The sequence below is a fragment of the Myotis myotis genome, unplaced genomic scaffold (assembly GCF_014108235.1).
Source record: "Myotis myotis isolate mMyoMyo1 unplaced genomic scaffold, mMyoMyo1.p scaffold_m19_p_2, whole genome shotgun sequence".
NCBI lineage: Eukaryota > Metazoa > Chordata > Mammalia > Chiroptera > Vespertilionidae > Myotis > Myotis myotis.
The window spans coordinates 80,579,053-81,155,768 of record NW_023416324.1 but is presented as its reverse complement, the minus strand read 5'-3'; the positions used below and the strand labels follow the sequence as shown (position 1 = coordinate 81,155,768).

General features: G+C 42.5%; 3 protein-coding genes, 2 non-coding genes and 2 pseudogenes across 17 annotated transcripts; 2 read left to right on the top strand and 5 right to left on the bottom strand.

The window, feature by feature from the left end:
* Window positions 1-75,483: 75,483 nt before the first annotated feature.
* LOC118675572 (F-box only protein 31-like) lies at window positions 75,484-77,018 on the bottom strand. The gene is given in 3 exon segments (XM_036348474.1): window positions 75,484-75,828; window positions 75,913-75,962; window positions 75,965-77,018. Coding segments are annotated over 3 exon segments (1,449 nt in total).
* A 43,362-nt stretch (window positions 77,019-120,380) lies between these two features.
* On the top strand, window positions 120,381-410,752 carry JARID2 (jumonji and AT-rich interaction domain containing 2). Of its 10 annotated transcripts, none has more exons than XM_036348405.1 (19): window positions 121,107-121,184; window positions 212,098-212,153; window positions 255,270-255,405; window positions 291,045-291,186; window positions 338,489-338,658; window positions 352,945-353,121; window positions 374,505-374,740; window positions 384,093-385,161; window positions 388,398-388,900; window positions 391,814-391,906; window positions 395,010-395,128; window positions 395,213-395,283; window positions 395,972-396,086; window positions 398,886-398,991; window positions 399,983-400,165; window positions 400,610-400,740; window positions 402,035-402,218; window positions 405,008-405,115; window positions 409,223-410,752. In XM_036348405.1, exons 6-19 carry the CDS (start codon window positions 352,968-352,970, stop codon window positions 409,403-409,405), a joined length of 3,255 nt encoding a protein of 1,084 aa, XP_036204298.1. In that variant the 5' UTR covers window positions 121,107-121,184; window positions 212,098-212,153; window positions 255,270-255,405; window positions 291,045-291,186; window positions 338,489-338,658; window positions 352,945-352,967; the 3' UTR covers window positions 409,406-410,752. The 10 variants fall into 10 exon arrangements, with proteins under 10 accessions (XP_036204290.1, XP_036204298.1, XP_036204294.1 ...); XM_036348401.1 differs by lacking the exons at window positions 121,107-121,184; window positions 212,098-212,153 and adding exons at window positions 246,674-246,786; window positions 260,904-260,987 and having other exon boundaries at window positions 290,632-291,186; XM_036348397.1 differs by lacking the exon at window positions 212,098-212,153 and having other exon boundaries at window positions 120,381-121,184.
* LOC118677510 lies at window positions 140,334-141,200 on the bottom strand (annotated as a pseudogene).
* On the top strand, window positions 148,376-148,502 carry LOC118678002. The gene has a single exon (XR_004974695.1). It is a non-coding gene; the product is annotated as a small nucleolar RNA SNORA54 (small nucleolar RNA).
* On the bottom strand, window positions 341,615-341,747 carry LOC118677762. Its single transcript, XR_004974495.1, has one exon. It is a non-coding gene; the product is annotated as a U12 minor spliceosomal RNA (small nuclear RNA).
* DTNBP1 (dystrobrevin binding protein 1) lies at window positions 409,701-569,557 on the bottom strand. Of its 4 annotated transcripts, none has more exons than XM_036348409.1 (10): window positions 569,383-569,555; window positions 555,566-555,619; window positions 554,592-554,642; window positions 543,764-543,824; window positions 532,940-533,072; window positions 509,914-510,046; window positions 487,482-487,504; window positions 425,745-425,897; window positions 413,587-413,730; window positions 409,701-412,195 (listed from the first exon to the last, which is right to left on the bottom strand). In XM_036348409.1, the coding sequence occupies exons 1-10, from the start codon at window positions 569,436-569,438 to the stop codon at window positions 411,978-411,980; spliced, it is 1,026 nt and encodes a 341-aa protein (XP_036204302.1). In that variant the 5' UTR covers window positions 569,439-569,555; the 3' UTR covers window positions 409,701-411,977. The 4 variants fall into 4 exon arrangements, with proteins under 4 accessions (XP_036204302.1, XP_036204303.1, XP_036204304.1 ...); XM_036348410.1 differs by having other exon boundaries at window positions 413,590-413,730; window positions 569,383-569,554; XM_036348412.1 differs by having other exon boundaries at window positions 412,079-412,214; window positions 413,590-413,730.
* LOC118675504 lies at window positions 428,324-433,150 on the bottom strand (annotated as a pseudogene).
* Window positions 569,558-576,716: the final 7,159 nt, after the last annotated feature.

The window sequence follows — 576,716 nt, the reverse complement described above, 5'->3', positions numbered from 1 at the left end:
GTTGAGAAATCATTTGACAATCTAATGGGAGATCCCTTGTATGTAACTTTCCGTCTCTCTCTTGCAGCCTGTAAGATTCTCTCTTTGTCCTGAACATTTGCCATGGTAATTATGATGTGTCTTGGTGTGGGTCTTTTTGGGTTCACCTTGTTTGGGACTCTCTGGGCTTGTGTGACTTTTTTCTTCCCCACCTCAGGGAAGTTTTCTGATATTATTTCTTCTAATAGGTTTTCTAATCCTTGTTCATCCTTCTGTTGTTCTGGTACCCCTATTATTCGTATGTTGTTTCGTTTCATGTTGTCCCAAAGCTCCCTTAGGCTCTCCTCCTGTCTTTTCATTTTTTTCTCCAATTGCAGTACATTTTGGGTGTGTTTTGCTTCCTTGTCTTCTAAATCACTAATTCGGTCCTCCGCTTCTCCTAGTCTACTGTTGATACTTTCAATGGAGTTTTTCATTGCAGCTATATCACTCTTCATATCTTCTTGGGTCTTACTTAAGTTGTTGATTTTTTCATCTGTTTCTTCTAGCTTCTTCCATATGTTATCGATTTTTTCATCTGTTTCTTCTAGCTTCTTCCATATGTTATCGATTTTTTCATCTGTTTCTTCTTGCTTCTTGCTGAGGTTGTCGATTTTTTCCTCCATCCGGTTTATGCACTCTAGGACCCTTATTCTGAATTCTTTTTCTATCATGTTGCATGCCTCTGTATTACTTAGCTGCTTTTCTGGAGAGTCCTCCTTCTCTTTCCTTTGGGGGTTTCTTTGTCTACCCATGTTTGATCTCACTGACATATCTAGACGTTGAGTCGTTCAGTGGCTGCTCCCTTGGTGGCAGTGACTCCTTGGTCTGCGGTTCCTCTTCGGGCGGTTGCGGTAGCAGCTGCTCTTCAGTTGGCAGCAACTCCTCTGGTGGGTGCTGTTCACAGCTGTGGTGGCTCTTCTGGCTGGTTGGGCGAGGTTTCACGTACAGCTGCTGTTCCTCAGCAGAGGGTGTGGTGCTCAGGAGGTTGCTGTTGCTTGGATCTGCTGTGTTGATTTAAAGGCACAAAATACAACACAACAAGGCACCACGTACCAGGCACTATACACAAATATATTCACGATATTAATAACCCCAAATAAAGGTGACCACCTGAATTAAGAGAATTAGGGGATAAGGAAGAACGAAGAGAAAAAGAGAAAAGAGAAAAAGAAAAGAAAATTAGGGACCAAAAAAAGGAGTGCAAAAATGAAAGTGGGAAAAAGGAGGGGGGAAAGTAAAAGCGAGAAAAGAAAGGAAAAGAAAAAAAAAGAGCGAAAAGAGAGAATGAAGTGGAAGAGGGGAAGAGACTTTTTATATGAGGAGAATGCTCCTATAGAACAGCCATTAATCCCAACAAATTCCAGCAACAGCTCCCTGGAGATAAATGCAAACTAGAAACAACCAATAATATAACGATGAAAATAGAATGGAGAACACTAATCCCAAAATAAAATAAAGAGAAAATAAAATGGCACTTTAAAAAAAATGGCAAAATGGTAGCAGTAATAATACTGGTTAAAAATAAGAAGGTAGTAATTAAAAGGGTAAAATCAGGTGATGGAAAAAAGAAGAAAAAAAAAAAAAAAAAAAGAAGAGGAAAAGAAAAAAAAAAGAAAAAAAAAAGAAAAAAAATTGGTTTCTTAGTTAAAAGGTGAAAAAAGAAAAGAAAAAAATATTGCAGTAGTGAAGGTCCTTCGGTTCTTCTATTCTTCAGTGTGGCTCGCCTTAGACCTGCCAGGTATTCAGGAGAGTGTTGAGTTTCCCTGCGATACACTGTTCCTCTGTGTTGTAAACCACAGTCCTTATTTTAAAGCAAGCCGCATTTGTTTCCCAGACTGCCTTATTTTGTGTTTAGCAAAGAGTCAGTTTGTGGGTCAGCCTCTGGGTGGCAGTGTTCTGGGGTTGGCCTCTGAGGCTACAGGGCCTCTCTGTCCAGTGGAAGTTCACTGCCCAGAGCTGGCTGCGTAAGAGTTACCAGTGCTGTGTTGTTGCTGGGATTGAAAATCCCTCTATAGGCCAGACCCTGTTAACTCCCAGGGACTGATCAGGTTATTTTAATCCTTGATCTCCTACAGGGTGGAATCTGGGTGTGGCTGTGCTCCTTGCCTGGGGGCTGGGGGGAGGAGTCTCACTCTCCGGAGAGAATGGCTGCCTCAGACGTGCGCTCAGGGGTGTCTCAGCACTCAATTCGCTGCCACCTCTCCCTGTCCCCCTTCTCTCCTCAGTCTCTCCCCAGATTCCACTCCTCCGCACACTCTCCCTCTCTTCAGCACAGGTGAGTGTCTGTATCCGAAATGTCCCATGAACAGGGTTCAGTGAAAACAAACAAACAAACTCCGGCCGCGGAAACGGGAAAGGCTTGGTTTCTGTAAGCTTCTTCTCTTACCGGGACTGCATGGTCTGGTCAGCTCTTCAGGCTGCCCCCTTTAGGCTCAGTCCTCCGTGATCACAGACCCAGCTCTCAATTCCCCCGGCAGCGCCAGGAATCCCGCGGTTCTCCTTTCCCCTGTTAGGGGCTGTGCCTGTCCCAAGGGACGCGGCTGTCTGCCACGCGGTCTCCCTCCGACTCTCTGGGCTCAGAGGTCTGGCAAACTTTCCTGCCCAAATCCCTGGTTTTTTTACCTTTCCAGGGGAGTTCTGCTCTTCCCGGCTGTAAACCGTCTCGCCAGCTGAGCAATTTCGCCAATTCGGGGTGGATGTTACTAGTTTCAGCTGCTCACTCCATTTGCTCAGGGACACGACCTGGGACGCGTCTGCCTATACCGCCGCCATCTTCCATAGCCTCAAGATACCCACACTGTCGTGGAATTTCTTAAAAGTGGGCAGAGAGTTGTTCAGGACGGTCAGGAGCAAGAAGCCCCACGCAGGAGGGCGTACAGTGCACAGCTGCCGAGCAGGAGGCTTGTGTGGATGGAGCTGCATGAGCATTTTGCTGGTGTGCAAAATATGGGGCTGGGGAGGAGGAGGGAGAGGGGGAGGAAAAGAGCTGAAAAAGGTTACAAATTGTGAAGAGAAATAACAGCATTTATTTCTAAATGACAACTCTTTATCTTCCTACCCCAGGCCTATTTGTTGACAAGCCATTCTGTCAGAATTTGTTGGTCAAGGAGGGGGAGGCCCATGTTCACACGGTGCATTAGGCCTTGATCTTGTCTCTGTTGGAATTCAGGAGGCTCCCCGGTAAGCAATCAGCCTCCTAATGGGCAAGAGGCACCTCTGGGAACGGGAATTTGACAGGCTTGTCAAAACTGTCAGGCAGTGGCAGAGGCTTTTTCATTCTCCTCCTCCTACCACAGGAGGGAAACGACTCCGTGGGCTATGCCAGCACTTCGAGGATGAGAGCTAAAACCGTGGTGCAAGCTGCTCAGACATTAGCGGGGCCGGTGCATAAATCCCTCATATAGAAAATATCTGGATGAATAAAACAGGTACAGGCCAAGCACACAGTGTATCTTGGGGCTGTGGTAACTCAGATTGAAGGACTCTCTGTCTCTCAGATTTCCTAACGCAGGGCAGCAATGAATGAAAATTGCCTGAGAAATCAAGCAGGTGGTAATGGCCTCTCTGGCAGATAAAAGTTATCGGAGGATAGACTTTTCCCTGAGGCTGCTACATTGTCTGCTTCAGCTCCATGGTGGATTAAAATCAGCCGCACGATGGACACAGTCAGACCCTAACAAAAAAGACGTCCATTGAATAAAGACACGTGGAGGAGCCCTGGGCTGGAGGAGGCCAGGGCGGGGTCCCGCTCTCCTGGACCCAGAGCCTTGGTGATGAAGGCCTCTCCTTGTGCCTTTTACTTCCCTGGGGAGGGAGTAGGAAGTCAGAGCATGATTTTTATAGGCCTCTCCTCTCTAACTCCTGTTTAGCACAAAACCAAGAAGAAGTGGGGCAGAGCCGACACGGTGGGGGTTGGGGAGGAGGTTAGAGGAAAAGTTCAACTGTCACATGATCAGCAGGATGGTTCCTTGAGGATTTGATGGACGTGGGAAGATTAGAAAAGATCTCAAGCTAAAAACAAATGTCACCGTATTTTCTCCATTACACGACTGCCAGCCCCCCTTATACACACATGCATACCCCAGTCCCAGCTCGTCTGTCCCGAATATAAACATGCTTTCTTTAAACCCTAAAACCTGCCTTCCATTAATTCTGGTTTTCACAGGGAAGCTTTCCCTGGTGACTGATTACAGAAAATTGCTTATTTAAAGAAACATGGGATTCCTTTTACAGACAAAGGCAGACATCATCTCAGAGACTTCTCCGCAGACAGGAGAGACTGGCAAGGACTCTGCTGCAATCAGGGATAAGGGGAAAGAGGGGAGAACCAGTTCGCACTAGCACACTCTCCATCGCACAAACCCACAGCCCACCCCTGTAACCGCACCACATGACACACATGCATTTGGGCTTCTAATTACTTCTCTGTCTAATTCATGCTAACGCAGCAATTAGTGATAAAGCTCAAAACACTCATACACGTTAGCCTGATGACACTTAATTATGACATTAGATATACTGCACCTCATGACATATGTAGCTTAGCAAGTAATAAGAAATCCACATATATGGCCCATCTAAATGACAATGTAATAGAGGTAAAGGAAAGCCATGAAACCCTCATGTTGTCATTAAAAGAAAATGTAATGGTTGTATATTTATGTGAAATAAGCTATTTCCAGATGCTAACCAGGAATTCGGTCTCCTCAGCTCAGAAAATGTAGTTTGGTCTTTATTTCTAAAGAAAACGAATAGGAAAGGGAAGGGAAGAAATGAGAAAAGAAAAATAAAGAGAAGAGAGGAGAGAAGAGAAGTAACCAGTAGGACGTACCTGATGATAGCTTGGTGCCTCTGTGTGTCCATTCTCATTTTGAGTACCGTAGACATCAGCAGGAGATGTAGGGACAAATGTGACTTTTTTGCTGGGATGGTCCAGGAGATGTGCCATTTGCTGTTGGTTTACATGGGCCTGTTCATGAGACATGATTAATAGCTTAACAGCTCTGCCAAAAAGCACATAAATCTGGCCATCCACAGGGTAATTGACACACTGCTTATCTCGCAGATCCCTCCAGCACTCGCTTATCTCGGTCTAATCCCCAAGTGGGCATTCGAAGAAGCTGATTATGCAATGCACAGTTGCTGACACTACAGTTTGGGGGTCTGTTCCTTATAGCACCCAATTAGCTGCCACACAAAGCCCTACTCCCTTTGATCAACCTTGACCAAGTATAAAGTAGCAGCTGAATGAACACAGGCTATAGGGAATTCCTCGGGAGCATCCAGGCCTTCTCAGAGGAGGGTGTGAAGTGGGAACCTCAACCTCCCAATTCTGAGTCAAGTTTCCCTTTGCTTTAGCTTAACCAGACCACAGCGATCCACCACCTAGCCCCATATGGTAACCACTGTTCCCTCAATCTTTCTTCTCCCTCTCCCTCCTGGTCCTCTTTTCCAGTTCATTACACATCTTGACTTTTCCTCATTGAAAGCCAGCATCTCCATGTTCCTGTGCAGTGTGGACTTGAAAACTTCAGCCTCCATCTCTGTTCCTGATTTCCTCATTTCTATGAAAATTTTTGAACAAATGATACTGATTTAGCATAGCAACAACTGTGAAGATTAAAGATTACACACTGAACAAATTGTAAAGTCCTTTGAAAGCATAAACTGCTGTAGGAGTAATTATTATCATTGTTATTCATCACCTCAGCTCATCACATAGAGTAAACAGGAGATAATAAAGAGGCGACTCTTAAATGCAGTATCAGCAGCAAGACCCATTTATTACACTGCTATTTGCTTGGATCCCATTACAGTTATAAATTTTTACGCTCATCTAGCACTTTTCATCTGAGAATGTCAAAGTGCTGCACAAGCACAGGCTCTAATTACACTAATCCCCCAACCCGCACGGAGAGCAGCAGGCAAGGGCCACCTCCAGTCCTGCAAGTCGCCATCTAAGCAGATCCTGCCGGGGCCTGGGGAGGTCTCCCTGCTGAGGGCGCATCTAGAAACTTCTGAAATCAGGAAAAGTGCCCGGGTGAGTCATGTCTTTTTTTTTTTTAAGCACAAAAAATGAATGTCAGATAGACAGACATGCAGAGGTTTGAATCTTTTTCTTCTGTGTGGGGCTTATGTGTCCAATGTCTTGCAAGCAACCCACATGCCTGGATCCCACCATGAGGCCCACAGTTTGTACATTCGCCATCAAACACAACCTGAAGGAAAATCTTCGGGGTCGTATTGTTTGTAACGTTACCAGCCTGGAAGTTTTCATACCGTGATGATTATTAATGATAGTAAATGAGTGTATACATTGAGAAATATAATGAAAACAATGTTTGTTGTCAACATCTTGTCACTTTGTCAGTGTAATACTCATCTGGAAAAAAACCCCAGCTCTGGATAATTCTTATACAGTATTTGCAGTACTTCTGATACTGTCATAGGTTTTGGTTTAAGTAAACTGATAGTTTCAGCTGGTAATAATTCTGCCCCACCACTAATCAGAGCAGAACAAATTGCTTACACTCTTGGGATTTTGCCTTCTCCCACTTTAAAAAGCAGGTTGCCGCCTCCAGAGTGAGGTACCTGCAGCCCAGAATGTGTGCGAGATGAGGTTATCCACAGAGGCCCAGGAAAGCAATAGTAAGACTTCCATTGTATTTATTCTACTTTACTTTGTAAAAATAATGAAATTAATCTGACCGGTAGGTTATTCAATTTGAGAGTAGAACACATAGCTAAACAGATATTGAGAGTGCATGCCCAAATTGTTTACTGATATTGGGCAAACAAAAATATTTGAAGCATTAAAAAAAGAGAGAGAAATACTTACATAATAAAAGAGAGGTATATTTAGGTCAGACTTCATTCATATGAGAAATGTTTTCAGGGAGAGAAGGACAATGTACGCTTACTTGCTAAAAGTCCCTGAAATAAAAAAGGTCTTGTCTGCCGAAACCGGTTTGGCTCAGTGGATAGAGCGTCGGCCTGCGGACTGAGGGGTCCCAGGTTCGATTCCGGTCAAGGGCATGTACCTGGGTTGCGGGCACATCCCCAGTGGGAGATGTGCAGGAGGCAGCTGATCGATGTTTCTCTCTCATCGATGTTTCTAACTTTCTATCTCTCTCCCTTCCTCTCTCTGAAAAAATCAATAAAATATATTAAAAAAAAAAAAAGGTCTTGTCAACTGACCCACTATGTCAGTCCTCATCCTTACAACAATTAGAAATGATGTTGAGCCCCCACATAGCTCTGACCACATTTCATTGTGACCAAAGTGGGCTATGAAGCATTTTCAAAAACCAAAAAACATTAGCCCCCAAGTAACACTGATTTATGTAAGAAAATTTTTTAAAAAAAATGGTAAGTTCCTGTGGTTGAATTGCTATCTAACAGGTATCTTACTCTAGTTCTGGACTCCAAATGCCCAGCTTTGTGTCCCAGCGGCATACCCATGAGAGAGTCCTCAGCCTCCACTGTGAATCCTTATCCACGAATGGAGTATGCCTCTGCCCTCCCTACCTCACAGCCATACACAGCCCTGCCCAGCCATGTCAGAGCCAAGGTCAGGGTTTTAAGATAGAACCCTTCTCACCTGCTTTCCACCCCAATCCATGGACTTGCAGTTACTTATCTTGAGATCCAAGTTTCTAAAGAATTTCCACAGAAACCAAAGTTGGGGGCAGGCAAAGGCAAACGTAAGGAAGGGGCCTAAGAGAAGCAGCACTGCAGGGAGAACGGCAGGAGCCAGGGAGCAAGGAAGACAAGTGGCTGACAACTGGATCAGCAGCGGCCTGAGGAGCCAACTAAGGCAGTGTTTCCAAGCCCTTATTGGAAGCCACCCAGTGCCAACCTTTGGCAATTTATACACATGCTTGCATAGCACTGCCCAATAGGAATACAAAACATGCCATATAGGAAATTTAAATTTGTCTACATTACTCACAATAGCCAAAAGGTGGAAACAACCCAATGGCCATGGAAAAACAAAATGTGATGTACACACACACACACACACACACACACACACAAATATCATTCAGCCTTAAAACGGAAGGAAATTCTGACACATGCTACAACATAGAGGAACCTTGAAGACATTATGCTAAGCAATAACTCAGACCCAAAAAGACAAATGTATTGTATGATTCCACTTATATGAGATGCCTAGAATAGTCAAATTCATGAAGATGGAAAGTAGAATAGTGGTTACCAGGGACTAGGAGGGGGAAATGGGGTGTTCGTGTTTAATTGGTACAAAGTTTCAGTTTGGAAAGATGAAAAAGTTGTGGAGATAAAGATGATGGGTGCACAACAATGTGAATGGACTTAATGCTATTGAACTGTACACCCAAAACTGTTTAAAATTGTAAATTTTATCTTATGTATATTTCACCACCACAATATTTTTTTCTAGTAGCCACATTAAAAAATATTTTTAAGAAATAGGGGAAATTAATTTTTAAAATATATTTTCTTTGCCCCAACATATTTAAAACAAACCTATCATTTCAACATGAAGTCAACATGACTATTGATAAGGTATTTTACATTATTTCTCTCACTCTTTGTCTTGACATTCCAACATTCATTTTATACTTACAGCGCATCTCGTATCAGCTAGCGTCAATTTAAGTGCTCAGTAGCCTCCTGTGGCTGGTGGCTGCCATGCTGGACAATGCTGACCTAGAGGGGCAAAAGCTAAGACCGCTCACCATCTGAACCCTGGCCACTCTGCTGTGGGGCTCTTTAAAGAAAACAAAGGGAAAGGCAAGGTCATTTCTCGACTGATGAGACAGAAAGGATCGCTGGGAACCTGGAACTGTAGGAGACAGTGTTCAACAACAGGTAAGGAAAGAAGCACAGAGAGAGAGAGTGGACTGCTCAAGTTCACAGAGCTAGTAAGTAACAGAGCTGGGACTAAAACAGGGCTGTGCCTTTAACCACTAAGCCATCACGCCTTCCCACGAGTGCACCGTATTCTCTGGACAAATCCAGAGACTGAGGAGTGTGGGGAATCGCAATGGCCCAAGGGATCTTCAAGTTGCTACCTCCTGGTATCCTGCAGGTGAAGTGGTAACCTTGGCTGTGAGGCAGTAAGCTGAGCTGGCAGGATTTCCTCTATATCCACCAGCCCCTGCGACCTACAGACACACTCAGGTTAGTTATGTCAGTGAATAGCAGTTATGACTCAAGTTAGATACTAGTGTCAGGCATTTGGAAGCCTTCTCTTGAGATTAGAAGTATTTTTCCTAAAGAAACTGGACAGCTGGACAATCAAATCCATGACCTGTCTGGAAAACACAGAAGTTGGCCTATAGAGTAAACTCACTGGCATTTCTGTCTCCCTCCCTCAGTGCTCTGCTCTGAAGTGCTATAAATCAAACACAATGAGACTCGTGTGAAACAATGTTTATTTCAGGACATGGTGACTCCTCAGCCAGAGAACTTAAGACAACAAGTTTCCATGTTCTGGGTGATGGAAATCAGGTCAGGCAGAGCTAATAAACAGCAGAAGAATAAACAGCTTAATTTATCCTTCAAAGAGAGAGAAACCAGTCTAGCTCCGGTAGAGTATCTGTATCACATGGGCGAAATTTCGCTTCTGATTAACATGTTAGTGCCCCACAAACCCTCAACCTCCCACAGAGCCAGGATAGCAGAGGTGGCGTATCCCCTATTCTATCCCAATTGCCAACTACTCTTATCATGGCAGAGCTCATGCTGAGCCACCACTGAGCTTGACAATAGAAATAACAACAAAAAGCCCTGCCTGGAAAATTATGGTTCTTATACACAGTCCAGATCAGTTTGGTAGACAGTTTCCAAAACATCCACCAACCCACAAACATGTGCTTCAGTCTTATCCCATTAGATGCAAGCGTTCCCTAAGGGCACACAGTCCTCCAGGCCACTGTGGTCTTACACAAGCAACATAATTAGTAGCATGCTTGCTTCTATTAGTCAGCAAGGAGTAGAATAGCAGGAAGAAAGAAAAGTAAATGGATTTTCAAGTAAAGAAACTAAAGTTGGTATACTTTAAAATTCATTTTAATTTTTTAAATTTTATTTGTTCATTGATTTGAGAGAGAGAGAGAGAGAGAGAGAGAGAGAGAGAGAGAGAGAGAGATTTGTTCCACTTATTTATGCATTCATTGTTTGATTCTTTTATGTGCCCTGACTGGGAATCGAACCTGCAAGCTTGGCATATTGGGACAATGTTCTAACCAATTGAGCTACCAGGCCAGGGCAAAATTGATTTTTATTATGCAAATATACTACACATGGTTTGGGGAATTTAGAAAACAAGGTAAGGGGGGGGGGGGGGGAGAATTTGTCACCAGGTCTGGAAACTAATTTATATTTCTGCATAATTTATATCAAAAGATAACTTGGCAAGATTCCTAACCATTACCTCAATGTTCACTAATACAAAGGAGTCAAGTTCATCATTAACAGTGTCTCCCTCACACCTGTCAGAATGGCTATTATCAATAAATCAAGAAACAACAAATGCTGGCGAGGATGTGGAGAAAACATAACCCTTGTGCAGTGTTGGTGGGAATACAGATTAGTGCAATCACTGGAAAACAGTATGGAGTTACCTCAAAGTACTACATAATATTTGGTCAGCAATTTCCTGAACTACCCAGTGATTCCACTTCTGGGAATTTTTCTGAAGAAACCCAAAACACTGATTCAAAGGAACATATGCACCCCAATGTTCATTGCAGCATTATTTAAATAGCCAAGATTTGGAAGCAGCCGAAGTGTCCATCAGCAGATGAGTGGATAAAACAGCTGTGGTAATTTAAACAATGGAATACTACTTGGCCATAAAAAGGCAGAAAATTGTATCCTTTGTGACAGCATGGATGGACCTAGAGAACATTATGCTAAATGAAATAAGTCAGTCAGAGAAAGACAAGTACCATATGATTTCATTCATATATGGAATTTAATGAACTAATAAGCAAAATAGAGACAGACTCATAGATAGCAGGCAGACAGTTCTGGCAGGGGCGGGGGAGGCAGGGTAGAGAATTAGGGCAGGGGGAGATTGAGCAAAAAAGTGTCTCACCAGGAACTAAACCAAGAACAAGAATATTTAGTGTGATGGACCCACTGGAGTTTGCTTGGAGGTTAGCTTCAGACGCACAAAATAGGAGATTTGCTTAGAAAACTCACTCTCATAGTCCTAATCCCAGACTCTCAGAGCAAAGAGGATAGGAAAAGCAAAGAGAGGCCATTGAAAGCAAGAATTTTGAAGTGTTAATGTCCAGGTAAGGCCCCCAAACTTCAGGGTTCCTTGCTCCTCTTCAGCGGCTCCTTCCTACCCTGTGGGCCACTGTTCCCAGGACGTAATCACAAGGTTGCAAATTCATGCTCATACCCAGTAGTTTCCAGCAACAAGATAATTAAAAGTATAACAATTATCACACAAGGCTCATTAAATTCTTTCATATTAACAAGGGGTCCTCACCCTCATAAAATTTGAGGGCCATTACTCTAGTCTGTCTTTGACTCCCAAGACTTAAGTGCTTAAGTTATCGCCCACCTAGGGCCTACCCACCCTCATGCAGAGAGAGGATGTGCCAAGAGCCTTCTCTACCTTTGTGGCCCCGGATACCTCATCTGAGTGCGGGGCCTCAGTTTCTCCTTAACACCGTCATTAGTCATAATGACGGCAACAAGTGATACAAATGGAATGCCTAACCCTCAAAGGTAATTTTGAGAGTAGTAAGATAATATGTGCCCATTCCCTAAAGGCATCCATTTCATAAAAGGATGTTAACGTTAGTGATGTCAAATTTTCTCAAGAACTCCAAGTGTAACCCCTAACTTGCCCCTTGCTAAATCTGCATCCAAACTGATTCGCTCATCACAGAAAATCTATTGTAAGTCTGCCAAAGAGATAATTGTTCACACAGAAGTAGGTACTCAAGGTCATGTTTTCTATTGCCATTGTCTGCCATTAGAATCTTAACTATTTATCCAATTTCAGATTCTCAAGTTGCAAAAGGAATTAAAAGTTCACTCCAGTGAGAATGTTTGCAATTATTTGTAGGGATGCTATAAATTAAAAACTTTGTTCATGTTGTAAAGTAATATCACATAATATTTATCTTTAGAGCTAGTGTAAAATAAATATTTGAGGGGGGTGGAGGGACTGAGCAAACAAGAAAAAAGAGAAATAAATATTTGAAAAGCACCTAAAATATTTTAAAATATGTAATGTAAAATAAATCTCTATTAGATTATTGTTTAACCTATAAAACGAATACATCAACTTAATCCAGGAAATTGATGACCAAGTATTATGTAGCACTTTGTCCCTCACGAGACTCCAACCAGCAGAAAGTTGTGGGAAAGAATAGGATTTGGTGTCAGAGACTTGGGTTCAAATCTCAGCTATGTCACTTATAGGTTTCCATATAGGGCTAAGTCATCTTTTTCAGTTCTAAATAGTAATATTCATAAGGTTTGAAAAAAAGATTGCGTGTAATAATCTACGTGAAAGCAAAAGTGCTGCGAAAATATTAGCTGTTCATCAGTGCACAACCCATTATTCTTCTAGTCCAGCTAGCTAATCAATAACCACAACTAATCTCAGCCAGAGTGAGGTGTGGGCATGGGGTATAATCACCCCCAGCAGCTCCCACTGAGAGAAACAAAAGAGGTCAGAGGTTCCATTAATGCTAGCTTAGCAGTTGACACTTGCTAAAATATTTTTTCATGGAAACCTAACATCAGAATCACATAGTAGACTTGGGAAAAGCTCTCTGTTTAGAAATGCTTGGGAAGATTGCTATTTCATGCCTTGAAGATAAAGGAATTAAATAGCACATTTGTTACAACAAAGTTTCTTCTGCGCCTCCCCGTTAGCATTTGTCATATTACATACAGCACATTTGCATTTGATAAAATCATGAGAGTTGCTGTGCATGCTCATTTGCCCGCCTGATTGGAGCTGAGTTCATTCCTGGGTGCTTTCCAGAAATGTAAGCAGGAAAAATTGTTTCTAGGTAACATTTTTTGTTTTAAATCAAGACTAAACTCTGGATTTTAGAAAAGATAGAGTCCCCAAGGTCAAACAGCTTCCCTCTACATGTTACACCACTTAAGTTACAATCAAATTTAGCTGCAGGTGGATACTATAAAGTTGTTTGAGCTTTCATTTAAAAGGAGACTCTCATTAAATGTTTTTTCGTGCTGTTTTCTTTTTTTTAATTTTATTGATTTTTAGAAGGAGGAAGGGAGAGTGAGAGGGACATGGATGTAAGAGAGAAACATCAATTGGTTGCCTCCTGCATGTACCCAGCCCAGGGATCAAACCCTGCAACCTGGGTGTGTGCCCTGACTGGGAATCGAACCAGCAATCTTTTGGTGCTAGGGACGACACTCAACCTGAGCTGCACTGGCCAGGGCACAATTTATTCTTAAGATAAATTCTAGAGGCAAAATTACTGGGTTGATGGGTATACCAAAGTTACAAGCTTTGACATGTACCTGCACATTTGTGTTTCCCAGAGTGAGATTCAGCCATCTTTAAATAAGCCCAGAGATAAGTATATGATTGTCTAACCACTATGTTGTATACCTGACTCTAATACAAAATAATATTGAATGTAAAATGTAATTTAAAAAAAAATTCTTTCTGCACTTCAAAGAAAGAACATAAAAAAGAAAAAAAAGGGGAGGGGGTGGGGGATAGGGCCCAAGCTTTTAAAAGTACAGTGAGACTTTCATTCACAGAAACTAATCTCTACCTAGACCTGCTCTCATCAATGGACAGAGGGAGGGGGAAAATGTGTCATTCAACCAAACAATTATTTAATAATTTCTCAAGAACCTACCATGTCTGGCACTCTCATTAGGTCACTGCCCTGTTGTTGCTGAGGAGTCTCTGCAGGAAGAAATATAGGTCAGTTTCCTTTGGCCAAGTGTCCCGCCGAACTATCCCCATAGACACAAAATCGAAATAAACATCTAAATCTAGTCCAAATAAATTTCCCACCAATATCTTAGAACCAGTTTTTATTTTATTTTTTTAATATATCTTTATTGTTGAAAGTATTACAGTTGTCCCCTTTGTTTTTTTATTCCCATTGTAGAACCAGTTTTGTTTTGTTTTGTTTTAAATATGTTTTCATTTATTTTTAGAGAGAGGAAGGGAGAGGGACAGAGGGAAACACTGATGAGAGAGAAACACCATGGATCGCTGCCTCCTGCAGCCCCCACACTGGGGATCGAGCCCTCAATTCAGGCCGGTGCCCTGACTGGGTATCAACCCGGGCCTGTGCCCTGACTGGGTATCTTGGTTCCTGAGTCAATGCTCAACCACTGAGCCACACTGGCCAGGCAGAACCACCCATAGTTTTTAATACCACCCATAGTAAACCATTCTCTACAAGTTTATATATAGGGATAATGAAACACTATCTATCATATGTTCTTTAACCAAAAGTTAAATCATCTTCACCTTTCTTTCTTTTTTAAATATATTTTATTGATTTTTTACAGAGAGGAAGGGAGAGGAATAGAGAGTTAGAAACATTGATGAGAGAGAAACATTGATCAGCTGCCTCCTGCATACCCCCTACTGGGTATGTGCCCGCAACCAAGGTACATGCCCTTGACCAGAATCGAACCCGGGACCTTTGAGTCCGCAGGCCGACCCTCTATCCACTGAGCCAAACCGGTTAGGGCAATCTTCACCTTTCTTGATAAAATTCAACTTTGAAAAATAAAGCATACTACTACAAATAACAGGAAATATTTTGGCTAATGTTTCGGAATCATTTCTATTTAAGAGTCCATATGTTCACTGGCTTTACATGTAGCCACATCTCTATCACCCTAAAATTGCTATCCTAACATCCTTTTCCTCCTTTTGCTATTTCCAAGGAGTCAGATGGAAAAGATCAGTAACAAAAAAAAAATCAGGAAAACAGTTCAAGACTTAGAAAACTTTGACATCTTTTCCGCGACCATCAAAACGTGATTTTTAAAAGTAAGTACCACCCTGGCAATGCCTTGATAGTTTGGCAGACATTGTTCTTTCTGCAAGAGCATAAATTTAACACAGAAAACATTGTCATGGGCTGTCAGAACAAGTTACTATTAAATGACCACTGAATGGGACACATATTCAGAAAGTTAATCATTGCTCTGCAATAACCCCACCGGTGCCTCTGAGGAGTTTGCACTGGGCAGACCACTTGAAATCACTCACTTAGTTCACAGGGGTCATTGCAGAACTCTGTGCTTAGGAAGAGAACTGGACTATGGTTCTCATGTAACTTAAGATTCACTTAGGACCAGGGGACCACACATCCATGACTGGGCACCTTGTTCTCAATTCAGCCAGGTGCTGAGAAACCTTGAGGAACTAAACTGTGAACCGCTGGATGATAAGGAGTGCACCTTACTCATCTTTGCAATTACCGTCCCTAACACAGGGTCTAACACGTGGGTAAATGAACTAAAACACTATCAAAAGTTGCACCCGGAGGGTAAGTTTTCCAACGTTGAAAGATGCAAAAGGCAGCAACAGTAATAACAATTGCTTGCCAAAACCTGAGTTGACTCTAGTAATCACTAGGCATCGGAGGGAAAGAGAGTGGAGCACTAACTCCCCTTCATTGCAGGCAGCCTTCTCCTCCTTCTTGCTGCATTGTTCCTAAGAGCACAGAGCCCTAATTTGCCTGCCAATTTTGCCTCTTTCAGCTCAGGCACATTTCACTCTGCCTTTGGCTCTACAAAATATGCTTTAAATCCCATTTTCTGAGGACTCAGTTTTCAGGAGAGGAACAAATCTAGCAAACCTGTTTTAATTCCAATTAACTTCTCTGAACCTTAATTTCCTCATCTGTAAAATGGAGATATTTCCCATTTCAAATTATGTAAACTACTTGACATGAGGCCTGGTGCAGTGCTTAATAAATAGTAGGTAGTGCTATTATTCTTAAGGACCCAGTCATGTAGATTCCTGGAGGGGGGAAAAAAAAAGGAAGCTTTTTATTTTTTTAATATTTTTACTGATATTTGGAGAGAGAGGAAGGGAGGTTGGGAGAGAGAGTGAGAAAAAAACACATCTATATAACAGAGAAACATTGACCAGTTGCCTCCCACATGTGCCCTGACCAGGAATCCAGCCCACAACCTGGGCCTAAGCCCTCACTGGGAATTGAACCAGCAACCTTTTGGTGCATAGACGACGCTTAACCAACTGAGCCATACTGGCCAGAGTGAGGAAGCCTTTTAAAAATAGCTACATCATAAAGACAATTAAAAAAAATAAAAATAAGTACATTAGCCCTAGCTCAGTGGATAGAGCATCAGCCTGCCTGCGGACCGAAGGGTCCTGGGTGTGAATCCGGTCAAGGGCACCAAAGGGGGAAAGAAATAGCTACATCAGTTCCTAATTTTTTCTCTAGACAAATTAAACTAATCATGATTAGATAGTGACGGGTGTAGTGATCTGTGAGAAGGAAATCAATTTGGCTAGAAGGTCTAATTATTTAAAAAATAAAAAAATTGTCCTGAAAAAGTATAAGAAAATAAGTAAGAAAATAAGAATACCTCTCTCTTTTCCTCTCTCTCTCTCTCTCTCTCACTCACTCACTGCTTTCAAGCATCCTTAAAGTTGGTAGAATTGTGACCCTAATACATTAAGAAAAATGCCCTGAACCAGCCCAGAGTGAAAATAAACATGACTGAGCAATAAATTAGGATCTCCTTCATCCTCCTTCTACCTCCCATAGTCCACATGGAAGCTTTGTTGTAATCAAGACCCATTCCAGCCCCCTCTGCACATGGCCTCCCCCAGGTGACTCCAGGCTCAGGCATCCAGGGGCAATGGATAAACATTACCTGATACAGATGGAATGAGCAGATGTCTGGAGTCCTGAGCCCAGACTGTGAAGGACAGACAGTGAGTAGGAGGCTTAGAACAGAACAGGCACCCCGTTTTCCTGCCCAGTCCCCTGATCCCTGAGTGCCAATAGGGGGAAGAAATGCTCATTCCAACAATTGGTGACTCCTCATGACTCCTACCTTTATACCGTGACTCCCAGACATGCTCCTAGGAAGGCATTAGAGTCGAAGCAGTTCCAAGTTCACCAAATGTCATCTGTCCATGTGACAGATAAGAAAACTGATGCCTAGAGGCTTTAAAGGACTTGACCAACTTCATATACCAGCTTACTGTAAAACCAAAAACAGATTCCAAGTCTCCTGCCTTCTAGAGCAGTCCTCCATTTTTATATTCTACTGCTCCCATAGTAGGACCAAAGATCATTCATCCAACTTTCTCACTGCATACTCACTAAGTGCCAGGCACTATGGTGAGCATTTGAAACTGTAAGATTCTTCCATGGCAATAATAAAAGATCCCTTTGCAGATGACAAAAGAAAGAAAGAAAGAAAGAAAGAAAGAAAGAAAGAAAGAAAGAAAGAAAGAAAGAAGAAAGAAAGAGAGAGAGAGAGAGAGAGAGAGAGAGAGAGAAGAAAGAAAGAAAGAAAGAAAGAAAGAAAGAAAGAAAGAAGAAAGAAAGAAAGAAAGAAGAAAGAAAGGAAAGGAAAGGAAAGGAAAGAAGAAAGAAAGAAAGAAAGAAAGAAAGAAAGAAAGAAAGAAAGAAAGAAAGAAAGAAAGAAAGAAAGAGAAAAGGAAAGAAAAGAAAAGAAAAGAAAAGAACAATTGCCCTGAAAGCTTCTTGCTCTTTAATATCAAACAATTGATAAACACCTACTATGTGCCCAAGTTCAGCACTAGGTGCCAGGAAAGGAAGAAATAGATAAGACACTCTCCCTCCCCTCCTTGCAATACTCCTAGCTGAAGTTAGATTCCACCAATGCGGATAAACAGAGAGAGATTCAGACCATGAATTAACATGGAATAAACACAGATAACAAATAGACAAGATTAAATATTTAGATTATACATTGGCCAGGGGTTAAGTGGATTAATGGAGTGATGAGTCGGGCAGAGTTATGGGATTTCCATGTTTAGACAGGGTGGATTAGGTTGTCTAGCACACGGAAATGCAAATCGAAACTGCTATCTTCAGCACTAACACCCTCTATTCATCTCTAGAAGAGCCTTTCTGTCAAAGGGCGGAAAGTGCAGGACAGACCATGTCTCCCCATCTTTACAACATCCTGGTGAGTCAGAGCCAGAACTCTAATTCCCAGGCTCATGCTGAGGAAACAGACCCAGGGGAGGAAGTGGGAAAGTCGAGTCACTAAAACCTAGTCCTGGCCCCTCTTCACCTCCAGTCTAACTGCCTCCGGAGCACTTGGGCAATCCATACAGGCTCCAACGTGATGGCCGACTGTAACACAGCCCCTTTGATCTTTTACTTCAAAGGAGGAGAAATTGTGAGCTACCTTGTAATTATCTCCCAAGTACTTCAAATGCATGGTTTGGATTCTCTATAGAGCATAAGTTTCTTAAGGGCAGGGATGTACCTTGAATGCCCCATCACTTGCAGTAGAGCTGGGAAGCGCTCCGGAGATTGTGGATCTTACACATTCTTGCTGAATGAGTGAATGGTCTAGAGAAGACATCACAGAAAAAAGAATGGCCGTGCTGCACGACCAGGTGCATTTCTCACTGCCCATTCATTTCTGGCCCTGCACTCCTCCTGCCCCTATGAAGCTTGCTCCTGAAACAAATCTCTACCAGGACAGTGATTCATTTGGATGCCCTTGAAATCACGTGCATGAATCCACTACCAACAGAAACAAAAAAAAAAGTTGTGTGTAAAGAACTGTGAGAAGTGCCCGAAGACCTTGGTACATTATTTGTCTGGACAGAGGAATTCCATACTAATATCCTCATCCGCAGAAACTGCTTGTCAAAGAATAATTAAGGGCACAGGTGCCTGGTTCCAGCACCAAACTTTGGTTTGCTCCTTCTTGTAATTTTTCTCCCACACCTGACACCCACTCACTACCCAGATAAATTGGAAAGTAGAGGTTAGAGTCTCTTTCTAAAATCATTATAATGTTGCTTCTTTATAGACCACATCTTGTCTGACTTCCAGGCTCCTATTACTGTGAGTACTAATTTGCAAAAATAGTCTTAAAATGTGGACATAGTGGAGTGGAGTGGCCTGGGTTTGACTCTGGGTCCTACGGCTACATTAGCAATATGATTCCCTTCTAATGAAAACTTTTTATTTACAGATAACGAGCTGAGGCCCTGGGACATTTAACAACCTACTTTTTAAACTGTTCTAGTCAATCTCAAAAGTCTATTCCAGCCCCATGCTTTTTACTGCAGTTACCTGCCTGTTATCTCCCTCCACTCCCAAACTCTTACCTTATGAGACAACATGGGGAACCTTACCTTTCCTTACTGGGAACTGGCCCAATCTTACCATACATGACATTCAGACAAATGGCTGCCAATGGTTGTTGGTATGAGCAAATAGGCTATGACCTTTATATGCCCTCCTGTTGGGTATGCTCTGCCCACCGCTTTGTTGCCTTGTCTGAGTGCCCTCATCACCACCCTACACAGAATCGAACTTGATTCCTGACCCTGGACCATCTGTCCCATCCATTACCCATTCAGTTCCTGCCAAGGCAACTACCATTCCCCCAGAGAAGTGGTGCATCCTCTGCATTCATCTCTCCTCTAACCCTCACAGCCCCTACAACTGTTCTTTCCTGAGCACTAGCGTGCCTCTGGTTCATCGCCATCTAGGTCTTCAGAGAAAGTGTGTCCATTACTGCTTCCCTCATGTGTTGTTGGTTCAATAAATGAGAACGTGACACAGCCCTGAAATTTCAAGAGAGTTTCAAGCCTTGAAAAGCTGACATCTATTGCTGTCTTGGTGTGTCTACAAAAGAGACTGTTAGTTCAAGATGGCTTTGGCCTTCTTTGGTGGTTTGGCGGCAATTTTTAAAGGGTAGGAGCTGGAAAGTCCCTCAACAGTTAAAATATTCCTTGAAAATACAAACTGGCAGACTGCATTCATTATTGTGGATTCTTTTTTTTTTTTTTTTAAGCAGAACAAACATTTTTCAATACTTGGGTTATGTACTTTAAACATTGTCCTGACATCTGTTCTTTAAAAACACAATAGAAGGCATGCTTTCAACTACAAACACAGATAAAATATGGAAACACAGCTCTGTATTTCTGGGCTAGGGACATGCTCAGTAATAGGGATTTGCATGACTAAGCTTCTACTATGCTGACGTATGCAAAACTCAGAAGCAATCGAATCATCCTTCTTACTTTGACAATGTTTAAATGAGAAACAGCCTTCACCCTGCATCTGAAGACTTATGAGCTCACATGAGAACCTGGCTGCACCCAATTTAATAGTAATTTTTAAACAGTTCTATCTAAATATTAGGTCTCTTAGCTAACAGTGATGTAGGCAATGATTCTAATTATAGGAACAAAAGGTCAGGAGAGATTAGACCAGGGCAAATCTGGGCACAATTCACCTGAGATCTGGATCAAGCTGGTTTTTAAGATCTCACTTTTATTTGCAAAAATATAATAAAACCTGGAACTTAATGAATATTTATCTTGAAACGTATTTCATGCTAAACTTTTGTAGTAATGTTTTTTTTCTTTCCTTTAAGATGTGCTACCTCGTAACAATAAATGAATTCCCAAAAGCTTAGTCAGTTAAATACTATGGTGACAGCATCTGTTTTGTTATTTTCAATTACAATAAAAGTGGCTTAGGGGTTCTGATCAAATTATTTTTCCCAAAACATCAATTACCTACCCCCCGAAAAAGTCTCGCATTTTGAATTTCCTGAATCACCGTAATTCCAAACTTTCTGTTGCCATGTCACAATAATTAAAATGTCCTGGAAATTCTTAAATTTTTGTTGTGGGAGGGGAAGAGCATCCAAATGAACTGAAACCCTGTGTTAGAGAGCCTGTCTTGATGTTGATTCAGGAAGCACTCATTGCCTCGAGAAAGATTTTTAGTGGCCCACCCACATCTGGATTATTTCATAGAACAAAACACAGCCAAACCCCCTCGCTGGTCCAGCTTGAACCTGAGTCAGGACTGACTTCCTCTAGTGTTTCCCCATGTTGTGGAGGAGCCTCTGGCTCTGGTTCATGTGTCTTTCCTCCTAAGGGAAGTCACCAGCCAACTACACCAGAGACCCATTTCACAGCAGAAAAAAGTGTCTGGCAGGTTGCTGAGAAGCCAGCCTGGGTAGGGCCCCACCTGGGCACTCCCTCCTGCCTTCCCTCCTGAGGAACAGGAATCGTGATGTGGGAGGAGATAGTGGGCCCTGAATGTCTAGGGCAGTGGTTCTCAACCTTCCTAATGCCACGACCCTTTAATACAGTTCCTCATGTGGTGGTGACCCCCAATTTCATTGTTACAAATTGAACATAATTAAAGCATAGTGATTAATCACAAAAACAATATGTAATTATATATGTGTTTTCCGATGGTCTTAGGCGACCCCTGTGAAAGGGTCATTCGATCCCCAAAGGGGTCGCAACCCACAGGTTGAGAACCGCTGGAATAGGGTGTGATGCTTCCCAGAGGGTGGGAAATGGATGCTGGTGCTTTGAGAGTAGCATGGACCTGCCCACGCAGGTTCCACTGATGAAGCAATACAAGCCCAGAGGAAGTGGAAACGCCTACCTCCTAATCAACTTCAAAAGACTGAACAATAATTATTTCAGCCATCATCATGAACATCTAAAGATCAATGGCCCTCCTTACGTTTTCAGGACTGTATAGGCCTCCAAGTCTCTTACACCAGTACCTCCCAAACTACAATGTGCATATGAATTGCCTGAGTCTCTTATTAAAATGCAAATTCTAGCCCTAGCCGGTTTTGCTCAATGGATAGAGCGTCGACCCACAGACTGAAGGGTCCTGGGTTCGATTCTAGTCAAGGGCACGTATCTAGGCTGTAGGCTCAATCCCCGGCCCTAAACAGGCATGTGTGGGAGGCAACTAATCCGTGTGTCTCTCTAGCATCAATGTTTCTCTCTCTGTCTCTCGCCCTCCCTCACACTCTCTCTCTCTAAAAATCAATGGAAAAAATATCCTCGGGTGAGGATTAATAAAGAAAAAAAATAACAAATTCTAATTCATTAGGTCTGTGGTGAGATCCAAGATTCTAGTATTACTAACAAGCTTCTGAGGACCACACTTTGAGTAGTGTCTTAGTCTGTGTAGGCTGCTATAACAGAATACCATAGACTGGGTATAAAAAACAGAAATGTATTTCTCATAGCTCTGGTGGCTGGGAAATCCAAGATCAAGATGCTGGCAGATTCAGTGTCTGGTGGGGTCCCCTACCTGGTTCTTCTTGCTGTGTCTTCACATGACAGAAGGGGTGAGAGAGCATTCTGGGGTCTGTTCTACAAGGATAGTAATCATATTCATAAAAGCCCCATCTTCCTAATACCAACACCTTGAGGATTAGGATAGCAACATATAAATTTTGGGTAAACAGACATTCAGTCCATAACAGGTAGAGAGGCCTTCTACAAATCTAGGGATGTGGAGAAGCTCACCCTGGACAACTGATATTGGTCAAATTACCAGCCCTGGGAGGTAAGTGCCAACAAGCCAAATGTAATTTGATTTAGAAAAATTAAATAAGTGAGATTTCCTGCATCCATATGTTGTGGAGCAAATGCAAATTCATTTCTTATTCATGCTTGCCCATTAGTACTTAAAAGCTTTAAAACAGCTGTTATACACCCAGCCAGAATGGCTGTTGGTTGAGTGTGATCCTATGCACCAAAAGGTTGCAAGCTCAATTCCTGGTCAGGGTATATACCTGGATTTCGGGTTCAGTCCCTAGTTGGAATGCATACAAAAGGCAACTGATGGATGTTTCTCTCTCACATCAATGTTTCTCTCTCTCTCTCTCTCTCTCTCTCTCTCTCTCTCTCTCTCTCTCTCTCTCTCTCTCTTCCTCTCTTTAAGCATGTCCTCGAAAGAGGATGCAAAATAATAATAATATAAAACAGGTGTTACCCATCAAAATAGATTAGTCAGCAAGGACCTGCTCTCATGTAAGTAGCCAGAGTCTCCATGACATCAGTGTATCATCTGCTGTGTGCATTTCATAGATCAATTTTCCATCACTTCACCATTGCCTTAACCAAATGTTTATAACAAATGGTTCTTCATTCAGTTATTATAGAGCTTTTATTTTTTAATAGATGATCATTTTTAAAATCCTTTTAGAACCACTTCATAATTTCATTGTTTCCTGCTTCAAAGTTTGAACTCCTAGATAAATAATCTTTCACTGTAGTACCATGTTGTAGGCATCTGGGAGGAACTAGGCATTAGCCTAGGCTCTTTACATAGACATCATCTCATGTATCCCCCATGAACTGTAGATATTATTAGTCTCATTTTGTAGCTGGGGAAATTGATTCTCAGAGAGTTTAAATAACTTGTTCATGCTCACTTGGTACTAAGTGATAGAAGTGAAAATTAAAAACTCAAGTCTATTTGCTCTGTAGCTATTTCTGTTGGTTTATTTGTTTTTCTTTACCAGGCTACACTATATCTTCGCCTTCTCCCAGCTCCAGAGATAACCTTTAGGATTATAATCCTATGGACCACACCCCTATGGACCACTTCCCAATGGACCATCAAACCTTTTCCAAATAAAATAGAATATTCTGTGACAGGGGCTTAATTTACTCTTCTCTAAACATCTATTTAGAACCATCCCAGTAAAGGGAAGACTTTAGTCTAAGGCTCAAGATTTTTGATTCAGCTGAAATTTTCCAGATTTTTAATGAGAGTTTAATGAGCCATTTCCAATCCTTTTGTGTAACCTTCTCTAACAAAGAATTCTCCATTCCTAGAGGGCTGAACACATCTTCCTTAGGATTTAAGACACTTCAGACACTACCAAGTCTAACCTTTTCCTACAGGTATAAAAACCTGGATGGGGATTCAAGATGGTACTTATTCTTCTCATTAAAATTTCTTTCCAAGTTACTTTACTTTTCTGAGTCTCAACTTATTTAATCGTAAAATATTAGTAATGGCAGGTGATCATTAGGCTGTTCGAGAATTGCTAAATATCGTATGAAAAGTACCTGATCCAATAAGTAAATGGGAGGCCTCTCATAAGGTAAAAGATTTTAGCCTTTATTCCTGTTCTCTTTTGTGTGAGTGAAGTGATGGGTAAAATAATAATAATAATAATAATAATAATAATAATAATAATAATAAAACTCTTATCTATCTAGGTATTATTACCATTGTAAATTGTGCCATGTATGGGTCAAGCTAACATTTTGTTATTCTTCTGAAATGGCCTGTTGGGCCATGTCTTGTTCACATTAGGTCTTATCTGGATGACCTCTGGTAATGCTTTGAAGACTGCTCAGAAAGTACACATTTAGACTGTGGTTTGCCCATAACTATGTACCTCATCTATCCACATTTCAGTGACACTTCATCAATCCCCTATATTGAACTCCTGTCCTACAATTATTCAAATCCTACATATAACCCAGATCCTGCTTTTTCTTTTGCTCTGTCTCAGAGTTACCAAGTTAAAGGAAGCTGCTTTCCAAGTCTGGTTCAACTGCAGGTCAAAATGGTCCCTTTCCCCTCCTTGCCATCTCACCACCAACCGCCTTCCAAGGCCTCAGTACTTACATATAGAGCTAGGCACAGGGTTGAATAATTGAGTGAACAATTGTTCCAGCAGGTTTGGGCACTGTATCAAGTGTACAAGGACACAGGCCATCTGCTTTGAATATTGACACTTCATGGGTTTCTCTTAAGCACAGCATATTCATACCCATTCAATAATATCTCTTAGCTAGGGAATTCAAAATAGTTCTGTGTGAGTGACAATAATTAACAGTCCTATGAAATGATGTCTCTGGATAAAGGGAGAGAATTACAAAGGTAAAAGTAGAGCTCAGGTGTCCTCACCCCAAAGGCATTGCCTGTAGGATCAGCTCCACATTCCTCAGCATGGACAATGGTCGCAGTCTGGGTCTGTCATTCCACAACACCTGCTCAGATGCTCTAATTCCTTGTTATTTAGAATGTGTGTGTGAACCAGCGGCATCAGCATCACCTGGGAACTTGTAAGAACTGCAGAAAAAAAATGCAGAATCGTAGGCCCCTCCCCAGATGTACTAAATAAGGACCTGCGTTTTAACAAAATCCCCAGGTGATGACAATGCTCTTTTCTGGGGACTATACTTGGAGTAGCAAGGCTCTAGATTACCTATCATCCCCTAAAGAAGTTATACATGGTTTTGCCTCCAACCCTTTGCTCATATTATCCCTTCTGTTTACAATATTCTTGCCCACCTCTCTGTGAATTCTACACAATTTCAGTTCCTATTATAAATCATCAGAGCACCCATCTTTTCACTAAGCAAAAAGAATGATTAATAATAATTGTTTCTCAGACTCCACATATGCATTTCTAACCACCTGTACTTATAATTAGTTGCCTAATGTATTGGTCTCTCCAGCAGGATTAAGTTGTTGAACAGAGGGGGGCCATGTTTATTTATTAATCCAGCATAAGATATGTGCTCAATAAATGTTCATTGAATAAATATTGACTAGTGTCATTTTTACATGTTCAATAGGTTCCAGAAGAAGCCATGTCATTTGTAAGACATCCCACCAAATTTTAACGTGGTGCCACCTTTAGCACACAGCAAAATGCTACGCCTTTGACAGGCCATCTTGACTCAGAAACTTAAGATATTAAGTTTTTGCATATGTACTCATCAATGTGCTGAAACAAACAAACAAAAATTTGTTTGCTCCTGATCATCTTGGGCAGGTGATTGTAAATTGCAGTGTGTAAATGTAACCCATCATTAGGAGCTTTAATGGTCCAAAATAGGCTCTGGAAAAGTTTTTCTTTCTCAGTCCAGGAGCATACAACAACAATCTTTGTGGATAGGTAAGTTGATATCCAGCAAAAACAAAAATATTTTAAAACACTCTTTGGGAATTGAAGGCATTGAAATCAATCATAAATTCATCATGCTATTTCCTGCTTCTCACCCCAACGTCATTCATGACTATACTCTAACAGCTCCGTTTTAAATAACTATGACTATGAAATTTTCCTTCTTCCCCAAGGCCCCAGCCAAACCCCACTGGGAATGAAAGGACTATGCAGAAACATGGTTGAAATTTCCCATAAGTTAAATTTTTTTATTACAGTGACTGCTGCTTTAAAAGCCATTTGCAATGCATATGGCTTACAAATTATTGCCTTGTGTAGGGAAAGCAAAATTCTATTTCTCCAAGTAGATGTGTACTTGGCCAAATCCTGTGGTGTAGTTTACATGTTTAGAGCTGAGATTCTATAACAATTGAGGTAACTGTTAAAGGTACCATGGACAGTCCTGGGATAACTCACATCTGTTCATCCTACATCACTATGTGTTGTGACTGTGCTGGGTTGCAGCATATAAGTTATGGGGCTTAGTCACTGCCAATAGATAACTAGCAAGAGTTTTAGAATTTCAGGTTGAGAGAAACCAAGATGGCAGCATAGGTAAACACCAGAAATTGCTGCCTCCCACAACAAATTCAAAAATACAACTAAAAGACAAAACAGACATCATCCAGAACCACAGGAAGGCTGGCTGAGTGGAAATTCTACAACTAGAAGGAAAGGGAAAAGCACACTGAGACTCAGAGGAAGTGCGGAATTGAAGTGCGGAATTAAAGTGCAGACGTACGGAAGCGCATGCGGAAAGAGCTGGCAACTGAGGATGCAGCTGTCTTTTTGAATCAGGAGGGAATCACAAGCCCCCGACTGCTCTGAGCTCCAGTTCCGGGTGAGTCTCTGGGGACCCAGACTCATAAGGGGAAAAACTGGACTGTCTGGCAGCAGGCAGAACTCAGAACTCGAGGGTGGCTTTCTCTCAAAGGTGCTTGCAGCGATTACCAGGACACTGAGACTCGAGGCCACTTAGGGCAGGGTTGAGGATCAGCCATAGCTGCTTGCTCCGCCCTGTTAATTCCCTGAGACCCCACCCCACCCAAGCTGTGCACAGAGGCTTTTGCATATGAATGCCCTGGCCCTTTGCAATCTGAAAATTACCTAACAAACTACAGCTGGGCCAGGCAGACCCAGAACTTCCAAGAGAAGGCCCAAGGCCCCACAGCAGCTTGCATTGCTTCACAGCTGGGCCTCATTTGGGCACCTCCAAACCCCAAACAAGGAAGGGGAATCTGAAGATCTCCTCGTAGCTCCTGCTGGATAGCCTTAGGCAGAGGCTAAATTAGCACCTCCTTAGATCCAAGAGCCAGTGTACCCAGTGTTCAGAGTGGGACCATCCAATTACAACTCCTCAGATCCATAAGGGACACACTCAGGGGGCAGACTCAGTGAGCACCAAAGCCCCACTGAAGCAAGTCTTGCCTCATAAGGGTGTCTTCAGCACAGAAGTTCTCCCGCCATAGACACAGCTGACTCTCACAGCCAATTGTCCTGGAGGTCAATTCCTCCCAGTGATACCTACAACAATCAAGGCTTAACTACAACAAGACTGTGCACAAAGCCCACAAAGGGGTACACCAAGAGTGTCCACCTCAGGTAATTGGGAAGGCTGAGCCACTGGGCCCTACAGGACACCTAGCACACAAAGCCACTCTACCAACACAGGGAAGCATAAAAAATGAGGAGACAAAGAAATAGGTCATAAATGACAGAAATGGAGGAAAGCAAACGATTAGATATAGAGTTCAAAACCACACTTTTAAGGTTTTTCAAGAACTTTCTAGAAACCACCAATAAATTTAGTAAGACCTCAATAAGTCTAGTGAAACCGCCGATAAATGTAGTGAGATCCTCAAGAAATCTAGTGAGACCCTTGAGGTTATGAAAAAGGACCAACTAGAAATTAAGCATACACTGACTGAAATAAAGGATAATATGCAGAGTTCCAACAGCAGACTAGAGGATCGCAAGAATCAAGTCAAAGATTTGAAATACGAAGAAGCAAAAATCACCCAACCAGAAAAGCAAAAACAAAAAAGAATCCAAAAATCTGAAGATAGTGTAAGGAGCCTCTGGGACAGCTTCAAGCGTACCAACATCCAAATTATGGGGCTGCCAGAAGAAGAGAGAGAGCAAGATATTGAAAACCTATTTGAAGAAATAATGACAGAAAACTTCCCCTACCTGGTGAAAGAAATAGACTTACAAGTCCAGGAAGCACAGAGAACCCAAACAAAAGGAATCCAAAGAGGACCACACCAAGACACATCATAATTAAAATGCCAAGAGCAAAAGACAAAGAAAGAATCCTAAAAGCAGCAAGAGAAAGACAGTCAGTTACCTACAAGGGAGTACCCATACGACTGTCAGCTGATTTCTCAACAGAAACTTTGCAGGCCAGAAAGGAGTGGCAAGAAATATTCAAAGTGATGAATGCCAAGAACCTACAACCAAGATTACTTTATTCAGAAAAGAATTGAAAGTCAGGAGAGAACCAAGATGGCGGCATAGGTTAACGCCGGAGTTTGCTGCTTTGAACAACTACTTCAAAAGTGAAACCAAAAAATGGAAGGGACATCACCCAGAACCACAGGAACGCTGGCTGAGTGGAAGTCCTACAACTAGGAGGAAAGAGAAACGCATACGGACACTCAGAGGAGGCGCAGTGCTGAAGTCAAATTCTGAGGTGCGGAGTGCGCGAGCGAGCAGGCTGGCGGCTGCGTTTTCAATCCGGAGGGAGTCGCAGAATCTGAGCTCCAGATCCAGGCGAGTCTTTAGGGACCCAGACTCAAACGGGAGAAGCGGGACTGTCTGGCTTCGGTCAGAGCGAGTGCAGCTTTCTCTCTGAGCTTTGCAGCGGGTGCTGGGACTCAGAGAGGCAGAGCCCCTGGGGACAGGACTGAGAGCCGCCATAACTGCTCTCTCCGGCCCACCCTGGTGATCCTGTTCGACCCGCCCCGCCCAAGCCCTGCACAGAGGCATTTGCCGGATAGCCTCAGGCAAAGGCCAGATTAGCACCTCCCTAGAGGACAGAAGTTCTCTCACTGCTGACACAGCTGATTCTCATAGCCACTTGGCCTGGAGGTCAAACCCTCCCTGGAATTAGCTACAACAATCAAGATTTAACTATAAGACTGCGAACAAAGACCACTAGGGGGTGCACCAAGGAAGCATAACAAAATGCGGAGACAACGAAACAGGACAAAATTGTCAATGGAAGATAAGAGTTCAGAACCACACTTTTAAGGTCTCTCAAGAACTGTTTAGAAGCCACCGATAAACTTAATGAGATCTACAAGAAAACTAATGAGACCCTCGATCTTATATTGGGGAACCAACTAGAAATTAAGCATACACGGACTGAAATAACGAATATTATACAGACTCCCGACAGCAGACCAGAGGAGCGCAAGAATCAAGTCAATGATTTGAAATGCGAGGAAGCAAAAAACACCCAACCGGAAAAGCAAAATGAAAAAAGAATCCAAAAATGCGAGGATAGTGTAAGGAGCCTCTGGGACAGCTTCAAGCGTACCAACATCAGAATTATAGGGGTTCCAGAAGATGAGAGAGAGCAAGATATTGAAAACCTATTTCAAGAAATAATGACAGAAAACTTCCCCCACCTGGTGAAAGAAATGGACTTACAGGTCCAAGAAGCGCGGAGAACCCCAAACAAAAGGAATCCAAAGAGGACCACACCAAGACACATCATAATTAAAATGCCAAGAGCAAAAGATAAAGAGAGAATCTTAAAAACAGCAAGAGAAAGAAACTCAGTTACCTACAAGGGAATACCCATACGACTGTCAGCTGATTTCTCAACAGAAACTTTGCAGGCCAGAAGGGAGTGGCAAGAAATATTCAAAGTGATGAATACCAAGAACCTACAACCAAGATTACTTTATCCAGCAAAGCTATCATTCAGAATTGAAGGTCAGCTAAAGAGCTTCACAGATAAGGAAAAGCTAAAGGAGTTCATCACCACCAAACCAGGATTATATGAAATGCTGAAAGGTATCCTTTAAGAAGAGGAAGAGGAAGAAAAAGATAAAGATACAAATTATGAACAACAAATAATGCATCTATCAACAAGTGAATCTAAGAATCAAGTGAATAAATAATCTGATGAACAGAATGAACTGTTGATTATAATAGAATCAGGGACATAGAAAGGGAATGGACTGACTATTCCTGGGGGGGAAAGGGGTGTGGGAGATGCGGGAAGAGACTGGACAAAAATCGTGCACCTATGGATGAGGACAGTGGGTGGGGAGTGAGGGCGGAGGGTGGGGCGGGAACTGGGAGGAGGGGAGTTTTGGGGGGAAAAAAAAGAGGAACAAATGTAATAATCTGAACAGAAGGTCAGATAAAGAGCTTCACAGATAAGGAAAAGCTAAAGGAGTTCATCACCACCAAACCAGTATTATATGAAATGCTGAAAGGTATCCTTTAAGAAGAGGAAGAAGAAGAAACAGGTAAAGATACAAATTAGGAACAACAAATACACATCTATCAACAAGTGAATCTAAAAATCAAGTGAATAAATAATCTGATGAACAGAATAAACTGGTGAATATAATAGAATCAGGGACATAGAAAGGGAGTGTACTGACTATTCTTGGGGGGCAAGGGGTGTGGGGGATGCGGGAAGAGACTAGACAAAAATCGTGCACCTATCAATGAGGACAGTGCGGGGGGGTGGGGGGGGATGTGAGGGCGGAGTGTGGGATGGGAACCGGGTGGAGGGGAGCTGTGGGGCGGGGGAAAGGAGGAACAACTGTAATAACCTGAACAATAAAGATTTAATTTTTTTTTTTTTTTTTTTTTACCTTTTAATCATTCTCCTTCTTGGCTTATTAATAAATATAAAATAACTGCAAATATTAGATAGTTCCATAAATGCTTCACTTTAAATTAACACATGCAGTAAAACACACAAAAGGTTTATGGCAGCATTTAGTCAAATTTAGTCTTGACAGTAAAGGGTTTATTTATTTACTTATTTATTTGCTACATTTTACTCAGCTGAAACAGAGGAAATAAAGTGTCAGGCAAAATAGACAATGCTTGATATGACAGATTTAATTAGTTAACACAAATATTATATCAGCACTTTTTAGATATTTTTATTGATTTTAAAGAGTGAGGAAGGGAGGGAGGGAGAGGGAGAGAGAGAGAGAGGAAGAGAGAGAGAGAGAGACAACAATGCAACCTGGGCATGTGTCCTGACAGGGAATTGAACCAGCAACCTTTTGATGCATGTGGCTCAACCAACTGAACCACTCCAGCCAGGGCATATTTTATCAGCACTTTTAATAACATGACCGTCAACTTCTCCTCAGGGGACACAGAACAAAGAGAAACATCTTACTTCTAAAATGACAGCTTTTGGTAATTCTCTATATGCATGCATTTTGTCACTTGTAAAAAGTACTAAATGTCCTTAATTTTGTTTTTCTAAGTTGAACAAATCTTAACTCATATTCCTCATAATTCAGCTTTTGCACCAATAAGCCAAGTGCATTGCAAAGTCAAGGGAGTAAGGATTATTCCAAAGCTAGGACTACGAAAGGCCACAGAAGAGGAATAGAGTGAAGAGTATTGAGTTAAAAGATTAGTATTGATTCTAGGACCTAGATTATCACAAATCCGTCTCAGTATTCTCCTGGTGTCTGTACTACCTGCAGATGCGCAGGTGCTAAAACTATCTTAACCTGCCTATAGATTTATTCGTTCTTAAACACATTTTTTTATTGTACTGAAGCCACAAGTAAAATGTTCAACAGCTCCTTATAACTGAAGTATAAATGCTATCCCCTTAACACTCTGGCCAGTGCTTATCTTGTTACACTTCTTGAAACCTCCCCAATTATGTAAAGTTTCCACTTCAGCCAGACTGCTCTGTTTTAGTTTGACTTATAGCATTACTACCTTCTATTCTTGCTCATAAAACTACTATCAAACACGTCTGAGATGCCTAGCTGTGTCTTTGTACACTCCTAATCATTGATATCTTCCCCAATGAGAATTACTTTGAACTCCCAAATTCTATAACACTCTGCTCAGAGTTAATAATGTTTTGAATACTCCTGACCCATTTCCTTGAGGTTGCAGTGAAGTCCTGCAGCTGACATCTGCTCCTACTGCTTGGTCTTACAAGTACTTCCTTGTTACTCAATAAATGTTCAGTGGTTAAATAATTAGTGATATATTTAGCGAATCTGAATAGTTGTGTGAATTTTGAAATATGGATAGTGTAAGTACCATCGCACCAAAAAAATTAAGCTACCTAGGAATAAACTTAACTAAAGAGGTAAAAGACCTCTACTCAGAAAACTACAGGACGTTGAAAAAAGATATAGAGGAAGACATAAACAGATGGAAGAACATACCGTGTTCATGGATTGGTAGAATCAACATCATTAAAATGTCCATACTACCCAAAGCAATCTATAAATTCAACGCACTTCCCATTAAAATACCAACGGCATACTTCAGAGATCTAGAACGAACTCTCCAAAAATTCATCTGGAATAAAAAAAGACCTCGAATAGCTGCAGCAATCCTGAAAAAGACCAAAGTAGGTGGGATCTCAATACCAGATATCAAGATGTATTACAAAGCCACTGTTCTCAAAACTGCCTGGTACTGGCACAAGAATAGGCATATAGATCAATGGAATAGAATAGAGAGCCCAGAAATCGGCCCGAACCAATATGCTCAATTAATATTTGACAAAGGAGGCAAGAACTTACAATGGAGCCAAGATAGTCTCTTCAATAAATGGTGCTGGGAAAATTGGACAGATATATGCAAGAAAATGAAACTAGACCACCAACTTACACCATACACAAAAATAAACTCAAAATGGATAAAGGACTTAAATGTACGACAGGAAACTATAAAAATTCTAGAAGAATCCAAAGGCAACAAAATCTCAGACATATGCCGAAGCAATTTCTTCACTGATACAGCTCCTAGGGCACTTGAAACTAAAGAGAAAATGAACAAATGGGACTACATCAAAATAAAAAGCTTCTGCACAGCAAAAGAAACCATCAACAAAACAACGAGAAAACCCACTGTGTGGGAAAACATATTTGCCAATGTCATATCCGATAAGGGCCTAATCTCCAAAATTTATAGGGAACTCATACAACTTAACAAAAGGAAGATAAACAATCCAATCAAAAGATGGGCAAAGGACCTAAATAGACACCTTTCAAAAGAGGACATTCAGAAAGCCAAGAGACATATGAAAACATGCTCAAAGTCACTAATCATCCGAGAGATGCAAATCAAAACAACAATGAGGTACCATCTCACACCTGTCAGACTGGCTATCATCAACAAATCAACAAACGACAAGTGCTGGAGAGGATGTGGAGAAAAAGGAACACTTGTGCACTGCTGGTGGGAATGCAGACTGGTGCAGCCACTATGGAAGACAGTATGGAGTTTCCTTAAAAAACTGAAAATGGAACTCCCATTTGACCCTGTGATCCCACTTCTAGGAATATATCCCAAGAAACCAGAAACACCAATCAGAAAGATTTAATTTTTAAAAAAATAAAAAAAAAAAACAATTTCAGGTTGAAGATGAACTTCAAGGTCATTTTATCTAATGCTTGAATCTCCTAGGTAACATCCTACCAAGTGGTCTTCTAGCTAATATCAGAATACCTCCAATAACAAGGAACCCATTTCCTCCCTAAGCATTTATGTTCAAGTCTTGTCTCACCATGTGTATGCAGCCTTATCTCCATCTTTTCCTGTACCAGAACATTGCACCCCAGCCAAACACAGACTGTGTATGTACTCCGAATAAAACATCTGCTTTCTCATTCTATGCACCCACTAGATAGGATGCCTCAGCTTCAAGCAACAGATCGTAACTCTCATTACCTTGATAAGCAAGAAATCTGCTAGAAGAACAGAAGAAAAGAGTAAAGAATCAGGCCCTATGAAGGGTGGACACCTGGATCCTGGCCGCAGGAGCACCAGTGCAGCATTTTTACAATCCCGCCATCGATTAATCAGGTCCAGTGGTTTCCTAGCTCAGAAAATCTGGGTTCAAGATCCAAATTTTAGGGAACAGAGGCTGCTTAGTCTAAATGGATGCCACTCCTTGTCCAGAGAAAGGCTAACACCACTTAGGCCACATGCAGAAGAGATGGGGAGTCCTCCAAAGTAAAAGGAGGTGCTGTTACCAGAAAAAGGAGAAACATCACTGGAGTGACAGAAAATGAAAAAATGTTTATAAACTCACATCCCTGCTTTGGCTCAAAGCTGGAAGGACCTCTTCCATCCCCAGGCAATTCTAACTGGCATCCTGGATACCAGCCCCCCTCCCCTTCCTGGCACTCAGTGCCTCTGCCTTGTTTTGTAGACAACCCTGTGGGTGTGCACATCGTATTTCCCATACCCGATTGTAATTTCTTGGAGGGCAGGAACCAAATCTTCTTGTTCTTTTATCTGCGTCAGTACCTACATACAAAGTACCTGCTTATATACTGTTGTTGTTTTCCAAAGCAGCAAAGATGTATATCCAGAAAGTAGGGTGAAGGGTAGGAAGCAGTGAATTACCCTGAGCACTAAAATGTGAATAATTGAGACTCCTTTATTTTAGGGTTTTATGATGTAGGGGATTTCTATTGGCTAAATAAAGATTTTTTTTTCATGATTGTGGTGTTAAGTAGAAATACCTCAACATATTAATATTCATCCTCTGACATTTCAACTACTATTCCTGTTCTTTCCGTCTACAACCAGTAATTATGCCAAGATCCAAGAGTATAAATGGGCATCATATTTGTCTCTGTCTTCAAGGAGCTCATCATTTTTGATGAGTGTGGCAGGGGGTGGGTAGAGGGGAAATAAAGCAGGACTTGTGGTATGAGAATCTGTATACCAGAGGTACAGGCTCAGTGCTTCTCTAATCCTCTAGTCAGTGTTTCTCAAAGCACATCCTCAGACTTCCTGCAACAAGCTTCTCAGGCCTCAGACCCCTAGCCTCATGCCTGGCCTATAGAATCAAGCATTTAGCCTAGTGCTTGGGCCAAGGAGGTGTTTGTTTTTTTTTCTTTTTCTTTAATTGAGGTAAAATTGATATAAACATTATCTAAATTGCAGATGTACAGCATTGTAATTCAGTATCTGTAGGCACTACATCATGATCACCAACAAAAATCTAGTCACCATCTTTCATCATACAATTGACTCCATTACCTCAACCCTCTTTCCCTCTGGTAACCACCAATCTGTTGTCTGTATCTATGAGTTTGTTTTTATTTTGTTTGTTTGGTTTGGTTTTAGATTTTACATATGAGTAAAATCATATGGTATTTGTCTCTCTCCATCTGACTTCTCTCACTTAGCATAATACACTCAAGGTCTTTCCATGTTGTTACAAATAGTAAGATTTCATTCTTTTTTATGGCTGAATAATATTCCGTTGTAAATATGTACCACAACTTCTTTATCCATCCATCAGTGGACACTTAAGTTGTTTCCATATCTTGGCTATTGTAAATAATGCTGCAATGAACATAGGGGTACATATATTTTTTTGAATTTGTGTTTTGGGTTTCTTCAGATAAATTCCCAGAGTGGAATAACTGAATCATCTGGGAGTTCTATTCTTAATTTTTTGAGGAAACTCCCTACTGTTTTCCATAGTGGCTGCACCAATTTACATTTCCACCAATGGTATATGAGGGTTCTCTTTTCTCCAGATTCTCACCAACACTTGCTTCTTGACCTGGGAGTTTTTTAAAAGCATCCTGAGTGATTTTTATGCACATGATATATTGAGAGGTACTATTATAGTCACAAATTTTTGAGGTTTGTGTATGCAGTATGTTATTATAGGGATATTGCAAAGCCCTAAAAAACCTATTAAAATTCCAGTAAAACAATATCTAAATCCCCAGTAGCTCATCATCTAATGAAATAAAACTTCCATGCAGTATCATACTCATTTTCCATGACTCACCAGTCACTGACATACATGGTTCCATTATTAAACCCCGAAGGCGACAAATGGCCTATTTGACAAGAAGAGTTTTCAGACTGGCAAGTGGCTGCAATGTTGCCTGGCCCAGGCATTGGTTAGAAGATTCAGCACAGACAGTATATCCGGATTGCATTATTGGGTTTCTATTAACTCTGCTCTCTTAATATTTGTTATCCAATTAGAAATGGGCCCCATGATAAATAGGATTCCTGACACAGGGAAGATGCAGCAATTGTAATATGTATAGCTGCTATTAATATTATTTTTCATCATGGGTAGTTTCTCACTGGATCTTAAAGTCACTGGTTAGTCTCCCTATCTTCTATTTTGAGTATAGCAGAAGAGAGAACTGGAAAATGTGCTATTGACTCAATCAAAGAATGAAGAAGTACAGTCTAATTTCCCCCCTTCTAAAAGCCCTGATAACTACCAAAAAGTGAAACTAAATAAAAATAGAAATTCTGTCCTCGTAACAGCAGGTTCCAAATTTTCTGTGGGAAATGGAACAAGTCTGGCCTTGCAGGTAGGAAAGCTAAGTTTAGCCCCACACTGCCTCTTAGCAGATATGGGGACAAATCACCCACCTCTATACCTAGGTCTCCTCGTCTGTCCAACAAGGGTAGCATCTCCCCCAGCGTTTTGGTTGGATAAAATAGTTCACAGATGCAAAAGTATTTTATATACTCACAGTCAGGGCTTCTTACCAGGGGTCCATGGAGCCCACGGGCCTTGGCCTCAGGATTCTAGTGAGCACCCTGACATTATAAATAAAACGGAGTGTGTACATGCACATGTGCTTTTTTCTGGGAAAGAAGGTCCGTAGCTTTCATCAGATTTTCAAAGAAGTCTATGACCTAAATTAGTGTCCTGTTCCTCTTTTCTCTGTAATTAATTGCCAAGTGTTTATTGAGCCTTTACCATGGAATCTGTCATTAGTGGTGCTGCGAACCTCCGCTTCTCTTCTAACCCGTGAACAGTCAGGGCAGTTTACAGGGTTTATGTTGGTTTGGGTTTCGCTTTACAGGAGGGCAGGGGTAAGGGTCAGGCACCAAAAGATGCCTGAGAAGCATTACTTCATCCCTGGGGGAATCTAAACCCACGGGGCTCTCTCCCAAGCCTCTGACAGGGAGGAGTGCAACGCTGTCAGGCCTGTTCTAAGTCAGCATAAATTGTTTTCCACTCTAGCAACACCTAACATATGGTGTGTGCACTGATGCTTATGAAAACAGTGATTCATCCGTAATCCTTTAAAAAAAAAAAAAAAGAAAAGAAAGAAAAAACGTCGACCCTATGTGGCCTTGGCTCTGCTCCCTGAATGCCCTTCTGTTCTCCAAAATGTCTGTGCTGTCACCTGCCTCCACCTGGTCCTGTTTGCTCCTCTGTCTTACCTTTCCTGCAGGCTCCTCCTGCCAGCCTTCTGATCTCCGGCTCCTTCCCTTTGTGCTGCTCTTTCTCTGCATCTGCATGGTCACTGCTGGAGCTTTAGCTGCACACCCAAACCCCCTCTGCAATGTAAAGACCTTTCCTCTCACTTCCATTCAGTGCCTTGCCTGAATGTCCCCTCCCCTTGCACCCCTTCTAAACCTGATCTTCTCTATGCCTTTATCATCCTTCCCTATCCCTCACCTCTTCAAAGAAATACCTCCTTATTTGAGGGAAACAGGGAAGTAACAAGGAGAAGGAAGGTGTAGGAAGAGATGGGTTGCAGGATAAAAACACTGAGAATCACTGATTTTTCCCTCCCCTCTTGATTTAATTCACAAGGTCTTTTGTTTGATGTCCAACAGGGCAGACGGCAAAGGTGCTTTATTCTGAGGGAATAAAAACCTCACCAGTCTTGTGAAAAATCAAAGTAAGAGAAGAACAGAGGCACAGACCAAAGAGAGGGAAAGAGTAAAGAGATATCTCACTGTAGGTGATCTCATAGTTTAACTCTGTTTAAACCAAAATAGATCTTAATCAAATAGGCAAATAGCACAAAAGAGTCATATCTGGAGATAGGCAGCCAATCATTATCAATGAGACTTGGGCTGAGGACAGTCTCAAATTATGCAACAAGGTGTGTTTCAAGCATTAGTTGTTGCTTGGGGCTGAAAATGCCTTTTCAAATAAAGGCATTATGATTCAGAGAAGGCAGACAAAACTGAGTGAATCATAGTTCCACATAACCTTGAGCAAGTAACAACCTCTCCCAGCCTCAAATGCACATGAGGACTTCTTAGACGTATATCTCTATTGCAGGATTGTTGTGATAAATAATGTCTCTCAAGTACCTGGCATGCAATAGATGTTCAATAAATGATGGTTATTATTACTGTTGTTTAAAACCTGCTGGATATGGCAGTTGGAATCACAGGGGGAAGCCACAATAGCTAATAACCTACAATCTACCAGAAAAAAAAAATGCTTAAAAATCCATATAAACCTAACCATCATATACTTAACACTTCTCCAGGAAAATCCAGAGTTTAATCGCCAGCAAAAGAGTAGATACTTCTCCAAGTACAGGCTCTGCTGGCATCTGTGCCCTGGGGTGAACCAGGGGATGGTCCCAGCAGGTGGGAGGTAAAGAGAGAGAGGCAACCTCACAAGAAGTGGTCAAGTTTCTGAGCTTGGTTCCTCGTCCATATAAAAAAGACAGTTGTGTACACTGTACACAGATTGGAAGAATTAAAAATTGACCAGTTACAAAACCTGTTTTTTCTGGAATACCAGTTTCATAGGATATTAATAGGTATTACCAAAATGAGAAATGCTGGGTCACAATGCTGAGTCATTGATGAACATATAAATACATGCTACTTTACAATGTCCACCAGTATTTTAAATGCCTCTATCCTTTGATATAGCAATCCTGCTAATGAGATAGAGAGGACAGATTAAATTGACTTATTTTACAGGACTTCTTCAAGACAGGAATGTGATATGTAACTTTTCCCAAACATATTTCAACTCCGGCGCCTTTTCTTATAGAACATCTCCTGGGACTACTGTTTCAAGAAAGACATTTGTAAACACGAAATTACATCATGTGTATGTGAGCTATACAGATGGTACTCCACAAGCCTTTTATTTTCTTCTGATGGTCCTAGGATTAGCCCTAGACCTCCTATCCTATCACCACCATCTGTTCCTTATGACCAAAGACTCTCTCCTCCCTGGCCTGCTGGAGGATACAATATAGTCCAATAACATCTCCCTACCTTCCTGTCTCTGAAATACAGAGTTGCTTAAAAGTTTTCTAGGGAGAAACCAAGATGGCGACATAGATAAACACTGGAAATTGCTGCCTCACACAACAACTTCAAAAATACAACTAAAAGACAAACTAGACATCATCCAGAACCACAGGAAGGCTGGCTGAGTGGAAATTCTACTACTAGAAGGAAAGAGAAAAGCACACTGAGACTCAGAGGAAGTACGGAAGTAAAGTTCAGAGGTACGGAGGCACACGTGGAAAGGGCTGGCAACTGAGGACGCAGCTGTCTTTTTCGAGCGGGAGGGAGACACAAGCTCCCAACGACCCTGGACTCCAGTTCCAGGCGAGTCTCTGGGGACCCAGACTCATATGGGGGAAACTGGACTGTCTGGCAGCAGTCGGAGCTTGAGGGCGGCTTTCCTTCAGAGGTGCTTGCAGTGATTACCGGGACACGGAGATGCTGGGCCTCTTAGGGTAGGACTGAGGAGCAGCCATAGCTGCTTGCTCCAACCTGTTGATCCCCTGAGACCCCACCCCACCCAAGCTGTGCACAGAGGCTTTTGCATATGAAAGGCCTGACCTTTTGCAACCTGAAAATTACCTAACAAACTGCAGCTGGGCCAGGCAGACCCAGAACTTCCAAAAGAAGGCCCAAGGCCCCACAGCAGCTTGCATTGCTTCACAGCTGGGCCTCATCTGGGCACCTCCAAATCCCAAACAAAGAAGAGGAATCTACAGATCTCTCCATACCTCCTGCTGGGTAGCCTCAGGGAGAGGCTAAATTAGCACCTCCTTAGATCCAAGAGCCAGTGTACCCAGTGGGACTATCCAATTACAACTCCTCAGATCCATAAGGAACACACTCAGGGGGCAGACTCAGTGAGCCCCAAAGCCACACTGAAGCAAGTCTTGCCCCAGAAGGGTGTCTCCAGCACAGAAGTTCTCCCGCCATAGACACAGCTGATTCTCACAGCCAATTGGCCTGGAGGCCAATTCCTCCCAGTGATAACTACAACAACCAAGACTTAACTACAAGACTGTGCACAAAGCCCACAAAGGGGTGCACCAAGAGTGTCCACCTCAGGTAATTGGGGAGGCTGAGCCACTGGGCCCTATAGACACCTAACACACAAAGCCACTCTACCAACACAGGGAAGCATAAAAAATGCGGAGACAAAGAAACAAATCACAAATGACAGAAATGGAGGAAAGCAAACTACTGGATATAGAGTTCAAAACCAAACTTATAAGGTTTTTCAAGAATTTTCTAGAAACTGCCAATAAATTTAGTAAGACCCTCAATAAGTCTAGTGAAACCGCCAATAAATGTAGTGAGATCCTCAAGAAATCTAGTGAGACCCTCAAGGTTATGAAAAAGGACCAACTAGAAATTATGCATACACTGACTAAAATAAAGGATAATATGCAGAGTTCCAACAGCAGACTAGAGGATCGCAAGAATCAAGTCAAAGGTTTGAAATACGAAGAAGCAAAAATCACCCAACCAGAAAAACAAAAAGAAAAAAGAATCCAAAAATATGAAGATAGTGTAAGGAGCCTCTGGGACAGCTTCAAACGTACCAACATCCAAATTATGGGGCTGCCAGAAGAAGAGAGAGAGCAAGATATTGAAAACCTATTTGAAGAAATAATGACAGAAAACTTCCCCTACCTGGTGAAAGAAATAGACTTACAAGTCCAGGAAGGGCAGAGAACCCCAAACAAAAGGAATCCAAAGAGGACCACACCAAGACACATCATAATTAAAATGCCAAGAGCAAAAGACAAAGAGAGAATCTTAAAAGCATCAAGGGAAAAACAGCCAGTTACCTACAAGTGAGTACCCATACGAATGTCAGCTGATTTCTCAACAGAAACTTTGCAGGCCAGAAGGGAGTGGCAAGAAATATTCAAAGTGATGAATGCCAAGAACCTACAACCAAGATTACTTTATCCAGCAAAGCTATCATTCAGAATTGAAGGTCAGATAAAGAGCTTCAGAGATAAGAAAAAGCTAGAGGAGTTCATCACCACCAAACCAGTATTATATGAAATGCTGAAAGGTATCCTTTAAGAAGAGGAAGAAGAAGAAATAGGTAAAGATACAAATTAGGAACAACAAATACACATCTATCAACAAGTGAATCTAAAAATCAAGTGAATAAATAATCTGATGAACAGAATAAACTGGTGAATATAATAGAATCAGGGGCATAGAAAGGGAGTGGACTGACTATTCTTGGGGGGCAAGGGGTGTGGGGGTGCGGGAAGAGACTGGACAAAAATAGTACACCTATGGATGAGGACAGTGGTGGTGGGGGAAGGGCAGAGGGTTGGGTGGGAACTGGGTGGAGGGGAGCTATGGGGGAAAAAAGAGGAACAACTGTAATAATCTGAACAATAAAGATTTAATTTAAAAAATAAAAAGAAGTTGGAGGAGGAGGAAAAAGCTGGAAAGATACTGGGATGGGGGAGTTCGAGGAGGCAGAGGTGGGAAGAAGAGGGAAAGAGAAGGAAATGAAGAACATGTCCTGTAGCTCCTGGTCCTAGAATGAAGAGACAGGAACCCAACCTGCAGCCTTGAGTAAAACCCAGTTAGCCAGGCCCAGGCGAGCCCACCTGGACCAGCTGCCCTGTCCCCCGTAGACCCACGAAGGAGAAAATAAATGTTGATATAATCTGCTGAAAGAAAAAAAAAGTTTTCTAAAGCTCTTTACTGCTTATAGCAAGAAGAAATGAAGAACTGCCCTGGCTGGGTAGCTCAGTTGGTTAGAGTGTCATCCCAATACAGAGGTTGCAGGTTCAATTCCTGGTCAGGGCACATACAAGAATCAACCAGTGAATGCATAAATAAATATAAATAAGTGGAACAACAAATCATTGTTTCTCTCTCTCCCTCTCCATTCCTCTCTCTATCTCTCTCTCAAAAAATAAAAGAAAAAAGAAATAAAGAACAAAATCATTTTCTCCTCTAATTATCTTAATTTATTCACTTCTCTTTATTTGTTTGTATATGGTATGACAAAGCCAAGTACAGATATTAAAGGTGAGTGTGGATACATTAAAGACTTTAAGTAAAACTCATCTACATTTCAAATAAAAATTAGATAATAGATTTTGGGTTTTTCAACAGAAAAGCTTGGGAAGTTTTTCTGTTTTCAGACTGTGTCCTGAACAACCGATTGAAACAGAGGCTGGAGAACCAAGAGCAATCAGAGTGAAGTCGTTTCTGGAGTGACCTTCCCTTTCCTTTCTTGACTCATCATTAGTCATTTGCCCAAGGATTTGATGTGGTGCTTGTGAGTGGATGTTAGACTGGTGAAGGAAAGAGGGAGCAGAGGGAGGGTCTTAAAAGGGAAGATGCAAAGGGGCATTGGTAATTGGGTAGCACCTACCAAGAGAAATATGTCAATGAATGCATGAATGAGTGAATGAGAAAACTGGACATAAACTGACTATAAGTTAGAAAGCCATAGTATTTTAAACTTCAAAAATAAAGATCTTAAGAAGAGTTGGATCCAGTTGAGCAAGACTGCCTCGGCTGACCAGATAACCAGTTCCCCTGTCACAGTAGCAGTGAGACTCTTCTTCAGGGAAAGGACTAACTTAATCACCCTTGTTCTAATTCCTTCTCAAGGCACTGACACCCAGCAGGCACCTGGGGGAAGGTCATTCTAGCAGGCTCATCAATAGACTGAATTCTACTCTAATCTGTCCAGAGAGGCTTCTCTTTGTGTGTAGTTTTATTTTTCTTTGCATATTCATCTTGATGGTAGAGATCTTCACCAACTAGCCATCGGGGGTTTGGCACTGACTGATGAGTCTCTTAAATTCCTTGAATATGAAACAAATACAATGAACACTAAGGAGGAGAAGAAATTTAACTGCATGCATAGCCGAAAACATCAATATTTACAAAGGACTCCAATTACCATAATTAATTGTTGTGGGGTGTCTTATGAAGACCATGGAATGTCACATAACTGATGAAAGACTTATACAGTCTAAAAAGCACATGAAAATGCTGACACACACAATGAAAAGGAAGTTGTTTAGCCAATAAAGATAGATTTAAAACTAAATATATTTGTTTAAGTAAAATATAATCAGGAAGATAAACCATTAACAAGCAAAATCTGACCTGCATTTAAAGCCAACAATACATTTTTTCAAATTACTCATAGATTTGAATTATGGATTAAAAAAATACTCCTACATTTTACTGTAAAATAATTTAGAGTTAACTGGAGACTTAAAGTTTTTTCAGGATAAAGAAATGAATTATTAAATTCTTAAAAATTTAACATGATAAATTTCCTTTTGGTTAAGTGTAATTAAAATGGTTGAATTAAAGCTAACAAAAGGAAACAAAAACTAATACAGCAAGAATTAGAATTTGAATGTGTTTATGGGTAAGTGAAAGTCATGTTTTTCTAACTAAGGATAAATTAAAGAACGCGATTCTTATTGAAAAAGCAACATGCTTTTCCAGAATCTACCCAATCTTATTTTTTTCTCTAATAACCTTTTAATCTTTAAAAATCTTTTAATTTTTCTCTTCTTTGCTGAAAGATAACATCTACTTTTTCAAATCATCCAGGGAAGGTGATCCTGGATGACTCTGCCTCCAGCTGTGGCAGATTAATTTGTAACAGACCCGTGCTCCCCTTAGGAGCACCTGGGAGAAAATGGAGATGGGGGAGAAGAGTCAGCTTGAAGGCACCAGAGAGGAACCTAGGCACCTAGCACCTGAGGGGACAAAATTCCAGAGAGAAGAGAATCTGATACGTGTCAGCTGAAGCAGTTTTTCTCTTCAAGGCATTTGATCAGTGGTTCTCAACTTTGTCTGCATATTAGAATCACCTGGGAATCCTTTTAAAATCCTGATTTCTGGGCCCCATCCTCCGGAAATTCTGTTTCTTTGTTACTAATGTTGTGGCCTCACCCCAAAACAAAGAAACAGAATTTCCGGAGGATGAGGCCCAGAAATCGGGATTTTAAAAAGATTCCCAGGTGATTCTAATGTGCAGCCAAGGTTGAGAACCACTGCATTTGATGATCTGAAACAGCAGAATAGTAGTCAAGAAAAAAGAAATCTGCCCTGACCGGTTTGGCTCAGTGGATGGAGCATCAGCCTGCGAACTGAAGGGTCCCAGGTTCGATTCCGGTCAAGGGCATGTACCTCGGTTGCGGGCACATACCCAGTAGGGAGTGTGCAGGAGGCAGCTGAATCAATGTTTCTAACTCTCTATCCTTCTCCCTTCCTCTCTGTAAAAAAATCAATAAAATATATTAAAGAAAAAAGAAAATCAGCAACCTGTGCATTATCCATTGAGGCAGTGATTTCATGAAAATAAGTTATATATATTACTTAGCATCTATGAGAAAGGCACTACCTTCTAAGCGAGCACTCCAATGATATTGCGCCTGGCCTTCATTTGGAGTTGTCAATCTTCTCATAATCAGAAATGAGTATTTAAAAACCTTAGCAAAATAAACACTGTAAGTTACCTTGGTGAACAGTCTAGTAAGCAAAGGTAAAGAGCCTTACAGGTGGGGTTCCCCAGAAGTAGATGCTGAGATGGAGTTGGTGTCTAAAATGTTTATTAAGGACCAACACCTGTGAAAGGAAGACTGGAAGAGGGAATGGACAGAGAGGGAAGTTGAAGTGTGATGCAGGCTCAATAAAGTTTTAGCTAATCAGGCAGGGAGCTTTAGAGTAAATATTACCCATCTGAGTTGGCCCCCATTGGGCCAAAAGGGCCAGACCTTTATATACTCCCTGCATCAGTCACAGGATTGAGAATGATCTGATAAGGCATGGCCGTGGGCAAGGTGGCTCTCTGCAGAAACAGCAGACTCTGAAGGAATGGACAGCTGCAGGCTTCCTTCTGACCGCACTCCCTGCAGCTGGTCAGCAAGTCTTGCCTTGAAGGAGGAGCGAGCGAGCTAGTGCATTTCTGTGTTTCCCAAGCAGCAGTGGCCACCAAAATGGAGCACACTGTACTGAAGGGGAATGGAGTCAGGGAGGGGGTGGTGCCCCCCAAACACCTCTTCATTCATCATTCCCAAACATTCACGGAGCACTTATCCTGGACCTAGAACTCTAGCAGGCCCTGTGTGGAAACAGAACCAAGACTCACACTGTCCCTGTCCTCAAACACCATCCATTCAATGAGGGTAGGCAGACATGCACACAGAGGGGCTGTGGGACAAAGGAGGAGCACCTCATCTGGCCAGGATTCTTCTTCTTTTTTTTTTTTTTTTTATTGCTTAAAGCATTACAAAGAGTGTTACATATGTCTCCTTCCCTCCCCCCCTCCCCCCGCCTTGACAATCCCTTGGCCTCCCCAGGATTCTTCTTATCTTCCCACCTAAGTGCTTTCTGGACAGGTACGCCTGCCATGCAACTAACTGGGCATACACTGCCATCTACAATGGAGCACACCCCTGGTGACATATGGAAAAAGTAAAACAGGGACAAAAATGACTTAGGTGCCATTTCCAGTAGTCACATGAAGGTGAATCACCATCAACTTCCCTAGGCTTTGTTTATGTGTCTGTAACAAAGGGGAACTCTATTTCAAAGAACAAATTAATTCCCATGAAATATGTTCACTATAATTACAAAATTTGGTCAGGATTGCGTAAAATCTGAGCTTGGTTCTCCCAGCTGTAGAAGGCTAGTGAGTAAAATTTAAAGAGTCTACAGAAAGAGCTAAGAACAGGACTATTTGTGTCTGTTTTGTTCACAGCCATATCCCAGCTTCCAGAGCAGTGCCTAGTACACATGGGAACTGCAATAGTCTTCCTAGAGTCGGTTACTGAGCAGTCACTTCTATCCTCTTCTTTATGTGGCCTTTGCCCCCTTATTTCCACCCTTCCCCAGCCTGGGAACACCTGTTAGCTAAGACGGTGGATTGGTGCACCTGCATGTGCTTCTCCAAGTGGCCAGGACTTCCTCACTGCATGATTCTGGGTTCCAAAGGTGAGCATCCTGAAAGAGCAGAAGCCATACAGAAGACATAGTGCCTTTTACGAGCTAGGCCCAGAGATCAAATTGTATCACATACACTGCATTATTCTATCGGTTGAGATAGTTACAAAGATTTCCCCAAGTTCCAAGGAAGGGAACATACCTTCTCAATAGAGGAATGTCAACATCATATTGCAAAAAGAACAATATTATATATTCCAGAGGATGCATAGATACATACATACTGGAAAATACAATCTGCCATAACACTCAAACTTTCCCCTTGTTAATGTAAAAACATTAAAACCTGTAAAGAATGTTTGTGAGTTTATTTGAGCCAAGCTGTTGACAATTGCCAGGAAGCAGTATCTCAACGGATTGGGATAATGCTTCAGAGAGTGGTGGGTTTTCATCTATTTTTATAAATTGCAATCAAAGGAGGGGACGTAGGTGGGTCACATGAAATCCACTAGCAATAGATTAGAGAAGCGGGAGAAAGCAAACCAGGGAAACCCCTGGGATTGGATAAAACGTAAAATCATAGACACATACTTAGGTGGGTGCAGGATAATCAACAATTAACATGAGAACATAACAATGAAAGAATCTGTGGTATCTGTCCTGGCACCCAGGCACATTATGTTGTGCCCCAAGACGTCCAGAAAAAGGGAAGTTACTAGATACCCAGACATTTAAAGGATATGTTATCATAGATGCAAAATGACAGATAGGCTCAGTTAAGGTAAAGGTTGACTTTGTCTGCAAAGATACTGGCCTAGGATGTAACTACCCACCATAACTGCTTTTTTAGTTAAAGCTTAATTTCAGACCATCCTTTGTGGTTACTTTAGGTCTCTGAGTTTGCAAAACCACCATGCAGGCCTCCCCTGAGCTTGTCAGGTTAGCATGTGGCCCCTTTCGTCCACACCCTGCATTCACATGATCAGCCTAACCTTCACTTTTTTTAAAAAGATTTTTGTATTGATTTTTAGAGAGAAAGGAAGGGAGAGAGAGAGAGAGAGAGAGAGAGAGAGAGAGAGAGAGAGAGAGAGAGAGAGAGAGAGAGAAACATTGATCGGCTGCCTCCTGCATACCTCCTACTGGGGATTGAGCCTGCATGTGGCATAACTGGGAATCAAACTGTCAACCTTAGGTGTATGGAATGACAGTCAACCAACTGAGCTATACTGACCAGGGCACCTACACATTTTTTCTGTGCAATGTTCAGGAGCTCTGCAATAAAAATATGAACAGAATAGCACTCCTTCCCATTCTCAGAACTGGAAGGGCCAGAGGGGTTGGGGAATGCAAAAGTGGGACATTGGGACTGTTCATCTCATCAAGTAGAGAACTCACTTGTGCTCAGGGTGACTTGGGAGCAAAGCCACACACAACTGTCATCGCTGTCATGTCACCTGTGTCAGAATACAATTTCTGTTCCGTTTTACTCCTCATTTTCATTGTTTATTTATCATACTTGTTTGGTTTATGTTACAGGGAATAAATCCTCTTGGGAAAGAAGAAGACATTACCATACAATGTTAAAACTCCAGTTTCATTTATTTATGAACAATGCTGGTGGCATCATTAGGAATTTTAAGCTAATTTCATTTATGCAGGGTGGCCCATTTGATAGAAAGTGAATTTCAAACTAGGTCAGTACTAAGGCAGTAATACAATTCTGGGCCCTCAATGTCAGGGTGCAATTCAATTATTTTTACTATCAATGGATATATTCATTAGCCAGAGTTAAAATAACCTAAAACCTTCTTGCAACAATATGATTGGACTAAAATAACATCCAGACTGCTTAGACTGAAAACAAAATGGCATTATTCAATTTCCAAATACAGTACCTTGAATAACAAATTTAAAGAATGCATTCTTGTTTCATTACTGGTATCGCTTCATAATTGTTCTTTATGTTCTCTCTTTATTTCTTTTTGGGAAGATGGGGAAAGAGTGACTAATGCAAAGCAAAGTCTGTAACTTATCTAAAACCCTAACTGCTTTTCCTTTATCCTAAACCCTCAAGAGGGGTTTCTGCAGGAAAAAAAAGGGGGGGGGGGAGGGGAATTACACCTTATCCAGCGGAATTTAGAGAGGTAGAAATAAAACAGCCTTAAAAGTTGTAACACATATCTTTCTGGTTTATGACCACATTCTCTAACATCTGTTGAGGGACATTTTCTGACCAAAGGTCCTGTCAGTATCAATAAGGAAAGACGCTTTCCTCATTGTTCTAGAATCTATGGGGTCCAGGGTTATTGAAATGTATATATAGTGTAGGTCATACCAGAGCATAGAGGGCGAGTAAAGAGGGAAGGAAAAGGGGAGTGTGGATTAAAGTGTGGAGTTGCCCCTGGCCCTGCTTTGAACTCTCCCTAGCTTTTTGGAACTTAACCAAGATCAAACAAGCAGTTGCAGCCAGCTCCAGGCCTCTGGTTCTCTGTATAAATTTAGGACTAGATTTTGAGGTTAAGATTATGAAGTTTTGTGGTAACTTTAAACTAGAAAGTATTGCATTCACATTTTATATTACCCAAAGAAAGAAGAAATGCCCAGCCATGTAATGAAACTCCTTTCGATCTGACCATTGTGTTAGGAACAGATTTCACACTGAGCAAAACTCTGCAACCAGACTCAAATGTTTCCCATTAAGGCCGTGCACGGATATAAATGTGCAAATGCCTGCTGCAAAGTGTGCAGTTCTCCAAGCAAAATGCACACACTTGCTGGTTTGGAGTACCCGAAAACGGATCCAAGGTTAACACTTGTTTGCACTTATTATTGCCATAGCTCAGAGCCTCAACAATGAGAACGCAAACTCCCCAAATAGTCCTATGGGGGAGACCCCCATCTGATTAGATGCAGCACACGTAGTTCAGGTTGTTGCAGCCTTAATACCTTGAATAAGAATTGGCCATTTTCAACATATCTTACAGTTTAGCAACTTTTGTTTCCTTGTAAAACAAGTTCTGGAGAGTGGAGGTAAAAAATGAGACAGTCCTGGTCAGTGTGACTCAATTGGTTGGAGTGTCCTCCTGCACGCTCCTGGTTCCATTTCCAGTAGGGGGACATACATACTCAAGTTGTTGGTTCAGATACTAGGTCAGGGTGCATGTAGGCAAGCAACTGATCGATGTCTCTCTCTCACATGTCTCTCTCTCATATGTCTCTGTCTGTCTCTCTCTGGCTCTCTCGCTCCCTGTCTATAAAATCAAATATATATATATATATATATATATATATATATATATATATATATATAATTTCCTATTTTTAAAAAATGTTTAAATATCAAAAGAGGAGATTCTACTCAAATGATTTTCACTAAACTCAAAGATAATGACATTAATAGAAAATTTCAATTTTGACTTTTTGGGGGGGGGGGGTGGTACTTTCCTTTCCCTTCCCCTTGTCACACAGTAAATGTTAAAACCCACCTCTTCTTATAACATTGCTGCATACTAGAGGGCCTTAAACCATATTAAAGTCCCCATGAATAACTTACGAATTCTTTTTGCATAATGGGCATTGTTATCTCCACTTTATCAGTGGGGAAATCAAGGCATCCAAAGTTAACTTGCTGATGTCCTAAGATTCCAGAGCCACCAGCAGCAGCCTCAGGCCCCTAGGACAAGCTCATCCTAGAGGCGATTTTGTTCTCAGCTCAGAGATGAGGTATGCACACAGGCCAGAGCTAACTTTTGTACAGAATCTGTTGACTGAAGTAAGTGAAGAAATAAGTGGGAAAGAGAATAAAGACGAAAATGAAGGCTGATCGTGACTCCTCAAAGAAGTTATTTCTATGATTATTCAAAAGCAGACCATTTTTCAGAGTCTTAGAAAGTTTTAGCATCATTTAATACAACTGATGACATAAATACATACTTCTATCCTGAAAGTTTCCCTTTATCCCTTCAGAATTTTAAATTATATTGAATACTTTCACCTAATATTTCAAACCTAATTCAGTAGCCTTCAATAATTTAAAGAGACATTTTAAATTTATTTCAATCTGTACTATGTCACATGAAAATATGTCTACTGTTACTTTATTTGTACATTGATGTCAAGAAACATACAAAGCCCTAACCGGTTTGGCTCAGTGGATGGAGCGTCGGCCTGCGGACTGAAAGGTCCCAGGTTCGATTCCAGTCAAGGGCATGTACCTTGGTTGCGGTCACATCCCCAGTTGGGGGTGTGCAGGAGGCAGCTGATCGATGTTTCTCTCTCATCGATGTTTCTAACTCTCTATCCCTTTCCCTTCCTCTCTGTGAAAAATCAATAAAATATATTTTATAAAAAAGAAACATACAATGCCGGAACCGGTTTGGCTCAGTGGATAGAGCGTCGGCCTGCGGACTGAAGGGTCCCAGGTTCGATTCCGGTCAAGGGCATGTACCTGGGTTGCGGGCACATCCCCAATAGGAGATGTGCAGGAGGCAGCTGATCGATGTTTCTCTCTCATCGATGTTTCTAACTCTCTATCCCTCTCCCTTCCTCTCTGTAAAAAATCAATAAAATATATAAAAAAAAGAAACATACAAAATAAAAATACATTTCCACTCTTCAATATAGTCAGGTTTTGGAAGGTTGATAAGCAATGTTGTAGGGATTATTTCTGTTTGTCTTGAATTTATCCAAACAGCCACTCTCACTTGTTGGGTATTTTTTCCCCTCTTCAATTTAATTTTTATTTGCTTACAGTACAAGTGATTAGAATAAGTAAGGTGAAAAGGGTGACTTTCTTCTCACCTGGGAGCATAGCCAGCTCCAGCAAAACTCTCCTTTCTCCTAACCCTCTCCCCATTTTTAGGGACCCCTAGTTTCAATCATCTGAGACTATCACCAAAATGCTCACTGACTCCATTTAAGGTGATATTGGCCCAGAAATATGTGCATGGTAATAGCTAGCCTTGAGGCCTAACAGTTTGCCAGGGTCAAAAGGCTGCTGTCATTTGTAATGGCAGAATTTCAGGTACGTTGACAGGTAGTGGGGGAGTCATTTTTGAAACTGGAGTTGATTCCCTCAATTCATGTTACAGAAGTAATTTCTTATATGTGAGGCAAGTGCTGAGTACAAGTGTTTTGTTTTTTTTTATTACTTTTCAGTTTGCCTTAAATTTTAAAAACCTAACAAACCTGGAAAGTAGTCTACCAAAGAATGAGGGTCATGGTCTCTCCAAGTCCTTGAATTCCAAACCAGAGATGGATGACCTCTTTAGACCTGCAGGGGTTCCACCACACTCCCCTGCTACAGGGGAGGGGAAGTAGCAGGAAAAGCAAGAACTGCAGGCCTGACAACAGGATCTTTCAGGAAGCTGTGCTCCTCATAGAAATTCTAGACACAAGGACGGCTGATGCCTATAGTTCCACAATTAAAGACTAATTCCTCTTTCAATAAAATGGAACCTCCCCGATGAAAAGTCACATCTTATTGGATAACCTAACATCAGCCTCACCTACAACAGAAATAAGTGTGGTGTTTGGTAAAACTCAGATTCAGTGATTCATACAGAATTCTAGGTTTCCCCAGAGCCCAGGAATCTGAATTTTAGCTAAAACTCTCATTTGATCTTTCTGCATAGTGAAGTGTGAGAATTTCTGGTTTACAGCTAGAGAGTAATAAAGGGAAAGCAAAAATAGACAGTGTGGCATCCCAACCGGTTTGGCTCAGTGGATAGAGCGTTGGCCTGCAGACTGAAGGGTCCCAGGTTCGATTCCAGTCAAGGGCATGTACCTTGGTTGCGGGCACATTCCCAGTAGGAGATGTGCAGAAGGCAGCTGATCGATGTTTCTCTCTCATCGATGTTTCTAACTCTCTATCCTTCTCCCTCTCTGTAAAAAATCAATAAAATATACTTTAAAAAAAAAATAGACAGTGTGGGACTGGGGCTGTGTGTGGAATCAAAGGTAAACACTCATAAAGTATGGCTTATTTGACAAGTTAAGCCAGTCTTGGAAGGCCCAGAGAAGGCCAAAAGGGAAAATCAATGAGAAGAAAGGAAAGAAAAACTGCACAAGTTTTATGGACCTGCCATGCGCCTCTAAAATGTTGTCCTGCATTAAATAGGCCTCTGCTACCTCATCAAGGAAGGCGTTTTATTGTTTCTTCTTCCTTCCTTCCTTTCTTCCTTTTTCACCTTTCTTTTTCTTTCCTTTTTACATAAAAAGATTCCTTTCCCTATTCAATGCACAGAATTTTGCTAAGAAAATGTGTGCTTTTTTAGAAAGAGTAAGGTTTTTTACAAATAAATGCTATGTACTTATGAATCCCATGTATTTTCCCACATTAGTTTTTACCAAGGGTTTCTGCAAAGTTGGTAATTTTTCAGGTTCATTTTTGGTTTTTATAACACCACTCTTAAAATAAGCAAAACCCTTATTCACAAAAATATCTTTTAATAACTCTACCCAATATTAGAAGGTTTATAGCAAAAAACTATCATGATCCACCTTCCTGGAGTAAAACTTTAGGGATGTGCTTTGAACCCACAGAAGAAATTAAATGCCCAGTTAAGACTGATTTTCATCATCAAATTGCAACAGGGAATTCTCTTTAAAGATGTCTCCTGCTGTCTTCATTCAAGTCTTTTTTTTTTTTTTTTTTTTTTTTTTTTTTTTAATTAAATCTTTATTGTTCAGATTATTACATTTGTTCCTCTTTTTTCCCCCCCATAACTCCCCTCCTCCCAGTTCCCACCCCACCCTCCGCCCTCACTCCCCACCCACTGTCCTCATCCATAGGTGCACGATTTTTGTCCAGTCTCTTCCCGCATCTCCCACACCCCTTTCCCCCCAAGAATGGTCAGTCCATTCCCTTTCTATATCCCTGATTCTATTATAATCAACAGTTCATTCTGTTCATCAGATTATTTATTCACTTGATTCTTAGATTCACTTGTTGATAGATGCATATTTGTTGTTCATAATTTGTATCTTTACCTTTTTCTTCCTCTTCCTCTTCCTCTTCTTAAAGGATACCTTTCAGCATTTCATATAATCCTGGTTTCGTGGTGATGAACTCCTTTAGCTTTTCCTTATCTGTGAAGCTCTTTATCTGACCTTCAATTCTGAATGATAGCTTTGCTGGATAAAGTAATCTTGGTTGTAGGTTCTTGGTATTCATCACTTTGAATATTTCTTGCCACTCCCTTCTGGCCTGCAAAGTTTCTGTTGAGAAATCAGCTGACAGTCGTATGGGTATTCCCTTGTAGGTAACTGAGTTTCTTTCTCTTGCTGTTTTTAAGATTCTCTCTTTATCTTTTGCTCTTGGCATTTTAATTATGATGTGTCTTGGTGTGGTCCTCTTTGGATTCCTTTTGTTTGGGGTTCTCCGCGCTTCTTGGACCTGTAAGTCCATTTCTTTCACCAGGTGGGGGAAGTTTTCTGTCATTATTTCTTCAAATAGGTTTTCAATATCTTGCTCTCTCTCATCTTCTGGCACCCCTATAATTCTGATGTTGGTACGCTTGAAGCTGTCCCAGAGGCTCCTTACACCATCCTCGCATTTTTGGATTCTTTTTTCATTTTGCTTTTCCAGTTGGGTGTTTTTTACTTCCTCGCATTTCAAATCATTGACTTGATTCTTGCGCTCCTCTGGTCTGCTGTCGGGAGCCTGTATAATATTCGTTATTTCAGTCTGTGTGTGCTTAATTTCTAGTTGGTTCCCCAATATAACATCGAGGGTCTCATTAGTTTTCTTGTAGATCTCATTAAGTTTATCGGCGGCTTCTAAACAGTTCTTGAGAGACCTTAAAAGTGTGGTTCTGAACTCTATATCTTCCATTGACAGTTTTGTCCTGTTTCTTTGTCTCCGCATTTTGTTATGCTTCCTTGGTGCACCCCCTAGTGGTCTTTGTTCGCAGTCTTATAGTTAAATCTTGATTGTTGTAGCTAATTCCAGGGAGGGTTTGACCTCCAGGCCAAGTGGCTATGAGAATCAGCTGTGTCTGCAGTGAGAGAACTTCTGTCCTCTAGGGAGGTGCTAACCTAGCCTTTGCCTGAGGCTATCCGACAAATGCCTCTGTGCAGGGCTTGGGCAGGGTGGGTCGCACAGGATCAACAGGGTGGGCCAGAGAGAGCAGTTATGGCGGCTCTCAGTCCCGTCCCCAGGGGCTCTGCCTCTCTGAGTCCCAGCACCCGCTGCAAAGCTCGGAGAGAAAGTTGCACTTGCTCTGACCAAAGCCAGACAGTCCCCCTTCTCCTGTTTGAGTCTGGGTCCCTAAAGACTCGCCTGTATCTGGAGCTCAGAGTTTGCGACTCCTTCCCGATTGAAAACGCCAACTGCGCCCTCCGCCGCCAGCCCGCTCCGCGCACTCCGCACCTCAGAATTTGACTTCAGCACTGTGCCTCCTCTGAGTGTCCGTATGTGTTTCTCTTTCCTCCTAGTTGTAGGACTTCCACTCAGCCAGCGTTCCAGTGGTTCTGGGTGATGTCCCTTCCGTTTTTTAGTTTCACTTTTGAAGTAGTTGTTCAAGGCAGCAAACTCCGGCGTGAACCTATGCCGCCATCTTGGTTCTCTTCATTCAAGTCTTGATCTCTTGCTGCAAATGTATATTCCTTTGTGGGTTTACGGCAGATATTGGATATCCTTTTAATCTATATTTATTAAGCAAGCTATTGACAAGTCTCATTCTGCCACAAATCCATGAGCAATGTTCCCGTGGCCACTATAGTGGGAGTCTTTTTATATATATATATATTTTTTTTAAGTATATTTTATTGATTTTTTACAGAGAGGAAGGGAGAGGGATAGAGAGTTAGAAACATCCATGAGAGAGAAACATCGATCAGCTGCCTCCTGCACAGCCCCTACTGGGGATGTGCCCACAACCAAGGTACATGCCCTTGACCAGAATCAAACCTGGGACCCTTCAGTCCACAGGCTGATGCTCCACTGAGCCAAACAGGTTAGGGCTCTAGTGGGAGTCTTAAGTGAATACATCTTCAGGATAAGTGGCCATTTTTCACAGGGCATTTTTTTTAATGTGAAAGTTAAAAGCACATATTAAAATATATTTTGAGTCCGGCCAGTGTGGCTCAATGGTTGAGCCTCAACTCATGAACCAGGAGGTCATGTTTCGATTTCCAGTCAAGGTGCATGCCTAGGTTGCGGACTCGATCCCCAGTGTAGGGTGTTCAGGAGGCAGCAAATCAATGATTTTCATCATTGATGTTTTTATATCTCTCTCCCACTCTCTTCCTCTCTCTGAAGTCAATAAAAACATTTTTTTTTAAAAAAAAAGATATATTTTCACTTGCTCCACAAGCCCCAATCAACCAGCAAAGGTTAAGTATGCCAATAACAGAACACAAAAAGACAGGTTTTCTGCTCCTCACCCCACCCTCACCATCTGCTTTCCCAGATAGCCGCTCCCAGTTTAGGACCTTTTGTACCTGAGCAAAGTTTTTGATTGGAAGAAACTTTGACCTAGAAACAAGGTGGGAGAGTTTGCCTGATTGCCCTCAGATCCATTCATTGCCGCTCGTTCTGTATCACCAAAATCGGCCTGTTGCAAAGTCCATTTCTCATGTCCCTTGCCAACTGACATCCAGCTAGGTTTAGTCAAAGGAGGGCACTGGGAAGAGATTGGGGAGCAGGAGGAAAGGAGAAGTCAGAGTGTTTCTCCCCTTCGTCTCTGTTTGAGGCAGCATGCTTGGCCATGATTGCACCAATTCCATGGTTGCAACTCCTGCAGAGAAGCCTCCTGCTGGCTGAACCTAGCTGGAAGCCAGTTGGCAAGGGAGTCTGGGAAAGGCCATTTGCAGATCAGCCCCTTGTGCATGATCCAGAGCAGAATAGGGAAGTATGAGGACTGAATCTGAGAACAGCCAGCCAAATAATGAGCACAGAGTGCTGACTGAAACCTCACTGGGCCCTCTCTATCTTGGTAGGGAGGGTGAAGAATGATAGCTGGCTCCAATGCGATATTAATGGAACATTTAGCAGGTGTTAGGAACTGTTCTAGGTTCTAAGAATGCTATGATCTATAAAATATTGTCTCAGCTCTCACAGACAGACCTGAGTTTGAATCCTAGCTCTTCATCCTTACTTGCACTTTACATATATTTTTATTGATTTCAGAGAGAAAAGGAGCAGGAGAGAGAGATAGAAACATCAATGAAGAGAAACATTGATCTGCTGCCCCCTGAAGAGTCTGCAACCTGGGCATGAGCCCTTGACCGGAATCGAACCTGGGACCCTTTAGTCTGCAGGTTGACACTCTATCCACTGAGCCAAACCAGCTAAGGCTTCATCCTTACTTCTAGTTGGCTTCATCCTTACAACTTACTTGACCACTGCAAACCTCCTCCTCCATTGTGTAACAGGAGCTACTTCTTGGAATGGTAAGGGTTGCATGAGATAATTGCTTATAGTAGACATTCAGTGAACATTTGTTGGATAAATTGTACCTACTGAGACAGATACTGTGCAAGTAAAATGAAGTTACATTTCCGTGATTGCCTCCTCTGTGGCAGGCACATACATTAATGCCTACAACAGCTGTCCAAGCAGGGTAATAAGCAGCTTTAATAGAATAAGGGCTTTAACAATGGCACCTACAAACTATGACAGGAACTAGAGAGAGGGAATCTGTAGAGGCTACCCAGAGAAATATGGAGGATTTCATTGGTGGAAAAGGAGGTAGGGCCCAGAGAGGGAGGGACTTTGTAATAACAGCAGCAAAGACGACAATAGCTGCCAGGCCCTAAGCTACAGCGTCACTGAGTCTTCTTCCATGGTGAGCTCCAGCTCCCAGAGGTGTGTATCCTATCCACTCCACGTTATAGAGAAACCACAGTTTAGAGTTGCAAAGCAATGTCACCCAGCTAGTAAGACCAGGATTCCAACCAGAATGTGCCCGACTCCAAAGCCAAAGCTCCAAGGAACCCCACGGTGCCCTCCGGGTTTATGGACGTATGGAGGTTTTTTTTGTTTGTTTGTTTTGCTTTGCTTTTTTTCAATCCTTACCTATTGATTTTAGAAAAAGAGGAATACTTACTGAAATCGAACCCTCAACCTTTCAATTTATGGGATACGCTCCAACCAACTGACCCCCCCACCCCCTCCGCTGCAAGGGCTATGGATGTATGATTTTATTAAGAATTAACCAGCATACGGCAGCTGTGCAAATCACAATCTGTGCACTTATGTCCAACAAACTCTCGCCTCCTTGGGGGAACTGGATTCTAAAGGCACTTAATTCTTTGGGAAGTCCCACCTGTTTGATTCCAGCTGCACAGCCTCCCCTCAGAGGAAGACTGGGGACACAGGGCTGCATCCTCGCTGGGGTGACCGGGGTTGGGGAGGTGGCTGAGACAAGTAACTCACTCTCTAGAAATAAACTGGTTAACCTGAAGAGAGGAGTTAACTCTTTCAGGGGGTTACCATTTTATTTAATTAATTCTCCAGGTTACTAAATGTCACTACATGGTCTCACAGAATAAATGTATCTCTCAAGTGGGAGCCATTGACTAACCTACTTCAGGCATCAATTCTCCCGCCTAGGTAGCTTTTCTTTAAAAGGCCAGTTGCAGCCCAGCCGGTGTGGCTCAGTGATTGAGTGGCAACCCATGAACCAAGAGGTTGCTGGTTCAATTTCCAGTCAGGGCACATGCCCAAGTTTCAGGCTCCATCCCCAGTAGGGAGTGTGCAGGAAGCAGCCCATTGATGATGCTTCTCTCTCATCACTTTCCCTTCCTCTCTTTCTAAAAATCAATAAAAACATATATTTAAAAAAAAGAATATACTGTTTAAAATAAATAAATAAATGGCCACTTGGAGACAAAATCATTGCTTTTCTGCTTAATAGAAAGTGGGAGGCGTCCTTAAAACTTTCCAAGATTACTTTTAATGAAAAAATACTATTTCTCATTTTTCCTATGTCTCCCACCTTCTGTGTTGCTGGGGGAGAAGAGATGTCTATAATAACAAAAGCATAATATGCTAATTAGACTGGACATCCTTCCAGTCAAAGCCGGGGCTGCAAGGGAAGCCTGGATCCGGGGTGCCAGAGGGAAGGAAGGCCTACTCTTGCATGAATTACGTGCATCGGGCCTCTAGTTTGCAAATAAAAGGAGACCTTCTCTTCAAATTTCAGAGCTGTTCAATTATAAACACAGCCACCTGCAAAGTTGAAAATCAACTACAATCTTCTTTAAAGCCTTTTCAATGCATCTGCTAACCTGTCTAGATGTTTAACTTTCAGGTTTCAAAACCTGTCAGTTAAAACTTGCTTACTGTTACTCCTTTTCTCTGAAGCTACAAGCCTGAAGAGAAATTATATAGCAAATTGGAAACAAGGAACTAAGACTTGATAGCAACACAAAAGACCTGCTGACGGGCTGGGGTATGAGAAACTACAATCCTTGTTCTGAAAATGAATAAGGATTAGAGAGTTCATCTCCTGGCGGCCTCTAATGAGGTTGTGCCTTCTCAGTTCGGAAACAAGCAGTCAATTGATCCCTTCACAAGAACACCTGGTGTATTTTGAGGAAAAAATTAGTCAGACCTGTTGTTGCCAGTCAATTCCGTTAAATTGTGTCATTGGTAGTAATGGATAGACACAGCTCATTAAAAATACCACTTGGGGGAATCCTAAGGCAACGGGGCAGTCATTACTAAACTAATTCTATTGGCCTGAAAGAGTTAATTCTACTCCTAAAGGGAAGCAATTTACTTTCTATTCCCCAGGAGGATGAGCCAGCCTCTTTCAGAGCTTAATACAATGAAGCTGTTTTATACCAGCCCTCCCTTCCACTCCCCAAACTGAAAGCCCCCTGACAGTTGACAGGCCCAAGATGGGGTGCATTGGGAGGGTCACCTCACATTCTTCCATGTGGGGCCCCTGTAAGTTGAGGCGACAGGGTAATGCTGAGTAAATCCACGCAGGCAAGGAACAAACGTAAGGACAAATCCCTTGACTTGTGTGTCTGGATTCTAAACACCTCCCTGGATTCTAACAGCAAAGCCAGATCAATCCATCAACAGGCGTGGCTAAGGGATACCTGATTTATATGCAACCTCAGCAGTGTATCACTGGGCACAGAGTGCCAGTATCAACAGTTCTGCACAGGCTCCAGTCCTGGCTGACAGAGAACAGAGGCCGTCGTCCTCATTGCTAAGGAGGAGAGAGCAGGAGAGGACAGAATAACCCACACATTCTCTCACGGATACTTTTTCATTTTTTAACAATTCGTTATGAAAAATGTCAAACGTAGACCACAATCGACATAATATTTTAATGACCCCCTAAGTAACTATTACCCAGATGCAATAATTAATAACTTACCGACAATCTTATTTCATCTGTACCCCCATTATTCCCTGCCATTATGCTATCTTGAAGCAAATCCCAGACTTTCTATCATTTCATCCATAAATATTTCAGTGTGTATCGCTAAAAGATAAGGGTTCTTTATATTATTATCAAATACAAAACAATTACTCCTTTAAAAAAATACTCTTTTGACACATGTGACAACATGGATGAACCGTGAAAACAATGTGCTAAATGAAATAAGCCATTTACAAAAGGACAAATGCATAATTCCACTTTTACGAGGTTCCTAGAGTATTAAATTCATAGAGACAAAAAGTGGATGGTGATTGCTGGGGGTTGGGGGAGGAGATAATGGGATTATTGTTAATGGGTACAGTTTCAATTTGCAAGATGAATAGAGTTCTGTGTTTGGACAGTGGTGATGGTAGCACAACAATGTAAACTTATTACCAATGAACTGTACATTTAAAAATGATTAAGATGGTAAATTTTATGTTAGATATATGTATTTTACCACAGTTTTTAATTTATTAAAAATAAAACCCTTCACATCATAAACTGTTTACTAAGTGTTTAATTCTATATAATAAAGAGCTAATATGCTAATTAGACTTGAACAGCAGAACGACTATCCAGATGACCTCGAGACAACTGTCCGGACGACCTTCCGGATGAAGCCGGGGGCTGCCAATGCCAAGCCCCTTGCACAAATTTCATGCATCAGACCTCTAGTTATTATACAAATGTCATAAATTTTGTTCAGTTTGTTTTTTTGGATCCGAATCCGCTTAAGGTTCACACATTGTGGTTGGTTGTCAGGACTTTTTATTTTTTATTTTTTTTATATATATATTTTTTTTATTGATTTCAGAGAGGAAGGGAGAGGAAGAGAGAGATAGAAACATCAATGGTGAGAGAGAATCATTGATCGGCTGCCTCTGATCCCCTACTGGGGATCGAGCCTGCAACCCCGGCCATGTGCCCTTGACTAGAATCGAACCTGGGACCCTTCAGTGACATTCTATCCACTGAGCCAAAATGGTAGGGCTTGTCAGGTCTTCTTAAATGTATATGTTCCCGCTTCATGTTTTTCCCTCCTTGCAATTTATTTATTGAAGAAACTTTTTTTAAAATATATTTTATTGATTTTTCACAGAGAGAAAGGGAGAGTGATAGAGTTAGAAACATTGATGAGAGAGAAACATCGATCAGCTGCCTCCTGCACGCCCCCCACTGGGGATGTGCCCGCAACCAAGGTACATGCCCTTGTCCGGAATCGAACCCAGGACCCTCCAGTCCGCACGCTGACGCTCTATCCACTGAGCCAAACAGGTCAGGGCTATTGAAGAAACTTTTCCTGTAGTTTCCCACAGTCTAGATATTGCTGTTTGCATCTCTGTGGAGTCCTCTATTCTCTGTTTTCTGAAAAAACGGAAGTTGAATCAGGAAAACATCAGATTTAAATTTGATATTTTTGGCAAGACCACTGCCTAGGTTCAACTATATTACTGTAAGTGTGTATGATTGGCCCAAAATGTGAGTGCACAAAGATTAATCAACAAACTGATGAGCAATTTAGTATGGACTCCCCATTGACAGTAACCTTGGGAAGGGGGCAGGAAAAATGAGAGGAGATTAAAAAAAATTTTTCTGACAGAATTCTAGCCATCAAGGCACCTGCAATTTTGTTAAAGCGAAACTGTTGCATGTGAAACAATTACATAAGAATAAGTGTAAAGCTGTGCCCCGAAACTCCATCACATTCCCCGGGTAAGATAATCTAAAGTGGTTTTAGGCAGGACAAAATTCCTGAATGGGTCGTGAAGGACTGATAAGATTTTGGAAGAAAGAAGTCATTCAATGAAGTGAAACAAAGAAAAGCACAAAATTGGAACTGGGTACAAAAGTTAGAAATGACAATACAGAAGCATGAAAACCCAGCAGAGATATAAAAATTGGAAGAAATCTACTGATCTCTAGAGATTAAGGCAAATCAGATGTTACTTATGTTTTGGCACTTCAGCAACATTCTGAAGGCCTGCTTTGAGGATCTGATATCCACGCTTTCTCGAGATTAAATACATGAAAAACAGTTTCATGAAAAATAGTTTCATGAAAAATACAGTCAGAATTTGATAAGGTGTTTAGGATTAGCCTCAAAATACTCTGGGGGAGAGGGATATACATAAAAAAAGATTGGGGGAAAAAAAGAAAGAAAAAAAGATTGATAACTAGTTGGTAATTTTTGGTGCTGAGTGATGGGCTTATAATGCCATCATCTGTATTTTTGTGTACGTTTGAATAATTTAAAAAGTTATTTGTAAACCTATTACTGTTGGGGTCAAGGGTCCTTCCCACATCTCACGTTTCAAATGTTATAGAAAAAAAGGATTCACTGGACCAGAAGATGCAGAGCTTGTCTCTTCTGTGACTAAGCTGTTTAATTCTGAGCCAATTACTTCACCCCTGTGGACTCAACTCCCTTCTCTATAAAATTTACTGAATGCCTACTACATGCAGGAATTGCAAAATCCACTTTATATACATGATCTCAGTGGTAGACACAATGTTATTCTTAGAGTCTAAAGTCTTTTTCCCACTCTGGTGTTCCAGGAATTATCCCTTTAACTTTCATTTCATTTTTCAATAAACCCATGTCCCAGATACTTTGCTAAGCTCTGAAGACATAGGGAGAGAGGAGACAGCTCCTGTCTTCAAGGAGTTTATGATCAAAAGGAGAAACCAAGGGACACCACCTCAGGATGATCTTAAATTAAACCTGGACACCTTTGGGCTTTGGGCCTTTTTAAAGTCTCTTGAGCATTTTTAATGGAAATAAATTTGGGCTTCACAAAATTATATTTTTTTTAAAAAAAAAGGAGCTTATGATCTAGAAAGACTAGTGTTCTCTGGATGGAGATTGTCTGCTTCATAAAGTGTTAAAGTTGTTATCACCTTAAAAAAAAAAAAAAAGACCAGTAAGAAAGATTGCAATACAACTGATAAATGTTTTAATAACTGCTGTGTATTGAACAATAACTAAATAAATAAGATGCTAAATGTTTTACATTATTGATAGTGTATATCTCTACAATATGAGAAAACTATGAGATGGCATAATGACAGAAATAGCATAGAGTGCTATGGGATCAAGCAGGAGGGACACTCATCCCAGATTAAGGGGGTCAGAGAAGGTTTTATAAAGGAGACAATGTCTTTGCTGTCTTTTTTTATTACTTTATTTTAATTGTGGTAAAATATACATAACATAAAATCTACCACTGTAACCATTTTAAGTACAGTTTAGTGGCATTAAGTATATACACATTGTTGTACAACCATCACCACCATCCTTCGCCAGTACTTTTCATCTTCTTAAACTGAAACTCAGTACCAATTTAACAATAGTTCCCCATCCTCCCACCCCTCTCAGCCCATGAAAACCAACATTCTACTTTGTGTCTCTATGGATTTGACTGCCCTAAATACCTCATAAGAATAGAATTGTACAATATTTGTCCTTTTGTGACCAACTTATTTAACTTAGTATAATGTCTTCAAGGTTTATCCATGTTGTAGTATTTGTCAGAATTTCCCTCCTTTATATTTACCAATTTTATTTTAGCTTTTTATTTTTTTAAATGCAATTGACAAACAATATTATATTATTAATTTTAGGTATACAACTTAATGATTAGACATTTATATAACTTACAAAATGATTACCCTTATGAGTCTAATACTTATCTGGCACCATAAATAGTTATTACAATATGATTGGCTATCTTCCCCATGTTGTACATATTCAGATCCTCTGCCCATTTTTTCATGATTGGTTGGCTTTGAGTTGTTAAATTGTATGAGTTCCTTAGATATTTTGGATATTAAACCCTTATCAGATATATCATTAACATATATCTTCTCCCATTCAGTAGGCTGTCTGTTTGTTGGTGGAGAATTTTTTTCCTTTTTAAGGCTAAGTAATATTATATTATATGAATATATCACATATTATCCATGCATTTGTTGATGGGCAGTTGGTTTGCTTCCATCTTTTGGCTATAGTTAACAAGCTGCTATAAACATAGGTGTACAAACATCTCTTCAAGACCCTACTTTCAATTCTTTTGGCTATATATTATGTTAAGTTCTTGAAGAGTGAGAAGGGATTAGACAAAAAGGAGAAGACAAGCATTCCAAGAAGAGTGAACAACATGTGCAAAGGCACAGAGAGCTACAGTTCCCTGCAGCTGAAGAATAGGCAGAGGCAGTGAGTGGTGAGAAGGCAGGCTACAAAAAGAGGCAGGGGCAAGACCTTTAAGGGCCTCACATACCATGGGGAATGGACAGTGGAAGCTAAAAGCAGAGCTCAGACCGAGTCCCTGATTTTACTAATATTCTTAAAGGGTCCTCTTCAATGTAATTTTAAACAATTCTTCAAAAACAATGTTTTGACAGCAAAGACTTTGGCCCTAATGGAAATGACACTAGATGACAGACACATTGTGGTGACTCCAGTCTTATGTTTCCCCCACAAAGTCCCCCTCACTTTACAGGTGTTTAATAAAAAGCAATGGAATGTTCAATTGACTATTTATGGTCAATGATTATATGCTATTTTATAAAATCTCTTGCTCAAAATAATGTTCTATAATGTATTGCTTTTATTTGACTGAACTCTTTTCAGAATCAACTAAGCCAGAGCACAGATCCTATCATAAGTATCTGCATTCAACTCTCTTGCTTGCTTTCTCTGCAATACAGGATGAATCCCTTCAGTGGTGAAAATGGTGCCAGGTAAACTTGGAGCCCACACAGGTGTGAATGATTTTATGACAATGCAACCCAAAATCTATTCATTCCTATAAAGAGTCTTTATCCCATGTGAACCCAGTTACATTCTCGAGAACTAGATGGCATGTTATGTGAGTGTGTGTGTGTGTGTGTGTGTGTGTGTGTGTGTGTATTAGTTGGATACTCTGGTGACAAGTTCTCACATGAGGACCCATAAATAATGTTCATTTGTTCTTTAGGTTAACTATTTTGGTATTCATGTTTATCCTTTTGTTTATAATGTAAAATAATAGTAACAATCAAGAACCACTGTATTAACTTTTCTACCGAAGTCATTTATCCAATGGAAGTTTGTTTTGTGTATGTGGTGGGGGTTGTGTGGGGGGTGGTGTACAGTAAGGTGGGGATATGCGACCTTGGTCACTTCAGTTGTTGCTGGTAAGATGGTTCACAAATCCGAAAATTCTATGAACCCAAAGCTCTGGACTTGAAATCCTGCAACATGGCTTAATCAATGGAGGTGGAGTTTGCAGTGACCTTAACGTTCATAGAGCAATGCAAAAGTCAGCAATATAGCCGAAACCGGTTCGGCTCAGTGGATAGAGCGTCGGCCTGCGGACTGAAAGGTCCCAGGTTCGATTCCGGTCAAGGGCATGTACCTGGGTTGCGGGCACATCCTCAGTAGGAGATGTGCAGGAGGCGGCTGATCGATGTTTCTCTCCCATCGATGTTTCTATCTCTCTCTCCCTTCCTCTCTGTAAAAAATCAATAAAATATATTTTTTAAAAAAAAGTCAGCAATATAAACTGGCAGCCTACCAAGTGAGCAATGTCCCCAAATACACTAACAAAGATGCTATGACCAAAGCAAAGGACAGTCTGGTCTGGTCCTAATCTGTTAGGGAGTGATCAAGTTACACTTGAAGTTTGGTGTTCAGCTCTGGTTATCATGAAGTCTTAAAAGCAACTCTGAAGCCTGTGCATGATAAGAATTTTCATTAAATTCCCTTTTACTCAATTTGACTATTTTTAATAGGCACACTATATTGCTTAGGATTTAAGTGCAACTATATATAACAGAGATTCATCTTACCTCACCCTGCCAGTCCAAAATGGCTTAAACAAGACAGTAGTTTATTTGTCTTTCAGACATAAGCACAACTATAGGCAATAAGAGATGGAGAAGAGCCTCAGTTACCATCCCACTTCACACCCCAGATGTTGCCCTGCCCACGTGGCCAAAGATGGCCCACTGCCAAGTTCTTATTACAAGCCACAGAGTAGAGGAAGGTGAAAGGATGCTGTAAAGATGAATCCCAGAAATGGTACTTCTAATGGCCAGAATTCATCACAGGCCACAAGAACTGTTAAGGGATTAAATGAGGTGATGTCTACAAGCACTGTGCTAATATTCCCAGAGAGGTTGCCTATCTTGTTCCACTCCTGGCACCCTTTGGTAAAGTTAAAGGAAGGTATCATTATGCTAGAGACTGGTTAATATTTGAATTAAGCAGCAAAAAATAAATTTAATCAACAAAACAGAAACTTTTAAAATAGTTACTTAAAAGTGTAGCTGTAACATAACAGGAATAAGAATTCAGATTTAGAGTTAGATAAACTCTCTGCTCAAGGGATTTTAAGCAAGACATTTAATCTCCCTAAATTTCAGTCTCCTTATCTGTAAAATATGGCTAAAATGTAGTTCACAGATGTGTTGAAGGATTAAAATGAGATGTCTACAAGTGTACTAATCATAATTCTCTTGGTTTAAATATTAAAACCCTGGTTAAAATTAATTTTTAAAATATTTTTATTATTAAAATATATGATTTTATTGATTTTAGAGAAAGGGAAAGAAGGAGAGGGGAAGAGAGAGAGAGAGAGAGAGAGAGAGAGAGAGAAAGAAACATCATTCCTTTGCCTCCTGTGAGTACCCTGACTAGCATTCGAACCTGTAACCTGGGCATGTGCCCTGACCAGGAATTCAATCAGCGACGTTTTCATGCAAGGGATGATGCTCAACCAAGTCACTCAGGCCAGAGCTAAAATTTAAATATTTTTTAATTTTTATTTATTGATTTTTTAAAATATATATTTTATTGATTTTTCACAGAGAGGAAGGGAGAGGGATAGAGAGTTAGAAACATCGATGAGAGAGAAACATCAATCAGCTGTGTCCTGCACACCCCCAACTGGGGATGTGCCTGCAACCAAGGTACATGCCCTTGGCCAGAATCAAACCTGGGATCTTTCAGTCTGTGGGCTGATGCTCTATCCACTGAGTCAAACCGGTTAGGGCTTTATTGATTGATTTTAGAGAGAGAGGAAGGGAGAAAGAAACATCAATTGGTTGTTCTATTTATTCATGCATTCATTAGTTGATTCTTATATGTGCCCTGATCCAGGATGACCCACAACCTTGGTGTATCCAGACAACATTCCAACCAACTGAGCTACCTGGCTGGGGTTAACTTAATTTTTTAAAAAGGAGTTTATTGGAGCCTGCCTCAAGCCTACGAGCAGCAGCCTCATGTGGCCTGCCCCTGTCCAAGGAGCAGCAGCTGTGTGAGCAGCCCGCTTTCCCGTCCGAAGAGCAGCAACCACATGAGCAGTCCGACCTGTCCGAGGAACAGCAGCCACACGAGCAGTCTTCCTACGTCTGAGGAGAGGCAGCCCTGCACAGCCCGCCCCCATCCGAGGAGCAGCAGCCGCACGAGCAGGCTGCCTAATCTGAGGAACAGCAGCTGTGTGAGCAGCCCGCCCCCATCCGAGGAGCAGCAGTTCTGCGAGCAGCCCGGCCCCATTCGAGGAACAGCGGCAGCCCACCCAGGTCCAAGGAACAGCAACCACACAAGCAGACTGCCTACATCCAAGGAGTGGCAGCTCTACACAGCACGCACCGGTTCGAGGAGCAGAGTCACAACAGCCGGCACCTGTCCAATGAGCAGCAGCCAGTCCTCAGAGCAGTAGCCCCACAAGCAGCCCACCACATCAGAAGAACAACAGCAGCGTGCAACCAGCCTCCATTCAAGGATCAGCAGCCACGTGAGTAGTCCACCCCAGTTCAAGGAGTAGCAGCTGTGTGTGTAGACCGCCCCATCCAAGGAACAGCAGCCTCATGATCAGCACATCCTCTGTCTGAGGAACAGCAATGGTGTGTGAATCCTCCCCCCACCAGCCAGAGGAGCCACCAAAGTGGTGAACAGCACCCACCACAGGAGCTCCTGCCAACTGAGGAGCAGCTGCTACAACAACCGCCAGATGAGCAACCACAGCCCAAGGAGCCACTGCCACCCAAGGAGCATCCCCTGAACAACTCAACATCTAGATATGTTGGTGAGATCAAACATGGGTAGACAAAGAAACCGCAAAGAGGAAAGAAAAGGAGGACTCGCCAGAAAAGCAGCTAAGTGAAACTGAGGCGTGCAGCATGACAGAAAAAGAATTCAGATTAAGGGTCCTAGAATGCATAAACCGGATGGAGGAAAAAAATCAACAACTTATGCAAGAAGCAAGAAGAAACAGATGAAAAAAATCAATAAATTACGTAAGAACCAAGAAGAAATGAAGAGTGATATAGCTGCAATAAAAAACACCATTGAAAGTTTCAACAGTAGACTAGGAGAAGCGGAAGACCGAATTAGCGAATTAGAAGACAGGGAAACAAAACACACCCAAACTGAACTGCAATTGGAGAAAAAAATTAAAAGACGGGAGGAGAGCCTAAGAGAACTATGGGACAACATGAAACGAAACTACATACGAATAATAGGGGTGCCAGAACAACAGAAAAAGGAATAAGACTTAGAAAACCTATTTGAAGAAATAATATCAGAAAACTTCCCTGAGGTGGGGAAGAAAAAAGTCACACAAGCACAGAGAGTCCCAAACAAGGTGAACACAAAAAGACCCACACCAAGACACATCATAATTACTATGGCAAATGTTCAGGACAAAGAGAGAATCTTACAGGTTGCAAGAGAGATGGAAAGTTTCCTACAAGGGATCTCCCATTAGATTATCAAATGATTTCTCAACAGAAACGCATCAGGCCAGAAAAGAATGGAAGGAAATTTACAAAGTGATGCGAAGCAAAGGACTGAATCCAAGAATACTCTATCCAACAAGGCTATCATTCAAAATTGAAGGGGAAATAAGAAGCTTCACAGACAAAAGAAGGCTAAGGGAGTTTATCACCACCAAGCCAGCAATGCAAGAAATGCTAAAGGGGAGGGAGAAACCAAGATGGTGGCATAGGTAAACACCGGAGATTGCTGCCTCGCACAGCCACTTCAAAAATACAACTAAAAGACGGAACGGATATCACCCAGAACCACAGGAAGGCTGGCTGAGGGGAAATTCTACAACTAGAAGGAAAGAGAAAAGCATACCGAGACTCAGAGGAGGTGTGGTGTGAAAGTAAAATACTAAGGAGCGGGGGTGCATGCGGAGCGGGCTGGTGGTTGAGGGTGCGGTTGTCTTTTGCAATCGGGAGGGAGTCTCAGGCTCTGAGCTCCAGTTCTGGGCAAATCTCTGGGGACCCAGACTCAAACAGGAGAAGCAGGACTGTCTGGCATGGGTCGGAACTCGAGGGCAGCTTTCTCTCCGAGGTACTTGGAGCCATTGCTGGGACACTGAGAAGCAGAGCCTCTGAAGGCAGGACTGAGAGCAGCCATAATTGCTCACTCTGCCCACCTTTGGTTGATCCCCTGGGACCCGCCCCGCCCAATCCTTGCATGCAGGTATTTGCTGGATAGCCTCAGGCAGAGGCTAGATTAGCACCTCCCTAGAGATCAGGACAGAAGTTCTCCCACTGCAGACACAGCTGATTCTTATAGCCAATTGGCCTGGAGGTCAAATCCCCACCAGTGTTACCTACAACAATCAAGGCTTAACTACAACAAGACTGTGCACAAAGACCACAAGGGGGTGCACCAAGAAAGCATAAAAAATGTAGAGATAAAAAAAACAGGACACAAATGACAGAAATGGAGGAAAGCAAACTACTGGATATAGAGTTCAAAACCACACTTTTAAGGTGTTTCAAGAACTGTCTACAAACCGCCAATAAATTTAGTAAGGCCCTCAAAAAGACTGGTGAGTCCACCGATAACAGTAGTGAGATCCTCAAGAAATCTAGTGAGACCCTCGATGTTGTTATAAAGGACCAACTAGAAATTAAGCATCCACTGACTGAAATAAAGAATATTATACAGACTCCCAACAGCAGACCAGAGGAGCACAAGAATCAAGTCAAAGATTTGAAATACAAAGAAACAAAAAACACCCAACCGGAAAGCAAAATGAAAACAGAATCCAAAAATACGAAGATAATGTAAGGAGCCCCTGGGACAGCTTCAAGCGTACCAACATCCAAATTATAGGGCTGCCAGAAGAAGAGAGAGAGAACAAGATATTGAAAACCTATTTGAAGAAATAATGACAGAAAACTTCCCCTACCTGGTCAAAGAAATAGACTTACAAGTCCAGGAAGCGCAGAGAACCCCAAACAAAAGGAATCCAAAGAGGACCACACCAAGACACATCATCATTAAAATGCCAAGAGCAAAAGACAAAGAGAGAATCTTAAAAGCAGCAAGGGAAAGAAACTCAGTTACCTACAAGGGAGTACCCATACGTCTCTCAGCTTGTTTCTCAACAGAAATAATGCAGGCCAGAAGGGAGTGGCAAGAAATATTCAAAGTGATGAATGCCAAGAACCTATAACCAAGATTACTTTATCCAGCAAAGCTATCATTCAGAATTGAAGGTCAGATAAAGAGCTTCACAGATAAGGAAAAGCTAAAGGAGTTCATCACCACCAAACCAGGATTATATGAAATGCTGAAAGGTATCCTTTAAGAAGAGGAAGAAGAAGAAATAGGTAAAGATACAAATTATGAACAACAAATACACATCTATCAACAAGTGAATCTAAAAATCAAGGGAATACATAATCTGATGAACAAAATGAACTGGTGATTATAATAGAATCAGGGGCATAGAAAGGGAGTTGACTGACTATTCTTGGGGGGGGAAAGGGATCTGGAGGATGCGGGAAGAGACTGGACAAAAATTTCGTACCTATGAATGAGGACAGTGGGTGGGGAGTAAGGGCGGAGGGTGGGGTGGGAACTTGGTGGAGGGGAGTTGTGGGGGGGAAAAAAGAGGAACAAATGTAATAATCTGAACAATAAAGATTTAATTTTAAAAAAAAAGTATTTTTAAAAATGGGGGGGGAAAAAGAAATGCTAAAGGGACTGGTGTAAAAAAGAAGAACTAAAAAGCTCAGAAATAAAACAGCCACACAAAAAATAGAAATGGCTACAAACAAGTACCTTTCAATAATAACTTTAAAGGTAAAAGGACTAAATGCTCCAATCAAAAGACATCGAGTGGCTGAATGGATAAAAAAAACATGACCCATACTTTTGTTGTCTACAAGAGACCCACCTCAGAAGAAGGGACTCACACAGACTGAAAGTGAAGGGATGGAAAAATATCTTTCAGGCAAATGGAAATGAAAAAAAGAGCTGGGGTAGCAATACTTATATCGGACAAAATAGACCTCAAAGTGAAGGCCATAACAAGAGATAAGGGAGGCCACTTCATAATACTAAAGGGATCAATACAACAAGAGGATATAACCCTGATAAACATATATGCATCCAATGCAGGAGCACCCAAATACATAAAAATACTCCTGGAAGATATCAAGGGAGAAATCAACAACAATACAATCATAGTAGGGGACTTTAATACACCACTGACATCACTGGATAAATCCGCTAGACAAAAACTCAGCAAAGAAACAGCAATCCTAAATGACTCACTAGATCATATGGACCTAATTGACATCTTCAGAACATTTCACCCCAAAGCCACAAATATATGTTCTTCTCAAGTGCTCATGGGACATATTCAAAAATAGACCACATATTGGGTCACAAACAAAGTCTCCCCAAATTCAAGAAGATTGAAATCATACCAAGCATCTTCTCAGACCACAAGGGCATAATATTAGAAATAAACTACAATAAAAACAACCGAAAATACTCAAACATTTGGAAGCTGAATAGCATGTTATTAAATATTGATTAGGTTACCAATGAGATCAAAGAAGAAATTAAAAACATCCTGGAAACTAATGACAATGAAAACACAACAATCCAAAACCTATGGGACACAATGAAAGCAGTCTTGAGAGGGAAGTTTATAGCTCTACAGGCCTATCTCAACAAACAAGAAAAAATGGTAGTAAATCATCTAACTCTACAACTCAATGAATTAGAAAGAGAGCAACAAGAAAAGCCCAGAGTGAGCAGAAGGAAGGAGATAATAAAGATTAGAGCAGAAATAAATGACATAGAGACCAAAAAAAACCAATTTATAAAATCAATGAAACCAAGAGCTGGTTCTTTGAAAGAATAAACAAGATTGATGAACCTCTAGCCAGGCCCACCAAGAAGCAAAGAAAGAGGACCCAAATAAATAAAATCAAAAATGATAGGGGCGAAACAACAACAGGCCCCACAGAAATACAAATGATTGCTAAAAAATACTAGGGCCAACTCTACTCCAACAAACTAGACAACCTGGAGGAAATGGACAAATTCCTAGAAAAATGCAACATTCCAAAACTCAATCAGGAAGAATCTAAAAATCTCAATAGGCCAATAACTATGGAAGAAAATGAAGCAGTCATCAAACAGCCTCCAGCAAACAAAAGCCCACGACCAGACGGCTTCACAGGGGAGTTTTACTAAACATTCAAGGAAGAACTAAAACCTATCCTCCTCAGACTACTACAAAAAAATCCAAGAGGAAGGAACACTTCCAAACTCATTCTATGAAGCCAGCATCACCCTAATCCCAAAACCAGGTAAAGACAACACAATGAAAGAGAATTACAGGCCAATATCCCTCATGACATAGATGCCAAAATCCTCAACAAAATCTTAGCAAATCGGATCCAGCAGTATATCAGAATGATCATACATCAACACCCATTTTTTGATAAAAACTCTCAGCAAGGTGGGAATAGAAGGATCATACCTCAACATAATAAAAGCCATATATGACAAACCCACAGCCAACATCATAATCAATAGGCAAAAACTAAAACCATTTCCCCTAAGACAGGAACAAGACAGAAATGCCCACTCTCACCATTCCTGTTTGACATAGTACTGGAAGTACTAGCCATTGCAATCAGACAAGAAGAAGAAATAAAAGGCATCCAAATTGGAAAAGAAGAAGTAAAACTGTCCTTATTTGCAGATGACATGATACTGTACATAGAAAACCCTAAAGACTCCATCAAAAAACTATTAGAGTTAATAAATGAATTCGGTAATGTAGGAGGATACAAAATTAATACCAAGAAATCTAAGGCATTTCTTTACACCAATAGTGAACTTACAGAAAGGGAGACTAAAAAAGCAATCCCATTTACCATCGCACCAAAAAAATTAAGATACCTAGGAATAAACTTCACTAAGGAGGTAAAATACTTATATGGGAAAAACTACAGGACACTGAAGAAAGAGATAGAGGAAGACATAAACAGATGGAAGAACATACCGTGTTCATGGATTGGTAGAATCAACATCATCAAAATGTCCATACTACCCAAAGCAATCTCTAGATTCAATGTAATCCCCATTAAATTACCAACGGCATATTTCACAGATCTAGAACGAACGTTCCAAAAATTCATCTGGAATAAAAAAAGACCTCGAATAGCTGCAGCAATCCTGAGAAAGAAGAACAAAGTAGGTGGGATCTCAATACCAGATATCAAACTGTATTACAAAGCCACTGTTCTTAAAACAGCTTGGTACTGGCACAAGAACAGACATATAGATCAATGGAATAGAATAGAGACCCCAGAAACTGAACAAAGCACTATGCCCAAATAATATTTGACAAAGGAGGCAAGAGCATACAATGGAGTCAAGACAGTCTCTTCAATAAATGGTGTTGGGAAAATTGGACAGATACATGCAAAAAGATGAAACTAGATCACCAACTCACACCATACACAAAATAAACTCAAAATGGATAAAAGACTTAAATATACGACAGGAAACCATAAAAATATTAGAGGAATCCATAGGCAGCGAAATAGCAAACATATGTCGAAGGAATTTCTTCTCTGATAATGCTCCTAGGGCAATGGAAACTAAAGAGAAAATAAACAAATGGGACTACATCAAAATATAAAGCTTTTGCACAGCAAAGGAAACCATCAACAAAATAACAAGAAGACCCACTGCATGGGAGAACATATTTGCCAATGATATCACCGATAAGGGTTTAATCTCCAACATTTACAAGGAACTCATGAAACTTAATAATAGGAAGATAAACAATCCAATCAAAAAATGGGCAATGGACCTAGATAGACACTTTTCGAAAGAGGACATACAGAGGGCCAAAAGACATATAAAAACATGCTCAAAGTCACTAATTATACGAAAGATGCAAATCAAAACGACAATGCGGTATCACCTCACACCCGCCAGAATGGCTATCATCAACAAATCAACAAACAACAAGTGTTGGAGAGGATGTGGAGAAAAAGGAACACTCGTGCACTGCTGGTGGGAATGCAGACTGGTGCAGCCACTGTGGAGAACAGTATGGAGCTTCCTCAAAAAACTAAAAATGGAACTCCCATTTGACCCTGTGATCCCACTTCTAGGAATATATCCCAAGAAGCCAGAAACACCCATCAGAAAGGATATATGCACCCCTATGTTCATAGCAGCACAATTCACCATAGCTAAGATCTGGAAACAGCCTAAGTGTCCATCAGCAGATGAGTGGATTAAAAAACTGTGGTACATCTACACGATGGAATACTATGCTGCGGTAAAAAAGAAGGAACTCTTGCCTTTTGCAACAGCATGGATGGAACTGGAGAGCATTATGCTAAGTGAAATAAGCCAGTCAATGAAGGAAAAATACCACATGATCTCACTCATTTATGGATAATAAAGACCATTATAAACTTATGAACAAAAATAGATACAGAGGCAGAGCTGCCTCAAACAAACTGTCAAACTACAGTGTGAAGGCCTGGGAGGGTTGGGGGCAGGAGTAGGGGGGGGGAGGGGTAAGAGATCAACCGAAGGACTTGTATGTGTGCATATAAGCATAACCAAAGGACATAAGACACTGGGCGTAGGGGAGGCCAGGGGATTGTCAAGGGTAGGGGGAAAAAATGAGACATATGTAATACTCTTTGTAATACTTTAAGCAATAAAACAATTTTTTAAAAAAGGAGTTCATTGGCTCCTATAAGTGGGGAAGTCCATGGACATGACTATGTGTGTAATGTCTGCCTCCTGAATGATACACTGAGCTCTGTGAAGACAGGAATTGAATCTGTGTTATTCACATGGGTCGCTGGTAAGCACTCAAGACAAATTTCTCAAAGCAATTCATAAATGAATGGGAAGTCAAAGGATGTGCTCAAGGTAATACAATTAGTGCAGAACCAAGACCAAAACTGGGTCTCCAAACCCTTATGTTGTTATCATACCATACACCTTTTACAGGTGAAAAAACAAGGCCCAGAGGACAAAGTCACTTACCTGACCTTGTGCAGACAATTAGTGGCAGGACAAGGCCTGGAATCCAGAATGTTTAATGCTTAGCCCAGTTCTCTTTTCACTATAATATAAATAGTGCTTTATTTCCAAACCCAAGGAGGTCCTACCTCAGAAAAAGTCAAGATGTTCACAAGATTCTCGATTATGGGTGCAAACAATTTGCTTAAATTCATTTTGATTTTTAAAATAAGTAATAATAATAATATGTAATATGGAAACTTTAAATTCTAAATCAGGAATAAAAAGCTATAAAAGATATTTTGGGTTACATTGGGATCATTTAGATATAGACTATATATTAAATGACTAGTAAATAAATGTTAATGACCTTGAATATGAGAATAGTATTGTGATTAAGAAGAAAAATATACCTTTTCTTTTCTTTTTTTTTAAATATATTTTATTAATTTTTTACAGAGAGGAAGGGAGAGAGGTAGAGAGTTAGAAACATCGATCAGCTGCCTCCTGCACACCCCCCGCTGGGGATGTGCCGGCAACCAAGGTACATGCCCCTGACCTGAATGGAACCTGGAACCCTTCAGGCCGCAGGCCAACGCTCTATCCACTGAGCCAAACCGGTTAGGGCATGGACTGAATGTTCTTGAGCATCTCCAGGAAAGCCTGCGGGGATGGTGCCTCCACATTCTGGAAGGTGTTCTGGACTCTGCCCCACAGGAAGAAGTATTTCGCCTCCAGCCGGATGAACCCGAAGTTGTTCTCATCAAACAGGATGAAGACTCCAGGGAAGCACTCGCGGTAGGCTAAGCCAGGTAAGGTAACAGTGTCCACGCCATAGAAACACATCCTGCAGGTTCCGGGGTAGTTCTGGTCTCTTGAGAGCACGCCCACAGGCAGAACAAACGGGACAGGCTGCTCCTCCGAAGCTGCAGCCCTGGACTCCCCGACGCTGGGCTGGGCAGGGCTCTGCCAGCCATGGCCCTCGCTTTCCTCAGTCCCGTTTTCCTGCTGCTGCTGCTGCTGCTGCTGCTGCTGCTGCTCCCGGATCACCTGCTCGTCAACTTCCTGGACCACGCGGGAGAGCTCGTGGTAGTTGTGGAAGATTTGCCATCTTGCAGCTGGATGCGGCGCATGAGGTGGATCTCTAACGTCCGGATGGGGTCTCCCGTGATCTTGGTGACCCTGGCATACTTCCCATGGAAGCTGAGAATGGCAATCTTTAGGCCGAAGTCATCGTAGTAGTCTTGGAAGAGTCCTGGCCTGATGAGGTCGTCCGGGTGGCTCGGCGGGAGGTAGAGGCGGCGGTAGGTCAGCCAGTCATACCGCTGTCTGTCCTCCAGCACCAGCCCCCCTTCTTCCCTAAGCCGCGTTGGTGAATCCGTTCCGTGGTCTGTCTTCTTGCACTGGATGGTGAACCTGTCCTTCCGAATCTGCATGTGGCGGTTGTGCGGCCTGCTGTGGCGGCCTTCCATGCACTCCACCGTGGCTGATTTCCTCTTCGTCAGGCGAATTCTGAACGAGGGCCTGAAATGTATTGGGCCACCCACATGGGTGTGAAGGGAAGCCCTGTATGTCCAACCAGTAATGCATAAGCCGTCCACCACTACATTCACTAGTATTCTGTAGTGCTCAGTATCATCTAGCTGCCACAATCCCAAAATGTTTCTGTATGGGAACAGCTTCGCATAGACTTCTCGATAAGACATACCCATCATCTCCAGGTTCTGCAAGTTTTCACGAACGCCAAACTCCTCCCGGCAGCGCCTTCTCCAGATGCTGTCGATGTGCAGGATGTGGTGGAATTTGGTGCAGGCCTGGGCCAGGCTGGGCAGATCGGTGGCGGGAACCCAGGCGAAGATCTCCACCAGCATCTCCACCGGCAGGTCCTGCAGCGAGCAGTGCGGGGTCTGCGGGGGTGGCATGGGGCTCGCGATTCCTCCACTCTTCGCACAGCACCGTGCTGCCGCGTCCCTCTGGACGTGCTTTTCTGCCGGGGCCGGCTTGCCAGCGGCCATTGCCTTCTCAGCTGGGCGCTGGCGCTTCTGACGACACCACTTGCCCTCGGCCGCTGTCATCTCAGCTGGGCGCTGGCGCTTCTGAGGACACCTACATCCCCGCGAAGAGCCCACACCGCAGAGGCAAGCGCTCTCCTCCATGCCTCCACAGGTAACAGCCACCACAGCATGGGCCCCTGCGCCTCAGCCCGGCTTTAAGGTGGCTCGTCCCGGCCACGCCCCCAGGGCCTAGCCACGCCCCCTCAGAGAGGAGCCAATTGTAGGACTTTAAACCCATATCCATTAACAGTCGCCTCCCTTTCCCAGTGCCCCCTCCCTGTCTTCCCGCCCTAGCTCCAGGCAGTCACTAATCTGATTTCTGTATGGATATGCCACCAGGGATATGCCTATGAGTGCGGGGGGCAGGGCGGGGAGGGGGGGGGGACGACCACATTTCACATAAATGCAGTCATAATATCTGGTCTTTTGTGACTGGCTTCTTTCATTTACCATAACATTGTAAAGTTTTCTGTATGCTATATTCTAGTGTATGGGTATACCACATCTTATTTACACATTCATCAGTTGATGAGTATTTGGGTTGTTTCCGGTTTGAGGCTCTTATGAATAACGCTGCTATGAACATTGTGTACAAGTTTTTTGCGTGAACATGTTTCCATTTCTTGTGGGTATGTACCTAGAAGTGGAACTTCTGGGCCATCCAGTGACTCTCGTTTTCCAACGTGGCTCCGCTATTTTACATTTCCACCAGCAATGTACGCGGGGTCCAATTTTTACACATTCTCGTGAATGTTTTTTATTTTATTTTTATATAATTGATTTTTTAAAAAATATACTTTATTAATTTTTTACAGAGAGGAAGGGAGAGAGATAGAGAGTTAGAAACATGGATGAGAGAGAAACATCGACCAGCTGCCTCCTGCACACCCCCCACTGGGGATGTGCCCGCAACCAAGGTACATGCCCCTGACCGAAATCGAACCTGGGACCTTTCAGTCTGCATTCTGACACTCTAGTCACTGAGCCAAACCAGTTAGGGCAAGAATATCCCTTTTCTTAGAAGATGCCAGGTAAAATATAGGATCGGGCTGGGGAGAGGTGCTATGATATCTATGTACAGAGATAGGATCTCACCTTTGAGCTCATCTTGGAAGATGGTGTTGGGGTTGCTTATCTGCTCCTCGAGTAGAAGTGGCATCTTGAGCACCACAAGTTACTACTGATAAATGTTATCATTTTGATCAGCAGGAACTAAGATATTTTCCCTACAATACTGATTGGATAAAAGGCTTTATGTAGTCCATTTGCTGACAAATTATAGTAATACAGCTGCTTTTTAAAAATTCTTTTGTACATCCTGGATTGGTTCTGTTGGGGAGCACATTAGAAGAACAAATGTTACAAAATATTTTGTTCTTTTTAAAACATAATTGACCTCATCAGAGAAGGCCATGTACTCTTTTAATTTTTTTTAAATATATATTTTATTGATTTTTTTATAGAGAGGAAGGGAGAGGGATAGAGAGTCAGAAACATCGATGAGAGAGAGACATCGATCAGCTGCCTCCTGCACACCTCCCACTGGGGATGTGCCCGCAACCAAGGTACATGCCCTTGACTGGAATCGAACCTAGGACCCTTGAGTATGCAGGCCGACGCTCTATCCACTGAGCCAAACCGGTCAGGGCATGGCCATGTACTCTTGACATCCAGTCCTCATACAATGTTTTCTTTGTCTCTAAGAATCATTTATGTTTAACACATGCCATTTCAAAGAATGGCAAAAATTCTTAAGCAAGTGACACTCTAATCTATGATTGCTCTATAGAAACAGAAATGCAAATCACAATAGTTTAAAGCAAAAAATAATGTAACTAATATGTCTCCCAAGTGTTTTTATTTTTCAGGCCTTCTCCCAAGACTTCAATCACCAACTCTACTCTTCCAAAGTTATAAAACTATACTTTTTTAATAAAGCAAAGATAAAAACAAAGAAAAAAAAAACACCTCTACGTTCCACAAAGATGGTAAGAAGACACAGATTAGACCTACTAACAGTAATGGTCATTTCGCACTAGGATAGGCTACTAAGGAAAGGTTCATCATCTTCATCCCTAGAGAGCACTAACAATAGATAGGATGGCCCACCACATGCCTCCCATGATTTATGTTCTCAGAGGTTCTGGGTAGAGGTCTTGACCACATCTTTAAAATATTGTCTAGCATTAATATTCTATTAAAAAATGAAAGCAGACCATAAAGGTGAGGTCTAATTGTGTTTTTGTGGTACTTCTGTATATACAAATATCAGAGAAGTAGCCAGATTCAAATATTAAAGTGAGTGATCATAAGTGGTCTCCAAACCTGAGATGGCATAAGAGAAGGACTGAATTTTTACTGTTGATTAACTAGGGAACAAGATTGAGGAGAAATAGTAACCCTTTGTCTACTTCTCTAACATGTTTTCATCAAAGTCTTAAAGATAGGCCCAATATGTTCCTTTTTACTTAATAAGACTCCATATACAAGATATGAACAAGAGTAGGCAAAATAAGCCAGTCAGAGAAAGATGAGTATCACATGATCTCACTCATATGTATAATCGAGTGAACAAAATAAACTGATGAACAAAACAGATCCAGAGACATAGGTGCATGGAACAGACTGATGAATCTCAGAGGGAACCTGAAGGGGAGAGATTAACCAAACAATTTATATGCATAACCCATGGGTATAGACCAGTGGTTCTCAACCTTCCTAATGCCACGACCCTTTAATACAGTTCCTCATGTTGTGGTGACCCCCAATTTTATTGTTACAAATTGAACATAATTAAAGCATAGTGATTAATCACAAAAACAATATGTAATTATATATGTGTTTTCCGATGGTCTTAGGCGACCCCTGTGAAAGGGTCGTTCGACCCCCAAAGGGGTCGCAACCCACAGGTTGACAACTGCTGATATAGACAATAGTGTGGTGAAGGCCTGAGGGGAGGCGGCGGAGGAGGAGGACAAGTGCAGGGTGGAGGGGATCAATTTCGGGGGGGGGGGGGGGGAGGAACATCATTAATAATTTCAACAATAAAGATAAATTCTAAAAAAAAAAAAAAAGATGGAGCAAGAGGAACTTCAAATGTGCTCAGGGAAAGCAAGAGGATGTTGATATAATTTATCAGAATAGAAATGTCTGTCACCGCTACCTTGAGAAAAGCTTCAAGAACATAACCAATACCCATAGAACCCATCAATTATGGTCACTCATGAAATACAAAACTGTAAGACTAGCAGTATTTGGGGAGCCTTCATAATTAATATAAGGGGACAACCAGAGGAAAAAAGTCATAAATCATTTTAGAATATTAAGTCTAATATAGGAAGTTAATTAGTTTTTGTCTTCATTTTAGGGACAGTCACTTTAAGAAAGGAGCAGACATGAAACACCTCTTAAACCATAGTCTAGGAGCAAAGGAAGACCTGGAAAATATCAACTGCTATAGATTGAGTGTTCATATCCCTCCCCAAATTCATTTGTTGAAGCCTGTTCCCCAGGATGATGACATTAGAAACTCTACATGTCAGAAGGGAATGGCATGAAGTACTTAAGGTAATGGAAAGCAAGGATCTAAGACCAAGATTACTATATCCAGCAAGGCTATCATTGAAAATAGATGGTCAAATAAAGAGCTTCCCAAACAAACAAACAAAAAAAAGCTAAAGGAGTTCATCACCACCAAGCCAGCATTACGATAAATGCAAAAGGGATTGCTGTAAGGGATTGCTGAGAAGAAACAGAGAGAGAAACCTAGCCATACAGAATTAAAATGGCTATAAATAAGTACCTCTCAATAATAACCCTAAATGTAAATGGATTACATGCTCCTATCAAAAGGTGTAGGGTAGCTGAATGGATATAAAAACATGACCTTACTATATGCTGACTACAAGAGACCCACCTCAAAACAAAAGACACACACAGGATGAAAGTGAAGGGATGGAAAAAAATTTTCCATGAAAATGGAAAAGAAAAAAAAAGCTGGAGTAGTAATACTCATATCCGACAAAATAGGCTTTAAAATGAAGGCTATCACAAGAGACAACAAAGGTCACTACATAATACTAAAGAGATCAATTCAACAAAAGGATATAACCCTGGGGAACATTTATGCATCCAATATAGGTGCACCTAAATATATTAAACTTCTAGAGGACTTTCATGGAGAGATTGACAATAATACAGTCATAGTAGGGGACTTTAACACCCCTCTGACTTCCCTGGACAGATCTTCCAGACAAAAACTTAACAAGGAAACAGAGACTCTAAAGCCGTGGTCAGCAAACCACGGCTCGCGAGCCACATGTGGCTCTTTGGCCCCTTCAGTGTGGCTCTTCCACAAAATACCACATGCGGGCGCGCACGTACAGTGCGATTGAAACTTCGTGGCCCATGCGCAGAAGTCAGCATTTTGTGGAAGAGCCACACTGAAGGGGCCAAAGAGCCACATGTGGTTCGCGAGCCACGGTTTGCCGAGCCGCAGTTTGCCAACCACTGCTCTAAAGGACACACTGGACCAGATGGATTTAATAGACATTTATAGAACATTTCACCCCAACACAGTAGAATATACATTCTTCTTAATTGCACATGGATCATTCACAAAAGTATGGCGTTTCCTCAAAAAATTAAAAATGGAACTCCCATTTGACCCTGTGATCCCACTTCTAGAAATATATCCCAAGAAATCAGAAACACCAATCAGAAAGGATATATGCACCTCTATGTTCATAGAAGCACAATTTACAATAGCTAAGATTTGGAAACAGCCTAAGTGCCCATCAGCAGATGAGTGGATTAGAAAACTGTGGTACATCTACACAATGGAATATTACATTGCAGTAAAAAAGAAGGAACTCTTACCATTTGCAACAGCATGGATGGACCTGGAGAGCATCATGCTAAGTGAAATAAGCCAGTCGGAGAAAGATAAATATCATATGATCTCACTCATTTGTGGAATATAATGAACAACATAAACTGATTAACAAAAATAGAGCCAGAGGGGGGAAAATATACTGGAATATAATAGAAGTAATCCTGTTATTTCTAGATTTTTAATATTTCCTACACTTTTGTGATATCATACTATGTTAGTACAGTTGTGATAACATTATTATACTTAAAATCCTTTTATTCTTGAAATATTCATGTTTATTGCATATAATATTATTATATGTAAGATAATTTCTCTTGAATAATTGGTGTTTATTGCATGTAACATTATCATATTTAAAATCGTTTTTCTTAGGGGGGAAAAAAAATGCCCTAACTGGTTTAGTTCAGTGGATAGTGCATCGGCCTATGGACTGAAGGGTCCTGGTTCGATTCCAGTCAAGGGCGCATGCCTGAGTTGTGGACTCAATCCCCAGTACGGGGCATGCAGGAGGCAGCTGAATAATGATTCTCTCTCATCATTGATGTTTCTATCTCTCTCTCCCTCTCCTTCCTCTCTGAAATCAATAAAAATATATTTATATTAAAAAAAAAAAACTATTGGGAACTTGAGAAGGGCAAGGAGTCTGTTTGTGTGTCCTAGGGTGGGCTGTGAAAGGAAGGGAGCTATGGTCTCAGCCCCCTACTAGGAAATCAACTGATGATTCTTAAAACTTAAAACTCAAGAAATAAGCATGCAACTTATTATTTAAAATTATGAAGATGAATACTGAAATAATCAACTAAAGTCTTGGAAGTGTTTGTGTAGCAGAAAATGGGTAGGGACAATCAGGGTTAGCTGTTTTTAATAACAAGCCTTATAAAACTATTTCTCTCTTAAAATTATGTGCATGTATAATTTTAATAAAAATGAGAACAGAGAGAAATTAAAATAATACAGTAAACATTCATGTGTATATCTTTGCACTTGTGATAATATATAAAAAGTGGAATTTGGCCCTGGCCAGGTGGGGACTCACTTGTTTGGACCATCATCCCATATAATACCCGGTCAGAACACATACCTAGGTTGCAAGTTCAATCCCCAGTCAGGGCATGTATAGGAGGCAACCAATCTATGTTTCTCTCTCTCAAATCAATAAAAACATATCCTAGGCCCTGTTGGCATGGCTCAGCAGTTGAGTGTCAACCTATGAACCAGGATTCAATTCCCAGTCAGGGTGTATGCCTGGGTTGCAGGCTCTGTCCCCAGTGTGGGGCATGCAGGAGGCAGCCAATCAATGATTTTCTCTCATCATGATGTTTCTATCTCTCTCCCTTCCCTTTCTCTCTGAAATCAATGAAAATATACTTAAATATATATTTTTAAAAATATTCTTGGGAAAAAAAATATTCTTGGGTGAAGATTAAAAAATAATAATTTTAAAATTAAAATAAAAGCGGGATTTAGAGACCAGTGAAAATAAATGTTTTAAATCTTGGCACATATTGTACCACTGGGATCCAGAAAGGTGAGATAAATTTCAACTACAAGCAATAAATATATGATATTCACTTTTCTACTTTTCTGACACATTTTTTAAAGTTTTATCCCTGACAATATGATAGAAATCATACATTTCATTTGCATTCTTTGGTTATTAAAGTCATTTCTCTCACTAATGAGTATATAAGTGTGATTATTATTGGTTATCTTTTTATTCTTTTGTGAACTGCCTACTTATATCCTTTGCCATTTTTTTCTCTTCTGCTTTTTCTTATTGATTTGTAAAGAGTTCTCTATGTATTATCAATATTAACCTTATGTTTGTCACATACTTTGCAAAAAATTTCTCCCTATTTGCTCTAACATTTTGTGGCATATTTAGAAAATGTTCTCTGTTCCAAAATTGTTTTTCGATTATCCTTATTTATAGTACTTTCTTATTTCATTTTTTAAATTTTATTTTTAAAATTGAGAGTGATAAATCATTCATTTTGAAGTAATTTCTGAGTACCTTAATTTAGGAGGAAGGCTCTTGCTACTCTTTATATGTAGCAAAGCAAACATTGTAATTTCTAGACTCCAATTTGGTTTTCTATATTTTAGTTGAAATTAAAAATATCTTACTATTATTTAAATTTTTATTGCATTTCAATAGCTGTTATCTTAAATGGCAATAAAAATTAATTACTTTAAATTAAACTAAGATCTCAATAATTTTTTAGCATGCAAACTGTATACTTATTTAATGTATTCTCACTACCATAGCTTATGAAATCTCAGAATGGTAAGTACTTTCTAGAATTGATAGCATAGTGAGATTTAGATGAAAAGGGATTTTAGGTGCTTTTTTGTCAGTAGTTAGGGTGAGTTCATCTTGTATGTTTTAGCTGTTAGTTATTGATAAAGTACATAGAAAAGAGGGGGAATTTTGTAATAAGATCTCTCTGTTTCTAAATCATGGCTTTACAAGAAATATTAGACCAAACAGTTTTCTCATAAAATGATCAAAAATAGTGAAACCTTCTTACTAATTTCTGATGTTCCCCACCTGAATGTGTGTTCTTTAGGACTGAATTGTGTTGTAAACCAATTAGAAATGGCCAGAAACATAACCATGATTCAAGGGAAACCTAATGAGGTGGTCTGTAGGCTTAAGGAAGAAACTGCATGTTCTTAAATAAGAGGCAAAACAGGGGGAAATGTCTACCCACATATTTTAGTAATATTAAGTAAATTTTGGAACAAAAATTATTTTTAACACTACAGTATGATGGAGTAGATAACGCACAATAACTATCTTGATTTTTTCATTAACCTGTGAGTAAAAGCAATTTAGTTTAATTTAATGAACATTAGGTGAATGTAGTGTTTCATTCACCCACGTGCACGGTGGTAGGGGTGTCCCTCAACCCAGCCTGCACCCTCTCCAATCTGGGACCCCTCGAGGGATGTACGACTGCCGGTTTAGGCCAGATCCCACAGGCAGTCAGACATACCTCTCTCAATCCAGGACCACTGGCTCCTAACCACTCACCTGCTTGCCTGCCTAAGGCCCCCAACTGCCCTTCCTTGCCGGCCTGGTTGCCCCCCACTGCCCTCCCCTGCTTGCCTGATCTTGCCCCCCACTGTCCTCCCCTGCTGGCCTGGTTGCCTCCAACTGCCCTCCCCTGCTGGCCTTATCGCCCCTAACCCCCTGCCAGCCTAATCGCCCCTAACTGCCTCTGCCTCAGTTCCCACCACCATGGCTTTGCCTGGAAGGAAGTTGGATGTCTGAAAGATGGCTAGTAGACCGGGTCTAATTAGCATGTTACCATTTTATTAGTATAGACTAGGGGCCCGGTGCACGAAATTCATGCACGGGGCAGGGGGGGGGTGTCCTTCAGCCCAGCCTGCCCCCTCTCACATACTGGGAGCCCTCAGGGGATGTCTTAGTGACAGCTTAAGCCCATTCCCTGCTCCCCTTGGGGATAGGGCCTAAGCCACAGTCTGGCCTTCCTTTGTGGGAGGTGACTGGGCTGATCAGGGGAAGGCACCAGCCCCATCACCCTGCTGCTGCAGCCACTGCCAGTCACCACAGCCAGCAAGATTTTTTCATCAACACGGACTGCAGTCCCTTCACCATGAAAAAATGACAACTTTCTTAGGGCATTTTCAAGATGTGTCTTTCATATAATAATAATTTCTTTAAAAAATTAAAAAATAAAAATAAATAATTTATTTTTTTATTTTTTTATCCTCACCTGAGGATATGTTTCCATGGATTTTTAGAGAATGTGGAAGAGAAAGGGAAAGACAGAGAGAAACATCAAAGTGAGAGGAACACTTTGATTGGTTGCCTCCTGCATGAGCCCTGACCTGGGCCCCAGCGAGGGAGGAGCCTGCAACCTAGGTACATGCCCTTGGTCAGAATTGAACTCAGACCCTGCCATTGGCAGGCCGAGGCATTATCCACTGAGTCAAACCAACTAGGGCAGGATATGACATTTCTTATCCCTCCAGCAGCAGACCTTCGTTTTTTTCGCCAGGAGTGTGGTGAAAAACCCTAGATCACCTTTTTGGATTCTTATTACCCAAGTTACTAAGAATATTACCAGTGGCATACAGGGAGCTTAACCAATGAGCGGTCAAAAAGGGTGTTTCCTCTGTAGTTCACACCAATCGCCAGCTTGCCCCCAACCCCCGCCCAGGCCTGACACCTTGGCCAGAGGTGTCAGGCCTGGGCAGGGGACCCCCATCTCCCCTCAATCACCAGCTCCACCCTCACCCAGGCCTGATGCCTCTGCCAGAAGCGTCGACCCCATCACCCTCCGATCGCTAGATCGGCCCCTTGCCCAGGCCTGATGCCTCCGCCAGAGGTGTCAGGCCTGGGCACGGGACCCCATCTCCCCCCAGTCACTGGCTTCCGGGGGCTTCTGGGGCCGGCCTGCGGCCTGGGATGGCAGCTCGAACTGGCGGCTGCGCTGTCCTGCCCTGTCTGCAGTATGCAAATTAGCTGCCATCTTTGTTGGTGGTTAATTTGCATATCATGCTGATTAGCAAATGGGAGGTATAGCAAAGGTATGGTCAATTACCATGTTTGTCTATTATTAGATAGGATAATTAATAAAAAGTAACTTGACTTAGGGTGGTGAACACAATACAGATGAAGTATTTTTTTTTAAATAATACAAGAATGAACTCTTCGTTTCACATATAACTATAAACCTACTTTTGCCCCACCCTGTATGTAATGATGAGGAGCCAAGAAGGATATGAGGCAAGAGACAAATAGTAGCAAGTTTCTTGATGTCCCTGGGCCCCAGTTGCCTCACCTCTAAAATTAGTATGTAGGAATTTCAAGTCCTTTCATACATAGAAGTCCATGATTCTATTAAAGAAACATACTCATAATTTATGTGCTTTATCAATTAACTTGTTATGCAGGGGATCAGAATATGCTACCCCCAAATAAGCACTTTGGCCAAAGAGTTGTTTGGAGCTGAAAGCAATTAAGCAGTAGCAAAAGCAGAGGCAGCTGTTTTTATTCTTATTTTTGTTTCCTCTTCATCTATCTACTTAAAAGCAGGTCATAAATTTCCCTTTGTAAAGGTGTCCTCCTCCCCTTTCCCATATGTGAGGAGGAAAACCACCATCATCACTAGAGACAGAAAGTCAGCACCAAATAGGTCTGCGTAAACAAATCTTACTAAAATAACTCTTATCTTCTATTAGTTTCCCTAGCATATTCACCTTCCTACAATTTACCACCCTTAGGAATCCAAACCCTTTCCTTTGTCTTGTCACTTCTCCACAAATTTATCACCCTTTGTTAAGATGGTATATAAGCCCCATATTCTAACCACCCCTTGATTTATTCATCACTAAGTTCTTCTATATGTATGTGCGTAGCATGTACAAACAAACTGTCTTTTATTCTCCTATTACTGGTTTTTATCAGTTTAATTTGCAGGCCCCAAACTACTGGACCTAACAAGGTAGAGGAAAGTTTTATTTCTTATCTTACAGTTCCTACATTTAAGCCAGGCCTCATAAGGGGTGTGGGAGGGTATAGAGGGAGGGGATGGTACTTCTTTTTTTTTTTTTTAATATATTTTTATTGATTTCAGAGAGGAATGGAGAAGGAGAGGAAGATAGAAACATCAATGATAAGAGAGAATCATTGATTGGCTGCCTCCTGCACGCCCCCTATTGGGGATCAAGCCCGCAACCTGGGCATGTGCTCTTGACTGGAATCGAACCCGGGACCCTTCAGTCCACAGGCTGATGCTCTATCCACTGAGCCAAACCAGCTAGGGCAGGGGATGGTACTTCTTAATAATATCCATAGAAGGTCATGGGAGAACATAGGCAAAGATTGGAGTTACACATTACCACAAACCAAGGAAAATTTGAGGCCACTGGAAGGTGAAAGAAAGAAAGAAAGAAAGAAAGAAAGAAAGAAAGAAAGAAAGAAAGAAAGAAAGAAAGAAAGAAAGAAAGAAAGAAAGAAAGAAGGAAGGAAGGAAGGAAGGAAGGAAGGAAGGAAGGAAGGAAGGAAAGAAAGACAGAAAGAAAGAAAGAAAGAAAGAAAGAAAGAAAGAAAGAAAGAAAGAAAGAAAGAAAGAAAGAAAGAAAGAAAGAACTGATTCCTCCTGAGAGTCCTCAAGGAAGCATAACCCTGCTGTCACTGTGATTTTTGGATGTCTAACCTCCAGAACTGTGAGAGAATAAATTCCTATTGTTTTAAGCTGCTTAGTCTGTGGTTCTTTGTTACAGCTTCACTAGGAAACTAGTACAACTACCATGCTATCACTGTCTTTCTGAGAGGAGAGTATGCAGACAGTAATGTCAGAATTTCCCAGGAGGAGAGGTGGATTCTCAGGGTTGGAAGAGAGTGGAGCCTGCCACTTTAGAGATGTGTTTCTGGATCATACTTGAAGCCCATCCCCTGATTAGAATAAGCCTCATCCCCACCCCTCTCCACATCCTGGCTGTACCAACTCACTGATTATGAGCAGAATGTGCCATGTTCATGTGCTCATTCATGATGGAGAGACACAGGCCAGGCTGTGTGTATGTGTGTGGGGGTTATGGTTGGGCTGGAGGGAGGAATGGAGAGTACTTAGAGCAGGCTCCTCCCATAAAAGGGAAACACCTCTGAGCCCTCTCTAAGCTCTGTGGCCTGTCTTGTTCCACCCCTGACACCCTTTTTTTTTTTTTTAAATCCTCACCTGAGACATGCTTAGAGAGAAAGGAAGAGAGAGAAATATCGATCAGTTGCCTTCCCTACATGCTCTGACCAGAGATTGAGTCCAAAACCCAAGTATGTGCCCTGACTGGGGAGCAAACCAGCAACCCTTCAATGCACTTGGCCAGGCCCCCCTGGCACTCTTTGATAAAGTAAAAAGGAGGTAACATTATGCGAGAGTTAACATTTAAATTAAGCAGTTGCAAAAAATTCAATCAACAAAACAGAAACTTTTAAAACAATTACTTAAAAATAAAATAAAAGTGTAACTGTAACATAAGAATAAAAATTCAGGTTTAGAGTTAGATAAATTCTCTGTCCAAGGGATTTTAAGCAAGATATTTAATCTACCTAAATTTCAGTCTCCTTATCTGTAAAACATGGTTAAAAATGCAGTTCACAGAAGTGTCGAAGGATTAAATGAGATGTCTACAAGCACTGTACTTAATCATGACTTTCTTGGTTCAACTATTAAAACCCCAGTTAAAGGAGCATTCAAAATCATGCTTCCCAACATGTCAACAATTTGGCTCAAATAAACTCAAAAAAAAAATTTTAAGTTAAAATTAATTTTTAAAAAATGAATTTAGCCTGAGCCGGTTTGGCTCAGTGGATAGAACGTTGGCCTGCAGACTAAAAGGGTCGCAGGTTCAGTTCTGGCCAAGGGCATATGTCTGGGTTGCTGGCTCGATCCCCAGTAGGGGGCGTGCAGGAGGCAGGCAATCAATGATTCTCTCCCATCATTGATGTTTCTATCTCTCTCTCCCTCGCCCTTCCTCTCTAAAATCAATAAAATATATTTTTTAAAAAAGAAAGAAAAATGAATTTATTGGCTCCTATAAACAGGGAAGTCCATGGATATGACTGGCTTGAAAAGATGCAGGTGCTCACATGTGATCAATAGTTCTTGCTCTTTTTCTCCTTTTCTCTCTTCATTTCTTGGCTATTCCTAATCCTGTGTATTTGTTTCATTCTCTCTCTACAATAGGCTTCTTCTATCATAAGGAAAATGTCCACCAATACTGCCAGTCATTTCACACCCCAACCTAGAAGTTCTAGTAGAAAAAGGAAGCTTCCTTTTCCCAGAGTCCATATGTCATTCCCAGAGAAGGACTCTGATTGGACTCCCGCTGCCAGAGTGATTGGCAGGCCTAGGAGGGGCCAGGATGAGAGCAGTCATCCCCGCAAATCACTCCAGGAGAGTTTTAAAGCATGTTGGTGGTTATATGTCTGTGGCCATATACCAAACTATTTTGTTCCTAGTGGGATTGTGGTTTGTCTGTTTGCTTCTTTCTGTACTTTCCAAACATTCTGCAAGGAACTGCATTCATTTGATAATGAGGGATTAAAATTACAAAAACTAATTAGAAATACATTGTTGATGAAACCAGGAAATCTACAAAGTTTTCATCAGGGAGACTAGGATATGTTTCAACCCATATGAAACATATGAGAATATACCTGCTGTGCCAAATTCTAATGTGATTAATTGTAATATAGCTGAGATAAGGTTGTTCAGACAGACTGGAAGCAGGGAGGAGGAACCCCTTGCTAGCGAGGGAAGGGAGTTCTGCACAACTCCCACAGCAAGGAATGCCAGTACACGCCTTTGTTGATCAGGTTAGCCTGCTCAAGGGAGAGTCCCATTGTGCTGGGCTGCATGTTACACAGAGAGATCCTGGAGGGAAGAGGGGATAAGCCTCAGTCCCCCTCTAGGGGTCTGGCGCTCCTTCTCCCCTTTGCTCTTATTATCCTCTCTTGAAGCGCTCCCCAGGACTGAGCCTTCATCTCTTGGATGCACCTACTTATTCTGAAAATGGACAATCCTGGTTCTCTGGCCAGAATAAATTCCAGCTGAAATTCACAAACTCGTGTAGGGGAGGAAAAATAATTTTATCTGCCCATCTAAATTGTATGGCTGAGAAGCAATAAAAGACAGATTAACAAGAGAAAAACAGAAGTTTAATAACATATATACATGGGAGATACCCAGAAAAGCTAAGCAACTCCCAGAAATGACTCAAGCCAGCACTTTAAATACTAGAGATAAAAGAAATCTGTTGAGGGGTGTGGAGTCCAGTTATGGGAGTTTATCAGGAAAAGTCCAATAAGATTGCATGCAGATTTATATCTGGTGCCTTCTCTATTAACAATAGTTCCTCATGATTTAGAGTTAATCCTTGGTACAGACGGAGACACCCTACAAATGGAGATTGCCCTTACAAAAGGGCAATTTCTATTGTCTGCTTTTTTTCAAAAATAATCAGCTCAAAATAATCCTTATGCCAAAGAGACATATTTTGGGGTGGCATATTCTGCCACCCTTCACTGACATTTTTGTTTTTGGACATATGCAAGAAACTAGGAGGGGGCCAATGCCATACAAGAGGGGAGAGTAGAATGAAATGAGATAGAAGAGATGAGCAGTGATTTGTTGGCAGATTATTCCAAGTGAAAGGGAAAGCCAGTACAGGGTTCCTTAGCTTTGGTAAAGGGAGAAAACAAAGCCTAAAATGAAAACCTACCTGCAGGTAGTTTACTTGGAATGACCCCAGGAAAGAGATCAGGAGATTAAGGGAGGGGAGGATGAAAATGCAGTATGTAAATTACCACTTATAGCAGAAGCAGTGGGGCTTCATCCAACCTCCGGAAAAGCATCAAGCAAGCTTTCCAGAATTGGTGTCCGGATGCACTAGAGGTGGGACTGTTTATCCTTTGCTTCAAGCTTCCTATTGACCTGCAAATTTAAAGGAATCCCCAAACAGGAAGCAAAGTCCCGCTCTTATCCAGTGCACAGCAAGTATCCACTATCTTATGAATTGACTTGAAGCTGCCCACCCCAGTCACAGCTGAAAACTAATGTAAGGCTGAGAGGTGAGGATGGGAGGCATTTGCTACAGAATGTTTTTGGCAGAGGAATAATGAGGTCCAATTATTATTTAAAGGTAAGGGAATGCACAAAGTCACCTAGTGAGAGCTTCATTCTCCCAGTACCTATATATTATTAAAAAGATAAAAGATAAGAGAGTCCAATGACTAAATCCTTCATGATTCTAACATTCAGAGACCATGTAGTATATCAATTCAGAATGAATATGATGGCAAACAACAGTATACACTGATAGTGTCTTAAACAGACAGGGCATAGTCTCACCTAATGTGAAGTCTGGAGCTGGTGCATCTGGCCAGTGATATTTTCAGGGACCCAAGTTCTTTTATCTCCCCTCCTGCCATCTTTATATGTAGGCCTCTGTCCTTGAGCTGTGGCTTCAAGGAAATTGCACTTTTAGGTGCACAACCACAATTCAGGTAGGAAGGGGAGGCACACAGGGTAAGTCAGCCCCCTGTTCTCAAGAAACATAAGAGGACCTAGAAAAGCTTTTACTCAACCAACCAACTTCTTTTTTTTTAATCCACGCCCTAGGACAGTGATGGCGAACCTATGACACGCGTGTCAGAGGTGACATGCGAACTCATTTTTTTTGGTTGATTTTTCTTTGTTAAATGGCATTTAAATATATAAAATAAATATCAAAAATATATAAGTCTTTTTTTTACTATGGTTGCAAAGATCAAAAAATTTCTATATGTGACACGGCACCAGAGTTAAGTTAGGGTTTTTCAAAATGCTGACACACCAAGCTCAAAAGGTTCGCCATCACTGCCCTAGGATATGTTTCATCATTGATTTTAAAGAGAGAGGAAGGGAGAAGGAGAGGGAGAGGGAGAGAGGGAGAAAGGGAGAGATGGAGAGATCAATTGGTTGCCTCCCACCGTGGAACAAACCCACAACCAAGGTATGTGCCCTGACCGGGAATTGAACCTGCAACCTTTTGGTACACGGACAACACCAACCAACTGAGCCACACTGGTTAGGGCTCAACTGACTTCTTCATTGCCCAGAACTGTTGAGACAAGCTAGTAAGCCAGGAGAAGTGGAAGAGGGAAACTGAGATAGATAGTTAAACAGCAATTTGCAGCCATCTTGTAAATTCTATTTTCTCTAAACCAAGGACACTGCTACCCAACCAGAGGGTAAATAGCTTAAATCACCCTACTCAGTGAGACACAGAAATCCAATTTGTGCCATTTGCCACCACAATCAAAGACAGATGAAGTTAAGGGAATAAATCTCATTTTGGTATATCAGCATAAACCTGATGAATATTCTATTGAGATCCTCCCATAAATGCCCAACCTTTAAAATCTCTCAAAACGAAGGCCCTGCATTCACTCTCCCTCCTTTCCCCTTAGCCTTTCCCCTCTCCCTCCCCCTCTTCCCCCTAAACTCTAAGGGACCCCATGAGGTTTGCAACCAGGGCGGTCAAGGGTAGTGGCAATTCATCAAAGGCAAACCCCCTGAACTTCTCCCCAAGGCCCTCTTTTCTCTGATTTCTAGTGAGCTAAGCAGACCAGCCCAGGCTCATTTCCCAGCCTTTTCTTGTTTCATTGCCCCCAGCTTTAATAAACATCCTCTAGCCTTGGCCTGTGTGACTCAGTTGATTGGGAGCCATCCCAGGCACTAAAAGGTTGCTGGTTCAACTCCCTGCCAGGGCACAAGCCCAGGTCATAGGAGGTAGCCCTCTATCCCACTTCCTCTCTCTCTAAAAATCAATTTTAAAATCTTTTAAAAAACAAGTAAACATCCTCTAAAATTCACCTGAATTCATGTTGTGAAGTTTTTACTGCACAAAAATCAAGAACCCTAGGCAGACCCGCGAAAGGCCAGGTCCCCTTTCTGTAACACTCTGATACATCAACCCCTAACTCCAAGTGAGTCCAGAAAGGAAGCATTTTTAGCTGGGCACTTTGCTGCCCCGAATAACACTGGAGTATTCATAGGGAAGCAGGAAGAAATGGCTGCTGCATAAACAGCTGGTCTGTATATGCCCCCCAGATAAAAAGAACCCTTGAAGGAGACTGAGGGGTGGCAAGAAAAGTAGAACAAGGACAGTGTGTGGTGTCCCTAAAACCAAGGGAGGACATTCTTTCAAGGAAGGAGGAATCTCCTGGGTCAAATATTCCTTAAAGTCTGGAAAAGATAGGGGTAGGGGGAGAAGTCCAGTGGGATTGGCAACAGGGAGGCCATCAGGGACAATAACAAGAGCTGTTTCTGTGACAAGGAGAGCATGAAAGCCCAATGGAAGCATGCTGAGGTGAGAATGGGGTGTGAGGACTAATTTTATTTTAGAAATTGGGCCTTGAAAGAGGTAGTTAGGGGAGGAGAAAGAGGAGTAAAAAGGGATGGATGTCTTAGGATGAAAAATATTGTCTATCTCACTAAATTGTTTTGAGAATACAACAGATATCAAATTGCTTTATTATCTATTTTTGATTTGATTTGATTTGAGAGAGAAACATTGATTTGTTGTTCCACTTATTTATCCATTTATTGGTTGATTCTGGTATGTGTTTGACCAGGTACCTGCAACCTTGGCATATCGGAACAACACCCTAATCAACTGAGCAACCCAGCCAGGGCACTTTAATATCTATTTTAAAACATTAAGTTTCAGGGCATCACAAGCCTATTTCTTCCAAAGCTACATAGCATGATTCATAGGACAACCTTTGGAGTCAGAAGGAGTTAGACTTGAATCTAAATCTGCCTCTGACTAGCTATGTGATCTTAAGCCAGTTGCTTAACCTCTCTAAATCTGTGTGCTCATACTTAAAACGGGACAGTCATGCCTACTGCAAAAGCTATGAAAGAACAAATGCATGTAAGGTGCCTATCACGGTGCTTGACATGTAGTAAATCACCAGTAAGTGGTACTAACATTCTTCTTGCAGATCAGATCTAACATTTATGTATCAAGAAGCTAAATGACATTCCCACGAGACACAGTATAACAAATGCTTAATAATGTTTGTAATTTCCTTTGAGCCAAAGCACCGGAAGACAGTAAGTCCCATATAGCCATCGTACATAATACATGCAACCCAAGTTACTCCTTCATGTTTCCTTATTTGTAACGTGGCAGAAAATCATGTACCTGCTTGTCTCTCTAAAGCTCAAAGTATAGCCAGAGGGCTGAGCAGCAGCTGAGCTTCTGCCTCCTCCTTGAAATTCAGGGTCAGCAGGAGGACAGACCCCCGCAAGAACACTCACGAGGGGAGATAGTTCTTTGCAAGGCAGATGGAAGAACAAATATTAAGCAAGAAAATGTGTGGATGTGTGTGAGTGGAAAGGTATGTATCATGAGAGCTCTCATATTAAGTGAGAGTTAACTTTATATTATCATTACTTTATAATAATTACTATGATTTTTACTTTTGTTAGGCTTAGCTCTTTGTCTGAAACTGGATGTAGGGAAAGGGGTAGATCAGAGTGGGAGATTCAGAAGATGTTTGCAGAGTGAAGGAAGGATTCTAATTTCTCTCTCCTGCACAGCACCTCGAATGATTCTCCTGGCTCTCATAGACTGACTTAAAGGAGCAGGGCTCATTGTGCTGGCTTTACTTTCTGCTACACACCCTGCACAGCAGCAGAAAGAGCTCAAACACTGGAGTCAAACTGTCTAGAGTCCAATCCTGGCTCAAACTTTAGTAACTGGGTGACCTCAGGCAAGTGTATTAACCTTTCTGAGACTTACTGTCCTTACCAGTAAATTGAGACAATAAAACCTATATCACAGTTTCATTATGAAGACTAAATTAAATCATGTATACAAAGGGCCTGGTTCAGTACCCAGCATGCAGTTGGGGCTCTTCTGGTCTGAGCCCTTTCTGCACGTATGTCATCTGTCATCTGCTCCCTTTCCCAACATGCATGTGCCCCACACATATGGCTCTAGGGGTGTGATTAGCATATTTTCTTGGGTTCTCTGGGAAGCAGGCTGGAATGGGGTTTCACGGGAAATACCTGTGAAAGAAAACAGGTAGAAATAGGATGGGACTGAGGGAGCCTTCAGAATAGGATGAAGATGTGATTAAGTCTTCAAACCAAGGGAGCCCTGGAGCAAATCATGCCCATCAGAGGAATTTCTCCTGGGGCAGAAATAGCCCAGCCCTCCCAGCACCTGTGCTCAGTCAGGATCAGGGTCAGGGCCGGGGCTGGGGGTGGGAGGTAGGGGGAGCAGCCCTGGGAAGCCAACCTCAAGCTGAGATGGATCCTAGAGAGAAGGGGCGGGGCTCTCAGCCCGGCAGTCTGGCCTTCTTCAAGGTGCCTCTCAGGTCTGTCATGTCTCTGAAAACAAATTTACTTTTAACACACAATAGAAGTATTCCCGGTGCTGAGTTAGTGGTAGCACCTGATGTGATGACAGAGGAGGAAAAGAAAAAAAAAAGGAGAGAGGAGGAGCAGAAGGGATGAGAAGAAAGGTGAAATAGGAAGGGTGAGGGAGAGGCTAGTAGCCATAACCAGCCTTCTCTGATTCTCAGCCTTTTGAAGGTGGCCCTGAGCAGGGCCAAGGGCAGAAATGAACCTTAAGATGAACCCTTTCTCTCCCAAAGTGGGTGAACTGCCACCTTGTACATGCTCATCATTGCCAGGCAGGGGACAGAAAGGGCAGAAGGTCTCCTTAGCGAAGAAAGCTGGCCCACTGAGAAGGAAGGGAAGAGTGTCTTGCCAAGACATGGTTGAGAGAAAATCTGCATGCAGATTCCTTCAGTAAGGAAACCTCTTTATTCCTAATGTAAGTGGACAATCAATGGGTCTGGGCTGCCTGTCACTACTTGAGCCAATTAAACACAGGATTGAATCATATATGAGCGTTCATTCCAATACTGCCGGCCGTATGGGAGAGCAGCAGGTCACTTACAAAAATCTGCTCTGCAGCCCCCCATAAGCCAGCTACTTATACTGGGTAGGACAAAGATTACATGGGGAAGTGGGAATTATAGGCATGGGGAAGTAGGCAAAGTGGGCTGCAGGGATGAGGGGAGGGGACTGGGGTAGGACGCCATTGTTTGGGCAACAAGGTTGTTAATCTTTCCATGATAGTAGGCACTTCTTGAGTGGGGATGGACCACATTCCAAGGTTGACTCCCAGGTCCTAGGGATATACAACTCCCAGCCAGGTTAGAATGTACTTTCTTTTTTTAAAAATATATTTCTTTATTGATTTCAGAGAGGAAGGGAGAAGGAGAGAGAGATAGAAACATCAATGATGAGAGAGAATCGTTGATCAACTGCCTCCTGCACACCTCCCACTGTGGATCAAGCCCGCAACCCAAGCATGCACCCCCGGCTGGAATCGAACCTGGGACCCTTCAGTCCGCAGGCCAATGCTCTATCCACTGAGCCAAGCCGGCCAGGGCTAGAATGTACTTTCTTTAATCAGAGTTAACAGAGCATGATTAATATTATTCTATTTCTTAGTTAGTTCCCAATATTCTATTTCTTCCCCTAACACTAGCAATACAAGCCACTTTTTACCAAGTGCTAACTATATGCCATGCAAGATGCTGAGCACTTCACAGGCATTATGTTAATTTTTACAACCATCACTGCTTGTTGAAGATGTTATTGGGCCCATTTTATAGATGAAGAAACTGAGGTTTTGTAGTTTTTTTAGCTTTGCTAAAGGTAAATAGTTTGCCCAAGACTATGCAAACAATGTGATAGTCTTCCTTTGAAACTGGGTCCTCTGATTCACAAAAGCCTGCCCTCGATCCCATAACATCTTACCCCTGTGTCCTCTATAATTAGGCACACCTCTTACTGAGCTCCGTGTGCCACGTGAACTGTCCAAAGCCTACCCCTCAGCTGAAGTTCTGTTGCAGGGGAAGGAGCATAGGCCTTAAGGGCCAGAAGCACTGGGAGGTAGCCTGGATTCTGAGGTCAAGCAGTAGTGTCCTTGAGCAGGTCCCTGTAAATGTTATCAACCTGGGTTTCCCACTTATCTTTGAACAGGGAGATAAACAGTAAGATGACCTCTAAGAATCATTCCAGTTCTGTAGTCCTGGGAGTTATTCATTAGCAAGGATGAATAATCCCAAATAATTCCAGGCTAAATCAGAACTAGGTAGATAGCTCAAGGCGTTTGGACATGTCTTGTTTTCTAAGTAGAAAAAAAAATGGCAAATAGCATAACTGCAGAATATTAAATCAATACAGATTGTTAATGAAGAGTCAGAAAGGCTGAGTTTATTTTCTCCTGATTATGAATAAAACCTTTCCCATGAAAGAGGCAGATCTGGCTCTCTGTTGGCTAGAGCCAGACCACTTTCTCCCAGGAGGACACACACTCATTTCCCCCTTTATGAAGGAGAAGGCCTCACATGCCTAAACCTGAAATCCTTCCAGTTCAGATGTGCTTTGGGCCTAGGAGGCTTTTATTCTCTCTCTCATGAAATGAATCATGATTAATAATAGCCAGAGGGTGAGGAATTACAGTCATGCCTTATTACTGAAGATTCGTCTTTGAGATGATGACAGCAATGACGAAGCATTTCACCCTCGCATCCCACAGAAAGGCTGTCACAAGGTGGTTGGAAGAGCAGGGGAAGCACAGGCTAGTTAGTCAACTGTGTTGGTGGGTCCACCTCCTACTAAATTTGTGATTCAGCTCTTGGCCCCCAAGAAACGTTTATTTTATTTTTTTAAAGAGAGAATTCAAAAATTACTACTGGTCTGAAAAAGTGAATCAAATATCCTTTGAACAGATAAAAATCAGCAGAATGGATTAAATAACATTAATTTTCAACTAAGTTATTTCCCTTCTTTCTGGGTGTTTACCTAATCAAATAATCAATAAAAGCCACCTGGCCGGCATGGCTCGGTGGCTGAGCACTGACCTATGAACCAGGAGGTCATGGTTCCATTCCTGAGCAGGGCACATACCCAGGTTGTGGGCTCTGTCCCCAGTGTGGGGTGTGCAGGAGGCAGCCAGTCAATCAATGATTCTCTCTCATCACTGATGTTTCTCTCTCTCCTTCTCCCTTCCTCTCTGAAATATATATATACACACACACACACATATACATACATACACACACATACATACCACTTATAGAGAGGTAGATACAGAAGGGAGTCTGAGTGGCTACTAGTATTTTCAACTTGTCTTGAGTTCTAGAACTGTCTTGATTACTTCTCAGATAATAAACCAGTCTCAAATTTATACACATTTGAGAAGAATATCTCCACTCACAGGGGCACAGGAAAATAAAATATATGAAAGGAAAAAAAGGATTGATTTAGCATTCCCACATATTATCCCCTAGCCCCAGCTCATCCTTTTGGTGTGAGAACTGTTTTTGTCACCACAAGTGCAAATGAGGATTATTCATTCAAGGGAGTCAGGTTAGTCCAACCCCTTTACTGATTATGTGCAGTAGATTGTTAAATCTAATAAGAATATGCACATTTGTAGCTTTGGGGTATGATGAAAAATGACCTGCAATAAAAATAAAATATTAAGTACTTAATATTTTACTATAAAAACTTGTCTAATGTTAAATCCTGTGGCGTTTAAAGTTTTATAATTTGATGCAGCTTCAATTTTTTCTGTTGTTGAATTTAGCATCCACACCATCACCTTCACCACCACCCTCCATTGCCCACCCCCCTTCTCAGTGGGTCCTCTCTTTACCTTTCAATTACTCTGAACCTTGTCCTAGCTGGTTTTGCTCAGTAGATAGAGTGTTAGCCTGTGGACTGAAGGGTCCCCGGTTCGATTCCGGTTAAGGGCACATGCTCGGTTTGTGGGCTCTTATCCCTAGTGGGGGGTGTGCAGGAGACAGCCAATCAGTGATTCTCTCTCATCATTGATGTTTCTATCTCCCTCTCCTTTCCTCTCTGAAATCGATAAAAATATATTTAAAAAAATAAATTACTCTGAACCCCCACATAGAAAAAAAGGAAATCTGTTTTAGGTTTAAGAAACTGCCTCTTCCTCTCTTTAATTACAGTATATCCAAATAGTAAATGATTTTATCTGTATTTAATAGGAAAAAAAAATCAAAGAATTGGGTTTGGGAAGTGGAAATTCTTAAGATTGTTCCCTAAACATCCTGACAATAGAAACTCAACAAAGGGGAAGTCTCTAAAATTAGCAAAGTTAATGATAAACAAAATCATTAAAAAAAAACCTAAAATATCTTGTTCCATGGTCAGCAGCACCTTATCCAAAAGGTTGAATATCCCAGATCTCTTTTTCTCCTTCTTCCCCCTTTGCCTCTTTTGTTGGGCACACTAGTGCATGTTTCCTCAGAGATACCACAGATCTTGGCCCCCTTAACTTTCCCCAGAACAGGTAGAACTAAGAAACATGTCTAGTGAGGTTTCCTAGTCACTTGACCCACAGGCAGAGCCTAGGGGCTTCTTTCAGAAAACAATGGTTATTATCTAAATTCTAAACTATTCCTTTCATCTTAAACCCTCTCAGAGATAAACAATATGCCTCCCTCCCTACCTCACTCTAAGCACTTTATTTTAGTCAGGCTGTATTTTAACTGTCCTTAAAACTCTTCCCAAAGCTGAACTTTTGGGTGTGTCACATCTGTACGCCTTCCCTTTACTCCAACCTTCAGGTGAAAGGGAGGGGCACTCTATTTTAGAAAGCTTAATACTTCGGGCATTCAAAGGTCAGGATAAAGGTAGTTCCCCTAACCTCCCTGTCAACTGCCTCCAAAGAGAGGCCAGAGAGTTCCTTGGTTTGAACCAAGGCTTTCCATTTAACCAAGATGCTCAGCTCTGGAGCTTGGATTGGAATCTTGGATTGGATCCTTTATTTTCCTCATTAGTTATTTTTTTTAATCAGCTCACAGGCATTTATTCTAGGCCTAGGGTTTACAGCAGTCCACAGACAAGGATTCTACACTTGTGTAAATTACTGTCAATGTAAGAAACATTCAAACTTGTAGAGAATTTTTCTGAGGTTATTTTAGTCCAACTGTCAATAATTGCCAGGAAGCAAAATCTCAGTTGGTTGAGAAAATGCTCCAGTTAATGTCTCACTATAAGCAGAAAGGAGACTCTGGCCCACTACAAGCAGAAAGGGGCTCTATCAAAAGAGAAGACATACCATAAGTGGGTTATATGAAATCCACTGGTGATAAATTATGGAGGTGGAAGAAAGCAAAGAGAGAAAAACCTCTGTGATTGGATAATAAGTAAAATGATAGCCTGGCCAGCATGGCTCAATGATTGAGCATCGACCTATGAATTAGGAGGTCACGGTTCAATTCCTGGTCAGGGCACATGCCCAGGTTGATTCTCAGTGTGGGGCATGCAGGAGACAGCCGATTAATGATTCTCTCTCATCATTGATGTTTCTATCTCATTCCCTCTCCCTTCCTCTCTGAAATCAATAAAAATATATTTTAAAAATAAAAAATATTTTCTAAAAAATGTAAAATGATAAACACATTTGTCTTCTACATAGGTGGTACAGGATAGTTAAGTCAACAATTAACACAATAACAATAACAATTGGAGGATTTGTGGTCTCCACCCTAGTGCAGTGCATTGGTTGTGCCTTAAAGGGTCTGGGAAAAGGGAAGTTACTTTCAAAAGGTATGTTTATGGTAGATGCATAAAGACAATAGACAGGCTTAATTAAGGTAAAGATTGACTTTTGTCAAGGAAGATTCTAGTCTAGGATGTGACTATCTTCCATAAACTGCTTTTAGTTAAAAAGTTTTAATTTCACACCATCCTATGTGGTTACTTTAGGTCTCTGAGTTTGTAAGGCCACCATGCAGGCCTCCCCTGACTTTGTCAGGTTTAGTATGTGGCCCCTTTTCATCCACATTACATTCTGGCAAAGGAAAGCAACAATAATCAAAGAAGTAAGATATGACTGCAATGAAGAAAATCAACAGAGTCATATGTGAGAAGTGGGATAGAAGTCAGAGAAGTTCTTGCTGAGAAAGTAGCATTTTAGCTAACATCTGTGGGAACATCAGAAGAGCCATTCCCAGGAATGACCAGTGCAAATACAGGAACTTGTCCCACTACAAGCAGAAAGGAGATTCTGGTGACTGGAGCTTATTAGCAAGGGAGACGTATGTGGACAGAAAAAAGAAGGGCTCTATGGAAAGTAACTACAGGGCAATCTGATCATAAATTCCTAACTGGGCAGGTCACAGTAAGTAGTCAAGCCCCAGGAATATAGCTTCTTTAGTAAAAGTTTTATCTTTTGCCTTAAGCAAGCCCTGCCCATTGTTTTTGTGCATCTAGGTTAACACACCTTTGAAATGCCTTTTCAGACCTCTCCTTCTGATATTGATTTCAGAGAGGAAGGGAGAGGGAGAGAGATAGAAACATCAATGATGAGAATCATTGATCGGCTGCCTTCTGCATGCCCCACACTGGGGATCAAACTTGAAACCTAGGCATGGGCCCTGGCTGGGAATCAAACCGTGACCTTCTGGTTCATAGGTCAATGCTCAACCACTGAGCAACACCAGCCAGGCAGACCCCTCCTTCTAATGTGTGCACCACCCTTTTAGACCCCTCTAAGAGTGGTAACCTCCCTCAAGATAGCAAATAATCTTAACTATCCTGTAACCCAATTCCCACCTTGCTTTCTTCCACCTTCATGTAAACTTACTAATTTCAAGTGCAATAAAGAAGCTGCAAAACTGATATTCTCCAAAGCATTTAAATTCTTCTTCCCTGGCATATGTTGTCATTTTGGCTCAAATAAACTCATAAAAATTCTCTACAGCCATAACCGGTTTGGCTCAGTGGATAGAGCGTTGGCCTGTGGACTGAAACGTCCCAGGTTCGATTCCAGTCAAGGGCATGTACCTTGGTTGCGGGCACATCCCCAGTAGGGAGTGTGCAGGAGGCAGCTGATCGATGTTTCTCTCTCATCGATGTTTCTAACTCTCTATCTCTCTCCCTTCCTCTCTGTAAAAAATCAATAAAATATATTAAAAAAAAAAATTCTCTACAGGCTTGGAGGTTTCTTACATCAACAGGTAGTAGGCGATAAAGTTTTAGTTTAAATTTGTTAAAGGACTGAAATTCAACTAAGTAAATTTTAAAGATCCTATTGGCTTTACTCAGCAATTCATGAATTAGGTAGCATTCAAGCTAGCAGATAGAAAGGAACTCCAAGGAGTTGTAAAATTTGAGAGGATTTTATAGACCAAAGTGAGCAGGAATAGGGAAGTTATACTGGGCATTTGCTGATTGGTTAACGCAGGTTTACTCTCCTTATATGGAGCAAAGGGCAGTCTTGGAGCCTGGTCAGGTAACTTGTGCTGAGCAAACAAGTGCTGATTTGTTGACTTAGGCCTTCCTTTCCTAGGAGAGCCAAGCATAGAAACTTACTTAAGTTACTGATGTGAGGCCTAGCATGACTAACTCCATCTTGGGCCCAATGTGATTACTTTAGCAAAGGCTATGAGAAGTCATGGTAACTTTTACTCAGAGGAGTAACATTATCTGACTTACTTTTTTTAAGATACTTTTTTAAAATTGATTTCAGAGACAGGAAGGGAGAGGGTGAGATAGAAACATAAATGAGAGAAAATCATGGATCAGCTGCCTCCTGCACACCCTCTATTGGGGATTGAGCTTGCAACTTGGCATATGCCCTGATCAGGAATAGAACCATGACTTCCTGGTTCATAGGTCGATGCTCAACCATTGAGCCACACCAGCCAGGCTGACTTACATTTTTAAAAGATAATTTTGACCATCAGTGGAAGAATAAATTAAAGGGGAGAGTAACAGCAAGGAAAGCAGTAATCCAGTTAAGTGGTGATGATAGCTTAAACTAGGATAATAGCAACAGGCATTGAAAGAAGTAGACAGATTCTGACTCAAGGTGCATTTTGGTGAGACTACAGGACCTGACAATGGATTGGCTATTGGGAGACAGAGACAAAAGGAATCAAAGATGACTCATAGCTTAAAGTCTTAAGCAATTGGATGGAAAGTGATAACATTTAATGAGATGAAGGTTAGGGGATGAAAAGTTTTTGCAGGGGAAACAGTTCTGTTTTTTCATTTTCTCATTTGTAAAACTGGGATAATAATAGTATTTACCTCATAAGCCTATCATGAGGATTAATTAAAATAAAATAAAAAGACAGTACATAGTATATGCTCAATTAATGTTAGTTATTGTTGTTATATGCCCAGCATTGTGCTAGAAACTGGTTTACAAAGGTGAATACTTGCTCTAGAGAAGTTCAGAGTTGCCTGGTAGGTGTTAAGTGGCATTATAGTTTAGACAGAGAAAAAAGATATTATATATATATATATATATATATATATATATATATATATATATATATAATGAGCAATTAATGGGTAAAATGGAATGACATCTGGCACTTATTTTTACATACGCCAGAAAAAAGAGAGAGAGAGAGAGAGAGAATCTGAAACAGAGTTTTTAGAAGATAATATCTGCTGGGGATGATCAGGGATGGTATAAGGGAAGGATAACATGATCAAGTCTATAAAGAATATTTCATAGTTATAATCCCTTAGTCAGTTGGCTATTCATTCATTCATTTATTCATTCATCAAACATTGAATAGCACATCCTGTGCCAGATAAGGGATATATTTACTAAAAAAGCAGATAGTCCCCACCTTCATGAAGCTAAAGGCATAATGGTGGATACTAATGAATATCCAGACCATTGCAACATGACTTGTTAAGGGCTACAGTAAAATAAGTACAGGTTCGACAGAAAGCCTGAAAAGGCCCCCAAACCATTTATGAAATCAAAGATTTCCTGGAAGAAGTGATATTTCCCCGATGGATGGATGAGTAGGTGGGACAAAGGAGGAGATGAAAGATATGGTATAAGTGTTCAAAGGCCTAGAGAGGAAGACAAGGAAGCAGAGAGGTCAGCTGGCTCTATTCCAACCTATTGCTCATGAGAAATGAGGCTAAAGATGTAAGGGCTGGGTCAGCACCATTGTAAGGAAAATTGACTTTAAGAGTAGCACATGTTTCAGCTCTCTATGTAACAAACCATGCCTAAATGTAGTGGCTGACAACAAAAGCAACCATTATCTGTTCATGATTCTGCAATTTGGCTAGGGCTTGACAGGAGTGGCCCTTCTATGCTCTATGTGTTGCTGGCTTGGGTCACTTGACTGAGACTGGAGAATTCAAGATCTCTAGGGCTAGAATGTTCATATGGCCTCACTCATTTAATGCTGCAAAATGTGGGGTGGTGTCTCTTTATCTGGCTCTTATCCAGTAATCTGGCCTGAACTACTTTCCATGGCAGCTGACTCCCAAGAGAGGGAAAATAGTTTAGAAGATAGTTTCTAAACCCTGGGGTTTAAAAGTTCCAAAATATCACTCCCACCACTTACACTTCTGTTGGTAAAATCAAGTCGTAAGGCCCAGATTTAAGAGGGGAAATAGATTCCACCTCTTCATGCGAAGGGTGTAATACATATGGGAATGGGAGTAAATGTTGGCACCACCTTCACAGACAATCACACAGGACAGAACCAGATTGCATTGTGGGAAGACGAATCTCTCTTCTGTGCAGAGAATGGGCTGTAGTTGGGCAGGCAGCATGCAGGCAGAAAAGCCAGTTTGGAGAGTATTACAATAGCACAGGCAAGAGGTAAAGTTCTAGGCTGGTGGTGAAGATGGAGAGACGTAGAGGGGAAGAGTCAGGTAACTGGCAGGTGGGCCAGAAGAATGGAGAGAGAAGAGTCAAGAAGGACACCAGAGTTCCTCCTTGATTTCAGAGCATCTGCTCCTAGTTCTGTCAAAGCACAACTTAAGAAAGTCATTTTTATTCCTCACTGAATTTTATCTTTCAGCAATGTTTTAATTGTGCTAAGGAAGTCACTCAAGTAAGGTTAATTTGACTCAAAGAAATCTAAATTAGCCCTGGCTGGTTTGGCTCAGTGGATAGAACGTCGGCCTCTGGACCAAAGTGTCCTGTGTTTGATTCCGGTCAAGGGCATGTACCTTGGTTGCAGGCTCCTCCCTGACCTGGGCCCTGGTCAGGGCTCGTGCAGAAGGCAACCAATTGATGTGTTTCTCTGTCTTTCCCTCTCTCTTCCACTCTCCTAAAAAATCAATGGAAAAATATCCTGGAGTGAGGATTAACAAAATAACAACAAAGAAATCCAAGTTAAATGTACTGTACTTAACAGGTCAGTCAATGACCCAGCACCTGCGTGTGAGTCAAGGAGACAATGTGGCTGGTAGCTTGAAAGGGACACAGAGAGGTCAGCTGGCCCCATTCCAACCTGCTTCTCCTGTAGCCCCCATGGAGATAGGCCAAGGTTAGGCTGTTTTGTCCTGCCCTGACCCCATATCATGGGAGTTGCTCCACTTCAATGGTCAGGAGAGTCAGCCTGACCTATTTTCTCTCTGATAGGTAGCCCCGTCACCAGCTGGAGCAGGACTCTAAAATACCTGAGGTAAGTGAATGTCTTGGAGGCTGCAGAAACCTTCGTTCCTGTCCCCAGAGAGCTAGAATCTGTTTAGAAAGCTTTATCTTTGGAGAGCTGAACCAGGATGGTCTGTGATGAGAGACTTGTGATTCTAGTCAGACAGGTCCATCGGGAAGCCCTGATTCTTGGAGTAAGGACTCCTCAGAAAAACAAAAGTCTAGCCAATGAAGTGAGCTTCCCACACCTCCCTTCACCTGCAGCCAGGGGTGACAAGAATGAAACACTGGGTGGAACAGCTTCTCTCAGTGTACCTCCTCACCTGGGTACTTGGCACTGAAATTCTGGAACAACTCAGTTGTCTATTGATCCCTTAGGCTCTTGGGTAATTTTAGGTTGCATAAATAGATGCACCTTGATCTTGTGCAAGACACAAAACTGGGCTCTGTTTTGCCCTCTATGCACTGAAACTAACTTTTAAGGGAAGACAGGAACAATTATAGAAACAAAACAAAGCAGCGCAAGCGTGAAAACAATGTGTCTGTCCAAACTGAAATAATCATCTTTCCCCCACCCCCAGTTTCCCCTCCAAAAACCGGTTTCCCCTCCAAACTTCCCTATTTCTTTCAACAGTAACAGCATTCTCTGAGCTGCCCAAGCTTAAAAAAAAAAAAAAAAGAATTTTTAAAATGCTTTTCCCTGTTCCTCATCCCACATCACCATTGTCACCAAGTCTTGCTGGTTCTTGTTAGGGTTACCAAAGGTGGAAGGCATGAGGCCGAAAGGGGTAAAGAATTATAAATTTATTAGGTTATATGGAAAACCAGATGGGCTGAGCCCCAAAATGGCACCAGCACCCAGGGACTGGGAGTTGGAAATTGTAAAGGACTCTAGGCAGGCTTTTTCTGGGTGGAGAACTCTCTGGGTGGGTTGGGATCTTGGGAAGGTACAGAAGGGAAGGATTATTGTCTTAGCAAATGGAATGTGGTCTAAGAAAAAGGGAATGCCGGTTGTGAAGTGGTCTAAAGGTCAGTTTCCAGGGGAGGAGGTATTGATTCAATTATTTGATCAGACCTAACAGTTCTTTCACTCCAAAGCTTCGTGACTTTCCCACAGTCCTCCTCTTCTCCCAGGGTCTGGCCTTTCACCCTTCAACTCTCCATATGCCCTGCCAAAGCCCTTCATGGTCTCAATCCCACCCATTTCTCCAAGACTTGCCTCTGGTCACTTGTTCATTTCCACCTTTGCCCAAAGCCAACCAATCTGCTTACAGTTCCTACAATGCCCATTCTCTCTTACTTTCCTCTGTCTGAATCACCCTTCCCCCATTTCTGCACCTGACCAACTCCAGTTAGTCTTTCTGGTGTTCCTTCCTCTGGGAAGCCTTCCCTGTTAGCCCAGGCTGGGAATTCCCAACTCTTTTATTGTAGTGTTCATGGTACCGCATTAGAATATTCTGTCTCCCATCGCTGGACTACGAGCTCCTTCAGGGAAAAGCTGCTCTCTTCTATCTCAGGACATCAGAGTGAGCACCCCTTGGATGAGTTTGAATAATTGAGCATATTACAAGGTCCTTTCTGGACATCCTTCTCTTCCTCCCCACCTCCAATTCCATCGACACCAGGCTCTCAATCTACCTTTCTTTCATTATCTGCCTTGCCCTCAACACAAAACAAAACAAAGCACACAGTTAAGGGAAAAGTTCTACTAGGAAGAGAATCTGGCATTCATGGCTCTCCAGAGGCTACACACTCTCCACTTCATCCCACTCACTGAGGCACAGGCACCTCTGTAGCAGCGCTGTCACCCTGAGGCTACTTGAATGTGAAAGGGCAAGGAGTACGCCCTCCACCTTACCCCAGGGTAAGAGCTACGCCCTCCACCTTGCCCCAAGGTAAGGGCTATGCCCTTCATCTTAACTTGGCCATGTGCTCAGCAAGGCTTCTTCCCGGAAGCCAAGCCGCTGCTGGCCACGCCCAGGATTTCTCTGGACTGGCCAATGATAGTCAAGGGAAGTGCACGCCATCACTATGACCACATCCTGTGTACTCACGCCTGGCCAATCAGCAGGGCCCACAGTCCTTTCTCCTCCCCTTACCCCAAACCCCTATAAAACCTCTCTCCACACAGAGTTCTCTCTCTCGGCCACTGGAGCTTACCGTTGCATCGGTGAGTGTGGCAGGGGAGCCAAACCTAGGTTTGAAATGAATGACTCTTTGCTTTTGCATCGGACTCGCTGGCTCCCTGTGGGTTCTTGGGAATCATGAAATCTGGGCACAACAAATGCTACCGATCTTGCTCAGCTGCCCAGTCCCCTGTGTTCCTGCCCTCCTCTCCCTTTCCACCATTGTTCTGGGTCAGCCTAAGCTTCACAGTCTTTTTGTGAAATTTTTGCTCAAGCCCAACCCCTTCCAGAAATCTTTCTCAACTGGCTGAATCATTCTCCCCTTCATTTCTGAATCCGATGGCCTTTATTAATCTAATCTAAATCATTTATTTGCATTTAACCTTGTGCTGTTATTTAATTATTCTTGAGGATGTATTTTTTGTTCCAAGAACATTCTACGGGCAAGGGTCATTTTTTTACATGAGTTTTTACTTCCCTCAATGTCAATATGAGGCAGAAATAACAGGCCCTTGATTTTTATTTAAGAAATCATGGAAAAATCTAAAATCATGAAAATATAAAGCCCAGCAAGAAACATTAAACTTTTATCTTCAACATACTGTGAGGAGTTGGGAAGGGAGGAGAAATGAGAGTCCTTCATGGGGTTGGCATCTTAATGAAGGGAGAAAGCTAAGACAATCACAAGTAAATGCCTAAATGATTTTAAAAGAACTATAGTTGTAAAGAGAGTAATTCATACAGAGACTTACTAGGTAATTTGGGAAACAGAAGTTAAGAGAGGGGTTGTCAGGATGAACTCATGTTCCTTTCCAGTTTGCACGTCATTCTCCCAACCTTCTCTTAACTAAACCTCTACCCCAGAGGTTCTCAAACCTGGGTGAGCACCAGGATCCCCTAGAGAGCTTATTAAAACGCAAAATTCTGAGGCCTGCCCCCAAATTTCTCACTCAGTGAATCTGGCAGAGCCCAGGAATCTGCATTGACTCACAGGTCCCAGGTGACTAATGCTGCTGGTCTTGGGCAGCACCCATGAAGAACCCCTGGACTAAACTATTTTGGAATCTCATGGCAAACATTATTGAGTAATCTGCTGCTACCCCCCTAACCCACAGCCCGTGAGTCTATCTTTTCTTTCAATAGACTGCGATTTCCCACAGGAAAGGAACTATTTTATAATTGTTTTCCCAACCTCCCCAAATCCTCAAATCCTAGCACAGTATTATACACAAAGTGCAATTTAATACAACTGTGAAAGTTGGAGAAAGAAAATAGGATCCTTAATGGCAAAAAATAAAGGCAAAAGAAAATGTTTGCATTCTTTCAAGTTTTGTCCAAATTAAAGGAGATAAATGTACTGGTATTCATACTTGTGCCTTCCAAGTAAGCCAGTTCCCCCCTATAAGACTGAATTATTCTCAGATGAAAAGAAGCATCCATAAGATCTCCACCTCATGATTCGGTGCAGTCATTCATTCATTTCAACCCTGCAACAATCAGAAACATTTTAAACATGATTGAGCAAAAACTATGCAGGATTTATCATATTTTCGACAGGAAAAATGATCAGTTTGGCAGGGAACAAATGATATTACAGGGCCCAAAGATGAGTAATTGGCTCTAAATGACTTGGAAAATAAATTGGAATTTGCATTGGATAGGCTATATAAATATCTACTGTATAACTGAATGCCTGAAGCTTTTGGGGAGCAAGTGAGGTGGGAGAGGTGGGGATAAGGGGAGGAAAGAGTATTGTTGTCTGCTGCCCCCTCGCAGCTGGTGCTAGTCCCACTTTCTTCTCCTCCCAAAGCTGAATGACAGTAGGTTAAAGGAACTGCTGAAGCACAGACAATGAGTGAAGAAAGTGGCAATTCACAGCCTATTAACCTTGGATTTTGGAAGTTGGGCCACTCCCATGATTCTCCACTGCAGCTGGCTTTTAAATCACAGCTTTGAAAGATTTGCCTCCGGGTCTGTACTGAGACTTAAACTTTTGGATAAGACTGGCAAAACTTGGAAGAATTTCCTGGGAGCCCTATAAAGGTAATTCAGTTGGACCATTACTCCTTTGTGTTCCAGAGAATGCTATTGGCTACTGGCATCTGGGATTTCTGTCATGCTTTCTCTCCCAAGTGTTCAGATGAATGGGTACAATGAGAGCAGTTTTTGGTCAGTGGTCGTTCATTGATTCTATCATTCCAAAATCAGTTATTGAGGGCCTGTTCTGCCTTTGATGTGCAGTCAAGATAGAATAAAGACTCTGCCCTCATGGAGCTTGCAGTCTCAAATATCTTTCTAAGATGGGGTGATCAACCTTGACAGTTTGTCCAGCACTGAGGGGCTGAGGGGTTTTATGGGATGTGGGACTCTCACTGCTGTTACTGGGAAAATCTCAGGCACACCAAAAAAGTAGACTCTTACCTGGACCCCACATTTCTTGTTCCTGAACTTGGGCTCAAGAGTGCATAAATAACAAATTACTCTGCTTGAATCTATAGAGCTGTGCTGTTGAAAATGGTAGCCACTGCTGGTAGCATATATGGCTTTGAGCTCTGGATATACAGGGTGTTGAGAGAAAAGCTAGATAGAAATCAAGAAAAAATGAATGTAAGAAAGAGAGGGAAGTATAAACAAAAATATATTGCAAATGTTAAACTGAAATCATTTTCCAGAAGAACACATTTTGAGTATTCTAATGAAAAGTAAGAAAATTAAGTTCTTATGCAGAATCTGCTTCATAATAAAAATTTCAGGAGGATATCTGTCACACACTAAAGAATATTTACAACGATACCTGTGTTCCTTGCTGCTTTTCTTTTTCTTTTAAAAAAATTTATCTTTATTGTTGAAAGTATTACAGATGTCCCCTTCCCCCTCTCCCATTGATTCCCTCCACCCCACTCCCACACCGCCCCCCACCCCTAGGCCTTCACAGAACTATTGTCTGTGTTCATGGTTTATGCATATATGCATATAAGTTCTTTGAGTAATCTCTTGCTGCCACCCCCCCTTCCCTCTGATATTCATCAGACTGTTCCATGCTTCCATGCTTTTCCTTTCAGTTGATTTTTATATTTCCAGTATTTTTCCCTCATCAAAATCCTTACTAGAACATGTGATAACTTCTCCATTTTTATTGACAAGAAAGCTGATATAAACCATACTTTTAATATATTGTACTTTCCAGAAAAAAATAAATAAAAAGAACCTTGATAGTCTATAAAGCAAGATTCAGGTAAAAGAAATTATCTCTGGCATTCATTTGCCTTCCCTTTCTAGTCTCATCAAATCCTACTCTTCCAAATGCTTGTGTGAATAGCTAACCTTGGGGTAACCTTCCCCAGACAGAATCTGACCCAGACTCTGCTAGTCAGAGTGCAGAGGTCCTGTAGTTGAGATGCCAGTTTATACAGAACTGGATGGAGTGGGATGTTAGCAAGCAACACAGTTCTGATCACTTTAGCATGTTTGGTCCAAACAAAGCACTAAGCCATATTTACTCATATTTTGGAGGCTAGAAGTCAAAAACCAAGGTATCTGCTGAGTCGGTTTCTTCTAAAGCCTCTCTCTTTGGCTTGTAGATGGCCATCTTCTCTCTCTGTCCTCTTTTTGTGTCTGTGACCAAATTTCCTCTTTTTATTAGGATACCAATCATAATGGATTAGGGTCCACCATTTTAACTTTTAAAGACCCTATCTCCAAATACAAATACATTATGAGGTATTGAAGGTCAAGAATTCAACATTTTAATTTGGGGGTGGTGGGGACAATTCAGTTTATAACAGCAGCAGACAAATACCGTTTGTCAGATGAATATATCTATGCTGGTCTTGAATTTTAGACTGACCATATGAAAATGTCTGCGCCTTTTACATTACTGACGTAACAGGAAATTTTTCATTTTGTCCTTTCTCTTTGGACATTTCACAAGAGAAGTGCTGGCTGGAAAGCAAAATGAAGATCTTTTAAGTACCACTTGTCAAACGGTTTCACTTCCTCAGTAATTGCAACTCCTTGGTGGGAGCTGACCTATTTGAAAGAGCACTCCAGATGCAGAGAATTATTTGTGAACAAAATGATAATTGGCACAGTGCCACATTCCATTCATTTATTTATGAAACATTTCTCTACTGTGCAATAGATACTGTGCTAGGTAAATACTAGGTGCTTTGTAAGTGGGTAGATGGAGAGTATAAGGAATGTGATTCCTACCATCTATATCAGAGCCCTGGGAAAGTTTGGGAAAGCTGTGGGCATATTGACCAGGCTGAGAAATCTCCAAGGATCTGCTCTATTGTAACACTGGAAAAACCTAGCCTCCTTCCTCCTGGTTTCTCAAGGCCTCCAGATTGAGAGAATCTCTTGGGATTCATTTTGGGTCATTGGTTGCTGGGAAGATATGGATTCTCCTACTAACTGGGACCCTATTCTCATCTTCAAACATATTAATTTAAACAGAGTGCCTAAAGCATAAGCTGTGCCCTGGCCGCGGGTAGCCCAATTGGTTAGAGTGTTGTCCTGATACATCAAAGTTGTGGTTTGATCCCTGGTCAGGGCACATACTTCAAGCAACTAATGAATGCATAAATAAGTAGGAAAACAAATTCATATCGCTCTCGCTCTCTCTCTTTCTCAAGGCAAAATGAAATAAATGCATAAACTGTGACCAATGTTTGTCATCTATCTACCTATCATCTTTTTTCTAGGTCTCTAAAAGAATGTCTGTTTATATAGCATGAATTTATGAATACAGCATAAACTGTGTCCATAGTTTATGCACTGTTTGTATTATCTAACAATTTACTGTTGTACTAAAGATTTACAACATTAACCATGTTGCATAAAATTGGTATGATTGCAAATTACCAAGACTAGTTTTGATTTGTATATAATCATAGGTCACTAGATTTGGAAGGGTCTCCAGGACACATCTAGGTCAGTCCCCCTTTTCACAATTGAAGTAACTTGTTTAAAGTCACAAAAAGCTAAAACGAAACCTCAAGTCTTCAGATTTCCAGTCTAGTCTTGCCATTAAACCATATGGTATTAATCTCACTGATTTTATAGTTCTTCTTTTTGTATCTATTTATCTAGAATCATAAATGCCCCAATTCTCTAGATACCATTCACTGTTTGAAAGCCCTCACCTTCCCTTATCTTCGGTACATGTACATATGAACACCTATAAATACTGTCATTTTTGAGGACAAAGGCAAGATTCTGACAATCCAGGTTTCCTTGCCTTGTACCAGTTCTCTGGACTTCCTAGAGTCAGTCCCTCCTTGTCTTTTCCCCCAGTTGCTTTTCCCACCTGAGGACTGTTGGGCTTAACACAGTAGAAGCTCCAAGAATGCTCACTCAGAAGGGCTGCAAGGATCCAGAGAAAAGAGCATGTAGAGACAGGGGAGAATTGTAAGCAGTCACTGGGAACTCTTTGGATGAATAAATGAATGAAAGAATGAGTGAACAAATGAAAGCTAGAGGAGAGAAAATAAAAATGGTGAAGAGGCTGACATTTTGGATCCTTGGCATCTTGAGTCTTGGGGCTGAAGGATGGGTAGACAGGTTTGGAGTTAAGGAATGGGGACCTATTCTGCAAACTGCTGTGGGGCTCAAGACCAGAGCAGCTCCTGGCCAGCCCAGAGTTGAGTAGAACAGTGATGGCGAACCTTTTGAGCTTGGCGTGTCAGCATTTTGAAAAACCCTAACTTAACTCTGGTGCCGTGTCACATATAGAAATTTTTTGATCTTTGCAACCATAGTAAAACAAAGATTTATATTTTTGATATTTATTTTATATATTTAAATGCCATTGAACAAAGAAAAATCAACCAAAAAAATGAGTTCGCGTGTCACCTCTGACACGCGTGTCATAGGTTAGCCATTACTGGCCTAGAAGTTCCCTTCTACCTGCAAATATCTTCTCACTTTTCTCTTCCTTGACATTCTTTTTACAGGGGCAAAATTCTTAGTGCTTTGTGTGTGCATATTTTTGAGGACAGGGTCTATATTTTACTTAATTTACATCCTTACGTTTTCAACAAATGTTTGTTTTCAGTGAATGTTTGACAATTGAGAAAAACATCTGAAAAGTAATATCCATTAAGTTTTAGTCATAGTGTAACTACTGATTTCCTAATCTTTTGTTTAACTATATAGAATCAGAAAGAAGGATGGTGCAGGGTTTCTGTAAAGTGTAGGTGAATCTGGAGGTTTCAGAAACATTAAGGTTTCAGAAAAAAACAATATAAACTTTGCAGATGTCAGTTTTACAGGACATAAGTTGTGTTTTCATTGAACAGTATACATAGGAGCTGTGGGCAGAAGTGTCTGATAAAGAGATCAACCAGCATCTTGGCATGTGACGTGGCTATGAAAACCCAAACTGTGAAAGTTGGGTTGAATGAGAGTGTAGCCCCGGACTGAGCTGGACTGGTCCTTTCTGAAGGAATCCTTAGGCTTCTGACTGGTGAAAGGGTACTTTTCTCATTTCTATGGTCCTGACAGATTGAAGCACTAATGACTTTTGTAGTGGACTGTGATTGCTATTGCTTTTTTTGCTGCTCAGAATGCTTTTCTCCCACTTCTTCTGATAATAAATTCTGCTCCACCCCCATATTCATGGCGGGAAGGAGTTTTCTTTGGAGCTATCTTCGCTGGCTGCATGGAGAGACTAACAGAAGAAAGAAATCTAAAGTGAATGGCAAGAGAACAGAAAGGAGAGAGGGAAAAATGATGGCATCATTTGTAGCAAGAAATTAGGACTCTGGGTTTCCCAGTTAGTGAACTACCCTCCCTCCTTATTTTTCCACTGGCCATTTGGACTTCTTTCAATTGTAACAGGTGTCCGTCCTGTCCCTGCCTACTCAGGGTAGCCTTGTCATCTCTGGGCCTCAGTTTCCTCATAATGATCCCCTGTGGATTAGTTGATCACTAATAAGATTTTACCGCCAAACACAGAGTACAGTATTATTGTAAACAGTAACTTCTATTCTTAGGAACTGCAGGTTTCCCGTCTTGGCTGCCTTACCAGAGTTTCTGAATCAGGGCCAGCTCTCTTTCAATAACACAAGACACAATCTAAGCAGAATAGTAATGCTAGCCCTCAAATTTTAGATAATCCAAAGAACCAGGGACTTCAGTGACTTGTATAAACGAGGTCCGCAATCTAGATTTAAAACAACATTTTATTGTATGTATCTGGTTTGTGCGGAGGCATTTTAGTGAGGTTTGACAAATAAGACTATAAATTCAGAGACAGGAAGCAGTGAATAACAAAAAGAACTAATGTCTCAGCAGTGAATAACAAAAAGAACTAATGTCTCCTTGACATCACCCACTCTTAAGAAGGATGTTTACTTCTGAGTGTACCTCCTAGTGTGTTTTAAAATACTCTTGCAAATCTCAGTCAGCTTGAAATAGTTGTTCTACTTTCTTGCAATAGAATCCCCCCACCTTCTGAGTACACAGACTCATAGTTATTGATAAATTTGATGTAAAAAGATTATTTTTTACACCCCTCCTCCATCCCCCATACATATGGAGGTAGACCTATATACAGTCACAGACTTCACATAAAGTGTTTAGTCACTTAGATAAGAACTATTGTCAGCAATCATTCACGAAGCATAAATTCATCCTACCGGGTGGAGTATATCTTTAAGTCTTTTCCGTGGATATCAGTTCCTTTTTTTTTTTTTAAAAAAAGGCTTCTCTGGCCAAATAAGTTTAGAAAATAATATGCCTCTTTGAGATTTAAAAAATCCTACGGTAAAGTAATCAGGTTATCTTTGTGTAAGTTAGCAATTTCCAAATCTCTTTCATCAAAGCATTCTTTCCTTTCCAACCATATCCAGTAACGTTTCTTGAAATAATGTCTTGGGTCACATTTTGAAAACCAGGGAGGTGGTCGGCACAGGGATGTGGAGGCAGGAGCTCGGGGTTGACGCCTGGCTCTGCCACTCTAACTGCATGACCTTGAGCAAATGCCCGCCTCTCAGTATTTAATTTTCACGTCGGAAGAGTGAGGACAAGCCCGATCTTAATCTGGTTTGCTTTATGGATTAAGTGATATTACGGCTGTCCCTTAAACACTATACAAAGTTATACAACTGAAAGGTATTGTTAGAGATCACAGAGAAATTACTCAGTAGACCGGTTACCGGGAGGGGGTCAGGGGCAAGCGCCCGCGGAGCCGAAAGCCCGAGTGGGCGTTGCGGCCCCCCGCCCCCAGTTCCCAACGCCCGTCAACCCCCCGCCACGCGCTCGGCGCGGGCAACCGAAACAGTCCCGGCGCGGGCGGACCTGGCCGTTCTTCACGCCTCCTTCAAGCATCAACTGTGTAAGGCTGCGTTAGGAAATTAATAGTGTAAGAATAAAGAAACTTATCCGAGCGATCCTTAATAAAAAAACCGTGTATTTGTCTGGTTAGGGGCCAGTCCTGAGAGGGGTACAAGGAAGCACAAAAGGTCAAGGTAGGATTAGAGCTCGTCGAGCCCAGAAATGCCTGGGGCGATAATGGAAGTTAACCTTCTCACTTTATAGATGATCCACGTGAGACCCAGAGCGGTCAAATGAATGGCTTAAGGCCCCTCGGAGAATTAATATTGGAAACATCTGATTCCCATGCCAAAGGCTGCCTCAATATGAGACAAAGCATAGCCCCACGACATGTTTGATATAATTAGGACAGACAAGATATACAAATGGCATAATCAGAAAATAAGACAACATGGGACAAAATTTTAAAGTTCAAAAAAAAAAAATGGTACAGATGGTAACTAGATGAGGTGATGAATATGTGAATTAGCCTGACTGTGGTGGTCATGACAAAATGAATATACATATCAAAACATCATGAATTGAATGGAAATATTTAACAATAAGCATTTATTGGACACTTCCAAATTCTACGAAGTTGTAGCAGCTTTGGGGAGGTTATGAGAGATAGACAAGTCCTATAAACTTTTGACGTTCTAAATATTTCTCAACCTGTTCTCTGCTGTGTATATTTCCTCTGCCATTGCATTCAGATCATAGTTCTCACCTCACTTACGCAATAATATTGCAACTGGTTTCTAAGCCTCCCTGCCTCGTCTCTCCCTCCTCCAATCTTCAATCTCGCCTCTCACACAATTAGAATTACTTTTCAAAAACACAAATCTGCCTTATGCCTCTAGTGGAAAAACTTCACAGGTTCTTTTTAGCCTACAAAGTCCAAACTCCTTTGTCTGGCCTACAAAACCCTCCTGGTCTTGGCTCCTGCTTACCTCTGTCTCACCTTTAGTTACTCCCAAACACAAATCGAATCCCATCCACGCGTGTATTTTCTAGGCCTCGTTTTCTTTCATGCTGCAAAGTTGCTCAGCTTACTTCAACCTGCAGAACCTCTTCCTCATCCTTCAAAACTCTTTACTTTCTGGAGACCTCAGCGATGTTCCCTTTAGAATCCTTCCACATACACTTAATCTAGCACTTTTTCGAGGTGTCACAATGGCTCCTGAGATCTGCTTTTCCTGCTGAGCTTTGTGATGCTAGCGGCCGCGTACCAGTGAGGTCTTCCCTCCAGTCTCCCATCCCTCACTCTCAGACTTGGAAGTCAAGGGAAGTGCTGTGAGGAGTTAAAATCACCAGGAGAAAGAGTGAAGTAGGCGTCTGGAAAATAAAAAAAAAAAAAAAAGGAGGAGGAAAAAGGAAGGAAAGGTAATATGTGGCCTTGCCAAGATGGCAGGAAAAGGAAGTTCATCGGGAGACAGTTACTTATGCAACAGGAAAGGCTTTCGACACGAAAAAAGGCCCATCTATTTTCACTTTTGGGGGAAAACAACACTAAAGCTATCCAGATCTTCTGGACTTGAGCTGATTCCTTTTCTCCCCCTGCCCTCAAGTCTCCACGGGGACGACCGTGCTCACTGGGTGGTGACTTGGCACTGGGCCGAGAGGCCCAGCCTCCTGCGCTGGCTGAGGGAACTGAGAAACCCACCTTGGTTGCTGAATGTTTTGCCTGGAGAATGACATATTTGATATTACATGTCCAGAAAGTGAGCGAGAACCACAGCATTATGGACAAGTGGACACCTCTGGTATACAGGTCACTAGGACCAGAAGGTCTTTGGGGAACACCCGGCTGTACCCCCGCGGTACAGTTACTTGGGTGGCCAGTACTAACACGTGCCCTGCTCCACTGGGTCTTTCCTGGCGAACGGCGCCAGTCAGTACGTTTTGCAATATTAAGGGGCACAGAAGGTCATTCATTTTCTGATTGTGAAATGAATGTTAAGACCAAGTTATTTCAGCTTAGGAAGAATTTAGAGTTTTTAAACAGCAAAGCAATAACTGAAAAGTAAGGAAAAAACATTGTATTTCGTGTACTGAAAGTTTCCAAGACCAGGTCTGGTTCTCAGCGAGATCCATGTTGTTACCTAATCCTCCCAAGGTGTGCTCATCCCTAACTCACAGGTGAAGCAAGCAACTGGCAAGCGCCGGGGGCCACGGGTTACCTTTCGGGAAGTGGCCGACCTGTGATCCGAAGCCAGGCCTCTCTCCTTCAGTGTCCGAGACTTTCCCAGACACTATGGTTTAATCCAGTGGTCAGCAAACAGCGGCTCTTGAGCCACATGCGGCTCTTTGGCCCCTTGAGTGTGGCTCTTCCTAAGCCTTTAGGAGTACCCTAATTAAGTTAATAACCATGTACCTACCTATATAGTTTAAGCTTAAAAAATTTGGCTCTCGAAAGAAATTTCAATCGTGGTACTGCTGATATTTGGCTCTGTTGACTAATGAGTTTGCCAACCACTGGTTAATCTCTTCGAACACCGATGCAAACAAAAATCCAATGGCGTTACCCGAGTGTGTGTGTATATATATATATATATATAGAGAGAGAGAGAGAGAGAGAGAGAGAGAGAATCTACGGAGTGGGAAGCAGAATAAAGTGTATCGGAATGAGCTTGACCCCATTTTTCATTTATTCAGACGGCAGTCTGGGAGATCATTGAAAACAGGACCTCGGTAAACCCTCAGCTACGATAAGGGTATTAACAATGCAAAATGGCTCTGCGAGACTTGACAAAGTTGTTCCTAAGGCGAATGCCCGGAGAGAGACATCAGGGCCCGATGCTTCCTTTATGCCCGGGGCGGGGGTTTCGTGGCCACGACAGCGGCCAGGCAGGGAAAGGGCCCCTCGCGCGGCCGCCGTTCCAGAGGCTTCCCCGGTCTGCACGGCTGGGGCTCGCCCTCCATATTCCACTCATTTTTGCCTCAACGTTTGCCTGGCTCAGGGGCCCCCCAGACGCCACACACGCCCGTAAAGGCCAAGAGAGAGTTCGATCCCTTTAAAGCTGGTTGTCCTTTGTGGGAGGCAGCCGCCCGGGGTCCCCTTTTTGCCCCCCTCTCCCTCCCCCCCGCCGCCCCCCAGGCTGTCCTCGCCGGTGGGCCGCGTGCCGCGCCGAGGCGGCCTTCCCCCAGCGCCGTCCGCGCAGCCCCGCACGTGAGGGCGCGTGCGGCAGCCGGTAGCGGGCAGAGGTGACCTTAGACTACCCGGGCCCGGCCGCGGCGCGCTCCGGGCGGCTCCGCGAGGCGGTGTCCTGAGGTGACACCGGCTGCGCGGCAGCGGCAGCAGGCGCCGCCGATCAACTAGTTCGCACGGAGGATTCCTCTTGGTGCGTGGCCCAGTTTTCCTTAGGACCGGCTCCAACCCCTCGCTGACACCGCCCCCCGCGCCGCCACGCTCGGAGGCCTTCCCCGGGGAAGCCTCGCGTCCCTCCCCCGCCGCTCGGCTCCGCTCGGCCCGGCGCGCGCGCGATTCCTCGATTCCACAGGCGGTTCGCGCCGCGGGTGGGGGCGGGGCGCGCGGGGAGGGGGCCGAGCGCCGCGGCGGGGAAGAGGGGCCGGACCCGGGGAGCCGGAGGCGGGCCGGCGCGGGGAGTCCCTCGCTCGTGGACCACACGCTCTGCGGGCCATTCCGGAGCCAGCCCCTAGCGGTGTCTGTCGCACGCGGGACACGTCCTAGCGTTTGTTGGCAGGGCCGGTGAGGAGGGGGAGGGGGGAAGAAGTGGAGGGAGGGGAGTTGAGTGACAGGCTTACGGGGCAGGCTGGGAATTGTAGTTCCTCGATCCCGTGGCCATAGCCATTTTGTAGTCGGGGGACTACAACTTCCAGAAGATCAAGGGGACGATTCTAAGGTGCCCCGGGAATAGGCGGCTTTCCCCGGGGCCGGGCGTCCTGGGGCACTCGTCCCCAGCAGCCGGCTGCAGGTAGACGTGAGGGCAGTGGCGGGGGCCAGCCTCCGGCGGCCGCAGGGTGAGCGGCAAGCTGGGGAAAGGGGGTGAGGTGGAGCGACCGAGCGTGCCATGCATTGAGCTAGGGAGCCTCTCTCAATTCCACTCCTCGGCTCGGCGTGGGAGAGGTGCCTGAGGGGTTGCCCGGGAAGGGTTCACCGGGGCCTTTCGGGGGTCTCTCGGCGACGGGGCTGCGAGGTCCTCCTGACGGGGCCGGCGGCGGTCGGCGCCGGGGTAGGCGGGAGCCCGGTGGCTTAGCTGTGGGAGTTTTCGGCTGCCGCCCGGCGGGGAATTGCCCGAGGAGCCCTAAGTTGTATAAAAGCAGAGTCCATTTAAAGTTGGGCTGGATCGCCTCTCTCTCATTGGTTAGGGGGCTTGGAAAAAAGAGACTCGGCGAGCTCTCGCTGTGGTGCTGCCGCCGCCGCTGGAGTTGACTCTTCTGCTCGCACTGCTGCTGCAGCACAAACGTGACTTCCAACATTTATTTATCTTTGCCTTTTCTTCTCCAAGATGTAACTACAGATCAGACACTAAGGACCTTCACGTTTCGCTGATGTAGTTTTTGGAGGAAAAAGGGGGGGCAGTGAAGGGCGTCGGTTTCTTTTTTTTTTTTGTGTGTGTGTGTGTGTTTCGGGGGAAATTTTCCATTATGGGTGTTTTACTAAAGTGAATTTTTTTTTGTTTTGTTTTGTTTGTTTGCTTCGTTCGTCTTTGGCTCTTTTTTTTTCCTTCCCAATTTCGGATTTATTTCAAGACGAATCGGGCTTTGGGGGAAGAGGAAGAAAAGTCGGATTACAAGAACAACCACCACCAACAACAATAAAAACCACCAGGATATTTTTTTGCAAATTTCTGACGGCTTTAAATTCATGAAGCAATTGTCCCCCTTTGCAATCAGCATTTGGATCTCAGAATGAGCAAGGAAAGACCCAAGAGGAATATCATTCAGAAGAAATACGTAAGTGCTCCTAACAACATATCCTTTGACTTGCAGTTTTAAGCAATGGCTGTGAATGTCAAGTTTACAGATAATTCTGCAGCCGAAGGGTTTTAAACACAGCGTCCGATAAGGCTGTTTCTTTTCTTTTCTGACAGAGGGCTTTTCAAGCAAAGTCGTGCCTGCCTAGTTTTGATGAAAAAACGTATTGGTGTAGAGATACTTCAAGTGAATACATTGACCTCGAATGACACAACCATAATCTAGTTTTAGATGAAAGGCAAGGGATTTTGGTGGAGCTTGGGAGTGGGGTGGGGGCTGTGGTACTGTAACTAAACTGCATTCTCGGGCAGGTTTGCCCCCATATTGCACTTTGCATGCAAAGAAGTGTGTGTTATTATTAATGTTTTTCGAAAATCGTGTAACGTGTGTGTGTTGGAAGCCCTTTAAGTTGCAGTCGAGTGTCCGATTATGGCGATCTCCTTCCTTGCACTGGCACATCAAATTTAATGTATGTGGTCGTTTTGGCTTATCTGGCTCACAACATAAACCAGTTGGGAATCATGTTACAGCGAATGCATTTGTTGGGATTGACTTTAATAATGGGACTGGTTTTGTTTAAAAATTCATGATTTCCAGTTTTAGGGGAAAAAGACATACAATATAGCTAATGTTTTTAAGTAGGCATGTGAATGCATATGTGACTACAAATAATTCTCCCTGTAACTGGTTTCTGAAATTGGGTGATTATTCAGAGATTTAAATGTTTTGGAATAGTTAAATTTGTATTATACATAGTACAGCTATGTTTTGATTGGCATGGGGAATGTTTGTTTTGTGTGTGGTTGCTTTTTTTTTTTTTTTTTTTAAGTTTGGGGGGAAGGAGGGTGGAAGGGGGACCTAGAGGGATTAGCCAAATATGCACTGGAGTGATTGGTGATTAGCTGCGTGCTTTAAATCAAAGAACCCATTTTAAAAAGAAGGCCAAGTGAACATACATTAGAAATAATGCAACGTTATAAGAAAGTTTTATTTGACCCGAGACGACAAATTGGTGTTAATATTTTCCCTTTTTGAGCAGTGTGATGTGTGCAATGGGAGATGACCTTCGGGCACGGGTTTTGTAAATATATTTAATGTAAAAGCCTTATTGAGAGTGCTGATCCTAATGTAGACACGTAAACTTCAACTAAGAAAGAAATGCAAGGATAAATAATCAAGTCCTACTTAAAAAACTGTTCCCTTAAAAATTTAAGAATTAAAATACATCCGCATTGCAGAGGGCCGGGTAGAATGCAAAGGACTAGTTTAAATTCAGGCTGTAGAAACTGCATGGAGACACCCTTGCTTTGGAGCATGGACGCCTTCCCAGGGCACGTCCGATTCGGGTGCAGCGACAAAGCAAATGGGGTAGAACTTGGACTAGGACCGTCCTCCGCCCCCATCCCAGACCTCGCTAAGTTGGAGAGCAGTGTGGGGTGGGATTTTTTGTTGCTGGTGGTCAGCGGATCGTGTCGAGTCCGGGCGTCCGGCCGCAAGCTCGTGGCTGGCTGTGGCCGCAGGAGGCGAGCACGAGTTAAGGTTCGGGGAGCTGAGCTCGTGCGCCGGACGAGCTCCAGACGGCTGTGAAGGGGAGGGCGTGTTGGGGTCGCGGCGGGCAGGGCCGGGGCTGGGCGCCGCGCGCGGCCTGTAGGGGGCGGGCTCGGGGGCTCGGGGCTCGGGGCTCGGGGCTCGGGGCTCGGGGCTCTTGGCTCCTGGCGGCCCTGGGCCGGCGGGCGGGGCGTGGGGACGGCGCGGCCTGCCGTGGGGGAGGGGTGGGAGCGTGCGGCCGCAGGGTGGGGGCGTGCCAGGAGGGGGCGGGGGCGCACAGCTGCAACGAGCGCCCCCCTACGGCGCGCGCAGCGGAGCCTGGCGGCGGCGGCCCGGCGGCTCCCTGCGGCCCTGTTCCAGCGCAGTCTTGAGAGCAACAGGTTAAGCCGGTGAGACGTCAGCGCGCCCCCTCCCTGTCCTCGGTTTTTCCCCCCTGCATCGCACCGGCCTCCCCTGCCTTCCTTCGCCCCCTCCTGCTGCCGATTCCCGGACGCTTCTAGCCGCGGTCTGTTGTCATTGTGACGTCACAAAGGGACGGGCCCGGGTGGAACCTCTTCCTCCTCCGTGACGTCAAAAGTCGGGTGGGAGGTTCCAGCGAGATGCGGCTGCGGGTGACGGGGGCCTCCCGCCGAGGTGGAGCGGGCCTGCCACTCCGGAGGAGGACGACGAGGAGGCGGGTGTGCTCAAGGAGGAGGTTGTGCTCAGCCTCTGCCTTCCGCCTCGAATGCAGCACTGCCCTCCAGGTGAGCGCTAGGAGCCTGTCGCCCTCAAACTAGTGCCCCCGCCTACCTGTGATTCTGACCCATTGAAGAGGTGGAGAGCAGGGAGATGGCTCCTTTCTGTCTGTCAGCAGATCTGCTGATGGTGTGGCATTACATACAACTGTGGTAGTTGGGTCTGCTCATTAATGCTTTAAATAAGCAAGGAAACCTAATTCAGAGAGAGCTTTGCTACATTTGTAGGAGGACCATGTTGTGGATTCAGCCGCCTTGTCATATTTGGCGTGTCTTCTCTGAAGGTGGTGGGATGCCTTTCTGGATGAGCACAGCAGCAACTGTTGCTCTTTCTGGTAGTCTTGCAATACCGTTGGGGGAGCCTCTGCTGTGCCAGCTCTATGCCTATTGAGTATTTTTTAGGGGGCCAGATGAGGGAAGACTTGTCATTGATACTGTGTGCTTGGAAGAGCAACTGGACTCTTAAGTCTTAAGATGTTCTGGGTTTAGTTCTTCAGAGCCAGATGAGAAGAGGCTCCCAATCTGAGTATTTACTTTTCTGTAAAATGGAAAAAGTAATACCTGCCTTTTTCACTTTACTTTCTCGGAGATTATGTGAGATGATGTGCATGAAAGATATAAAACAGTATGCTCTTTCTTTGTAAGGTGGCATTATTACTCAAGCTGGTGGAAGGCAGCACATTTCCTACAATTGGTCTCAAAAACCTTAGATGCCTGCTGTGTTGCCATTTAGTTTATTGCCTTAGCAGAGCAGAGTTTGGGGATGGGATTGTAGGTGGCAGGCAGGCTTTGGGAGAAATGATTGTTATAATTCATATTAAGTGACATCCCTGAGAAACTCATAAATTGCAGGGTAACCCTCTCTTAATTGTGCTGGGGACAACTTCCACTACAATACCTTAAATAACTAAAAACATTTGCCTTTCAAAGCCCCAGTCCTCTTGGACAATAAAAACAGTTGCAAGTTTTGCTCTATAGGTATTTTCTGCCCATCTATAATAATAAAAGCGTAATTAGACCTTCCGGACAAAGCCGGGGCTGCGAAGGTCCCGGGTGGCAGAGGGAAGCCCGGGTCCTGGGTGCTAGAGGGAAGCTGGTGCTGGCAGCTGGGAGAAGGAAGGCCTACTCTTGCATGAATTTCGTGCATCGGGCCTCTAGTCTCTCTATATAAAACCCTAATATTCAAATAGACCGAATGGCAGAACAATCTAACAACTGGACAACTGGTCGCTATGACGTGTGCTGACCACCTGGGGTCGCGTGGAACATCGCGGGCGTCGACAGCAGGCGGCGGAACACAGAACAGGATGGGTGTCAGCTGCGGCAGGATGGTGGAGCAGGGAGTGGGGACACCAGACCAAGGCGGGGCGCCGGTCGCTGTCATCAGGGTGAGCCTCTGCTGGTTACTGAAAATTCTTTGCTCCTGTGCACCGTAGTCCCACTTGGTGCTTGCACCTGCTGCCGGATGCCAGCCCCGCTTGCACCTGCTGCTGGTGCCCAGTGCTGGCCTGAATCACTCGGTGCTGTCAGTGGGTGCGAGTGGCAGCTGCTGGCCCCGATTCTCCCTGAGGGCTTCTCCACCTCCCCCTGCTCCTGAGGGGTAATTGGGGCAGCAGCCGCTGCTCACACCCGCTGACAGCATCGGCCTCCCTCACACCCACTGCTGTCACCGGCCCCAATTGCTCTATGCCATCAGTGGGTGCGAGCAGGGCTGGTGCTGTCAGTGTGTGGGAGCAGTGGCGGTGGGAGCGGGGCCGCCGGCAGACAGGGAGCCGGGGTGGGAGGGGCTGGGCGAGGGTGTGGAGGATGGGCTGAGACCCGCTCCTGTGCACACCGCAGCCTGGTGGCCCACAGTTCCTTTCAAGGTGCACGAATTTGTGCACTGGGCCCCTAGTAATACATATAATAATCAGACTTCAAAACCATGTAATTGGTGATTCTTTGTAGCAGGTATAAGTTTGAAATGAAAGTCTCTGCCACATGAGATATGATTCATGCAGTTAGCACAAAAACAAAGTACCAGTTTGATTTCCAGGACTGCTCAAGCAGAATTTGTACCACTACGCCATAAGTTCTAAGTATCTAATTTTCTGATTTAAAAGTGCAGTATGACTTAAAAAATGGGGGAATGTTTGTTATAAGACTCAATAGCAAGCCCTGACCGGTTTGACTCAGTGGCTAGAGCGTCAGCCTGAGGACTAAAGGGTCCCAGGTTCAATTCTGGTTCATACCTTGGTTGTGAGCACATCCCCAGTAGGGAGTGTGCAGGAAGCAGCTGACTCGATGTTTCTCTCTCATCGATGTTTCTAACTCTCTCCCTCTCCTTCTCCCTTCCTCTCTGTAAAAAATCAATAAAACATATTAAAAAAAAAGACAATAGCAGGATTTACTATAATTACAATTACGTAAAATTATAAAGAAAAAGGAAAGAAATACACCAAAATATAATGGTAGGATTTATGAGCCTTTCCTCCCCCCACCTTGTTTTACACCCAGTCAGTTTTTTACAGCTCTGGGGACCAAAAACTTGTACACATTATTTAATTGCTATGTTTTTCTTTTCATGGGCTGATCACATGATTTTCTCTTTGTCACATAAGTCTAGGGCAGAGGAACTTAGCAGCTATGATTAAGGAAGGAATACTGTAAAGATAAGAGTCCAAAGTGTGTCTCTGCAATTTGAAAGAAAAATAAGTTACGTCCAAATATAACCCAATTTCAGTTATTGTTATCTGGGTTATTATTTTACTGGAGAAGTATCTGATTTGTGTATCCCCATAGCCATTGGCTCAAATAGCCAACTAGAAGTATTTGGTACTTTGATGGTATAATGGCTGTTTCTTCTCTCATAGTTAGGTTAAACCAGTTCATGTTGCTGGGCTGAGGGCTACTGACTCACTTCCAAGTGCCTTGGAAATAACTCCAGTGTAATCTTATAGATTCCCTGCTCCAGAGGTTATTTTATTTTTTAAAATATATTTTTATTGATTTTAGAGAAAGAAAGGGAGAGAGAGAAATATCAATGAGAGAGATACATAGATTGGCTGTCTCCTGCACAACTCCCACTAGGGATTAAGCCTGAAACCTGGGCATGTGACCTGACCAGGAATTGAACCGGCAACCTCTTGGTGCATGGGGTGATGCTCAACCAACTGAGCCACACCGGCCAGGGCCTAAATGTTATTTTAAATTTACCTTCTTCAGAAAGAGAAAATCTTTTGGAGTATATTATAGGTGCCTGTTACATTCAAAATAGAACTGTTTCCTTTTCTTCCTTTCAAAGATGACATGGGAAAGTCATATTAAGCTTATAGTACATTAAAACACTTGGTAAAGGCTAAGCTGGAATATTTAAAAAAGTATTAAAATATGTTCTTACTGATTTCCGAGAGAGCAAAGGAGAGGGAGAGATGTAGAAACATAAGGATGAGAGAATCATCCATCAGGTGCCTCCTGCACGCCCCCTGCTGGGAATCAAGTCTGCAGTCTGTGCCCTGACTGGGAATGGAACTGTTACTGTCTGGTTTATAGGTTGATGCTCAACCACAGAGCGACACTGGCCTGGCTGCAGTATTTTTAATAAAGTGGTTTGTCCTTCAGTATGGTGGTCTCAAGACCCAGACTTGACATTTTTATATGAATGGTTAAAAAGTTTTGTAGTCTTAAGAAATTTAGACTTTGGAAATGTAATTGTACTGTTACTGGTCCACATGTAAGTTTCCCCCAGGATTACAGTAACAGCTTCTGCTAACCACTACCTCTCCAACCCACTTGCCCTGTTTGGCTGCAGAACATCCTGGCTGTGAAACTCTTAGCTAATGGGCAGCCTTGGGGTGTGTGTGTGTCTGTATCCCCTTTGGCTCCCACCCATAGAAAGCTTGCCAAGCGTCAGTTTGTTTCCAAATCTAGTTATTCCAGTTAGTCTTATTATTGCAATTACAGTTAAATATTATGTAATCCTTTGAATGTGTGTGAAAAGACAGTTGGTTTCTATGAAAACTTTAAGATGAATGATTTGGGAACACTTGACAAAAGTGACTTCTTAAAAAATAAGGCTGTTATATTAGACTAGAGGTCTGGTGCATGAAATTCATGCACGGGAGTGGGGGGGGGGGGTCCTTAAGTCCAGCCTGTGCCCTCTCGTATTCCGAAAGCCCTTGGGGATGTCCGACTGCCAGCTTAGGCCCGCTTGGGGAGCCTGGCTTCTGGCCGAGTGGTGCTCCCCCTGTGGGAGTACACTGACCACCAGGGGGCAGCTCCTGCGTTAAGTGTCTGCCCCCTCGTGGTCAGTGCACATCATAGTGACCAGTCATTCCACCATTTGGGCGATTTGCATATTAGCCTTTTATTATATAGGATGGGGGCCCAGCATTGAAAAGACTTGGGGAAAAATGTATTAAGAATTCTGCATGCACATTGCCATTGATTCCCTTTGAAGAACCAAACTTCATTTATCCCCACATTCCCTTCCCAAGAGAATAAAAGTACACTCGTGTGTTTAAGTTGAAATGTTTATATATGTATGGTACACTATTTTTTTTAAGGTTTTCTGCCAGACAGACTTTACATTAGCTAACCAACTTTGGTTCCTGTCACCTCTGATAAGAGTGCTTCCATTGTATTTAGTCTTAATCCCAAAACATTAAACTAGACACCCTATGTAGTTCATGCTTTGTAATATAGCTCCGAGTGGTCCTCTTGAGTTAATGTGTAATACTTTTACACTTGTGCTATTCACTGGCTAGTAGAGGGCCAAAAGATTAGTGACTTTACACCTAATTTATATGGAATTCAAAAGCTTGTATCTTGTAATCCAGCAACTTTCTTTTCTTAGTTAGGAGATACTGTTGAAGGTATGTTCTATTTCAAATCCTTAAGCCTACCTGTTAATGGAAATGAGACAAAGTGAATCTGTTTATTTATTTACTTAATTTATTTTTTAAATTTATTTTTTTAAATATGTTTTTATTGATTTCAGAGAGGAAGGGAGAGGGAGTGAGAGATAGAAACATCAGTGATGAGAGAGTATCATTAATCGGCTGCCTCCTGCATGCCCCCCACTGTGGAATCAAATTGTGAACTCCTGTGACCTCCCGGGTTCATAGGTCGATGCTCAACCACTGAGTCACACCGGCTCAGTGGTTGGAATCAATTACTTTTTTCTTTCCATCTTTCAGGTAGTTCTTCTCTTTATTCCTCTGACCACCCCTGCAAGCCTCAGTTGCTTTCCAGGCCCAGTCTTTGTGTCTCTGGTTCCTTTTTTCCCATAAACCTTTTCTTTCTTTCTTTTTCATTTTTTTATTGATTTCAGAGAGAGGAAGGGCGAGGAGAGGGAGAGAGGTATAGAAACATCAATGATAAGAGAGAATCGCTGGTTGACTGCATAAACTTTTTCCATACTTGTCTCATCATTGCACTCTTCCTTCATCCTAGGAGGTGGGAACTCTGATGGCTTTGGTTTTGATGTAGTATTGCTACTTGTCTACTTTTTTGTAGACAGTTTGAGTGAGATTTTTCTTATCCTTTTTACTAGTTTTTTATCTTTATTGGGGCTTTAGTCAACCTTATTAGCCTTCTGAGAGCGTCACGCTTTTTAAAAAGGGATTTTCCTTCATTTCTCATTCAGAGTAAAATCATTAAAAGTAGAGCAGAACCTTGTAGGAAGTGGGGCACTGGCTGGACACCCTGCTTCTCCTAGTCCAGTAATCCTGCCTCCTTCCAGGAGTTCCTGTTCCTATCTCTCCTTGCAGGTGGCTTTTATCTTTCTTGTTCTTGTAGGACGTCTGGGATGGGGACGGGCCTATGTTTTGTATATGGAGATCCTGTCCCAGAGGGTGAAGTGTAGGTGACCTGAGTGAGCAACTGGACTACAACCCTGGGCCTTGGGTGTCTGAGTTTCTTCCTATCACTGTGTGTCTTGTCACAGATGGTATTGTTCTGGTGAGAATGCTGCTCTCTCTCCTAGGGTTCTCTCTGCCATTTGAAGAAATGCCAGAAGAGCTTGGATTGTAGAAAACACTCTAGATGGCCACATAACACCCACCCCTCCTGAAAGAATCCTAAGTGAAGACCCCATCAGTTCTGAAAAACTATCCACATTTATTATTTCCTTATTAGTAAGTTCACATGAAAAAAAGAGGCTAAGACCATTTTACAGAAGAGAAAACTGATAGAAGCAAATAGATATTGGCCAGATAGTTAATGGCTGTAGCCCCTCAGAAGGTGAGAAAAGGCCATAATTTGGGCTCTGGCAGCTCCTGCAGAGTTTTTTTGCTTGAGAAAGTTGGGGAAGTTAAGGCAGTTTCTTGGCTTCCAGGAACAGAAGGAGTGTATCCATCTTGAGAGCATGTTTGTATTTGTTGTAATTTTTAAACACCAGTTGGTGGAGCTACCCTCTCGTCCCCAGCTGGCTGTCTCTTTGAGTCCTCATTGGAAAAAGAACTGAGATCCCATTACCCCTTGGGATACTTGTGTGCTCAGTATTTTTATAGGTGGCCACCACCCCACCCTCTCCCTTGTACCTGAGGGCCAGTGTAGGCTGCACCAGCTCTGCAGGCCTCTGAGAACCCATTTGATTTCGTAGGGCTGTAACAAATAGGCTTCAATACTTTTTCTGGCATTTGCATTGTTGCCTGTGACTTTGCTGCTTAGGGGACCATGGGGCACTGTGGGAAATCGTTTGCCCTCAGATCCTCGCCAGGGTCTGGGCCTTCCGGTAAACAAAGGCTGTCCAGATATGTTAATGAGGCAGCATGAGTAATGGGAACATTATACATAATTACTCACATATTCATAGGATGTGTGAGGGTGTTAGAAAAGGGAACCCTACTGGTAGAAATTCTTGAGAGCTGTTCTTGAGAGCTGGTGCAGCCTAAAAAGCCTAAATTGGATTTTAAGTTCTAATTTTGTAAGTCGGTCAGGCTCCACCACCCATGAAGAGGAAGACCAGTGAGCTTTGAAGTATTATCAACAGCAGTGTTTAGTTACCATGAATCCTAGAAGGTTAATAAACGAAATACAGTAGTCACATTTTTGCCCTTTCCTGCACATATTTCCTCCAATGCAACCAGGAATTCTTTTCCACCAATATTTTTTGGGGATGGGGGGAGGAGTGAGAGGAGTAGGTTTTGTGTGTCTGTTTCCCATCAGGAGACCCTCTGGTTTACTGGGACAGGAGCCCAGGTATGTAATGGTGGAGTCATCCAGAATGTGGGGGACCTTTTGGCACCCTGTGTTATTGCTCTCTTTTTACATCTGGGTGGTTCTTTCTCCATTATTTCCTAACCGCATTTTGGTTAGGGCTGCATCTACAATGGTTGAGTGTGTTATCTCTTGGTTCTCATTTCTGCCAGCTGTTAAAGTGTTTGGTGCCTGTGGGGGCAGAAACAGGTGCCAGGAGGAAATGAGAAGGGATTAGGACTGAGCATGTGTTTCTTGCATTTATTATTTCCATAGGTTTATAGAAAGGGGACTGAATGAATGTTTGTTCTGTTAAGCAGCAGTTGGATATAGACATTATTAAAACTTGGAGAGTTTTGTGCTTTATGTAGATGCCTTATTACTAGTGCATGGGCTTCAGAAATGTAATGCCTCAGATGTGAACAGACTTGTTTTGAATACAGGGTGGGGCAAAAGTAGGCTTATATTAGTAGTTGTTCCTATGGAAAATAATACAATAGTTAATAAGTAATAAACTCTCTGTTACATACCTACAACTGTAAACCTACTTTTATCCCACCCTTTTTATAGAGTACCTATGGGGTAATGGACAAGATTGGGAATATGAGCTGAGTTCAAGGTTTGGCCTCACAGTGCGTGTACTGGCTCTGTGACCCATAGCAAGGCACATAACCTTGCCGAGCTGCTTCCTCATTGGAAAACTTGTCACAGGCTTGTTGCTGGGAGAGCCAGCGAGATTTTTTTGATGTGAAAGCACTCCATAAACTGCATATTCCTACACAAATGCTTAATGTATTATTACACAGTTGGAAGTCACCAATCTGGAGACATCGGGCCTGCTGACAGCCTTCCTAGCTGACTCAGAAATAAATGAATCAATTGAATTCTGTACTTTGCCTCTATTTTGTGTGTGTGTGTGTGTGTGTGTGTGTGTGTGTAAATTTTTAAAAATTGATTTTCAGAGAGAGAGGAAGGGGGAGGGGGAGAGAGAAACATTGATTGATTGTTTCCCACACTAGCCCCAATGGGATGGAACCCACAACTGGGTATGTGCTTGACTGCGAATGAACCAGTGGCCCTTCGGTGCATGGGACAGTGCTCATCCAACGGAGCCACACTGACCAGGGCTGTACTTTGCCTCTTAATTAACCAAATGAATGGGCAAGATACTCTAAAATGCTTTTTGGGATATAGAACAAGGCTTTAAAGATTAGCAGGTGATGTAATCGCTTTCCACCCTTAAACTCTGTTTTTTTACTTTTTATTTTTCTTTATTGATTTGAGAGAGAGAGAGAGAGAAAAAGAGAGAGAGAGGAGAGAGGAGAGAGAAAGGGAGAGAAACATCGATTTGTTGTTCCACTTGTTTATGCACTCATTGGTTGATTCTTGTATGTGCCCTGACCGGGGATTGAACCCACAAGTTGGCATATCCGGACGACCTCTAACCAACTGAGCTACCGGGCCAGCGCCCCTTTGTTCATTATTGAATCTCTTCTGTATTATTCAACAGTTGACTTGCATACTTGTCTAGGGGAGAATTAGAAAGTGAGAATTAAGATTAGAGTGGCACTGAGTCTGCACAGAGATGTTTAAACTGGATCCTGGAGCAATAGTCCTTGGTATTGAAAATCTGATCATGATCCCTTCAGTGGCTCTCAGGGTCAAGTCTAAATCAGCTTTTATTGTCAGCACAGCGTAAAAAGTCCTTCTAGATCTATCTTGGGCCTATCCTGTCACCCATTTCAGTTCAGCTGAGCCCAGGCTCTTAGTCTTTTCATGTCCTGGTTCCTCAACTTGCTCACTGAACAGATTACCTGAAGAGCCCACCTCGCCTGTCTGAGGCCTAACTGGACAGCCTCTACCCCTTTCCCAAGTTAGGCAGAGCCAAGCTCCCTTTTTTTGTTGACCTGACTCCTCACATCTACCTCTAGGTACTGGAATTATTGTTTACATGTCTCTTACCTTATTAACCCCTCAAGAATAGGGGCTCAGTTTTATAAGTCGCCACACAGTTAAGGAATATTTGTTCAATTACGGGGTATTTAAAAAAATAGTGGCGCAAGGGGATTACTATGGATCTAGAAGAAAAAGATGAGCTTAACTAATGAGTTTTTTTTTTTTTTTTTTTTTTTTTAAATTGATGTGGGAGGGAGGAAGGGAGGGAAAGAGAAAAATGTGTCAGTACCTGAATCAAGTCCGCCACCTTTTGGTGTTCAGGATGACCTCCAACCAACTGAGCCACACAGCCTAGGGTTTAATCAGTTTTATAGCTGAGAAAGCCTGAGGTGTCTAGTACTGTTAGGTGACCTGCCTGAGATTGCATGTTTTATCAGTGACATACCAGGACATGAAATCCAGCCAAATACAGAAGGGCTGTGGACATCTCTTTCGGAGATGTTTCTTTCTGACAGGTGTATTCTCCGTAATTGCAGTAATTGATTGATTTTCACAGAAAAGTAAAAAGCTACGTGTAATCCTCATACCTAATTAGGCCAATTCATTTTTTTCCATTTTGCAAAAATTTATTTACTAGGGGCCTGGTGTATGGATTCATGCACCGGTGGGGTCTCTCGGCCTGGCCTGCACCCTCTTGCAATCCGGGGACCCCTCAGGGGATTTTGGACTGCTGGTTTCGGCCCAGTCCCCACAGGCCAGGCCGAAGGGACCCCCCACCAGTGCACAAATCCGTGCACCAGGCCTCTAGTATGCATATAAGATCTTTGGTTAATCTCTTCCTGCCCTCCCCTCTGCCACCTTCCCTCTTAGATTAATCAGTCTGTTCTATGTTTCCATGCCTGTATGTTGAGCGTCTGCCCCCTGGTGGTCAGTGGGTGTCCTAGGTTCTGGTCGAATCATCGAATGGTTGAACAGTAACTTAGGCTTTTATATATATAGATAGATAAGAAATCATTCAAATCAGGCAGCTTACACGAAGATAGAAAACCATGGTGACTGCACACCAGCATTCTTGTACTTGGAGAAAAATAGTTTATATATATGGGTTTATACTTAAGTGCTGTTCTGTTGTGTGCTTTTTGCATTTATGTCTTAGTTATTAAAATATGATTCTGCATCTGACTCTGTACCTGACAGTTTTCCTTGCCTTGTCTGATTTTGATGGCTTTTTCACAGTTTCGGGGCTGTTGTATAAAATCACCTGTGCAGTATGCTTTACCTGTGTCTTTTGGCACTTAATTCCAATTTACTGAGTGGAATTACTGACTCAGAAGTGCCTGTGTTTATGTTCAGAACCCTCTTACCACACTGCTTTCTTGGAGAAAGGCTGTACTAATTTATGGTCTCACAGGTAGTATGTGTGAAGCCAGAGGATTTGTTTGTTTGTTGGCTTTTAAAAACCAATACAAAAGCACTTGTAACGAGTTGTAAAGATGTCAGTAGAGTTTTACTTTAGTTTCTGTTTTCTTTCCTTGTCCTCTCAGAGCATTAAAACTAAATGAGATAAGATATGTGAAAGCGTTTTGTAAAGAAAATTGCCTTAAACACACAATGTGTTATTAGTCAGAATGCTTGTAGTAGCACAGGGAAGAAGAGAGTGTATAATTGTATAATTACATATTTTATATGTATGGAATACTTTTTTTGTGTGGGCATAATATACTTTAAGGTGACCCAGAATCTCATATGTGATTTTGGCCTCATTTGTGAGGGGTGGGGTTTGTATGGTTACAAAAGTTTCATTTGGCTCTGGCTTGGAAGACCATTAAATTAAATACCTCGGGTATATTCTGGTTGTTTGTTTCATGTACGTACTTATATATACCGCACCCCATTCCAAAAAGGAATTAAGGCCATAATGAGCAGTCATCCTTGGAGCAAATAATTTTTGCTTTGACCTGACTTAAGTTCACTTTCTAAATCCAAAAGGTGGCAACCAGATTAAAATATGGGCAGTGAGCAGTTGTGCTTCTCAACCCCGCAGTGTTTGGTCTGAGTAGCTTTTTGTTTTTAGCTTTGAAAAGTTGACCTAAAACTTAAATTAAAGGTGAGTTTTGTTAGGTAGTATTGGTATTGACATCCCGACAGAATTTTAATCTGAAAGAATTTTAAAGATGCATGAAAGTAATCCCCAGTGGTGATGACATACTCAAGTGGCAGAGATCAGATTTCTGTTTAAATGCCAATACAGTTTATCACTTTTTTCCATAGTGTAAGGGGCCATGGAGGATCTGGATTTAATAATGAAGTTCTTTTTTTAGTGGAGGCGATTGGTAGATGTTACAGCATGAGTCAGCGTTCTGTGTCTTTAAAAATGTTTTCAAATACTCATTCTATATCATAATCCTCAAAACTACTGTTAGAATTCCAGACCATTGTGGTTTAAACTTACCTGGAATCTGAAAGGTGGCTGGCTGACAGGGTGAATGGAAAACTCCTTTAAAATAAAGAACGCATTTGGCTTGCCTGATTGTCCCAGACTCTGGGCATATCTGAGCCATGGACCAAGGCTCCTGGTCAAGGGGTTGGGGAATACTTCTTTCAGTTCAATTGGACTCTACCCGCCTCCACAGGCCAGCTCAATATAAACAACATCAATTAGTCCTACAGAAATTCCTGCTACTGCTACAGACTTCAAAGCTTCATGTTATACCAAATTCTTGTCTAGATGAGAAGCACACTCTGTTGTACTTGTGATAAATCAGAACTCTAATGATGCTATTAAAGTGGGTTTTCTTATGACCCTGGTAAGCTGCAAAGCATGGGAGTTGGGGAGGATGAGTCTGATTTGGAAATATCTGAAGCTAAAAAGTGGTGTTTTTCTCTTCCTTCTAATTCTACTCCCTGCTCCAAATGAGTGATGTGATTGCTACTCCAACACTGACACGGCCTAAAATGAAACACATTTTCTACTCAACTGGCCTTTTTTCCTTTCCTCCTTCTATGAGACTTGCTGCAGTTGTCATGTTATTTCTTTCCAGAATTTATTGGAGCAGTAGGCAAAGCCTCGTGGGGGAGTATAAATGATGATTATAAAGAACAGTTTACCTAGTAAGGCCATTATTTTTGACTTGCAAAAGCTTTTACAGTCAAACATTGTTTGCTTACAGTTGTTTAATACAAACAAAGACCTTACTGGTACATATTGTAAGAGGAATTCTTTTTTGTATATAGAAGTCATCTCAGTAAAGAACAGAACACCTTGCCCAGGCATAACTGCTTGTTTCTCTGGACAGGCATTAGGTATAGGCCTGGGATGGTGCATCCCGGTCACTTTTGTTTTCTCCCATTAACAGCAAATAATCCTCTCTGCTGGGTGTTAACTTTTTTTTTTTTAATCCTTACCCAAGGATATTTTTTCCATTTATTTTATTATTATATGTATTTTTTGAGAGTGGAAGGGAGGTTGAAGGGGGGAAGGGGGAGAGAAAGAGAGAGAGAGAGAGAAAGAGAAAGAAACATCCACATGAGAGATACATCCCACATGTGCCCCAACCAGGGCTGGGAATCTAACTGCAACTGAGGTACATACCCTTCACCAGGAATCGAACCCACAGCCCTTTGGTCTGTGGACTGATGCTCTAACCCAGGGGTGGGCAAACTTTTTGACTCGAGGGCCACAATGGGTTCTTAAACTGGACCGGAGGGCCGGAACAAAAGCATGGATGGAGTGTTTGTGTGAACTAATATAAATTAAAAGTAAACATCATTACATAAAAGAGCACGGTCTTTTTTTTTTTTTAATTTTATTCATTTCAAACGTGCCGGATCCGGCCCGCGGGCCGTAGTTTGCCCACGGCTGCTCTAACCACTGAGCACCTGGCCAGAGCAAATGCTTTTTAAAGGTGTTAAGTAATACCTTAAAAAAGGTGATAAGCTTGCCTTTGGAGTTTTCTCCTTCTAACTGCTTTCTGCCCAATTTATGAATTCAAAGATAGATTTAAAACTAAGGGACTTGTATGAGTTGGTGGTGACACTGAATAAATATGTTTAAATGGTTGATTCTCGTGCATTTAAAGCTCACACTATAGCTTTAGGGAAATAGGAAGGCTAAAGTTGCAGTTTTTATTTTTTGGGAAATTAAAGTTCACCCTCATGGCATGGAACTTTACAGCCTAACTAATAGTATATATATTCTTGGTATGTATCCTTTCTGCCGTATCTTTAGCAAAGTGTCAGTTCTTTTAGCCTTTTTTTAAAAAAAACTTCTTATATCCCCAATTTATTCCAGTCCTTTCGGAAGTTCAACTATTTTTCTTTCCATGTTTCAGTGGTAGTTCAAGACAAAAGGCAATTTAGGCATCTCAGTCTTTCCCTGAGTGACTTTGGATGCAAATACAATTTTTTTCCTCTTAACAATTCAATGGTTTTTAGTATATTTAGAGTTGTGTAATCATCGTCACCATTCATTTTAGAACATTTTTATCACCTAAAAAAGAAACTCCACACCCGTTGGCAGTCACTTCTCATTTCATCCTAGTTCCCCCAGTCTCTGACAACCACTAATTTACTTTCTGCTCTATGAATTTGCCTGTATTAGACACTTCATATAAATTGAATTATACAATAGGTAGCTTTTTGTGACTAGCTTCTTTCACTTAGCATGTTTTCAGGGTTTGTTTATGTTGTATCACATATCAGTACTTCATTCCTTTTTATGGCCGAATAATATTTCATTGTATGGACATACCATGTTTTGCTTATCCATTCATTAACTGATGGACATGTGGGTTTGTTTCCACCTAATGCTCCTATGAGTATTTATGTATACGTTTTTGTGAGGTTGCGCTACTCTAGAAATACCTTGAATTATAAAATTGTGCACATGCATTATTACTGAATTTATTTACCGCTGTTTTACTAACCTGCTAAGCTGTTACTCTCAGCTTTTGTTTTTGAGCCTCCTCTGTTCGGTTCAGCAGTGCCATATTGAATCCTCTGCTTCTGGGGCAGTTGCCTTGCCTCAGATTCTCATTTTCCTCCCTGCCTGACTCGCCCTCTTCACTATGTGTGTGGGTGCCCAAGAGTGGTCTTATTTCTTCTGTCCTTCTGTACACTGTAAACACTGTTTCTGCACAGTTATGCTGGAACCAGATGCTCCATTTGTTTAAGTGTGAAAAAAAGGTGGGACTTTGAATTTCATCATGGGGTGAGTTACTTTTTGTTGGTACTCAGGTGTTTTTGGCTGTAGTTGTGGGTCTTCAGAAGCATCTTCGCACAGCATTTACCACATAGTTTTGGGAGAGGTAGAGTTTAAAATGCTGGCTCCTCTGGTAGTGCAGAGAAGGACGAGGAACTATTTTCCTGCTTCAGTTTTTTTTTTTTTAACTTTCTTATGGTTAGCTATGTTGTCATTCTTTGGCAAAGCACTATGAGGAATAGAACTATCTACCTAGAAATTCTCCCTGATTTTCATGCTCCCTCCAAACCTGCTTTACCTAAATGAAAAAATACTTAAAAAAAAAAGGCCATTCATAGTGAATTCTTTTAAGAAATGGAATTCTTTTAAGGAGGAGGGATGGTGCCATCTTTTCTTTTCTTTTCCTTTTTTTTTTTTTTTAGACTATTAATGTTTGGTATTTTGGTTGGTATTATTTGCTTTTTTAAAAAAATATATTTTATTGGCTTTTACAGAGAGGAAGGGAGAGGGATAGAGAGTTAGAAACATCAATGAGAGAGAAACATCGATCAGCTGCCTCCTGCACACCCCCAACTGGGGATCAAGCCCGCAACCAAGGTACATGCCCTTTATTGGAATCGACCCTTCAGTCCACAGGCTGGTGCTCTGTCCATTGAGCCAAACCAGTTAGGGCCCATGTTTTCTTTTGATTTTTCTGATTTTTACCAGATTTATTTCCCCAAGTTGGTGTGAAATTGTTGAGATGAGATTGGCTTCTTGTTTGAGTCAGGCACTGTTTGCTAATTTTTAAGTGTTCAGGGAAAGTGTGCAGCAGTAGAAGCTGGGTGTTGAAAAACTCAGGTGGCCTGAGGGTGCCCCAAAGCCTTTAGAGAAGTGGGGGTGCATCTCTGCATCTCTGGGAGGAGTGAACATCTTGGTGTGGATGTCTGGGCCTTTTCTCGAGGTTCCTGGTGTGTCTGTCAGCATTTGGAATCTTATTTATTACAGAGTGCTCTCAAGTTCAGTGTAAAAAAATGTCCTTCCCAATGATATTAATCATGCTTTGTCAAACTCCAGTTTTTCAAGTACAGCATTCTGTTCCAAATTGACTCTTGTGCTTAGGTCATGGATTTGGCTTACCTAATGGGGAGTTATATTCCATATTTTTTCTGTAGTGGTCAAATAACCAGGAAGTTTCAAGGTTACATACCTTCTTCAATTTTGGAAGGTAGATGTGAGTGAGTGAGTGCGTATGCGTGCATGTGTGTATGAATAAGGAGGAGTTACTGTTTTAAACTTTGCATTGTTTCACTGGAAATCTGTGTTCTGCCGAGCTTTGTGTGTTGTACCTATAACCTGTACACATACTTGTGCTTTTTCAAAAGCAGATGCCGTATACCTCCTACTAAAATTGCTTATTAGAGCTAATTTTAAAAATTGAGTTAGAACTGCCCAATAATGTAATGCAGGATATTTCCCAATAATGCCTAGGTTAACAATGATAGTCTTGCTGTATTGTGCAAAAAAGGCTTCTGTTCAGACCCAGCTGGGTTTCAGGCTTAATTCATTGCTCTATGGTGGGATCACCACAGCTGCTGTGGGGCCTTTACAAATGCAAAAAAGCTGTCAGTGTTTGTTTCATCAGCTGCATAAGTGATGAGGCCAAGTTGAGGAATCCATTCCAGTGCGTATTGTGCAGGCTGTAGCCATTATTGTTTACAGAATTAGTGTGTTGGAGCTTTAAAATAGTTGGCACATCGACCGTCCTTTAAAAACACAAGACTAAGGAGCAGGACCATTTGGTTGTTCTTATAATGTTGGCTGAATGCAGCCAGTCCTTGTCTTTAACAGTCACTGATCCAGTCTGTGTTGAGGGACTGACCCTCTTTTGGACAAGGTGGGGGCTCTGAAATCTTGTCTCTTTAGTTCTGCATCTCAAAATGTAGGTTTGCATTCATTCTTTTAGTAAGTTTTTCAGAGTTCCATAATTGTAATTGAATTTTAAAGCCTTAATCATCCTCCCTGCTCCAAATAAATATGGGATTGTCAGCTGGGACTCCAAATAGCTGTACAGTAACATTCTGGATTCAGTGCTATGGGACTTATTTTGTGAAGTGATATTGCTTTGGGAATTGCCTTCATTTCTACCCATGGAGACAGACAGAGGTTAAGGCTACTTCTTGGCTGCAGAAAGACCCTCTGGACAGGTCACTTTCCAATCAATTAGTGGGTGTCCCTGCAGGGCCCATCAGTGGCTGTTGACCTGGGATAGCCATGGCAGCATGTCCAGTCTCTTTTGGGCTGGACACTCATGTGTTTGGGACCTGTATCCATGGTCTTTTGCTGGATAGTGTGGAATTGTCCCAGCCCTCCTTTTATTTTAATGTGATTTATTTCCAGCCCCCTTCTCAGCTTCAGGGGTCTTTCTGAAAGTCATGCTTCATGGAAGCTGGAGGGCACTGGTGGAGGCCGGTCTGTACAGGGTTGTTTTTTTTTTTGGGGGGGGGGGGAGGGTCAAACAGTGTTTATTGAATGTAAAGTAACCCCAGCCCCGTGGGGAAGAAAGTTCCAAGGAGAACAGAATGATACAGATTAAATACCCACCTGTGCATTCACACACACACACATAGATCCAAACTCTAACAGTGACAAATCAAACACTTGCTTCCTCCAGCCTAAGTGATGGCTGTTAGGAGGTGGTTCAGAGGTGGTGCTCCAGAATGGGTTTTAATAGCAGCATCCTGTCCCACCCTGCCCTGCCCCAGAGAGCTGGGGTTCCTGGGAGGTAGGTGGCAACTCTTCCCTACTCTGCCGCAGACGCTCCTTGGCTCGGATCTTATTCATAGCCTCTTCAATGGAGCATGTGTCCTGTCCCTCTTTTTGGCCACGGGCACACAGCCATAGGTCTTGTTGGCCTGTAGCATATGGGCTGTATCCTTGGTTGCCCCCTTGCCTATAAGGTGGCTGTTCTTGTCCTTGTAGTCACCTGTGGGGCTCACCATCACAGGTTCCTGCTGAACTGCCTCCACCTCCTGCCTCTGGGCCAACTCCTTCACCTTCCGTTTCTCCTCAGCCTTCTGGGGGTCCCACTCCTCTCCATGATGGTAGGAGTCCAGCTTTTCATCTGAGGGTGCACACTCCTTTTTGAAGATCATGACATAGCAACATTCATCACCTTCTCTGAAGGATGTCAGGCCAGCCACTTCCACCACATTGTATAGTGTGCTTCTCTCTGTCTTGTTCATCAGCTGAAACTTTTTCTTGATCTGCCCACTGTCTTGGATGAAATCGGACACCTCTTTCTCCATCCTTTTACGGAACTCCACTTTTTGTTGTTTCTCTTGCTCCTGTAGTTTCTTCAGGTGGGCAGCCTGCTCTCGGCCCTGCGCCGAGTTTCCTGGTCGCTGAGGCTGGTGGCTTTTCCATGGAGCTCAGGATGGAGCCCAGTAGGTCCGCCATCTTGGGAGTGACAGAGACGGGCTGTACAGGTTTTAAAAGTGGAGCTTGTCAAGTCTCTCAGCCAACGGGGGTGAATAATGGTGTTTCCTTCCTCCCAGCTGGAAAAGTCCCAAAGCGCTCTACCATGTTCATGAAAAAGATGGCACAAGGTGCAGGTTCTCCAAATTATAGGTCAGTACTGATTAGATTTATCTGAAATATCTGCCACATATACTCTTATTAATTCCTTTATGTCTCCTTGTTTTACCCTACAAAGCATCTGGAGCCCAAGAGGACAAATGAGTCCAGTGGATCCCATGTGGTGTTTGTGCTGATTAAGCAGAATTTGGAGATTCTTCTGCATCTCTTCTTTTTTTTTTTTTTTTTTAAATATATTTTATTGATTTTTTACAGAGAGGAAGGGAGAGAGATAGAGAGTTAGAAACATCGATGAGAGAGGAACATCGATCAGCTGCCTCCTGCACATCTCCTAGTGGGGATGTGCCCGCAACCCAGGTACATGCCCTTGACCGGAATCGAACCCGGGACCCTTCAGTCCGCAGGCCAACGCTCTATCCACTGAGCCAAACCGGTTTCGGCCTTCTGCGTCTCTTTTAAAGAGCTCTTTTGAGGGGAGAGAATGGTCTCTTGACAAGTATATTTTACTTCTTTCTTATAGTGAACTTTCAACAGAGAACAAATACAAATATCAGTTTAGACTTTTTACTTCCTTCTTGACACCATCCCATTATCATCACACACTCACCCTGGAATAGAAGCCATGAACAGGGAAATAGCAGAGAGCGAGCTTCACATCCCCCCCCCCCCCCCCCCCCCCGAGAAAGACTAATTTGCAGGGGCTCAGACGGAAACAGCAGTTTCATGGTCATTGTTCCCCACCTAGTAGTGCTTGGTTGTGCTTCAGGAAACCCCATTGCCCAACCTACTTCTCCTGGCTAGGGTGTTGTATATTTTGAGCTTTAGGAATCTTTTATCAAAGCTGCTTCTGCTTTTATTGAGTTATCTTAAAGCAAAAACGTGTTCTTAATTTTAGTTTGTTTGAAAGCACTGTATTCTCAGTGTTTTAAAAACAGTTATGTGAATACATATGCAAGGAAGTATGTGTGGGCATGCACGTGGTGTGTGTGTGTGTGTGTGTGTGTGTGTGTGTGTTTGTGTTTGTTCATTCACGTGAACGTCACTTCATGACCCCCAGAGACTTACTGTTGTAAATAAGGACTTACTGCTCTAAATAAGGATGGCAGCTGGCCACTGAGTGTCCACCCTGCAACTTCCCAGCTGAGTGCCTGGAAGATCACTGAGCCTCATCTAAGGGCAGCCTCAGTGTTCTCCACTGTAAAATAGGATGTAGGTGTCCCACTGAGCAAAGAGGAGGGGTTTAATAAGTGTGCCCCCTACATGATAGGCATTCCCTTCCACCTGCATATATCAGTGTCTCTTTCTTAAGCTGCTTTGAGGGAGAGTTTGGATTATACAGACACATTACAACTTGCTGGATAGCAAACTATTAATCCAGTTGCTCTCCTTTGACTGTAAGGAGAGATGATGAGCTGAACACTCTGAACATAAAAATGTGTCCACAGAGAGCCTGAGCTTCCTAGAGTGTCATTCTCCTGACCTCAGTGTCCTGTACCCATTAACAAAACAAGACAAAACAAAACAAAACGAAACGAAACACAAACATGGGGGAGCAGCTCACTAGCATTCGATGTAGAACCAAGTGCCTTCTCCCACATAGACACAGAAGTGGTTGGCTTAGAAATCTGCTTGAAGGGAAGCAAAAGGCCGGGGGATGCCAGCAACTAGGAAATCCTAATCAACTGTAAGTGTGTCAGTTGTGAAATAGTCCAGGTAGAAAATTGTTCTTAGGGTCAGGTTTCAAATGATAGTAAAATGGAAACAGACTTGGAATACTCTGAGTGCGGAACACACTGGTTCTGGTGAGCTTTCTGGTTATTGTTTCAGCCCATGCTGTTGAAATTCTTTTTTTGTTGTTGTTGAAATTCTTTGTGGGAGGACATTTCATTGGCTCTCCTGTCTTCAAAAGTCTATTGTGACGTAGGAAGGGGATTTTATTCTAATCTCATTACTGAGGACCTTCGAGGGTCTCCCAGCTGTTAGTCTAACATTTCTTTGTTATTGTACAATCATCTAGATATGAGATAGGACTGTTATTGGGCTGTGTGCATACTCATCCCTGGAGGGCTATGTATTTCACCTACATTCCTGAGGATGATGTTGTGTTGTTACTTGGGGCCCTGGGAATAAGCTCTATTCATTGGAGGATTCAGCAGGAGGAAAGTTGGTTCCATGGAGCGCACATTGACATAGCCTTCCAGAATGCTAGTGAGTCAGAACTTAACGCCAGAGTTCTAGTATAAATGAATCAGTCATTTATACTCTGGCCGTAGTGAGGATATGGCCTGCTCCTCTCCCCCCATCTCTTGGTGGCCAGGGGGGGATGGATGGTGGGTGATAATGAAACCTTTGCTCCTAACTGCCTACCTGCTTACTGGAAATTGTGAGAAGGGGTGGTGACCACTACTTTTTTTTCCCTTCTCTGCAAAGCCCATTACCATAACCAATACAGAAATTTAAAATAGTATCTCCAAACCCTCTCAGATGGTGCATTTGACCTGAATTAGTTTTTCATAATGGCATAGCTAGATTTTCCCACATAAGCGCTTTAACAACACAACCAAAAAGCTCATTTTTGAGCTTTTGCTATTGTTGACAATGGTTATCTTGCTGCTGCTAATAGAAACTAAAAAGTTCATTTGCCAAAATGATTGTCATTTCCTTCTTAGAAGTGCAGCTTAACTCCAGGACTTCATTTAGTCAAGGGAAAATGGTTGCTACCTCCTTGTTAAGCTTCCTTCCATTATCCATTTGTGACAGAATAACTGTTGGGGAGGCCTGGGGAGATGGGAGTAAAATAAAGGAACCTCGAAGCAGTAGTTCTGCAGAATATGTACCTCTGTCTGCAAGCCTGTATGGAAAGGACGGTGGCTTTAGAAAGGGGGTAAAGTGGGAGGGGGTAGCAATCGATGAAGCATGACAGCCTCCAAAGGCTCCTGGGACTTAAAAACAAAAAAGGAAGCCTTTTGCAGATCTTTCCCTTGCATATGTCTTCCTCTCCACCCTCCATTCTCCCTTGCTGTTTTGTAAATCTCCCAGTTGGAAATTTTTTAGCATGGGAGAGCTTCTTCCTGTGCTTCAGTTGGCAGGATGCTCAAACACAGCTGCAAAGAATTTGCTTCCCCTTTTCACAGCATCTCTCATTTAAAAGCATTAGTGGGACTACAAAACAAAATTAAAACTTGAGGATTTTTCAGAAGTGGACGCCAACTTTAATTAAAGTCGAGGAAGTTCAGAGCTATAACTCTTTTGTCAAATCTTTTAAAGTCAAGGCATGTGCCAGTGGCAGGCAAGGTGGAAAGTGCCAGCAGCTGTTCCCGGTGAGGAGATTTAAGGCTCCTTGTCTGGTTTGTTCTTGGGAATATCCTAGAGTTTATCAAAACACGTGCTGAGCCAACATCTCTTGGTGGCCTCAAAATGGTTGCCGCTTTGTTAGCTGGTTGCTTCCTTGTTGAAGGAGAAAAGTCCTTATAATAAGCTTTCTGTCTCCTCCCAACCCGCACTCCGTGCTCCACCCCCAACCCCTGACCAAGCCACTGGGCTGTAAAACTTCTTATCTAAAACGTGCAGGTTCTGACTTGATAACTGACTTCTTATATTGGCATTTTAATCTTCTAGTGCACTTTGGAGATACCCCCTGAACATTTGGGTGATTAACTGGCTTCTTGTTATTGGATGTTCACAAAAATCTGCTCTGGATCTGTAGGAAAATGCTCTCTGTTGTTCGGGCAGCATTTATGTACAGCATTTATGTTTTCACTGATGAATAGACCAGTGTCCGGTCTGGGTCCAGAAATGAACTATTGTCACTTCAGACCTGGATTGTCAGCAGAAAGGGTGCTTATATGATTTACCTCACATATTGGAGATAGGTAAATTTAATATTCTGTGACATGACCTTAAATTGAGTTTTGCAAGGAGATTGATTAAGCTTCATCTCAACCTTTTCACTTTTTCCCCCGAGAAGTTATATAGAAGTGTGTGTGTGTGTGTGGTTTTATTGTTTTTTTTTAACACTAGGAATATTTAAAAGGGAATTATACTCATTCCTTAGTACTTCTGTAGATATAGCATTTCTTTCTTCAGACAGAGGAAATAGTTTCCTCAGGATGTTGGGGATTTGTGTATTTGGTCCTAATCATTTGTTAGGTAGTCTGAATATCTCTTCATTTCACAGGAATTGATATTTTAAGAAGCTGAATGGTTTTGAGTCCTGTCAAGCTAATAGGTTGTACAGCTAGAAATTGAAAGGTAACTTTGGACTTGATAGTGACTGTGTTATAGAGGCATTGGGTTCTGGTTTGGGTTTTTGTTCTGCATGTAACTTACTTTGCCTTTCCACAGTCGAGTTTTCCTTAGTTGTGAAGTTGTGTATGATTGGAACATGATTTTTGTCTTCCTAGACTTCCCTTTTTTGGCAGCCTGACTTCTCTTTTACTTTATTCAGTTTTAATTATACACATATATATTATCTACTTTATATATTCCAATTATCTATACTAGGTGTACCGGTTAATAATGCAGATTTTTTTCAATAGATGGAGTTACACATATGTTGATATATATGTGATTTGATATGTATGCTATTTTGTTGTGTTGACAACAAGCTTCAAAACTTCATATGTCAAATTTTCTGAAGGTGTTAACATCATACACTTAAAAATGTCGAATTTCGTGCCGGAAAAAAAGAGCATTTGCGGGAAGTTTTAATTTATTAGTTTATTTTGAAGAAAAGTGCTGCTGAATACTTCAGGAAGCTTATGGTGAACATGCTCCAGCTCAAGATACTTGTGACCGCTGGTTTAAATGCTTTAAAAGTGATGATTTCGATGTGAAAGACAAAGAACGTCCAGGTCAACTGAAAAAATTTGAAGACTAACAATTACAAGCATTATAGGATGAAGATGCATGTCAAACTCAAAAACAACTTGCAGAAAGATTAAACGTTGCTCAGCAGACAATTTCCGATCGTTTACAAGCAATGGGAAAGATTTTAAAGGAAGGAAGTGGGTGCCACATCAGCTGAACGAAAGACAAGTGGAAAACCGAAAGTCAATAAAATGTTGCTTCAACAGGACGAAAGAAAGTCTTTTTTGCATCTAATTGTGACTGGCGATGAAAAGTGGATTTATTTGGAGAATCCCAAATGCACTAAATCATGGGTTGATCCAGGTCAGCATCGACTTCAAGGCCAAATCACTTCAGAAAGAGGACAATGCTCTGCGTTTGGTGGGATCAGGAAGGTGTGGCGTATTATGAGCTTCTAAAACCAGGTGAAACTGTTAATACTAATTGCTACCAACAACAAATAATCAATTTGAACCACGCTTTGATCGTGAAATGACCAGAATGTGCCAGAAGACACGGCAAAGTAATTTTGCTTCATGATGACGCACCATCACACACTTTAAAACCAGTTAAAGACATCTTAAAAGATCTTGCCTGGGAAGTATTAACCCACCCACTGTATTCACCAGATCTTGCTCCTTCAGATTACCACTTGTTCCAATCGATGGAACATGCACTTTCTGAGCAGCAGTTCAAAACATACAAAGAAGTGGAAAATTGGGTCTCTGAATGGTTTGCCTCCACAAATTACTTGAAAGATGGGGGAAATGTGAATGCTGATGATGTTAGTGATGGACATTACTTTTAATAAAGCACTTTTGATGTTTCTCTTGAAATTATTGTGTTTTCTTTGATTATAAAATCTGCATTATTAACCGATACACCTAGTGTAATCCTCACCCAAGGATATTTTTTCATTGACTTTTAGGAAGAGTGGAAGAGAGAGGGAAAGACAGAGAGAAACATCAATTGGTTGCCTCCTGCATGAGCCCCGACCAGAGACCAGGCCGGGGAGGAGCCAGCAACCAAGGTACGTGACCTTGACTGGAATCGAAACCGGGACCCTTTGGTCCAGCGATCGCCACCCAGTGACCCGAACGGCAGAATGACCGGAATGACCGGTCACTATGACGGGCACTGTGGCAGCCAGCCATCCTGATCCTGGCCCCGATTGGCCCCCTCCAATCACCTGCAGGCCCTTCCCCCTGCCAGCCCTCCCCTGGCTGCCCCCTCCCCCCCGGATATGCTGGCCCCCCATAGGTCCTGATGGGGGGAGGCCCAGCTGGCCAACCTCCCAGGGTCCTTCCGGTCGGCCAGCTGGCTGGCCCCCCGATAGGCCTTGATCGCTGGCCAGGCTGAGGGACCCCACCTGTGCACGAATTCATACACCAGGCCTCTAGTATGCATATATTTTACTCTAGTGGTGTGGAAGGACATGAAGAGGGAAATCCAGGATTGAGACCAAATATGAGGGTTTTAGACCAGTGATAGGAATTGCACAGGGATTGTGTTAAAGGGGATCTTCTCATTCAGCAGTCAGAGGTGGGGCCTGAGATTCTGTATTTCTCCCAGTCTCTCTGGGGATCTTCCTGTATCAAGCAAGGGTTTAGGACTAATTTTATTCTTGTGGGTAGTTCGTGCAGTGGTTCTCTTCCTCTTCTCATGTCTTTGTTCTAACATGAGTAGCTTCATTACCAAAGATCTCCTCTACCAAAAAATTTCTGAACTACCAGAGACTGAAGATCATGGTAGTCATTCTCCCACAATTGAATGATGTTTAAAAACAGTGATGGGCCCTAGCCGGTTTGGCTCAGTGGATAGAGCGTTGGCCTTTGGACCAAAGCAGCGGTCGCCAACCTTTCAGATCTCAGGGACCACCGGTTGGCGACCGCTGCTCCAAAGGTTTCCTTAAACCAGCGGTTGCCAAACTTTTGGACCTCACAGACCACTGGTTGGCGATCGCTGGACCAAAGGGTCCCGGTTTCAATTCCAGTCAAGGGCACGTACCTTGGTTGCTGGCTCCTCCCTGGCCTGGTCTCTGGTCGGGGCTCATGCTGGAGGCAAACAATTGATGTTTCTCTCTGTCTTTCCCTCTCTCTTCCACTCTTCCTAAAAGTCAATGAAAAAATATCCTTGGGTGAGGATTAACAACAAAAAAGTTAAAAAAATAAAATAAAAACAGTGATGGGAAGCACTGTTCGTGACCTGTTAATCTTGCTGTGGCTGACGGGTTCCATTCCAGTGCTACAGCAGTCCCAGTGAACCGTGATTGACTGACTGACTGGTGGCTCTCAGTTTCAGGTCTTGGAGACAAGCATAGGGCGGGGGGAGGGCGGATAACACAACAGCCATGATGGGGTTGTAAAACCTAAGCAGTGCTTGAAGAAACCTCTTTTGGCCCAGTGTCTTGAATGCTCCTCTCTGAGGACCATTCACTTCTTATTCTGGAAGGAAGCCTGGTGTTGTTTCCTTACAGACAACTAGTTATAATGCACTGTCTGTATAGTGTTATACAATTCCTCAAACTCTGTCATGTCTCATTTGGTAAACACAGGGCAGTCACAGGAATTTCTGTGTAGAGTCCTTGCTGTCTTGCTGGTTTCTATCCAGAACTCATGTTGAAATGATGAGTTTATGCTTGTATGTTTTTTAAAAAAAGGAAAGCTCTCTATTGGAGTACTTTGATCAAAAACATACCTAAAAATAAATGTTTTATGTACAGTATTTTACCTATTCAGGTCTAACCACAACTCTGTGATGTGGGCATTTTTTCCCAATTGCAGTTGAGGAAACAAGGCTATTCAAATCTCCCCCCTCAGCTGAGATTTGACTCCTAATCCTGTTTCACTTTGAAGGTTTGTGCTGTCTTCCCCATCTTGGCAGGAGTACTGCCTCCAGGTTCTGCAGCCAGATCCCTGGGCTTCAATTATGATTCTTGTCATTTACTTGATCTCCTAATTTACTTAATCTCTCTGTGTCTCAGTTTCCTTATCTGTTAAATGGGGGGCCTAAGTTTAGTATCTGTGCCAAATAATTTGGAATGTCTGGCACTTCCTGTGCATTTGATTTCTATTGCGATTTTATTGCTACATGTCACTGAATTTATAAACCCAGCTCCCCCTTGGTCCCACCTCCTACTAATGTTTTGAAAAATTATTCTCCCAAGTGTTAAACAGTATCTTAATGATTTTTCTCTCGGGTTAAAAGGTGTGATAGGTTAAGAGATTGCATTTATGTGTTATCAGCATACAAAATAAAACCTATTAAGTGGCTATTTATGGAGAAGGAAGTTGGACTATTCAGATTCGGTGCTTACTGGATTTTGTGGGTTTTTATTTTTTACTCGCTCAGTTTCCGGGGGTGGAGGTGGGGAGGATCCTGCCTAGAAACATTGAAACTTCCTCATATTAAGAGTAACTGCATGTCCTAGTCTTCCCCACAGTGCTGTGCACTGATGTCTTGAGACTATTTTAAAAAATATTTTTTATTTGCTAACAATAATGAATACACATTGTGGGTTCTCTCTAAACATATATTGAGTTGAATAGCCAAATGATTAAAGATTTATAAGTGGGATGGATGAGTGTTTATAATCTCCTTCTGCACAGGTTCCCACTGTGCCTCCTCTGGGACAATACAAGCCCTTACTTATAAAAGTAAAGAAATGATCTTCAAATAATGATTGTGTTCTTTGCAAAGTTGTTTCTAAGGGCATTATTTTTTGAAGCATGATATTTAGAAATTAATAATATCCTGCATTCCTAAAGATCAATCTCATTTTGTGGGGAGACTCACTGAAGAACCTATTGGTTTCATTTTTTCCCCCCTTCTGTATTTCTCCCAAGTTTTTCTGTTCTTTTTCCTTTCCTAGTTTTTAAAAATAAGGTTTTTGGGCATTATGAAATATTATTCTTTGCATTTTATGAGACTTTTGGGGACAGCCATAATGTTTTTGTGTGCTTCTGTGGAGGTGTAAGAAGAACCCAGTGGATTTTTGTCTATTAACTAGAAAATTAAGTGATTCTTATTTTCACAGAAAAGCTAAAGGTTTCTGTGTATTATCTAGTATTTTGTTCTGAAGAAACATGTTCTATTTGTAAGACAGGACGTGTGTGGGGAAAGGGCAGTTCAGCAAGCATTGTCGGGTTCTCAGATCCAAATTAATTCAGATAATTTAACACAGCCTTGGTAACTGATGTCTCCAGAGTGCTTTATTATATATCAGCCCAGGAGATGAGAGGGAGGTTTTAGAACTTGAATTTTTATGTATAAAAGGGTGATTTAGAAGACCAGAGCCAGCAATCTGGTTGGCTGACTTTTGCATCTGGGTTTTTCTCTTAGTGCTGCTGCTTAGCTTCTTTAGTCTTTCCTGCATCTAAGAAGGAGATTTTAGAGGTTTCCACTTCTCCTTTCCTGTTATTTTCCACTCTCCCACCTATCACATCAGTGGGACCCTTAAAAAGCTATTGGGGGAAAAAATGCTATTGAGAATCTGATGGTCTAAAGCTCCACCTGCAGTTAGAAGCTGGATGGCCTTCTGGAATGTTCTTTCCACAGAGGCTGGTAGGAGTGTCCTGGCTGAAGGAGGTTAGGCCTTTATAGTTTTGCTATTTCTAGAGAGGCCACTGCACTTCAAGAGATTTTTCAGGCTTCCCATTTTGTGTGTTAGGATTAAAAATGGGTTTTGCTGGGTTACCTGGATTTCTGACTTGAGGTCACATCCGTGGGTGCCAGAAGAGAGAGAGGCAAGAGGTGTGCAGGAAGCAGGAAGAGCTGTCATATCTGCCTGTGAAGTGTCTGTGTTCCCAGGATCCGGGATTGGAAAGCCCAATACAGGGGGCAACAGAAAGACTGGCCTTTGGGGTCAGAGGCAAAGACAAGAGCAAGCTGAAAAACTATCCTGACCTAGAATATGGTTATATAGATAGGCCTTTGGGTCTTTGGGTTTTTGTTTTTTTTTAAGGCTGTGTGCTGTGCACAGCTGATTTGGAAAATTTCCTACATACACAGCTTCTTCATTAAATACTGATACCGGTTAATTCAGAATCACTTGTAATTGGAAGCAGCTGCTGTTTCCCAGTTGACTAGGTGTTGGAGTCAGATGCTTTGAATTAGCTGGACTTAGATTATTCATATTTTAATTAAAGTCCGTTTTATCCCCCCAGTCTCTTGCCTCTCCAGTGACCAGGATTTTACAGTAATACATTTGAAATTACATGAGTATCCCAGTAGAAAGGCATAATGTAAGTTGAAGGACTTGCAGTTGATTATGGTCTTGTATTATTAAAGAGTGAATTTAACTGCTTTGCAATTTCCTTTTCTCACCCTCTGAACCTTGCTTCTGTAGTGAAGGAAAATTTCATTCCATTTAGAAAAGTTGAGACTTTTGTCCCCTTTCCTCCTCTTGGGACACAGGCATATTAGCTTAATTGCTTGTGTCACTACTACAGGGAAGGTGCTGCATGAAGTGGGACACAATTTTCTGCTACTTTTCGTCTAATGGGGTTTACAAATTAAGCTGTGAATAGTGGGGCTTTGGGGCAATGGGATATTTTCTTAGAAGAAAAAAAGGTTAACAAGTGCTATGGTGAGGCTGTTTATTGCTACTGTGTGGAAACAGAATGTTTAAGCAGCTTGTAGGAAAAAAAAATGCCTTAATTTTCTGAAGAAAAGTTAGAGGGAAATTTGCCTTGCATTTCTTTCTCTATGATGCTAATGAGGAGGAGAGGCTATGCTGGAAGGAGTTGAACGGATGTTTCCTTCTTTTCTTTCCAATTTAAGGTACCTAACTTGACAAAAGTTTGACTTGATAAATGTCCTACTTAATTTAATTTTGTGTTAGTCCCTCTTCTCCCCCTGAGTGTCCAGTTTTGGCTGACTTGCAGAAAAACCAGGACAGTGCAGAGCCATCAGATTTTGTACACCTGTTAAAATGCTTAAGCATTCTACGTGGCCTGGTAAATTTAACAGGGTAGCAGGAGACATGATCTTTGTCAAAAAAGGAGTGTAAGGTGTCCCTGGAGAGACAGAGCATATATCTGTCAGTGCAGTTAGGGAATTATGTAAATCACTGTCAGTGTGTCCCAAATGATTTGGCATTGTTATGTACTCAGCACTGGGACAGCCGAGGGAGAAGGAAGGAGTTCCAGGGTTGGTCGGCTGTGTGGAGGTAGAATTTTACCATTAGCAACTATCAGTTTGTTCTCTGTATCTGCGTCTGTTTTTGTTTTGCTTGTTTGTTTGTTTTGTTTATTTTAGATCCCACATACAAGTGAAATCATATGAATTATCACTTGGTCCATTACCCTCTATGTTGTCAGAAATCAAGTGTATTACCGTTATCTCCTTTCTTGCTAATGTATAAAAGCCTTTACAAACACCACTTTATTAAAATTCTGCTGTCATTCCTTTGGCTCTCCCAGTACAGTGGTACTTAAATTATATCGTTATTAATTTGCTCTTGTGTTGATTGGTCATTATTGGTGCTGCACCACCCTCTAACCTAACCACCCAGCTGTTGTCATAGTTACCTTTTTTTTTTTTTAAAGTTACTTTTCTGCTCAACTCTTTCATAACCCTCTATTGCTTATGGTATAAAAGCTAAACTTTAAGCATTACTAAAACCCTTTTTTAGATCATAGCCCTCTATTGCTTATGGTATAAAAACTAAACTTTAAGCATTACTAAAACACTTTTTTAGATCAATCTTATCCCACTCTCCCCTTCTGCATCAAACATTCCTGTTAATTTCTCTGTCTCTTTTCTTTCAAGGTCATGGTCCTTTAAGGCTGTGGTTATATTGCCCATTTCCTTCTTCCATTTCACCACTAGTTGAACTGCTGGGCACCCTACCACAAAGGTTCCACTTCAGTGAACACTCTGTTCTCCCACCATGCATGGCTAGTGAGCATCTATTGTGTGCTGGGCACTGGGCCTTGTCCTGGGAGACCAGCATGGGTGTCAAGGCACTGTGTTGTGTTGATAGGCAAATACCTGCATGGCTTATCCTTGGGTCTCTGGTACTTGACAGTCAGGCAGAAAATGTTATCCTGATTTCCATAGAAACCCATATTAACCCTAGGTTCATCCAGATGAATTTGATTAAATCCCTTTCCCCAATTTCTTATATTGTGCAAAAGTTCACTAGAGATGGTGAAGGGACAGTATGATGAACACCTGGGCACACATCACCTAGAGTCTAGGTCAGGGGTGGGCAAACTTTTTGACTCAAGGGCCACAATGGGTTCTTAAACTGGACCGGAGGGCCAGAACAAAAGCATGGATGGAGTGTTTGTATGAACTAATATAAATTCAAAGTAAACATCATTACATAAAAGGGTACGGTCTTTTTTTTTTTTTTTTTTTTTTTTAGTTTTATTCATTTCAAACGGGCCGGATTCGGCCCGCGGGCCGTAGTTTGCCCACGGCTGGTCTAGGTTAACATCATGTTGTGTGTGTGCATTATCCAGTGTCTACTTTCTTCCTCCCAGATCGATGGATTTGGAAAGTTTGTCTTGGTTATCCATTGTAAAAGGATAAAAATAAACATGCTCCTTCTCCTATTGTAGTATTTCAGTAGTAATAAAAAAATAACTTTAGTGGTTTTGGTTATTTTCTGCCAAAGTAAATGTTGGCTCTCTTTCAGCTGTAGTAATATAGCTTCTCTCAATTTGTTCAAGTTAAACTAAAGCAGGGCCAAGTTGAGAAATTAGTTTCTTGTTTTTTTTCCCCTTTCAAGTTAGGAAAAAAATTAGATTTTGGATACTCTTGTTCCTATAATCCTCCTGGTTTTCTCCTCCTGAATTAATAAAAGATCCTGAATTAGCTGTCAGTGGAAGAGACAAAGATTCGATTGTGCAGTATTTATAGAAGGTTGTTGTGATAATCTTCAAGTAGGGTGTTTGAACCTCTATTGAGGGTAGTTAATTCAGCAGTTTCTTCTGAGCAATTAATGCTAAGTACAGGGCTAAGTACCCTTTGGTTTTAACATGTGAGTTTTGCTTTTCTGCATTACCTGTGTATTACCTGGAAATCCAAGCGATATCAAATCATGCCACCATATATAAGTGATAACTCAGTATTATTATTATGTACTACCTGGCATTTGGAAGACTGATTTGGGGGTATATTAGAGAGTTTTAAGGATGTCAGCGTTTGATTTTTGTCACTGTGGGAGAGCTGAATGTGCTATGCATTTGGGAGGTGGCTTCCAGTCAATCTGTACAAAGACTTGGAGGGCACACATGGGCTTACAAAATGCCAGGTGGCCTGCAGAGCCATTTGGGTTTGCCCCAGATTGTGTGTCACTTCATTTTGATTTACATGGTACCAGTAAGAAATAATTTTGTGTCCGAAAGAAAAAATAATGTGAATATATACTGGTATATAAAATTCAAATTCAAGATCAAATTCTGATGTTTTCAGAGCAAAATATGCAGTCCCACTCACTTTGTCCCATTCAATCTACTTTCTGTGTATTTACATTCATATTTATGGAGATAAATATATAGGGTTTTCTTTTTTGTCTTGTTTATATAAATGGAACGATGGGGTCACGTGTGATTTGGCCTTTTCTCACATAACTATGTCCTGAAGCTCTTCCCATGCTGTTCTTTTTCATGCTGCGTGGCATCCGGCAGCTGCAGTGTGCTGTAGTGTATTTAACTACTTCCTTAGGATTCGCTTCCTAGAAGAGTGCCTGGCATTGTGGAGGCAGTCAGTAGACATTTAGGTTGTTTCCACTGTTTAGTTTACTTAAAAATTTGTTTTCGTACAACTTTCACACATGTGGGCATATTGGCATAGGATTGAATTGGAAGTAATGAGTTCAAGGGTACATGCTCAGCTTTTATAGTAGGAAGGGATTTTTTTTTCTTCCTAAAAGGTTTAATCAATTTACCACCCCCAACAGTGTATGAAAGTGTTTATTTCCCTTCCTTCTTGCCAACACTTGGTATTATAAAGCGTCTTTTTTTTTTTTTTTTAATATATTTTATTGATTTTTTACAGAGAGGAAGGGAGAGAGATAGAGAGTTAGAAACATCGATGAGAGAGAATCATCGATCAGCTGCCTCCTGCACATCTCCCACTGGGGATATGCCCGCAACCCAGGCACATGCCCCTGACCGGAATCGAACCCGGGACCTCTCAGTCCGCAGGCCGACGCTCTATCCACTGAGCCAAACCGGTTTCGGCTAAAGCGTCTTTAGTTATTTTATTTTTTTGTTAATCTTCACCTGAGGATATTTTTCCATTGGTTTTTAGAGAGTGGAAAGGGGCAGGGAGAGAGAGGGGGAACATCCATGGAATTGAACCTGATTTGCATTTCTTTGTATTGAACATTTTTCATTAGTCTATTGGCCATCCATGTTATTTTTGTTCATAACCTTTGCCTATTTTTATATTGATTTGTTTGTCTTTTTCCTACTGCTCTTTGTCAGAGATCTATGTTCTGGACATTAATTCAACAAATTGCAAATATTTTCTCTTAGTCTGTCCTTTATCCTTTAATTGTGTTTATAGTGTCTTTTCTTATAGAAGTTCCTTATAGAAGTTTTAAATTTTTTTTTTTTTTGTATTTCAATTTTGTTTTCCTTTGTGGGTTTTGGGTCTTGCTGAAGTATGCTTTCCTGATCTCAAGAATATGAAAATATTCTCCAAGAAATTCTCTTTATTATTTCCCATCTAGTTAAATTCCACCCTCCAATTTCTTAATCCTCTCTACATTCTTCACATTAGCCACTAAAATGGTATGAAACCTCAGCTCTCTGGTATCTTCTAGTAATGACTTCTGACGAACACATTTTATGGATACCTTAGGGTTTATCTCGATCTACCTACCAAAATAGGAGTTAAAGGGGTCAACAGCTATTGCACTGTTGTTACATACATCAAAGGTAGAAAATGGATGAAACTAAAAGATAAAACTAGGATAAAATAGCTTTCATTGTGGTCAGATTTGCATTGGTAAGAGTCACTTTGAGGACTGGCTCTGAGCTTTTTGCCTAGATTGAATTCAATGTAGCTTGCCTTTTATCTGTTCATATTTACCATCCATCAGATTTCTTTTAAGGGATAGAACTGCTTTAAAAGCATTTTATTTTAGACTCCCCTCTTCCTGAGTCTTGTTGACACTTTCTACTTACTGTTACTCTGAATGTGTTCTTAGTATATTTTCATCATGCAATTAATTATGAGAAACCAGTTAACTAGGCTATTACTGTATAAAGTAAAGCTAAAAAGTCCCTGATTATGGGACTGGGCCTCTGTGATAAATAAAGTGTCATTACTTTTGTGTATGAACTTTGAAATTACTTTTGATTCCTCAGAGACCTTTTGTTTATTTTCTACTTTTCTAACATATTCCCTAATAAGTGAGGCTATAAGATAAAACTGAATTCTAGAAAAACAGGCAGTGTCCTGTGTTTATAAACTTTTGCCTCCATAAAATTCATATTGCAGTAAGACAATTTGGAAAGTCTTTGGATTCTCTTATAAAGGAATTTTTGCTGTAAAACATGCATTATGTATCACACTTGTTTATTAACACCCACTGTAATGAAAGAACAGCAGATTTACTCGGCAACCTGCAACTTCAGAAGTATAACTAGGATTATTGGTTATACTAAGTTTGGAGCTTCTCTTTTTAGTATAGTGTTTATATTCAAATTACTGTTTTCTAAAAGTGCTGGTCTCTAGCATAATGGCCCACCAGAACCACAACTGACACTGGGACTCATTAGCCTGCCAGTTCATTTCCCTGTACCTGTCTCATCTTTGATGCTTGCCCCTTTGTCCTTCACCCATTTCCCAGATGGCAGTGAAAGGAATCTCTTACCACCTTAAAACCCTCCAGGGGCCTCCCATTGTCCTTAGCATTCGTTTGGCATTCTGGCCTGATTTTTGCAGCCTGGCCAAGGTGGCTCAGTGGTTGAGCGTTGACCTATGAATCAGGAGGTCATGGTTTGATTCCTGGTTGGGGCATATGTCCAGGTTGCAGGCTCCATCCTGGATTGTGCAGGAGGCAGCTGATCAATGATTCTCTTTTATCATTGATGTTTCTATCTCTCTCTACCTCTTCTTTCCTCTCTGAAATCAATAAAGATATTTAAAAAAAAAGAACATTGCAGACCAGGCCAGGCCTGGTGGCTTAGCTGGTTTGGGCATTGTCCCATACACCAGAGGTTGTGGGTTCGATTGCCAGTCAGGGTACATGCCTAGGTTTTGTGTTCCATCCCCAGTCCAAGTGCATATGGAAGGCAACCGTTAGATGTTTCTCCCTCTCTCCCTTTCCCCCTCCCTCTCCCTTTCCCTTTATCTTTCTCTAAAATCAATAAGCATGTCCTCCAGTGAGGATTAAAAAAAATAAAAGAACATTGCAGGCCCAGGGGAGAAGAGTAGTAAAAGCACAAGGCTTAGAGCAGCACGTGTGTGTGTGTGTGTGTGTGTGTGTGTGTGTGTGTGTGTGTTTGTGTACAGTTGCTGGAGTAGAGATCAATGCAGGGCATGGAAGGAGGTGAGGTCAGAAAGATAGAACTTACTCTTGTCAGTAATCAGGAGTCAGTGAATCATAAACTTAAAGATGTTTAAGCTGGGGTAGTGGTGAACTGGGGGGTGGTGGTGGTGGCTTCATTGTCACTGTTAGGGCCTCAATCTGATTTTTCCTAACTGGAGAATTGACTCAGGGGGAGGGAGTGTCATCTGGGATACGTCTGGGAGCTTGGGACGAAGGGAGGATCCTGGAGCAGAAGTTTTTAAGGGAGAATGTAATGAACTTAGAGAACCCTTTCTTTATGATGGATCAACACAATTTCTTGGAAGAAGAAACCTAAAATTGCTTCAACTATTTAGGTAACTGGAAAACACCATAACATAACTAGAACTTGCCTAGCATGGTCTTTTGTGAATTCTCCGGATATAGAACCATCCCTTTGTCTTATGCAGACTTTTGGTATGACCAGATGTGCTATTTCTAATTGTAATAAAGTTTATTTTATACAAAAAGTAAGATCTTCAGAAATGTGAAGAATTAGCACTTTTAATTGAAAGTGCGTGCGCACGTGCTTGCGCGCACACACGCGCACACACACAACTGTTTATTTAATTATTTTACTCTGGCCCTTAAATGAAGATTGTGTGATCTAACTAAGTAAACTGACTGGCTGCCCAGCCAGTGTGGCTCGGTGGTTGAGTATTGTCATATGAACCAGGAGGTAATGAAGGCAGCGAGTGGATCAGTGATTCTTTCTCATCATTAATGTTTCTATCTTTCTCTTCCTCTCTGAAATCAATAAAAAAATGTTTTTAAACTGACTGACTGTAGGATTCCAGAGATAGGCATGCAGTTTGACATTTTCAGCTTGTGTAGTTGAAGGCTAACTATTTGGTGTACTTGCTTTGTGGTGTAATGAAAATAAAGTTGGTATTGCTGCAAGTCTTGGTTGTGAGGAGTTTGCCCTATGATGACAAATAGTTTAATAGTTTCATCACTGAATAACTCTTTGGCTGTTTAGGGTTTTATATTTAAAATATATTTTATGTCTTATAAACACACAAAAGAGGGACCACTTCTGCCAGACCTCTGTTGGAGGGAATGTAAATTGGTGCAACCACTATGGAAAAACAGTACTGGGGGGTTTTTCAAAAAATTAAAAACTCTCATATGATCCAGTTATTCCAGTTTGGGGTATTTATTCAAAGTAAATGAACGAACTAATTTTAAAAGATATCTGCAACTTCATGTTTATTGAAGCATCATTTAATATATATATATATACACACACACACAGACACACACACACACACTAGTATACATATATATTTATTAATTTTACAGAGAGGAAGGGAGAGGGACAGAGAAACATGGATGAGAGAGAAATACTAGGGATCAAGCCCGTAACCCTGGCATGTACCCTGGACAGGAATCGAACTGTGACCTCCTGGTTCATGGGTTGATGCTTAACCATTTAGACACATCAGCCGGCCTATTGAAGCACTATTTACCATAGCCAAGAAATGAAAACTTAAAGGTCCATTGATGGATGAATAGATAAAGAAGATATGGTGTACATACAATGGAATATTATTCAGCTATATATAGAATGAACTCTTCCCATTTGTGACAACATGGATGGCACTTGAGGACATTATGCTGAGGGAAATAAGTCAGACAGACAAATACTGTATGATCTCTCATAAATGTGGAATCTTTTGTATAACAAAAAACACAAACCCAGCTTATAGATACAGAGAACAAACTAAGAATTGAGTGGTAAGAGGTACTATAAGTGGATGAACTTTGTGTGTGTGTGTGTGTGTGTGTGTGTGTGTGTGTGTGTGTTTTATTTTGTTAAAAAATTAAAAATAAGAGACCTGACGTGGATAAAACTTCCTAACAATTTGGACAAATAATTAGGAGATACAAGGATGAGTGCACAAATTTCTTCACCCTGGGCTCCAAACAAACAACCCACAAGCAAAAGATGAATCACTTCTGCGAAATCTGTGGTTTTTGCGTCTTTTGAGAGACTCGAACTTCATGCAGAAAGGTGTTTTTCATTCAGTCTCCTTCATTTTCTGATCTTGCTTCTTTTCAGTCAAAAAGTTTTCTTTTGTCCCTTTTAAGTAATTTAAGAATAACAATATCTTTGTCAGTAGCAATTTTGTAAGTGGCTTTGTCAGTAACATTTATTAGTTTGAAGTAAATGGTATTTTTTAATTATTCTTGGCATAAATTACTGCCGTTTGGGTATTTGTGTAGTGTACATTCTAATGGTATCATTTTTGGAATATTGTATTTGAGCTTGCAGATTTTTCCAGAGAAGACAGCAGCAAATCTTTTTTTTTTTTTAATTTTTATTATTTTTTAATCAGAGAGAAAGGGAGAGGGAGAGGGAGAGATAGAAACATCAGTGATGAGAGAATCATTGATCGGCTGCCTCCTGCATGTCCCCCACTGGGGATTGAGCCTGCAACCGGGGCCTGTACCCTTGACCGGAATCGAACCTGGGACCTTTCAGTCCACAGGCCAATGCTCTATCCACTGAGCCAAACTGGCTAGGGCAGCAGCAAATCTTTATAAAGCAGCGATACTTCAATATCCTCTCATATTTCTCAGCATTCCTGGTGACTTTCCCCCCACTTCTCTTTTTTATACATTTTTTCTTAGTTTTTGTGGTATGCTTTAAAGCTTATCTTTAAATGAAATGTTACAAAAATAGCACAAACATTTTTTTTGATTTTACCATTTTATCATATCCCTCTCCCTCCACATACTTATGAAATTCTGAACCATTAAAGGTAAGTTCCAGACATAGTTGTCCCTTATTCCCAAATACTTCAGTATATATTTTCTAAAAGTAAGTATGTTTTCTTTAAAAACAAACAAACCACAGTACAGCTCTGCCCGGTGTTTCTCAGTGGTTAGAGCGTCGGCCTGCCCACCAAAGGGTGGAGGGTTCCATTCCTGGCCCTGGTTCGGAAGGCAGAAGACAACCAGTTGATGTGTCTCTCTCACATTGATCTCCCTTCCTCCCTCCCTCCCTCCCTCCCTCCCTTCCTCCCTCCCTAAAAATCAATGGGAAAAATATCCTCGGGTGAGGATTAACAAAAAAGAAAAACAAGAAAACCACAGTACAATTAACAGTGAGAATATTAATACCAGGAGCCCTTTAAGCTGTCTCTGGTGTCTCTGTAACTGTCCTCATCATTCCTTGACTGCTTCCTGTGTTTCTGACACCTCAATGTGTGCCAGGCTCACCTTGTACTTTCCTAGCCCCTTAGGTATCTTGACCATTTTACGGTTTTTCAAGTATTGTAAAAGGTTTTCTTTTTTTTTTAGTTAAAGTTCATTTTCCTTTTGGTTTACACAGCAGTATTCATAGCACCTCAGGCATGGTTTTTGTTTAAGTCGTGGCTACCTGCTTACATCCTATGACCATGAATTCCTCAACTAAATTAAACTAAGGCATCTTCATAGGTGGTGTTTTTATGTATTTATTTTTTTTCAGCTGTCATCCACCTACTATTTATCTGCTTAGGCTTTAAGTCACACCCTTTCCCAGAAACTCCTCTCCATGAGCACACAAGTCTGGTTAGGTTAGGGATATTTGGCCCCCAGTAACCTGGGTTGGTAGTTCGGTTCATTCTTTCTTTCCTCTTGACCATGGCTGTGGCAGAATCCTTTCTACACAGCACTCTACTGATCTTTAAGATTCGGCAGTGCAGGTGGAAAAACTCAAGTATTAGGCCCTGACTGGTTTGGCTCAGTGGATAGAGCATCGACCTGCGGACTGAAAGGTCCCAGGTTCGATTCTGGTCAAGGGCATGTACCTTGGTTGCAGGCACATCCCCAGTAGGGGGTGTGCAGGAGGCAGCTGGTCGATGTTTCTCTCTCATCCATGTTTCTGACTCTCTATTTCTCTCCCTTTCTCTCTCATATTTTTTAAAATATGTTTTTATTGATTTTTAGAGAGAGAAAAAAGGAGAGGGAGAGAGAAACATTGATTGCCTGCATCCTACATGCCCCCTACCGGGGATCAAGCCCATACCAGGCATGTGCTCTGACCTCTTGGTACACGCGATGATGTTCAGCCCACAGAGCCACACTGTCTAGGACTGGGGAAATAGATTCTTTTTTTTTTTTTTTTCCCCTCTTGCAGCTGTCTCTATATATTTATTTATTTTGTTTTTGTTTTTTGTTTTATTGCTTAAAGTATTACAAAGAGTATTACATATATCTCCTTCCCCCCTGACCCCCTTGACATTCTCCCGGTCTCCCCTACCCCTCAGTGTCTAATGTCCATTGGTTATGCTTATATGCATGCATACAAGTCTTTCAGTTGATCTCTTAGCCCCTCCTCCCGCCCCCCAACCCTCCCCAGCCTTCCCGCTGTAGTTTGACAGTCTGTTCGATGCTGCTCTGCCTCTGTATCTATTTTTGTTCATCAGTTTATAATGATCTTTATTATCCATAAATGAGTGAGATCATGTGGTATTTTTCTTTCATTGACTGGCTTATTTCACTTAGCATAATGCTCTCCAGGTCCATCCATGCTGTTGCAAATGGTAAGAATTCCTTTTTTACAGCAGCATAGTATTCCATTGTGTAGATGTACCACAGTTTTCTAATCCATTCATCTGCTGATGGGCACTTAGACTGTTTCCAGATCTTCGCTATGGTAAATTGTGCTGCTATGAACATAGGGATGCATATATCCTTTCTGATTGGTGTTTCTGGTTTCTTGGGATATATTCCTAGAAGTGGGATCACTGGGTCAAATGGGAGTTCCATTTTTAACTTTTTGAGGAAACTCCATACTGTCTTCCATAGTGGCTGCACCAGTCTGCATTCCCACCAGCAGTGCACGAGTGTTCCCTTTTCTCCACATCCTCTCCAGCACTTGTCGTTTGTTGATTTGTTGATGATAGCCATTCTGATAGGTGTGAGATGGTACCTCATTGTTGTTTTGATTTGCATCTCTCAGATGATTAGTGACTTGGAGCATGTTTTCATATGTCTCTTGGCTTTCTGAATGTCCTCTTTTGAAAAGTGTCTATTTAGGTCCTATGCCCATTTTTTTTATTGGATTGTTTATCTTCCTTTTGTTAAGTTGTATGAGTTCCCTATAAATGTTGGAGATTAAACCCTTATCGGTGATAACGTTGGCAAATATGTTCTCCCATGCAGTGGACTTTATTGTTGTTTTGTTGATGGTTTCTTTTGCTGTGCAGAAGCTTTTTATTTTGATGTAGTCCCATTTGTTTATTTTCTCTTTAGTTTCCAATGCCCTAGGAGCTGTATCAGTGAGGAAATTGCTTCGGCATATGTCTGAGATTTTGTTGCCTTTGGATTCCTTTAGTATTTTTATGGTTTCCCGTCTTACATTTAAGTCCTTTATCCATTTTGAGTTTATTTTTGTGTATGGTGTAAGTTGGTGGTCTAGTTTCATTTTCTTGCATGTATCTGTCCAATTTTCCCAGCACCATTTATTGAAGAGGCTATCTTGACTCCATTGTATGTTCTTGCCTCCTTTGTCAAATATTAATTGAGTATATTGGTTCAGGTCGATTTCTGGATTCTCTATTCTATTCCATTGATCTATATGTCTGTTTTTGTGCTAGTACCAGGCAGTTTTGAGAACCGTGGCTTTGTAATACAGCTTGATATCAGGTATTGAGATCCCACCTACTTTGTTCTTCTTTCTCAGGATCGCTGCAGCTATTCGGGGTCTTTTTTTTTTTTTATTCCAGATGAATTTTTGGAGCATTCGTTCTAGGTCTGTGAAATATGCTGTTGGTATTTTAATGGGAAGTGCGTTGAATTTATAGATTGCTTTGGGTAGTATGGACATTTTAATGATGTTGATTCTACCAATCCATGAACATGGTATGTTCTTCCATCTGTTTATGTCTCCCTCTATCTCTTTTTTCAACGTCCTGTAGTTTTCTGAGTAAAGGTCTTTTACCTCTTTAGTTAGATTTATTCCTAGGTATCTTAATTTTTTTGGTGTGATAGTAAATGGGATTGCTTTTTTAGTCTCTGTTTCTGTAAGTTCACTATTGGTGTATAGAAATGCCATAGATTTCTTGGCGTTGATTTTGTATCCTGCTACATTGCCGAATTCATTTATTAAGTCTAATAGTTTTTGATGGAGTCTTTAGGGTTTTTTATGTACAATATCATGTTATCTGCGAATAAGGACAGTTTTACTTCTTTTGGGAAATAGAGTCTTAATGTTCTCTTACAGTAATCCAAATCTGTGCACAAATAGATCCAAGACAGACCATATTTACAGTGTAATAACTCTTTAGCAGGAACTTATTAACCAAGAGATTTTGGGGGAGATATTTAATTCCATTTTTTCTTCATATATAGCAACAGATAATGATGTAACCAGAGTGTAATCAAGTCTAATCATAACTATATTTGAATTGTAGCTCAGGTGACTTTTTTTCATTTTGTTTATTTGCTTTATTAGATAACTTCCTAGGACTCTCTTGTCTTTTCCGAGTATCTTTATTGATAGTACAAATAAAACGAAGTATTTTCTTAAAAAGTTACTACTGCTCTTTGTTAGACAATTTGTAATGAAGTGATAGTTCTTTCTGCTAAGGGTCCTAAGAGTTCACTGCTAAAACAAGAACTTTGATATTCTACAAGTTTCTCTAGTTATGTTTTGTGAATAATGTTCTGTTTGTAAAATTGAAACAGTCACCATTTATTCATATATTACTTAGTAAAACATCCTCCTTACAAATAAAGACCTGAATCAAACCACCAACACAATTGAATGAGACAAGATAGTGTGTATGTTCTGAGAAAAGATATTCTGCTTTTGGAGGTCAAGAGGAGGCAGTTTCAGCAGTCAAATGATTTTGGGGTACTAGGATTCTTTTTTAGAAAATTACAATGAACATGAACAAATCTAAAGGAAAGAAACCTGTTTAAATCCAACATTTCTCAAACTTAATTGATCAGTCAACCACAATTTTGAGTAATATCATGGACCTAGGGTTCTCTGGAACCCACTTTGGGAAAGACCAAAGTATTGTAAAGCACACCAACTATTGTAATTATGCCTCTGCTGACAACAATTAATTTGTAAAAATGAAGGTGTCAGTAGGGTAACTAAAATTTCAGGTTTCTCTACAACAGAGGTGCAGGTGAGGTGGACAACAGGGAAGAAATGGCATTGATTTCGGCGTGGGTCATGAGGAAGAGGGTCTGCACACTGATGAAATACTTTCTTTGGGAAAGATAGTAGGGCTGGCAGTTTTAGAGGCAACGAAAACATTTGTCCTACCTTTTTGTCATGTTCTCTTGTGCTTTACCTCATTAAGTTTTTAAGCTCTCAGAAGTTGGTATTATCACCTGTTCTAGAGTAAGGAATTTAAAGTTTGGGTAGGGGGGTGGAGCTGGAATTCAAAACCAGGTTGCCCTGCATTCACTTAGGCCTTTAAGTGGAAACAGAGCAAGTCCTCCCAGCTCTGCCAAAACCTGTGGTCTCTGTCTTCAGGTGCCCCCCCCCCCCCCTTTTTTTTTTTTTTGGTTAAACCTTATCCGAGGATATTTTCCCATTGATTTTTTTAGGGAGAGTGGAAGAGAGAGGGAAAGACAGAGAAAGACACTGTTGTGAGAGAAACACATCCATTGGTTGCCTCCTGCACAGGCCCTGACCAGGGCTCAGGCCTGGAAGGAGCCTGCAACGAAGGCACGTGCCCTTGACTGGAATTGGGTCTGCAAGCCGAAGCTCTATCCCAGGGGTGGGCAAACTTTTTGACTCGAGGGCCACAATGGGTTCTTAAACTGGACTGGAGGGCCGGAACAAAAGCATGGATGGAGTGTTTGTGTGAACTAATATAAATTAAAAGTAAACATCATTACATAAAAGGGTACGGTCTTTTTTTTCAATAGTTTTATTCATTTCAAACGGGCTGGATCCGGCCCGCGGGACGTAGTTTGCCCACGGCTGCTCTATCCACTGAGCCAAACCGGCTGGGGCTGGGTTCCCTTTTGTTCCAATGCACTGTAGCTTGGAGGCCACACAGATCGCCCCACTGCAGTTTCTAGAGCAATACTCATTTTTTCGGAAGTTATTGAGGCAATCTTGCGTCAAAGGAGGGGGGCGTGGGTGTAGGCAAATGAGATAAGATATTCAGTATTGAATCATTTTTTTCTGTTCTGACTTGCTTGCCTTGAGGATGAGTGCTAAGTGTCCTCTTGATGTTCACTTTTGCATTCTGCCCTTTAAGAGAACTGGAGTTCTGTCTGGCCACCGCCAGGATCTCAGGCTCTGTGTGTGTGGGCTGCGGAATAACTATTGAATTGTCTAACATACCCACCTCTTTATACCACCTAATGTTTCTGATGTCTCCATTCCCAGAATTGAAGATATACATGAAATGCGATTTCAAGTTAGTCCAGTGTTTGTGAGAATAAATCATTGATTCCAGAGTACGTTTATTTATCCCTCAACTTGGGCTTGGAATGGTGTGGAGCTGTTATATGCAGACCGAAATCTGTTGGGAAACTATTCAGCTATGAAGGGTTCCTACTTTTTTGACTGCTGTTTCTTTCCTCTCATAAGTATTTAAAATCCCTTGCTTAAAGGATCTTGATCTGAAATACAGGGTGTCTCAAAAAATCTATACACATAGGTCCAATTTTGAAAAGGAAATGTATTTTAAACATTGCCTTTATAATTATTCAGAGTGTGTGTGTACATTTTTTGGGGGACACTCTATCAGCGGTTCTCAACCTGTAGGTCGTGACTATCGGAAAACACATATAGCATATCAGATATTTACATTACGATTCATAATAGTAGCAAAATTACAGTTATGAAGTAGCAACGAAAATAATTTTATGGTTGGGGGTCATCACAACATGAGGAACTGTATTAAAGGGCCGCGGCATTAGGAAGGTTGAGAACCACTGCTCTATATACTTTAAAGGAAAGATGCATAATGTATAAAGTTTCTCCACCTTACAGTGTTTAAGATTGGATTGGTTCATGTATGCAGTTAGGGAAGGGGGCGGGCCTAGAAGCAGAAAGGATCCTTCCACTATTGATTGGATAAGTGACATTTAAGGTTAATTCCATGGAAGCATCTGGGTTTGCAAATGACCTCCTTCCCCTCTCATCTCCAGCTTCCTGAGATACTGTGCTTGTTCTGAGCTCATTCAGAGTAATAAACTGCACCCGTAATTCATGAGCTTGCAAGGCCTTCTGTAATCGCTTGCAGCCAGGAGAATAATGACAACATTTAAAATTACAGATCGCTCATTTTGGACCCTTTCTCTTTCAAATTATGAATGAAATTTATGAGCCAATTACCAGATGGTAGAGCCTCTTTGCAAAGACCAAGCGCCCCCATTTTTTTACTACTGCTGTTGCTTGTGTTTGTGTTCGTCTGTGTTTGTGTTCGTGAGAGAGAGAGAGAGAGAGAGAGAGAGAGAGAGAGAGAGAGAGAGAGAAGAAGAAGAAGAAGAAGAAGAAGAAGAAGAAGAAGAAGAAGAAGAAGAAGAAGAAGAAGAAGAAGAAGGAAGGAAGGAAGGCAGGCCAAGAAGGGAGCAGGCAATCCTCCCCTGGTGTTCCCAAAGCTCTCATTCTTAATTTGAAATAGATTTTACAGAAGGACTCTGTCAGGGTTAGAATTGTCATTTGTTATTAGCTAGCTCATGAGTGAATTTTGGTAGCCAGGAAGCCGAATATATTGGGTGAGAAGATTCTGGATACAAAAGAACAAGATTCCCTACAGTCTCTCTCTTCAAACTGAAGACTGAAAAGCAAACATGTAAAGCAGTGTATAGGTAATCAGGTTTTCAGTAACTGTTTCTGAAATGACTGTAATTACTCAAATTCCAGGCCTTTAAAAATTCCAAAGGAACAGCAGGGTTAAGAAAGGAGGCTACACATTTATAGGATGTGATTTGAGTTAGCCAATTGGAACTTGAGTTCTTTTTTAACTTTAAAATTGTTTCTCTTTTCAGAAACTGGTAAGAGTGTTAGCATAACTTTAATGCATTTAGAAGTTAGACCATATTAATCATGGACTTCTCACTTTCTGTCATGAGTTCTGGCATTTTGGCTTGGAATCAGTCATCAGTGTGTTCCTTAGATGTTTACAGAATCTTGTTTATATCTCTTTCTAGCCCTTTCACCCAGGTTTTATCTGAGTGATTGGAAGTGACATTTATTTATTGACTATGGAGACTAGATTACACTAATGGATAATTGCAATCCATCTCCCATTGTGAGAGCATAACATTAAGTGAGGGGATGTTGGTCAAATTTTATATCTATTATAGAATTAACTCTACAGCCTGAAAGTCTTTAAGATTGGTTTGTATGGGATGATTCTATTCTCTTTCCTATTGTGGTTTGGTAGAATAATAAATGCAGAACTATAGTTGTCCTGTAAGTATATGAAACATAAGGGAAATTGCATGTATCCTTGAGTATTAAATTCATATCAGGAAATGAGGCTTCCTTTTGATGTGTTGGACACATTTTATTATTAGCCTGTGAAGGCAATGTCTGGTTTAGTGACTAGGGTTGTAATAAGGAGAGTTTCTCATTTTTTTCTGGAGTAGTTAAATTTTGATTAATGTATATTGTCAGTGTTGGTGAATTGTATGTTTGTGTTCTTTTTGGTCCTGGTAATTTAAGAATATGTACTATCTTTGAAGGGAAAAACGTTTTATAACTCTTCTTACATAGAAGAAAAAGGTGATGCCTTTTGATCTTTTGTATGAAAGATGATTCATGACATCCAAATCATTCATTTTATAGTTATTAAAAATGTGTTACTTTACTGGTAAGAAGGATGAAGAAAGCTGTTCACTGCAGCTTTAGTAGCTAAAAACCTAATGATGTACCAGTAAGTTCTTTTTTGGCCTTGACAGGATGGTTTATATATATGCTTTATAATGATTTAGCATAGTTACTGTACATGTTTCTTTACTCTCTTTTCCATATTTTCTTATTTTGCCTGTTTCATTGATTTTATAGTGATCCATTTTTAGTAACTGGGAATTTTTTATATGTCTGAAACAGGGTTTCTTGCCAACTGTCCGAGGTTGGACAATCTAAAGGGATAACAGATAACCTCAGTCAATAATAAATTTATTGTGATTACAGGATTTCTGTTAGTTTTCAAAATAGGTGACAGTTGTGAACCACAAGGAATTTTCAAGAAATTTCCTCTTTCACGCTTGATGGCAGGAATTAGAGTACAAAGATAATTATAATTTGTAATCATCAAAGTTATGGAAATTTGAGGCTTATTTTGACAGCCTTATAGCAATTGGTTCCTTTACCTCCCTAGCTCCACTTGCTCTCTGGTAAGGGTAGGATCGTGTCTTAAGGCATACATGTGATAGGGCAGCCCTTCTCCAACTTACATAGGAATGCCTGCCCTGGTTCAGTATGTCTGGGTAGAGCTTGAGAGTATTAGGGCCCAGAGGATGCATTTCAAGCAAGCTCCCATGTGGTCCTGAGCAGTGGGTGTGGGTAAGGGGAGTGTATCAGTGGCCATAGCTTCACATACTAATTGCAGCAGTGGCTGCTGGCCTTAACTTTTTAGGATGCTTTTTATCCTTAGGGCTTGATTTCCTAAAATTCAGTTTTGTTTGTTTTTTACTAATTTATTGGAAGCATATTCAAAATGCTTATTGCCCTGTTTGCCTAGTCAAATAAGATCTACTGTGAGAAGAGTTGCTCCTCTTTTGTTATTATTTAAATCAGTGGTTCTCAACCTTGGCTGCATATTAGAATCACCTGGGAATCTTTTTAAAATCCTGATTTCTGGGCCTCATCCTCCGGAAATTCTGTTTCTTTGTTATGGGGTGGGGCCACAACATTAGTGACAAAGAAACAGAATTTCTGGAGGATGAGGCCCAGAAATCAGGATTTTAAAAAGATTCCCAGGTGATTCTAATGTGCAGCCAAGGTTGAGAACCACTGATTTAAATGGTTGGGATTAAAATTATTTGGTAATGTTTTTAATACTGTCTTCAACATCCTCCCCCTAAGGAAAACTCCAAACCCAATCGCAATTAAACAAGGTAAGTTGCCCTGGCTCGGTGACTTATTTGGTTGGAGTGTCATCTCAGGTACCAAAAGGTTTCGAGTTTGATTCCTGGTCAGGGCACATACCTAGGTTTCTGGTCCCATTCCCAGTCCTGGCACATATGGGAGGCAACTGTTTGTTATTTCTCTCTCTCTTCCTCTCTCTAAAATCGATAAACATATCCTCAGATGAGGATTAAAAAACAACAACAAGGTAAGCTAGTTGAACAGGGCAGTAGTTGAAGGGAATAGAAGCTTTCAATAGGTTTTGAATAATGGTATTTCAGGTGCAGGGGTTAATTTGTATTATTGGTATTAGGTGTCTTTTTAGTTCACCTGGGGTGCACCCTAGCTGTAGGTTTAGTAATAGGTAACCTTGATCCCAGTATAAACCCAGTGCATAATTTATGGTTTAGAGCAGGGGTCCTCAAACTATGGCCCACGGGCCACATGCAAATACAAATATTGTATTTGTTCCCGTTTTGTTTTTTTACTTCAAAATAAGATATGTGCAGTGTGCATAGGAATTTGTTCATAGTTTTTTTTTAAACTATAGTTCGGCCCTCCAACGGTCTGAGGGACAGTGAACTGGCCCCCTGTTTAAAAAGTTTGAGGACCCCTGGTTTAGAGCACTGGATTCAGATCTCAATTCTGCCATTTGTTTAAGCTGTGTGACTTTGAATGAGTTGCTTATGTTCTCTATTTCTTAAGCTGAGAAGATCATAGTATCTTCCTGATTGGGTTGCTATGGAGTAATTAAAAGAGGTAATAAATGCCAATTGTTTGTAAGCTGTCCTAGAATAAGCTCAGGACAGATAATCAGCTCCAGTAACCCAGAGAGATCCTCTGGCCTGCATCTCTGCTTTCCTGCTCCCAGTCTGAGCTGTCTGGTCTCTTTCTACCCACTTCCTCTTTCCTTTTCCTGGAGTTGGTAGTAGAGAGTGGACGAGGTTTCTGATTCCTCACTATAACTTGTGTCCATTAACCTGCACTTTTTGGTGACCTCCCAGAGAGGTGATATGCAGGAGAATTCCCAGTCTCCTGTCAGTCTTTCCCAGTCCATCCAGTTGCAGACACAGCAAAGAAGCCAGTTGGTGTACAGCCCTCTCTGTAGTGGCCAGACCATTATCAAATGGCCCTTCACAGACTCCCATTTCTAGATGACTGATGCTTTACTTTTGAACTTTGTACCGTGGCCTTTCACCCTAAAACCCTTTAATCATCTTTTAAAAAATCAATCAACAAATATTTATTGAATGTTTCCTTGTAGGCCCACAGGCTGCTCTGTGATTTCTGTCCTGAGTCCTGCTCTCATCCAGGGAGCTCAAATTAGCCCTGGCCAGTTTATTTGGTGTCTGTTCTTTTAGATTATGGCCAGTAGCTGAGCAGTCTCAGTTTTGTTCTTGGAGTGAGTGTATTCGCAGAGCACCAGACGGCAGGGGAGCCGCCCAGTACTAGCTTTGTGGAGCAGCATCTCCATTCTTGATGTAGTGGAGAGAGTGGCTAAGCAGCATGTCACCAGGTGTTTCTTCCTTTTTTATTAGCTCTATTCTCTCAGCTGAAGGCTTTTCATGACTGGTTGTGCTGGAACATCTGAAATGCGTTTTGGTTGGGGCCACCACAAGTAGTTTCCCCTTGGCATTTGGTGGGCGGGGCACCCACTGGGAGCGAGCACAAGCCTGGGGTTTGGTTGGAACAGCGTCTTGCCAGTAATTCCCAGCTGGAAACTGAATCGGTGCTGAGGAGGTTGCAGCAGGCCTTTGTAAGGCCTTCTATCTTGGAATGTTAACCAGTTGACAGCACTTGTGAGGAAGGATTTAAAGACAATGCCCACTGAAAACTTCTGTTGGCTGGTCTTCTTGAACCCCGTCCCCCTTATAAGGTGAGGCAAAGGTAGGCTTACAGTTATGAGTATGTGAAACACAGAGTTTATTTTTGTATTATTATTTGTTAATTATTGTATTTTCCATGCAAACAACTGTAAAAGCCCACCCTGTATAATGTAATGTGAGGGGATTTCCTGTTCTGAGAGACGTTCGCATCTGGGCTCACCATTCAGGCCCAAGTCCCAGGGCCTGAGCTAAAAGGGATGCAGGAGAGTGCTGACATCGGCTCATTCTCTCATCACTCCACTTTGGAGAGGGGGAAGGCCCCACTATTTGCTCCCAAACAGCTGGATGCCTTTGGTTGTTGATTTACAGTTTTCATCACCCTAAATTCCATTCTTTTTCACCATCATCTTTTCCTACAACTTTGTTCAGTTTAGAGTTAAAATTGTTTTTATTCTCTGGTGGTGTTTCTCGTTTCCATCTGCAGATGAGTTGAAGTTCAGGCTTAGAATGGGGTTCTGATGTGTGAGTAAAGCTGCACTGTGACTTTGTGTTTGGGTAATAGGCAGAAGCAGATGTCCTTGTTGATTGAGAATAAATGGAGTTCAAGGTGCCTTAAGGGTTCTTGCTCTTGTTCTTTTTTTTTTTTACACCGGTCTCTGGTCTCTTTGGAGTACTTCTTCAATATCTAGTATTCTGTAGGTGAGAGGTGTTTACCAGTTCAGATGAAGTCTTAGGAATTACATGGACATAGTATGAATGTTTAAAGGGATTTCACCATTTTGTTATATACGTATATATACATTATTCCGAACTTTTCAGAGGAAGCATTCACTATTGTGATTATGACTAAAACTTTTAAAATGTAAAGAAAAACTCAGTTTACATTTCTAAAGGCCCATGTGTGGGACCAAATCTGTCCGTTTTTTAAATGTCCGGTTTTTCAGAGCTGGACCAACAGTTCTGGGTTTCTGCTGGAAAGTAACTTCAGTTTTCACACTTTGAGATCACAGATGGCAGATCCTTTCAGTGTTTTGGAGTCAGGTGGGAGAGTGATGCTGTGTCTCCTGAGTTTCCTCTGGAGTTGAGTGCATCACTGCCCGCAGCAGCAACAAAATCTTGGTCATAATTTCTCACCTACCCACCCACCCTCTGCCTCCTTTCTCATTGATAATGAAGCAGTGGTTGTTAGGTTGGCAATATTTTACCTTAGGGGTTGTGTCATTATGCCCCAATTCTGAGGAAATGAAAAGAATGCTATCTTCTTTAAACTTATTTTCAGGTGTTTTTTTTTTGTTGTTGTTGTTGTTAGTCCTCACCCGAGGATATTTTTCCATTGATTTTTAGGGAGAGTGGAAGAGAGAGGGAAAGACGGAGAGGAACATCAATGTGAGAGAAACACATTGATTGGTTGCCTCCTGCATGCACCCCACCAGGGCTGGGGCTGGGGAGGAACCTGCAACCAAGGTACATGCTCTTGACTGGAATCGAACCCGGGACCCTTTGGTCTGCAGGCTAGGGCTGGTAAAATCTTTAAACTCACTACTGAGGTCACCCAGCTGGCAGGGTACAGGGGTTGAGCATCGACCTATGAACCAGGAAGTCATGGTTCCATGTCTGGGTTATGGGCTTGATCCCCAGTGTGGGACATTCAGGAGGCAGCCAATCAATGATGCTCTCTCATCATTGATGTTTCTATCTCTCCCTCTCCCTTCCTCTATGAAATCAATAAAAATATTTTTTTAAAAAACCCTCTCTACTGAGGTAACAGGTAGGAATGTGTACAAATCATAATGTATAGTTGGCATTTTCACAAACTGGAGACATCTGTTTAACTAGCACCTAGATCCAGAAACTGAATCTTGCCAGCTCCTCTTTAGACGCTATCTTCACCGCCATACTTTTGTTTTGAATTGTTTCACAAGAGGAGGGCAGAACCAGGTTCAAGGAATGTAGGGATAACTATGTGGGGCAAGTGGAATGGGGAACAAATGGAAGGTGGGGGAAGATTGACAGCTATCTTTTTTCCTGACCTCATCCTTATACCTTGAAGTTCAAATATCTGTTTTCTTCTGTTTTTAGTAGATTGCAGCTTACATTTACATCCAAACTTTTAAATTTCTTAGAGCTCTGCTTGGGGAAGGGATTGTGGCTTCTAAGAAACACATATCTCACCCAGCAAGAAATTTGAACAGTCCATTTTGGAATTTCATAACATAATTTTCAAGGCTTTGTAAGTTGCTCTGGATATTTTTCCTTTACTGATGAAGCACTTCCATAAAACAAGAACACTTTTGTTTATGGGGGAAATTTTAGTATATTTCTGTACTTCAGCTGGTTTCTCCCTTTAATATGTGATTAGTTTAATTTCAGGCCTATTACTAGTAGCCAGTGAGAAATGCATTCATTGCTCAACTTTGCTAGTTTAGCAGAGCCTGGTTTCAGTTAATTTGCAGAGTTCATTATAGTGCATAATTCATGGGATCCAAGAAATCCAGACTCCCAGCCACGGTAGCCTAAAACTTAATTATTTTCTCTGGAGCCATTCAAGTGACAGCTAAAACAAGCACTTACTAAACTATAAACCGTGACTCGGGCTTGCTCATTCAAACCTGAGTTTCCATTCTAATGTTCATGCCACAGCATAGTGGTAACAGCGCTTTCTCCTTGAACTTTTCCAGTTTTCTGGACTGGCACAGAGAATTCTGTTTTTCACCCCCCATAGCACATTCTAGTAATCTTCCTTAATCTGTTCCCTTTAAAAGAATTATCCTAGTGAGGTGTTTTTATTTATTTTATTTTATTTTTTTAACTCATTTGTGTTGTTGGTTTAGGGACTCAATCACCATTTGAAACATTTTTTTCCCAATGATGAAAAGCATTTTTAGTTTTCAATGGCTGGTTAATAAGTGAACTTTTAAAAGGTAGACTATTTGAGGTTGATTCTGCTTGTATTTTTTTTATAGATATATTTTTATTGATTTTAGAGAGGAAGGGAGAGGGATAGAAACATCAGTGATGAGAGAGAATCATTGATAGGCTGCCTCCTGCACGCCCCCTACTGGGGATCGAGCCTGCAACCCAGGCATGTACCCTGGGCCGGAATCGAACCTGGAACCCTTCAGTCCACAGGCTGACAGTCTATCCACTGAGCCAAACCAGCTAGGGCTGCTTGTATTTTTAAAATAACCTCTTCACCAGCACTTCTTGCTTGCTTATGGTCCTGTATTATGGTTTTTATCCACATTGCTGGTGAAAATAAGAGTCTAGCAGTTATATAGCACTTCCTGTGTGCCAGGCACAACACATTTTACATGTATTAACTCATTTAACACCTACCATGGCAGCATGGGTTTACTGTGTGTCAGAGATGTAGAAATAGGGGCCAAACTCACTGGCAGTCCAACTCCGAGCCTCATTTGTGGAGTATTTTCCTCCTTCCTTTACTGTTCTTTAAAAAAACAAATTATCTTTTAGAAAATGACTTCATTTACATATGAAAAATTTGTAAAAATTGAGGAAGAAATAGTGACAGTTGATCTGTTTAATATCTTCTTTAAAAAACAGGGAGATTAGGCAATTACAAGAAATGTTATCATTAAAGTAATTTATTCATACTACATATATTACAGTGAAGACCATAAGCTGTGAGATTAAGTCAGACACTTTCCATTTTGGAAAGACATGAGGCGCACACAGTAAAATGTTACTGTGCTTTGGCCAGTGATTGAATGTGCCGTTGGTCCACTGTGATTCTTTGCTTATTGGTGAAATTGGTTCTCATGAGCAGTTTGTGCAGTAAGTATGCCATGTGCTTCTATAGTACTTAGGCTAACACAGGAAAGTTTAATCATGGCTTTCTCCAGTTTCATTTAAAGAGTGCAGTGGGGAGCCCTCTGGAAGTTTGAAATAGTGTAGTTGAACACAGTTGACCTTTTTGTTTGACTGATTTACTGACCTTTCTGTGTCTCTGACCCCATAATCCCCTCACCCCTTCCACCCAATCAGGATTCCTGCCTGCCTCAGCCTGAATACGTAAAAATAACTGCAAGGTCCATGTGGATAGCTCTTTGGGAAAATGCCATTCTCTTGAATTTAACAGAGTAGTACCTTTTTCCATCTCTTCCAGCTAATTCCAGTTTTACCCTCAGGAGTAACTAAATATTGTTTCCCATCCAGCAGGTTCATTGTTCATCTTCTCTGGGCTGAACAACACTCTGCTCCCCTTGCCATTTTTTAAATGAAGATTTTAGGTGCCTCATTATTCTGGTTGTGGAGATCCTGCCAGTATCCTTAACAAATGATAACCCATATTTTAAGCTTTCTGTGTATACTATAACTGGTATAATATTTTATATACCATTTGACTCAGCCAGTCTGCTTCTAGGAATTTGTTTAGACTTGGCACAGGGATGTTTATCAAGTGTATTTTCACTGGGTACCACAGTGAAAAATTGTAACCAGTAACGAATTAGTTAAATTAGGGAACATCTGTTTCATGTAGTCATTAAAATGGTACCGTAGCAGATTATCTGATGATAATGTAGTAAGTGGAAAAAGCAAGTGAGAAAATAGTATGTGCAGTATATACAGGGTCTCCAAAAAAATGTATACACACTTTACCAGCAGATAGGTGTTAAATGAAAATGAAATGTATTTTAATAAACACTGTCTTTATAATTATTCAAAGTGTGTATACATTTTTTCGGGACACCTTATATAATCTTTTTGGGATAGGGGATAAAATAATTTAAATAAGTAGTATATTTGTTCAGGAAAAGTACTATAAAAGGATAGATACCATAATCAACAGTGTTTTATCTCTGAGTGGTCAGAATAAGTTGAGTTTTCTTTTTGTTTATCTGAGAAATATTTGTCGATCTTTTGCCAGATGCCTGGCATGTGCCAAACACCAGACATTCAATCAATGGTGAAAAGTGGCTATTATGTTATAACTAGAGGCCCGATGCACGAAATTTGTGCAAGGGGCTCGGCCCTCGCAGCCCCGGCTGCCCCGGCCCTCACAGCCCCAGCTTCGTCTGGAAGGTCGTCCAGATGGTCATTCTGCTGTTTGGTCTAATTAGCATATTAGCTCTTTATTAGATAGGCTAGAGGGAGGGCCAAGTACTTTGATAGACAAAGTGTCCAGGATTCTGTGGGTGCACTTTGGGACAACTGACGTGTGAGGGAATGAAAGAAGACTTTCTGGACTTAATAGTGTAGAGACTTGGAGGGTAGGTGAGGATGGGGAGCAGTGTGTTTCAGAGTCAAATGTAGTCCCAGTTGAGAAATAGCATGCAGAAGTTTGGGAAGAGGGAGGGATGTTCAAGAGATAAGACTTTTTTTTTTTTAAATATATATATTTTATTGATTTTTTACAGGGAAGAAGGGAGAGGGATAGAGAGTTAGAAACATTGATGAGAGAGAAACATCGATCAGCTGCCTCCTGCACGCCCCCCAGTGAGGATGTGCCTGCAACCAAGGTACATGCCCTTGACCGGAATCGAACCTGGGACCCTTGAGTCCGCAGGCCAACGCTCTATCCACTGAGCCAAACCGGTTCGGCAAGACTTCTTATTTGTATTTTCTTCAAGAAGTAATGTTAATACGATGTAATTTTCAAAAGTGGTATCTAGAGCCCTGGCCAGTGTTGCTCCGTGGTTAGAGCATTGGCCCACGCACTGAAGGGTTACTGATTCGATTCCAGATCAAGGGCATATACCTGGGTTGCAGATTCATTCCCCAGCAGGAGGGTGTTTCTTTCTCTCTCTCTCTATTCTCTCCCCCCCCCCCCCCCTTTCTTTCCACTCCTTTTAAAATCAATGGAGAAAATACCCTCCTGTGAGGATTCACAACAAAAACAACAATAATGGCCCTAGTTGGTTTGGCTCAGTGGATAGAGTGTTCGATTCCAGTCAAGGGCACATGCCCAGGTTGTGGACTCAATCCCCAGTACAGAGTGTGCAGGGGGTAGCCGATCAATGATTCTCTCTTATTATTGATGTTCTCTCTCTTTCCCTCTCCCTTATGAAATAAAAAAAACAAAACAACAACAACAAACCAACAGTAGTGGTATCTAGAATCTTCCTCTTGGAAAGAAGAGGGAGTGACAGAAGCATTGGGGAAACTGTCATGTCTTAAGGAGAAGCAGCTCCCCTAGCTGTGAATGGAGGCAAAGAATGTTTTCCCAGACTGCTGGGCTGGGCGTGTCTGGTGAAATAGATGAACCAGATAGATAATATAATTTCTAGAAGTGCTGCTTAAATGCCTTTGCCCTCCTCCTACTTGTTAGAGTCAAACAAGCATGTGATTTATGTAAAAATACATGAATATTAGTTTTTATCAGAACCCTGCAGAACAGTATAAAAGTGATGCTTCCTGCCATAACCACTTTACAGAATAAAATTAAGAAAATCAATATTCTTTACAAATGACTAGTCACAGTGGAAAATACCATCTGTTGAACTACCATGTGCAGATAGCATTAGTAAGTCATCCCCTCCCATGCTACCCCAAGCAAAACGGAGACAGTGATTTACATAGCAAAAAACTAGCTAAGTGGAACAAAGATGGCCCAGAATTATAGTGTAGGGATCTTTAAGATGGTGCAAGCAATGCTATGACTGCCCTGCCAGTGTCTGGCCCCTGTGTTCTCTGCATTTCGTTCTAGAGAGATTGGGGTGCCCTCACTGATGTGCAGAAACTTCTGCAGGTGCTAAAAGGGAAAGGACCTAAGTTCTGACTAATGCTTTCTAGGAGATGGGATTTCAACCTAGAAAATAGCCAGCACACTTTTGCCTCTGGGGGGTAATATAGAACCGAGATGATTGTCTTTAAATATATCTTGGCTGTGCCCCCTACCAGGATAACTTGTACATTGTTTTGTACCAGGAACTGAGCTGACTGTTTTGTGATCTCCCAATTCCGGTTCTGGGAATGTGTTCTGATATACTGTGCCTGCCTACAGTACCCTGTGGGAAACCTGTGGTGCTCTTGACATTGTAAAGGCAATCACTGGACCCCTTAGGGATGCTGAGATTTGAGTTCTAGTGCTACACAGTTCTTGGTTACAGCACTTTTTTTGTGCTGCGATGGGATAGTTCCCGTCATATTTCTTTAACAATAAGGCGTTGGGCTCAGAGACTTTTATGTGTGGAGTACAGACTGGGCAGGGGATTCACAACCCTACCCAAAATCTGGTGGTCCCCCCACAGGAGTGCGCATCGTTTGTGTCCTGCCACTTAGTGTGAATTCTGAGTGTGGCCAGCCTCTGTCATACATGGGAATGTAAGTTTTCTGGGTTTGTAAAAGTATGAAAACTAGTGAGCAAGTCTTTTCTCTCCACAGATTAATGCTGGATTTGCTTTTCTGCACAACACAGAGGCAAATTCCTTAACACAAACCACAAATGGTATGCTGAATCAGCTTGTAAAAAAGTGACTTCTTACTTTTCATCTTTTACTTTTTTTAAAGGTAAAATGTGCTTTGCCTTTAACTGTCCCAAGCCTTGAAAGGGAGTTTGTATTGTACATATGTTTTTAATAAGTCACATTTGGACCAGTTCCCTGAACTATATCACCCAGAGGTATGGCTTTTGGCATTGACGTGTATTTAATTTGGGTGGCTACTTTCCAGAAAAAAAAAAAAAGTCACTTTAACCTAATAAGCTGTCACAATTCATTCTCCCTTTGCACTCCTACCCCTCTTTAAAAAACAAACAACAATTGTAAGTTCAGATTTTTTAAACATTCAAATTTATTGAAATAAAAATTACAAATGCAGCCATTTCAAGTGTGCAGTTTGATACGTTTTGAGAGTTGCGTATACCTGGGCGTTACCATTCTGTTAAGATATGCCCCTTTGCAGTCATTCTCCCGCCTCCCCTCCCACAGTCCCGGTCCAAAACTGACCAGCTTTCTAGCACTGTTGTAAGAAATGGAAGCACTTTAGTGTCTAGGTTCCTTCATTATAACGTGTTTTTTTTTATTTACTTAAGGTCGTGGTTCCTTATTGTTTGGAGTGTGCTTCTTCAAAAATACCACCCAAGGATATTTTTTCCCATTGATTTTTAGAGAGAGTAGAAGGGAGGAAGGGAGGGAGGGAGAGAGAGAGAGAAAGAGAAACATCAATCTGACATATCAATTGGTTGCCTCCTGCACTCACCCCACCCTGGCTGGGGAATGAACCTGCAACCCAGTTAGTTATGTGCCCTTGATTGCCCCTGATCAGAAATTGAACCCTTGACCCTTAGGTGCTCTGGTGAGTGGGCTGCTGCTCTACTACTGAGCCAAACAGGCCAGGGCCATTATAACGTGTTTTTTTTTTTTTTTGAGATTTATCCATACTGTATGTACCAATAGTTCCTTCTTTTATGGCTAAATAGTCTTTTAATCTTTTTCTTTCTGCCTTTCTTAAGTTTTGTTTGTTTTGTCTTTTCTCCTCTCTAATGGTCTGGCCCTTCCATTAGTCCCTGTAGAGTCCATTTCTCAACTGGTCATTAAAGTAACTTTTACCTTTCACAGACACTCAAAAAGCCAAGTAGCTGGAGAGGTGATCCAGCTAGGTTCTAACCTCCTCCCTCCAGATAAGGGAAAAAAACAAGCAAACATATCCACAGACCCAAGTTTGTTCTGTAGTATCAGAGCTGGGACTAAATGGTGGAGTTCAGGCGCAGTTCAGTGTCTTTCCCATAAACCAGGCTGCAACATCCATTTCCACAAAGTATGTGAGCTGTTTGTTTTGGAACTTTATTATTTTGGAAAATAATTCAATGCAGAATATCACTGAGTTCAGCACCGGACATCTGTCACCTGCCTCTTTATATACCTTCTTTTGTTAGAAAAGAAGTGTGCTCATGCCAAATAGTGAGGAACCATGACCTTAAGTAAACAGAAAAATTTCTAATCTCTGCCAATGTAGTTTTAATTAATGAGAAAGCCTCATTCTGTTGGATCTGTATGGCTGGTTGGTGCACACTGTAACTTCTCATTATTTTCTTGTCTGAAGAAAGTGCTGTGTTGAGAAAGGTGTCTCGTCTGGGGCAGTGGAGGTGGCCTGGGTATGGAATCACCAGTGTTCCAGCTCCTCCTGTCCTAGAGGCTCTGTACAAACAGTAGGAACTGGGTCACAGTTCCCATAAATGGTGCATTTGTACCTCTTCATTGGTGGGTTCACATTTTGAAGAGAGCCAGTTTTTTTTAAATCTGTCAAAACTGAAATGACACATTTTGCTGGTCAAATCAAAGTGTGCAGGATTTTTGGTGCTAGAGCAGAATGTGTGTGCCAGTGCAGTGTTCGGAACCATGTTCGTTTAAGTTGTGGGGTGGTATATGAACCCTCAAAAAGCGTGTTTGTTTTTTTTTTCTTTCTCTGCAGCACTAGTTCTCTGACTTGCAAATCTGGGGAACAAGAAGTCTGAAACTAGACTTGGTGGACACATTCCCTGGCTGATGTATAGAAATTACCTTAACAGCATTTTAAGAATCTGAATAATTAGAAAGTTAGTTTTTTCCCACTTGGGATTTTATAGACAAAGAAGTACCTCAAATACATTGGTCATCTAAGTTTTTTCTCCTAGCGCCCTGGGCCTTATAGGGTAAGAGTTTGCAATTACTTTAGTTTGACTCTCCCCAAATAGCCTTCACCAGTCTGCTGCTGGTCCCTGGCTGTCTCTGAAGCTCTTAGGGAGGCATCCCTTTTTGTTTTTCTCTTTGTTATCTTGTTTGGGGGAGAAAAGATTGCTTTTGGGCCTAAGGTCTAGCCAAGACAAGTAATTTTACTTCAGGGTACCAGTTATTCAGGTGCTATTATTCGCAGGTGAGGATACCCGGAGGCTTCTGGAGGTCAAGGCGTGCTCTTAGGTGTAACTCAGGTAGTGAATGGCTGCACTGAAATTTTCCATTTAAAAAAAGTATTTTTATTGATTTCAGAGAGGAATGGATCAGCTGCCTCCTGCATGCCTCATGCTGGGGATGGAGCCCGCAACCCAGGCATGTGCCCTTGACTGGAATCGAACCTGGGACCCTTCAGTCCACAGGCCGACACTCTATCCACTGAGCCAGACTGGCTAGGGCTAGAGTTTTCCTTCTTGATCCCCACTTACTATGGCTGTGGCTCTCTGCATGGCTCATGTCATGTTGTCCCCATTTCAGTTGCTGCTCCTGCCGGTTATTCTGTCACATTACCCTTTTATTTCCAGCATTCACCACTACATCAAATATCTTATTTGTTAGTATCTTGTTTTTGTTTTTCTCCACTGGAATATAAACTCCATGAAAGCAGGATTTTTTTTGTTCTTGTTCACACATTGTCCTCAAGCACCTAAAACAGTGCCTGGCAATTGGTAGTTCATATTTTTTGAAGGGATGAATGAGTAAATAGTATTTGACATTTGCTGTAGTTTAGATTCTGACTTTTGGTGTTAGATTTCTCACAGTCAGGGCTTTAATTTAATACATGATATTGAGTGCTAAATAAAAACCACACTTTAGATTTAACTCATAGTTTGCTGCTTGTGTGTTGAGCTGACAGCCCCCTGATGATATACTTGAGGCCTTGCAGTAGCAGGAAAGAGGAGAGTTGAGTTTGCAAACTGGCAAACACATGATGGAATGCAGCTGTTAGAAGTAGATCTTGGAGTAGAACTTTGGGGACTGTGAGGTGAATTGACAGTGATAATTTGTGAATTATTATTAATTACTTTTTTCCTTCTTAGTTTCTAGGCCTCTTTGGTAAAACAGGAAACGTACCTTCCTGACCTGGTTTGTTTGGTCCTGGCTGCACTGTAAAGTCCTTTCACAAGAAGCAAAGGAAAGTGTGGCATGTTTGTCAAAAACTTATCAAGTGTACTGATTCTGTCAGAAAGAAGAGTTTAGGTGGATTTTTATTACAAACATCACATCTTTTAAGACACCAGCTAGTGGACAATCTATAGGTTTACAGAAGATCAGAACCAGAGAGTTGGTCCCTTGGAGAGTGGTGTTTGATTGACTCCATTATGGGTGATTTAGCAAAGTTGATGCTTCACTTTTCCCCCAGTGATATTAGCTGTCTTATGACAAGGTCATAAGAATGACTGTGTGACTTGTTGCCTGTCTTGAAGAACTCCAGTTTCAAACTTAGCTTTGATCATCAGTCTGGGAAGCAGCCTAGAGTTAGTGAGCCCTGGAGCCTGGTGTTCTGACCTGCACCACTCGTGTATTTAGGAGCTGCAGTGTGTCTCAAGTGAAACTGGAAAACCTTAGTAATTAGGTTGGGATGTGTCCAGAGAAGTGAAGTGTCTTTAACTGCTTCAGGTCACTTGTAGGTCCCGTTAATCATGGTGGCCCGAGTTACTGGAAGAAATGAGTGCAGTTTGTGCCCAGTTCTTCATGTCTAATTCAGTTTGAGTTTTCAGTCTAATACTGTAACCAGAATTGGGAACATGCTTTAATGAAGCAAGTCCTGTGTTGTGTGCCATCTGGGCCCGGTGTGCTATCAAGATATATTCAGTACCTGCTATGTCTGACTTTTGAAATACGATTTTTTAAAATGTTTCCCAAATCTATGAATCTTGTTTTTGTCTTCAGAACGTAAGTCATTTACAGGGGCCCTTCTTTTTGTTCCATTACACAAACGTTATTTTTTTAGGTCTTTTCTTAACTGACACTGCAAATACAACTGATACAGCAAGTACAACCAAAGAGGGGGCCTATACATGTTTTCTGTTTATAAATTCTGTTGTACTGCAGAAGTAACAGGACTATTTTATTATAAAGATTGTTTTTCAAATAATTTTTAGGTTTGTTGCTGAGGATGGTTGTTCTGCTTTGCACTCCTCAAAAGTGAAGACATTTGGATTGTTCTTGCCAGTGACAGTAGTGGTATCAGAAAAAAGGAGAGCACCTCTGTTTCCCCTTTTCAAGTAATAGGAGAGAGCTAGTAGTGCTAACAGAGAAACACCACGCATTTTAGAGTTTGGTGTGTGCATGGGCAAGTTGACAGAGAAAGAGGGAGAGAATACTGATGAGAGTGATGGTGTATGGCGCTTTTCTCTCAGAGGAGCACGCAAGTGAATTTGGGGCCAAAATAGTGCCATTGCTGCTCCTTGAAATCAGGGAATCTCCTATTTAGAGACTGCAGAGAATGAAGAATTCCCTCACTGTAAATATATCTTTCCCTCCCTCCTTCCCTCCCATTTACCCATTCATCCATCATCACTTTTGGAACATCATTAGTCCTTTAAAGAGCTCACCTCCTGTTCCATGAGACCTTTGAAGAGGGATAATTTAGTTAAGGGGATGGCTTAAGCTAGATAGACACTGGGTTTGAATCTCAGCTTTGCCTCCATTGTAATGGACTTGGTCAAGTCCTTTAGCCAGTCTGCTAAACAGCCTATCATTGACTCAGTTTCCTCATTTGTAAAAAGGGGATAATATTATTAGTACCTTTGACTTAAGTTTGCTGTGGAGTTTAAATGAGAATGTCAGATCTAGAAAGATTTTCTGTATATACTCTTTAAGTATTAGTGGTTGTGATTTTATACTTCCTTTTCCTACCAGTTATTTATAATCAGAAATAGTTCCTTGTTATAATATTTAACTTGATTCTCTCAATTTAGCAATATAATTTTTTAGTCAGAAATAATTTACTCCCACCCTTCTGTGAAACCCCCATGAGAAAGGGGAAGAAACAGCTCTTGGAACCAGATCAGAGACAATGTTAGCTTGTCAGTTTTTTCTCTTCCACTTGAAAATGTAAGTCTCACTTAGGATAATAGTTTGGCTTCTGGGGTGGTTGTGGTTTGGTGTCACTTGTAGTCATTTAATTGGTGGTGCATGGATTTGCAAGTGAAGATAGACTTTTGTTTGAAATCTGAGATATTCAGCAAACATTGCACTAAGTAATTTCCCCCAAAACCCCCTAGGAAATTTTATCTTTTACTTCAGTGAACCTGGAGTCTTGCCTGTTGAACTTAAAATTTGCACTGCTTGTAGGTCAGTAAAGGTGTTTTTCCAAAGGTATCTCCCTACCTGATTGCTTATTGTGTAACCAGTGGGCCAAGAATCATAACCAGAACATGTCTTCTGAGTCTCTGAGTTGTTGGCTTGGAATGCATTTTTAGGGTTTTAGTTTGAATTAGTTTATCTTGTTGAGAGTTTCAAATCTGAGGAAATGCCACGGTTGCCTGGGTGTGTGCTCTAGACAAATACCAGTCCCATACCCCCAGCGTGGGTGTACCCTTGGAGGCATTTATTCCTTTAAGGGACCACACAAAGCTGGGGTGTGCAGAGGTGGCTGAGGCCAGTAGGGAGGTGAGGTGTTCCCTGTCGGGTTTGTTTTCTTTCTTTTTTTTTTTTTAATATATTTTATTGATTTTTTACAGAGAGGAAGGGAGAGAGATAGAGAGTTAGAAACATCGATGAGAGAGAAACATCGATCAGCTGCCTCCTGCACATCTCCTACTGGGGATATGCCCGCAACCCAGGTACATGCCCTTGACCGGAATCAAACCTGGGCCCTTTCAGTCCGCAGGCCGACGCTCTATCCACTGAGCCAAACCGGTTTCGGCCGGGTTTGTTTTCAGTACCAGTCCTGCTCCCACAAAACGTGTGTATTTAGGCCTCCTTCCTCCTGCCATGGCTGGGCAGGTGAGGTGAGAATGCACAGGGAGGCAGAGGCAAGTCTGTTTTCTCTGGCATTGAGATTTTCTGATGTTCCTGGGTGCTGAACATGCCCCCAGAAGTGAACATGATAGTTGTGAGAATAAGGCTTACACAGACAGATTTTGCTTTGCCTTTGGGTTTGCAACAAAAAAGCTGAAGTGCAGGGTCCTGTCAGACAACAAAAGGATATAGCTGGCATATGGGTTTAAAAGGTGAGTGGAGAAGGCAAGGGGAGAAAGGAACAAGGTACCTGGAGCTGTGCCCTGGCACTGCTGCTCAGGTTGTGGTGTGCTCCCTGCAGTCACGCCTCCCTCTGGAAGAGGCACGTTGATGTCTGCAGGAAAACACACAGGATTTTGTGGTAGGATACTTGGGATGTTTTACATATCCAGCAAGAGCTTTTGTGGGTGTCTTGATTTTGGTTGTTTTTGCCACTTGCCTACAAGGAGAGAAGCTTGCTTTGTAGCTCTTTAGCTGCACAGTTGCTGGGAAATAGAGGTGGGGATCTGCATGCTCTTGAAGAGCTTGTTCTGACCTTCATGAGGGGCACCCCCTCCCCCACCCTTCTGCCTCCAAGGCATCTCAGAGCAGTATCATTTGGGGCAGGCCTGATTCACTGGCATGACCATGCCAGGGCTGGCCTGCCTCATTAGAAAATAATTTTTGGAACAGAGACAGCAAGGGATGGGAAAGGTAACAAAAACCTCTTCTGATTCCCGGATTGCCCAGGATGTTATAAACAGTAAGTGCTGCCTTTGATCTTGGAGGGTGGTGTGGGGTAGGCCAGAGAGCGAGGGTGGGTGGTTATTGAGAAGAGAGCTGGAGCCAGACAGCCCTAATGGCTTGTCCAAAGACTACTGTGAATCCTGGTGGCAAAAAGCTCTGTACTTGCCACTAATTTCTGTTTTCTTTACTGTGGTTGGCTTTATTGAAAGGGCATAAGGAAGCAGCCTAGACATTCACTTCCAATCGGTTTTCTGAGCTTAAGGGTGGTGGTGGTGGTGGGGGGGGGGCGGGGGGGAGGAAGGGTCAGGTCTTTGGTGATTTCAGAGACAGATGACTGGCTTTATGGCTTATTCACTTTCTTGGGGAGGGATGGAGATATATATATATATATATATATATATATATATATATGTATATATATATATATATATATATACACACACACACACACACACACACACACACACACACTTTTATAAAAGAGATTCATGAGATGCAAACACAGATGTTTCATTCTGTTTGGAAATCTGGGATGAATGAGGGGCTGCTGCCTTAAACGTAATTTTGAAAGGATGTCTCTGACAGGTACTGTATCACCTGTAACCTTTTCCTCTACATGGCTCTGCATTGGCCATTATGTGTGTGAATGAGATGAACTTACCTGCCTTTGGTTTCCGGAACAAAATTGGGAAATGGGATTTGTACTTGAGAGAGTAGCAGGAAAAGTTTAACTTGAGTATGGCCCTTTAACTTTCTATGAGCAAAAACTACATAATCAATGGTGGCAAATTATGTAAATTTGATGCAGTAATCAAGCTTCTTCCTCCAGTGCATTATTTACCTTTGATTTCAGAGAAGTTCAGCCCCGTGATTCTTTCCTTATTTGAACTGGAACTAAGCTCTGAGATATTTCAGTCACACCCTAGTCAGGGAGTATATGTATGTAAATATAAGTTGGTACTCTAATTTCAAATAGACACAGACTTGGTTAATTTGATTTCACCAACTTCTTTCATTGTCACATTTTTTCAAAAATTAAAACCTTTCTTGTCACCCCCTTTAGTATGGTTCATTGATAGCTTCTGCTTTTGTGTGGATAAGTAGACGGCATCAGCTAACTGGAAGAAACTTGCCTGTGGTGGGGGTGGTGTGTGTGTGTGTGTGTGTGTGTGTGTGTGTGTGTGTGTGTGTGTGTGTGAAGAGAATGGAAAGTACATTGGTGTTTTAATTTTCCTCACAATTCCAGTACTTAATATTGAAGATGCAGGTAAAGTCTTGGTAATGTACTAGTTATCCAAGCTATGTAGACCATGTTTAGTTTCCACCATAACTGATTTAGAAGGAAAATGGAAAGCCTTTAATTTAATTATGCATCTCATGAAAACAGAAAGAAATACTTTACAAACCTCAGTAATATACAGTAGGTTCGTATCTGGGGCAGGGGAGGGCTATCATGTAAGTGGGTTGAAGTAGGAGGGGAATGTCGATTGTTCATTATTTATCAAAAGGCTACATAAATGTGATTTGGAGGTGGTTTTAAACCTACTGTACTTTAAACTCATCTGGTATTCATTACAATGCATTTCCTAAACAAGATGGAACTGTATAGCTAATAATATAACATGTTTCTTCTTCATCTAATCAGGAATCTTTCTTTAGCAGCCAGATTAGATGTTATTCAGAATGGATAATATAAGAAATAATTCCTCATTATATTTCATTTGTGAAGTTAACCATATGGCCTCTCACATATATCTAGCATATGAAAATAAAATCCATAAAGAGCAGTCTATAATATTTTTAGCCAAGGGCACATTAGAATATGATATTCTTTTTTTAAAAATCTGCATATGAAATATGACCTGCAGTTTGGAATAACCCTATAGTATTGGTACATTTGCCCATCTTGTTTGCAGAATATTATGAAATTGTAGTATGTTATTGGGGAGGAGGGGCAGTGTATCATAATGAATAACATTTACTCAAGAAATACATTGATTTTACAAGGCAGTGTTTTGGGACTGGTTGCATGTTGTGAGTAGATAAAAAAAAATGCTAGAAATGTACAAAGTGATTTTGGGAAGGAAATAACTAGATGTTTTTAAAAGTTTGAGTTTGGTTTCTGAATGTTATCAATTATAGATGACTGGGCCTATGCCAATTTATATTATAGTGAGTTTTAATATCACCAATATAACCAGCCATCTTCTTGTAGGCATAAGGGGCATTGATCATACAATTAATTATTAATAGTGTTATCTACTCTATTTATTAACTGAGGCTTACTGTACCCACATGCATGTTGGGAATATTAGCTATAGGGCACATTTTGTTATGTGAAAGTGCACACTTACCTAAGGATTAAGTGTGAGAGCAGTGCAATTCAAATAATGTCTGACCAGGAAATATTTAACAAGTATGAAAATCTTTCTGGTTGGCTTACGAGACATTTTGGTTTTTAGCTCTGTTTTCTGTGTTCAGGTATTTGGTGGCAATGCAACTAAGCTGTCTGTTCAGAACCAAAGACTGTGTCAGGGGACTTATGCATTTCATAACTTGTCCACAGAAAACAGCATCTCATTACTACTGTATTTACAGACTAATTGTTGCCCTCTTTGGGGTCAATGACTACAAAGTAACAACAAAAATACTTTCTTTGAAGATATGAGAAGTTAGTCCATAATAGTAAAGCATGAGTTAGAATAGCACTCCAATTTTATAAAAGGAAGGGTTCTTAACTATTAAAATTGGTGTGTACAGGTTGATGGGAAGGTGGGAAATCATAGGTCCTGATTAGTAAAATGAAAATGACGTAAATGTAATTTCAGACTTACCAAGAAGTATATAGAATAATATAATGACCATTTGTTGGACCTTAGTATTCAAGGGATGATAGAAAAACAAGGAGAAGGTGTGTGGGCACTTGTGATTCTGATCCTATACCAGGTTAAAGAACAGGGTGCTCAGATATAAGAGCTCCCTAGACCAGTGATGGCGAACCTATGACACGCGTGTCAGAGGTGACATGCGAACTCATTTTTTTGGTTGATTTTTCTTTGTTAAATGGCATTTAAATATATAAAATAAATATCAAAAATCTAAGTCTTTGTTTTACTATGGTTGCAAATATCAAAAAATTTCTATATGTGACACGGCACTAGAATTAAGTTAGGGTTTTTCAAAATGCTGACACGCCGAGCTCAAAAGGTTCGCCATCACTGCTCTAGACTAATTCATCACTCTCTAGACTAATTTAATGCTGATTTGCAGCAGCCTACAAATATATTTAATTACCCGGTATGTTTTCCTGTTCCAAGGAAGGTCTGGACAGATGCTTAGGTGTGTGATTTTTGAGTAACATTATTCACTTCTTGAATCCTTCTCCTTTCTGCAGAATGGGAGATACTAAACAGTACCTCCCACCTTGTAAGGATTAAGTGAGTTTGAATTGCATGAGAAATGCTTAAAATAATACCTGACATATCGGCGTATTGTAAGTGTTCAGCAAATGTTTCTGTGATTTGTTTAAACCCAAATCCTGGGCAGTATTTTCAATTGGCATCTGCATTAAGCCACTGGCTGAACCAAACTTTCTGTGATTCATCAAAAAAGATAGGGGTGATCCTTTGTATGAGGTATCTGTAACATTGTGGGTAGTGGCAGGGAGAGAGACGGTTAGATGATTTCCTACCAACTTCCAGATTATGTCTTCAATCAAAGCTCCTCCCCCCCCCCCCCCGAATTCCAGAATATCAGACATAACCATAATATAAACAGAACAGCATACTGTTTAACCAAAGAGAACAATTTCAAACTGTTCTGAATTATCTGGTTCATTTGAGATTAGACTGTATGCCATTTGGTCCTAGTGGCAGGTTCATTCTAGTAATGCAATTCACTTCAGTGCTAAGTAAGCAAGCACCAGGTTTGTAGGTTACTTTTCTCCATGGCATAGTGGTTGTAGGTTTTCCAGCAGAATCATTCTGGCTTTTTTTCTGTTCTGCTCCTTGGGGGACTGGTGTGAGGCCTGTGGTAAGGAACCTCTTAGATCTGTGTGGGTGGTGGGCTTTTGTCTGCTAGGCAGTTGGGCATAGCGTGGTTTTCCAAGTGCATTTCTCTTCCGTTGCTTTCTTTATCCACGAAGCATATCTCAATTGTGTGGTAATAGTTATCTCTCATTCTTTGCTTTTCCTTTCTTACCATCAGAGGAATGAGCTGGGGGCTGGGGGGGCGCATAGGGGTGCACATGTAACTGTGTGTGTGACTCACTTTAGCCTAACGGGTATGTGCAGCACCAGAGAAATCCTGTCCTCCTGGCCTGACCGAACAGCTTTCATAGATCTATTGTAGACTCTCTCCTATCCCCCAAAATGCAAAACCAGAGGAAAGTTTTCCATCAGACACCCTGACCTCTTCCTTTTGTGTTTCTTTCTTGCCACGATAGTGCCCAAAGTTATTTCAAATGTGAAAGTAGCCACTGGCCTCATGTGAGCACATGAAATGTGCCTGGTCTGAATCTATATTTGTAGAGTCTGAATTATACACTGAATCTCAAGACTTAGTAATATGAAAAACAGCTAAATATATTTGAGTTGTTTTTTTTAAAATATATTTTATTGATTTTTTACCAAGAGGAAGGGAGAGAGATATAGAGAGTTAGAAACATCGATGAGAGAGAAACATCCATCAGCTGCCTCCTGCACATCCCCCTACTGGGGATGTGCCCACAACCCAGGTACATGCCCTTGACCGGAATTGAACCTGGGACCCTTCAGTCCGCAAGCCGACGCTCTATCCACTGAGCCAAACCAGTTTCGGCGAGTTTTATATTGATTACATGTATATATATATATTTTTTCTTCACCATTTATCTCCCTTTTACCCTCTTTTACTCTCCCCCCCCCCCCCCCCCAGTTACATGTTTAGATGATAATATTTTATATATATCGGAGTTAAATAAAATGTCAAAATAATCTCACCTGTTTTAATAATTGTAATGTGGCTACTTGATTAATTTAAAATTGTGTTGCCCATGTTAGATTGCTATAGGACAACACTGGTTTATTGTGAGCAGGGAACTTGGGGCACACCTGTGGCATTATGCCCTGAGTAAAGTGGACTTATACTGAGGCATAATTCGCATATGGTAAGTCACCTGTTTTAGGCATTCAGTTCTATTAATGCCTAAAAGTTCAATAAGTGCATGTACAGATAATCCTCAGGTGTTTGCTCAGGTTACGTCGGACTCGATGTACGTCGTTTCGTGGTTATGTCGCCATCTCCCACTTACTTATAAAAAAAAAAAAGTTCTGTCATTTCGACATATGTACATATGTGCTTTATGTTTTTTATTATTTATTTACCACAAGTAAAGGTCAGGAATTGTTATCTTTCTTTTATTTTTTTATTTTATTTATTTTTTTACTGTTTCTCTTCATTACTGCTGTGTATGTGCTCCATGTGAGTGATGTAGGTGGGTTCTGACTTACGGCGAAAGTCATGTTATGTCGCGCCATAACAACTGATCTCCGAGGACCTACTATAGTCATGTAACCCTTCACTGTCAAGTTAATCCTCTTCATAACCACTGATTTCTTTTCTAGATTTTCTATGATTTTTCTAGAATGTTTGATGTGGACTCTTACAGTATTTAGTTGAGTACAGTTTCTTATGTATTTGAGATTCATCCATGTTTGTATTAGGATTTCACTCCTTTTTATTATTGCTGAGTGGTGCTCTGTTGTACAGAAGTACCACATTTTGTTTCTGTTCATCATTTCATGGACATTTGCTTGTTTCCAGTTTCTGGCAGTTACTAATAAAGCTATCTATAGATTTATGTGAGGTTACGGTATTCGTTGTTAGTATATGTTATAAGGAAACTAGAGTCCCAGTGCAGGAATTTGTGCATGGGTGGGGTCCGGCCCGCCTGCCCTGATTAAGGTGGGGGGTGGTTAGGGGTGGGGCTGGCCAGGGAGGGGTCCTCGGGTGGTTGGCGGGCCAGCCCTGCCCACAGGTCAAACTCCCAGTTGGGACAGTTTGCGTATTACCCTTTTATTATATAGGATGCCAATCTTTTCCAGGGTGACTGCACTCTTGCATTCCACAAGTAACATGAGGTTTCAGTTTTCTCTTGAGGGTTTATTTGCATTTGATATTGCCAGCTTTTTATTTTTAGCCATTTTAATAAGTATGTAGTAAATCTCATTGGTTTTAATTTGTATCCCTCTAGTGACTGATAATGTTGAGCATCTTTTCATGAGTTTATTTGCTCATTTTAAAATTGGGTTGTTTTCTTATTATCGAGGTTCTAAAAAAATACAGTATATTGTGGATAATGGAGACAATGTGTTTTGCCCATGTATTCTTTATTTTCTGTATTAGTTTGTTTAGGAGTGCTGTAACAAAGTACCACAGACTGATGGCTTAAATAAAATAAATTTATTTTCACACAGTTCTTACGGCCATAACTCTGAGATCAGACTTGTTTCTCCTAAGGCTGCCTCCTTGCTGTGGTCGCGGTCCCCTCCCCTCCACATCCCCTTCCCTCTGTTCAGGCCCAGATTTCCTCCTCTTTTAAAGGACACCAGCCACAGTTGTAGGGTCCACCCTAGTGACTTCATTTTACACTGACCACCTCTTTATTTTATTTAAAAAAATATGTCTTTATTGATGTTTTAGAGCGGAAGGGAGAAGGGATAGAGAGAGAGAAACATCGGTGAGAGAGGAAGTCATCGATTGGCTGCCTCCTGTGCGGCCCCTGCCCGGAGGGAACCCACTGGCCACCTCTGGGTTCCCCTGTTGATGCTCCCCCACCACTGGCCACCTCATCTCACACTCTCCCCCCAGGTACTCATGTTCCGAGGTGGGCGCGGTGAGAACCATTGGGCTTAGAGGGGAGTGGTCACGGCATAGGCTGTACATTTCCTAACATAGAACAGAGCCACTTTCACTTGGAGGAAGCCCATTTTATCGTTATCATGCATCCTTTTTGTGTCCTAAAAAGTCTCTGTATAGTCTAAGATCGCCAGGATTCTCTCCTGTGTTTGCTCTAGGAGCCTAGTAATGTTTTTCCGTCTAGGCAATGATTACTTTTGGAGTTAAAATTTGTGTTTGCTACAAAGTATGGGTGAAAGTGATTTCTTTCTTTTCTTTTTTTTTTAATGAGTGCCCATTTTATTTTCGATTTTAAACTCTAAAAGTAATCCATGCTCTTTGACAAAGAATTTCAACAGCACAGAAGGGGATAAAATAAGAAATTCTCCACCTTGTCCAATCTGAATAGAGGAAATCTTTTCAAAGTTTTTCTCTCTGTGTATATAATTTCATTTTCTTCCTATTAAAACGAGGACCATGTAGCAATTTTGAAACTTGATTTTTCACTTAATTTACAGGTGGTGGCCCCTGGCCTGCTTGGTTACATTCCACAGGCTGTGACAGCAGCACCTGAGGGCCCATTGCGCACAGCCATGCTGCTGCCTGGTGCTGGCAGAGGGGTGCCCATGTTTTTACTCTCAAAATGGATCACTTGAGTTTGTAAGGACAGGAGCTTGTATATTGTGAGAGTAAACAAGTCATCTTTTCTGTCAAGGAACAGTTTAGACAGCTGCCAAGTTGGACTGTGTAACTTGGCAGCCACCATTTTGGCTCATGTGACTTGGCAGCCGCCATGTTGGCCGCATGACTTGCAGCTCCCCTGGGGGCCGCCATCTTGAAACGGCAAAGGCCAACCCCTCCCTTCAAATTAGCCAATCGCGAAAGACTGTGAGCCTGAGCTCCAGTCAAGAGTGAGGACAGGTCACGTGCGTCAGGATTAAAAAGCCGAGCGGACTGGCTGCTCAGTGTGCCCGTGCGCCCAGACCGCGTGCGCGCGCACCCTCCTGCTGGAGGAAAGATTTGCCTTGCTGCCTGGCTCCTGGTATGTTTTGTGTTCGACCAGGACCCCTGAATTTGGGGGGCTCGTCTTATTTCTTACATATATCATTGCTATCTCTTGTACCAATGTATAGCTTAACTACAATCTTTTTTCCTATGGTTTCTTTGTAGCCTGCGGTTTGTAGGTATTGCACTTTAAAAAGAAAACAAAAAATTCGCTGTTGATTGTCAGGCTCCCCATTCTGACATTGAACATTCTCACATATCTCTGTCTCTGTTGAGTAAATAGATTCTTCTTTTGAGGCTAGATGCTTAGAGGAAGTGTTGCAGACTTCACTTACTCCTCTAGGTTTTGGCCCCCGAGATTCTGTCTCGCCCCTCCCTGTACCTGTTTTGTCCCTTGTGAAGTGAAGTTCTTTACCATTTAGTGTCAGCAGGACGACCACCTTCGCTTGCTGCTTTTTCACATGCTGTTTTCCTTCCTATCCTCTTTCTTTACAAAGGCTTTTAAAATTTATACCTTGCACCCAAGCACAGTTGTTTCTTAAAGCTTTGATTTTTATCTACCAAGAAATTTTGAATTGAGGCCAAGTGTTTGCACTCACCCGCACACACATAAATTTGAAACAAATTTCATTAGAGCTTAGCCTTAGTACTATCTATGACATACTCTGATCTATTTTTTTCTATTTCATTTAAAAGAAAAGTGCTTGCCAAGAAACCCAGTATACTCATTTCCTGTTAGGAATCAACAATCTAGAAAACAGTGTCTTTTGGATATTCACAGCTTGTCTTGGATTTATGTATGTGAATGTTTAAAGGCACGTATACCAGTCACTATCACACAGAGGTCTTCCCTCATAATTGTTCTGTGAGCAGGAGGGTATTTAGGGGGACTCATTGTGTTGTAATGTACCCCGCGAATCACAGAAGAACGCCTCAAGAAGTCGAATTAAAGAGTCACATTTATTGCAATCCGGGACTATGAGGGGGCATTCCCATATCTCATAGCAATAAGATGGTGGCAAAACCAGACGTATATAGGCAAAAATCACAAAGGTATTGATTACATCCCAGGGTTTGGAATGTGGCACCTGGCTCCCAAAAAAGCAGATTACAGAAGCAGAATTAAGCATGTTAATTACAGTTTTGGGTCTCGGGGTCACTGAATTGACAGAAATACATTATCTAGAGCCCTTGGGTAACCTGGGTTAAACTTAGGCATGTTATCTAAATTACAGTTTTGGGTCTCCGGATCACTGAGTTGGTAGAAACACATTATCTAGAGCCCTCGGGTCTCCCGACCACTGAGTTGTAAGGACAATTTAGAGTAATTGTGGTGTCTTGGTCTCAGGACCACTGAGTCAGCTGGAACGCACCACCTGTGGCCACTAAAACAATTTAGGGTAATTGTGCTGTCCTGTTTCCAGGTACAGTAGAATGTGCTTTGATAACCAGTAAGATCACAATAATGGGATAGTCACGTTACAATCAATAAGGCATTCAGTCGAATGGGATGATTTATACAATTCAGAAAATCAAAGTAACTTTTCTATTGTTAAGCCAAACAACAGGGTTAGAGTTAAACTACAGTTTCCACCTGAAATGGTTGCTACCATACTTCAATTGGTCTTTTCTCCAACTCTGGCCTCTTAGAAACCTCACTTCACATCATAATAAAGGGGACTAGGGAGAGAGGATCCTTGCCAGGCCTGGTGTCAGAGAAATTCTCTTTTCCCACACTTCCCTCCATCCAAATGGTTTTTAAAGTGTCACCCAGGGATCCTTGGGGTTATCGGGGCCCCTTTCTGGGAGTTGGCAAGGTAAAAAGTGCTATCATAGTAGTTTTCCCCTTTCACTCTCATTTGCTCCTCACATCCAGGCTGCAGTGGGGTTTTCCATGCACAATAGATAGAATTCAGGTATGAGAATCCAGCTGGCTTCTATTAGGCTGGACATTCAAGAAGTTTGCAAAACCGGAAAACATGGATACTTTTTTTCACTACATCTTAAAAAATTATTTTGGAAAATATAGTTTTCATAAAAATGTATCTGTGTCAACACATAATGGTTTTGCTATTTTTTTTTTTACATGAGCTAATATTTTAAAATTATCAGTTTTAGTTTTTAGAGTTGTAAATATCAACATATCTCATGTAAACACAGCCCTTTTGAGTCCCTAGAGTTTAAATAGGTCTTTTTGTTATTGTTAATCCTCGCTCGAAGATATTTTTCCATTGATTTTTGGAGAGAATGGATGTGAGGGGGAAAGACAGAGAAAAGAGAAACATCGATGGGAAAAAGACACTTAAATTAGTTGTCTCCTGAATGCGCAAACCCCCCCCCCCCCCCCCCAGCCTGCAACCGAGGTATTTGCCCTTGCATGGAATCGAACCCGGGGACCTTCAGTCTGCAGGCATGATGAGCCAAACCGGCTAGGGCCGTGGTCGGCAAACTGCGGCTCGCGAGCCACATGCGGCTCTTTGGCCCCTTGAGTGTGGCTCTTCCACAAAATACCACAAAATACCACGTGCAGGCACGGACGTACAGTACGATTGAATCTTCGTGGCCCATGCGCAGAAGTCGGTATTTTGTGGAAGAGCCACACTGAAGGGGCCAAAGAGCCGCAGTTTGCCGACCACTGGGCTAGGGCCAAAAAGATCTTTCGACCAAACAGTTTGAGAATTGCTGCTCTACCTATTTATAGGAAATTGCAAACATATGCAGAAGTAGTGAAACTAATGTCATGCACTGCCATACACTAGTATAGCTTTAACAATATCCAACTCCTGATCATTTCTGTTTCATTCATAGTCTCTCCTTCCATTCCTTGGATTATAGTGAAGGAAATATCGAACATCATGTGTAATGTAATTATTTATATCATCGTTATTATTATTTTAAAATATATTTTTATTGATTTCAGAGAGGGAGAGAGAGATAGAAACATCAATGATGAGGGAGAGAATCATTGATCGCTTGCCTCCTGCACACCCCACAGTGGGTATCGAGCCCACAACCTGGGCATGTGCCCTAACTGGGAATTGAACCATGATCTCCTGGCTTATAGGTCGACACTCAACCACTGAGCCACACTGTCTGGGCTAGTTATTTATATTATTTAATGTAAGTAATTATACTATTTAATTATTTTTATAATTTTATTATTATTTTTTAAAAGATGAGGATTCTGTTTAAAGAAAACATACCCATGATAGCGAAAGCATAAATATTAATTCTGAATATTAATAACTAGTTAGTGTTCAAATTTCCCCTACTATCTGTCTCTCACTTTTTTAAGGGTTCATTTAAAGTAAGGTCCATACTTTGAGATTTCTTGATTAAAAACATGAGTTTATTACTAATCTAACAACCTACTCCCTACCCCCACCCTGCAATTTGAAGTTTGTTTCTCCTGGGGGGCGCATTTTGCACAGGCGTGTGGGCTGATTTGCAGCAGTATGGAGGCAGAGCTGGAACACTGTTCACAGGGTTTTGCTTTGCAGAGAGAGCATCCTTGTTTTTTTCACATCTCATTCTTTCCTTCTGACTAGGCTCCACCCTATTGTGTGCATATTTTCGTTTTTCAGTCCCTCACCTGCACTTTTTCAGGTGTGCAAATCTATGGTATGTATACTGTTCAGTTGATATCTGGAAATTTCTGCAAGATCCTTAATTCCTTGCTTGAGTCTGTGAGTGCCTTCACACCTGGGTATACAGGAATTTGAAATCATAATTGCCTCAGAAATGCATATTTAATGAAGCCTGAAGGTGAGTTCTGACTTGGGATCTTAGGTAGGTGTAAATGGGAATGAGGCTGAATTCATCTGCTGTGGGATGCTTGGGGGCCGGCCTGGGAGTAGAAAAAAGGACCAGGAGCAAGGGACAGGATCAAGGTATAACGAAGCCAATGGGAGGATCTCGTATAAACAAGCCCCAGTAGGATTGTAGAATTTTGGTTCTAGGGCGGGTTTTATAAAAATCAGATAAATGTGATTGGAGAAGAACTGAGTCTAGGCGAGGTCTCTAACCTTTTATTTTTACATTCTTATCTTTAATGATTCAGTGTCATTTCCCTGGTGAAGCTTCCTTTCCCTCCTGCCCCTGTACAATTAGATGTATCCTCTGTGTTTGTGTCACCCTCCTGTTATCTCATTCATATTTCTGCCACAAACACATCACATAGATCTTTTTTGTTTTCAGAGGTGTCTTTCCCCTCGGTGCTGCCCTGGTTTCCTTTGATCCATCCTGTTAGCAGATTTCTGGTGAATATTTTCCACAGGCCTAGCACGGATAGCTGTTCATTGAATGTTGACCTAATGGAAGAATTACCCGGAATGAGAGTTCATGAAGGGAAAAAAGCCTCCTGCAACACCGCAGGGAGGGCTTTTTAGCATGTTGTAGGCTCTCAAAGTCCTAGCTAACCATATAAGAACATGCTTTCAGAGCAGCGGTTCTCAACCTGTGGGTCACGGCCTCTTTGGCGGTCTAACGACCCTTTCACAGGGGTCGCCTAAGACCATCCTGCATATCAGATATTTACATTACGATTCATAACAGTAGCAACATTACAGTTATGAAGTAGCAACGAAAATAATTTTATGGTTGGGTCACAACATGAGGAACTGTATTTAAAGGGCCAGAAGGTTGAGAACCACTGCTCTCAGAGGCACCTGTGTGAAATTCAGGTGGCTCACAGAACTTGTACCAGAATCTCCAAACTCTCCAAAAGTCATCAGTGATCATGCCTTAATAATGACTATTTACTGAGCACCTACTGTGTACCAGGGACTCTGACTCTGTGAGATGTGCTTCACATGTGTTATTTCAATTCAACTCTGCTTGCAGGTTGCTGATCCTTCCGCTCCACTATCTTTTGTCTGTAAGAACTGGGCAGCTTACTTGAAGAAATGCTGTGAATTGAGTATAGTAATACAACATTATTATTTAGCATCATTGGAAGGGTGAAATATTTATATAGGTACAGTGGTTAGAAAATAGCTAAAATTTATTAAAGGTTACTCCTATTTTACAGAAGAGTGTTTTGAAAAATAAAAATGTTCATCAAAGTTGTCTAATGTAACTAATTAGTCATTGCTGTAAAGCCAAGACTGGAGTCTGTCTTAACTCTAAACTTCAGAACACACATACAGTCATAATGAGACTATATGTGTCCTGTGACCTCAAAGCAAGAGATTCAAAATGTCAAGAAACCCCTTCCCCCATTTAAGATCCATAGTGACTTTATTTATAACATTGTAGCATGTGTTTTATGGGATGTTGGCTATTGCTGCTGAAAGGTGACTCATCAGGTGTTCAGAGGTTTGAACATGATTGTGGTGATGTGCTGAAATGAACTGCCTTACGAGTCTCCCTCTTCACTGCTGGCAGGCCTGCTGTAAATGGGTGTGTGCGCACTTAGGTGTGCATCGGTGGAACATACTGGACAGTCTGATGGCCTCTTTTGCTGTTTCCATCCCCATTTGAGGCTGGCACAGATGAGTCTCCCTTTCATGAACAAGAGCATCCATCTTTAATACGAGGTTAAACCACTTGCACTCTGTCTAGCTGGTGAAGGTCAGACAGCCTTTTGGATTTTGTCTCCCCATTTCGAGATTGAGGTCAGAGTTGTGTAGTGTTTGCAGAGTTACTGGGTTTTGTTGTAGGATGTCTTTTTCTTTTGCCCACCCATGAAATACCTTTATCCTTGTTGAGGGAGGAAAGTAAAGAACATGAGTCCTGTGGTAGGTTGCAAATTTTTATTTATTTTTTTGGGAAAAAAAATCTTTGTAGACTGGTGGTAGAGGTTTGTGTTGTTTCAGAGTTCTGGTGATTTGAAAAATTTACCTTGTATAATTGTTTATGTACAGTTTAGTGATGATAAGTGAAATAGGTGTTTAGCAATATCTTGCCTTCACTTAAGTTTTACTGAGTTTTGGAGTTTTGCTGTAATTAAACTTGGCATTCATTTAAGGAATAAGTTGTGATTTCTTTGGTCATGACCTAGGGAAAATGACGTGTGTGCTCTGGGAGTAAATTTTGGTGAGAACCTTTTCCCCAAAGGGTTGTCCATCTCCTCTCCCTCCCCCCTTCATTTCACAAGTCAGACAGTAACTTTAAAAGAAACTGTAGGAGCAGTTCCCCAGGTTATTCACAAAATGAGTCTTTGTCTGCTTTTTTATTCACCATCTGGTTAAATTGGAATCGTCCTTGTTTTAATTATTTTCTACTTGTGTGGCCAGGAGGTTATTTGGTCTGGTGAGGTTACCCTATAAGCACACGCTCTCATTACTACCACTGTGTCCACATCCTGCGCCAGCACCGGAATGGTTAAGTTGATCCACTTGTGTGGCCAGCGCTTGATACAACACAGTGGTCACGAAAAATTACCGGAGGAAATGTGGTGTCAGTGTGTGGGTTTTTCTTCTTCTTTTTTTTTTGTTTTAATCTCCAATAATGATAATTAAGTGCATTTTTTCTTCCAACAGAAATACGATTAGAAATGGCTTAGGTTGACAGTCTTAGATCCGAGCATGGTGTCATTAAAGGGACACCATATATTTCAAAAAAATTGGTGAAGTACGAAAGCATTCAGAACACATTTTGAACACTCCACAGCATGAATAATGGCAATTGCACAGTCAGAAACTTGATGAGTTAGTTAAAATATGTAAGCATTGCAAAGAAGTATTGTTTAATACTAGGAAAGTGGTAATCATCGAGAGATTTATAAAAATGTTTTTAAAAAAATCCTGACTCAGTTATCTACCCTGCTTGCGAGGACCAAAGTGGGCAGGATTTTTAGAAGGTGACTTTATTCAGGTTCTGTGAAATATTGTCAGGTACTGTAATTAAGTAATTGCTTCTTAAGATAGTCTGATACGTGCTAACATATTCACTTACATATTCATTACAGTAGGTAATGAAACTTACCCTATTCATTGTCTTGTGTAATCATTGATAGTTCTGAAATAGTGTCCTCACCACTCCCCATTGAAAAAACAAAACAAATGTGTAGGCTAATACTGAAAAGCTCCCACAAAATGCTAAAAGCTGTCCATGTGAGCAAGAATTGACAACATATCCAAGAGATGTGGGAGCATACCTGCTAAAGGTAATCCATTACAAGTGTATGTACTGGCACAGGGGCCAGCATTGGGTCATGACTGAAAAATTTGGAAAGGCTGGTAAAAAGAAGTACTTTTAAATTAAAAACTAGTAGGTCTAAGTAGCTCAGAGTAGAATGGGGATGATTAAGATGAATTAGGAAAAAATGCCTACAAACAATGATGAGAATATTCATGAGAAAATACTTCCATTAATAATTTATTGGTATTTTATGTGAGGGGTCAAATGGTTATTTGAGAAAAATAAATTTGCAGTTTGCCTCACTAGTTTAATTTTTAAGGTATGTCTGAAGAGTAATTAGAGCTCAAAATTGTCACACAGTTTTTTCATTAATGAATTAAAATACATTGTGCAATAGTGTTAACATGAGATAGTCAAAGTTTGAACTAAATATTTTCATTGCATTAAACTGGCAGATTTTTTTAAGCAGCATTGTGCAGAAACAGTTTTATTATATGGAAGGAGCAAAATTTGAAACCCCTCTTCCAAAATTACCCATAACGTCTCTTTACTCCTAAAGGAATATTTGTTATAGTGACAAAGCCCATACTAATCCAGGGGTAGGGTCCATGGTGTTTAGAAGGATTTGGCTTGCTGCCTTGGTAGATGCTTGTTAGATAGGTACTATGGGTATCCTTGGCCTTTTGCCAGTTTGAGGCCTTCAACTGGCAGGGCTTGAGGGTTTCACTTGTTTGTTTAGACCCTGTAGAGTTAGGAAATGGAACAATTCTTTGTTTGGATTTGCCCTGAAAAACAAACAAATCTAAATTGGGAAAATCGTTTTCAATACATACATTCTTGTCTTTTTACACACACACACACACACACACACACACACACACACACACACACACAGCTTCTCACTACTTCTTAAAAATGGTAACTTTGTTATGATATAATCCATATACTATATAACTCACGCTTTTAATAGGTGGTTTTCAGTATATTCACAGTTAATGCAACCATCACGGCTATCTTATTTCAGAACATTTTCATTATCCCTAAAAGGAACCCCATACCCATTAGCAGCCACTCCTCATTCCCTGCCTCCCCCTAAGCCCTGGCAATTGCCAATGTCCTTTCTGTAACTGTGGGATTTACCTGTTCCATATAATTGTATTTTTAGGAATACATTTCAGTGGTATTGATTTTATTCACACTGTTTTGCAACTGTTACTACTAGTGATTTTCCTGAATTCATTCTTTCTTATTCCCCATAATATTCCATTATATGAATGTACCACATTTATTTATTCATGAATTGGGACATTTAGTTGTTTTCATTTATTGAGTAGTGAAAATAATGCTATGAACTTTTGTGTGCAAGATTTGTCTGGATGTAGGTTTTCAATTTTCTTGGGCATATACCGCGGAGTGGAATTAACTTGTTTACCAGAGAAATGGCTATTCAGATCCTTTGTCCATTTTTAGATTGGGTTGTCTTTTTATTGTTGAGTTTCAAGAATTCTTTATATATTCTGGATACATGTCTCTTATGTGATGTATTATGTACAAATAATTCCTTTCCCTGCTGCCAAGGAAATAGGGGTATGCTGGATGCCCTTTTTTTCTCTCAAATCCATCTGAATGAGTTTTGGTATCAGCAGACAGGATTATGGCTAGTTTAGCATCCATATTTGTTCAGGAATGGGAAGTGAAAAAGAAAGGAAATAGAGGACTCAGTTATCATGCAGGGCAGTCTGGAGGTGAGAGGAGCAGGCTTTTTTTAATTTTAATTTTTTTTCTGGTTGTTGTTTTTTGAGTCTGTGGTTGTTGGTAGGGGCAAACCCACAAAACACATTCTGTGGTCAAAAGTTTATAAAACGGTGTTTCATAGTGTGGAAGTGCATAGCCCCAGAGGAAGGCTTGGCTTGCTTGATTGTACAAGCAGAGGTGTTCTCAGAGCATGTGTAAGTGTACTGATGTGCAAACAGGAATTGATCTGACAGCGTGAAGACACAGCAGCCTTCTCTAATCAAAGCCTCTTGATGATATTAAACTGCGTTGCTTAATTACAATAAATCAACATTAGCAGATCATATCTCTGAAGAGACATTGTCAATGTGCTGCATAACGTAACAAAATTTGACCTTGTAATTGAGGGGGTTCTACGAGGTGATGGCTCTTGTCATTGAGGGTAAAGTAAGCCCCACTTGAGTTACTTTGGAATAATTCAGATCTTAGAGAATACCATCTGATAATTGAATGAATACATACGTTCAATGTTAGGATATTTTATAAAAACTGGAGGGAATGGAGTTTTCTACTCATTCCCTGTTAATTTTCTCAGACACTTATTTTCTGGCCTCCTCTTAATTTTCGAACTGGTTTGTGCTTGACAACTAACTTCCCCAGCAGTTTTTGCATATTTGTTTGGATAAAACGCTTGTTCCTTTGTTTTCCCTTCTATCAGCATTTGGAGCCAGCCCAATGACTACCAGATGGGTTAAGCAGGTATTAGGTATTGTTATCAGTGAGCATCTGGAAGACATTATGTCATGTCCTGTATGTACCTTTTCTAGATTTTCTCCTTCCCTTTTATTGAATTTACTAGAGGCTCGGTGCATGAAAATTCATGCACTAGAGCGGGGGGGGGGGGGGGGCAGGGGCGGTGTCCTTCAGCCCGGCCTGCCCCCTCTCACAGTCCAGGAGCCCTCAAGAGCGGGAGGTGACCCTTCGATCAGGGGAAGGTGACGCCCCCATCACACCTCTGCTGCTGCCACTGCCAGCAGCGCAAGCCTCGGCTGGCCCTGGGCGGCTGGGCAGTCGCCATCCGAGGCTTGCCTGCGCCTTGGGCCAGCCCTGGGCGGCTGGGGGGCTGAGGGCGGATCAGCTGCACCTCGAGCCTGCTGCTGCACACCCCCCCCCCCCCCCCCCCACCTGGCTGGCCTGAAGGGACTGTGGGACTCAGCCCCGCCATCTTGTGGCTATGGGCACCACCATCTTTGTGACGTGTGATGGTCAATTTGCACATTACCTCTTTATTAGATAGGATTGGGATGACACTGGCTAACAAAATTAGCCAGGTTTCAGGCACACAATTCCATGGCACATCATCTGTACACTCTACTGTGTGTTCACCACCCTAAGTCAAGTTACATTCTTAATACCATAATATCTGGGATAGTATATAATGGTAGAAGGAGATCTTTTTGAAATTTGACATGAAGTAACAATAAAATATGGACTAATGTGGGACCGGGAAAATTCTAGTTCCTGTTTAAAACTGACTCAAATGTCAATTATAGAACTGGAATATAATAGCATATGATACCACCTATGCTAAAGAATGTTGCTATTAATTTATGTTCATTGGTTTAATTTTCAAAATTAATGATATTAAACCAGTGGGATATATTTAATTTCTTCTTGATGCAGACTCTAACCACTGAGCAGCTCTTAGTCTTCCAAATGGTACTGAAATGTAGGACCTCTTAGCTCTAGAACTGGAGGGCCCAGGGATTACTTACTCTCTTCACACTCCTCATTTTGTGCATAATAGTGTTAGAGGCATAAGTGTTACCTTGCTTAGGGCAGAGGTCTGCTTTGAAGCCCCGATACGTTGGGGCAGAGCTCTTCCTATTCTGTAGTGCTGCCTGTGTATAACACAGCCTTTGACATGTTTGTTCCTACATGTTCTCTCTCCTTTCTTTGCATCTGGGACAGCTTATTCTCTTGCTTTGTTCTCTTCTGTCTCTAACCATTCTGTAGTTGCAGTTCCTCTTTCTCTGATTGCCCTTTGGGTGTCCCTAACATTTCTTTACTCGTGGTGTCCACTGTCCTTGCAAGAGTGTGCTGAAGAACCACCTGATTCTCTACCCACAGCCTTTCCTCCAAGCCTCAGCCATGCCCACTATTCCTGTTGAACAGCAGTTAGAATAGGCTCTGTATGCCCTCCTCCTCTTCCTTTTGGTAGATGTGTCTGTCCAAAAGCATGACCCCTTCATCAACCTGGAGGAGTAGAGACTGTTCTGATCCTGACTGAGACTATGAAAACGAGTTACGAGTCGGGGCAGTGAGTAAATTGTTTCTGGGAGGGAAGGGAAAGTATGTCAAGTATAACTTCTTTAGTTATATGTTTTATGACACTGTTTCTACATTTTCAGTATATTGTTGTTAAAAATAGGAATCCAAGCATTAAACATTTTGGCTTTTCAAATTTTGAAATGAACTTTTGATAAACTCAGAATTGAATAATAGCTAACACTTAGGTAGAGCTGTACTGTAGATTTTAAGCATACATTTAAGACAACATTTGTAAATTCTTACATAAAATGATAGATACTAAAGAAACCATTTTGCCTGGGGAAAGATTGTTGCACTAATTCCCACATGTTGAAAACTGCTCTCTGAAGCTTACTAAAAGCACCCTTCCAGTGTTCTGTTGGAGCATTTGTTCACTAGTAAAATACATGATTATGGTTTTAAAAAATTATATAAAGTAAAATTTGTAGGTGTTTTATGCGGTTTTAACATACTGCTGGGATTATGTATTTTAAAAATAAATATATATTTTTAGTGGTTTCAGAGAGGAACGGAGCAGGAGAGAGAGATGGAATCATCAGTGATGAGGATTATTAATCTCTTGTCTCCTGCATGCCTCCTGGTGGGGATCGGGTACCCCTTGCAAGTCCCCTTCAGGGGATCCACTGCCTCCTGCACGCTCCCTACTGGGGATCGAGCCAGCACCCTGGGCAATGTGCCCAGACTGGGAATCAAAATGTGACCTCCCGGTTCATAGGTCGACACTCTACCACTGAGCCATACTGGCTGGGCTGGAATTATGTATTATAATTTATGGTAAGGATAGGGAACTAGTGCTGGACTTTCACCAAATTTCTCTTTCCAGACAAAGGTTAACCCATTTTCAGTATTGAGAGTGGTTCAGTAGGTCACATGTAAAAATCACTTAGTTACTCATAATCCACCCCTCTTACATGTATTCCAGATTCTAGGGCAGGGGTGGGCAAACTTTTTGACTCGAGGGCCACAATGGGTTCTTAAACTGGACCGGAGGGCCGGAACAAAAGCATGGATGGAGTGTTTGTGTGAACTAATATAAATTCAAAGTAAACATCATTACATAAAAGGGTACGGTCTTTTTTTTCAATAGTTTTATTCATTTCAGACGGGCCGAATCCGGCCCGCGGGCCGTAGTTTGCCCACGGCTGTTCTAGGGGTTATCTCTAATAATGTAAGTCTGTGTTCTGAGGCCATAGCTATAACATTGTCAGAGTAAGGAACTCGTCTGGTGTGCTTACGAAGTGCCTGGCATGCCATTTCCTTTTTGTGTCTGCCTCCTCCTTTACTTCTTACTTTACAAATGAAGGCACCTGATGCCCAGAGAGGTCACACAGGCTGGTTTCTGAGCCTAATTCTCATTCTGTGTCTTGGGTGACATGAATGATATTTTTGACACTTCGCTTTTCATTAGTTGGGCATGTAATTTACCTACTACCTGCGAGTAGTTCTGAGCACTCATTCTGGCACTAGCTTTGATTTCTTGCGTGGATGTGCCAACCCTGTGAAGTCTGCTCCCCGTCTTGCTTTCAGTGGTTTTTTCAGTGGATGAATATTGGTAGAGCTGTTAAATTGATGTGCAGAAAACTTTTGATTGCCCTCAGACTTCCATTCCTATGACTTGGTGATGCTCTGTATATTTCTTACAATTTTAGCTCTGATAGATAGAGAAGGGATATTTATGGTGTTAATATCATGATCTTTATTCTAGTCCTTAGTTCTTTCCAGGTCAGAAATGTATCTTGTTTCCTCCTCAGTGGGAAAATGTGAGTGTGCATGTACGGTGGTTTTAGATGACATTCCCAGGTCTCAAATGATCTTGTGACCCATGTAATCCTTAAGTCATATGTGGATGTTAACTGCATTTTGCTTCCTAGCCATGTGTTGGAACATGTCTGTCTCTCCATCATAATTTTAACCCAGTCAGAGTTTTGGCCACCTTGAGGCTTGAAGTACTAATACACTTTTTATAAGCCCAGTGACCTCTATCTCTTTTAAAAAGTGAAAGAAAAGAGACTGCAAAAGGAAGTCTTTTCTCATATACCCACGCTAGTCCTACCTGGGAGATGTTAGCAAAAGTGTTATTTTCACTGTTACGTAAAAGTGATTGTTTTCTTCTGTGCAAGTTTGAGTTGTTTTCCTTGTTGATGGAAACCCTCCTCCTGGCCCATTTCTTCTCTTTTCTTATATGTAGCTATTAATTTCCACTAGTGATTCTCCCTCCCTCACATCTTTCCCACTCATCCACATTTTGAGTGGAAAATTTAAAAATGGTTCTTAGAGTCATTCTTTTTGGAATCAGATGTAAGATCTATAAAGTCTCCCAGAGGCTTTCACTTTACTAACAACAGATAGGGAAGTGGTCACAGTCTGGAGCAGGTCCCAGCTTCAAATCTTACATTTGCCAGAAATCCTGTCTGCGTAGTGGGCCTGGCTCCATAAACAAGGCTTACCACACTTCATTTACTGGACCTTCTGTTTTGTCATCAGAAAAGTTTAATTTTTACATATAAATTTTCTTTGGGTCATACTGTATTCTAGGAATTATTGAAGGGATGCCAGTTCATTTTGCCGGTGATTACTGGATTAGTCATTATTCTTTAGTTAATGGAGATGAGAAATAACATTGATGAAAGGCTGGGTTTGGAATAGTGCCCAGGCACTGGCAGAATCACAGTCTCCTTATAGTACCTTCATTGATAGATACTCAATAAGTGTCTCAACAAATGAAATTATGTAATTAAATATTATCAGGCGGATATGCCATTGAGAAAGTCTAAGTTAGGAACTGCAGAAAGAGGAAGAATATAATTTGGTCCAGTTTGAAACCCTATTTTGTGTTTGATTTATTTAAAGTAGCTTTTTATATTACATGTGTGATTTATTTTCATCTTAAAACATTTAGCAGCTCTGGATGGTAATAAAATAGAATAAAAAATAGCGACATTTGGGGTTACTTTGATGATTATTTTCTTTTTATCAGTTTTTCTTTTATTTTCACCTAGTAGGCTGAAACTTTAAGCAACAAAACAGAAAACAGGCCTCAAAGCATATTTCACATGCTACTTCTCCTCAAGTCTTGCATTAAGATAATTTTCTGCATCTTTCTTTGTAACTGGCTGTATAGTGTTCCATAGTGCAGCTGAATTGAGTCCCTACAACCTCCCTTCCCAGGCATTGTGCAATGTGATCTCTCCCCCTCCCCCACCCCCTTATTGTGTCTTTTTAACTCAATATCTGGAGGAACCCAAAACTCAGAGGGTAAGTGTAGATGTGGGAACCTGAGGTAGGGCAGACACACACTCAGAGTAGTCTGACGCCCAGATCTTCAGCTAGCCCAGCTCAGCCACTGTGCTGTGTTGCTTGCTAGAATTTATTAACACCTGGCTTGGGGATAGCGAAGTGAATGCCCTCAAAGTTTAGTGAATTTTCATAATTATCTTTTTAAGGGTAAAAAGGAGTAAATTACTTGGTCCAGGCACACACATTAAAAGAAAAAAGTCTTCTGTTAAGTCTTATTTTTACATAACTCTTAAAATTCATGGAGATGTCCTGTGATGTATTCTAATTTGTTAAAATTACACAAAAAGGGGATGTTTTTTATTGACAAAGTGTTTTCATAGGATTATTTAAATAATCTTTTTCTTGTTTCAAAATGAACATTACTATGTATTGTGACTTTGCTTCACCCCAGTATTTAACTTATATCTTAATTTGCCCATTTTTTAGGTATGTTGTAGTAGTACTAAATTTGACAATGATTATTTAGATGCTTTTATTTCAGAGTTTATTTATATCCACTTTCTAAGTTGCCTTAACTGAGTCCTAGGCAGGTAAGCTAATGAGGATTGTTTGGTAAAAGCTGCTTTACTTATGCAGTCATAGTTTAAGATTTAAAAAGTGCTGTTATGAATACTTTTTAACTTCGGTTTTGTGATTTCTGGGATTTTTCCACTTACCTTCAAAGGAAGGGGTGATTAAATTCTCCTCAAATGCAAACAAATCAGCCTCATAATTTTGGTGGCATTATTATTGCTAGTGGAATTCAAAGATGGTAAAATTATATCTTATTTAAAAACTCCCCCAAAGCTGGGTTTTGAGGTTACATTAAAGAGTTGGATGTGTGCTGAGAATTTGGTCATCTCTTGGTATAAAATTAGGCTATTGTACATCAAAGAGGCCTGTGCAGAGTATGGTCTCATCAGTATCTTTAGAGGGGGAGGAAGGGCAGCTTGATATCCTGTCACTGCACCTCAGCAGTTAGCAGATGTGCTGTGAGTTAATGTTGCCCTTCAGTTATCTTTGACAGAAGCAGGGTCTGGCTAAGATCAGATTGTTTAAACTAATGCACATTGATCTTAGCTTAGTAATCAGAAGATTGTAAGCTAGCTAGACTGGTGGTGGATTGTTAGATTAAAAAGCAAAGCAATTAATAATTGGAGAATAGCTTTGGTGTCCTTGACCCATTTTATAACTGTTAGTTCTGATACATGCTGCTTTTAGATTTACCTGAGACGACCTTTTAAATAGCTTCTGAGTGTTAAGCTGCTTCTTGCTGACCTTGCAGAGCGGGGCCATCAGAGTTAGTCCTACACATCCTTTCAGACCTCTAGGGAGGTCACCCAGTCAACTAGCCATTTGGTAGTTTTTACAGCTATATGACACCTCACTGTTTGGCACATGTTCTGGAGCTTCAGTTTAACTTAATGTTTATTTAATGTATACATAGTATGGAATCAAATACAAAGTTTGCTGAAGTTTTAGGGGAAGTACACAATATTTTTTCACACTTGGGAATAAGTGATGATTTTATAGTTTCCACGGTGGCTGTGAAACTCACTTTCATAGTTGACTATAAAGCAGTGGTCAATCCTAAAGCAGTTTTGGAAAGTAAATGAAAGAGGGAGATGTTCATTGATGCTCTGTTATTTTTATTCAGTGGGTGGTGCTTGAGTATATAATTCTTTCTCTTCCATTCTGTCATTTTCCCTGTAACAAAGATTAAGCACACTTTGGCATATAGAGGTCTCCCTAACTACACTGGGGTTACCAGTGACGGTGGAGCATGTGTAGTTCTGTCTGACTTAGCTGTTAGAATGAAAAACAGATGTTTTTTGAGAGAGGATCATATGAAAGTCTGATGAGCTCCCTGCTATTTTCTTAATCAGCTTTATTTATAATATAAGTTATATATCATACAATCCACCCATTTAAAATGCACAATTCAAAGATTTTTAGTAAGTTCTTAAAGTTGTGCAGTCATTACCATAATCTAATTTCAGGACATTCTCAGCCCTCAGTCTCTCTGATTTTAGAACTAAGTTATCTATGACTATTTCTTTTATGAATATAGGTTATTCAGTGTTGATTGGAGTATTATGGTGGGTTCTATCCTACCTATTGCATAGCTTTTTATGTTACTTTATATATCCTCTGCAGAAAAATTTTAATCCCACATTGCCTGCCTTGTCCTGTTATGTTTCCTGTAACAGTCAATTCTTCTTAACTAGCTATACTTGTTTTAATTCCCAAACTATTGTAATGCTCTGGACATCTATATACACATAATTTTATTGATAACTTACACTGTAAAAATGCTACCACTAGCAATACATTTTTAAAGAATTGGATTAATTGCTGTTTTGGATTATCATCTTCCATCTTTAGTATGGATAGTTGAGGATTATATTTTTGCCAAAGCCTAATTTAATTAGAAAAGTGAATTTGCTGTTGTTGCAAAAATTATAAAATGGCCATCAAATGTGATTTCTCTCTGCATAACTACGCTTGATATTTTGGGGGTTTTGTTGTTGCTGTTTCCCAGGTTCAAGGGTGATAATGGCTGTTCTTACAGCTTTCTTGCTACACTTGTCTTAAGTTTTTAGAGTAAGTTCTTGTCTTTCTCAGCTTTAGAATAGAGACACACTGCTTATCATATACTAGAGGCCCGGCGCACGAAATTCGTGCGTGGGTATGGTCCCTAGGACTGGCCTGCAATCAGGGCCAACTTCCCTGGCTGCCTGCAGCTGGCCCTGCCCTCCACTGCCACCCATTCTCGTTCTCCATCGGTGACCGGTGCCTGACGGCTGGGGGAAGGAACTGAGAGATCGGTGGTTCCCACTGCTCGCTGGCCCCGTCCCTACCTCAGGTTTGCACTCTGTGTGAGGGGCTACCAGCGGGGTGGGGGCCTTAGCCTGGCACTCCCCACGTTCCCTGCCATCCACCCCCGGTTCCCCATTTGCCATCAGGTGATCGGATTCTGCCATTCGGGGAAAGGGACTGAGAGGTGGTCAGTGCGCCTCATTGTGACTGGTCCAGCAGTCATTCCACTGTTAGGGTCAATTTGCATATTACCCTTTTATTATATAGGATGTGTTTAGACAGGTTTCTTTCAAAAGCCTATTAAAGAAGGACTAGAGTAGATTCAGGAATGCAGTATGGTCTCATATTCTTTTTTCTTTTTTTAATTTATATTTTATTGATTTTTTTACAGAGAGGAAGGGAGAGGGATAGAGAAGGGAGAGGGAAACATCGATGAAAGAGAAACATTGACCAGCTGCCTCCTATACACTCCCTACTGGGGATGTGCCCACAACCAAGGTACATGCCCTTGACCAGAATCGAACCTGGGACCTTTCAGTCCACAGGCTGATGCTCTATCCACTGAGCCAAACCGGTTAGGGTTGGTCTCATATTCTTAACCAGGGATGTGTATCTGAATCCCCATGGAACAAAAAAAATTCACCACTGTGAGCTCTAACCCTGGCTACTCAACTGGAGTGGAGCCCTGCTATCATGCTTGGAGCTTTACCCCATTTTGAGAATTGTTAAATATGTGTGTCTTGGGACTGAAAGTTGGACCAATTTATCTTTGTTTAGTCATTGTATTTTTGTCAGTTTTGATACAAATTAGGCAGCGTATAAGAAAGTAGTTCAAGACCTTGGGGGAGGGGGGGATATGATTCAACTGAAATTAAATTTATGATTACATATAGCTGGCATTTTATTAATACTGGTGTTTGGGGAATGAAATAAGACCAACTGTGCATTTTATAAATTTTATAGCTTTTATGAATTTACTCTATTAAAATATAAATTTTGACTTTATTCCCTTTAGATAGAAATTTCCTGAAGAAGATTTTCATTTTCTTATGTTTTCTTCGAGTGGCACGGGTAAGGTTCTGGTTTAATAGAGCCCTCAGGTTATGTGCTGTTTGGATCCCATTGAGCCTTGTGGGTAGAGTAGGGGGCTGAGCTGCAGCTCACTTTGGTAAGGAGCGGCCTGGGGTTGAACCTTTCTTCTGCCATTCACTGTGCAGTCTGGGTCAGGTCAGCCTTTGTTTCATGGGTTGTTCTGAGAATTAGTTGTGAGTGATGATACATGTAAAATATATTCAATAAATGCTTTATTGTTTTTGTTGTTATTCAGTTGTTTGTATTTGAAATGATAAATTTTTTTATTAAGTGAATTTCCTGTCTGGTAACACTAGATTCTGTTTTGTCAGATATAGTTTAGAAGCTTTGAAGAAGTTTAGATTCTTTCCATCCTGTTAAGTGTACACTGAAGCATCTATTTGGTGAATGTTACTTTGGTGCTTTAAAGAAGTTTAAATGTGCTTTCCCAAAGAACCTGGCTTACATTAATGTATTCATTTATTCACTGGGAGAGTAATTCACTTCTTATTACACAGTAGCTTATAGCATGTGTTAGAAATTCCTGTTGTTAACACTAATGGCAGTCAACATTTAGCTTTTTCTTCACTGTCTGCTGTCTTGTGGTTTCCACCATTTATTCTTAATTGTCATGTCTCGTGGAAGTAAGTAAATCCATGAGTCTCCTCCTCTTACTATAAATGTTTGCACCTCTTTTAAGTTTTTTTCTTGGCGTCCTCAGATTCTGGATTCAATTAACATGCTGATGGTTCTTTGGTTTGTAAGGCAGATTAGTCAGGTTTGTGTGTGTTTTCCCCTCCCTCCCTCCCTCCCTCCCTCCCTCCCTCCCTCCCTCCCTTCCTTCCATGCACCTGTGTACATAACTCAAGAAAAAGAATGTCCCTTTCTTTTCTCTAGGAGAGAGGAGAGTGGAGCCATCATTTACAGAAACCTTTCTGGCTACCTCCAAAAGCATTGCTTGATTTCATTTGTCTTGAGTATGCCCCAGTGGACGTAAGCATTGGGATGTTTGTAATTTCAAGTAGATTTTGAATATAGTGGTCAAAGTTATGTACTTGAACTATTTTGTATCTGGAAAAAGACTCAAAAGCAGTATTTGAGTCTTCTAACCTGAGATATTAGGTGACTAAGTAATCTGAGTACATGAGAACACATTATTTATGTAAACATTCAATAATAACTATATTTAAGGACTTGGGGTTGAGAATTTGGCAATCAATTATGAGGAGATGAGGGAGAGAAAAGCCTAGAGGAAATAGACTATCCTAAGTTATTTTAGTGTAGAAAGCGTATTTTAGTGTACAACGCAAGATTTAATGAAAATGTGTTTGGGGGCGTGGAGAGAAAGGGTGAAGAGCATGCATGCTGGCTCATAAGAGAAAAGGGTTATTTTATATTAAGGAAGTAGCACTTTTCTAAGTTTTAACCCTTTAATCCTTCAGAATCCATTTTGCCTGCCCTGATCACTCCTTTGGCAGGTGAACATTTGTGAGATATGTTTCCGTTCCCGGTATATGTGTTTTAGATTCCTGGGTGTAACGGGTAATGTTTTATTTTTGAGGATGTGAATGAAAATGAGACAAAAAGTAAGACATTCTTTACCAGTTAGACTAATGACTTGTTAAAACATGTAATTCCGTTGGGTTTTAAAATTTTACCCTTTGTTTATGTTGGTGGTGGTAGCTTGAACTCTGTGTTACAGGACAAGGATGCTGTTTTCTCTCTGAATATTCATTGTGCCAGCTTATTGGGGAGGAGGGGATAGTCAGCATTTTCTAAAACGTTCAAACTTTTCATAAGCTCACAGGAATAGTTTATAAAGTTTTAGTTTAATTTAATATTTTGTTCCAGATGCTAAGTGGATTTTCTTTTTCTTTTTAGTTATACTTGAAAGGGCAGGAAGAATTGCTTTGCTTTCTTCTCAAGTATAAAAATGTCAAACTCGAAGTTATCCTTTATTCTTCATTGAAACCATTAAGGATAAAAAGCCCACAATCAAGGCTTTGCAGACGGGACCAGTGTGCAGCTAGATGAGAAGCAGCTGTACCAGGAGGCGCAGGGTGGGAAGAGCTCACCAGAACACGCTTTGCTGCTGAGGTTTAACGTTTACTATTTACTGCCTCCTTGGGTGGTGGTTGGGGGCAGTTAAACCAATTAATTGGATAGAAAATTATTAAATGTATCAATGGGAGAGGCAGGGCATAGTATACCATCTAAGGCATACAGGGTAGGAGTTGAAGTTTAAGACTCCTTAATTAAGGCCATGAAAAGAACTCCAGGAACACAGTTGAAAAGGTTTTTTTCTACTTAATAATGTGTCCATTAGGGATGGAAACATTTTCAGTGAGATTCCTTAGACTACATTATAATGTGAATTCCCCTTTGACCTTGCAGCTTATGCTGCTCTGCTTATCAGTTTTCTTTCTTTCTTTTTTTTTTTTTTTTACATTTTATTTATTTTTTAAAGTTAGATTCTAACCAGGTGGTCACAGCTAATGTGGTAGATTAGTCTAGTTAGTTCTGAAGGATCTAAATTGGTATTTTGGCTTTTATTCTGTAATCCAAGATGGTGGCTTCCTTTTGGTAATGGAAGATACTGAACAAAAATGTAAAAATGTTCCATCTGAGAATAGAATTTTGTGGGCTGGTAAATTTTTAGTGTCTTCATCTACTGCCACAACCACATTGTGTGCCCTAATTAGGCGTGTGTGAGTGAAGTGGGCCCAACTGGGTTATGCAAAGAGAATGAGTGGAGAGAAGTTTTCAGTCAGAACTATTTTCCAGTTTGGAAAATTCCCATTTCTATTTCCAGGGTTGTGCAGTCTGGAGGTGGAGTACAAATTAAAGAGCACTGTTTTAGAAGTGGGATTGGGTCTTAGTCTTGGCAGCTTGATAATTGCAGTTTTGGATCACCAGACATGAGGAGCTCCTGAGGGAACACTGGAGAAAAAAGGAAGGCCTACCATAAACGGAAGTTAAGCTAGAGAGGAGACAGGAAGGCCCACAACTCCCCTCTCCAGGCTGCAGTTTTGTTTATGTCAGTGGGAGTGAGGGAAAGCTGAAGATCTGGTGGATCAAACCCAACAATTCTTCTGGCCTTCATCTTAATGCATGCATCATCTTTTCTTTAGGAGTTTTAGCTAATTCCTGCGAATTGTGTTCGGGAGTCACGACAAGCACTATTTAAAATAAGTATGTGTATGATGGCAGAAGTTTTTCCTCACAACCTGATTCCTGACCTTTTGTCACATGTCAAATCTGGTCATTGTTAGTTTGTTTTGTACCATCCGTTAGATCAGTGGTTCTCAACCTGTGGGTCACGACCCCTTTGGTGGTCGAATGACCCTTTCACAGAGGTTGCCTAAGACCATCGGAAAACACATATATAATTGCATATTGTTTTTGTGATTAATCACTGCTTTAATTATGTTCAATTTATAACAATGAATATCCTGCATATCAGATATTTACATTACGATTCATAACAGTAGCAACATTACAGTTATGAAGTAGCAACGAAAATAATTTTATGGTTGGGGGTCACCACAACATGAGGAACTGTATTAAAGGGTCGCGGCATTAGGAAGGTTGAGAACCACTGCATTAGATGATGACAGTTGCAGAACTTTTTTTTGTTTTAGGGGTGGTAACAGGGCCCACTGTATCTGAGAGTTAAATATTAGGTAAGTCTGCTGGGTTATTTGTTCAAGTCTGTAGATACACACACCTATTCTAGCTCAGGGCTAGAATTTGGGGAGATGGAGCAAAGGCACATATCCATAAAATCCCAGAATGGACGGGGAGGCCATTATCTGAAGTGACCATGTTATGTTTTGCTGTATCGATGATGAAGGCAGGCCTCATGTTACTGGTGTAGCTCACTCAGTTTCTCTCTATTTCTGTCTGGACAACTTTCATTAAAACATGTAAGTGACTACCTGACAGGTATTCCTTAATTAATAACATGTAGACTTATAACTAGTGGCAGAACTTTAGTGTTACTAACTGGTGGTACTCAGTGGATTTTATGTTTTACTATGTAAAATGCTTAAAATAAGAAATAATCAGGTGACATTATGACATATTTTCCATAGTTTGGAAATGGTCATGGTTGTTCATATTGCCATTCTTCCACTAAGTTACAGGCATTGTTAAGCCTTCATATTTTGACATTAACTCCTATTTAAACAAGATTTAAAAAAGCAACTTCATTTCAGTGCCATATCATATTTCGAATTGAGCCAAAGGCACAGAAATGAAGCAGTAGTCTGTAAATTTAATATTAGTGAAACAAATATTTCTTGTAGCCAGAATTTCATGTTTTCACTACTAAGTGTTTTATGGGACCTATGAAAAGAAAGATGGTCCCCATATTGATAAAGTTACGTGAGATCTTCTAGGATTGCCTATTGCTGGGCCCTTGAAGGCCGATAAACTGCTGGTATCTTACAGTGCAGTTAAGGGATTATGTTCTAGTTAATTGACAGTAGTGTTTTCAGTCTTAGAGGTATGTAATGTAATGGTGAATCTCATACTTGTCAGCACCATTACTTGAAGGTACGTTTTTTGTGAAGGAAGAGGATGTTGCTAAACATTAATGTTTATGAGTATTTGCTGGATTCCTTAGTGAGGAGAAACTCATCTCAGGAAACTTTGCATCCACTGGGGAACCAATTATTGATTACAGTCCTTGAGTAAGTATTTTGTTCTAATAGGTGAACAACATACACATACTCTTAACAGTTTGGGAAAACTTTTTTGAGGTGAAGCGAGACATTTTCAGTCAATATTTGAATGGCGAATATGATTAATTAAGGGAAAAGCTGATACAGTTTGGGCAAAACTCCAGTTTTGTGCCCATGGATAGCTACCAGGTGTGGATTGTTCTGTTAACTAGTCAGGGGAAACCTTTCTTTTTAGCATGGGGCAGTGTAGTGTGTCTTGGAAAGACTGCCGCAATGAAGCAGGAGGTCTGCATCTCATCCCTGTTCTTCTTGCTAGAGTCCCAAACAAATCTTTTTGACCATTATTTAGGCTTTCCTAGGTCTCAGTGTCCTCATATGTAAATTTTGGTTCAAGTGTGTAGTGTTCTGGCAGCAGAAGGAGGTGCTTTTGTGTCAAGCAAGCCGGTACACTGTAGCCTCGGAGAAGCAGCTATTTTCTGGGGGCCAAACCTATTCACCATTACTTGTACATTTGCTGGTTTTATTTTTGTTTTGTTTTTGTTTTGAAGTGACCACTGTATGGGTTAAAGTTGGAAGTTATCCTAAGCTTCTAAAAGTTGCTGGGTGGTCCCTCTATGCACACACTTTTGTGCAGTGTTATAAATGGGATGTTTTGGCATCAGTAGATACTAGTACTTCATTTGGCAGGGAGAGAGACAGCCTGAGTCACTTTCCCTGGTGACTCTTCAGGCTTTCACCAATCCTCACTTCCCTCTGCTGCTTACATCCCCGAAGATTCTCTCTACACACTAGCTTGGACTTGGCCAGAGAGTTGGTAAAAAGGACCCGATATTTCTGTAATACCCTTTTTTAAAAGGAAAATTACCGAGCTGAATCTGAGGCCATGAGGTTTTTTAAGTCCATGTTGGTTTTCCTTCAAAAAATTTAAAAAAAAAATAGTTTTACTCATTTCTCTCAGAGGTAGAAGAGGAGCTCAGCTCTGCCTACCTACTAGCTCCTCATGGGACAGGACAGGCAGCCATCCTCCTTCCCATAAACCTTTGTCTTCACTGCCAACTTATCTTCCCAGCTCCCCTCCTCCCTGAAATACTATTTGTTTCTTAGACTCAAATTTATTTATTGACATGTAATTCTTTATAACAGAAAAAATTAAAGGCTGCTGTAAATCTTGAGTAATCATGCTCTGCTGAGATTCCTGTGAGGCTGTATATTTAAACAAGTACAGGTCTCTGGATTGATAACAAGAAACTCTTTAGAATCTTTACCCCCCCAGCCTCCCTTCCCACTTGTCCTTTGTCTCTGAGGCTTTTCCTTATAACACATGCACTGACAGTGTTGGTGACTTCAGATGCAGATTCCTAAAGAAGCAGCCCGGAGGAGGCACACACCTGGCTCTGTGCATATTCAGTGAATGGTGTGGGAGGAAACTCAGGCACCTTCGGATTTCTTTCCCTCCCCCTCTTTAGATCTCTCCTTTCAACCTGCTGTAAACATGAAGTTGTCTGAATACCTATTAAGTAGTTTACTTGGCAAACCTTAATGTAGGAAACAGACAATGGATGGCATGATTCCAGCTGGCACAGCAGTTGAAAGGTAGCATGTAACTCTAACTTTTCCCCTTTCAGACATAATTATAAGTCAGAATTCACTGTAAATACTCATTGAATGTGCAAAGTAGAGTTAAGTTTTACAGATTAATGTAGTGTAGCCCAGCAGAGGTCATTGCAAAAGCCAACTTTATTGAGATATCAATGCTTCCTTTTTATTGCCAAACAGTTCCACTTATGGATATGTCACATTCATCCTTTGATGTGACAGTTAGGCCATCATGAATAATGCTGCTGTGAACATTGGTGTACAAGTTTTTAGGTGAACATGTTTTCACTTGTCCTGGATATATAGCTAGGTGTGGACTGCTGGTCACATGGTAACTTAGTTGAACCTGTTGAGGAATATAGCTAGACTGTATTTTATTTTTATTATTTAAAAATATTTTTATAGATTTCAGAGGGAAAGGGAGAGGGAGAGAAACATCAGTGATGAGAGAAAATCATTGATTGGCTGCCTCCTGCATGCCCTACACCGGGGATCAAGCCTGAAACCAGGGCATGTGCCCTGAGCCATGCTGGCTGGGCACCACATTGTATGAGGGAATCCAATCTTTCCACATTCCTGTCAACATTTAGTGTCTGTCTTTCTGATTATAGTCACCCTAGCAGTTATGAAGTGGCATTCCATTTGATAATGATTTCTATTTCCCTAATGACTAATGCCATCAAGCATATTTTCATCTGTTTATTATTTATCTGTATATTTTAAAGCAGAAATCTTAATATTAAGTTATGTCATACTATCTGTTATCTCTGAGCAAGTTTCAACACTTTTAATAAAATAATTTAAGGAAAGTTTGTATCTCTCTTATTTAAATTTCTAATTTAGTGCTCCTTTAAAAAGAGTAGTTAGAATATTGAAAAAAATTCTTTTTGCTTAGAAAAAGATAAAGATCATTATCCAGGAAAGACTGTTTTTGAATAACAAAATAAAAAAATATAAAATTCTAGCAAGCCATAGCAGACTTAGAAGGGAAGAACCTCTCACATCAAATGATCCAGTTCCCAATGTGCATTTCATGTTTTTCCTCTTTATTTAGAAGTTAGAGCAATAGTAAAATCCTTTAGCCGTTTTACCATTTCCCTACCCCATGATTTCAGTACAGAAAAAAACATCTTTTCAATCAAAATACTCAATTACTTTTCTGTTTCTAGGGTAACATAATCAGCTTTGAGAGATGGTAGTTTTGCCTCAGCCTTCCACCCACGCTTGTTGACCTACTCAGGTGTTCCTACTTAATTAGTGGGAGACTCAGGAAACTGATTTTATGTACACACTATGAGAAAAAGAAATAGGGAAAAATTCTGACACTCATTTTTCTTCAACATCCATATATATATATAGCTTAAGGTGGCATTTCCCTCTTACGTCCCAGCAAATTAATCCCAGTATGCATTACAGTGGTCGGCAATGAAATATTTCAACTGCAGCTTTTGCTCTCTTAATCAAAGGTGTAGAAGATAGCAACATGCACTTTCTGGTGGATGGTAGAATGACCCCTGAATATATTCAAGTCCGAATCCCTGGGACCTGTTGTTTTATATAGTAAAAAGGACTTTGTTGTTAAGATAAAGCTAAGGATCTTCTGATGGGGAGATGATCCTGGGTTATCCAGGTAGAGCCAGTATAATGATAGAGTCCTTATCAAACAGAGGTAAGCTGATCAGAGGGAGAGAAAAAGATGTGAAAACAGAGTAGAGAGGTTGGAATGATTCTTTGAAGGTAGAGGAAGGGGCCACAAGCCACGAAATACAGGCATACCTCAGAAATATTGCAGGTTTGGTTCCAGGCCACTGCATTAAAGTGAGCATCACAATAAAGTGAGTCATAGTCTTTTTGCTGATGGAGGGCTTTGCCTTCAATTTGCAGCACCTGTGAAGCGATAAAATGAAGTATACCTGTATAGGCAGCCACCAGAAGCTGAAAAAGGCAAGGAATTGGATTCTCCCTCAGAGTTTCCAGAAGAAGCCGGCCCTGCCAGTACCTCCACTTTAGCCCAGCAAAACTGATTTTGCATTTCTAACCTCCAGAACTTTAAGAGAATAAAGTGTTTTAAGGCACTAGTTTGTGGTTTTTGTTAACAGCCTCAAAAGGAAAATAGGCTAAATGTTTTCTTTGTTCCTTTGTCCCTCATTAACAGAGAGGGGGTAGACATGATGTTGCTGTTGCTGTTGCCACTCATTAAAACCTTATGTGCCAGACACAGTGTTATATATGCCATGGGCATTCATTTTACAGTTAAGGAAACAGGCATGTACAGGTGAAGTAAATTCCTTAAGATCACACAGGTAGTAAGTAGCGCCAGACTCCCATGATTTTAGTCAATTGGTTTTTATAGGGGGATTAGGGAAGGGTTCAGCTTGAATTTGTTAGCTATAGGAGTTAACTTATTTCTCTATCACCCTAGAAAACCAAGTTGAATATACTGAATGTTACATATACAGTTGTTATAACATTACTTGTAGAATTCAGTCAGTAATTTAGTAAGGAAATCATATGATACATAACCCAAAAAATGAGAATTTTATGGGTGATAAATGCTGTGAAGAAAATTAACACATTTAATTATTTATACTATCAACTATTCAATTAGTTTAAACTGAAAACAAAAAAAACCCAGATTACCCATTTCTCCCCCCTCATCTATAAGGTGTTTTTTGTTTTGTTTTTTTTTTAAAGATTCTGCTTGTGAGAGATCATATATTTGTCTTTCTTTCCCTGTCTTAATATAATGTATTTGTCTTTCTCTGTCTTAACATAATGTCCTTGAGATCCATCCATGTTGTTGCAAATACAAGATTTCATTCTTTTTTATGGACTAGGGGCCCAGTATAGGAATTCGTTGGTGCACCTTGAAAGGAACTGTGTGGGCTGCGGTGGGCACAGGGGTGGGTCTCGGCCCATCCTCTGCATCCCCGCCCGGCCCCTCCCGCTATGGCCCCCGGCCCCCTGTCTGCCAGCAGCCCTGCTCCCGCTGCTGTCCCTCCCACGCACTAATGGCGCCAGCTCCTCTCGTATCCGCTGGCAGCGTGGAGTGATTGAGGCCGGCACCAGCAGCGGGTGCGAGCAGGGCTGGCACCATCAGTGGGTGCGAGCGGCAGCTGCTGCCCCAATCACCAATCGTGAGCAGGGGGAGGTGGAGCAGCCCTGAGGGGTGATTGGGGCTGGCAGCCATTGCTCACACCTGCTGATGGTGCCGAGCTATTGGGGCCGGTGCCGGGCACTGGCAGCAGGTGCGAGCAGTGGCTCTGGCTCTGGCACTGGCAGCGGGTGTGAGCAGGGTCGGCACCGGCAGCAGGTGTGAGTGCCAGGTGGGACTGTGGCCTGTGGGAACAAAGAATTTTCAGTAACCACCAGAGGCTTGCCCTGATGACAGCAACCAGTGCCCTGCCTTGGTCTGGTGCCACTGCTCACCTTCTCCACCATCCCACCACGGCTGACGCTGCCATGTTCCACGCTCTGCCGCCTGCTGCTGAAACACACCATGTTCTGTGTGCACCCCCTGGTGGTCAGCACATGTCATAACGACTGGTTGTTCAGTTATTTGGTTCTGCCTTTTCGGTCTATTTGCATATTAGAGTTTTATATATATATATATATATACTAGAGGCCCAGTGCATGAAATTCATGCGGGGGGTGGGGGGGCTCCCTCAGCCCAGCCTGCACTCTGTCCAACTGGGGATTCCTTGGGGGATGTCTATCTGCCGGTTTAGGTCTGATCCCTAAACCGGCAGTCGGACATCCCTCTTGCAATCTGGGACTGCTGGCTCCTAACTGCTCACCTGCCTGCCTGCCTGATTGCCCTTAACTGTCTCTGCCTGCCTGCCTGATCACCCCTGACTTCCCTCCCCTGCTGGCCTGGTTGCCCCTAACTGCATCTACCTGCCTGCCTGATCGCCCCCAACTGCCCTCCCCTGCTGACCTGATCTCTCCCCCAATGGCCCTTCCCTGCCAGCCTGATCTTGCCCCCAACTGCCCTTCCCTGGTGGCCTGATCTTGCCCCCAACTGCCCTCCTCTGCTGGCCAATTTGGTTCTGATTGGTTGGTTTCTATGCCAGTCAGTGTCAAAAGCTCTGCCTCCTAGGCATCTATTGGCTCCCCACAGCAGCAAGATTTGGTTCTGATTGGTTGGTTCCTATGCCAGTCAGTGTCAAAAGCTCTGCCTCCTAGACAGCCATTGGTTCTTCACAGCACCCACACTTGGTTCTGATTGGTCGGTTCCTATGCCAGTCAGCATCTCCAGGCCTATCTCCAGGACTGATCAGAGAGGTGGGGCTGAACAGCAGCCTCTGCAGAGGCCAGGAGAGAATGAAAGGCCCGGCTGCTGGCAAAGCAGGGAAAGAAAGAGGGAGAGAAAGAGAAAGGCAAGTACTGATCAACAGCTGCCACTGAGGCTGTGGATCAGACCCTGCCTCTCTCTCTGGGTCTCAGCCACCTGGGCAGTCAGTGCTTGCCGGGGTCCAACCCCAGCGGGTCCAGGGGTCCCCAAAGGTGTGGATGGATTCGGCGAAGAAGGAATGACATGGAGACAGCGTTCAGTTGATCAGCAGCCTAGCCAGGATCTCCAGCCAGGATCTCCAGCCAAGTTCTGGTCTGGATCTCCAGCGAAGTTCTGGTTCAGGATCTCCAGCCAGGTTCTGTGTCCAGTTGTCTTGCTAGGTTCTCCAGCCAAGTTCTGTAGCCAGGTTCTGTAGCCATGTTGTCTCGCTAGGTTCTCCAGCCAGGTTCTGTCCAGGTTCTCCAGCCAGGTTCAGTTACCAGGTTCTAGTCAGGTTCTCTTGCCAATTTCTGTAGTCAGGTTCAGTCCAGGATCTTTTGCCATGTTCTCTCGCTAGGTTCTGTCTCTAGGTTCTGAGGCCAGTTTCTGTCCAGGATCTTTTGCCATGTTCTCTCCAGCGAAGTTCTTCTGTCTCTAGAGAACGTTCTGTGTAGGTTCTGTGCCTAGGTTCTGTCTCTCTTCATTCTGTCTTCTTCTGGTTCTGTATTCTAAGTTCTGTCTTGCTGTCTTATTACATCTGTATTTATACCAGTTGATTCAATCCTATCAATCTCTATTACAAAGGTTAGGGCGTTTCTTATCTCCATTCCAGGGAGTAAAGATTATGTAGCTTAAGCATGATTGTTCGTAGTTAAAGTGATTAATTACCCACCTGGCACTAGTTAAGAGGTTTTATTCCCTCCCTAACTTCAGGGGAAAATCCCTACCTGGGGAAACAACCTTTCTCAGAGACCTTGGTTAAAACACATAGTGCCAAGAAGGTGAGCAAACATATTAAGAACAGTATGCCATATATGCCAGGTCCCTTGAAACAGCAAGCATGGACCGGCTCCCGGCAAGTGCTGGGTCACCAGGCTGCAGTGGGGCAGTCAGTGCTGGACTTCTGGGTTGGTCAGCCTTTGGTCATGATCGGTTGTTACAACCCTGGGCTTTTATATATTAGGATATGTGTGTGTGTGTGTGTCTCATGGGGATGTAAGTATCTTGCTGGGGTAGATGGTAGTTTTTTTAATGTTTGAGGAACCTCCATATTCTTGTCAACACTTGTTATTTCTGATTTTTATGTTAGTAACCATTCTAATAGTTATTAGGTGATACTTCATTGTGGTTTTGATTTGCATGTCCCTGATGATTAATGATGTTGAGCATCTTTTCATGTCTTCCTTGTCAGATATATAATTTGCAAATATGCTCTCCCAGTTAGTAGGTTGTCTTATCATTTTGTTGATGTTTTCCTGAAGCATTTTAGTTTGATGTATATTTTTTACTTTTATATTTTGCTTTTGGTGTCAGATTCAAATTTGATAACCCATTTTGTGTAAGGTGTAAAATGGTGCTCCAGTTTCATTCTTTTGTATGTGGCTGTTCAGTTTTTCTCAAAATCATTTATTGGAGGCACTGTTCTTTCCTCATTGTATGTTCTTGGCTTCTTTGTTGTAATTAATTGATCATCTATATATGGGCGTATTTCTTGGCTCTCTTGTTCCTTTGATGTCTATGCTTGTTTTTATGCCATTAGCATACTGTTTTTATTACTATGGCTTTGTAATATAGTTTGAAATCAAAGAGTTTGAAGTCTTCAGCTTTGTTCTTTCTCCAGGTTGCTTTGGCTATTCAAGGTCTTTCATGATTGCATACAAATTTCAGGATTGTTATGTTTTTGTGAAAAATGTCATTGAAATTTTGATAGGGATTGTATTGAATTTGTAGATTGTTCTGGATAGTATAGGCCAGCGGTTGGCAAACTGCAGCTCGTGAGCCACATGTGGCTCTTTGGCCCCTTGAGTGTGGCTCTTCCACAAAATACCATTTGCGGGTTCGCATGTACAGTGTGATTGAAACTTCGTGGCCCATGCGCAGAAGTCAGTACTTTGTGGGAGAGTCACACTCAAGGGGCCAAAGAGTCGCATGTGGTTTGCGAGCCGCAGTTTCCTGAACCACAGTTTTCTGACCACTGGTATAGGCATTTAAACAATATTACTTTTTCCAATTCATGAGCATGGAATATCTTTCTGTTTATTTGAATCTTCTTCAATTTCTTTAATATCTTTTTCTTTTCAACATATAGGTCTTTCACTTCTGTTGTTAAATTTTTTTTTAGATATTTTATTCTTTTTTATGCAATTGTAAATGATATTTTTTTCCCTTTTAGATAATTCATTAGAAATGTATAGAAATGCAATAGATTTTTTGTGTATTGCTTTTGTATCTTGCAACTTTACTGAATTTATTAGTCCTAATAGTTTTTTCATAGAGTCTTTAAGGTTTTTTATGCAAACTATTGTGTCAGAATGTAGTCACAGTTTTACTTGTTCCTTTCCAATTTGGATGCCCACTCTGGCTAGTACTTCCAATACTATCCTATCTAATAAAAGAGAAACATGGTAATTAGCGTACGTTCGCTACCCTTCCCATTGGCTAATCAGCGAGATATGCAAATTAACTGCCAGCCAAGATGGCGGCCGGCAGCCAGGCAGCTTGAAACTAACATGAGGCTTGCTTGCTTCAGTGATGGAGGAAACCAACGATCCCCGCCTGCCTTGCCGGCCTCTGAGCTTGCAGTTTGAAACATTGTTACAAATATAGAAGCTAAACAAACCCCCAGAAACCTGTTTTCAGCTGTCAGGATCTCAGAGCTGGAGTTGATACAGTGTATCGATTATAGAACCCAAACAAACCAGATACCTGCTTTCAGCAGCAGAGGCCTCAGAGCTGGAGCCAGAGCTAAAGCTGGCCTAGAATAAAAAAAAAAAGAAAAAAAGGAGCGGTTGGGAGCTTCAGTCACCTGCCAGCCTGAAAACAGCCCTCAGCCCCTTACCCAGACTGGCCAGGCACCCCAGTGGGGACCCCCACCCTGAAGGGTGTGTGACCAGCTGCAAACAGCCATCATCCCCTCACCCAGGCTGGCCAGGCACCCCAGTGGGGACCTCCACCCTGATCCAGGACACCCTTCAGGGCAAACCAGCCAGCCCCCACCCATGCAACAGGCCTCTATCCTATATAGTAAAAGGGTAATGTGCCTCCCAGCACCAGAATCAACAGAGCCGCGAGGCGTCTCAGCACCGGGATCAGTGGAACTAAGAGGCCTCCCGGCACCGGGATCAGTGTGACAGGGGGCAGCGCCCAAACCCCCTGATCGGCCTGCGGTTCTGTGTGTGACAGGGGGCGGGGCCACAACCTCCCTATCCACCCTGCTCTGTTCGTGACAGGGGAAGGTGCCCCAACCCCCTTATCAGCCCTGCTCTGTGCCTGATAGGGGGGACCTCCCCAACCCCCTGATCGCCCTGCAGCTCTGTGTGTGACAGGGTGCGTCGCCCTAACCCCCTCCCACGGGCCCTGCTGTGTGTGTGACGGGGTAGAGCCATAACCTCCCCATCGGCCGTGACCTGAGTGTGACAGTGGCGGCACCCAAAACCCCTGATCGGCCCTGCTCTGTGGGTGATAGAGGGTGGCGCCCCAACCCCCTGATGGGCCCTGCTCTATGCATGACAGGGTACAGAGCCCCAACCCCCCTGATGGGCCCTGCTCTGTGCGTGACAGGGGGCAGCACCCCACCCCCCTGATTGGCCCTGCTCTGTGTGTGACAGGGGGCGGGGCCACAACCTCCCTATTCGCCCTGCTCTGTTGGTGACAGGGGAAGGTGCCCCAACCTCCTGATCAGCCCTGCTCTGTGCCTGATACGGGGTAGCTCCCCAACCCCCTGATCGCCCTGCAGCTCTGTGTGTGACAGGGTGCGGCGCCCCAACCCCCTGAGCGGCCCTGCTCTGTGGGTGATAGAAGGCAGCGCCCCCCCCCCCCCCAACCCCCCACGGGTCCTGCTCTGTGTGTGACAGGGTAGAGCCATAACCTCCCCATCGGCCTGCCCTGAGTGTGACAGTGGCGGCGCCCCAACCCCCTGATCGGCCCTGCTCTGTGGGTGATAGAGGGCGGTGCCCCAACCCCCTGATCTGCCCTGCTCTGTGTGTGACAGGGGGCGGTGCCCCAACTCCCCTATCGGCCCTACTCTGTGAGTGACAGGGGTGAGCTCCCCAACCCCCTGATGGGCCCTGCTCTGTGCGTGACGGGACAGCGCCCCAACCCCCTGATAGGCCCTGCTCTGTGCGTGACAGGGGTGGCGCCGCAACCTCCCTATCGACCCTGCCTTGAGTGTGACGGGGTGGTGCCCCAACTCCCCAATCAGCCCTACCCTGAGCGTGACTGAGGGTGGCATCGCAACCTCCCGATCCGCCCTGCTCTGTGCATGACAGGGGGCAGCGCCCCAACTCCCCAATTGGTTGGGGAGCTTCATTCTGCTCTGAGCCCGACCAGGGGCTGCACCTAGGGATTGGGCCTGTCCTCTGCCACCCGGGAGCAGGCCTAAGCCAGCAGGCCGTTATCTCCCGAGTGGTCCCAGACTGCGAGAGGGCACAGGCTGGGCCAAGGGACACCCCCCCCTCCTCCCCCCTGTGCACAAATTTTTGTGCACCGGGCCTCTATTCCTATATAATAAAAGGGTAATATGCAAATTGACCAAAAGGCAGAATGACCGGTCTCTATGACATTCACTGACCACCAGGGGCAGATGCTCAATGCAGGAGCTGCCCCCAGCCCACAGGCGCAGATCATGGCCAACCTCTCAGTCCCTTCCCCTGGCCGGCAGGCTCCAATTCCCTGGTGGGGAACAGGGAACTGGAGGTGGGTGGTGGCAGATGTGGGTGGCTCCATGCCAAGGCCCCCACCCTGCTGGTCACCCCACACACACAGGGCAACTGGCAGTGGCGTAGGGGCGGGGCTGGTGAGTGGGCGGGAATGGCCAACCTCTTGGTCCCTCCCCCAGCCAGCAGGCTCTGATTGCCTAATGGTGATCAGGGAACTAGGGGTGGGTGGTGGCAGGGGGTGGGGCCGGCCCTGATCGCAGGTCAGGGCTAGGGACCATACCTGTGCATGAATTTTGTGTGCCGGGCCTTTAGTGTTGAATAAAAGTGATGAGAGTGGGTAGGTACCCTTGTTCCTGATCTTAGACTCTAAGAGGAAAAGCTTTCAGATTTTCACCATTGAGTATGGTGTTAGCTGTGGGTTTGTCATATACGGTCTTTATTATGTTGAGGTACATTTCTTCTATACCTCTTTTGTTGAGAGTTTATATTATAAATGTATGTTGAATATTGTCAAATGCCTCTTCTGCCTCTTTTGAGATTATCATATGGTTTTACCTTTTATTTTGTTATCACATTGGCTGATTTGTGGATGTTGAACCATCCTTTCATCCTTGGAATAAATAGCATTTGATTGTGGTGTATGATCCTTTAAACCCTTTGTTGAATTTGGTTTGAGCATTTATGTTCATCATGGGTGTTGGCCTGTAATTTTCTTGTGGCATCCTTGTCTGGTTTTGATATTAGGGTACTGTCTGCCTTGTAAAGTGAGATTGAAGACTTCGCTCCTCTTTTATGTTTTGGAACACTTTGAGTATTTGGTAGAATTCACCAGCGAAGCTGGTTGTACTAGACTTTTGTTTATTGGGAGGTTTTTTGATTACTGATTGAATCTCCTTACACGTAATTGGTTGGTTTAGATTTTCTGTTACATCATGATTCGGTCTGAGTAGCTTGTATGTTTCTAGGAATTTATCCATTTTAGATTGTCTAATTTGTTGATGGATAATTGTTCATAGTAGTCTATGATTTTTTATTTCTGTGGTGTCAATTGTAACATCTTTTTCATTTCTGATTATATTTATTTGAGTCCTCTTTTTCTTGGTTTGTCAAGCTAAAGGTTCGTCCATTTTGTTTCTCTTTTTCAAAACACCACTTCTTAATTTCACCTCTTTAGTTTCATTTCTTTTTATTCTCTATTTCATTTATTTCTTCTCTAATCTTTATTTCTTCTTTCCTTTTATTGACTTAGGGCCTTTTTAGGTCTAATTTAGTATGGAAACCATATAATATATACTCTAACAAATATGAATTTTATGGGTGATAAATGCTGTGAATAAAGTTAAAGCAGGCATAGCCGTCTTCGACCTAACTTTATAGTATACATCAGCAGAAACAGCATTCTTTTTTCTGAGTATTTTCTATCAGAGGTTGGTTGAATCTGAGGATGTGGAACTCACAGACATGGAGGGCCGACTATATAAATACTAGATTTTGCAGTAATGACTATCTTAAAAAATTTTTTTAAAAAATTGATTTCAGAGCGGGAGAAAGGGAGAGACAGAAACATCTGTGATGAGAGAGAATCATTGATCAGCTGCCTCCTGCATGACCCACACTGGGTAATCAGGCCTGCAACTCGGGCACGTGCCCTGACCAGGAATTGAAGCATGACCTCCTGGTTCATAGGTCGACGTTCAACCACTTGGCCACACTGGCCGGGCTCTGTTGTTTTTTTATAAAAGAACAATTCTTGGTCAGATGAGTATAGTTTACATACTAGTGAGGATTATAAGGCAAGTGTGTAGATTTATTTTTATGCTGTTCATTTGTTATTTTATGTTTACTATGCTTCCTGTCTTTAATAACATATTGATTATGGCTGTGATTTAAACAGTGCATGTCAATGAACTCGAATCATAATCTGAAATTGATAACATCATAATCACAATGGGGCAATGTGGTCAAAGTTGATGGACAAGTGCTTATGTGTTTGAGAGGTATTTGGAAGCTCTCATGTGGTTTTTAAGGGAGAATCTCTCTAAGTAATTATATTTATTGATTTAAAAAATTCCAAGAAATTGGAATTGATTGGAAAATTTTGGGCCAAATTTAGGTGAAATAATCAATGTCCAAAATAATGAGAAATAAATTCTGTCTCAAATATTAAGCTATAGTTTGTTCGTTGGATTTTTCAAAAACTTTTCTGTTTGTGCTACAGAAACTGTATTGTCATCAGGTTCTATTTTTGTATTTAAGGAATTTAATGGCACACTATATCCTCTCCAGCTCATGGATGTCCCCTTCTCTTATTTAAGCATCTTCCAGTTGTGTTTTCTTGCATCTCAGTGAGAAGCAATTCCACTCTCTTCCCAGTTTATTGTTGGCCATGTAATTTTGTTCATGATGTTTTTGTTGCTGGTGGTTTTTCTCTTACTCTGTACTCTGAATCAGGAAGTCCATCTCCTTTTCTATTTATGGTAATTACTAGAGAGCATTTTATTTTGGCTCTCGGGGAGTGCCTGCTGTGTGTTTCTTTGTGTGGGCATGTATGTTAAAATTGGAAAGAGTTTTCTTTGAGGTCAGGGCTTTTGTAAACTGCTCTGAAAAGTTTGTCACACCCCAATTGGCTATTAAATTTTTTTTATTTTGTATAGACTCCCTTCCCCTTCTCTGCCCCCTCCATCCTGTTTTCCCCCTTTAAGCATTTCTCCATCGATTTTAAGGATGAAATCCATTTGTTGCATCTATTTTCTCTGGTGTGTGGAGTGGAGGTCTTTTTGAGCTGCTACCTTTATAACCCGGGAATGTTGGGAATAAAAAGGGAGCAAGCAGGCAAACCCAGTCTCAAAGTATTCTAGAAGTTCACTTATCTGGGAACAAAAATGGATTTATATGTTAAAGTGGGTGGGAGATTTCACAGTGTAGAGCCTGAGAGCCCCTGCTGTCATGGCACAAGAAGAGGAAGGAAAACTGTGGCTGTGTTAATTCTGTAGAACTTGAGTTTTGGGAAATGAGAAGAACTCAAAGAACCTATAAAGCAGCGGTTATCAACCTGTGGGTCGCGACCCCTTTGGGGGTCGAATGACCCTTTCACAGGGGTCGCCTAAGACCATCAGAAAACACATATATAATTACATATTGTTTTTGTGATTAATCACTATGCTTTAATTATGTTCAATTTGTAACAGTGAAATTGGGGGTCACCACAAAATGAGGAACTGTATTAAAGGGTCGCGGCATTAGGAAGGTTGAGAACCACTGCAAAGTGTTAGGGTCACCAAAGGAGGAATGCACAAGGCCAAAAAGGGTGAAGAATTATGTATTTATTAGGTGCACGAAATTTGTGCAAGGGCCTTGGGCCTGGCCCCTGCCCGCTGCTGCCATGGCTGGGGACCTCTGCTGCCGCCCGCTTTGTCTGGAAGGAAGGACGCCCGCTCTGATTAACATATTACACTTTTATTATTATAGATTACATCATCTGGGTACCAGATGGGCTGAGCCCCCAAATGGCACCAGCCCCCAAAGAGTGGGGGAGTCAGAGGGTTTTAAAGGACTCTAGGCGGGCTTTTTCTGGGCAGAGAATTCTCTGTGCAGGTCTGGGTTCTGGGAAACTCCAGAGGGGAGAGATAATGGTCTTAGCAAGTGGAATGTGTTCTAAGCAAGTGGAATGTCCATTGTGAAGTAGCCTAAAGGTGAGTTCCCAGGGGAGGGGTATCAATTCAATTATTTGATCAGACCCAACATAAAGGGTTTTTCCCCCTCTTAGTTCTCAATAATGGGACATTGGGTCAAACATGGCCTGCCTTTCCCTCCTGGTATAATTAATCCAGCGAGCAATCATATCCTATTTTCCCATACATCTACCGAGACATTATTCTACTTATTATTGGCAAATATGAACTTCTCTCTGACTTATAGATATGAGGGTTTTCCTCATTCAGCTTGAGGTACAGAAGCTTTGAGTAGTTAATAGCAGTTTGATTCAATTCCTTGAAGCGAGTAAGTGCTTGTTTTATGTTTCAGGGAAAGAAAGCTTTGGTATCAGCTAAAACTCTTTGTTTTTCTCGATATTGGAGAATTAATGTCAAGAAAATAAAAAGTGTAGTAAGACAATCTGTGTGCTCTATTGAAATACTTACCTGTTTTCCTTAGTTATATGGATTTCCTCCTTCTCCTCCTCCTCCTCCTCTTTTTTTTTTTTTTTTAAGATTCATTCCCTCAACAGTTACTTACTAAGCTTCTGATGTGTACCAGACTTGATGTTAGGGAGTTTTCCGGATTTAATTGTGATGCAGTCAGATTGGTTCTCTCAAGGGTGGGAGAATCACTAGGTGGAGGTCAGGACTCAGTTCTGGAGCCATGATTCTGAGTTTATCAAAATCTCTGGGCATAGGCCACACCCATGACCAGTTCAGTCAGGTGGTTGTGAGGGCTGCATTTGATAAAACTTTCCAGGGTAGCCACACTTGACAACTTTAGAGTAGTGTTTCTAGTGCTGCTCAAACTTGAATTCGAATCCCCAGCAATGGATATGAGAAGTACTTGTTATGCAGATAGGAATACGGGTGTCTGGTTTTATTAGTGAAGAATATTGTAAGGAGAGAGAATCTTTACTTCAGGAGGTCAGGGTTTGCTAAAGGAGAAATTCGAGGAGAAAGCACAACATAGGTATGGCAAAGGAGGGTCACTCCTACCTAGGTGGATAAAGTGAAAATGTTGATTACTTGGTGGGAATGCTTTTCTGTGTTCTTTCTCCAAGTCTTAGGGTTTACTTCTTTGGGCTTTGTATTGCTCTGCCCTTTTTGGTCCTTACAGTAGCAGGCAACCAGAAGTAGCTGCTCTAGATCCTTTTTGGAGGGATTGGAGAGAAAACAGGTTGTAGTTTGTCTCACCTCCACACAAATCTTTGAGATTTGTGACCACTCAAAAACTTATTTGCGTAGCCACAGTGTTGCCCACAGGGTATCTTGTGAACATATTTTGACTACCTGTGAGAGTGGGTTTAAAGCCAGTGTGTTCTCAGTCATCCCCCTCTGTCGTTTTTCTTACTTACACGTGAAGCCTACATATAAGAAGGGGTGTCTGTGTTTAGTGTGTGTGTGTGTGTGTGTGTGTGTGTGTGTGTGTGTGTGACAGACAGAAATTGAGTTGATTTATGACTTCATTTGGTCAAATAGAACTACTTACCAGCAGCAACTGATGGGCAGCATCGCCTATGTTGAGCAGTGGATTGGATTTCTACAGCCTCCATTGCCACATCTTTGACACTCCATCACTTGTCAGTTTGGTCTGCAGTGTCAAATGTAGATTTTTATAGACTGACTTGTGAGTGACACATTCCTTTTATTTCTTCCAAATTCAGCCCTCTTCCTTCATTCATTCTTTATTTTTAAGCATCATTTTTCCTAAGACTCAATCTTAGCCATAATCTTACTTTTCGAGGTCAGCTAGCCCTTCCCTGACTTCAGGCCTACCTTGTAAATAAATAGGAAAACTTTTTTTCCCCCCTTCAATAAATTAGGGTACATAGAGTTTGATTCTAGGTTTGATTTTTAAACTTCTGGTTATATTCACATCTCTAGCTCTGACACATGGCCTGAACTCTGACATCTCCTGTAGGGTCTGTGTAGGTAGCTCAAACTCAGCACATCCATAAACTAAAGAATTGGTTCCCCCTTTCTTCTCTCTGCTCCAAAGTGCTCTTTTCAGAAGCACCCCCCTTTTTCCCAGAGGCGGCTCCATTTAGTGAGATGAAATATTTTGGAGTTATCTGACTCTTCTTCATACCTTCCACTTCAGCAATCTGTTGGCTCAGCCTTCTTAAAGTTTCTAGAATGTAACCAGTTGTCATACCTTCTTGTTACCAACCTTGTCCTCACCTCTGGTATAGGCACTTGCCACAAGGTTCTCTGCTTCTCTTCCCTCCCCCCCCCCCCCCAAAAAAAAAAAAAAAAAGATTTCATCCTCCCCATAGCCTGTGGGAGCTTTAAAATGTACATTAAATTCTGTTACTTCTTTGCTTGGGACCCTCCAGTGGTTCCCCAGTTAGAGTAAAATTGTCATCTCCCCACTTCTGCTTTGTTCTTTCACACACACTGCCTTAAGTGTGAATGGTGAACTTCTGCTTACATCCACTGTGTTCATAACATACATTTTGTTTCTGTGCCATTGTGAAATGTCAACATAGGAAGAATCATAAATTTGCTTCTAGATAGCCCTATTTGCTTCCCCTAACAGCTTTGTTTTAAGATGGGATATACATATTCCACTACACTTTTTCAGGGTGGGGTGTCAGTCTTCATGACTTTGGTGGGAGCTTTGTCAGTCCATAGGCAAACACCAGTCTTTTCATTGAACCCACACACTGGTACATCAGGCTTTACAGAGCTAAATGACTGCAGGAAATGCCACCCTGCATGAAAGAAGAACTATTAGAACTGGCTTGGATGCAGGAACCAGTGAAGATTTTCAGTTTTGTTCAGGTAGCAGTTTGTGATCTCTGCAAACTATTGTGCAACAGTGATATAGATACATCTTGCCTTTGGACTATGAATAGATTAACTTGTAGGAAATATCAGTTTGAATACAATTGGTATTTTGTACTAACAGTCCTGGTCACAGAATCATGCATTCTGTGCAATATAAAACCAAGAGCTGTGAGTTAACACTGAAACTGGTAAATTGAGCACAATTGACTGTTTATGTATTTCTTGGTACCAAAGTATTGATAAGAAAAAGAGAATTGAGAAATGGACTTGATGCATGTCTATTGAGGAACTCTGTCCTTTATTTACTTTTGGATTACTTTTGAAGTCATGATCAACACCAGTAGTCCTGTTTCCTTGTGTTTGTTTTGAGATGGGGATACAAAGATGAGAGCTGTTGTCTCTACTTGAGATGCTCACGCCTTGTCAGTTAGGGGTGTTGGTCAATGCAGGGGAAATTAAGTGCCTTAATGATAAGAGTTTTTGTAGGTCCTATAGTAGCCATAGGGAACCACGGAAGGCTTAATGAGTAGGGGAAGGAGTGACATGGAATGATGGTTTTAGGAAGTAATTTTGTTGCAGTGTGGTTGTGTTTTTAGAATTTAGAGAAACAATGTGGGAAGGATGTTTGGAATAGGAATTGGTTGGTGGCAGTCATTTTGGAAGTTTCTTCTGTAAGATAGGAGATGAGAGCCTGTTCTATTTCTTTCTCCAAGGATTAGAGACAGGCAACATTTCTCACTGTGAACAGTGAGAAAGGAGGTAGCAGTCTTATTCAGGATTCCAAACCATTGGTGCCGGGAGGGTGCAGTAGGGTGAATTGAGATAGAGTCACACAAGGAGGTGGGGGAGAGGAAGGAGGAGATTGTCAAGAAAATGACAGTGGGTATTTTGATCATAATTAGAGATAGGGAAGGGAAGAATGTGGCAGGGTCGAGGGAACAGGAAAACCAGGGAAGAGTCAGGCTGCCAATAAAAAGCTCACATTCGACTTGGTGATTATGTTTTTCATGGCAGTGAGAATGGTTTTCATGGAAAGGAGATGGAAGTCACTTCCCTTGCAAGGCTGGTGTACACTTGTGGTTCTCAAGGTGTGGTCTCAGGAACCGTATCACCTGGGAGAAACTCAATTCACGGTTTATCCTGTAGGTGTTTCTCAGGAGTGGATAAATTGTCAACCACTCCCTGAGGTTGTTTTGCCCTTGAAGAAACAATTCTAGAACTAGATCTTGAAGCCACTGTTCTCTTTATACTTTCCACCTGCTTATAAGTGTTCACTTGTAGGAAATGTTTTTGAATGCCTACTGTGTGCTGTATGTATTAGAGGAAAAAAAGGTGAGTAAGTCAGATGGCAGGTACTCTAGAGCAGGGGTAGGGAATGGTTTTTCAGCCGAGGACCATTTGGGTTTTTATAACTGCATTCATGGGTCATACAAAATTATCAACCTAAAAATTAGCCTGCTATATTTGGTCAAACATTTAATTAACTCACCGCTAGTGCCTTGGCTGGGCCAGAGCAAATGATTTCGCATGCCTCATATGGCCTGCTGGGTGGACATTCCCCACACCTCTTTTAGAGCCACACACTAGTCAGGATGCTAGGCAGTTCTGTGCCAGCATCTCAGGTTCATCACTTAGAAATGTTTGTGTGATCATTCTTCATAGTTCCAAAATGTAGAGACTTTGTGCAAGAAACAAGTAGCATGTGGCCTGCTACACAATGATCTACAATTGTCATAAGTGGAAAGTGCTGTTTGGAGGGGGAAAAGGCATTAAAGTTGTTTTTGGAGACCCACGCCTGTAATGACAGAGTGCAAACCAATCCCAGGGTGGTCCTTAACTCTGGGGAGGGCTGGAGGATATGAGAAAATTGAGTAAGGGGTATCAGAACAAAGTGGCACGAGGTCAGTTTGTGTTAAATCCAAGGACAAGGTTTATTTGTATACTTTAACTTGAAAATTGTCATTAAATGGCCAAAAATAAAACTAATGGTTTATAATGTAGCATGACCATATAGCCAGTCCCTTGGGAATGTATACACACTTATTTCCTGGTTGGGGGTTAGTGCTGAACCACAAAAGCAAGTAAGACAGTTAGCTCTTAATTGAGCTCATAAATTGACCCCAGCAGTGTCCTGGGGTCTGGGGGAAGAAACAGAAGTGCAAAAATCGCCCAAATCCTTTGCCATGGCTAACAGGCCCATGACCTTGAGTGGCCCGGCAGGAGGTGAGGCAGCAATCAATCTCAGTGGTTTGGGTCACCCTGCTACTAGGGCTGGCTTTTGTCTGGTTGCAATCCTGGAGGATTTATTTTGTAGGGGATTCCTTAGAAAATAATTTGAAGGCATACTAAAGCAGTGTATGTCTTAGGGGCTTACTTGTAGAGGGAAGAATCTTATGCTGCATCCTCAGAATTTCGTATTGCCTGCAAAATTGAGAGGTCAGGTGTAGCAGAGGACTGAGCGTGGTATGGTTGAATATATGTACTTCAAATAGTTTTTTTTTTTTTTTTACCTGCTTTAGACTTTTGTTTTCTTGTTTAAGGTATTCAGCTATTCCAGAATTTTCCTGCTAACCTGAGTGGGGCATAAAGGTAGTCCAAATTTTGAAGAATCTCAGGCACATAATTAAATGCACTGGCAAGTAATACAGAGTCAATTGAAACTATCCTAACTAAATACAAATATATACTCTAGGACATATTTGTCCAATAGAGTTTTATGGGATGGTGGAAACATTCTGGGAGACATGGGCTATTGAGCACTTGAAATGTGCCCAGTACAAGGTAAGGAACTTAATTTTTAAGTTAATTCTAAATAGCCACATGTGGCTAGTGGCTACTCTGTTGTTTAGTGCATCTCAGAATATACTTTTTGGGGGTATTCTGATGAACATAAAAAAGGATTCAAAGATCCAAATTACTTAGAATTCCTTTGAGAACCTACTTGTAATAATTTATTCCCAAATGAAGTTGTAGGGTGGTCACATGTTGGAATTGCTGATACTGAATCGTCCCTTATTAAGATTTTCTCCCCCCTATTCCCTCCACTGATAGTAGATTGTCAATCCAGATTTCTGCTGGAATCTTGGAGATAATCCTGAGGTCGATCTTAGGTCTTTTTGGAGACAACACACTGTCAGACGAAGAGCTGCAGGAGGGCTGAATGCTGTGTTGCGTGGCCCTCGCTGCTGTTCCCTGACTGCACCATTTAACCGGGAAGTGGGAATGTTGCAGCCCATGCTGCTGCTGCCTTGACAACGGCAATGTCTGACATGCTCAGACGCAAAAGAGCTGACTTGGCAGCTGCCCAGCAGATTTTTATAAAGGCTCAGTTGGTGGCCGGAGATTCAGGCTGTCAGAGTTGTGTTATGCAATAAATCGTTTTCAGCAGAAGTTCTTAATCCAATTTCAACTGTAGCCTATTTTTTTTTTAAATAGGCGGTAATCAAAGATAAGTACACATTATTTAGTGGGAGTTTGGAAGAAGTAAAACTCTCCTTGCGTAAGCATTTTCAGACCGTTTATTTTATCCTGGGAAGCATGTCTGTCTGAGGAAATTTGCTGCTTGAAGTGCTTTTAATTTAGAATATATCATTCACAAGTTCATAGGTTAGTGGTTTCCTGGCCACTTATTTCTAGGTGTGAGTATTCCCCTGATTTTTCTATGATGTTTGAGTATTGACAGTTGAACCATTTTATGGAAGTTAGAAAAATGGGTTATCATTGAGTCGACTGGAGAGATTTCCAGTGGAGAAAATACTATGTTGTTAAAAGGGAAAAAACAACAGTTTTAGCCTAAGTCTAAGGTGAACTGCCCACATTTTTCTCCAATATTCTCCCTCTCTTCTCCTTATTTATTTGGCTCTGTAAATCATTGTTCATATTGAATCCATGCCATGAATCAATTCTACCTCCTTTTTTTGGATGCTTTCATTTTTCTTTCCTCAAACTGTTGATGGAAGTGATCTGCATTTCAGACAGCAACAAATTGTATTATACAGGATGATTTAACAATAGGCTTATGCGAACATGTTTTGAAAGTAAAAGACACTCATGCAGAGGTTTACAGTAATTTTCCCTGAAGGAAGTCAGTTTTTTCTCTCCATCTTTCTCATGGACCCAGTCTTTCAAATTTTGTTTTCTTATCAGTCAGCTCTGTGCAGCTGTCAGTCATACCCACGGCCCTCCTCCCCAAGATGTGGCATTTCATGTTAATCCATATTAGGGTAGGGGGATGCTCATTGGAATTGGGCATTGCACTTCATTTTCTTTTTTAAAAGGGGTGGAAAGTCACAGATCTCTCCGCTCTCAGAGTCGTGGCAAGGTGGGTAGAAATAGGACCTATGCACGTGGGATATTGGTAACTCATTCAGTGGCTCCTATAACTCACTGTTACTTGTCGTGGCACTTGGATGAATGTTAATAAAGAGGTTGCATGTTAAGGAGAAAGTCTTCCTACTGTGAACCCGAACATCCTCTTCCTTCCAACTGCCATACCCCAGCCACTCCCCCATTCACTTGTCTTTATAAGAGGCAATGGCAACCCTTTGATGCTGTGGCTCCTCCGTAGACGCAGCAGCATTCTCTGTGGAACGGATGCCATCTGTGACTGCGCCTGCCCCTGTGCTCCCCCATCCCTCTCTATAATAAGCAGGTTGACATTTAAAACATTGGTATGAGGTTCTGGATTTCAATTTAAAACAGGTGTGTATCACACTTCAATCCTGGTACATATGTCTTGGATTTTGCCTTTATTTTTATTTGGTGATTTGATTAAAAATTATCTCTGGCCCTAGCCATTGTGGCTCAGGTTGGATGTTGTCCTGTACACCAAAAGGTTGCTGGTTCCATTCCCAGTCGGTCAGAGCATGTGCCCCGGTTGTGGGCTCCATCCCCAGTAGGAGTGTGCAGGAGGCAGCCAGTCAGTGTTTCATGGTCACATAGATGTTTCCCTCCCATCCTCCCCCCACCCCCTTAAAAATAAATACAAAATCTTTTTTAAAAAGTGATCTATATGGTTTTGTAGACATTTCTTTAATGGATTCAGATCTGCTGGAAAGGACCTAGTACCACTGATTGACTTGAGTCCCAGTTTCCACCAATTGTCCTACATCATTATTAACAGTGCTCTCAGTTGGGATGATAAATTACTTAGTCACTCTAACTGTGATGGATGAGCCTCTATGCAGTTTACTCACAAGTGATTGGAAATTAACTATCTTCCATTGGGCTCCATTTAATTTAAAAATAGTTGTAATTGTTGGAAAGCTAAAAATAATTCATCAGAAATGTGCTTCTCTCTAACCCATGTCTTTTAATCATTGTTTTCCCTTTCCTAAATCAAGATGTCCTGAATTTGAAACCGTAATAAAAACTCACATATGAACAAAATTGCATAAGGATTCTTTGAATGATGTCCTTAGAATTGATATTCTATTACACAAGATTGTTGGACAGGCCAGTGAGATAAGATCCCTCCCCTTTCTTTTCCCTCCCCGCTTTATTTGCTAGTCTGTAGCTAGAGCTGTTGCTCTTGAGTTGTTCTGTTTTTCATATAACATTTTCATTCACCTCTTGAAATTAGCAATAATTTTGCATTCATTTAGGAGTCAATGTGAGTTACACATTTGACGTTTCCTCTTTAATAACAAATTTCTGAGTTTTAAAATTTGCTTCCTGATCTGGCACCTGCTGAACCGTCTGACTACCTGATAGCTAGCACCAGCTCCTGTTTACATACCCAGCTGTGGGACTTTTGGGCAAGACAATGAAACTCACCTCTAAAAAATAACTAAGGGCTTCATGATTACTTCCTTTCCCACCACTTTGAACTAAAGGGGAGGAAGCAGTGGTGTGGACCTTGCACTCAGGTCTGAGCAGAGTGTTCCATCCTTGTTAGTGCTGATCCCACTGCCTAGCATGTAGTGAGCTTCCTGCAGATGTATGCTATGATTAGCATCATTATCACTTTTTATATGCTTCCCTTAGGTCTCTAAGGGCATTGTCCTCTGCCCTGTGCCTGTTTGGCAAGTTTGATTGACCTGGTGTCCCTGTTTTTTATTGTATTTGAGTCCTCTGAAGATATTTTATTTTATTTATTTTTTTTAAAAATTGTTTTATTGCTTAAAGTATTACAAAGAGTATTACATATGTCTCCTTTTATTCCCCGCCCTTGACAATCCCCTGGCCTTCCCTACCCCCCAGTGTCTTATGTCCATGCATACAAGTCCTTTGATTGATCACTTATTTCCCCCCCCCCCCCCGCCCCCCAACCCTCCCCGGCCTTTCCGTTGTAGTTTGACAGTCTGTTCGAGGCTGCTCTGCCTCTGTATCTATTTTTGTTCATAAGTTTATAATGGTCTTTATTATCCATAAATGAGTGAGATCATGTGGTGTTTTTCCTTCATTGACTGGCTTATTTCACTTAGTGTAATGCTCTCCAGTTCCATCCATGCTGTTGCAAATGGTAAGAGTTCCTTCTTTTTTACAGCAGCGTAGTATTCCATCGTGTAGATGTACCACAGTTTTCTAATCCATTCATCTGCTGATGGGCACTTAGGCTATTTCCAGATCTTCGCTATGGTGAATTGTGCTGCTATGAACATAGGGGTGCATATATCCTTTCTGAGTGTTTTCTTGGGATATATTCCTAGAAGTGGGATCATGGGGTCAAATGGGAGTTCCATTTTTAGTTTTTTGAGGAAACTCCATACTGTCTTCCATCGTGGCTGCACCAGTCTGCATTCCCACCAGCAGTGCACAAGTGTTCCTTTTTCTCCACATCCTCTCCAGCACTTGTCGTTTGTTGATTTGTTGATGATAGCCCGTCTGACAGGTGTGAGGTGATACCGCATTGTCGTTTTGATTTGCATCTCTCGTATAATGAGGTTGGGGTAGGTGAGAACTCAGGTACGTTGAATACAGTCTCAGTTTAAGTTATGCTTATGCCCTTTAACCCCATCCCTTCTCCATGAACATATGTGGGTAGAAGACATGGTGACTTGCACTGATGTGATCCTGCACCTTCTTTCTGTCTTGTGTGTTTTTTACCCCTTAACTGTCATTGTCCTTGGATTTCAGCCTTCCTTTGAGTTTTGTTGCATTGTAATAGAAAAAATTAACCTCTATCCCCCAAGAAACAAATAAAATCATTATGGAGGATATAGTTCATTGCAAGCTTAATGAGATCCTACAGTGTAATGTGGCTGCTAAAATTTATTCTTATTTTTGGGTTTGTGCATAGAAGTAGAAATGATCTTACTGCCTATATTGTCCTATTCTGGAATATTATTCACACGTTGAATGTATGTTTAATTCTGGGTGTCATGTTTTAAAGGGAAGTTGGCCCGATAATCAGAGGATAAAGGTTGGAAAGACTGTGTCACATAAGGAATTATTCTAACAACTAACATTTTTCTAAATTAAAAAAATTAAAAATTAATTTATTTTCTGATTACAGTTTACATTCTGAATTATATTAGTTTCAGGTGTAGAACAAACCGAATAGACATTTATGTACTTTACAAAGTGATTGCCCCAATAAGCCTAGTACTCGCCTGACACCACATACCTGACACCACATGTGGAACTTACATTTCTTAGTGCCTTGCCTTTCTTCTTGTTTTCACTTATCCTATTTGATCACTTATTTAAGCTCAGTGAAGAGACGTCAAAGTGAAGATTTCCCAAGGTATACTAATATAGATTTCCTATTTCTGACAGGAGAAATGCCAACAGCAGATAGATGTTAGAAGTATTCATATTGGGGTTTCACCTCATCTTTACCTTTGCCTGTATTCTAATTGAAATTAGAAAGTGATAGGAAATAGGTGTGGGTTGGAGAACAAATGTGCACAGCACAGCTTCTGAAACTTTCCTGTGTATGGTAATCACCTGGGGATCTTCTTAAAATGTAGATTCTGATGAGGTAGTTCCGGGGTGGGGTCCAGAAGTCTGCACCTTATCTAATAAAGAGGGAATATTCAAATTGACCATCACGCCATAACGGTCAAGATGGCTGCACCCACAGTGGAGGCAGGGATTCCGTAACAAAAGATGGCTGTGCCCACAGTGAAGGCTGAGTGCCCATAACGAGCCTTAATGAGCAATCAGCAGGGACCTGAGGCTGCATGGCACTGGGTTGGGCAGGGGACCTTCGGCTGTGCCCACTGCCTGGTGGGGCTTGACAGGCAGGCCCCGCGGCCCCGCGCGTGCGCGGCCCCCCCCCCCCCCCCCCCCCAAGCGCTGGGCCAGGCAACCTGAGGCCGCACCCACCATCTGGTGGGGCTTGACGGGGGTGGGGCTGGCCAGGTCTGGATCTAGCCCAATGGGGGTGTGGCCGTCCAGGTCTGTGATTTCAAGGTGCACGTGGGTGGGCAGGGACTTGACTCTGGTTCCCGTGGCGCATGTGATGTGGGTGGGTGGGGACTTGACTCTGGTTCCTGTGGCGCACCCCAGACTCTGACAGGAGGAAGATTTTCATATACATTTTCCTAATTTTCTTTCACTAGTTTCCAATAAGATGCCAAGTTGTTAAGGTTCCGGTGGTCTGTGGACCACACTGGGAGTTTCGAAGGCATGGAAGAAGGTTGTTAAAGGCTTGTAATCTCTAATCTGGAGTATGCATTTTGGAGGATGGTTAGATGGTGCTGTCTGCTCCAGGGAGTGTAATGTCTTCATGTACCTACTCCTGTGCTCCTTTTTTCTTACATGTCTTATAAGTTTGAGTAGCTAGAATTATGTTGTGCTGTGTTTTATTTTTTAATAAAAAAGATTATGACCATAAGCATTCAAGTTTAAATTCTGAATAGTTGCCATTTTTTATTAGAAATTCTCAAGTTATTTCAAAGAGAGGCAGATGTTTTGCCAATGAAAAGAAAATCATGATCAATAAAGAAATTTAAAAAAAAAAGAAAACCATCTCACTTTTAAAGGCCTTATTATTCAGTCTTCCATTAACCAGGTAAAGTCATTTTTAGCAGTCAATAGCAAAGTAAATCTAGATCTTTGTGATTTTTTTTTTTTTTAGTGTCTAAAGTTTTGCATATGTGTCCTTTTCCCACACCTGAGGGCAAGCCCCCACCGCCCTAGTGTCTGTGTACACTGGTTATGCTAATATGCATGCATACAAGTCCTTTGGTTGATCTCTAACCCCCACCTCCCCTGCCATTTGTCTCTGGATCTATTTTTATTCATCAGTTTATGTTGATCATTATATCCCACATATGAGTGAGATCATGTGATATTTATCTTTCTTCAACTGGCTTATTTTGCTTAGCATAATGTTCCATCCATGCTGTTGCAAATAGTAAAAGTTCCTTCTTTTTTATAGTGGCACTAGAGACCTGAAATTCTTGCACTGGGGGTGGGGGGGTGGTAAGGGGGTGGTGGGGAGGTGTGTGTCCCTCAGCCCAGCCTGCACCCTCTCCAATCTGACACATCCATCTTACAATCCAGGACTGCTGGCTCCCAACTGCTCCCCTGCCTGCCAGCCTGATAATCCCCTAACCACGCCCCTGCCAGCCTAATCGAACTCTATCTGCTTCCCTGCTGGCCAGATTGCCCCTAACTGCCCTCTTCTGCCGGCCTGGTCGCCCCTAACTGCTCTCTCCTGCTGGACTGATTGCCCACAACTGCCCTCCCCTGCCGGCCATTTGTGTCCACTGGGGGCGGCCATGTTGTGTGTTGGAGTGATGGTCAATTTGCATACTACTCTTTTATTAGATAGGATAGTGTTCCACTGTGTAGATGTACCACAGTTTTTTAGTCCACTCATCTGCTCATGGGCACTTAGGCTGTTTCCAAATCTTAGCTCTTGTAAATTGTGCTGCTATGAACATAGGGGTGCATCTATCCTTTCTGGTTGGTGTTTCTGGTTTCTTGGGATATATTCCTAGAAGTGGGATTACTCTGTCAAATGGGAGTTCCATTTTAACTTTTTGAGGAAACTCCATATTGTTTTTCACAGTGGCTGCACCAGTCTGCATTCCCACCAGCAGTGCAGGATTGTTTCTTTTTCTCCACATCCTCGCCAGTACTTGTGTGTTGATTTGTTGATGATAGCCATTCTGACAGGTGTGAGATGGTAGCTCATTGTTGTTTTGATTTGCATCTCTTGGATGATTAGTGACTTTGAGCATGTTTTCATATGTCTCTTAGCCTTCCTTATGTCCTCTTTCGAAAAATGTCTGTTTAGGTCCTTTGCCCATTTTTTGATTGGGTTGTTTATCTTCCTTTTGTTAAACTGTATGGAGATTAAGCCCTTATCTGAAATAGCATTGGCAAACATGTTATCCCATGGAGTTGGCTTTCTTGTTGTTTTGTTGGTTTCTTTTGCTGTGCAGAAGCTTTTTATTTTGATGTAGTCCCATTTGTTTATTTTCTCCTTAGTCTCCATTGCCCTAGGACAGTGATGGCAAACCTTTCAAGCTCGGCGTGTCAGCATTTTGAGAAACCCTAACTTAACTCTGGTGCCGTATCACATATAGAAATTTTTTGATATTTGCAACCATAGTAAAACAAAGACTTATATTTTTGATATTTATTTTATATATTTAAATGCCATTTAACAAAGAAAAATCAACCAAAAAAATGAGTTCGCGTGTCACCTCTGACACGCGTGTCATAGGCTCGCCATCACTGCCCTAGGAGCTGTGCTGGTAAAGATATTGCTATGACATATGTCTAATATTTTGCTGCCTATGGAGTCTTGTAGGATTTTTATGGTTTCCCGTCTTACATTCAAGTCCTTTAGCCATTTTGAGTTTGTTTTTGTGTATGGTGTAAGTGGTGATCTAGTTTCATTATTTTGCATGATCTGACCAAATTTCCCAGCACCATTTATTAAAGAGACTGTTTTGACTCCATTGTATGCTCTTGCCTCCTTTGTCAACTATTAATTGAGCATAATGGCTTGGGTCAATTTCTGGGTTCTCTGTTCTGTTTCATTGGTCTATATGTCTGTTCTTGTGCCAGTACCAGGCAGTTTGGAGAACCGTGTCTTGGTAATATAGCTTGATACCTGGTATTGTGATCCCATCTACTTTGTTCTTTCTCAGGATTGCTGTGGCTATTCGGGGTCTTTTTTTAATTTTATTCCAGATGAATTTTTGGAGAGTTTGTTCTAGATTTTTGAAATATGCCGTTGGTATTTTAATGGGATTGCATTGAATTTGTAGATTGCTTTGGGTAGTATGGATATTTTTATGATGTTGATTCTACCAATCTATGAACATGGTATGTTTTTCCATTTGTTTATGTCTTCTTTCAATGTCCTGTAGTTTTCCGAGTACAGGTCTTTTACCTCCTTAGTTAAGTTTATTCCTAGGTATATTATTTTTTTGGTGCAATGGTAAATGGGATTGTTTTTTAGTTTCTCTTTCTGTGAGTTCATTATTAGAGTATAAAAAGGTCATAGATTTCTGGGTGTTAATTTTGTATCTGGCTACATTGCCGAATTCATTTATTAGGTCTAGTAGTTTTTTGATGGAATCTTTGGGGTTTTCTATGTACAGTATCATGTCATCTGTGAATAAGGACAGTTTTACTTCTTTTCCAATGTGGATGCCTTTTATTTCTTCTTGTCTGGTCGCTATAGCTAGCACTTCAAGTACTATATTGAACAGGAGTGGTGATGAAAGTGGGCATCCCCGTCTTGTTCATGTTCTTTGGGGCTGGTTTAAGACCCCTCTCTACTGTTCTGCCTGGCATGTCTGTTTCCTGTCAGTCAGCACAATGTTGATGTTCCCAGTGATCTACCGCTCCTCTGTGTCATAGGCCAAACTTTGGTTTCAAGCAGGCAGGATCACTCTGCTCACTTTGTTTCTCTGCCTGCCTTTAGTTGTATTCACACAGCCTGTATTTCTGACACAGCCCCTGGGCGGTGGTGTTTCTGTATTAGTTTCTGGGACCAAATGGCCCCTCAGTCCAGTCCCCCAGGACTCTCTGGGGGTGTTTAGACTCTTCCTTCCCCTGTCGCACTCAAGACTGTATTGGAGGGAATGGACTGTCCCAGAGCCAGTTTCCTGCTCATGTCTTCCTATTCTGCTCCCCAGTTGCCACAAAAACCACCTTCCCTGGCAGTCTTGGTGAGTTTTTTTAATTGAAAGATCCTAAGCACTGGGTTTAGCAAGTAAAAGCAAGGAAGTCATAAAGACAAAGCAACCGCCGCTGCCTTGCGTCTTTCTCCCCCCGACATTTCACAGTATAGAACTTCAGGCTGCCTTGGCTGCCTTTCTGGGCACAGTCTCCCATGGCTGTGGGCTTAGCTCTAGAGTCCCCCGCTGACAGCAGCCCTGTGGACCCCCTTCCACATTCAAGGGCTACACTGACCCTAAGGGCCGAGGATTTGGTGCAGCCCAGTCTAGTCTCCCTCTGAGATTCTAGTCCCGACTGTGCGCATTTCTCTTTCCAGCCTCTATCCCAGATCCCACCTCTCTCCAGGCGATCTCCGACCTTTCCATCCACCGATTGCCTCACCAGCTGTGTTTAATTCGTCAGTTCCAGGTGGATGTTATTTGATTCAGCTGTTTCTTCTATCTGCTCTGTGAGAAGGCGCAGGACCTGTTTGCCTATTCGGCTGCCACCTTGTCAAACTTTAGGTGCCCGTGCCGGGTTGGCTGGAGTCTTGGTGTTCATGGGTTCGCAGCTGAGGCAGCTGGTCCCTGGGCGTCGTGGTTGTAGGGTCCCAGGAGGTATCCGAGGTTTCCCCAGGTGAAGGTAAGGCTGGGCTTCTGATCTCACCCCCTCTCTCCTTCAAGGTGGTGTGGTCTCTGCGGCAGAGCTGGCTGCTCCGGGAGAGATCTCAGCAGTAGTAGAGGGTGCCTGGTCCGCCAGTCCCAGACAGTCCTGTGGAATATAACTGTCCCTCACTCACAAATACACACACACTCCCTGCATGTCCACGCACTCTCCCTTCACTCTCTCACTCACTTACAGTATATTGCTGATTGGTTGCTGATTGTCGTCCCATTGTTCGCCATCTTGGATCTCTGATTTCTTTTTATTTTTCCTTCCCTCCTGTCAACAGAGCCAAATATTTTTATTTATGTCAGTGTATGTAAAGCATTTGCTTTAGGCCATGGCTGGGTCATCCACTGGGTAAAAATAGGTGGGCACAGTAGTTCAGTATGTTGTCCTGATATCCTAAGGTTTCAGATTCGATCCCCAGTCCAGGTACATACAAGAATCATAAATGAATGCATGAATAAGTAGAACAACAAATCAATGTTTCTCTCCCCCTCTCTCTCCCTCTCCTTTTCTCTCCCTGTCTCTAATATATTAAACAACAACAACAACAACACAAAAAACATTTGCTTTGTTGTTGGGGAAATGTAAGAAAGAAATTGTGGGGTGAGAGTAAGGAAGGGGGTACATTTTCTGGGAGCTTGATTTGTGCATCCTCAATTTATGATGCTCTGGTAGACTAGAGCAGTGGTTGCCAACCTTTCGGACTTCACGGACGGTGGACCACTCGTTGGCGACCGCTGCTCTAAAGGTTTCCTTAAAACCAGCAGTCGCCAACCTTTTGGACCTCACTGAACACCAGTGGCCCTGGACTCCCAGTTGATGACCGCTGGCCTAGAGGTCTTATTGAAACCCCAAATGGCAATAGCTGTTTTTAAATCTTTAATGAAATTCATGAGAACTGGCACTCTCTGGGCAAAGTGAATTTGCATCATAATAAAGCTGCTGGATTCTGATATCAATGGCTACATGTCCTCCTATATGTTCCTTTATTAAGCTGACCAGTAAACTAGAATGGACAGGGTGCCTGGTTTGTGGGAGCATTCTGGAGGTGGCCAAAAAAGGATCTCTCTCTGTCTCTTTAGTGCTGCACTGTCAAATCCTGATGATTCCACCTGAGGAAAGGGAGGGCCAGTTCCTGGAACATCAAACAGGATAATTAGGATTTTTGAATACTGAGGCATGAATTGATTTGAAAATAGTGATTTGGGAATGAATGATTGAACATAAGAGAGTGGGGATGGTATAGTGAGAGAATGCTGAGAGATACAGAGGAAAAGGAGCCTGGACAGATATGTGGTGAGGGAGGTAGGGAGAGGAAGAGAAATACTTAGTGACCACTTAGGCTATTGGGTATGTTTAGGGCAAGCATGTCAAATTGAAAAGGCTAACATGGGCCAAAGAAACAAGGTTTATGTTTATGTGAGCCCCAAAAAAGCAAAAGCTTCAATTTTCATAGAAATGTAGGTGTATTTCAATAAAGAAACACTGAATACAGGGGGCTGAAATAAATGAGTAATCGTTAACATAAAATAATAGGACATTTTAATAAAAATATTTTTCCTGAACATTAACTTACCAGACACTGAATAACTGCACAAATTAATAAGCATAACGCAGATAAACCTATTTTTCTTGTTCTCTGAAAGCAAAATATTTCCTGTTGTGCACACCAAACAAGTCAGTCCAAGTCTAATGACTTGGCAATCAGCTGCTAAAATATTCGCTGCTAGTATTAGTAGAGAGAAATGGTGCGTCTGCATGTAAGGCGTGTAAGGGAAATGAATGCAACACAATTATAGTAATCAGTCATTAGCGAATGTTGTAGTTCCGTTATTAATAACTAGAGGCCTGGTGCATGAAAATCATACACTCGGATGGGGGGATCCCTCAGCCTGGTCTGCACCCTCTCGCAGTCTGGGAGCCTTCGGGGGATGTCAGACTGATGGCTTAGGCCAAGGAGCGGGCCTAAGCCAGCAGTCAGGCATCCTTAGTGCTGCCGCAGAGGCGGGAGAGGCCCCCGCCACCGTCGCTGCACTTGCCAGCTGTGAGCCCGGCTTCTGGCTGAGTGAAGCTCTACCTGTGGGAGCCCACTAACCACCAGGGGGCAGCTCCTGCATTGAGCGTCTGCCCCCTGGTGGTCAGTGCACATCATAGCGACCTGTTGTTCAGCCGTTCGGTCAATTTGCATATTAGCCTTTTATTATATAGGATTATGTGTAACAGGTTATTATAAAAATTTAGTTACGAAAATTTTTTATTAAAATGTTTCTCACATACCCGTTAATTGGCTGGGCCACAAACATATCCATTGTGGGTTGCATACAGCCTGTGGGCCGCGAGTTTGACATGCTTGTTTTAGGGGCTGGGATAACTGGTGAACAGCAAAAACAATTTCCTGACCCCATGCAGACATTGTTTAAATGACTGATTAAATAAGACAACTTTTGAAAAAGGGAAAATAAAAAGGAAGCCCTTTAGTTAGAGGTCATATAAACTCGTAGAGAGGTGTTTGTAATTCGTGTTGCCTGATCTTTAATGATAGTTATGATGTTGGGCTGTTTTTTAGAGTACTCGGTGATTGGCTGTTCTGAATAGCAGAGTGAGTATTAGACTCTTTCTGGCCTTCTGTGACACCCAACTTGGAGAATGCTATGCTGCCTCATGGTTGGGCACACACCTTTGATTTCCACATCTCCATTCCACTAGGTAGGGGATCCACCACCGTGGTCTGCAAGCTGAGTGTAGGGTGATTCATCATGACTCTGCAGCTGTGAAAGGCAGTTTAATTTCTGAGTTATTGCCTACCTATTGAACTTTTGGAAGCAGAACAGAGTCAACCATTAGGTTTGTGTCTTGCATTAGTATTGAGGATGGTGACAAGTCTTGACCAGCACCCCAGCTATAAAAGAACTCTTGTGTTTTAAAAGTAAGTTTGATTTTAATGTTTAGAATTTAAAAACCCATAATCTGTGTCATGGATGTGCCTCTTTTGTATTTAAAGTACTTTAAAGGTGTAATGAAACTGCTCTTGTACCAGTAAGTGAACCCTAAATGTGTCTTCCTTGCAGGAGTTTTCATCTCACATGGTTTATGTTTTAATTAGACATTAGTTGTAGAGGTGTAATTCTCTATTATGGAGGCCTGAAGTCAGAATGAAGGTATCAGCCTGAATAGGATGCAGAAAATTGTTACTGGAATTTTACATTGAAAGCTATTTTGGGGCTTTAAAATGTATACATGGTGTAGATGTAGGAAATAATAGTTTATAATCACATCACTTGTGGAGATGCAAAAGATGAGAATAGGAACTTGGTTACAATGAAAAGATTTTTGCTGCACAGCCTTTATTGCATAGACTGACTGTGGAAGCTGAAAAAGTGGATTTCAATCTAATAAGCATTAACTCCTGCCACATTTAAGACTGTCATTCAGTTGCAAAGAATATGCTGGGAGAGCTTTCATAGAAATTCAAGGGAGTAGGGAGTTGCTATAAGAGCAAATTCAACGAGGATGTGCTTTGTATGTGTTTTGTAGCTAAAGCATCTGCCTTTTACTCAGGTTAGTTATTTGGGCTCCCCAGATATGTCTGGTTAGAGTTCTTAATTTTCTGTTTTTTAACCAGGTGATTGGAAGGTCTGCAGTGACTTGTACCAAGTAGCAGTTAAGAAATTGTGTGTGTTCCTCCTATTGGGTTGAGGCAGGATTTGTTGCTTCTTTTAACCTTCATGTTTGAATCTCGACCACCATCCTGGTTAGTACATGTCTTGGCTCTCAGGAGAGCAACCAGGAAGACAGGATGTGCCTTCTTCCTCTAGCGATACCGGAAATCACAGCTTGGCATGTCTACAGGAGGGAAGAGTGTGCAGGGGAAAGTGGAAATCCTAGCTCCCTTCTTCCCAGGCTCCTCTATTATAGAAGATGGAGAATCACTCTGATTCTAGGAAATCCCTGAAGCTTAATAAGAGTGCAGCTTAACTTATTTAGGGCTTAGAGTTCCTATGTGGTTGTATTTCTAAGATGTAGTTTGTATTTATGCGGAGTTTAGGAATTTAAGAGCTGGAAAAGACCTTAGCTATCCCAGATCCCTTATTGAGTCCCATGGAGATTTTATGTCACCTGTTAGTGCCAGGGAGTAAAAAACAATTTGTTGGACATCCAGTACACCAGCGCCAGTCTGACTCTGAAGTGTTCGGGCTCCTGTTTGAACAGAGGGAACATGAATATCCAAAGCCCTGTTTTTACCCACGGTATTAATGTTTCCCTTATTCTCTTGATGCCCAGAATATCTGAGAAGCTCAAATACTTGTATGTCTAAATAGAACTGTGTGATAAAATGCTTAAGTCTTGCCCTGTCTGGTTTGGCTCAGTGGATAGAGCGTCGGCCTGTGGGCTGAAGGGTCCCAGGTTCGATTCTGGCCAAGGGCACATGCCTGGGTTGCAGGCTCGATTCCCAGTACGGGGCGTGCAGGAGGCAGTTGATCAGTGATTCTCTCTCATCATTGATGTTTGTTTCTCTCTCTCTCTCTCTCTCTCTCTCTCTCTCTCTCTCTCTCTCTCTCTTCCTCTCTAAAATCAATAAAAATATATTTTAAAAAAATGCTTAAGTCTTGAAGCAGGTGTGTGATTATGAGGGCTTCTTAGATAAGCAAATTGTGCATAGATATCCACAGAACCTAAGAATGTCCTTAGCCATATGAGTCTACCCCTTAAGCCTTAAACACCTTGTTCTTGGTTTCCTACAACAGTTGTCTCAATTTAGTTACGGTGTCAGCCATCTCCATCCTCCAGTCTTGGCTCATGTTCTGTCTTGGTTTCCTGCCGTTGTGTCCCTCCCTGCTCCCTCCTCCCTTACGGCTTCTTCAATTCTAATTGTTCTTTTTTTTTTAAAAAAAAATATATATTTTATTGATTTTTCACGGAGAGGAAGAGAGAGGGATAGAGAGTTAGAAACATCGATGAGAGAGAAACATCGATCAGCTGCCTCTTGCACACCTCCTACTGGGAATGTGCCCTCAACCAAGGTACATGCCCTTGGCTGGAATCAAACCTGGGACCTTTGAGTCCGCAGGCCGACGCTCTATCCACTGAGCCAAACCAGTCAAGGCTCTAATCGTTCTTTATATCTTTACTACTAGAATGGTCTATAGGCTGGCTGCTATAGACCATTTGATTCCTCCACCCCACCTTCTTCCAACCTGGCCTTTATTTTTTTCATTCCTCTGTCAAGAACTTGCATTGGATCTGATACAGCAGACATAGGGAGCCACACTTTTAAATTAGACCAGGGGTCCTCAAACTACGGCCCGCGGGCCACATGCAAATACAAATATTGTATTTGTTTCCGTTTTGTTTTTTTACTTCAAAATAAGATATGTGCAGTGTGCATAAGAATTTGTTCATAGTTTTTTTTTAAAACTGTAGTCCGGCCCTCCAATGGTCTGAGGGACAGTGAACTGGCCCCCTGTTTAAAAAGTTTGAGGACCCCTGAATTAGACCTTCAATACCTGTTATTAACCTGTGTGTATTTTTATCTCTCGAGTCTCCCCTTTTCCCCCATTCCATTGCCCCTTTCCACACTGGCATTTCCCAAACCCCCTACCCCTCCCCCCCAACCCCCCTGGTGACTTATTTTCTTTTTTTTTTCTTCTTTTTTTTTTTTTAGTAAATCTTTATTGTTCAGATTATTACATTTGTTCCTCTTTTTTCCCCCCATAGCTCCCCTCCACCCAGTTCCCACCCCACCCTCTGCCCTTACCCCCCCCACTGTCCTCATCCCTAGGTGCACAATTTTTGTCCAGTCTCTTCCCGAATCTCCCACACCCCTTTCCCCACCAAGAATAGTAAGTCCATTCCCTTTCCATGTCCCTGATTCTATTATAATCACCAGTTCATTCTGTTCATCAGATTATTTATTCACTTGATTCTTAGATTCACTTGTTGATAGATGCATATTTGTTGTTCATAATTAGTATCTTTACCTTTTTCTTCTTCTTCCTCTTCTTAAAGGATACCTTTCAGCATTTCATAAAATACTGGTTTGGTGGTGATGAACTCCTTTAGCTTTTCCTTATCTGTGAAGCTCTTTATCTGACCTTCAATTCTGAATGATAGCTTTGCTGGATAAAGTAATCTTGGTTGTAGGTTCTTGGTATTCATCACCTTGAATATTTCTTGCCATTCCCTTCTGGCCTGCAAAGTTTCTGTTGATAAATCAGCTGACAGTTGTATGGGTATTCCCTTGGAGGTAACTGAGTTTCTTTCTCTTGCTGCTTTTAAGATTCTCTCTTTGTCTTTTGCTCTTGGCATTTTAATTATGATGTGTCTTGGTGTGGTCCTCTTTGGATTCCTTTTGTTTGGGGTTCTCTGCGCTTCCTGGACTTGTAAGTCTATTTCTTTCACCAGGTAGGGGAAGTTTTCTGTCATTATTTCTTCAAATAGGTTTTCAATATCTTGCTCTCTCTCATGTTCTGGCACCCCTATAATTCTGATGTTGGTACGCTTGAAGCTGTCCCAGAGGCTCCTTACACTATCTTTGTATTTTTGGATTCTTTTTTCATTTTGCTTTTCCGGTTGGGTGTTTTTTGCTTCTTCGCATTTCAAATCTTTGCCTTGATTCTTGCGCTCCTCTGGTCTGCTGTTGGGAGTCTGTGTAATATTCGTTATTTCAGTCCGTGTATGCTTAATTTCTAGTTGGTCCTTTATCACAACATCGAGGGTCTCATTAGATTTCTTGAGGATCTCAATAACTTTATTGGCGGCTTCTAGACAGTTCTTGAGAGACCTTAAAAGTGTGGTTCTGAACTCAATATCCTCCATTGACAGTTTTGTCCTGTTTCTTTGTCTCCACATTTTTTATGCTTTCTTGGTGCACCCCCTAGTGGTCTTTGTGCGCAGTCTTGTTGTAGTTAAGCCTTGATTGTTGTAGTTAATACTAGGGGGATTTGACCTCCAGGCCAACTGGCTGTGAGAATCAGCTGTGTCTGCAGTGGGAAAACTTCTGTCCTCTAGGGAGGTGCTAATCTAGCCTTTGCCTGAGGCTATCTGGCAAATGGCTCTGCACAGGGCTTGGGCGGGTTGGGTCACACGGGATCAACAGACCGGGTGGAGGGAGCAGTTATGGCTGCTCTCAGTCCCGTCCCCAGAGGCTCTGCCTCTCAGAGTCCCAGCAACCGCTGCAAACCTCGGAGAGAAAGCTTCCCTCGAGTTCCGACCGATGCCAGACAGTCCCGCTTCTCCCATTTGAGTCTGGGTCCCTAGAGACTCGCCCAGAACTGGAGCTCAGAATCTGAGACTCCCTCCCGATTGAAAACGACAGCCGCGCCCTCAGCTACCAGCCCGCTCCGCGCGTACCTCTGCACCTTTGTATTTTCCACACTGCGCCTCCTCTGAGTCTCGTATGCTGATCTCTTTCCTTCTAGTTGAAGAATTTCCCCTCAGCCAGTCTTCCTGTGGTTCTGGGCGATGTCCGTTCCGTCTTTTAGTTGTATTTGTGAAGGCAGCTAACTCCGGTGTTTCCCTATGTCGCCATCTTGGTTTTTCCTCGTGATTCTTGATCGACTTATTTTCTTAAGAGCCTATTGCTGATCCAGTTTCTGACTGAATTGTAAATTTCCTTGAAGGTAGCACCAACACCCCAATGACAACAAAAGTGGAGCACATACAGGGTATCCCCAAAAATGCATACACACTTTGAATAATTATTAATTCCAATGGGTTAAACCTGAATAGAAAAAAACCATCAATTGAGCTATCAAAAAATATATGTTATACTTTTTTTTGGGGGGGGATACCCTATATTTGTAAGGTAGTATACATTGGCGTTGCTTGCTTTTTAAAACTCCAGCACAATGGTTCATTATTACACACCCAGTTGTGAGTGTAATAAACAACTATTTATGAACTTTGCTAGGAATAGAAAACTTCCGTATTCCCCATTAATGAAGGTCTTTGGATATGGATAGCTAAGGGGAGTGAGGGTTGTTTTTTTAAAAAATATATATTTTATTGATTTTTTACAGAGGAAGGGAGAGGGATAGAGAGTTAGAAACATCGATGAGAGAGAAACATCGATCAGTTGCCTCCTGCACACCCCCCCACTGGGGATGTGCCCACAACCAAGGTACATGCCCTTGACCGGAATCGAACCTGGGACCTTTCAGTCCATAGGCTGACGCTCTATCCACTGAGCCAAACCGGCTACGGCGAGTGAGGTGGTTTTATCTTTCTTTCAGTCCCTTGTACAGCCTGTGGGTTCGCTTTTTGCTTGAGGTCTCTCCAGATGTCTGAAGGGCCAGTGCTCTCTCTTAACATATGCTGTAATATTGATCTCTAGAACCATGTCTTGATCACACAGTACTGGTTTGAAATTAAAAAAAAAAAGGTTTATTTTGACTTAGTATTTACCTGCTTTCTTTCTAGTAACTCTTCTTTCTTTCGTCTCTCGGTTTCTCCAGGATGACAGTGATGGGATTCCATGGTCAGAAGAAAGGGTGGTACGTAAAGTCCTTTACTTGTCTCTGAAGGAGTTCAAGAATGCTCAGAAGAGACAGCATGGTGAAGGCATTGCTGGGAGCCTGAAAACAGTAAATGGTGAGTTGAATATTTGTTGAATATCTGGGCACATCCTTGTTTCTGAATTGGCTGTGTTTTGCAACTTGTGCTTTTTAAGCTACGTGTTTTACCTGCAGTTATTCTGGACACTTTTTTGGGTTTATAGATTCATTTTCATGTTCCTTTATGTGCTGCACCACTGTCAAGTAGTTAGTCTATTCTCTATACACAGGACCGGGGCTGCAAATCTGATTTCTTTCTGGGTTGAATGTGGAGTCTGTTTTATAGGTATTCCTGTGGATATCTGCTTCATACCCAAGTATGACAGCAGAAGTCTTTGATGATCTTACTGTGGAGTGATGTCTTTGATTCTTATCCCGTTTGTAAAGAAAGTAGCCTAAGTCCATGATGTGCCTACTGCCTTTCCTGCTTTCAGGCTCAGCAGCCTCCTAAGGACCTGCTTCTTTGTATGTTGATCAGGTCGGGCAGGTTGCTACCCAGCAGCAAGTATACAGTGGCATAGAATTTCTGTATATCTGGAATTTTACCTCTTTCTGTATGGTTATCAGTAGGATCCTTGAAGCCTGCAAGGAGACTTGCTGCTATCTGCCTTTATTCTTATCTCTCTTTTTAATGAGATTTAGTATGATTCAGATGAAGTCATCTAACAAAAACCATTTCAGAACTAACATTTGGTTTTTCAGGGGATGTGGCTGTGGTGGCATTCCAAAGTTTCTCTTGTATTTTCTAATTTCTTAGAATTATGGATAGTGTGAGTCCATGTTCTGGTTTGTACTTGCATGGAGATGAAGAGATACTGTTCTTTCTTAGAATCTTTGCTCTGGTCTTGGGGTAACAGTTATCCCATGTGGGTTCTCAGCAGCTTTCCAGGATACAGAGTGACGGGTTCACTTAGGGCTTCCAGTTTCTTTTCAGCCTGCTTAGTGGAAAGGTGAGTTGTCTGGAAGCCTCTTGTTGGAATTGGTGCTTGCAGATGGGACCTGTTGCTGCTCTGTTTCCACAGGGCTGTGGCGGGATTTAGTGAGATGACCTCCTGCCATCCACCCAAGTTCTTTCATTCTCTTCTAGTATTGTGTGGTTTGAAATAAGAACCCTTAAATTCTGAGCCATATGTAATGGGAAAGGCCTCTTTAAAAAAAAAATACATTTTATTGATTTTTTACAAAGAGGAAGGGAGAGGGATAGAGAGTTAGAAACATCGATGAGAGAGAAACATTGATCAGCTGCCTCCTGCACACTCCCTACTGGGTATGTGCCCTCAACCAAGGTACATGCCCTTGACTGGAGTTGAACCTGGGACCCTTGAGTCTGCAGGCCAATGCTGTATCCACTGAGCCAAACTGGTTAGGGCCGGGAAAGGCCCTTTTACAATTTCTTTCGCATTTGCAGAAGTAAAATAAGTAGTGGAATTTGTTGCCACAGTATACTGTTTGGACCCCCATGGATCTCCAACAGACAGAGACCCCGTCTATTCCTTGGCTGCCTATAATATAGTAAACTATATTCCCTTGTCTATTTGGAGCACATTTGATGTGATAGTTCTTGTCATTGCTTCACATTGAATACCGATGGTTCCCCAACTTACGATGGTTCGAGTTGATGATTTTTCAACATAATGATGGTGTGACAGTGATACATATAATACATCACATGAGATAGTCAACACGTTATTTTAAAATGGACTTTGTTAGAACATTTTGCCAAACTGTAAGTGTTCTGAGCACATTTTAGGTAGGCTGGGCTAATCTATGTTAGCTTAGGTCTCTTAAATGCATTATAAACTGAAAATACCTTATTTGGATGTAACCCCAAATGAAAATAAGTTGAGGAACAGGGTTTTGCTTGATTAAGATTTTTAGAATGGTAGTGGGAGGAATTTAATTGAATCCTGGAGTTAGAGTAGAGCAGTGGCTGTTATGGGTGTAGATTTTAGGGTTGTGATAAGAATGCTTAATTCTGCTGTTCATGAGTGGTAATGCTTTATTGCCCTGGGAATCTCTTAATTTTTTTACACACCAGCCTAGTTGGGGGGAAATCAGCTTTTAGGACAAGAAGTTAGCTAGGTGTCCAGGATTGAATGAAAGTGGAATTTGGGTAAAAGAACAAAAACTAAAGTAAATTATCCGAGAAGCAAAGAGCACTACCAGCTAGTTGGCTATAAATGTGGCTCTCATGTTTTTTGGGCATAGTTGAGGTATTGACAATGCAAAGGAAAGAATTCTAAGAAAAGTTATCAAAGGTATCTCTATCGGGATCATTGAAGGCTTTAAATAATTCTTGTACCAGCTTTATAAAGAAAAGGTAGTTTTTGTCTTGTTAGTTTGCCTTTCACCCTAATAAAGACTGACGTGTCTTTTTTTTTTTTTTTGGAACACTTCTCAGTTTGGTTGTGAAATTGCTGTGAATATGCCTTTTTCTAGTTCCTGTTGGTGTTTGTGCAGGTAACATTCCAAGGCCACCTTTTTGTTATTCTGTATATTGCATTTCAATAGCAGTTCTAAGTAAACACATCTATCTCCTTGTTTCAGAACTTAAGTGTGTTTTAAGAAGAATTTTCTTAAATGCAGCTAACATGTTAAAGTGTGCTTTCCTGTTTGGGGGTTACTGGAAAGCACAGGGAAACAGAATTGTTACCATGGGAATAACTCTTATAGATCCCAGAATCTCAGGAGTGCTCTCTAGGAGGGTGTGATCAGAGAAAGCTGAAATAGCTGGGAACATTCATTTTTTTGGCTGAATGGGGTTGGGAGTAGGGATGATTGCACGCAGTGTTCTCTTTGAATGTGTGTACATGTGCATCACTTGAGCTTGAATGGATGCTTCATAATAGATTATAATTCATATACTGTACAATAGAGTGACTCTGTCTTAAGCTGTACATCACAGCATACAATCTCTGAATTCTTCATTGTGGGCCAGTGAAGGCAAGGTAGTAGAGGGAGAGTGGTTTTAACAGTCATACAAGGTACTTGTTTTTACCTTTATTTTTAAAAGTTGAAATAATTCCATTGGTCCTATTTTAATTGTGACAGAAATTTGTCTGGTAGTAAATTTTGGAAACTGTCCAGTACAGAGCCCTTACTCGGAGGTGGGGTCTGAAACTAGATAGCATACGGGCGAGAGCATGTACCTGTTCCCCAGATGGGGAGGGCTTCTGCCCCTGTCCCCCCCTTTGTCACTTGGGGACCTTGGGTGGTGACATACCTCTGAGTTTGTTCACTTTGGTGTTTTTCACCTGCAGGCTGAGTAAACATCCCTGTTGTGTGCTGTATGGCTTTCCTGACTGTTATTTATTATACAGTAGCAGCATTGGAATTGCAGTTCAAGTTGTGTAACTTTGCATCCAGTACTTATTTTAGAACACATACCAGATAAAAATTAACACCATATCTTTGCAAGAGTAGTATTGAAAACAATGTGTTTTATTTCTTTCTTTCCTCCTACTAAATTTTAAACAAGGATATTTCTGGGTGATTGATCCAACCAGAGTCTCCTGGGAAAATAAAATTTAAAATCATATTTTGCATTAACAATAGAATGGGCCTGGCATAATTTTGTATTTTATTTGAATTGACATCACTTCTGCTAAGTCACTGCTATGCTAGGATGCTGAACAAGCAGCCCCTTGCACTGCTTCCCTCTTGGGTGAGGCTGGCTGGGGGTCTGGTATCTGTTGACAGTGTTCAAACAGCCGCAGCTTGGATCTGAGCGGTTAAGCTCAGCTGCCCCATTTCTGCAGGTCTAGTGTAGTAGTAATAACACAAGCAGACAAAAGATAGTAAAATCCATGGTTGCCATCAATCTTGCTTTTGTGGTTTTAAAGTGACAGGGAATGACATTTTTTGTCCTTCTAGAGGTAGTGAATGTGAGTCTTGAACGTGGATTGTCTGTGTCGGAACTCAACCATCATTACAGCTTGTTGGTTACAGCCAGGCTTAGAAGTCAGTACTTAGATTTCTGCTGATTGTGAGCCTTCTGTTTACTTCTGCTGTAGATAATGCTACTTTTTCTGGCTGTAATAATCTGACAAAATCTTAGGAAAGGGCTGGCAAAGGCTGAGGCCACTCTTTGAGGACTCTTAGCCCACTGGGACTGAAATTAGGGACATTTAACTAATATGCTGTACAAATAATGAGTACATATAATTACACAGTAAGAGAGGGGAGCTATTAGCTGTATTTGAATTTTTGAATTTCATAATGCAGCAAGCCCTCTGTCCAGCTAAAGAGTCTTGACTGGATGTAAGGGACACTGGACCCTTTTCTTAGAGTCGTCCTGTGGGCACTGGTTGTGATAACTAACCTCTGTTGAGTGCTTACTATTTGGCAGTTACTGTTCTAGCTGTTTATCCATATTTTAATTACTTAATCTTCACAACAAACCATTTTGTAGATGAGAAAATGATATACCAGAGTGATTAGCAAGTTGCCTACACAACTAAGGTGGGACAGAACCAGGATTTAAACCCCAACTTTTTGTACTAGAGCTCTCCTGCTTTCAGCCACTGCCTAAACAACTTTGGAACCATCCATAAAGATAGGGTCCCCAAAAATAAAAATTTGTAGGAAGATATATTTTTAATAGCAGCTTCTTTTGAAGCAGAGAAGTGAAATCTGTGATTGGGAGCATGTTTCTGGGCTTTATTAGACCTTGTACTTTAATAGAGGGAATAAAAATTTGTATTTCTTCTTCTGATTACCCTTCTTAGTTCAGTCATAGGCACACACATGCATTCATTTCTTTCTATTTCTTCCCCTAGAGGCAGAGAGTTTTACTTTTGTCAGGCCTTTCCAGCACCAATTGCCAAATTTATAGCCAAGGACCAAAGTTGGACATGTAGATATAGGGCAACGGTTCTCAACCTGTGGGTCGCGACCCCTTTGGGCGGTCGAACGACCCTTTCACAGGGGTCGCCTAAGACAACCCTGCATATCAGATATTTACAGTACGATTCATAACAGTAGCAACATTACAGTTATGAAGTAGCAATGTAAATAATTTTAGGGTTGGGTCACAACATGAGGAACTGTATTTAAAGGGCCAGAAGGTTGAGAACCACTGACATAGGGAGATAATCTCCCCCCCCCCCCCCCCCCCCCCAGCCCTGACACACACACACACACACACACACACACACACACACACACACACACACCTTTTTAGGGAATAGAGTTTTGGATTTCCGTACTACAAAATCTTTCCTGAAGATATCTGATGTTTATGGATCGAAACATGGGCCCAAGACATGCTTTCTTGAAGTAGTCAGTTTATGGCTTAAGTAGTGCAGGTGGGGCATTTCTTGGTGGAGCTTCCATTTGGTCAGTGTCTGAGACAGTTTTTGGATATAGGAGGTATTCCCAATTGCTTATTTTGGAGGAATCGGATTGCCTTATTCATCCCATCTAAAATGTCATCGAGTGATACACCATGATTTTTTGTTTCAGTAAGAAAGGAAAATGATGATTCCAATTGTAACTATAAGCCATTGTACTTTATAAGATGCTTTCTAATTTTAGATATGCACGTTTCAAGATGAGAAGAATATGTGTGTCCTGGAATCAGAACAAAATACAATAAGAGAAATGCTTTAAAAATCAGAAGTGAGTGACTGTGTTTGGCCTAGTGTGAGGAGGCTGATGATGGAAACAACCCACCATGCGTGGCACTTCCTTTTGTAAAAGAAGCTTTGAAAGCTGTGGGATCTTTTGCAAGGGCAGGCGATTGGGATGGGGTGGTGTTGGGGGCAGAGGTGGGGACCTGCAAATAGATATTGGACAGGTTTCTCTGGCTGGTCTACTTGCACTGCTCTGGCACCTAGGGAGGGGCAAGCCTAACTGTAGCCCTTGTAGCCAAAGAATTATGGATTGCTAGAGCAGGAAGGGACTTTTTGAGGTATATAGGTCAGACTCCTCATTTTTTAGAAGCGGAATTTTGAGCCTGGATGATGAGCTTAACTGGAAGGAATGGATCATGCTGAAGACTGATTGGAACCAGAAACCCCATTTAAATGAAGGGGAGGCACCAGGCTTCCCAGTAGGCATGGCTGCTTGCAAGGATTTCATGGAGAATTAAGTATGGAGGTGCCTGTGGAGGTTAATGTGTTTTTATGCTCCTCTTTCCCACCACTTTGTGTTTGAGACCTACTGCATCCTCAGTTCTCTCAGCCTGCCTTTGTTGAGTCTGTAAGCTCTGTGCTGTTTCCCCGATTACATAATTAGCCTCATCAAATTGTGGACTCCTTTAGTAGGAGGGGCGTACAACACAGAAGGTGTCACCTAGGAGAGAGTGGGTGGACAGGGCAGATGTGGGGTGTGTGAGATATCTAAGCTTGAGATCATCCTGCACAGTGTCCTTGTTTGTCACAAAGAAACACAGTTTTGAGGGTTGTGGCAACTAGAGTATAGAAACCCACTGTAGTGTGGAATGTTTCTTAGAGCTGTTCCACCAATGAGGGTCTTTCTGTCTCTAGTCACATTCTCCCTTTGTGCACCAAGTCTCTTTCTCTCGGTTCTATAAGAACATCACTCTGGCAATTATTCCTTCCTTCCTTCCTTCCTTCCTTCCTTCCTTCCTTCCTTCCTTCCTTCCTTCCTTCCTTCCTTCCTTCCTTCATTTACTTCTTTACGAGATCATGCCCATCAGTAAACAAAACATGTTGTAATTTCTTACATAATAAAATAAACCCTCCATTAATCTCATGTCTCCCTCCTGCTATTAATTCCTCTTGATAGCAGAATTCTGAAAGACAATGTCTAAAGAGTCTGTCTCTCCTGTTTATATTCATGTAAATACCATCTCCACTCATTCTCTTTGAACCCCAAGAGTCAGGCCAATTACCAAGGTTAATAATGACCTTGGTTGCCAAATCCAGTTTTCAGTCAGTGTGGCTTAAGTTGTCCATTTGGCAGCAATGGACATGTTTGAACCTCTTTTGAACTTCACCTGCCTTCTGCACTTTGATTTCTTGATAGGCCTCATGAAAACTTGAGATGTGCCAAAGCTAACTATATCCACTCTCTTTCATCTACATCTGCCCTGCCCAGCTTCCCATTCTTAGTAAGTGCCAGTTTCATTCTTCTAGTTGCTTTGGCCCAAACCTTGGAGTTACCTGTTACCACTATTTCTTCCAAGGTTTATCTTCTGTCCCTTAGCAAACCCTGTTTATTCTAAACTCACAATGTCTTTTGTATCTGCAAATGCCCCACTGCCACTAGTCCACAATCTCTAGTTTTGGCTGGGACTCCTAATGCTCTCTTACCCTCTGCCTTTTTACCCGCTCCAGGCAGTAGCCAGCACAGTTCTTTGTAAGTGCAGGGTTTCCCCATTACTCAGCATGAAGGATGGCCACTTGCTGTGTGCCCCAGTGTCTCTCTGGTCTTATCTACCTCCTTCTTCCCTTTGACTCTGTCTCACTTAATCTGATCTTCCTGCTGTTCCAAACACACTGAGCATGCTCTTGCCCCAGAATTTTTATGCTCTCTGATCTTCTATCTAGAGCTCTCTCTCTTTAGTTATCTATGTGACTTGACCCCCTCTCTGTGTTCAGGTTCCTCATCAAATGTGCCCTCACCAAGAGTCTTTCCTTGAGCATTTTATTAAAAATTATGCCTTTGTCTGTTAGCTCCTTAACATGTAATATTTTTCTGCATAGAATTTCTCACTTCCTAACACTGTCATTCTTGTGTTTATTATAAGCTCTCTTTCCACAGTCTTCTGTTGGTTCCATTAGAGAGAGGCTTCATCCTTGTGGACTGCTGCTGAATACACAACTCCTGGGTCTCTGTGGAGTGTGTGCTGTGTAAACAGTGTGCGTACCCACCATACTGTGAGTGTGTGTGGTCTTTTCTCTCTGTTCAGGGTAGGGGTGTTCCACCTCTAACTCCAGATTTCATGTGGGAAATGCATACACCTAGAACTCTAGGCCCCCAGATCACAGCCCTTGCTATTTATCTGTCACCAAAGTACATATTCATTCATAATTGTGATATGTCTCATCGTAGAGATTCTTAGACTTGGATCACCCTGTGTCCTTTCTGAACCACATTTGTTGAAAGCCTATTTAGGAATAAGACACATTACTTGGTATTTTAGGTTAAAATTTTGCTTTTAAGAAAAAGTAAGTTACCACTTTTAATTTTCACAGCATTATGATAATTATACTATTGCTATCATGATTTTGTGGATTCAGTGGGTCGCAGATGTTAAGCAACTCGTACAAGGCTACAGAGCTAAGAAGTAGTCAAATCAGGATTTAAACCCAGGACTCCTGACTCCAGATCTTGCTTTTTTTTTTTAAATTGAAGAAAACTTTATAACTGTAAGTGTACAGTTCAGTGAGTTTACAAATATACATATGCCCTTCTGACCAAAGCTCCAGCATAGTTGGAAGACTTTTCCATCATCCCAGAAAGATTCCCTCCAGTGCCTTCCAGTTCATTTGAGTTTTTTAAAGTCTGTGTTCATTTTGGGATGTGTTAACGTGACTATTAGTTTTTAGAAGCTATGGCTATACATGGGCTTACGGTGTTTTCCAGGAATGTTCCAGATGAATGAGATTGTCTCTGAAACTTGAAAGTACCTCAAAGCCCTGGGCTCCTGTGTGTCCAGTAAGCAGTTCTTGGAGGCCCTAGCTTAGGAAGACATCAGCCAGTGCTTGAATAAGAACCTCCCAGTTGGATATTCTTATGAATGGCATTGCTTATCTCATGATAATATTTGTGGAGAAAGATGATGTCTTAAATTGGCATCATGGTTTTGGTTCTGAGCTGTCAGGCAAGTCCAGACCACAGATGGGCTTTTGAACAGTTGTAGTTCGCATCCTCTTCAGTTTCATCTTTCTCTTGTGGCATTTTTTTTCCCCTCCTGCAGCACTGTACTTAGTCTGTGAGTGTTAAGAAGTCGCAGCCTTGCCTGGTATTTGTGGCTCAGTGGTTGAGTGTTGGCCCATGAACCAGGAGGTCACGGTTTGATTCCTGGATAGGGCACATGCCTGGGTTGCGGCCTCGATCCTCAGTAGGAGGAGTGCAGGAGAAAGCCAATCAGTGATTTAAAAAAAAAAGAAAAATCATCACAGCCTTCATGTATAATTTAAGAAATTCTCACCCTGGCAGGTTTGCTCAGTTAGTTAGAGCATTAACCTGATACGCCAAGGTTGCAGATTTGGTTCCTGGACAGGGCACATACAAGAAACAATCAGTCCTATATAATGAAAGGCCAGCGACTAACGGCATAATGACTGGAACGACCGATCGATCAGTCGCTATCAGGTGCATTGACCACCTCTCGGTCCCTCCCCCCAGCCCGCAGGCTCTGATCACTGGATGGCCAATGAGGAACCACGGGGAACCGGGGTGGGTGGTGAGGTGGTGGGACTGGGGACTGGTGAGCAGGTGGAAGATGGCCCTGATCGCAAGCTAGGCCTAGGAACCCTACCCATGCACGATTTTGTGCGCTGGGCCTCTAGTAAATACATAAATATGTAGAACAATAAATCAATCGTTCTCCCCACCTAAAAAAAAACCAAAGAAAACAATCAATAAAAATTAAAATAAAAAAGAAAATATGGAACTGGGATCTCAGGCGTAGTTTCCTCCCAAAGGCAAAGCTGAAGAAGCATGAAAATCCATGTCTCTTTTTTGCTAACAGTGTGTTTTCAGTTAGATTGATTCTTGTGAGGAGCCCATGTGCTTTCAGATGGCCTTGGTGCAGAAATATGTAGCAGCAGCATAGTCAGATCACTAATTTCTGTTCATTTTCTTTTTTTTAATTTTTATTTTCTTAAATCTTTATTGTTGAAAGTATTACATAGGTCCTCCTTTTCCCCCGTTAACCTCTAACCCCCACTTCGTCCTCCCTCCCCCAGGCCCTCACCACCCCATTGTTTGTTTCCACGGGTTATGCATATAGGCTTACTAGTTCATTGGTTGATCTCTTTCAATCTGTTCATTTTCTTGCGGCTCTGGTGAAAGTCAGTATATTAGTCATCTTGTATTGTCATAAGAAAATAATGTTGATGGGCAGCTTAAACAACAGAAATTTATTTCTAATCGTTCTGGAGGCTGGAAGTCCAAGATCCATGGTGCCAGCCAATTCAGTTTGTAGTGAAGAATTGCTTCCTGGCTGTCCTCACATGGCTGAGCGAGGGCGTGCAGTGGTGTCTCTTTTTATGAGGATACCAGCCCTAGTGGGTTAAGGTCCTGCCCATATGACCTCATTTAACCTTTGTCACCTCCTCAAAGTTCTTCAGACATAGTCACACTGGGTGTTAGGGCTTCAATTAGGGATTTGAGTGTAGGGCTTTGAGTGTAGAGGTGGTGATGATTTAATTTTAGATTAAGTTAATTTCCATGTTAATCTACAACGTGGTTCCTTTTGTGCTTAAAGTGACATTAGAACAATTTACTGGTACATCAAGAATCTTAAGAGCTGTTTGACCTAAGAGAACTTATTGTTCCTCCCAATTGGATGGATTAACTTGGACTTATTTATTGAGTGCCTGTTTTTGTGAGACTACTTGGGTTAACCTCAATACTCTACGTCAGTGGGAGTTGAAACATGATTCATGTGCAAAGGTTGCTGCTACAGAAGGCCAAGAACCCTGAGAAAAGGGCAAACAGGGTGAATCAAAGGCCCTAAGGATTTGGGAGGGGAGAGGCAAACATCTCTGGAAGGATTTGTCTGTTGTTGATTTCCCAAATCATGTGATTTTGTGAGGTTAAGGGAATCCTATTTATTATACTAATTCATCTTATTCGTCTGAATATTATGCTGTAAATATAATTTAGGGCAGTACCTCCCAACCATTTTCACTTCACAACGTGTATGGAAAGGGAAGACCCTGTGAGGTAATCAGACAGCCTTCAGTCAGCCAGGGACGACTTGCATGACGTGCCGGAATTTGTTCACTTTTGTAAATGGTAATGTCACCTACCTCCTTCTACTGGGAGAAGAGTCTCGTGTTTCCTCAGTCTCACCCGTTTCATGATTTGAATTCTGTGATGTGTGAATTTATGGAGTTTTAATTGCTATCAGATTTGCCGCCATGGATTAGTGCATTTTTGCTTTGCTTGTGAATTTCTTCAAATTCACTTGTGAATTGCCCCAAATTTAGAGGGCATTTTAGTTAGCTGTTGGAAATAACCTGTTAGGACTCGAGCCACATGAAATATTTAGAGACCTGTATGGTATATCTTTAAAGCCAGAAGAGTGATAACTAGAGATGTTTTGGGGAAATTACCCAACTAGTCCATAAATCCCTTAATTTACAGTTTGTTACTCTGCAGCCAAATCTCATATAGCCTTCTATTTTAGTTTTCTCTGTAGTCTTTAGGATGCTTCTGCAGAGCCCAAATTTAAATTCAGCTTCCTCATAAGTTCTTTATTATCACAAAACAGTACATGTCTCTCAGTAGAGGAGGTTTGGGGACAATGAGGGAGAAATAGGAGCTGTTTTATAACCTTAGACCTGCCAGTGAAGGACAGTAGTGTCAGCCCAGCTTGTCAGCCAGGCCGTCCCTGTGCTGTGCCAAGGGCTACCTCATTCCTGCAGCTTTAGGGCTCCTCATGCCTGATGTCTCGAGACCCTGGTCCTCCTCTCTCTGCACCATTCCCTGACCTTTCATTGGTGTTCTTGGCTCATTCATACTTTGGATTTAATGATTCAGCTCTTTCTGCACACTGGGCCACTTCCTGTGTGACCTGCCCCATCACTGTCTTCTGGGTTATTCCTTAACCAGGTGTACATTTCCCCTGGCAGGCTTGTCGTCACCCTCAATATTCGTGGCACCTGGTCTTGATGACAGGCAGAGACAGCTCAGCCTGAGACCCTCACACCAGCTTCTGGTGCTGTCTGAAATGGCAGTTTCCTTCCAATTTTCCATGGCTCTTAATGGGCTATGTTGCCTTCTCATGCAGGAAGGCAGTTGCAGGGCTCTACTTTGGAAACATTTAACTCTTTTATTTCTGAGACTCTCCTTCCTTTGGATATGATGGGGGTATTTATGAAGGACCCAGAGTTTGTAATCCTTGTTTTTGGAAATTATATTTCACCTTCTAGAGTTATTTCTAGAAGGACTACAACCCCTCTTCAGACTCGATCATTCCCGTGGAAATATTCCATATTTACCGCTTTGGTATGCAAGAGGCCTGGTACTTTTCGAGAGGATTCTACATTGCAAATGCTGAGCCTGTACCCTAGTGGCTTTACCCTGTCCTCACCCAGCAGTTTACCCAACTTCCGACTACTAGTATTGTTTAAAAAGGGCCTTTCCAGTTTATTTAGTTGGAAAGTGTTAAAGGGTGAGCTGGAAGGCTCTCAGCTGGCACTTTCTGACTCCCTCAGAGGAAAATATTGGCAAACTCTCCACACTGCCTGAAACTCTTCTTATAAATTGAGAAGCCAAGAGTTATGAAGCCCTTGCACAGGGCCAGACTGAACTGTGTGGGAGAACACGTAATGACTTAGGCTAAGATAACTGACCGTTTCTGATAATAAGACTGTTTGTTCCTCCCACTCCAGTCCCCTCCACATTTTGATGTTAATCTTCCTGCCACCAAAAGTAGAAGTGTGTCATGAGTACAGTTTACAGTATTCTTGTTCCTGGAGAGCCTTTACTCCAGAAGGTGCATGCAGCTTTTTTTTTTTTTTTTAAATGTCCTCTTTTACATAAGAAGGAAAGCATTGGGCAGCATTATTCAACAGGTGTTGTACCTTCTACTAAGGAAAGTTGTCTTCTCTCATTTTTGGCTCCTTTTCTGTGGTTTCAGGGGTCAAGAATCAGGAGCTTGCCATTGATTTATTATCCTGTTTGCTTCCATCTGTCTTCCTTACACTTCAGTTTTTTGGTGGAAAGCTGGATGTGAATGTGCCATGGGGCCTGAGACAGTTTTCCTGAGTTTTCTGACTGCAGAGCCTGTATAATCCCTTCTACCTAGTCCCCCAGTGAGGTCTGCGGACATAGAGTGTAACCCGAGGGAGAACATTGGCATCGTTTTTCTTTCTCTATCCATCTTTTTATACCCCTGCCTCCGCACTCACAGGTCAAGCAAGGATGCCTCTTCCAGCACTGTGCACATTGTGCAGCCCACTCTTGGTGTCCCTGTCCTCCTGGGGTCTCTTGATGGAAAAATTCCAAGTTAATAGGTTAAGATTGCCATCAAGTGGCTGCTCTTGGTAGTGGATGGTAGGGTACTGGCCACCATGACTGGCCTCCTCCATGCACATTCTCTCCTCCAGTTACTTAGCCCCTCTGGGAAAAATGATCAAACTCAAGTGCTTTCTTTCTGTGGAATTGGCTGTTTTGTGTGTGTGTGTGTGTGTGTGTGTGTGTGTGTGTGTGTGTGTTTGTGTGTGTGTTTTGTTTTTGTTTTTTTTGCGGGGCTGGGGGAGGGGGGTGCGGGCAGAGAAAGTTCGGAATATCCCCGCATTGTAAATCCTCAAGGCATCTATGTGAACCCTGACTGCACCTTCCAGGGTGGACTGGAGCTAAAGGCAGGTTCAGTGCAGTGGTCAGAGCACAGGGCCCTGGAGCTGTGAATGCAGGTGATCCAGAGGCTTACTGGAGAGAACTGCTGGGAATTCTCTCCTGCCAGGTCTGAGCCAGCAGGCCAGAGCCCTCCAGCCTGCTTGTGGAACTTGACAGGGAGGAATATGTATCACTCTGAAGGGATGGCCCCACCTTCCCACCGAGGGTGAAAAGAATACCAAACCCAATTCAGCCATTCTGTTTGGCTTCTGTTCATTGTTTCCCAGCTCTGACAAAGGAGTGATAATTTCTTTCTCCGAGGTGATATTTGGGTGATATTTAGATTATTTAAAATCCTTACTACCTGGCAGAAAATAAGATTGCAAGAGTAATTGTTATTTGAGGTTGTAAATATACATTGCTTAACTGCTTCCCATAAAAGCTGTAGCTGTGTCATAAAACAGCACACTCCCAGGACTGGTTTCCCCTGTTGCCTGGGTCTGGACGCCTGCATCCTGTAATTAGACCTCACCCTGGGCCTTGGGGAGCAGAAGCTCCAACTGAGCTTGAAGGAAGTGATTCCTATTTAGTTTTCCCTGGCGGGTCAGCCCTTAATGGATTTGGGAAAACCTGCCCTGTGGTAAGAGTAGGAGTGAGGTTTGTGTAGGTGGGGCACCCATACCAGTGTGCAGAACACTTGATTCTATAGTCTCTGAGGAGCCTGGGAGAAGGCTTTCTGAGCTGGCACATAGGAGAAAGAAGATGGATTTGTGCCAACAGGGTTGGGGGGGGAGGCCTGAGGACAAAATGACTATGGAGTACATCAGAGTAGTGGTTAAACTTTGGGTTCAGGTCAAGGAAAGAAAATTATTAGGGCTTATATATTTTTAGCAGCTTTTAGAAGTGATAGAGGTTATGTTATGTAACCATTCACACGGATAACTGTTCAATCATTAAACCAAAATTCCTGGATTCCAGCCATTTAAAGCAAAATCCGATGCATAAAAAAACCCATGTATGTTGTAAAGAGCACTAACATCCTATATAATAAAACCCTAATATGCAAATCGACCAAACGGTGGAAAGACCGGTGGAACAACTGGTCTTTATGATACGCATTGACCACCGGGGGAAGACACTCAATGCAGGAGCCACCCCTGTTGGCGGCAGCTTCTGCGTTGAGCATCTGTCCCCCGAGAGGGAGGTGACTGGTGGCGGCGATCGGAGGGTGGGGCCGGCCAGTGGGAGGTGCCAGGCCACCAGCTAAGGTGGGTGTTAGTAGGGGCACCCCCATCACCTCGCCTGCTAGTCACCCCACAGATGGCCCTGATCATCGGCCAGGCCTAAGGACCCTACCCTATATATTGGGAATAGTCTTTGGCAAGGCTTCTCTAACACTGGAAAAGCAGGATGATGTAGCGATGACATGCATAGATTCTGGCTTGCACATTTTGTGGTCAGCCCTGATTCTGACACTTATAACTGTGTGACAAAGCCAATTACTTAACGTCTCTCTGCTTCTGTTTTTCCACCCATAAGATGGGGAAAATGGTACTACTGCCTCAGAAGGATCATGTTACATACTACTTTTTATAATCAGGGCAAAAAAATGTAGCTGCCCATACAACAGCAAGATGCCTTTCACCTGTATGAAAAGTATGGTCACTGGTGCATGCAGCATCCTGGATTGCGAGAGGGATGTCCGACTGCCTGTTTAGGCCCAACTTCCCCTAAGGGGTCCTGGATTGTGAGAGGACGTAGGGCAGGCTGAGGGGTCACCCTCTCCCCTTGTGCATGAATTTTGTGCTCCGGGCATCTAGTTGGATTATAATTCTAGGTGCACCAGTAGCTGGGCATCATGGTGAGCAATTATCTCTGCATAGGTTTCTTCCTTATGTAAAAGAAAGCACATATTGTCCTGTTCGGCTTTCTTTTAGTGATGATGATATACTGATGTTGATGGCACGTCAAGTTCTTCTTCTGACTTTCTAGGTCCCCAGTGCTGTTGGGTCAGACATTTGGATGCTTTTGTAGATTTGGGGAGAAATGGCTAGGAGGTAATCGAAAGGAAAAGCGTCTTCCTTGGACACTGTGCCTCTTCTATGGTGTGTGTATTCTTCTCTACCCCCCGCCTCACCTGCACCTAGGACTAGACGTTTCCTGTGTGTGTAGGAACTAGACAGTGAGCCAAGTGTCACCTGTGTTGGGTTTACTCCTCTTTGTGCCTCTAACCTTGAGGGTAGCAAAATGTGAGTGTAAGTCAGAATAATTTCATGTGTCACTTGATTTGTTCATGAGTCTTGGTTGGTGATTGCTAACCTTCCACCCAAAGCTATGTCAGGTTCACCTAAAACCATTTATGTTATAAATCACCCCTTAGGGTAATTGCTTTGCAAACAAAGAGGAAGTTTTTCTACAGTGTTTTGTGAATAAGCTCGTGGCTTTTTAATGTTCCAACCTCTAGTTTCCCTTCGTTCTTCTAAAAACTAGACTGATTACACCTGCAGCCATGTGCTGCTGAATTGATGGGGATTTGTCAGCTTCTGCTCCGTTTGCCACTCCTCTCCTTTTTACCATGCCTCCTGAAACAGAAATCATGCCTGTCTGACTTGCCCTGTTGGCTCTAAGCTCCTAGCAGAGGACAGGAGAGAGTTGAGAGACTGCTATTGTCTACAGATTTGACGGCAGGTCTAGAGATTAAATGTGAAAAAATGTATGAGTTAGCGCTATCCAGTGGACCTATCTACAGTGATGGAGCTGTTCTATATCTGCGTTGTCTTTTATGGATGCCACTGGCTACTAGCCTTGATGTCCAGCTGGCCCAATTACTTTTAGTTAATTAAAAAAGCCACATGTGACCACTGGCTACTGAATTTTAGTGCAGTTCTCGAGTCAGATTGAGCATAGTGGTGAAATTCTCTCTTTTATCCCTTTTGTTGTTGTTTTTGGCAGGACTTTCTAGATAGCCAGTGTACTTAAGTTTAGAAACATTCTCTTTCAACTACCCTCATGGTAGGTTATGTAGGCAGTGCTAACAAAGTGAAACAAATATTAATCTGTTATTCAAATGCCTTTCATTTGTTTGGGACAATTTCAGGATACTTTTCCCCATGATATTAATGCCATGATAGTCATATTATTCTTGAATTCAATATAGCAATGTATTACCCTAGCCGGTTTGGCTCAGTGCATAGAGCAACGGCCTGCAGACCAAAGGGTCCCGAATTCTATTCTGGTCCAGGGCACATACCGCGGTTGCAGGCTCCTCCCTGGCCCTGACCCTGGTGCTGGCCCCAGCCCAGGTTGCAACTCGTGCAGGAAGCGGTAACCAATCGATGGGTTTCTCTCACATCTATGTTTCTCTCTGCCTTTTCCTCTCTCTTCTACTCTACCTAAAAATGAATGGAAAAATGTCCTCAGTAGAGGGTTAACAACAACAAAAACAAAATGTACTGCTGGCTTCAAAATTACCTTTATGTGCTCTTCTCACTTATATCCATGTATTTTTGTTAGCAAGGTGTGTGTGTGTTTTTGTTGTTGTTGTTGTTAACTATTGAAAACACTTTATTTAATAGTGAATAATTTTGGGATTTTAGTAAATTATGAAGACTGCCACTGCAGAGAATATAGTTGTTTTTTAAAAATTATTATTACTAGTCTGTTTTATTTCCTCTGGTCTGCTTCCTGCACTCATATTTTTTTTAACATCCAATGTTATTATTTTATGCAGTGGAATTTCTGCCATTTAAAACATTGAGTTTTGGGCCAGGCTGGCATGGCTTAGTGGTTGAGCATTGACCTATGACCCAGGAGGTCATGGTTCGATTCCCAGTTAGGGCACATGCCTGGTTTTTGGGTTCAATCCCCAGTGTGGGGCGTGCTGGAGGCAACTGATCATTGAGTCTCTCTCATCATTGATGTTTCTATCACTCTCTTTCCCTTCCTCTCTAAAATCAATAAAAAATATATTAAAAAAATAAAATATGGAGCTTTTCCTCATGGTAATAAGTTTTAAAAAATGTGATTTAAAAAACATTGTGTGTAATACTTTTAATGAGTTATGTTTCATATTTAGCATTAGTCTCTGTATGGTAAATGAGACACTTAAGAAAAAGACCATGAAGAAGGCACACAAAATTAAGTGATTGACGTAACTTTACTTTATAAAAAGGTAGGATTACAGTTATTTTGGCTTTCACTTAAACATGTTATTAACAAAATATGTTTATCTAAGTAGGCTATAAAAGGTTAAATATTTTGAGGAAGATACAGAACAGCTTTACAGATAAAGAAATCATTGGCTCCAAAAAAAGAAAACTTTAAAATTGAAGGGGTTAAATGTCTAGAAATGTGAAGGTTATTGTTAGGTTTATGAACATTCTAATTTTATTTCACCTGAAAATTTGAAGTCTGTTTCCCAGGAATTTTTCATTTTGATCAGTGTATTCCAAGAAATAGGTTTATTATAAATTACAGAGGTTGTTCTTAGCAAAATACTTTTAAACACAGAGAGATAATTCTTTGAAATATTTTTCTCCTCAAGAAGAGATTGGGGGGGGGGGTACCTTTGAATGCTTGGCAAGTAATATAGAATGGGGCCTTCGAGGTAGGACACTTCAGGCTTAAGAAAGTCTGAAATGGCCTTTAAGCAGCAACTTATTCTTTCAATAGCCTTTATTAGGCCTCAGCCATTTTCTTTAGGTATGGACTAGGATTTGATGGGCAAGATTAAATACTCTTGGTTATGGAACATGATATCTCTCTCTCTCTCTCTCTCTCTCTCTCTTTCTCTCTCTCTCTCTGTCTCTCTCTATCCTATCTAATAAAAGAGAAACGTGGTAATTAGCGTACGACCGCTACCCTTCCCATTGGCTAATCAGCGAGCTATGCAAATTAACTGCCAGCCAAGATGGCGGCTGGCAGCCAGGCAGCTTGAAACTAACATGAGGCTTGCTTGCTTCAGTGACGGTGGACTCCAATGTTCCCCGTCTGCCTTGCTGGCCTCTGAGCTTGCAGTTTAAGAAACATTGTAGCAAATATAGAAGCTAAACAAAACCGCAGAAACCTGCTTTCAGCGAGCCCGGGATCTCAGAACTGGAGTTATACATTGTTTCGATTATAGAACCCAAACAAACCAGATACCTTCTTTCAGCAGCAGAGGCCTCAGAGCTGGAGCCAGAGCTAAAGCTGACCCAGAATAAAAAAGAAAAAAGAAAAAAAGGAGCAGTTGGGAGCTTCAGTCGGCCTGGAAACAGCCCTCAGCCCCTCACCCAGACTGGCCAGGCACCCCAGTGGGGACCCCCACCCTGAAGGGTGTGTGACCAGCTGCAAACAGCCATCATCCCCTCACCCAGGCTGGCCAGGCACCCCAGTGGGGACCCCCACCCTGATCCAGGACACCCTTCAGGGCAAACCAGCCAGCCCCACCCATGCACCAGGCCTCTATCCTATATAGTAAAAGGGTAATATGCCTCCCAGCACCGGGATCAGCGGAGCCGAGAGGCCTCCCGGCACTGGGATCAGCGTGACAGGGGGCAGCGCCCAAACCCCCTGATCGCCCTGCGGCTCTGTGTGTGACATGGGGCGGGGCCACAACCTCCCTATCCGCCCTGCTCTGTTTGTGACAGGGGAAGGCACCCCAACCCCCCCGCCCCCCACGGGCCCTGCTCTGTGTGTGACGGGGTAGAGCCATAACCTCCCCATTGGCCCTGCCCTGAGTGTGAGAGTGGCGGCGCCCCAACCACCTGATTGGCCCTGCTCTGAGGGTGATAGAGGGCAGCGCCCCAACCCCCTGATCCGCCCTGCCCTGAGTGTGACAGGGGGCGGTGCCCCAACTCCCCTATTGGCCCTACTCTGTGAGTGACAGGGGGGAGCTCCTCAACCCCCTGATCGGCCCTGCTCTGTGCATGACAGGGGGGAGCTCCCCAAACCCCTGATTGACCCTGCTCTGTGCGTGACAGGGTACGGAGCCCCAACCCCCCTGATGGGCCCTGCTCTGTGCGTGACGGGGTGGTGCCGCAACCTCCCCATCGACCCTGCCTTGAGTGTGACAGGGGGCGGTTCCCCAACCCCCCAATCGGCCCTGCTCTGAGCCTGACGAGGGGCTGCACCTAGGGATTGGGCCTGCCCTCTGCCACCCAGGAGCAGGCCTAAGCCAGCAGGTTGTTATCTTCTGAGGGGTCCCAGACTGTGAGAGGGCACAGGCCGGGCTGAGGGACCCCCCCTTCTTCCCCCCGAGTGCACAAATTTTTGTGCACCGGGCCTCTAGTATATCTATCTATCTATCTATCTATCTATCTATCTATCTATCTATCTACCTACCTATCTATCTATCTATCTATCTATCTATCTATCTATCTATCTATCTATATATCTATCTATATGTAGATAGATATATAGATATATAGATACACACACACACACAGATACAAATAGAGAAATATGCTAATTAACCAGGACGCCATAACAGGTTGACCGGATAGGAGGTTGTGTGTGCAGTGTCGGGGGCAGGGCTACAGGGGCCTCCGTGCACCTGCGCTGGGGGAGGGCCTGATCAGCAGTGGCCGCAGCTGCTTCAAGGGCCAGAGAGGGAGGCAAGGCTGGACCGGAGGGTGGGTGGCGCCGCACAATTTCGAATCGTGCTCTGGGCTCCTAGTATATCAATATTTGCTTGTCATTGTGGGTATTGCATTAAAGTAGCACCTGCAGAGTGGTTGGTGGATGTCACTGAAGGCTGACAGAATGAGGAGCAGGAGCTTTCTAGGCAGATGGAGAAGAGAGAATATTTTAAAAGAGGGAATAGCATGTGCAAAGGCACTGAGGTTTGAGAGTTCAGGTAATGAAGAGAATGTGTCATTTGCCATACGTGCAGAATTTCTCCAAGCCAGCTGTCTTATGGAATGTTTATCATGGGGTGTCATCAGGGTTGAAAACAAAAGCACTGCTAGTCAGTTTGTTGCATGGCTCAGGAAGCTAATGCAGAATAACTTTATTTTAAAAAATAGACACAGGAAAGATTTAAACCAGTAAAAGAAGCAACAAAATAATTAAACTGGTTTGAAACCCTTGCTCATAAACCTGTGTTTTTCTGATTAATTTCTTAGTATTACTTTTTAGAAGTGAAATGCTGAATTCCAAACTTTAAAAAATTGTTGGCATATATTACCAAGTGTGGCTTTCTAGAAATAGTTTATCTATTTATTCCCATGCTAGCAGTTCATGGGAGAGTAGGTATTGTCAAAATCAGAAGTTTGAAAAGGTGATCAGCCACTCTGCAACAGTGACCTGAGTCAGCGCTCCATTTCAGTCCTTTGCAAACATAGTTTTCCATTATTTATTCTTCTTAAGTAGGTAAAATGACCATCTTTAGATTCTAGTTGAATTTTACTTTATGCTATTGTAGCTTATGTTTTCAGAATAATCTCAATGTTGATAATCTTTTAACTTGGCATCATCTGTTTATCTTTTAAAATTTATTACCTGAATCATTTAAAAATATATTAACAGCTAAAATATATTTTATCTTGTTTGATTTTTATAACAAAATAATTAACAGTATTTATTGAACAAAAATACTAATTAATTAACACCAAAGTTTATTGTGACACACTATATAGGTAGCACTTGCTATGTACCACGAATCCTTTTACATATATAATTGGCTTTAATTAAACCAACCATTGTTGTCCTTATATATTCATTTTGACAGATGAGGAAACTGAAGCACAGAGCACTTTTGGTGATTCTCTTTAAAGTTTATACAGTTGATGAGTAAAACTAGGATTAGAACCAGGCCACCTTGTCTGTACTGTGCTGTGTGTGCTGTGAACCACCTAGGTTCTTAGTGCTAGATGTTTACCAATAAACCAGCTTTTTTTCTAATTAAAGAAGTCTGATGGAACATTGTCTTTTCTGATAGCCTTTTGAGTTTCCTGATTAAGGTGCAGCACCATTTCATTGATATTAGTGATTAAAGCAAGTTTGTTTCACCAGTTAATATATCGTTACCCAGTCTAGATCTCCATACTCTGTTCTTATAATTATTGGTATTATTTTATAATTGTACAGTGTGGCCTTGAAGTCAAGTTGGCTACAGAGTCAGCCACATGAATTATACAGTTAGTTGAGCGCTGTTGGTGCTTCAGGAATTAACCAAACCTTTTTGGAAAGAGTCCAAGTCAGACTCCATGTGCACCTAATTCTGCTTGGTATATTGCCAGTGTATTAACTCTCATTTAAATATTCTAACAAGTAATGTTTGTTTATATTATGGCAGCGCTGTAAAGTACCCACACTACATTAATATTTTTGAAAGTCAAATATTAGCAGGCCTAGGTCATATGATCAATACTATGTAATTCAGCTCAACTAACATATCTTTGTGAAAACATGACTAATGCAGTGTGATAATTAAAATTCTCTTATTTCCCATAAGAAATTCTCAGACTCCAAAACCTTATGCACTTCTCTCACACAGGGCAATCCACTGGACCCTCACCCCTCCTTTATACTAGGCATTTTTGGGGGGAAATTATTGTAAGTTGCAGAGAATTCAAATGTTAAGGTGCTACCTTCGTAAGCAGTGACTTGTATAGGTAGCAGGAAATTGGAACTTTTGGAGGGAGATCATGAATGATAAGGAATGTTCTGTGCCTTGTTCCAACTCTGTAAGGCCTGTCTCTCCTTTATGTGATGGGCCCTAGCTTTCAATGTGCACTGGCTTCCTTGATTTGATACACGAATTAAACAAGGTCTTAATGCTTCTGAAGCAGTAGGTTCTTTAATTAATCAACACAGAGTACTATTAGATAGCTAAATTTGATTAAGGCATGCAAATGAATTGCTCTCTCATTTTATTTTAAGTCCTAGATTGGGGTTTGCTCCAGTCATATATTTTTAAAACATAAAGTGCATTCAGTGGGCTGCTGAAGGTGGCCTGGCTCAGAGGTAATGAAATGGCTATGCACATAGGTAGGTCCTTGATTCTGAAGCTATTACCAGCAAAATATGTCCTTAGATGTCCTGGTTTTTAGGTGATAATTAGGTGGGATGGCTGCCATGTACCTGGCTGGCATCACTGCATTTCTTAGGATAAGGAGATCCTTTCTAAAATTCTGTTCTCTTCGGAAGTAGCAATTGTAGTGCCTTGTTCTCTGGAATATTGAGTAATAGGAGGTCTTTATATTTAAACATTTAGCTATTACAGTGATACATTGCTGGTGCACAAGCAAAAAGTGACACCTGCTTTGGAAATTGATTTGACCTTAACTTGTAAATTTGAGTATTTGCATATTTAAGAATTTTCAGTAATTCCACTCCTAGGTATGTATCCCAGAGAAAGACTAGTACCTGCTTTCCAGGGGATAAGCAGAAGAAAGTTTGCAACATGGTTCGTGATAGCAACAGACTGGCAATACTTTAGAATGAGAGAATCAAGATAAATTGTGGAATATTCATTCAATGGAGTATGAGAAATAATAGTGAGAATGGATAGGTAAAGTGTAACCAAAATCATGGATGGATCTTAGTAACCTAATGTTGAGCTGGGAAAAAAACAAGTTTCCTGGGACTAAACACAGTGTGATACTCTTTTTGTGACGTTCACTCATAATCAAGCCTAATGAAATAAAATACTATTTAGGCCTACATATTTGTGCTGTACCTTAAAAAATAATTAAATGGGAAGGGGGAAGCACAAAGCTAATGTTTTAGTAATTGAGTTAGACTGTGGACTGGCAGATATTCTTTTTTTTTTTTATTAAAAATTAAAACGGGGAAGACTGAAGTTGATAATATTGGAGAAGTCTTCTTCTAAGAATTGGGACTTGTTCTGATCTTTGACCATTGAAGCTTAGCTACTGGTATTGTCAATCATATTAACTTGGAATAAAGAGATAGTGCTTGCCAGTCTCACCTTTTATATCCTCTCCTCTTTTCAGGATTTAAATAGTGAGGGTTGTGTTGCTATTCTTAAACTGAACCTAGCTCTCAGTTTTATTGTGTATCTCCTCTTGGATGTTGTTAGTCTTTGAGGGTTGTTAGTCTGTCTGGAACTGTTGATATGTTCCTCTTTGGTAAACCAGTATTTTATCTAAACAGTCCAAAACCTACAAACCTTCATTGGCAAGAGCTTTCCACTCTCCTTCCTGACCCAGCCGCAGATCACAGGCCAGAGTTGGACCCACTGAGCTACCTCACCATCTATTTTAGGAAATACTGAGAGCAATCAGATGCTAATAATAGTTTTGGGAGTAAAAACAGCCTGGGGCCAACTTCCTGTTAGGTCTTGCCTTTTTCATTTTAAATACCTTGTTACCATTTTAGTTAATGGGAAGAGGAAGCAGCGGTAAAGTCTGGAGAGTACTGCTGATGGTCTGTGCACGCTCCTGTCAGATGATTGGGGATAAGGACCCATACATCACCCTTAGGCTTCATTTCTGGCCAGTTGTTTATGTCTTGTGGTTTCTACTTTCTTACTAATATTTCCCCAGAATTATCATACATTCAAATATCTGTCTCATATCTCCCTTCCAGTTCTCTCATTTGGGTGCTTTTGATTAGTGAAGGCGCAGAAAGAGGAAAAAAGCCAAATAGTCATCCCTTAAAGGTCCTTTAATTAACTGTGTATGATTTATACTGCAGTGGGACACATGCCAAGCAGTTGTTCAACATGATAGGAATATACTGCTCTGGAGAGAAGTCAATGAGGCCTGCTCCGTGGGTTCGCACTGGACGCGGAAAGATTGCAGAGGGCTTTTCCAACTGTATGTGTGCTCCACAGAGAATTGTGTAGTGAGGTTGTTCCAGTGTGTTACTTGTCCTTGTCCCCAAAAACCACAGGATTCATGGATGGCCTTCTGTTAAGACTGTCAAAGGAACTGGCTCTGTGATCTTGTATAAGAACCCTACCTGCATGTGCCTCAGTTTACTCACCTTTCAAGTGGGGGATTCATTAGATTGTCCCTAAGGCCCTATCTATAATTCTAATTTATTTATTTATTTCCTCACCCAAGGATATTTTTCCATTGATTTTTAGAGAGAGGGAAAGACAGAGAAATATCGATGTGAGAGAAACACATCGATTGCCTGGACCAGGGCCCTGGCTGGGAAGGAGCCAGCAACTGAGATTTGTGCCCTTGTTCAGAATCGAACCCAGGACCCTTCAGTCCACAGGCCGACACTCTATCCATCCACTGAGCCAAACCAGCTAGGGCAATTCTGATTTTAAAATGGTGGATACCAAGTAGAGATTAGAGAAGACCATCACCTACCTCCTGGTATTTTTTGTTTAGAAGTGATGCAGGTAGATAGGCCCTGGTGATTTGTTGGCTGGATGTCCTGAGCAAAGCTAACATCTTCTTCAGTGGTTTTGGGAGGTCTAAATAACTTAACCTGTTTAAAGCCCAGAGGAGCTTATTCATTGGTTAAATAACAACAACAGTAGCAAACTAAAAATAATAGTAAGTGGCATTCTTCCTCCAGTTCCCTTGGATGAATCTGTGAGGAGAATTTTTAATGTTGTGTGGGTTCTTTGAGGGTGATGCACCATCTTTTCCCCCCCTTTGGAAAAGCGTAGAGAGGAAAGTGTGGGATGGTGTTCAGAGCATGTGTTTGTGATATTATAATTTCCACTGAAGTTCAAAAGCTTCAAAAGAATTGACTTTAAAAACCCAAAAGCTTATGAGATATGAAAGGAGATGCAAACTGCAGTTATCTGAGGCCAGGGAGCTGGCCAGCCTTGTTGGAGTCTTGCCTTTTTCACCCTTCTCGCAGCTGCCAGGCTACAAAGCCTGTTTTGTGAAAGATCCTCAAGAAACAATGAGGGAAAACAGCTTCTATTTTATTAGATTAGATGAATTTATGTGCCTGGGGGAGGGGTGTCCATGTGTTGGGGTGGGGAGGGCAGCTGTGGCCCATGTGGTCCTCACATAAGTAACCCTGGTTGCTGGAATAGGAGGGAGGTGGAGGGTGGGCTGAAGGAGGAGCATGTGGAAAGAGATTTCTGCAGTCTGTCTGGAGAGCTGCCCAGGTTTCCCAGCCAAAAAAACAAATAAAAATAAATAAAAGGCAAGTGCTGAATGACACAGATTATGATATTAAAAAGGGATGCCATTGAAAATGTGCCATGGACCCCACCATCCGTGGGGGTGGAGTGTGTGCATGAGTGGAGGCAGTGCTCTGACAGACTGAGCATAAGAAGTGTGGACTGCCCCCATCAAAGGTGCCCCCCACCCCACTCCCATGTCAGAAATCCTAAAATAAGGATTTGTCTGCATTGCAGGTTGAGGAAATTGCATGATGAGAAGCTAGTCACTCTTTTCCTTTTTTTTTTTTTTAATTTTAATTTATGGGGAGGGGGAAAAAAAGCCCCAGACCCCTCCTCTTGGGTATTAGATTCCCTCCCACTCACATAAATAACCTCCTTTTCCTGGTGCGCGCACCCCCTCTCCCCTCCCCTGTGCCCCTCGGCTGTCCTATTGCTGCGCGGAATCTGCACTGCCGGAATCTGCACTGCCGCCTGCTTATTACGTACTGGGAGGATTGTTGACAAGTGCTCTGGAGCCTGCCTCTCCGCGCTCTTCCTTCCTCTCTCCCTCCCTCCCTCCCTCCCTCCCTCTGTCCTCCTTCCTCTCTGTCTCTCTGCAATGATCCGGCTCTGAGGATGGCTGCTCCACGGGTCTGTCAGGTGCAGTTTTTGGTGGCTTATCTTGAGGAACCTGGGATAGAAGGTCTGTTCCTATAAATAAAATAAAAACCAAATAGCTCTATATTTGTTTCAGGCTGGTATGGCCTTTGTTGGAGAAATAGGCCTTTTGTGGGTTTCCCTATTGGGGTCCTGATTAATCTATTATGGATGGCAAGGTGCTATGTACATGAGTAAGTAAAAAGTGTTGTGATTTGCTTAATATTAATATTCTTTTAGCTTTGATATCCTCCCTAGGGGTAGTGGTGGTTCCTGCAAAGGCACTGTGGAAATTTACAAGAGAGAATTAATGTCGCTCTTAAAGCATTTAGCTCTGTTGACCATTTTGGCCAAATCTGCAGTTTTAGCCAGGCTTGTATGAATTTAGACATTTCTTTCTGGGGTCTGAATGCCATCCAGCTATGGCTGGTCCCTTTATTTTATTACCAATGAATGTGATCACTTCCAGCATTTAAAAATAGATGTTTGCTTAAAGTTAATTAGTTCATCCTCACCATAGCTTTGGTTTTCTTTATAAACAGCATGATGGTTTTATTTCCCTTCAGACTATCTCTTGTCCTCTCTCCTTGAAAGATAGAGGAAACTGAGGCATGTAAATAGATACTAAGTGATTATAGGTTAGACCTTAAAGCTTTAAACTTCCAGTGCTTTCGATTATTCTGCCTTCATCCATATTTGTGTTAATATATAAAAACACAAATGAATTTTAGGAGCCATTTATTTCCGATGCTTCATTATTTTTACAGATTTTGTGGCCCCATGCTTGGAGCTCTGCTTTCTGTTCTGCTTCTATTCAATTTCAGCATTGGAAAGAATGGAGGCAGTAGGCCTCTCTGAACTTGTTTGCTGTCAGCAGATTTTTTTTTTTTTAATTAACTGATTAAAAAATTTTTTTACTTTAAATATAGCCCACTTAATTCTTTTTCATATTCATCTGAAAAGTGGGCATGCAGTTGATTGGCCTATGTGTGAGTGAGGTAGTGAAGGTACTGGGAAACCTCTTCCCAGTCATGCTACAGACAAAATAATGTAGAACTTCTATGGGGTCCACTTGTATTGTCTTATGGAATCAAGGCAGCCAGAGAGGTTTGGGAGTAAGGGTGTGACATTTACTTAGCCATGAATTATGATGTCAGTCAGGACACAAAGTATTTTGAGTTGTGCCTATTTATCATCATAGACTAATACACAAAACTGTTAATCTGATGGGATTTGTTGATTTGCATTTAAGCAAGCTTTGCTCAACTTGGTAGAGGTTTGCTAATAATATTTGAGAGCCCGTTTCTTTGACTAACTTGCATTTGTGTGGGTAAATGTAAGGATGGTGTGAAGCTTTAAAGATTATAAACACACACACACACACACACACACACACACACACACACATTGTCATTACTTAAAGGTAGGATAGCACTAGCTCTCTGATAACATCACTAGCTATCTCAGAACATGCTGTATATATGGAAATCTTCCTTTGGGAAGTGCTAATTCCATGATTTGTAAAATCCGATTTTGGCATGTCAGGTTATCTGAGCATAAAACTTTAAACATGTTGGTCTCATATTATGCTCTGCAACGATGCCATTGTTTTGTAGTTCATTTCCCATCAGCCCAACATTGTCTTTAATCACTTTTCTTCTGAATGTGGAAGGCAGTCTTTGACCTCTGGGGTGTTCAGTACTGGACCATCTGAGAGTTACATGTCCTAGAGGACTGACTCTAAGGATTCCTGCTTTTGATGGAAATTAAAACTGGGTTGCCCAGGTGGCATGCACTTGACTGGTTTTGCCTGTATAAAATTAATACGGTGTGGGGATGGCGATGGATCTAGAGGAGTTATGATTGAATGCAAAAGAACTTCTCATTGTAGAGCAATGTGGATGTTTATATTTTAATAATAATTATTGTTCAAGTTACTGTACCTTTCCTGATTGTTACAAAAATCATGCTAAAGCTGAAGAATGAGTGAAAAGGAAGAGAAAGTGTAGAGGGAGGATGAGACCTTTCCCCAAAGAAGTAAGAGAGCTGCACTCAAATGCACAGTATGTTTTGCTCACTGTGTGATCATCAGAGTTTCAGTAGCTTCTGGGCTGGTCCAGAAATCTTACCTAGAGATCATGGAGCCTTTCCACTGAGTGCTTTTTATATGGAATGAAGTTCAGCTGTTGACATTTTCCAGCCTCCTCTCCAGGACAGTGTTTTCTCTCCTCTTTTGACTCTTGGGAAGGACTTGCGAAGGAGAGATCTTTTGTCTTTTGATGATATTCATTCATTTGGGGTTGATACAGCTTGAATAGGGCTGATTTCCTGATAGCAGTAATCTGGTCACCTTTCCTGTGTGTAACTGTGAGTCTATTTGGGTGGGCTCTTTCCTTTGTGCCTGAAGGTGAGGCAATGCCTTCTGGGCTCCCTGTCCTCCCTGTTCTGGGCTACTCCCTTCTGGGCTCTTTTCCTGCTTGACTCTCAAATTTAGCCATTTGCTTGATTCTCAAATAGGAAAAAAAGGGAGAGGATTAGATGCTTTTTTTGCTTACCCAGTGGCCCAGCTTTTTCATGTTACTAATTATCACTGTGTCAGGTTGTTACCTAACACTAATTTTCAAAAAATTGAGCATGCGAAGGAAGGTTTAGAATCCCCAAGATTTTTTGGGGGAATAAAGGTTTGTCTGGTGGCTGTGAAGGGCTCCTATGGGATTCATTGAATACTTCTCTCTCTCCCCCACCCCCACCCCCCATCCACCTACCTACTATCCCTTTGGGTGTTAAACTAACAAAAAAAAAAACCCCATGTTTTCCCTGTGTCTTGGGACTCTTTGACCCCTGGCACTTTTTGGACTGCATTTTCTTGGTTGGAATAGGAAATCTCCATAGCTGATGTGAGAGTAGACAAAGGGGAGCCCAGGTCTGCTCAGGGGCCATTCTCCTGAGGGAAAGGGATAATTATTTTCCATAAGCTGAGGTATTAAACCTCTTTCATTTGCGCTTCGCTGACCATGAGAGTGACGGTGACATCATGCCTCACGATTGTCATTTGTTCCCAACCCTTTCAGCATTTTGATAAGGAGAGGATGTCAGTGGACCAGCCTAGGCTTAGCTTCGCTGACATCTCTGCACAGCTCACCCTCTTCCTGGAACCCTAGGACAGATGGAAGAGCTTAGCTGCTGACCCGAATATGTATAGTTGGGTTTAAACTCCATATTCCTGTTGAACCTATGAAGCTGGCCTGAGCAGATTTTCCCTAGCATCCAAATGCAAAAAGCAAGCAACCCACTTTTTCTCTCAAAATTGGAGTAAAAATAGGTGTTTTCATTAGTAATGGCAGCAAGCTCGGCATTCTGACTACCTCAACCAAGGGGGCTGCTTTTATAATTTCTCTCTCAACTAAGAGGGCTGCAGCCAACCCCATCCCCCAACACACACACTCAAGTACACACAGCTGCTGATAGGAAAGCTCTCTTTGGATGCTTGACTGTTTAATATGTAATGTGATACCTTGTCTCACAGTGACAGGGTGACAGACGGGCATTGGCTCTATAATACAGAATTACCTTTTGTGCATCCCTCCTACAACAAAGCCAAATCCATTGACTCTCCCTAATATGGTAATATGTCTGATGTGCTCCAGATGTTTTGGAAGCTCAGAACAGCTTCAAAGTCTCCTTGTTTTTCTTTTCTCTTTAACCCTTCTTTAAGCATTGCTTTTGTGAAATAGAAGCATTAGATTTTTCTTGGGTTTTATATTGTAATGAACATGTAGCTAATGAGAGGACTAGTGAAATGTCTTTGTGTCTAAAACATAATAAAATTACAAGGACTGTACATACATTCTATTTTTTTCAGCTATTAGTAAAGAATTACCTTCTCTATGAGTGTTTGTGTTCTGAAATCTGTGGCTCTCATCAGTTGCTTAGTTGAAATTCCTTCAGCTAAGGAATCTGGCCTCCTTTATGTTTCAATTTTCCCAACCCCTTTTACATTAAGGCAAAAGGGAGATCAAGAACAGGAATTCTTACTCCACTTTGCTGCTGCTGTTCTAGGCGTAGAAAGAAGATGGTTTTAGTGTGTGGTCTTCTATCTTTTCATTTCTCGATGATTTGGAAGATGGGATGAAAAGTTCTTGAATCTGATGGCAGGGTTCTGTTGTATCTGATTTCCTTGGGGTTCTCAGTTTGAGAGAAGGGGCACTGCCATTGTGGTGGATGTTTGGTTTCAGGCCTGTGACATGCCGCTCCTGTCAGCTGATGGTGACTGGCTGAGGTTACAGGCAGTCCCCAGGCTGCCTTTACTGCGTGATTTGGAATTTTCAGCTCATATTTATTGCTTTTGTCAAAGACAATAGACGCGGTTTAATTTAAGTTCAACCTACTGAATATTAATAGAGGAGAACAAATGCTAATGTGGGGAGACTGAATCCTTGGGCCATTCAGTTTCCTCTATTTAACCTCCTCTCCCCAACAAAGGTCTGTGTAGGCTGGGGGAGGGGTTTGGGAAAATAAAATCAATTTGTGTTTGAAGGAGGAGGGGATGCCTTTTCATCGTTTCTCATTTACTAACAATAATAATTTAAAAAATTGTTGGCAGGGCTTTGTTAGGGGGGAGGAAAAAGCAGCACCTATTAACTCGTCTAATATTATAATGATGGGTATTCTGCCCTGTGGCATCATATCCCATCTTGCTGACTTGGCTCTTTTGGATTGGACAGGCAGTAGGATTTGGATGAAAACATTCAAAATGAAAGGGGGTAGTCAGTATACTGGAGATGTTAAAAGGATGTGTGTGTGTGTGTGTGTGTGTGTGTGTGTGTGTCTGTCTGTGTATAGGTGTGTACAAAAGAAAAAGCCCAGGTTTATCCAACCATGTAGACTAAAAATAAATGTGACTGTTCTTTGTGCTGACATAACACAGGATGGTTTGTCAAATTGAAAAAGTCATTCATATGCAGAACTAGTCAGTCTCTCCCCATCCACCCCTCCTCCTATAAAAGCTCAGAAAAGCAAAGGTCCTTCAATTTGCATAACAGGCAATCAATTTCCTGGCCTAGGCCCCATTTTCCTATTCTGGAAAGTCAGTCCACAAGCTACCTCTCTTGTACTTGAGGTAATCAGTCATTGTTAATCCTTGGAATGGGGAAAATTTTGGAGCTCTTTGAAGAGATTAGCCTGGTAAGGGCTTCAGAACAATGGGCCCACTACTTTTATTTCTTTTAATGTAGCCCAGTCTTGCCTTAGTATTTCAGATCATCCTCATCTGTTTGCCTCACAATGAGCTCACATACAGTCCATTAAAATTCCCCATTTTTCATCAAAAATATTATAGTCCAGTTTCCCTGCATTTGTGCTTGGGCATTTGAGTTTTTGAAGGGAAGAAACATAATATGCCTTTTTACACTGAAGCCCCTTGGATATGAACACCTTTCCCAGCCTGTTACTTATTAAAAGTCTGTATTTGTCATTAGCTGACTCTTATAGCTCTGTGATAGGTTTTGTAAGCAATCTTTTTTTCACTTCACAAATTAGTGATAAAAGGTGGCAGAATGCCCATACAGAACTTTGGAACTGGGTGCCTCACTGTGTGAGAAATGGCTCACCTGTCCCAATTTCAGATGATGGACTAGGAAACAGAAGCATGGCAAAAATGAGACTTTTAATAACACTCTTGAGTGTGCACCCATTTTACTGGATCACAAGTGGGGCAAGGAACATAGCCTATTATTTAGACCCTCCTCCAGTTCCTCATTGGCTGAGTACTATTTGGTCACCTGTTTCCTAATAGGTCGCCTAGGTCTTGCTGTCTCCCATTGGGTTATTCAAAAAAAATGGGCTGGGGCCTTCTCTAGTTGCCTCTGCCTCCCTTTGTCTCTAGGCCCTAGGACTCGTGCTATCAGCCACATCAGTAACTCTCATCGTCTTTCCCCACCCCCACATTCTGTTTGCTCTGGGGAAATTCTGCAGCAGCCTGGCCACACGCTGTTTCTTTTCCATGAAGGTAAATCAGAGGCATGTTTCTTACAACTGTGAGTTGTATGGTCATAGTTTGTGCAGTATAATTGGTTTCCTGGGACTTAATTCACACTTGCCTAGAGCTTTATAGTGTTTTAAGGCAACCAGGCCTCTTACGGGTTTGAGCCTTGTGTTCTCCTACAATAGTGGTTCTCAAAAGGTAGTTCCTGGACCAGCCAAAGTAACACCAGCGCCAGCTGGGAATTTGTTAGAATAGCATAACTGGGGTTGAGGCCTAGGGGACTGTTTGACAAAGCTCTCCAGGTGATTTTTACTCTTGCTCAAGTTTGAGAATCACTACTACTGTCTACAATCTACTGAGATTATTCTTGTTAGAAGGACAAGTGTATAGCTATCATTGAATATCTTAACTTTTCTCTGCTAAATCATTCACTCATTTGCTGCTTCCTCACTCAGCAAATACTTAAGGTCTAAGGGTAAGGCAGCATTTCTTCCCCACATTCACCTAGCAGCGTGTAGTTCTTCCTTATTTCCCCCTTGATCCAAATATATTTTCAGAACCACTCGTCCCTCCCTCCCTCCCTCCCTCTCTTCCTCTCTGCTTCCCTCTCCTCCCTCTCCTCTCTCTCCTCTCTTTCTTTCTTTTCCCTGATGCATAAAACAGCACCAGAGGCATGGATGAATAGAATGGACACATATATCTCCAAGGGGAGGAAGGTGGAGGGGACTGGAAGAAATTAACCAGAGAACATGTATGCATAGCCATGGACATAGATCATATTGTTGTGAAGGCCTGGTGGGGGGCAGACGGGGGAGGTTGAGTGGAGGGGGTAAAGAGGAGGGAAAATGGGGGACATCTGTAATAGTGTCAACAATAAAAAGATAGAAAATTGAGATTCAAAAAACAAGCAAAAAAGAACAAAACACCACACACACACACACACACAAAACACATCACTTCTTTTTACTCCTCCTTCACCACCACTGTCACACTGGTTTCTGTTTTGTTTTTAGGCATATTGCAAATTCCAGCTTTGCTCTTCTTATGCTGGTATTTATTGCAAGCTTGCTTGCTCCACTGATTCATATTCATTGCCCTCCTCTATCACTTTATTTTGCCCTATAAGTGCAAAGTTTCTTCTTTGCACATACTACTAACTGGTACAACCATGTGTACTTGTCCATCTATCTCCTCTCATTGGAATTTAGATTTTGTTTGGGATGCCTGTATCCCTGGCATATATGGGGGGTGTTAAGGAAATGAATGGATGAATATATATTCCCTTCTTTCCTGCTTTATTCTCCTTTATGTACTATTGAAAAAATTGGAACTCAACCAAGAGTACACATATTTAGATGCGTATCTGCTTTTTTTCTTATTAATTTTACATATGGTGCTATAACTAGAATTTTTACTATGACTTTTCCATACTTTTCAAGTGTGGCAATTCATTCATCTTGTGTTTTTGTTTTTTTTACATATGCGACATATTATGCCCCTGGGCAGTTTCCTAAGTCAGTTATCTGTATCTTCCTACTGTTTGGGTGGGCTGTTTCAGGGGGCTGGCATCCCTCCTACCCACAATGTGACGTTACTAAAGTGCTCTAATTTAGTGTTGATATATAAAGGCGTAATTTCAACCCACATATGTAGTTTTAGTTTTCTAGAGCTACATTAAATTTTTTTTAAAAAGCAGGTAAGATTAATTTTAGTATATTTGACGTAATATATGCAAAACATGTCAAGAATTAATATGACATTATTAATCAAATGTTAGTTATACTGTTTTAAATTAATAATGAAAATGTATTTCCTCATCCATGCTAGCCATGTTTCATATGCTCACTAGTGGCCATTGTAATGGCCACTGCTCTAATCTAACACCAGCCACAGTTCTACCCTTAGACTCATAGATTTATATATAGTTATGTCCCTTTTTTGCCTCAGTGCAAACTCCCCACATTTCTCTTTCTTTGGGAAGTTGTATACATTTTCATTTCCATATTGTATTCATGACTCCCAAAGCCACATGTCTCAGTAACAGCTACAGGATTGTATTTACTGCACTGAATTAGATTTCCAACCTCATGTTATTACAGATAACTCTGAAATGATGTAAAAGTAGATAACTGAAGAAATGCATGCATAAACAGGTCAAGCCCCAGGGCTTTGTTGCAGTGTACAATGTTCTTTCAGAAAATTTTAACCAATATATAGGATACTGTAATCTATATAGTGCAGTGATGGCGAACCTATGACACGCGTGTCAGAGGTGACACGTGAACTCATTTTTTTGGTTGATTTTTCTTTGTTAAATGGCATTTAAATATATAAAATAAATATCAAAAATATAAATCTTTGTTTTACTATGGTTGCAAATATCAAAAAATTTCGTTATGTGACATGGCACCAGAGTTAGGGTTTTTCAAAATGCTGACACGCCGAGCTCAAAAGGTTCGCCATCACTGACATAGTGTTGAGTGCAAATAACAGAAACCACTCTTTCAACCAAAAAGGGATCTAATACAGTGAATTAAGTGCATACCAAATTGGTGGAACATTTAGAAGAACCAAAATCAAGGGGTCACCCAGCACATTTGGCTTCGTTTAAAAGACAAGTACCATGACTATTTTACAGATACTGTGCTAGCATTCCTGCTGATGCCACTGAGGCTGGTGACTAGACTGTGAAATTGGGGGTCAGTTGCCGTGGACATTTTTGTTGGTACAAGCTTCCCCATGGGTAGAATCTAAGTTTTATCAAAAATCTTAGATGCAAGGACATTTGAATGCTAGAATACCCATCAGGCTTTTATTCAACTGTCACTCATTAATGTGGCCTTACTGCTTGCTAAATACTTCCATATTACTTGGCATAACCCTTCCCTAGGAACTTTCTCCAGTATAGTTACACATGCTGGGCCTCCACGACTCCCTCTTCTACATGGTGCTATAAATGTAGTCATAGATAGTCCTGGTCCTTTAAGACAGTCGAAGGCAAATACGGTGACTGTCTAATATAATGGATTGCTATGAAGAGGAAGCTGGGTAGTAGGATTTCTAGTTAATAACTAAGATATGGCTATAAAGTAATGACATTTTTTCTTATCTGGCAGGTACTAGTCCCTGAAGGCAATTCCAAAAAGGATTTCAGTGTTTCTAGAGTAAATATTTAGCCCTTGAAGATTAACTGGTTTGAATTGGTAATACTTCAGATGCCTTTCTTCTCTTCCACTCCCAGCCCTAAAAGATATTTATGTACTTAAAAAAAACCCTTCAGTATATTATTATAATTAAAATTTTCTGCTTGAATTTTTTTTACTATTACAATTGTTTTATTTGTTAGGCATTCACTCCTGTAAAAGGTTCAAAGTAGATGAGGTATGATTTTTTCCCCCCCATTCAAAAGAGATATGTGCCTTTAAATTATTTTCTATCCACCACAAGTCATTGTGTAGGGTTAACTGTGGTAAAGTACTGCTTCCTGATGTCATGTGTTTAAGTGTTTGTCCCCTTTTCTCACCTGTAGGGCTCCTTGGTAATGGCCAGTCTAAGGGATTAGGACCAGCATCAGAACAGTCAGAGAATGAGAAGGATGATGCATCCCAAGTGTCCTCTACTAGCAACGATGTTAGTTCTTCAGATTTTGAAGAAGGGCCGTCGAGGAAAAGGTTAGTACCCAAGGCTGAAAGTATTGGTGCCTTAAATCAGGGACTGCAAACTAGGTGCCAGTTTTTGCCACATGGAAACAAACTTGGGCCCGTTCATGCAATCTCCTGATTTTTCGTAGAGGAGTCAGAGTTCTGAATTTTTATATTAAACGTCCTGGTTTCAAAATATAGTCCACTAATTATATCTAAAAATAAATAGACACAAAAAATGGTATGGGCCAAATAAAACATGTTATTATCATAAAAATTGGCCAGAGTCACCAATGTGTAATTCTTGTATTCATTTAAAAAAATATTTTTATTAATTTTAGAGAGGGAGGGGGAGAGAGAGAGAGAGAGAGAGAGAGAGAGAGAGAGAGAGAGACATCAATGATGAGAGAGAATCACTGATTAGCTGCCTTCTGCACACCCCCTACTGGGGATCAAGCCCACAACCCACACATGAGCCCTGACGGTGAATCAAACCGTGACCTTCTGGTTCATACGTTGATGCTCAACCACTGAGCCATGTCTGCCGGACCTGTCTTGTGTTCATTTTAATAGATTCTTATCAGTAGTATTTCTTGAGTATATTAGATGGTATTTTGCCATTCCTGAACAGAAATGTTTCTAAGAATTTGAAGAATTAAATGTGTCTCTGAAAATTCCCCCCCCTCATCTGGAAAGCAAAATCCATATGATGTTTAATCAGGTTGGTAGTTGTGAATAGGTTCTTAAAACTTTGAGTTTACCAGCAGTTTTCTTTTATATTTTTTTAAATTACTTTTAAAAATAAACTTAAGATGGTTGGAAAAGGAAGTTGGTTGTGTAGCTAAGAGTTTGTGGTTTCATGTTCAAACAATGGCAGTGACATTATATAATGACTAGAGGCCCGATGTACGAAGATTCGTGCAAGAATGGGCCTTCCTTCCCCTGGCTGCCGGCACTGCCTTCGCTCTGGCCGGAGCCGCCTTTCCGCCTTTGCTCCAGTCAGGAGCCACCTTTCCAGCTTCATTCAGACCCAGAGCCACCTTTCCATCTTCCCATGCTGCCCAGAGGCCTGGAGTGGCTGGGGCGGTGCGGAACACCTGCGTTGTTGCCATGGTGATGATGCAAAGTCCCGCCCCACCCCCAACCACTTGGCGCCTGCATATGCAAATTAACCCATCATCTTTGTTGGGTTAATTTGCATACTCATTCCTGATTGGCTGGTGGGTGTCGCAAAGGTACGGTCAATTTACATCTTTCTCTTTTATTAGTGTAGATGTTTTTAATTGGGTGTTTTAGAAACCCTTTTGGTAGTTATCTGCTTTATTTCATATCTTATGTGTTGTGTCCCCCCTTTATCATTTAGAATTTATATTTCATTTTATTTCTTTTCCGTTCACATACTTAAAGTTTTCCTGGATGACTAGATTAATGACATTTTCTTAGAATCTGTTAGTTTGAGAGGTTAGGGAAAGGAGGAAAATTTCCTTGGTCTGGTCCTTTCTGTTTACTCTTTCTACAGAATTATAGTTACATTTTGGAAACTATCTAGATGTTTATATCTAATGAAGAACTGAGTATGGTGGAAAATCAAAAGGATTTTAGCCATGTGTAGATATTTGAAATCCTTAACAGAACTGTACTTTGGATCTGAAATATGAGGTGCATTGCACCAAGTGTTAGTTTATTTTTCGTCAACATGGAGTGTCTTTGTTTAAAAAGTTCCATGATACAGCGCCTGTATTAAGTTCTATCCTCAATTTTCTTGTAATCATCAGCACTGTGTCTTGGATGTCACTGGATTTATTGTTCATTTAGCAAGCATGAATAAGAAGTATGTCTGCCAGTGTACTAGAATTTGTATGCCACTCTTTTTAAAGACACTTTGGTGAGTGTCTAACATATTGCTCTGCCTCAATTTGAGAACTGCATTATCACTAGAGAGGGGGAGCTCAGGATGTGTTAAACCACACCAGTAAATATATATTGGAATGTGTAATGTTATCCAAGCTTCCAAACATTGTGTATGGTCATACATCTGGCATCATCTTTCATCTCTGTTTGTGGAGCAAAATTCTATGACTGTGCGGTTGGAAGTGACAGCACCCAGTCTTTTAGCTGTGTTGTGTAACTTGTCCATCACCCTCACCTCTGGTAAGACCCGGGCAGCGTGGGAGCTTGATGATGAAGATCAGCAGGCAACATTCTCTTGAAGGGGTCCTTTGTCCCTGGCTCCTTTCTCAGATGACTGTGCTGCTGGCTTCCTCTTTGCATGGTACACTGGTGTGGCGTGGCAGCTGTGTGCACAGCATGTAGCTTTAATTTTCCAGGCCAGTGGAAAAGAGAACTTTAGTTCAGGGTGAACTTAAGGCAAATTTCATTATTACTAATCTACTCTAATTTTCAATGTGCTAAACATCTTGTTTTACTGAACTGAAGATTCATAGCCGCATTTTATTTGGTTGTGATCACACTCTACTAGTGAAATCCACCAGGGACTTACTGTAGATGGAGGGTTAGACTTAGGGCTGGTCTGTGGTAGCCTGTATTACAGGTGGAGGGCTGTGTAATTGATCAACTGGTGGGGAAGTTAGGGGCATACATTTCACAATGTTGCCAAATATGTAATAACTACAAAATAATAACTTTTAATACTTTTTCTGCTCTCCCCCCCCCCGTTGGTAGTTAATGTAAATATTTAGGAACCCTGTTGTCTAAGGCAGAATGTGTGAACTGGAACCTGAATTCTTGGGGTTTTGTTAGTATACTGCAGCAATTTTCTTCTTTTTCATCCCATGGTACACATAAACTAATTGCTAAAATTCTGTGGCACACTAAAAAATATACTTTTTGCCAATATGACAAAAAAAATAGGTATAATTTTGATTCATTCACAGCAGATGGCTATTGTGTTGGTTGTTGTCATTATTTTATTTGACAACCTAAGGGAAAAGCAGTCATTGCCCCTGACTAAATAGTCAGGTATTGTATGTTTTAAAGATTCTTGCAGCACACCCCTTGAAATATTCAGATTGCAAAGCTCCCCTTCATTTTATATAGATTGTATCTTTTCTTATACTTGACTGTGTGTGTCATCTCTCCCTCCAAGGAGTCAAGTCCAGAGTAACTAGTGGTTATTTCAAAATGTTACATTAAGTTTAGGGTGGATTGTGGTCTAGATGCTACTTTTAACCTTGTGTCTAAAATTCCCTAACCCTCACAAATACATTGGAAGATCAGGTTTTATGATTGACTGTTTGCATTCACTGTTGTCATTTATACATCATACATTGAATTGTAAAAATTCAAGGTCATGATTTATATATTTGCTTTGAAAAAAGCAGTCTGTACATTTTTGGAATGATTAAAATTGCTAGCTCTTCTAGTTCAGTTAATTACTTTTTATAGATACTTGGTTTTAGGAATAGCAGTTAATATACGTTTTGTCTTGGTGATGAAGGGGAAAGAAAGGAATTTATATGTGTGACTTCCTTAAGAAAAGTTAGTCTGTGGTGTAGATTATGCCAGCCTTAGTTCAACCATGCCCTGAGTTTCCCACCTATAAATGGAATCAATTCCATTTGCTGATGATGCTTTTTTAAGTCTTCAGTCAGAAAATGTGTGTACAAGGTGTTATTTTTCTACAGGAAACCCCCTATGCTATGTTTTGCCTTTGGTTTTAAATGAAGTTGGGTAGCTTTTTGGCACATAGGAAACAGTAGAATCCAGAGATTATAGGAATTATTTTCCTTGACAGAATTAAAAATAAAAGGTATCATTTTGCCTAGCCATTAAAAAGTCATCATCTAAAGTCTGCCCCCCCCCCCCTCCCTCCCTGTTAATCCTCACCTGATGATATTTCCTCCATTGAATTTCAGAGAGTGGAAGGAAGAGGGAGAAATAGAGAAACATCGATGTGACAGAGATAATATTGATTGGTTGCTTGCCCAACCCAGGCTGGGGATTGAGCCTGCAATCAAAGTACATGCCCTTGACCAGAATCGAACCCGAGACCCTTCAGTCCGAGCGCTGACACTCTGTTCATTGAGACAAATCGGCTAGGGCTAAAGTCACTCTTTGTAAAAGGAAAAGCCACCCTCTCTCTAGAAGTTCTTTGCCTGTTTGATGTACATGGCTGCCCAGCCATTGAAGAGCTGAAGGACTTAGTGTGGTGGGAACTCCTAGGTGTTGGTTTTCCTTTTTTTTTTTTTTAATCATTGTGGTAGGTGTTTAAAATAATTTTAAAAATTATCATGTAGTTTTTAATGTTTAGAATGGGAACTATAGACTTTCAGCCTTTCATAGGCCTCTTCTGATGGATGGCCATGCCTACCTAAGCTCCTTACCCTCCTCCCTACCTTATATTGCCTACCCTGATACACTTAATGGTTGTAAAATTTTTATTTCCTGCAAGAAGTATATGAGTATTTTCAGGAAACAGAGTGGACAGATTTTGTCTGTCAGGTGTGGCCTGACTGAGAGACTCTGCAGCGGTTAGAGGAGATAGAGGCTATTTGTTTAGCTGATGGAAAGGAAGGTGTTATACAAAGAAATTGGTGATGGTATATTTTTAGGTGCAAGTAAGTGAAAATCCAAAATGCGAGGTCCACAAAGGGGTCATTTGAATTGACCACTCAAATATGAACTGTGTATTTTATTTTATTTTTGGGTAGATGGAGGAAAATAGAAAGAAAAAATGTGAAGAGAGTGGTCTTTCTTAAGGACTTGTCATGAGGACCTTGTATGTGGCACAATGGTTAAGAGTATGGACTGGAGCTAGACATGTGGTTCAACCATCTGCTTGATATATGCTCTTGGGCAGGTTCTATACCATCACTGGGACTCAGTTTTATCACCTGTATAATGTCTATGATAATAATCACCTCATAGTGGTATTTTGTGCTGAACACGTTAATTCACAAAGAGCACTCAAGTGTATAATAAGTACTGTGTGCTAGATATTATTAACTGTCACCAGTGTATGTGGCACATGAATTGCTACATGTGAATATGCACATTCATCGGAGACTTTGCAAACGTGGTTTACAGGGATTTTGATTTTATAAATTGTGATTTCTATCTTCCCTCCATGGCATCACCGTCAGCAGCCATCTGTGGGCAGATGGGAAAGTGTGGGTGTGTGTCCCTCTTTGGAAGTTACTGAGTCACAGGAAGGATCTTTGTGGTTGTATAGTGTGAAATTTCCTTTTCAAAGCTTGGTGTGACCAGGTATTTGCTTGCACAGAGCAGGCAGAAGTGAGATGAGGTTGAGAGAGTAGAAAGTGCAGACTATACCTCTGCAAGGACATAACTTTTCTTTTTGTTAAATTAACAGAAGACCTGATATATTTTAGTTAGGCCTTTTATAGTATAAGATTTATTGAGTTCAAAGATAGTCCTCTTCCAGTAGACTGGATTTTGAATGTGAATTGTGTTAAGAGTGAGGATGCCATGACTTAGTGCAGTTTAGTTTCTGGATATGATTATACGAAGACAATGAGAATTTTCCTAGGTTTTTAACAGGTATTTTTTCCCCTCAGGTGAATTGCCTATGTAAATGTTTTCCTGATTATTTCTGTTCTCTGTCACTATCCTATATAATAAAAACCCAGCGACTGAAACGGTGGAACGACCAGAATGAACAGAGACCAGAACACCATGGCCCCTTGCCCAGGCTGGCCCACCCCCCAGGGAGTGGTTAGGGGCACCCTTAGGCAATGCAGTAGGGTGCGAGTTTGATGGAGGAAAGTCAAAGAAATAGGGGGGAAGGTCTTAAGGGTCTGTGGCATTGTGGTGGTTGGTCCGGAGTAGGTTTGGCATATGCTGGGGAAGGAAGAGGAAGATCTGAGTGGAAAATGGCTCAGCACAGTACCTTTCTCATTGCGAACCGGGACGGCAACAGCCATGGACTGAATGGGAGGTTGTTTCATGAATGCGCTTGGGACCGACATGTTCATGGCAGTGGCAGTACTCCCGAAACTTCACTGATTTCAAATAGTAAACAGCTATCAATGTCAAAGAACAGAAAAATCCTCTCCAACTAGAGGCCCTGGATGTTGCAATGCAACAGAGGAAACACCACTTAAGGAGGAGCTAGAAAAACTGGAAGTATGCAACCAGAGGATTGTGGGATTGTGGAGGACGCCTGGGTGCCTACCACTAGAATGGGGTAGCCTGTTACGTGCAAGTACATAGTCAGCCCTATAGTCCTGTCTCGCAGTATTTGGATGTGACTTCTGGCAGAAAATTATTTCGATTGAGGTTTGCTGTTCCCTTGCGTGAGGAAGATCAGAATTAAAGGTTTCATTTGTTACCTTGGTTTTAAGCGGAGGAAAATGGGATAGTGATTAAGAAGAAACTTTGGAGATAGTAAGGGGCAGTTTGTCCAGACTGTTGAGAACTCAGAATTATAGTTTGATTGGGATAGAAATCCTACTAATAGTACATGGTGCCTGAAATCTGAGCATTCTACTTTTAGGTTTTCCAGTTCAAGTTTTTGGAGACTGCCTCTTAAAACATTCCTGGTTGGAAAGTGCAGAACACCACCGCCCCTTGCCCAGGCTGTCCCTGCCCTCCAGGAAACGGTTAGGAGTGATCAAGCAGACAGGCGAGCGGTTAGGGGTAATCAGGCGGGCAGGCAGAGTGGTTAGGGGCAATTAGGCAGGCAGGCGAGCAGTTAGGAACCAGCGGACCCAGATTGCGAGAGGGATGTCTGACTGCCGGTTCAGGCCTGATCCTCAGGGATCGGATTGGGTCTAAACCGGCAGTCGCACATCCCCTAAAAGGTCCCAGATTATGAGAGGGTATAGGCCGGGCTGAAGGGTCCCCCCCTGCACAGATTTCATGCTTCCCGTCTCTAGTATCCTATCTAATAATAGACAAAGATTGAAATTAACCGTACCTCCGCTACGCTTCCCATTGGCTAATCACTGGCATATGTAAATTAACCACCAACCAAGATGGTGGCTGGCAGCCACGCAGTGAAGCGAGCAGGAGGCTTGCTTACTCCAGTGATGGAGGAAGCCAAGGTTCCCTGCCTGACGCGGCCCGGCTCTGAGCTCCAAAAGCAACAAAGTTGTAATTATAGAAGCTAAACAAACCCCAGATACCTGCTTTCAGCAGGCCGTCGCCTCGGAGCTGGAGCGGCAACAAAGTTTCAATTATAGAAGGTAAATAAATCCCAGAATAAAAAAAAAAGGAGAAGCTGGGAGCTTCAGTCGCCGGCGGACTTGGCCAGCCTGAAAACCCTCAGCCCCTCATCTAGATTTGCCAGGGACCCCAATGGGGACCCCCACCCTGAAGGGGGTGCGGGCAGTCTGAAAACAGCCATCAGCCTCTCATCCAGGCTGGCCAGGCACCCCAGTGGGGACCCCCACCCTTAAGGGGGTGCAGGCAGCCTGAAAACAGCCATCAGCCCCTCATCCAGGCTGGCCAGGCACCCCAGTGGGGACCCCAACCCTGAAGGGGGTGTGACCAGCTGCAAACACCCATCAGCCCCTCACCCAGGCTGGCCAGGCACCCAAGCGGGACCCCCATCCTGGTCCGGGACACCCTTCAGGGAAAACCAGCCGGCCCCCACCCATGCACCAGGCCTCTATCCTATATAGTAAAAGGGTAATATGCAAACTGACCCTAACAGCAGAAAGACTGGGAATGACTGGTCACTGTGACACACACTGACCACCAGGGGGCAGACGCTCAATACAGGAGCTGCCCTCTGGTGGTCAGTGAGCTCCCACATTGGGGAGCTCTGCTCGGCCACAAGGCAGGCTGATGGCTGCCAGTACAGTGGTGGTGGTGGGAGCCTCTCCTGCCTCCTCAGCAGCACTAAGGATGTCCGACTGCAGCTTAGGCCTGCTCCCCGCTGGCAAGTGGATATCCCCCAAGGGCTGCTGGGCTGCCAGAGGGATGTCTGATTGCCAGCTTAGGCCCAATCCCCCCCGGGGAGCACGCCTAAGCCAGCAGGTGGTCATCCTCCAAGGGGTCCCAGACTGCGAGAGGGCATAGGCCTGGCTGAGGGACCACCCCTCCTCCCCTCCCCCGAGGGCACAAATTTTTGTGCACCAGGCCTCTAGTATATATATAAAAGCCTAAGCGACCATTTGACCATTCGACTGGTAGCTATGACATGCACTGACCACCAGGGAGCAGACGTTCAACACACAGGCATTGAAACATGGAACAGACTGATGAATCTCAGAGGAGGGGGCCAGGAAGAGATTAACCAAACATCTTATATGCATACTAGAGGCCCGGTGCTCGGATTCGTGCACTGGGCTTCTAGTGTTGATATCAAATACTTTTATACCTCCAAGTTTGAAAGGATGATAGTCCCCTCCCCACAGGATTCTTGCTTGGCAGTGTGCAGTGTGAGAAATTGGAGTTACTCAGTGTGAACAACCTTCATAATTTGAAGAGCCTAAATAATTTTTACCTTTATCTTTAACAAAGTGCATCAGTGGTATTGTTTAATGTTAAATGCACTTGCTTTTATTGCCAAATTCAAAGCAAAAAAGCAGTACACAGCTTAGATATATTTTTCTTAACTTTTAATTTAGGTTTAGATACCCTTACTCACCAGGCTTTTGCAAATTATTTTGTTGTTACAACCTTGAGTGCTTTACAAAGTAGGGATTATCACTGTTATAATTTTAAATTCTAAAGCTACCTTAACCGAAACAGAGTCTTCACTTAAATAAATAAGGAAGGGGCAAAATTGAGGAATGGAATATTATGTGACATATTCAGTAACCACAAAAAATAATTGTGGAATTAAATATAAAGTAACGGTAGATGTGTCCAGCCTGCCTGCTCTTTTTATTTATCTAGATAGTTGCCATTTCTGATGCTCTTCTTTTCTTTTTTTAGATTTAAATGTCTTTCTGGGTTCATTTTCCTTTTCCTTTTACCTGAAGGACCTTAACATTTCTATATAGGTCTGCTGGGTTTTGATGAATCTTTCAACTTTTGTATGTTGGAAAAGGTATATAAAGGTCTTTGTCACCCTAATTTAAAGGACATATTTATATTTTATGAGAACTGTAGAATCACATGTAGTTGTAAGAAATTCTTCTTCATTTTTAAAATATATTTTTGCTGGGTATGGAATTCTACGGTCCCTAGGGCCCCCCCCCGCCCCCCCCCCCCCCCCCCATAGTGATGTAAAGATTGGCTCCACTCCACTATCTCCAGGCTTGCATTGTTTTTTGATAGGAAGTCTATTGTCATTCTTAGCTCTCTAAGAAGTATCATTCTCCCCAGTCAACTTCTTAAGATTTTATTATATTCTATCATGCAGTGCCCCTTGGTATAGTTTTCTTTATGTTTCTTGTGTTTGGAGTTACTGAATTTTAGTTCTGTAGATTTCATCAGTTTTGGAAAGTTTGGAGCCAGTATTTCTGCAAATATTTCTGGGCCTCATCCTCCGGAAATTGTTTCTTTGTTACTAATGATAAGGTCCAGAAATTAGGATTTTAACAAGATTCCCAGGTGATTCTAATGTGCAGCCAAGGTTGAGAACCACTGCTCTAGAGTGTGATGAAATTATTAGAAAGCATTTTGATCCTTTTGGGCCTTGGCTTTCAGTTTTGTTAGATAGGACCAGAAAAGTGTTTTCTATAGAATTAAATTTTTACCACCATTCAGGTAAACTCAAATGAGTTTATCTGGTGTCCTGTGAATCATGATGTTTATCATTTTGGACAGTAGGTGCAGCCACTGTTCTTGGCTGTGAGAAATGCTCACCTGTCTGAATTAAAATAACAGACCCGGAGACAGAAGTATGGTGAAAATGAGACTTTTAATATGTTCTTGCAAGAGCCAGTGTCCTTCCATTTGTACAGGCACACATGGAATAGTGATCCCAGCCTATTTACTCTTAAGGTGGGAGAGTCCCTCCTCTGGTTCCTCATTGGCTGAGTGCTATGGGGTTAACAGTTTCCTCATATGTCATCTAGGTCTTATTGTCTCTTATTGGGTTATTTTTTTAAAAAAATGGACTAAGGCCTTTTCTAGTTGTCGCCATCTCCTCCTATTTGGCGGGTACCTTGGGGGTTTCCACCATGATGCTGACTCATGTACTAGTACACTGTTCTTTGTTCTTATATCCTCTTTCCTCCTCCCTACATTCTGTTTGTCCTGGGGAAATTCAGTCACCTTTTCCATTAAAAGTTGACTATGCTGAAGATGGATCACAGAGGCCTGTTTCTTGCACTGGCCCTGTGTGGGATTCGGGGACTGTTCCCTCTAACCCCTTCTTATCGTACTCTCTTGGGTAGTTTCCTCACACTGTGCTCGCTGGTACTCAGCAAGTGCTTGAGGAGGACCCTTGGCAGATCCAGAGTTTTCCATTTGATTCTCCCCTCTCTGGTACTTTGCCCGACAGATTCTCCTCTATCCTTGGACTCCCCAAAATCTCTACTCCTTCTCAACTTAGATTCCTGTAGAGACCAGACATGTCAGACTTGCGGCATGTGGCCCGCAGGCTGTGAGTTTGACATGCTTGCTCTAGACTGTACTTGAATTTCCCTTCCTTATGCCATGGCCTGAAAATTCTGAAGGTAGTAAGCTGAGCAATCATTTGTTTCCCATCTTTTGGGATCATAGTGCGTTATTATGTGCTGTTGATTGTCTTGTGTGGATTTTAGTTTTTTCAGGCAGAAAGTAAATTTTGTCTCTTAATACTTGGTATTAGCTACAAGCAAAAGTTCTGATCTGTTCTTTGAATGCTAAATGAGGGAGAGCAAAACACACCACCAGAAAATATAACTACAATAGTCCCCCCTTATATGTGGTTTCAATTATTCATGGTCAGTCACGGTCTAAACATTAATGGAAAATTCCAGAAGCATACAATTCTTAAGTTTTAAATTATGTTCTATTCTGAGTAGTATGATAGAACCTCATGCTGTCTTGCTCTGTTCCACCTGGAATATGATTCATACCTTTGTTCAGCATATTCACGCTATATTGCTACCCCCCTGTCAGTCACTTATTAGCCCTCTCAGTTATCAGGTGGACTGAGACATTATTGCAGTGCTTATGTTTGAGGAATTTTTATTTTACGTAATGCCCCAAAATGCGAGAGTGGTGGTGATGCTGGCAATTTGGATATGCCAAAGAGAAACTGTTTCCTTAAGTGAAAGGGTTTGTATGTATAGGAAAAAACATAGTATATATAGGGTTCAGTACTATCGGTGGTTTCCAAACGGTATCTCCCTGCAGATAAGGAGGGACTTATCATAGTCATAACCTGTTCATTTAATTTTGTTAGTCATTAAAAGAGAAAACTGAGAATTGCATTAGCCCTAATGCAATGAAAACGACAATTTCAAAGCAAGGAAGCAATGACCTATAAAAAGAAAAATCTCACTCCATGAGAGAGCATGAAGTTCTAGAACTTTTGCCTCTAAAGGAAGAACTGCCTCTTAGTAATATAACACATTGTGCTAATAAGTAAATCTTACCTTAATTTTCATGAAATGCCTGAAAAGTTTTATCATCCTTGTTTTATAGCTGAGTCAACAAAAGTTTACTATACCTTACTAATGACACATTTCTTAAAAGTAGCAAAGTCGGGGTTTGAACCCAAGTCTTTGTAGCTGTAATCCTGAACTTTTACATTATACCACATCACCTTCATGTACTTCCTAGACAGACAAATTCCAGAAGGGCACTTCTTCTGTGCCGCAGTACCTGACTTGGTGAGCAAAACATGGCAGGATCACAACCCAACTACCCCCTCAGCTGAGCACCTTTGTGCAGTGCACACCCCCTGTGGCTGCTCAAATTATACAACCCAGTCAATGTTCTCTTTTCCTCCAGTGTTTGTATTCCTCCTTTAATGAAATAAAAAAAATTTTTTTCTTCATTGTAAACCAAGCAGTAGATGGAAAGGGAGAAAATATTAGTAGCGCCCAGCTGTGGTGCCTCAGTGGTTGACCTTCAACCTATGAACCAGGAGGTCACAGTTCGATTCCTGGGTGGGAGCACATGCCCTGGCTACGGGCTTGATGCCCAATAGAGGGGGCATGCATGAGGCAGCCAGTCGCTCAGTGGTTCTCTCTCATTGTTGATGTTTCTCTCGTTCCCTCTTCCTTCCTCTCTGAAATCAATAAAAACAACAAAAAATTTTAGTAGCTTATCTTGATCAACACACATTTTGCTTTTGAAATAATCTCTGGAGTCCTCCAGAATGAGAGGTTAAAGGTCATGCTTTTCATGCACAAGGGCACTGGGGAAAGAGGTTTATCCTGGATATGAGAACATGTAGCACCTGGTTGACTATTCTGTTTCAGGTGGCTGTTCCAAATAGATCTGTGATTACTTTGTGATTGTAGTGGGTTCTTTCTAGTCCCTCTGGGACAATACCCTTTTATATGACTTTACCCTTTTATTTCTTTTTTTTTTAATATTTTATTGATTTTTTACAGAGAGGAAGGAAGAGGGATAAAGAGTTAGAAACATCGATGAGAGAGTAACATCGATCAGCTGCCTCCTGCACACCTCCTACTGGGGATGTGCCCACAACCAAGGTACATGCCCTTGACCGGAATCGAACCTGGGACCTTTCAGTCCGCAGGCCGACGCTCTCTCCACTGAGCCAAACCGGATAGGGCATACCCTTTTTATTTCACTTTTCATTTAGCTGACTGGAGTTGGTGGGTTTTAAGGGGTAAAAGTAATTGGCTCACTTCATGGTGCCTGCTGGCTAAAGCACATGTGTGTTCTGTTTAGACTGGTTTGAATCCGTTTCTCTTCTTAACTCTCCATGGGAGAGTCAGTTTCCCCAAAGAACCTTTGTCTTATGGCTGTGACAAACACCTATGTAACTCATATTCTGCTTATGTATTTACATGGTGGTATGCCGGCCACTGTTCTAAATTCTTTCCATGTATTAGCCTATTTAATTCTCACAGCAAATCCTTTGGCATAGGTCTTTTATTATCCACCCCCATTTTATAGATGAGAAAACTGAGGCACAGATGACTGCACCTTGCCCAAGAGCTAATGCTCTTGGTATATTGTCAGCACTCTCTATTCATCTTGAGTGGGTTAGTGATGATGAAGAGAGATGGAGGTGATGTGTTTTCAAACGTTTTTGAGAGTCTTGAGAATTCTGAGGGCTGGGCAAAGAGATCCCATTTTAACTCTCAGAGTAAGGAGTGTGACCCTCAGAGAAGGTGTGTCCAGGGGTGCTAATTTATCCATCAGACTTCAAGTTGTTTGCCAGATACTGGGATGGATCTAGAAGATTATTCTTTAAGCCTGATTTTGTGGTACAAGTAATCTCCATTCCAGCGAGAAGAAACAGGAGCAAATAATGTCAAATGCAGTGTGGAGAGTGTCATGGACGATGCAGTGTGACCTCTGTGGGACCCAGAGGGCAAATGACATGAGGAGGGAGTGTCTAGGGAAGTTAGGGTATCTACAGAAAGGTGGCATGTGACTTAGTTTTTTCCTTCTGTTGGTGGGGGTGGGGGTAGGATGGGGTGAGTGAGAGTGAAGGAGAAGGGACTCTTCTTACTCTTGCTGTGCTCTGGGCTCCATGGTGGAGCTCCTCTTGTAACTTTCTGGCAGAGTGTGATGGGAACCAGCTGCTGGCTTCTCAGGCAAAATAATAAAGAGGAGCAGGCCTAGTGCTTGGGGCTCAATCAACCCAGTAGCTGGATGGTAGGGAGCCGCATTGATAAGATGAAGAGCATCTTAGGGGTTGGGCTCCTTGCCCATGGGAGGAGACCACAGCTGCTGGGGAGCTGCAGAGCAGGAAGGTTAAGCCTCTTGGTTGTCCTTGGGTGGGGCTGAGCCTTGACACATGAGGGAATTCTCTGTGCAGTCTGCTTCTGGAGGGCCTGGTATATTTCAGGGCTTTATTTACCTCACCTCACCAGAGGGCTGGAAGGGGCAGGATTTACTTAGTAACTTTTCTTTACCAGCATGCTGAGCTTGAGACAAGGGTTAGTTGATATTTAGAAAGGGCACACATATTTGTTGGTGGAAAATTAATAGGTCCCAGGACAGTTTTCTGACAAAAAGAAGCCTCAGAACTGACACAGTTCTTGTATTTGATGTAAGAAGTCACTTGTAGTGCAGGTGCACCACACATCCCCTCACCACCCCTTCCTGGTGACAGCAAGGACACATTGATCCACAGGCCCTGCAGGGACTGTGTGGTGGGCTGAGAGCTGGGGAGGCTTCAGTTTGGACCAGCCCAGCTAGGGCTGATCCAAATTTGTTGCAGTTACCAACAAATTCAATAACCTCTCAACATTAGGTAGGAGCCTGATATGCTTCACCATTAGTCCCCAGATGAGTCTCTAAGCCAAGATGTGCTTAGAGGCAATGGATATTTGTTGACTACATAGTGAAAGACAGCATTAACTGCTTTCCATTATTAAAAGGAACAGGTGAGCTCCTGTCTTCACTTTTGAAAAACAAGCCCCAATTTTCATTTCTTTTTTCTTTTCTTTTTTTTTTTTTTTAAAGGGTTGGCCTAAAGCATAAGAATTTCTTGGCTAATTAAAAGGAATTCGGGAGCACTGTGCTATTTGAAAGCTATCACTGTTGTTCTCTGGTTTTGATCAGAAGGCTTTCAGTATAAATTTACACTGGCTCCATCCTGTCTTGAGTTATAAGATTATCGTGGAAATTAAGTGTGTGTTAAAGCATCACATATCTGGCCTGGGTAATTGGGCTGGGGTAGCACCTTTGATGTATATGGAGTAACACTGCGTAGGAATCTAAAGCAGGGAGAGATGCATCTTTGCTGGCCCCCCCCTTTTTTTTTTGGCTATGTGTAATTTATTTTAAAATTTACTAATGTTACTTTCTTGGAATTGTGTGTGAAGTTGGGCTCCTTTTAACAAGATGTTTTTTTCTGCTAGATATTGGGGTTCTGTATAGAGAAGTCTTCGTAGATGATCACTTCTGCATAAACACGCACCATGGTCCTAAGAGGTCAGCGCCCATAGGTCCGAGTATGAAGGAAGGAACAGGAAACATGGGGCCTGCCCAGAGCACGTGTGTCCTATTCAGGGTGAAAGATTTGCAAAATACCTTTGACTTACTTGGGCAAATTTTTAGACACTTGTGGAAATGGGCACTACCCCCATAATTTGCTTTAAGGTTCTTGGTAAGCTCACAGACTTCTGCTACATCTGTTTCTTGAAGGAAAATGACTAATTTCATTGGAGGCAGTTTTATTACTGCTGTGGTCATTTCCTTTTTCTGTTACCTCAGAGCTCTGATTGCAAGGTGATCACTTCCACCTTCCATGCAAATTATGGTCTAGCAAGCTTTGTGGTTGCCACGGAAACTGAGTACCAGTTTCTTCCCTTCCTCCCATAAAGCTCTTCCTAGGCTTTAAATATGAATGTCTTCGTCACGTGCTTTTGCCCTCCTTGCCTTTTACACCCACAAAGGACAGATGTAAACAAGTCCCTCGTGTTTTCAGAGGTGTCTGACTCTCCTGGAAACACACAGCGCTGGTTCTCCAGACATGCAGGGCTTGTGAGGGTTTGGAGCCACCTTGCTTGTGAAGGTGGTGACAGCCATTTGTGTCCCTTGTGGTTCACATATGAATGCTTGTGCAGGAGCTGGTAGATATGGCTTCTTATGCAGAATATTCCTGGATGTCAGTACCTCACTTGGCTGCTTAGCAGCTCAATTAAATGCAATGTGCATTGTTGCAACTGAGATGGGAGTAGCGTGTTCTTACTACCACAGACCACACTTCTATTCCCTTCCCCTCTCCTTCCCTTCCTTTCATTTTTATGGTAGGCATGTTGAGTGGTCAGCTAGAGAGGACCTAAAGGAAGGAAGGCAGTGACCTAAATGACTTGCTAGGGGAGAGATTTTGGTTTATTTCTGCTGTTAGAAATTTTAAAAGAAGATTGTAATAATGTTTTGTTTTTCTTTCCTTGAAAAAAGATAAATATCAGGCAAGAGTATTTTTCTCTTTTGCTTTAGGTTCAATTGCTTTGGTTTGCAAAGACAGTCTTTTAGGAATGTAAACTTCATAAAATGCCATGGCAGTTTTGTCCCACTAGCTTAAAGGCCATCCACATAATGGGCATAGAGTCATCATCATCATCAGTGTGTGATTTTCTTGAGTGTGTTTGGGTGGGGCGGGAATTGGGCAGTGATTACTGACTAGATTGCTGATTTGACATTTAAGCTTTCAAAAAATTTGGCCCTCAACTCCCTCAGAGATGGAAAGTCCTTGTTTATCCTTGTACCCCACGATGGCTAGAGGAGTGTTTGGTATGCATTAAATGTTTAAATGTTTTTGTGAATGTAAACAAATTCTGAGAGTAGTCAAATAAAGTTTAAGGAAAGGAAATTTTTCTAGAGGAGCCATCATATTTGGGAGGCATACATTCTATTTAAAACTGTCCAGATCCTTCACACTTTTTATCGTATTGGAAGGTAGGGATGTGCAACCATGTGTGCCTGTCTCAGTGTGTGTTTTTGAAGTATTATCCATACTTAATTGTTTAAAAGGGTTAGGAAAGAACCAAGCGAACTGTTCTATGGTAGTAATATGCCCTCCACCCCAACTTGTTCTTCCATTCTCCTCCTCCTCTCTATTCTTCTGTTATTCCATAGATACTCATTGGGCCTGAAATTCCATATTCATCTATATCAGAAATCAAAACACAGCTTGTAAACTTACTCCATGAGACCTCTTGTGACACGATTAGATTATAAGGAAGTGCATGGTTTTTTGTTTTGTTTTGTTTTAACTTCACAACATATCCTGGAGTCCTCACACCAGAGTATAAAGTCACTGAATTTCTGTCAGCCATCATTAATTAATCATGCCAAGAGAAGAGGAAAAAAATGCCTTCTTGCCTGAAGGCTCTGTGGTTCTTTTTTGGATATACATACCTCTTTTATTACCACTCAGTAGCCTCAGGGCCCGAGAATAAGTTAAGGCACAGAGCAGGCAAGGGGTGACTTTCCCAGGCCCACATAATGGGCCTGGGTCTGGATGCCCCAAAGTTCCTGAGCAAACTCAGGATAGGGCACATGCTGAGGAGTGCTCCCTGGAGATGAGAGGAGGCCACTAGGGTTTGACATGGAGCCCTGCTAGCTCACTTCTTGAAGTAGGGCAGGTAGAAAAACTGGAAGTCTCAGTGGCTCCTGACCATGCAGTAGATGAAGATCTCTTGGTGAACTGGTAAGGGGTCCACCTCCAGTCTCACGCAGACCAGGATCAGCAGCAGCAGCAGGAAGGAGGCCAGCACTACCCTGTGTTTCTTCTGGATCAAAGGGTGTTAAGTCCAGTTGCAGCAGGCATTGTACGAGTGCTGGGTGCTGTTGCTGATGGTACTAAAGGACCACTGGGAGCTGTGGACAGATGTTCAGCCAGAATCCCTGGTGCTGACTCCCCCATCTGGCTCCAGAGACACCCGGGCTCCATACTCATCATTCTCCAGGTTCTATTCCAGAACACAGGGCTCAGGGGTTACTGTGCTCAGGCCCTTCCCCACCCCCCTCAGGGAGAGGAGCTCTGGTTCTTCCTGAGGTGCCAACTGAAGGTTCACTATGGTTTTCTTTAAAAGTTTTAATATTTAACCTGAGCATTTAACTTCATGATAATAACTTATTCTTTCATAATGATGTTGATAAACATATCTGGCATTTTCCCCCTGTTATCTCATACTCTTAGATTTTTTTTTCCAAATGTAGAAAAAGACCTAACTTTTGCTTAGATGTGTTCTTGGAGTTTAGTTATGGAAGAAAATTTCTGTAAATTTAAATAGCACATATTGACTGACCACTTTATAGAATTAAGATTGATATTAATTGCTGTTGTCTAAAATATAGAAAGAATGAAAACATTTAAAAGGAAAATGAGCCCTGACTCACTTGGTTAGAGCAGTGGTCGCCAACCGGTGGTCTGCGAGGTCCAAAAGGTTGGCGACCGCTGGGTTAGAGCATTGTCCCAATACGCTAAGGTTTCAGGTTTGATTCTCGGTCAGGCCACATACAAGAACAACCACTGAATGCATAAATAAGTAGAACAACAGATCAATGGTAGATAGCAGTATATACCATCAGGTGCTTTACTTAGTCAAGTAAGTTGTTTTCTGATAACTTAAAAAATACTCTAGCCTGGCTGGCCATAATGGCTCAGTGGTTGAGCATCAACCTATGAACCAGGAGGTCACAGTTCGATTTCTGGTCAGGGCATACGCCTGGGTTTCGGCTTGATCCCCAGTAGGGGGCATGCAAGAGAAAGCTAATCAATGATTCTCTCTCATCATTGATGTTTCTATCTCTCTCTCCCTCTCCTTTCCTCTCTGAAATCAATAAAAAAAAATACTCTAAGGAAGCATTGGCTTTGATGTACTAGTATATGACACAAATCTATGCAATGGTTATTGGGATTCTTGTGGAAAGACCATTTTGCCATTGTCTACTTATCTGGGGGGGGGGGGGGGGGTTGGACTACCTGGCCTTTTTTTTCCAGGCCAAAGCCTATCTTAGCACCTACGAACTCTTGGGGGAGTGCATGGCCTGTAGTTGATTTTAAATAACCATGAGCATAAATCAGGCCAATCTTGGGGGTTACTCTGTGATTAGCTTGTGGTATGTTCACTAACTTACTTTTAAAATCTTATTTATTTTTAAAAAGGTGGGGGAGGAAGAGAGAGAGGGAGAGGGAGGGAGGGAGGGAGGGAGGGAGGGGAGAGAGAGAGAGAGAGAGAGAGAGAGAGAGAGAGAGAGAGAGAGAGAGAGAGAGAGAGAAAGAGAGAAAGAGAAGAGAGAAAAACTCGGTGTGAGAGAAGTATCGATCAGTTGTCTCCTATATGTGCCCCTACCAGTGATTGAACCTATAACCTAGGTATGTGCCCTGACCTGGCCAGGGCTCACTAACTTACTTTTTAAAAAGAAATTCTGTCAACTTGATACTGTGTTGAATGAGGCTTTAGCAGTTTTAAAATATAGTTTGTTTTCACAGTCAATTTTTCTTTTCTCTAGAACAGTTACAAATTTGTGCAGTCTGTTATTTTGCCCCCAAGAAATATGTTTGCATTCATTGTGACAGCCTGCAGACTATTGGTGCACTGCAGGGCTGTAATCTGCTTGTTGTTCTGGCAAATGCCATTGTATGATGTGGACTGGCATTTGGCCTTTCTGGAGCTTGTACTTATTTCCCTTTGTTAAGGATTTTAGCCGCCTTGGCCATAATTTCTTTCTTGATTCTCATTACTCATGCCTCCTACAGTTCAGTTTCATTGAACTAGGCTGGGATAAATAGAGCTCTTATAGAGCATCTGAATGTGAAATCATCTTGTTCCATAGATGAGAAATTTAAGGCTTACAGAGGATTGGGGCTGTGTGAGTCTTTATGATGAGAATGTCTAGTCATGTTTGAAATGATTTAGGAATGAACATGTATACATTGGTCTTCTTCATATATCTGAAACCTGTATGTCTCCTAAAAAATGCCGCCTACTGTGTGAGTTTGGGCTATTTGAAGGGGGAGGGAGGGCATGACAAGTACAGCTTTCCCTTTCTGCTGGAGACCCGTTTATTTTCAAGGTCATGAAGAGTAATGACAGCGTGTGTACTCATCGAAGGCTTGTAGTTGTCACTTTTTGTGTCACCCTTTTCATCACCACCAGACTTGCACTGCCATAACCTTTGGTGTAAATAAGTGCTTTTCCATGTTATTTAAATATCTTGGTTCAAACCTAAGATGGGTAGGACAAACTTTTATCCTGATTTTAAGTTAAAATATTGGCCTTCTCTGATCCTTAGTCACAAAGCCCATCTTTACCACCCTCCCACATTTGTCCATATGTCCATCTTTAAGTTCATACTTTAAAAAAAGGAAATTAGTATACAAAAAGAAAATACTTAAGACTGTCAATATAATTTTCTCTTTCTAGGAGCAATTTAAGAGTAATTTAAGAAATGAACTTTGCCCTAGCCTGTGTGGTCCATACACCAAAAGGTTGCCGGGTTTGATTCCCAGTCATAGAATTTGCCTGGGATGTGGGCTTAATGACAGGTAGGGGGTGTGCAGGAGGCAGCCGATTGATGTTTCGTCCTCACATCAATGTTTCTCTCTCCCTCTAAAAAAAAAAGGAAAGAAATGTACAGATTGATAGTGACACCATGGATTTTCCAAAGTGGTTTTATCTTGTGTTAACCCTTAATATGAGAACATTGAATCAGAATCATGAGCAGAAAACTGCTTTTGTTGAAATGGCCTTATACCATTAGCCAATAAAGGTATACCAGTGGGAATGGACACATTTTTCTTATTAAATAAAAGCAACAGGAAGCCTGCTCCGGGCATGCTTGGCTAGGTAAGCAGGCTAACCTTGCTGAGCACACTATGACCTACATCAAATTCATATGGCACTTGTGTAGCACCCATTATGGTGCTACTTTGGAAATAGAGTTTATCAAAATAGAATTGTTCATTTATTTACTGAATCTGTCTTGTTAATTTAAAATATGAAGTAGATCTTTGACAGTGCCTCCCAATTAAACCAGTCTTCATGCCCACGCAGGGACAGCATGCCCCTGTAATGTGGCATAATGGAAAGAGCATAGGCTTTCGAGTAAGGCAGATAGTTTCTTTGCCCCCCCGCCCCCCCTTTTTTTTTCCTGCATCGCATTTCTGCTCATGAAAGCTACTTCTAGTCTCTGAGCCTCCATTTCTTTGTCTGATAAATGGCGAATGTAATACTTTATAAAGCTGGCTATAACCCAGTGGACGTCAGCCTGAGCACATGAGATTTACCTGTAGTGCTTGTTAAAACAGGTGGCTGGGACGCATCTCCAGGGTTTTGGTTCAGTAAGTTTGAAGTGATGCTGAGAAATTGCATTTCTAATAAGTTCTCTAGTGACTGATGCTGCTGGTTAGAGGATCACACCTTGATAGCTATTGTTGTATATGAATTAAAGCACCTAGCACAGTGGTTCTCAACCTTGTGGCACTTTAAATACAGTTCCTCATGTTGTGACCCCCAACCATAAAATTATTTTCGTTGCTACTTCATAATTGTAATGTTGCTACTGTTATGAATCATAATGTAAATATCTGATATGCAGGATGGTCTTAGGCGACCCCTGTGAAAGGGTCATTCGACCGCCAAAGGGGTCGCAACCCTCAGGTTGAGAACCGCTGACCTAGCATGTTACTACTGTCTTCAGTAAATAATAAATATCCTTTCTGTATATAGTCACCATGTCAATGGACAGTGACTGTCCCTGTGGTTCAGAATTCTTGAGGCCAGTTAGCCTTTATCTGGTAAATACAGCTTTGCTCCTCAAACGCTTAATCTCACAGCAATATTCTCTTATTTCTGTGTGATAGTTTGTGTGACTCCTTTAGGTAATAATGTCAATGAGCTGAATTGGTTTTTCATTTCTTTGATGTTCTCTGTGATAATTTTGTTGTTTTCTGGTTTGGGTTCTCCTTTGTACAAAACTTTGCACAGACTCCATGTGGTACAAATTCCTTTATTTCTGCCCTCCTTTTCTTTCATAAGTGTTTGAATTTAGGCCTTAGCAGATACTTTCATGCCTTTTGAGACCTTTTTCTTTATAGGCTCCCAATGTTTCCTTCCTCAGCTTGTTCATCTGCCTTGTGCACACAAAAAAAAGTCTTTCCTTCCCTTGTGGTTTATTTGAAATTATTTATAGACCAGTCACTGGCTGTACGCCACCTCCTCCCCACCCCCCACCTTTTTTACTGCTATAATTTCACTTTAGATAGTTACTTCTTCTGTGCAGTATGCCCTACCTAAGAGCACACCAAGTACATGAGAGTATTTTCCTGCTGCAAACAACTAAGCAGACAGTGTAATTTAATGCCGGGAGCCGGTCCATGCTTGCTGTTTCAAGGGACCTGGCATATATGGCATACTGTTCTTAATATGTTTGCTCACCTTCTTGGCACTGTGTGTTTTAACCAAGGTCTCTGAGAAAGGTTGTTTCCCCAGGTAGGGATTTTCCCCTGAAGTTAGGGAGGGAATAAAACCTCTTAACTAAGTGCCAGGCGGGTAATTAATCACTTTAACTATGAACAATCATGCTTAAGCTACATAATCTTTACTCCCTGGAATGGAGATTAGAAACGCCCTAACCTTTGGAATAGAGATTGATAGGATTGGAATCAACTGGTATAAATACAGATGTAAGAAGACAGAACCTACACAGACAGAAGAACTTCGCTGGAGAGAACATGGCAAAAGATCCTGGACTGAACCTGACTACAGAAATTGGCAAGAGAACCTGACTAGAACCTGGTGACTGAACCTGGCTGGAGAACCTAGCAAGGGAACATGGCTACAGAACCTGGCTGGAGAACCTGGAGAACCTAGCAAGAGAACATGGACACAGAACCTGGCTGGAGATCCAAAGCAGAACCTCTCTGGAGATCCAGACCAGAACTTGGCTAGAGAAACTGCCTGGGCTGCTGATCAACTGAACGCTGTCTCCGTGTCCTTCCTTCTTCGCCGACTCCATCTACGCCTTTGGGGACCCCTGGACCTGCTGGGGTTGGACCCCGGCAATTTAATATCGGATTACCTTTTCAAGGGAGTGTCATAGGCTGGCTTTAATTTCATATCTGTAAGATTATTCAAAGCTCCCCCTAGGTAACCACAGTAGGTTAGGAAGATGCACTTAAACTCACTTTATAGGTCCACTCCTCCCCCTTCTCAACCCCCAACCCCATTCTTCATGCACAAAACAATACTATGTCCCCACAAGTAACTTCAAGTTATTTCTTCTTTTGTCTTATACTTAGTATTCATGGATGGCATTCTGGCTGACAGAAAATGCAATATCCATTACATCTCTGTTTTTATGATTCTTCCAGGCCATGCAAGTTTTTCCCACAGACCTTTCGAGGGTGTGTGTATGTGTGTGTGTGTGTGTGTGTGTGTGTGTGTATGTTAGAATAGGTTTGAGAATATTTATATATGTATGTGCCAGTGCACCTCTCATTCCCTCCCTGATTTCACAGGTTCCAACTTGTACAGGATTTCATTTATTTTATACCCAGCGGGGGAATCTACTCATAAAACACATATACCCCTATAAGTCTTATCTCCTCTACCTTTCACTGTGTGCCTAACAGTTTCTGTGTTTTACAAAGCAAGTTGCTGGGGACCAGAGGAGAGAAGATACTAAATAACACTATAACTGTCCCTTGGTGCTCAGAATTCATGCTTGTAGTCATGTTTGTTGTGAAGGGCAATTCCACATACTGATCAACATTTTCTCTGTGGCTTATCTTTTCAAATGGAGTTTGTTTTATTTTTAGCCTATGGGTGTTTTTTTAGGGGTGGTGGTATCTCCCAGAGGGTGTTGCACAGAGATTGGAAAGGAGCCAGTTTCCTGTAGGTGCTGATGGGGAGAGAGACTTTCACAAAATTCTTGCAAGGGCAAATGGAGTCCTCTTACCTGTGTTTGTTTTAAGCACAGTGAAATGTGGCATGACAACAAAGGTATCCCTGCTCCAATCCACAACATGAACCCATTCATTCATCCAGGGGTTTCAAAATTCCATTATGTGAATTCCATGGACTGTTTGAAAGTGCTTGATAGAATGTTATTATACATTCTTTAATACTATTCAATAGTTAGTTATCCTGCTCAAGTCACCAAGTATCCTTCTTGAGCTGTTGTTTCCTCATCTCTAGGGGGAAAAGACAAGATGCTTACCTTGAGTTGGCCTTTCCTGTCTACAGGGTCTGCATCCACGAATTTAACCAACTGTGAATTTAACCAACTGCAGATAGAAAATATTTGGGGGAAAATGTTACGTTGTTGCTGATGTGTACTCAGTATTGAACTTGTGCAGACATTTTTCTTATTATTACTCCCTAAACCATACAGCATAACAACTATTCACATAGCATTTATATTATACTAGAGGCCCAGTGCACGAATTCGTGCACCTGCGGGATTGGGCTGAAACTGGCTCTCCGACTCCCCCGAGGGGTTCCGGATTGCAAGAGCGCACATCATAGCGACTGGTCAACTGTCTGGTGGTCAGTGCACGTCATAGCGAGCGTTTGAACGGCCTTAGCATATCATTAGCATATTATGCTTTGATTGGTTGAATGGCTGACGGGGTGACAGCACATTCAGCATATTAGGCTTTTATTATATAGGATTACAGATAATCTAGAGGTGATTTAAAATATACAAAATATACATATGGGAGGATGTACTTAGGTTGTATGTGTGCTGTGCCAGCACAGCCAAGGGTTCGGTGAGCCAGAGGGCGGGTGGCGAAGGATGTAGAAAAGACAGAGAATAAGCTGGGTCTAGGTGGATCTCCTGTGCCTGGCTAAGCCACAGAGAGAGATCCAGACAGCAAGCTGAGCCTTTATTTTATAGCCAGAGGTAAACATGGTAGTGGTCACCATAGTTACAATGTTCTTGTGAGTTTCACTTGTGTTGGCAGCACTTGCATCTCTCTCAGCCCATTAGCTACCTAGATAAGATCTAGGGAGCGTCATAAGGTCAAGCTTAATTATGCTAAGAGGGTTGTGCCCTCTAAGCTGGGACTTGTTTGTGGCTTCGCCAACAGGTCAGTCCGAGGCTTAACCGAATAGCCGCTCCCTACAGTATGCTATACCATTTTATATGAGGGACTTGCGCATCCTCAGGTTTTGGTATGTACAGGGGTCCTGGGACCAGTCCCGCCAGATGCCAAGGGATAACTCTATAGAACAGTGTTATTCACTTTCTGAAAGAGCCTTCCTGTCATGGGACATTTCCTTGAAGTCTTGTGGTGTGTCTTAATTCATCACATTTTTACTTTCTATTTCACAAATAGATTTGGGTTTGTTTTAATAGAAAAATGTTTTAAGTTATCACCAAGTAAAGTCTTTAATTCCAACTGGTTTAGACTTCCTGGATGTTACGTTACATTTGAATGTTAGTTCTCCCATCCCCAGCTTTATTGAGATACTAGAGAACTGATGCACTTAATTTGTTCACTGGGGTGGGGGGCGTCCCCTCAGCCTGGTCTGCACCCTCTTGCAGTCCGGGACCCCTAGCTCCTTACCGCCTGCTTGCTCGCTGCTCCTTAGCACTTCCACGGAGGTGAGAGAGGCTCCCGCCACAGCCACTCTGCTCGCTAGCCACGAGCCCAGCTTCTGTCTGACCGGGTGCTCCCCCTGTGGGAGTGCAGCTCCTGCGTTGAGTGTCTGCCCCCTGGTGGTCAGTGTGCATCATAGCAACCAGTGTGCATCATAGGTCGTTCAGTGGTTTGGTCGATTTGCATATTAGGGTTTTATTGTATAGGATAATTGACATATAACATTGTGTAAAGTTTAAGGTATATATGTAAGAAACATCCAAACCTGCAGAGAATTTTTATTAGCGTTTATTTGAGCAAAACTGAGGACAATGGCTGAGAAGTAAGATCTCAGGTTCTTCAGAGAATGGCAGTTCTTCTGAGATGGAAGCCTTTTTCATGCATTTGGAATTAAAGAGGGAAAGTAAGAAAGATTGCATGAAAGTGGGAGAAAGCAAGGTGGGGAATTGGATTAAAAATAGTTAACAAGATTCTGTGCTCCCTTGTGGGTAGTTACTTTGAAAAAGAGACATTTCTAATGTGTGTTAACTTAGATGTACAGAAACAATGGATAAGGTTTGCTTAAGGCAAAGATAAACCTTTTACTAAAGAAGTTATATGCCTGGGGTGTGACTGCCTACCAGGACCCACCCAGTTAGGGATTTATGATGAGATCACTCTGTGAAGTTACTTTCCATAGAACCCCTTTTTTGTTCATGTACAACGTGATGATTTGGTTGGTGTACGAATATTGTGAAATGATTGCAACAGGTAGGTAAGTTAACACATCCATCACCTCACACGGTTACCTTTTTCTTTTCTGTTGTGGTGGTGGTGAATGACTTTTAGTCCCTTTAGCAGCTTTCAAGTATACAATATAGTATTATTAAACGTAGTCACTGGGCTGTACGGTATATCCTCAGAACTTATCATTTTATAACTGGGAATTTGTACCTCAACCACCTTCACACATACACACTGAGGCAACTACCAATTTACTCTACATTCCTATGAGTTCAGTTTATTTACTTACTCATTTTTAAAGATTCCACTTATAAGTGAGACCACACAGAATTTGTCTTTCTTTATCTGACTTATTTCACTAAACATAATGCCCCCAAGTTCCATCCATATTGTCATAAATGGCAGGATTTCTTCTTTTTTATGGCTGAATAATATTCCATTGTATATTTATACCACATTTTCTTTTTATTACCTTTATTAAGTTTATTGGGTGATATTGGTTAATAAAATTGTATAGGTTTCAAGTGTACAATTCTATGGTACATCATCTGTATATTGCATTGTGTGCTCCCCACCCAAAGTCAACTATCTTCCATCACCATATGTTTGACCCCTTTTCCCTTTACTTCCCCCTACTTCCTTCCCCTCTGGTAACCACTGTACTGTTTTCTGTGTCTCTGAGATTTTGTTTGTTTGTTTGTCTTTGTTCCACTTGTTGTTTTGTTTTATATTCTACGTATGAATGAATTCATATGGTTCTTGACTTAGCATGATATTTTCAAGGTCCATCCATGGTGTCGCAAATGACGGTGCTTCATCTTTTCTAATAGCACATTTTTTTATCCCATATATCTCCCGAAGGATTCTTAGGTTGTTTTCATTTCTTGGCTATGGTAAATAATGCTGCAATAAACATGGGTTGTAGATATCTTTTTGAGATAAATGATTTCATTTTCTTTGGATTGTTGGGTCATAAGGTATTCTATTTTTAATTTTTTTGAGGAACCCCCATACTGTTTTCCATAGTTGCTGTACTAGTTTACATTCCCACAAGCAGTGCACAAGGGTTCCCTTCTCTCCATGTCCTTTCCAGCATTTATCATTTTTTAAAATAGTTTTTCGTATAATGTTTACATTCTATTTTGACATTTACTTAAAATGAGTTCAGTCCATGGAGAATGAGACTCCAGTGGACTGTCCTCCCTGCAGTGAACATGTGGTTTCTCACCTGGTCTGTGTTGCCTGCAGGCCTGGCTTTAACTCCAAGTGGACCCATCCAGCTTCCCCAGGCCACCAGGAGCCTAGCTGCTTGCCACGCCCTGTTCTCCAGCTGGGCGGTTTTATTGTTTTATTATTGAGCTGATCAGCATTGAAGCCACAGGGTGTGAGGTTATCTTTGCTTGTACTTGTTTGCTTTGAGAAGGGGAGGTCAGGAAGGAATAAATTGTACCTTTCTTCCTGGCAATTTATCTGGTGGTAAATGATTGCCTCCCAAGCCCATTTCTCTCCCAGAGAGAAGTTGTTTCAGGGGCTGGCAGGGAATGACAAAAACTGAAGTTCCAGCCCACTCCCTCATGTAGCCTCAGTCATATCTTATTATTTTGCTGTGACTGCTTTAGACTGTTCTTCATGAAAACTAAGGTTTCATATATATAGGACTGGAAGACGCGTGTGATGTGTATCTTAATGAGTCAGGTGCATCTCTTTAAGGCACACACATCTGTCCTTCATTTGCCTATTCCCTTCAGCCTTTTTTCTGCCCAGCTCAGTCACACTGTGGAATCTTTGCCTCAGTTCCTTCTTCAAATGCACCCTTGCTTGCGCTTCCATTGTGGGGTCTTCCCATCATAGTGACATAGTTACTGGGCTTGTCCACATCCTCTCCTTTGTCGAAGCAGAAGCTGGATGAGGAGAAGCTGGGTGTTCTGAGTTTTCTGAGTTAGTTTCCTATTCAGTCATTGAACCATGCCCAGCACGGCCAGGAGTGAACCTGAGAGTGAGGGGTGGTGGTGGTGAAGGATTAAAGAAGACAAACAAGAGAATAAAGCTGGGGCTAGGTGGGACACCGCTCTCTGATGGAGAGACAGTGCCACAGCTGCAAGCCGAGTCTGAGTCTTTATTTTATAACCAGATTCCACGAGGCAAAGTAAGGGTGTGGTCAGGATGTTTACAATGTTCTCGCAGGGTTTGAATCTTAATTACATGCATCTAAACTCTATCAAGTCCACATCACTCAGCCACGTGGGACCACAGATTCGGACCATAAGGTCAAACTTACAACTATAGCCTTTGGCTATAATTGTGCTGGGACTTGCACCTGACTTTGCCACGAGAGGATCGTGCCCTCTCATTAGTCCGAGGCTTGAACCTGTCCAAACGCTGTAGCCGCTCTCCACAAGTCATTGCCTTACTCTTCTGTGAAATGCATGTGCAGTTTTCATTGCTTATTGACCTGTCCATGGGTAGGGTTGTGTTTTATTTTTTTATTTCCAGCTTAAGTTTGTTGGTGTCTTGATAATCTTAGAACTGAGACATCATGGAAATCTCTGTAGAGCAGAGAGATCTCACTTACCTGATGGCACCATTAGCCTCAGTGATGTATCCTGTTCTAGCTGCAGTGCTAATTTTATAATATTTTCTGCTTTTAAAATCGTATGGCATAAAAAAGAAAACAAACAGTAATTTTGGGGAAAAACACCTGTGAAGTTAGACTGGTGTCCTCTGCATCTCAGACGAAGTGTCCTGGGATACCTGGGATTGTGTAAATATGAGGTGAAACAAGGATAAACTTGAGGAAGAGAACAGTTGAAGATATAAGCTGAGAAAGTGAATTACTCTAATTTTTGTAAACCAATAGTGAGCTCCTCAGGGTCAGTGTCTTGGCCCTTTTTGGGGTGTGAAATGATTATAGCTTCTCCGAGGGTATTTCACATAGGGGTGGGCAAGGGAGCTTTAAGTGTCCAGATGGAAGTGTCCTCCTTCCAGGCTCCTTTACAAATTGCTGTAGGGGGAGCCTTAGCAGCCCTGCCCAGGACTGACATGTGGCTTGGGAGTGTGATGTTTGGCAACATATTGATGCAGTTAAAGATGGATGCCTCTTTGATCAAAGGTGGAGACCATTAGGGCATGTTTAGGCTGGCGGAATTGAAGAGACTCATTATACAAAGCATAGAGATGCGCCCCTTGGCCCCCATTGCATGCCACCCACATCTTTATGAACAGGATTCAGATTTGCCCACTTAGTTGGCATAGCGTTTTGCTGAAGCCAGCTGTGAGGAAGCTTATACCTACTTAGCTTCTGTTTCTAGGAGCTGATTAGTGTATTGCAGAGGAGAGAAGGATATTTTTTATTTTTTAAAATATACTTTTATTGATTTCAGAGAGGGAGAGAGAGGAGAGAGAGAGAGAAACATCAATGATGAGAGAGAATCATTGATTGGCTGCTTCTTGTACGTGCCTACTGGGGATTGAGCCTGCAACCCGGGCATGTGACCTTGACCTGAATCAAACCTTGGGACCCTTCATTTCTCATGTGACACTCTATCCACTGAGCCAAACCAGCTAGGGCAAAAAGTATGTGGTTTATTTCTGTGATTCCTCAGCATGTCATTGTTTCTGATTATTTGGGAAGCGGTGACAATTTTTCCTTACTGTTCCACTCCCTCCTTTGTGGTCCCTATTGCACCTTCCCTTAAAATACCCTTTGTGTTCTTTCCCTTCAGAGGTGGCTTGTGTGTGGTGGTGGTGGTGGGACAGCAGAGCTTGAAAAGAACCCTGAGATGGTTCCCTTGATAGAGTGCTTCAGCTACTCCATTGAAACAGTGTGTTCTGACTGGCTGGCCACGGGAGTAGGGAGAATGGGCCATGGGAAAACAACGTGCCTAAAGGAAGCATCAACAGATTAACTGGAAGGAGACACTGAAGCTGGATTTGAGGGGGAGGCTTAAAAAATAGTCACTTTTACAAATTCTAGCTTATAATTGTGGTTGACCATTGAAGGCTCATGCCTGCTGCATGGAACTCCATGCTCCTCCCCCTTTAAAACCCGCCCCCATTGCTTCCACTTGCCTTTAAGATTATGTAGAACTTTTGGATTCTCTTCCAATTCTTTCATTCTTTTCTCTACTTTTTGTCCCCCTTCCCTCTCTTTTGGGAACGAGTGGAACTAAATGATATTGAAGCTTTGTGATAGCACCTGGAACAGACCCCACAGGGCCTTCTTTGGAGGGTCTAAGCTGGGCCCAAGGAGGCTAACCTTGTGGCTTTATCATTTCCTATTTGTGGACAAGAAAAGTGGGCTTTACAGTAGGGATTCAAGAAGGCTTCGTTGAACAGGAAAGTTTTTAGCCCTTCAGAATTGCTGTAGGGATGCATATAGCTTGGGTGTTTATCTTGGGTCCTACATAAGTGGTTGGACTTTCTCAGGTTGTTTTCTGGAACTAAATGGGGATCAGAAATTGTCAGTGAGTTTCGGTGCTCAGCTACACACTGGGTGAAGGGGCAGGCTTATATAGCTCTGGAAAGAAGCAATAAGTCACTTGTTTTATTAATAGCAGGGTTTTGCTGGTTAAATGGCCGTAAGACATGTAAAGAGTATTGACAAGGCCCCTTGTGAATCAAACAGAACCGCTTTCCCGTCTTGGAGAACTTTTCATATTGTGATGTAAGTGAGGTCTAGTTGGAAAACATTCTCCCCCCAGACCCCTTTCAGGGTTCATTTGAGACACACACAATTATGGTGGACATGTATGTCCTTCAGATGTTTAGTGAGTCAGTTTTGCTCATCATCTGCTGTTGCCAGGTAGGCAGCCTATGGGCTCATAGGCTGCAGTTAGACTGGTCCTGCCTGGGGCTGATGAGGGATAACTGGGAGGGCTTTTATACTGCTTAGAGGGTCTTAGGTTGGGGGATGATTATTAAGAAAGTAAAGGAGCCCTAACTGGTTTGACTCAGTGGATAGAGCGTCGGCCTGCGGACTCAAGGGTCCCAGGTTCGATTCCGGTCAAGGGCATGTACCTTGGCTGCGGGCACATCCCCAGTAGGGGGCATGCAGGAGACAGCTGATCGATGTTTCTCGCTCATCCATGTTTCTAACTCTCTGTCCTTCTCCTTTCCTCTCTGTAAAAAAAATCAATAAAATATATTAAAAAAAAAAAAAGAAAGTAAAGGAGGTAGAATGTCCTGAGTTGGAAGGTATGCATTGGCCCCACCACCTTTTCCTCCATTCCCCTGGTTGTCTAGTTCAAGTGATCACTTGGTGTGGCTTAATTCAGCAAATGCCCTTTGGAAAGTTGTTTCTGCTTCCTGGCTTGACATGCAGCTACCCTGTGCAACCCTGAACGGGAGGAGAAATTCAGCATTGTTTGGAGGATATTCTTAGCATCCTTAGGAAGGAAAGTGATTTCTATACCTTGATTCCCTTTTGCTTACTTTGAACTGATACAGTTTCCTTGGTTTTTATTTAAATTTCCATGCCACTGGTATGTCTCCCTAGATTCATCGTGACAGCTGCCAGTGACAAGGCACCTGAGATGGTGCTGCATGAGGTCCCATTTTCCAGTGGGAGGATGTGCCATTACTATAGGATTACAAAGCCCAAACAGTATAAAGGAGGATAATCGCTCTTCTTATGTTCATGATATTAGCAGATTCTTTAATTATGATCATGTTTCCTCATCTTTAAGCAATTGTCATAAAAATCTAGACCTCTTTTATAAACGTTCGGAAGAGACCATGTGAATTGTGGTGAAGGAAACTTTTTATTATACAACAGGCTACACCCCCCATTTTGGTTGGTAATAACTCAAGTAGCACCCCATACTTTGAAACTGCACAAGATTATGCTTCAGCCTACTTACCATATTTTTGTGTGTATAAGACGCCTCTTTGTATAAGATGCCCCCACTTTTTCAACCCAAAATTAAGAAATCAATATATTAAACATTTTGCTGGTTTTCCTCTTAAGGCCTTCTTTTTTGGCATCTTAAGAAGTTGTTCTTCCTATTTTCTCCACTGTCTGATCATACACTCAGTGGGAAGAGGTCCAAATTGTCTCTCTGCAGCTCTATTTCCATGCTCCTTTGCATAGTTGATTACATTCCTTTTGAATTTTGCAGAATAAGACAAAATTACCGATATTTATCATATATATATATTTGATTTTCAGAGAGGAAGGGAGAGGGAGAGAGAGATAGAAACATCAACGATGAGAGAGAATCATTGATCAGCCGCCTCCTGCACACCCCCAACTGGGGATCAAGCCCACAATTTGGGCATGTGCCCTTGACCAGAATTGAACCTGAGACCCTTCAGTCCACAGGCTGATGCTCTATCCACTGAGCCAAACCAGCTAGGGCTATTTATCTTTTTATTTTTTGACATCTTTATGGGCTCAGAACCCTCTGGTCCCTGTTGCATCTGCGCGCTCTCCACCTCCAATGACAGCATCAGCTGACGTCAGTAACAATAAGGCTTGTGATTGGAGAAAGCCCATTTGACAAGGTGTGGGCAGCTATGCACTGGCGCAGCTCCCTCCTCTACTGACTTTTGTGTATAAGACACCCCTGGATTTTCAGTCTAATGATTTTAGAAAAAAAAGTAGCGTCTTATACACAGAAAAATACGGTAATATCTTTGTCAGCCCCAAATGAAGGAACCCTCATGCATCACTTTAGTTTTGTCTTTTTAAAATCTTTTTTGGTGGTAAAAATCACTATTTCAGTAAACCATGTTGTGGACTTTTGCCCAGGTATATTGTTTAGTGTATAAAATGCTGGATTGTGAGTTTCTTTGTATTTTCCATACAAGCAAGGAACTTGAATTGAGATTGGGCTGATGGGATGAAAGGATATTGCTAATATTGTTTCTATACTACTTTCCATCAATAGTGGCTGGTGTCTGAGCTCTCCTCAGATTTCAACACAGGTCCTAAAAATTGGTTAATGCTGGGGTTTGGCATAAATCCGTGTGTCAGAAGTCCTTTTCCCCTAGTGCAGTGATTCTCAACCTTCCTAATGCCGCGACCCTTTAATACAGTTCCTCATGTTGTGGTGACCCCCAATTTCATTGTTACAAATTGAACATAATTAAAGCATAGTGATTAATCACAAAAACAATATGTAATTATATATGTGTTTTTCGATGGTCTTAGGCGACCCCTGTGAAAGGGTCGTTCAACCCCCAAAGGGGTCGCGACCCACAGGTTGAGAACCACCGACTTAGTGGTTGGTGGTCCCAGAGCTGGAGTCTAAAGACTCTTTATTGCCACCTATTGGTGCTTGTTTGCTACTGCATGGGATATCTAGTAGGCGGGAGTTGTCCAGCATCTCTTTTCTATTTTGTCACTCTTTAATAAAGCAGAACTCTGTTAGCAGATCTGCTGTGTGGGAGGCAGAGGATACGAGAAGCCAAAGCCTTCTCCAGATTATTGCAGGACTAGCTGTATGTCAGGACCAGTCTGCATTCTGAGCACGGCCTTTGTGCGTCGTTCTCTCACGTGCTGATGGAGCTTAGAATCTGGTCCACCGTGCAGCTCCATTGAGAATGTTTGTGGTGGGAAGTCTACAGGATCGACTTTTCAGCTACACCCTTTGGATTCTGCTGGGTTTTGTTTCTTCATATATTTTTCTTTTTTCCATTAAGAAGGAACTAAAACACGATTCTTGCCTCACAAAGTCATTCATTCTCCTTATTCAACCATCATCTTAGCCAGGATTTGTGGAGATTTCTGGCAGTTCACAATTGGTATTGAGTAACCTAATTGAGAAACTGCACGGGGTTTTGTTGCAATAATATTTTAAAAACAAAGTTGGCAACCCAGCCTCAAGAGAGAGTGGAAAGGCAGATTACCATTTTAACTGGCTCGTTGAGACTTTTAAAACTGAATGTGCTTTAGATAATTTGTTCACACCTTGTAACCACAATAATGTATTAGGGATTTCTTTGGCCAGATCCTTAACTTTCATGTGCTGTTCTTCTGATTCTTTTTACCCTTTTTAAAACTTTCTCTGCTGTAAGATCCAGTTTTTGCTTAAGATAGACCTGAAAATGACAGTCTTTGTGGAGAATGGCATTTGGGGCTCTCAGATCCTGGATTTGGAATTGGAGCCCTGGAAAGAAGATGGTTATGCTCCCTGGGGGTGGCAGAACAGGCAGCTTCCCATAGGTGGTAAACTCTAACACATGTGACATTTGTGACTGACAGAACAAAAGGGCTTTGTTGCTGCTTTAATTGTTGATTAACAATGATCCCTCTCAAATTTGACATGGTTTCTTTCTGGAACACAAAAGAAGTCAATGTCAAATATTTCCTTGATCACGACAGTCGTGATTTCCAGGAAGCCATGGTTTTTTAACATTGTAAGATGCTGCATAAGATTTAAAAAAACATAATTGCATACTTTTAATTAATTAAATTAAAAGCTGTGCTGCAAATTACTTTTTATACCATCTGTGTGGTATCTCCCTGTCCACCTGAGATTTGTGCCCAATAATGTTTTGCTTGGGAAGATGCTGCACATAGCTTATAGATATTTAGTACTGTCACTGACTTTTGATGTTCTCTTCTCCTTCCTCTCCCTTAATCCTTTCCCCTGAATAGAAGAAAAATAAAGGCTCACCAATTTCTTTGATGCCTGATTCCCAGTGCCTAAGTTCGGAGGTAGTGCAGTGTTTGTGAGCAATTGGAACACCTTCTAAGGTATAGGTTTGCTGTGCTTGCCTTCTCCTTGGGCTGACTTTTTCATTGGTAGAGTTGATGAATATATTTTTAAGTAGTTATGTTAGAATTCCTAAGGATGTCTCAGGATTGTGAAGGATGTTAATGTTTTGCAAGATGAGTAACTTATTCCTAATTGGAACTATTAAGTCTTAAGGAAGCCAAGTATAGAGAATATTGTTACTATTTAATAGTTTAAGGGAATTATGGGACAACTTTTGGAATTGTGCTGTATTTTTAAAAATTTATGGACATTGAAAATTTCCCCACCCCCATCTTCTAAAGTACCAGACAGTAAGTATACATAAATCAGAATCTGAAAGTTACAGATTAAATCAGAATCTGAAAGTTAAAGCTTTTGTTGTTTTGCCTGACAAGGTATAGTTAGGAAGTTGGCACTGGGAATCTGTAGCTTAGCAACACAGGCATTTTAGAGATTTAAGATTCTGATTTCCCACTGGGCACAGGCAAAAGATCAGTATGTCTCACCTTGAATTATGAAATCTTATATCCAGAGGAATTATTACAGGAATTACTATACTCAGGTTTTATAGATGAAGTCAGAGGAGATTGGACATAGAGGGAGCCGTAGTTTTCTCCTTTTCATAGTCCCCCTCCTTTTTTTTTTTTTTTTTTTTTTTTAAAAAAAATATTTTATTGGTTTTTTACAGAGAGGAAGGGAGAGGGATAGAGAGTCAGAAACATCGACAAGGGAGAAACATCGATCAGCTGCCTCCTGCACACTCCCCACTGGGGATGTACCCGAAACCAAGGTACATGCCCCTGACCGGAATCGAACCCGGGACCCTTGAGTCTGCAGGCTGACGCTCTATCCACTGAGCCAAACCGGCCAGGGCATCCCCCTCCTTTTTAAAAAAATTAGGAAATAGATGCCCAGCTTGCCCTGGGTTGCAGGTGGGCTGCACTAAAGCCCAGGTGTGTGACGCATTGTTCTTTTCCTTATTACCCCTCTAACCAAGCAAAACCTCCTAGGATTCATTTTGAGGGGATTGAACCAAAAAAGTTTTAGGTAAATCCAGTTAATAACAAACTTCCACTATAAAATAGCCCATCTAATTTAATTAAGACAAGTGCTGCACATATTTAACATTCTGTGGTTTTTTAGCATAAACAAACTATTTCATCTGTTTACATATAGAGCAAGAAATGAGGCCTCTGAACCAATATGAGGTCTCCAGAAATACCATGAAGCAGGCATTCTGTGAAGCAAGCTGTCCTGGAGCCTGCTGGCTTCCCTGTGCTTGATCTCCATTGTGTGACATCCTCTCAACCTGTTGCAGCTATGGAGCAGGGTGGGGGTTGAGCATACAGGGTACAGTTCATTGCCAGTGCTTCTTGCTTGAGAGTTGGTCTGTGCTTAGCCTCTGGGTTCACTTGAGGATGTGTTTATTTTCTCCTTACTATACAGGATGTTTACAACCACTCTGTGTGGTTTTTCCGCAACTGCACTTGCATTTGAATTTGATGGGCAGCTTGCCCTGGGTAGGGGATGTTTCCTGCCCGACCCCCCACAATCACCAGTGTGTTTGTGCATGCACACACATGGGCACACTCTTGTTTCTTTGAGTAGCTGCCAGGTTTGTAGTGTGTGTGTGTCTGGGGGTAGAATAGAGTGGGTAATTATTTTGGGGATGGAAACACAGGAAATTTTTTTTGAATAGGCCTTTCAGCAAGTTGGCATAGCTTCAGGGTCTGGCCCACACCGGTACAAAGAGCGCAGCCATGCTGGTCATTTTGTATTTGCCAGACACAACATGTCTTATTTTTTGAATGAACAGACTCTCCCATCCCATTCCTTGCTCTTGGTTTAGAATTGAGTTATAATCTGAATAATTGGATTTACTAGCTTATGTTTTTAATATTGGAAAATTGGGTTAATAAAATGGCTTACATGTCCCTCAACAAGGGACCAGCTGGGCATTTCTTTAAATCGCCTATTCCCTCTTGCTTCTGCTTTCTCCATCCAGATTGTACACATACACTGTGTCTTTCTCAGGTTTGTAAACTATCAGAAATCCTGGACAGAAATGGAATTTAATTAACCTAGAAATTGCTTTTGTGCCATAGTTAGAGCTGTCCTAGAGATTGAGTGCAGAGATAGCAGTAAGCTGGTTAACTCTATCCTGTAGATAACCCCAGAGGAAACCTGGAGGAACGGTGCCTCCCTCTTGTGAGACTTCTGATGGCACACTGCCTGAGAAGCATCTGAATGCATGATTTGAGGAGGGAAGGAGGGGACACACAGAGGGTTTTATTACAAGACAAAAAATATTTGGCATCAGACTTTGTCATTTCATTGGTGGAGTTTTTTACAAAGCATCGCTTTGCAGTTTACTTGTAACTTTCAAAAATAATAAGTGCTTATTTTTGTGTTTCTTTGTTCCCGTAAAGGTGCTTTGCATTGAAAAAAAATCTAAATAAATATAAAATAATTTGAAGGCATTTTTGGACAAGATTATAAGTGGTCAAGCAAAATAATTTTTGGCTGTTGACTGTGCTAACTAAATTTAAATGAGAGACATCTCAGGAGAAAAAGAATGCCTTCTCATGTGTGTCTTAGCAAGTGGCAGAGAAAGAGGAGGAAGATTGATCCCCTACCCCCCACTCCCGGCATGCAGCTGGATCTAGAGGTACAGACGATCTCTGATATGTGGTGGTCCTCCTGTGTGCAGGGGTGTGTGGCATGGCCATCTTCCCATGACCACAGCTGCATGCCTCGTGGTGGGATGGCACCTGTGCTTCATGGTTAACAGCCAGAACCAGATCTTATTTGCGTCTTGTGATGAAGCTTATAATGGGCAAGTGACTCAGTAAATTCTTAGTAAGTAATGACTGTGGTGATGGTAGAAATTGTGACGACAGGGGCAGATGCTTAGTAGATGAATCTGATTCCTCATGAAACGGACTGCCAGAATCTTTGGATAGACTTACACTGGGATGGCCAATAAGTGGGCAGAACACCATGTCCTTCCCTCTTCTGTTGCTGTTCATTCTGTTTCAGATCCACTCAGGTCTCCCTGGCACCTGGATTGTCATTTAGTCTGCCCCTCTGCTCAGAATCATTCATGTGTTTAATCGTGTAATTCCTAAAGAAAGAAGGATGAATGGTGTGGTTTGTAAGTGGTATAGTGGTGTGGTGCTCTGCTGCTCCTCAGTGCGTGTGGAGTCTTGTCTTTGATGCAGATACCTATATCTATAAAAGCCCAGCAACCAGAACGACAGAACGACTGGGATGTCCAGTGGCTATGACGCGCACTGTGGCAGCCAACCAGCTTGATCCTGCCCCGATCGGCCCCCAACACCCCAATTGGGGGTGGGGCCGGCTAGCCAGACCCTACCCATGCACAAATTCGTAGGTCATAAAGAGGAGACTGCAGTAGAGCCTTCTCTGTTGGGCCCACAGAATGTCAGAGGAATGGAATTGTGGTTAAGTAGCAGGTCATGGTGAGGAGAGCATATTAGTTTAAGGTGGTTTTGTCTCTGAGAAGGGGAATTTTAAATAGGGAAGCAGAAATGACCTCCATAAAAGGTAACAGCCCTGCCCCCCCCCGCCCCCCCCCAAAAAGTAACAGGTTCCCCAGCCCGCTACTGGGTGGGGGCGCATGCTCAGGTCCCCCGTCAAGCCCTGCTGGGTGGCATGGCCTCAGGTCCCTGGCTGGGCGGGGGCTGAAGCCTCAGGTCCCCTGTCAAGCTCCGCCAGGCAGAGGGCGCAGCCTGAGGTCCCCCACCCTGGGCAGGTGCCACGCAGCCTCAGGTCCCTGCTGATGGGTCGTTACACGTCACTGCATGATGACTATTTGCATATTAGCCTTTTATTATTATGACTAGAGGCCCGGTGCACAAAAATTTGTGCACTCGGCGGGGAGGGGGGTCCCTCAGCCTGGCCTGTGCCCTCTCGCAGTCTGGGACCCCTCGGGAGATAACGACCTGCTGGCTTAGGCCTGCTCCCGGGTGGCAGAGGGCAGGCCCAATCCCTAAGTGCAGCCCCTGGTCGGGCTCAGAGCAGGGCTGATTGGGGAGTTGGGGCGCTGCCCCCTGTTATGCACAGAGCAGGGCAATCGGGAGGTGTGATGCCACCCTCAGTCACGCTCAGGGTAGAGCCGATTGGGGGGTTGGGGCACCATCCCCTGTCACACTCAAGGCAGGGTCGATGGGGAGGTTGCGGCGCCACCCCCTGTCACGCACAGAGCGGGGCCAATCAGGGGGTTGGGGCGCCACCCTCTTATCACCCACAGAGCAGGGCTGATCAGGGGGTTGGGGCGACACCACTGTCACACTCAGGGCAGGGCCGATGGGGAGGTTATGGCCCTACCCCATCACACACAGAGCAGGACCCGTGGGGGGGGCGGTTGGGGCACTGCCCCCTGTCACCCACAGAGCAGGGCTGATCAGGGGGTTGGGGCGCCGCACCCTGTCACACACAGACCTGCAGGGCGCTCAGGGGGTTGGGGAGCTCCCCCCTATCAGGCACAGAGCAGGGCTGATTAGGGGGTTGGGGCGCCTTCCCCTGTCACGAACAGAGCAGGGTGGATAGGGAGGTTGTGGCCCCACGCCCTGTCACACACAGAGGCGCAGGGCGATCAGGGGTTTTGGGCGCTGCCCCCTGTCACGCTGATCCCGGTGCCGGGAGGCCTCTTGGCTCCGCTGATCCCGGTGCTGGGAGGCATATTACCCTTTTACTATAGAGGGTAGAGGCCTGGTGCATGGGTGGGGCTGGCTGGTTTGCCCTGAAGGGTGTCCTGGATCAGGGTGGTGGTCCCCACTGGGGTGCCTGGCCAGCCTGGGTGAGGGACTGAGGGCTGTTTGCAGCTAGTCACACATCCTTCAGGGTGGGGGTCCCCACTGGGGTGCCTGGCCAGTCTGGGTGAGGGGCTGAGGGCTGTTTTCAGGCTGGCGGGTGACGGAAGCTCCCAACCGCTCCTTTTTTTCTTTTTTTCTTTTTTAATTCTGGGCCAGCTTTAGCTCTGAGGCTCCAGCTCTTAGGCCTCCACTGCTGAAAGTAGGTAATCGAAACAATGTATAACTCCAGCTCTGACTCCAGCTCTGAGATCCCAGCTCGCTGAAAGCTGGTTTCTGGGTGTGTTTTTTTTTTAGCTTCTATATTTGTTACAGTGTTTGAAACTGCAGGCGGGGAACGTTGGTTTCCTCCGTCACTGAAGCAAGCAAGCAAGCCTCATGTTAGTTTCAAGCTGCCTGGCTGCCGGCTGCCATCTTGGCTGACAGTTAATTTGCATATCTCCCTGATTAGCCAATGGGAAGGGTAGTGGTCGTACGCCAATTACCATGTTTCTCTTTTATTAGATTAGACTAGAGGCCCAGTGCACAAAGTTTGTGCACCTGGGGGGCTGTCCCTCAACCCAGCCTGCACCTTTTCCAACCTGGGACCCCTCGGGGGATGTCCGACTGCCTGTTCCCTCTTGGACATCCCTCTCACAATCCGGGACCTCTGGCTCCCAACCACTCACCTGCCTGCCAGCCTGATCACCCCCAAACCATTCCCCTGCCAGCCTGATCACCCCCAAACCACTCCTCTGCCAGCCTGATCAACGCCTAACTGCTCCCCTGCCGGCCCGATCACCCTCAACTACCTGCCCCTGCTGGCCTGGTCGCCCCCAACTGCCCTCCCCTGCAGGCCTGGTTGCCCCTAACTGCCCTCCCCTGCAGGCCATCTTCTAGTGGCCATCTTGTGCAAGGGTGTGACGGTCAATTTGCATATCACTTCTTTATTATAGGGGAAAGCTTATCTGAAATCTCCTTTGGATTTTAGACATATACAAAACTGCTACCTTTTTTTAATTTCATTAATATTAAATTTGATATTTTTATTTTTATAGGTATTCTTTTCAGTTTATGAAAATACCTTCCTAATTATATTTGACCAAAAGTTGTTATCATTAATGGGTATTGGATCTTAACATTTGGGTTCTTTGTCTCTATTAAAATTATCAGGTTTTTATCCTATATGAAATTAATTGGGGCTGATCAGCGCCGGGGCAGCTGGGGGGAGGGGCCACGGGTGATTGGCTGGAGGGGCCCGTCTCAAATTGGTGTGGAGGGGCTGATTGGGGGCGGAGATGGCTGGGTGAGTGGCCCATCGGGGATGGGGATGGGCGGGGCGAGGGCCACAGGTGGTTGGCCAGCTGGCCCCACCCCCAATTGGCCGCAGGAGGTTGGCTGGCTGGCCATCCCATCGTCAACGGGGTGGGAGAGGCTGTGGGAGGTTGGCCATGGGCCCTGCCTAGGTTCGGAGGAGGGGCCGCGGGAGGTTGGCCGTCATAGCTACTGGTCGTTCCTGTCATTACGGTTTCCGGTTGCTGGCTTTTTTATATAGAAAGATATTTATTCATTGCTTCCTCAGTTGGTTTATGTTTATTTGATCTGTATGACTTGGCTTGCTGAGAGTTTAGTTGGTTCTTTGACTCAAGGCCACACCTAGAGTTCCTACAATGGAGGAGGTTTCTATAGGGGAAACACCTTCCTTGATCAATAAAAATCAAACGTGGAAGTGAATTGTGCTCTAGTTGATTCTTCTGACATTTGCACGAATGACAAACACCCTCTGTATTGTCTGTGTTCTGGCATTTCTGTGTACTATTATCAGTGGGCATTAAGGGCTATCCTGGCTAAACTCAGGCCGAATGGCTTTGGAGGCCCCACATGCTGTTTTTCCTTCAACCCCAGGAATCCCATACTCTCTTCCTCCTGAAGACTCTGAACCTCCTTAGTTCAAACAATATTTCCATATTAGAGTGTTTTTGCTCTAGTAAGGGAATGGAAGATGATGTTTCTGGTTAAGATGCCAGTCAGCTGGTGGAAGGAGTGGGTGAAGTAAATGCTGCAGTGGGTGGATATATGGCGTTGCTTGCTTGCTTTTGGGGATGACCAGGTGCTCCCAGAGCCACACTTCTTTCTTCAGCCTGCGTTGTCTGATGGCCTGCCTCCCCTCAGCTCCGCCACCAAGGTCTCCAGAGGTGCCAACACCTCCAGAGGTGGCTGTACTGCTTCTTCTTCTTTTTTTCTTATTTTTTTTTTAATATATTTTATTGATTTTTTTACAGAGAGAAAGGGAGAGAGATAGAGAGTTAGAAACATCGATGAGAGAGAAACATCAATCAGCTGCCTCCTGCACATCTCCTACTGGGGATATGCCCGCAACCCAGGTACATGCCCTTGACCGGAATCGAACCTGGGACCTTTCAGTCCGCAGGCCGACGCTCTATCCACTGAGCCAAACCGGTTTCGGCTGTTCTTCTTTAGTATATATGCACCTGCCTACCCCCGCGCCCCCCCCTCCCCCCATTTTTCTTTCTTTTTTTACTGATTTGAGATAACATACACTCAGTTCCTTGTATCAGATCTTCTGGAATGAATCATCTATCTCTCAAACATACCTGTGGCCAATAGTGCCTGTTCCATGGATTTGGCCTGTAAACTGTGTCATTCAAGCTCTTTTGTTATGTGGGGCCAGCAAAGCAAAGTCAACACCTTTGTAATCCTCCCGGGACTGTAGGAGAAAGAGCCAAACCGCAGACCTGCTCTTTTTGTTGCAAAGTACAGATTCTTCTGGCCTCTAAAAAAGATACTGGTTTGTCTTGTTCTTTTGTTCCTGCTTTCTTCTGGTTCTCACAAATACTTAATCACTTGGGAGCGTGGCATATTCCTCTGAGAGGTCATTTATTTTACTGCCACTTTTTAATCTGTTACTGCCTTATTTTTCATAGTCTCACTGAGAAAATCATCAGGAAAAACGTCCTTTTATTTAAACACTAGTAGGAGCAGTCTATTTTTGAGGTCCTGAGATTGTAAAGTAGCTCATGATGTCCCCCTCTGTCATCTGTGCCTCGTCCGTGTTTGGTGTTTTTTTTTTATTATGGCTGTGCTGACTTCTCATAATGTGTAGCATTTGTTGTTGGTAACTTTTGAAAAAGCAATAAACAAAGAACATCCTGCTCACATGCACCTGGGTTTCTGTAAAACCCTACAGTGCTCAGAAGGTGAGCTGTGTCCATTTAAACAAAAGTATACAGATTATGAAATTACCAATTAAACAAGTTTTTAGTAGAGTGAAATGACCAGGTTTTCTTTTAACCAGGAGGGGTGGATGATGAAGAGGGGGAGCTTTGTTGGGAGAAGAGGTAGTTATGCTGGGGTCAGTCCACCCGTGGGTGGCATTGCGCAGCAGGGCTGTGACTATTGGAACGGAGCTACGTTTCCTGGTCTTGTGCTTCCTTTTAAGCAATGCTGTTCCAGGCACAGCTCAGCCTGCTGCCAGTGAATGGAACACTGAAATTGAGAAAGCTTTTTAGAAACTTAAGGCAGTTTGACAGTGTGATTTTATGGCTGTTGAATCTAATAAATAATTTGGCTTGTGTTTGTCTTACTAAAATTTTGTCTCCCCACCCTCCAGTTTGATTGGCATTGATTATAAAAATATCTATTTGCAAAAGTAAAGGGGGAAAAATCGCCAAACACAAAAGTAGTTCTCACTCAGTTTGAGAACCACCACCCTGAAGTCACTCTCTCTCTCTGTGAAGTTTACTCCTTTGGGCTTAGTAGCTTCTTCACACACTCTATGGCTATCTCGTCTTACTAGGATATCCAGGCAGTCAGTTTGTTGCAAAAAAGATCCTTGTTCCCCATAACATAGGGACAGTGGCATTGCCTTATTCCCTAACCATTGTTAACATTTGGGAAATAGTTAAACTTGTAGAGCTTTCTGCCTCTCCTTTGTTAATGTGGCTGTTTCATTCACTTGGTTGTCATGGGTTCAAAGTTCTTTTGATCAGCTCTGTTATACTTGCAGATTTTAAGGACTGAAGGTTGCCAGCAAGTACATAGTGGTCATGCTGTCTCTCTTTTGATCAAATGTCAGTTTGCACCAGGAATGTGATCTGTACAATAGTGCTTTTTATGGGTGGTAGGGGAGATGAGGGGTAGAGAGATTGGTCAGGACTTATAGGAAGCTAAATTTAAAGGTGTTACGCTTTACAAAGGAGAAAACTGGGTGTGTGCATTTTGCTGTAGTATTTTTTAAAAAATATATTTTATTGATTTTTTACATAAGAGGAAGGGAGAGGGATAGAGAGTTAGAAACATCAATGAGAGAGAAACAACAACCAGCTGCCCTCCTGCACACCCCCTACTGGGGATGTACCCATAACCAAGGTACATGCCCTTGACTGGAATCGAACCTGGGACCTTTCAGTCCACAGGCCAATGCTCTATCCACTGAGCCAAACCGGTTAGGGCTGTAGTATTTTGTTAAATACTAGAAAGTTAATTTAAAACGTTACGTATTTTGGGGCCCTGGCCAGGTAGCTCACTTGGTCAGCGCGTCGTCCCTGTATGCTAAGGTTGTGGGTTCAGTCCCAGTAAGGGCACATACAGGAATCAACCAATGAATCTATCTATATATATAAAAAGCCAGTGACTGGGCCCTAACTGGTTTGGCTCAGTGGCTAGAGCGTCGACCTGCAGACTGAAGGGTCCCAGGTTCGATTCTAGTCAAGGGCATGTACCTTGGTTGCGGGCACATCCCCAGTAGGAGGTGTGCAGGAGGCAGCTGATTGATGTTTCTCATTGATGTTTCTAATTATCCCGCTCCCTTCCTCTCTGTAAAAAAAAAAGCCAGCGACCGGAATGCTGTAACGAGCAGTCGTTATGATGCCCATTGAGGCCAGAAACCTGCCTGATCAGGAGTGGGGCCGGCTGGCCAACCTCCCGTGCCCCCCCCACCCCCCCAAAGGTGGCCCTGCTCCCAATTGCCCTCTCCCACACCCCAATCAAGGGCAGGGTGGCTAGGCACCCCCTGCCCCCACCCTGGCCGGCCCCGCCCCCAATGTGCCCCCATCAGCCTGTAGTCTCTCCCTCCGACCGGCCAGATCCCACCCATGCACGAATTTGTGCACTGGACCTCCAGTATATAAATAAGTTAACAGCAAATGGATGTCCCTCTCTGCCTGTCTCTCTCTCTCTCTCTCTCTCTCTCTCTCTCTCTCTCTCTCTGAAATCAGATAATGTTATGTATTTTGAATGTTAGTAGTTAAAATACTTATTTTAAATATTTTTATTGATTTCAGAGAGGAAGGGAGAAAGAGAGAGAAACATTGATTGGCTGCCTTCTGTATGCCCCCTGCTGGGGATTGAGCTGGGCATGTGCTCTGACAGGGAATCAAACTATGGTCTCCTGGTTCATAGGTCAGCATTCAACCACAGTATCACACTGGCTGGGCAATACTTAATATTCTTAATACCAGCAGTAGTTAATGGAAGACTTAATTGTTTGTGTTTTTCAAATATAACAGATTTCTCTTTATTTCTTACTAGAGGTCCAGTGCACAAGATTCATACACTGGGGGTCCCTCAGTGCGGAATGTGCCTTCTCGCGATTCGGGGCCCTTCAGGGGATGCTCACCTGCAGGCTTAGGCCCGATCCTCAGGGTGATCGGGTCTAAATCAGCAGTCAGACATCCCTCTCACTCTTGAAGTCCAGGACCCCTCGCTTTTTACCACCCGCCTGCAGTGGAGGCGGGATAGGCTCCCGCCACCTCTGCTATGCTCGCCAGCCCTGAGCCCGGCTTTTGGCTGAGCAGTGCTCCCCCTGTGGGAGCGCACTGACCACCAGGGGGCAGCTCCTGCGTTGAGCGTCTGTACCCTGGTTGTCAGTGTGTGTTGTAGTGACTGGTCGTTATGCATATTATTTGGTCGATTTGCATATTATGCTTTTATTATATAGGATATAATACTCAGTGTAACCTTGAGTTGAGCTGGCATTGTCAGTCTCACACAGATCTAGATAAAGCTCTTTCTATGGGGCTGCTTCTTGGCTGCTTTTTGCCCTCCCCCCACCCCCCTAAATACCGGGCCTTGTGAATGTTATGCTAAATGAAATAAGTCAGTCAGAAAAAGCTAAGAACGATAATTTCACTATTATGTGGGATATAAAACTTAAACATAGAGGCATAGACAGACAACAGTATGGTGGCTACCAGAGGGAAGAGGGTGGGGGTAGTAAAGGATAAAGGGGGCCAAATATATGGTGATGAAAGACGATATGACTTTGGGTGTTGGGAACAGTATACAGATCATGTATCAGAGTGCAATATACAGATTATGTATCATAGAAATGTACGCTGGAAACCTACTTATATGAACCTATTGACCAATGTCAGCCCGATTAATTAAAAAAAGAATAATACAAATTTTCTAGAGGAAATTACAGTAGATTATTTTTGCATTTTAGAGGCAGACAAATATTTCTTACAGAGGACACAAAAAGCATTAAGCATTAAAGGAAAAATATATGATAAATTGAATTTTATCAAAACTCAAAATTTCTGCTCATCAAAAGACACTATTAAGAAAGTGAAAAGGCAAGCCATAGTATGGGTTAAAATACTCACAATACATAATCTGCTAGATAAAGGACTGGTATCTAGAAAACACACATGCGTGCATGCATGTGCTTTGAGTCAATAAACTCCTACAAATAAATAATAAAAGACAACTCAATATAAAAGCAAACAACTAATAGTTACTTTATAATAGAAGACATACAAATGGCATAGGAAAAGGTGCTCCATATCATTAGGTTCAGGGAATTGCAAATTAAAGGAACAATAAGATAGTATTTACCCCCACTAGAGTGGGAATGACCAAAATTTCAAAAACTGATAGTACCAAGTGTTATAAGAATATGGAACAACTCCTTTGTGTCCTGCCTGCCCCCCCCCCCCCCCCATACTATTTCTTGAGCAACTGTATAAGCAGGGCTGGATAGACAGTTTAAAGTGGTCTCAGAAGTACCTACTTCTATTATGGATTGAGATCCTTAAAATTAGAGGGAGATTTATTATGAGACAATTTATGATAAATGTCAGGTTAGTTATACATAAAGGAAAAATACATTAGGATACTTACAGGGAAATGGAAATGAACTATCGTTATAGTGTCAGTTATGGTGTTAGGAAAGATGGAAAGAAATTTTTTCCAATATTCATTAGTATTCAAGTTGATAGAAAGGTGTGTCTCATAATAGTTTTTGTAAATTATGGTTTATAGACACTAAGTGGATAAGTTGTGGGGTCAGTGTCTAGGTAGGATTGCAATGAGTAGAGACCTGAAAGGTAGATTAAGGGCAGTTTTTTTGAATTTCTAAGGGCATTGGGTTTACCCTATAGCCAGAGGGGGTAATCCATAATCTAGTGGGGATGGAGTGGTTTTGGATAAAGAAATACATGTATTTTCTGCATTATAAGCTTCAAATTAGTGTAGTGACTGTCTGGCTGAATCGGAGTCAGAAGTGATGAGAATTGGGGTACAAGACAGGTTCAGTGATGGATGGACAGCAAAGATGGGCTGGGTGTAAGGACACAGGATTAGGACATCATGTGTTGGTGATAGCGTCATGCTAATGAATAGAATGCTGTATAGCTGTGGCAGGCTGATTTGTGTTTCCTCTTCACTGTGGGTAAATCAGAAGTCCATAAGCCATTAATCCCATGTCATCAAACAGCAGTTGATGAAATACGCAGGCACATAAGTGGTCTGTGTACAGGCATGTGTTGGTACATACTTTATATCAGTTATGAAACAGCCTTTTAACCAAACTTCCTGCCTTTTAAAGCCAGCCTGTGGTTTATGAAAGTGTGAGAGATATAGAACCTTAATTGTAAAGAGTTTGCTTGAAATAGGGTCTTTCCTCTCTTCTGTTTCATAATTTTATTGCTGCACGTAGCTCTATATTCTCTGATCTCTGCTTAATTTATTTTTATTTTCTTTTCCTTTTACAGGCCCAGGCTGCAAGCACAAAGGAAGTTTGCTCAATCTCAGCCGAATAGTCCCAGCACAACTCCAGTAAAGATAGTGGAGCCATTGCTACCCCCTCCAGCTACTCAAATTTCTGACCTCTCTAAAAGGAAGCCTAAGACAGAAGATTTTCTTACCTTTCTCTGCCTTCGAGGTAAGACTGCATTACCGCTTGTTTTGGAGGAAACAGCCTAATTGATAGTAAAAGTAACAGTGCGCACAGGACTCCCTTGCATGCTTCTTTCAGTTCCCCAGTCTGCTTTGAGGTAGAGCTTAAAGTGAGAAATCCCACTCCAGGGTGCTTGAGTCTTCATATTTCTCTTTCTTTTATAATTTGCCTCTTAATTTCTAAGTATAGTTAACAGTGAAAATATTGTTCAATGTATGGAAACAGGACCAATTAACAGTACAAGTTGAGGATAAAATTTTGTAATAAAGGATGGGTTTGGGTTTACATGGCTATATTTTGGAAAGTGTTTACTATAGTAATTAAGTTTTCTAACTGTTGTGAGGGAAGAATACAAAAAGCTTGGCAAAGAGAATGAGGAGCCTCTTACTAGAATGGTCTAGATGAGCTTTAGAAAGCCATGAACTTGGAGAGTTCCTATGTGAAGTTAGTTGAGAGAAGGTGAACAGGAAGAAGAGGGTCCTTGCTATTGGTCATTGGCTTAAGATTCAGGGTTATGTCCGTCGTCCTCCCCCCCCCCCCCCAACATTTTCAAATAAGTTATAGCAAGATTTAAGTACAGTGCAAAGAACATTTTCCTGAACTACTCGAGAGAAAATTTCCACTTGATGCCCCATTGCTCCTTAACACGTTAGTGTGTATTTTCTTCAAATAAGGACAATCTATAACAAACAAAATTAGGACCTTCACAAAGATACATTACTTACCACCTAATCCTCAGACTCCCATTTTAGATGGCTTCAAGTGCCTCAGTGATGTAGAATGATCCTATATTTGAGTTGTCTGTGTTTCCTCATTATTAGATTTGGGTTTTGCATTTTGGGCTGGAATATCACAGAAGTGATTCTTCAGTCTTCTCCGCGCATCCTGTTGCGTTGAACAAAATTTCAGTCTGTCCTTTTACTGAAGGTATCACTTGATTGAGGCTTCTCCATTGTAAAGTTACCTTTTTAGCCCTTGTAATTAATAAATATTTTGTCTGGAGGTTCTTTGAAACACTAGATTTTATTTCTCATCAAACTCAATTTATTTATTTTCTGTCAGTATGGATCAATTTCCTGTTCAAAGGGTTATAATCTTTTACCATTATTTGTTTTGATGTTTAGATTGTTCTAGGTATCATTACTGGAGCCTCTTTAAGCTGGCTTTTTGGTCCCTTTGACATGTCCCTGTCATCCTTCCAGCCTTGCTTTCTGGCATAACAGTATGTTCCAGGCTCATCTTGTATGTTCTTTTCCTCAGCCTTGGAATCCTCCCGTTCCCCAAGGAGCATTGTTTTTTTAAGTGACAGTTGTTCTTTACAAGCCCAGATCGGAGCCTGAGGTGTGCTCACTTCATAGCTATTAGAGTGCCATTTCTCCTAGGTGATCTGAACCTGGAGAGAGAGAGAGAAAGAGAGGGTGGGAGAGGGGGAGAGAGAGAGAGAGGGGAGAGAGAGAGAGAGAGGAAGGAAGGGAGGGAGGGAGGGAACATGCTCATTTAGTATATCCAGATGTATATTTGTGTCTCTGTGTATTGAAATCGGTGAATTAGCACCAGTACTTTCAGTTTAACCACAGGGTTTATTCGGTTTTCTTCCTTTCTATTCTGAAAACTAAGAAACCAGGCTCCTGTTAACTGCAATGCATTTGTTTATTTGATCAATCTTTTCCAGTGTAATCCACCTCCCATCTCCCCAGGTGGACCCTTCTAGTCTCACTCAGGTCTGACACCCGCCTAGGCCACCATGGTCACTCCTCCTCTCCCTCCCTGGTTGCTCTCTCTCTCTGATTGCTTTAGGTCTGAATTGTTAGGAAAGGGGAAACGAAGAGTAAAGGTTTATGTTAGATATTATGGACTATTGATAGTCCTCAGACTCAAGACATGAAGGAGAATAATTGTATTTCAGTGAGAAATTTTTTAGCAGCTGGGAATCATTTGGCCTTGACTAAAGGAAGATGAGGTAGGTGGGCCTTTTCTACCAGTTCAAAGTTACATAGCTCCTTGCTGTCAGATTCTAGGTGTTGAGGTTGAAGAGGGAAGGGGATGTGCTGCACTGACTGTGAAGGGTGAGGAGAAGAGGAAAGGTAAGAATGAGAATGACCAGCTGTGAGACTGGTAGTGTGTGGTGTGGTGTCAGTAATAGAGTGAGTGGGAGCAGGTCGCCAGAAGAAAGGGTCTGAGTTAAAGAAATCTTTCAAGGGTTAACAGTGTCATTAGCAGCTGAATGGTTCTGGTAAAGAAAGTTCATGATGATGGGAGTGTTTTACCTTTGACCATGAGTGGCTTCTTAAGAAAGTTAAAATGTATAGATTTTTTGAGGGAGGGGGGGGAAGGAGGTGTGTGTGGGTGGGGGGGAGATTTTTTGTTCCATTTACTTAGGCACTCATTGGTTAAACCTTCTATGTACCCTGACCAGGGATGGAACCTGCAACCTTGGTGTACCCAGACGATGCTTTAACCAACTGAGCTACTGGGCCAGGGTAAATACATGGGTTTTTAATGCATTTGGAGCCAGATTTAACTTGGAGTCATGACTTCACTATTTAATTTTCTTTAGCGATTAAGATCCAATGATCTTGTTCCATTAGGATGTCAGAGGATTGCTCTGCTAATTATGGAATTAAGTTATAAAAGTGGTTACTTTGGAGTGGGTGTTACTCATTGTTAGAGAAGATTGTGTGTGTTTGTGCCTATATAGGCATTATTTTAAGAAATATTTTCTTTGGTTTGGGAAGGTTTGGAGAGGACCTTACTTAGAGAGGTGTGCTTATTGCTCAAGTATATGTCACGTAGTGAGAATGTTACCCGGTACCCAGCTTTCACATTTCAAGACTAGACAAAAAGAGAGTCATGTTTTTTCACAGCCATAATATACTTTGAGTTGTCAGATGGAACAAAGGTGTGTTCTTTGGTTTGTGTGTCTCCCCTCCCCCCCAAGGGATGGGCAGGTTGTGACTCCCAGGCAGGTCACCTTAGGGGCAAACTTTACCTGCTCAAAACTTCCTCTCACAGTAGTAGTGAGGATTTGGGCATAACCCAGATTGTTATTTTCCTTACTCATAAGTTTAAGGCATTGGACCAAAGGTTTTAATAAGTGAAGCCAAGAAGATGAATACAACAACTTTGGAAAAATGCTCTGAGCACTGGAAATGCCTTCCTGTGTTTATGATGCAGGCAGTGAAATAGGTTTTGTTACCAGTGTTTAGTTGATATACATTAAGGATTTGCAGAGCATTGCACTCTTTCTCCTATACTTTTTAGACCTGTGGTTTTAAAAGAATGAATGAGTTTTACTTTAAAAATCATGTTTTTGTGAGGTCAAGTGTGTTTACTGGATCTGCCTCTAAAAGCCCAAAATAATTTCTATGATGCCTTTATGATCCTGGAAATCTAATGGATTTGATGACATTTGATGGCATATTTTAATACTAGAGGCCCGGTGCATGAAAATTCATGCACTGGAGGGGGGGTCCCTCAGCCCGGCCTGCCCCCTCTCACAGTCCGGGAGCCCTCAGGGACAGGAGGCGACCCAACGATCAGGGGAAGGCGACACCCCCATCACACCTCTGCTGATGCCACTGCCAGCAGCGCAAGCCTAGGCTGGCCCTGGTTACCTGCGCCTTGGGCCAGCCCTGGGCGGCTGGGCAGCCACCATCCAAGGCTTGCCTGTGCCTTGGGCTGGCCCTGGAGGGCTGGCGGGCTGAGGGGACTGGGGGATTCCAGAGGTAAGCTCATGGAGTGGCTGTGCCTGCCTACCTGCGGGCCCAGCCTTGCTGCATGCCTGCCACCCAGGTGGGGCTGAGGAGACTGGTGCTGCCATCTTTGAGGGTGTGGCAGTCAATTAGCATATTCCCTCCTTATTGGCTGTGGGCGCTGCCATCATTGAGGGTGCGGCAGTCAATTAGCACATCCCACTTTATTAGATAGGATGTAATTGCTTGAGCTAAGAAAAACTCTTTTGAAGAGGTAAGGGTTAAATAGATCCTTGTTTTAGTGGTACTTTAATAATTTTCTTTCAATTTAGAATTAATGATACGATATTAAATTTTTGTTGTTATAAAAGTATTTCATGTTCCTTTTGGAAATAATTGCAGAAAGGATGGGGAAGTCAGCAAAAGAGTAAACTTGACCTTGGCCAGTGTGGCTCAGTTGGTAGGAGCGTGCACCTAAGTATGGCTCAGTTTAGTCCTGTGCACCACCAAAACATGGTGGCAGGTTCAATTCCTGGTCAGGGCACATACCCAGGTTGAGGGTTTGATCCCCAGTTGGAGCACATGCAGGAGGCAACTGATAGATTTCCTCCCTCCCTCCCTCCCTCCCTCTCTCCCTCTCTTCCTTCCTTTTCCCTATCACCGTCTCCTCTCCCTCTCTTCCTTCCCCTTCCTCGAGTCACTTAAAAAACCTCAAAACTCAAAATACCCTCCCTCCAATCTCTCACAGACAACCACTGTTAGCCACCTCCTTGATGAGACTATTTCTAAATCTCCTGTGTGCATATGTGATAAGTGTCACTCCCTGAAATGGAATTGCATTGTTTTTTTACTTTTGCCCTCCGACTTTCCAGCATCATAGGAATTAACACTGTCACATGAATACCTGTTCTATTTTCCGGACATCTTATCATTTATCTATCTAACTTTATATTTACATTTAGATGTGTTCCTCATTTTTTTATGTCAACCACTGATGACACATGTCTTCACCTAAGTCTTTGCCTTCTCTGAAGTCTTTTCAGGAGAAGCTAACAGTTGGGAATCCCATGACCATTATAATACTTGTATTCTATCTATGTTTGTTCCTTTTTGCTGTGGATTCTGAATCAAATAGAGCTTGTCAGAGTTCCAAAGTTCATGTCCAGCATGAAGATGGCCAGTCACTCTATCACCCTTGGGTGACAGCAGGCACTGTTAGGAGTAAAGAATGCAGTTTTTAATAAGCTCAGTATTAATAGGCAACAAAGTCTGGAATCAAATCAAAGACCTGGAAGTGGTATTGTTGAACGGTTACCTATCATTCTTTTCTCCAGTCTCCTACTATTACTGGTAAATTTCTTGGCACTAATTTGCACATGGTAGAGAATAAATCTTGAGATCTTGGGGAAGACACCTGGCCAGCCCAAGACCATGCCTTTGCCCCACAACTCCATTCAGTGTCTTCAACGAAAAACTTGGGTGGTGAGGAACTTTCTACATCATTAATAATACTGGGATGAGTGCAGATATGTAAACACAGTAGCCAGTCAGTCATTCAGGGATTAAGAAGCTTTAGGGATTTTTGACAATCTGTTTTAAGGCATCAGAGACTTCTTGGCTAAGTTTGGCAAAGCTCTCCTCCTTTCCTACCACGACCTGGATTTCTGAAGGGAGGAGAAGTTTGCTTGCTTTGAAGGGGTCCACATGTCTCTAGCCAGAGGCATAATTAGTATATTTCACTGGTACAAGCAGAGAAGAGGGAGAAGTGGGTATGAACCATGTGGAAATGCAGCAATTCATACCATCACTCCATTTTCTGCCATTAGTCTTGTTATTCTTAATGAGTTCTGTCATCTTCTCTTTGTTCTGACTGTTTATTAGCAGATTAAAAAGCTTAATATAGCAGAGCAATGGCAGGTTAAGTGATTCTGTTATTTACATTTTTCTTTTTACGGGGCCCTGTAAACAAGGTGGATTCCCAAGGGGGATTCCTTAAAAATTCCCACCCATGTAGTACACACTTCGTTCTTCTGACCTTGGGTGCCACAGTCCCGCGTTGCTGCATGTGGAGAGTTGGGGGGAGGGGGGGGTTCTTTTTAAAAAAATATTTTTATTGATTTCAGAGAGGAAGGGAAAGGGAGAGAGAGATAGAAATATCAATGATGAGAGAGAATCATTGATCACTTGTCTTCTGCATACCCCCCACTGGGTATTGAGCCCACAACCCTGGCATGTGCCCTGACTGGGAATCGAGCCATGACCTCCTGGTTCATAAGTCGATGCTCAACCACTGAGCCACCAAGAGGGGTGTGGGGATTTTTAGTCAAGAACCGCACTCTCAGCCTCTGTGAATCAGTACTTTCTGTTTTGGGACTGTCTGCCTTTGTTTCCCAAGTCTTAGAGACTCTTCAGTGATCAGCTGTCATTCAGTTACTAATTCAGCAAGCTTTTATTGAATCCTTTTTATATGCCAGACACCTAGAAAACAGACTGGAAGCAAGAAAGCAGTATCATTGGGTGGGTGGGTGGGGGTGTGTGTGCATATGTAATACTTGCAACAATAAAGATTTAAAAAAGAAAAGAAAAGAAAGCCATATCAGTGTGGTAAGTGAAAGAACATAGCAGTAGACACATGCCATGCCAGGGAGGAGGTATGCACCTTGCCAGCAGGAGGCAAGTGGCACTTTGCTCAGGGCTGTCGGGATGGCTGCAAGAGGAAGTGACATGAGTTGGATTTGTAGAAAGGGGATGGGGCTTGGAAGGGGTTTGGCAGAAGCCCTGCACAGGCATGGATTAGTGTTGGGGTGTATCGCTTAGAGTGCCTCAAGTTAAAACCAAGCAGTTAGATGTGTCGGGTTCTGTGGGCCCTGGGCTAGATAGGAGGACACTACCCAGGCTCTTCAGCTGAGAGGTGACTTAATATAACCGTTATTTAGTGAGATGATCTGGCAGCTCAGTGGAGAACTGCAGCTGCAGGAATGCCATCCCATGGGGTTATTGTAGGAATGCAGGCAGGAGGTGCAGCCTTGACCCAGGTGTCCCCATTTGTAAGATGGACATGCATTGTCTCTAGCACACAGCTCTTGTGGAGTGAGACAGGCCCAGATGGCACCTGTGGTAACCATCCCAGTGCACTTCACTTACTATTTCCCAGTGAGCTTAGGCAGACATATATAGCGGAGAGGAGGAGGGTTCAATTTGAAATTTAGAAGGAACGATCTAAAAGGCCATCTGAACAGACCTCAGGTACTAGAAGGGTGGTGTTTTCTCTAAAGACAGTTGCCAGCTTTGTGGGCAAGGAGCACATTTTGATAGAGTACTGGTTTTGGGTATTGAGGATGATAAATTCTAAGTAGGGCAAATGCAAAAGCCTGGGGTGATTTAGAGGTCACAAAATGAAAGGGGATTAACCTGCTAGAAAGCAATTAAGTAATCTCCAATTGCAAGGAACACTGTGGTGCTAATAATGAACTTCCTTGAGCAAAATGGGAACGTTTTACATTATAGGAGCTCTTCTGGGAGGAAGGCACAGGGTCAGAGTGGTACACAGCTGTTTTTTATGGATCCTTCTGCATGGTGTTGCATCTTAATTTTTGAGAATGGTTACAGTGAAAGTTTGCTCCAGAATGGTGTCTCACTGCCCTGAGGGTGTCAGTGGCCACCCTCTTTTCTCCAAGTCAAACCAGCCTTTTTCCTCATGTGCTTGCTTTTTCAATAGAGTATGTGTTTCTTGGCTGAGTTTTGCTGAGCAAGTGATTTATTTGCCAGGATAGTTTATCAGGCTAGTTATGAAGAAATATGAAACCATGGAATTCTTAAGTGGGGAGGGGGAGGATGGATCCCTTTTAATTGTACTGAGGCCTTGATCAGTTGTTAAGGCTCCAAGACATTTTGCTCGGAGGATTGGCTCTACTCCCAGCCAGCTGGCCTCTGACCAGGCTGTGCCCTCCCCGAATATAAAGCAGCCCCCCCTTTCCCTGCCAGTGGCTGAGGATACAGGCTCTCAGTCATCTCTAGATTTCCACCTACTTTATAGAGATTCCCTTAAATTTTCCAGGCCTTCTGAAATCCATGTAGAAAACGTAGATGAAGAAAATAAACTTTAAGTAAGTATAGTCCTGTTTTGTTTGCTGAGCATCTTGCTGGCTGCTGAGGCGTCGATATTCTGACAGCGCAAAGTTACTAGTGTTCTTGTCCCAATTGCAAGGTGACCTTTCCCCAGTATTCAGTTTCTGTGTTAGAATCTGTGGACACTGCATGATGAGGAGAGCGCAGCCTTTATTGTTCAGAGTGGCTGTGTGGTCTTGATGAAGTTACTTCCTCTCTTGTTCCACTTCTAAACTCATGGGTGGAAGTGGTGGGAGCTGAACCCATCGTGTCTGCTATATGGTGTGATCTGTGCATTCCTTTGAGATAAAAGAGATCCAGAGACCCCATTGTAGTTCATGGGATGTGTATTTGTTTGTGTATGTTTTAAGCCAACAATGTGTATAGAGAAGAATGTGGGAAAGATGAGTAGAGCAGTATTCCAGCTGTTAATTAAAAGATGCTTTGTCTTGGTGCTGTCTGTCTCGTCAGCACAGGAGTGGACTTGTTGGGAGGGAAAGTGGTTCCTTCTCATTGCTGTGTCTGTGGTGGTAGGGCTGTTGAAGATAGAAGCTGTGCCCAGATGTTGGGCATTTCCTGAATGTGGGATCAATCAGATAGCCATAACTCGGGGTATATATGTGCCTAGGCCAGGGCCCAGGACTGGCCTGAAGAGAGGAGGAATGTGGAGGAAAAGAATGGCCTCTGAGCAGGTTATTACTTCATCCCTCTTCCTTCCTTAAAAAGACCTATGTGGCTGAAGGTTTCTAACTCTTCATGGGCATTACTCCACACTTATCCCAAGTTCCAGAAATTCTAGCTGTTGAATTCATTTTGCATTCCCACACCTCTCTAGATTCGCATCACCAATGTGCTTGCCTTCCGTTTAGGAAACCAGATAGGAAGCCGACTGCCTCTGCTCTTGCCTGTGGGAGGGACGGTTTGAATTTATAGGTACGAGGTTTGGTCACTGAAGCCATGTGTGGGCCCAGGAATATCACTGAAGTGTGATATTGCCGATGGTGCTTTTGCATATGTTGCCTCCAGCTTTTAGACTTTTGCAGCTACTGTGGCTGAAGACATTGTGCTTGTCGTCCAGGCAGGTACACTATGTCTCAGGAGACTGCCGAGCTGATGCCTCAGCCTATTTTGGGTCTCAAATGTGGAGCCCTTTTCAATGATTGGCATTTTTTTTTTTTTTTTTATATACGTACAGAAAAAGAAAATGCAAACCCAGGATGGGCCTCACTGCACAGGCAGCTCCCTCTTCTACGAGGAATAGGGGTCCCCTTTGTGTTTGGCTTTGGCTGGGGGGACTGTTCCCCAAGCCCTGCTGCATGTATTCCTGGTGATATCAGAAATGACTTTAGCTGAACGTTTTAAAATTTTGTTGTGATTTTCATGATTACCCTTTCTTTATGGCAAGTGATAATAATTTTCTGTTACAATGGAGATAAGTCATGCGAGTCATGAATGGGCATTCCTTTAAAGAAAATAGAAGCCCATGATTATCTGGATATGGCAAGTAATATTGTAGTGTATGGAAATGGCTGAAGTTTGGGAAATTCTTCTTCCCTTGTAAGTTGTAAAGGTTGTGTGTGACAGCTGTCCCCAGCCTTTCAGGGCACTGTGTAGAGTGGGCAGGGTGAATGGAGACATCTGGTCTGGTCTGGGTCACTGGTGCCTACAGCAGTGGCTGGTACAAACAAACTTGGATTAATGAACTCAGGCAGTTATTGCAACTGCTTTTTTCTGTGACTTTTTAGTTTCAATGGATGGAGCTTTCCTCTCCTTAAGAAATCAGTAAGTAACTGTCTCTCTCTCCTTACCCAGTTCCACCCAGTTTATTTTGAAGTCTTGTTTTTCAGTTTAATATGATAGTAGGGGCTGATCACTTCTCATTCTCTTTATGTATCCTAAAGCTCAATCATGAAAATGCCAACTTTGTGAGCCAACCCAGAGTTTATGAGGTGAAGCTACAGAATTTGACTCCCCAGCTAAATGATGGTATGCAGGGAATCCCTTTAGGGGCTTTCCAAAATAGAGCTGAGCTATGTTTAGCTTGTTAAGATAAAGAACTGGTCGGGGGAGGGAAGATAATGGGGAGGAGGGTGTATGTGTACATGATTTACGGAGAAGAATCCAATTTTATAGAAACCACAGCCTAAATTAGTGAAAGCAAGCCTTTGGATTAAGATGATTTCTGTTGTGGTTGTAACATACCACAGTTTGATTTTTGTCCAGATGAAAACATTTGGTTTTCACTTCAGTAAATATTGTGGAGACATTGCCAGCTAATACTGAAAAGTAATGAAATACGGCCTTGGCAAAGCACAGATGCGTTCTCCACTCCCGATCCACTCATCTGATCCAAGTTCAGATTTTTTTTCACGTTTGCTAATGCACTTGAATAATCAGGAGAGAAATCTGCCTGTAATTTTAATAGAAAACTGTGTACATTTGATACGCTTCTATAAATATTGGTTATAACATCCCCCCCCCCCCCCACACACACACATACACAATTCTGAACCCTTATAAGATACCTACCTTTCACTGATGACTTCTGAAGCTACAGATTCTGTAAAGGAAACATATCAGGTAATTCTGTGCTCAGCCTCTCTCGCTGTCCTGCATAGGGCGTGTACCTCAGCTCATTTTCAACAGAGAGAGTCTCCCCTGAGAATACCAGGGTGAGACTCAAAACGAGGTCTGCTGAGCCCTTTCTGAGACCCCCTTATTTTCACAATTTTACTGCTGTTTTGCAGCAGGTGGTAGGAAAGTTTCTTTTCAGGAAGCATTTTAAGTTGTGAATTACCGCTCTTCTAGCTCTCTAGTCCGGTTACTAACTACATTCTCATTTTCCTGAATGCTGGACCCATAACAAGCTTTTCAGATGTTTGCCTCCTCTGACATTTGAAAAGAAATTTTCCTAATAAATTTTCTAGAGATGACGTGTACCTCTTATGCGCCAGGATGTATAAGTTGCAAACTATTTTTAATAAAACACACACACACTTCTATCTTCAGATACCAAATATTAATTTAAATTTCTGTTGACTTAGCATCAATATTATGTAATATACCCACTCATCCATTCTACAATGAGGAATATGGGATAATTTTCACCTGTGATAAATAGTCCAGACTTCTGTGTGCTGTTAGGATCTTAAAATATCCTTTCTATTGTGTGTGTGTGTGTGTGTGTGTGTCTGTCTGTGTGTGTCTCTGTGTGTGTGTGGCAGATTCATCCACCTCTAAGCTTATTTGTAAATTAGATGATAGAGCTTTTACCTAAGGTAGGAAGAAATAAATATGTTCCATATGAATGTTATAACTAAGTTTGGCTTCTCAGATGGTTTCATTTTTTTTCTTTTAGTTGAGGTTGTTATATAATTATTTTCTAGGTATTAGCATATAACAGTCAGTGTTTCGCTGTTGCCTTGATTTTTTAAATATGAGATGATCTTAACTGATTTTGTCTCCAGGAGAAAGAAATAGGTTGCTTTTGCAGTGCTGCGGTTTTTGCTGGCCTGGACGGCTAGCTCTGCCTCTCTATTGCCCGTAGGTTCTTAGAGGGGTTTACAATAGCTACATGGTGACAGGGCTTTGGAGTCCGCAGCATCAGAATCTGATGATTTAGTCTCTTCCACTTGCTTCATTTTGACTACAGGTATAAAGAGCTCCTTCAGGTTCTGGAGGCCTGTTCCCTGTGGGAGAAGCCAATAGTTCATGAGGCTGCTCCTGGTAGGCAGGTTATGGGTTGGCAGTGGCCTCTTGCATGAAACCTGGAAGGAGAATTAACCATACCTGGGGAGAGTGGTGTTCCTGAGTGGCACCTGCCAGGGGGAAGAATGGGTGCCAGCCTAATATTTGAACTAATAGCCATTGGTAGTCCACTCACCTCCAGCTAAAGTTCATCATTACTGAGCAGTGATTTTTCTCCTCCACTGTCCCTTCTCCCAGGAGTCTTCCTTCCCTTTTTCATGCTAGCCTCTCCATTCCCCATCTGGTTTAACCTTTCTTTACTGTTTCTTCTTTGTTGGTGCATATCTTTAGGTCCAGACCAACATGTCAATCACCTGAATAGAACCCAAATCATCTTTTAGTGGAAGGCAGTCTGCTTCTATCCCCTGTACCCCCATGCTTAGAAGAAACCATGTCCTTTCTGACTGCAGAGCTGGTTCCATCAGAAGGACTTTGCATTCTTCTGAGTTTCAGATGAAGAGCAAATCGTTCAGAACCCCTTCATTCTTTACTGTCGTCTTATCTCCTATTTTACATTTCTCTCATATTAGCCTCTGGCTTTCTTTTAGAACACCTAACCACTTATTTCAGTTTATTTATATTTACTGAGAAGCTGTTAAAACAAATCCTTTTAGAAGATTGGTTGTTTCCTGCTTTTGTTGAAGAAACTACCCTATACTCTTTCTTTAGGGTATTAACAAAACTTGGATGCTTGAACTGAGCTTCTAGACATTTTCTCCATTTTAGTTCTTTGAAACATAAACTCAGTGTTCTATCCATCCTCTCCAAATCTGAGTGTAAAGAATGTGATTGCTGTCTCATGCTGCTCACTTAGCATTTGAGGTTTTTAAATATCCTCGACAGATCCTGTAAGTGGAAGTTACTTCCTTGTTTCTTTCTCATATGTTCCAGGTGGATTTTACCTGATTCTCTTGGAACAGAATATTTTTATGAGCCTTACTTTCCCCTATTTTTACATTATTCCCAAATGACCCCAGTTGCAGAATTTATTGCATTTTTTCTGCTGCAGGGAGGAGGAGGAAGGCCGGGGGGTAGGGATGGGGGTGTGTGATAGCTTACTTCCTGAAAGACATGCCAAAACCCTGTTTCCCTCCAACAGATGGCAGAGTCAGCTGTGGAAGTTACTGCAGGGTCTGCACAGAAACCTGCTCTTTTTGATACTAACCCAGCTCTCTGATTCTCTAATTTTAGCCATCGGTCAGTGCATTTGAGGTAGAGTGTAGGAAGGCTCTTTAGGAGAAATGAGACATGGATATTTCGATCTGGAAGGAATTGGAAGGGATTATTGAACCCATTCCCTCTCATTTTACCATAAAGGGAAATTTAACTGCTGAGTTCATAACTTCCAAGTGTTGAAGTTCCCACTGTGTCTGTCTGATAGCATGTAACCTGTATGGCTTATGTCATGTTACATGCTAGGATGAGTTGCAGCCTATGGTTGAATTTCCTTTTTTCACTCAAAACTGCTTGTGAGTAAATGACGAGAGTTCCTTCTGCTTTTTCATAAGTACTTACAAAGGTAGACTTAGGAAGAAGGATGCAGCAGTATTGGTGTACCGGTAAGTGGGGAGTCCTGACTGAAAGGCTCTGATTGAAAAGCTGGGATGGGTGGGTGACATCTCATTTTCCTGGTCATCGTCAGTTTGTACTAATTGTGAAACCACATAGAACAAGAATGAACATGTTGTTCCAGTGGAAATATAGCTAACTCTTATGTGATTAAATGATTTCCCCCAGAGTCAGTTTTAAGAATCTTTCTTCTGTTGAAAACTTGCTTCTAATTGGACATGGTTGGGAGGGGAGGGGTTGTGGCAAACCCATGGAAATGGCTTCTCTTAGACTATATCCAATTCTGTTATCCACTGAGGGCCCCCCCCCCCCCCAATACATTCCTTCGGAGTTTCATTTCCACCCAGTGGTGAGACCCTTGTCACTTCTGGGGGTTTTGAATATTGGAAGGTCATCACTGCAGCAAGTGGGGAGGGGACTGGAGGCATCTGTTCTGTTGCGTTTCTGCAGGTGGGTGTTTGGTTTGCCACTCCAGTCCCTGTTGCTGCTGCTGATTCATTCCCATCTCCTCGTAGGAGCATATGGTTCTGAATTTGGACAGGAATGGTTTTTACCATTATAGTTGCAGTGTGAGATCTCCATTTGGGAAGGAGAGCAAATTGGTTACTTATATCTTTATTGATGTGACCAGTGTGTTAGCTCATTCAACAGTAAAGTGGGCATGAGAGGAAATGAATTTCACATATTTATTACTTTTTCTGCTACTTGTTAGTAGCTGTCCCAGAAATATTTTATGAGAAAGAAGATTGAAGTTGTTATGGACAGTAACCCAGAATAGGCTCTTGTCCTTAACACTTTGATTAGATGTTTTTATTTTTCTTACTCAATTCAATCTTTGGTGGTCTTCCACCCACCCCCGAGCTATTCAGTTGAAATTTAAAAATTTTTGCTTTCTTATGTTTGGTGAATGGCATCATATAGCCCCTGCTGGGGTAATTTTGCTTGAAATCTGTTGAAAGGACGCAGATGGAGGATATTTTCCGGAGGGTATTTGAAAAACAGATAAAAAAATGGCAGTAGAGAGGAATACTTTGTTTTGTCTGCTCAGTCATGAGGATTTAGGTGTGTAACTTAGTAGGTGTCTGTTCGTAGTGCTGCTTCTGGAAGGGTGAGCATCCAGGCCTGTGTTGATGAGCCTCTTTCTTAAACCTCCCAGGTTCTCCTGCGCTGCCCAACAGCATGGTATATTTCGGAAGCTCTCAGGACGAGGAGGACGTCGAGGAGGAAGATGATGAGACGGAAGACGTCAAGACAGCCACCAACAATGCTTCATCTTCATGCCAGTCAACCCCCAGGAAAGGAAAAACCCACAAGCACGTCCACAATGGGCACGGTAGGATTAGTGTGGATTTTGAGTTTTAAAAAAAGAAAAGAAAAAAAAAAAAGATAAAGCCCTGGCTGGTGTGGCTCAGTTGGTTGAATGCCCCGTGCACGAAGAAGTCACCAGTTGGATTCCTGGTCAGAGCATATGCCGGGGTTTCGGGCTTGATACCCAGAAGGCAGCAGTCGATCATTGTTGTTCACATCAATGTTTCTCTCCCTCTCACTTCCTCTCTCTCTCAAATCAACGAAAACATATATTTTAAAAAATAAAATCCAAAGCTTTGGGTGACAGAGCTGGAACAGGTTGTCTGTTAGTTAAGAAGATGAGATGACGACAGCTTGTCAGTGGTAAAGCTAGTTCTGTATACTTCTCTAAGTGTATGACATTCTAAGGGTGAAGAGATTAGTATTACGTGGTAGAAGCAAGTCTATTCTAGATAAGTAGATTTTCAAGATGAGTATAGATACTGTTATATTGTGGAGATGATGATAAATTCCCTAAGAGCTGCAGATACTAGGAATCAGAAGAGATTTCATCTAATCAAGAGGGTTAAGAAGGTTTCATGAAGAAAGTTTTGTGATCAACTTACTGTGATTTCAGCAGATGGAGCTAGTTTAGAGAGGAAACCATTATTCAGCCTATGAAATCAGGTAAATGCAAATATATTATGAACTAGACTGATTTTTTCCCTAGAATGTTATAGAAGGAGTAGGATAAAAGGTTGGATCTCTGAGAGAGGAAACTATTTAAGTTGGCTTAAGTAGAAAGTGCCTAGTGATTTTTCAACAGGGAAGTGACTTAATTGGAGATGTGTTGTGAAGAGATTAAGCTGGCATTGATTATGAGGATTAAGTAAAGGGAAGTGACCTGAAGAAAAGGAAACATATTGGAAGGCTGTAATTGTAGGCAATGACCTAGTCAGAGGTAACAAGGGGCTAAAAGTTGGTCATGGCAATATAAATAACAGGGATATCAGTACAAAAATGAGGAGCCACAGATGGAAATATGGCCGGGTGGTGTTGAGAGGACTTGATAGAGAACTGAATTAACATGGGGTGGGGGAAAGAAAGTAAGAAAAGCAGAGGGAAGCAATGACAGTGGGGTAGGAGATCTGATGGCTGTTTTCTCTGGAGCTCCGATCTGGAACTCTGCTAGACATTGTATTTCATGTACGACTCAAGAGACCCTGTGAGGTAGGGAGCCTTGTGTACAATTGGTGGAAAGTCACTGCTGCCATTAATGATTGAAGGAAAGAAATGTTTCTCATTTTTCTCTGCACTGTGCACAGTGCACCAGGTGTCTTTCTGGACTCAATGAGAAATAGAGGTCCGAGACAAGCATAGCTTAGACATGCTGGAAATCTGTCTGCCTCTCATTACTGTTGGACTTCTCTACTCTGCCAATTTAATGATTGTTCATCTTTTCCTACTTCTTGCTTATGCCTGTTTTCTTAAATGGTTTATAAACATGGTAAAGATGAGACCCACGTCTTAAAGATATAGAGTTTAGTTGGGGCAATGTGGTTAATAATCCCAGAGCATAAATAAAAAGTGGCGACTTATTTTTAACCTTTCAGGAAAAATTTTTGGTTGTGTTCAATATTTTTTTGTTTGTTTTTGATTTGAGGGAGAGAAAGAAACAATCGATTTGTTGTTCCACTTATTTATGCATTTGTTGGTTGATTCTGTTTTTAAAAATATTTTTTAAAGAATAGTTTATTGATTTTCACAGAGAGGAAGGGAGAAGGAGAGAGAGAAACATTGACTGGAGAGAGCAAAATCGATCTGCTGCCTCCTGCATGCCCCCTACTGGGGATCAAGCCCACAACCCAGGCATGTGACCTTGACCTTAAATAGAACAGGCAGCCTCCTGGTGCACGGGATGATGCCAGCTCTGACTTATATGTGCCCTAACTGGGAATCAAACCCTCAACCTTGGCATATGGGGACAATGCTCTAACAAACGGAGCTACCTGGCCAGGGTCAGGATAAAGTTTTTTATCTGCAGTATGGTCACCAAAAAATCTTGATAGTTGAAGGAGCTGTATAACCTGATTTGGTGTAGAGATGACCCATGAAATTCCACATAAACTGGAATATTACCTAGTTGTGGAATGGTGGCACACTGACCACCAGTTTGAGGGTCCACTTCGGGATAACTGGGAACCACAGGGTAGCGTTGAGAACATACGCCCTGCTAGTCAGGAGGAAGAATTCAGATATAGAGAATAGGGAGCTGTTGATGATTTTAGATGTGGCAATCAGATGAAACAGATCAGGGTCAGAATGATTCCTCCAGCAGTAGGGTTTAGTCTGAAGAGAAAGGAGAGAAGATGAGAGTTCAAGGATTCCAGCCAGGAAACAACTGCTGAGAGGCTGGACTGGAGAACATACAGCAATGCAGAAGAGTGAAAGGGGCATTTTGAAGCAGAAATAGTCAGCTTTTCACAACTGTCTGAAGAGGCAGGGTTGAAGGTAATAGAACAGGAATTGGGAAGGGAGTTGATTTGGCGGGAGTTAAGAACTTTATTATCTGTTGAGCTTGGGGTGATGGTGAAAGACAGAAGAACTACAGAGTACAGATGGACTTTATTATTGTGGAGCTGCTGGTTGAAGCTATCAGGATGGATGAGCCTCCTGAGATAGAATGAAGCAAGAGGGAGACTTGTAGAGTTCTTTTAAAAAAGTAAATCTTGAGAAAGTATTTAATCTTGTAGTTTTACTTTTTTGGTTTAATATGAATCAAGAGTAGTAAATATGAACAAAACAGGAAGTTAGACTCCTACCTGTTAGTCTGTGTCCATGTAGTAGATATATATTTCATCAGTTTTGTGTGATGTTCCCTCGTTCTTTGCCTGTGGTTGAATCCCCAGTCATGGTGATCAGGTGAAGCAGTCCCCTGTGTGCTGTGCAGTTGCGGTTAGGTCCTCAGCTCCCTTTTTACAGATTATTTGAGCTGCTGGTTGACTAGACAATTTTCTCATAGATTCAACTTCCAGTGTCAAAAATTACCATCTTTTGTGTGTGTGGATATTCTTATCTTTTTACATGAGCTGCAGGTTTATGATGTGAAGTGGCAGTGAGTTTCTGCAAGCAAATCACAGGGAGTTGCGTGAAGGTGGTGGGATGAGGGTGAAGGAACTGGCTGAATTCTCAACTAAGGCAGGAGGATAACAATTTTACATTGACCACTGTCATTGTCATAAATAGAGAACAAACATGGACAGTGGTTCCCATGACAGCTAGAAGTTGTGGGTTTTGTTTGTTTGTTTTGCTTTGCTTTTGCTGAGTCTCATTTCTTTGTAAATGTAGAGCAGAACTCCTTGAAATTCCTTGTTATGGTAACCATCCTATCTAATAAAAGAGTAATATGTAAATTAACTGTCACTCTGACACAAAGATAGCTGTGCCCATAACCACAAGATGGCGGCACCCAGCCCTCTCAGCCCTGCTGGAGTCCTCCAGTCCTGGGGAGCAGCCGCTGAGAGCAGGGCCTGCTTGGCCATTGTCCATGGCAACCCGGGAGTGGCCAAGCGGGCTCCATAGACAGCAGAGAACCACGGGGAGCGGGCCTAAGCCATCAGTAGGACATCCCCTGAGGGTTCCCGGATTGGAGAGGGTGCAGGTCGGGCTGAGGGGATCCCCCCTCCCCCCCACCCCCTGTGCACGAATTTCGTGCACTGGGCCTCTAGTCCATATATATAAAAGGCTAAGAGGGAAAGTGTCCCCTTGGGAGTTCGACCCAGAGAATGGGAGTTCGATCGCTTGCTATGATGTGTCATGACCACCAAGGGGCGGTGTGGAATATGGTGGGCATCGGCGACTCATTGCGACCTCTCGCCAGCTACCTGGGGGCAGGGGTGATGGGGATGGAGGTGTGGTGAGAATGCAGGGTGTCCACTGAGCTGGCTCTCACTCCCCCTGCTACCCAGGGCTCACACACCGGGGAAGCCCTCGTGCTCAGGTGCTGGGTGGCCATTATGAGCCCGGGCCGCAGCTGCCGAGACCACAGGGGCTGGTCTATGAGGCCAGCCAGGAGAAGGCGCGCTACCCCCCTAGCTTCTGTGCAGCGCTGCTGGGCGGCCCAGAGGCCCACTGCGTCCGGCCGCACTCACCGCATCTCCGTGTGGGGACTCGGGCACTGTGACTCAGGTGGAGGGGGGCAGGTGGGGGCCCAGGACCCAGAGGTTAGATGGGACCTGCCTTTCCACACCAGAAGCTCGCGCTCGAATTTCAATCGCCGGCCAGGCCTAGGGACCGCACCCATGCATGAATTTCATGCACCGGGCCTCTAGTGAGTTATAAAACAGGATGTTTGTTTAAATGTGATGTATGATGATAGAATGAAACAGATAACTGCTAGAGAGGGTTCATTTGTGATGGGAAGTTCTCAGTGGAAGTACAGAAGGGGTTTACCTAGCATTAGACCAGTTCTTTCATCTTTAAAGAAAGCAGATAGATGGTAGGTGATTTTGTATATGAGAAACATGTTAGACCCAGGCTTACCCAGGACCTGCTCTAGCCAACTTGTTTGTTCTGTCTGGGGTTCAGAAGAGGCTGCCTTCATGTTTAGAAAATTGAACCTTTCCTCAGTTTCTGAGAGCACCTGCTGAGCTTCAAGCTTGGTTAGATTCCAAGGTGCTGATGCCTAATTGCCTAATGAACATGGGCTGGTGTCAGAGTGCACCCAAGTTGCGCACATGAGCAGTTGGACTTGCCACTTCCCAGAAGGCATTAGAAGGCCCAGAGTGAGGTACCGGCCACATCAGGTGAACCATGATCCTCTTATCTTGCATCTTATGCTGCTTCTACTTCTCACTGCCATTCTCTTATTTGAGGGATTGCCTGATGAGCGTTGGCACCATTTTTGAGTTTTCTGCCTGTGAGGAAAGAAAAGGTGGGGCCCAGTTTGTGAATGAGATAAGGGCTGGGCTCTTCCTTTCCCTGCCATGCCTAATTTTCCAAAAAGTAAAACCTAGAGACCATCTCCATTTACTTTTGATTTCTCATCTAGGCAAAGAACGTACAAGTGTTAAAGTAGATTTTCTAACAAGAATAACCTGGATGAGGGCATAATAATTGTGTGGTGTCAAGCAGGGCCTCAGAATTGTTGACTCTTTTCACACAGGAAAGTGCAGAGCAAGCTGCTGTTGGTGTTTTGTGTTTCTCTTGGTGTTTTTCCTTACTTTGTGTGCCAGGGGTGTTGAGTCATGTTACAAAGTTTAACAACATCTGTATTCTCTCCCAGGAGGATCCCCCTCACTGAAATGTGGGGAAAGAAATGCACAGAGTCCAGCTCTAGTGGCTCAGTGGTTGAGCATCGAACTATGAACCAGGAGGTCATGATTCAATTCCCGGTCAGGGCACATGCCCGGGTTGCGGTCTCAATCCCCAGTGGGGGCCATGCAGGAGGCAGCCAGTGATTCTCTCTCATCATTGATGTTTCTATCTCTCTCTTCCTCTTCCTTCCTCTCTGAAATTAATTTTATATATATCTCACAGAAAACAAAATATGGAAAACTTAACACTGTTACTGGGCAGCTCTGGCTAGAAACCCTGATTGGGCCACATTTCTGGGAGAACAGTTTTACATAGGCTGTGTAAATCTGAAGACACTGGAAACCACAGTGCTGATTGTGTCTCACTTTATCTTGTTTGTCCCCAAAACTTGAAGCCTAGTGAAGCAGCAGGGGTTCCCTTCGGAGCAGGAGCCAGAAGCAAACACACTCCCGCTCACCCTGTTTCCTGCCATATCTCGTGGGCCTGTCTGGGACAGCACTTCACTTCCTTGAGTAGAAGCCTGATCCAGTAGTCTCCTGCAAGAGCCTGCTGCCCACAGGCAGATGTTGAATTTTGCAAACATTACATAGGACTCTGATGTTCTCATTTATAATCTACTGAACATCCTAATGGAAATGGACTTGTTTATTAAAATTCATAATCTAAAGTGACAAGGACAGCATCACCTGACCTTTAAGCCTTGGGTTCACACTTAGATGTTACTGTAAGAAGGCCCCCAGCAACTTCTGTTTCAGCAGCTCTTCAAAGTTCTGAAATACTCTTCATATACAGAGCCTCAGGTGATCATAAGGACAGAGCTCTTTGGGGAGGTAATTATATCTGGAACAAAACAACATGCAAAACAGTTTTGTAGTATTTATGTCAGAAGTTGGTATTTGAAATGGCTTAGTTTTTGCAAAGTTCTCATAATTGGTTATTTTTCCCAGTAGGAGAAGTGTGGTAGAGCAGAGGAAATAATACATTTGTTTGGAATGAACTTGGCTTTGTGTTTTCCTCAGTGTTGTCACTGTGGTGAGGCGTTTGTCACCCTTTGCAGAGAGAACTCGGTGAAAGTTCATTGCTCACATTAGCCACGTATTGTATATTCTTCAAATGCTTTTCTGCACTTAGGAAAAATAGAAGTGGTGGCAGAGACCATTGTTCCTTTGTATGCTCATCTCATTGTGAACAGGGACATTTCTCCGAAGACTCTTTAAACAACATGCCATTAGATTCCCAGCTGGAATGATTTAATTGCTTTTGGATTCACATGGAGGCATGTTGTGTGAGGGGCAGAAAACAATCATTTGGGCTGAGTTGACCACATTTATGCTCAGTGGTGGCTTCCAAGGTGCCCCTCTCTGGGTGGTGGAAGGGTGGCTGTACAGAACCAAGGTCCCACCTTAGCTGCCCAGTAAGATGCTCTCTAGCTGACAGATGCTGTTTTTTTCATTGACACTTTCATGGAATATCCTCTTGTCCTTTCTTTAACCTCTGGTAGCTCCTTTGTTTTGTTTTGTTGTTATTGTTTTCCTGTTGAGCTGAGTGACTATTTTAAACAGTTGGAATATGGGCTGGGAATTTGTTTTTGAGAGTACAGTCCATGGAGAGTCAGATTATAAAGTATTTGTTCCTAACCACCACCACTTTGCACACAGGCCATGCAGCTTGGCGGTTGAGGGCATGGAGCTGGCTCTTATCATGGCTGCAACCTCGGGCAAGTTTTCTCTTTCTTAATTTTATTACCTTTGAAGAAAAGATCATGAGTCTTTTTCATAAGTTTTTGTGAGAGCTAAATGAGTTAACATATTCGAGAATAGTGCATGGCAGTTTGAAAGCGCCTTGTTGTCTATCATCGTCAACACCCACATGTGACTGAGAAGACCAGGAAGCCTACAACCTTGGAATTGATAAAAGGATTCTGGAAGGTTAGCATGTTTACATGCCTGGCACACAGTGAGGGCTGTGTGTGTAACCTCATTGACCTCACCAGAAGTGTGGTTTCAAGTGTGGTCCAAGGTCCCCAGTAACATGTCTCCATCCACATAACAGGCCTGTCCCCATTTCTTTTCACTTTCCTTAAGCATTTGTTCCACTAGTCCAAGCAGTCAGTCTGTCTCTCTGTCTCTCTGTCTCTCTCTCTGTCTCTCTCTGTCTCTCTCTCTCTGTCTCTCTCTCTCTCTCTCACACACACACACACACACACACACACACACACACACACACAGACAGGCTAGACTAGACCATGTGCTTTGCTGGTGGAAAAGATGATCCTGGCTCAGATTTGTCTTCCTACGCAGGTGTCATTGGGCTAGTTATTCAGTATCTTTAAGCCTCAGTTTTCCTGTCTGTAAAATGTTGATAACACCATTTTTTTCAGTTAGGGTTAGAGTTGGGGAGGAGGGAGAATAGGAAATGGCCATGGCATTTTATTTTGAGGTGATGAAAATGGTTTAAGTTTACAGGATGGTAATGGTTGGGCAGCTTTGTGAATATGCAGAAATCCATTGGGTGGTACATGTTAAGTGGGCATTATAGCTTATTGAAGACTAGAGGCTCAGTGCATGAAATTTGTGCGGGGGGTGGGGGGGTCCCTCAGCCCAGCCTGCACCCTCCCCAATCCAGGACCCCTCGGACATCCCTCTCGCAACCCAGGACTGCTGGCTTTTAACCACTTGCCTGCCTACCTGCCTGATCACCCCTAACCACCTCTGCCTGCTGGACTGATCGCACCCTAATTGCTCCCCGACCAGTCTTATCACCCCTAACTGCGTCTGCCTTGGCCCCCACCACTGTGGCCTTGTCTGGAAGACGTCTGGTCTAATTAGCATATTACCCTTTTATTAGTATAGATAAATAAGAGTCTGTTAGGCCTGAGTGAGTTACAGACACAAAGCACAGTCCTGACCTGTGGGGAGTCCCGGTGTTTGGGGACTGGCTACTCCTGTGACTGGGCTCCTGCACATGACTTTTTCTTTTAAAAAATATAATACCATGCAGTTGTGAAGAAATTAGTATCGTGTTAGATTCCTGAAACCTTTAATCAATTTTGTTGTCCATAGTTGGCTGGGATGTTTATATCATGACATCGTAAATTGGATTGCTGAGCTGTTCACCAGACTGCTCAGTATTTAATATTTTCAGTTAAATTCATCTGGCCTGCCTTAAGTGGAATCTTGAGTCATTTGGGAAGTTGTGTTGTTTCCCAAGACTAAAATATGCAGGTGGAGTCATCTTTTTCCTGGCTGGAGGGTAGAGGGACTTGTATGTGATAGATAGAATAGTGGACCCCTGATATTCATTTGGAGAACCTTGAAAATAGTTCTTATTTCAGGGCAAATATTTCTATATTTAGTTTTTTGGGGTTTTTTTTGTTTGTTTGTTTGTTTTTTGTAAAATACTTTTATTTGGAAAATAACCAGTTTTCCTTGTATAATTGGCCGTGCATATATGGGCTGTCTTCCAGTTGAAAACATTTTTAAGGTGTCTCTCTCTGTGTGCTAAGAATGGTTAGAGTCCTTGTTCACATCCAGAGGTGGGCCAGAATCATGCACTTCAGATGTGGTTGGCCATCCCCTTGCATACAGGGTTTTATGAAACCCCCATCTGCAGAACACTTTATTCACCTGTCCTTCCGGAGTTAATGCATGTCCCCCTCTGAGTATAACCCCTAGTTCTATGCTCTTTGTCTTGTTTCTGAGAGTGACAGAGCATGAAATCCCTCTGCCCACTGCCTGCCATCCCCAAAGGCCATCTGTTCAGGTGTTCTCCCCCTGGCACTTTGGAGAATGCTGTGAATGCCTTGGAGCCCCTTGATGTGGGCACCAGCTGTGGCGCTAGTCACCAGCTATCAGTCTTGTCCTTTCCTCAGCTCCTTTGGGGGCCAAGTAGGCCAAGGAACCATTTTTCAATGACAAAAACCATTCATCCTGGTTTATGGTCTTTCTGTTGCCCTGACCTTTATATTCGCATAAAGGTCATATGCCCTTTTAAACTTTAGTATCAGAAGTTATTAGGAACAGATGTAAGAAACATGTTTAAATGGCAGTTCTATCCAACTCTGGTAGTTATTTTTCATCGTTGCACATATGTATTCACAATTTTATACCTGCGACCAAATTCTGATAAACAAAAAGCTGTTCTATGACTTACAGAATACAAGTTCTGACATAGAAACGAAAATTCAATTTGCTTTGAAAATCTTTTGTAATGGATTTTTTGCTTGTTCTATGTATAGCCAAAGAGCTAGGATTTGACTCTGCAGAAATTCAAGAGGGTTTTCACAAATGCCCTGTAAACCAGTAGAACAGGCATGTGGTGCTGGAGTCAGGGGTGCACTGAGTTGCTGTGGGTGTTGTCTCTTGCATTTCGGAGTGAGGTTGGTGCTGAGAATGGGAGAGCTGTGCTGTGAGATCTTAAGGGGGCTCCTGCTCCCTTAACTGTGCCCTGCTGCCTTCCTTGGTTTTACATGTGAATGCGGTCGCTGAGTTAGTGGAGCTGTTTTCGCCCATGGCAAACTGTGTTACAGCACTCACACAGGCTGCATGAAAAATCCCTTTGGAACTGCTGGCACAGGTTGGCAGGCATTCCATTGTTTTCAGACAATAGTGACTCAAAATTGAACTGGCTCCAGGGAGCAAGTGCGGCTCTTGTACCGGTAACAAGGATTTAATGCCAGCCAATTGATGGAGTCTGTCTTCCCCAAGTCGGACGCCTTGTAATGACATGAAGCTTACATTTAAATATCTGGCTCGAGATCAGAAACTTGGTGGGCTTCTCTTTTCCTTTCCGTAACATTTTCTTCATTATTTACAACTAGAGGCCCGATGCATGAAATTCGTGCACTTAGGTTGGGGGGGGGGGGGGCCCTCAGCCCGGATTGCAAGACAGCACAGGCCAGGCTGAGGGACCCCACCATTCCAGGATCGGGGCCGGGGAGGGATGCGGGAGGTTGGCCATCTGGGGAGGGACCCCAGGAGAGCTCCAGGGTGTGTCCAGCCCATCTCGCTCAGTCCCTATCAGCCAGACCCCAGCAGCCAGCTAACCTACCGGTCAGAGCATCTGCCCCTGGTGGTCAGTGCATGTCATAGCGAGCGGTTGAGTGGCCTTAACATATCATTAGCATATTACACTTTGATTGGTTGAATGGCTGACTGGGCGACCAGACACTTAGCATATTAGGCTTTTATTATCTAGGACTAATGGCCCAGTGCATGAAATTCGTGCATGGGGAGGGGGAGGATTGTCCCTCAGCCCAGCCTGCACCCTCTCCAATCTGGGATCCCTCATGGGATGTTTGACTGCCAGTTTAGGCCCAATCACAGGGATAGGGCCTAAACAGGCAGTCAGATACCCTTCTCAGAATCCGGGACCGCTGGCTCTTAACTGCTCGTCTGCCTGCCTGATTGCCCCTAACCACTCTGCCTGCCAGCCTGCTCGCCCCCAACTGCCCCCCACTGCCGGCCTAATTGTCCCTAACTGCCTGTGTCTCGCCTCGGCCATCATGGCTTTGTCCAGAAGGAGGTCTGGAAGGTCTCCTGGTCTAATTAGCATATTACCCTTTTATTAGTATAGATCAGTGGTCGGCAAACTCATTAGTCAACAGAGCCAAATATCAACAGTACAACGATTAAAATTTCTTTTGAGAGCCAAATTTTTTAAACTTAAACTATATAGGTAGGTACATTGTTATTAACTTAATTAGGGTACTCCTAAGGCTTAGGAAGAGCCACACTCAAAGGGCCAAAGAGCCGCATGTGGTTCTTGAGCCACAGTTTGCTGACCACGGGTATAGATGATTCACTTTTTGTCCCTTTGATTTGCTTTGGGGGAGGGACTGGGAGCAGGTCTTATTTTATGTATTTTGGGGTTAGTCCTGTCTTCTGGCCTTGTGTTCATTCTTTCCTTTTTGTCTTGTATCTCTGTGAGCAGACGTCTCGGCCCAGCATTCAGTAATGACTCTCGTCCATGTTTCTCTGTCAAGCTGGTGAAGACTTCACCTGAGTCATCTCAGGATATCATATATCTTCTGTCAGACGCCAGGCAAAACTCACCTAGTGACAGTCATTAGGATTGTCTCCTGTGTTCAGATGAGGTAGCTTCATTAGCAACAATAAGTAGCAAGATTGGGGTGCCTGGATGTGGGCAGGTAATGGAGACGGGCTGGCCTTCTCAGCTCTGTTTAAAGGGAATTACTGTTTTCAGAAGTGGGTCTTATCTCTGCCATTGCAGCAGGAGCTTTAAAAAAGATCAACCTTCTTATATTTGCATAACTCCTCTCTCTCTGAAGAACACAGAGCACCTTATGTACTTTATTTTAAATACTTAATAAATACTTCAGTGATTCCTGGAGGGCAGAGCAAGGGAGGCACTGGTTTGTGATTCAGGAAGCGGAGGCACAGCTGTGTTTGGTGATCTGGGAACTAGAGACCAAAACCAAACTCTCCACGTCCCACCAAGAGGCTGTGTTTATAGCAGCCGTGGGCAAACTACGGCCCGCGGGCCGAATCCGGCCCGTTTGAAATGAATGAAACTAAAAAAAAAAAAAAAGACCGTACCCTTTTATGTAATGATGTTTACTTTGAATTTATATTAGTTCACACAAACACTCCATCCATGCTTTTGTTCCGGCCCTCCGGTCCAGTTTAAGAACCCATTGTGGCCCTCGAGTCAAAAAGTTTGCCCACCCCTGGTCTATAGTGAGGGCTTTAAAGACCTGTGACCAGCTTCATAGATGGCCTTAGAGATCTCCCTAGGTGTCTCGGTGCAGTCTGACTCTGTGAGCTGAGCTTAATGGGACATCATTGAGTACGAACCTGGAGCTGTAAGTGTGAACTCCTCCTTGGAAAGTGTCGCTTTCTACCATTCACATGATCGCGAGATTGCAGGTAGATGTTTCTGAAGTAACTTCTCTTGCTCATTTTGTTTTCATCCCTTATTGGGAGCCAATCTCATCTTCTCAGGCATGAAATGACCTTGAATCAAAATACCATCCTTTGGATTTAAAGATTTTGCTTGCTGTGGTGTGAAAACACTTGTCTATAGGCAATTTAGCTTTCAGAGTATGCATCTACAAATCAATATATTTGTCTCTGTTCATTAATGTAGAGCTATTTGTATTTGTGTACATTTTAGTTTCCTAATGCGGTTTACTGTGATAAATGCTTTTCCCCTCTCCCTTAAAGAAAGGAGTCCAGTTATTCCTTTTAATTGGGGACTGTGTGCCTAGTTCTTCTATCCATCTAACTCTCTTGGTCTTCCTGTCTCTTATGATCTGGGTTTAGTCCTTCCCTGGGAGAGCGAACATTTTTTTTTTGTTTGTTTCCTCTTCTCTCCCCTTCTCAAGCATCTTACAAATGAAGACAAAAGATAATTACTTGGAGGGGTAAAACTGGCAGGTTCCCACGACACTTAAAATTAATGAGCTGTTGAGGACAAAATATACCTTTTCTCTGGCTCAGACCTCCCTCCCCCTTTCTTCCCATTTAACACATGATTTGACTTCTATAAACTAGCAAGATAAGATGGTTACAGAAAGTAGAGTCGTTTGAAAACTATCCCACTGTTTAAATTAAAATCAAAATTATTTTTATTCAGTTTTAAATTTTTGTATTTTTCTGTTTATCTGATCAAAATAGTCTTCAGTAGAATACAGTGCTGTGGTTCACAGAGCAGCCAGTTTTGTGTGTGAAGTTAATGGCACATGCCTTCCTGTCCCCTCTGATTTCCCCTTCCTGTCTGTCATCAAGGTGCCCACAGCACCGTCTCTGATTTGCAGGCTTGGCTTCCGGAGCTTTGTCCTGCAGAGTTGATGCAGTGCTGGTGGTGGGCAAACTCCTCAAAGCATTAGAATAGAACCAGACTTGTGCATTTTGTTTCAGGTGCTGAAGAAGGATCTGGGTTTTTGGTTTTTCTCTCCCCCAGATCTCAGAAAGATATTACTGGCTAACCAATGCCACAATGAATTCCCATGATGTCCCAGCTTGCAGCCAGCCTTGCCCTTTGTTCATTTGGGAAGGTGGGATGTAGGACTGTAAGCACTGTTCTGTGCCTATGCCCTGCTACACGTCTGACCGTTGACACCCTTGGAAGCAGTGTGGTGATTCCAGCAAGCTGTCATTTAGCCAGTGCTGCTTCCTGCCCTGCTAACGCCCCTTCCTAGATGAGCATCTTCTCACGGACTCCTCAGAGCAACCCTGTGAGAGAGATAGTAGGTGGAGAAACTAAGGCTCAGGTAGGCAACCAGTCCAAGGCCAAATATTAGCAAATGATTTCTGCAGATTCAGATCTGGGAAGCTTTATCTCAGAGCCTGAGCATTGGGTATCTGGCAGGTATAGAAGCCTCTGGGAACCATAGTGTGGCCAACCTTGGGAAAGGTAATCCAACCCAGCAGTTCCAGGCTTTTTGGGACCCCCAGAAGGCTTCTATTTTTATTTTTTGACTTGATTTATTTTTCCTTTTTATTGAATTTATTGGGGTGACACTGATTAATACAATTATACATGTTTCAGGTGCACAATTCCACAACACATCATATGTACACTGTATTGTGTGTTCACCATCCACAGTCATGTCTCCATCAATTACCATTTATCCCCTCTTCCACCTACCCTTACTCCCCTCTCCCTGGCAGGCCACTCCCACCCCCCAGCAAATGCTCTCACCCCCTAGTGACTGTGTCCAATGGTAATGCTTATATGCATGCATACAAGTCCAAAAGGCTTTATTAATGTGGATTGTATTTATTAATACTTATTAAAATTATAACTGAGGACATTAAAAATATTTACTCATTTAAAAATAACACAAACCCATTTACACAGTGTATGAGGGTTACAATGTTAACACAACACCATGTTAACACAGATAACACAAATAACACTTTTATGAAAAGTAACTAGATTTTAAAACCAAGAAATTATAGTGAGGAGAGTTGCATTGTGTTACATTTTTACAAGTATCTTTAAATACCTGTCTGAGTAGAAGACATCTAAGTAGATTCTTACCTACTTTTGCATTCAATCTCACAGTATTCAGTTTTGGTTGACATATGTGAAGAAAATCAGTCTCAGACAGATAAATTTCTGGAAAGGAGAGGAGCCTTTGTAGATTATTTTATTCTTTGACATCCCACCCATACTCAACCAGTGCTAGTTTCTTTAAGGTCAGTTGTCACAGGAACCTGAACCTGTATCAGTGGGCTTTTCATCAGGTTGCCTTCCACTTTGAATGGATCTCTTACTATGCACGGTTTTGTTATGTCAGCTATTGATCATTTGAACATGATGGTTCACTGAGTTTGCACCTGTTCTAACTGTTGGCACCTTTCACGTGTGGGATTCAAGAACCCCACAACTCCACCCATCTCATCAGAAAGGCCTTAAGAGCTGGAGGCTGTCAGACTCATGGTGGTAGGTATAGGATTTTCAAAATTGTAATTTTTTTTGGCTTGAAATTATGCATTCTGTCATTGGTAGCAATAACTATTAGTTATTTTCCTTGACAGTCTTTTACTTTATTCATTTTTTTAGTAAATGGCCAACAAATAACTATTTGTAGTTCTTTCACATAAAAAATAGCATGCCATGAAAAAAGTAGCTAGCTTGCAACTTAAACAGTCTCGAAAGTGCTTTTCCATGGAAACAGTTGTCCTGTTTTGGTATGCAGAAGTGCTTTACTTCTAGTTCTCATCACACAAAGTATGTGTCCTCAAGGGTCAAGATTTAATACCATTAACACTCTGTACTGCTTTACCTCATCCTTACTGGACACTGGCTTTGTTGTTAACCTGCTGTGAAGAGGATTATAATTATTAAAATAGTTTGGGGCTACTGCACTGATCTGTATTACAGCATCATTTTTCCCACCTTTTTTTTTTATCATTATATTTTATTTTGAACATACTGATACAGTGGTAGCAATTATGCTCAAGAACACTCATAATAAAAAAAGTAAAATAATTGGGAAGTAGCAAGTTTTTAACATTTTTAAAAACTTTAAGTATAGTTGATTTGAAACATTAAAAATATTTGAATTGATTTCAGAGAGAAAGGGAGAGGGAGAGAGGGATAGAAACATCACTGATGAGAGAGAATCATTGACTGGCTGCCTCCTGCACGCCCCCTACTGGGGATGGAGCCAATAACCCAGAGACGTGCCCTTGACCAGAATCGAACCTGGGAACCCCACCCCCCGCCCCCTCCATCCCACAGGCCAACGCTCTATCCACTAAGCCAGCTATCAACGTTCTGGCCCTTTAAATACAGTTCTTCATGTTGTGACCCAACCATAAAATTATTTTCGTTGCTACTTCGTAACTGTCATGTTGCTAATGTTATGCATCGTCATGTAAATATCTAAATATCTGATATGCAGGATGGTCTTAGGCGACCCCTGTGAAAGGGTCATTCGACCGCCAAAGGGGTCGCGACCCACAGGTTGAGAACCGCTGCACTAAGCCAAACCCGACAGGGTTGAGCTATAGTATTAAAACATTTTTTTTAAGTGTGTATTTTTTATTGTTGATAATATTACAGATGTCTCCCATTTCCCCTGTGTAGATAGTCGTTGGGGGTCTCTCCCAGTCCTCTCCCCCCTCCCCTGGGAGGTCCGTCTGTCTGTCCCCGTTAACTCCATCCTCTGGTCCCATCTCCTCCTCCCCCAGCGCCACACGCGGGGCTACATCACCTCTATGCACCAAGATCAGGGGCTGGAAAGCCAGCTTCTTCGGGAGACTGAGAAAACTACCGATTTCCCCACCTTTTATTGGAAAAAAAAAAAAAAAGTTTTACTGAGCTGTAATTCACATCATCATAAAATTTACCCATTTAAAGTATATAATTCAGGAGTTTTTAATATAGTCACAAAGTTGTGAAACCCTCACCATGATTAACTTTGAAACATTTTTTAGCACCTTCTCCCCCAAAAACCTTGTAAGTATCAGCAGTCGCTCCCATTTTTCCCAAACCTACCAGTCCCTGGCAGCCACCAGTCCACTTTCTGTCTCTATTGGTCTATTCTGGCTATTAGATATGAATCTAATCATGTGATATGTGGCCTTTGTCATTGGTTCTTTCACTTACTGTAGTGACTCTAAAATTGGTCCATGCCGTGGCATGTATCATACTTAACTCCTTTTTATGGATTGCCTAGAGGACCGGTGCACAAAATTCGTGCATGGGGTGGGGTGTGTGTGTCCCTCAGCCCATCCTGCCCCCCTTTCCAATCTGGGACCCCTCGATGGATGTCCGACTGCCCATTTAGGTCTGATCCCAGTCGGACATCCCTGTCACAATCCAGGACTGCTGGCTTCTAACCACTTGCCTGCTTGCCTGCCTGATTGCCCCTAACTGCTTCTGCCTGCCAGCCTGATCAACACCTAACTCTCCCCTGCCAGCCTGATCTATTCCTAACTGTTCCTCTGCTGGCCCAATTGCCCTTAACTGCCCTCCCCTGCAGGTCTGGTCCCCCCCAACTGCCCTCCCCTGCTGGCCCAGTCACCCCTAACTGCCCTCCACTGCAGGCCTGGGCCCCCCCTCCCCCCTAACTTTCCTCCCCTGCAGGCCTGGTCACCCCTAACTGCCCTCCCCTGCTGGCCTGATCACCCACAACTGCCCTCCCCTGCCTGCCATCTTGTGGTGGCCATCCTGTGTGTTGGAGTGATGGTCAATTTGCATATCACTTTTATTAGATAGAATAATATCCCATTTGTTTCTCTAAGTACCAGATTCATCCATCCTTTGGGACTCCCCAGCCTGTTTTCCAGTGTGATCCCATTATTTTACATTCCCACCAGCATTGTATGAGGGTTACAAGTTCTCCACATCCTCATCATTCATCTTTCTGAGCATAGCCATCCTAGTGGGTGTGGAGTGGAATCTCATGCACTTTTTAATTGGTTTAAGGGAGGGAGAAACATCGATTTGTTGTTCCACTTATTTATGCACTAATTGGTTGATTCTTGCATGTGTCCTGACCAAGGATTGAACCCACAACCTTGCATATGAGGACGACACTCTCACCAAGTGAACTACCTGGCCAGGGTTCTCCTGTGCTTTTGATTTGCATTTCTCTGACAGCTAATCCACCTTCAGCCATCACCATCATTGAAATTATCAACACGGTGACAAAGGCAAATATGTTGTAGGATAATTATGAAAACAGTTTTTACCTAGGGGGTCCCCTGAAAGGGACTCTGGGATCCCCCAAGATATAAGCCATTCATTAATCTGGTAGAGATGTGGGGTGTTTTTAACATTGCATTTTTTCTTGCTTGGGCAGGGCATGAGCAGTGCCGTGCCTCTTTCTCCCATGGAATGGATATTGGGAGGCAACGGGCGGCAGCTGTGTTCCCTGAGGAGGTGATGAAGGGCCTGCTCAGTCCAGCCATCTGTGTTGAAGACCTTCTTTATGCTGTATCTGTAGGGAGGGCAGGGCAGGAGGAGAGCCTGCCCCAATCTGATGATGAAGTAACCTAAGACCGTCCTTTAAATACCCAGTAATAATTTCCCCCAAATGTTAAGTGTCTGCCAGGCCCCCGTCATTATGCTAGGGGCTCTCCACACATTGACACTTGTCATCTCAGGTCACAAATGAGAAAACTGAGGGCATAAATAACATGCCCAGTTGTTAAACAGCAGGGCTGGAGATTTAACTGCTCATATAGTGTCATGAAACATTAACAAACCCATAGAATTTTTATTTTTTTTAAAAATCTGAACAAAGTAATACATTATGGAGCTGGTACTTCTTTCATAGCAGGCTGTACTCTTTTTTAAAAAAATCTTTATTGTTGAAAATATTACTTATGTCCCCTCCCTCTTTTTCCCCATTAGCCCCCCTCCAGCCCGCCCCCACCCCCTGTCCCAGGCTTTCACCACCTAATTGTCCATGTCCATGGGTTATGCATATATGCATACACGGTCTTTGGTTGAGTACCTCCCACCCACCCATCTCCCCCACCTTCCCTCTGAGATTCCACACTCTGTTCCATGCTTCCATGTCTCTGGATCCACTCCAGTCATCACTTTATTTTGTTACTTAGGCTCCACATATCAGTGAGATTATGTGATACTTGTCTTTCTCTGACTGACTTATTTCACTTAGCATGATACTCTCCAGGTCCCTCCATGCTGTCTCAAAGGGTAAGAGATTCTTTTTTACTGCTGCATAGTATTCCATGGTATAGATGTACCACAGCTTTTTTATCCACTCATCTACTGATGGGCACCTGGGCTGTTTCCAGATCTTAGCTATTATGGATTGTGCTGCTATGAACATAGGGGTACATACCTTCTTTCTGATTGGTGTTTCGGGTTTCTTAGGATATAGTCCTAGAAGTGGGATCACTGGGTCAAATGGCAGTTCCATATTTAATTTTTTGAGGAAACTCCATACTGTTTTACATAGTGGCTGCACCAGTCTGCATTCCCACCAGCAGTGTACTAGGGTTCCCTTTTCTCCACATCCTTGCCAGCACTTGTCATTTGTTGATTTGTTGATGGTAGCCATTCTGACAGGTGTGGGGTGATACCTCATTGTCGTTTTAATTTGCATCTCCCTGATGAACAGTAACTTTGAGCATTTTTTCATATGTGTTTTGGCAGGCTGCACCTTGATGCTCACCCCAGTGGCAGTAACAAAGCACAGAAAAGTATGGAATATTTGAGATTAAAAAACAACTTCTTGTGCCATGTTCCAATAAAGGAGCTGTACTCACTGCTTTAGAAAATTGGTGAACAGTCAAGGATTGCCTAGATTCATGTTCTTTGGCTTGATTTTTAATCACATTGAAGTATGACTTCTTACAGATGTTGCCTTTAATTTGTCTTGAAAGCAAGCACAGATGCTGCCAGCTTGGGTATGACTGATGCTCTCTGACAGTGGGCAGTTACTTGCACTTAGGATAAATGCCAGCCATTAAAGCTTCCATTTTGTCTGTAACTGAGAGCATCCCGCAGAACCTCATACCACCGGGTTTACAGACCATGTTTGATGTGGCATGGTCTTTACTTCAGCGCTGAGCGTCTGGTTAGAATGTGCAATCACTGGGGCCAGGCTCACATGCCCAGATGTGGGAATGTAAATCTCCATGGTGTGCCGTATACAGAGTAATGACACCTGGACTACAGAAGTAAGTCTAGCCAATTGAGTCCAAAAACAATTAGGAGGAGACTTGGAGGAATATTTTACCATTTGAAAATATGGAAGGGCTTTCTAGGCATAAAAGCAAAGAAAGAAACTTTAAAAAGTGGGCTAGCAGATTTAGCACAATAGATGGAAAACCAAATGACAAATCAGAGGATGATATTTGCAAACTATAAGGCATACATGTAATTTGAAGGACACTTAAAATGGAGATGAACGGTGAAGGAGTGTGTGAGGAAGGAAGTGTGGGTGCAGGTTGGGGAGCAGCCGCAAAGGAGCAGTGGTATGTATGAGCTCCTCGAGGGCAGGCAGGACCCGTGCCTTGGACCTCTGCTTCTTCCAGCTGTAGGAAAGGTTTCTCCTTACAGCTGCCCAGTCAGGTGGTCAGGTAGCGAGTTCTACCTGGAGGAGGGGGAGACACCTTTCACCGGGAGCCTTCTAAAAGTGACAGCTAGCCCTAACTGGATAGAGTCTGTGGACTGAAGGGTTCTGGGTTCGATTTCAGTCAAGGGCACATGCCCGGGTGGCAGGCTTGATCCCCAGTAGGGGATATGCGGGAGACAGCCTAGCCATGATTCTCTCTCATCATTGATGTTTCTCTCTCTCTCTCTCTCTCTCTCCCCCCCCTTCCTCTCTGAAATCAATAAAATATATTTATAAATAAATAAATAAACAAATAAATAAACAAACAAATAAATAAATAAATAAAAGTGACAGCTAAAGGGGCTTCCTGCCACTACCCAGCATGGCCCTGCCTGGAACACTCGTAGGGCAGAGCAGTTGAGGCACAGGTTGCCTTCTTCCTCCGCCTGCTGGGATGGTGTGAGGGGAGAAGAGACCTATGGGTTGATTGCTGTAGAGTGGCCGGACCTGATGAGTGCATGTCCTGGCTGCACAGCAGAGAAAATGACAGAAGCATCCTCGGAGAGGACTGTGGAAACTCTGAGCATACCTGGCCCCTTTGACCTCCATAGTGGGTGGGATCCAGTGTGCACATTGGGTATTGACTGAGAGCCGTTGGGGAGTCAGAGCAGGGAGTGGCTGTGTGCCAGACAGCATGGCCTGGGCCAGGCACTCATCCTGTCCATGCCTGCTGACTTCATGCATCAAACAGGCACAACCAGAATGTCCTTGGCCGAGTGCACTCAGCGTTAGCAGTGTTTCCTGGCTCATGGGAAGCAGGTCTGGGTGTTAGGACCCCTGGAACAGAAGGGGGCCTGGCTTCCCGCTCCTGTGTCCCGTTCCCTCCTCCGTGGTCACTGAGGGGTCAGGTCAAGCAGCTGCATCCCTGACACATTCGATGGCAGGTGCTCAGCCTCACTTTACATAACTAAATCTGAGAATGTGTTATCTTTTTTTTATATATATATATTTTATTGATTTTTTTACAGAGAGGAAGGGAGAGAGAGATAGAGAGTTAGAAACATGATGAGAGAGAAACATCGATCAGCTGCCTCCTGCACATCTCCTACTGGGGATGTGCCCGCAACCCAGGTACATGCCCTTGACCGGAATCGAACCTGGGACCTTTCAGTCCGCAGGCCGACGCTCTATCCACTGAGCCAAACCGGTTTCGGCAGAATGTATTATCTTAATGCCAGATGCCTTGTACCTTTACACACAACGTGCTCCTGTTCTTGGAACGTGGCTGCGTTAGCTTATTCATTTTAATTTTTCTTTGTGTATGAGGCATGGTGTTGATATTCTGAGGGCTTTTATAAAAATGAGGTTTTCAATTATTTCAACCAAAAAATTTCTTAGGATAGGCTTATCATTTTTCAGTGTGCCCCTGTGTTCTGGTGCTTGTGTGCTTTGACTGGGAGCTTGGAATGGGGGCTGCTTTAGGTAGCATGGTAGGACTTGATGTACGGAAAGTTCCCTCTTTCACTCTTTCTGACGCCAGGAAGTTTAGGTTCCCTGGCAGTATGCTCAGGTCATGACTTTATTCTTCCATTCTTTCTTCCTAGTTTTCAACGGTTCCAGCAGGTCGTCACGGGAGAAAGAACCTGTTCAAAAACACAAGAGCAAGGAGGCCACTCCCAGCAAGGAGAAGCACAGTGATCACCGGGCCGACAGCCGGAGGGAGCAGGCTCCAGCCAACCAACCCCCCACGGCCCCCGCCTCGGGCTCCTCGGCCAAGGGGCCCACTGCTAACCACCACCACCCCCCTCTGCATCGGTCGGCTCAGGACTTACGGAAACAGGTAAAGCCCAGCCCTGCCACGCAGGTGACCGTAGTGTGTGGCCCAGAGGGTGCCTGCCAGATGCCACCACCCCATGCCTCCTAGTTAACTGAAGGGAAAATGTGAGTAGTAAATCTTTCACAGGCTCAAAAAGCACAGCAGTGATGCTCACCGGCGAGGGAGGGAGGGCTGTGGCGCGCACACCTTTTGTGAAGGTCGGCCCCATGGGGCTAGTGGTGGACTCACATCCACCCCAGCGGGTGCTGCTGTCGCCGGTGCCACCATCTGTTGACTCTCGTGTGTTGGGATGGGTTGTAAAGGGAGCCCCTCTGAGCCAGGCTACTTGGAGTCCTGGGGGACCATTACTGGTTAGGCCGAGAGTGGATGAGTGACAACCGGAAGCAGGCCTGCAGGCCACCTGCGCTGTGCTGGATTGCTTATCTGTTCATCTTTACATGACAAGTCAGCATCTCTCTGACCAGAGCAGTGGTCCGTGGACCACCGGTTGGTGACCGCTGGACCAGAGGACGTGTGTGGGCTCCTGTGCCGGGAGCTGTGTGTCTGTGATGGGGGTGGGGCGAGTGGGTGTCTGTGATAGGGGGTGGGTGAGTGGGGGTCTGTGATGGCGTGGGTGAGTGGGGGTCTGTGATAGGTGGTGGGTGAGTAGGGGTCTGTTATAGGGGGTGGGTGAGTGGGGGTCTGTGATAGGGGGTGGGGTGAGGGGGGGTCTGTGATAGGGGGTGGGGTAAGTGGGGGTCTGTGATAGGGGGTGGGGTGAATGGGGGTCTGATAGGAGGTGGGGTAAGTTGGGGTCTGTTATAGGGGGTGGGTGAGTGGGGGTCTGTGATGGGGGTGGGTGAGTAGGGGTCTGTGATAGGGGGTGGGGTGAATGGGGGTCTGATAGAGGGTGGGGTGAGTGGGGGTCTGTGATAGGGGGTGGGTGAGTAGGGGCCTGTGATAGGGGGTGGGGTGAATGGGGGTCTGATAGGGGGTGGGGTGAGTGAGGGTCTGTGATAGGTGGTGGGTGAGTAGGGGTCTGTGACAGGGGGTGGGTGAGTGGGGGTCTGTGATAGGGATGGGTGAATGGGGGTCTGTGATAGGGGGTGGGATGAGTCGGGGCGTGGATTCCGCTGAGCACATTTCAGTCCTGCCTGAGGCCCCTTGGAGGGCACTGCTCTCCTGCTCCACTGCCCCCATGTCTGTCAGATCAGAAAACACAAGTCCTGGTGGAGAAACTCTAAAGAATGGCCTCAGGCCTCAGCCATTGTTGTTGTCACCATACTCATGTCCTTGGACAGTGATCTCTCAGACCCTGGGAGGGAGGTAGTGGGGACAAAGGCAGGTGCCCAGAGGCAGTGGGTGAAGGGCTGACGGGCCCATGCAGGTAGCATCTCTGACCCCTCTGCTCCTGTCCTCACCGTTTGAAAGTCAGGAGCCCTGGGGATCAGAGATGGACCTGCACTGAGAATTTTATCACACAGTTAAATTTTCCCCTAGAATAGGCGGGAGACTGTATCTTTAGAGATTGGTTCAGGGCAAGGTTTGGGTGTGCAGAAGATTCCTTGGCTGGCAGCAGTATTCCAGAATGGCTGAAACAGGGTCACTGTGGTGGGGTTATTCTTTACGTGTGGTCTTTCCTCATTCTTGAAGACATATTTCTCTCTTATGTGACTAAATTCATACTTAGGAGTGTGTGTACATACACGTTATTAGTATTAACCTATAGCTTAAATATCATTCAGCTCTTCAGTTGGTGAGATGGACAAGGCATGCATCCTCACGGATGTTTCCATAGCCCTCAGATGTCCACTTCATCCTTTACAGTGTTATCTTGAGATTAAGCAAGTGTTTTTAACATATTTTAAACATTCTTCTTGTTGTCTTAGAACAACTGCGCATGATTGTGGAATTGGCCCCCCAGGTTCTGGTGCCCTATTTTCAGGAGTGAGCAGCACAAAGAATAGGGCACACCATACCCTTGGTTTTTGAGTCGTTGAAGATTTATCTCCATTTAATTTCCAAAATTGAGGGTCTGATAGGCACTTGTGCAGAACTCTCCCACAGATGTTTTGCTTATGAAAAAGAACAATTAAAAAGGGACCCAGAGAAGTTGAGGGCCCATGTGGGGCAGGAATGAAGGCTTGTAAAGGATGGATACGTGACTTTATATTCCTATGGAATCATAAACACACACATTTTCTCTTTCACTTTTGTGTATGAGGCTGGATGGAGTAAACCTCTGGTATAGTTAACTTCCCTTTGCTACCAAACAAGGAAGTTGCACCAATGGAGGTAAGATTTGAGGGGAGCAGAGGTACCCCTTGCCCTGGGATCACCCTACCCCTTGCTCCATGGAATGCATGGGTGGCCTGTTCCACAGGCAGTGCAGAGCTGGAGGAGAGATCTGGGAGCTCCTTACAGAGCAGACTCCTGCCCCGTGTTAGTGCGGGAGCCTGGCTTGCTTTGTTGTCGGTGTCTTTGCAGGTAGGGTGTAACCACGCAGGTGTTCAGGGGGTTTCCTCCCAACGTCCCTTCCCCTCTCCTGCTCCCTCCTGACTGTGCTCACCCCCCAATCAACCCAGATGGGATGGTCCAGGGCTCCCAATTCTAGTTCGGCTTTGACCATGATCTTCTCTAAGAGGTGATATTTAGCTTTTCTGGGTCCTATTGTTCGTTGGAGCCAGTCATGCCTACTCTCATAGGGATATTCTGAGACATGAAAGTATAACTTTGAAACCATCAGTTCCCATTAATTAATTACTGTGAAAATAAGGTCCATAAAAGCACATTGTAGATTCTTTTGTAACTACCTGATGCAAATGATTAGACTCTGACCTTTCTTCTTTCACCTGAATAAGACAGGGGCCCAAAGGATACTCTGGTCTTGAATTTCAAATAGGATTGATTTTTTTACGTTGGCCCGAAGAGAAGGATACACATGGCTGTGTGAGGTGCGGGTGGGCAAGTGAAGGCGTCCCGTGCTGAAGGTGCTGCTGAGAGGCGACTGCACCGTTTGCTCTGGCATCATCTGATGACTCACACTTTGTACAAGAATCTTCCCCTACCCCCCACTTGGCACAATCCACGTCTGGTTCTTATGCCTCATACAGGCCCCGTACCTAAGACTTGAGCAGTGTGTGCACTTCACCCAGGCCCTTCTCTTGGTGTGAGGGGACACACCAAACACGCATCTGCTGGGTGATGCATATGCGTATAGAACGGCCCTGGGGTTGTTGGCTGCAGTGGCTCCAGATAAGAATCTGGATGTATCATAGGTGTCTGACAAAGGAGCGAAAGCTATTTTTTGTTTCCTTAAAATAGCACTTCAGTTTGAATGCAGTAAAAGGCAGACATTTAGGATGGAAAACAGCTTAGCTGACACCTAGCAAGGGTTTTGAAATGTTAGTTTTCCAGGAGAGTCGTGAGGAGGTTTTGCTGGTACAGAAATATGAGTGGTTCGTAAGCCGGGACGTGGGTGTCAGGCTGTGCTGACCATGGTACCTCCCCTGCTCATGGTGGCACTGAGGCCCTCAGTGGACACGTGTGGCTGGGAGATTGGGGGCATTGCTGCCTTTGGAGGAAAGGCTTCACATGAACACCTGCAAGGGTTGCTGCAGAATCCTGGCCCTGTGACATTCAGTGTAGTTCAGCTCTGTTCAAACTAGGGGATTGGGGCTATTCCCAAAGTTGTGACAAAGGCACCTGAGCTCTCAGAGAGGAGTCAGCGCTCGCCTTGGCTGTGCGCATGCTGAAGGTTTCACTGTCCTCATCAGCTCAGGCTGGTGGTTCGATTGCACGTCAAGTGGTATTTGTGGCCCAGGTAAGTTGCCTCCAGCGGAAGCAGGGGCTGGAAGAAGATTTAGGACTGCCAGCAGCACCCAGGGGTTCATCTCCCAGAGTGGGACTAACTGGCTGCCTTGTCCTGCTGCTCATTACTGGGTCTTTAGGCCCTGTCTATAACCAAGGGGCCTGCCACACCAGCAGTCCCCTTCCATAGCTTTGCTTATTTTAGGCTCTTTTGTTTTTTTAATTCAGTTTTAAAGCCCAAGGGGACTATTCCCAAGGAGCAAATGTTTCTCTTGAGCTCCCTACCTGCTCTTCTCCCTTCTGAAGGGGTGGGCAGAGGCACCCGACTCAATGGCTCCCTCTAGTGGGAAATGAGAACTTGACAGTTGAATTTCTGGTTGAATTGAGGATGGCTTCTTTGACTTATGTGCCTGGGGTGACCTGAGCCACAGGTGACGGGTGGTGGTGGTGGGCCAAGGAGAACAAGCTGCATATAACCCACTTCCAGCAGAGCTGGGTGAGAGTTTGGAGGAGAAGGATGCAAAGTCAGAAATCCATATCAGAGCCTTGAGGACGTGTGAAGTTAGTGTTTTTATTGCATTGGGAGGATTCCGCCATGAGCTACCATTGTGTTAGACTTGCAGTGAACTAAAATGACCTCTCGCTCACGTGCACCGTGTGAGCACTTCCTCAGGACGGGCCGCAGTGATACCGGCCCACGGGTGAGCTGGCAAAATCTTTGTTTGGTTCTGTTTGATAAAGCGGTGGCAATATAACGTCTTCTTCCATTTCTTTGTTTCCTTTGGTACCAATTAAACATTGGGCACCTAGAGACAAGTACAAGGCCAAGGAATAGGCCTTTGTGTGTTAGTAGATGGGTCATGGGTGGTTGGTTCTGTTTTATCCCTATCTTTAGGACACAGTGCAGGCTGGTGGGACAGGTTGATGCGGGGTTAGCATGTCAGCTGCATCATGGCCACTAGGGGGAGTCAGGAAACACTGGCACTGGGTGGGCTTTGGGGTGGGAAGACATGCCCTTTCTAGTCTTTGCAGTTTATTTCTTTTAAATTAAAGTTCACTGTTCTAATGGCTCATGAGGGGGGAACATTGAGTTTTCAAGCTTGTGATGTGGACATGGTATATGAGATTCGGGAGAGCACTTCAGAAGATGGCTGTTAGAACAGTGAGGGAGGAAGTGGACAGAGTAATTTATTCTTCTGATAGAGCAAGGTAGTTGGCTGCACTTCCTGGCAGTAAGCCAGTATTTAAATTTACAGAAGCATGTAAGCAAGAAGGTGATCTCTTTGTCGTTGAAGATGGTGAAGTACTTACATAGAATTCCACCATGCGGAAAAAGCACGCCCTGTAACCAAGCCGCTCGGGCTCCGGGGCCCCTGAGAAGGGCCCTGCATGCTTTTCTGAGGAAGAACCTGAGAGATTCTGGCTTCCTGTTCCCACGGGTGGACAGTGATATGGGGCCAGGGTGGGGCAAGATGCTTGTGGGAACAGAGCCACCCTGTCTGTCTCCTCACTGATCACATTAGAATGGGGGTGGCGGGGGTGTCGGGTTGAACTGTGAAGTCTGGATTATTTTTAGGCTCCTGCAGGTTTCTCAAACCTTAGGTTTGAGAAGCACTGAACCTAAACCTTGGCAAGATATGGTGACTGATGTGTCGGTGGGAGGTGGTAGGCACGTTCACAGGTGACTCCTCTTGTAGAAGAGGTTCCGGTGTACTGTGTGGTCTGCTTGAGTGTGGAGGGAGGAGCTGAAACAGGTTGGACTCCCAAGAGGTTACACGAAGATGGAGGGCCTGAAGGGGCTCCCCTTCCACTTGCTGGGGATTGGAGCCCTGCTCTGAGACCTTCTGGTGTCTCCAATGTGGAAAACTCTCTCTTGATCCATAGCAGCATTTTACTCTTTGCTTTTATTTTTCTAAACTAGAGGCCCGGTGCACAAAACTTTGTGCACTCGACGGGGGGGGGCGGGGGGGGGTCCCTCAGCCTGGCCTATGCCCTCTCACAGTCTGAGACCCCTTGGGGAATGACCACCTGCTGGTTTAGGCCCACTCCCTGGGGAATTGGGCCTAAGCTGGCAGTCAGACATCGCTCTGGCAGCCCGGGAGCCCTCGGGGGATGTCCACTTGCCAGCGGGGAGCAGACCTAAGCTGCAGTCAGACATCCTTAGCGCTGCTGAGGAGGCAGGAGAGGCTCCTGCCACCACCACTGTGCTGGCAGCCGTCAGCCTGGCTTGTGGCTGAGCAGAGTTTCCCTGTGGGAGCGCACTGACCACCAGGGGGCAGCTCCTGCATTGAGCGTCTGCCCTCTGCCCTGTGTGTGTCACAGTGACCAGTCATTCCCAGTCGTTCTGCTGTTAGGGTCAGTTTGCATATTACCCTTCTATTATATAGGATAGAGGCCTGTTGCACGGGCAGGGGCCGGCTGGTTTGCCCTGAAGGGTGTCCTGGATCAGGGTCCAGCTGGGGTGCCTGGCCAGCCTGGGTGAGGGGCTGATGGGTGTTTGCAGGCTGGTCACACCCTCTTCAGGGTGGGGGTCCCCACTGGGGTGCCTGGCCAGCCTGGGTGAGGGGCTGATGGCTGTTTGCAGGCTGGTCAAAACCCCCCCCCCCCCCCCCTCCAGTGGGGACCCTCACCTCATGAAGGTTTGGCCAGCCTGGGTTGATGGCTGTTTTCAGGCTGGCCACACCCTCTTTAGGGTGGGGAGTCCCCACTGGGGTGCCTGGCCAGTCTGGGTGAGGGTCTGAGGGCCGTTTTCAGGCTGGCCAAGCCCCTCTGGCAACGGAAGCTCCCAGCCTCTCCTTTCTTTCTTTTTTTTATTTTTATTCTGAGATTTATTTACCTTCTATAATTGAAACTTTGTTGCCTTCAGTGGAGCTCAGAGCCAGCCGGGAAACTTGGCTTCCTCCATCACTGGAGCAACCAAGCCCCCTGCTTACTTCAGCTCCGTGGCTACCGGCTGCCATCTTGGTTGGGTTAATTTGCATATACTCACTCTGATTGGCTGGTGGGCATGGCTGATGGCACAGCAAAGGTACAGCCGATTTGCATATTTGTCTTTTATTAGGTAAGATGGTTTTTGTTTTAGTCAATATTAGGATGAGCCCAACCAGTATTGCTCAGTGGTTGAATGTCAACCTATGTATGAACCAGGAAGTCAGGGTTCGATTCCCAATCAGGGCACGTGTCTGGGTTGTGGGCTCCATCCCCAGTAGGGGACATGCAGGAGGCAGCCAATCAATGATTCTCTCTTTCTTTGATGTTTCTATCTCTCGCTCCCTCTCCCTTCCTCTCTGATATATATGAATGATGAACATTTAAAGTTATTTGTCTTCCTCACCATACCTCCTATTCCAAAATTTGTCTTTGCCCTTACCGTTGGCTTTCCAAATTTGTTTTTAATTTATTGTGGCCAAGTTGCAAGTTTCTGTTTTTAATTTTCCATTCTTTTCCTCTCTTTCCCACCCGATCTGTCAGTGCTGCTTCTTATAAGGTGGAAGGCAGTGGGGAACCCGGGCTGTAATTCCTGGGCCCTTGCTGAGTACAGAAGTCCAGGCGGCTCACTAGGAACCTGTTTACTAACCACTGGCGGGAACCCTGCCTCATACCATGATCTGAGGCTTTCCGTTACTGTGTCAAATTGCTGGCACATTCAGTGGCTTCTTGCCTTTTTCTGTCTTTGGAACTTTCAGCTAATAGTTTGATTCAGTGATTCTCAAAGTATGTCCACAGATCAGTTCCCTGGAACTTTGTTACAAATATAGATTCTTTGTTGCAAATATAGATTCTATTCTATAGGCCTGTCCCAGACCTACCGGATAAGAAACTCAGGGGGTGGGAGCCCATTGGGAACCACTGGTGTGGACACCCATGGGAAAGTGTGATCTTTGTGCTTATTCTCCACTTAAGCAAAATGTGCCTCTTCTTGGGCGAGGCCGGGGCACAGGGCAGAGGTCACCTGAGCCTCCGGCCATCCTGGTGGCAGCTGCACAGCCCTCGGGGCACTGGTGTTGAGAGGAGCCAGCTGCTTAGGTCTCAGCTGACTTGGAAGCCAGTCTCCCTCCACCATCACCTCCTCTGGGTTCTTGGTGAGGAAAGAGGTCTGTTGTTTCTGCTCTGTGTTTCCCAGGAATTGTGTTTTTTAGTCGGCCTCTTAGGGGGTCATGGTTCTTATGGAACCCTGGAGTTCCTGAATCTGTAACTCATGTTGCAAATGAGAAGTTGATGCCCATGATGTTAAATGACATGTCAAGGTAACAGAGAGGCAGAGTTGTGCCTCAGTGCCCACACCAGCCAGCCCAGCAGCAGCTACTAGGGCCAGCCCTTTCTCGTTCTTTGGAAGTTAATGCGTTTCAGGTGTTCATTAACATCACTCTGACTTCTCTCTATATTGAGGTGGGCTTGTGTGTCGTGGGATTACCGTGGTGTCCATGCTGAAAGATGCCCTTGCAGGGCTGCTTGTGACCCCATTCCTGTGGAACCGGATGTGGAAGTTTTTGAGGGAAGGGAAGTAGGAACCTCCTTTGCAGAGAGGGTTGGGCATGTTGTGCTTTACCAAAGAGGTTAGGTGCACCCCCTGACATTCAGCAAGGGCTGCATGGGGCACGTATCAAACACAAGGAGAAGGACAGGTGCCAGCAGTCTGCAGCCACACGTCTGCATCGAAGCTGAACCACTTGAGGGCTGTTGTTCTTTTTTCCATAATCTTTTTGTTTTATTCTTGTTTTAGCACATAGATTTTTAAATTCTGTGGGCAGATCATGCTTTAAGGGGAGCAAAGAGCAAGCATGTCTTTTCTTAGAGCAGGTGTGTGTGTGTGTGTGTGTGTGTGTGTGCGCGCGCGCGTGTACTGCGTGTCTGTGTACAGTTGACTGGAAAAGCATGGCTTAAACTGGGAGTGCCCACCTATATATGACTTTTTTCCAGTAAACATACAGTTGGCCTTCCATATTCCTGGGTTTCACATCCTTGGATTCTACCAGCCACAGATTAAAAACAGTATTTTCAAACCGCTATCCAGAGTCCGGATGTGAAGGGCCGACTGCATGCATTGTTCCACGCCCTTTTATACAAGGGGCTTGAGTACCGACCAATTTTGTTATTCACGGGGTCCTGGAACCAGTTTCCTGCAGATACTGAAGGATGACAGGGTGTTTGGGGAGTCCGAAAGCTACCATGGATTTTTAGCTACGGAGGACGGGTTTGGTGCCTCTAACCCCCTGCATTACTCAGGGGTCAACATTGGACATGCTCTTTTCCTCCCACATGGGCAGGGTCTTCCTATCAGAAATGTTCCTAACCTGTGACAGGTGGTTGGCGGGCATGTGGGAAGGCTCACGGTGAAACATCCAGTTTCCTGGAAGAGCCATGGGATCAAACGTGGAAAAGGAAGGATGGGTGTGGACTATGCCAAGAGTCTGAAATAGCACCCAGGCAATGTGTTTTGTTTGCCTTTGCAGGTAGCCCTTGTCTCTGTGTAGTGTCTCTGTGTGGAAGAGTTGCCTTCTTGGCAGGTACTAATTCTGTTTTTTGGGGTTTTTTTTTGTCTTCTGCCTCTCCTGCTGCCTCCCAGGTTTCGAAGGTAAATGGAGTCACTCGAATGTCATCTCTGGGTACAAGTGCAACCAGTGCCAAAAAGATGCGCGAAGTCAGACCTTCACCGTCCAAAACTGTGAAGTACACTGCAACCGTGACTAAGGGGACTGTCACATACACCAAAGCCAAGAGAGAACTGGTCAAGGAAACCAAACCCAATCACCACAAGCCCAGTTCAGCTGTCAACCACACAATCTCAGGGAAAACTGAAAGTAGCAATGCAAAAACCCGCAAACAGGTGCTATCCCTCGGGGGGGTGTCCAAGTCCACCGGGCCTGCCGTCAACGGCCTCAAGGTCAGTGGCCGGTTGAACCCAAAGTCATGCACTAAGGAGGTGGGGGGGCGGCAGCTGCGGGAGGGGCTGCGGAATTCCAAGAGGAGACTGGAAGAGGCACACCAGGCGGAGAAGCTGCAGTCGCCCCCTAAGAAGATGAAAGGGGCTGCCGGCTCTGCCGAAGCCCCTGGCAGGAAGGCGGCGGCGGCCTCAGCCCCAGCCCAGGCCCCAGCCCCGGCTCAGGCCCTAGTGGAGAAAGCTCTGCTGAATGGACATGTGAAGAAGGAGGTGCCCGAGCGGAGCTTGGAGAGGAACCGGCCGAAGCGGGCTGCAGCCGGGAGGAGCACGCTGGGCAGACAAGCACATGGCAAGGCGGACGGCGCCTCCTGTGAAAATCGTTCTACCTCGCAATCGGAGCCCTTGCACAAGCCGCAGGAGGCGGCGGCCAAGCCCGAGAAGGGGTCCGGCCGGGTCGGGTGGGCGGCCATGGACGAGATCCCCGTGCTCAGGCCGTCAGCCAAGGAGTTCCACGACCCACTCGTCTACATCGAGTCGGTGCGCGCTCAGGTGGAGAAGTATGGCATGTGCAGGGTCATCCCCCCTCCGGACTGGCGGCCCGAGTGCAAGCTCAACGACGAGATGCGGTTCGTCACGCAGATTCAGCACATCCACAAGCTGGGCCGGCGCTGGGGCCCCAACGTGCAGCGGCTGGCCTGCATCAAGAAGCACCTCAGATCTCAGGGCATCACCATGGACGAGCTCCCGCTCATAGGTAAGCCCTGCCTGCCCACTGCCTCATCCCACGTGCCGGTTTCTCTCCCCTGTCACTGGGGATGCACTTCTCCCGCCTCATTTGCTGCTCAGGGGAGGCCACCGCCCCTTTTCTCCAGGTTCTGGACATTTGTGGGTATCGGGGTCCATGCTCTCCCCACTGGGTGGTCCCCTACTGCCTGCAGGGGCCAGAGCAGTGTTCAGGGTGCGATGGGATGCTGCCCCCCCCCGGATTCATCTGCTTGGCTGGGATGCCCACAATAGTGCCACAACCTCAGGAGTTTAAACAACAGGGAGTTACCGTCTCACAGTTCTGGGGGCTGGAAGTTCAAGACCAAGCTTCCTGCAAGGGTGGTGTCCCCCAAAGCCTCTCCCTTGGCCTGTAGATGGTGCTTCTCTGTCCTCACATGGCCATTCTTCAGTGTGCGAGCTCCTGGTGTCTTCCTTTTGTTATAAAGACACTACTCACCCCAGGTAAATGCCTCTTTAAAGACCCTTTCTCCAAATAAGGTCAAATTCTGAGGCATCAGGGGTTAGGATTCTGCACATGAATATTTTGGGGACACATTTCCATCCACGAACTCTCGTAGACCTCAGCCCACGAAATTTCTTCTCTGTCTTGTCCTTGTCTCTTCATCCTCCTCATTTTGACTTGAGTTTCTGCTTCCATGGCAACCAGCTTGGTCCTTGTGGAGCCCACAGGTGCAGGAATGTGCACACTTCTCCCAAGAGCCCACACAGCTCTGCCCGGACGGCTGCAGAGCTCAGCTCGCTGACTAGTGGGCACAAGTCCCGCATTGAGGGCCCCCGGCCCCCAGCAGCATCCACTCACAGGTTGTCGAGCTCCCCTGTCCGCTTCTTCTCTGGACCCTATTACCTCCGGGATTAGTTCACTTTCAGACGAGTGGGCTCTGAGGAGGGGGTTTCCTATGGGGACAGCGGGTATGGTTACCCACTTCCCTTTCAGCTCTAGATCCTTGAAAGGAAAAGCACATCCCTGCCTCCATTGTGGAGATTCTGATTTTTCAAAGGCTGGGAGAAAAGGAGACATTTAACAGCTATTTAAGTGTCAAGAACTGGCAGTAAGATGGCATTCCTTTGTGAGATGAGATTTCATTATTCCTCTCAGCAGTGCCTGCCAGGGCTAATTCCTGAGTGAGAATCATTGATTTGAAAGAATTCTTGGTTGGTGGTGGTCCCTTGTCAGGGATGCCCTGTGATAGACAGTGACCCAGGGCTGTGGGAATGGGCTGAGGAGGTGAGGCTGTCTGAGGAGCTTGGTGTTGGCTGTGCCCTGTGTGCACTCGGCTGTTGGGTGACTCAGAGCAGCACCAGGTCCTCCTACCCACCCTGAGCTGGGGGTCTTTTAGGGACTGGTAGAGTACTCGGGTGATGTCACGAGGCCAGCCAACCACCCTTTTTTTCAGAGTAGTTCATTTTTCTAATAAACTTTTTATTGATTTCAGAGAAAGGAAGGGAGAGAGGGATAGAAACATCAATGAGAGAAAATCATAGATTGGCTGCCCCTTGCATACCCCCTACTGGGCATCAAGCCTGTAACCCGGGCATGTGCCCTGAGCAGGAATCGAACCATGACCTTCTGGCTCATCGTTTGACGCTCAGCCACGGAGCCACGCTGGCCGGGCCAGAGCAGGATTTCTTTAACCGTGACTTCCTCCCGTAGCAACAGCAGTTGGCAGACGGGCACTCGGGTGAGTGTTCCTGCTCTTTGCCCCAAGTGTAAAGCATTATCACTGTCTGTGAAGGGGTGCTGACCTGGCCTACTACCCACAGAGGCCTTGGGCGTGGGTCTGAGCTCAGGTGTCTCCAAGCGCAAGGCACTTAGTCCTTTTGAAGCTGTTTCCCAGAATTCATGCAAACGGATAAGCACCCAGCCCCTTGGGAAGCTGCAGTGCTGCAGGGAGTGGGGTCAGCTCGGACTAGATGAGGGAGATGCTTTGCCAGGTAGCAACATGGTGGCCCTCTGAACGGGCTGATCATGGCAGGTGTGGAGTCTTTAATGGATTTGCGAGAACTGGGTAAATTTTAAGTGCTATTGTATTATCGTGATCTTAGAGAAAAAGGAAAAGGTATGGCCGGCCTCCCCTCCAATGAGACCTGTGGTTGGAGCTGCCGTGGCACGCTGGGGTGACTGGCTTCGCTCTCTACCTGTGCCCGTCAGAGCGCTGCACTGCCAGGCGCGGTCTCCTCGCTGAGACACCAGAGTGGGGCCTGGAACCTGGTTGAGGTCCAGGGAAGTCTCCTCCCTGAGGTGGTTCCGTTGTTCACAGACACCCAAACCCACATTGTCCTCTGGTCTTATTTGCAGTTCCTGGGATGGTCCAGGCACGCCTCTGGGTGTCCTAGGATGCTCAGCCCACCTCTGGCCCCTGTGCTGTTCTGTAATTTGATCAAGGGATGTAGTGAAACTCACCTCCATCCTTCTGAGATTAGTGGTCCCTCTGAGTGCATATGGGAGGAATTGAAGGGCAGACTGTCAGGTGCCCTTCTGAATAGTGCCTGTCAACCTGGAAATCCTGTGGGATTGAAAATAAGCAACTCGAGCATGTGTGTGGGGTGTGTGTGTGTGTGTGTTGGGTGTGTGTCTTGGGTTTGTGTATTGTGTTGGGCATGTGTGTGTTGGGTGGGTGAGTGGGGTATGTGTGTTGGGCAGGTGTGTGTGTGTGTGTGTGTTGGGGTTGGGAGGGAAATTGGGATAGAGAACACATGCTGTGTATGATTTCCGACATCACAGCTGTTCCTGGTGACATTGGGACGTGGGTGTGGCTGAGTGGCACAACTGGGCCCTGCCCTTCCCTCCAGGGATGGCCGCTGCTCCTGGTCTCATTACAGCTGCTCTAGGTCTTTAGAAGGGTGCTGACCAGTGTGTGCCGCCCATTTGAGGAGAAGCATGCCAGCTCCCTACCATTGACCTCTGCCTAAATGTTACCTCCTCCAGGAGGCCTTCCCTTATCGTCCCACCTAAGATGGTGGCCCCCGCTCCTCCCAGCCCCTCAGTCAGCTTTATCTGTCCCTGTAGTGCGCCAGGTTGTCTTAGGGTCCGTCTGCACAGACGAAGCTCCATGGAGGCCAGAGATGAGTGTTTGTGACTGACCCTAGCGTCTTGCCGCGTCCCGGCACAGGGCATCATGGACTGGCAGGTGAGTGAAGAAGGCCTTATCTTGTTCATGGTCCTTTTCGCTGACGTCCCTGTGTTTTCTTCCCTCACCGTCCCAGGAGGCTGCGAGCTTGACCTGGCCTGCTTTTTCCGGCTTATTAACGAGATGGGTGGCATGCAGCAAGTGACTGACCTCAAAAAATGGAACAAACTCGCAGACATGCTGCGCATCCCCAAGACTGCCCAGGACCGGCTGGCCAAGCTCCAGGAGGCCTACTGCCAGTACTTGCTGTCCTACGACTCCCTGTCCCCCGAGGAGCACCGCCGGCTGGAGAAGGAGGTGCTGATGGAGAAGGAGATCCTGGAGAAGCGGAAGGGGCCCCTGGAGGGCCACACGGAGCAGGACTACAACAAGTTCCACCCCCTGCCCCGCTTTGAGCCCAAGAACGGGCTCATCAATGGCGTGGCCCACAGGAACGGCTTTCGCAGCAAGCTCAAGGAGGTGGGCCAGGCCCAGCTCAAGACGGGCCGGCGGCGACTCTTTGCTCAGGAAAAGGAAGTGGTGAAAGAAGAGGAAGAGGACAAAGGCGTCCTCAGTGACTTCCACAAGTGTATATATAAGGTAGGCCCTGTGCGGTGGGCGGGTCCCGAAGCTGCCAGCCACTTTCTCTGGGAAATTAATAAAGAGAAATGTCTGCAGCCCGCTTCGGCCCCAGGCCTCAGGGCATCTGGCCGGCTGAACAGGCCCTGGCTGCCCCAGGAACTGTGAGCATGGGCGGAGTCGCTTGCCCACTTCAGGCCTTGGCTTTCTTTTTCATTGAATGAGCGGAGTGAGCGCCCAGGTGCCATGGATGCAGTACCTAGGATGCAAATGCAATTCCTCCTCACCCACAATTCCCCCCCCCCCCCCCCCCCCCGGCACCTGCTCTCAGGCTGGAGGGCAGAAGCTGCCTGGCCAGGCCTGGAGTACTGCGAAGCTGCCTGGCCAGGCCTGGAGTACTGGTTCTCTTTGCCTCCTTATTTACTTTCTGCATGGCCCACTGCCCCACCTCAGTGTGGCCAGTCACCTGTAGAGAGGCCCTTATAGAGCTATCTCTTTGCATCTCACTATTGAAGCTGCTGAGGGAGGAGGTGGGAGGGTTGGCAAACACGTGCCCATGTTTCCCAGTTCTGCCACATCTTGTTGCTGCAATAGCCGTCCTAGGAGACACGCTTCTCTGAGAAGCGGGCAGAGTCACGGGCACTCCCACTTGGCAGCCTGCCTGCCTTTGCTCAGCAGCTGCCACCGTAGCCTCCTGTCTGGCTGGTTCCAAAGCCAGGCTTGGGGCTGCCTCTCCCCTGCCTACAAGGGTGAGTGGGGCACCGGGGGCAGAGCTAAGAGAGGCCTCTGCTGTGTTGCTGGGCTTTGACAGGTGCATGGCTGTACCCGGCGTCCCTGTTCTGGGTTTACCAGGAGGGATGTGTTCTGTGGTGAGTCCTGGCAGCCCTCTCTTGACAACCCTGCTCCCACCCGGATGAGCCGGGGGATTTTTGGTACGTTGAAAATCGCCGCCTGGTTAAATCGATGTGGACTTCTGATACTGGGCCCATCCCAGACACATAGGGAGCTTGGCACTCGTGCAGGTGTGCCTGCCCTTCTGAGTCCATGTTGCGAAGGCGCCTGTGGCCACCCACCTGCTGGGCTTTAGCCCTGGGCTGCTTTCTGGAACTTTTTCTACTGTGAGACGCAGAGCAGGTTCGGTGTCCCCTGTTACCTCCCGAGATGCCTTGCAGAGACCATGGGGTGGGGAATGGCTGCCTGCAGCCTGCTGATGGCCGCATCCTGTTTCACATTCTGAATGTTTCATGGGGAGAGAGAGGTGGCACGGACTGTGAACTTGGGAGGACTTCGGCTGTTTCCTGGATGTGTGCCTGAGGAGCCTCCTCCGCGGAAACCGCTCATTAAACCCGGGACTGAACAGCCAGCATGTGAAATAAGATACTCTCTACTTCTGTTACTTTTTATTGAAGAAGGTCAATTTTATGAGAGTGAGTTGGATCAAAGCAAGAGTTTTTTTGAAAACCTGCTTTGTAAAGTGTATTTTTAGATTTCATCGCAAAATCCTACGAGCTGGGCTACGGGGTGGTCTGGTGGCCCTGGTGCTGCTCAGCCATGTTCTTGAGGCCCCTGACTGTTGGGCCATTGACGGTTGGGTGCTGGGTGTCCCCTTGAATTCCGGGCACTCTGCCTTAGGGCAAAACTAGGTCCCTCCTAGTCGTTAGGTTTTTATTTGTATTTATTTATCTATTTATATATATTTCCATTAAAAATATTGGTTTGAGAGAGAGAAAAAGGGAGAGGGAGAGAAACATCGACGTGAGAGAGAAACATTGATCAGTCGCCTCCCATACTCTCCCCGACTGGGGATTGAACCTGAGGCCTTAGGTACACAGAACAACACCCCAAACTACTGAGCCACCTGGCCAGGGCGGGCTGTTATGTTGTAAGGAGCAGAATGTCAGAAGTTCGGAACTGTAGGGAGTATTTCCTTTGCGTTAGAACTTCACAGAGTCATTTCTAAAGCTGGAAAGCAAATGTCAGAGCAGCCAGTGTGAAGGCTTTGCCCTGGTGCCCTGACCTGCCCTGGCAGGCAGGCTTCCTGTGCGGTGGGGTGTTCCTTCCCCTGGGGTGCTCACAGGGACCCCTCCCCTGTCCCTCAGGGCGCTTGGGGCCTCCTTGCAGCTCATGCTTGTTTAGGGTTGTGGCGAGGCCTGGTGAAGCTGCATGAGTACAGGGTTGTGTCGGTGTCGAGCCTGCTTTACCACAGCTGCTGAACTAGGCCTGATAGACCATAGCTGCTTGGTACATATTTCTGTAATCAAGGGATACGTGTGCCTGGTCACAAAAGAGTGAAAGGCATGAATCTTACAAGCTTGTCCCTGTGTAACAAAACCTGTAATGTAGAATAGGTCGAAAATAAGGTCTACCTGGACTCCCAAACGAGAACAGAGCTGTGTGCTAAAGGAGGTGGGAGTGGGACAGCAAGAGTCACCAGGGTACATCTGTCCCCCTCAGACCCACGAGGTGAGGTTGCGTGTCTGGCTGCTTTTCATGTGGTGAGGACCCTTGGGGCCCCAAGTTTCTGTCTCTGAAGATCCCCCAGACTTCTCTTCTGGGTTGTCTTATTGCTGTTCGTTTCTGCACTGGCCCACAGCCTTTATCCTTCCCTCACATGGGTAACAGGAATTCTGCCTCCTTTTCCATCCGTACCCGTTTCTCCAAAAAGTGAAAGCTGACCCCGCGGCCTCCCGGTGCACAGCCTCCCGGGGCACAGCCCATTGCCTCCAGATGCCAGGTCTGTTTGCTCCTAGCGCTGCAAAGGCAGTGTGACCTCATTCCTTTGCTTGTGCTGCTAACTTTGGCACCAGCCACCCAGGGGGTGGGGGGGGTGGGGGGGAGGGTGCCAGCAGAGCCCGTGGTAGGGCCAGCCCGATGTGGGCTTAAACTCAACTGTGTTGCTTCAGCTAGACTCACCTGTTTTTGTTTTCTTTCCAGGGAAGGTCTGTTTCTTTAACAACCTTTTATCGAACAGCAAGAAACATCATGAACATGTGCTTCAGCAAGGAGCCTGCGCCAGCTGAAATTGAGGTGAGCTGAGCTCCTGCTGCCCGCGTGTGGGGCCCGGCCCTCCTGGGGCCTGGCAGCCTGAGAGGACTTGAGTGGTTGACTTCTTTCCCTGTACTGGGGCAGCTGAAAGTTTTTACTCTTATTCATCTAAATTTCCTCAGACTCAAAAAAGGTAGAATGAAGAGAGAGCCTCTTCCCGGCTTGTCCCTGTTTTACCCCAACCAGAGGCGGAAGCCAGGGGTGAGCTGGGCGTCCCCCCGCTGGCCGCTCCTCCCCGCCCTCTGGGTGTCTGTTACGCAGGAGAATGTTTGGAATTCCTTGAAACCATAGCTCTGCTGTGCCTTCTCCCCCGTTTTATTTAGCGGGACTGGCAGAGTGCCATTTTTGTGTTCTGCCAACTCTGTTCTGAGTTAGTGTGAGGTTGGAAAGACAGTGAGCACCTCCGTGCCCAGACCAATTAGGGGAGTTTTGTGCAAGGTTCTCCAGGACTGAGACCCTGTCTTCTAGTTGCCTCCCCTTGGCCAGTGCCCAGCTGAGTGGCTGAGAACTGCCAGCCGCTGGCATCGGCAGCCCTCAGCAGCACGCAGTGCTGTCAGGGAGACACCGAACTTCCAGCACTTGTAGGGCAGCTGTGAGCGGGAGCCGTTGTGTGGACTGCAGCCTGAGTTAGTCCCATGGCTCCAGACCACATCTGGTTGTTCTCAGGGATGGATGCCACTTCTCCTGGGTGAACCCAGGCTGACCTCGGGCCCAGCCATCCTGATTTGACCAGGTTTTCCTGGGAGTGGGATTTGCAGGACAGTCTAGGCCACACCAGGACACCGGGCCCCCTCCATCGGGGACATGTGATGCCGCACCGTTGCTGTCACCATCAGAAGCTCAGCAGGTTCCACTTGAGTCTTGGGCCGTTTCTGGGCTTGGTGGTTTCCGTGTCCGCCTTCAGCACCGTTGGCTTCCCTTTGGGCCTGGGTCTCTGCTGCTGGGCACACGCCGAGCTCTGTGCTCTGGGTGCTGCCTTGGAACGCCATGCTGTGGCCTGACCGCCGCCCCATCCCCCAGCCTTGGCCTTGCCCACGCCACATTCCGTCAACCACAGTGTCAGCCGGGCCCGGTTCGGGGACACGTGGCCACACAGTTGCTTGCGAAGTGCTCATGGCCTGTGTGGCAGGCACGTCAGAAGAAAGGAACGTGGCTCTTTGGAAAAAGAGGCCTTTGTTGCACAACGTCCATCCTTGTGGGCGGACGTCTGTGAAGGTGCAGTTTTTATTACCACCCGTAGCACGAGGAAAGCTTGGCTTATTTTAGTTTCCTACTTGAGAATTCGTTCTCTCTGGAAGTTTGGCTTTTGCTTTAGCAGTTACATAATATTTAAACACAATAGAAATAATTGCTAAAATCCAAACTTTTTGTCTGAGGTTGTCTAGCTTCTCACTCCTTCAAAGAAGGCTCACCTTCCTGGCCAGTGCTCAGCAAGTGGAGTGTCCCCCATGTAGCAGCAGGTCCCTTCCTCCATCAGCGATACTCACCTACGAGAGGTTGCTGTCAGTCTGATACCCGCTGGCAGGGCCCGACTGTCACCAGTCCCGTCAGCCAGACTACCCCTTCCTTCCTCACGTTTTGAGCACCTCTGTTTAAGGAATCCAGGCATTTAATGATGTTGATTTATTCTTGGCTTGGGGCAGTGGTTCTCAACCTTCTGGCCCTTTAAATACAGTTCCTCATGTTGTGACCCAACCATAAAGTTATTTTCTCGTTGCTACTTCATAACTGTAATGTTGTTACTGTTATGACTCATAATGTAAATATCTGATATGCAGGATGGTCTTAGGCGACCCCTGTGAAAGGGTCGTTCGACCGCCAAAGGGGTCGTGACCCACAGGTTGAGAACCTCTGGCTGGGGGCCTTTGACGCCGCCAGCTGGCCCCTCTCTGTAGAAGTTGCCCAGTGCTGTGGGCACCTGCAGCTCCCGTCCCTGCCTGTGCAGTGCCCTCCCCTTCTGCAGTGTTACACGGGCAGCACTGCCCTGAGCTGACCTGTGGTTATTGGTTAGGCTTCCTCCTTGAAAGGTGGTTCCCGCTAAATGGGCTTTGTCAGGATTAGGGAAGCGATGCTGCCCTTCTAGATTGATAATTGAAACGAAATGAAAAGTGTCTCTGAATGTGGGAGTTGCCTAAAGGTAATCTGGGCACGTCTGCTCACCTGTTAGTAAAACGCATTCCTGCCACACTCAATAGGTTAGTTACAAGGGCAGCATTTTGCACCGGCCGCTGTACCCCCACCACCTCCATCTGAGTCATTTGGCGTGGGTACAGCTGGGTGAGTGTGGGCTTTGCTCTTCGTAGAGGTCAGGACGGCTGGTCCTGGGACGCGTGTGAGGTGCGTCTGTTGCGGTGCTAGAGTGGAGGCTGCGTTTACTTCAGTCTGAGGACCACAGTGGCATGTCCTCTGCCTCTGTATCATTTCATTTCCTATACCCTTTCATTTAAATAATTTTTATTATGATAGCCTTAACTTTACCATCTTAACCATTTTTAAGTGTACAGTTCAGCAGTGTAAGTACATTCACACTGTGCAATCACCATCACCATCCATCTCCAAAATGCTGTTCATCTAGCAGAACTGAAACTCTGTTCCCATTATGCAATAACTTCCTGTGACTCCGTCCCCAGCCCCTGGCAGTTGCCATCCTGCCTTCGGTCTGAGATTCTGACTGTTCTCGGTACCTCATGGAAGTGGAACCGTGCGGTATTTGTCCTGTGTGACTGGCTTATTTCCCTGGGCATTGTGTCTTCAAGGTGGGTCATCTGGCACGTGTCAGTCTGTCCTTCCTTTGAAGGCTGAAGAGCAGGCCTTTGTATGGACCATCTCCTCAGGCCTGTCCGTCCATCTGTGTGGACACGGCTTACGTCCACGTTTCAACTGAGGTGCATGAGGCTGCCATGAATGTGTGTGCGTTTGTCTGTTGGGGGTCCCTGCCCTCAGTTCTGGGACCTGCCTGCAGAGGTCATTCGAGCATCGCCGTCCCACTCTGTGCTCTCTTGGGGCTGTCCTGTGATGCTCCTTCCTCGTGCACTAGTGTCAGTGCTGGTGGGTGAGCTGTGCTGACCCCTCGCTCTCCCTGCAGCAAGAGTACTGGAGGCTCGTGGAGGAGAAGGACTGCCATGTGGCGGTGCACTGCGGCAAGGTGGACACCAACACGCACGGCAGCGGGTTCCCCGTGGGGAAGTCAGAACCGTTTTCAAGGTAGAGTTGGATCTGTTGTCTGCATTTTGGGGACTAGATGGTGCTCTTCTCGCCAGCCTTGTGATGCCCCTCTTTCTTCTGCAGGCATGGATGGAACCTCACCGTCCTCCCCAATAACACAGGGTCCATCCTGCGCCACCTCGGTGCTGTGCCCGGTGAGTCCCACGTCCGTCGGGAGCTGGAGCTGGAAAGGGACGGGGGCTTCCGGTGCAGAGTCTTTAGATTCAAGACACTGATTTGCAGGAAAGAAAGAAATAGGGCCATAATTGAAATCCGTAAATATGTGGAAAGGTGGACCAAGTCACAGCATCTAGAAGCTGGCAGGTGCTCAGTGGCCATCTTTTCACCTTGAATTGGTGTTTTCGGAGCAGAAGTCTTGCCCCCTCAGGACTAGTGCAGGCTCCTCAGGGGGAGGTTCTACGCAGGCATTTGGAAAGCCAGGTGTCCTGGGGCCTCCGGTCACTGAAGGCTGGGACCCTCCACGCCCCGTGGAGGCGAGTGCTCAGGGCCTCTCCAGACGCGAGTCGGGTCTGGTGTCCCGTTCTCAGCCTTGGGGCCCAGCCCATGGCTGCTGGTTATTGATGACCCCAGCAGTCGCCATGGTCACGCTCCCTGGGGCATCGTGCTGCCCGACTTGTGGAGTAAGCTGCCCTTCCACTGCTGTTTGTAGCGCGCCCATCTCAGCCTGGCTTCTGTGCGGCAGGCGGGAAGAGCAAGTTCCTTCTTACTGGGCTTTGCCTGGCTGGCTTTGAATCCCATTTCTTTCTCCTATTTGGGAATAAAATAGTGATTCTAATAGCTGTTACTCAGACATTGTTGCTGCTTTCTCCCTTTATGTTTTAGGAGTGACAATTCCCTGGCTAAATATTGGCATGGTCTTTTCTACCTCATGCTGGTCTCGAGACCAAAACCACCTTCCCTACATCGACTACTTACACACTGGTGCTGACTGCATTTGGTGAGTGTGCTGGCCCTGGGGGCGGGCGGGGGGTGAGGGCGTGGAGAGCCTCCCAGAGCTGCTTTCCTGTGTCCCAGCTCCTTGTCAGAGCTCCCAGCTTGGGATTTCCTGCCTCCATTGGAGGGGCTGGAAGTGGCAGGGAACATTTTAAGTTGCTCTGGTGATAAGCATCACTTCATATGCTCATTTATGTTCCCATTTTTTGTCAGTTGCCTATTTCTATTTGATTTTTCTTCTAGGATATGACTTTTTGTTGTTGGTTTCCAAGTGTTTGTTTCATACTAAGTCTGAGCAACAGGAAGGGAATCACAGTGGGACAGGTGGGCGGTGTCAGGCATGCCTTCTGTTCCCTCTCTGGCCTCGTGAGCAATCGTTTTGAGTGTCTCTGCAGAGCCTCCCAACCCCCCGACGGCTGCGGGGAGAGTAGGTCTTATGGGAAATGGAGTTCTTGCTGTGTCAGGCACACATGTTGTCTCTCCTGGACACATCTGTCTGTTTTGTGGGAAGCTGCCTGCTCGGTGCCCACCTGGAGCCTGACTGTCACCTCCATCCAGGTCTGATCCCTGGCTGGCTCTTCGGTTCCTTTATTTAGGTGGCAGATGGGAAATTACTGCAAATAATCAGACGTCTTATTGTCTGACAGTCTACCAGCCTCACGTTCATCCTGCACTGACTGCTTATTGTCCTCACGGGTGATGAGGCTTCTTTATGAAAACAAACAGCCTCAGCACTACCGTCCGCGCTCTTAGGACCCAGGTCTGCAGCGGCCTCATTGTGGTGCCCCTGCGTCCCGGCCACACTGTAGGAAGTGGTGGTTGGTATTGATGTGAGCAGGACCTGCGGGCCTCCTGGGAGCCTGTGTGCCAGGGAGGGTGGTCTCAGCACCTGCGGTTGGTCTGTGAGTGGCTGCTAGCTTGTGGAGGCTTTGAGCAGAGTACGTGCAGCTGTGTTGTCCAGGGCGAGGGTGGCTACTGGGACTGGGAGAGGGTGTGGCCCCTTCCCGGAGCCCCTGTGCCCTCCATGCCGTTTCTGTGGGGAAGCTTCTGTGGACAGCGCAGGCCTGGTTTGGGGTTCGGGGAGTCCCCCCAGACCTGCAACCTGAGCCAGCACCCCTGCCGGCCCCTCGGGTGAAGGTTGGGTTAGAGGAAGGGAAATGGGAGTCTGTGGACTTCCTGAACACGAACCCCTGCCCGTCATTGAGGGGGAATAAAGAGGAGGCCGGGATGTGATTGGAGAACTTTATGGGTTGCGGTTTTTTGTAAAACATCTGATTTTGGTTAGAAACCCTGGGTTTAAATCACAAATCAGTAACAGAATATGTTGGCATTGAAATAACATGAACATAATAAAAACCATTCCATGTGGCAACTGAAACAGGATTTGGCCTCCAAGTGAAGGATTTCATCACAGACACCTCAGCGCAGCCGAGAGCAGGCCTGCCTGCGGGCCTGGGGGAAGGTGCCAGGTTGGAACTGGGCCTGAGGGCTGGGTGGCTGCCCAGAGTGACCGGAGCTGGGCAGCGTCACAACTGCACCAGAGCCGCTGCCCCTGACCTGGCTGCCCCTGGGCCAGTGGCTGCATGTGCTCTGCAGCCCCAGGTCCTGTCAGGACTCAGGGATGGAGGGTGGGCTGTACTCGGAGAGGTCACCTTGCCCAGGTCCACTCAGCAGGTGTCCCGCCGCAGCCTGCTGGCCCCTATGGGCGCGGGAGACAGAAGGGAGGGCCTGGAGGAGGCCTGGCACACCTGCCTTATGCACGCCGACTGCCTGGCCCCTGGATTTTCACAGGTAGGTGTCCCCTTCTGGGGACACCAGCAGTAATTCCCCCACTCCCCATAGCCGCAGTCAGGTTCCACACATTCCTGTCAGCTCAGGTCTGCCGACATCCTCGCCCTTCCCCCACCGTCTTCCCTGTCCCTCTGTAGCTGTGCTCTGGGGTCTGTGCTGTCCCGAGCCTCACCCTGCAGCTGCCTCCACCGCTCGGCTCCCAACCGTCCCTCAGTCTGCATGACGCAGGCCTGTGTGGGTTGATTTTCTGTGTGTTTCGCCAGCTGATCCTTGGCTGGCTGGGTTCTGGCACGCCCAGCTGCCTCGGTGGGGCAGGCCTGCGACCCGGTGCACCCTCCTCTCATTCCATAATTTCACAGCGGCCGCGTCGGCCCGTGTGCAGGCATGAGCCAGCATGTGCACAGGCAGGGCTCCTTCCCCCAACTTTTCCTGTGTTTGGAGAACTGAGGGGTTGTCCTGCCTTTCCGGCCACGCAGCCCATGGCTCTGGGGCCAGGAGCTTGAGCTGTGCCAGGCTCTCACGAGGTGGCCCGGGTTGGAGAGCCGAGGGAACCGCGTATTCCAGCACTGAATCTTAGTTCTGCAGCGCCTCCTGTTACAGAACAGTGTCAGATGCCAGCCCGGGGATGAGACGCAGCCTTGGCGCACTCACGGGAGGCTAATTGAGTCTGCAGATGTGCCTGGGTCTGATTTATATGGGGTTTTAAACATCTGTTTTTGATTTGAAGGTTTTCTGGCTCATGTATAGGTCAGATCTGCATAAAAGATGAGCATGCTGTGCTATGCTGGTCGGAAGCAGCAGTGTTGCCTGGGAGTGGGGTGGGTGCGGCCTGAGAACCACAGTGCCAGTCACCGAGCCGGGCACCTCCCCGATCCCAGTCTCCCTTCTGCACCTGAGGCTGCTGCCCAGGCCCACGTTTGCTCATTTGTCCGAGGGAGGATGCAGGGTGGGCCCAGCCCAGGCTCCCCAGGCAGGGTCCTGGTCCAGTCTCTGCCTTGTCTCCCAACATCAGGTATTGCATTCCTGCTGAGGAGGAGAGCAAGCTCGAGGACGTGGTGCACACCCTGCTGCAAGCCAATGGGACCCCAGGGCTGCAGATGCTGGAGAGCAACGTCATGGTATGTGCAGCTCCTGCCTGTGCTGGCACCGGCCTGGGCGCGGGGTAGGCAGGGCTGTTTGTCAGTCACCCTCTTGGCTGGCCTGCCTTTCAGAGGCACAGAGGACAATGCAAAATGAATCCTCACAGCGTCATCCAAACTAGATGTCCTTCCTCTTCTCTGGACACCAAACAGGTGCTTTCCTCAGATTGCACAGGACGTGGGGCACGTGCGCCGTGGCCTTTGAATCTGTCGCAGGGCTGGTTTTGTGTGTGGAGACTGGGGTGTGTGGCGAGGTGGGTCCTGCTTTTGGGTGGGCACTGGGGTCTGTTGGTACTGCTATTCCCACCTGCTGGGCACCTGGATGACTGGACAACAGAGCAGAAACCCTCCACCTCACAGGGATGGGCACAAAGGCTTCTCATCCCATTTTCAGGAAGTCACGAGGCTGTTGAGCTCCTGGGAGTCCTTTTAGCCTCGTGTTCGGACACCGGAGCTCAGGCCCCTCTGGCCACGCTGACCCCTCCCTGGGCCCCTGGTCTGGCTCAGAGAAGCTGAGCAGCAGCCCCTCTAGGGTACAGGTTCGAAGGCCCCCAGGCTGTACCTCTGTGGCTCTGCCTGGCTCTGTAGATGGAGGATTTTTCCCATTCCCACCCCTGTCACTGCTGGGTGGGGACGGGAAAGGCTCTGATGTGGCTGTAGGGCTGTGTTCTCATAGTGGCCGCACATCTGGGTGGCTCTGTTGTCACTCTTGGTCCAGTATCAGTTTAGATCTTTCTTCTAATTAGGTTGGCATCTTTCCTTTTTAAAGGAGAAACAAAAAGTCTCCAATACCAAATCTAATCTGTCTCCTCATGATGAGGCCCCTTAACTCCCGAGGCCCCGCCTGGAGGGCAGGTGTGCATGTCCCCCTCCTGCTGGGCCGCCCGGGGCAGTGGGGGGGCAGTGGGGGCGGGAGCGCGGCCACGAGTGCGTCCTGCGGAGTGTGTCTCAGCCCTGACCTGCTCCCCAGATCTCCCCGGAGGTGCTGTGCAAAGAGGGCATCAAGGTGCACAGGACCGTGCAGCAGAGCGGCCAGTTCGTCGTCTGCTTCCCAGGATCCTTTGTGTCTAAAGTGTGCTGCGGCTACAGCGTCTCTGAGACCGTGCACTTTGCCACCACCCAGTGGACAAGCATGGGCTTCGAGACGGCCAAGGTAGGCAGGCGATGCGCATGCGCAGCCACGCCCACGTCCCTGTGCTGCCCGTCCCTTTTTAGATGGCTGTAATTTTAGAAAATGTTTCTAAGAGGTGGCAGAGAGGTTTTCCTAGGAAAGAAGATCTTTCAGGGGTTTATTTGTATCAAGAGAGAGTCTGAGTCCCATTGTGGGCGCACTGTACGCTGGGGGGCCGACTGACGGCACTTCAGGTAGACACTGGCCGTGGGGAAGTCTCCCCCATCGTCACGCATGGGCCCCTGCCCAGTGGCTGGTGGCACAGCAGTGGCGTTTGCTGGTCCCTGGTGCCTTTCCCACAGGCAAACAGGATTGTTGTACGAGTTTCACTGCTTTGAAGTCCAAAATTTTAGAATTGAGATTGCATCCTCTGCCCCGTAAAGAAAAAGCCTGCCCACCCTAAAGGGATGTGACCGCTTCTTGCAGGAAATGAAGCGCCGCCATATAGCGAAGCCGTTTTCCATGGAGAAGTTACTCTACCAGATTGCACAGGCGGAAGCAAAAAAGGAGAACGGCCCCACTCTCAGTACCATCTCGGCCCTTCTGGACGAGCTCAGGTAACTAGACCCCGTTCCCGCCCTGGGTCGAGGCCAGGGCGCCAGGCCCCACTGGGGCTTGCCTAGATGGGTGAAACCTTTTGGGTGTGTTTCTTTTTATTTTTATTTACTTTTTATTTATTTTTTTTTTTTTTATTTTTATTTTTTTTTTAATATTTTATTGATTTTTTACAGAGAGGAAGGGAGAGAGATAGAGAGCCAGAAACATCGATGAGAGAGAAACATCGATCAGCTGCCTCCTGCACATCCCCCACTGGGGATATGCCTGCAACCCAGGTACATGCCCTTGACCGGAATCGAACCCGGGACCCTTCAGTCCGCAGGCCGACGCTTCATCCACTGAGCCAAACCGGTTTCGGCTACTTTTTAATTTAAATTTCCTCTTCTGTTTTCATGTTTGCTATTTGGAGTCAGAATTTCCTGAGGTGCTGATGCCAAAGGTTATTCCTCTGTGGGAGTGACCAGGAGGTGGCTCTGAGGCCCGGGCACCTCGGATCCTGGCAGCACGTTGCCAGGGAGGACATGGTGGCCACAGCCTCCTTTCTAGAGGTTAGGGTGGGCGTGGAGAGGCCCACGGAGCCTCACTCGGTCTTCTGGCCAACCTGCTCAGGATGCGTGTGTGAGGCACCACTGGGCAGCTGGCATCAGCCCCAGCGCCTGTGTGTGGCTGGCCTGTCCCGTGTTGAGGCCCACACCCAGCTTCCATCCCACAGCGGTCGAAGGAGCTCTCCCGAGGTTGAAGCCGATCAGGGCAGACGCTGAGGAGAAGTGCCACCCTTTGCTTGGCTTCCTGTGTAACCCTCTTCTCTTTTCCCACCATGTAGCTTCGTGATCTCTCCCTCCCAGGGGAGAGACTCGGTCGGTAGTGCTGACGGACAGCACATGGATTTCGACTCGTGTTGGTCGAACCTTTGATGACAATACCAGCAAATAGTTTGTTACATCCGTTCTTGGCTCGGAGCGAAGGGGCAGGGCCCTCTTAGGTAGCAGTGAGGGGTTTGCCATGTGTGTCCTGGTGTGTGGCGCTCCTGTTAGGCAGAGCCCAGTTGTTAGAGTAGCCTTGGAAGCTGGGGGGTTGTCTGACCTTTTGACTGAAGAACACGGGTCCTCATTTGGGGGCCTTGGGAAGGCGAGCATGTACTTCTCACCGCCCTCCTCTGACAGGAAGGTGCACCCAGACTTGGGGGGGGGGGGCAGTTGCCTGGGGCGCAGCATGCTCCCTTTGAAGGGGAGGGACGGCCAGGCGCAGTGCTCAGCCTCCTAAGGGCCCGGTGCTTGTGTTGTGTTTGGACAGGGATACGGAGCTGCGGCAGCGGAGGCAACTCTTCGAGGCCGGCCTGCACTCCTCCGCCCGCTACGGCAGCCACGACAGCAGCAGCACTGTGGTGGATGGGAAGAAAAAGCCTCGAAAGTGGCTGCAGTTGGAGACCTCAGAGAGGAGGTGTCAGATCTGCCAACATCTGTGCTACCTGTCCATGGTGAGCCTGCGGGCCCTGCCTGGGACCCCTGCCGACTCCCGCCTATGCCTGCGCGCTGGGCCTGCCCACAGAGGGGCTGCCCGCTGCAGGAAGCCTGTCAAGAGGCCCGCCCTTGGACCTCCTGCCCACCTGGGCCAGGGTCCTGACCTCTAGGGGTCAGCGCCTCATCCTCAGCAACCAGGTCAAAGGGACCGAGGGCGGGTGGGCTCTGCTCTGCCCGTCCTCCTCCACAGGTCTCTCCGCACGTGTGGCTTCGTGTCGGCAGGCAGAGGGCCTCCCTCACACCCTCCCCTGTCACCCCCGTCCCCAGGCTTCCCTTGGTGTCCCCTGGTGAGGGGCTGAGCTGCCCCCACTCTGCTGCCAAAGTTGATGTAGGACCTCATCTAACCTTGGCTTTTCCCCAGTTTCCATTCACCTCCATGACCTGTCTCATTGTCCTCAGGACTCTGAAAGCTGTCTTCAGTTAAAACGAATGTTTCTCTTCAGCAACACTGTCCCGTCCCCAGCCTCCCCGCTTCTGAGCCAGCTCTTCCTCCTGCCCCTCCGCCTCCCAGCGCAGCCCCCGTCTCCCTTCCATTCTTTCGGGTTTGTTCCCACAGTGTCCGAGAGCTTGGGGCTGCTCCGCCTGAGCCTCACCTGTGATTGTGTGGGTGGGTTACCCGCCCATCCCAGGCCAGAGGGGCCTGGCAGAACTTGGCTTAGTGGATAGCTGGGCTGGGGTAGCTCATCTCTCCCTTCCCACTGGGCAGCTGCCCTGACACAAGCATGTGGGTGCCCCAACTCCCACTCCAGGTGCCCCCCACCACACACCTCAGCCTGGCACTAGTGGCCTCCAGTGCTGGTGCCCTCTCCCCTCCTCTCCTGTGTGCATTCTTCCTCCAGAAAGAGGAGCTTAGAAAGTAAGTGCTCACCCCCTGCCAGCATGGCACCAACGCCCTCACATGAGGCCCTCGTGCCTAGACGCAGAGCAGCAAGTGTGTCAGGTCTGACTGCGTTGCTCACCCATGTGCCTGGCTCCCACCCAGCTGCCCCACAGAAGAGATGGGCCACACAGCCAGTCCCAGTTGAATCATATGCTCTTTGTAACATCAGGGAGGTCAGAACTCTGAAAGAAGGAGAGAAACTGCTGTATTAGTTTGTTGGGGCTCCTGTGGCAAATACCACAGACTGGGGGCTCAAACAAAGACACTTATTTCAGCACCATGGCAGAGGCTGGGCATCCAAGACCCAGGTGTCAGCAGGGTTGGTTCCTTCTAAGGCCTCTCTCTTCCTTGACTTGTAGGTGCCCCCTTCTCCCAGTTCCTCCCCTGGTCTTCCCTCTGCATATCTGTGTCCTAATTTCTTCTTGTAAGAACATACGTCATATTGGACTGGACCCCACACTTAAAACCTCATTTTACCTTAATCACCTCTTTCCAGGCCCTTCTACAAATCATCACATTCTAAGCTACTGGGGTCAAGACGGCAGCCTGTGAGCTGGGTGGATATAACTCGGTGCATAACAACCACGTCTTCTAACTAGTCTGTCTGTGCCCACATTTGTGAAGGTCACTCACAAAGTCCTCGAGGTCTGTGTTCCTTCCTCTCGCTCTGGCGTGGATTGTTCCCAGGGGAATAATAGCTGCCTTACTCCTGTGAGCGTGAGCGACACTGCTGGACCTCCGTGTGTGGCACTGGTCCGCTCCCGGGGGCCCATTTGCACACTTTCAGAAGCCTGTACCTTGAGAGTTGTCACCAGGCATTTATCAGCCTGAATGTTATAAAGCATGTGTTCTAAATTCATAGGTAAAAACTGAGGTTTTACTTGTATTTACAGTTTTCATTACTTGGACACCTAGTAACTGGGCATTTTTGTCCGTCCCTACCGCTAGCCATGTCTTCAAAGGTGATGCGTTTCTGCCAGTGTCACCTCTTTGCTCCTCCAGCTTGTGTTCGCCTCTTTGCCCAGAAGCAGTGGAGACAGGAGCCCCTGGGCTACATCTTTATGAAAGGGCCGGGACCTCTTGCATCTTGTGGCTTAAGGCAGCATTGCCTTTTAATTTTAAACACAGAATGAGAAGAGGACTAGAAGTTGGAGTGGGGGGTGGGAACCCCCACAAACCAGGCAGCTGTCCTTTCTCCTTGCCCCACGGTCCAGGCCGCCCGTGCCGTCTGTGGTGGGTCAGGCCTGTCCACATGCCGCTGCACGTGCTCCGTGTGGCCGTGGGGTCTGGCGTGTGCTCTCACACGGCCGCCGGAGGCTCTTGTGGGTGTGGCAGGAGGGGCCTGTTTGGGTGGCAGAGGATCCAGACTGTGCTGGTTGGCGTCTGGCCAGGGGCTGGGGTGCAGGACAGCTCCCACGTGCCCAGCTGGACTGACGGAGCTGCGGGGATGTCCTGGGCCTGCTCCCCCCGAGCTGGCACCGCTGTGCCTGCCAGGGTAGTTTTGAACAAAAAAGTCTCAGAATGTGCGAGCTTCTAAACAAACATCAGTACTTTATCCCATCTTCCCTGCCTAACGGCACCTAGAACCTCTCAGGCAAGTGCAGCAGGAATCGGGGGAACTCGAGGCACCTTAGGTGCAACTCGGAGACAGTCCGTTACTCGTTTCCACAGCGTCTTGAAGACCGTGCTGCAGGTGATTTCCCCCATTAACTCCCTGTGAGAGATGCACACTCCTTAGCGTGGACAGCAGATGTTAGGACAGGCCGTCCCTGGTTCCTGGGGCCTCCCCCTTCCAGTCCCTCCCGGGCACGTCCCGGCAGCAGTGCCACGATCCCCGTCAGCACCTCAGGGGCATCTTCCTTGCAGGTGGTTCAGGAGAACGAGAACGTGGTATTCTGCCTGGAGTGTGCCCTGCGCCACGTGGAGAAGCAGAAGTCCTGCCGAGGGCTGAAGCTGATGTACCGCTACGATGAGGTCAGTGCCGCCACGTGGGGGCCCTGCAGGGGATGGCCATTGTGTCGCCTGCCCTCATTTACGTAGGGACGGGCAGGACTCTCAGCACCCAACTTGAGCCAGTTGGACACGGCCCGAGACCAGGTGCATCCCCCATGATTCTTCCTGGTGCTCAGGCTGGGCTCTGTGGGAAAGTAACTCTGTCCTAAGATGGGGGATTCTGAGGTGGTCTGACCTGGAGAAACCCAGGAACTGAAACTGGAAATTTCTCTTTCCCAAACGTGGTTTCATTCCAGTTTTCTCCTCCACGTCGCTGTAGCTTTGTACGTGGGCCTGTGCACACCTCCCCATCGAGCCCTGGCAGCATCTCAGTCAGCATTCCTGGCCACCAGGCCTCCCTCCATTTATAAGGGATGTGGTTTCAAGATCTGGTGCTGTCCCCTGTGCCGCACTGGCTGGCTGGGCTAAGGAAATGGGGGACCGTGGGCTGCCTGTGCCCATCCATCACAGGACAGACCCCAACTGCAGCACCTGTTCCAGCGCTGATGGCAGCAGGAGGGCCTTTCCTTCCTCCTTCCAGGCCCTGAGCCGCCTGGACCGGTGATATCCCAGCTGTGGCTGCTGGGAGGGCCTCAAAACCAAGCCTGTGGCTGTGTTCTCAGAGAAGCCCGACTCAGGGTCTCGGGGCCAGGGCAGAGGAGCCCTCCTGGCCGTGGTCCATGCACTGAGTCTGGGTTGGTGGCCCTTCCTGGACCGTGCAGCTGGCAGGGCTTGGAAGGGATTACTGCCATTTAACAAAGAAAAATCAACCAAAAAATGAGTTCGCGTGTCACCTCTGACACGCGTGTCATAGGTTCGCCATCACTGCCCCCCGCCCCAATGCTTGGTTGTGATACCTCACACATACACTGACCATTATACCCTGGCAGCACTGCCAGTGGGGGCAGGGGCGGCTGTGGCTGCATCATGGTGCTTTGGCAGCAGGCACCTAACCTCACAGCGGGCAGCAGGCTGTGGCACCTGATGGCGGGGCAGCTCTCAGAGCTCCCCAGGCTCCATGCCTGGCAGAGAATTGCATCTAGCAGGGACCAGGCTCTTTGCCCTCAGCCACGGGCCTCAGCTAACATGGGGAGAGAGCCTTTCTCTCTCACTGTGCATCTATTTCTGTAAGTCCTGTTGGTTCCACCTTCCAAGTAAATCCCAGGTCCAGCCAATTCCCACGGCTGCCAGTGCTTGTGCCCTCAGTGAAGGAGCCGGGGTGGGACTCCCTGTCCCTCCCTGGTTCCTGTGCCCCAGGCGTGTCTTCACTGAGACCCCCACTCGGCCTCAGAGACGCTCCATAGGGGGCCCTTCCTGTGCCAGCTGTTTGGTATGTACAGTCCATTTGACTCCCGTGGGTGAGTGCACTTCCTTCAGCTGAGGGGCCGCAGGAGAAGCCCTGCTCCCAGGCTCTCGGCTCCAATGCAACGAGCACGTGGGTCCCTCTGTCTGCTGTCACCCCTCCAGCAGTTTCTCATAAATGCTTCCTGCAACACACGGCTCTGCCCCTCACAGGGCACCTTTCACTCTGACTGGCCCAGAGCCCTTCTTGAGGACCCCTCTCAGATTGCCACGGGGGCCTGTCCCCCATCCTGGCCGGCCCACTGCTGCACATGCTGCCACCTGGGGGCCCTGCCCCCAGCCCTTGCCCGCCATCTTCTGCAGCGTGGTCCTCCTCACTGCGGCACGGTGCTCAGGGCCACAAGCCGTGTACAGGGCACAACCTGTGCAGCCGTGGGCCCTGCCTGGAGCCTCCCTCCTGCTCCCCCGAGGCTCCCCGGAGGTTAATCCAGTGGAAGGTGACCACACGAAGCCATCACACACCTGGGCGCCCAACAGGCCTCTGTGGCGAGGGGGCCTCTGAGGGAGCCCAGCTGTGGGGCAGGTTTGGTGCAAGCCTTTGGCTCGGTTATAAGATTGGAGGCTGAAAATAGATCTTGGCATCTTGGCTTTTTAAGAGCATGTTGGGCAAAGCCAGGAACCACTTTGCCCTTCCACCATCACTTTAACAGCAAATGGCTTCTAGAACAGTTAAAAATAACCCTGGTGTCTGACAACTGGCAGAGTGCAGCCGGCAGCAGTGGGGCTTCTCCATGGTGATGCTGAAGCTCTCCAAAATGTGGGCGTTTCCACCTCCAGCCATCTTGTAGCGAGAGGTTTGATGAGACCGAGGCCCTGGAAGAAGAATCACACACGTGGGGCCTGTTGGTCTAAAGCAGTGATGGCGAGCCTTTTGAGCTCGGCGTGCCAGCATTTTGAAAAACCCTAACTTAACTCTGGTGCCGTGTCACATATAGAAATTTTTTGATATTTGCACCCATAGTAAAACAAAGACTTATATTTTTGATATTTATTTTATATATTTAAATGCCATTTAACAAAGAAAAATCAAACAAAAAATGAGTTCGCGTGTCACCTCTGACACGCGTGTCATAGGTTCGCCATCACTGGCCTAAAGCTTGGTTGGTGGTGCTCTGAAGCCGCCTGAGCTCCCAGTGGCCTGGCTTATTTTAGTAAATGGAACTCTGCAAGTCCGTTGGGAAGTTGAACTGTTTAGCTGCGGAATTTTTAGCCCTGGTTTGGATTTGGAAATGGCTTTGAGAGCACCACAAGCTCTTGTTGAAGCCCAGCAAACAACCCTGGCCAGGCCGTGGGCCATGGCAAAGTGTGGGCTTCCTCACGCTGTGGAGGTGGCTTTAGTCCCATGTCACTGGGTTTTACAGCTCATCTATTTATCACTTGTTACATGTTTATGTCTAAGTGTCCAAATGGCCAGAGATTGTATTTCACAAATATTCAGCCCTGCCCCTTCCCAGGGCATCTTTAACTCTCTCCCTTCAGACACTTCTCACTCGTTGCCTTTTACCCTTTCATTTCTGTACGAGGAGCCTTCTGGTGCTGTTTCCAGAAGGCCGGAGGCAGGCAGGACCTGGCTGGCCCTCAGGCCTCTATGTGAGTAAAGGGGTGGCCACCTGTGCTCCCTGTGCCACATGGTTCCCTCCATCCCTGGCCCAGCAGGTGTCATAAAATGTTATGTCAGAGCTACATGACATTTTGATGTTTTCGTGTGGTTTCTTTTAAAATTGGATGATTGAGTTATGTTACAAATGTATTTTTGATACCAACAGATAATTGGTTATCTCGAGTGAATTATAAGAATGCGTGTTCTGTTTGCCATCTCTCCTTCACAGAGGGTGTGGGGAGGGAGCAACGGGATGTTTCTAGACAAGTGTTTGCATTCATTTGCGAGACCAGGTGAACTAGGCTGGAGTGTGAGTCGCCAGTGAACGGCAGCTTCAGGCCCGTGTCACCACCCAGGGGCACGGGGAGAGGACCTGAGGCCTCAAGCCCATGGGTCTTTTCCCCTAAATGCTCATTGTGGAGGCGGTGAGCTGAGTCCTCCCCTTCCGAGGTGGGCCCCGGTGGCAGCTGGCTGACCTCTGAACTCCGAGGCTGCAGGGGTCACTCACAGAGTCCCCATGGGCTGCTGATGTGTTCGGCCGTGTTTGTCTCAGGGCTGTGTGTCTGGCTGTGTGGTGAGGGAATCTGCACCTCAAGTCCAGGAGTAGACCCAGATTGGGAAACAGCTTTTAGGAAACAATTACATAGCAAACTGTGTAGTTATAGGACTATGTATTTCAGGCTTTAGCATATTAGTTTGTCTACGCCTTCCAGCCACCAGGAGGTGCGATCAGGCTCCCTTGGGTCCCTGACAGGAACTGGAGGTTAGGCGATGTGACAGGCACCCTGGCCTGTGCTGTGCTGTGCTGTGCTGTGCTGTGCTGGCTGTCAGGTGAGGTGGCAGTGGGTTCTCCCTAAGACGGAAAGCATGTTTTAGGTGCATCCTCAGAACTGTTCGGCCTATCTCGTTCTCTAGCCTGCTGCATCTCAGACTCGGCCTGATGCCTAAAGTCTGCCCCGGCTTTCCCGTAACCCGCTCCTTGGGCAGCGCTCAGAAGTCTGCATTTGATGTGGTCTGATGAGGATGACTGGCGGCTCTGCCACGCTGCCCGCTCTGCTCTCAAAGGTCCTGGTGTGGTTCTGGGGGCAGCACTCTTCTGGTTTAATTCCTTGTCTTCCTTCCAACAGGAACAGATCATCAGCCTGGTCAATCAGATCTGTGGCAAGGTCTCTGGTAAGAACGGCAGCATGGAGAACTGTCTCAGTAAACCAACACCAAAAAGGGGGCCCCGCAAGAGAGCAACGGTGGACGTGCCACCCTCCCGGCTGGCGTCCTCCAGCTCCTCCCGGAGTGCAGCGAGCTCGTCCTGAAGCTGCCCACACCGCGGCTGATTGAGATCTATTTTTTGTAATTATTATATTCTAGTTTGGAGTACTTGCTGTAGGATACAAGCTGTCTTTGCACTAGCTCTAAAGAAGATTTTCTTCTGGTTTTAGAGAACTAATTTTGTTTTAGCATTAAACTCTTGAACTTTTTTTTTGTACTTAGAATACCTAGATACTGCAGTCAGATTTTTGAAACTGCCGTATACTCACTGTTTTAAACCCTTGAGGGGCTGTATTAACTTGTATCGCCCCTGTGGCTGACAAAAGCCTTTTTGTTTGATTTTTTTTTTTTTTTTTTTTTGTAACTGGTGGGGGAAAAAGGATTTTTTTAACCCATTTTTGAAGAGGGTGAAGTTTGGAGAACAAATTTTAAAACTTTCAGTCATGTGAGATTTTTCTAGAGAGAAAAGGGGTAGGACACACACACACACACACACACGAAACTTGAAAAGAAATGGCTTTACTTTGGCTGTCTTTTCTTCAGTCATGTGCAAGATGAGTTTGTAACTTTTAAAATCGGAGAACCCCATTTTGTTTCTCTGGGCGGTTGTGGCAGCTGAAGGCGGACATTGTTTCCTAACCATAGACAAAATGAGGAGATTTGAGTGACGAGGTTCTCCTTACCAGCACATCACTATGCATCTAAGGAAAAAAGAAGAGAGAGAAGAAAAAGACTGCCTGTCTCGGAGGGGTCCCGTGCGGAAACCTGTGCCTGATTTCATTAGGAAATCCATTCTGTTATTTTTTGGTGCTGTTGGCTACTTTATCAAAAAACCCTTCAATAGCATCCTTAAGGGAAGAAAATGAAAAAAAAGTGATTGAAGCCGTAAGTGCTTCTTTGTCATAGACGTGCAATCTTTATAACATTCCATCTCATCTCACTGCTTGTTTCACACCTCACAAGTCAGCATTAATCTTCTTGTTAAATTTGTTTCGTTTAGGATCATACTTAGAGCCACTAGGAGGTCTGCAGTTCTTTTTGAATGTGAAAATGCATTTGTGCTCATCTTGTCTATTTTTCTCTTCATGTTGTAACAAAAAGAAAAAAAAAAGAATCCCATCCTTTTGTACATATGCCTGTAAATTGTTTTAAATACTTGAGCCTTTTTCTCAGTGGGCGTGGGGAGGGGGGTGAGAAGACAAGATGAAGAAAAGCCTTACATTTCAGTTTCTTCATCGGTTGGATTGGATGCTTACAGGGTTTTTCTTGTAACATTTATAAGTGCTGCTTACATCACTGAACAACAACACAAAAATAATAATGGAGTAGCTGTTGCCCTTCTCCAGTTGTGTGTACAGTATGTGTGGAATAAAGAAGGGAAACTGTTTTCACAAGCTGTTCTTTGTTTCATAATTGGATTCATCGATCCCGTAGCTACCCATACTGCACTGAGCTTGCCAGTGGGACTGTCAGGAACGTCCTGTGATCCACTTTGTTGGTTGTTGTTGCAGAGACTGAACTGTTTTGGAATATTTAACAGTTACATAAACGGAGTCAAGTGTTTTCCAATGTGGTTGTCCGGTTTTTATGGCCTTGCTGTGTACTTTCCCTCTTTTTGACAGTAAACTTCTGCCTATGGCTTACAGTTTGACATTTAATTTATTAGCGCTGCTCTGCACTCCTCCCTTGGGAGGGAAGACTTCATGTTGTTTATTGCCAGTTTTTTGTTTACTTTTCAGGTTTGTACTACAAGGTTTAATAATAAAAACAAAGTTTTTTTGACATTTGTCTTGTGGAAGATGAGTGAATGAAATGAGCTTTCTTTTCCGGTAAATGGGTGGAGGGCAAGAGTCCTCCCTCAGCCTGAGTGGCAGACAACACAGCCTGACTCAGCTCACCTTCCTCTACTGCTGGCGGTTTGAATCCCCTTCGAGCAAAACCAAATGCCTGCTTCTTGCCTCTTGTTTCCTGCGGAGGCCACTGGCAGCAGCAAGGACAGGGCTGGGCCGCCCCGGGGTTGGTGCGAGGCTTCCCTCATCCTGAGGGAGGGAGAGGCGCCTCTCGCCAGGTGCCGAGCTGTGAGGAATGCAGACAGGAAACCCCATCCTTGTCAGGAGTAAGAACGGCATACTGCTTGGTTTGTTTTCCTGTGGACCCAGATGTGTGCTCTGCTGTTAACGCGGGTTAGCTGTTGAACTGTTAATAGTTTTGTGACAAAAACCCACTTTTGTTAGCGCTGAGTTTAACTGCAGTTAGGTTTTGGAGGAAGCAGGGTTTTCTGTCTGTGAAGGTCCTTTTCTTGCTGAGGCCACGTGGAGACCACATTTCCCGGCCCCGCCAGCCCTGCGGGCTCCTTGGTGGCCTGCGTGGACCCCAGTTGCCCTTCCTGCCCCCTAAAGCCTGAAGGATGCATGTGTGTGGAAGCCTTTCTGTACAAACTGGCCATGGACTCCCTCAGTTAAAGTCCTCAAACTTTATTGTTAGCTTTTCTTTCAGTCAGTTTCTCAGAAATTACTGGCAATTGTGTGACAATCAAGAGCCCCTGTCAACTGCCTGTCTTCAGTGGGATTCTGCACAGCTGGGTCTTCTCAGCGGTGCTCGGGGTGCGATGCGGGTTTAGGAGTCGCTGTCGTCACTGTGTAAAGTGGCCAGGGCAGTGTCCACTTCAACTCCCTCCTCATCAGACTGAACGACGGGGGACTCCCCACCTTCACTGGAGTCCTGGGCGCCTGGGTCAGTGCAGGTGGAAGATAAAGAAGGTGGCTGGGCTCGTAATTCCGAGAGATTTGGAACTGGGAGAGTAATTTCATCCTGACCAGTATTTGATTCAGGCCCTGCAAAATAGGAAGAACCCTGTGATAAAAGTATCACAGTTTAAAACTGCTACTGAAGATGGTGGTCTGAATTCACTCTATTAAAAAGGTGTCAGTGTTTTGTTGTGGTGAGCTGGGGCTACAAAGGAGACTCCCACGCCAGTGCAGGAACTGTCCCTGGAAGAGGCTAAGCCAGGTGATCGGCGAGGCAGCCAGGGGCCTGCACCGATCCTTCTGCCCCTGTGACAGATGGGAAGACCCTGAGCCCTTCCCACCATGTCCAGGGAAATACTGTGATGAAGGCCCTCGGGCGCTCCCTGCATTTCTTTGAGGAGCATCCCCATAACCCTGATAACCTAGATTTACTCTATATCCTCGCAAGTAGTAATTCAGAGAAAGTAATGCTAAGAGAAAAACTCAATCTTTTTCGCATTTCTCCAATTTCATGGGGAGTCAAGTTCTTAAAGGAACCAAAGCATATGCAGATGATGGAGTCCCTGTTTCTAAATCTCTTCTTGACTCTGGGAAAGGGGCCAGCATTCCTTCCCACGTCCAGTGTCCCAGCCTCTCAGCATAGGGCTGCCCTCCTGGGGACGACTCTGTTCTCACAGATTTGCTGGGAAAAGAGGACGGAGAAGTTGAAAACAACAAACTGGCAAGAACTCTAAAGGGCTTGACCTCAGGCAGTGGGAAATGGTGCCGGCGAAACTCTGGAGGGCCCAGGTGCCACATGAGGCCTGCGCTTTGCCTTTCCCTGTGTGTATATGAGACGACAGCAATGCTTGCTCTGTAATGATTCTGTGTATAAGAAGATCCCCGAAGGTCTGATCTGAAATTCAAAATGAAGTGAGCCCATCCATGTATAGGTTTGGAACCTCAGTAAATATTTGCTGAATAAATGTGAAAGTTTGGGAAGGCATGAAGTGCAAGTGCCCACAGGGTTGTTCCGGTTTTTAAAAATATAAGCCAAATGCTGAACACATACCTTGTCCTTGCCCACAACAAAAGTGAAATAAATAGCTGAATGAAGGGGTGAGAGTTAAAGATGACAAATGCATGCTCAGACCAGCACCAGGTGTGTGAGTCACAGGCGATCTCCCACCTTCCCCCAAATTCCAGTCTTTGAAATAACCATAAAAACTAAACTCAAGTTCTGAGACAGAGGAGGTAAAGCAGGAATTAAGAAAGTGCCCTGTTCTTAGACGGTGTGTGGGTAGAGCACTAGAAGTCTCTGAGAAATTCGTGACAGAACAGCTGTCTCATTTGCCCACTACTGTGAGACCAGGCACAGGCGAGTGGAAATGGGTGAGAACAAGCAGTTGACTGCGGCTTAGAGACCTGTGCATCATTACCCTGATGTCTGCCCTCTGAAGGAATAATGTGAAGAGGTTTTATGCAGGTCTGACACCTCCTACCTAAGACGGGGGACAGCACGGCATTATCTTCTCCTGAATTCAAAAAAACATCCAGGGCCTCCTGGTCATTCATGTCCATCAGGTCCATCTGCTCCAGCATGTCGACATTCACCTCCATGGATGACATGCTCCCCATGGGCTCTGGAAATAGAGTGGCACCAGAAGAATTGACACTTTATCTTCAGCAATACTTATAAAAGCGAACTTCAATTCATTAGGCTAACTGCACTGTATTCTCTAGGTATAAAATATCTCCTGCTACTCCAAACTTTAAAAAATACAATTGGGAGCAATATATTAAACTAGAGGACCGGTGCACAAAATTTGTGCACTGCAAGGGGGGGAGGGGTGGGAATTGTCCCTCAGTCCAGCCTGCACCCTCTCTAATCTGGGACCCCTCGGGGGATGTCCAACTGCCGGTTTAGGCCCGATCCTGTGGGACATCCCTCTCACAATCCTGGACTGCTGGCTCTCAACTGCTCGCCTGTCTGATCACCCCTAACCACTCCCCTGCCAGCCTGATCAATGCCTAACTGCTCCCCTGCCGGCCCGATCGCTCCCAACTGCCCTCTCCTGCTGGCTTGGTCCCCCACAACTGCCCTCCCCTGCCGGCCTGATCGCCCACCACTGCCCTCCCTTGGCGGCCATCTTGTGTGAGAGCATGATGGTCAATTTGCATATTGCCTCTTTATTATATAGGATGCTGCATCCCAATTTAATACTTGAAATCTATCTGAGATTAACACTGGTTTCCTAGCAGGTTTCCTGTTCACCCCCAGCCCTTTTACAGGTGCTCAGACAGACCTTGGTTTTCATAGAACTTGGTTTTCATAGAACTTCTGCATTAAGCAGTTCCGGGCTGCTGGGAGAAGGGTGCTGAAGGAGGCAGGCATTCCTGCAGCAGCATGAGGTGATTAGCAAGCTCCCCGCCACACACACATCTGCTTCTTCCTGCAGTTGCCCCCAAACTCTGTTATCATTGCAGTTGAAGTTTTTACTGCCCTTGTGACATTTCTCTACTCTTCAACCTTAGCAGCAGACAATGTTAGGGCATTGGCAAGCTGGGGAGATGGAACCATGAGCCCCTGCAGTGAAAACACAGACTAAAAAAATAAAATCATCCCACCAGCAAAAAGAAGCTAGAAGACTATAAAGAGTCTGACTCAGCTGGGTATCAGGTAAGAGATGCCTCCTGGCTCTGGAGTTCATATTTAAACCACCTCTGTGGTCCAGAAAAGTACAGCCTGTTAAGTCACCCCAGGCATGATGGGGCCTGGCAGATGAGAATACACGTTATTTCTGGATGGACAGACCCTTAACCTTGCATCTCAAAGGCATAGAAAAACAAAAGTCCATTCTAATCCAATGCCAAACTTACAGCACACACGGAAATAAGTCAGAAACAAGCTCAGTATTAACACTTTCCAAATAATTTTAAGTGACTAAGCATTTTTAATCAAATGAAAGATATAAAAAAAATGAACAAGGTATAAAAATTAGAGTGTAGGCACTTGAGAAAGCGCCAAATAACTTCCAGATAGGAAAAATCTAATTGAAATTTAAAACTCTGGGCACAAGTTACATCGAAGATTAATCAGAGCCAAAAAGAAAATTAGTAAACTAGGAGACTGAATGAATTCCCCATTACACACAAAGGAAAAGATGGGAACTAAGAAAGAGCTTAAAAGTGATGGAAAACGGAAAAGTTTACACAGTTCTAATGAGAGAATGTGGGGAGCAGCCTTTCAGCAGACTTGCTGAAAGATCTGAGGTCCCAGATTTAGGAACCAAAATATATTCCCAGCAACACAGATAAAAGAAAACCTGACCCTACATCAATTGTAGTGAAAATGACAGAACAAAAGAGGAGGGGCAGATGAGGAAAGACGATAAATAGACTGACAGCCTCTCAACAATAAAAAGCACAAGATGGAAGAATAAAATGAGAGGTAAGATAAATGTCACTTCTATATCATTAAAGAGCACTTAAGATCAAGTATAAGATGACAAGCACTGTCAGACAGAAACACTGGCCATGAGCCTGCTCTCAGGAAGATGGTGATGAATCCCAGAAGGAAGGTCTGAGATGCAAGAAATGTTAAACAGTGAAAAGTCTCGTAAGTTTGTGAGTTAATACAAAACCTTGAATAAACTCATATTAGTGTCCAATATGGGGGATTTACTCTGGCAGAATTAAAGGACTGCACAATTTTGATAGGAGGGGAAGGCTCTGATCAGAGTTGAAGCAGTGTTTAAGACCCTTGTTTTATTTGGTAGGAAGGGGAGAATCTGATTGTACTTAGTCACCACAAAATCAAAGTTCAGCACAAAAAGGAAGGGTAAATAGTATGTAATTTCTACTTTTAGCTGGGGCAAAGTTTATTATAGTTTAGATGATCCCCCTGAAGTGGCACTATCCGAAGCAACATAGTCAGAAGTCCGCCTTCTCTGCACCAGACCTGATCAGGGCATGGACCTTGCCACAGAGCTGCTTCACATTCACAGCCCGATGGATCCAAGGGACACCGGTGCAGTGTTATCTTGGAGCTTCTTTAAGGCTGACTGGTCAGGGTGAACTTGATGACACAGTCGTCAGACTTGTTCTTGGGGGCCTTCTGTGGGTGTTGGGCTGCTAGAAAATGAGTGACATGCAAGTTTTGTTGTGGGCTATGGAAGCCATCAGCATGGCATTTTGGCTTTTGGCCTTGCTTTGACTTCAGTTTTGAAAGGGGCAGAGGCTCCCTTCTTTTCCGTCTGTGCTCACCTCTTAAGAAGGGCAAGAGTATACTTTTAAAACAAAGGAGGAAAAAAAGTGGACTAAAAATCATAGGAAAATAGCGCCACATAAGGTGGTAATGAAGTCAGGTATCACAATAAATGTAAATGAACCAAATTTGCCAGTTAACAGATTAAAAAACTGAATTGCTAGTAAATAAAATCTAGCTATATTCTGTTTATAGGAGACATTCCTAAAACACAGACACATGAACAGTAATATTTTTTTTTAAAGTGGAAAGTGGGCAAACAACTTTAAGAAGAAAGCTGGTATAGCTATATTAATATCAAACAAAATAGATATAAGAGGAAACAAAAGCAATATTGGGCTAAAGAGTTATACTCAAAGATTTTTAAAATGTTTACTTCAGGTAGATATTTAAAAAGTTCTGTGTGACTATAAAAATGTCTAGAATGACAAAGTGTAACATCAATAGTCATGGGGTGGGGTATAGGAGGGTTAAATATACCTCTTCGAAAATTGATAATTAAGCAACCCACTTGATGAAATGGAACCCATAAAGAAACCATGCCTATCATTTAGAATTTTGTTCTCAAGTGCACATGGAACATGTAGAAGAGTTCTCTGTAATGGGCCATAAAGTAAGTCATGAATAAAACATGTATATATCAAAAATCCATTCTCTAGCCACAACTGAAATTTAATTAGAAATCAGTAATAAAAAACTAACTAGGAAAACCACACATTACTTTAAAACAAACTTCTAAACAGTCCATAAGTCAAATAAGAAACCTTAAAGGAAAATTAGAAATACCCAGAAACCATTACTTATCAAAACTTGTAGAATAATGTTAAAGTGATACCCTAGTGAAAAATTCATAGCTTTGAATATCTTATTAAAAATTGAGTCTAAACATTCAACTTAAATTAGACCAAACAAAATTAAATTAGAAAATCCCAGAAATGAAAGACACAGTAGAAAGGAAGAAGAATAAAACAAAAAGTTGACTCTTAATTGAAAACACTTAAAAATGAATAACTTAAGGTTCATAAAAAAGCAGTAAAAGTCCCAAATTAACAATGTGAGGAATGCAAAAGCAAACCTAACCCCAAACATGGCAAAGGCTAAAAAAAAAACTATGGACGTTATGCTAGTATATTTGAAAACTAAAGACAAGCTGGGCAAAATCCATGGAAAATTTGCTAAAATTAACAAGATATAGGAAGTCACTATAATGGCCAGAGAAAAGGAACAGGTAGTTCTTCTCACAGAGAAGTCACTGGTCCCAGACAGGGTCAGAGGCAATTCTCTCCACCACTTGGGAAATAAATGATGAGATCACCGTGTGCACCACAGAAAATCCCAATCCCACTTAGCCACCAGTTCTCACTCAGTCTAGAAACAATGCAATTCCAATCAAACTCTGGACAGGGTTTTCATAGAACTTGGAAATCTGACTTGAAAATTCAGAGGGACAAATTCATACAAAAATAGCAAAGGCAATTCTGAAGAAAAAAGAATGTTATAAAGTGTGTGTTAAGGGCAAGCAGGAATCGCTCTACCACATATATCAAGACTTACTATAAAACAGGGTCCTGCACCTAGCACTACTGACACTTTGGACCAGATAATTGTCTGTTGTGGGGCTGCCCTGTATCTTGGATGTTTTAGCAGCATCCCTGGCCTCTACCTACTAGATGCTAATAGCATATGCCTACCCCAATCACAGCAAGCAAAACTGTTGCCAGACATTGCCAAATGACCTCCATGGAACAAAACTGCTCTCAGTTGAGAACCACTGCTTGAATGATTACTAAGATAATATGGTTTTGGCATGAGGCTAACAAATAGAAGAATAGAACAGAAAAGAGAGCCTAGGAAAGATTCACATTGCATGGAAATTGACAATGTGAAGCAGTGGAGAAAATGCTGGTGTTCAAGTAGTTACTGCTTTGGAAAAAAATTAAAATTGGTCTTGTAGCTCATGACATAAACAAAAATCAAGTGCCAAATATAAAATGGAAATTTAAAAACTTAGTAGGATGTTCTTATAACTTGGAGTTATATCAAATATATACCTATATCCTTATAACAAACCATTTTATATATCTGGACTAGTTCTTAACATTTTTTAAATATCTGAAGCAAATATGGTAAAATGTTAACATGCTAAATCTGGAAACAGGCATGTTACATTATTTTCTGTTCTTTTTTGAATATTTAAAATTCCTAGTTAAAATGAAAACCAGCCCTGGTCGGTAGCTCAGTGGTTAGAGCATTGGCCTGGAAACCCAAGGGTTGCAGGTTCCATCCCTGGCCCTGGTCGAGGCCTGTGCGGCAGGCAACCAATCAATGTTTCTCTCTCTCCCCCCTTCCCTTCCCACCAACTCTTCCCTCCCTCCCATTCTCTAAAAGTCAATGGAAAAAATATCCTCAGGTGAGGATTAAAAAAGAAAACCAATAATGGATCACAGTAAGTTTCAAAGTTCTAAATAAAACCATCATAATGAGATAATCATACAAAATTAAAATCATAAACTGGCAGTTGTGTTTGAGATATTTTTGCATTCTGGATCTTATGTTGGGGGACCCTGTGAATGTCAGGATAGGTATATATCTATTCTGTCTTTTCTAACTGTTAATTTTACCGCCAGCTCCAACATCACTTCTTCTTTCCCCAGCACTGGGTCCACTCTGGAACACCTGAGGGCTGAGTTAGTGTCTGAGGATACAGGGGACAGACACCCCTGGCTCCAGAGGTTGGACTTTGCTGCATTGCCAGCTCAGCAGAGATGGACAGGATCCTGAGGACTAATTGTGGGGATACATGGGAACAGAATAGGGCATCTCCACAGTGATCTTTTTATCACTAACTGCACTGTCAATACCGTGGCACTTGGCAATAAAATGAAAGAAATAAATGCTTTCCCAAGAAAACGGAAGTCAAGTCAGGTGGAAGACAAAACCTGGATCAGGGTCTTACAAAGGACCTAATTTTGTTCTACTGGTACGTTGATCTGCTGGGCATGTGCAGGTCCCAGGTCCCCTCTGCTTCTCAGCATGCTGGCACGGCCTTCACTCCCCTTCAAGCACACGAGATTCCCTGCTCTGTAGGTCCTCCAGTCTCACCACCCACCAAGTGCTCACAGATATCCCTTCACCCTTTACTCTGATCATTTTCTGGATAAAACTTCCCATGCCTTTGTCTTAATTAAAAAACAATGCTTTGGAAAGTGAGATTCAGACTTGCTACTTCTGATTTAGTGGAATGAGTCCAAAATATCATGTGATTTAAAAAAAACCCTATCCTATCTAATAGACAAACATGGTAATTGACCATACCTTTGCTACGCCTCCCATTGGCTATCAGCATGATATGCAAATTAGCAGCCAACAAAGAGGGCAGCTAATTTGCATACTGCAGGCAGGGTGGGACAGCACCATCCTGGCTGCCCTGCTGCCATCCGGGCCTGCTGTCTGCGACCCAGGGTGGCGGGCGTCCATGTGCGACCCGACCTGGGGCGCCCAGGCAGGGCATCAGCGATTGGCTGGCCCGCCCGGGCATCTCGTGTGTGACCCACTCAGGGCGTCCTGTGTGCAACCCAACCCAGGGTGGCGCCCCTACCCCCGGATCGGCCCTGCCGTGTGCGCATCTTGGGGAGGCGGGGCAGGCACCGAGGGATCGGGACTGCCATCTGCCACCCGGGAACCTGGCCTAAGCCAGCAGGTGGTTATCTCCCGAGGGGTCCCAGACTGTGAGAGGGCACAAGTGGGGCTGAGGGACTCCCCCTCCCATGCTCCCTCCCCCGTCAGTGCACAAATTTTTGTGCATGGGCCTCTAGTATATATATATAAGAGAGGGAGAGAAAGATAGAAACGTCAATGATGGGAGAGAATCACTGATTGATTGCCTCCTGCACACCCACACCAGGGATCGAGCTGGCAACCTGGGCATGTGCCCTGACCGAAGTTGAACCGTGACCTCCTGGTTCATAGGCAACATTCAATCACTGAGCCATGCCGATTGGACGTAATTTTTTATCTTGATTGATTCCTCTAAATTAAACGTTCATCCCTGGAGATGAACACAAGGTAAGAAAGGAACGTGTGACTCGCCAGGCTGGGCGTCTCAGGGATGGGTTTGAATAAGCTGCAGGGACATGGACATGATGTTTGTCATTTGTGTAAGTCTTTACAACTCTAGCTGAAGCAGAAAGCTAAAACACCCACATCCTCATTTTCTTCTTTAATACTTCCAAAACTACACATTATTGGCAACATATGCCTGACTCCATTTTTTTACCTTAAAAAAAATGAGCCCAATGCTTTTTTAAACTTGACGAAAATTATTGTTTTAAGAGCTCAAAACCAAAAACAATTCAATTCCTTAATGTTTAGCGGCTGCCTGCTCAACATGCGGTGATGAGCACGTTCCTGCCCAGAACCACTGCGCTGGCCCTAGGGCCCTGCATCACAACCAGTCCGTCTACCAAACAGAAACAGGCTCTGAACCTGTCATGCTTCTCTCAACCCACTGGGGTGTTCATGGGTCTCCCTGAGAACAGGAGCTTCTTAAGAGACACTTCTATTTTCTCTTTGCCTCCTCTCTGCCGAGGAGTGTGCTGAACAGTTAGCAGGTGCTCAGGAAACGTCTGCTGCACTAAACTGAATGAGGGTAGCATTAAAGTGTTTAGCAATAACAATTTCTATTCCTGTTCTCTTCATTGTCCCACCTGCTCTTGATGTAATGTCTCATTGTGCTCAAATTTGATCAAATTTGCCAGGGTGTCTGTATCTGAGTGGGCTGAATGTTTGTGCTCCCCTCAATTTCTATGTTTAAGCCCTAACCCTCCTTGTGATGGTATTTGGAGGTAGGGCCTTTGGGACATGATTAGGTTTAGATGAGGTCAAGGGTGGGGCCCTCAGAATGGGATTAGTACCCTACACCAGAGAGATGCTCTCTCTCCATCATGTGAGGAGAATGAGATACAAGCCAGGAAGAGGACTCTGGCAGGAAACCAAATCAGCCAGGATCTTGGTCTAGGACTTCCAGCCTCCAGAACTGTGAGAAATAAATTTCCGTTGTTTCAGCCACACACAATCTGTGGTATTTTGTTATGGCAGCTTGAATTGACTAGGACAATGTCCTTCTCAGCTCCTGCCCATGACGGCACAAATCTGTGAAGCAAAGCACCAAACACGAAGGAAGCTGAACACTGCACATACTCTGAGGAAACAGGCTGACTTTTCTAGATGAAGATTTTAGGTCATTAGAGTACAGAGAGGGAGAGCTGACTGAGATAAAGAAATTAAACTTCAAATCCATACAGTGAGTTTAAAAAGCATTGTTGGAGATTAAAATGGCAATGGAGTAACTGGATGCTGCATGGATATGCTCCCAGGTCCAAACTGGAATTATAACTAAAATACAGAAAAAAACTTCCTGAATATTCAACAGAAGACTTGCTGGAGAGAACCCTGATAACTGAGGACCAAGAGTGGAGACCACATAGAGGCTGGTAGGAGAGGCGGAGGCACAAAAGGGCAAGCAGCAGCTGAAGTTCTGGAGGGATATCTCAGCTGTGGGGGGTTGCCACTGAGAACTCTGGGTCTAATTCCCCAGCTGGGCCCCCTAGCAGAGAGCAACAGAACTGAGAAGGCTACGCACATAATATCTGGCTGTGAAATGCAGTGGGGTTGCTGTCTGCCAGGGCGAGAGGGCTAGAAATTCAGGCACTTTCTTGAAGCGCCAATGCATAAAATTCCCTGTGGAGCCACCCATCTTGTGCTCTGAAAGAGGAACAGCAAAGTGGACTGGAGCTGGGTGAGCAGAAGCCAGGATCGAGGGCTCTGGGGTAAGAGTTCAGAAGGCAGACACTCTGGTTTCCTGTGCTGAGCCATTCCCTCAAGCTGCAGAGGTCTCTTTCTCAGGCAGACAATTGCTATGCAGGTGGCATTGCCTGGGGGGAAGACAGCTGACTCACCCTATTGGAAAACTCCTTGTCCCTTATGAGACTGAGAATAACAATTAGCCTCCAGGCAGAAACAATTACTCCACCCTGTTGAAGAAAACTCTTACTACACCTGTGGACCATTGCCTGAGGGCAGATCAAGAGGAATTCTATCAGTCTGCAGCCACAGGCGGTTTCTGGAGGCTTTGAGTCTTTGCCTGATCTAATTAGTTAGACAGCTTTTGACACCATCCTGCACTAGAGATTGAGAGGCGTAGTAGATTACCTAATACATAGTCACAAATCCAAACAGGCCATATATGGCAAACCTACAGCAAACATCATACTCAATGGGGGCAAAAACTAAAACCATTTCTACTAAGAACAGGAACAAGACAGGGATGTCTGCTTTCACCACTCTTATTCAACATAGTACTATAAGTCCTAGCCACAATGATCAGACAAGAAGAAGAAATAAAAGAATCCAAATTGGCAAAGAAGAAGAAAAACTCTCATTATTCACAGATGACATGATATTGTACATAGAAAACCTTAAAGACCCCACCAAAATACTACTAGAGTTAATAAATGAATTTGGAAATGTTGCAGGATATAAAATCAACACCCAAAAATCAATGGCTTTTTATATACCAATAATGAATTCTCAGAAAAAGAAACTAAACAAACAATCCCATTTACCATTGCAACAACAACAATAAAATGAAGATACTTAGAAATAAACTTAACCAAGGAGGCAAAACACCTGTTCTCAGAAAACTACAGGATGTTGACAAAAGAGACAGAAGAAGATATAAACAAGTGGAAAAATATACTGTGTTCATGGATTGGTAGAATCAACATCATTAAAATGTCCATACTACCCAAGGCAATCTACAGATTCAATACAATCTCTATTAAAATACCAACAGCATACTTCACAGAACTAGAACAAATACTCCAAAATTTATATGGAATAAAAACAAACCTCAAAGAGCTGCAACAATCTTAAGAAAAACAAAGTTAGAGGAATCACAATACCAGATTTCAAGTTATACTATATGGCCACTGTAATCAAAACAGCCTGGTACTAGCAAAAAACAGACATATAGACCAATGGAACAGAACAGAGACCCCAGAGATTGACCCAAGCCATTATGCTCAATTACTATTTGACAAAGGAGGCAAGAGCATACCATGGAGTCAAGACATTTATCTTCAATAAATGGTGTTGGGAAAATTGGACAGATACATGCAAAAAAAATGAAACTAGACCACCAACTTACACCATACACAAGAATAAACTCAAAATGGATAAAAGACTTAAATGTAAGTCGTGAAACCATAAAAATTGTAGAAGAAGCCATAGGCAACAAAATCTCATACACTCTCATAGCAATATGTTTGCAGATCCATCTCCTAAGGCAAAGGAAACTAATGAGAAAATAAACAAATGCACTACATCAAAATAAAAAGCTTCTGCACAGCAAAAGAAACCATCAACAAATTGAAAAGGGAGCCCAGCCCACTGTATGGGAGAACATATTTGGCAATGATACATCAGACAAAGAGTTAATATCCAAAATATTTAAGAAACTTATACAACTTAACAAAAGGAAGAAAAACAATCCCATTAAAAATGGGCAAATAGACACTTCTCCAAAGAGGATGTACAGATGGCCAAGAGACATATGAAAAAATGCTCAAAGTCACTGATCATCAAAGAGATGCAAATTAAAATGACAATGAGATATCACCTCACACCTGTCAGAATGGCTACCATCAATAAATCAACAAATGAGAAGTGCTGGCGTGGATGTGGAGAAAAGGGAACCCTCATGCACTGCTGGTGGGAATGCAGACTTGTGCAACCATTATGGAAAACAATATGGAGTTTCCTAAAAAAATTACATATGGACTGCCATTTGATCCAGTGATCCCACTTCTAAGAATACATCCTAAGTATTCCAGAACACTAATCAGAAAGAATGTATGCACCCCTATGCTGGTAGCAGCACAATTTATAATAGCTAAGATCTGGAAACAGCCCAGGTGCCCATCAGTAGATGAGTGAATAAAAAAGCTGTGGTACATTTATACCATGGAATACTATGCAGCAGTAAAAAAGAAGTCTCTCTTACTCTTTGAGAAAGCATGGAGGGACCTGGAGAGTATCATGCTAAGTGAAATAAGTCAGTCAGAGAAAGACAAGTATCACATGATCTCACTCATATGTGGAATCTAAGTAACAAAATAAACAGATGAATGGAGTGGATCCAGAGACATGGAAGCATGGAACAGAGTGTGGAACCTCAGAGGGAAGGTGGGGGAGGTGGGTGGGTGGGAAGCAATCAACCAAAGACCTTGTATGTATATATGCATAACCCATGGACACGGACAATAGGGAGCTGAAGACCTGGGGTAGGGGCAGGGAGGACTGGAGGGGGTCAATGGCGGGAAAAAGGGAACATATATAATATTTTCAACAATAAAGATTTATTTAAAAAAAATAAAAAGCATTGTCTAGATAATGCAGTCTTCAGTGCATTCTGACCACATATTACTGTTTTGTTTTTCCTACATTATTTTCCTTCCTGGTTCTTTGATTTCTTTAAACCTCTCCTGGGGTGGACACAGAGCTGACTGACCAGGAACAGAGTGAGGGTAACAGAAATAAACTGGGGGCTGTGGTGAGAGTCTGTATAGAGAACAACATCCACAGCCAGCACAGAGATATCTGGGAAGGAGAGGGGTTTCCAGAGGTGAGATGCCCAGGGGGACAGAAAGGAAGGTAGTCGGGGAAGCTCTGGAAACTTCTCCACACTGTCTGGGACTGGGAGGCTGCTCCGGCCCTCTTGCCCACCTGAGAGATAAATGTAAGCTGCCCAGTGCTTCCTGCTGCCCCCACCACGCCCAGGTCTTGGGAAGGAGAGGCTGGTGGAGGAGCTGGTACCTCATTTCTCTGCTACTCAGTTTGCTCTTGGGAGCTATGAGATGCAGCCTGACATTCATGCATCCAGATGTTCATCACAGCACAGTTACAGCTCAACTAGATTCACCCTGACAACTAAGATACAGGTTTTAAAAGATCTTTCAAAGAAGTTTTAATAATAACGGGAAAGATCCCACACAGTATTAAGAAAAAGTAGATATAAAGCCAGATATATGTACAATTTGATACCAATTATATAGTCTCACACACGGAGACTAGAAAGAACCATTTTAAAACAGTACTAGGAATTATTCTGTGTTGTATAATATGGGTAATGCTTCTTTTGTCTTTTTTGCACTAACATATTTTATGTTTTCTAAATATCTTCAACTAAAGCCCAGAACTATAGAAAGAGGCAAAAACAATGGCAAGACAAATATGCTGCATCCACTCTGATTTTGGAGGACTTCACACCACACCCCACTTCGGGGGTGCACCCGACACCATCTGCACACACTCAAGAAGCCCGCCACTTGCCTCGCCTCTCTATCTGCAGGTAGCCTGTAGAAAGGTACTGCTCCATGTCCTGCTGGAAGGCTTCCTCAAAAAACTTCTGCCGCTCCTTCAGCTTCATTTGCTGGGTGTGTTCCATTTCTAGGACCTTCTGGGTGTGCTCGGCATCTAGTTCCGCTAAGGAAACAGAATAATTTGGGTCAGGGTTGAAAAGAAACTGAGATAGAAAGTGGGTATAAATACCTACTCACATCTACCCTCTAAGCTGATAGTGTCAAACCCTGCTTCTCAAACTCCGGAGGGTGTCCTGACTGCAATACAATCACTCCTACCTCCCAGTCGGCTGCACTGTTCCTGCCACCTTTGCTCATGCTGTTCCTCTGCCTGGAATGACCTTCCCACCCACATCTCCCACTCTCTCCAGAAGAGATGTTCGTCTTTCAAGACTGACTTCTCAGTTAATCCCTCAACTCAAGTAGAATTTGTGCTCCATCCTGTGGTTTCCACAACACTGTGAGCAAACTTCTGTAGCGGACATGCATCACAGTACAACTGGTAAAGACTTGGACTTCCTGGAGAACTGTGATCATGTTATTCCTTTTAATATCTTATCACCTCGCTCAGAGCCGGGCCACAGGAAGGACTCAATGTTTCTTAAAGAGCAACAATATAGCCATTGTGGACTAGTAGAAAAGGCTTTGCTGTTTATTAACTGTGCAATCTCAGTTAACCTTTCTGAACCTTACATTACTCATCTGAAAATTTAGGACAGAAATATTAATCCAATATGAATGTGGAACTTAAATGAAATAATGTGAAAGAATTGTATAATTAAAATGAGCAGTGATCCTTCAAGGCAGGGCTGAGGAAGTAAGAAAACAAACCTCAGCCTGGCTGACACCCGTTTCAGCCCAGGAGACCCTGAGCAGAGAATCTAGTCGTCACACCAGACCCCGACTTCTGATCTATAGACTGTGAGCTAATTTGTGCTGTTTTAAGCTGTGGTTGTAGTGATTCATTCTGCAGCAGTATAGGATACTCCAATGAGCCCTGCCCAAATCTGACTAGCTGGAGAATGGAAGAGAGAACAACTTGAGTTCTTTACCTTAAACAAATACTGTGCAACACCTACCCTGTGGCAGACACCGTGCTTGGATGAGTTTGGCAGGAGAATAAAGTCTCAGCTACCTTACTGTCCTGGGATAAACATAGGGCCCAAAACACGGTAAAATAATTTTACCCAAGACACTCTCCCCTCAGGTTCATCTCTGGAGAGTGTTAACAACGTTGGGATGTTAGAACTTATACAAACTCAAAAAAACAAAAACAAAAAATCTAATTAAAATGCATAGAGGATCTGAATAGACATTTTTCCAAAGAAGACATACAAATGGCCAACAGGTACAAGGTAAGATATTCAACATCACTAATCATCAGGGACATGCAAATCAAAACCATGATGAGATATCACCTCACACCTGTTAGAATGGTTATCAAAAAAGACAAGAAATAAGTTGGCAAGGATGTGAAGAAAAGGGAATGTTTGTACATTCTTGGTGGTAGTGTAAATTGGTGCAGCCACTATGGAAAACAATATAAAGGTTCCTCAAAAAATTAAAAATAGATCTACTATATGATCCAGCCACCCAACTTCTGGGTATTTAGCCAAAGGAAATAAAAAGGGGATATTTAAAAGATATCTCCACCCCCATGTTGACATGCATTATTCACAGTAGCCAAGACACACAGAGAGCCTGAGTGTCACTGGATGAATGGATAATGAAGATGTGCTTATACACAACGTAGTATCAGTCAGCACGAGGAAGAAGGAAATCCTACCATCTGCGACAACCCATGGATGGGTCTTGAAGGCACTTTACTGAGGTAAGTCAGACAAAGACAAATATTGTATGATATCACTTATATGTAGAATCTTAAAAATCTACTCTTAGAAACAAAGTAGACTGGTGGTTACCAGGGGCTGGGTGGTGGGGGGATGGGGGAAATGCTGGTCAAAAGGTATAGATTTGCAGTTAGAAGATGAGTAAGTCCTGGGGACCTAATGCTCAGCACTGTGATGATGGTCAACAGTATTGTGTTATAAAAGACTAGAGGCCCAGTACAAGAAATTCGTGCACTGGCGGGGGGTGGAGGGTGGTCCCTTAACCCGGCCTGCGCCCTCTCCCAGTCCAGAAGCCCTCGGGGGATGTCTGACTGACAGCGGGGAGCAGGCCTAAGCCAGCAGACATCCTTAGCACTGCCGCAGAGGTTGGAGAGGCTCCCACCATTGCTGCTGCGCTTGCCAGCCTTGAGCCCAGCTTCTGGTTGAGCAGCGCTCCCCCTGTGGGAGTGCTCTGACCATCAGAGGGCAGCTCCTGCATTGAGCGTCTGCCCCCTGGTGGTCAGTGCGTGTCACAGTGACCGGTCTTCTGGCCATTTGGTCAATTTGCATATTAGTCTTTTATTATATAGGATAATTATGTGAAGTGATGGAGGTGTTGCTAACTCTACAGTGGTATTTATATTGCAATATATAAATACAACAAATCAACATGTTGTACACCTTAAACTTACACAATGTTATATATCAATTATATCTCAATGAAAAACTCTAGGATGCTACCAAGAAATTTTTTTAAACAACAAAAAACACACCATAGCAGTATGTACAATGATCGGCAAGCTCCATATGGCTGATCTGCCTTAGTCATTGCCTTACACCCACACTCAACATCACACTTCACAACTCTGAGTTTTAGAAAATCCTGTAGGCATGATATGTATCTTAAAAACTCGATAATGAAAAAAAAAACAAAAAAAAACTCGATAATGGGGTATATTTTTATTCCAAACTGGTTATAGTATCCAATACTTAGAATATTCTGGGCATTCTTCTATTGTAATCTACATACATGCAAGAAATAAAAGTTTATCATTAACCAAAGCAACACAAACAGGAAAGTAAATCTTCCCAAGGACATGTAATTCTATGTATAAGACTGATGATGTGCATTCTATATTTCCACACCACCCTAACTTATACATGCACCTCATATCTTTGTTTACAGGGAGATGTAACCTGAAAAGAGCACAGGTTCTGAATCAGTCAGTGGGGCTGGGGTCTTATCCCTTTTAGCAGGCGCTTCTGGTGCCTCACACCACATCCCTCCCTCAGCCTACCTCTGATTTCAGCTGCAACTCTGGAAGGCAGCTCTGTGGGACCTCCTTCATATGCCCACAGGCCCCACCGCAAGGCCATGCCTGTGTACCTATATGACTTTCTGGTCAGAGTATTCTCTGAATCCTGGAACAGAAAAGCCAGCCTAACAAGTTCTGGGGAATGAAGGCGGCTTTCACCCGAAAGCTGACAGAAATCAGTGTACCACAGCACAGTCTCCCATCCTTTGGGTGGATGACTCTAGAAGTCATCTGAGCACAACTCAGAGGTCCTGGTAGAGCTGCAGACCCTCGGCTGTGGCAGCAACTTGAATAGTCCATCCCTTTATTAATTTTCTTCCTTGCTCGCTCTCTCTGCTCTCTTGCTCCTGCTTCCTGGGATCACCTCCCAAACAAACTTCCTGCAGCAAAATCCTCATCTAGGGGTCTGCTTCCAGAGAAGCCCAGGCCAGAACATCTATTACTGGCTAGAATTAACTTAATCTCTCTGTGTCTCAACTTCCTCCTCTGTACAGGAAAGGTAAAAAGACCTATTTCATAAGATTGTTGGCAGAATTACATGAGGTAACACATGTGAATCACCAGACACACGGCACTGACCAATAGCTGACAGCTAATGTTAATATCAGCACTATTTAAAACAGCAGATTCTTTAAAAGGAAATGATATGAAGCATTACCAGGAACCAGACAATTCGGAGTTAGTTACCTCTCAGTGCCAGTAATAAATATGCAAGGAATATCAGAGTGCGCTCCCAAGAGCAGAAAGAAGACTGAGAGGACGGCTTTCCCTTTGTCTCCCTTCAGCCGGCAGCCTGCCTGCTACATGCCCCACGTGCAGGCAATAGCCAGCCCTGAAGCAGATTAGGTATGCTTCAAACACTGCACACAAAGGCCAACTAACTTTTTAAAAGACAATTCCAGAATAAGCAGCTCCAAAACAAAGATCCATGTAGAAAGCATCAGAGGGATTTTCATGAAAGAATATGCTGTTTGAATTGAATTAAGATTTTCTATAAGATATACTTATGTAACTTGGAAACTTTCATTCTTCTCAAGACTTCTGCTTCAGTTCAGTTCTCTCATGTTTCTCAATTGTAAGTCCTACTGTTTTTGTTTTTGGGAGCGAGATCACTTTATTGCCCATCTGGACAGATGCTGCCCAGAGTGGGCGGGGCAGGAGGGCTGGGGCCTGTTATGGACAATAAAGGTGTCCTCAGCGGATGTGGGCCATGTCACTGAGGAAGGGTGTCTTCATGCAGCCGGTGCAGAGCTGGTCCATCCAGGAGTGGCGCCTCCTGCTGCAGGGGCAGACGGCACGGGGACAAGGTGAAGTCCATGCAGTAGTTGAGCAGGCAGCTGAGGGAGGCCCGATCAGAGAAGCGCATGAGGCACCTTGAGAAGTAGGTGGGGTTGTGAAAGGTGTGGAAGATGCTCCCAAACTGAGTGTTGAACAGGGCCTTGGTGATACACCTCAACTCCTGCCGCTCCTTCATCGAGAAAGCCAGCACCTGCCATGACTCGGCATCCTGGTAGGTCTGCATGTGCTGCAGCAGCCCCGGGAGTGCCTGCTGCCACATTAGCGAGTGCATGTACTGCTCCGTGTAGATCATCCCACACTCCATCTCAGGGATGATAGCACCTGTGCGCCAGCCGTGTCACAGCATGAGGTCCTCCAGGTCACTGAAGAGGTAGTCTCTAAAGTAGGGCATACAGGAGCCATGCTATTCTGTGGGACACAGGAAGTCAAACAGGTTTCCCTGCTGATAGATCTTGCCCTTTTCCAAGCTAGTGATGTGGTCCCATTGGAGCGAGCCCTTCTCATCACATTTTCTGAAAGGCTTGCGCAGGCCGGTGAAGAAGCTGGGCTTGTCCGCCTGTGTGACCACATCAAACAGCTGGCGCCAGTCGGGACCCACTATGTGCCGCATCCCCTTGTCCACGAAACTGAAAGGGCTGTTGGTGATGAGGAGCAACTGTTTCCCATGGTCCACCAGGCAGCTCAGGACAGTGAATGTCTCATCTCCGCTCAGGATGTACTTCTCCATGTCCCACTCAATCCACTGGTACCTCAGGCCTTTCACGTGCACATCTCAAATGGCATCCGTTACATCCTTGTAGAGGTGCGCTTGGTCAAACTCCAGGCCATGGCCCAAGAAGTGACCCACCACGCAGGAGAGCAGTGGCATCTGTGGCAGCAAGAAGATGTCCATGAACTGCTTGATGGAGAGACCCTTGCCATAGAAGTCACTCATCTGGTAGGGTGGGATGTGCTGGGTTCCCCCCATACAGGTCGATCACCTCCTCATCTGGCACAGATTGCAGACCCCTTTAGGCCATTCCCAGTTGCACATAATGGAAGGCAACAATCTTCATCAAAAGGCTCTTCTGAATGTCATAGTGGAGGCCACGGATAGCAAAGCTGGGATTGTAGTCATACTTCCGAATGCCCTCTGGGTACTTGCAGTGCTCAATCAGGATGTCCCAGGAGGCACTGAACATCTCTGGATGCAGTGAGTCTGCATACTGGGCCAGCATGTAGTCATAGTTGAAGCCATAGACCTCGACATCATGCAGGCTGATCTCATTATTGGCAGAGATGGCTGCTGAGTTCAGGAGACTGCAGACCTCGGGTGAGGCCTGAATGGTGAGGCCCATAGCGCAGCCAACGCCAAAGCAGCCCCTTCTCTCTCAGGCCCTGTACCTCACCCAGGTGACTCTCTTTAACTCATTTTAAATCGGAGCAGGTCTGGGCCTTCCACTCTAGGGTGGTGGGCCAGGAGTCACTGTGCCTGCCAGATTCTGACCTCAACCAGTCCTATGGTTTTTTATCTTAGGTTTTTAGTATGGGAATGAACTCTAATCATGTCTCAACCTCACAAAAGGGGAGGTTTGGATTACTAAACTTAAAATAACATTTGTTTAAAAAGGGAGAAAACAATTGTTTTAAGTTTTAAAGCACTTTACACACTTGTTTGAAATACTTCAATTGCCCTATATGGGCGCACACTGATTCAGAGCTCCTTGCACCTCAGAACTGCCACTGAGCGAGACTGATGGTGAACGGTCACACTCCAGCTCCACGCTCAGGCCTTGGAGGAAGAGCACAGAGCAAAGGCAGAACCACTGTCCCGCTCAGCGGCCGGGAAGGTTCACCCTCAGCCGCACGCCTGCATGAGGATGTTCTAATTCTGCTGTTTGTCCTGGAATCACCAGCCCAGTTTTCACCAAGAAACAACCACATTTGGGAATAGCAAAATGATGGAAGGACATCTGAGGGAATATTTCAAATCTAGAGGGTGAGTAGTATGTGAATTTAGAATGACTCTAGAAAAATATAAATTATGGACTTCTACAAGGAAAAATGATGCCTTGTTTGCATTTACGATGTCATTTATTATACTGGGGAAAGCAAAACAAACACAAAGAATTATACAACTGCAAAACATAGCCTTAAGATTTAAAAAAAAAAAAAAGAACCATGAAAGAATTACAGTAGTTTTTCTACCAGGAGTCAGGAGTAATCATTTAATTCCATTATCAACCCAGGTCTGTTTCTCTTTTATTTCAACTCCAGATCATTGCTCAAGTTTTATCTGACTGCAACTTCCACTTTAGCAACCACTACCAATTTCAAATGGATAAATTACTCAAAACAACAACAAAATCCCATTACCAGTGAAGATGGCATAATCAATTCTCAATTATAAGTTTTAATAGGGCACAAGGGTTCCACAAAATATATGAAATAGTTTTTAAAATCCATCAGGCTCATTTTAGGAACCATTTCAACCTATTCCACAGCTAAGCCTTTAACAGCACTGCTCTAAGTAGCAAAAGACAGTGAGGTGTTAGGCCGGAAAATGGCCCACAGCTGCTGGGAGGAAGGGCACAGGTGATGTGAGGAAAACCAGGATAACCCTCTCTAGTAGAAGAGTTAGTGAGAACCTCTTCAATGTTAAAAGAGAAACAATAAAATTTAAATATGAGTTAAGAAAAATTTTGGTAATCTTTTCATAATATTAAAGATTAAGAGAACTTTTCATTCAAGATAAATAACAGACTAAGAATAAATTTAAAACCTATGATTTAAATATTAGAGTTCAGATGTTTTTATACTGTAGGAGAGTATGACTTTTGTGATACTAAGATACATATGACATGATCAAGGCAGAAATGTAAAATCTCTGTAAATTTCTAAACAAATTTCTAAATACAAATAATAAGCAAATACTTGCCGAACCGGTTTGGCTCAGCGGATAGAGCGTCGGCCTGCGGACTCAAGGGTCCCAGGTTCGATTCCGGTCAAGGGCATGTACCTTGATTGTGGGCACATCCCCAGTGGGGGGGTGTGCAGGAGGCAGCTGATCGATTTCTCTCATTGATGTTTCTAACTCTCTGTCCCTCTCTCCTCTTCTCTGTAAAAAATCAATAAAATATATTTAAAAAAAAAAACAAAAAACGGATAAGCAAATACTTTCCAAACTGTTTTTGATAAAAACTTAACTGTTAACCATCTGTCAAACTACAGGACCTCTAAAAGATAATACCTAAATCTGTTAGTGTGGTAGAATTTTTAAAAGTCCTCTGAAATCACCAAAAATAGATGACCACAACTTAACATTTGGGTGTACATACATCAGGTTTTCTGTTTTCCGTAAACTAGATGAAATCACTATATTCAATCTTTTTTTTTGTATCACTGGAAGAATTGCTGTTTTTAACTTTTTTCTTTGAAACAATTACAGGTTCAGAGGATGTTGTAAAAAAATGTGTAGGGTAGTCCTGTGCATCCACCCTGAACTTCCGCAATGTTATGTATAAACAAGATGGTACAATATCAAAATCCAAACAATAGACACTGGTGCCTTCCACAGCGCTTAGTCTGACTTCACTAGTCACACATGCATTGTGTGTGTTTGGGGGCCAGGCAGGGGAGCCCTCGGATGTTTTATGTACAGTCTTGTGTAACAACCACAATCAAGATATTCAACTGTACTATCTTAGTTGCCCAGATTACCTTCTTGTAACCATACCCTCCTTTCCCTAACCACTAACCTGTTCTCCAAATCTATAATTCCTAGAGGCCCGGTACACAAAATTCATGCACTCGAGGGAGGGGGGGTCCCTCAGCCCAGCCTGCACCCTCTTGCAGTCGGACATCCTTAGCGCTGCTGAGGAGGTGGGAAAGGCTCCCGCCACCGCAGCTGCACTCACCAGCCATGAGCCCTATGCGAGTGCACTGACCACCACAGGGCAGCTCCTGAGTTGAGTGTCTGCCCACTGGTGGTCAATGCACGTCATAATGACCAATGGTTCTGCTGTTCAGTTGATTTGCATATTACCCTTTTATTATATAGGATTATTATATAGGATGTTATTTCACACATTTTACATACATTGAATCATGAAGTGTATACCCTTTCATTTTTCCACTCAGCAAAATTTCCTTGAGGGTCATCCAAGTTGTTGCATGCACTAACAATTTGTTCCTTTTTCTTGCTAAATAGAATTTCATGGTATAGATGTGCCACAGTTTATTTAACCAGTCATTCACTGAATTCATTCATTCACTATCGGCTATTATGAATAAAGCTGCTATGAACATTAGTATATTAGTTCCTGAATGAAAATAAGTCCTTTCTCTGAGATAAATATGCAAGAATGCAATTCCTGGGTCATATGATAAGTGCACTGTTTGGTTTGGAAAGGAACAGCCAAACTCTTTTTCGGAGTGGCTGTTCCATTTCCTATCCCCATCACCATGCCTGTCTGGGTGCTCCCACTCTGCCAGCACCTGGTGAGACTTACTAACTGTAATGCAAGGAATCTGTTACCTATCTCCCTTCTTTTCCCCAGAGTGTGTGTCTGTTAGAAATAAGTTTCAACTTCCTCTTATATATTTTAATTATTGCTTCTTTTCTAAAGGTACTTTTAGTTCCTTGAGATATTTCTCTTTTTTCCATAACTTTACTTTTCTTTACATTTGGAGATACTAAAACATTTAATTTAAAAAATTCTATTCAGGAACTGAGGACTTGTTAGACAATGAAAAAATATACAATGCAACAAGATTTCCTTCATTTTAAAACCCACTAATTCTGCACTTGTACTATATTTAACAGCTATGTTTTATTTCTGCCTTACGTTAGTTTTCAAAATACAAACTCAACCATTTTTAAAGTCTACACAACCTCTTGCTCCCACCGTAAAAAATGAATACAAGCTGTCTCAGATCGGACCAAAAAGACACACTAAATCATTTTTCTAGAATTGGGGTTTTTAATATATAGATCTTTAAAATATCAACTTCTGTGCCCTAGGATTCCACAGTTTTTAAAGGTTTTCTATTTAGCTTTCATGAATAATTACTCTCTACGACAGACTTAAAATTACTTTATACCATATATTCTTTCTATAAGTATTCTAAAGTATTATAGAGCCCTTATTCCTCAGAATTGGTATTTCAAAAATTAATTCTCCTGAGCATGCTAAAATAAACACATTTCTAAAAAGAAAGTGAAATGACTTTTTACAGAAGTTTTCTTCACCCTCCTCCAACACACATACATGCACACACACAAATACCCCTTACACATATTTATCAAGAACCAAATGGTACTTATTTTATTTCCTTAACATGCAACTAAGAAAGGATGGTCCTTACCTAAAGTGTGGTGGTTTAGAATAATTGCAGGCAGTCAGAATAAATAACTTTTAAACAACAAAGAGTTCATGGCAACTCCTCAGGAGACGTCGTCACCAAGTTCTGAGCAGCTACTGAACAGCTGTTTCCTAAAACCATGTCACAGGAAACAAACACTATTCTAATATCTAAACTTCTGGAACACTTTAAAAATTTCTGTCAATTACCCTGAAGGAAATGACCACTATCTAGAATATTAGCATATTGATACTGCAGAAACACAATGTGTACAAGGTTTGCTGAAGAGAGTAAGACAGAAATGCTGAACTGTACCTTATTTTTTCTGGCAGGGACAAGGCAGCCCAGGTGAGCTGTGGGTCTCTAGCCTCGGATGCCCATTGGTTAAGGGGGAAGGAGGGGGTGGTGGATGAGATCCATAAGAAGATCATGTCCAGTTCTTAAATACTACATTTCTATTTTTATTAACTTTTCATTGAGGAAGGAAGAGGTAATCCCAAATCCTGTCTATGTTTTGGTAAAATTATATGAACATCAGATTAGCAGTAAGGAATTTAAGACCTTTTGAATTTGACAGTGATATTTCAAAAAAATTTAAATGTAACTATTAACAAAAAACCTGAAGGTATTTTTGTATTCCTTTTCCTGGTCATTTTATTGCTTAAAGGATGATTAGCTTAAGGTTAATGGATAAGTGAGAAATTCACTCAATCTGTGGGCAGCGGCTTCATGATCTTTGAACCTGTTTAAGGCTAAAGGTGGGAAGTTGGCAGCAGAGCTTAGTGGCCTTGAATGAGTTCAGGTAGCATGGAGACTGCTGTACTTCCTGCAGGGATGACAGATAACCAAATGGATAGGATGAGTCACACAGGCCAAGGACTGGTTCAACTCCATTTGAAAGTGCTATTCTGTGATATGCTGACAGAAGGTACTTTTTCCAGAAACAATACATAAAAATGCTGTATAAATTATGAAGTGTTACCCCATGTTTTGGGTGGTTTCTTTTTTTTTTTTTTTTTTTCCTGTAGGACTAAAAAATTTCAGGCTAGAAGCTCTGTGTGATGGATATTCAGACAACAGCCAATTTCCTAAAAGTTTTACGTCACATCTGAAACTTTCCTGAATTTTACTTAGGGTACTGTGACCTACTCAATAACAATTATTTGGAAGAGGGAGAAGAGAAGAGGTTTAGATCTCTATAGGAATCCTTCCAAACTCCCAAGATATTTTTTTTATTACTGCATGAAAGATTCTGGAAAATCAGTACAAACCTGCTTTTCAAAGGGGTTATAAATAAAGAAAGTAGGCCAGTGGTCTCAACCTTTAGTGGCATCAAAATCACCTCAACGGCTGATGAACATAGATTGCTGGGCCCCATGCCCAGAATATCTGGTTCAGTACTGGGGGGACAGAGAATTTGCATTTCTAACCAGCTCCCAGGTGATGCCGACGCTGTGGGGTCCAAGGATCAGACTAAACCACTGCTCGAGGTGAACTATAACTGTGCACCCACTTCAGATTTTTACTTTGTACAAATATTTATAGAATGAATAATGAACGAAATGTAAGATCGGGAAGCTGGCACAATTCACAGAAATGACAGAAATGGCCTCTCCTTAACTCTCTTAAAAATATCAACAAAATCATCTAAAAAGGAAAATCTTCAGCACTAACAGAATGCACAATCACAAACAAGCATGGCCTGTGGTCATCTTTACTGTGGACAGAAAGCACCCTAGGTGGGTTCCCTCCACAACAACTCTATCCCATCCTGTGGAACCCCTTACGTCCCTGTTCAATGGCTCAGTGACTTCATACAGCAGGAGACAAAAACGAGGTGATCAGATCGATTTTTTTGTCCTGAACCCCAGCTCTAACCAAGGGTATGTTCTCATCCTTTCCATTTCCAGAAACAACATAAAGAGGGTTTCCGATCATTTTTAGTTAGACATTCATGTAAACAATATAAAATTACATTTGTATTTAAACTAAGAGATAAAATTCTGGAAAATAAAACCTAAGAGAAAAAAGTAAACACACCCAAACTGAGATATGAGAGACAGTATGCCAACACAGATGCAGAAGAGATGTAAAAATGTGATGAATAATGGCATCCAGAACATGCCATACCAAAATATGGCACCCTGGCATACTGAAGATTTTACGCTGAAGGAATCTGAGAAAATGGCAGAATCAAGATTACTCCTTCCTTCCTGCAACCTTTCTCCCCTGAAACAGGAGATCCTCATACCCGGAGGAGAGGAGCATCCTGACCCCAAAACTGAGGGACTTTGAGAAGAATCCCAGCACAGGGACCTTGTTAAATCTCTCCTCTCCCCCAAGCCCACCCCGTTTTCTACACTCACCTTATACCCCTTCACCTGTGGCATCCTCCACTACTGTGATTCTCCATCCAACCTCCCATAACAACACACAGGTCTGTTTCTTCAGGTCTTCATTTCCTTATGAAGGCCCCCATGTCACATAAACTTATATTACATAAATTTGTATGCTTTTGTCCTGTTAATTTGTCAGTTTAATTTTTAGATCCAGCCAGGGACCCTAAGATGACTGAGGAAAACTTTGCTCAACTACATGCTAACACACTTTGAAACATCAACAAAATAAATAACGTGAATCAAAATTATACATACTACAGAAATTAACAAAAGAATTGAAACTGTTAAATATAAAAATCTGATGAAAAAACTGAAATTCTTTTCAACTTTTCAAAGACCTTGGGGTATGGAAAAGAATATGATATCAGTAATCCTGATATTGCAACTTTGATGATGTTTTTTAAAAGCTAGAGGAGTGGGCAGCCTAGCCTTACCAGATATTAAAACACTTCATAAAATAATAATTAAAAGATCATGGAAAACAAGAAGAGATGGGTAGATCATTAAAATGAAATATACCCCGAACAGACTCAACCATACGTTAAACTGAAAGGAAATATCAGAACAAATGAGAAAGAAATAAATGGTATTGTAAAAACTGGCCAATTATGAAATAAATTTAAAAGCATACCAAATAAATTAAATAATTGAGCATCAAAAATAAAATATGAACAAATTTTTAAAAAAACAAATTAAATCTTTAAAGTTACCAACAGAAGGATCTTCCATACTATTGAAGAGATTATCAAAGATCAACAGATCTTATGTAACACAAACACTAATCTTGCACGTTTAAAAAAATACAATGGAAAGGGAAATGACAGATTAAAAAAAACAGTTACCACAAGTGGCAAAAGACTATTATTTTGAAGCAAACAGTTGGAAAAAATTAAGACTCGAATAATATACTTTCTATAGGAAAAAACAGATAATTCACAGAAAAGAAAAAATGTTCAGCCCTATATGTTACCAAAAATGAACTAACATTTTTGGCCAATTATATAAACAATAATAACAAGAGTAAGGTGAGATACTCTATTAGTGATAGTATAAATTGTCAAAAGAACCTTTGAAAGTAATTTGATATCATGTATCAAAACCCACTAAAAAATTCATATACTTTTACCTAATGCTGCCTCTTCTGAAGATATGTGCTAATTACATAATCCAAGAAAAAAGAGATATCTACATAAAGAAGCTCATTCTGCATTACATGACACATCCACTTGATGAACCATACTGTAGCTATCAATAAATATGACCAAGATATTTATGACAGTAAGTTAAAGAAGAATAAAAAGACAGATATGTGTAACTCATCATAAGAAGAAGAACTAGTAAGCACTCCTGAAAATATAGTTTCATTAATTCGGTGAGATTGTGGATGGTTGTTAGCTTTCAATAGTATAACTTTTTTGTAATGTTATCATATGGCTTTAGAATTAAAAATTCAAATAAGCAGATGATTCTATAAATACACAAAATATTCCCCAATAACCATAAGTTGTATTTTGACATATTCAACACTTTCCTGATTTTAGTGATGTTACAAACTTAAATAATTCATTACTTAAAAATATTCATTGTATGAATGTATTTCTCTATTTATTCTTATGTGCTACCATTCATGCATTTAATTCATCCAGTACATTTAATAAGCATGCTTACTATGTGCCTATAATTCCTTATAGCTCATTTGTTCACAACCTAAAATACCACTTTAATGTAGCAATACTATAGTAAAATCTATTATTAACTGGAATTTTTACAACCAGAAATTTTTATTAATCAAAATTTTTGAGCTTCACCAGTTTAAATAGTTAATCAAATGATAACATAAGGCATTAAAAGATTTTAAAACTTTCTGATTTAGAAACTTTTATAAGACATTCTACTGCTTTGAAAATTGGTAATTTTTGACAGACTAAATGGTAGATAAAAGGTTTGTATTAACCAGAAACTTTCCATCCTTGGAAACCTAGCATGCTCGTTATGCAACATTTTAAAAAGATTTAGAAAAGCTCCATTTGCTATGGATTCATGGCAGATCCCTTTTAAAAGAAAAAAGTCATTTTTGTTCAGGTAGAAATGCTCAAGTTATAGACTTTCAGATGCAGTCCTTTGACACATTAAAAAATCTGTTCATGGGTTAAGATTACCCCTAGGTTTTGTATCAATATTTTCTATTCCTAAATTCTAAACCCAAGACTACAAGTTCTTCCAATATCTAACATTTGGAAGGAAGAAATGACTTTTTTTTTTTTTGTCAACAGAAAACATAAGGATACAAAAACCAAAAGCATCCCCTTGCTCCTAACATTTGGAGTTAAGTACAATAGTGGTGTCAATGGAATTTGCTCAGTAAGACAATTCTCAGATCTACCAGTGACTTAGACTGGCTCCTATTTATAAAAGAATCTTGAAACATTTCAAAAAGCTAACGTCACATGCATTTCTAGAGAGTTGGAGGAGTGGGAGAAAAAAAATAAAAGAAAGAAGGTAATAACATCTAAAATCTAAAAATGAGGCAATGTACAATTATATTAAAAAAACGAACAAACACAACTCATAATGATTGGGCCTGGTGTTGAAGCCTATATAGTATGGGTTTTTCTAATCATGAGAATAACATGGATACTAAGTTTTTAGGTATTCATTATTAAAAATTTATATTTCCGTATCTTATTCAGGAACAAGTGACCATCTGACAAATGTGAACTAAAGCAATCCCCTGAGATTACTCTCACTATCGGAGTGGGGGGAAAGCTTTGGCTGCTTTCTCCTGCGTCAGATAAAAAATAAAATGCAGTCAAAGAAAATACCACTTACAATTTATGTTTGACTCCAAAGAATGTGTCAAAGGCCTGCATCTGAAAGTCTATAACTTGAGCATTTCTACCTGAACGAAAATGACTTTTCTTTTGAAAGGGATCTGAATAGAAAGTTCAGAAACATGCAGCTGGGTGTGGGCAAACAGTGGGGTGGATGGACTCATCCTAGCACCCCACCCTGCTCCCTCTGGCCCCCTGGCTCCCTTGGGCCTCCTCTTGGAGCGAATTGTCCTGCCCGCAGTAGGTTGCATTATCTTTCACCCCAGCATTTTGTACTCAGCTAGCTGTCCACTAAGTTCTGTGAAAAGTTTTTATAGGATAAGACCCTTCCAGCTCTTCAGAGCCAAGATTCTGTGTTTTGAGGTTTACTATTTCCCTGGAACATCTGCATTTTATTAGGACACTACAGAATCCAAAAGCCTTTAAAGCTCAAGGAATAAAGCTAACTGAGGAATTGCTCTCTTAATCATTTTGGGCAGGGGCTCAAAATGGGGCTTTGCCAATTCCATTTCTACTTCAAGAACTGTTCCTGTCTGAGGTGAGAAAACTTAAGTGCTTGGGCAGACAGTTCCCTGAGATCCTCCATGGAATGCTTAGAAAGCAAACTCATGTTTAGTTTAAGATTACAAATTAGCATAATGATTTTCAGTGTTAATAAAATAACTTTAGATGTTAGATTTCTTGAGACTTTAAGAACACTCAATATCCAAAACCACCACGTTTAAAGACGTTTGTTTTGTTTTTTACTTATGTTGCTACGATTCCAAATTAAGTAGTCCAAAATTACCATCTAAAACAATGGTTTCAAACCTATTCAAGTTTAAGAGTGGGTGTACTTTTATTGACAATTTACTGAGAATATATACATGACAAAAGTCTATTATGAACTCAATAGCACTTTTAAAAAGTTTTTATTGATTTTTAAAAGAAAGGAAGAAAGAGGGAGAGAGAGATAGAAACATTAATGAGAGAGAAACATCAAGCAGCTGCACCCTGAACACCCCACAATGATACCAAGCCTGAAACCTGGGCATATGCTCTGACTGGGAATCAAACAGACGAGCTCTTGGTTCATAGGTCGAGGCACAACCATTGGTGGTTGATGCTCAACCACTGAGTGACACAGGCCAGGCATCAGTTGCACTTTTAAAATGACTCTGAAGTTTATGTCCCATAACAGTTACACACATTTAAAACAGAATACTGCATATATTTTCAATACAGAATATTTCTTTCTCACATAAGACACAAAGCTCAACATGCTTTTGGATGCAAGGGCCTCTTGTTATACTAGTAAATGTCTTCATGCCACAAGTTGGAAATACTGTCTTTAAAATGTTCAGTGACAGTCAAATCTCAGCATGTTTGAAATCTGGTGTCTGCTGGAAATCTCATTATTTCCAAAAAATATTTTAAAAATGGGGATTTATCATTTTCAATGACAACCTGTTGAAGGCTTATAATGAGTGGCTTATGAATAAAATAGTAGTATGAATGGCTGCCTTGGTCCCCTCCCTCCTTCCACCACAAGTCCCTCCTCACATCCAGCTAATTAATGAGATGGGGATGAGATGGTCCCTGAGTAGATCCACTGGTCCAGAAGCAGATAAAGAGGCTGCATGAAAAAGGGACTAGCATGGGACTGTCAGTATGTGAGGCAGCATGCTGAGTATCTTGAATATTCTCCCTTCGCTTTGTCCTATTTCCTAAAATTTCACCAGAGATTTATATGTTTTAATATATCCCTTTTAAGCAATTAGAATACTAAACTTGGGAGTTTTGAGAATTTTTTCACATTCAAAATTTAATGTGTATTACTTTATGCTTACTTTCTCCCCTAATAGTTCTCTCAAATTAATGCTGTAGAGATTGGGGTAGAAATGGGTAGACAGACAGATGATTTTAGAGAAAGGAGCAGTGGGAAGGGAGAGGGCAACTGTGGTGGGGGCCTCAGTAGGGACTCTGGCCATGAAGGTATAATGCCTGGCAGAAAGAGGGACCACAAGTGAAAAAGACAAAAATTGTGCCCATAGGTGGTTTTTTTTTTTTTTTTTTTTTTTTTTTTTTTTTTTTTTTTTTTTAAATCCTCTGCTCTTCCTGTTTTCTCCTGGCTCTTCAACTACATTAAGGGCAGTGAAGATATTTGTAAGAACAGCTTCAAAACTAAAACCACTATTCCGGAACTTTCCCCAAGAAACTGCTTTCCCAGTTAACAAATGACAACCATCATCATATGGTGCCTCATACAAACCAAGCTCTCTTCCCATGCTCCGACTTTGTGAGTGTGCTTGCCCTTTGCTCAGAGACCTGCACTCAGTGAACCTCTGTGCATCCTCCAGAGCTCAGCTCAACTGCTCATCCTCCTCGGACAAACACAGGAAGGTATAGGCTCTCTTTCGTCCATGCTCCCACTGTAACAGATACATCGGTACTGCGCCACATGCTTGCCCTCTGTCACTCCACCAGACACTAAGCTCCTTGGGAATGGGGTGGGCAAACTTTTTGACTCGAGGGCCACAATGGGTTCTTAAACTGGACCGGAGGGCCGGAACAAAAGCATGGATGGAGTGTTTGTGTGAACTAATATAAATTCAAAGTAAACATCATTACATAAAAGGGTATGGTCTTTTTTTTCAATAGTTTTATTCATTTCAAACGGGCCGGATCTGGCCTGCGGGCCGTAGTTTGCCCACGGCTGGAATAGACACTACATCTTTTAAAGGGGACAAGGATATGCACCCCAAAATATGCCACTTTGGCTTTAGAATTATTTTGAGCTGAAGGCCACTCAGACACAGCAGGTGCAGGAAAAGCTCTTTGCCCTTCCTTTTCTGTCTAAAATCAGGGTCTACATTTCCCTTTGTAAAGGAAGTATAAAATTCCACTAGTAAAGGTGTCTCCCTCTCCCATTATAGGAACAGGATGGTGACTTAGTCATTGGGAATGATTCATCAACACAGAAGGCACCAAACTTGAGTCCACATGACAAATCTTACTAAATATCATTATTTCCCATATATCACCCCTAAAGCCCCAACCACCCTGCTTCCTTTGTCTAGTTACTTCTCCATAATTTATCACCCTTTGTTAAAATGGTATATGAGATCCCAGGTCTAATTGCTGCTTTGGGTCTTCACTTCTTTTCTGTGAAGGCCTGTGTTCATGTAAAAATTAAAATACCAACATCAAACAAAATTTGTATGCTTTTTCTCCTGTTAATTACACTGTCTTTTGTCAGTGTAATTTTCAGGGCCTTAGAACTAAACCTAAGCAGAAGAGAAAGCCTTTCCTTCCCTACACGTTCAACTTGGCCTTTAATGACTGTAATGTGCTCAGCACAAGTCTGATGAACAAACTGGAGACTGCACAATAAGCACCAAATGTCCAGGAGAAGGGAAACACCAGTTGCACAAGGCAGTCACAATCAGCCAGATGTTCAAGATGCAGTGATGCAGAAGGTGAGCAGCACACAGCTCAGGAAACAGCAGTGTGGCTGACAGGAAACACTGGCATGCCACTATGTGAACTGAGAACAAATGTATAATCATCAAGGCTAAAAGTGGGATTAGGAAGTGGCTATAACAGGCTTTTAGAGACTGACAGTGGACAATGATGTCAAATTGATCCATATAATCAGTGCAGTACACATTAAAAACACCTCAGCTTAACAAGATTCATTTTAGTACAAAAATGCCCTTACCCAAGGACTTTGGGAAAAGTTGGATGAGAAACCTATAAAGCATTAAAATAGCATTCTAAAAATAATCAATCATCCCCAAATGATCAACAAAATATAGCCTCTGAATCACTCCCCAAAATTGATATTTACAAAATGATGCAGTATACCTTTCCTTAGGGCTGACAACAACTGAAAGCAGCCAGAGAAACTGAAAGAATATAGAGAGGTTTACTCCAAATAGCATAAACCTGTAAGGATATTTATCCATTCCATAAAAAGTTCATCCTCCATATACGAGATTATGGGAATTCCCTTATATGCACTCTATTAAAATTACAGCAGTTCATATATAAGAAGTCTATTTAGTTGTAAAAGAAAACTATAACTCACAAGCTAAGCTAAAATAAGACCCATGTTGTTTTGAAAACTGTGTCCTTTTCATGAACTCTTCAAATGTCACTTTTCCTTAGAATGAAGGTTTGCAGATGTAAGTTGTTTCCTCACTAAGTGGTCTTCCACTGTTCTAGGCACAAGTAGGCACGCAAAAGTGACTGTGAAATAAGCAAATTGTTGACTAATTATGAGACAGGAGTAAGAAGGCATAGTATTTAGGAAATACCCACTGGTTTCTCTATGAGACAGTTTGTAACATATCTGGACAACCACCCTGCTGTATTTGCATGTACTTTAAATATGTTAGTATATAAACTATGGCCTTGGTTAAAGATACAAGATTGTTAAACACTTAAAAACACGAACTTCACATTATGTAAGATGGTACTATATAACATATATACTCTGTTTTAAATTCAGGTAAGACAGAACCACATAATATTCCAGAGAGGTGATTTGATTAGCATCTTGGCATAAATTGTGTTAGACCTTTCAATGTCCTTATCATATGCAGAGAAACAAGTCTGTTTATTCTTCATGCTCAAGGGAATTAATGACAATGATCTTGGCAACAGGTGACCTTTGGCTATGCCATTTCTCAAACTTACTTATAAAAAGTAAATCCATGTGGATCACTTAGAAAAAGGCCCAGATGTCTGATAGTTAATTTTTTTTCAGTTAATCTTGATTGTTGAGATCATTACAGATGCCCCTCTTTTTCCTCCCATAACTCCCCTCCAACCGGTTCCCACCCCACCCCAGTCTCTCACCACCCTATTGTCTGTGTCCATAGGTAATGCATACATGCATATAAGATCTTTGTCTAAACTCTTCTCACACCGCCCTATATCCCCTTCCCTCTGAGAATCGTCAGTCTGTTCCATTTCCATGCCCCTGATTCTATTCCATTCACCAGTTTATTCTGCTCATCAGATTTTTTATTCATTTGGTTTGTAGATTCACTTGTTGATAGATATGTATTTGTTGTCACTTTGTTGTTCATATTTTTTATCTTTATCTTTTTCTTCTTCCTCTTCTTAAAGAATACTCTTCAGCATTTCATATAATACTGGTTTGGTGGTGATGTACTCCTTTAGCTTTTCTTGTCTGTGAAGCTCTTTATCTGACCTTCAATTCTAAATGATAGCTTTGCTGGGCAGAGTATTCTTGGTTGTAGGTTCTTGCTATTCATCACTTTGAATATTTCTTGCCACTCCCTTCTGACCTGCATAGTTTCTATTGAGAAATCAGCTGACAGTCATATGGGCACTCCCTTGTCAGTAACTAACTGTTTTTCTCTTGCTGCTTTTAATATTCTCTTTGTCTTTTGCCCTTGGCATTTTAATTATGATGTGTCCTGGTGTGGTCCTCTTTGGATTCCTCTTGTTTGGGGTTCTCTGCACTTCCTGGGCTTGTAATTCTATTTCTTTCACCAGGTAGGGGAAGTTTTCTGTCATTATTTATTCAAATAGGTTTTCAGTATCTTGCTTTCTCTTCTTCTGGCACCCCCATAATTCAGATGTTGGTACGCTTGAAGTTGTCCCAGAGGCTCCTTACACTATCTTCATATTTTTGGATTCTTTTTTCTTTTTGTTCTTCTGGTTGGGTGTTTTTTGCTTCCTCTTATTTCAAATAATTGATTTGACTCTTGGGATCCTCTAATCTACTGTTGAATCCCTGTATATTATTCTTTATTTCAGTCAGTGTATGCTTAATTTCTGACTGGTCCTTTTCCATTTTTTTTGGCATGCTCACTAAGATCCTTGAAAGTCTCACTAAGTTCCTCAGAGGTTTCTAGAAGATTCTTGAGTAACCTTAAAAGTGTGGTTTTGAACTCTATATGCAGTAGTTTGCTTTCTTCCATTTCTTTCATTTGTGACATGTTTCTTTGTCTCCACATTTTGGCTGCTTCCCTTTGTTTCTATGTATTAGGTAGTTGCTAAGTCTCCTTGAGTTTATAGAGTGCCCTTGTGTAGTAGGTGTTCTATAGGGCCCAGTGGCTCAGTCTCCCCAATCACCTGAGGTGGACACTCTTGGTGCACCCCTTTGTGGGCTGTGTGCACAGTTTTGTTGTAGTTGAGCCTTGATTGCTATTGGTGTCACTGGGAGGAATTGACCTCCAGGCCAATTGGCTGTGGGGACTGGCTGCAACTACAGTGGGAGAGCTGCTGTGCAGGAGACACCCTTATGCAGCAGGACTTGCTTCAGTGGGGCTTTGGTGCTGAGTCTGCCCCTTGAGTGTGTTGCTTTTGAATGCATAGAGTCATAATCTGGTATGGTCTGATCCTCACCACGGGGTACACTGGCTCTTGGGTCTCCAGGGAGATGCAAAGTCAGCCACTGCCTGGGGCCACCCAGCAGGAGCTACAGAGAGATCTGCAGATTCCTCTTTTTTGTATAGGGTTTGGAAGTGTCCATGCAAGGCCCAGCTGTGAAGCAAGGCAGGCTGGTGCTGGTGCCGGCCTCAGGCCTTTTATTGATACCTTTGGGGCTCCCTGACCCAGCTGCAGCTTGTTTGACAGGTTTTTGCCTGAGAAAGGACAAACCATTCATAGGCAAAAGATGCTGTGCATAGCTTGGGTGGGGTTGTAAATTGGGTGGGGCAGAGTCTCAGGGAATCTCCAGAGTGGAGCAAACAGAAATGGCTGCCAGTCAGTCCTGCACCAGGGAGGTCCCAGCACAGCAACAATGATCGCTGCGAGCACCTCCGTCTGGAAGAAAGCCACCCCCGAGTTCCTGCCCCGATGCCAGACAGTCCAGTTTTTCCCCACATGTGTCTGGGTCCCCCAGAGCCTCGCCTGGCACTGGAGCTCACAGGAAGTGGGAGCCTGTAAATTCAGTTCCTGGTGCCAGCCTTGTAAGAGGAGCAGCTGGGTCTCCAGCAGCCTGCGTGTCACTCAGCCCCAATCTGCACTGGTTTTTACAGTCCATAGTTCTTACAGCCCGACCAGTAGGGACTTCTTTCCCCAGCTCTGGGACCCTGGGCTGGGGGTCTGGTGTGGGGCTGGGACTCCTTGCTCCATCAGGCAGCTTCCGCAGAGGCAATCTCCCTCCCAATTAAAAAGTGGCACACCCAGGTGCCGGACCAGCCCGTTCTGGGCCTCCGCACCTCCTGCCAGTCTCAGTGTGCTTTCTTCTTTACTTCTCTAGTTGTAGTACTTCCACTCAGCCAGCTTTCCTGTGGTTCTGGGTGATAGTTGTTTTGTATTTTAGTTGTAATTTTGATGTGGTTGTAGGAGGCAGCAAGTACAGGCATTTACCAATGCCGCCATCTTGGTTCTCTCCTCTGATAGTTTATTTTTACATCTTTTCATTTTTTACCCCTTTCCTTTCCTAAACCAAATTCCTTTCATTTATGATCATGGACATATATACAAGAGATGAAATGTTTTCCATTTTATTAGAATCTCATCATTTTGACAGTCAAAAGGGTCTAGATTTGCCAGTCAGGACATGAAGACACTAAAGTGGCCTGGCCCATTCACCAACAGGATGCATGCCTGAGTTGTAGCTCTAACCCCACTAAAGAGTGTGTAGGAGGCAGCTGATCAATGTTGATGTTTCTCTCTCATTGATGTTTTTAACTCTCTCTCTTACTCTCCTTTACTCTCTCTCTAAAAAAACATATTTAGAGATAAATAAATAAAGTGGCCCTGTCGGTGTGGCTCAGTGGTTGAACATTAACCGATGAACCAGGAGGTCACAGTTCAATTCCCAGTCAGGGCATATGCCTGGATTGTGGGCTCAATCCCCATTAGGGAGTGTGCAAGAGGCAGCCAATAAAGGTTAATATTTCTCCTTCATCAATGTTTCTATCTCTCTCTCCCTCTCTTTTCCTTTCTCTCTAAAATCAATAAAAACATTAAAAGAAAAAAAGAAAGAAGATAAAGTGATCCAGCAAAGGGATTTCAACATCATGTTCTATTTTTCTTTCTCTATAGTAGCATTTCATTACCTCTCTTTCTCTATAACTTAAACCAAGAGAAACCTTTGATTTTCTCTGTGTACTTCAGAAAAGTGTAAAAAGAAAATATGGTGTCAGGTATCAATTTGATTTCACAGGATAGAAAGCACTTAGTAAAAATAGTATGTGCTAGTTTTCTGAGAAAGACACTTCTCACCATTAGTCTAGAAATCACAGTGCTTTCTGTTGTATTTTAAAAGATAAAAGAAATTATATTTATTGGAAATCCTTTGAAAAATAGTAATTTCCTTCTATTAATTCATGGAGTCAACGTAAGGGCACTCTGAGAAAATCATAGAAAAGATCTTCCACATTTCTTCTTTTAAAACTAAAATAAAAGCTCAGAGCTTCAAGTTGATCCTGTAGTCCTTGAAAATGTCTCACAATCATCTTTCGTTGAATTCGTGGGTTAGAGCTCACAGTTTGTGTCACTTTCCTTATTCCCTTGTATTCACCAGACTCAGTTATGAAAGGGTTCAGAGCAGGCCTACTCAAGATGTGCTAATTCGCATGTGGATTATTTTGAGCCAAAGGCAATTAAGACCCTGTGGGCTCAGGACAAAGTTGCCCTCCCTTAACTACCTAGAAGAGTCAAAATTGGGGGCCTTGACCATAATAAGCGTTATCTTCAGAAATAACTTTTTATGACCTATTTATAGAACAGGGCAAGCATCTAATTACCGAAACTCTGCTCTTACCATTTGCAGTGACCACCTCCACAACTGAAGCCCCAAAGTGCCTTACTCATCTTTAGCTCAGAATGTCACATATACCTCATTTTATCTTTCTGTCTCTGAACCTCTTGGATATTTGGGGTTCCCACAGGTACATATGTAATTAAGTTATTTTCTCTTGTTAATCTAACTCATGTTGATTTAATTAGTATACCAGCTGGAAGAACCTAGAAGGGTAGATAAAAATTTCTCCCTTCCCAGCCCTAATACATTTCCCCTGATAACTTCCTAAATTCACAGAACAGTCAGGTCAATCCTAGACTACTTAACCTTAAAATGTAAGCTACTTTTACCTAAAGAGTTCCCTTCCCACATCAATAGCACTTGACCTTCTATGTATGTGGCCGAGTGCTTGGCATAGTAGTACTTAACTTTCATTTTTTTTAAAAAGAATAAATAGGTAACTTGCTTTTAAATTTTTTTAAAAAGAATAAATAGGTAACTTGCTTTTATTTTATTTTTTTGTAGTGTCTTTTTTTTTTAATTAAATCTTTATTGTTCAGATTATTACATTTGTTCCTCTTTTTTTTCCCCCCATAACTCCCCTCCTCCCAGTTCCCACCCCACCCTCCGCCCTCACTCCCCACCCACTGTCCTCATCCATAGGTGCACGATTTTTGTCCAGTCTCTTCCCGCATCTCCCACACCCCTTTCCCCCCCAGGAATAGTCAGTCCATTCCCTTTCTATGTCCCTGATTCTATTATAATCAACAGTTCATTCTGTTCATCAGATTATTTATTCACTTGATTCTTAGATTCACTTGTTGATAGATGCATATTTGTTGTTCATAATTTGTATCTTTACCTTTTTCTTCCTCTTCCTCTTCTTAAAGGATACCTTTCAGCATTTCATATAATCCTGGTTTGGTGGTGATGAACTCCTTTAGCTTTTCCTTATCTGTGAAGCTCTTTATCTGACCTTCAATTCTGAATGATAGCTTTGCTGGATAAAGTAATCTTGGTTGTAGGTTCTTGGTATTCATCACTTTGAATATTTCTTGCCACTCCCTTCTGGCCTGCAAAGTTTCTGTTGAGAAATCAGCTGACAGTCGTATGGGTATTCCCTTGTAGGTAACTGAGTTTCTTTCTCTTGCTGTTTTTAAGATTCTCTCTTTATCTTTTGCTCTTGGCATTTTAATTATGATGTGTCTTGGTGTGGTCCTCTTTGGATTCCTTTTGTTTGGGGTTCTCCGCGCTTCTTGGACCTGTAAGTCCATTTCTTTCACCAGGTGGGGGAAGTTTTCTGTCATTATTTCTTCAAATAGGTTTTCAATATCTTGCTCTCTCTCATCTTCTGGCACCCCTATAATTCTGATGTTGGTACGCTTGAAGCTGTCCCAGAGGCTCCTTACACTATCCTCGCATTTTTGGATTCTTTTTTCATTTTGCTTTTCCGGTTGGGTGTTTTTTGCTTCCTCGCATTTCAAATCATTGACTTGATTCTTGCGCTCCTCTGGTCTGCTGTCGGGAGTCTGTATAATATTCGTTATTTCAGTCCGTGTATGCTTAATTTCTAGTTGGTTCCCCAATATAAGATCGAGGGTCTCATTAGTTTTCTTGTAGATCTCATTAAGTTTATCGGCGGCTTCTAAACAGTTCTTGAGAGACCTTAAAAGTGTGGTTCTGAACTCTATATCTTCCATTGACAATTTTGTCCTGTTTCTTTGCTCCGCATTTTGTTATGCTTCCTTGGTGCACCCCCTAGTGGTCTTTGTTCGCAGTCTTATAGTTAAATCTTGATTGTTGTAGCTAATTCCAGGGAGGGTTTGACCTCCAGGCCAAGTGGCTATGAGAATCAGCTGTGTCAGCAGTGAGAGAACTTCTGTCCTCTAGGGAGGTGCTAATCTAGCCTTTGCCTGAGGCTATCCGGCAAATGCCTCTGTGCAGGGCTTGGGCGGGGCGGGTCGCACAGGATCAACAGGGTGGGCCAGAGAGAGCAGTTATGGCGGCTCTCAGTCCTGTCCCCAGGGGCTCTGCCTCTCTGAGTCCCAGCACCCGCTGCAAAGCTCAGAGAGAAAGCTGCACTCGCTCTGACCGAAGCCAGACAGTCCCGCTTCTCCCGTTTGAGTCTGGGTCCCTAAAGACTCGCCCGGATTTGGAGCTCAGAGTCTGCGACTCCCTCCCGATTGAAAACGCCAACCGCGCCCTCCGCCGCCAGCCCGCTCCAGGCACTCCGCACCTCAGAATTTGACTTCAGCACCGTGCCTCCTCTGAGTGTCCGTATGCGTTTCTCTTTCCTCCTAGTTGTAGGACTTCCACTCAGCCAGCGTTCCTGTGGTTCTGGGTGATGTCCCTTCCGTTTTTTGGTTTCACTTTTGAAGTAGTTGTTCAAAGCAGCAAACTCCGGCGTTAACCTATGCCGCCATCTTAGTTCTCCGGTAACTTGCTTTTAAATTTTCCCCAAAGTCTTATGAAGGAGGAGGAAAGTAGGTACTAAAGTTGCTTAAACTAAATTACTGTGTATAAGCTACCAGGACTTTACCTCCTGGTTAAAAAAAACAAAACAAACTCAATGAGCAGAACTGAAAACAGGTGTGTGCTAGGTAATGGAGTGGAAGCAGCAGACAGTAGCTTACTCACCCTATTATAATGTCCTGGTTGGAAAGTTTAGCCATGCAGAATTCCAGACAGGCAGGCTTTCAGTGTCCCTACTATTCTCCATTTTCACATTTTCCCTGAGTCCAAGCTGCCATTATCTCTCACTAACTGGTCAATAGCCTCCTAATTGGTCAATCCAAATCCACACTGGCCCTCTTCCAGTCCATTTCTATACAGCAAGCAGGTTTGCTTCTGAAATTTGCACAGAATTCTACATGTCACCCCCTGCTTAATAAAACCCTCCCTCACTCCACTTCTCTTAGGAGGACTGCTTCACAGGGCCTAAATGATCCTAACACCTCTCCATTCTTGTCATGTACCACCACCTGCACTCAATCCACCCAGCTCTAATGGCCTCCTCCTACCTCTTCAAACTTGACACCCCACCAGCCTTGAGCTTCCCATGTGCTGTTCCCTCTAGCTGAAATCTCTTCCCTCTCCTCTTAGCTTCTACTCAACTTTCAGATCTCATATTGTGATATATATATTTGGCCATTCAGATAACCAAAATATATTTCTCAGAAATATTTGACCTTCATCCACAGTTCCTGACTCACAGCTCCTGAACCCTTTAGAATTTCCTAAGTGATGAGAACAACAATGGTGTCTCTTATGTTAACAAGGTAAATTTTGGATCCCCACTCATGGGTAAGAGTTGCTTGCCAGGAGAGCTAACCACATAGTTAGACGATTGGAACTTTCAGTCCCATCCCGATTTCTGGGGAGGGGAGAAGGGCCTGAGGTTGATCAATTACCAATGGTCACTGACTTAGTCAATCATAACTACGTAATAAAGCCTCCATTAAAACCTCAAAAGGATAGCTCGTTGCTTCTTTTTCAGTGTCCATACTGGGAAACCAGAACACATGCTACTGTGCTGGGCCCCACGTTCCTCAAGGATGGAAGCATCGTTGTTCGAGAACTCACTGTATGTACCTCTTCATTTGACTATTGATTTGTATCCTTTAATATCCTTTGTAATAAATCAGTAATCTAGCGAGTAAATGGGTTTTTCTGAGTTTTGTGAATAGTTCCAGCAAATTAATCAAGTCCAAGGAGGTGTCATCAAAATCTCTTATTTATAGCCAGTGGGTCAGAAGCACAGGTAACATCATGGGCTTGTGACTGGCATCTAATAGGGGTGGTAGGGGCAGTCTTGTGGGACTGAGCCCTTTACCTGTGTATCCTACTAGTGCTGGAAAATTGCTTGTTGGTGCTTGGAAGCCTCTATACACACACATTGAAAATTGGGCCTCAGGAATCCAATTTACAGCTTAAGTACCACTTCCTCATAGAATTCTATCACCTTCCTAAATAGGTGAAACCCAACCTATATAAAACCTCGTAGGAAGCTTCTAAGAAAAATCATCATGGCTGTGGGTTAGGCAAAGAGTTCTGGGATATGGCAGCAAAAGCATAATTCATTAAAACAATTCTGATAAAATGGACTTCATCAAAATTAAAAACTTTTGTGCTTCAAAATATACTATTAAGAAAATGAGAGGAGATCCAAGATGGCAGAGGAGTAGGCAGAAGTTACACTCACCTCATCCCAGGACCAAACTGGAATTACATAAAATATGAAACAATCAACCTGAATAACCAACTGAAATCTAGCTGAACAGAAGTCCTACAACCAAGGATTTACAGAGCAAGCCACATCAAGACTGGCAGGAAGGGGAGAAACATGGAAAGGACTGGCCCCGCACACACACCTATCCAGCAGCAGCTGAGATTCTGGAGGAATATCTCAACTGCAAAGGTTCCCCCTGAGGAGCAGGGGTGGGGGGTCTCAATCACACTCTGGGCTCCGAGCCCAGAGCACTATAGCTGAGAAGAGGCATCACATAACATCTGGCTGTGAGAATCAGCAGGGATTCTGACCACCAGGGAGATGCAGGAGAGTGCTAGAGACTTAGGGGCCCTCTTTTAAGGCCAACACAGAAAATCTCCTTTGCAGCCACTCACTCTGGGCTCTGGTGGAGGGAAGGCAGAGTGGGCTAGAGACATGTGAGGTAAGACTGGGATTTGTGGCTCCAGGGAGAGAGAGGTAAAGCAACAGCCAACAGGGTCCCAGTGCTGTGCTGAGTCCTTCTCCACATAGCAGACACCATCTTTTTTGGGTAGAGCACTCCCCTTCAGAGGACATGAGCCTGGGGAATGAAATAGCTCCATCCTCCTGTCTCTCTGTTGCCCTACTCTGTGTAGCTTGTACCCTGCAGATGAATCACCTGCCTGAATCCAGGGTGTAGGGGTCATGCAGACTGCGTTATGTGGCTCTGGGGTGGGAGCCATTCCCCCCACCTTCTCAAGAGCCTAACTAGTGTCATCCCCTCATGGGAGATCCACAAACCCAGTTCTCCAAATTCCCCGAGGCCCTGCCCTGCTGAGCTTAAGAGGTACTTAAGCTGTAAATTAGATTCCAAAAGGTCGGGCAGCATCCAGAACAGACTGAGTGGTGTGGCTGTAGGACGAGGGCCATTTTTCCGCCCCCATACACCAGACCCGCCAAGGGATTAACTTATTCGGAGTTTCATTGTATTATATTTTGTACATGTTTAAAAACTTCTGTAACAAAAGGGGGAGGGGAAGCATAATAATTTTTAACTGCCTATTTGATCAAAGGAAAAATTTCAGCTAGCCGTAATTTATATTTACTTAAAAAATAGTCAATCTGAATTAAAAGACTGAAAAAGCATATCACCTGTCACATTAAACCTCACCTTAACTCTTAGACTATAAATAACTGGTCCATGAAGAAGTCTCCCTCCCTGTTTCTCCCTCTCTTTCAGGTTCACTGTAACCACTACTCCTGGGGTTCCAATAGCCATGTGGGATCTTTTTCAAGATACTTGTATACTCACAAGATAGGTGCACAGAATTCCACAGGTTTAGTGACACGTGACTGTAAGGATGCCTGACAACCTCCTGTATGGGCTCATTTTTAGCTTCCTAGCACTGGATAGAGTAGATTTACTGCAAGAACAGTAAGCACAGGTGTTTACTAAACAAATAAACAGCATTTAGACATGGGAGGGCTGTTTGAGGGAAACGAGGCTCCCTTAGAGAAAATTAAGCTGAAGCTGAGCCAACACTCAAAAGAGAAGGACACACTATCACGTGAGGCAGTTGTCAAGGTTCTGAGACCTAAAGGAAAGACTCAGATATGTCATCCATACAATTTTGGATATCTTATACACAATAATTTCCACTCTGAGCATACTGTTTTCACCCAAAACTGTTAGAAGTGAATCTACTGTAACACTCTCCAAAGCACATGGAAATAAACATCCTCCAGCACACAGAGCACTGTCCTCAGCAAGCTGTTCCACCCAAATGCTCAAAAATGTTTGTGGGGGAGGAGGAGAGTAATGAAGTGTTCAAAGGAAGATTTCCTTTGGAGTAACTTGGACATGAAAAACAAAAATCTGTTTATTAGTGATAAACCCTCTTAATATTTCTCTTGATCAAAATGAAGTGTCAATATGATACAAAATCCTTAGAAGGTAATTATTGATGCTGGACAAGGCAATCTCAGACAATACTGAATATGAGAGAAACAGTACAAAAGCAAACCAAATAACCCTCTCATCCCCTATAATGTTGCCACTACTCTCCAATATCACTTGAATGGGCAAGAGACCACAAAACAACTTCTAATTTTATGGTAATATTTCCAGTTGTAATTGGCATTTTGGTATTTAGTCTCACAAAAGCACAAATAATGGAACTGGCAAAAGTAGCAGTAATAATGTCACTGCTAAAACAGTGTCCCTGCAAAGGAAGCAGCAGCAGCTATTAAGATTGTGGGGCCTGTGGGCAAAACAGCTTTCATTGTGATATATATAATCTATATAAACAACCATGACCATCTGACCATTCGACCATTTGACCGGTAGCTATAATGCACACTGATCACCGGGGGCAGATGCTGAACGCACAGGCATGGAAACATGGAACAGACTGATGAATCTCAGAGAGAAAGGGGAAGGGGGGAGGGTGGGAAGAGATTAACCAAGGATCTTATATGCATACTAGAGGCCTGGTGCAGGGATTGGGCCAAAACCAGCAGTCCAATATCCCCTGAGGGGTCCCAGATTACGAGAGGGCACACGCCAGGCTGAGGGACCCCACCAGTGCGTGAATCCATGTACTGGGCCTCTAATATATATATATGTATATGTGTATACACACACACACACATATATATATATACATATATGTATACATACATATATATATATATACATATCTCTAATAATAAAAGGGTAATATGCTAATTAGACCAGACGTCTTCTGGATGTCATTCCAGACATCCTTCCTGATGAAGCCAGGGCTGGGGGAAGCCAGCCTGGGTTCCAGGTGCCTGCAGGCAGCCTGAGGGAAGCCAGCCCGGGTGCCGGGTGTCTGCCGGTGGCCGGAGGAGGGAAGCTGGTTCCAGCAGCCGGGGGAAGGAAGGCCTACTCTGGCACGAATTTTCATGTATCAGGCCTCTAGTATATATATATATTGTTATTATAGATCAACTAGAGGGCCAGTGCAAAAAATTTGTGCATATGGAGGGGGTCCTCTCAGTCCAGTCTGCACCCTTTCCAATCCAGGACACCTCGGGGGAGGTCCAACTGCCAGTTTAGGCCCGATCCCAGGGATCGGCAGTCAGACATCCCTTTCACAATCCTGGATCGCTGGCTCCTAATTGCTCACCTGCCTGCCTGCCTGGTCGCCTGTAACTGCCACCCCCCCCCCCCCCGTCAGCCAGATCACCCCTCACTGCCTCTGCGTTCTGGCCTGATTGTCCCCTAACTACCCCCCCTGCTGGCCAGGTCACCCCCAACTGCCCCTCCCTGCCAGCCTGGTTGCTCCTAACTGCCCCCCCCCCCCCGCCGGACTGGTCACCCCTTACTGCCCCCCTGCTGGCCTGGTTTCCCCCAACTGCCCCCCTGCCCCCCTCTGTTGGCCTGGTGGTCCCTAACTCCCCCCCTCCCCCACCAGCCTGGTCACCCCTCATGGCCCCCTGCCGGCCTGGTTGCCCCACACAGCCTCTATTCAGTCGTTTGGTCGTCCCTCACTAACACCCCTGCCAGCCTGGTCGCCCCACGCAGCCTGCTGTTCAGTCCTTTGGTTGTTCCTCACTAACCCCCCCTGCAGGCCTGGTCGTAGGTAGCCATCTTGTGAGGGCGTGAAGGTTAATTTGCATATTACCTCTTTATTATATAGAATGAGAAGAACCTGTCTTGTTTAAAATAAACCCAAATAATATATATTCTTCCCTTTTTCTTTTTACTGTAGTAAAATAACACATAACATAGAAGTAACCATCTTACCTACTTTAAGTGTATAGTTTAAAGGTATTAAATACATTCATAATGCTGTGCAACCATCACCATCCATCCCCATAGCTCTTTTTAGCTTATAAAATGGAAACTCCATGCCCATTAAACAATATTTCTCATTCCTCCCTCCTCCTAGCCCCTGGCCACCACTGTTCTACTCCGTTTCTAGGAATTTGACTGAGTTTTCTTTTGACTAACATTTGCATGACCTGTTTGTGCCCATAGATTTAAAGGACCATACTTGTAATTACTGTAGCTTTGTAATATTAAAAAAGTGGGGCAAAAGTAAGTTTACAGTTGAGAATACACAAAGCACAAAAGTTTATTCTTATATTATTTATTAATTATTGTGTTATTTTCCATAGGAACAACTGTAAACCTACTTTTGCCCCATGCTATATTCTGAAATCAAAGTCTGATGCCTCCAAGTTTTGTTCTTTTTTAATCCTCTCAAAATTGCTTTGGCTATTTGGAGTCTTGTGGCTCTGTATGAATTTTATGATTGTTTTTTATTTATGTTGGGTGTGATCAATATTTTGGAATTCCTACTATACGTGAACTTTTTAAAAAAATCCTATATAATAAAGAGGTAATATGCAAATTGACCATCACTCCAACACACAAGATGGCCAGCAGGGGAGGGCAGTTATGGGTGATTAGGCCAGCAGGGGAGGGCAGTTGAGAGGGACCAGGCCTGCAGGGGAGGGCAGTTAGGGGTAACCAGGCCTGCAGGGGAGGGCAGTTGAGAGGGACAAGGCCTGCAGGGGAGGGCAGTTAGGGGTAACCAGGCCTGCAGGGGAGGGCAGTTAGAGGCGACCAGTCTGGCAAGGGAGGGCAGTTAGGGGTGACCGGGCCAGCAGGGGAGGGCAGTTAGGGGCAATCAGGCCGGAAGGGGAGCAGTTAGGCGTCGATCAGGCTGGCAGGGGAGTGGTTAGGGGGTGATCAGGCTGGCAGGCAGAAGCGGTTAGGGGCAATCAGGCAGGTGAGCAGTTAGGAGCCAGTAGTCCTGGATTGTGAGAGGGATCCGAGATTGGAGAGGGTGCAGGCTGGGATGAGGGACACCCGCCCCCATGCATGAATTTCATGCACTGGGCCTCTAGTTTAATTATAGTTGGTATACAATATTGTACCAATTATATTAGTTTCAGGTGCACAATATAGTAATTTGACATTTTTATACCTTACAATGTGATCATCCCACTAATTTTAGTAATCATCTGTCACTGTGAAAACTAATCACAATATTATTGACTACATTCTCTTTCACCTTTTTCATCCATCCCCTCTGACAACTATTCTTTTGGTCTGTTTCTATGACTCTATTTTTGTTGTTTGTTTCATTTTTTTAGATTTGACATATAAGAGAAATCATATGGTATTTGTCTTTCTCTGACTTACTTCATTTAGCATAATACCCTTTAGGTCAATCCACGTTCTCACAAGTGGCAAGATTTATTTTTATTGCTACACAATATTCCATTTTGTATTTATACCACATCTTCATTCATCTACCAATGGATACCTAGCCATATCTTGGCTACTGTAAGATGCTGCAATGAACACAAGGGTGCATACAGCTTTCTGAATTAGTGTTTTCACTTTTTTTGGATAAATATCCAGAAGTAGAATTGCTGTGTTGTATGGTAGATCTAGTTTTAGTTTTTTGAGTAATCTCCTTACTGTTTTCCACAGTGGCTGCACCAATCTGCAATCCCACCAACATTGCACAAGGGTTCACTTCTCTCCACATCCTTGCCAACACATGTTATTTATTAACTTTTTGATAATACCATTCTGCCAAATGATATATTCTTAAGGTTTTTAGTACAGAAAAAAAAATTTCAGAAGCCCTGTGCTCTTAGGTAAGTTCTATACTGTATGCACTTCATGCTTTTTAGGGAAGTACTTCATGCTTTTTATTTTTAACCCTTAAGTCCTACAAATAGCAGAAACTTCCAAAACAGACCCCAAAACTTCAATGCAAAAGACAAGTAATTTTCAACTTGGCCATGTAGCATATATATACAAATGGGCAGTTTCATACCACCTCTGCTCTTCCCTTTACATTCTTCTTCTCTCCTGTTTCATCTTCCTTTTTTTTCTATTTCCCCAGGTCATTCCACACTGAAATCTGATGTTTCCCCCTACATTTTCCTTTCCTTATGCTCAGAAAGATTTTGTTCATGCTTTCCCAACCTTATTCTCTATTTATCAGGTCACATTTCCGTGAGTTTCAATACTCTTAGCCTCAGGCTTCACATGCCCCTGACCTTAGGACACAATGTCTGCAGAAATAAAATTAGTAATAGCAACAGCAACACAGAACAAACAGAGCTTGCCCACCTTCCCTGGCAATTCTTTCTGCACCACAAGTGGCCTCCTAAACCCTGCTTTGCTTCCGTGCCCACCCTCACTGGGTGAAAGGTCTGAGGATCTTCTGAAAGGGGCCAATCTTACTTAAGTCACTGTGAACCAAAGGTCCTGCCACTCTCCCAACTTGCATTCAAGCTTCACACCTCAGGGTTGGGTTCATCCATCTGCCTATAACTCACTGACAGACCCTGGCTTGGTGTGAGGCCTATAGGGCTGGATCTGACAGAATCCTTGTCCTTAGGTACCTCACAGTTTACTCAAGGAGGAAAAACACCATGCAGATAACTGTAATTAAAATAATGAATTAGATGAGAGTCACCTAAGGGTGCTGTGGAAGCAGAAAAGAAGGGAACCTAACTTGCTTTTGAGAGTCAAGCAGGGTCTTCCTAAGGGGTGGCAGCCAAGCAGTCCTCAGAGGTAAATAGGTAACTGCCACATGAGGGCATGAGGGCGAAGAAGTGGACTCTAAGGAGAAGAGTCACGTGAACAAAAGCTGGAGCAAGATCGGGGTGAGTTGTTTCTGGACCATGAGGTATAAGACGCAGAGGAGCAAATGATAAAGCTGGAGAGGCAAGCATTGGCTAAGAAGAATTTTGTCTATTATGTTAAAAAGCTTGGAGTTAATCCTGAAATTCAGTTTTCATAAGTACAGTAGGCAAGCTAATTTGGGGTGGTACAGACAATTTTAATAGTTATGTATTTACTTTTGTAGTTAGTTTCTATTCATGTCAAGTAATACTGATTTTTCATTTATAATAAGTGTATTTTAGAATACATTTTTAACATGAGTTGATTTAAAGAAAATCAGTTAAAAACAGTACAGATTGTACATGGATATGACAAAAATTATGAAAGTGAAGCTCAAATGACTGATGTTTAGGAAAAAGTGCTGTAAGAATTAGGGAACCACTTCAAGGTTCAATGACATGGTCAGATCTGAATTTTTAGATAGGTGACTGACAATATTTGGAAGACAGAGTTAGGAGGGAGATGAAGCCAGAAAAGATTATGTTATAGTACTCCACCGATCCAATGAACTTTTAGAGAGTACTGTGCCAATCACTGTCTGGACACACCGGATACAGCAGAGAAAAGCCAAATAAATGTACGTCAGGTATGCACCATAGAAAAATACAATGTATTTCATAAATAAAACAAAGCCAGATCAAGGGAGAGAGTGAAATTATATACAATTTAAAATATACACCTTTGAGAAGGCAGCAGGAAGGAATAAACCAGACCACTATCTGGAGGAAAAGCATTGCAGGCAGAGGAGATGCCCATGGCCACAGTGGAGCATTCTGGGTCTGCTGGAGGATGGGACAGGAGCCAGGAAGAAAATGGGAGGAGCTAAGGTCAGAGAGGGAGCAAGGGGCTGGGTTTGAAGGACCTTGCAAGACATGAGAAGGACTCAGATGGATTCTAAGCATCATGGGAAGCCACAGAGTGTTGTATGAGTTTGGAGGATGAAACGGGCAGAGCAAAGTCCTGAAGCAGGAGAGAACAGACAGGATGCAATGCACAAAGAGAGGATAGCTTTAGAACAGGCACAGTCCCATAGTACCAAGGAGGAAGCCAGAAAATAAGCAGACATGGGCAGTCGGCAGAGTTACTGGAAGAAGCACATTAGAGTTCTCATCTGATTGCTTCTCCTTCCTCAGTGAAATCAGAAGAGATCAAAGGATGAGGAACAGGGATGGAATGCTGGTAGTGTGAGAAGAGGAGCAGAAGTGAAATGCAATAGGACTACCAGTCTGTGCCAAGGCTCTCTAGTGAATTCTGGGCAAAATTTATTATTACTATTTTTTAATTAATTTATTTATTTTTTATTTTTATTTTATTGATTACAGAGAGGAAGGGAGGGGAACAAAGAGATAGAAACATCAATAATGAGAGCGAATCATTGATTGGCTGCCTCCTGCATGCCTCACACTGAGGATCGAGCCCAGAACCTGGGCATGTGCTCTGACCGGGAATTGAACCGTGACCTCCTGGTTCATAGGTCGATGCTCAACTACTGAACCACACCAGCCAGGCTATTCTGGGCAAAATGTAAACTGAGATGGCAGGGAAAGGCTATATGTTTTTCCAGCTTTCTTCACCTGCTCAGGTTCAGGTGCCATGCAGGCAGAGTTTAATTTAACCAAGTAAATTTTGCCAACAACAGGGGTAGAGAACTGTAAAGGATTACTCCACAGTAAGTATTAAAAAAAATTAATTACCTACATGGCAAAAAATTCAGTGTTCACTTCACTGAATTTTAGATGAATTAGAGTAAAATCAGCAAATAAAAATTAAGCTAGAATAAAAACTGGAAGAAATTACAAGTTAACATTTCTTAGGATTGGGAGAGAACTTTTTAGACATAAAAGCAATAGAGGATATCATTAAAAATTCATTTGAATGCATAAAAATATTAAACTGAGAGATGTCAGAGAGAAGTGGATGGGGCGGATGGGATGAAAGAAGGTAAAGAGAATAGCTAAAGAACATACATGCATAGCCCATGGACATAGACAGCAATGTGGTAAGGGCCAGAGGGAGGGAAGGGTGGGGTCTGGATTGAGGAGACAAAGAGGGGAGAAAATGGAGGACATCTGAAATAGTCAACAATAAAATAAAATTTAAAAAAATTAAAGTTAAAAATTAAAATTAAATATAATTTAAAAAATAAAAAGTAAACATAACTAGAACTAGTGAGTTGCCCTCACAAAGTAAGTCTCTGACTATTCAATTACATCTTATTTCCAACTACTGTACTTCTTTCATACATTTTTAAAACCGTAGACTTGAAAGTGAATAGCATATTAGTAAGTATCCTATACTAATCTTTGTTGTTTTACACAAATACATTAGTCCTTCAGAAAACAGAAAAATGAATTAAACACCTCAGTATTATTTCAATGTTTCTTTCGTTATTTCCTTATCTTAGGTTAAATAATATTTTATTACTCAACTATAAACAAATTAACCAAATTTTAAATACCTACTTTTATTTGTGGTATTTTTTTAAATTAAATCTTTATTGTTCAGATTATTATAGTTGTTCCTCTTTTTTCCCCCCATAGCTCCCCTCCACCCGGTTTCCACCCCACCCTCTGCCCTTACCGCCCGCCCCCATTATCCTCACCCATAGTTGTATGATCTTTTTCCAGTCTCTTCCCGCACCCCCACACCCCTGCCCCCCTGAGAATTGTCAGTCCACTCCCTTTCTATGCCCCTGATTCTATTATATTCACCAGTTTATTCTGTTCATCAGATTATTTATTCACTTGATTTTTAGATTCACTTGTTGATAGATGTGTATTTGTTGTTCATAATTTGTATCTTTACCTGTTTCTTCTTCTTCCTCTTCTTAAAGGATACCTTTCAGCATTTCATATAATACTGGTTTGGTGGTGATGAACTCCTTTAGCTTTTTCTTATCTGTGAAGCCCTTTATCTGACCTTCAATTCTGAATGATAGCTTTGCTGGATAAAGTAATCTTGGTTGTAGGTTCTTGCTATTCATCACTTTGAATATTTCCTGCCACTTTCTTCTGGCCTGCATAGTTTCTGTTGAAAAATCAGCTGACAATCTTATGGGTACTCCCTTGTAGGTAACTATTTTTCTCTTGCTGCTTTTAATATTCTCTCTTTGTCTTTTGCCCTTGGCATTTTAATTATGATGTGTCTTGGTGTAGTCCTCCTTGGATTCCTTTTGTTTGGGGTTCTCTGCGCTTCCTGGACTTGTAAGTCTATTTCTTTCACCAGGTAGGGGAAGTTTTCTGTCATTATTTCTTCAAATAGGTTTTCAATATCTTGCTCTCTCTCTTCTTCTGGCACCCCCATAATTCAGATGTTGGTACACTTGAAGTTGTCCCAGAGGCTCCTTACACTATCTTCATATTTTTGGATTCTTTTTCTTTTTGCTTTTCCGGTTGGGTGTTTTTTTCTTCTTCGTATTTCAAATCTTTGACTTGATTCTTGCGATCCTCTAGTCTGCTGTTGGATCTCTGTATAATATTCTTTATTTCAGTCAGTGTATGCTTAATTTCTAGTTGGTCCTTCTTCATATCCTCAGGGGTCTCACTAGATTTCTCGAGGGTCTTACTAAATTTATCAGCGGTTTCTAGAAAATTTTTGAAAAACCGTATAACTGTGGTTTTGAACTCTATATCCAGTAGTTTGCTTTCCTCCATTTCTGTCATTTGTGTCCTGTTTCTTTGTCTCTGCATTTTGGCTGCTTCCCTGTGTTGATAGAGTGGCCTTTTGTGCTAGGTGTCCTACAGGGCCCAGTGTCTCAGCCTCCCCAATTACCTGAGGTGGACACTCTTGGTGCACCTCCTTGTGGGCTTTTTGCACAGTCTTGTTGTAGTTAAGCCTTGATTGTTGTAGGTATCACTGGGAGGAATTGACCTCCAGGCCAATTGGCTGTGAGAATCAGCTGTGTCTATGGTGGGAGAACTTCTGTGCTGGAGACACCCTTACGGGGCAAGACTTGCTTCAGTGGGGCTTTGGTGCTCACTGAGCCTGCCTCCTGAGTGTGTCCCTTATGGATCTGAGGAGTTGTAATTGGATGGTCCCAATCTGACCACTGGGTCTTGGATCTCTAAGGAGGTGCTAATTTAGCCTCTGCCTGAGGCTACACAGCAGGAGCTAGGGAGAGATCTGCATATTCCTCTTCTTTGTTTGGGGTTTGGAGGTGCCCAGGTGAGGCCCAGCTGTGAAGCAATGCAAGCTGCTGTGGGACCTAGGGCCTTCTTTTGGATGTTCTGGGTCTCTCTGACCCAGCTGCAGTTTGTTAGGTAATTTTAGATTGCAAAGGGCCAGGCCATTTATATGCAAAAGCCTCTGCGCACAGGTTGGGTGGGGTGGGGCCTCAGGGAATCAACAGGGCGGAGCAAACAGCTATGGCTGATCCTCAGCCCTGCCCTAAGAGATCCCAGGTCTCAGTGGCCCATGGTAATCACTGCAAGCACCTCTGAGAGAAAGCCACCCTCGAGTTCCGCCTGCTGCCAGACAGTCCAGTTTCTCCCCGTATGAGTCTGGGTCCCCAGAGACTCACCCGGAACTGGAGTTCAGAGCAATCGGGAGCTTGAGACTCCCTCCCGATTGAGAAAGACAACCACGTCCTCAGTTGCCAGCCCTTTCCACATGGGCTTCCGTAGCTCTGCACTTTACTTCCACACCGCACCTCCTCTGAGTCTCAGTGTGCTTTTCTCTTTCCTTCTAGTTGTAGACTTTCCAATCAGCTAGCCTTCCTGTGGTTCTGGATGATGTCTGTTCCGTCTTTTAGTTGTATTTTTGAAGTGGTTGTGCGAGGCAGCAATTTCAGGTGTTTACCTATGCCGCCATCTTGGTTTCTCCTATTTGTGGTATTCTTTATAAGGAAAGCCAATGAATATTAAGTAGAAGAGAGAATGTAGGGAGCAGCTAGCCACTTCACTGCTCCCTTGCCCTAAAAGTCTATAAAAACCATCACGCAACTAACAACCAGTCTTCCGAGAAGGTGCAAACTCCATCACTTGCCCCAAACAATTTAATCAGCAGAGCTACCAAGAGCCCATAAGTTATTTTCCAGAACAAACGTCTAAAAAACAGACAAAATAATGATGCTCCATATGAATTCAACAGATAAAATCTCTTTTTGAGCCTGATAAGTAAAATTTTCATAAAACTATCCTTTTAGTGGTACCAGAATTTAGTTTTCTGGAAGGTTATTATTTTTGCTATCAAGTTTATACCATGTTCCAGCAAGGAGGTAATGAAACAGAACAGCTGCACTTATTCATGACAGCAAACATATCTGATACACATCAAAAAGTTGTGCTGATACATTTCTCAAACATCCTACTGCTGTACTGATCGATTATATAAAACATCCTACTGGTGTACTGACTGATTATATAATAGCATGTTATAAGAAACCACAGAAAGGTAACAGCTAAGCATCATGACCAAATCTCAAGGCTCTCATTTAGTGTAGTTCAATAGCTCACAAGCCAATAGAGTTCCAATCCCCCTTCAATATAAAACATCACCTTAAAGAACTCAGGTCATGCCACAGGATGACATCTTATAACAGCGTATTAGAATAAAGAATCAACTAGGTCTTAAAAATAAACGGCCTTAGGATCAAAATTAACAGGCAGGATATAAATATTTCGGTCCCCCAGTACATAAATACTAACTTTATTTAAACACTGAATTACATAATATAAACCAGCTTTTTAAAAAGGAATGTACAAATAGACATATTGATGTGAAAAACAAAAAAGAAAAGCAGTTAAAAAATCTTGCCAGTATTTACCAATAAATCAAAATTTTCATAATTTCTTAAATGATTTAAAATTTTTAAATTTAATACTAGATTATACCTTTATTCAAATCTTTACTATTAGAATCATTATATTAATAGAGCATGACTAAAAGTGCTATTATATATTCCTTAAAACATTTTAAAAATTAACATTAAAGTTCTCATTTCCTCCATTCTTACCAGTTTATCACGAACACTTAAAAAATACTGAACAAGAATGTGTTAATACCTCAAGTTAGAATTTCCTTCCATTAAGGTTCCAATATTATAATGAATTCTCAGTTGTCTTTTGCTTCAGTTAATATGTCTACCTGAGCTTAAAAACTTGAAAGGTTTTATTCTACTATACACAAAATGAGAATATGAGAGAGGGAAAGAAAGAAGAAACTTTCCCTTTAATTAAAGTTTAATGTACCCTATTATAATCTGTAATCTCAAAAATAGAAAAATCATGATAGAGTAAGAAATTAGGGACAGCATGTACTTCTTACATTTTATTTTTCCTTTGAACACAAGTAGGCTTCTATCCTGACAGGTCATGATATATAATATGTCATAATATGTGCCACCTTAAAGGTATAATACTGGATGTTAAAAAATGCAATAATTACTTAAAAATTATTCCTCAGTTATCTCCATGGGTAGAATAATAAATTACTCAACAAAAAAAGCCACCAATTAACTTTTAAGGTTTAATTTTCTGCAGTAAGTTCAACATCCTTGTATATGTATTTATAAAAATGCCACATATGATATCACTACAACCACAGCCTCTAGCCAACAGGTGATTGGGTGCATTGAAGTTCTGCATAATTAGGAAAATAATATATATTTTTTAATCTGTATGAAGCATTATGACATTTTCAAAATCCACTTGGAAAATCAGCCATTTTAGGTAAACCTATATAGTAGCACTGAATGAATTTTAACTTTACACTGTTATTGAATATGAACCACATGTTTAACTGCTTCCCAAAAATAAACATACTAGCAGAAAGGGATACTGAATCAATTTTATGAAACATAAGAACTGTACTCATTATTCTAATAGCTGGCATCACTTTCCTGGTATTTCACATTTACCTTTTAATATAAATGCTGCTTCATAAAATGACTGTCTGGTGAGTTTCACCCAATAGATGATAAGACTATTCTAAAAGTAAAAATCCTAGATTTCCATGCAATATTTCTTTACTTATTGTTTTGGGTATTAATTTAGTAATTATTACTTCTTGGTAATATAAGGAAACTAATAATGCTTTCATTAAAATGTCTTGTTTGTAGGTTCAAATCAAGTTTAAATATAATTTCTACTTTTTCATAATATATCATCAGCATACCATGCAAATACTGCAATGTACCCAAGCATGGAAATAGAAATTTTAAAGAAAAGCAGTGAAGAAAAACACATAAAGTTCCACCTACAGGCATTCCTCTGACTATTTTCGCTGAGTCCTGGAGATGACATGGATATGAGAACTGAACAAGTAAACAGAAGCCCAGTGCTGGTCGAATGGAACCTGCAGTTATTAGGCAGCTCCCCTGATGTGCATCTTCTGGGATGTAGAACAAAGGAATGAAGCTGAGGCCAGAAGCAGGTTCCAGATAAATTGTATTAAGCCTGTTAGTTTTCTGCCGATGGCTTAAACAGACAAATACCAAAATCTACTGCCTCTATGAGAGCCAAATGCAAGCTCTCGGGGCTCTGGTGTGCAAAGATGCATGCACAGATCTGGGGCCATACCAAATGCTGCTCAAAGGCAGGGGGAAGGCTGAAAATATACTAAATTCATCTGAATTTGTCCTCTAGGCACAAAGATGCATTAGCAACATACCAAAAGAGAGAAAAACCCTTGCCATCTGAAAGTATTAAAAATTAAGGATACAGTTCATTTCAAAACACATAGGTATATTTAAATATCCCCGATTTCATTTTTAACATAGTTTTCATCTGAAGATCCCTTCAAATTTAGCAACACTAACCACTAACCAGTGGCTTGGAATGTGCTATATATATTTTTTTTAAATAACTGCCTTTTTATTAATTAATTATTATTATTTTAATCCTCACTGAAGGATATTTTTCCATTGATTTTTAGAGAGAATGAAAGAGAGAGGGACAGAGAGAAATATTAATGTCAGAGAAACATATCGATTGGTTGCTTCTTGCATGTGCCCCGACCAGGGCCTGGGTCAGGGAGGAGCCTGCAACCGAGGTGCATGCCCTTGACTGGAATGGAACCTGGGACCTTTCAGTCCACAGGTCGATGTTCTCTACCCAATGAGCCAAACTGGCTAGACCTGTGCTACATATTGTTAATAAGTATCTTCAATCATCACAATTCTAAGAGTTACAAATACCTGTAAAGTCTTTTCCTGTTTGAAAATAATATGCTCTAAATCCCACTCCTCTGGTCCGTTTTGAATGACAGCTTCATCAATCAGCCACTCTCACTCATCTTCAACTCCTGCCTCTCTACAGTCTCTTTTCCTTTTTCATACAAAGGTACACAAGTTACCCACAAATTCAAAAGAATTCTCTTCAAGATAACCCTTCTCTTCTAACTTCTCTTCGTTCCTTCCCCAAGCCTTAGCTTTTGAAAGCATTGTCTCTACTTCCTTGTTTTTCAAATATTTACTAAATACCAAAGGGCCAAGCACCTAAGGTCACAGTGGCAAATAAGGCAGAATATTCCACTCATTCCCTAATCCTCCTCCATATGGTTCCACCCTGCCTCCACACACACATACCCATGCTGCTTAAAACTGTTGCCAGTAACATCACCAGGTAGCTCTTAATTGGCAAATTAAATGACCTTCTTAGACTATATTCACTTTGCCCTCCCCACAATATGACATGCTTCTTCGACATTTCCTTGAAATGTTCCAGGCCAGTGGTCGGCAAACTGCGGCTTGCGAGCCACATGAGGCTCTCTGGCCCCATGGCATGGGCCACAAAGTTTTAATCGCACTGTACGTGTGCGCCCGCACGTGGTATTTTGTGGAAGAGCCACACTCAAGGGGCTAGTTTGCTGACCACTGTTCTAGGCTTAGTGACAACATACTCTTCCTCTTACCTCTATGGCTGATTATTTTCAACCTCCACTGTAAGCAACTAGTTCTCTCTTTATGCCTGTTAAGTGAATGTTAGTGATTCCTTGATTTCTATCTATTATAATCTTTTTTATTCTGCCTGCTCTCCATGGGCACCTTAATCCCACCTATATGCTGACTACTCCCAAATCTAGTTCAGATCTTTTTCCTAAGATCAAACAGCCCATTGGACACTTCTGTCTATAAGGTCCCATTGATAAATTAAATATGCTCAAGACAGAATTCACTCAACAAGAATACTTAGGGAAAACCCTAAAGACTCCATCCCCAAATCCTCATTTGACCTCAGAAAATGAATTCAGTAAAGTTGCAGGATACAAGATAAATATATAAAAATATGTTGCATTTTTATATAATAACTTGAGGCCCGGTGCACGAAATTCGTGCGTGGGAGGGGTGTCCCTCAGCCCGGCCTGTGCCCTCTTGCAATTGGGACCCCTTGGGTAGAGTCCCTAGGCCTGACTGGCAATCAGGGCCTATTGGGGCTTTCCTTCCCCCAGCTGCTGGCAGCTGGGCCCACCCCCACCACTGCCATTGCTTGTCATCTGTGCAGGGTTGCCGCCCCACCCCCACCCCCCTCGCCACCAGTTGCTTCCCTCTGCAGGTGACAGGCATGGGATGTGATCGCTTGGCTGGCCTGGGCCTCCCTCTGTGGGGCGATCGATCACGGGGCTCCGCAACTGATGGCTCTGCAGAGGGAGGCCCAGCCCACCCGGCCAGAGCTCCGAGATGGATTGCAGTGCAGAGGAAGACTCTGCCCACCCACCACAGCAACACTGGCCAGGCCTCCCTCTTTGGGGTGATCACAGAGCCACCCCTCCCTGCATCGATCACTCCGCTGGCCAGTGGCCTGGGCCTCCCCTATCGGGTGATTGATCGTGAAGCCCTCCCATCGATCGCCCCACAGAGGGTGGCCTGGGTATCCCTCTGTGGGGCGATCATGAGGCAATGGTGGGGGCCCCCCGACCAATTGCATCACACCTGCCTTGGCTGGCCTGGAGCCAGTGTGTGTCACAGTGTGGTCGTCCAGAAGGTCGTTGGAATGGTCGTTCTGCTGTTCAGTCGTTTGGTCGATTTACATATTATGCTTTTATTATTATAGATAACAAACTATTTGAAAGAGAAATTAAGAAAACAATCCCACTTACAATGGCATTAAAAAATATCTAGGAATAGCCCTGGTCAGGTGACTCAGATGGTTGAAGCATGGTCCCACATGCACCAAAAGGTTGTGGGTTTGAATTTTATAACTATGCACTGTTATGGATGGTCACTAGACTTATTGTGGTGAACATTTTGCAGTGTATATAAATATCAAATCATGTTGTACAATTGCTGAAACTAATATACTGTTATATGTCAATTATACTTCAATTAAAAGTTAATAGCCAAAAAAAGCAATCTTGAGAAAAAAACAAAAAACAAAGCTGGAGGCATCACACACCCCGATTTCAAACTATATTATAAAGCTATAGTAATTAAAACAGTATGGTACTGGCATAAAAACCAGACAGATCAATGGAACAGAATAGAGAGCACAGAAATAAACCCACACATATGTGGTCAAGTAATTTATGACAAAGGAGCCAAAAGCAATGGGAACAGAATAGTCTCTTCAATAAATGTATTAGGAAAACAAAACATCTACATGCAAAAGAATGAAACTAGACCAAGATCTCATACTATACACAAAAATTTACTCAAAAATAGATTAAAAACTTGCAAGTAACACTGAAACTATAAAATTCCTAGAAGAAAACATAGTTAGTAATCTCTTTCACATCAGTCTTGGTGGTGATATTTTGAATCTGACACCAAAAACAAAGGCAACAAAAGCAAAAATAAACAAGTAAGACTGTATCAAACAAAAAGCTTCTGTGTAGGAAATCATCTGCAAAATGAAAAGGCAACCTATTGAGTGAAATAAAATATTTGTAAATTATGTATCTGCTAAGGCAGTGGTTCTCAACCTTCTGGCCCTTTAAGTACAGTTCCTCATGTTGTGACCCAACCATAAAATTATTTTCGTTGCTACTTCATAACTGTAATGTTGCTACTGTTATGAATCATAATGTAAATATCTGATATGCAGGATGATCTTAGGCGACCCCTGTGAAAGGGTCGTTTGACCGCCAAAGAGGTTGCTACCCACAGGTTGAGAACCGCTGTGCTAAGGGGTTATTATGCAAAATATATAAAGAACTTATACAAATCAACAAAACAACAACAAATAATCCTATTAAATAAGGGGCAAAGGCTCTGAATAGACATTTTTCCAAAGGAGACATACAGATGGCCAACAGATACATGAAGAAATGCTTAACCTCACTAATCATCAGGGAAATACAAACCAAAACCACAGCGATATATCATTTCACAGCTATTAGGATGGCTATTGTAAAAAATACAAGAAATAACTAGTGTTGCAAGAACTGGAAACAAAGGGAACGCTGGGCAATGCTGGTGAAAATGCAAATTAGTACAGCCACTATGAAAAACAAATAGAAGTTCTTAAAAAAATAAAAAATAGAACTATCATACGATCCAGCAATTCCATTTCTGGGTATTTATCCAAAGAAAATGAAACACCAACTTGAAAAGATATCTGCACCTCAATATTCAATGCAGAATTATTTACTATAGCCAAGTAATGTAAACAACCTAAGTGTCCACCAATGGATGAATGGACAAAGAATATGTGGTATTATATATACACACATTAGAATATTATTCAGCCACAAAAAAAATTAAATCTTGCCATTCGTGAGGCATTTTGCTAAGTGATATAAGTCAGACAGAAAAAACAAATACCATATAATCTTACTTATATGTAGAATCTAAATTTAAAAAACGGGGGGTGAGGTTAATGATACAGAGAACAGATTGTTGGTTGCCAGAGAACAGATTGTTGGTTGCCAGGGGGTGGGCAAAATGGGAAAAGGCGTCAAAAGGTAAAATCCACTTATAAAATAAATAAGTCATAAGAATATAATGTACAGCATGATGCTGGTGACTATAGTTAACAATACTATATTGCATATTTGCTAAGAGAGTAAATCTTTAAACTTTTCATTACACACAAAACTTTGTAATTATGTATGGTGATGGATAATGTGATCATTTTGCAATGTATACAAATATCAAATTATTATGTGTACACTTAAAACTGATATAATGTTACATGTCAATTATGCCTCAATTTAAAAATAAAAATAAATGCAGCAAAAAGAAAATAACAAAACACTGCTGAAAATTATCAAATATCTAAATAAATGGAGACACAGTCCATGTTCATGAATTGTAAAACTCAATATTGTTAAGATAACAATTCTCCCAAAATTGATCTATAGATTCAACACAATCCCTATCAAAATGCCAGCATACTTTTTTGGGGGTAGGAATTAAGAGAAAATTATCCTAAATTTATACAGGAATACAAAAGAGCTAAAATAGACAAAATGATTTTGAATAAGAACAAAGTTGGAGAACTTACACTGGCAATTTTGAAATTTATTACAAAGCTACAGTAATCAAGGCATGGTGGTATTGGTAATAAGAAACAAAATCCAGAGTCCAGAAACAAACTCTTACATTATGGCCATTAGTTTCCTGCCAAGTTGCCAAAGCAATCCAGTGAGAGAAAAGATAGTCTTTTCAAAAATTAGTTCTGAACAATATAAGTGAAAAAACAAAACAGAAACAGACTCATGGATATAGAAAACAGACTATTGGGTTGCCAGAGGGGAAGGGTTTGGGCGAAGTGATTGAGAAGTATAGATTGGTACTTACAAAACAGTCATGGGGATATAAAGTACAGCATAGGAAATCCTATGTAATAAAAGCCTAATATGCTAAGTGTCCGGTCGTCTGGTCATCCGTTCAACCTATCAAAGTGTAATATGCTGATGATATGCTAAGGCCACTCAACCGCTCACTATGATGTGCACTGACCACCAGGGGGCAGACGCTCTGACCAGTAGGTTAGCTTGCTGCTGGGGTCTGGCCGATCAGGACTGAGTGAGACGGGCTGGACATGCCCTGGAGCCCTCCCACGGTCCCTCTCTGGCTGGCCAACCTCCCACATTCCTCCCCAGCACCAATTGTGCACCAGTGGAGTCCCTCGGCCTGGCCTGCGCCCTCTTGCAATCTGGGACCCCTCAGGGGATGTCGGAGAGCCAGTTTCGGCCTGATCCCACTCAAGGCAGGAGCTTCCCCCTGGTGGTCAGTGCGCTCGCACAGGGGAGTGCTGCTCAGCCAGAAGCAGGGCTCATGGCTGACGAGCACAGTGTTGGTGGCGGAAGCCTCTCCTGTCTCCGTGGCAGCACTAAGGATATCTGACTGCCGGCTTAGGCCTGATCCCCGTGGCCTAAGCTGTCAGTTGGACATCCCCCGAGGGCTCCTGGACTGTGAGAGGACACAGGCTGGACTGAGGGACACCCCCCACCCGAGTGCATGTATTTTATGCACCGGGCCTCTAGGTTAGTCAATAATATTGTAATAACTATGTATGGTGCCAGGTGAGTACTGGTAATATTAGGGGGAATATTTATAAAGTATATAATTGTCTAGCCACTATGTTGTATCCCTGAAACTAATATAAAATAATATTGAATGTAAACTGTAATTGAAAAAAATATATAACATAAAATCTGTGGGATGCAGCTAACATAGTGCTTATATAGGAATTCAAAAGAAAAAAAGAGGACCGAGAAAACTGGATATCAGTATGTAAAAATAACAACCTTAAGATTTACATCACATGAACTCAAAATGGATCATTTAAAAAAAGGATCATATAACTAGATGTAAGAGTAGATATAAGAGTTAATAACAAGTGTTGACAAGCATGAGGAGAAAGTGCAATCTTCATACATTGCTGGAGAGAATGTACCAGTAAAATGGTACAGCAACTTTGGAAAACAGTTCAGCAGTTTCTTAGAAAGTTAAACATAAACTTAATAGAATCTAGAAATTCTAGTCTCAGCTATATAATGAAGAGAAATGGAAACACATATCCACAAAAAGGCTTGCCTATGAAAATTTATAGCAGCATTATTTACAATAGCTGAAAACTGGAAGCAATCCAAAATGTCCCATCAGCCCTAGCTAGTTTGGCTTAGTGGCTAGAGAGTTGACCTGCAGACTGAAGGGTCCAGGGTTAGATTCCAGTCAAGAGCACACACCTGGGTTGCATGCTTGATCCCCAGTCCTGGTTGGGGCACGTGTGTGAGGCAACCAACTGATGTGTCTCTCACACATTGATGTTTTTCTCTCTCCCTCCCCCACTTCCTTCCACTCTCTCTAAAATTCAATGGAAAAATATCCTCGGGTGAGGATTAACAAAATGTCCATTAAATGGTAAATGGATAAATAAAATGTAGTATACTCATACAATGGAATATTAATTCAGCAACAAAAAATAACAATCTACTAATATATGCCACAACATGAATAAACCTCAAAAATTTAACACTAATTGAAAGAAGCCAGATACAAAAAGACTATTGCATGACTGCATTTATATGAAATGTCTAGAAAAGGCAAATTTATAAAGACATAAACTGATTATTGATTGCCTGGAGCTGGGGATGTAAGTGGGTATTGAATGCAAATGGGCAGAAAGGAATTGCTGTGGGTGATAAAAATGTTCTAATACTAGACTGTGGTGATGGTGACTTTATAAATTTACTAAAAATCACTGAATCATACACTTAAAAATTAATGAATCTTGTGGTATATAAATCAAACCTCAATAAACCTTTTTTTAAAAAGTATTCCTCAATCTAGCTAATACCAAAAAGTTGTGCAATTTTGTGTAATTATTGGGAACTTGCCTGCAGTCATGAATAAACTGACACTTTCACCTCCTCCCGAAAAACCCAGCAGAATTTGCTACCATTCTCTCCTGAACTTTCTCTTTTACCTATATTACATATCCTGGTGAATAAAAAAACTACCCTAGCCAGAATTCTAGGAGTCATTCTTAGACTCCTTGCAACAGTTATTAAAACAGAAATTCCCTTTATTCTAGCTACTTGGTTTGTTGAATCTGTGTCTTTCTCTCCATTCTACCATTGCCTTAGTTCAATTCTTTTTAATAATTCTCCAACTAATCTCTCTTATACTAGACCTGCTCTTTCCAATCTATCTTCTATATGATCCCAGAAAACTTGTTCTAAATTGCAAATGTAATCCTGCCACCCAAAGGGTTTTCTCACTCCTACCCTGTCTCTATGGTCATAACAATATTTTTTAAGCTCTTTTGACCACGTAGCCCACCATGAATAAAACATTTAACATGCACTCCTAATGTGTATATTTATATATCACATGCATACATGAATTCCTATACTAGTTTATTATATAATATACACAAAACTAAAGTTTAAAGGAATGGCATAAAAAAGAAGCCAATAGAAATTCCAGTTTTTATCTCTACTCCTACTGTTTTGCCTACTCACATGCCTCTTTGGAGACTACTGGCCCAAAGGAAAAAGTCTAATCTCCTTTGCATGACATAGAAGTCTGGTATCTTTTGTTCCCTGCCTACACCTCTACTTCATCCCTCACTACTTCACCCCACACACCATATGCTTTAGCCTTAACTAATTATTTGTAGTTCCCTCACTGAACAAGAAGTTAAAATTTAACTTGTACTCTTGAAATAAAATAAACACCTCTGCATCTCTGCAATTGTTCTTTCCTCTTCCTGAATGTCCTTACTACCTTTTTCAGCCTAGTGAGCAGATCCAGCTTAAATGCCATTGCCTTTCTCTAAAGCAGTGGTTCTCAACCTTCTGGCCCTTTAAGTACAGTTCCTCATGTTGTGAACCAACCATAAAATTATTTTCGTTGCTACTTCATAACTGTAATGTTGCTGCTGTTATGAATTGTAATGTAAATATCTGATATGCAGGATGGTCTTAGGCAACCCCTGTGAAAGGGTCGTTCGACCGCCAAAGGGGTCGTGACCCACAGGTTGGGAACCGCTGCTCTAAAGAGTAGCTTCTTCCCACCTTAGTGAGCTTATTTCTATTACAATAATTTTACATTGCATTAAAATTATACATTTGCCATTCTGTCCTATAAGCTATGCCATAGTGCTTTAGATCCTTGATGACAGAGGACAGTTATACTATCCAACCTGAGTCTCCAACACTTAAATATTGTCAAATGCTGACTGAACAGTTTTGCCTTAGATGTTAAGCTAACTCTTGATTTGAACCAACAACTACCAAGTTTACCATCTACATTATATCTAGATCTGTAACATGTTAAGGGCTGCCAAGCCAGCAGTATGCATAATCCATATCCAAGAGTCATCCTAACAATTGAGATTCCTAATGGTCTCAGAACGCTCTAATTCAGATGACCTATTCAATCTTATGACTTCTGTGTTTACTTAAATGTAATCATGATCATCACTGGGAAATGCTCTACCTCTAAGATCTCAAACTGAAATTCTTTTTTTGACCACAAGATCCACCTAAACTTTTTAAGTGTTCACCTTTCTGGTGTATACTATCCCCAGTACTTCATATCTTGCTTATTTTACTGGTCTAGTCAGGCCTGTCCTTTCTTTCCAGCCTTAATTCCATGGCCAATCATTTTAATTTTACTCTCATCAGCATCCAAGATTACCACGCTCTACTAACCCACCATATATGCTCTTCCCATCCCCAGTTCTGTGTTAACAAAGCATATTTGTTTTGGTTTTAATTTCTACTTCTGAGGCAAGTTCTGCAAATGGAGATGATCTTTCCTGACAATAGAGTCTCAAAAACCTACTTCCTCCATGTCAACTTTTCCCCATATTACCAGCCATCCTTTCCTTCTCTGAGGTCTCAGGTAAAGAGATGTCCCTGGGTCCTCTCCAAGGATAACTGAATAGCACTGCTTTCCATCCTTTCTAGGATCATAATCAACTCCTTAACATCTTTGATTTTACCTTCTCCCCTAATCCTGACTCTGATTCTCTCTCATTACCTTTTCATTTCTTCCTTTTCACTCATGAGAGAATAGTTAGTTCATGCAGCCTTTATTTTCTACTTTCTCATATACTTCTAATATTCAGTCTGGGTTTTCCCTTTACAAATAGCTCTTTCAGGCCACCAATTGCCTATTCATTGTCAAATCCAATGGGATTTCCCCATTCTGTTCAACTTCTTTGCGTTATTTGTATCACTGGTAGCCATTTTTCCTTTAACCTTTTTCCTCTCTGAGTTTCCTTGTCACTAAATTGTTTTCTCCCTGTTTCTCTGACCCCTCAGGCCTGTTTCCTTCATTGGCGCTGCTTTCCAAGCTATGTGATCACACTGTATCAGGCTGGCCTTAGCTGTCTTTTCCCACACACTCCCATGATGATCCACTGGCTGTGACAATGACAACTCCTCAATCCTAGCATATTTTCACACTGGCAAGTCACAGTTCTGGCACAGCTGGGTGTTTTAATATTAAGGAGGCTATCATGATGGACATCCTCTTATATGATACCACTGGACCCCATGTTGCAAATTTAGCTTTTAGAAACTGCTAATATAGAAACCCACTAAAACACTTTAATTTAAAATATAACCATACTTTTTATTCATGAATTCTCTGAGTATAGGTCCACTGATTTAAAAATTCTTGCATAAGCCACCCATACTGCAGTGAATAAAATTTCCACTCTATTTTTACAAGCAGAGCAGGAATTTAAGAAGTGAAACAATCTGTGTACAGAATCTTTTAGGATTTTTCCCCCCCAATGTTTTCTAATTCTTAATTATACCCTTTACATCAACATTTAAAGCTACTTACTTATATAAGTCTTCTAAAACAGTCAACTTAGTTTTCTTACAGTTCTCCTTAACACTGAAATTTCATCATTTTACCTAATAATTAAACTACATATCACAATAACAAGTATATATGAGTTCAAGAGCAAACACAACTAACCTGGGTAAGCATTCAATGCAACCAGTGGAAACAAAAATATTTAGATGTACAGATGAGCAGCCCATCAGCCACCAGCAATCAGAATGCTATGGCTGTCAGTAAGTTTTATAGAGAAAATAGAGAATGTCAATTAAATTTGGTAAGGAATTTAAGGGAAGGTTAAAGAACAAATCTGCATATTAAAACCATATTAAGATAGAAACCTTAGATATTCTTATTTTTAAATTAAATCTTTATTGTTCAGATTACTACAGTTGTTCCTTTTTCCCCCCATAGCTCCCCTCCACCCATTTCCCACCCCAACCTCCGCCCTCACCCGCCCCACTGTCCTCATCCATAGGTACACGATTTTTGTTCAGTCTCTTCCCGCATCCCCCACACCCCTTTTCCCCCCAAGAATACTCAGTCCACTCCTTTCTATGCCCCTGATTCTATTATAATCACCAGTTTATTCTGTTCATCCGATTATTCACTTGATTTTTAGATTCAATTGTTGATAGATGTGTATTTGTTGTTCATAGTTTGTATCTTTACCTTTTTCTTCTTCCTCTTCTTAAAGGATACCTTTCAGCATTTCATATAATACTGGTTTAGTGGTGATGAACTCCTTTAGCTTTTTCTTATCTGTGAAGCTCTTTATCTGACCTTCAATTCTGAATGATAGCTTTGCTGGATAAAGTAATCTTGGTTGTAGGTTCTTGGCATTCATCACTTTGAATATTTCTTGCCACTCCCTTCTGGCCTGCAGAGTTTCTGTTGAGAAATCAGCTGACAGTTGTATGGGTACTCCCTTGTAGGTAACTGACTGTCTTTCTCTTGCTGCTTTTAGGATTCTCTCTTTGTTTTTTGCTCTTGGCATTTTAATTATGATGTATCTTGTTGTGGTCCTCTTTGGATTCCTTTTGTTTGGGGTTCTCTGCGCTTCTTGGACTTGTAAGTCTATGTTTTTCACCAGGTAGGGTTAGTTTTCTGTCATTATTTCTTCAAATAGGTTTTCAATATCTTGCTCTCTCTCTTCTTCTGGCACCCCCAAAATTCTGATGTTGGTACGCTTGAAGTTGTCCCAGAGGCTCCTTACACTATCTTCGTATTTTTGGATTCTTTTTTCATTTTGCTTTTCCGGTTGGGTGTTTTTTGCTTCTTCATATTTCAAATCTTTGACTTGATTCTTGCGATCCTCTTGTCTGCTATTGGGAGTCTGTATAATATTCTTTATTTCAGTCAGTGTATGCTTAATTTCTAGTTGGTCCTTTATCACAACCTTGAGGGTCTCATTAGATTTCTTGAGGGTCTCATTAAGTTTATTGGCGGTTTCTAGAAAATTCTTGAAAAACCTTAAAAGTGTGGTTTTGAACTCTATATCCAGTAGTTTGCTTTCCTCCATTTCTGTCATTTGTGTCCTGTTTCTTTGTATCCGCAATTTTTTATGCTTTGCTGTGTCGACAGAGTGGCTTTCTGTGCTAGGTGTCCTATAGGGCCCAGTGTCTCAGCTTCCCCAATTACCTGAGGTAGACACTCTTGGTGCACCCCCTTGTGGGCTTTGTGCACAGTCTTGTTGTAGTTAAGCCTTGATTGTTGTAGGTAACACTGGGAGGGATTGACCTCCAGGCCAATTGGCTGTGAGAATCAGCTGTGTCTGCAATGGGAGAACTTTTGTGCTGGAGACACTCCTCTGGGGCAAGACTTGCTTCAATGGGGCTTTGGTGCTCACTGAGTCTGCCCCCTGAGTGTGTCCTTTATGGATCCAAGGAGCTGCAATCTGGATGGTTCCACTGACCTGCTGGCACACTGGCTCCTGGATCTCTAAGGAGGTGCTAATCTAGCCTTTGCCTGAGGCTACCCAGCAGGAGTCAGCTGTGACGCAATGCAAGTTGCCCTGGGGCCTTGGGCTAGCTGCAGTTTGTTAGGTAATTATCAGATTGCAAAGGGCCAGGCCTTTCATATGCAAAAGCCACGGGCTTGGGCGGGGCGGGGTCCCAGGGGATCAACAGGGCGGAGTGAGTAGTATGGCTGCTCTCAGTCCTGCCCTCAGAGGCCCTGCTTCTCAGTGTCCTGGCAATCGCTGCAAGCACCTCTGAGAGAAAGCTGCCCTCGAGTTCCGACCGATGCCAGACAGTCCAGTTTCTCCCGTATGAGTCTGGGTCCCCAGAGACTCGCCCAGAACTGGAGCTCAGAGCTTGAGACTCCCTCCCGATTGAAAAAGACAACCATGTCCTCAGCCGCCAGCCCTCTCCGCATGTGCCTCTGTACCTCTGTATTTTACTCCCGCACCGCACCTCCTCTGAGTCTCGGTATGCTTTTCTCTTTCCTTCTAGTTGTAGAATTTCCACTCAGCCAGCCTTCCTGTGGTTCTGGATGATGTCCATTCCGTCTTTTAGTTGTATTTTTGAAGTTGTTGTGGGAGGCAGCAATTTCCGGTGTTTACCTATGCCGCCATCTTGGTTTCTCTGAAACCTTAGATATTCTTACTTTTACCTCTTTTCAATGGCACAATATTTCTAGACTTACACTTAAAATCTTAAGAGTGATTTTAAGATTTACACATGGACAGTCTATTTTAAAAGTGAAAGTGGAAAATGATGAATAATCCCTAAATAATAGATATGTCTATTCATGGCCAATTTCACATGTCTTTAAGGAGTGTGAAATGCTACCAGGCATACCTAGGGATATGCAGGCTCCATTCCAGATGATTGCAACAAACTGAGTCACACAAACTTTTTGGTTTCCCAGTACATATAAAAGTTGTGTTCACTATACTGTAGTTTAGTAAGTGTGCAATAGCATTATGTCTAAGGAAATAACGTATATATCTATTTAAAAATACTTTACTGCTAAAAAAAATGTTAACTGTCATCTAAGTGTTCAACAGATTGTAATCATTTTGCTGATGGAGGGTCTTGCCCCAATAACTGATTTCTGCTGACTGATCAAAAATCACCATAACAATTATAATAATAATGAAAACGCTTGAAATATTGTGAGAATTACCAAAATGTGACAGAGACATGAAGTGAGACAATGTTGAAAAATTGGCATCAATAGATTTGTTCAACACAAGGTTGTCACAAACCTTCAATTCGTAAAAAACGGAGTATCTTCTAAATGATATAAAGTTAAGCACAATATGGGAGAACATATTTGCCAATGTTACATTCAATAAGTGTGTAATCTCCAAAATTTATAGGGAACTCATACAACTTAACAAAAGGAATACAAACAATCTAATAAAAAAAAATGGGCAAAGGACCTAAATAGACACTTTTCGAAAGTGGACATACAGAAGGCTGAGAGACATATGAAAACATTCTCAAAGTCACTAATCATCCAAGAGATGCAACTCAAAACAACAATGAGATACCATCTCACACCTGTCAGAATGGCTATCATCAACAAATCAACAAATGACAAGTGCTGCCGAGGATGTGGAGAAAAAGGAACCCTCTTGCACTGCTGGTGGGAATGCAGACTGGTGCAGCCACTGTGGAAAACAGTATTGAGGTTCCTCAAAAAATTAAAAATGGAACTCCTGCCCTAACCGGTTTGGCTCAGAGGATAGAGCATCAGCCTGTGGACTGAAAGGTCCCAGGTTCGATTCCGGTCAAGGGCATATACCTTGGTTGCGGGCACATCCCCAGTTTGGGGTGTGCAGGAAGCAGCTGACCGATGTTTCTCTCTCATCGATGTTTCTAACTCTCTATCTCTCTCCCTTCCTCTCTGCAAAAAATCAATAAAATATATTACAAAAATAAAAAATAAAAAATAAAAATGGAACTCCCATTTGACCCAGTAATACCACTTCTAGGAATATATCCCAAGAAACTAGAAACACCAATCAAAAAAAGACATATGCACCCCTATGTTCATAGCAGCACAATTTACAATAGCTAAGATTTGGAAACAGCCAAAGTGCCCATCAGCAGATGAGTGGATTAAAAAAACTGTGGTACATCTACACAATGGAATACTATGCTGCTATAAAAAAGAAAGAACTCTTCCCATTTGCAACAGCATGGATGGACCTGCAAAGCATTATGCCAAGCGAAATAAGCCAGTCAGAGAAAGATAAATATCACATGATCTCACTCATTTGTGGAATATAATGAACAACATAAACTGATGAACAAAAATAGATACAGAGACACAGATGCATCAAACAGACCATCAAACCTTAGAGGGAAGGCAGGGGAAGGTGGCAGGCAGGGGGTAAGAGATCAACCAAAGGACTGTATGCATGCGTATGAGCATAACCAATGGACACAGATAGTAGGGGGGTGAGGGCATGTGCTAGGGGGTGGGAGTGGCTGGGAGACGTAATGGAGGAAAAAGAAGACATGTAATACTTTCAACAATAAAGAATTTTTAAACAGTGAAGCACAATAAAACAAGGAACCCTCGTACATTTATTCTACATGTGCTTATAATAATGGAATTCCTTCTCTATTGAAAATAAAAAATGAAGACTTTTAGGATTCTACCCTCCTTTTTCTATTGTCTATTATCCAAGTAAATATTACTAAAAAGTTTAAAGGAATAAAAATATTTGAGGAATATAGCAATATTTGAGGAACACAGAAAACCTTTCTGCTTTGAGTATTAACCAACCAAACAAACATCAACTAGTTTCCATAATGTTGTAGAGATTTGCTACATGTGGCACAAGTGAAAGGCAAACTTGATGCATTAACTTCAATGGAAGATAGAAGGAAGAATCTAGAACTTGGTGGATGATACTGACCTATATTATTACTTTGAGGGTTCCTAATTTTGAGTTTTTGTCTCCAAAAGTTAGTTTTTCACCAACAGAAAAACGCTTTCAAATACAACTACAAATTGAATAAAACAACTGAAGGAAGTAATATCTATTGTTTTCCTGAACCCTATTATAAAGGAAAAATAAAAGCAAAGGCAACGATGTTCAAAAATAAACTGTTAAAATTTGTTTGAATTTTTCCCTTTTCTACATAATGTCTTAGAAGAGCAGTTACATTTCTTCTTTTATTATATGCTACTTATGCTTTTAAAAATTAGCAAGATACTCAAGAGGAAAGAATTTTTAATGAATATTGACTCCAAAAAACTTAGTTATGATACAATAATCAATTTATAGTTTGTTCAAACTTGAGAATTTTAATTGGTCTGTGGGTAGGTTGGATGTACTGTTATATGTTGTACATAATTAGGGATGTATGTATAAATAAGATATATCACCATAAACTGAATTATTCTACCAGGTAATACAGTATGTAATACTAAAAAAAAAAAAAAAAAGGATGCCTCAGTACTGAGACATTTTTGCATAACTAGTGCTCCTGCTTGTCTCTTAATATTAACTTGATTTTTTTTCTTCTCCTATGCTGGGAGCTGGTCCATCCTTGCTGTTTCAAGGGACCTGGCATATATGGCATACTGTTCTTGATATGTTTGCTCACCTTCTTGGCACTGTGTGTTTTAGCCAAGGTCTCCTCTCTGAGAAAGGTTGTTTCCCCAGGTAGGGATTTTCCCCTGAAGTTAGGGAGGGAATAAAACCTCTTAACTAAGTGCCAGGCGGGTAATTAATCACTTTAACTATGAACAATCATGCTTAAGCTACATAATCTTTACTCCCTGGAATGGAGTTAAGAAACACCCTAACCTTTGTAATAGAGATTGATAGGATTGGAATCAACTGGTATAAATACAGATGTAAGAAGACAGAACCTACGCTCAGAACCTAGGCACAGAACCTACACAGAACGTTCTCTAGAGACAGAAGAACTTCGCTGGAGAGAACATGGCAAAAGATCCTGGACAGAAACTGGCCTCAGAACCTAGAGACAGAACCTAGCGAGAGAACATGGCAAAAGATCCTGGACTGAACCTGACTACAGAAATTGGCAAGAGAACCTGACTAGAACCTGGTGACTGAACCTGGCTGGAGAACCTAGCAAGAGAATATGGACACAGACCCTGGCTGGAGATCCTAAGCAGAACCTCGCTGGAGATCCAGACCAGAACTTGGCTGGAGATCCTGGTTAGGCTGCTGATCAACTGAACACTGTCTCCGTGTCCTTCCTTCTTCGCCAACTCCATCCACACCTTTGGGGACCCCTGGACCCGCTGGGGCCGGACCCCGGCACTCCTAATGCTATATAAGAAGATTGTAGCTGACTAAAAGAAAGAATGAGAGGGAAAGACCATTTTATGAGGATTTCAAATCTTATTCCAAACCAGTGATAAAAAAATAATGTACATGAGTCATGGCTCAAAAATTGATTAAGAATAATGACAGCCATGATAATACATTATATCACATGACCATTTAACATTCCCTCAACACACTGGCCATGAACTTAATCATATACTATAACTGTAGGCAGTTAAATAGAAATCTAGCCAAAGCAAGTCTGTTCAATTATAGTCATAGCAGAAATAAGCCTTTATACCTTTTATCTTGAGGGTTAGTCATTTTTTCTAAACATCCAATCAGATCACACACATAAACAATTCAACTATAAATGTATAGTGGAAAATCCTTAATCATTCAGTAAATCAAAAGGTCAATACTAGCTTATATGTGAAATATAATTGAAATGAGTCTCTCTGAGAACAGTGCTTTCACTACTGAATTGCTAATGAGCAGCTGAAAAACAGTGAATGGAAGGGCTTTGGGCTACTGAGGAAGTCTGTGGCTTTCCCTATTTTTCACTAGTGTTTCTCTGTGCCTTGTAAGAGTCAACATGACCAAGAATTATTCAATGCTCTACCTTCAGAAGTTTCCTAAAATTAAAAAGCAATGCTGAATGCTTTTAGCATCTCAGAATATAGTTCATCAGAGCTTCTAATTTTATAGACTAAAAAAACAGCCTGAAAAACATTAAGAGACTTATCCCAAATTTTAAGACAGTGGCATAATGGGACCCAGTACTGGGTACCTCTCAGCAGGTTCAAATAACTGTGGGTCAATTGCAGAAGCAAAGCTCTATCTCTCACCACATTCTGTCCTTGTGGTCCAGAGTTTATATAACAGAAACCAGAATCTTTTAAAATTATGACTCTCAGCAACCTCAAAGTTAGCACTGTGCCATCCTAACATATCTATATCCTATCTAATAAAAGAGTAATATGCAAATTAGCTATCACTCTGCAACAAGATGGCAATGCCCACAGCCAATAAGGAGGGAATATGCAAATTGACTGTCACTCCATGACAAAGATGGTGGTGGCTGGGCTGGGACACTTGTGGGGGGCTCTGGGCCTGCTTCATCGCCACTGCTGTGGGGGCCGGAGGAGCAGAGACACAAGCCTGCAAGGGGGCCCGGCACCCAGCAGCTCCAAGCTCCACAGTCGCAGCAGCACTGGGGCCGCTGGGGCTGGAGAAGCAGAGACACAAGCCTGTAGGGGGGCCCAAAACCCAGCATTCCCAACCCTGCGGGAACCCTGCGGTGGCGCTGGGGCCACTGGGGTCGCAGCAGAGACACAAACCCAGAGGAAACCTATGGAAAGGGACATAAACTATCATAACTTTATCTCCCTTTCCACAAGATGAGAAAACTGACCCTGATTTATGGCCCACACCTTTCTACAAGCACAGGGTATGTCATGGCCACTCCCAGGAAGGTCTGGTCAGAATACTGTCTCTAGGGAATATCGCTACTGTAGCAAATCATCCAAGAGAGGAAACAAGCTTTTGTTGGGTTTATTCTGAAGGTCAGAGAACATGCCACCCCAACATATGCTGTGTTGTTATATTGATGATCTTGAACTGCAGATGCTTGAAAAACAACAACTGCAAGGAGAGGCTTTCACTGAAGTCTCCTGATCTGCCTAAAATCGGTCCCCCAAAAGGAGCTTAAATGTCATAGGTCCCCTCGATGGGAAAAGTGTCATCAGCCAGCAAAGACTGACTCCTGTCACAGGACAGGAGACTAGAAGTTGACATCACACCCAAACTTGTTACAAACTATCTCCCCCATTCACCTTTCCTAAAAATCATTTACTCTCCTCTAAGAGGCCTACATCTCCCGTCCCCTTTCCCTAGGAAGAAGGTATTTAAATCTGGATTCTAAGCTACCTTGGGGAGTTAATTCATTTTTTCCTGGGATCTCCCACATATACACAAGGTACACATGTTAATGAGTTTTTGTTTTTCTCTTGGTAATCTGTCTTTCATTACAAGGGCCTCTGCTAAGAACTCAGAGGGTAGAGGAAAACTATTTTTCCTCCTCCATAATTTTATTTTGGGAAATCAAGTCCTGGGCTGAGGGGAGGGAAGCTTCTAGGGGGAAATCAATGATATTGGCGTTAAAGTAGGACAGAGGGCACACACATGGTTGCTGGTGGGAGTTTAAAGTGGTTCAACATTTTTGGAGGATGATTTGGCAAAATCAATAGAAATGTTCAAGGTACATCCAAGAGTCATCTTCCAGGAATCCCATCTGCTGAGATAAAGCACGAGTGCATAAGCCCTGGTCAGAACCCAGGATGCTACTGGAGGTTCCCCTTCCACGATAGGAAAACCTGCTAACAACCTTCATTTTTTAGGACAAGGTGGCATCTAGACTAATAAAAAGGTAATATGCTAATTAGACTGAACATATTCTGGACGACCTTCCGGAAATCCTTTCAGACAAAGCCATGGTGGCAGGGCTGAAGCAGAGGTGGTTAGAGGCAATCAGGCAGGCAGGGGAGAGCAGTTAGGGGGATCAGGCCGGCAGTCAGGTGAGCAGTTAGGAGCCAGCAGTCCTGAGAGGTCCCGGATTGGAGAGGGTGCAGGCCAGGCTGAGGTATCCCCCACTCCAGTGCACAAATTTTGTGCACTGAGCTTCTAGTGTGTGTGTGTATATATATATATATATATATATATATATATATATATAGCCTAATATGCAAACTTTCCCCATGGGAGTTCAACAGGGAGACTGATCACTCACTATGGCGTGCGCTGACCACCAGGGGGCAGCGCAGAATGAAGATCGGCCCTGATTGGCCCTGATCACCCGTCAGGCCTAGGGACCCTACCCATGCAGGAATTTCGTTCATTGGGCCTCTAATTACTTATAATGGTCATTAGTAGCAACTCTCGCTTGGTACATGTATTATAGCTAAACAATATCAAAATCATTTGTGATTAAATAAAACTGACAAACCAGTATTAAGCAAACTTTTTTTGATGTAAACTGATTTAAAGAGAAAGGAATGAGTTCGTTCATCATCATTAAGAAAGAACATCTGACATCAATTAAGTCTCATCTACTTTAAAGTGAAGAATTAAACACAAAATTACCTTTGAAGGTTTCAAGTTCCTTCCTGTAGAAAAAAAAAAAGAAAACGTAAATTTAAAATAATCTATTCCCAATGAAAACTGCTCTTAGATGATAATAAAAATGTATGTACTTTAAATGCCCAGAGTGACATCGCTGGATGCTTACATATCAATACTTTACTGTAATTACCAATACAATTAGCCTAAATATACTATTTTCAGTTTTTCTATTACACGATTAATTGCTCAAAAAATTCTGCCAAAATTTAAAATACTGAAATACTTATAAGAAAAGCATTTTAATGCCAGCTATGACCATCTTGTATATATAATAATCAACTTAAAAGAGCACTTAATTGTCCCTCCATTAATAAACTTTAAATAACAGAGTTTTAAGACCTCTAATTAAAAATTATCTAGAATAGGGGCAGTTATTCCTCATTTAAATAAAAGGGGAAGCAAGTATCAAAATACGGAGGTCCATCGCTCATCCTGACACAAAAGGGCCAAGCCTCCAGGAAATCCTGTGCTTGGCAATTTTGTCAGTGTCAATTAAGGATGCTGAAATACAGTTTCCTGGGGAATTGTAAAGCGAGAGCAAACAGATGAAGGAACACAAAACATTTTTTTTACAAAGAAGTTGACGCAAGTTATTTCCAGGTTTTCCTTCATAAAACTTTAATTCCATTTTTCTTATTATTAGTATTAATAAAAAGTAATTTTGAGGAGGTAAGTTTACTTAGTAAAGGCTTGTTATCCCACTCAAAATATGAAACATTTTTCTTTTATTTGCACTCTAGATTTTGCTAAAAATTTAGAGATATTTCAAATCAGTATTTCACACTTCTAATTATAATACCGCTCATATTCCAAAATAGTTGACTATAATTACAGCTGGCAGGGAGGACTGGCATGCTGCCGCCCCCTGCCAGGCCAAACAGATAATATTCTTGTAACAGCCTAGTGGAGGTTCTTAATCAGATGGTCATCTCACTTCTCTTTTTCTAGAAATACTGACTCTTCATAATGCTGCTCCAGCATCAAGTTCATTAAGTAAAAGAATGTTATTTTCAATCCCATCTTTTCAAAAACATATGCAATTGTTTCTCTTTAGTTAATAGTCCAACTTAATTCTTAAAAGATTAGGTAAAAAATAAATAGGTCTAAAACCCTTAATATTCCAATAATGGGATGAACACTGAAATACCTAACAGAAAGGCAACATGAATCATTAAGAGAACATCTTGAAAAGATATCTTCAATTGACTTCTTAGGAGCAATTCCCTAAGTTCACTGATGGGTGGAAAAGATGGTATCACTCAGGTTAATATTGTAATGAGTAATTCTTTTTTCTATAACTGTTGAGTGTTTCCTTCCACGGCTCGCGTGGAGTAGGGTTCGGTATCTGAAAGAGGAGCCGCACAGCAAATGAGAGAAAAAGACACGAGATAATTTTGCAATATTGGGGGACCAGGTGGCAAGTCCCGAAGGACTTCTCTTTGTGCTCAGGCCTCACCAAGCTTTTATTGATCTGGGATGCCCCTATAGCATAGCCCTAGGCAGGTGACCCCCTGCAACAGGCAGACTAGCCCATCAGCAAGGATTTACATAATAATAAATGGGGGAGTAGTTTCAGCTACCACTGTCTGGACAAACAGAGGTGGCGCCTAGCTCCGACCTTTGGGAGGGCTTCAAAGGCATCCAGGCTTGGGGGGGTTTCGGGGAGTGCTCTGTCTATGCTTATCAGATAGTGAAGGCAATAAACAGTTTCCCACATCTAACCACAATCATATATATATATATATATATATATATATAGAGAGAGAGAGAGAGAGAGAGAGAGAGAGAGAGAGAGAAGAAGGGAGAGTGAGAGAGAGATAGAAACATCAATGATGAGAAAGAATCATTGATTGGTTGCCTCCAGCACACCCCATACTGGGGATTGAGCCCACAATCCAGGCATATGCCCTGACAGGGAATCGAACCATGATCTTCTGGTTCATAGGTTGACACCCAACCACTGAGCCACATTGGTTGGGCTATGACCACAATCTTTACAGACCTTCTGCTTTCCTTCTCTTAGAATATGTAGCAGTGAGCAAGATTTCTAAAAGGCACTTCCCATTTTAAAAAGCTAAAACTCAGAGTAATAATTCCACAAACACCTTTCTTCCCCCACCCCCAAATATCAGCAACCATAAACAAAGAACCCAGTGTAGTGTATTAATGAGTAGCCAGTTGTGGAAAGCTGCTTTTTATTTGATATCATGCTCACCTTTCCTTCTGGCTGCCTCATCAAAACCAATGGGAAGCTGCTACTGAACAAAGAGGAGGGCCTAGCAGAAGGCTTTTTCTTGACATTCTCTGTTTACAGAATATCATGACCCACGACTGTTTGTAAAGTGTACAAGAAACTTTACTTCAGGCAGTAAATCATATCTGTGTTCAATTCCGAAAAACAAAGCTTGGCTGAGGTCATGGTGGCACAGGTAATTGTGGTTTAAGTAAAAATCAGTATTATGAAACCTTTATAGAACTGATAAGTAAAGCAGTAGCACTAAAAGCCTTGAAATTTACTAATATTTAAGGAAGACTCCACCACTTGTTAGCGGTAATAGGTATTTGGAAATATAGAAGAGGCAAGAGAAGGGAGGGGAAGGCACGCCAAGCAGAGGTGAAAGTGACAGTGTGGAGGAGAAACAATGCTGGTTATATTTAAGAAACAGCAAATTCTTCAAAACATCAGGATCAATGAAGAGAAGGTAGTGGGAGGTAAGGTTAAAAAGGTAGAGGGTTCTGACTGCCAGGCTAAAAGGATACGGTTTTATTTTTAGCAGGATAATACCATGAGCAATGCTGTGTTTTAGGAAGAATACCTGGTATTCTAGTTGTGATGGATATATGTATTGACAAGGGAGATAATAAAAGCAGGGAGTACTTTGGAAACTATTAGAGGAGTTTGAAGAAGAGCTAATTGGTTCCTGGGAAGAGCAACTCACGTGGCAGAGGCAATGGCAACGAAAAGGAGTCCAATTTTGAAAAATGCTGTGGAGAAGACGCAACAGCCCATGGCAACTAATTACATGGGGCTCAGTGGAGGAAGGAGACAACTACATTAACCATGACGATTCTAGCTGGATAACTGGAAGGAAAGTGAATTAATAATAGAAAACTTAGGGAGAAGAACAGATTTTGGAGGGCCATCATGAGTTCAGTTTGGGATTTGATAATCTGGAAAGTTGGAAACCTAAGGCTGGTGACGCTGAAAGACATAATTTCCATCTGTGTAGCCTACTCAAATATTTAGCTCCTACAGATTTCCACTCCTCACCTCCTATTCAGTCATGAACCTATTCCAGTTTAACTTCCAGACCACACCACTGCACTTTCAAGGTCACCAATAATCATCATGTTACCAATGCAATGATCACTTCTTTTCATTCGATCCATCAGGCAGCACATGACCAATTGGCAATTCCCTGAGAAAGCTTCCTGGTTTTTTCTCCTGCTTCCTCCGATTCTCAGTGAGCTTCTCCGCCTCTTCCAGACCACTGAATGCTGGAGCACTCCAAGTTTGGCATTGGGCCCTCTTCTCTCCTGAACTTACATTTTCTCACAAGGCAATTTCATCTTGCTAATTAGTCCTAAATACCATATATATGCTACCGACTTCCTGATTTATATTTTTCTCTTGATCTCTTGTTTGAGCGCCAGATTCATATGCAACTGCCTATTTGATAGCTCTACTCAAAAGTGGAATAGGCTTCTCAAACAACATCTGCAAAACAGAGCCTATTCTTCCTCCAGTCCCCTCATCTCAACTAATGGCATTCCTGAGTTCCTCAAGCTTTGGTTTATCCTTCTCCCTCCTTCACATCTAAATCCTGCCAACTCTATCTCAAAACATATCCTGAATTCATCCAATTCTTTCCATCATCACTGTTATCAACATTGTATAAATATCCATTTTCTTATACCAAATTTAATCTTTGAGTTCAATCATCCATTCAACAAAAAAATTATTACTCCTAATACACTAGGAATAATGTGAAGAACAGTAGTAGGAATAATGCTGGGTTTGGGATGTACACATTCCATCACCTCAAGGAAATTTAGTGTGAGAGAGAAGTAAAGCAACAATTTGAAATTGATGTAACAGGTTAATGCTCTGGTAATGACATGCTGAGAATTCTCTAGGAATGAAGAGAAAGGAGAAACTCATACACTTTGGTTTGATAGGAAAGGCTTCTTGGAGAAGCAAAAATTGCACTGAGTTTTTGCAGCAAAGGAAAACTGATGATGATGAGATGATAGGTAACATTTATTAAGAATATGACAGATATTTTATTCTTAACTGTGTATATCATACTCTCAGTAACCAAATGAAAAAAATATAGGAAAGCAGGAGTTTTAAATACTGGTTACTCTCCAAATCCTATATAATAAAAGGCTAATATGCAAATCGACCGAATGGCAGAATGACCGGTCATCATGGTGCGCACTGGCTATGCTCAAAGCAGGAGCTGCCACCTGGTAGTCAGTGTGCTCCCACAGGGGAAGCGCCGCTCAGCCAGAAGCCAGGCTCACTGCTGGCGAGTACAGTGGCAGTGGCAGGAGCCTACTGCCGCAGCACTAAGGAGCAGCAAGCCGAGCGGTAAGGAGCAGTGAGCACATGGGCAGTAAGGAGTAAGGGGTCCCAGACTGCGAGAGGGCACAGGCTGGGCTGAGGGACTCTCCCACCCCCAAGTGCACAAATTTCGTGCACCAGGCCTCTAGTCTATAATAATAAAAGCATAATATGCTAATTAGATTGGATGTCCTTCCAGACGACCTTCCAGATGACCTTCCAGATGAAGCCGGGGCTGCGAGGGAAGCCCAGGTCCCAGGTACCTACCAGGTGCTAGAGGGAAGCCCGGGTCCAGGGTGCCTGCCAGCAGCCAGAGGGAAGCCCAGGTCCCAGGTGCTGGAGGGAAGCTGGTGCTGGCAGCCGGGGGAAGGAAGGCCTACTCTTGCATGAATTTCGTGCATTGGGCCTCTAGTGTTATTAGAAACAGTAATGACAATAATCTATGTGAAACAGTCTCCAGGTTCATCTTTTCTAGAAAGACATCCTTGACATCCAATTGGCAATCTCCCTTTATACAATCTCATAAAACATTTAATTCTATCAATGTTATAACACCTCATGCACTTGTAATGCAGTTGTTTCCGTACAGGTGTCATCTCTACAGTTACATTGTAGAGCTCCTGAAATGCACAGATCACGTCTCATCTGCCCTGTTCATACATGTGCAGAGTCATAGTCAGACCCAACAGACATCTAGCAAATCATGATTATCAAGTACTGTGACTACAGATTGGCTAAGAATATCTGCTTTTTCAAAGAAACCCTTACTATGACTATAGAGAATTTTATTCTTTTTTTTAAAATATATTTTATTGATTTTTTTTTACAGAGAGTAAGGGAAAAGGATAGAGAGTTAGAAGCATCGATGAGAGAGAAACATCGATCAACTGCCTCCTGCACACTCCCTACTGGGGATGCGCCCGCAACCAAGGTACATGCCCTTGACCATAATCAAACCCGGGACCCTTCAGTCTGCAGGCCGACGCTCTATCCACTGAGCCAAACCAGTCAGGGCGAGAATTTTATTCTTATATTAAAAAAAACTTGGTCACATAGTATCTCATCTGATAACTTGTTTGCCATTTTTTTATAACTGGAGTCTCTTATTTTTTCAGTTCAATGGTATTTTCAGATGATCAAATAAAGAGAAAGAATTTAAATGCCTTCTTTTAGATTTTACCACATTTTAAATTTTACTTAATTCAGCAAGTGCCTTTACAAAATTTAGCATAACAAATCCTGAAACTAACACGTTCAATAAATGGCATAAGACTCAGAGTCTAATAATAATATAAAGGGTGAAAATGCTTTTTAATCATTTTCTCTACAGGGGTTGAGTTATGAGGGCAGCAGAAAAATAAAAAAAAGCATCAGATTAATAAATAAATCTATGGAATGTTGCAAGAAGTATATTAAATCTGTATATGTCTAGAAATCTACTAAGTCAGACACACAGATGCAAACTTGACAGATTGGAACCAGTGGATAAATGTCTCCATAAACACAATCATCTCACAGATGGGAGCACACTTTCTCTACATACTACAGTTTCCCATGTTAAAATCTAAAACAATGATTCTTTAGGGCAAAATATCACATTCAAAATGCCAACTGTAGAAACAACTCTAACATTTTCCTTAACACTTGAAAACACTTAGAGGAAAATTCTTTTAAAGTACGATCAGTGATACTTCCTGTATAGAACACACTTACAGAGTAACCCTTCGTTATGTCTGATGGACAGAGTCTATCACTGTGACTACCTGTTCATAGGAAAGATCTCACAAGATCTCTTTCAAAAGGACCACCTACCACTTACAATTACCAAGTCTGGTGTTCCCCAGCATTCTAAGGCCATGAAAATGTGTACTTACAGGCTTGGTGGATTTGTGGTTAACAGAGTAGGTGGGGTAGGGGTTGGGAATAGAGGTGGCCTTTAGCTCGAAGTACATTTCCTCAAAACTGCCTACCTCTTAAAATCCCTGTTGTTGTTCCTTACAGAGATCCTGCCTAGGGGATGTGTTACAGAACAAGGCATTTTTTAACACATTATCTTGAAAAGCAGCTAGTTCATCATAAAAACTGTGCTAAGTTCTTATTTATCATGCTATTGATATAATATAGTTTCATATATTTATCTACTTTGGGGAAACATAGCCTAGAAAGTAATAAAATGATAGGATCCTAGAATCTTGGCAGTTAATGTTGAAAAGAATCTGAGTAATATGGTAACAAAGAAGATTTGGAATTTTAAAAATTGAACCCCAAAAAGATAATGAAGGTCTAGGAAATGGGCTGGTTGGTGGCAGTACTACATAAGTTACACATTAAGGATTAAATTCCCCCCAAACTTGCAAAGAAAATGACTTTCCTAGACCTGTTTTCCATGAAAATCTATTTGATTTGAAGAGAGAGACAGGTAGTTGAGACAAATAAGATGAAGAAGGATGAGTCAGGGGTAAGGAATATTTATTTATTGGTGTTCTTACTGTAAAATATATTGTTCTTACTCTACATATTATACAAAACACCCACATACATTATCCCCTATAACCTACAATACCCTATTGTAGGTGTTATCATCTTCATTTACTACTGAGAAAAAAAGAAGCTTGAGGCTGAAAGGCTACACAGCTAGTGATAGGACTGGGAATAAAAGCTGCACCTCTCTTTGACGCCGTGTGTGCAATCTTTACTAGCCAGAATGCAGTTCAAGGGCCAAATGCAGCCTATCTGGATGTAAGTGTGACCTACCAGAGATATTTTAGCCCCACCAGGAAGTTACCTAAGTAGAACAGCAAGTCAACTGAATACCAGAGTGATGCATATGAAACTTAGAGCTATCACAAAATTTCTGAGAAACATCTGGATCCATCCAGCTCTGTGGAAGTACATACTTTTTAGGAAACTGTTGAAAGTTAAAAGCCATCATCATGGATACCCCAACTTGCCCTGGAAGATTTCCTGTGATTTTTCAAAAAGAGGTCCGTTAAACACTTTTATTTTCGCCGATGTAATGAAAAGTGTTCAGTGACTAACCCATAGCAATTAATTGGTTACATTTAACATTATAAAATTATTAAAATAATTCTATACTTTTGTGCTACTAATATTTTAAACTCAAATTTTTAATTGGCTAGCCAGATTCTTAAAAACAAATAAAAACCACCCATCACTCATCATTACCCAGGCAGTGGTTTGTTGCTTCTCAGCATTCTACACAGTCATGCCACACCACCTGAAACTGTATATCCTTACAGGCAATGGTCAGTTTTTGGTGGATAGGGTGGACAGTGAATTAAAGAAAAAAAATCATGCATCTCACATCCAAACCTATTCCTGATCCAGGAGAACCACTTCTGTAAGCTTTGCTTGCCCATATTTACAATTAACAGTCACAAGGGCTGAAGTGGTCAATGCACCAAGAGAAACAAGATCCTTTTCATACTTCACAGCATCCAAACCCAGAGATAGGAAAGGTTTGTGTGAAGACAATAGAAAGGATATGAAAAAACATTGGTCTAGTGTGGCTCTGACATTTCTTAGCTCTTCAACTCCTGGTAAATTATTTTATCTCCTCTCATCTCATTTTCCTTGTTGGTAAAAAGGAGAGTACATCAAGTCAAATGGTCATTATGAGAATTCTATGAGTTAATTTAGACTAAGATTTTTAAACATAGTACCTGGTACATAATAGGTGCTTGGTAAGTGCTACCGTTACTTAATTAACATCATCATCATAACTTATTTTTTATTCTGAAGAAGATGAGAAGCCTTAATCATATCTGCATTTAGAAAAAAATGAACACTCTAATAGTTAATAAATGGTTTGAGAAACAAGATTATAGAGAGGAAGATTAATTGGGAAGCTATCAATATAACCGGGGCTACAAAGATGTGGGTTTGAACTTAGGAGATGACCAGTGAAGACAAAAAAGCAAGAAGACTCAAGAAATACTGGACTGGACTAAGAAATGAGTAGAGACAGTAGAACAGGGAGAAAGAGATGACAACAATTCTCATGTTTGTGGGTAAATCTGTAGAAGGTGATGCCTTTTTGAGACAAGAAAAGGTCAAATTTTGCCATGTAAGATAATTTGGAACATGCTGCCCTTGAGATTTCTGTTGGTATATACACGAAGAGATATCCAGGTAGCAACTGATTCTGAATGTAAAGAGAGAGAGACCCAAACTGAAGACAGTAATTTGATAACAGTCATCATCTGGGTGGTAGATGAGCAAAGGATATTGAAAGGGTTTACCTAGGGAGGGTGTGTAGAATGGGAAGAGGTGATAACCAACAACAGAAACCAAGAGAATACCAACAGTAAAGCATCTACAATGGAAAATAAAAACTAACCTAAGGCAGAGAAGAAATTTTAGCATACTAGTGTTATAGAAGTCACGAATAGACAGTTTCAAGAGGTTAGGCAAATAAGGATTGATTTTTCAATGGACTTAGCTACCTACAAACTAAGAAAAAATATAGATACAGATTAAATATTTAAAGTACATCATGGAATCAGTTTTTTTAAATATATATTTTATTGATTTTTTACAGAGAGGAAGGGAGAGGGATAGAGAGTTAGAAACATCGATGAGAGAGAAGCATCGACCAGCTGCCTCCTATACACCCCCTACTGGGGATGTGCCCACAACCAAGGTAGATGCCCTTGACCGGAATCGAACCTGGGACCCCTCAGTCCCCAGGCCGACGCTCTATCCAGTGAGCCAAACCGGCTAGGGCATGGAATCAGTTTTTATCAATGTCTTCATGTTATACAATCTTTTCTATTAACAGTATTTTCACTTCAGTGTGCTGTCTTCATTTGCATCAATAAATCTTTTTTAAAAGTTCATTTATGAAGTAAAATAGTGTTTTAACTTTCCTCAAGTTAGCCCATTATCCAATACTACTGCTGGCTTCGCCCAGGCCGGCTGCAGCTGCAGGAGACTGTGGGCGAGTGGTTTTGCCTGGGCCACAGCTGCAGGTGCCTGCCCCATGGTCCCGGGCGCCTGCAGCTTGCCTGGGTGAAGCTGGCCTGGGTCCTGGGTGCCTGTGGCTGGCCAGAGGGAAGGAAGCCTGGCTCCTGGGTGTCTGCAACCAGCCAGAGAAGGGAATCCTGGGTCCCAGGTGTGGGGCGAAGCAGAGGCGGTTAGGGACGATCAGGCCAGCAGGGGAGCAGATAGGAGTGATCAGGCAGGCAGGGAGAGGTGGTTAGGGGTGATCAGGCAGGCAGGCAGGCAACTGGTTAGGAGCCAGCGGTCCCTGATTGTGAGAGGCAGTTGGATATCCCTCGAAGGGTCACAGATTGGAGAGGGTGCAGGCTGGGCTGAGAGACCCCCCCCCCCCCATGCATAAATTTCGTGCAAGGAGCCTCTAGTTCAGCCGTGGGCAAACTACAGCCCGCGGGCTGAATCCGGCCCATTTGAAATGAATAAAACTAAAAAAAAAAAGACCGTACCCTTTTATGTAATGATGTTTACTTTGAATTTATATTAGTTCACACAAACACTTCATCCATGCTTTTGTTCCGGCCCTCCGGTCCAGTTTAAGAACCCATTGTGGCCCTCGAGTCAAAAAGTTTGCCCACCCCTGCTCTAGTTTATTTATAATTTTAAAGGATAGTTTTCAATTTACTAAAATCCATGTATAAGCACAAAATATTGATTTCAACTGATAAGTTCTCATCTAACTGAATTAATCCTAGATAGCTATATATCAATTTCTATTTTCTCTTCATCAATAAGTTATGTGTTATTTATATGACAATAATGCACTTCTTTGATACCATACATGGATAGAACTGGTCATAAATAAAACATGAAACTCCCAGAGAGAAAGAAAAATGTTGGTCACTGTGGGAGGCAATGGCCCTCTTTGAAATCCAGTACCAAACCTCTCCAGTAACAAAGTAGTGCATGCCCTTTGAGACAATTAAGTGCCAATTTTCTGACCCAGAACTAAACACTAGAAATGGTAGAAAGAAGGCAAGGAAAGAGACCATTTATTAGCCACAGTAAAACTGGACTAATATAACCTTGAGGGCAAACCTAATTGTCTAAGAAGGAGAAGCACCTCATTTTCTTGTTGAGTTTCCCATAATCTTTCCTGCCACTGATGTCAGAGCAGGTAGGGCAGACAACTAAGTATGTCTCTGCCTGTCCCATTTCTAGACTCCTTCAAAAATGCCAGAAAAGAGAGAAAGGCAAAATTAGCTATGTTCACCTGAAGACTAAAATAACTGATTTGAAACTTTTGAAAGCATCTCTGAAAAAATAGTAACCAATGAGTAAACATAAACTTCAAAGTGGTACTGGGTCATGCACAAATAAAATATTATTCCAAATTTATTAACTGATTTGAAGATATTAAAAGTTATGACAAAATCTGTAAGTATAATGTACAAGTTATCACCAATCTATCTTCAGAAAAAAAGATTACTTTTTCTAAAATGCAAGATAATCATAATTATGTTTTACTTAATTTCAATAAACCTTTCTCGAGAATTCTATATCTTCAGTCTTGACAACTCTAACTGCAACTATGCATTATAGATTTTTATCATCTCTATTAAAATCAAAAACATAACCTTATGAACCTGAATATATAGAATGGCATTTATACAACTGGGAGGAAAAGTTTAGTAAATGAATTAAAGAAACATTTATTATTTTTAAACAATTAAGCCAGAAAATAATTTTTATTTTTGTTTAGAATGGTTATTCCTTATTTTATTTTATTTTATATTTTATTTTATTTTACTTTTCCCATTACCATTTATGCCCCCTATTGATATCAGTATATGGATAAAACTGCTATAAATAAAACATGACATGAAACTTTTCAACTTTTCACTGTGCAGACACCAGGCACTGTTTACTAATCCTTTTTATTAATCCTCACACACATTATCAGTACTCTACTGAATATTCAAGGGAAACCCTCTGCAAACTTCTGTGATTCTCTGTGCACTGCTCTCCTCTCTGGTACTGTGTCCTGTGTCCTCCAACTGTCTTGGTTTTCCCAGACTCTCAACTCTGTCTCTTCAACTCAGAGGATCTACCAGGCTCTTCCTGAGTTCCCCTCCTCCCTACACTGTAGCTGGGAAACTTTATCAAGGCAGAATACTGGGGCAGTCACAGGGTTCACCTCATTTGTTCCCTGTCTAGCAAGGCTCACTTGTCTCGGTTGCCTAACATCCAATGTCTTAAAAAGTGTTATTTCAGATATTTTGTCTGGTTTTGGTTGCGTCAGGTGGGATAGTAAATCTAGTCCCTGTTACACCATCTTAGGCAGATAGAGAAGTCTGTTTTTGTAAAAGCACTGTCTGAGCTAAAGTTCTCCTGATCCACCTTGCAGAACAGTCCTCCATTGCAGAACCTAATTATTGTCTTTCCTTACCTCCTTTGGGTGAGGTGCTTTGGAACTCCTCTTTTGGATCCAAAAGCATCTTCACCCTGGAGAATGGCATTGGTTTCTTCTGTTCAAGTCAGGCCTATGTGCCACACTCCTGCCAAGCCTCTCTAGCACCATCCTCCCCAACTTTCTGAAATGGAAGTACAGGTCAGACCTATGGCCCACTACTTGTCTAGCTTAGTTTAGACCAGGGTTGGAGAATAAAGGCCTGTGAAATAATTCTGTCTGGCCCTGCCAAGGTATTGGGGTAACTTAATTAAATGTTTGACCAAATTTAACAGGCCTTTTAAAAATATTTTTATTGATTTCAGAGAGAAAGGAGAGGGAGAGAGAAACATCAATGATGAGAGAGAATTACTGATTGCCTGCCTCCAGCACACCCCCACTGGGGATTAAGCCCGAAACCCAGGCATGCGCCCTGACCAGGAATTGAACTGTGACCTCCTGTTCCATAGGTCAATGCTCAACCACTGAGCCACACCAGCCGAGCTAGCAGGCTAATTTTTAAGTTGATAATTTTGTATAGCCTGAGAATGATGTTATAAATATCCAAATGGCCTTTGGCAGAAAAAAGGTTCCCCACCCCTGGCTTAGACAGTCACTTCTTGAAGCTCAGGACTTTGGCAGGTTATTCTCTAGAACACAAACTGGTCAAATACTATTAAAGCTATGCCATGACATCTCGAATAAATCTGTTATGCTTTGCTTTAAAGGGTTCTCTAAATTCATCTATAATCCATGTGACCAAAAATTAAACATAAACACAAAGAGCATGTTCCTTAACATTAGCTGTAATACATAAAGCAAAAAGAATAATGACTTTCTCAAAATATGCATGAGCACTAAATCTCATTAATAGAAGCAGTGACCCCCACTTAGATGACAGGGTTTCTAAGACATAGAGATTATCTTTCGAAATCTAAGTGAATCAGTGACAATGTTTCTAGATTTAATATGCCCCTAACCTGATTTCAAGTCCAATGAAAGACTGTGTTAAAATTATGAGTCATTTATAATTAAGCAGACTACTAAAATCACACTGTTCTTTAAGATGCAGCTATTTTCAGAAAAACATCTGAATAATATGCTGCACACAGAAAGGGAAAACGAAGGATCCGGAAGTTTGGAAATAAGAAATACTTTCATTAAATTATACATTTATGTCTGATTTAAGTACAGTATAACTAATTATTGTGAGAGAATTTCAATAAACATTCTGAGGAATATTATGGCAGTACTGGAAAAATTTATAAGGTTGAGATTCTCTATTTCTTTTTTAACTCTACATCTTCATTCTCCTGAACTTATCAATTGTTCAAGATTCAGGGCCTTTGCACCTATTGCTCCTTCTGCTTGGAACTATATAATCCTAGGTCCTTATATGGCCTCTTCTCCAGGTCTTAGTTCTCATGTATTTCCTCAGAAGAGCCTTCCCTGCTCACCCTAGTCAAGCTCACCCTAGTCACCTCTCCCAACCTCACCACTATAAGATTATTCGGCTTTATTCTCTTCAAAGCCTAGATAATTATCTGAAATTATAATTTATAAATTACATACTTATCATCTACATTCTCCCACACCCTGTGACTAAAAATGTGAGCCGACTTCCAAATCTCAAGTCCATATTTCTAACTGCTAGCTAGGCAAACCCATGTTAATGGTTTTAAGTTCTTTATTTTGGTTCATATACTAAATATTAACTCTTCCTACCTGATGAAAAATGTATTTCCTATTGCTTATGAAAGCTTATGCAATGGATCCTGGAGTTATATCACTGTTCTATGTTTTATGTTTTATCAAGGCAGTGTCTATGCCAGTCCACAAAAGGTACTGGTAATAGTGATATCACTTTATATGCACAAGAGTTATTACAAAAGCTATTTATATGTATTCTCCCCCTACAACTCTATGTTTGATATATGTCACTTTCATTAGATAACCAGCTGAAGGAGGCCCTTTAATGCAGAAATGGTTTAAACCATCTATTTACATGTTTTTCAAGGGTAGACAGTGCTATTGGACTCTTCCCTAGGAACATACTAGTACATAAAGCTGTAGGTCTCCCTCTGCCCACTGTGAGAATCCCTGTCATTTTAAGCCACCATTACTGTTGGGAATTGGTCCTATCCCACCTTTTGTAGGAGGTAGGAATCTATTGTTTGTGCTGGGAACATCCATCAAATGTATGACAAAATATCATTTCTCCATACACAGTGGAGAATGCATTGATATCAACATCTGGGACTGATTCAATTTGTTTCAACTCAAAGGTCAAGAAAAGATAAGTTCAAGGGGTCTGAATATTTGGTTCTGATGCTGAATCCTAAACAGTCAATTTATTTCATGTAACTCAATCACCTCCTCAACTCCAATAATTGCTGCCCTGCCCATTCTACAGGCTCTGATGGGAGCTGAATGAGAAAATGTACTGGAGCCTATTGTAGAGACTATTCGCATTGGAGGTATGTGAAAAATTATCCTTCGTTCCCCATTCTCTCTACCCCATCCAGATGTCTGCCCAGATTTTCTGGAAAGCTACAAAAGTGCACACATTGTAAACATGCGTGCATGTGTGCACACATGCGTACATACACACACACACACACACACACACACACACACTCACACAACCAACCTTTTGTTTACGTATTATCTTCTCAGAGCGAGAAAAGAAAAATCATTCATTTAGTTTGCAGGCCATCTTTTTAAAAAGGAAGGAGGTTTATTTTTTAAGAAACTCTTCTCTGTGGATCAGATAACAAAAAGTTTAAATTTTTGTAACAATATTTGAACATTTATCAAATGGTGTTATGTAGAATATCAAGTCAAAGGATTTTAATATGTATTATATGCAAATTGGCTCTTTAAGAAAGTTGTGAAATGCTGAATCAACCAAATTTCTTTTTTTTTTTTTTTTTTTTTTTTTTTTTTTTTAAAGTAAGCAAGGCCTTACTGCTAGCGAGGGCGCCTGTAGTGATGCAGTGTGGCAGCCTTTATCTTTATTTTTTTTATTTTTTTTTTTTTATTGCTTAAAGTATTACAAAGGGTATTACATATGTGTCCATTTTATCCCCCCGCCCTAGACAGTCCCCTAGCCTCCCCTACCCCCCAATGTCTTATGTCCACTGGTTATGCTTATATGCATGCATACAAGTCCTTTAGTTGATCTCTTACCCCCCTACCTCCTGCCCCGCAACCCTCCCCGGCCTTCCTGCTGCAGTTTGACAATCTGTTTGAGGCAGCTCTGCCTCTGTATCTATTATTGTTCAAAAGTTTATAATGGTCTCTATTATCCATGAATGAGTGAGATCATGTGGTATTTTTCCTTCATTGACTGGCTTATTTCACTTAGCATAATGCTCTCCAGTTCCATCCATGACGTTGCAAATGGTAAGAGTTCCTTCCTTTTTAGAGCAGCATAGTATTCCATCGTGTAGATGTACCACAGTTTTCTAATCCATTCATCTACTGATGGGCACTTAGGCTGTTTCCAGATCTTAGCTATGGTGAATTGTGCTGCTATGAACATAGGGGTGCATATATCCTTTCTGATTGGTGTTTCTGGTTTCTTGGGATATATTCCTAGAAGTGGGATCACAGGGTCAAATGGGAGTTCCATTTTCAGTTTTTTAAGGAAACTCCATACTGTCTTCCATAGTGGCTGCACCAGTCTGCATTCCCACCAGCAGTGCACAAGTGTTCCTTTTTCTCCACATCCTCTCCAGCACTTGTCGTTTGTTGATTTGTTGATGATAGCCAGTCTGACAGGTGTGAGATGGTACCTCATTGTTGTTTTGATTTGCATCTCTCGGATGATTAGTGACTTTGAGCATGTTTTCATATGTCTCTTGGCTTTCTGAATGTCCTCCTTTGAAAGGTGTCTATTTAGGTCCTTTGCCCATTTTTTGATTGGATTGTTTATCTTCCTTTTGTTAAGTTGTATGAGTTCCCTATAAATTTTGGAGATTAGGCCCTTATCAGATATGACATTGGCAAATATGTTTTCCCACACAGTGGGTTTTCTCGTTGTTTTGTTGATGGTTTCTTTTGCTGTGCAGAAGCTTTTTATTTTGATGTAGTCCCATTTGTTCATTTTCTCTTTAGTTTCAAGTGCCCTAGGAGCTGTATCAGTGAAGAAATTGCTTCGGCATATGTCTGAGATTTTGTTGCCTTTGTATTCTTCTAGAATTTTTATGGTTTCCTGTCGTACATTTAAGTCCTTTATCCATTTTGCGTTTATTATTGTGTATGGTGTAAGTTGGTGGTCTAGTTTCATTTTCTTGCATATATCTGTCCAATTTTCCCAACACCATTTATTGAAGAGACTATCTTGGCTCCATTGTATGTTCTTGCCTCCTTTGTCAAATATTAATTGAGCATATTGGTTCGGGCCGATTTCTGGGCTCTCTATTCTATTCCATTGATCTATATGCCTATTCTTGTGCCAGTACCAGGCAGTTTTGAGAACAGTGGCTTTGTAATACATCTTGATATCTGGTATTGAGATCCCACCTACTTTGGTCTTTTTCAGGATTGCTGCAGCTATTCGGGGTCTTTTTTTATTCCAGATGAATTTTTGGAGAGTTCGTTCTAGATCTCTGAAGTATGCCGTTGGTATTTTAATGGGAAGTGCGTTGAATTTATAGATTGCTTTGGGTAGTATGGACATTTTAATGATGTTGATTCTACCAATCCATGAACACGGTATGTTCTTCCATCTGTTTATGTCTTCCTCTATATCTTTTTTCAACGTCCTGTAGTTTTCTGAGTAGAGGTCTTTTACCTCTTTAGTTAAGTTTATTCCTAGGTAGCTTAATTTTTTTGGTGCGATGGTAAACGGGATTGTTTTTATAATCTCTCTTTCTGAAAGTTCACTATTGGTGTATAGAAATGCCTCGGATTTCTTGGGGTTAATTTTGTATCCTGCTACATTGCCAAATTCATGTATTAAGTCCAGTAGCTTTTTGATGGAGTCTCTAGGGTTTTGTATGTATAATATCATGTCGTCTGCAAATAAGGACAGTTTTACTTCCTCTTTTCCAATTTGGATGCCTTTTATTTCTTCTTCTTGCCGAATTGCAATGGCTAACACTTCCAGTACTATGTTGAACAGGAGTGGTGAGAGGGGGCATCCCTGTCTTGTTCCTGTTCTTAGGGGAAATGGTGTTAGTTTTTGTCCATTGAGTATGATGTTGGCTGTGGGCCTGTCATATATGGCTTTTATTATGTTGAGGTATGATCCAACCAAATTTCTTTACTACAGACATTTTCGGAAGCCTAATACACTAACATGTATTGCCTCCCTGAGGCAAATACAGGGTAAAGTGTTTCTGAAACTTAATTGATCATGGAATTTTTATCAGTGGCTATTTCCTCAGTCTAGTATTCCATGTGAAACACTTCAAGGAATGTTGCAGCTAATAAAAATTTTTAATTCAACTTTACATTCATCAAAAATAACACATGTGCATTCCTTAAGTCAAACAGTACCACAAGGGTTTGTTTATGATGAAGATTAGTCCCTTGCCCCAGATCTCTCCACCTTTCTGTTCTTTCACAAGCAGCCACATCCAATTCTTTCAATTATTTTTCCTGGTATTTACCTCCATTATTTCTAAATAATATTCCAACACTAATATTTATTCATTATTTTCTATTTTAAATATTACTCACTGATTTCCTGCTGTGGAAAATGAGATAATATATATTATTATTGTTTATTTTCTATTTATTTTGGTCCATTTCATATTGAAAGATTTCCTCATCCTCCCAATAAGTAATATTGTAATTCTAGCTTAAATCCACATTCTACATTTAATTATTACAAAGTTATATAAATATTGTTTATAACTGAACCATGTAGTATATCTATATATATAAAAGCCCAGAGACTGGAACAGCAGAACAACCAGAACAACCAGTGGCTATGATGCACACTGCAGCAGCCAACCAGCCTGATCCAGGCCCCAATCGGCCCACCCCCCCGGCTGGCCCCACCCCCGATCTGACCCCACACGCTAATCAGGAGCGGGGCTAGCCGGCCAACCGCCTGCAGCCCCTCCCCCCTGCTGGGCCTGGGTCAGGCCGGACTGCAACCATGCACAATTTCATGCACCGGGCTTCTAGTTTCTTCTTATAAAACTGTGTTTTCCCTTAGTGTTAACAGTTGCCTTTTTTTGCTCAGTTTTTAAAAAAGATACTTATCACTAATTCATTATCAAGCTCTCCATCAGAGCTTATAAAACTCCTCTCAATATGGTCAAGCAGATCAGACAATCTATTAGCTTCATTCACCCCCCCCCCCCCCCCCCCAGAAACACTGCTCCAGGAATCGCCCAGAAGAGTCTCCTGCTTCAGTCTGATGCTCTCCAGCCTGCTGAAACTTCTCTCCACCAGGTTCTGAGAATTCCCTTTGCTTCTTTTCTAAATTGGATGGATCCTCTTAGGGCAAGTCACCTCTTTTCTGTGTTCATCCTTCCTTCTTGGTTTACTCCTTTGTGTATAGAGTACATCCTCCAGCAGTTTCCTGGTAGTGTGCACATGAGCTAAATTTGAGCCTTTGTATGCCTGGAAATGACTATTTCCTTACACTTGATGAAAATTTTGCTAAGTATATATAAAGTAAGATAAAGTGAAAACCATTTTCAACTTCGTGTTGCCGAAAAGTTGAAGTTCTTTTGATTTTTAATCATTAATATAAGACCTTTGTAAAGGCTTTTTTTGATCTTTATTTCTAGAGTAGTAAAATTTAGAAAATTATGTATTTAAAATGGATCTTTATCCACTAATTTTTCCAAGTACTTGGTAGGCCCTTTCAAATTCATATCCTTCTGTTCTGAACAATTTTCTTGTATTATCCCTTTAATAAATTAGCTGTCCATTCTATTTGAGAATGAGGCACCAAAAAGTTGATTAGAAGTCATGTGCAGAGGTGTAGGGCTCATCATTAGAGGATGTTAAGATGCAGACCCAGCTGTTCATCAGAGAACTCCCCAAATGTCCTTACCTACAGGTTTTTTCTCTAAGGCTGGTCAGTTTCTCAGATGAGAACTCCAATATTCTGCATAGGAAATTTAAGTTTGGCTGCCAGAGTGAAAGAGGCTAAAGAGCCTCACTGTTTAATATGTAGACTTTCAGTTAATTCCTTTATTTTCAATACAGTAGTAGCTCAATCTTCCCTAAAATGTGTGCAGATTCTTCAAATCTGGAACCTCTTGGGTGCTACCGAACATCATTTAGTGAGCTAGGGTTGGGGTAATCATGTGGCTAAGCAGAAGACCAAGAGGTCTAACTTCTCCATATATGTACTTTCAACACCTTTTACCTTTTGAGGCTCATGGTGCCTTCAAATGCTGAGCCTTTCTGGAGTTCTGCGGGACACGTCACATGCTTCATGCCCTGTTCCCCTGTGCAGGTACCTGAGTCTCAGCTCAGGCTTCAGCCTCCTTGGCTCTGCTTAGTCAGCTTCCACTCGTCATCCACATTCTGCTTCTGGTCTTTTTGTTCTTGTGAATTATAATTTTTTAAAAGTTCTTTATTATCATTTTAGGGTTTTAGTAAAGATAGTGAAGTTCTGTATCAAGCAAAACTAATTTGGTGTCACTGCACTAACCTTCACCATATTCCCAGTTTTGATACCTCAAAATTGAGTAGAAGTAAATAAGAAAGAGCTTAAGATGTAAGGAAGACATCTTTGAATAGTAAATGTTGTACATGATTTATTACTTAAAAGATACTTTTTGATCTACATTTGACTGAATATAACTGCTCTTTCTCAGTGTTATCAACTCAAATTATTTCTACTGCAACCAATTATTAATCAGACAAATATATGTATTCATACATGTGGGTAGCTTGACTAAATAAATTTCTTCCAAAAGATAACTTTGAAAAAGATACTTCAACCCTGGCCGGTGTGTCTCCGTTGGTTGAACATCGTCCCATGCACCAAGAGGTCACCAATTTGATTTCTAGTCAAGACACATGCCCAGGTTGCAGGCTTGATCCCTGGTGGAGGGTGTACAGGAGGCAGCTGGTCAATGTTTCTCTTTCTCATCCATGTTCTTTCTCTCTCTCTCTCTCTCTCTTTCTCTCTCTCTCTCTCTCTCACTTCCTGTCTCTCTAAAATCAATAAAAACATATTTTCAAAAGAAGAAAGATACTTCATCCTCTTACATGGTGAATAAAATAAGTTAAGCATTTCAGAATGATTATAGTTTATAAATGTTATTAAGCAATGTTTCATATTCAGTATTTCTACTATTTGTGTTTAAGAAAGGCAAATTAATTTGAATTGAGAATTACCATTTATTCTGTAAGATAATGGGCCTGCTTTTATTTAGTCCTTTTAAAAAAACAACTGGATTATGTCTCTTATCTTCCATAATCCTATAAAACAGTATCATTATCTTTTTTACAGATAAAAAAGCCAAAGATAGGTCATTTGCAAAAGGTCATACAGGTAGCAAGTGGCTGAGAAGAAATTCAAGCTTAGATCTGCAAGGACTTTTCACAATAACCAAAACCAATTGTATTTCTGTTAATACTTTTGAATTAAATTAGTAGAAATCATTTCAGGATAAAAATATTTAAGTCACACATCTAAAATATTACTAAACAATTGAATGTAAAATACTTTGGAATTTATTGATATTTATTTTATAAAGATGCTATGAGAATTAACTCCCCAATGATGAATGCCAGGAATCTGCATTTTATATTATTATTTTATTTTTAATATATTTTTATTGATTTCAGAGAAGAAGGGAGAGGGAGAGAGAGATAGAAATATCAATGATGAGAATCATTGATCGGCTGCCTCCTGCTTGCCCCCCACTGCAATCCTGTAACCCAGGCATGTGCCCATATGCCCTTGATCAGAATTGAACCCAGGACCCTTCAGTCTGCAGGATGATGCTCTATCCACTGAGCCAAACCGGCTAGGGCAAGAATCTGAATTTTCAACATTCTTTCCAGGTGATTCTTATGACTCATTAACATTTAAGACCCATCCCTAGGGAAATATGGACCTGACTGAGAATTTTAGAAAACTCAGTTTTCATCTCTACCCCTCGACATTATTTTAGATACTTTATCACTGGGATAATCCACAATACCTACATTTTAGCTTCACTTTTAAATGTTTTTAAATCCTCACCCAAGGATATGTTTTTTGATTTTAGAGAAAGAGGGAAAGAGGGAGAGACGGACACAGGGGGAGAGGGGGAGAGGAGGATAGAGGGAGAGGAGGGAGAGAGAGAGGGATGTAGGGAGGAAGGAAGGGAGAAATGTGAAACAGAAACATCAATTGGTTGTCTCCCATACCCACCCCGACAGGGAATGGAACCGACAACCTAGGTATGTGCCTGACTGGAAATTGAACTCACAACCTTTAAGTGCAGAGACAACACTCCAACCAACTGAGTCACCTGGCCAGGGCTTAATTTCACTTTTTTTTACCTCTTATATGCCAGTGACCAGCACTTCCTGCCGGCAATCGATTCTTCCTACTGCTACACTCTAGAATCTAGATCCAGAACTACTCAATCTACTAATCATCTTAACATCAAAAGTATACTCTGACAAGACTGTCCTCATCCGCTCGCACCAAATCTACTCTTCAACCTCAGCAAAACTCCAATCTCATGGCTTCTGTTTTCTTTCATCTATCAACCCTCCTCTACTTCCTGCTCTGCCCAGATGACAATCTCAGGCACCCTCACCAGCTACTGTGGATCTCCCCATGGACTTCAGAGGACCCATTCTGCACCTTCCAACTCTTCCCACAATGTCACTGTACAAGTTGGCATGCCACTTGTACAGCAGGCTATTACCCTTAGGCCTCTCTTCCCTTTCCTGTTCAGGTCAGCCTAGTGATAATAATCCCTATAATAACTTTCACTTACAGAGCACTTACTGCATTTGATAACATTTACCTCATTTAATCCCCACAACAGCTCTGTGAGGCGGGTACATTATTATCCTCACTGCTATAAACTGGACATACTGAAGCTAAAACAGATGAAATAATTTGTTCTGGTAATTACTCTGGTAATAAAAAAGGAGAAAAGGCGGGGGTGGGGGGGAGGAAGCAGCTCAAGCATTCGCCACCTGGGGAAAACAAAGTCAAGGCAACAATTTCTTAGAAAGCTTTGCCCCACTACTCTGCACCCCTCCATTTTTCACTCTATCCTGTTTGTAGAATTCATCTTCATAAAATGGCAACAGATAATGAATGGTACCAAAAAATATACATATCCTGTTTTGGAAAGCTTATTAATAAGATTTATGTTTTGAAATGTTCTTTGTTTGTTTTTTTATCAGTCCAAACTTATAAAGAATAGCACATAAAGTACTGTGAAAAACTGAGATTGAAAATTAATATTGTGGCCATTTTTCAAACTCACCTCTTATTTTTCTTGTAATTTTCCAGTTGTTGGGACTGCGTGTGTTTGCATCTTTCTAATTCACACTGTGCACATAAATCCTCCAGATTCAGCAGGTGGTTTTCTACTTCCTCAAAACTAGTTTCTAAATGCACTGAAAATATATAAGATCAAAAGAACAAACATTAAAAATCAGAATCTTCAGTTATGGAGAAAAATATCCAAAAGTTAAAAGTTTAAACTGTTGCCATTGTTTTGCATTTACTTATATTCCTTATTAAACTTTCTTGAAGCAAAATAAAATACACTGACCAACATTAAAACATACTTCAAATTATCTTTTTTGAGTATATTTTTATATTTCAAATATTTTTAAGATATTTTAAGTGTTACTTCCATAACACTCTTTTAACCAGGATGATGAGGAAACAGTATCTTGATTAATCTAAAATTATATCATAATGATCCCACATACTACACATGAATAATCAATTTCAAATAATGAGAACACAGCAAAATATAACTAACACAAATTATACTGAACATAATGCAATATTTGAGATTTCATTACTTTAGTATTTGTTTTGCCCCATCATATCATATAATAAGTCTTCAGGGAACTGTAAGAGAAGTACAAATACTCAGTAAACATACTCAGTGTTGGTGGGAAGACACTCAGCTCTGTCTACCAGTCAATTAGTCTTTTGCTACTCTAATTTGCCTTTAGGCCACAGAGCTTTGCAGATTTATTGAAACATGGATATCATCTAGTCAAACCCTTCACTTAAAAGATTCAAGACCACCCTAGCCGGTTTGGCTCAGTGGATAGAGCATCGGCCTGCAGACTAAAGGGTCTCACGTTCGATTCCGGTCAAAGGCACATGCCTGGGTTGCGGGCTCGATCCCCAGTGTGGGGCATGCAGGAGGCAGCCAATCAATGATTCTCTCTTATCACTGATGTTTCTATCTCTCTCCCTCTCCCTTCCTCTCTGAAATGAATAAAAATATATTTTAAAAAAGATTCAAGATCAAAGCCTACAGAAATTAATTCAGCACGTTGCCCAAGGTCACCTAGCTAGTGAAGGGCAGTCAGGAATCAGAACTGAATCCCTCATACAGTACACTACAATTATTTATAATTGATAGGGTGCTAAATAAACTAAGACTTCACAGTTATAGGGGTGAGGACTGGATTTCTTAAACAGAAAAGTTTTAGAGGTCAATGATTTTAGAACTCAAACAGCATCATGGCAATTTACCTTGAGCACAAGGACTGTCTTTTCATCTTTGTATTCCAGTGTCCTTGTACTCAAAGAACTTAAAATAGAGAGTAGGCATATTTCAATGACAACACAGCCACAAAGACCTAGGTATAAGGTGCTGTGGGAACTCAAGGAGGGGCATCTAACACAGATGAGAGAGAAGGTGGGAGAGGCTCAACACAAGATCTGACTCCCACGTTGGGAAGTCACAGCCTTCCCATGGGGCAAGGGGCAGCAGTAAAGAAGCTGGCTGTGCAGTTTTCCAGTCTGTTTCACTGGGTAGATGCAATACAATTACAGTGTGTCAAATTCCTTCATTTACCCCTTGGATTTTCATATGCCCTTCTAAATTGTTTTCTAATCCTCACCTAAGGATATGTTTTTATTGATGAGAGAGAGAGAGAGAGAGAGAGAGAGAGAGAGAGAGAGAGAGAGAGAGAGAGAGAGAAACATCCATCAGTTGCCTCCTGTACGTACCCCAACAGGGGATGGAACCTGCAACCTAGGTATGTGCCCCTTCCAGGAATTGAACCCATAACCTTTTGATGACACTCAAACCAAGTGAGCCACCTGGCTAGGGCTCATATGACTCTCTTTTCCTTTTTCTTCTTTTTTTTTTTTTTGTAAGGTTTTTTTATTTGTTTTTTTTTGTGTGTGTACTGTTTGGAGAGAGAGAGGAAAGGATGGGAATAGAAAGATAGAAACATCTATGAGAAAGAAACATCGATTGGCTGCCTCCAAACGCCCCTTACTGAGGATCAAGCCAGCAACCAGGCATGTTTCCCAACCAGAATCAAACTGGTGACCTTTTGGTTGATGGGTCAATGCTCAATCACTGAACCACACCAGCTGAGCTCATATGACTTTCTAAAATAGCTTTTGTAGCATCTAGGCTACCAGCAAATTCCTCACATTTTAACTTGAGACTTTAGGTTTGATGACATGCAAATTCTGACCTGTTTTTAATTAATCTTTGTTTGATCCAAAGATTTATTAAATCCACATTCACATTTTCTAATATCCTAAATTTTAACTCTACTAAATCTCTATGCTTATAAAACCTCCTCTTACATTTGGTAGGGTCTAGGGCTTAAAGATATTGATTGGGGAGAGGCATAAAATTTCACTGAAAAGCAAAATATGATGACAAGTAGTTTAGCATTCCTCTTCAAAGACATTAGATACTGACTTTGATCATATTAATGTATCACTATAAACCACTGGCAAGTCTGGAAAAGTCTGATAACAATGCAATTCATAACAGTTTTGAATCTATCTTCAGGGGTCACATAAACCAGCTAATATATTCGATTACAGCAAGGCTAACCTGAAACAATTTGCAAAATCTAAATTTTAATCTATTAAAAATGTAACTAAGATTTTTAATAATGCCATACGTAGTATATAATAAGTTTATGTGGGGAAACAAGCAAAATGATGCAATTATACTAGTTGCTATTTAGATTTTTTGTGTCTATGTTAAATGTTAAAAAGACTGGGAGACTCGGCCTGGGAGGTAGTACTACTGGAACTGGGGAAGCAACATTCAGCCCATTCTGTGAAAACTGGTTTGACAGGTTTAAAAGATCCTAGACCTAGATAATAGGTTATTTAAAAGGCTATTTCACTTTGCTTATTGACAAGAACTGGAATAATTAAATTTATTATGGAATCCATTTAACTCCAAGCTATGCAGTGCCTTCATGTTATCCTTAGTACCATGCAGGTTGTCCTCAGCATAAAGGGGACTGGTTAAGAGTAGGGTTTGAGGCACAAAGACCACTAGGGGGTGCACCAAGAAAGCATAACAAAATGCGGAGACAAAGAAACAGGACAAAATTGTCAATGGAAGATATAGAGTTCAGAACCACACTTTTAAGGTCTCTCAAGAACTGTTTAGAAGCCGCCGATAAACTTAATGAGATCTACAAGAAAACTAATGAGACCCTCGATCTTATATTGGGGAACCAACTAGAAATTAAGCATACACGGACTGAAATAACGAATATTATACAGACTCCCAACAGCAGACCAGAGGAGCGCAAGAATCAAGTCAATGATTTGAAATGCGAGGAAGCAAAAACACCCAACCGGAAGGACGGAATGAAAAAAGAATCCAAATATGCGAGGATAGTGTAAGGAGCCTCTGGGACAGCTTCAAGCGTACCAACATCAGAATTACAGGGGTGCCAGAAGATGAGAGAGAGCAAGATATTGAAAACCTATTTGAAGAAATAATGACAGAAAACTTCCCCCACCTGGTGAAAGAAATGGACTTACAGGTCCAAGAAGCACGGAGAACCCCAAACAAAAGGAATCCAAAGAGGACCACACCAAGATACATCATAATTAAAATGCCAAGAGCAAAAGACAAAGAGAAAATCTTAAAAACAGCAAGAGAAAGAAACTCAGTTACCTACAAGGGAATACCCATACGACTGTCAGCTGATTTCTCAACAGAAACTTTGCAGGCCAGAAGGGAGTGGCAAGAAATATTCAAAGTGATGAATGCCAAGAACCTACAACCAAGATTACTTTATCCAGCAAAGCTATCATTCGGAATTGAAGGTCAGATAAAGAGCTTCACAGATAAGGAAAAGCTAAAGGAGTTCATCACCACCAAACCAGCATTATATGAAATGCTGAAAGGTATCCTTTAAGAAGAGGAAGAGGAAGAAAAAGGTAAAGATACAAATTATGAACAACAAATATGCATCTATCAACAAGTGAATCTAAGAATCAAGTGACTAAATAATCTGATGAACAGAATGAACTGGTGATTATAATAGAATCAGGGACATAGAAAGGGAATGGACTGACTATTCCTGGGGGGGAAAGGGGTGTGGGAGATGCGGGAAGAGACTGGACAAAAATCGTGCACCTATGGGTGAGGACAGTGGGTGGGGAGTGAGGGGAGTTATGGTGGGGGGGGGGGGGGGAAGAGGAACAAATGTAATAATCTGAACAATAAAGATTTAATTAAAAAAAAAAAAAGAGTAGGGTTTGAATCACAAGCTTGGAAACCCAGCTCTGCCCTCTACAGATGAGGTGAGGTGAGGTGAGATGCCTCATCACTGAAAAGAGAGCTAACAATACACATCTTGCTAAGTTTTCCAAAGGGTTCAGCAAGGGAAAGTATGTAAAGTAGCTAATTTAGCACTTGGCAGTAATTAAATAATTAATGGCCGACTATAAAAAATGCAGAGAAAATTTTTTATAAAGATTAAATAAGTTTTGTAAAAGTCATTTAAAACTAATAATTTTGAGACCAGTAATGATCATGTTGTAAATGACACCTGTGCATCTAACACTCCAAAATATCAGTAAAATTTTCGTTTTTTCTGACAAACTTATGTACTTGTAAATTATACTCAAGGCTTTGTTCTGATACCTAAGACCCCTTATTCTTAAAAGTGAGAGGGGTTATATTCCAAATTATTTTTCTAAAAAGAAAATATATAATGGAGTCAATTATATTTGAAAATGTATACATTCTTTCCACCATTTTTTTTGGACAGATGGCAATTTCCATTTAAAGTCTAGCTCTGTTGGTTGATTACAGAGCTAATGAGGCCAGGAACTCTAATAAGTTAATCCATTGGCAGGTCAATTAACTTCTCATGTTCTAGGTACAAATTGACCTTGCTGGCCTAATTCACTTCTGTTAATAAAATGTGAACCAGGTGAAAACATATGAATAGTTTAGTACCAACTACTAACAAGAAAGAAAGGAACAAACCACATGTCCTTCTGAATAGGCCAACAGCATCATGTTCTTGTGTCAAAGAGCAAATTTAGATTTAAAATGCTTGGGACAGTCAGCCTTAGCTGGTATGCTCAGTGGTTAGAGCATAATCTGGTGCACCTAAGGGTCGCAGGTTTGATTTCCAGTCAGGGCACATACCCAGGATGCAGATGTATCCCTGGTTGGGGGAGGTAGGGAGCGTATTGGAGGCAACCGATACATATTTCTCTTTCTTTCTCTTTCTCTTATCCCCCCACCACCTCCCACTCCCAGCCCCACCCAACTTCCTCTCTCTCTAGAATTAATGAAAGAAACAATCTCAGGTGAGGATTTAAAAAAAAAAATGCTGGGGATAGTCAGTGGTCATTTTATTGCTACCACCAAATTCATATTTATGTTCTCCCCTTTAAAAAGTTTCAAAGGCAGAGAACCAAGATGGTGGTGTAGGTAAATGCTGGAACTTGCTGCCTGCCTCCCACAACCACATCAAAATTACAACTAAAATACATCACTCAGAACTGCCAGAAATCTAACTGAATGGAAGTCCTACAACTAAAGAAGTAAAGAAGAAAGCACACTGAGACTGGTAGGAGGGGTGGAGGTGTGGAATGGGCTGGTCCAACACCCATGTGTGGCATTTCTTTAATCGAGAGAGAGATCCTGGCTGTAGGAGATCCCAACCTCACACCAGACTCGAGCCTAGGATTCCAGAATTGGGAAGAGAAGTCCCATAACTGCAGGCTGTAAAAACCAGCAGGGACACAGAGGCTGCTAGAGTCCCAGGTGTTCCTCTTAAAGGCTCCACACACAAATTTACATGGTCCTGCTTTCTCTGAGCTCCAGCACCGCTGGGTAGCAGCTTTGGGGAAATCCAGGGATATATGGGGAGGAATTGGATTGTCTGGCACTAGGGCAGGAACTCAGGGGCAGCTTTCTCCCTGACAGGGGTGCTCGCAGTGGTCATTGTTCCTGTGCTGGGACCTCCCCAGTCAGAGAGATTACTGGCAGCCATATCTGAGTTTCCATCAGCATGGCCCACACTGTTCATTCTGCCCTGGTGATTCCCTGAGACCCCCGCCCCATCCAAGCTGGACCCCCACACAAATTGTTTGCAGCTGCTTTTCCATATGAATGGCCTGTCCTGGCTCAGGCTTCAGACTTTAAAATCCCTTAAATAAGCAGTAGCTGGACTCAGTGTGCCCCAAACCTGTCAATAAAAGGCCCAAGACTTGGCACTATCACCAGCCTGCCTTACTTCACAGCTGGGCCTTGCCTGGGCACTTCCTAGTCCAATATAAGTAGCAGCCATCTGCAGAGCTCTCTGTAGCTCCTGCCAGGTGGTCCCAGGCAGTGGCTGACTTTGCACCTCCTGGGATGTCCCAGAGCCAGTGCACCCAGTGGATAGCTTCAGACCATACCAGATTACAACTCTACATATCCACAAGCAACACACTCAAAGGGTAGACTCAGTGAGCACCAAAGCCCTACTGAAGCAAGTCTTGTTCCATAGGGGTGTCTCTTGCATAGCAGCTCTTCCATTGTAAATGCTGGTCCTCAAAGCCAATTGGCATGGAGGCCAATTCCTGCCAGTGACACCAACAGCAATCAAGGCTCAACTACAAGACTGTGCACACAGCCCACATAGGGGCACACCTAGGGAGCTTAGCTCAGCTGACTGGGGAGTCTGAGCCACTGGGACCTACAGGACACCTATTACACAAGACCACTCTACCAATTCCAGGAGACATAAGAGCTCTACTTAATACATAGAAACAGAAGAGGTGCTCCTGAGTAGAAACTAAGATGGCGGCATAGGTAAACACCGGGAAATTGCCGTCTCACACAACAATTGAAAATTACCACAAAGGACAGAGCAAACATCATCCAGAACAACAGGAAGGCTGGCTGAGTGTAAATTCTACAACTAGAAGGAAAGAAAAGCACGCTGAGAGCCAGAGGAGCTGCAGAGGTGAAGTGCAGAGGTACAAGTGCAGAGGTACGGCGGCTCACGCGCGCGCGGAAAGGGGGTGGCACCTGAGGACGCAGTTGTCTTTTTGAATCACAAGCTCCCGACTGCTCTGAACTCCAGTTCCGGGAAGTCTCTGGGGGCCCAGGACTCATACGGGGAGAAGCTGGTCTGTCCGGCAGCGGGTGAACTTGAAGGCGGCTTTCCCTCAGAGGTGCTTGCAGCAATTAGCGGGTCACTGAGACCCGCGACTCCGGGCGGAGAATCAGCCATAGCTCCTTGATCCGCCCTTTGATTCCCTGAGACCCTGCCCCACCCAGGCTGCGGCAGAGGCTTTTGCATGTGAATGTACCTAACTGCAGCTGAGCCAGGCAGACCCGGAACTTCCAAGAGAAGGCCCAAGGCCCCGCAGCGGCTTGCATTGCTTCACAGCTGAGCCTCTTCGTGGCTCCTGCTGTGTGGCCTCAGGCAGAGGCTGAATTAGCACCTCCTTAGATCCAGGAGCCACTGTACCCAGTGGTCAGAGGGGGACCATCCAGCTTGCAACTCCTCAGATCCATAAGGGACACACTCAGGGAGCAGACTCAGTGAGCACCAAAGCCCCATTGAAGCAAGTCTTGCCCCAGAAGGGTGTCTTCAGCACAGAAGTTCTCCCACTTTAGACACAGCTGATTCTCACAGCCAATTGGCCTGGAGGTCAATTCCTCCCAGTGATCCTACAACAACCAAGGCACCAAGAGTGCACCAAGAGTGTCCACCCCAGGTAACTGGGGAGGCTGAGCTACTGGGCCCTACAGGACACCTGGCGCACAGGGCCACTCTATCAACACAGGGAAGCTGCCAAAATGCGGAGACAAAGAAACAGGTCACAAATGGCAGAAATGGAGGAAAGCAAACGATTGGATATAGAGTTCAAGGCCACGTTTATAAGGTTTTTCAAGAATTTTATGGAAACCGCCGATAAATTTAATGAATCCCTCAATAAGTATAGTGAGACCATGGAGGACATGAAAAAGGACCAACTAGAAATTAAGCATACACTGACTGAAATAAAGAATAATTTACAGAGATCCAGCAGCAGACAAGAGGATCCCAAGAATCAAGTCAAAGATTTGAAATACAAAGAAACAAAAAATACCCAACCGAAAAAGAAAAAAGAAAAGAGGTTCCAAAAATATGAAGATAGTATAAGGAACCTCTGGGACAACTTCAAGCGTACCAACATCAGAATTATAGGGGTACCAGAAGGAGAGAGAGGGCAAGATATTGAAAACCTTTTTGAAGAAATAATGACAGAAAACTTCCCCTACCTGGTGAAAGAAATGGACTTACAAGTCCAGGAAGCGCAGAGAACCCCAAACAAAAGGAATCCAAAGAGGACCACACCAAGACACATCATAATTAAAATGCCAAGAGCAAAAGATAAAGAGAGAATCTTAAAAGCAGCAAGAGAAAGACAGTCAGTTACCTACAAGGGAGTACCCATACGACTGTCAGCTGATTTCTCAACAGAAACCATGCAGGCCAGAAGAGAGTGGCAAGAAATATTCAAAGTGATGAATAGCAAGAACCTGCAACCAAGATTACTTTATCCAGCAAAGCTATCATTAAGAACAGAAGGTCAGATAAAGAGCTTCACGGATAAGAAAAAGCTAAAGGAGTTCATCACCACCAAACCAGCATTATATGAAATGCTGAAAGGTATTCTTTAAGAAGAGGAAGAAGAAAAAGGAACTCTTACCATTTGCCACAGCATGGATGGAACTGGAGAGCGGATAAATACCACAGGATCTCACTCATTTGTGGAATATAATGAACAACATAAACTGATGAACAAGGACTGATCCAGAGACGGAGAGGCATTGATTGGACTGTCGGGACTTGGAGGGAAGGTAGGGGAGGGTGGGGGTAAGGGGGAAAGATCAACCAAAGGACTTATATGCAAGCATATAGGCCTAATCAATGGACATGGACAACGGGGGGGTGAGGGCATGAGCGGGGGTGGGGGGTGGGGGGGTAGAGGGTAACGTGGGGACAAGGACACATATGTAATATCTTAATCAATAAAAAATATATTAAAAAAATACATAGAAACAAACACAGGGAAGTAGCCAAAATGTGGGGACAAAGAAACATGTTACAAATGAAAGAAATGGAAGCAAGCAAGCTACTGGATACAGAGTTCAAAACAATGATTACAAGGTTACTCAAGGATCTGAATGAGAGCTTCAAGAGACTTAGTGAGACTTTCAAGAATCTTAGTGAGAATGTCAAAGACCTAAAAAAAGACCACTCAGATATTAAGCCTACACTAACTGACATCCTATATAATAAAAGGCTAATATGCAAATTGTCCCCTCAGGAGTTCGACTGACCAGGAGTTCGACCACTCATATGACATGCGCTGACCACCAGGGGGCGGCACGGAATGAAGGAAGGCCTCGGCTAGCAGCTGGCAGCCAAGGGAAGGAAGGCCCCGATTGTCCCTCATCACCGGCCAGGCCTAGGGACCCTACCCATGCACAAATTTTGTGCATTGGGCCTTTAGTAAAGAATAATTTACAGGGATTCAACAGTAGAGGGTTCCAAGAATCAAATCAATGATTTGGAATATGAGGAAGCAAAAAACACCCAATCAGAAGAGCAAAAAGAAAAAAGAATAAAAAATCATGAAGATAGTTTAAGGATCCTCTGGGACAACCCCAAGCATACCAATATTCGCATTATGGGGGTGCCAGAAGGAAAAGAGAGAGCAAGATATTGAAAACCTATTTGAAGAAATAATGACAGAAAAACTCCTCTACCTGGTCAAAGAAATAGACTTACTAGTCCAGGAAGCACAGAGAGTCCCAAACAAGAGGAACCCAAAGAAGCTCACACCAAGACAGAGCATAATGAAAATGCCAACGGTTAAAGACAAAGAGAGAATCTTAAAAGTAGCAAGAAAAAAGCAGTTAGTTACCTAGAAGGGAGTGCCCATATAACTTCCAGCTGATTTCTCAACAGAAACTATGCAGGCCAGAAGGGAGTGGCAAGAAATATTCAAAGTGATGAATAGGAAGGACCCTACAACCAAAATTACTCTACCCAGCAAAGCTATCATTTAGAATTGAAGGTCAGATAAAGAGCTTCACAGACAAGTAAAAGCAAAGGAGTTCATCACACCAAATCAGTACCTCATGAAATGTTGAAGGGTATTCTTTTCTTTTTTTTAAGTTTTTATTGATTTTTATTTATTTATTTATTTTTTTAGAGAGAGAGGAAGAGAGGGGGATAGAGAGAGAGTAATGTCAATGAGAGAGACATATCATCAATCGGCTGCCTCCTGCATGCACCCCCACTGGGGATTGAGCCTGCAATCCAGGCATGTGCCCTGACCGGGAATCAAACCCACCACACCTCTTGGTTCCTGGGTTGGATGCTCAACCACTGAGCCATGCCTGCCGGGATGAAGGGTATCCTTTTTTTTTTTTTTTTTTAATCCTCACCCGAGGATATTTTTCCATTGATTTTTAGGGAGAGTGGAAGAGAGAGGGAAAGACAGAGAGAAACATTTATGTGAGAGGAACACATCAACTGGTTGCCTTCTGCACGAGCCCCAACCAGGGCCTGGGCCGGGAAAGAGCCTGCAACCAAGGTACGTACCCTTGACCAGAATCGAACCCAGGACCATTTGGTCCACAGGCCAATGCTCTATCCACTGAGCCAAAGAGGCTAGGGCTTCAAGGGTATTCTTTAAGAAGGGGAAGAAAAAGAAGAAGAAGAGGAGGAGTAGGAAGGAGAAGGGAGGGGGAAGGGAGATGGAGAAGAAAAGATAAAAAATATGAACAATAAAATGGCAATAAATATGTATCTATCAACAACTGAATATAAAAATCCAAATAAATGAACAAGAAATCTAATGAACAAAACAAAGTGATGAATAAAATATAATCAGAGGCATGGAAACATGAAACCAAGTAGACAAAATTCAGAGAGAAGCAGGTATGAGGGCAGAAAGAGATTAACCAAAGATCTTATATGCATATATGCATTACCTATGGACACAGACAACAGGGTGGTGAAGGCCGGGGAGGGAGCAGATGGAGGGGGGCTATAGGGGGAGGAAGAGGGACATCTGTAATACTCTCAACAATAAAGATTTTAAAAAAAATAAAAATAAGCAAAAAGTTTCAAAGGTTCGCAAGTACTTGAAGAATCCAGTTTAACTGCTTAGCTTAGCATTCAGGAACCTATCATCCCTGGCCAGAACCTACTTTTCCTATCTCACTATGACTTTGCTTCAGGACTCATTATTCCCAGAATAGTCCTGCCTGCCCCTGAGATGCCCCTGCTTGCCTCCACTAGCCAACCTGAGTTCCCTTCTCAGGCTCAGGTCAGTGCTATCCCCTCCTCCAGCCCCCAGAGCTCTCTTCCTCTTCTGTGCTTCCATGTATCTTTGAACCTATATAGGCTCACATTCTAACTTACATTATACGTCTACTTGTGTACTATCATTTCTCTCAGGAAGTAGAAAGGGTCTTAAAGGCAACAACTGTATTTTTGCATCTTGTATCCCCTAATACCTAGTCTGTTGAATTGAATTAAGAATGATTTCTGGTGGCAGAATGAGTCTAACATTCTTAAGTAAAATAATAACCAAAAAAGCAAATCTATGATTCATGTTCATCTAATTTATGCTAAATTTTGTAAAAGGACAAATTAATCACAGGAAGAGAACTTAGATATTATGATATTTTGTTATTAATGTGTCAAACCAGCCCCTTTTATCAGTAAGTTAAAGCAGTAGAAGCAAAGGAATTTTCCATTTTAACTCTTAACAGGCTGAAATTAGTAATAAAATATAGGAGAACTATATTGACAAAAATAAATTTTCTTTCCTTTATACATTAAAAACTTTAAAAATTTATTTAAATAATAACTACAACCATTTATATGAAGTACATTCTGAATATTTTATATTGCGTTTTAATGGTCATAAGTTAATTTCCCTGTCACAACCTACTCATTTCCTATTACAAAATGAGTTACATCTATGAGTAAATTTGGTAACCAAATTTATGTATGTACATAAAACACTAGCAGGCCTCCATGGACACAAATACACCTTTATAAGAAGCTCAGATCTCACCATTTTGCTCACTGTAACAACAACATATGTCTCATTTAGTGATCAGTGGAGAAGATCGCTGGAATTTATTGTGAAAAGCCATTTGGGAATGCCTGACAGCTGTGTGGGAAAGAGCTTCACAAATCTTTGTGAGAAGGCTATCCCAGAGGAAGGGTGATTCTGTTTGGAATTTTTCTTCGAGCCATTTGTTTCAAATATTATTATATGTAGTGTAACCATTGATATATGAAAAATGAAGCAGCATGCTAAACCTAATAATTTAACACTCAATGAGCACTTTTCTAACAAAAATAATTAGCCTCAAGGAACAAAAAAATCTTCTTTAACTACAAATCCATAGGTCACAGAGGCCAGGTACTGAAAGACCACAAGATTCTTCAAATGCTTACATTACTCTTTTATCTAATACGGTAATCCAGTAATGATGGTATGGTAATAAGTGAATTAACCTACAAAAGTCATTATTAAACAAATTAGATCATTTAGTACACTACAAGTATCAAAGAGGGTTAATGTGCTTCTTAAAGGGGTTAATCTCAGAAAGTAACCTGGACAAAAGATAATCTAGTTCATGAAACACAGAGCTGTGACAGTCTCTCTGCTAAATGCTCTCTCAGATTCTGTATAGAAGAAAGCAAAACAATATTATATCAGGTTAGGTCAGATTTTTAAAAAGCTACAAGTTCATTTTCTTACAGCACTTTGTTATTTATAAACTAACAGAATCTACTGTTTAGATTAAGGTAAGTCTTTTTAAAGTAGGTCATAAAAAATAAACTAGGCAATAGAGAAAATTCAGTTTAAACTCCATAGGTTAAATTTCAATAAAGGAATAGGATTTGACTACCCTCTAGTGGAAGTTCAAGAGAATTCAATAAATACTTTTGAAACATTACAGTCATTTTATGATAAACACAGAATGAGAAAGTATATAGAATCTAGACAACATTCCATTTATCCTCCCAATGCACAGAAGACTACATTGTTCATCTCATCACACTTCATTCTGTGGTTTTGCATTCAAAACTATTTTGCAGGACAAGCTAAATTGCATAACACCCATCCAAGTACTCTGTCAAAGAACAATGGATTTGTAAATTTGTAAAGGCTAGATAAACTCCCACTAGAATCTGAGCGCCTTGATGGCAGACTCCCTGTCTTGCTCACTGCTGTATCCCCAAAGTCTACAAGCAGCACATGACTCTCAACAGATGCCTAATATGTGTGGGCACTCTACTGAGTGCTTTACATCTGTCATTTGACCCTACAAATACCCTATGAGGCAGGTAAGGTACTCTCATCCTCATTCTGCAGATGAAGAAACTAAAGTGTGGAGCACTTAAGAAACCTGCCTGACATTTCACAGAAAGAAGTTGTGGGATTGGGATCCAAATCTAGATCTACGAGTTAGTTTATAGCCCTTATTTTCCAGTTCCCAGCATACCTTTATATTTTAATGACTAGCTTTATATTACACAGGCTTTTATAAACTGGATGGATCACACCCCATTAAAAAACAACCAACATGAATGGGTTATCCATTCTTACTTAACAATTCCTGAGGGATTAAGTAATCAGGCATTATATTAAAGCCATAGGATAATGAAGCTAAAGCATCATCAAAGGTCCAAATTGCTCACATCATATAAAGCCTTTACTCTTTAATAAAAGCAGACTCACTAGAGAACAGAGTTAAGTAGCCTGGCAAATGGAGGGTATTAGATACAACGGTGAAAAGGTAAAAAGTTCAAAGAAGTTAAGGGAATCTTGTGACAAAACATAGATTAGTTATTATTTTTTTCTAAGTTATTTTTATTTTTTACTATTGCCTTATAATATTACATCAGGGTACTCAGGTGATAAGAGATATGTTGAGGCTACCAAAAAAATAAAATAATACAATATTTGAGCTAATATTTAAAACACGAAGTGCTTCTAGTACCTAATAATGATGCATAAATTCATCAAAATGAATTCATAAATTATATTGATACTAGAGGCCCAGTACACGGATTTGTGCACATTGAAAGGAAATTAATTAGAAGAAATATTTTAATATCGCTATTCACACTTTCTCTATAATAGAGAAACCAAGATGGCAGCATAGGTAAACACCGGAAATTGCTGCCTCCCACAACAACTTGAAAAACACAACTAAAAGATGGAACGGACATCATCCAGAACCACAGGAAGGCTGGCTGAGTGGAAATTCTACAACTAGAAGGAAAGAGAAAAGCATACCGAGACTCGGTGCGGGAGTAAAATACAGAGGTACAGAGACACATGCGGAGAGGGCTGGCGGCTGAGGACACGGTTGTCTTTTTCAATCGGGAGGGAGTCTCAAGCTCTGAGCTCCAGTTCCAGGCGAGTCTCTGGGGACCCAGACTTATACGGGAGAAACTGGACTATCTGGCATTGGTCGGAACTCGAGGGCAGCTTTCTCTCGGAGGTGCTTGCAGCGATTGCTGGGACACTGAGAAGCAGGGCCTCTGAGGGCAGGACTGAGAGCAGCCATAACTGCTCACTCCGCCCTGTTGATCCCCTGGGACCCTGCGCCGCCCAAGCCCTGCACAGAGGCTTTTGCATATGAAAGGCCTGGCCCTTTGCAATCTGATAATTACTTAACAAACTGCAGCTGGCCCAAAGCCCCAGGACAACTTGCATTGCTTCACAGCTGGCTCCTGCTGGGTAGCCTCAGGCAAAGGCTAGATTAGCACCTCCTTAGAGATCCAGGAGCCAGTGTGCCCAGAGGTCAGAGTGGGACCATCCAGATTGCAGCTCCTTGGATCCATAAAGGACACACTCAGAGGGCAGACTCAGTGAGCACCAAAGCCCCATTGAAGCAAGTCTTGCCCTGGAGGGGTGTCTCCAGCACAGAAGTTCTCCCATTGCAGACACAGCTGATTCTCACAGCCAATTGGCCTGGAGGTCAATCCCTCCCAATGTTACCTACAACAATCAAGGCTTAACTACAACAAGACTGTACACAAAGCCCACAAGGGGGTGCACCAAGAGTGTCTACCTCAGGTAATTGGGGAGGCTGAGCCACTGGGCCCTATAGGACACCTAGCACAGAAAGCCACTCTATCGACACAGCAAAGCATAAAAAAATGCGGAGACAAAGAAACAGGACACAAAAGGCAGAAATGGAGGAAAGCAAACTACTGGATATAGAGTTCAAAACCACACTTTTAAGGTTTTTCAAGAATTTTCTAGAAACTGCCGATAAATTTAGTGAGACCCTTGATAAATGTAGTGAGACCCCTGAAGATATGAAAAAGGGCCAACTAGATATTAAACATACACTGACTGAAATAAAGAATATTATACAGACTCCCAACAGCAGACAAGAGGATCGCAAGAATCAAGTCAAAGATTTGAAATATGAAGAAGCAAAAAACACCCAACCAGAAAAGCAAAATGAAAAAAGAATCCAAAAATACGAAGATAGTCAAGAAGCCTCTGGGACAGCTTCAAGCGTACCAACATCTGAATTATAGGGGTGCCAGAAGATGAGAGAGAGCAAGATATTGAAAACCTATTTGAAGAAATAATGACAGAAAACTTCCCCTACCTGGTGAAAAAAATAGACTTACAAGTCCAGGAAGCGCAGAGAACCCCAAACAAAAGGAATCCAAAGAGGACCACACCAAGATACATCATAATTAAAATGCCAAGGGCAAAAGACAAAGAGAGAATCTTAAAAGCAGCAAGGGGAAAACAGTCAGTTACCTACAAGGGAGTACCCATACAACTGTCAGCTGATTTCTCAACAGAAACTTTGCAGGCCAGAAGGGAGTGGCAAGAAATATTCAAAGTGATGAATACCAAGAACCTACAACCAAGATTACTTTATCCAGCAAAGCTATCATTCAGAATTGAAGGTCAGATAAAGAGCTTCACAGATAAGAAAAAGCTAAAGGAGTACATCACCACCAAACCAGCATTATATGAAATGCTGAAAGGTATCCTTTAAGAAGAGGAAGAAGAAGAAAAAGGTAAAGATACAAACTATGAACAACAAATACACATCTATCAACAAGTGAATCTAAAAACCAAGTGAATCAATAATCGGATGAACAGAATAAACTGGTGATTATAATAGAATCAGGGGCATAGAAAGGGAGTGGACTGACTATTCTTGGGGGGGAAAGGGGTTTGGGGGATGTGGGAAGAGACTGGACAAAAATCGTGCACCTATGAATGAGGACAGTGGGGGGGCGGTGAGGGCAGAGGGTGGGGTGGGAAACAGGTGGAGGGGAGCTATGGGGGGAAAAAGAGGAACAACTGTAGTAATCTGAACAATAAAGATTTAATTTAAAAAAAAACACAGGCATGCGATTGGTGCTGAGAGCTTTATATATACAGATAAACTTGCTTAATTAGACCTGCTTTCTGATTTAGCTAAACTTTTCCAGCCCAGTGAAGTACCCCAACTTCTCTTTCAGGTAATTGTCAGCAACACAGCAATATATGTCAACAAGAAGCAGACTATTATTGTAGATCATGCAGGGAGAACAAAGCATAAAATGTTTAACTGCAGCAGTGTTTGACTATATTCTGTGCACTGAGAAAACCTGAAGTCATTTTGAAGTTCCACAATTTCTTACTTATTTTCAGTCAGGTCAAGTTTCTAAACTTTCTACATCTTTGTTTCCCAGCTAATGAAAAGAAAATAGGATTTTACCGAGTCTCCTATCTACCTACTCCAGGACTTCCGTGAGGATCAAATGAAATGAGGCACATGAAAACGCTTCACAGACATTTGTTTAAAGTGTAAAATGTTTGCACCTGGCTACAAAGCAAGTCATGTTCCTGGGCTGAAGAAAATCCAGGGAGGCTAGTTGCTAGGGCAGCCGTGGGCAAACTACGGCCCGCGGGCCAGATCCGGCCCATTTGAAATGATTAAAACCAAAAAAAAAAAAAAAGACTGTATCCTTTTATGTAATGATGTTTACTTTGAATTTATATTAGTTCACACAAACACTCCATCCATGCTTTTGTTCCGGCCCTCCGGTCCAGTTTAAGAACCCATCATGGCCCTAGAGTCAAAAAGTTTGCCCACCCCTGCACTAGGGAGAGGAAGCTGGGCATTGCTACGTGATGTCATTACCTGGTGCTCACAGTGACCATTTTGGGCTGGGCTAGGCTGTGGGCCACATTTTGCGCAATGGAGTCTTGGCAGCGTTGGCTGCAATTTGGTGGGTGTCATTCCAGGGTGGTGGCGGGGCCTGTGTCCCGCTTGGGGGAAGCCAAGTGTTGGTTTGTCAGCGCCAGGTCCGTAGTGCCATTTATTTTTAAATGGCCTGTCACTAGGGAGAGGAAGCTAGGCATTGCTACATGATGTCATTACCCAGCATCAACAGCCCACCATTTCCAGGCTAGGCTGGGTTGTGGGCTGCATTTTGTGCCATGCGGTCTTGGCTGCAATTTGGTGGGCTGTTGCTCCAGGTTGGTGGTGGGGCCTGTGTCCCATTTGGGGTAAGCAGAGTGTTGGTTTGTCAGCGCCAGGTCCGCAATGCCATTTCTTTTTATATGGCCAGTGCATATCATGGCAGCTCCTGTGTTGAGCGTCTGCCTGCTGGTGGTCAGTGTGCATCATAGCTACTGGTCGGACGGTGGGATAGGCACTTAAGCTTTTATATATATGCTAAAGGCCTGTTGCACGAAGAGATTCGTGCAATAGGCCTTCCCTTCTCCTGGCTGCCGGCACCGGTTTTCCTCCGGCACCCGGGACCCAGGCCTTCGTTCCAGCTGGAGCCGCCTTCCGTCCTCCGTCTTCGCGGCCCCAGCCAGAGCCACCTTCCGTCTTTGCGGCTCCGGCTCACCTTCAGTCTTCGTTCCAATGCTTGGAGCCTATGTATGCAAATTAACCGCCATCTTTGTTGGCGGTTAATTTGCATATCACGCTGATTAGCCAATGGGAGGCGTAGCGAAGGTACGGTCAATTACCCTGTTTGTCTATTATTAGATAGGACTAGCGGCCCGATGCACAAAGATTCATGCAAGAATGGGCCTTCCTTCCCCTGGCTGCCAGCACTGCCTGCGCTCCGGCCTGGAGCCACCTTTCTGCCTTCATTCCGGCCCAGAGCCGCCTTTCTGCCTTCCCACGCTGCCCAGAGGCCTTGAGTGGCTGGGGTAATGCAGAATGCCTCCATCATTGCCATGGTGACGACACAAGCATCCTGCCCCACCCCCGGCCACTTGGTGCCTGCATATGCAAATTAACCCACCATCTTTGTTGGGTTAATTTGCATACTCACTGCTGATTGGCTGGTGGGTGTTGTGAAGATACAGTCAATTTGCATCTTCCTCTTTTATTAGTGTAGATAAATAGGTGTATGTTTATAGAACTTACTCCAACAAATCTGGCTTCAAAATATTTTCTTCCTGTAAAGAATATCAGCACTAATTCCACTAAGCTTAAGTTGCTTATCTAAAAGTTACATTTCCAAAACATCTCTTTATGGGCTTATTGCAGGTCAACAAATACGAGGCCTCTTGAACTCCAGTTCTGACTTGCTGCTATCTTCTACAATCAGTCATTCATTACTAAAAAGAAATATCAGGCAAATAACAGCAACAGATTAAAACACAAAGATAGTATGTATTTCAAATGCTAATGTTTTCAGATCGCCAATAAATATAAAAACCAACCATCTTGATTTTAGAGGTATCTTCTAAGAAAACTGAACTCTCCAAAAAGAGCTCTAGATGGGTTAGACATATGTTAGAAAAAAAGATATAATTTAAATTATTTGGAAGTAATTATCATAATCTTTTAGCTTTAATTTGCCTTTGGTGGTTGAAGTCCTCAGATTAACAAAGATAGAAATCCTCAGATTAACAAATTCAAGTGAGCATTTGGGAAGCCCACCCCATTCATTTAAGAAGCCATGATGCAGTTTCTAAAGAGGAAGGTCATATATCACTAACTATAAAACTTTTTTCAGGATATTAGAATCCTAATTGAGAATGAAAATACAGTAATTTCTATTTTAAGAAAGATATATATAAACTGCATTTCCTAAGCAGAATTAACTATGAAAATAATTAGAGGAGTGGCAAATGCATTGAATCAACAGAGTGGTATCAAGCATATCTCTAAACAGAATTTACTCTAAGTTGGCAAAAAAAAAAAAGGGGGGGGGTTATCATAGAAGAATATCTTTGCAAAGAAATATACAACCAATGAAAAGCAAGCAACTCAAAGAGATGCAGGAACATAAATTAGCTAAAAGAAAGTGGCTGAAAAGAAAATGCAAAGTATCTTGGAGGCTATTTTTCCATCAGTTAGTTATCAAAGGCTTGAAAAGGATCATGCTTACACCCACGAAAAGGCAAAAATGCAGAGGGCAACCACAGTTATTTCACATTTCTCCTAAATCCCAGGATATTTTTTCCATAACCTCCCTTCAGAAATAACAAATAACTGACACCAGAAAAAAATTTTAACAGCCAGGGCTTTGTGAATACACTTCCCAAGGTCTACTGACACCTGTCATCCTAACTGCCTCATCCCCCAATGGGACTTATCACTATAGCTGGGATCCTGGATCCATACTGTATGTGACCCAGAGAAAATCACAGCCTCACCAAGGCTTACTTTCCTTCTCTGTAAAGTGGTGGTGGTGTGTGTGTGTGTGTGTGTGGGGGGGGGGGGGGTTGTAATACAACTAATTTTGTAGGGTTCATAGGAGGAGTAAAGCACCTAACAATCTGTGACATACAGGGTTATAATATTAGCTACTGTTATGAGCAACAGCATTCCAAATATCATCCAGGTAACTTTATTCACACAGAGGAAAAACAAACACCTGTTTTAGGATTTGCTAATTGTTTTGTAAATCACTTTTGTTTTGCTTTAAAAAAAAAGGGGGGGGGTGATACTGAAAAACAGGAAGAGATGTTAGAGTATTCTTACCTTCTTACCCATAAGACCTGATCAGGTTATTATTGATAGGTACTTATTTATTGCCATTTTAATTCTATATAGCTAGGTTTCTCTCTCTGTTTCTTCTCATTACAGCAGCCCCTTTAACATTTCTTGTAGTGCTGGCTTGGTGGTGATGTACTCCTTTAGCCTGTTTTTTTGTCTGGAAAGCTCTTTACTTGACCGTCTATTTTGAATAATAGTCTTGCTGGATATAGTAATCTTGGTCTCAGATCTTTGCTTTCCATTACCTTGAGTACTTCATGCCTTTGCCTTCTAGCCTGTAGAGTTTCTGATGAGAAATCAGATTTCAGCCTTATGGGAACTCCTTTGTAGGTAACAGTTTTCTTTTCTCTTGCTGCCTTTAAGATTTTTTGTCTTTAATTTTTGGCATTTTAATTATGATGTGTCTGGGCATGGGCCTGTTTGGGTTCTTCTTGCTTGGGGTTCTCTGTGCCTCCTGAACCTGTGTGACTTTTTCCTTTATCAGGTTAGGGACGTTTTCTGCCATTATTTCTTCAAACACGTTCTCCATTCCTTTCTCCCTTTCTGCCTCTTCTGCCACACCTGCTATTCTAATATTGTTATGTTTCACATTGTCCCACAGCACCCTTAAGCTGTCCTCCTACTTTTTAATTGTTTTTTTCTCTTTGGTTCTCTGATTGAGTGATATTTTCAACTCTCTCTTCTGATTCACTGATTCGATCCTCAGCTTCCCCTAATCTGCTGTGTATTCCTTTCAATGTGTTATTTGTGCTATGTCATTCTTTATTTCAAACTGTCTTTTTTTCATAGTTACTATATCTTTTTTCATGCTGTTGAGTATCTTTACATCATTACTCTGAACTCTGTTTCAGATAAATTTCTTATCTCTGCTTCATTTACCTCTTCTTCTGGAGAATTCCCTAGTTCTTTCATTTGGGGATTGTTTCTTTGTCTCCTCATTTTGGCTGTCTGTTTGGGTTTGTGACTATGTATTAGGTAGATCTTCTATATCTCTCAATCTCTAGTGCAGGACAGTGTTAAAGGTTGTTTCTCTCTAATTAGATCAGGCAAAGACTCAAAGCCTCCAGGGAAGGCCTCTGACTATGGACCAGTGATGGCGAACCTATGACACGCGTGTCAGAGGTGACATGCGATCTCATTTTTTTTGGTTAATTTTTCTTTGTTAGATGGCATTTAAATATATAAAATAAATATCAAAAATATAAGTCTTTGTTTTACTATGGTTGCAAATATCAAAAAATTTCTATATGTGACACGGCACCAGAGTTAAGTTAGGGTTTTTCAAAATGCTGACACTCCAAGCTCAAAAGGTTCGCCATCACTGCTATAGACTGATAGAGTTCCCAACTTGAATTGCCCCCCAGGCAATCCTCCTCAGGTGTGGTGAGAGTTTTTTTTTTTAACAGAGTGGGGCAGTTGCTTCTGCCTGAAGGCTAATTGTTCTTTTTAATCTCTTAAATGGCCTCAGGGCAAGGGTGTTTTCCAATAGGGTGTGTTTACTGTCTTCCCCTCAGGCAAGGCAAATGTCTATGTGGGAAAGATGTCCTCCGCTGCATGAGAGAATGACTCAGCCCAGGAAACTTGAGGTGTCTGCCTTCTGAGCTCTATCCCCCAAGTCTCCAGTACTGTCTTTTGCTCTCACAGCTCCAGTCCACTTCACCCTCCCTCTGCTGGAGCACAACGTGGGTGGCTCTACAGCAGTGGTTCTCAACCTTCTAGCCCTTTAAATACAGTTCCTCATGTTGTGACCCAACCATAAAATTATTTTCGTTGTTACTTCATAACTGTAATGTTGCTACTGTTATGAATCGAATTGTAAATATCTGATATGCAGGATGGTCTTAGGCGACCCCTGTGAAAGGGTCATTCGACCGCCAAAGGGGTCGCGACCCACAGGTTGAGAACCACTGCTCTACAGGGAATTTTGTGTATTGGCCCTTTAAGAGGGTGCTAGAATTTTCAGCTGTCACTCCCTGGCAGACAGACAAAAATATTCTTTAATCTGTGCTGGCGTATGCAAGGCTGGGATCACTCTAATGCTCAGCATGAGACACTTCAGGTGCCGAAGGAATTTCCGCTTTTATAACCCCAAAACTGTATAACCACACCACCTACTCAGAAATGCTATCTATTTCTGTCACACAACAGCCACCACCTGGTCACAAATGGTTGCTGCAAGCCTTAGCATAGCCTGCTTACAGTGTCTACATCTCTATACGGCCGGCTGGATATTCTATTGTGGAAACCAAGTAGCTGCTGGTTCTGAACAGATTATTAGCTCAAAACGTTATCTCCTCTGCAGATAGCTCCTAACCCTTACTTGACTAAGACCTCAAGCTTGGTTAGAAAGTAGTAAGCCATAATATTATCCTAGGATGTAGCATTGTCAAACATAAAAGTTAATTTTCTAAATATAAGCTCAAGAAATAAAGAATATCAGCAAAATTCATTGCAATAAAAAAAATTAAAAAAACCACCAAAAAAACATAAACTTCCACAAGGTACAAATTTAGTCAGATACCCTCTGGTAAGTGGCTTTATTTGATCTCTTTTCTGTTTGAAGAGAAAAAAAGCATACTGCAAGACATGATGCTCTAAGCAGACCTAAATTTAAAAGCACCAACTACCAGAGTATATACCGTAGTCAGGACAAAGTCACCCTAATCCGTTTTATTTGCCATACTTATACTTTTAACAGAGAGCTAATGTCACAAAGATAACCCTGTCAGTTTAAGAATAAAAAAAACCCATAATTGTGTTTCCTGAGCTGAACTGAGGCAGAAAAAGTTATTGATGTATATTTTAGAAATCATTTCTACACTTTAAATCATTTTCTGTCTAATCCTCGATCAGAATATGAAATTAACTAGAACATACCACTTTCTAAAAATTTCTGTTAACCAAGAATTTAATGTATTCTTAGAAAGCTTTGAAATTATACCAAGTCCGGTCCAAATTATTTTCATTCCTAAAGGTAATGTACAGATACGAACATGATACTTACTCAGATTTGCTGTCATGGATTCTAAATCTGCTATTAAACCGGGAAGCTGCTGAAGCTGCTCCTGTAACTCTATTAGGCTCGTCTTCTTTTTTTCCCAGTGTGCTGAAAGCATAACCACCTCGCTATCCACCAGCTGCAACACAAAAGAGGAAGGGTAAAGTAAAGCCAGATTTTAAGCACAAAGAAACTGTAGTCATCATAATGAGAGTTGGTTGATGTTGTCTTTAAAAACCCCTCTACTGACTGTAAGTCACAGGACACTAGAAAGAAGACTGAAGTTGTTTTCTTTCTTAGAAAACAACCAATTTAATATTCAGTATAGAAAACCTCAAATCACTGCTTGTCTCAGTGCATCTTAATCCAGAGAAGACGAAGTTCAGAAATGACCTTAGACATCACTTCTAAGTATACCCTTTTTTTAAGTAAACCCTGAATTTGAAAATCCAAATCTAGAAAAATAAAACAAAAAACTACCACTAACGACTGAAAAGAAAACAAACAAAAACAACTCAAAACATAATTGCTAGGTAATTATTTGCTCTTTACAAAAGGAATTCTTTACAGAAATGCATTTAGAATATACAGATTCCATGTAGAATATACAGATTCCATTTACATTTAACAGGAACAGATTGCATAAGGTAAATGGTACTTTTATATGAAGAAATTATTGAGGCAACTGATCAATTCCAGAAAAAGAAAAGAAGGATTTGTGTTAACAAAGAAGTAATTCAGATGTAAAATATTAGGGTAATAGCAGGGTGGTGCAATATTAGACTAGTCTAAAATAATTCTAATTTCTTTTCCTAAAGATGTGAAGAAAATGACAGACATCAGTTTCTCCCAGACAATTATGTTTTGCTCTTAACACAGTGGTAGGGGAAAGAGCTTAGAATAAGATTTAGAAGGAGCAAGGAGAGGTCATCTTTTGAAAACATCACCAATGATAAGAAAGGATTGTGAAAGATACCCACACAGAAATATAATATAAAGATGGCAAAATTCACTGTATAACAAAAAAATGCATTTGAATTTTATATGTAAATCAGGGTTCACAGTTAAGTTACAGTTTAAAAAAAAGATAATTTACATGTCCCAAGATTAAGTAAGAGTCTTCATAAGTTGAAACATGAACACAACTGATTCTTACTGAATATCTCTAAAGAAAGAGCTTTAGAGGAATAAAAATAACAAAATAAGATATGAAATTATTTGTATATTGAACTACATTGTTTCTATATTTTAATAATGTAGGAAATTCACAACATTGAAGGAGAGAACTAAGCTACAATAAAAAGGTCAGAAAGCTACCTAGTTTTCTCACTCTATCCCCAGTTCTCATACCTCCCCACTGTTTTTCAACCCACACTGAAAGAATAACCACATCATCTCTCACCTAAAGCCTCAACTGAGCTGGAAAGGTGACACCACGCTTTATTCAAGTGGCATTCTCATAAATGTTGTATATTTAAAATGCCTATTGGCCCGGCTCAGTTGGTTGAACATCATCCCATGCATCAGGAGGTCACAGGTTAGATTCCCAGTCTGGGCACATGCCTGGGTTGCAGGCTCAATCCCTAGTAGGGGGAGTGCAGGAGGCAGCCGATCAATGTTTCTCTCTCACTAGTGTTTCTAACTCTCTTTCCCACTTCCTATCTCTGAAATCAATAAAAATATTTTTTATTTATTTTTATTTTTTTTTAAATATATTTTATTGATTTTTTACAGAGAGGAAGGGAGAGAGATAGAGAGTTAGAAACATCGATGAGAGAGAAACATCGATCAGCTGCCTCCTGCACATCTCCCACTGGGGATATGCCCGCAACCCAGGCACATGCCCCCGACCGGAATCGAACCTGGGACCCTTCAGTCCGCAGGCCGACGCTCTATCCACTGAGCCAAACCGGTTTTGGCAATAAAAATATTTTATTGTCTACCAGTTTTTAAATGATCCTTAAGAGTAGTTTTAAAAATACTGAGCAATAAAAAAAAATGCCAGTCTTCATAGGCAAGTTGTGATGTAACCACCATCAGGAAACTAAGGCTTGAAACAAGGATCTGTGTTCAGAAAATTCATTTAAAATAGTCAACAAGCCCTGGGTGGGTAGTTCAGTTGGTTAGATACACCAAGGCTGCAGGTTTGACCCCTGAACAGGGCACGTACAAGAATCAACCAATGAATGCATAAATAAGTGAAATGACAATGTTCCCCCCCCTCTATAAAATCAACAAATAAAAAAAATTTAAATAAAATAGTCAACAAACTTCTACAGAACATCTACTATCTGCCAAGCATTGTTTTAGGCACTAGAAATATAATGGTGAATAAAACAAGAAAAAAAATTCTGCCCTCTTTAGTGCTTATATTCTCATAGCAGGTCTCACAAACTCTCTTAGCTTCAGTATTAAACTCTGAAAAAAAATATCCTATATCACAAGGTTGACTTGAGGATAAACAATATATTTTTCCTGGTTCATGGAATACCTTTTAAAAAGCCTGTGAAATTACCCTGGCTGGGTGGTTCAGTTGGTTGGAGTGTTGCCAGTACACCAAAAGGTTGCGGGTTTGATTCTCAGTCAGGGCACATACCTAGGTTGTGGGTTTGATCCTCCATTGGGAGGTATACAGGAGGCAACCCATTGATGTTTCTCTCTCTCTCTCCCTTTTCCTTCCCGTCTCAAAAAAAAAAAAAAAAAGAGAGAAGAAAAAGAAAAAAGAAAGGCTGTTAATCTTAGTTACTCTGGTTAGTTAGGTTAATAGCTTGAAAAACCTAGAATAAACAATTTTTAGATATTAGCCATTTCTTACTGGAAATTAAAATGCAACATTTAAATATTAAACTTAACTACAGTCTAGTTCAATCCTTCCACAAAATTAAAAGTTATAGCCTAAACATAAAATATAAGAAGTGTTTATGGAAAGAATATATCAAAATACACTAAAATGTTGTTTTCATTTAAAAGAGTGGAAGGTTGAATAGCTTTTCAGAAATCATCATTATTAATAATTATGTAATAACTAGAGGCCCAGTGCACAAAATTAGTGCATGGGTAGGGTCCCTAGGCCTGGCTGGCGATCAGGACTGACCTGTGGGGCAACCAGTGGGGCAATCAGGGGGCCCTGCTTGCACCTGCCTTGGCTGGCCTGGCGCTGTCTGCTTGCCAGCCCCGCCCCCTGCCGCTACCGCCAGTTGGGGCCTGCGGGCTGGGGGCAGCTCCTGTGTTGAGTGTCTGCCCCCTTGTGGTCAGTGCACACCACAGCGACCGGTCGTTCTGCCGTTAGTTCGATTTGCATATTAGGGTTTTATATAGATAGATACTAAAACATTCTGAGCATTTTCTATGTTCCAGGTCCTGTACTAAGCAATTTACATGTATCATCTCATTTAAGCCACATAACAACCTTGTATACTAAGCACTACTACCACCTTCATTTTATAAATGAAGAAACCGAGCACAATGAAGCTAAATCACTTTCCCAAGGGCCACAGTGGAACTAGACTCAATCCCAGGGATTTTGACACTTTAAGTTCATACCCTTAAATCAATGTTCAGGGGACTGTACTATATGGGTTTAAAAAGGAAGAAGAAAAGTGAAAAACTAGCAAAAAGAAAGCGTTCTGCAAAACTGTACTTAAACTTTACTAAATGATAAGAAATGAGCTACCTCCAGAAGGCCTATGTTTTTACTTGGTCCATATTTCTGAATAAACCCAGATTCAACACCAGGAAATCAAGTTTAAGGAGGAAGACAAACCCATAGTGCTTCATTCCAAAATTCCTTCTGGCAGACACTGAAGTTAGATGGAAAAAAAAAAAGCAGGGAACACCAATGATTTACAAAATGGCTAACAATAGGACCTTACTGTGTACAAATCTTGACAGTTCAGAGAGTGGGGGATATATTAGTTCATATGATTTCCATACTACTTTGTTTGGTAAGCAGGGTAAGTGGTGGAAACTAATTTCATATAGGAGGAAACTAAAACAGAGAGATTAATTTATGTGCCCAAGGCCAACATGTATTCATGCAGAAACTAGGATTTCTAACACCCAGTCAGGTCACCTTTTACCACAGGCAGAGCAGATCCACGCTGGAAGAGTGAAGCATGTCCAACTTAACCAGCTTACACATCAAATTATTAAACAAAAAATGATTCTTAAGAGTTTAATTTGAAGGCAAGCAAATATTTCACAATAGAAATTACAAGCAAATAATGTACTGTAAGTCTAACTTTAAAAAGTTGCCCTCAGAGTCTAACCCCTAAGTCAATATTAACTATATATTCATTTACATATTGCTAAAAGGAGAAAAAACGTCAAAGAACTTGAAAAAAAAATTGTAGAAAAAGCTTAGACAATAAAGTTACCATTGACCACAGTTATTTGTCTTCTAAGATATTGCCCTAAATTTCAAGACTATATAGTAAGGTTTAGCTTTAAATTAGATGAGTATAAAATAATTTGTCAAACAGGATTGAATTGCTCTTAAGTATACTTGCCCTGGTAGGATCAAACAGGTTAAAGACCACCAAAGACTTTTGAGCATGGTCTGACAAAATAAACACATGACAGGCTTAACACTATACATATTAAAGCCATACATTTTTTAAGGCCTGAGAGAGAGGCAGAGGCAGAGGCAGGGCAGAAGGGGTCAATAGGGAAAACAAGGGGGACATCTGTAATACTCTCTACAATAAAGATAAATTTTAAAAAATAAAGTTATACATTTTAAATATTTACATACATCTCAACAATACATCAGAGGGCTTTAAAATTTTTTCATTTTTAAAGTTGAGTAATACATTTCTGGAGAGTAATAGAGGCACTTTTGATTAGATGTGGATCTTAAAATAACCAAGTACTCAACTATGAAAAAATTTCCCCAAATAGCATAAATCCAACAATAGGTCTTATAGAAATTTCTTTCTCCTTTATTTATTTTATTATGAAATACTTCTTTCAATCAAAAGAATAATTTTTGTTAAAGATCCTCTACAGGATATAATCTTAATTGCATGTTGTTTGTGGGATTCATCCACGCTGATAAATGTAGGGATAGTAGTTTATTAATGTTCACTGCTGTATGGTATTTGATTTTTATAAAGAATATAATTTATTCTGTAGATCAGAATAAACGAGGCATGCAGCCCACTGGCCACAAGTTTGGCATGCTTGCTGTAGATGGACTTAGGGACTACCTAAAGTTTCAACAGAACCTGCTACAATATTCTTATACAAATCTCCTGGTGCACACAAGCAAGTTTCACATGTGAGTCAGAGATGTGTCTAAGTTATTGCTCTTATCTCCCAGAGTGGCTTGACAGGACTTGGGGTAATTAAACTCCCCCCAGCCAAATCATTGCTGACTTCAAGTAGCCTCATCTTTATACTACACGAGAGGTCCAGTGCACAAAAATCGTGCACGAGTAGGGTCCCTAGGCCTGGCCTGTGATCAAGGCCAATCAGGTTCCCTGCCTCCCTATCTCCTCCTTCCCTCGCCACCCATGCAGCGCACCCCACCGCTACCACTGGTTGCCAGCCATGTTCTGCACTGCTCCCCTGGTGATCAACACATGTCATAGCGAGCGATCGAACTCCAGGTCTCCCAGTCGGACTCCTGAGGGGACATTTGCATATTAGCCTTTTATATATATAGACTAGAGGCCCAGTGCACGCATTCATGCACCAGTGGGGTCCCTCAGCCTGGCCTGCGGGATTGGGCTGAAACCAGCTCTCCAACATCCCCCAAGGAGTCCCAGATTGCGAGAAGGTGCAAGCCAGGCCAAGGGACCCCATGGGTGCATGATTGAGGCCAGGGAGGGATGCGGAAGGTTGGTCAACTGGGGAGGGACCGCAGGAGGGCTCCAGGGCATGTCCAGCCTGTCTCGCTCAGTCCCAATCAGCCAGACCCCAGCACCAAGCTAACCTACTAGTTGAAGTGTCTGCCCCCTGGTGGTTAGTGCACATCATAACAACTGGTTGACCAGTCGACTGCCCCCTGATGGTCAGTGCACATCATAGTGACTGGTCAACCGGTTAACTGTCTGCCCCCTGGTGGTCAGTACATGTCATAGTGAGTGGCTGAATGGCCTTAGCATATCATTAGCATATTACGCTTTGGTTGAACGGATGACTGAACACTTAGCATATTAGGCTTTTATTATATCAGATAGTAAATAGATGATATCATACCAACATTACCAGAGAAAATGTGTGCCATACCAATATTATTGGGGGAAGCTTGGGACACAATACTCAAAATAACCCTAGGAAGGGAAATTGTTTGAAAGATAGGTGCCATTTTAGCTTCCACTTATTGCCAACTCATTTTTTTCTAATGTGATTGTGCCAATGGATTTACACTACCTAGTTCAAGTTGTTCCTCATGATGTTTCTTCCAAGGGAAGAAACAAAACTATCTTCTGCAAATAATAACAGTCTGCCCAGAAAACTCAAGGCTTAAATTTTTGATAATCTAAGGAGTATAAATTTGTGGTTTTAATTTGTATTTCCTTGATTATTATTAAAATTTGAATAAATCCTCATGTTTATTGGCCACTCCCATATTTTTTCTTCTATAAAATGCCAGGTCCTACTGCTTGCTTTTCTGTTGGGTTACTGTTCTGTTTTTATTGGTTTGTAGGGGTTGTTCACATTTTCTGAACACCTGTACTATGTTTCATGAATTGCTTAATATTTTAATGATTTTAATAGAAGCTTTGATAAAAATTATCAATATTTGTTTCTATGGTTGGTGCTTTTTATGCCTTAAGAAATCTTTTTCTATCCTGAGGTCTTAATGCTCTTCTATTTTCTAAAATATGTATAGTTTTCTTTTTACATTTAAAGTATAATGGAATCAAGGTCTTTTTTATTTTTATTTATTTTACTTATTTTTATTTTTTAAATCTTTTTAAAAATTGATTTCAGAGAGGAAGAGGGAGAGAGAGATAGAAACATCAATGGTGAGAGAGAATCTTTCATCGGCTGCCTCCTACATGCCCCACACTGGTGATTGAGCCCGCAACCTGGGCAACCCTGACCAGGAATCGAACCGTGATCTCCTGGTTCATAGGTAGACACTCAACCACTAAGCCATGTTAGCCAAGCTCAAGTGTGTATTTTTAAAGGTAAACAACATTTTTTGCTGATTTCAGAATATTAGTGATTTTATTTTCCCTATGATAGAACAGGGCAGCCATAATAAAAAAATCTTCAGTTAAAATTGACCTGCATTCAAAATAAAACACAGATGTAGAAGAATTTAAATCAAGGTCTTTAACTACTTTTATCCAACAATATACTGGAGATTCTCCCCAGTGTAAAAAGACAAGAAGAAATGAAAGTTGTGAAGATTAAAAGGAAGAAACAAAACCTACCATCTGCACAAAAGAATTCCCACCCCCAGACACAAATTATAAGAATAAGTGGATTTAGCAAAATGGTTAAATATGAGGTCAATATACAGCAAGTCAAAAACTGCAGGTTTGGTAGATAGCAGTACAAAGACATTATCTTCTATTAAAACCCTGCTAAATGTTTTACTCTGAGTAGATACCTAATTTTACTGAACATATTTTCTGCATCTGATGATCATATATTTTTCTCCTTTAATGTGTTAATGTGGTCAATTACATTTAAAAGACTTTCTAATGTCAAACCAACCTCTTCTTTTAAATTTTTACTGATTTCAGAGAGAAAGGATGAGGGAAAGAGAGACAGAAACATCAATGATGAGAAAGAATCATTTATTGGCTGCCTCCTGCACACTCCACACTGAGGATCAAGCCCGCAACCCGGGCATATGCCCTGACCAGGAATTGAACTGTGACTTCCTGGTTTATAGGTCGACACTCAACTATGAGCCACACCAGCTGGGCTCAAACCAACCTCTTAATCCTGGAATGAACGTGGTATATTTTGTTTTTTATGCTTTGCTGAATTTGTCTGTCAATATAGTCAAGCACTGCAGAATGTGTCCTAGGCAGAATGTCTTTTGTTTTTCATTCAGTATTCACAAGACATATAATAATCAATACGAAGATTTGCTTAACATTTATATAGGAAAACTTTATATTTAAGCAAGATACACATTTTAAAACAATTATGAGAAGATTTTGAAATTACATTTAAAATACAATTGTTAGAATATGATAATCACAAGACAGTTTTGAGGAGTACATCCATAAAGGAGACACGTGCCTTGCATGTTGCTAGTGTTGAGAGGCCACACAACTGCACACAAACAACTGTTTGTTAATAACTATATCAAAAGTTCGGTAATCAGAAAACTATGTTTTAAGCATTTTACATCTTAACAGATTGTTAGCCACCCATGTATAGACATAGACATATTGCTTGTTTTAAATATACTTTAGAAAGTTGGTTGAGGGTTTGGGGTTGACATGTAACATATTGTAACTTTTCAAATTTAGAATATAAGAAATAGGTTCCTGGTTAGTGTTTTCACAAACCACCTGATTTTCAAAAATTGATTAAAGTTAAGTGAGAGATGATGCTATTTCTATTCTTCACAAATTAACCTTAAAATTCTGCCCTCCATATTTAACTTTAAAATCTGAGGTTAGTCAATATTAATACATACTCCATAAATAGTACAAGGACTTTAGGTCCTTTAACTCCGATAACCTGCCTTCTGGATTACATTCTATTGTTATCCAGTACTTTTGTTCTATCTTTTTTAATCCCACCAATTAGATAACTGATATATAGAGATAGATAGATATATAGATATAGATATATAGATATAGGTATAGATATAGATATATAGATATAGTTAGATATAGATATAAATTATTGTCTGTTTAGATTTATCTTTGGTCTACCATTTTCTTCCTCCTTATTCCTTCCTATATCTCAGGTCTATCTTCCAAAATTATTTTAATTTATCCTGAAATACATTCTTTAGAAATTCCTTTATTGGGCATCTGTTGATAGAAAACTTCTTTGTAGGTCTAAATCTTACTCTGGTTCTGATGACTCTCAAACTTTTTGGTAATATATTAGAGTAATTGCTAATTTTTGTGTGGAGGTGGTGGTGAGAAATTAACCTGTAGGAACCTTTTAGGTTTACAAAGTTTCATCCATGTAGAATTTGTGTTTGGGTCTGATGGGTGTCAAGAAGCACAGTCACCTGTGGCCCTTTCATATATTAATGTAGTGGTTCCAAGATCATGCAGGACATATACATTAGAGCCCCACACTCATGTGAGGTCAAGACCCTGGTAACAAATCCAAAAAGGAGACTACGTTTATTCAAACTTGTCATAAAGACAGACAGATTTCATCCCTGTTGTCTCCTTTTGCCAACAGGAAGCTTTTCTTTTTTTCCTAGCACAACTTTCACTGAGGGATGTAGCCACTTCAAAGATCTAAGAGCTTTAGGCAGGAGTCAGGTTCAGTTCCTCCTCCAGTGGTTCTCAACCTTCCTAATGCCGCGACCCTTTAATACAGTTCCTTATGTTGTGGTGACCCCCCCAACCGTAAAATTATTTTCGTTGCTACTTCATAACTGTAATTTTGCTACTGTTATGAATCATAATGTAAATATCTGATATTCAGGATGTATTTTCATTGTTCGCTACCCACAGGTTGAGAACCGCTGTAAGTCTCCTATTCCCATATATCTCTAAAGCTTTTGTTTTAGTATTTGACCACAGCTTCCATGGTTTTGTTTTGTTTTTAGCCACTCTGATTTTATTTCCTTTTTCATTTGTTTTTGGCATGTTAGAATCTCCCTTAATTTTTGTGAGCTTAAGGCATTTAAAAAAATGCTTTTAATCTATCCAGCATTTAAGTGTTTTATAACCAGAAGACTTTCAAAGTACCTAATCTACCTTATGGCCAAAATCCTAATCCACCCACCCACCCCCCACTTTTCAGTAATTTCTCAAAGAAACACTAATGACTGAATTTCATATGTATTATTCTGTTCTATATAACTATTACAGTTTCACTAATGTAGGTAAATGGTAAAGAAAGTCAGTCTAAATTAATTTAACATCAGAATCACAAAAGTGTCTTTAAAAAGAAGTAAGTTTGATTGGCATTACTAGCACAGATTATTTGATCTTGGCTAAAGCTCTAAGTACATGCACCAAATAATTTTAATTATAAGTCACATATATTCATTATATACTCTATACATAGTGCTAGAGAATAGTTTGATCTTCTAAGTGAATTAAGGCTGACACCCCTGAAATTTTATATTTATTTGCTAAGCAAATTAGTGATTTTAGGTAGCTTGAGCAAAGTTAAGCTTTTGTCCAAATAATAAGACATTCTTAAATAGTGGGTAAAAAGAAATTACACACTGTAATTTACATATGCAAAGACATTAGACTCAAATACCTCGATGAAACAAGTATTTACTTGTGACTTGAGAATAAAAGTCAAACTCTCTAAGCCTAATTAAACTACCTGACTGAGATATTATGAAAATGTGCTTTATATCGAGTTTCATAATTGCTAAATTCAATTTCAGATATCCTGAAAAACATTTTAATATAAATTTAATTTCTTAAAAACTAGCATATCCCACAAGTACAAGATTAACCAATAATTCTTTTTTGTCTATATATTTATTGATTTTTTACAAAGAGGAAGGGAGAGAGATAGAGAGTTAGAAACATCGATGAGAGAGAAACATTGATCAGCTGCCTCCTGCACACCTCCTACTGGGGATGTGCCCGCAACCAAGGTATGCCCTTGACCAGAATCGAACCTGGGACCCTTCAGTCCGCAGGCCGATACTCTATCCACTGAGCCAAACCAGTCAGGGCATAACCAATAATTCTTTACCTCTCCAGCACTCGCACATTCCTTGGCTCTTTTGTGAAGTGCAGCCCATGTATCTTCATACCTAAGAAAAGCAAAAAAAAATATTCAAAATGCAAAAATTAATTCAAAATTTTAATGTTTTAAAACATTTAAAAATACTATTTAAAGATGAGCCTAGAACATCCTATGGTGTCTGAAAAGAAAAGCTCAAAAAATAATGGGGATATGTCATAAGGATACAGAAGTCAACTTGAAGGGGCTTCTAATGGTCAAATCTGGGAGAATTTGAGCAACACAATACATAATGGTAGTATTGGGTTATTAATTCAAAGAATTAAACAAACATCCATGAGTTTATAGTAATTTAAATAAATAACTAATTAAAAGATAAGACAGAAAGTCGATGAAACAAAAATTTGGTTCTTCAAAAAGATGAACAAATTTAAACCTTTAGATAGACTTATTAAATAGAAGACTCAAATAAAATTAGAAACAAAAGGGAGACAATTATCAATTCTACAGAAATAAAAAGGATAAGAGAGTACTATCGATAATTGTATGTAAAAAATTAGATGACCTAGATGAAATGAATTCCTAGAAATGCAAAACCTACCAAGACTGAATCCCAAAGAAACAGAAAATATGAACAGACCCATAATTAGTAAGGAGAATGGATCAGTAATAAAAAACCTACCTCCTGAACAATGATGCATCAAAAAGAAATTAAAAGACAAAACATTTACCTTGAGACAAAAAATAGGGACATAACATACCAAAACATATGCAGCAAAAGCAGTTCTAAGAGGGAAATTCATAGCAATAAACACCCACATTGAGAAGAAAGACCCAAAATAAAGAACAAACTGAGCTGAAGCTAATAGAAGGAAGGAAATAATAAAGATCAGAGCAGAAATAAAAGAAATTTAAAAAAAAAAAACAGAAAAAAATTATCCAAACTATTAGTTGGTTCTTTGAAAAGATAAAATTGACACCTTTCACTAGATTCACCAAGGAAAGAAAGAGAGGACTAAAATCAACAAAATTATAAATGAAAAAGGAGATATTTCAACTAACACCCCAGAAATATAAAGAATCATAAGAGGCTAGTATGAACAACTACGTGCCAACAAACTGGACAACCTAGGAAAAAATGGAAAAAAATCTTAGAACCATACAAATTATCAAGACTCAGTCAAGAATAAATAGAAAGGCTAAACAGACTAATTACTAGTAAGGAGGTTGAATCAGTAATCAAAATGTCTCAATCACGAAAAGTCCAGGAACAGATGGCTTCATTGGTGAATTTTACCAAACATTTAAAACAGAATTAATGTAAGTCCTTTTCACTCTGTTCCAAAAAGTATCAAAAAGGAGGAACACTCAAACTAATTTTGCAAAGCCAGCATTACCCTGATACCAAAGGCAAAAAAGGACACTATCAGAAAAGAAAATTATAGGCCAATATCCCTGATGAATATAGATGTAAAAATTCTCAATAAAATCTTAGCAAACCAAACTCAGCAGCACATCAAAAGGATCATTCTCCATCATCAAGTGGGATTTATATATATGATGCAAGCATGGTTCAATATCCATAATCAGTGTGATACATCACATTAATGAAATGAACGGGGGGGAAAAATCATATTATCATCTCAACAGACACAAAAAACAACATTTGACAAAATTCAACATCTGTTCATAATAAAAACTCAACAAATTAGGTACAGAAAGAATGTATCACAATACAATGGCCATACAAGATAAGCCCATAGCTAACATCCTATTCAATGGTGAAAGGTCGAAAGCTTTTCTTCTCAGATCAAGAGCAAGACTCGGATGTCCACTCTCACCATTCACACTAATTACAATATCTACAAAACAAGCAAACAAACAAATAAAAACTTCCCAAAAATAAGTTTTGGTGAGGATGTAGAGAAAAGGGAACTGCTATGCACTGTTGATGGGAATGTAAAATAGTGCAGCTGCTATGTTAAACAGTGTAATGGTTCTTCACAAAATTAAAAATAGAATTACCATATGATACAGCAACTTCACTTCTAGTATGTACCCCCAAAACTAAAAGCAGGTCTAGCAGAGATATCTGTGTGCCCATGTTCATAGCAGCATTATTAACAATAGCCAAAAGGTGGAAGCAACCCAAATGTTCGTTAGTGGATGAACGCAAAGGCAAAACATGATGTACAGTCACAAATCACTTAACAATGGGGATATATTCTGAGAAATGCGTTGTTGGGTGATTTTGTTGTACAAACATGATAGAGTGCACTGACTCATATCTAGATGTTAAGTCCACTACACACCTAGGCTATGCAATATAGCTTATTGCTCCTACACTACACAAATCTGGTACAGCATGCTACTGTACTAAATACTATAGACAACCATAACACAGTGGTATTTGTGTATCTCAACAGATCTAAATGTAGAAAAAGTACACTAAAAATATGGTATAAAAATAAAAATGTATGGAGCTTGCAGGACTGGAAGTTGCTCTGGGTGAGTCAGTGAGTGAAAGTGAAGGTCTGGGACATTGCTGTGCATTACTATAGATAGACTTTATAAACATTGTCCCCAAAGCCCTCCTCCTGCTTCTTTCTAAAAGAGTCAGAAATAGAACATCAAAGCTGTCAATGCTGCTCCATGATCAGAGATGTAGGCTGGACTGATTGGAAATATCAAGGGGAAACTGCCTGGGTTTAAAGCACAGATCACCACAATAGTCACTGTCAGGAGGGAGTGAAAGGTGGCCTGAGATTAATAGGAATAAGAAATCAAGACGGAAAGATAAAGGAACATAGGGGATTGTCATGGCAATGTGGTTTTGGCTATTGCATGTAGGAGCAGTGGTCAGATTAAGGGACTATGTGGTATTCATAAAAAAAAAGAAAAAGGAAAAGGGGGTATTTAAATGGAGAGGGCATAAAACCAAGGACTCAATATTTTGAACTTGGAAACTTGTTTTTGTTATCATTGACCCTATCTGGCACAAAAAGTGCTTGCTCTCTGGCATTGAACTGATAGAAGAAATTAAACTTATATTTGCTTTACAGCATTACAGCCTGAAAACAGTTCCAAAGTACAGGAACACTACCACAGAAAGCTTTACTAAAGTGGCAGTGGTACTCAATATTGGCATACCTCAGACCATCGCAATAAAGCCAGTTATAATCTTTTCTCCAATGGAGGGCTTTGCCTTCAATTTGCAAAAAAATGCAACATTCGTGAAGTACAATAAAGTGAAGCACAATAAAACAAGGTCTACCTCTATTTGTTAAGGTAGCTCCTGTGGACCTGGGTCCTTGTACAAGATCTTAGGTACTTGTACAAGATCTTAGGTCCTCAACAAAGTATTTACAACAATGTCCTCTGAAGACTATCACACTAGAAGTGGGAGGGCTGTAGCACCCTCTGAATATGTAGCACTGGGGGAACAGGGTCCTCTGTGCTGAAACAGGTCAGAGGCTGACTGATTGGGATATAATCTATGCATTTCAAATTGAGGTTTTGTGAATGAGAGGAAATCTATTGCCAAGCCCCACAGATACTGCTCCTGTCCAAGTAAAAAAAAAAAAAAATTCCTCCCGAACCACATATCCTTCCATTTCTTACAAGAAATTCAACTCCATCATAATCTTAAGAGACCACTATATATGCTGTCAGTCATTGACTGAAACATCGTTATGCAGCACATGACTGTACACTTCCAATTAAGTATTATTCAGCCTTGAAAAGGAAGAAAATTCTGACATAAGCCCTACAACATGGACAGATCTTGATAACATTATGCTAAGTGAAATAAGCCAATCACAAAAAGACAAATATTGTACAAGTTCATTTATATGAGGAACTTAGAGTATTAATCAAAGTCATAGAAAATAGAATGACAACTATCAGAGGCAACTGGAAGGAGACAATGAGGAGTTATTGTTTAATAGGTAGATTTTCAGTTTTGCAGGATGAAAAGTTTTGGGAATTGGATGCACAACAGTGTGAAAGTACTTAACACTACTGAATTGTACACTTAAAAATGGTTAGGCCTGGATGGTGTAGCTTAGTCACCATAGGTTGAGCGTCAACCTATGAACCAGAGGTCAGGGTTTGATTCCCAGTCAGGACACATGCCCGGGTTGTAGGCTTGATCTCCAGTAGGGGGCATGCAGAAGGCAGCCAATCCATGATTCTCTCTTACCACTGATGTTTCTATTCCTCTCTCCCTCTCCCTTCCTTTCTGAAATCAATAAAAAAATACATATATTTTAAAAATGGTTAAGATAAATTTTATGTTATATGTATTTTATCACAAATTTTTAAAAATTTAAAAACTATTATTTAGATATCTGCTTTTTAAAAAATGGCTTTTCCTCTACTTAAGTATTAGTTCTAAAGAGAAAAGACTTTCAGTGCAATGAATGACACATTATAGACATCTTCCTATGATTGTAAATTTTTCATATTAAGTCCGAAAATGTACTCCACCCTAAAAATAACTACCACACACAAAAGTCTAAACCTCCAAAATAAATATTTCAATAAAGTTCTTTCAACTAAATCATTAAATTTAAAAAATAAAGATAAAATGTAAATAGTAAACAGTATACCTCTGACTAGATTTTACTATACCTTCTTTCAGGTTCACATATGTTCTTCACTCAACAAAACCAAGCAGGAAATTAATATCAAATTGAGCACTTTCATTTCAGAGAAGAAAAGGAAAATCTCTAGATTTAGCAACCATAAAAAGAAACCCAGTAAAAATGAGAAAAGAGTCCTAGCCAGTTTTGCTTAATGGATAGAGATCAGCCTGTGGACCAAAAGGTCCCAGGTTTGATTCCTGTCAAGGGCAGGTACCTTGGTTGTAGGCTCCTCCCTGGCCCAGGCCCTGGTCTGTTGGGGCCATGCAGGAGGCAACCAATTGATGAGTTTCTCTCACATTGATGTTTCTCTCTTTCTTTCCCTCTCTGTTCCTCTCTCCCTGAAAATCAATGGAAAAATATCCTCAGGTGAGGATTAACAAACAAACAAATGAAAAAAGATAAAGCAAAATGTAGGTGTACATGACTGTGTCATTATAAATGCAGGTAAGAATTATACACCAATAATGAACTCACAGAAAGAGAAACTGAAAAAACAATCCCATTTATCATTGTACCAAAAAAATTAAGATATCTAGGAATAAAATTAACTAAGGAGGTAAAAGACCTGTACTCAGAAAACTACAAGACATTGAAAAAAAAAAAAAATAGAGGAAGACATAAACAAATGGAAGAACATACTGTGTTCATGGACTGGTAGAATCATTAAAATGTCCATACTATCCAAAGCAATTTATAAATTCAATGCAATCCCCATTAAAATACCAACGGCATATTTCACAGACCTAAAACAAACTCTCCAAAAATTCATCTGGAATAAAAAAAGACCTCGAATAGCCACAGCAATCCTGAGAAAGAAGAAGAAAGTTGGAGGGATCACAATACCAGATATCAAGCTATATTACAAAGCCACGGTTCTCAAAACTGCCCGGTACTGGCACAAAAACAGACAGACATATAGGCCAATGGAACAGAACAGAGAACCCAGAAATTGACCCAAGCCATTTTGCTCAATTAATATTTGACAAAGGAGGCAAGAACATACAATGGAGTCCAGACAGTCTCTTCAATAAATGGTGTTGGGAAAATTGGTCAGATACGTGCAAAAAAATGAAACTAGATCACCAACTTACACCATACACAAAAACAAACTCAAAATGGTTAAAGGACTTAAATATAAGATGGGAAACCATAAAAATCTTAGAAGACTCGATAGGCAGCAAAATATCAGGCATATGTTGTAGCAATATCTTTACAGATACAGGTCCTAGGGCAATGGAAACTAAGGAGAAAATAAACAAATGGGACTACATCAAAATAAAAAGCTTCTGCACAGCAAAAGAAACCATCAACAAAACAATAAGAAAGCCCACTGCATGGGAGAACATATTTGCCAATGTTATCTCCAATAAAGGTTTAATCTCCAAAATTATAGGGAACTCATACAATTTAACAAAAAGAAGATAAACAGAGAACCAAGATGGCGGCATAGGTTAACGCTGGAGTTTGCTGCTTTGAACAACTACTTCAAAAGTGAAACCAAAAAACGGAAGGGACATCACCCAGAACCACAGGAACGCTGGCTGAGTGGAAGTCCTACAACTAGGAGGAAAGAGAAACGCATACGGACACTCAGAGGAGGCACAGTGCTGAAGTCAAATTCTGAGGTGCGGAGTGCCTGGAGCGGGCTGGCGGCGGAGGGCGCGGTTGGCGTTTTCAATCGGGAGGGAGTCGCAGAATCTGAGCTCCAAATCCGGGCGAGTCTTTAGGGACCCAGACTCAAACGGGAGAAGCGGGACTGTCTGGCTTCGGTCAGAGCGAGTGCAGCTTTCTCTCCGAGCTTCGCAGCGGGTGCTGGGACTCAGAGAGGCAGAGCCCCTGGGGACAGGACTGAGAGCCGCCATAACTGCTCTCTCTGGCCCACCCTGTTGATCCTGTGCGACCCGCCCCGCCCAAGCCCTGCACAGAGGCATTTGCCGGATAGCCTCAGGCCAAGGCTAGATTAGCACCTCCCTAGAGGACAGAAGTTCTCTCACTGCTGACACAGCAGATTCTCATAGCCACTTGGCCTGGAGGTCAAACCCTCCCTGGAATTAGCTACAACAATCAAGATTTAACTATAAGACTGCAAACAAAGACCACTAGGGGGTGCAGCAAGGAAGCATAACAAAATGCGGAGACAAAGAAACAGGACAAAATTGTCAATGGAAGATATAGAGTTCAGAACCACACTTTTAAGGTCTCTCAAGAACTGTTTAGAAGCCGCCGATAAACTTAATGAGATCTACAAGAAAACTAATGAGACCCTCGATCTTATATTGGGGAACCAACTAGAAATTAAGCATACACGGACTGAAATAACGAATATTATACAGACTCCCGACAGCAGACCAGAGGAGCACAAGAATCAAGTCAATGATTTGAAATGCGAGGAAGCAAAAAACACCCAACTGGAAAAGCAAAATGAAAAAAGAATCCAAAAATGCGAGGATAGTGTAAGGAGCCTCTGGGACAGCTTCAAGCGTACCAACATCAGAATTATAGGGGTGCCAGAAGATGAGAGAGAGCAAGATATTGAAAACCTATTTGAAGAAATAATGACAGAAAACTTCCCCCACCTGGTGAAAGAAATGGACTTACAAGTCCAAGAAGCGCGGAGAACCCCAAACAAAAGGAATCCAAAGAGGACCACACCAAGACACATCATAATTAAAATGCCAAGAGCAAAAGACAAAGAGAAAATCTTAAAAACAGCAAGAGAAAGAAACTCAGTTACCTACAAGGGAATACCCATACGACTGTCAGCTGATTTCTCAACAGAAACTTTGCAGGCCAGAAGGGAGTGGCAAGAAATATTCAAAGTGATGAATACCAAGAACCTACAACCAAGATTACTTTATCCAGCAAAGCTATCATTCAGAATTGAAGGTCAGATAAAGAGCTTCACAGATAAGGAAAAGCTAAAGGAGTTCATCACCACCAAACCAGGATTATATGAAATGCTGAAAGGTATCCTTTAAGAAGAGGAAGAGGAAGAAAAAGGTAAAGATACAAATTATGAACAACAAATATGCATCTATCAACAAGTGAATCTAAGAATCAAGTGAATAAATAATCTGATGAACAGAATGAACTGTTGATTATAATAGAATCAGGGACATAGAAAGGGAATGGACTGACTATTCCTGGGGGGGAAAGGGGTGTGGGAGATGCGGGAAGAGACTGGACAAAAATCGTGCACCTATGGATGAGGACAGTGGGTGGGGAGTGAGGGCGGAGGGTGGGGCGGGAACTGGGAGGAGGGGAGTTATGGGGGGGAAAAAAAAGAGGAACAAATGTAATAATCTGAACAATAAAGATTTAATTAAAAAAAATAAAAAAAAATAAAAAAAGAAGATAAACAATCCAATAAAAAAAAAATGGGCAAAGGACCTAAATAGACACTTTTCGAAAGAGGACATACAGAAGGCCAAGAGACATATGAAAACATGCTCAAAGTCACTAATCATCCAAGAGATGCAAAACAAAACGACCATGAGGTACCATCTCACACTTGTCAGAATGGCTATCAACAAATCAACAAATGACAAGTGCTGGAGAGGACGTGGAGAAAAAGGAATCCTCCTGCACTACTAGTGGGAATGCAGACTGGTGCAGCCACTGTGGAAAACAGTATGGAGTTTCCTCAAAAAATTAAAAATGGAACTCCCATTCGATCCAGTAATCCCACTTTTGGGAATATATCCCAAGAAATCAGAAACACCAGTCAGAAAGGACATATGCACCCCTATGTTCATAGCAGCACAATTTATAATAGCTAATATTTGGAAACAGCTTAAGTGCCCATCAGCAGATGAGTGGATTAAAAAACTGTAGTACATCTACACAATGGAATACTACGCTGCTGTAAAAAAGAAGGAACTTTTACCATTTGCAACAGCATGAATGGACCTGGAGAACATTATACTAAGCGAAATAAGCCAGTCGGAGAAAGATAAATATCACATGATCTCACTCATTTGTGTTATATAATGAACAACATAAACTGATGAACAAAAATAGATCCAGTGACAAAGAAACACTGAACTGACTGTCCACCTCAGGGAGAAGACAGGGGAGGGAGGGGGGTAAGAGATCAACCAAAGGCCTTGTATGCATGTATATTAGCATAACCAATGGACAGGGACACTGGGGCGCTGGGGGCTTGTCCTGGGGTGGCGGAAGTAAGGGGGGTCAATTGGGGAAAAAGGAGACATATGTAATACTTTAAACAATAATATATCTATATAAAATAAATAAATGCAGATAAGGAAAGGAAAAACCATACTTTCTACTTCACACAACTTAACCATGTATCTGTCAGATGACACATTTTTAACTACAGAACTACATATAACAACATACAACATATAAAACCATATTTAACAGTTTTATTGAAATAATTCACCCTCTTAAAGTGTATGATTCAGTAGTTTTTAGTATATTCACAAAGTTGGGCAACTATCACCACTACCTAATTTCAGAAAATTTTCATCCCCCCAGAAAATGTACACATTTGCAGTCATTTCATTCCCCTCTCTCACTAAACCTCGGCAACCACATGTTTTTTTCTGTCTCTATGGATTCATCTCTTCTGGACATTTCATACCATATGTGGGCTTTTGTATTGGTTTTTTTAACTTAATATATTTTTAAGTTTCATCCACAGTCTTTGTTGTGATTAAATAATATTCTATTGTATGAATATGCCACATTTTGTTTATCTATTCAGGTGATGAATATTTGTACTCTTCTACTTTTTGGCTATCATAAATAATACCGCTTTATGAATAATACTGCTCTTCACATTTGTGTACAATTTTTTTATGTTGACATATGTTTTTAGTTCTCTTGGTGTGAAATTGCTGGGTCACATGGTAAATTTACGTTTAACTTTTTGAGAAACTACCAAACTGTTTTCCGCAGTAGCTGCACCATTTTACATTCCCACCAGCAATACAAATAGTTTCTAATTTTTCCACATCCTCAACAATACTTGTTCTTATCTGTCTTATTATAGTCAGTGTGAAATATTATTTCATTGTGGTTTTGATTTGCATTTTCTTAATGACTAATGACGTTGAGCACCTTTTTGTGTGCTTATTGGCCATCTGTATATCTTCTTTAGGGACATGTCTATTTAGATCCTTTGGCTATTTCTTCATTGGGTTGTCTTTCTATTTTTGAGCTATAAAACTTACTTATATACTCTAAATACAAGTCCTTCATTAGGTATATGATTTGCAAATATTTTCTCCCATTCTGTAGATTGTTATTTCTTTGCCTTTCTTGATCGTGTTCTTTGAAGTGGAGTTTTTAATTTTTCTTAAGTCCAATTTTACTATTTTTTCTTTTGTAACTTATGCTTTTGATGTCATAGCTAAGAAAACCATATCTATAAAGCCATGAAGAAATAATATAAAAGTAAAAATCAAAGTAAGAAAATGATTGAAAACTCAAATTCAGTATCAACTTACTTGTGACAAAGAAACCATAAGCATATAAATACACATAAAATATTGACTCGTAAATATAATTTGATCAATCTGCTCAAAGTCTTAATTGCCTTTGTATTAACCAGTGAAAAGTAAAAGCCCCCCTGAGAAAGGAATAAGTAAATAATTCCCATTCACTATCCTAATATATAAAAAGCCAGGGGCTGTCACAACTGAAACAACCAGACGGACAATAGAATAGCAGGCTGCGTGGGACAACAAGGCTGGCAGGGGGGTTAGTGAGGGACGACCAAATGACTGAACAGCAGGCTGCGTGGGGCGACCAGGCCGGCGGGGGCGCGGGGGGCAGTTGGGGGTGACCAGGCCGGCTCAAGGGGGGCAGTTAGGGGCAACCAGGCCAGCAGGCAGAGGCAGTTAGGGGTGATCAGGCTGGCAGGGGGGCAGTTAAGGGTGATCAGGCAGGCAGGCAGGTGAGCAGTTAGGAGCCAGCGGTCCCAGATTGTGAGAGGAATGTCCGACTGCTGGTTTAGGCCTAATCCCGGGGGCCGGGGGGTACCAGATTGGAGAGGGTGCAGGGTGGGCTGAGGGGAACCCTTGTGCATGAATTTCGTGCACTGGGCCTCTAGTGTTCATATAAAATTTCATTATTATTAAAGTTTTTATCTACAAAATTATAAAATATTTTAGACAATAAAATAGTCAGAAGTACAATCTTCTTATTTAAATGAAAACACTTACCTGCTAAGTAATTCCAATCCAGCAGAGTACTTTGGCAAATATGAAACAGTCCTGCCAAAAGAAAAACTTATTTTATTAAAACTGTTTCTGATTTAGGCCAATTAAAAAAAAAGTTACATATAAGAATTCTGACATTGTCAATTGTAACATGAAATATTTTAAAATCACTAATGACAACTTACCTAAACTTTTAGAGAAATATATTGCTTTATTTCAAAGTGAATACACTGTTATATACTATCAACAATCACTTGGCCCTATACTAGTAAATTAGTTTCAGCACATAATAATAAACACTTTAATGTAGTGGAAAGTAATTTTTTTAAAGCTCATCATCTCTAGGTTGGAAGTGACATTTGGCCATGTGCTTTACTTTATTAAAAAGTGACACCAGCCGAAACCGGTTTGGCTCAGTGGATAGAGCGTCAGCCTGCGGACTGAAAGGTCCCAGGTTCGATTCCGGTTAAGGGCATGTACCTGGGTTGCGGGCACATCCCCAGTGGGAGATGTGCAGGAGGCAGCTGATCGATGTTTCTCTCTCATCGATGTTTCTAACTCTCTATCTCTCTCCCTTCCTCTCTGTAAAAAATCAATAAAATATATTAAAAAAAAAAAAAGTGACACCAGTGTTAACAGAGCTAAAGATGCTTGCTTGCCAGTTACTGTTCCATTATTAATTTGCTTCTTAATAATGCAGGACTTTTAATTTGCTGTTAGTATGCAAATAAATTAATAAAAAATAGCCATTGATTGTCAGAATAAAACAATTACACTTAACCATTTTTTCAGTCATTTTACAATTTTATAAAAAAATTTTCCAGTGTTACAAAATTTAAAAAGAATCAATAAGTTGTTTTGTAGTCAGATGCACTTAATAGATATAAAACCCATTAAAGTAATTATACCATTGTGACTATAACCAAAAGTTGGATGAAATTTAGGTTACAGTAAGTCAAATCTTAGCACAAGCTTACCTTGGTTTGCTTTTTACTTTAGCTTCTCTTGACTTGTCACTTAAAGTCTTCAACCTATAATTAAACAAAAATAAAATATTCTTAGAACTCAAGAAAATTTTTCAATGGTAAATTCCACAGTTGTTCATATTTTGGATCAGAGAAGCCAATTTTTTTAGCAAGAAAAAATATTTGTAAAAGCATAGTGTTTACTATATATTATATATCACAAATGAAAAATCTGTAGTAAATATTATATGTGGTATATAGTCCAAACATATAGTCTTTACTATATGTGAAAAACTACAAATTGAAAATTTGTAGCAAACATTTTTATGTTTCCTTGTCCCAAATACTCTTTTTAGAAACAACTCCTATGTGTGATCAAACTAGAGAAACCTCATTTACCTGGCATCATTAGAAAAAGAGGTCAACTTACGTGAACTTGGTAGGTTTAACAAAGAGAACTAAGCAGCACATTTTATTTAGTAAACCTTCAAATCTCTTTAAGTACTAACATTTGGTGAAATTTGGGGGTGGGTGGGCAGGTGGGTGGGGAGAGATTAACCAAAAAACTTATATACATGTATGCATAACCCCCAGACACAGATAACAGTGTGGTAAGGAGGGGGGTGTCATGTGCAGGGTGGAGGGGTTCCATAGGGAAATGCTTTCAACAATACTTTCAACCATAAAGATAAATCTATATATACAGTAGGTCCTCGGGTTACATCAGAGATCCGTTCCTAAGGCACAACATAGTGCGATTTTCACCGTAAGTCAGAACCCACCTCCTACATCACTCACATGGAGCACATACACAGCAGTAATGAAGTGAAACAGTAAAAAAAAATTTAAGAGAAAAATAACAATTCCTGACCTTCACTTGTGGTAAATAAATAATAAAAAACACAAAGCACATATGTACATACGTCGAAATGATGGAACTTTTTTTTTATATAAATAAATGGGAGATGGCGACGTAACCACAAAATGACGTAAGTCGAGTCCGACATAACCCGAGGACTGTCTATACTAGAGGCCGGGTGCACAAAATTTGTGCATGAGGGGGTTTCTTCAGCCCAGCCTACACCCTCTTGCAATCTGGGACCGCTCGGGGGATGTCCAACTGCCAGTTTAACATCCCTCTCGCAATCTGAGACCACTGGCTCCTAACTGCTCACCTGCCTGCCTGCCTGATTGTCCCTAACCACTCTGCCTGCCTACCTGATCACCCCTAACTGCTCGCCTGCCTGCCTGATTGCCCCTAACCGCCTCTGCCTTGGCCCCGCCACCACGGCTTTATCCGGAAGGTTGTTTGGCTGTCTGGTCTAATTAGCATATTATGCTTTTATTATTATAGATAAGCCTAAGCAATCGTTTGACCATTTGACCATTCAACCGGTTGCTATGATGTGCACTGACCACCAGGGGACAGGCACTCAATGCAGGAGCTACCCCCTGGTGGTCAGTGCGCTCCCACAGCAGGAGCACTGCTCAGCTGACCAATGGGCACCAGACACATGGCTCACAGCTAGTAAGTGCAGCTACCACAGCGTTAGCCTCTCCTGCAGACACTCCCTCTGCACGCTCCTCCCCCATCTGGACCAGACTGGATCCGGACCGGCATTGGGACTAACTGGGAGTGAGCCTATGGCTGCTTCTAGGTCATGAGCGCGCCAGTGTCACCCTAGGACAGGTGCTTGGGGACCTCAGTGAGGCTCACTGGAGCAGCAGTGAGCCTACCAAGTGGCGGCAGTGGCAGGCGCAGTGGGGCTGGGATGAGCAGGAGTGGCAGGCAGGAGCAGCAGGCAGCGTTGGACTGCCGGTTTTGGCCCCATCCCCACAGGCCACGCCGAGGGACCCCAGAGTGCACTAGGCCTCTAGATTTAAAATAAAGCTTTCTAAAATATATTACAAAACTCTTGCATTAAAGAGGGTATGGTATATTCTATTTAACGTTTTCTGATAAACTCCAGGTCATTACTATGACTACCACTGACTGCATTTTGTGGCAAAACAGTACTCTCCTCATGTTTCCAAGCTAGGTTTGCCTCTTCATTTACTAGCTTGATACCAATCCACACTAGTTTTTTAGTTTGTTTTGGATCCTGTGTCTATTTTTTCTAAATTTAAGTTTTTCCATCTCCACCACTGGCTACCTTACTGCTTCTGTGAGCTACTTAACTATACAGCTTCTCACCTTTCTACTTGCTTTTTTTAATTACTGGACTGGAAAACAGATATTGGGCCAGAGATGGATATATAAAGTGAAATAGGCTTTTCTATATATAAAATATAAAGTTCATAAACTTTGTATAATTTATTTCACTTCACTGGCCCACTGTTAGCTTTCTTTTTTTTTTTTTTTTTTTGGCTGTGGACTCTGTACTATATTATTGAGGTTGCCAAAAAGCAAATGCTAAATTATGATATAATCTCATACGAGATAGCATTGCTATACATGCTCTTTTAAAAAATATATTTTTTTATTGATTTCAGGGAGGAAGGGAGAGGGAGAGGTAGAAACATCAATGATGAGAGAGAATCATCGATCGGCTGCCTCCTGCAATTACCACACTGGGGATCAAGCCTTGACCGGGAATCAAACCATGACCTTCTGGTTCATATGTCGATGCTTAACCACTGAACCATGATAGCTAGGCTGTACATGCTCTTCTTGATTACCGTACTTCAACAAATATTCATTTCTAAATAGAGTCTGAAACACAGGCCACGGTACCACTGCAAGCTGTTACACAGCCTTTGTAAAAATAGAAATAAGTGCTCCTTCCTCAAGATACTTTACTGTCACCTTCCAGACTGTCCTAATATACAAGCTGACCCATGTGCGAATGCCCCAACCCTGTGCTGCGCAGTGTATAACCCACTGCAAACATGCAAACCCTGACACAGGATCCCATCTTTTTTTGTCAATAATGCCTGGCTAAACATCAGACGGAAACTTCTGATCAAACAACTTTAACGAATTGGAATGCCAATTTCATACAAAGATATTTATATTATTCTATGTTCTTTTTCAAAAAATTAAAATATCAATGAGATTGACTTATCTACAATGTTAAAAAGACTCAATAATCTCTTTACTACAAACTAATTTGTATATATCTCTCCAGATGAGTCTAGGAAGTTGTATTTATTTCTTTTTATTCCTTTATTTATTTTTTTAATATATTTTATTGATTTTTTACAGAGAGAAAGGGAGAGGGATAGAGAGAAACATCGATGAGAGAGAAACATCCATCAGCTGCCTCCTGCACACTCCCCACTGGGGATGTGCCCGCAACCAAGGTACGTGCCCACAACCAAGGTACATGCCCTTGACCGGAATCGAACCCGGGATCCTTGAATCCGAAGGCCGATGCTCTATCCACTGAGCCAAACCAGTTAGGGCTATTCCTTTATTTAAAAAAAATTTTTTTTATTGATCGCAGAGTGGAAGGGAGAGGGAGAGGTAGAAACGTCAATGATGAGAATCATTCATCTGCTGCCTCTTGCACGCCCCCTACTGGGGATCAAGCCTGCAACCCAGGCATGTGACCTTGACTGGAATCAAACCCGGACCCTTCAGTCCACAGGCCAACCTTCTATTCACTGATCCAAACCGGCTAGGGCTACGAAGTTGTATTTAAAGAGTCTAACCTGTCATACAGAAACAAACACTTCCAACCAAGTTCACTTTGGAAACTTGTAAATCTGAGTTAAAGTAGGTTAAGCAACAACTAGTTAAAGTCATTTTGATTGCTATGCTCTACCATTTCCACTCCAAAGTGTGGGAAAGACACTAGTTGTGACATCCTTGGGAGGATAATCCTAGTCAGTCATTGCACTCCAAATTATTTTAGTATTATTTCTAGTGATTCAGGAAAATTCCAATGGTTAGCTGTTTGAAGGATATCGAAAGGGAACTGCTAAGATCCTCTTTGGACCACTCTTACGTGACCTCACAAATATCTAGGTTGGTATTTCAAATATTTATTTCTAATCTTTCAGAAATAAGTCAGACAGAGAAAGACAAGGTGCTTACCAGAGGGAATAAGGGATGGGTGAAAAAGTGAAGGGGAATCTAGTCAATAATAATAACAGCAGTATGATAACTTTACACAGTTGGTTACTAGACAGATGATTACTAGACTTAGTGTGGTGAGCACATCTTAAGATATAAATGTCGAATCACTATGTTATACACCTGAAACTAATAATATTGTATACCAAGTATACTTTAAAAAAATAAATAGTGCAAGTCTGTTAGGTAAAACATAAGACTACTAGTAAAAGGTTAAGTAGACTGGTTACTTTAGCAGTACAAAATAAAATATCTCTATCTATCCATATACTTTAACTATGATAAAAGAGAGAATAGAACAAAACACAAGTGTGAAATACTGCACAAAGAAATGAGAAATAAACATCATTGCCATTGCTATTTCTTTTACTTTTGGTAAACTCAAATCACTGAATTTAAACTGGACATGGTATTATTAATCAACATGAGACTGGTAAGTAAACCAGGACAAGTAGAATAGGGAAACTGAGACAAGAAAGCAAAACAAACTGACAGAGCAATTCACAACAGATACAGAAAGTCACCTCTTTAGAGATAACATCTAGGCCTCAGTTGCATTTCAGCTCCGGACCCAGGAAAGCGGCAGAACCAGGTGGGTGATACCAGTACCAGCTGCAATGATTGAGGATCCCCTGCCCTGAAACTGGCCAATCGGTGGAGAAGCACACCTAGAAAACTAATTAATATTCTGCTGAAACCCTCCCAAGACTTCCCCTAAGATTCCTGCCTGTGAGAAAGAGATAAACCCTCAGGACAAAGGACCCAGCTTGTGCGCTCCCTCTGGGGAGCAGCCATTGCCATTCCCTTTCTCTTCTTCCCCCACAGGAATGTGTCTCCTAAACCCTAAAGGAACCCATAAAGCTTGCAATCAGGAGCAATGGGCAGCGGCCCCTTGTCCCAGGCTAAGGCCTGAACCTGATTCCAAGGCCCACTTTTCTCTGACTTCCCAGAGAACTAGGGTGGCTTAGCCTAGGCTCTCCTGTTGCTAAGCCCTTTCTTGTTTTACTGTCCCCATCTTTAATAACATTCCCTCATAGTTACCTGGACTCATGTTACGAAATTTTTCCTTCATGAAGTCAAGAATACACACACTACTGGCTGGCCCCAGCCAGACCCGCAAGGGCCAGGTTCCCGTCCTTGGTAACAAAAGTAATTCGTATTGAATGTCACAGCTTTTCTTCACTTGCACTTTTATAAAATGCTTATATTGCATTATTGGTTAGTCAATTTATTGCATAATGTTAACCATTAATCCCAGTCATGTTAATACTTCAAATATCTTTAAAAGTGCAGAACTTTGAATTACTATGTAATGTTAGGATTCAATCAAGATCACTTTAAAAGTAAAATAAACTTAATGTCTCATTCGTAATATATCAACTTTGGGATTTCCCCACTACCTTCCCTCAAATAAAGAAAAAAGATTAGTTGGGAATAACAGAGAAAGAGGAGATATTACAGGGAGTTGAAAATAAAATTGTTGAAGGGATCAATGAGAGTTTCTGCATGTGGCTCCTTAACAACCATCTGCTTTAAGAACTGGTCTTCAACCAAATGTAATGTGTGGAACTTATCTGATCTGGATTTGAACAAATCAACTGTAAAAAGGCATTTCTAAAAACCAGGAAATCAGATTATGGACTGTACAATTGATAATACCAAAGAATTAGTGTTCATTTTGTTAGGTATGATACTGGCATTGCATTTATATAATACTAGAGGCCCAGTGCATGAAATTCGTGCAAGGCAGGGGGGTCACTCAGCCCGGCCTACACCCTCTCCAATCCAGGACCCCTCGGGAGAGGTCTAACTGCCTCTCACAATCTGGGACCACTGGCTCCTAACTGTTCGCCTGCCTGCCAGCCTGATCACCCCTAATCCCTCTGCCTGCCTGATCACCCCTAACTGCTCCCCTACCGCCCTGATCACCCTTAACTGCTCCCTTACTGGCCTGATTGCCCCTAACCGCCTCTGCCTTGCCCCACACCCAGGACCCAGGATTCCCTCCTCTGGCCAGCCGCAAGCATCCAGGACCTGGGCCAGCTTTGCCCGGGCCGGCCGCAGCCTCAGGCGCCTGGGACCGAGGGCTGTGCGGCTTGTCCCTCTCCTAGGCCACAGGTGCAGGCACAGCCGTTGGCTCCCAGGACTGCAGGGCGGGTGGCTTGTCCCTCTCCCAGGCCGGGCCATAGGTGCAGGTGCAGCCACTCACACCTGGAACTGTGGGGACCATGGGGCTTGTCCCTCTCCTGGGCCGGGCCACAAGCACAGCCGCTGGCGCCCAGGACCGTGGGACATGCGGCTTGTCCCTCTCCCAGGCCACAGATGCAAGTGCAGCCACTGGTGCCCAGGACCATGGGGCAGGCAGCTTGTCTCTCTCCTGAGCCACAGCCTGGCTGATTCCCATTCCTCTCTCATGAGCTCATTTGTGCCTGGCTGGTCCCCATTCCTCTCTCCCCAGTGTTGAGTGTCTGAGCCATTATGGTGTGAGGGTGTGATGACCATTTGCATATTAGCTCTTTATTATAACTGATGCATGAGAGATATAACAGACAAGTTCGAGATTTACTTTACAAATAAGGCAAGAGACAAAGGAAATGTGGCAATAGTTGATAATTATCGAATCTATCCAATGAACATATGGGGTTCACTGTGTTATTCTATTTTTGTGTATGTTTGAAACTTTGTAAAAAAATTTTTAACAATAAGTTTTTTAGATATTCATCTTTTCTCATCAAATCTGTTCCATATCAACCATCAATGTGCCAAAATTCAGAATAGAAACTGTTTGAGAAAACAAAGTAGCTAGAAGGAAGTGGGGAACAATAAAGTTCAGGAGAGAAAAAAATAAAAGGTTAAAATGATTCTCATTTATGTTGAAAAATATATATCAAGCAACAGAAAAAGCAAAAAGTTACTTTCTGAAATACATTTGAGAGCCAGAATTCAACTGAAATAGCTTACTATTTTTATTTTGAGATAACTCTACTTAAGTTTCTCACAGTAATCCTGTGCTGGAAACAACCCACGAATCAAGTCAAATTAATACAACACAATGTCATTACATGCTGAGAAGGAAATACTAATCTAGGTGGTAATACTCCAGTTTCCTCAAACATAAAATAGTAGTATTACACTGATTATAATGTTTTGCCACAAGAATTAAATAAACTTCCAAATATGACTTAGGCAGCATTCTGTAAACTACAGAGCCAATTCAAATAAAAAGCATCACCATCAAGAAAGGTAAGAAACTACTACATCATTGGGCCAAGGTGAAATAAAGTGGAGGTCCCCCCAGCATGCACCAGTTCCTATAAAAGGCTTCTCCACTGTTCCTAACCTTCCTAATACCATATACCCCAGGAAGATACAAGTGCTGCTGTGTGAGCATATTAATATACAGACTTAAGTGAGCCACCTGACAATTATGTTCTACCAAAAGCAACTAATGCACTCTTTTGAGTTCAAAGCACTAAAACCTCAAATTCATCATAGCGCTTCAATAATTTATTTTTAGATTGTTCCAAAGACAACCTTAATTTGACACCAGCACATTTATTTCTTCAAGCTTTGTAAAAAATACTAACATGGAGGCATCTTACTAAGAAATGGAGGTGATTAGCAGAACTGCTTAAACAAAAATTCAAAAAGTAGTAGATTAAACAGAATGACACATTGAGCACTACAATGATTGGTGAACAGAAAATGTGCTTTCTCTAGCTGATTCAATGGCATGGGGTGACCTCAGTGGCATTCTCTTTTTTGCACCTCAATTTCCTACTCATCTAACCTCATCAGCTATTATAAAAATATATTTGTGGTTGTAAAACACCACAAAATATATTTATTAGCATATTTTGCCATTTAGGTTCAATTCCTTTAATCATGTTCATGTCTTTACTATCCTGACTTTAAATTCTATTTCTGAATACAAATTCAATCTACTATATTTTCCATTAATGTTCAGTTGTGTTTTTTTTAACAAGTCAGAGAAACACAAAAGCATCAATCACACTTAAATGTACATATTACCTCATAAGCTCTGAGCCCTGAGAGATTCACACAAAAGCTGCACAGACTCAGGAATGGGAGAGAATTTAGGCTATACCCTAATTAATCCCAAATACATTTTTTGAGTTCTGACCTCTCTCCTGAGTTTCTTAAATATCCAACTGACTTTTGGATGTCAAGCTGTTAAGTTACCTCAAAACAAATTCACTGTCAATTGCCCCTTCTCTCTTAAAACTATTCTTATACTCTTTTATGTTGGTAAATGACATCATTTATTTAAGATATTCCAAAATTAACATCCTCAATTTCTTAACCTTTTTCACTTACTACATCTCACTATTTACAAATTTGATCAGAGCCTGTCATGTTCATTCCTTCCTTTAAATTTCTATCAGCACTGCTTTTTACCCTCTCTCACCTGGCTCATAATGATAGCCTCATAAATAACCTTCCTGTTCCCCACATCTAGTCCTCCTATCACACTGCCTCCTAAATTATCCTTCCAGAAATGCAGATAAGGCTCATGCTGTGCTCCCTTCCACAAAAACTTTATTTTTTAATCTTATTTTACTAGGAGCCTCATGCACAAAATTCGTGCACGGGTAGGGTCCCTAGGCCTGGCCAGTGATCAGGGCCTATCTGTGGGGCAACTGGTGGGCCCCCGCTGGCACCTGCCTTGGCTGGCCTAGAGCCTGTGGGCAGCTCCTGCATTGAGCGTCTTCCCCCTGGTGGTCAGTGCGCATCATAGCGACCGGTCGTTCTGCTGTTTGGTCGATTTACATATTAGGCTTTTATTATATAGGATTTTATTTATTTTTATATATTTCAGAGAGGAGGGGAGAGGGAGAGGTAGAAACATCAATGATGAGAGATAACCATTGATCGGCTGCCTCCTGCATGCCCCCCACTGGGAATCAAACCCACAACCCAGCATGTGCCCTTGACCAGATTTGAACCCAGGACCCTGATGCTCTATCCACTGAGTCAAACCAGTTAGTGCCCAATGCACAAAATTCATGCAAGGGACTCATCCCTCGCAGCCTCAGCTGGCCCTCGCAGCCCTGGCTTCGTCCGGAAAATCATCCGAACAGTCATTCTGCTGTCTGGTCTAATTAGCGTATTAGCTCTTTACTATATAGGATGTGTGTGTGTGTGTAGGCACTGCTTAGCAAAGGCTATGCAAAACTGAGCATGTGACCTCTTAATTCATTTTTTAAAAATAAATGGAAAATGTTTCCATGGAAAAGTACAGTTTGAGAGCCTACCCTAGTGTCTGGCACATGGTAGCAAATCAGTAAGCACCTATTAGATGACGTTGAATATTAAGATACTTTCTGCTTATTAAAAAGATGAATAGTCCTGGAAAAGGTAACATTTCAGGCAAAACCTCATCATTTAAACACACTGAGATGAATAGATCCTCTCCTTTGAGCAGGTTTTGATACTATAGGAGGGGAGAAGAAAGAATGAGTATACTGGGCAGAGGTGGCTTTGAGGGGCAAACACCATGGTCTTGGTGGACTAGTAGTAACACATTTTCTATCCCTATGCACAGAACTTAAAGCATTACAAACAGGAAATGCCTGCTGGTTACAGGCAGCTGTAAACAATTAAGTAAATCTGATTTTCAGTTCCCTGAAGGGTTTTTCATGCCTGAATATGTCAGTCCTGAGGTCTTTGGTCATAACCACTCCAAAGGTAAACTCAAAGACCAGAGTGGGCTGCAGGACCCTGAGGGTGCAGAGTCTGCTGTCTTGCGGAGGAGGAGGGAGAGCGCTGCCACCATTTTGCCTGCAACACCTGCCCCTCTGTGCACACCACCACCAGCAAGGTAACAGATAGGAAGTATCCAAAGCTGAAAGAAGTAGATGATATGCTTGGTGGAGCAGCTGCCTGGGAGAACGTTGACTCTACAGCAGAGTCATGTCCCAAATGTGAAAATCCTCGTGTCTATTTCATGCAGCTTCAGAGCCGTTCTGCAGATCAGCTAATGTCCACCGTCTACAAGTGATGCAATGCTCAGTGTGGACATTGCTAGAGGGACTACGGCCAGGCTGGCCCAGCTGAGTCAGTGCCTTTTTACCTTATTCCCCAGAGTGGATTCCAAACTGGGAGTGAGCACTTGTGTCCTTTAGGGTCTCTGTGGTGGAAAGCTAACCTTTTTTAGGGTTGTTGGCCAGGGTGTCAAGAAATGGACAACCCGGCTGGCATGGCTCAGTGGTTGAGCGTCGGCCAATGAACCAGGAGGTCACGGTTCCATTGCCAGTCAGGGCACATGCCCAGGTTGCAGCCTCAATCCCCAGTGTGGGGCATGCAGGAGGCAGCCAATCAATAATTCTCTCTCATCATTGATGTTTCTATCTTTCTCTCCCTCTCCCTTTCTCTCTGAAATCAATAAAAATATATTTAAAAAAAGAAATGAACAGCCCATCTGCCAATCAGTGGATGAACTCATTACTGTCCAGGAAGATTTTGTGTGTGGGGAAGATTACCCACAGCTAAGTATACTCTGTTTAAGATCCTGTTCATTCATCTTTTACATTTATTAGGCAACTGACATTATTCTAGCATCAACCAATACTTTTAAATATTCATAGTGTTTGCACAACTAATAAAGAAAAACATTAATTTAGTTCATTTAGTTGTTCCTAAATATTTAACTGTTAATTGCAAACTTTTAATCAAATTTATTCTGATATTTAATTAAAATAAAAAGTTTAATACTGAAGAAGAAAGAAGACCAGGGTGGTGTAAAGTGTGCACTTCAGTATATCTAAGCTTCCCTCAGAGCTCAAGCCATTCCCGAAAAAGCAGATGTTCTATGTCAGTGATGGCAAACCTATGACATGCGTGTCAGAGGTGACACGCGAACTCATTTTTTTTGGTTGATTTTTCTTTGTCAAATGGCATTTGAATATATAAAATAAATATCAAAAATATACATCTTTGTTTTACTATGGTTGCAAATATAAGAAAATTTCTATATGTGACACGGCACCAGAGTTAAGTTAGGGTTTTTCAAAATGCTGACACTCCGAGCTCAAAAGGTTCGCCATCGCTGTTCTATGTGAACTCTCCAAAAGACTCTCAGTTCTGAGTGAGTTAAATCCAAACAGGACTCAAGTGAAGGGAAGAGTGAGGTCTAGAACCAATCCCCTCAATCCTTTTAGGCCACCTAGCCACCCACTTACGTCAGAGAGGGACATAACACTAGGTTTGTCTCAATTTTGACATAATATTATGAATAAAAATTTACCAGAAAGGCCACAATCCATGGACAACCTATAGTCTCCCGCAGCCCACCAGCAATCTCTACACTGCCCTTAACTGATGATCTTTAGTTTATTCTAAGTTTAAATGGAAGGTAGAAATTCATGGCATTCATCAGATATGTGAAAATAAAGAATCTTATTTTACTCAAAAAATAAAAGTTAATTTTCCTACATTTAAGCTCCAGTTACATAAATTTTCAGAAATTGAAAATGAGCACCGAGATGAGGATGCTGCTCTCGATGACTGTGAGGCCACATTGAAGCAGCTCGGAAAAAGCCTTCCAATTGTACTGATTGATTCCCTGGGGCAACGTGAACCCTTGAAGTTAGCTGCCAATTATTTGAGCAGCTCTGGCTTCTGTGGGCATTAGCACCAAGTGGTCTAAAGGAATGCCAGGTCCAATTTGAAAATTGGGGAAGTGAGAGAGCCATGTCACTTTCATCTTTGAATCCCTCAGTGCCTTCATGCAATATACACACGTGCTGTGTTTAATTACATCTTTTCTCAGCAAGGCAAAATATTCAATTGTGTAAAATAGGTTAATCTCAAGCTAAATATGTAAGAGTTTACTAAAATAAAGTAAGTGGGGTTTTTCTTGGTAAGAACTGCACAGGAATTGGAGGACCTGACAAAAGTGAACATCAGAGTTTAGTTTCCAGTCACCTGGAAGAGAGCTATCACGTGGAGATGAGTTATTCTCTGCCAGGTAACGGGCACACACTGGCAGTCCAGTAGTTTGTCAGCTGAGAGCTGTATAAGGAGAAAGCCAACAAAGGGCCTAAATGGAATGAAAGGCCTCTTAGGCTGTCTAATCCCAAACTGGTCCCTCTCTCTGGCATCTTTCAAGAAGCCAGTTTCCATGAGGTTCTAGTCAGATCCCCACAAGTCTCTCCCTCAAGTCAGGTTACTCAGCTCCCCCCGGGTGACTGTGGTCCAGAGTCCATACTCCTAGGTAAGTTTTAACTTTCTTAAGCAAAGGTCAGGTGTATAAATGGGTTCACACCACCAGGAGAGTTACAGCAACTATCAGAAGACTGTTATTCCACCAAGGAATTCCTTGAAGTGACGATAACAGGTGTGTACCATGCTCATGTTACAAGTAGAGCATTCCAGCATCACACCAAAAATTCTCAGTAATTTACACTCTGAAAAGAAGTTACTATTTAAATTTAAAGGGGGGAGGGGGGGTAGAGGGATGCAAACATACAAGCACACCATCAATGAATGACTCCTACGGCATCTGTAATAAATATTGTTATAAGAACACCAAAAATACCAAAAAGGCTTTATAGGTGGTAAGTGCTCAACTATTTGCCAGGTTGCTACTAAGCACACAAAAGGCAAATAATATATTAAACATTTTTGTCTAATGAGATAAAATTTTAGCTAACATCTTTCTCGTCAGAAATTTAAAACAGCATTTTCAAGATGCCCTGGTTATTCAGAGCATTTTCCAAAGGATTTGTGAGCTACAGGTGACAGATCCTTTATAAAGGTGACAAGCTTTCTAAAGCAATGGAAAAATTAAAATGAATTAAGCACTAATAACGATAGTGACGGAGTAACAATAGTGACATACGTTTTACATGTTAATCCATTCATCCTCATAACAATCCTTTATCCCAGGTGTAGCGCATCCTGGAAACTGTGGCAATTGAGTGATTTGCAGAGATATGCTTAAGTGACAGAGATGAGAACCTGTGATTCCCAGACTTTGCCACACACTGGAATCCCCTGGGGGTTTTTAAAATTCCACTCCCGGCTCATTTAATTGGCATGAGCTGCGACCCAGGCGTCGGGATGGTTAAAGGTGTCCAGGTGATTCTAAGCCAAGTGTGGGAAGCGCCTGGCTGCTGCTCTTAACCAGAAGGCATTAACAGTGTTGCTGCAGTTCTGCTGTTTCTCTTGCCCAAGAATGTCTTTGCTAAAACCCGGGCAAAGGGAGGGAAAGTAAAAGGGGAAGAGGCAGCAAGCCTCGCCAGTTGCTATGGCGCGAACTGAAACCGGACGCAGCCCGCCGGGCCAGGGAAAGCTGCGGGGCCCGCCGGCGACCTGGGGACCTGGGGAGGGGCGGCGGTCCCCCGCCAGGTGGGGTGTAGGCACCGAGGCCGGCCGGTGTCCCGGCCGAGTCCGAAGCGCCGAGTGGGCGCGGGACCAGTCCCACGCGCGCCCTCTCACATGACGGCCTCCTCCGGCCCGCGGACGCCGGGAGGGGGCCCGCGGATCCCCAGACCATCCCGGCCCCCGGAGCGCGAGTCCGAGCCAGCCCGTTGGGACCCAAGTTACTTTGTGCCGCCGGGCCGAGCCGGAAAGTTCGTTACTTTCTTCCGCGGAGCGGGGATGGGAGGCGAGGGACAGGACTGGACTGGGGTGCGGGAGGGGAGGAGGGCGGCGTCCCGGGCGGAGACCCGGCTCCTCGGGCCGGCCCAGGCCCCCCGCTCCCTCGTCGTCCCCGCCGAATACCCACCCGGAGGTGAAATCCTGCTGCACGCTCAGCAGGCGCTCCCGCAAGGTCTCCAGCATCGCCGCCGCCGCCGCGTCTCCTCCCTCAGGTCTCAGACCGCCGCCGCTGCCCTCGCCCCGCGCACCTGTCACCCGCGCGCCCGCACTCGCGCAGCCCGCCCCGCCCCCGGCCGGCCCTCGGCCCGCCGCAGCCCCTTCCGCGTTTCGGCCCCGCTCGCCGCTCTGGCCCCGCCCCGCGCCGGCCGCGCAGCCGCAGTGGGCCGCGCCGGGCTGGGCCGCGGAAAAGGGGCGGTCCTTCCCTCCCCGCCAGGAAAGCGAGAGGCTAGGACGCCTTCTCCGGACCAGCCCAGGCTTTCCCGTTTTTCTCTTTAAAGTGGAAGTGGTATCGAGAAAGAAAGCGTTAAGTCAGGGGCTCTTTTGAGTGCAATGTTGGTTTTTACGGTTTGGAGGAGGTTTTTACGGTTTGGAGGAGCGCTGAATAAATTCTTGCAAAGCGTACACCTCCCTGTAGCAAATCGTTTCACAGACTCTGGGTCAAAGGTCTGACTCCACTGGTGTTGATCTTGGATGAGATGGTTAACAGTTCTGAGCCTCAGTTTCTTCATTCATAAAGCGGCAGTTCCTTGCCCCATTCTTAAGACACATTTTTCTCTTGCCTGCAAGGACACCATACTTCCACTCCTCCTTTGTCTCCACTCCTGTTTCAACAGCTGCTCCCAAGGTGACATCTCCAGCCACCCTCTCATCTCCACCTGTGCTCTCTGCCTGGATTCTTCTATCCATCACCATGCTGTAAATTATCTCAAGGCATGGATGATGCCCAAATCTCCATCTGCAGCCCTGTCCTTCCTCCCCTCCTTCTTGTATCAGTTGTATCCAATAGGCATCTCAAACCAAACATGCCCAAAATGGAAAATTTGCATACTCACCTCCTCACCTGTGCATCCCCCAGTCTTTTCCATTTTGGTACATAGCACCACCATCCACAAAGTTGCTCAAGTTAAGCCACCTGAAATCCCGCCTGGTTCCTCTCCTTTTCTCCATATTAATACATCAAATCCAGTCAACTCTATTTCTGCCGGAGTCCAACCCCAGCGGGTCCAGGGGTCCCCAAAGGTGTGGACGGAGTCGGCGAAGAAGGAAGGACACGGAGACAGCGTTCAGTTGATCAGCAGCCTAGCCAGGATCTCTAGCCAGGATCTCCAGCCAAGTTCTGGTCTGGATCTCCAGCGAAGTTCTGCTGTTTATTGTCTTGTTACATCCGTATTTATCCCAGTTGATTTTAATCCTGTCAATTTCTATTACAAAGGTTAGGGCGTTTCTTATCTCCATTCCAGGGAGTAAAGATTATGTAGCTTAAGCATGATTGTTTGTAGTGATTAACTACCCGCCTGGCACTTAGTTAAGGAGTTTCATCCCCTCCCTGACTTCAGGGAAAAATTCCTACCTGGGGAAACAACCTTTCTTGGAGAGGTGACCTTGGTTAAAACACACAGCGCTAAGGGGAGCAAACATATTAAGAACAGTATGCTATATACGCCAGGTCCCTTGAAACATATGCTGTGCAGATGTTTCTTTCCTGCAGCGACTGTGTCAAGCAGCAAGGATGGACCGGCTTCCGGCAAATTCCCCCTTTTTTATTTTTTAAATGATAGCGCATGCAAATCAGTGGCCACCTCTCAGATTGGGCCATTTAAGTCTCGGAAGAAGAGTGGCAAGCAATGATAGTGAGCATAGCTATAAACATAGTGGATGGAGCGCAGAAGGAGCCCCATTCCTGTAGAAGGTTGCCAGCCTCTTCAGTCAAGGGATTTCAGCTGTCCTCAAGTTGTTGGTTTGGTTGTCTTTGTTGGTCTGGCTAGTGGGCGGCGTCACTGGCGACAGGCTTCCCGAAGCGTCAGCAAGTTGAAGGGCTGCATCAAAGGGTCCATCAGGGCCGTGGTTGATGGTGGTGTCGATGTCCGAGGAGGAGTAAGCTGTGCCCTCTGGATCCAGCTGATATGGAAAATGGAGGGTAGTAGAAAAAGAAGAGAAAGCAAAAGAACTACAAGGCATGGAAGTGTTTAGAAAAAAGAGGGAGAAGAAAGGGAAGAATGCAGCATCCTGACACAGCCTTTCCTTCAGCTTCCCCTTTCCCTGTGGTCCCAGGTAGAAATGGGAAACAAGTCCTGTTGCAGTGAGAGGGCAGCTGCTGTCAGCCAGTCTCTGTCTTTACCTGGGTCCCGATCTGAGCTGGGCATGGGAAGCAGGAAGCAGCCATGGGGACAGGAGACCTTCCTCAGAAGGGGCGAGTGTTCAAGCCCCTGCACCATTGGGGAGGGGGGTCTGTGCCCCACCTTTGTTGCACCCCAAGTTTTCTCCTACTGGCCCCCGACTGTGCCTGTCTTAGGTTGCCCCACCCTGTGGAGTCTTACCCGTCGTTGACTACCAGCCATCTCTGGGCCAAGTAGGGTGATGTGAGGTTCAGTTTTGTCTCCTTGATAGCCTATGTCCCTCTGGCCTCCATGCCCAGCAACTGCCTTTGGATTCCCTCGCCTGCTGGCGGGGCTCTGGCATTGATCATAGGGAACTCAGGTTTCTTCTCTAGAAAGGGTCCAGCTTACGCCATTGGGCCAGAGACAGATCCATGGTACCAGCCACCATGAGGCTTCAACCTCAGCATGAACAGAGAGCTCAGGCAACAGCTATGGGCAATTGGATTGTAAGAAGAGGGTCCCTCTTGACACAAGGGTAAGAGGGGCCAATACAGGACAAAGGAGAGTCCCGGAACAGGGCTTTCTCAGCCCAGGATGTCAGGCTCTTGGCACAAGACAACTCCATGTATGGGACATATACCAGACACCCCTAGTCACAGCATAAAAGGGAGGTGCCCTTCCTGGAACAGTAGGGTAGGGAGATTCTAGAAAAGGCTGTGTTCAGGAAAGAAGGAGAAAGGCCAAAGAACCAGCAAACAAGTAGTTAGATTTTTTAAAAAGGAAAAAGGAAAGGAGATGTGGGGCAAAGCTGGGACATGTGGAAAGACAAAATGGAGGCACATGTGATCCTCCCAATGGACAGATTGTTCCAGCTCAGGGCTGCACATCTGCTGCAGACGGGCACTGGTCAAGTGTGCTATGATGAGGCAGAGATGGCGGGCGGTGAGACATAAGGTCGGACTAGACGGTCTGGAATCCACACAGGTGAGTCTGCGTCCTGTGGAAATATACAAGCATATCCTCTCCCCTGGGTTAAAAGTACATCAGGTCCCTTCCAGGCTCCTGTAAGCAAGTCTCTCCATTTGACGAGGGCTTTAGGTTTAGTTAGATCAGGGTTCCAATGCCTGTACATCGGGGAATTTCCCTCAGAATCTACATTTAGTATATTAATTACAAATTGAGCATGTTGTAGAACATGATGAGGAGAGGAATATTTAAACTCATTTTCTTGTAATATTTTGTAACAGGAGTAAATCAAACACCGCTGGGGCTATATAATAGAACTCCCATTTGAGATAAGATATCTCTTCCCCATAATGTAAAGGGGATAGTCGTAATTACATAGGGACAGAATGTTCCTGAATGTTGATCTTCATCAGCCCAAGTTAGAATCTGAGAACTCTTTTTTACATTAGATGCCTTGCCTAGTCCTACTAGGGAAGCGGAGGTGGTGTGCATGGGCCATGAAGAGGGCCAATCCTTCCCTGCTATGCAGGAAACATCTGCTCCTGTATCCAATAGACCTTCAATTGGTTTTCCCTGAATTTGTAAAATTTTTGTAGGTCTAGTAGCATGGATTTCTTGTATCCAAAATGCTGCATCACTAGATCCAAAGCCTCCGGCCCCTCTAGCTTCCTGGGTAACAGCTGTCCCTATTTTATGTATTGGTAACAGGATTAATTGGGCAATTCTCTGGTTGGGCTGAATCTGTATAGTTGTGGTGGGTGGGGAAAGTAAAATCTGTATTTCTCCTGTGTAGTCTGCATCAACAACTCCTGGGATGACTAAGATCCCCTGTAACGAGGTGGAGCTCCGTCCTAATATTAAACCTACAGTTCCCTCAGGCAGTGGCCCAGACACTCCTGTAGGAATGGCTGCTACTGGCGAGTCTGGGGTTAGTACTGCATGGGTGGTTGAGTGGAGGTCCAATCCTGCACTGCCTGGGGTTGCCCTGAAGAGGTCACTGACTGATCGAAATTTGCAAAGGGGTTGAAGGTTGATGCCCCTATTATTGCAGGGGCCTGGGGCTGGCCCCTTCTCAAGTTTCCCGATTGAGGTGATGGGATATAACCTCCTTGGGAGCTATTTGTAAAGTTTAAAGGCCGACCATTTTTATGGTATTTTGATCTACATTCCTTTGCCCAATGGAATCCTTTCTGACATCGGGGACAAACGGTTTTTGGAGGATTAATATTATTCCCTAATGTATTTCCAGGCTGTCGAGGAGCTTGCCATCTGGCCTGAGTATTATTATTTTTATTTGGGCATTCTCTGCTAAAGTGCCCAGATAAGCCACAAGAGTAGCAGTTCATATTTCTTTTATTACCTGTAGTATTGCTGGCTTGTCCTATAGCCTGTACATATTGAGGGTATGTCTCCCCTTTGAGAGCTGCAGCTATAGCTACACCCTGTATAAATGCTGGACTTACATCAGCACACTGTTTTATAAAATCATTTATAGTTCCTGTTCTGCGAATCGGCCTTAATAAAGCCTGACAGGTATTATTAGCATTTTCAAAAGCCAGTTGTTTGATTAGGATATCGGCTGCCTCTTTGTTATTGATTACTCTCTTGACTGCCTGCATGAGGCGAGAAAGGAAATCCTGATATGGTTCCTCGACCTTCTGTTTAACCTCTGTAAGGGTGGTGGTTTTTCCTGCTGTATAAGGTAGGGATTTCCAGGCACTTACTGCACAACTGGTTACTTTGGTAAGTGCCTCTGTGGGCATATTCATTTGCTCCTCAGCCGTGTTAAAATCACCTTCTCCTAATATCATGTCTAGGGTTATTCTTTTTCTGGTTTTTTCGCTAGTGGCTACAGCTTTCTTAGCAAGATCTTCATATTCAGTTTTCCATAATAAGTAATCGCCTCCTGAGAGACAGGATTTACAAACCTGTGACCAATCATAAGGAGTCATCCATTTACTGGCTAGGGTTTCTACCAAGGTTTGTGTGTAAGGAGCTAGAGGTCCATATTCAGAGCAGGCCAATTTTAATTCTTTAAGTACTTTGTAAGGTATAGGCTCCAAGGTGGGGTTTCTATTCCCACCAGACTCATTCTCATATGTAACTGGGAAGCAGAGTGAGAATTCAAGATCTCCATTAGCTTCAGCTTCTCTTATTGCCCTTTGAAATTTAGACATGGAGCTCATAGGAGCCACAGGACCTGGTTTAGGCTTCCTTTCTAATTTGGGGAGCCTGTTTTGAATGGGAGGGCCATTCTCCTCTCTACTGACTGGAAAGGAACAATGGTCATGTTTATGATATTTATTCTCCTCCCGATCAGTAGGCATAGCTAAATTGCTTTTAGATTGAGCTGAAGACAATGATGATGTGTCCTCTCTGGGTGGAGCCGAGGGACTATTTAAATTTTGAGAAAGTTCAACCGTTTTTGCCTCTGGTGCCAAGGTGTCACAGATTGAATCCCAGAGGGAAAAGAAACATGGCAGGACCTTGTCAGATTCATGGTGTTTCTTTAATTGCTTTCCTACTTCAACCCAAGTTTTTAAATTAACAGTTCCATCCTCTGGAAGCCATTGACATACTTCTTCTAAAAAACTTTCTGTCTCACTGGGAAAAACCTCAACTCCAATTCTGCTAGTAAGCATATGCGTTAAAAGATTAATACAGAGTCTTTTTTCTTTAGACTCAGTATGACCCATCTTGTCAATCTAAGTTCTGTACTAACTACCCGCTTACCCTACTTATTCTCTATGGGGGGGGGGGGTATGCAGCACCCTACGGTGCAGTCCTATCCGTCCCAAGTACGGGGGGACTTACCTAAGGGAACCCTGTTCGGGCGCCAGATGCCGGAGTCCAACCCCAGCGGGTCCAGGGGTCCCCAAAGGTGTGGACGGAGTCGGCGAAGAAGGAAGGACACGGAGACAGCGTTCAGTTGATCAGCAGCCTAGCCAGGATCTCTAGCCAGGATCTCCAGCCAAGTTCTGGTCTGGATCTCCAGCGAAGTTCTGCTGTTTATTGTCTTGTTACATCCGTATTTATCCCAGTTGATTTTAATCCTGTCAATTTCTATTACAAAGGTTAGGGCGTTTCTTATCTCCATTCCAGGGAGTAAAGATTATGTAGCTTAAGCATGATTGTTTGTAGTGATTAACTACCCGCCTGGCACTTAGTTAAGGAGTTTCATCCCCTCCCTGACTTCAGGGAAAAATTCCTACCTGGGGAAACAACCTTTCTTGGAGAGGGGACCTTGGTTAAAACACATAGCGCTAAGGGGAGCAAACATATTAAGAACAGTATGCCATACACACCAGGTCCCTTGAAACATGTGCTGTGCAGATGTTTCTTTCCTGCAGCGACTGTGTCAAGCAGCAAGGATGGACCAGCTTCCGGCATATTTCTAAAGTAAAACTGAATGCTAGAACCTGCCCCCCTTTCTCCATCTTCACTACCATCACCCTAGTCCAGTGGGTGGCAAACTGTGGCTCGCGAGCCACATGCGACTCTTTGGCCCCTTGAGTGTGGCTCTTCCACAAAATACTGACTTCTGCGCATGGACCACGAAGTTTCAATCGCACTGTACGTGCGCACCTGCACGTGGTATTTTGTGGTATTTTGAAAAAGCCTACTCTGAGGCTTTTTCACAGGCTCGTCTCCAAACTGTCCCATAGCTGGTTTGTTCATGGCATTCCGGTATGAACATAAATGTCATCTCCTTAATCTTCCCTGACTATCAAGTTTCCCACCCAATCACTTCCCATCACACAACCTGTTTCTCCACTTAGTATACACTACTATCTGATCATTTATTGAAGAGTTATTTAATTTTTAAAGTTATTTATTTACACATTTATTTTAAAACCAAGATTGGGACCAGGGTGAACCGATAAGGCATTCACCTCAGATGCAAAATAGGAGGGGGAACTGAAAGGCTCAGTAATCAAGATGAATAATATTTTAATGCACTATTTAAAATTTTTGAAGTTAGTTCAAAAAAATCTGTGAAGAACAAAATATTACAAATTTAAACAAAGCCAGAATTTGATGGGGCTGAAATTGGATGAGGTGAGGGAGGTAGGCTGCACAAGTACAGACACTAATGTAAACTGCCTTCTCTGTCAAGATTTAACTCCGTTTTATTTAGCTCTGCGTCCCCAGCACTTAAAACAGTAAGTGGTACCTA

Coding starts and splice junctions, on each gene's coding strand:
- JARID2 (XM_036348397.1), top strand. CDS start 121,140: ATGAGCAAGGAAAGACCCAAGAGGAATATCATTCAGAAGAAATAC. Junction 385,162..388,397: donor GGACGAGCTCCCGCTCATAG/GTAAGCCCTGCC, acceptor TCACCGTCCCAG/GAGGCTGCGAGCTTGACCTG. Junction 395,284..395,971: donor CCACCTCGGTGCTGTGCCCG/GTGAGTCCCACG, acceptor TTTATGTTTTAG/GAGTGACAATTCCCTGGCTA.
- DTNBP1 (XM_036348409.1), bottom strand. CDS start 569,438: ATGCTGGAGACCTTGCGGGAGCGCCTGCTGAGCGTGCAGCAGGATTTC. Junction 555,620..569,382: donor CAGCAGGATTTCACCTCCGG/GTGGGTATTCGG, acceptor GTTTAATTATAG/GTTGAAGACTTTAAGTGACA. Junction 413,731..425,744: donor CCTGCAGATAGAGAGGCGAG/GCAAGTGGCGGG, acceptor CTCTATTTCCAG/AGCCCATGGGGAGCATGTCA.